The sequence below is a fragment of the Bombus fervidus genome, chromosome 5, assembly GCF_041682495.2.
Source record: "Bombus fervidus isolate BK054 chromosome 5, iyBomFerv1, whole genome shotgun sequence".
Taxonomy (NCBI): domain Eukaryota; kingdom Metazoa; phylum Arthropoda; class Insecta; order Hymenoptera; family Apidae; genus Bombus; species Bombus fervidus.
In genome coordinates this window covers 14,213,442-14,790,157 of record NC_091521.1, presented here as the reverse complement: position 1 = coordinate 14,790,157, position 576,716 = coordinate 14,213,442, and the positions used below count along the sequence as shown (strand labels likewise).

At 40.2% G+C, this 576,716-nt stretch overlaps 26 protein-coding genes, 1 long non-coding RNA gene and 5 other non-coding genes across 56 annotated transcripts; 8 read left to right on the top strand and 24 right to left on the bottom strand.

Moving 5' to 3' along the window:
• Positions 1-79,481: 79,481 nt before the first annotated feature.
• LOC139987221 (cell adhesion molecule 3) lies at positions 79,482-121,825 on the top strand. 5 transcript variants are annotated; one of them, XM_072003226.1, is made up of 7 exons: positions 103,831-105,222; positions 105,576-106,557; positions 106,735-106,842; positions 110,461-110,633; positions 118,834-118,989; positions 119,605-119,938; positions 120,526-121,825. In XM_072003226.1, the coding sequence occupies exons 3-7, from the start codon at positions 106,785-106,787 to the stop codon at positions 120,663-120,665; spliced, it is 861 nt and encodes a 286-aa protein (XP_071859327.1). In that variant the 5' UTR covers positions 103,831-105,222; positions 105,576-106,557; positions 106,735-106,784; the 3' UTR covers positions 120,666-121,825. The 5 variants fall into 5 exon arrangements, with proteins under 5 accessions (XP_071859325.1, XP_071859329.1, XP_071859328.1 ...); XM_072003224.1 differs by lacking the exons at positions 103,831-105,222; positions 105,576-106,557 and adding an exon at positions 79,482-80,320; XM_072003228.1 differs by lacking the exons at positions 103,831-105,222; positions 105,576-106,557 and adding an exon at positions 103,650-103,749.
• On the bottom strand, positions 91,690-91,844 carry LOC139987846 (5.8S ribosomal RNA). Its single transcript, XR_011799950.1, has one exon. It is a non-coding gene; the product is annotated as a 5.8S ribosomal RNA (ribosomal RNA).
• Positions 121,826-138,649: 16,824 nt separating the features above from the next.
• Positions 138,650-235,370, top strand: Dop2r (dopamine D2-like receptor). 3 transcript variants are annotated; one of them, XM_072002970.1, is made up of 8 exons: positions 138,650-140,046; positions 144,348-145,355; positions 223,549-223,658; positions 225,043-225,295; positions 226,352-226,452; positions 229,259-229,435; positions 230,966-231,438; positions 231,505-235,370. In XM_072002970.1, exons 2-8 carry the CDS (start codon positions 144,636-144,638, stop codon positions 231,711-231,713), a joined length of 2,043 nt encoding a protein of 680 aa, XP_071859071.1. In that variant the 5' UTR covers positions 138,650-140,046; positions 144,348-144,635; the 3' UTR covers positions 231,714-235,370. The 3 variants fall into 3 exon arrangements, with proteins under 3 accessions (XP_071859071.1, XP_071859070.1, XP_071859069.1); XM_072002969.1 differs by having other exon boundaries at positions 229,241-229,435; positions 230,978-231,438; XM_072002968.1 differs by having other exon boundaries at positions 229,241-229,435.
• LOC139987582 (uncharacterized) lies at positions 203,028-206,060 on the bottom strand. Its single transcript, XR_011799880.1, has 3 exons — positions 205,932-206,060; positions 205,140-205,327; positions 203,028-205,041 (listed from the first exon to the last, which is right to left on the bottom strand). It is a non-coding gene; the product is annotated as an uncharacterized lncRNA (long non-coding RNA).
• A 546-nt stretch (positions 235,371-235,916) lies between the features above and the next one.
• Positions 235,917-254,999, bottom strand: LOC139987333 (uncharacterized). Of its 7 annotated transcripts, none has more exons than XM_072003462.1 (10): positions 254,838-254,999; positions 252,997-254,676; positions 252,706-252,893; positions 239,445-240,009; positions 239,056-239,306; positions 238,584-238,747; positions 237,838-238,376; positions 237,086-237,313; positions 236,813-236,961; positions 235,917-236,138 (listed from the first exon to the last, which is right to left on the bottom strand). In XM_072003462.1, the coding sequence occupies exons 3-10, from the start codon at positions 252,736-252,738 to the stop codon at positions 236,112-236,114; spliced, it is 1,956 nt and encodes a 651-aa protein (XP_071859563.1). In that variant the 5' UTR covers positions 252,739-252,893; positions 252,997-254,676; positions 254,838-254,999; the 3' UTR covers positions 235,917-236,111. The 7 variants fall into 7 exon arrangements, 6 of the variants coding, with proteins under 6 accessions (XP_071859563.1, XP_071859564.1, XP_071859565.1 ...); XM_072003463.1 differs by having other exon boundaries at positions 253,134-254,676; XM_072003464.1 differs by having other exon boundaries at positions 253,950-254,676.
• On the top strand, positions 251,850-263,917 carry LOC139987328 (1-phosphatidylinositol 4,5-bisphosphate phosphodiesterase). Of its 6 annotated transcripts, XM_072003457.1 has the most exons (20): positions 251,854-252,133; positions 256,346-256,400; positions 257,842-258,070; positions 258,218-258,277; positions 258,644-258,781; positions 259,028-259,107; positions 259,431-259,566; positions 259,649-259,749; positions 259,854-260,020; positions 260,166-260,376; positions 260,445-260,703; positions 261,007-261,207; positions 261,317-261,521; positions 261,594-261,751; positions 261,830-262,036; positions 262,104-262,476; positions 262,535-262,687; positions 262,754-262,931; positions 263,015-263,465; positions 263,561-263,917. In XM_072003457.1, exons 3-20 carry the CDS (start codon positions 257,900-257,902, stop codon positions 263,627-263,629), a joined length of 3,318 nt encoding a protein of 1,105 aa, XP_071859558.1. In that variant the 5' UTR covers positions 251,854-252,133; positions 256,346-256,400; positions 257,842-257,899; the 3' UTR covers positions 263,630-263,917. The 6 variants fall into 6 exon arrangements, with proteins under 6 accessions (XP_071859557.1, XP_071859553.1, XP_071859556.1 ...); XM_072003456.1 differs by having other exon boundaries at positions 251,850-252,133; positions 262,535-262,931; XM_072003452.1 differs by having other exon boundaries at positions 251,851-252,133; positions 261,317-261,751.
• A 697-nt stretch (positions 263,918-264,614) lies between these two features.
• Positions 264,615-265,367, bottom strand: LOC141445765 (uncharacterized). The gene is made up of 3 exons (XM_074111723.1): positions 265,154-265,367; positions 264,824-265,076; positions 264,615-264,764 (listed from the first exon to the last, which is right to left on the bottom strand). Exons 1-3 carry the CDS (start codon positions 265,175-265,177, stop codon positions 264,676-264,678), a joined length of 366 nt encoding a protein of 121 aa, XP_073967824.1. The 5' UTR covers positions 265,178-265,367; the 3' UTR covers positions 264,615-264,675.
• A 1,016-nt stretch (positions 265,368-266,383) lies between these two features.
• LOC139987337 (uncharacterized) lies at positions 266,384-267,366 on the bottom strand. The gene is made up of 2 exons (XM_072003486.1): positions 267,295-267,366; positions 266,384-267,097 (listed from the first exon to the last, which is right to left on the bottom strand). Exons 1-2 carry the CDS (start codon positions 267,307-267,309, stop codon positions 266,489-266,491), a joined length of 624 nt encoding a protein of 207 aa, XP_071859587.1. The 5' UTR covers positions 267,310-267,366; the 3' UTR covers positions 266,384-266,488.
• Positions 267,367-268,370: 1,004 nt separating this feature from the next.
• On the bottom strand, positions 268,371-269,485 carry LOC139987339 (uncharacterized). The gene is made up of 3 exons (XM_072003488.1): positions 269,364-269,485; positions 268,939-269,220; positions 268,371-268,621 (listed from the first exon to the last, which is right to left on the bottom strand). The coding sequence occupies exons 1-3, from the start codon at positions 269,373-269,375 to the stop codon at positions 268,478-268,480; spliced, it is 438 nt and encodes a 145-aa protein (XP_071859589.1). The 5' UTR covers positions 269,376-269,485; the 3' UTR covers positions 268,371-268,477.
• A 1,726-nt stretch (positions 269,486-271,211) lies between these two features.
• LOC139987338 (uncharacterized) lies at positions 271,212-272,216 on the bottom strand. Its single transcript, XM_072003487.1, has 4 exons — positions 272,135-272,216; positions 271,781-271,907; positions 271,536-271,705; positions 271,212-271,424 (listed from the first exon to the last, which is right to left on the bottom strand). The coding sequence occupies exons 1-4, from the start codon at positions 272,144-272,146 to the stop codon at positions 271,284-271,286; spliced, it is 450 nt and encodes a 149-aa protein (XP_071859588.1). The 5' UTR covers positions 272,147-272,216; the 3' UTR covers positions 271,212-271,283.
• Positions 272,217-275,765: 3,549 nt separating this feature from the next.
• On the bottom strand, positions 275,766-277,128 carry LOC139987282 (uncharacterized). Of its 2 annotated transcripts, none has more exons than XM_072003361.1 (5): positions 276,816-277,128; positions 276,549-276,678; positions 276,363-276,437; positions 276,191-276,300; positions 275,766-276,105 (listed from the first exon to the last, which is right to left on the bottom strand). In XM_072003361.1, exons 1-5 carry the CDS (start codon positions 276,825-276,827, stop codon positions 275,917-275,919), a joined length of 516 nt encoding a protein of 171 aa, XP_071859462.1. In that variant the 5' UTR covers positions 276,828-277,128; the 3' UTR covers positions 275,766-275,916. The 2 variants fall into 2 exon arrangements, with proteins under 2 accessions (XP_071859462.1, XP_071859463.1); XM_072003362.1 differs by having other exon boundaries at positions 276,558-276,678.
• Positions 277,129-278,727: 1,599 nt separating this feature from the next.
• LOC139987233 (uncharacterized) lies at positions 278,728-280,442 on the bottom strand. Its single transcript, XM_072003245.1, has 3 exons — positions 280,331-280,442; positions 279,379-279,874; positions 278,728-279,293 (listed from the first exon to the last, which is right to left on the bottom strand). Exons 1-3 carry the CDS (start codon positions 280,415-280,417, stop codon positions 278,995-278,997), a joined length of 882 nt encoding a protein of 293 aa, XP_071859346.1. The 5' UTR covers positions 280,418-280,442; the 3' UTR covers positions 278,728-278,994.
• A 1,480-nt stretch (positions 280,443-281,922) lies between these two features.
• Positions 281,923-283,838, bottom strand: LOC139987093 (uncharacterized). The gene is made up of 4 exons (XM_072002973.1): positions 283,683-283,838; positions 283,084-283,154; positions 282,809-283,002; positions 281,923-282,537 (listed from the first exon to the last, which is right to left on the bottom strand). Exons 1-4 carry the CDS (start codon positions 283,698-283,700, stop codon positions 282,221-282,223), a joined length of 600 nt encoding a protein of 199 aa, XP_071859074.1. The 5' UTR covers positions 283,701-283,838; the 3' UTR covers positions 281,923-282,220.
• A 2,138-nt stretch (positions 283,839-285,976) lies between these two features.
• LOC139987818 (uncharacterized) lies at positions 285,977-287,196 on the bottom strand. The gene is made up of 5 exons (XM_072004532.1): positions 287,113-287,196; positions 286,796-287,035; positions 286,519-286,715; positions 286,198-286,435; positions 285,977-286,123 (listed from the first exon to the last, which is right to left on the bottom strand). The coding sequence occupies exons 1-5, from the start codon at positions 287,128-287,130 to the stop codon at positions 286,028-286,030; spliced, it is 789 nt and encodes a 262-aa protein (XP_071860633.1). The 5' UTR covers positions 287,131-287,196; the 3' UTR covers positions 285,977-286,027.
• A 430-nt stretch (positions 287,197-287,626) lies between these two features.
• On the bottom strand, positions 287,627-290,661 carry LOC139987238 (uncharacterized). Its single transcript, XM_072003251.1, has 5 exons — positions 289,815-290,661; positions 289,214-289,694; positions 288,581-289,153; positions 288,079-288,516; positions 287,627-288,008 (listed from the first exon to the last, which is right to left on the bottom strand). Exons 1-5 carry the CDS (start codon positions 289,818-289,820, stop codon positions 287,758-287,760), a joined length of 1,749 nt encoding a protein of 582 aa, XP_071859352.1. The 5' UTR covers positions 289,821-290,661; the 3' UTR covers positions 287,627-287,757.
• Positions 290,662-291,163: 502 nt separating this feature from the next.
• Positions 291,164-298,014, bottom strand: LOC139987345 (uncharacterized). 2 transcript variants are annotated; one of them, XM_072003494.1, is made up of 3 exons: positions 297,479-298,014; positions 292,889-296,063; positions 291,164-292,822 (listed from the first exon to the last, which is right to left on the bottom strand). In XM_072003494.1, exons 1-3 carry the CDS (start codon positions 297,491-297,493, stop codon positions 291,768-291,770), a joined length of 4,245 nt encoding a protein of 1,414 aa, XP_071859595.1. In that variant the 5' UTR covers positions 297,494-298,014; the 3' UTR covers positions 291,164-291,767. The 2 variants fall into 2 exon arrangements, with proteins under 2 accessions (XP_071859595.1, XP_071859594.1); XM_072003493.1 differs by having other exon boundaries at positions 291,164-296,063.
• A 1,064-nt stretch (positions 298,015-299,078) lies between these two features.
• On the bottom strand, positions 299,079-303,487 carry LOC139987232 (uncharacterized). The gene is made up of 2 exons (XM_072003244.1): positions 303,330-303,487; positions 299,079-301,704 (listed from the first exon to the last, which is right to left on the bottom strand). Exons 1-2 carry the CDS (start codon positions 303,348-303,350, stop codon positions 299,506-299,508), a joined length of 2,220 nt encoding a protein of 739 aa, XP_071859345.1. The 5' UTR covers positions 303,351-303,487; the 3' UTR covers positions 299,079-299,505.
• A 930-nt stretch (positions 303,488-304,417) lies between these two features.
• Positions 304,418-307,241, bottom strand: LOC139987310 (uncharacterized). The gene is made up of 7 exons (XM_072003412.1): positions 307,104-307,241; positions 306,284-306,532; positions 305,938-306,208; positions 305,621-305,859; positions 305,124-305,519; positions 304,819-305,021; positions 304,418-304,719 (listed from the first exon to the last, which is right to left on the bottom strand). Exons 1-7 carry the CDS (start codon positions 307,104-307,106, stop codon positions 304,635-304,637), a joined length of 1,446 nt encoding a protein of 481 aa, XP_071859513.1. The 5' UTR covers positions 307,107-307,241; the 3' UTR covers positions 304,418-304,634.
• Positions 307,242-309,788: 2,547 nt separating this feature from the next.
• On the bottom strand, positions 309,789-314,293 carry LOC139987262 (uncharacterized). The gene is made up of 2 exons (XM_072003290.1): positions 311,809-314,293; positions 309,789-311,718 (listed from the first exon to the last, which is right to left on the bottom strand). The coding sequence occupies exons 1-2, from the start codon at positions 311,818-311,820 to the stop codon at positions 310,249-310,251; spliced, it is 1,482 nt and encodes a 493-aa protein (XP_071859391.1). The 5' UTR covers positions 311,821-314,293; the 3' UTR covers positions 309,789-310,248.
• Positions 314,294-314,366: 73 nt separating this feature from the next.
• LOC139987263 (uncharacterized) lies at positions 314,367-316,299 on the bottom strand. The gene is made up of 2 exons (XM_072003291.1): positions 316,143-316,299; positions 314,367-316,008 (listed from the first exon to the last, which is right to left on the bottom strand). The coding sequence occupies exons 1-2, from the start codon at positions 316,152-316,154 to the stop codon at positions 314,665-314,667; spliced, it is 1,356 nt and encodes a 451-aa protein (XP_071859392.1). The 5' UTR covers positions 316,155-316,299; the 3' UTR covers positions 314,367-314,664.
• A 2,859-nt stretch (positions 316,300-319,158) lies between these two features.
• On the bottom strand, positions 319,159-322,062 carry LOC139987280 (uncharacterized). The gene is made up of 2 exons (XM_072003360.1): positions 321,895-322,062; positions 319,159-321,771 (listed from the first exon to the last, which is right to left on the bottom strand). Exons 1-2 carry the CDS (start codon positions 321,907-321,909, stop codon positions 319,834-319,836), a joined length of 1,953 nt encoding a protein of 650 aa, XP_071859461.1. The 5' UTR covers positions 321,910-322,062; the 3' UTR covers positions 319,159-319,833.
• A 1,462-nt stretch (positions 322,063-323,524) lies between these two features.
• On the bottom strand, positions 323,525-324,695 carry LOC139987302 (uncharacterized). Its single transcript, XM_072003407.1, has 2 exons — positions 324,539-324,695; positions 323,525-324,081 (listed from the first exon to the last, which is right to left on the bottom strand). The coding sequence occupies exons 1-2, from the start codon at positions 324,551-324,553 to the stop codon at positions 323,809-323,811; spliced, it is 288 nt and encodes a 95-aa protein (XP_071859508.1). The 5' UTR covers positions 324,554-324,695; the 3' UTR covers positions 323,525-323,808.
• Positions 324,696-326,479: 1,784 nt separating this feature from the next.
• Positions 326,480-439,704, bottom strand: LOC139987833 (tRNA N(3)-cytidine methyltransferase METTL6). Of its 3 annotated transcripts, XM_072004557.1 has the most exons (10): positions 439,692-439,704; positions 329,272-329,796; positions 329,056-329,201; positions 328,837-328,980; positions 328,574-328,738; positions 328,343-328,387; positions 327,471-327,515; positions 327,012-327,104; positions 326,767-326,825; positions 326,480-326,589 (listed from the first exon to the last, which is right to left on the bottom strand). In XM_072004557.1, the coding sequence occupies exons 2-5, from the start codon at positions 329,644-329,646 to the stop codon at positions 328,582-328,584; spliced, it is 822 nt and encodes a 273-aa protein (XP_071860658.1). In that variant the 5' UTR covers positions 329,647-329,796; positions 439,692-439,704; the 3' UTR covers positions 326,480-326,589; positions 326,767-326,825; positions 327,012-327,104; positions 327,471-327,515; positions 328,343-328,387; positions 328,574-328,581. The 3 variants fall into 3 exon arrangements, with proteins under 3 accessions (XP_071860658.1, XP_071860661.1, XP_071860659.1); XM_072004560.1 differs by lacking the exon at positions 439,692-439,704 and having other exon boundaries at positions 328,837-328,926; positions 329,272-329,851; XM_072004558.1 differs by lacking the exons at positions 326,480-326,589; positions 326,767-326,825; positions 327,012-327,104; positions 327,471-327,515; positions 439,692-439,704 and adding an exon at positions 327,855-327,947 and having other exon boundaries at positions 329,272-329,850.
• Positions 327,174-327,256, bottom strand: LOC139987848 (small nucleolar RNA snR60/Z15/Z230/Z193/J17). The gene has a single exon (XR_011799952.1). It is a non-coding gene; the product is annotated as a small nucleolar RNA snR60/Z15/Z230/Z193/J17 (small nucleolar RNA).
• LOC139987847 (small nucleolar RNA snR60/Z15/Z230/Z193/J17) lies at positions 327,582-327,666 on the bottom strand. The gene has a single exon (XR_011799951.1). It is a non-coding gene; the product is annotated as a small nucleolar RNA snR60/Z15/Z230/Z193/J17 (small nucleolar RNA).
• On the bottom strand, positions 328,014-328,098 carry LOC139987854 (small nucleolar RNA snR60/Z15/Z230/Z193/J17). The gene has a single exon (XR_011799958.1). It is a non-coding gene; the product is annotated as a small nucleolar RNA snR60/Z15/Z230/Z193/J17 (small nucleolar RNA).
• Positions 328,455-328,537, bottom strand: LOC139987849 (small nucleolar RNA snR60/Z15/Z230/Z193/J17). Its single transcript, XR_011799953.1, has one exon. It is a non-coding gene; the product is annotated as a small nucleolar RNA snR60/Z15/Z230/Z193/J17 (small nucleolar RNA).
• On the top strand, positions 331,729-340,305 carry LOC139987831 (uncharacterized). The gene is made up of 6 exons (XM_072004553.1): positions 331,729-332,005; positions 337,714-337,940; positions 338,053-338,290; positions 339,313-339,465; positions 339,551-339,758; positions 339,895-340,305. The coding sequence occupies exons 2-6, from the start codon at positions 337,734-337,736 to the stop codon at positions 340,049-340,051; spliced, it is 963 nt and encodes a 320-aa protein (XP_071860654.1). The 5' UTR covers positions 331,729-332,005; positions 337,714-337,733; the 3' UTR covers positions 340,052-340,305.
• On the top strand, positions 340,453-343,948 carry Cpr11 (cuticular protein 11). The gene is made up of 4 exons (XM_072004561.1): positions 340,453-342,119; positions 342,734-342,800; positions 342,869-343,108; positions 343,417-343,948. The coding sequence occupies exons 1-4, from the start codon at positions 342,105-342,107 to the stop codon at positions 343,575-343,577; spliced, it is 483 nt and encodes a 160-aa protein (XP_071860662.1). The 5' UTR covers positions 340,453-342,104; the 3' UTR covers positions 343,578-343,948.
• On the top strand, positions 345,724-490,053 carry LOC139987832 (zwei Ig domain protein zig-8). 4 transcript variants are annotated; one of them, XM_072004556.1, is made up of 6 exons: positions 345,724-345,794; positions 347,237-347,344; positions 477,898-478,106; positions 481,602-481,830; positions 482,414-482,713; positions 484,984-490,053. In XM_072004556.1, exons 3-6 carry the CDS (start codon positions 477,924-477,926, stop codon positions 485,082-485,084), a joined length of 813 nt encoding a protein of 270 aa, XP_071860657.1. In that variant the 5' UTR covers positions 345,724-345,794; positions 347,237-347,344; positions 477,898-477,923; the 3' UTR covers positions 485,085-490,053. The 4 variants fall into 4 exon arrangements, 3 of the variants coding, with proteins under 3 accessions (XP_071860657.1, XP_071860656.1, XP_071860655.1); XM_072004555.1 differs by lacking the exon at positions 345,724-345,794 and adding an exon at positions 346,629-346,725; XR_011799948.1 differs by lacking the exons at positions 345,724-345,794; positions 347,237-347,344 and adding an exon at positions 466,143-467,543 and having other exon boundaries at positions 484,984-485,301; positions 485,372-490,053.
• Positions 408,716-411,345, top strand: LOC139987343 (uncharacterized). Its single transcript, XM_072003490.1, has 3 exons — positions 408,716-408,809; positions 410,148-410,490; positions 410,897-411,345. The coding sequence occupies exons 1-3, from the start codon at positions 408,780-408,782 to the stop codon at positions 411,136-411,138; spliced, it is 615 nt and encodes a 204-aa protein (XP_071859591.1). The 5' UTR covers positions 408,716-408,779; the 3' UTR covers positions 411,139-411,345.
• Positions 490,054-559,208: 69,155 nt separating the features above from the next.
• Positions 559,209-562,466, top strand: LOC139987308 (cuticle protein 19). Its single transcript, XM_072003410.1, has 3 exons — positions 559,209-559,932; positions 560,319-560,562; positions 562,200-562,466. The coding sequence occupies exons 1-3, from the start codon at positions 559,921-559,923 to the stop codon at positions 562,340-562,342; spliced, it is 399 nt and encodes a 132-aa protein (XP_071859511.1). The 5' UTR covers positions 559,209-559,920; the 3' UTR covers positions 562,343-562,466.
• Positions 562,467-576,716: the final 14,250 nt, after the last annotated feature.

Sequence of the window (576,716 nt, the reverse complement as noted above, 5' to 3'; positions counted from 1 at the left end):
ATCGCGATCATCTCCAGGCAATTTCGATAAGTGCGGGTTTTTTATTTCACGACTTGCCGCTACGGAAAATCTTGACTCGCTGTTAGAGCCGTTCCTAAGATTTATGCGACCAACGGTCGACGGCGTGGAAGGATAAATTTGAATTCACAGCCTTTCTTTCTAAGAAATATCGCGGCCGAATTTACGCTACGCCCGGATAGAAAAAGATTGTTATCATTCGGAGGAACGAAACACGATTTTGGATATAAGTGGAAGGATGAGAAGGGAGAGACGCGTCATTTGCCAAGGACACAAGAGGTACGCTCGCGCTATATTTCACCGATCTTTTACGCGAGGAAGAAGCGCGTATCGTTTGTCGAAAATAGGATTCTCGTTACTTTTTCGTATCAACGATAGTCCTTCGAGACACAGCACGATCATCAAATCATTGTGTCGTCGTAGATTGCGAATCTGAAACGAATTAGAAATCTGAAAAGATAAATACTCGCATTTAATAGCTTAAGCCGATTCAGTTTCTATCGAAGAAGTGTATAGGTAAAATGCTACGCGCCCTACTGGATTTCCATAGATGAGTCGATGTCGTTCCCCGGTATTGTAATTTACAATCGCCATTTTAACGTAGGGTACTATACTATCCATCTCTGTGTCGTGATTTTATTTCGAATTTGTATCGATTCGTTGTGCAAAGCAGAGAAGAATGTAAAAAACGAAGGGATGTCGGTGTAAATGATTGAAAATGAACCGGATCGATCAAAGTGAGCGTAACGCAGCAGGAGTGGGCTAATGTTACAAAAGGTTGAATCTGAATATAAACGCAGTTTTGATCGCAGAGAGTAAGGCTGGGATATAGCCGGAGCGCGGATATTCGCAGGGACAGCACGCGTGAAAAATCACTATACGCGAGCTGCAAGTCTATCAACGAAATTATTTCCCGTATGAAACGTGTATTATCATACAGAGGCGCAAGGAGATGGCTTTGATTTGCGTAGCTTCGCGAACATTTTGATTTTCATCGTATCGTTTGTTCGAATAAATCGTTGGATTTTTATGTTTGTCACTGGCATCGAAACCTTCCACGAAAATACAGCGTTAAACAAACGAGACAAAAGTTTTGCCTGGCTCGGACATAGAATTTTTTGTCAGCTTTTCGATCGAGTTCATCGACGCGACAATTGGAACGGAATTGTCATAAATGTTGCGATGGCAAGATTTGACGAGACAATCGTTCGTTCGATGACGAAGCAAGATAAGCGGAAATTGATGCAACAATTGTAACAAGCGGAAAGTAAAATCGGAGTGAGTTGCTTTTCAGAGGTCTCGCTTGTGTTACGTTATTAACGAGAAATCAGCTTGATAACGTTACGAAGATCGGTCAAACGATAGGATCGAGTCGATTCAGCCTGGAAAAAATTAAGTCCGTTACCATGCCGCCTTTTCGCAAACAAACGCAGAATGTTGGAATATTCGTAGCGAAAACGTGGAATTTAATCGAGTAAACGATAATGTTGATTCGGCGTTCGCAGCCACTCTGAATATTCGCCATTATTCGTACAATGCTAATATCGACGTGATAAACACGACAGCCTGTCCACGAAATGAAGGCAATTTAACGAAGCGGTCCGACCGAATATTGTAAATTACGTCCGTTAGGCCATTGCGATCCATCGTCATTGCAACGCGAAACGTCATACACAACGTTTTACGCGTGTTTGTCGTAAACATGGAATCGTTATTGGCCGGCATTCTTTATTACAATTTTCGTCCCGATCCGAACAATAATGAGTCGCTTTGAAGATCGTCGATCATGGACACACTTTACGCCGTCGCTTTTTCGATAACAATACACTAAATCGTGCAACTAAAGTGCTTAACACGCGATCCACGCGGGATCTAAAGTTTTTCGATTCGCCGATAACGACACTTTCTCGCGACGATTTAAATCTTCTCAAATAAATAAATTCGTATCACGAACGACGCGTTTTCGATAAAAACGAAATGCACGGTGTCAAAAAATTCTCGTGGCTTGCACATCGCATCTGCATATACGCGTATACATAGGGAATCGCGTACTGTTGACGCTTTCGACTCGTAGAGTTTTCAATGCACGTACGCGCGTGGCAACGATTGAAAACGCGTTTCGAAACTGAAATCGAAATCGAAATCGAGGTCAGAGCCTTATCTTTCGATTGTTCGCTGTTTTATCCAGATCCTTGCAATCGTGTTCTCTTACGCGGACAATTAGAATGTACTTTGCTTAACGTTTATCTTGAATTTAGCTGAATCGAGTTGAACTTTCAGAGTTTGCTAAGAAGTTGCGAGATTAGCGCGAATAAACGAAAGAGGAAAGAAAAGGCTGGTTTCGCAAGAAGCGAAACCGGAGACAACGGGCGGTGCGCGGCTGTCGGAAAAGAAGCAAACGGTGCGAAAGAAGGAAAAGTCTCTGCATAAATGTCCCTCGCGGCGTTAGGGAGCCAAGTTATACATATAGAACGTGGGGCGACGGAAGGAAGGTCTGAGCAGTTGCCGAGAGAACGCAATTTGTATTAATTTCAACGGAATTAGGAGTTACGCCTTGGGTCGCAATTAAAATTTGCATAAACAAATTTTAGTCGTCGGTTTAAACCGGAGAGAGATGGTAAACGAGTTTCGTCTTGCTTTGCCTCGGTTCTTTTTTGTTACTTGATAGATTTTTTTTTCTTATCGCAACATATTGCGCGACAGCAATCGATTTTTACGATAAGAGAACTCTCGAGTCTCATTTTCCTTACCCCCAGGCCATGATTCGCTGGGGATTTTTCAAGCGAGACCCTAAAATTTATGAATTCAGCGATTGCGAAGTCTGTTGTACCACGCGACTCAATCGTAATCGTTACGGATTCGATTTGGTCGATGATCATTGAAACAAAAAGCAGGTTCGAAGCAAAAGAGAACGACGTCGACGTGAATTTTGCGAAGGTGTTGCTACGAAGATCAAGGGTTCTTGGTGTTGTACGTACTTTAGAAGAGTGCTCGCGACCTCACCGTGTAACCTTTTCCTCTACAGTTTTCTCTTGCGCGAAGAGTAACATCATTCAGCGCATCTACGATGAAAAGTTAACAAACTCTTGCAATAATTAACAAACTCTTAGCAACTTATAAAGCTAAAACAGAGAAAAAGAACGGGTCTGTTTTCTACGCTCCTAGCGTACTTAATAGCGTGTCGGCCGGACCATGGAAGCTAAAAAATATTACGATACGCGATTATTTCAGCTTTGAAAATTATGTAGTGGATGAGCTTCGTGTTTGTGGTATATCTTTACGGCAATTCTGAAGAAAATTACATGTTTGCATTAATATTCATTACGTAGTTAAATCGATCGAACGGAGGAGAGTAGAAAATTAAACGTAGAAACGTTGCCCTATAAAATTAAGAAGCGAGATTTAGGACCGAGTGTTTCGATCTAAAATATTTCGACAGTTTTGATATAATATCCGAGAGATTTGCTGCAATCAATAATCTTCCCGATCGGATCACATCCCATCTGTCCTCAATTGAGAAGTTTTATGGATGACGACAAAGTTGCCGAGTGTTTATTTCCGTGGTTGATGAAATATCGATGGTTCATGCCAGGAAGATGTGCCGACTGATAAAGGCAACTAACTCGAAGGAGCACTTACTACTAGTAGGAAATAACTATTGGATCGACTGTGTAGTCGTAGTAGCAATCTTTAATGAACCGTGAGCTCAGTGCTACTTATTTTGAGATCAAATGTACGAGTTTGAGAGACGGCTGCGAAGAACTATGATTACTAGACTTCGAGAACTGATCTCTACGAGAGACAAACTATTCCTAGAATTGATCGCTGCGAGAGCCCAAGTATTTCTGCAATTGATCGCTGCGAGAGACGAGGTATTTCTGGCGATGTAACAAGAAACTACCAAGTGTTTCGATGTCTCGCGCTTCTGCCATTTCTCAGAATTTTGATTAATATGAAAAGCGAGGCCCGAGAGTAGCACGTTCATCGATAAACTAATTCCTAAAGTGTGAGTCGTTCTCTTCAAGCGAGTCCATAGACGCTTGGAAAGCGGAGGTGACGAAGTCCATCACCAGATCAAGTCCCGGCACTACGAACTGCGGAAAATCGTTTGCCTCGATACCACAGAGCATTTGGATTCCAAGAAACCTTTGGAATATGAATTTGCGATACTTGGAAATATGGAAGTGAACAAAACGATCGGTTTAACTTTCGTTAAACCCGACTGCAAGCCGATTTACTAACGAAATTTACGAAATAACAAACTAAAAATTGACGAAGGTTCGCTGTATCATAAAGTCGTCCCATTGCCTTTTCTAACAGCGAGTTTCAACTCGATTTCAATTCGGAAACGAACTGCTATCGCGTGGTGAATGAAGAATAATTACGTACGAGAATGAGATTTTTCAACTTTTCTTTCGTTAATGGAATAAACTTTACGATTTGGAAGAACGTCGCGGGAAGAGTAGAACGGAACACGATATGCATTTTCTGTAGCGTTTTTCCTTCGACGCGAGCGCGCTTTTTCTAGAAACGCGTAGTCTGCGAACTTCTGCTAACTAGCGAGAACGGGAGTTGGCGCGTGAATTTATACGGTTGCTGCTGTTCGGTCGATGGCGATTATTAAAGTCTTAACTCGGGAAAATTTATCGATTTCCCGATGACGCGCTGACGAGGTTAGCCTAGTTTTCGAATCATCGAGCATCCGATAACAAATTTAGTTCCGATCTGAAAGAAACGATGACAGATTTCGACGACTAGCCTGCAATCGCGGAAAATTTATTCCATCTTTATACGTACGCGTGAACGTAGCCAATCAAAGTGGAATGAATGAAAAGTTAACAATCTACTTCGAGTATATATAATAATACATTCTTACATATGCGTATAAAGTATATAACGCGAAGAAAGATAACGTTTCAACCGATTTAAAAGTCATAGAGCCGCGATGTAAGATCGAAAGATTGGAACCTTACGTGAAAACGAGCCCCGTGAAACAAGTTACAAAAGAAAAGCAAGTACCTGAGTACTTATAATTTATGTACATACATTAGAATTATTAAATCGAACGATATTCACGAAATAAAAAAAAAAAAAAAAAACAATCGGATTCGCGTGTTACGCGTTTCGGGAGGAGGAGAGGGGTTAGACAATGGGTTAATCTTACCCCAGGCTTCATTATTCCCGCGTTATCTAGCTCGAAGCAGTCGCCGATAATCGACGTTTAACGATGCTGTTTACAGCCTAATGGCCTGCTTAATTTAAATGAAACTCTAGCAATCGAGGCTCGGTACGTGCCGCGCTACGATGCCTCTTTCACTGTACGATGCGAGCCTTTCGCAAACATAGTATCAGTATCCTTTTTGCCCAATCTATCGATAATCGATAGTAATCGTAACGATACCGTTCTTCGAATCTACGAAATTTGCGTGTCTCGTGAAAAGAATCGACCATTCGAGCAGTCGTCTACGTATACATTTTTGGCTTGCGAGAACCGAAGCACTTGTTATAATTACAAATGTTCGATTGCAAAACATTCTGTGAAATTTTGTCTGTACGGATACAACTCGGCGATTTATAACGAGCTACTAGGTAACGAGGAACGTGTTAGTCGATAAACAATTAAATATCGCGCTCCTGTAACTCTGCAATTGCCTGTATATTCGATGTTTGTTCATTTGCAACCATGATAATCGAAATGTTTGCTTTCATCGAATTTAAGTTACAGCGTCGCGTTCGAGCATCCCTTGTCGGACTCGTTTAACAATTTTAATCATCGCACTCGAATTTTGAGTCGTGTTATTAGACTCTGGAAGTGATTATCTGCAGTTCGGATAATTCCCAATCTACACGAATTCCACTGTACTAGATATTCTCTATATCCTCTCTGTACTGGAAACGAAATCACCTTTTAATAATGAAATTCATGAAAGAAATTCAACTTAACAGTCGAGTCTCGTCTTACTCGTAGATGTCTGGTTGGTAAAGTTCGCAGCTTTTAGCGGTTAGTTTAATTTACGTCCATCGCTATGAACCAGAAACATATAACGCGGTAATAAATTTAAGTATCAATCATGGGAAAGTAGCGTATAGTGAGAGGTACGTAGATCGGAGCGAATGATCAGAAAACTTTGATACGAGTTTCCGTCAGGATTAAAGTTTGACATAACGATGTGGTAATTTAAATCTATCTCTACCAAAGTACGCTACATGTATCGACGATATACTCTGCGATACTCTATCTTTAATCTGTTCGTTTGCCAAGCAACGTGTTCAGTTATCGTAATAAATTCTTTCTTGCTATGTATCAATTTAACCTCGATAAACTGTTTCCAATTACCATCTATTTATCCACGCGTTGATTAACCTTTATTACATTTAATCAACCTTTGTTTTCATTCTGTTACCGAATCCTTCGTTTCAACAAGAAACGATGAGAATTACAAACTCCATGTAAAAACGATCAATCCGAAAACGATATTAATGATTCGGCATTTTACGAGCATTTTACTACCATTACGTGATATTTTTCTTCAACACACACCGCGACTGGTTGGGGCGGGATGCAAGCGTAAATTTCAACTCGATTTGTTTTATTCTCGCGGTTTCCAATTCGTCCGGTTATTGCTTTAAAAAATTTCAACGAAACGTATTTCCCGAAATTTGTCCACTCAAAGCGAAACGAAATACGCGCGATACGTTTTCAAAGTTGAATCGGTTTCTTATTCGTCGGTGATTTTTTTAAAACCGCGTGTTCGTACGCTTGAGAGAATTGCGCTCGAGATAAAATTTTAAACGACATTCGTCTCTCGCCTTTTCGTTTTCCTTCCCGCTTTGGCGGCAAAGATTACAAACGTTTCTTACGAAACGGTTCTATCGTGTAAACAATTCTCGTCTTGAAAAACACGCTCGAGACTGGATAGAAGAGAAATCTTGCGAACTAGGTTCAGCGCTCCTAGTGGAAGGATTAAAAAATGTCGGTGTTATTGCTGGTAGGAAGCGGTAGGTAGAGCGAAGCGGAGTACGGTGGAGGTTGGGTTGAATGGGAGTGAGAGTTGAAAAGGGCGAGGAACGAGTCGAGGTTGGTTACCGTAAGCAAGTTTTCCAGTAAATTCAGGGAGTTGAGCCGCGCGATTTTGCCGCGGTGCGGTATGGCATTAGTCCGTAGGTGGGCGCGAGTTAACGCGTAGCTAGCGGCTATTGGGGGGAAAAAAAAAAAAATGCCGAGAAACTTGAATAGCGTCCGCAATTGCAAAAGTTCCGTCACGGCCGGAAGGAGAAACTTTCGACATCGGCAATGAGCTGCGAGCGTAAATCTTCTCCGGTGAAGAACCGGCTCGCGTTAAGATTGCGTTTTTCGACCGAGAGGAAACACCGCTCGCTTCGCCGCGCTGGTTCCTATTCAACTAACCGGAATCCTCGCGAAACGTTCCGCGGGCCAACTTCCCTTCGAAATACCAGCGAAAAGCGCCGATAGAATCGTAAATTTCCACGATTTATTTTGGACGTGTCTGGTGGATCCGTGGCATACCAGGGTGACAAATTTTTGTTTTATGCCACCGTGCGATAGATTTATCGTGGCGTGTGCGCGATCTTATGCCTCGGGCATCGTATACCATCGATAGAGGAATTTTTATTTTTCCGCTATGTTCGCGTTTATTCAAGATTGTCGTTGCGGCTGTTCCATGAAATACAATCTTTCGCGATCGAGATTCACCCCATTTATCAGTCAGGACGTTAACTATAGCTTTTGAGAAGTCGATCGCGTATTAGCGGGAACGGTATCATGGTGGAGTTGGTTACTAGGATTGCGAATACAAATTTAGGAAGCCCCGAGAATGAGAATCAAATAACTTTGGTAAATACTGGCGGGAAAATCATTTGCTTGCGCTTCGTATCCCATTTCATTCCTCTTCATCCCCTTTCATCCTACATTATCCCCCAAATATCCGGTACTTTGGCGTGCTCGTCCATTTACAAATACATTCAGCACTTTGGGCTTGAACGTTATAGTCTTTTACACGATAATTGCCTCACGGATACGAAATGCTCGGAAAATTTCCGGACAAAAATTCAATTGGACTTTCCTGTCGTGCCGTCGAGAGAGGCTCGTTTGCCCTGCGAACGAAAACGACGGACAGGGCGAATAACCATGTTGGCGTTAATTTTCTTGTTCGTCCGTTAACCGATGGAACTTAATGTAGCTGCTGCCTGAATTTGTACCCATCGTGTTCTCTAGAACAGAGGCATTTGCTCGATCATTGCCACGTTACCTCGACCAAGACCTTCCAAGCTGAAATCAATTTTCTATAAAGCAATTATCTCCTTCCTTTGACCGTAACAAATCGCCGTGAAAGAAATTGAACGGCACTGGACGAACCCGACTGCATTGAAATTCGGTCGAACGGTTTTGGACGCGTTTCGGTTAAGTTGGAACGAGACAGGACAGTATGTATCGCGTATCTGACTGCGACGATCTCAATTGCGACCTTCGTCGGTGAATCTCGAAGCGGAATCCGTCGGCACGAACAATTTAATCAACGAGACCGAGTTTATTGGCCGGGACGTCGAACTTAACCTCGTGTTGACCAATTTCAATGGTTTACCCTCCCTGACTCGTTACCGAGTACCTCGAGCAAGGTGGATCAGCTTACGGAGAGAAGCGAAAAGGGAGCAGGGGTTGCATTTAACCTTAACTGCGCCACGAGGAGTTTGCCGTGCCGTACTTATAGTTAGCATCGGCTTCGGTACTAGATCTGGCAAGAGGAAAGGAAATGTTCTATGGCGATGGTAGGTCAGAATAGTTCAAAGAGAAGTTGCGATGGCCGATATTATCTCTTCTACCGATGGCTTAATCCTATGCCCTATCTCTGTCTCCGTGCAGAGTAAGCCAACCTGGTGTCGTCGTCTTTTCCCGGTTCGTCCTCCGCCCGTTTACACCCGTTGGTCGTGGTCGTCGCGGCGCCGATCGCCGGGCGCCGGTCACCAGCCGCAGATAACCAGCTTGGCCAACGTCCAAAATTCACAGACAACCCGCATTCCAGTGAGGTTTCTCCTTTGTACTTTGCTGTAGACATCGCGCTACCTTTTATTCGAGCGTAGGTGTCGCGCACATACATAGGGAGATCTTTCTTTCGAGCGACGCGTCGATTCTGGACGAAGCGTTAGTGGCGGTAAATGGTAGCGACTGAATGGAACTCGACGCGGTTCCGAGGTCGAGCTGGGAATGTCGAGCACAAAGAGAACCGTCGCTGGAAATTTGCGCCAAGTTCCGAGCACGGACAACTTCGGGAGGTCAATAATTAAATCCAGTCCGTAGTAGTACGCGGCTGAACTTTGATCCTCATGAATTTTCAACGAACATAGATGCTCGTGAATTATGTTCGCTAGAGAGAAAAACAAGATGTCTAGTACGAGAGACGTAAGGCTTTTCCACAAGCTGGACAAAATATTACCTTTTTTCGATGGCAACCGTTTTCACCGATAATTAGTTGAAAGAAGTTTGCTCGACGGAGGTCTCGCATCGTCCAGCTAACATCGATTCGTTTCGAGGCGTACGAATCGAATAGTCTTTTTTTTATTACTCTACGTTTTCGCTCGTTGTATCGGAAACCCAACGAATGCAAGACCCGTGTTTGGAAATTTGCCGCGAGATCGACGTAGAATCGCTCTGTCATCGTGAAAAGTCAGATTTAATTTTAGGAGAATTAACGAGCATCGATCATACGCTGTTCGACGATTTGGTCGTCGTAAATATCGCAGTTTCATCAACACGGCGTGTTTCGTTTCGCCATTCTATTCAGGTCTAGTGTTTGCCGTTTCGATGTAGGGTGTGCCGCGTGGCGGTCTCGTTTCGAAAATAGGGAGAAAGGCGGTAAAAAGCAGAAAAGCGTGGACATGTAAGAAAGGTATGGTCAGGTTCTCGAGCGTAGAAAAGAACGGCACACCGCGGAGAACGGCAGAGGATGCGGAAATGGCGCAGTGTCCTACGGGATACGTCGGACGATTGTTTTGGCCGCGCTCCCATTTCTCCGGCTTTATGGGCAACGGACAGAATTTGTGGCATCCCGTGCAGCAGCAACGAGCGGCACTTTTGCCTCGCAGGCCCCGGCTATTCCGCCATTAGTTACAGAACCACTGGCTTTTCCACGATTGTTCTTATTTTTCGAACTTCTCTTGGCCGTTCGCCCTCTCGCCGCTCCCTGTCAGCTTTTTCCATCTCGTATCTCGTGCAATGGTAATACCAACTGCTGTATCGGGACTCGGGAGACTCGCTTGACTCGTTTGACTCGCTTGAAATACAGAAACTTGTCGAACGCTCTCTCTCTCTCTCTCTCTCTCGAATTTGTAGCTTTTTTTCACGCGGAAAGTTTCGCTCGCCATCGCGACTCGAGAAAGCATCGATCACCATTCGCACTTTTGACGGGATTAACATGGAACTTTCGTAATTTCATTGTACCGAGAGACCTTAGTAAAATATTTGACCAAATACCTGCTTGAGCCGCGTGAGACTAGAGATTTTCAATTATGATCCATCGTAACGAGAAGATACACCATGATGGTAATATCAATTCAAAGGAAGACTCTGGTATTTGTTTGATCGGCGATATACTCGTCGGCGCATTGTATCACATAATAACGTCGATCCTGTACCTGCATACAGACGAGATTCCACGGATTCTTGATGTAGCCGTTCAACGGGGAAAGATAACGAGGAAGAAAAGGAGAGAGAGAGAGAGAGAGAAAGAGAGAGAGGGAGAGAGGGAGAGAAAGAGAGGGAGAGAAAGAGAGAGAGAAAAAGCTGGAATATTGCGTTCCGGATATATCGAGACTCTTAATATTTTTGGACTCTGCAAGATCCGATAAGATAGATAGTTCGAAAGATTTTCATATTCTACCATCGGTAAATTAATTCTCCGCGGATTTGCGGCGATGATAAACGATCCGATGCAGCCAAGGAGATTCAATGAAAGGCGGCTAACTACCAACGAGTCTTCTAATACGAAATTAAAATTCAATCGAATTAAAAACGATCAGGTGATATTAATTTTGTTAGATCGATTGCGGTGAATTCTCGAGGGTTTCCGCTTTACGAGAAATAGAGACAGATATGTTCGTGTTGCATTCCCTGCAATTTCTCGAGATAGCCGACAAACGTACCGTTGATTCTACTTACCCCTGTCAAAGTTGCTCTCGTTTATATTCAACCGCTTGGCGAATTGACTCGACTTTACACGCCGTCGATTTCACTCGTACTCGCTGCTTTTCGCGCCGAGAGACCAAACAGAGGCAATCATGATTTGCATAATCGATACCGTTGAGATCGCCTACGCACCTACGCCGAGACTCTTGTTTCCTAGCGGGACCACGGCTTGTTTCTCTTTTCCTGTCACGTTGTTTTCTTCCAGCAATCTGGTGTCACTATCTTTCCTGGTTATTTCCCGAGAGAAGAGTCATCACCCTCGAAAGAAATTTCAGTGTTAAACCTCTGAACGAAATGCCTTTTTCGATTATTCGGAGAGTCAGATCGGATTGCGATCTGTTACGTTCTACGTCTAGGATGATAAATGCCCGTTAAAGCGAGCAGATTGTTTTTTCCCGAAACACGAAAAAGGAGAAAAGAAAAAGGAAAATATATCGAGAGAGATTGAATTACGGTTTCGCGAATAGAAAAATAGTTTCGTACATTCAAAATCCGTTCGCGCGATATTCCATTTAGCTCCATTTGCCATTAGAGAACGTTAAACTAGCTGTGAAACGCCATTCGGTACGTAGATGCTTACCTCAGGGAATACGTTCGCACCGTATATGAACGGTACATACAGCGGATGAAAACAACAAGAGGAGAGAGTTTCGATGCGCCGCGCCGCGCCGTGTCGTGTCAGCTCACCGATCGATGTCCCGGAGCTCGCTCCTTTTATTACGAGGGTCTTCCACTGGGACGACAAAACTATCGAAACACGTCGTCGAAGTACACGAAAAGTACAAAACTGTACCTTGATAATAAATATGCTATCGAACAATAGAGATACATAAACGAGCTGCTGTTAAATAGCTGCGGCAAAATATTGCCAACCGATGGCAAGCGGAACTAATTTCTTCTCCACTATCAATCCTTCCTTCTCATTTCAAAATATCAACCATTCGATTTTACGTGGTAAAATCGAAGATGAGAAGCTGAAATTGAAAATTAAAACCGAATTCGAAATGCTAATTGGATGGATGCGCGCAAGGGATGAATGCAATTGCTGCAAATGAATTACTGAAATGCACGTGCCCTGAAACGGAACGCCCGATAATATCAATAACCTCGAGCGTTTTTCGAAATTTAATTGGCAACGTATTCATCGCGAAGCAAGAACCGGCAGAGCAGTTTCTATTGATAAAATTCTTTGATTGTTACGTTGGAAACGAGATTTGAGAAGACAATGTTTCCGTTGCCCGATCGCTGGAAACAGATCGGTATATCGTTGAACATGGAATCGCGTGTTCCCCCCGAATTTCCGTGAACTTTTAGCCGACACTTTTACAGAGAGATTTCTGTCGCACTTGTTCCCCGTTGTAAACCGCGTACCGTTTCGTTGTGCGAATTTATCGAAAAAGATTTCGGCCATTTTTCTAAACGTACCATTCAACGTTTAATCGATAACCTAGTTCTTTTAACATTTCGTTTGAGGCATTATATCGTTCTGTCATATATTTTGAATGCTTCCAACCAGCAATTAGGCGTGGGTGTTTTTTCTGTTACTGGCCTCCGGTAGAAATCGGAGACAATGAAAATGAGGTAGAGCACCGTCGAAAACTGGAACTTTTTATCGACCATTTCAAGCGGAAATGTTCCTTCCCTTTTTCCATCGTCAGTTGGCTCTTTTTACGAAATACACCGATTCGAATCGTCCATCTGTCCCACGAATTTCACAAACATCGTTTCAACAGGAGAACTGATCTTCGACTTGGACCAGTTAGCTTTTCTGTCAGCTTGAAAGATACAGAATGATATCCTGCTACGAAACGAGGCCGGTTTGGTATATACTCGCGTGAAACGGGTAAACTCTTGAGCAACAAGTAGCGTACTCGAAGCATCCATAGAGTCGATCCTTGTTCTAAATGCGACTCGTTGACGGATATTGAACCTATTAGTAACAATCGATCGCTTTCTATGCGACATGATACTCGCGTTATATCGTCAACAGAAAATCCCGCACTTTATCAGCAGGAGTACAAATTCGTAAAAAATGTTTCAACGCTATACTTGTGTACGCAATACGTAAACATACGCTATACAGAATACGTATATCGAAACGATATCACGACAAATGCAAAGTCAATTACATACGCATCATATTATAGACGCAATCGCGTTACTGATAGAGATAGTAAAATATGTATTTTCAAAACAACGAACGAATCTCTGCGTATCGAGGAGCGCGGTATTTCTCCTTCCGATAGGCGACTAATCGATCACTGACAAGAGATTTTTAGTAATTGACGCGAATTTGGTGAGGTAGATAACGCGGTGTATAGCGTACGGCGTGATTATCGAATAGCGAGTGACAATGAATTTAAATGTATGTACATAGAACGTTCATGAGGTAGTTTTCAGATAAATCAATCTCTGTTCGGTGTAAATCGCGTTCCGCCACCGCAAGTGTTTGTTTGCAATAACGAATAACGCGGAAACATCGGTGAACGCGTATTTGTAGATGTAGGTACGCGTATATGTAGATATAGTGGTTATTTTCCGCGTTTAAATATTTATCCGTACATAAAATTTATTAGAAACCTCGCACGTATGATACGACGTGTTAATAATAATCGGAGCGCTTTGATTTCGCATTGCGATTTCGTCGACCATCGATGGTAAATAATTCTGCGTGTTTAATTTCGTTCGTCCATGGTGCGCGAGAGTTTGGTAAACAACACAGGAATATAGTGTTCTCGGAGTTTCACCCAATCGATCGAGCAGGTGACGCGATACGCGGCAAGATCGTATCGAAGTCCCAGTTGTACCGGTGTTGTTGTATTATATACGAGACGTATGAGGATTAACCGGGACATCGATAAGGGAACGTATGCGTAGAAGTGTAGGCGTACGCGACTCGCATCCCCCTAGACTTCATCCTGTTAGGGACTTTATATAGAACTCTATTCCAGGTACGATAACAGTTTGCGATAGGCGCCCGGTTGCTCGTTGCTCGTTGCAAGGCGACGCGCATTTCCGTCTACGTCTACGGTCCGTGTTTTCATTCGGTAAATGGACGGGCGCGCATTGTTTCACGGCGCAACGGAGTGCAACGCGGAGCATCGCGGATGAATGGAGCCGCGAATCGTCTGAAAGCCCTTTTTTGTTTCGTGGCCCGCATACATGCATCTCGTGAACGCATCCTCCGTTTCAGATACAGGAGAACACAAACTCTTGGCCACTGTTGATTTTTCTCCGCTTTCTCTTTTATCCGTACTCGCCTGTTTCCATGAATTCCGGTTTAATTTTATACTGACTCTCTGCACTACGTTATCTCACAGTCGCAACCAAACTTGAAACCCTTCATCCTCCTTCTTTACATACTCCTTTGCGAGTAATTTTCCTGAAAAGGAGAGCCAGCGTCTCGACTCTACGAACTAACAGGATGATTACGTGCGTGAGTAAGTGCCGTATATTAAATAAGAAGATACAGCTTCTAGTCAATGTTTATTTTCTGCTTGTTTTATTCGCGTTTCTCCTCTCTTTTCTCTTTAACGAAGTATATTCTTACGTATCCTATAGAGAAATCAACATCTTAGCAAATCTCCCTTTCGTTGTTACCGTTATTTCATTGTTACGCTATCGCACTCTTTTCTCATCGTTCTATCATCGTTCTATCATCGTTCTACCATCGTTCTCCTTCGACGTTACTCCGCTTTCCTTCTCAGACTGCTTTTGCAGCTGCATCTCGAATCTCGACGTCTTAATAGAACGAGAAAGGAAAGCAGTAGATGGATCTTCGAAGTTGATCGAAACGTTGACGACGAAAAGGAGTAACGTAGTGCCGTAAGCGATCGTAAGCGAAATTTATTTCAATGGTAGACGATATCAACTATTTTTACACTGATATCGCGTTGATTTTTCGCCAACTAGAGAGTCTGAGAAAAATGCACCGTCAGGTTATATTAATCTATGTTCGTGTTTCGCTTTTTGTTTCCTCGTTGCTTCGTCATCGTGCTTCTCCGCCATCTCACCATTTCCTTCCTCCGACGCGGTCTAATTGCGCTTCCGTGCTACATGGTGCGAACGGGCTAAATGGGTCGAAAGAGAAGAATAGAATAGAAAAGAGCAGCTCGAACGGATTCGTCTAACTGGGAGAAATAAGCTAAATGTTAAACGAAGATACGAGAATGATAGTTTGGCCATCAACTGCCGCGTTTAAATAATTGATTACATTTCCCAGGTTGCGAAGTGCAAATGCGTTGATCGGCTGAATAAAAATCGCCTAGGAGGGGGGGGAGGGGCGATCGATTCCACTCGTTGCTTTCAAAGCTTCCGCCACGGCTTCTGTATTATCGTTGGTCGTTGCTATCGTCGACATCAATCTTTTTGTTGGTTTCCTTTCGAATGTGAAATTCTCATTGGCGCGAGTAATTCGACGAAAACAGGCCGAAAGGACCGGGAAGGAAAATTCCGATAAAGATGAAATATATATCGCGGTTCGTCGTAAAATACACGGCGGCCAATGAGAAGAATCTTTCTCTTTTCGTGGCCGGCGGAATGAATAAACGTTACGAAAAAGAAAGCGGTTTTATCGTGCGCTATGATACGTTTCGTTCACAGGCGCGGCTAAGAGACGAGAGAGAATATTCGTCGTTCTGACCAGCAGAGAGAAGAACCGCCAAAGGCGAACGTACGTAGCGGTCTCGTACAAAACAATCGCACGAGAACGTATGTCAAGCCACTCTCTGGCATTCAACCGCTCTTTCTTTACCTCGATTATGGCGAGTAGACGAACTACCTCCCTCAAGCATTCTTTATCTTTCAGCTTCTTTCCTCTTTTCTTCGTGGTGCAAGGCTCGATTGCGGGGAACAGTACGCGGTTCTCTATATCTAAAGAAGGGGTCGAACGAGAGAAAGAGCACAGCTGTTTTTAGCGGCGAGTCCTCTTTACCGCTTCCACTAATGCGTTTCTATATTGTACGAATAATAAAGCTGTATTACCACGGTAACCCTTAGCGTAACGATACTGCTGGCTAAAACGTGCCCAAGAAAGTAGATCTCTGATAAACGCGAAGTACAGTAGATTCAGAGTCTTTTCTATTTACGTTTCATCGAGCGTAGACGTAATCGAGCTTTGAAAACGAACATAAACGTTCGTTATACGGCTTTTAGCCACCTACAAATCGTTCCATTCTGCTGCTGTGAAATTTATTTTAATTTACCTCTTATCCAAGTTTGGAATAGGCGAATAGAAAAAGGAAAAAGAAATATGGTAGAAAAAGATCGTTCGAGCGGTCTTTTCTCGAACGATAACGATAGACAAACGGATAAGCAGAGATTATCTTTTTACCTTTCGTTCCGTTCAACCGAGAATCGTCTTTTTCCCTTACAATTAGTCCTAACCTCAGCGTTATCCAAATCCCAGAATCTGAGATCAAGGTTTTGTAGGAGAAGCGAGCCTCCATATATTCACTGGGATTGGCAATTATTGGCTCATTTAGGCAAATCGTTGGATCGTAGTCAAGTTTTTATCTGCCATAGTTCAGCCTCGTCTTTTCGGATCTATACCGTTTTTCAGTCGTTCAGATTATAAAGAACTAACAATCAACTTTAATTTATTCGTTTCATGCATTTACGGTTGCTGACCGTTTCCTGAAACTTGGATAAAGCTAGTTAGAATCAAGCTGATTTTCTTTGCTAATGCCAGACTCGTCCGGGGCGTGGACCACTTAGCTTTACGATACCTTCGCCTAACGAAATTTCGCTATTAAGTTTTTCTGTTTCTCTGTTTCTCATCGGTAAACAATCGATGCGAACTCGTGCTTGGAATATCGATACAGATAACGAATGCAAGAGTAGAACGGGAATAAATATCACAAGAAAAGTAAATAAGGACAATTATCGGAGATCGTGGGGACGAGTGTATAATACCGACGTGGCAAGTTCGGTTCTCGCTGGTACGATAATCAGCTTATTGTTAGTATCGCATTTACGAAACCCCAGTAGATTTACGGTAAATTTATAAAACGAAATTCAATCGTTGGAATGAGAATTTAATTATGCAGGTATTTGAAACGTAAAACCTTCTATGATCAATGAGCTTTTATATACGGTAGGTACGCGAAACGGCATTCGCAACAAAGAACGATGCTGAAATGTTGCTAATATCGTTTCTCTTGTAATTCGATACTTTCCCGCTAAAGTATTCTACGCATCGAGTCACGAATCAAAGGGAAACTCGACTCGTCGACTCGTGCGCGGATGAAGTTGTGCGAGGTTTGTATAAATCCCAAGAGTAGTTTGGTCTGTATGAAAGATATGTAGCTTGTCTGTTCGTTTACCATTCCATGGAGAATTTCGAGGTAACGACGATTTCCTGTCGATATCGTACGGTTACGGGCCGGGCATCGCAAACGAGCAAACAACTATCGAAGCACTGCTATCGATATTCTGTCGGCGAGAGAAAGGCACGCCAATATCCGGAGGTTATTCCTCTAGTCAAATCGCGCTCTTGGTGACGACGAAGCTTGATCTTCGTTTTGCGTCTTCGCATCGCGCTTTCACTCACGATACGAGGATACGTGCGAATTTCGACGAGAGACGCGCGACGTTGTCACGATACTGTAGCACTGTACGATGTTGTAACGAACGCCGCAGTCGATAAAGCTCCGTTACTGGCAAGCTTGCCGTGAATATCTCCTTACTTTACTCAGACGACCTTGTTCAAGTTGGAAACTTTGACGGCTACGAGCAAAAACCGAACATCGTTAAAAAAGTCAAAGAGGAAACTCGAAAGTACAATCAATAGCTTTAGATATCATAGTGTTGGGTTTGTCCTTATTTCGAACCTCGGTGCTTTTGTCCAGTCATATTAATTGTGATATACGATACGAGGCCTATGAAGTAGCAGGATAGATCGTATCGAGTTTCTAGTAAAAGCGATATCTTTCACCATCGAGCTTTCTCGTGTATCCCAGCAACGAAAAATGTTCGCCTCCTCGGTCTTTTAATAATCGACGACAGAACTACATCGTGGCCCATTTATTCTTACTTCGCGCGTCCGTTTTCATTTGGTTTTTGGTCGGCTAAAAATATACACAATCCAATGCGATAACCGTGTGCTTCTAAATTATATCGAAGGTATTTAAATCGCGCAGAAAGGTGAGAATGGATAACTTCAGTAGATCGATCGGCATACGTCGGTGGTGTAACGGTGCAGCAACCGCAGTGGCAATACCGACGATAATAGCAAATCCACGAATGCTCTGTATAGAGTGACCAGCAATGGCCGGTAGTAGCAGCTACCCTGGCACCAGCTTTATTGTTAGCAGGTCTATGTATGCGGCCAGGTTCCAGCCCCTCGGCTCTTGTCGCGTTTGCGGCAAAATGTACCTCCGTTGCTGTATTCGAGTCGACACGCTGGTTGTAAGCAGGCTGGCTACGCGCGGACGCGTGCATGTGACGTTATGTACACGACTGGATGCTAGTTTTTCTTCCTCCCTTGGTTTCGAAAAATATCTCGTACATGCTTGTAAACAATTTAAGAGGCAGGGGCTGCTGAAAGCGATGTTGCGTATCGGCGAAAGGAAAAATTATTCCATACGCGCTTATATCGCGAAAAGTTGGGGAAGAGCGAAAAACACGAGGAGTACGGGACTTTGGTTGTCTAGCTACTTTTGCCAAGGGAGTCGGTCCAACTCGTGAAATTTTATATTCGACTTCCTCGAAGAATCGGAACATCCAATCTCAGAATTGCACATGTTGATAAGCATCGAATCTTCATGGCGACGCTTACGTTCTACGCGTAATGGTTTCTCGTTGCAGCGTGAGAATATGTACATAGAATTACTACAAATATTCTAAATGGAAAGTTTCATCCAGCGATGATATATCCTTTTTGGTGCACATCAGATTTTGAATGCAAATGTCATAGGATCGCGAACGCGTTAACATACGCGGCAACCAATTGAACGATGCGTGTCTTTCATTGGTATGGCAGAGTGAAGAATGGGCATACGAAGAATTAAGAAAAACAAGGTAGTTGGGCCAGCGAACGAGTACGCGATTTCGTCCATTTGTCAATTTGAAACGGTTTTTTGTCGACAGCGCGGAATAATTTACCGTTGGCTGGTCTCGTGACATTGCCCTTTGCTCGTCGTTCTTTCCTTTCCTTCGGCGCGCGTGTAAAAGCGAACGGATCGTCGTGCGACTTTTCGACATCGGTAATGATACGGATGTACCGGGTTGACACAAATTCCATTGCTTAAGTTCCGTTTCGATATCGAATGAAATCGATTGCGCGTATCGTTGGTGCACACGAGCGTACCTTGGAATGAGAGCTGGCTTTATCGACGTAAAAGGTTCGGTATTAAATTTCACAAGACTCTGTCTAGAATTTAACGAGGTGTTTCTGCGCGATGCTCGAAGGCAGAAATTCGATGTAACGTGTATAATAGCGTATATACAGAGACGGACAAGAGAGTAGCGAGAAGAGGCAACCGTGTAAATACATAGTCGGACGAGATGGTTCTAGCATGGAAGATCGAGAGGGGCTATCTTTTTGTTAAAGGACCGACCACTTTATCGATCTTCTGTCGAACCACACACAAGATCCCTCATTCTCGGCGAATCGAACGACTGCCGAGGGATTAGGAGGAGAAAGATGGAACAGGGTTGTGTTACGTGTCACGTGACCGTACGCGGAGAAGGCGGAGAGTCCAAGGTCTGCAAGAATGTTCGGAGGAAATAAGAAGGGACGAAGTAAAGGCACGAAACGAGAGTACCAAGAGAAGATTCATCGTTGGCAGGCTGCCGTAGTTTTTCTTTGCGGTGAGACTTCCTTGCTATCGGATATCCTTTCTGGCCTCCGTTTTGAAGCTCTTCCAATATCGGTCATGCCGCGTGAATCGAACTTTTTCACCGTCCGCACGATGGTCTCTCGTTCGCGATTTAATTGGTTTTCTTTCAATGGGCGTTCATCGATCGTTCCATCGATTTAACGACGGTAATTAGTTGATTCGATTACTCGTGTTTCGCTGTTACACTTAAGAAGCAGTTGGCGCGTTTCCGTACGACACACGAATTTCCCCGGATCACGAAAGAGGGTCGAAAATTCGAGCAGGTATTCGACAGATCGGTAGGACGCAAGTGTTTTCTGGAAGCGATGAGGATCGGTAGATGGGAACGCGGAGTAGCGCGTCGTCGCGTCGCGTCGTCTCAAAACTACTTAGCAACTTCCGAAGGCTCTCTCGGTATCGACGTTGAAGAGTTAATTTTAACTTTATCTCGGTCGAGTTTGAGGCCTTCCCTCTTCGGAACCGCCACGGAATACGCCGTTATATATGTGCTGGCAGAAGTGGTGAATAGGAGAGCCAAGACAGTGTTCATAAGTTTCATATAATATCAGCTAGACCGTCCAAAAGAGATAAGTCATCGCAACGAAGCGTGCCAGACGAAATTGTAGTCGAAAGGGTGGCCAGGTTTTTTTTTAAATTATTCAGGACATCGTTGAACATTTCGATATTCGATATTTTGATACGAGAAAGGACATTCGCACGTCATTCGAAGAGTCGTTGCGTGAATCTTTGAAGTTAGACTAGCGCCGTTAGTGCGAACATGCCAGTCGAATGAAGTCGACGTCCCGAGTTTCTGCGTTTCGCTTCTGAACGAAAGCGGATTTCAGCTTTTGACGCAACATGTAATACGACACAGAGGAGTGTGCCTTATGGAACGCAAACATTGGATTTACGCGTTTAGAAAATTTCGATTCAAATTTGTCATCGGATACAGTTTAGAAAAAGTACAGCGCGAGAGGTTCGCGCAGATTTAACCAGCGTAGTTATAAAATATAGTTTAGTTATAGAGTATTATAGAGTTTCTATACAGTACATATACAGTCTCACTGCGGAGTACATCTACTCATACGCTTCGAAATAGAGAAATTGTCGATAGTGGTGTTACAGCTATAAAAAGAAAAATTCCTTAGAAGGAGTGGGAGCGGAGTTTATCGAAGGGAATGTGCATTTTTTATATGTGTGGAAAGGAAGGGGAATTGGAGTATAGATGTAGAGAGAGGTCGCTAGCTGAGAATTCCGAATCTGTTGGCGGGAAGAGTGATTGATTGACGAAAATTACTGACAGATTGATGGAAATTAATGGAAACCGCCTGTGAAAATTAATGGCTCGACTCTCGTGGATCACGGGAAAGTTAAAATGCCACTCGATCCGCGTACACGTATAAATTCACCACTCGGTTCGTATGACGCAGATATCAGTACGCGCGTGTAAGTATGATTAAATTTATGTGCGGCTGCGAAGTATCGGAGTTAACGATCCGCTGGTCAAAACGAAAATCTGCCAGAATTTGCTCCCGATTAAAGTGCGTTTCCTCTGATATACCATGTCGTTATCGCTGGCATTATCGTTACGAATTAGTTCGTAATTCCTTTGAAACATCCAAATGTTGTCGTAATGACTCGTGCATCACGAGTTTTCAACCCGGCGTACATATACCCGCATATCGTGTTGTGATCAAGGGCAAGCGCTGATTTAGAAATTCATAACAGTTCGCGTAATTACGAAACGCGTAGCCACGCGTTTCAAAATGAGAGAACACGGCATACTGCGAAATTAAATACGGTACGATGTATACCGATTCCCCGGCGTGTCGTCGTTTATACTTGTAAATTTATCGATGGTGTACACCGGTGAAAACGGTCAGCAAATCTTTTTGGCAAATAACATTGCATACACGAGATTTTTCTAACTATGGCAACGATCTATTTCCCTGAGATTGTACGATTCTCTTTATTTTATTCACCAATTTAATATTTCGTATCAAACGATCGCGCAAAGTTCCAACTTTGACAGCTATAAAGTACGTCGCAAGCATGTTTCGCATGTGCCCTAATTTTACGATTAATTCTTTATCTTAAAATCGTGCGGAAGCGTTTCACGGGTGTCGCCTGGTTCGTTTTCATATTCTTCTGTTGTGAATAAGAAGGACAATAATATTGAAATAACAATGTTTAATCACGAAGGATTTACGTCGTAAAGCATCTCGAAGTTATACTTTAGAGTTATTGATCTTTCAATGATAGTCGAAAGTATCGGGAAATTAAAATGTTCCTAGGACACTTGTTCGTTTTCCATCTTCTCAATAAAGATCACGGAGGACAAAGCGCACCGACTTTTCGCCTTGTTGTCTGACTCGACCTTCGCGGATCAAGGTAAAAGGATGGCGCGGCCAAAGTCTGAAAAGCTCGCTAGTACCAACTAACGAAACGACTCGTTAACCGCTTGACTAAAAAAGAGGGTTAAATGGCCATCCTATCTGGAAACGAGTAGAAGTAAGGGTCGAATTTCCCGATACGAGTGGGTGGAATTCCGATCATTCCGTCTCTTTTAATATCGCAATGGTCAGAATGATCTAACAGAATACGCGCAAAATATTTTTCCAAATATTTTTATACGTGCACGTTGTAAAATTTGTTACCATTATATATGCTTCCATATAAAAATTGGTACTGCGATACACGTGTATATAGGTGGAAATCAAGCTATTCCTCGGTTGCGCGTGCGTATCAATTCAGCGAGTTAAGTCAATTTGACGATTTGTTCGCAAACAAGCAACCTTTTTAAATCGGATAAAGCGAGAACTTTCTGGTACAGAAATCCTCGATGGCTATAAATTTTCGAAACTATCGAATTTGAAATTGAACTGGCACGCCTCGGCACAGTATGGCGTAGGATGAATTAATTTTCACCGTGAGTTGGAAGACCAGGCTGGTTATACATATGTATAGTCGAGGGGACAGGCTGGTAGAGGCACTGGAGAAGTAGTAAGGGAGCATAACTTGAAAGGACTGGAACTACAACGGGAACGTCGAATGTCGCTCGGAATGAAAATTGGTATAGACGTCGTTCGCTTGCACTAGTCCATATTGTATGACACCGCGAAATTCAGATGATTTATTACGTAATATCACAGCTACGCTCGGAGATCCCGATTTCCTCCTCCGCAATTTCACCGCCACAGCTTCGCTACGCTATATCCCTCTTCCGTGATCTCGCAGATTCCTCTTCTCCCCTGGTCGTTCTACCTTTCTATCGGTATGGCGCTACACTTGGAGATCGTCCAATTGAAAATTTGACTTTAAAAAGGATTTATCGACTAGAACGAGATGCTTGTGCTTCTATTCGTATACGATCAACTTATCGCGATAGCTTCGAAAATAATTTGCAAACTGACGTCTATCGCGCGCCAGTCTCGTTTCTGATCGATTTAATTTCCTTGCGATATTATTGGGGAACTTGGAAAGTGCGAGGAAGATGGCTGGAGGCGTGGCGCGCAGAGTTGCGCGAAACGTTAACGAGGATCGAGCGAGATCAAAGATTAGCAGAGTCGGTAGATTCGACTTGGAAACATTTCGTCAGGGTTGCAGCTGAAGCGAGATGTTCACCCGTTCGCACCAACGAAACTGAAGAACATCTTCCAATTTTCGTCTGGATGTGATGTAGGTCTTAGCCCTTGGAAGCTGGGATGCTCGATACGTGACGGCATTATAGATTTTGTGCGCGAAAAAGGTCGAGTACAGTTACGGAATGATAACATTTTCAACGACGGCCGATCTCACGATTCTCTCTATCCTTTTTTTGTTTTGGATATAGCGAGCCAGCAGTAGCAATGTGCTTGCAGCTGTTCGTTCACGCTATAGCCGTTTACTTTTTCGTCTTCCGATGAGTAGAGATGGACACAATGGTGGGAGGATTCGCCTTCTAATTTATAGATATATACGTACGTATCAATCGTCTTCAGCGTCTTGTTAGACAAAGGGTAATAAGACTTCCGAATTAATTTGAGTAATAATAAACATGCCATTTGCCAAAGGAATATTTCATATTACGTTCGACTTGGAGAATATTAGAATATTGCGGTAGAATATTATTCCGAAGCAAACGGTTACGCAAATAGAAAGGAAAACGCATAGATTTCTTGTGTAAAGATGCGAAATTCTGTGCCAACGGTTTTCACAGGCCAGGTCGGCACGATCCTTGCGAAACATTTAAACTGCGACCTTCTGTTCCCTCTGTTGCGAGATCAAAGATTTCTTCAATTTCGCTGAGTGAAATCGGTAATTTTCATTTTTCTATAAACTAAATTATAGAAAATTTATCGACGTCGCAAGTTATACCAAATACACGTGTACTTTGCTCGAGGGATAACGATAAATTTACGATGCATCCACTTTGTCGAGATTTTTTTAATTCTTGCTCGTATCGTGATCGTTTCAAAGTTAACGCATAACGATCCGTCGAGTTTACTACCAAACCAAAATTGAAACCCTGTCGTATCGATTAAATGCGAACTTCCCTTCTGTTTGTTTCAAACCTACGAATCCTGTCCGACAAACCTTCGCTTATTCTTCTGAAAATATTCATCGAGCTTAAACTTCAAATTCATTTAAGCATCGATTAAAAATATTCAACGGACGTTTTTCTGGAAAATATTACGTCGCCAGCTTTCCACAAATTAGATCTCGTGTTACGGTCTCGCACATTTCATTCTAGCTAAAACTAGGAAGATAATATGTATATGTACGTGTAAGTACAGGCACAGCTGTTTCTTATTATCTGTAAGTTAAGTCTCACCATAGCGGTACATTTGCAGAGTATCGTTAGTTACATATCAGCGGTTTAGGATTGCGGCCTTACATACCCTGCCGCATAGATTGCTTCGTGAAGTAATTTTACAGTTGTAACTATACGATGCAACGGCGGAACAGACGTAGGTACTTGTCAGATGCAACGAAGATATGCAAACACAATATGGAATTGGAGTTACGGACGAAAAACAATAAAATTAGATAGAAGGTAGTCGTATTTGCTACCCTTTTACATTACCGGTAGAACATACTCTTCGTTGTATTATCTCTGCTGGATAATTTGAAAAAGAACGATTTGTTATTTATAAACCGAAGAAAGAAAAAATAACAGATTTAAGTAATTGCCGCTATAGAACGGCATTGCTGAAACTCAAAACTGTTAAATCGTTTCCCACGTACCTGAAGCACAATATGCTTTTGTGTAAACTATTCACGCGCAAATATATTGCACCGCAGCGTGACTTATACTTCATTTGCTAGGCTAAAGATTAACGGCCATTAGTCAATATTAGCTTTTAATTAGCATACGCTCCTGCTTCTTTAATTACGTTGCATTTTGATAGCAATTTCTTCGCTATCTCGAACGCAAGCGTTTGCCTTGAAAATACGCTTTTTCAATTTTTATTCTATTACAGAATAGTAGCGACTGTAATTAAGCGGCAATGTTGAAATAACTTTAATTTATGTTCTTTTTTTTACACGAGGGAAAGTTTTGAAGGAAACTTTTTGAATTTCGCATCGCGATCTATCCGGTCGAAACGAGTTCGTGCTTTTAAATAGTAGAGTTAACGTATGGAGATTTAAAAAAATTCCTGCTAATTTGATTAAATTTCACGTTTTTTAAATTTCAAGTATCTCGCTCAAAAGTGAAAGCTAACAAGTTGGGATTAGCTTCGTTGAACGTCCCCTTCGTTGCCGCTAACATCTTCGATGAAACTCGAAAAGTTTCTCAACGTCATTTACTTCGCTTCTATTCACGCTCTTAAAGTAATCAGTTAGATTACCGGCGCATCGTTCAATCCTCTGTCGAATTCCACGTCTTCTTTCTCCGACGACGTTTCATGGATTCCTGGTAACCGTAATTGACAGCATTAACGATCAACGTCATAGCGCATAAAATTTATCAATAGCGCGTCTCTGTTCTTAACTCGATCATCAAAACCGCTATTGTTAAGGGTGCCAGTATCGAGATCGTGAGCAATAGCGCGATATGTATAGAATCACATCTACGAAAGATCCGTAAATCGTATCGCAGTGGCAGGTGATCTCGCGTTTGCTGGAATTCGTCGTGGCGCAACGACGTGACGGTATGCTCGGCGAGAAGAATGTCGGCTCGTAGACAATGAGTCGGATCGAAAACAGAGCATCGTGTATTCTCAACGGTAAACTCGCGAAAAGGTTACACGTACGTGTTTTACCACGGGAGAAGCAACCGAACGTTGTCACAGAGAGATTTACTCGCGTGCCGTATGCCGCACAAGTTTTCTAATTAAGTATACCTAATGAGGAAACGCGCTGCTTCGCAGCTCGTGTAAATGGCAAAGACTGCATCCTCGACTCAGCTCGGCTGCGCGTTACACCACTGCATACAAACCGCCACCATTTGTGGCAATACTGGTGGAAACTGACGAACTTGTGTTTGCTTATGGCGCGAGCGACACGGCGTGGCGCACCATCGAGATGAATGAGACAACGAAAGGGTAAGAAAGTGCTACAATGTCAGAGGAATGTAGGCTGTGTGCGTAAAACTAAAAATATGTCAGATATTGGTATACATGTATTATTACGGAGCGTATACAGATGAGTAACACACACACGCACATACGGTTAAAATAAATTGTCAATGGCTCAAAGAAAAATACATACATCGTTTAAAGTCTGAGTCAACAACGTTACATTGACGTTATGGACAATCTTTTGGAAACTGTAGTTTTACGAACGCAGGATTGCTCGCGATAAATTGAATTTCACAAGCTGCCAGAAAAGAAGTTCAGCGGAAAGGGAACTTCCTAAGATGATAGTATGCACAGCGTTCTCCGCTGTTCTTTAGCTGTAAACGTTGCCAACGAAAACTTTATCTTTATTAACTCTCGCTCCAATCCACTCGCACTCTATTTTCGTTTAGTTGGATTTTCGGTTGTCCCGACATGTTTCTTAAACTAAGGGAATAACGTCGGGGATTAAACTTGATTATAACTTTGGGAAAAGGAACGAGACCGAAAGCTTTTGATTGGTTCGAAGTTTCGCTAAAGGAAAGTCAATTTTGTCAAAACGTATATATTGTATTATGCTCGACAACACAAATTTGAGGCCCATCTCTTCACGATGATAGTACACGCGTTCAAAGCCTGCACGACACCCTTTTTTTCTTCTAATTTTCAGGGTATAGTTTTGCTTTCTTTAGATGGACGAGAATCGTAGTAATTTGTGCGGCTTATCGTTCGGTCTCGGTCGTTACGTAGAAAATCTCGCAAGTTCGCTTGACGTTTCGTAGTTGCCAAGCACGCGAGGACCGGTTATCGTTCGACGTGTTCCAACAATTGCGACTACAATTAAAGGCTGAGTTTCACTGGTTTTCTGATCGTTAATCCAATACCCGGAACGCTACTGGGAAGCGGCCGATGAACATGTCCCGCTATATCGACGCATTTCGGGGTTTTATCGACGATTAAGATAAGGATCATTGAGATGCGCTATGTGTGTACACTTAACGATGTTCTATCATTTCATTCTGAACGCTCTCCGGTCCAATTAAAATGGTAATTCACCGAGCTACCCATTGCCTACAATGCCCATTGAATCATTGTTTACCGATGGCTATGCTTCTATTGCTTTCCTTTCTTATTATTCCTTTTTTTTTTTTTTTTTTTTTTTTGAACATATTCTTAAAGCGTTTAATGGGAGAAGAGATTAGCCGGCGCGTGAAAGCAAGAAATCGATGTTTAACTCGGCTGGAAATTAATTACGCGTTTCGCCAATAACATTAGCGGTTTCCGTCAGGTACACGAACCACGTAAATAATGAAATTACGGCTGCTGCAAGCGTGAGTTGGAGATTTATAACGCGTCAGAGGTCGTAAATTTTCACGCAGGCAGAAGAAAGACACGATTTTGGCAAAGATTTCTCGGGATGAGGTCAAAGGTCAGAAAATTCTATCGATCCAAGACACTTCTGGTTTAAAAGTATTCGATGACGCGCGTTTTCAACTGCAATTGGAATCCGTCTGAAGGAACGCGAAGAGACGAGGGCTTTGAGCGAAATGAAAAAAGTTTGTAACTAGATTACGTGCTTAACGAGAAGATTGACGCGTATTGTTCGCTCCATTAAGTTCATTCGGAGCGGTTTGTCGGATTTGTTAATTCTGTCGTCGCGATGACAACCACTTCTTTGACTCGTCTTTCGCCTTCTACCTTACTATCTTACGCCATTTCCACTGCCATTGTTACCGATTGCGTTTATCGAAGGAAACTAGATCGTCAGGAATTCTACGAGTTTACTCGTATTTGACATTTAACCCGCGTAATTTGTGCAAGACTCATTTACAAGTTTAACGAGAGGAGGCTGCCTGGTGCGCGTGCAAAGACCGTCGAACTTCTCTTTGCCGTATTCTGTTGATTAGGAAAATTTGGCGTCCAAATTTCCTGGTCGTAGACCACATTCCTTTGATCTCCCTTTCAACTGTCACGCGTGTTCTTTTTCGCTTTTTTCGCGAGTCGCAACTCGAAGTATGAGAAGCGAAGCTTCCGTCGAGTTGGAGGACGAGTTTATCGATCAAGAATAGTACTAAATAAATGATCAAAATTCTCTTCTTTATCTCGACGTCGACACAGCGTTGGACCGTAGATTTTTCGATTCAACGAAGCGCGTCGAAGTTTCTGAAAATCTCATTCGACGGACGGACGGAGTTACGCGACATCTACGACGGATACTAGACTTCGACGTCTTATAATAAAAGTTACGTGTGTTCGTTTTGTACAGCGGCCACGTACGTGGGATCAGGTCGACGAGGTTTCGTTGGTCGTAAGACGAGAAATTCTTTCGCCGTTAAAAACGTCGAAGTTTCCACTTCTCTTCATGGAAATCAACTTTACGCCTTTCCACGTCCGCGTGTCTTGCCCAAATCATATTTCTATCTGCGTGGATAGCGATCCGCTCTTCTTTTCATTATCTGGCACAAAAAACTTGCTTCACACTGAATTTAATTTCACTATGAGTCTCGCTATCGAGAAAGATGTGTCCATCTGTCGAGAAAAGGTACATATTTGACGTTTTACAGAAAGAACAGTCTTCTGTGATAGGAGAGGAGATCGAAAAAAGATCTTTTCTCGATAGAAATTCTCGCGAACGTATTGTTCCACTTTCACTTTCGTTGATTCGTCTCGGTTTTCGTGGCTGCTTCTAATGCCAATTCCATCGAGGGTTGAGGTACGCCCCGACGATTCGAATAACGCCAAGTCTAGCGCGCATGGTTAGATTCGTGCCGATGGTGCTGACACTCGGCTGCACCATCGTGTCGGCACTTCTCTATCCGGTTTAATTTCACCTTCGAACGAACAGATGAAAAAGAAGTCGATGAGAGGTGAGAAAAAAAGGAAGAGGAAGAGCCGAGAAAAGATAGGACCGCGTATCCGAACTTACATGGTATGGCAGCCAGACAATGCACGCACAGAGAACCTGTTTCACCCAGTTATATCCCCGTAATTCTACTATTTATTGTGATAATGAGATGTCATCGAATGAACAATCACGACCGACTTTGGGTTTCCCTTTTTCTTTTATAGGTGTTGAAAATCGTTGCTGTTACTTGACAGAATCGCTGCACGGTGTCGCAAGCGGGCGAGGAAAATATATCTCCGTTGTATTCTCGGATCTCGTGAAATATAAATCCCTTTTATCCGCGGGCACATAAAGAAGTGTGTGTTTTTCACGAGTAAACGAAAGTTTGCCGTGGTACTCGGCTGCCGACAAGCGAAACCTTAATATTCGCCGAGACCGAAATTATATTCGCGATTGCAGCACATTCTCGGTCTTCTTCTAGTAAATTGCACAAGCTGCGCCGCGTGTCTCTCAATGGATAAAAACTAATTGGCTACGATCCTCGTGCTGTGCACGAGAGAACATTATTTTGGAAATTCAGCTTTCTGTCATGATTAAATGCGAAGTTAGACGTTTGTTTAACGAGATGGCCGGTGTTTCGATAAGTTGCTACGAAATTACGATCTCTCGGCGGAACCGTAAACACTCTGAGCTAAAAATTCCCACGAAACGGAATAACATGGAATGGTATAAAATGGAAAACAGGCAAGCTATCAAACTTTCGTTTGAGTTTCGGTTTAGTGGTCTTACTACGACGCCTGGACTAATGAGAATGCCAGAGCATTCGGAATGCAAGTACACATCGGCAAGATGGTCCATGTCCGCGTCCATTCGAAGCTTGTTTAGGTTCGGTAAACAAACGCGCAGTTACACCACGATTAAATCATCGCGCCAGATGCTTAAGCGATGTCCACGCTACGTCTCTACGTTGCGCTGGGTCGCGCTGCACGAGCCCAGCAGCACATCGATTTATCGATTTCCTCTCTTTCGAATCGTTTATGACGCGCTGCAACGAAAGGACAGCGAAAGAAATGTCGCATTTCGCTGTACTTTACTTTGATTATGGACGATCCTTTGTTTCTCATGAATGGCCGTTGCATTGGAAAGGAAAGCTGTCCGAACCCGAACGACCATTCAAATTATCCGCCGACAGTTTTACGGTCGTGTAATCGCATTAAACCGTTTATTCGTAAAACGAACGCTTCTCGCTCGATGATTGTCGTCCGCGATACGAACAAGAGGACAAACACAACGCGATGTACAATTTCGAGAGAATGCGTTAAACGTGCCAAGAAAAATATTTTCAACGATACGAAACGTATGAAATGATACGAAGAATACAAGGGGGCGGATATACAAGATTTATCAGGGAACTGCAACAAGTTGTTCATTGTGCTATTTGAACGAGGAAATTATATCTTCATCGTTGTTGTATTAATTTTTACAGCGTCAATTTAAAAAGCTTTGATTATTCTTATCAAGCCTTTGATCATCTTAGCTCACTTTATAACTTCTATTTCCGCTTTCGCGTATCGTTGTAAATTCTAGTATTATACTGCCAGGTATTTGCGTTACGTTCTAAGAGCGTAATTTGAAAGTAAAATCACAGAGTTTTGAAAGAAAACGTTTGTTTAAAAGATAAGTAGTTAAGGGAAACATTTTGATACATTGAATTTGATTTTACGAACGTTAAATTTAAACGTTAAATTCCGTCATATCGGGCCTCGGGCCTTTCTCGCATTATGCCGATGCGTGGAACCTTCTTTTCCTCGTTTCTTCACTATCGCGCGAGGGAAAAGGGACGTAGCGTCCGAAGTAGTAAAAATCTTTTATACGACGGATATTTCGTTTCTTCTTCCAAAGAAGCAAGGAAGTGCATTAGTCAAAGGTTGCGAGACGGTTCGAGAGCTCGTTTCCTTTAAGCAAGCGCATTAATAACAACTAATAAGTTTTACATATTATGTCTTTTTTAGTTAATTGTGATCGATAATTATCACCGTGCTAGCTTCTGCCTTATTCCCAAGAAGAAATACGTATCATAGACACGTTCAAATAACAAACAACGATAATAAAGTGTAAATTGTCAGATTTCAATGTATTATTACGAATGTATACGCGCATTTGCGATGCAAACAACGATACGAACTAATTCCCAGGCTTGGTTGTCGTTAAAAAAAAAAAAAACAACGAATGAAACGAGAAAAATTTTATAGAGCGAATGTTATAAATAATACGAATTTCAGCCCTTTATATGTCCCTTTGCGATGCAAAAGGATGCAATATACATAATTCGACACGGAATAAAATACTACAGAGTTATAAGAGTAAAAAATTCGTGTAAGAGGCCGCGTGTTGTAAAAAAAGAAAAAAAAAGAAAAAAAGAAAAGAGAGAAAGGAAACGGAGGGTCGCTATTTCTTTGACTCGCGTTATAATTATTTCGCTTCATATTCGCCGTAGGCTACTCTCACGTTCTATCAGCACTTTTAAATGCGAACTTGGGCCTTGAAGAAGATAATTTAGCAATGACACGGTGCGTCGACACGCAAAGAAACGGATAAAGGGACATCACGCGAGGAGGTAAAGGTAGATGCAAAGAGAGAGGAATTGATAAAATAGAGAAAAGGGAGTAAGTGCGAGGAAAAAGAAGATGGAAAAGGGAGAAAATAGAGAACGAACTGCGATCCCTGAAAAGCGAAGTAATTAGCAAGAATGCCCTCGTAAATGTTACAGCCTCTTCGAAACAGAAATTCTCGCTGCGAGCCAGAGCTTGTCCTTTTATCTTGTCTGTGAATATTCTAATGAATGGTCGGGGAATTTCTCCGATGCATTGCCAATCGATATTAACAGAGGTACTGGAAGATGGAACGCGAGAAATCCCGAGTATGATGGGTCGTGTTCGCTCGATCGAAATACTTCCGCCTTCGTATTTTCGATACCTCCGTAATATTTAATGCGCTTGTTCGAATAAATGGTAGTAGCTTTCGTTGTCTCGCGAGAGTACGCTTCAACTTCACCGCGCAAGACAAATTCAAATAATCATTCGGGCATGAAATGTTTCGTATTCCCTAGAAAAAAGATCGGAAGCCTGATGAGGAGGGGTTTATATTTGACATGGTATTCGTATTCGCGAGATTGTTCTCCTAAAAGATTCAACGTTTCAAGCTGCGCACCAAAATCACGTGCACAGACGTTCGTCGGGTTAACTCGGTTTGTTGAATGTAGCCGAATGTATGAAATTTCAGAGACGCCCTCCAGTTCAAGAGATTGAATTGATTCTTGAAATTCGTAGAATTCTCAATAGAGATAGCATTGGAATGTCGATCAAATACTATTTTCAGCGAAGTAAATTGAATTTGTCAATGATCGAATTAGTAAGCTCGAAGTTAATCGAATCCAAAATCTATTGTCATCGATAATTTCTCATCGAATACGAATCAATCTCGTTCGGTCAAAGTCAGAAGAAGTAAGAAACGTTCCTTGTCGTGTATCATCGTTAAAAAGGGCCTAGGAGGTAAATCTTTTAAACAATCGTGGCAAACAACGAACTACAATTTCGTCTTCTACTTTGTGGTTTCGCTGGAACATCAAGACTACGAATAATTACGAAACTGGCGTTCTTTTCGATTTCTTTCAAACACTTGCTTTAGGGTCCTGCTTGTATGAGTTACTTCGTGTGCCTACAAAGTTTCTTAAATGATGTTTCTTTTACATTCGAGATTCCTGAATTCCTGATTCGATCGAAATACTTACTAAACGAAAAATCAAATATATTTACGAATATTGATATGAATTGAAATCCGAGATTCTCATACTGCTGTTACATAGCGCGGTAGAAAATTTATACGGAATAAACAGCTTAGATTGTAAAAGACGTTAACGAATTCGCATTAATGAATTTATACGTGGTTTTGCGTTTAGTATGATTGTAATATGTAACGTGTCTTTCGCAGTGACGCATGCGCTTATTATTACGTTGCCATCTGCAAACAATTATTTGCCACCAAATATTTGGCAGACCAACTTCACCTCGTTTCTTCCACAAGTGTACTTAAGCAAACACGTATTTGCTAAAACACATATTGTACGCAAACGCGTCATAATCATTCTGTGATATTACGTCGTTTAATTTTTGTCACATCTTTTAAAGGAAAAAGTTTCGAAGCTGTATCGCTCCTTCTTTTCGTCGACGTATGCTGAAACGGCGGACCGAGGTAGAAATTACGTTTAAATCAATCTTTCTAAAATTGAACGGCAAATCGATTCGTATCTATATCGAATCAGCCAACACGCTTGGAAAATTTGATAACAAGGAAAATTCGCAGATCAGAATGGTACACATAGTCATGACATAGTTGAACAGTGATGCGAAGATAGATACAGCCCATTTAATTAAACGCCACGGTGATTGCCGGTTAATCGCAACGTCAATTTGAAGAGCGCATTGTTAAGATTATAATGACGAGGAAGCTGTGTGGTAGATGGAGTATGATTTCTATTCATCGCAGATTTCACACGTAATATCGAACAATACCATTATTCGTTAGGGGTTTCATGTATATCGCTATCATAAATCGTAACAGATAGTACATACTTGTAAAGAGGTCGGTGGTTTTTAGATGTATCGCTGAAATGTTTTCTGCGGTGAATAGCGGTTAACCGATTTTCGCAAACAGAATAGAAGAAGCAACGGTATGTTGCGAGGAAGAATAAAAATGACATCGAAAATAAAGACGTTGCTCGTGCAACCTCGTACTCCCATTTCTCTGATCTCTTAACTGTCCGAACTTTCACCTAAATTTCTGCATTTTAGTATTTGCATTGGAAGCAACGCCTAATATATGTTAATATATGTTTCATGAAAACATACAAAATCAGACGATTTTTACATAATGCTCAGCTGAAAAGAGAATGCGATGTGAATAAAACGCGGAGAATACGTCGGAGAATAAAAGCAGTTGCACAGGCTCGCTCTTTCTGGTTAAACGCGGTAGCAGCGACTGCGTAGATACTAGTCGCAATGACAATGCGGATTATGGTCGTGTATGTTGATTCGAATCCTTCGAATCGTATGGAAAGAGCAGTAATAATGCCGATTGGTTTCCTATCGTTGTCTCTCCTCACTGTACGCCTATGCTTGTACTTTTCTATGCAGTTAAAATGTCATATTGCGTGCGCTTCCGTATGCGTTTCTCCATTGGCTGAAAAAATTCGAAAGAAAGAAATCGTATTGTGGTAGCGACCTTATCAATTTGAATAAAAAATCATTAGATTTCTGTGATTCATCGACGTCCTTCGTCGCGTTTCTAAAGAAGCACGTAATACAATCCATATGACAATTTGGAATAATTAAAAACGCGAAAGATCAAAGTAACGCACGACGTAGGAAGCGTATGAAGGCGGATAGCCCTAGAATATTCCTGCAAGGATACGCGATAAGAATATAGAAGGATAAAGATCCGTAATTTGTTTTCAGTACCGTAATGTTGGAATTTTTATTCGACATAGCGATGAAAGTCGATAAAAATACTGTTGCAACGAAAAAACGATGCTGGAAATTTGCATACTGTTGTTTAGAGGACGAAAAGGGAGAAAGTCGTTTAAAATATTCGGGCATCCGCGTTCTAATAAAATATTGCAATGCCTGTACGGACAGAAATGAAAAATAATAGATCGTAAGTCAGATCATCGATAATCGTTCGAAAATTAATACGTTTATCAGATAATGAGAATCAGACAGCGAGGAACGGAACGGAACGTAACTTAAGATTTATTTATGCTCTCGCTGGAACGTGCAAGATTTACGAATTGGATCTTGCATGTTGTTGCTTAGAGATAGGATGGAGGAAAGTGCCGATTCCCTGAAATTAACGTATACTCGAGAGGCAACGATAAATCACGTTGTTGCATGGAACCTCTGTATCCTGAATCTCGGCGAGAATTATCTAGGGTATTTTAGCGTATTACTTAATACACTAACGAATTACAAAGCGTTAGGTTTATTTGTAGTCGGGCCACGCGATAGAAAGGTTCGAACTGTGTCGATAAGAGAATTGATAGAAATCCGAGAAGATAAGGATCCGAAAGATTAATCGCGGCTCTTCTGATGGACGTTAAAAAGCAAATGTATCGTCGTTTATCGCGCGATTAATAGGACGAGAGAATTGGAAACCAGGACGCAGAGGTGAATGATCATTGAACTGGCGCAAAAGCGGCCCAATCGACATATAGCGCGTCGCCGTAGCGAGATCGATGTATCTTCTTGCTCGCGCAATCCATCAATCGGCCGCTGAAGACAATGGACAGATACCCTTCGTATTAGCTTCCTATCTTCAATACGGCCCTTTCTCCGGTATTATAACGTCACTCAGGATTTCCGGGTCGTTTCATCGCTATCCGGTCGATGATAATCCTTACCCATTACGCATGCAGAGGTTCCTTTCAATTCTATACTGTGCTATCTCTCTCTCTCTCTCTCTCTCTCTCTCTTCGTGTTTCAAACACCTGCTCGACTCTCAACGTCGGCAAGTTTCTGTGTCTTCTATCTGTCCAGTATCCTCTTTGTTGTTTTCTCAAAGATTGCCGACGAGTTCCTGTGGATGCGCACGTGTCTCTAAACCGATCCACTTTTACAGCCAGCCTGTACAATTATATTACGTATGCAACATTGCCATTTGCATCTGCTCTGCGCGTACAGTTTCCCCAGTAGAAATAGTCGGTACATGCTGAAGCAAGGAGAATACTTATCGGCACATGACCAACGACCGACCAGTTACGTTACTACAGACATTACGTTTCTTGTTAGCATTTGCACGCTTAACCTGCTAATCTCTTAGTCTATTACTTTATTCTCCACCTCTCCTAGACTTCTATTTTTTGCTTCTCTAATTTTATGACTTGCCCAAATTTTTTCTTCGTCATTCTTTACGCTTTAGATTATTCGAGTGGTCTTTTGCTCTTTTAGCCAGCGCTCGCCATTACCGTCGGGTTTTTCTCGCCTTACAATGACTATTTAACAAGACATTTTCTCGAGTGTCGTTTGCCAGAGTATTTACCATCCCGAAGCTACCAGTTAAAACTTCCACTTAGAGAATATTCTTTTGCATGGCAGAGAGTTTGCAGGGTAGAGATCTTCGAAACCAAACTCCGCCGTTGTAATCGCTTACACGAACACCACTTACAAACTCCAAACCATGGAGTCCTATGATGTACTTGTACGCGGTTAATCGTTGTGTGGTTAACAATACGTTTACCCGAAATGCCCTGGAGTCTATTTACTGGAAATGGGCTCGTATCATGAAATATTCCAAGAATGCTTTCGCTCTTATGGTTTAAGGAGGGGAGAGAGAATAGACGCAATCTAAGTTTGTACCAGCACGAGCTCAGAAAAAGTTCCCCGTTAACTGTTTGGCTTTACGAGAACGATGTTGGCTCTTATCCGGAATTTCCGAGCGTTCATTCGATTTTTGGAAAACGCTCGTTTCAAGCGTGTTAACGGCAAGTGTCGTGTTATAGTTAATTTAAATTGTTTCGACGGCAGTGAATCGCGAAACATCGCTAGCAGAAGATCATCGATTCTTCGAGCCTGAATGTACAGGAATTTTGACTTGGTAATTCGATCTTAATTAGAAGCATAGTAGGGTGAGCATTTCCAATGCGATCATTCCGATGTCAGTCCTTTAAGCAATTTCTGTAATTAAGTAACTCCAAGCGAGCTGTAAGTCGAAGAGTAGCTAACCGGATTTCAAACGCTACTAATTATTAATCGGGCCACTGACAGCTAATTAACAACGTGCCGAATGATTAAACGATGCCAGTCTTAAATTCGACGATTAACTGCTCGATTTCCAAGAAAACACGCAAAGTCCGGGTGACGTCCTTGCGTAACTATCTGAGACAATCGGTGTAGCCGTAAAGCGAAAGAGCCGCTTGAAAACAGGCAAGAGGCGAAAGAGATGAAAAAGTAGTAGAATTCGTCACGGTAGACGCGCGTATACACGCGGCATGAATTCAGACGAATGAAATAGTGGACTCGTAATGCTGGCCACAGAACGAGGGAGCCTGAAATTACAACGTAGATTCGTTGTCGTTGCCTCGAAACGACTGGGGAGGCGGAAAAAGCGCTAAAGAATAAAGAGGAAAGGGAAGAAGGAGACACGACACCAGTTAGCTACTACGCGTACGTAAATGGTGTAGGAACAAGAAGCCGGTGTGACTGCAGCTAACCAGACGAAGAAAAAAAAAAAAAAAAAAAAGAAAGGAGAAGTGCAGAAGAGCTAAGCACTCCATTTAATCTACCGTGTTGCATAAATGCATAATCTCCGCAACCTCAAACCGGCAGGTAACAGATGCTTCTTCCCGCTTTGGTGTCTCGTTTCTGAACTTAGTCGTGTCTGCGGTTTACGTTGTTCAAAAGAAGATTTGTTAAAAGGAGAAGAGACCGTCAAAGAAATCCGCTTCATACGGCCCATCACCTTTGTACGAAACATCTATTCCTCCTCCGTTTTTATATTGCACGGTGTAGTAACAGCTTAAAATATCTTTAATTTAAACGGTTTTAGAAATACTCTTATCTTTATTTCAATAAAATTCATAAAACGATAAAGAACGTTATATCGCCATCTCCCGTTATTTCGTCGACGAATTTCTGATTCACCCTTCGAGCTACGATTTCTCGCATGATATCTCGATAAGGTAATTCGCGTGAAACGTTATTATACCGAACTCCCAGCAGTCCATCGTACACCAGCAATGCTCGATGTCGATGCTGTTCACGTTGGACCGATTTCGAGTAATGACGCATTAAGTTCTCCCATTGTCAATAATTAGGACAATGCGCTCTGTGATAATCCAATAACGTTCACTCAATTACGCGCAAGATCCCTTAATCTACTATTTGCGGTTATCATGCGATCGCGACGAACACGAGAAACCGTCGATCTTCGACGGCTGCAAAATCTACTGCTCTTTGTGTTTATCTTCTGCATACAGAACATCTTCTTAGTATAATACCCAAATAAATTGTAATTCGTATTAGGTTTGGACGTGTAACGACTATACCTATTCTGCAACGAACATTATTGCGTTTGTGGATCTCCATCATTATCCTGAATCGTAACTAACTAAAGCACGGTGTTTCGTAGAATCGACGAGAGAGAGAGAGAGAGAGAGAGAGAGAGAGAGAGAGAGAGAAAGCGAGCGTACGCGAGATTGCGAGAAACCCGTACTGGGCTAGTTGCAGGTCAATTTAATCCTGGACGGTAGTTCGAGTCCACTTAAGCACCTGGTAAATAGATTCCGATCGAGTAGTACCTATCCTGGATCCCTGCAGACATTCGATTCTCTCCGCTCTACTCTCGATCACTCGCTCTTATACTCCCGCTATCCTTCTCTCTTCTCAAACTATCTATTTGGAATTGTCCGCCATCGGCCCTACCTCGCCGTCTCCTTTCTTTCGCGTTTATCCTGTATTCGTTAAAGACAAAACGAAGAGTATTTCGAGTACAGTCGAGTTAGCATTCAAATCAATATCCATTCATCCTCGTCGTCTCGATAATTCTGCTCGGTTATCTGAAATAAAGTCGATATAATCATAAAAAGAAAAAGGGCTGATAGTTCAACGGTGTGATCCAGACGCGATTCGAAATGAAAGGAAATCGAGAAAACAGAGTGGTGGGAACGTTGTACGGGGCAAGCACTAATGTTCGTCCTTCGTGATTTAACTTGAGAGTATTTTTTCAATTTCAACAGCGCCCGCTCGTAAAAGATATTTCCATTTTGAAATAAATGTAACGATTAACCGGCTATTCGGTGTAAACGCTAAGATGGATAAAGGATAACTAAGAAGTTGGTCGATGCTTTGATCTTTATTTCTATAGGAATAAAGCGAGAGGGAGAAACGAAACATTGACCTATTCTCGTTGATTGAGAAAACCTTCATGGTAATTGCCATACGTGCAAGCGTGCAACTATTCCGGACCAAGTTGAGTAATCTCTATAGGAATTTGCGACTTTCATTAACATTTTAATTACTAATGAAAAGCTTTTAATTAATAGAGCTATTTGTACGGAACGTTATTATTAATGTTATTAGTCGAGCTTTTGTGAAAATTTGTGTAATCCGAATTACTTTTGCAGCTATTAATGCTTGCTTTGCGATGTTGGGAATTTTAACGAATACTTTCCTCGATGACGAGTCGATGCGGATCAGTTCTAGTGAAAACTTAATCGATATTTTACAACCGAGGAAACGTAGAACGACGTAGAACGACGTAGAATTTACGAATGAGCGTTCATAAAAGAAATTGAGCGTAAGATAGAAAGAGTTCCGTGCTTTGGTGAAACGTCCGTCACCAGGACGGATAAAAATCTTGCGAACGAAAAGCGATGGCATGATTCGATTGGACGACAGCTGCCAGCCGACGCGACTTCTCTCTAAAGATAATTACGTTTGCGTCAACGTGCGATTCTTTTTCGCGACGCGGTTCCCTCGAGGGTACGTCGATCGGGTGCGGTCGTGCCGTTGTCGTCATCGTCTTCGTTCTCGAAGTCGTCGCGTCGTCGTCGTCAAAAATAGCCACGTAATTGACCGATTTCTCGTAAACTACTGACATGTCAAGCTTGAAGCATATTTTGCTATTTTCTGGTTCGTTACGTCGACCTTTCGATACATTTTCGTGCAACACACGAGACATTCATGGCTGTTCGTTTTTCGGTTCAATTCATTACTTCGACGAATAACGATGACGTTAGACAGATCAGTCCTTTGTTCTTTTTACAACACGTGTACAAAGTATATCGACGTATTTCAACTCTGGAAAAGATTTCCCTGTAAACAGGTGTATTTGAAAGAGTTCATTTCTTTGACATCGTTCCGAAGATGATCAGACATACACATATCGATTAGTGCACAGTGGCTGAACATTCATTCACTGCCACGTAGGTGGCAGCCGCGCGATAATACAAAGGCGACATCTCCTTGATGACACGCCCATGTTGCGGCGACGACCACCGAAACTATCCAGAGGAATCGAAGGATTCGCAGAGTATCGGCAGTGAAAAGTTTACTTACGGAGGGGCAACGCAAAGCTGCGGATAATCTCAACTTTCCTCGACGGGAAAAATTCTGAGATTAAAATTTAATTAACATCGTAACGCCTCGTCGGATCGTAGATGAAGCGTAATTAAAGAGCAACGATGGGACTAAGCAGTCTACTGGCAAGTATTGCGAAATGGCAGTTTTTAGAATGTCAAACGCATAATGAAAAGTATCTATTCTGCAACGAATTGAGCAAAACATTTGGAAGAACGTGACAAATACGAAAGCAATAGGGTCCTTTAAAAAAAGAAAGAACGTGACCGTATCTTGATACGGATTCCAGAAAGGAAAGACAGGGGCGTTTAAACTCCACTTTGGGTTCTTTCGGTGACCCTTGGTGTGCTGCATCGAGTTAAAGCAAGGAAATCGTGAGAGTTACGATTGCCACGGATAAATAAATGCAACGGAGTGTCTGTGCACACGATGGACCTCGAAACGGAACTACTTCCACCGATCCTACCGGTTTCTCCATTCCTTTGTTTCTCAGGCTTGTTTATCGAGACATTGGATGGGAGAGGGCCGACTCTCTAACTTTGCTTCTTTTCTATCCGTTTTTCTCTGACGCGGCCCAGCGCGCGGCAGGAATGTTTCTTCAGATCGTCGCATTTTTCTTCCGTCTCGGTTGCATCGGTCGTGCTCTTCTCTCTCCTATCCTCCTCATTCCCCGTCTTTTTCCTTTTACGTTCCTTTCTCCGATTTCTATACACTCTTTGTTGTTTTCGTTGCACCGGATGTACCACAGTTCACAATCACTCTCCGACTTCCTTCGTTCGTTCTCTGATTATTGATCTTACTCTTTCCACTTTCTTTCGTTCTGTTCACGAGACTCTGAGCCGAAGGTGTTCGCAACGAATCGCTATTTTTCTCTTCTCGAGTCCTCTTTCCTCTGCTTTTGCTTTTCATATAATCAAATTAGATTCCAAAATAATGCAGGAATATTTCGGTTGCACGTTCGAAGCTTTTTCACAGGTAAAATACAGCGCCAGCCAATCTCTTTCAACCGTGTTTCCGTATCTTATGAATTTCCGAACAATTCTTGAACGAGTTCGCTATATTTTAAGCTTACGAACTTCTAAAGGCAATACGACTTCGGTTAATTGCGAATTTCGTCGTTTTATTTCATTGTTCGCGTTTGGGACAATTCAAGCATTCCAAATTTCTAAAGGCAATAGCTGTCAATCGCAGCCGCGTGTCTCTCGATCTATGAATACGGACGTAGCGAGGTAACTCAATATTTGCGAAAATGTTCGTTCGGTATATTTTAGTTCGGCCGTGCGGTTTTCCACGGAAAGCTCGTAATCCCGTACACACACATGCCTTACTGTCTTCGGCGTGGATACTCGCAAGTTCAATCGATATCAATGGAATCTTCACGGCCATCGAATATTCCGAATAATTGGATTAGGCGAGCCGAGAATCCTTGCGAAAAGATTCTTCCGTTTTGTCTCAAACGATTATATGATGCACAGCGCTGTTCGTGCTAGCCGATTTCCATTGTAAATTGTCAGAGTGCTGAAAAGTTTTGCATACTTGACGAGCGATTCCTGCTTCCGCACCTGACACAATTTCTCTTATGGATATGTGTTCGATATGTGTGAATATTGAAAAAAAAAAAAAAAAGAAAACAGTAGCAGTATACGCTTCCGCGATAGAACTTAGTCTTACGACAGGTGTTTTTATCGTAATTAGTGCCTTGGAGTACTGATACGTACAATCATTTTGATCCGTTTAATTATTAATTAGAGAGCTAGGATCATCTTTCATCTGGCCAAGCGTAGATACATTATGTCTGTCCTACTAATACTTGGCGCAATTTGATAAACGATCTCGATAAAGTTACTCGATCACTTCGAGATATCGTAGTTAGATAGACGGCTGGTTGAATTTATTCTACAGGTGGAAATAGATATATCACAAAAATATTCTTCCAGTTTCTTTCCGTGTTTCCAACACCCTCGTCCATCTTTCGTGTCCGTGCTTCATTTCATTCCCGCCTCAGATAGAAACGATAACGTGAATCACGACGATTGATGTTTCCTTTTGATGTTCCTTATAGTTTATTCCAGTTGATCCCTATGCCGATTTTCGATGTCAACCTATTTATTTTTCGACGTTAATGTAAAATACTTATATGCCTACAAGCACGCGATCTTTCCAATTCTTCTGCATATTCAAAAGTTTCATCAACGAAACTCGATAGCCGTGCTGGATTTACCGCACGAAAATCATCAAACTTTGCGTGTAGAAATTTATCTTCACCAAACGACGTAAATCCTATCCATCTGCTTTCGAGCTGAATAATTCTCGCTGACGCGTTTATAATTAGAAATCCTCACGAGAGAAACTAATCGGTCCTTTGATGTAAAGAATCCTTTTAAAACTTTAACGAACGCTAGCTGCGCTCCTTCAAATACGGCTACGAGTTAACGATTTATACTTCGATACTATGGGACTCGATATTCTTCGTTGACAAATCACCGGATCGGCCGAACTTTCCCAAACTCAGTTCAACGCAAACGAACGAGGACACTACTGGCACTGGTCAATTGGAAACTGATCTCGTACGTTGCTTCTTGTAGCTGGAAAGTAGGATCACGATTGATATAGGTACCTGTTTTAGAAAAAGTGGCTCCCTCGTTTTCTACCGACAGTGTAAAAAAGTCTGAAACGGCAGTAGAAAGACAATTCTTTTTGTTCGATTTAATCAAATCCATGGAATAGTTTTTTTTTTTTTTTTTACATCGGAGAATCGATAGCTTTATCAGGAAAGAGCCTTAACAATTGAACGGAGAGTAATGTAAAGACGTTGCGTTTAATAAGGTATCAGAAATTGAGAGAAGATTAAACGAAAGTAGTAGAAAGCACGGTAATAATTTTTTAAATAACACGTGCTTTTTCTTAGTCGAATGACAATTCGACAAGCTGTCTCACGGTTTCGGTGTACTTATTCTCCGATTCCGTGGCTCTGGAACATGAGAATTTACGATTTTACGAATTTACGACCGTTCAATTTCCAACGTTTTACGTTTCTTATTCTAAATTCACGTTGTCCTGCACGCTCGTTCGTCTCGTTCGTTATCTTTATTAATTAAAAGCCAGAAGAATGATGTAATCGAAGAAAAGTCGAAAAGAAAAAGAACCATTAAGGATCTAATATATAACAATAATAACGATATAATCGAAACATCGGAAAAAGCAACCAGAGCTTCGCTCGAAATTCCAATCCGATTTGATTTATTTGCGACGCTGTTAGCAGGGATACTAATATTGTACAATGTACATATATGTTTTAAGTCTATCGACGAATTCTAGATAGTTATGCACGTTCGTTATTGATATTTTTTAGCGAAAACGCGGTGCTCGATGCTCCGATGATTCGTTTACGCAACAGGAAACAGAAAGCGTCGGAGATGGGTCGTTAGAGAAAGTTAACGAAAAAGGAAGATCAATTTTTCATGCAGCACCGATTGTGCGTTGGAAATCCAGAACACGGTTTCACTGGACGCGATTTTCCTAATATCGTTGACGACAAACAACTTTCCATCGTTTCGATCTTTCGTCTTGAGACATATTTACCTCGATATCTTTTTATAAATGTCGAAAATTGTTGGCTTTAATTGTTTGTATGAATCGTTGATTACGACATTAGCGAGATTTGCAAGGTACGAAAGCGTCTTTTGTCTATGAGAAGAAACGGGCAACGGACGAGAAGCAAATGGTTAGACTGTCGTCGCAGCGAGTGAATCTGGCCGACAATGAATCGGTCTGCCTGAAAAACGGAATTACTTATTCACAAGACCGAGAAGCCCTTCCTTGAGACAAGAAATCGGTAGCAACGTTGGTGGCAACGGTCCTGCGATAAAAGTCTCTCGGACCAAAGAGCAGCCAGCAGGAGAGCACTTGGCTCTCGTCCAATGTTTGTTGACTGGAAATTTAGCAGCCGGCGATTGTTTTGGCTAGGTGCCATTATATCGTACGTGGAACGCGAATCGCGCGACAAGGAGTCGCGTAATGTGGCCACACCGCCGTCGCGTCGTGCAACTGATGCGACGGAAAACCGGTTATTTACCATCTTCTCCCTCCTTTAATAACGATTCAAGCGTTATCCTCGCAAGGGCTTGGAACGTCTTGACGTTGGTCAAACGCATTTTACGAAGCATAGATTTCAATAAGATTGAGATCATGCGTTGGGAAAGAACGGAAAAGAAAATAGAAGAAACGTCTTCGTTGTTAGCTTCATTTCTCTCTGATTCGATTGGAACTCGTTTGATCTCGTGCATCGTTTTCGATCGCTTTGTATTTGAACGATTATCATCGTTGGAACGGACATTGCGTCACGTTGAAGCGAAGCACGTTCTTTCAGATCATTGTCTCTTTTTCCTCGTAGCTCGATGAATACTATGGGAGCGAGCTCGTACCGATGAATTTCACCATAAATAATAAGAACACTGGGGGAAGACGGCGTCTGTCGGTATTAGAGATCGTACGAGGCGAAGAATAATGGCGGGAAAGAATGGAGGAGAGTAGAAAATGAACGAGCGAGCTTATAGAAGTAGATGTTGGTACGAAGAGCGGCAAGAGGAGGGTTCGCCCGTACTGATTTCTATTTGACTTGCCGCTTCGGTCCTTTTTACCGGCCAGCCCTCCGTACACGTTGTGTGCCTTGCCTTTTGAACAAGAAACAGGGGAAAATAATTCGTTGGATGGATCTCTGCAAGTGCTCCCTTTGCGCTTCTTGCGTGAACTCGCGATATCGTCACTTTTAATTACTTTCGTCTGCATTTGTTATCCTTTGCGCGAACTCGTACCAACTCTAACGTCCTTTGTAACGTCAGATAGAAATCACACCTTCTTCGCCTTTCATAAGACAATATCTTTCAGTTCCTTGTTCAAAGCGCCCTTTGCGCTCGCTATCGAGTTACCGAATGGTCCTTTTGGTAAATTGAAATCCATTAGTAATTTACCGACGTTGTATGTGCTTCGCGTCACAAGCTTCGATGTAGCAAATCTTCATGAACCGGAGCTCTCTCGGATGTTGCTGGATGATTATACAAATAGTTGGGATAATGCAAGAGTAACAGTGGCAGAAGTAACACACGCAAGCGAACTGGAACAAAATCTCTCGTCGGCGCGGTATAGCGCGGTACGAGGGTGCGATTAAGCTTCGTCCTCGTTGGCGTGTAGCTACACATCTCGTCGATTCGCTTTACTGCAAGTTAACGTGTGCGAGCGGTACGTTCCAGGCAAATATTTACTTTTCGCGAGCGAGACGGAGAAAGAAGGGCTTGCTCGTTAAACAAACCAGTCGGTCGGTAATGAGTAGGTACGTTCCGTTTAAATTTTCGTGTAACATTTTTAACGAACGTTCAGTAAACGCGTCGTCTCTGGCGAAACATCGCGTCGTTCAGCTATTCCAGACGATCGATAGAAGATACGCGAACGATTCCGCTAGCTTGGCATCCTTTGTCAAAATTAGGGCATAGACAACGCACGAATGCAATAAGACGACAATTATATCGAGCGAATATTCCGCAACATATTGGGGATTCCTGCTAATCCAATGCGCATGTTGCGACATACGTCAGCATCGGTTGATGTACCGTGACTGTTACTCCACGCGTATCCTCGCGTTTAGTCGTGTACATTTGTACACGCGTGTACGGCGCGCGTGCCTACGTGGAACGCATCTGTGGCATTTCCGTTGTTCTCGTTACGCTGCTAGCAGTTGCTTGTAAATGTGCGCAACTACCGTTTGTACGGACCTGGTGTAAACTGCCTTTCCATTAAGACGCGTTTTATCGAGTATTTCCATGTGCACTTATTTTCAACAATTTTATTTCTGGAATCTTCGGTTGCGCTGTAAATCGAACGTATTCTTATTACGATTATTATAATTCGTTGCGTGGAGAACAGCAGAGTCCTTATTGCTTCCCTAACAATGAACTGTTAAGAATTGTAAAAATACAGTAGCAAAATACTTAAAAGTTTTCAAAAGTTTTACATAAAAGAAGAATAACATTTACATAAGCGTGCGAGAAGTGGTCTACCTGAACAGGTCTGAATTATAATATCAGACGTAGTAACGTTTATTAGTTAAACAAACAGATTCGTTTCGTTGGGGATAATGTTTGATCGTATAGTGGCCGTTGCTAAACCTTACACGTTGAACGTGGAATTCGAAATTTCGCGAGCCGTCGTGCTTTGTGCTGTTCCATAACGATCAATGGCACAGCATATCAATACGTAAATGGCGTAGCACTTGCTACGCAGCGTACCACTTTTGAGACTCGGAATATATGCTTTTCTAATAATGAAGTCCCGTCGATGTTTCCAGAAAATTCAGGTCAATTGATAGCGTCCCTAGGATCGACTGAAATTTCCACTCCACTCCATTTTACGATTATTCCATTTCGTTCTGCCAAATGTACCAAGTTTACAAGAGATCTTGGGATCTTTACGTTGCTTCGACTTTACGACGAAGTTTGAGAATTTACGGGACCTCGATATCGCGCGTTTTCATTTTGTAAATTGTATTCATTATTAATTATCAAATAATCAAATTAGTCCTTAATCGTTACGAAAGAATATCGATTCGGCTGTAATTTTTACTCTTCGAATAGTAATTGCTTCGATTTATCGTCGTACGTTAGCAAATTAAGTGTGAAAGCACGCGATGCGACCTATAGAAACCATTTTTCCAAGTTACATGAAAATCTTCGTTAAGCTCGATATCGCGTGATGCAAGTTATCGAGCAGGTCTTTGTCTTGCTACGTAAGAAACTTCAATGGTAAAAGTAACGAAAGATTTTAGAAAAATTGTTGAAAAATAGGATGTAAACGGAAGTTCATAATGCGTTTCATATCGATCGTGTCGTATTTTTATACGACCTGAAACTGCGGTAAGAAACAATACTTTAAATAACTTGCCTCTTAACATAGAATTTCTTTTGTACGAAGCTAACCTCGCGGGACGTGTCTCTACCTTCCACCAATATGATGGAAATTGCCAGAAAAGTTTTTCCCTCCGGACGGACCTAAAACAGTCACGTTTTGACTACGCTATAAAATTATCAAATCGAAACAGATATCCACGTATATACATATATTTTAAAAACTCGCTCGTTTTAACGGATGGCGTTATTTGAAAAGTCAGCATATCCATTCAAATTTGTAATAAATTGTAAACTGCGTCAATTTACCAAATGTGATACCGAAGCGAGCAGTGCTATATCAATTCGAAAAAGTTATTTTCGAGTGACGTTATATCACGCGTCAATATGAAGTCAAATCGAATTAAAGCGATCGAATAGAGATATTTTTCGTTTCTCCTGAAATGATGCAGTGAAATGCACATACATAAATATTAATGGACGAGAGTAAACGAATCTTATGGAAACTAAATATCTATGCGCTTTATATCCAGAAAGCACGAAAAACATCCATGAAAGCTATGCCGAGAAAAACTACCGGTTTATTGATAGAAGATAACGAGGGCAAACGAGGGAGAGAGGGATAAAGTAAAAAGATTGCCGGAATACACGAAAAGACAAAATGCTACACGAGAAACAAAAGGAACAAAAACAGAGAATTCAGAGAAATAATATTCGCAATATGTAAAGGATATTAGTTCTATCTGGTCAGACATTAGGAGCGTAGCGTTGAACAAACACGAAACTTCAACTGGATTAACATATCGATGATGTAACGGAGAATATTTGTATTGGAAAGTGACGAATGACAACGAATGATTTTGGTTGAACTGAATTAAACTGTTTATCGAAGGCTTTATGCGTATTATGATTTGCAGAATGACGGGGCAATGGAATGCGCATGGTGTGTGATTGTTACAGAATTGACAGAGTCGAAGATTTTATATCTGTTATTGATTTACAAAACAGTGGGAATGGAATGTGTGTTATGCGCGGCGTGTGGTTACGATATTACAATGTTTAGTCAATTTAATTATGAAATTTGCGCGAAATTCGCTATAAAATAGAAATTTCGTCAAATTAATTTCACACTTCCTATAGGTTCGTTAGTGCTGTCATCTCAAGATAAATTTACCACTTTTGACATACTGTCCGACTGCTCGAAAAAGTTCCTTTAATTTCTGTACTTCTTCTATCCACTTTGAGAATTACGGTATCGTTTCGCTCATGTTGCACCAAACTGATCGAGATTGACGTCGCGTTCGACGCGAGTTTCCGAGCACAGCTGTTACTGTAATAATTTTAGAGTTCAATGTTCGAACGCAGCGCGTCGGTGTTACGTTTTATCTTTTTTATCATAGGACGTGATACGACGTATCACTGACATTAAATTCGCTTCTAGTTTCTACATTCGTTTCTGATCAACGTTTCCTGGTGTTGTTATGATTTTCTTAGCGAAAACCTTTCGATGTTTTCATTTAATTAAATTAACTGCGATGAGAGTTAAGGAACGTTGATATCACAGTTAACCGAACACTGTGGTTACGCCTCCACCAACTTGTTAAGGTTTCCTTAACTACACGAAGGGGTTTAACAATTTATTAATATATAGAAAGAAAAGGAGGTTAAAATAATATTGGAAATTTATCGTTGGTTAAGGGCGGTCCGGATTCGCCTTTATGCATACTCCTGATCCTAGGCTACACAGTGTTGGTATAAATCTTGAAAAAATTGCTAGTCGTAATGAAGCCACGGCGAAATCCCCTTTATAAAGATGATATTACAGAAGGACGATCTATGCAACTTTTCTAATCGAGTCTTTTCATACGTTCTCTTTCTTCGTGCGTGGGATAAGCGTATTTAATTCGGGCTAACCCTGGCCCCACCTCGGTCCGTATTGTATTTCAGAGAACACGAGGCTGGCTTGTGATAATATAAAGCTTGACGTCTCTGCCGTCGTGGTGCTTTCGCACACAAAGAGCTCTGGATTTACGTGGCAGCCTTGATTTACCTGATGGTCAGGAATAGAGGTACCGAGCCAATCACGTCGCGCTCTTATCGAGAAAAGCAAATTGCTACTGGTCGGTCCTACTCGCTATAGCGTACCTAATTATGGAACGTAATTACCTCCGGGTAAATCAATTAGCATCCAGATCGGCAGATACCGCACCTATTCTTGACATATTTACGCAGTGAAGGCCCCGCTTTTTTTTCCTTCTCAATTTGTTAATGAATCACACCGATAAAACAAGAGGATCGTGCCTCCTTAAGCGGCCAATTATTTCTAACCTACATTTACTCGATAATTGTAGATATGTACTGGCCTAAACTGGTTCATGCGTTTCACATATGCATTTCGTATCGAAGATACTATCGTCTTTTCTTTGGTCGTTTTTCTTTTCGTTCGAATCACCGTGTAATTAATTTAATCACTGCTCTGTCACTGCTGCGATTCTAACATTTTGATTGTAAACGGAGGACATCGGAGAAATACTCTCATGGTGCGTAAACCGACGGACTGTCAGCTGTCAGTTGTTGCTAACCAACGTTTGTCAACCGATGTCAACGGAATATCAGAGAAGAGCACCGACGAAATACACATGGTTTCCGGAACCTTGACAAACACAACTGAATCGTACGCATCGTACGCATCGTATTCTTAGACTTGTTAACCGCGATTTATGGTTTTCAATATCACAATGAAATGTATGTATATATATATATATTCTTCGAGATATATATATAATAGCATGGAATCTCGAAGAACAATTATAGCGATGGTAAGGAAACTAGGTCTTGAAGAAAATCTGTTTCCGACGTCTCCTTAATTAATGACTCGATGAATACAGATAAAGTAATGAACTTTCCACGACCGAGTTATTCTTTGGTACATCGTAGAAACGAGATTATTACCGTTTGACGTGGACAACGGTGTAACGTTTAATTGGAAAAATATTACGTAATACCAAGGACTCGGCGTAAGTTTCAAACGTTATCGTAATGGATGCGGGTAGCACGAATTGGCTCGACGAATTTCCCAGCAAATTAAGTTACACAGTTTTGCTACAAACCGGTAGTTGCGCATTCCGTATGGAAATATCCTTTATCCATGGCACAATGGTGTTTTTACTATTCGCAGCTGCACTGGACACGGAAAGAATGGTGTACCACAACGAGACGCCGCTTCATACGACGATGCAGGACGAAAATCGTCGAGTGGCGCAGTCACCAATACATCCTTTCGGTCGGAAATGTCATTTCCCGCGGAAAAACATCTTTTCCGTAGCTAATGGGAGCTGCGACCGTGGCGACGGCATGATCTTGATGGCCGTCCGTGAAATGAGAAAAACGGTCGCCGGAGAAAAGCAAGCTAAAACTACTGACCACGTAAAAAGCGTTCCTCTGAAAAATCAGTTTGCCAGTGCATGGAAAGTTAGGTTTCTAAGAGTAAGCTTGGATTTAATCGGCTAAATTTTTCATCGATTGACTCAACTTTTGAGTAGATAGGACAACAGGCTTGAAAAGGAACGGGAGGATCTGTCGAACAAATAGCAAGGGAAGTGAGTGTAGCGTCCTTGTCAATTAATTTCGTAGGAAAAGTGTAGCGTAATGGCTACACGACTCGAGCTGTTGCGCTGTAAACGATCGTGTTAGAGAAATTCTTTTTATCTATATAAACGAATAAATTTACATAATCCTGTCTGTTGCACTTTCCTATCTAGATGATACGTACCGGTAGAATAACACAAATATTTTATTCGATTTGTTATTGCAGCTACGTGCGTGAACATTATTTTCAATATAACAGCGTTGTATGTGGCGCTAGTAACGGTAGATGGACGCAAGTGGATGAAAGAGATTAAAATTGACGTTTTCCTAATAAATTTTTTGATCGAATTTATCGATGCTCTTGCGAGAAACGCGGTTCATCGAAACAGTATGGTACCTACGTGTAACGTAGATTGACTTTCTTGCAATTTCTTTGAAATTTTCTCGATACGTTGATTTCTGTCCATACGCGATTAAATGTTTAAAGCGTCTAGCCTTACCGAAATGGAGATATTCATCTTCAAAGTTGAAAGTTTTAACACGTTCACTGCGGTACGGGACATATAGACCCCGTAATGAACCTTCCTTCTAGGTGGCCTGCTTTTCACCGAACTTGTTCTATTTACGAATCTGATATTTCCGTCATTTTTTCACATTTCTCAACGAAATAAACGCTAATTGAGTCTTTGTAGGCTAAAGTAACGCAACACGGTGAAAAATTCTACGGAACTTATTTGTCCCGTAGTGTTACGAGAATGTAACTGTTGGAATACAACGATATTGCACGCATAGGCACAAGTATTCTTACACAGGCACCCACACAGGCATTTTGAACAGAACACTTACACAGGTCATACTCATTACTGTATAGAGAGAGGGTTCAAAATATTTAAGGGTCCACGTAAAAAGCGTTCCTCTGAAAAATCAGTTTGCCAGTGCATGGAAAGTTAGGTTACTAAGAGTAAGCTAACATAAATTAAAATATTTATCATGGGTCACTACCTACGTCTAGTCTGAGAGTAGCTGGCCAACAATCTCCATACGTTGTTAATTATATCACTCGCTTATATACATTTGGTTCTGTAGTTCTGTTTAATCAATATCACTGAATATTATTTTAACATAAACATTGTATCTTCCACAGATTATCAATATTAACTTTAAGATTAAATTCTACGGACCTTATTTGTTCCTTTCCGCTAAGAATGAAACAGTGCTACTCGTTATAAATTCATTATTCCGACTGCAGAAAAAGACTACTGTGTACCTATTACATTTATTAATTGGTTTGAAATAAGCATCGCAAATCTTTCAAGTACGAAAGTGCAATATGAAATGAATGAGACGAATACGGGGTTCCGTTAGTCCCGTACTGCCAAGTAGGAAAGTACAATACGGTCGTTCAACCAAAATTGCTACGGGACACTGTCGCCCCAAGTAGGAAACTTCATCACGGAATTTATTCGTCCCAAATAGAAAGACGCTGATCAAATGACTTCTTGATTAATTAGAGGAGAATCGTTCCTACAAAGTTGTTTCAAAGCTAGTACGTTGTGTAAAGTGGCTAAAATAGTCCTTTCTTTATACAGAATTTAACTCTGACCTTATTGCTCCTGAATGAAAGTAACGTGAAACGTGTAATATCGGTGTCCAAAAAAATGTACGGCAGTACGTTCTAATGTAAAGTTGCCGGTCTGTCCACTTCTGAATTTGTTAATGTTACTTTTTTCGTTAATGCGCGCGCGTAGGAAGTACAATCAAGTTTATTCCTAGAGAGAGAGAGAGAGAGAGGGAGAGTCTCAAACATACGCGAAGAATATAGTTTTCGAGTCTCAGCACGGTTTTCTTTTGAAAGACATCGTCGCGCTATGAATGCGTCGATGGTACCATGGGACAGTACCGGGGTGAAAATAAATTAAGTGAAAATTCGTCGCGAGAACTATTAACTCTTGTTAATCCTTGGTAGAATTACTCCGGTTTGGAATTCGAAAGTTGCGCGTGTTAGGTGTAGAGAGCGTCGAAGCTGCTCGATATTTCCAAGTATAATTTATTGCCTTCCGGCAAAACTACCGGTGGCCTCGTTTCCTGCCGCGCTCACGATAAGGGACAAAAATTATTCAAATCCCAAACGGATTTTGTTCCAACCCCGTGGCCGCCAAGAGACTGCTTCACCCCGAGTGTAACTTGATACGCGTCGCTGTGATGCTCGTTTGTTCCCTTATAATATTTATCAATCGCAAAACCGTCAAAACTCGAACGAATCACCCTACGGTCATTTTCTCATGGATTTATCTTTTCTAGGCGTTACCCACCGAAGTAACGTCGCGTATCCCGCGATTTATTTAATGTCCATTAAACACGGATTAATAATTGTGCTGGCTGGGAATCATTTTGTAAACGAGGCTGCGTGTCGTGTCCATTGTGAGATCCTGCGACAGAGGATCTCGTTGAAATAACTATACGACAAAAAAGGATGATCCTTGTCTAAACTTTTTGATCGATGAAATGTAATCGTTGACCATGAACCTCGTCTCGTTTATCTCAATTTCGTAGCCACTTCCTTTTAATTACCGCTTCATTTTCGTCGCGTTTTTAATTATAACTTCGTCTAAACCGGGAACTCGAGTTATAGCGAGTTAAAAGTTTTCGTACCGCTTTTTTCATAATTTCGTTTGTTCGTTATTTCCTGTTTAATGAGTTCGCTTATTGTTGAAACACGTTAATGACTTTAAGGTTGTATTTGGCGGGAATAATTCGTCTGTGAGTATTAACGTGCTTTGCGATGCGTCGTATTTTTGGGTAAAAATTTTTTCGCGAGTTTCCGCAAGTGACGTTGAAAACTATAATGTTTTTCACATTTATTCATGGTTGTTCCGAAAACAATGAAAATTGGATTATGATGGACGCTGATCCTGTACGATACACAACCTGCTGTACTGATATAGCTATCGTATACGAACGGTCAATCGAAAATCAAACGGCTTTGAGTCTGCCACTGAAATATCGATGCGTGTGTTTCGAGCACAGTCTTTTTTTTTACTATTGATTACGTTCGAACTTTGATTTTTTCGAAGCTGTTGCATAAATTTGATCGCTAAAGTCCTGCTTTCAACGTTTTACATTTCGAAATGTTTTAAAACAATTAGATTAAAACAATTGCTTCGTTTTTATAAAACGATTAAGTCACCATGAATAAAGATAAAAATAACCAGCTTGTACTGTAGTAGAAATTTAGTAAAATATGTACACTGCAAAGAAGTAAAGAGAAGGATCGTACATTTGGATAGAATCGAAGGAGATAAAGAGCGTGAAAGAAGAAAGAAAATCCAGCAATTCACTCTTTTAATTAATGCATTTTAAAGATAAAACTTTGGACGAACAAAGATATTCTCAGTTTCGCGTCGCGTGGCAACACTCAACTGGAAGATTTTCCGCTTAAGGCAAAGGGTTTTGCGCTTACATAAGGTGACACGGTTGCTCGTCCGTCTGATCTTCTCTCCCGCTTTTCTCAGGGTTATATAGCCCCAAGAAGTTTGCCGGCAATTAACAAACGATCATTGCGTTGTTAACGTGAACGCGTGACAACCAAGTCCCCTCTTACGCCTGACTGGTATTTATCATTATCATCGATAACATCGAGTTGGTCAAACAAAACGCTAATTATATGTAAGAGGTATTTACTGTCAAAATTTACACAGAGAAATTCTATGAATGGGACAACATTACACTCGTACATGTAACGTAAATTTGGTACGGTTTATATTAAATAAAGGACAAGGATAACAGGGGGAGGAATGTGTAAAAAATGAATAAATAAATTAACATCGCATGATTTTAGATGTAAAATTTAAATATATTACACTAATATATACCAATGAATATTACTATGATTGTAGCAGTATTATTTTAAAAAAAAAGTATGACTTACTCGAGTTAAAGTTAGGTTTGTTCGAGCCACCAGTACCTGTCCGTTTCGTTTTTATGGAGATCTAAATAATCTGTCGATGATCGAGGTTGCCCAATAATGAAAATCAATCTAGTAGTTGTTATAATTGCATATTAATCTATTGTAATTAAAAGCCCTATAAGCGTGGTAGATATATCGGAATCAGGGAATCTAGTTATATGGACGATTCAGGGGGGTTGGAGATTTGGGCAAATTTTATTTGAAATATAAATGAGAAACAACTATTTGAGAGAATTTATTTCGAACATTTATTTTCAATACTGTTATTTGAAAATAAAAGTACTATCGATTCGTTTGAAATAGTAGCAATTTCAAATAATGAATTATTTCGTTGTTTTAAATTTCATAAGAGAAATAATCCTCAGAATATGTGACACAAATATTTTATTTTGAGAAATCTTTGCAGTAATTTGCTTTAAGCAAAACTCTCTCTTCAAAAAAAGCTCGCACGTGAGAGGTTCTTGCCTGAGTCCGTCTAATATTGTCGCGAAAGAAAATAATATCGTCCCACTGGTGCGGAAGATGGAAGAGAGGAGTTATTTTTCAGAAAAATGTCTCCTATTATCGGATAATCATTTAACGTGGACAAAACGGTCCTTTTATCTTGCAAAAATGTTAATGCATTTATTTCCTCTTGTCTTTGAATAATAAACGTGGAATTGATTGCTGTTTTATCTTCGACAAATTCGAAATCGTCATGTACCTGCGATGACTCAGTAAAATTAGTAATTTCTTCGTGCCAATGCATTGCTGCCATGATCTTATTAATGAAAACTATGTATGCGTAGTAAAGCTCTGTTTTTCATTTGCCACTTCTGATAGCCAACGCCCTTTAAGCTTAGAACTGGTTTCGAAAGACAGGAACTTTCTGAATCTTTCATTCTTGTGCTAGTTGCGTCTAAAATTGGATAAGTTTGCCGAATTGGATAATTGTTTTGAAGTTTTAATTCGTTAATTTGTTGTTGAAAATATAGAAGACATGGGATTAAACATTTGTAATACATGCCTAGTATTTTCGGTCTGAACTTTATCTGGAGCAGTCGCAAGAGGATACACAAACGTATTGATAATTCATGCAAGTGAAAGAATCTTTCTTTGTGAATTTATATCAGGTATTTAATGTTTTATATAACAAAGGAATGTTCTCCTTATTAGCTACTATTTGAGATAATCAATCAATTCCATCTTGTCGCTCTTGGTCGGCTAAATATTATTCCAGCTTTTCTTTAATAATTTCACAAGTTTTAGAACGAGATAACAAATTCCAAAGTTGAACACATTTTTGTAGTACATCACACAGTACATGTAAATTCTTGAAATTGGAATAATTTCTTGTTTGAAAAAATTCGTACCGTCGTCAGTCGCTACTGCAACAGTTTTAGAAAAAATCTTAAGTTATATAAAACGCGAATTTCTTGCAATTTCTGAGCGATCCGATCGAACAAACGCGTGCTTTTGAAGCGACGGCATGACAAAGCCAATGATCTTCTTTCATATGTATCCTCGTCGACCCAATGAGCTGTGATTCCGAAAAATCGCCGATGTTTCGAAGATCAAATATCAATGATAGTACAAACGTATCCTACGTTGTGCAATGCTTTTGTAACATTAGTGATTAGTACTTTACGTGCATCTATTGTCTTCCAGAACAATGTTTTACGACTGAAGATCGAACTGAGATTCATATTTTTAAATATGGTTCAGGAATTTTTCACTTTCTATAATACCCAAAGACAGGAAAGAGTCAATAACAGAATCTACGATGTCTTGTTCAAACTCTTGTCGACAATATGATAGTTTACAAAAAGACGTAGAAACAATATTTTTAGACGTAGAAGAGGATGTGCAGTTTACTCCGTCAACTGTTTCCTTTGAGGATTTTAGTTCTTGATATTCGATAAATTTATCGAGTTCCTCTCCTCCATGTACCCTTTCTGAATGGGACCAAAAAGATCTCTTAACTTTCAGCCCTTTTCTTGTACACTTTTTACAAATAGCAGTTACAGTTCCATTTATGTTTGTTTCTTCGGCTATTACTTGAAAAGATGCTCCGTCTAGAAGAGGCTGCCGTTCTGCCACGCGTGTTATTTCATACAGATGAGAATCTGATTCATCCTCTAGAAGATGAGTGTTTTCCACTAAAAGAAAAGAAGTTTCCTTCTTCTTGAATTTTAGTTGATACAACACGTATTACATACATACCGTCTTAAATTAGTGTACAAATTATTACAATCGATTGTTCCATAGTTGTGAGACAACTGACTCAACAATATCAGACATTACCAATAATAATGTTGTAAGTAAGTAAGCAAAAGTAACTGAAACTGCAAAACCGGGGTTTGCAGCATTGTATGGAACGAACAGATGTTCGGCTATAGGTGTCAGGGAATTTAAGGGGTGATTCTTAAAACCGAAATAAGGCGAAAATCAAAATTATTATCGTCGATTAAAAATCGGTCAAAATACTCTTGCACACTAGCGAACCTCCGTACATAAACGAAAGGAGGTCAGCCTAAGTAGCGGGACGCATTGTGATCGTCAATTCGAACGACACATGGTCGGCAGCTTACCTCGTACAAGTCGTAGAGAATAAGACCATGGTATTCATAGACGTAAACGACCCCGCGCGACGTTTTGCAAAAGAAATGGTAGAATGAATATTAAACCTGCTTACTCATGGAAATCCATAAAAGGTTTGGATGGAGTTATTTAATTCTGGAATATTTCGTTCTTATTTACACTTTACTAAGTGCCAAAAGTACTCGTTAATTGGTTACACTTCTAAATTAATATTCGAATTATATTTCACTAATGTAATATATTATAAATACATTGATATTAACACCTAGTGAGGATCGCAGCCAATTAGCTCATATTACTTGCCATATAATTAATAATTATATCAGTTACACAGTTAATTGCTTCACTGCATAGTGATACAATTAGTAATTATATTTCAAATAATACCGATTGCCCAGGTCTCACCACGAGGAGGTGCTGCGAATGGAGACCCACCCTATCCGCGACCCATCCACCCTCCTTTTACGCAAAAAAAATTTTAAATTCATTTATCATCAAATAAATACTCTTTTTGGTGTTTGTTTGCACAATGTTAAAAAAAAAAAAAGCAAAAGGAGCTTTAAGAAGAAAAACCGACGCGAAAACTAGAAACCTGATTAGGATTCATGAAAATTTGAAATTTAAAAATTAAACTAAATCTTAATCCAATTGTAATTCTATATGCGGCACTGTTTTATATATTGATTAAAATTTTTGACTTTTACTATCGTGTAAGAGAAAACTAATCGATTATGATTTACAATTGTATGGAGTACGAGTTCTCTTGCCTTGATACCATAAAAGACCGCGAAACAAATGTAATTTGTGAATGCCGAGTAAAATTCTATAAAATATGTACAATTACTCCGATTGGTATAAGGCTCAAACATTATTTCGTAATATTAGCTTCTTTCTTTTGTTCACTTGCATTATTTCTCTCATTATTTTGAACCTTAAGCATACATATTTAAGATGCTCAAATATGAAACTGAAATGTATTTTCTGTAAATTGATAAATCTGAAACAAACTCATTTACTGGATTTGGTATATAAAAGAAACAGGCATCTCTAAAGCGAGAACATTTTATACGTGAAAAATAAACTACTAATAACAGTCGATCATATATAAAATTACTATCGATATTATATTATTATCGATTAAATTTTAGCAAAAGTAAAGAATCATTTGTTTTTAATCGAAACTAGGGTCACGTTGAAAATAAGAATTTTAAGTAATTGAATTTAAAGTGAATTAAAACTTGAAAATTTCATTTGAAATAACTGAGATGAGAGAAAACCCGATTATTATAAAATCACTTGCTTTGTCTTTTAACTTTTAACAGTATTTGTTATTTCCTACAACGACATAATGACTTGCAACATAGTGAACCGAAAGATATGCGCATAAATCATTTTTTGCAGAATTTTCGCTACAAACGTGACGATGATCGCGAATGAATTTTTGTTTCATGCAAATGAAATTCGAATATTTATAAAATTCTACGTTACTGTTAAAAGATTGAAAATAACGAGAAGATTCTAAAAATTATGGTTCTAAGAACGAACAATCACCAGCATTAATTCTAATAGCAATGAGTTAAATTTTAAAAGATATTTCAAGCCTTTATAGCAACATTAATATATTTCATTATAATACTTTGTTACGCATGAAATCGCTCACAATTTCATACATGTATATATATATATTACATTCGTAACAAAGTTCTGTATTTTAGCAGTCATGGTAACGTTAACGTTGGCAAAGGAATATGTTTTATAGCAGTATTTTCAATAATAAACGTAGTAAAAAGGGGCGCATTAATAAGGGGCGTATTAATAAGGGGCGCTGAAAAAGAAACAAAGCAGTAGCCAGAAGGGCTACTAAAATTCGATCGTCTTCCACTCTACATAAACCCGATCAACAAACCGTGAGTGGAACGGAATATTCTTGTTTCGCAACGCTAATTTATTACTAATATTTATGAAGCAAAAAATTCTCAAAATAAAACGCGACGAGTGCTTCGTTATATTTGCAATATCAATTAATCTACTATTAAAAAAAAAGTCTTGAAAATTCCCGAAATTTAATACGCAACGCTAATAAATATAAATCTACGCACTCGTATTTAAGCAATACGCAACACTAATAGCGAGAGATCAAAGTGCAAACATTTAAGAGGTTGCTGATGAACGATCGCACTTGTACAGCTCTTGCAGCTGTATTGTGTGATTCAGGAACAGTATCCGACAAATACAGTCGGAGGGTTTGGGCATTTTATAAACGCAACTCTACTTAAGAAAACGCGATCATTCGTTATCGCAACGCTAACAGGAAAAATTAGTAGAACTCGCGATGGAACAATATCGCAACGCTAACTCTTAAAGTGAATTTAATGAAAATTATTATTCACTATATGAAAAAGCAACTTTAAATATTCTGGTATTGCTACTTGCAATACTATAAAATTAATTCAACACTTTTATAATCTAATTTTAAACAATGCAAAACAGGAAAAATTCTAAAAATTGCAAAAGGCAATCGCGATATCGTAATTCGCAACTCTAAAGCAAATGCGATTATCATTTTATCGCAACTCTAATACAACCCGTAATTAATTTATCGCAACACTAATAAGAAAAATCACGAGTGGAGGGCTGACATATCGCAGTGCAACCATTTAGGAGGTTGCCGATGAACGATCACACTTGTACAGCTCTTGCAGCTGTATCGTGTGATTCAGGAACAGTGTCCGACAAATGCAGTCGGAGGGTTTGGGCATTTTATAAACGCAACTCTACTTAAGAAAACGCGATCATTCGTTGTCGCAACGCTAACAGGAAAAATTAGTAGAACTCGCGATGGAACAACATCGCAACGCTAACTCTTAAAGTGAATTTAATGAAAATTATTATTTACTATATGAAAAAGCTACTTTAAATATTCTGATACTGAAACTTGCAATACTGTAAAATTAATTGAAAACTAACATTTTTATAATCTAATTTTAAACAACAGAAAAAGGATAAATTCTGATACGTATAGTTCTATAAGAAATTCTAAAAATTCATAATAAAATTTGCAAAAGACAATTCGCAACTCTAAAGCAAACGCGATTATCATTTTATCGCAACTCTAATTCAAACCGTAATCATTTTCTCGCCACACTAATGCAAAGCCGCGATGTTATTTCGCAACTCTAATACAATCCGTAATTAATTTGTCGCAACACTAATACGAAAAATCGCGATTGGCCCAATGGGACGATGGACCGATGTATACATCGGTGAAAAAAGCAAAGACTACTACTACTACTACTACTACTACTACTATTAAAAATACTAAAAGCGAGCATAGTGACAAAGTAGTAACAATAATGGCTTCCCATGCTCTGGATGACCCAGAGGATGGGGAGCCATTAGTAGTTGCCCTCTTGAGTGGCAGTTTGCCGGGCCTCTTCGGCTTATAGCCTCTTCTTTCTTCGGGCGCAATGCCCGCTGAAACTTAAATCTAAGCTCGAGACTTCTAAATCGCAAACAAAAAAGAAAACTTATAAAATAAAAATATAAACCGCGGAAGCTGATTGAAGTGCACATGGACTGACCAACGATCAGAGCGGTGATCGTTGCCCACTCGCACGCGCGTGCTCGAGCGATAAACGTTCGTTTCGAGCCCACTCGCGATCGCGACCGCGAAATTCGAAAAATCGATAGGCAAAACCAGAGACGAGAGCATGCTCTACTCGTGCCAGTTTCGCCGTCGATTTTTCAAATCAATTTCCAGAAACAGGTTGGTCACACGAAAACGTGCCTACCCGACCAGAGACTGTGCCAACCTGCCCGGCCCTACCTACTTATAATTAACAGACACACCAGAAAGTATACTACCTATCCTACCTAGCGCTATATTTAAAAAATGGCAAAACAGGCACACCAACACACTCGCTCCACGGTTCTCACACAAACGCCCGGGCGCAAAGAACCTATACTAGAGAGGACGTCCCGGGACGCCTCCGACACCCGAGCTTAGCAAACATGCACACTCTAAGGGTACGTACCTTTTTCCTGAAATCGACCGACGAAAGCTAGTGATCATTGCGTACAACGTGATAAAACACGTCTACAGAAATTATATTTTTTAAATGAATATAAGTAAACTTGGAATTATAATTGCAATTGATAGCGATATTATGAGTGCATATACACTTAATCGCGTGGATGATATTATCACAAATTGTGATTGTATCGAGACGTAAATTGAATCGATATATGTCTCGATATTTTTAACATTTGAAGTTTTAACGAATGAGAAAAAGCGACGCAATTCCACGGCCTAATAACACACATACACAATGTGGAAATTACGTCGTGCACGATACACTAACGCATCGTCAGTCGCTGAGAAATTATTACATTACTTAATTCTAGATCATCGTGCCCAATGTCTTTCTCCCATTCAAGTAGCACCTGGGCACGTGAATGAGGTCCTGACAATGGGCACGGAAAGGGTTAAACCTGAAAATCCTGATCTAAAAAGATGATTAGTTTGTGTAATTTTTATTTAACGGACTAACGTTCTGTGATTTTTAATTTAATACTTCGTTTCTGATTGACTCTACTTTATTAATTTAATAGTAACTAAGTAACTCTACTATATTAATTTAATAAATCAGAACAAAATTTTAATATTGCAAAAAAGGTAGCGTTAATTGAAAAAGACTGAGACTCGATCAAATGGAATAATTGCCTCTAAATATATTACTAAGAAAGAAATAATCTCAGGCGATCTGTTTATCAAAGCACATACTCGAAAATGCAGAAGCAGCGTTCAAAATTATCGCTTTGATTAAAAAATCTGCCTGTCGCGAAGTGTCTTCTTGCACGTAAAATTTCACACATTCTTGTACGGAAAAAAATGAATTTTAATTCATATTTTAAATTCTAGCTGAAGCGAAATAAACGAACGTGACTTAATATTGTCACGGCCAATTCATTGCTTAAGACGAAGTATATCTATGTCATACAGGTATATTCGTGTAGATATTTGCCATTTGCAAATATTCATACGGAATATTAACATGCATATTTATAAATAACACGAATATATTCTCAAGTGTATATGTTTAACTTAATTATTAAAAAACTAATTATTATAATCGCGCTGTGCAAGAAGACCTATCCTAAATTAATAAATTTGAAAGAAGAATGTTACTACTCACGGGTATAAAAAATACCCGCGGTCACTATGCTCGCAAGAAATTCTACGTAATACAACCAGTCACCCGTGACGATTCGGACCTTTCATCCTACGACATGATTGAGTGACCGGAGGAACAGAAATGCATGCGACTCACCGTTCGAAGCGGAGAAACAGAGGACGTTACGGTGGATGCTGCGCCACCTCAGCGAATATCATCAGGAACCGTGTAAGGTCCAGTGGTGGAAACGGAGGTTGCGAAAAATCTGTTACAGAACAAAACACGATGAGCGATTGCCGACTATTTGAAAAGTTGGAGATAATGAGAACTGGAGATTTATTAACTTTAGTAATTTTAGTAATAATAAAGATTGAAATTCTAATAAACTTTGATAAGTATAAAAACTGAAACTTTAATATGAAAGTTTAAAATCTAAAAATTAAGAATCTAATGATTTCTGAAGTATGATAGTCATTTGTTTCGTAATTCGGTATTAGAACTTTAACACTTATATTATTTTAATGAAAGAATAACCTCGGAAAATGCCAACCTCCTAAATTTTCAATCAAGTTGTATTTCTTAATTCATAGTGATCGAAGAAAAATATACAGAATAGACACAATTGAAGTACGATATGTAAAAATACTTACATTCTTGGCTTTTGAGCCACTGTTAGGACATTCCTAAAGAAGATGAAGCAGTTGAAACGGTGATATGTCTGTAACAAAGCATAAGATATCATTAATATCGTTAATACATAATAACAAACTTGAAAATTTAACAGACTAAACTCTAATAAATTTGTAAACTGGAATTCTAATATAAAAGTTTGAGAACAAAACAATCAGTGATTTTTGATGAGTATCAGTTTTATTGTACTTCAATGTTAAGACTTTAAGACTTTATTTCAATTAAGAAGGTAATTTACAGCTTTCTAAGTTATGAATCATTTTTAATTTATAATTAACAATATTTCAAACAAAATATAACAAATAGAACAAATTGAAATACAATATATAAAACTACTTACATTCTTGAGCTCCTGGAGAGGCTTTATCCTCTTGAGGGAGGCACTGACTCTAATACCGAAAACGAATATTCCAAAAAATAAATATAAAAAAAAAAAAAATAAAAGACTACGTTACCGCGACCGATTAAATTATGATCGGCGAACAAGAACTCTAATATCGCGTACAAATTTGATTGATAAAATTTTATTACTTTCGCGTGTGATTATTCGATCGAATTTAATTAAAACTAACGTGATTGTAAAATAATGAAAAGAAACTATTGCGTAGCAAACACTGACTCTACAACCGCATTGCGCGCGGTCACAAATATTCCCTGAAAATAAAGCTGTTTAAGGGCGGGGGTGGGGGAGGTGAAAAAGAAGCGAAACGTCGTTTCGACAATTTTCTTCTTTTTCCTATCGGACGTTTATTTAGAAAATACTGCTATTTTTGTACACTTAAAAATTATTATCAAGAAATTGGAATAAGTTTGAAAAATATTATTTAGTTGAAAATTGTGAGATATTTCTCGATAGCGAACAAATGTTTACGAATACCGTGAATATAATGCAATCGTTTACAAGAATTATACTCTTCGCAATTAGAATATATACTGTGAATTTTCGTTACTAGAATACGAAATATACATTCCACTAATAACACTATAGTCGCGTGTTATAAATATTGGAAAATATTTGTAAGAATTCAAAAGTTCGCCACTATATATACTTAAAGAATATTGCACAAACGCGCACGGAACCTTGTTTCGAGGTATTTGAATCTAACTGTTACTAAGTTGCAAGTTTATGACGTTAACTGTAGCAAATTCACATAATATAGCAAAAGAAATTGAATCCGATAAGTGAATTGTTGTGACATAACTCAATTTGAGACGATAAGATATTCGTTAAAAGTTCCTTTGAAATAAGAGAATGACCATACATCGGAAATAGAACAATAATTTATTTAATCGTCTTTACTTTCATCTTAGTATTTCAAATAACTAAGAAATGATCTATTATGAAATATGTATCAAATATATTTGAAAATAAATATAAATTGTATATCAAACGTTACCCACGCTCGAATAAAGAGACAACAGAATTGTTCATACAAAGCTGTCATAATTAAAATAAATTCATTGGATTGATCATTAAATTGACCATAAATATTCATCGGATTGATCATTAATCGTCTTTACGTACATATATTAATATTCCTGTTACTTTTATATTATCCCTGCTATCGATAAATAACTTGCAGAAAAAATAACTAGAAATTAAAACAAATGTATAAAATAATTAAATGAAATCAGTCAAACTCAAATTTTATTACAGAAGCTTACGAAAGAAGCTAATATTAGGAGCTAATATAGTAAAAGTATCATTTCGTAAATAGACGACTGAAGAAAAATTAAAACAAAAGATTTCAGAAAACCACTTAATTTCATTATCTTAATGTTCAATGAATCGTTAAATAAATATGTATTAATTAAAGGATATTAATAACGAGATATAAACGATAGTAAAAAATATAGCAATGGGTATTACGAAAAATATAGTAATGATAGTAATGAAGAACCGACGCCACTAATAGGTTAGAATACGTTGCAAACCTGACGCAACACGATATTGGTACGACATGAAACGACTGAATGACTCCTTGCACCTTAGTTTCTGTTTACAACTTCCAAAGTGTATGCGGAAGGGCGGGGGGACGAACGAGCCGGCGGTACAAACAGATACACAGTTAACGATTACATGCAGTTACAAAATTAACAATCTACACACAAAAAACGTATACAACTACAGAAACATTCATCTTCTACGCAACGCTTTCCAAATTTCAAACAAAACATGTACACACGTAATATTTACAACCCACACAATGATTACATCGATCTTTATAAACATCGTAAAATAATTCGTAGCCCTATTGGCAGCATTCGGTATCAAATAAACATTTGTCCAACTTGGAACGAAAGAAAGAAAATGGAGCTACTGTATATAGAGTTTCGTATCTTGCAGAAGGAACATACGAGTCGCTGTACTAAACTGTTTAACATTCTACTCTTGCGACATTAAACTTTTGTTTTGTTGTTGAGTTATCTAGTGCACGCTGACCCCCACGCACTCGGAATACGCGCAGGCGAGTACTTCACGCGACAGTTTGAAACAACTGAGCGAACGCGAACTGGTAAATCGCGGATACAATTTTTCAAGTGTGGTAAGCGAGGAAATCAAGGGAAACGAGATTTTTATTTTTCGTTCCAAGCTAGATAATTATCGTTGTACAGAATGAGCTCACAATGCACTTAACATAGGTATCTATCTTACGATTAATTAAGGCTAAAATGCACAGATCCCACGGTGTCCCACGGTGTCCAACGGTGTCCCACGTTGTCCAACGTTGTCCAACATTGTCCCAGGTTGTCCCACGTTGTCCAACGGTGTCCCACGTTGTCCAACATTGTCCCACGTTGTCCAACATTGTCCCACGTTGTCCAACGTTGTCCAACATTATCCCACGTTGTCCAACATTGTCCCAGGTTGTCCCACGTTGTCCAACGTTGTCCAACATTATCCCACGTTGTCCAACATTGTCCCAGGTTGTCCCACGTTGTCCAACGTTGTCCAACGTTGTCCAACGTTGTCCCACGTTGTCCAACGGTGTCAAACGATGTCCAAAGGCGTCAAACGGCGTCAAACGATGTCAAACGGCGTCAAACGGTGTCAAACGGCGTCAAACGGCGTCAAACGGTGTCCAACGGCGTCAAACGATGTCCAACGGCGTCAAACGATGTCCAACGGCGTCAAACGATGTCCCACGGTGTCCAATGGTGTCCAACGGTGTCCAACGGTGTCAAACGGTGTCCAACGGTGTCAAACGATGTCCAACGGCGTCAAACGGTGTCCAACGGCGTCAAACGGTGTCCAACGGCGTCAAACGATGTCCCACGGTGTCCAACGGTGTCCAACGGTGCCCAACGGTGTCCAACGGTGTCAAACGATGTCCAACGGCGTCAAACGGTGTCCAACGGCGTCAAACGATGTCCAACGGCGTCAAACGATGTCCAACGGCGTCAAACGTTGTCCAACGGCGTCAAACGTTGTCCCACGGTGTCCAACGGTGTCCAACGGTGTCCAACGGCGTCCCACGTTGTCCAACGGTGTCCAACGGTGTCAAACGATGTCCAACGGCGTCAAACGGTGTCCAACGGCGTCAAACGATGTCCAACGGCGTCAAACGATGTCCAACGGCGTCAAACGTTGTCCCACGGTGTCCAACGGTGTCCAACGGTGTCCAACGGTGTCCAACGGCGTCCCACGTTGCAGTCCAGTCTAGATCATCCAAAATTCTTTTCGCGGCTTTTGCTGACCCAAACTGGACTGGTGCGTAGTTCTTAGCTTGGTATCGTTTTCCAGAGATTAATCAATTGACTAATTTTTGGAAAACGATGCCAATTACCAGGTCTCACCACGAGGAGGTGACTACGCACGAGACCCGCCCATGAGTTATTTTACATTATGCATCGGTCTCGACATTCAACCTATTGGCAAGAATGTCGAGTTCTCACTCTACTCGATCATGGGCCTGCGTAAAGAGATAGTTGCTTCGTAGCCTAACTGCGAAACATATATCTCCAACGCAGCGGTTACATGAATCTTTACAAACGTAAAACAAAGCTTACACGACGCAATATCTATCTCCCACACAACGCAACATATATCTCACACACAACGATTACATCGATCGGTACAAACATCGTACAATAATTCGCAACCCTATCGGCAACATTCCGTATCAAAGATACATTTGTCTAACTTGGAACGAAAGAAAAGAAATGAGGCTACTATGGAAAAGGAACCTCAACAATCAAGCGATGAAAAAAAAACCGCGGTTCGCCCGGAACGAACGTAATCACGATCTCTCGAAAGAACTAACAAACCTACGTGACGTACCGCCGTGCACCAGATAACCCTAAGATTCAGTGGAAGCGCAAGCATTGACCTTCGCTCGATTCCTGTCACGTCGTTTGGATCTTATCACGGTCGATGGCACTTACCGATGATACCAGTGTCCAGCAAATGGGCCTGCAATTTAACACACTCCAACTGAGCAGTTGAACCCGGGGAGGGACCGCTGAACAGGATTACAAAGGCAAGGCCCCAACTGAACAGTGGGGTCCACCCCCGCGAGTTCGAACAGAATTACGGAGGACATTAAACGCAGGTCCCCTGTCCAAGTACCGAAGTACCAACCGCACAGGATTGCGGACCTGCGACTCAATCGTCAACAGATTCACAGGTATCACCAGCGTGATGACAACGCCCGCGATTCGAGGCAAACAACGAGCAGTCGTCGAGTAGTCACCAAGACAAGAGGTGTCCTTGGGCGACCTGTGAATCCAAAGAGTTGTCCAGTGCACGTTGACCCGCGCGTACCCGGAATACGCGCGAGCGAGTACGCCACGCGGCAGTTTGAAAGAACTGAGCGACCGTGAACCGATAAATCGCGGGAACAATTTCTCCAATGTGATAAGCGAGGGGATCGAGAGAGACGAGATTTATATTTTTCGTTCCAAGATGGATAAGTATCTTTGTACGGAATGAGCTTACAATGCACATAACATATGTATCTATCTTATGATTAATTAAAGCTAAAACGCACGCATCCCACGGTGTCCCACGGTGTCCCACGATGTCCCACGGTGTCCAACGGTGCCCCCGCGGGGGGTTATTAGTCCAGTCTAGATCACCAAAACTATTTTGGATGATCAAGACCGGACTATATTCAAGTAGTTTTTAGCTTGATATCGTTTTTCAAATAATAATACTAATATTCAAAATAGTACTTGGTGTATTATTATTTGGGAAACGATACCAATTACCGGGACCCACCACGAGGAGGTAACTACGCTCGGGCCCCATTTACATAAAGAGTTTTTAAACATCGGGAGCGGAAAACGTAAAATTATTTTATAGCAAAGAAGTAGCGCAATTGAAATTTATTAATTACAATAGGTATAGTATATGAATCTATATAATCATACTTGAGCATTAAACTTATCATCGAAAAGACCAAATCACGCTATTTAGCAATTGTAGCACGCATGCATGAATGCATGACGAGATCTCGTTACCTTCGATCAAATTGCAATTACTTCCTTAATTCCATGAATACGGTGATGATTCGGCTTTGAGCGGATAGGAAGAATTATATTGCATCCATAGACGCTCGATCAGATACTTTGCGTTGCCACTGATTTTATCTGAAATTGTTAAATGGAGAATTAAATATTGTATTTAAAATTAAAAAATAAAATTGAATAGAATTAAAATACCATCTCAAAGACTGCAAGGATTTCGTTAATATGAAATAAAACAAAACAAATCATTAATTCAATCGTTACGAATTGATGGCATTGATTTAAATGTATAGTAGAGTTCCTTCCGATTAATGGTATAATTGTTTAAAATTAATGGAGTTATTTTTTTAGAATGACAATAGATTATTATAAATGAATAGCGTAACTATTATTAATTATCAGTTTATTTGTTACAAATTAGTGGTTTAAATGTTATAATGTAATCGCTTAAATGTTATAGATTAATGGCTTAAATGTTATAAATTAATAGTTGAAATGTTGTCAATTAAGAGTTTAAATATTGCTGATTAATAGTTTAAACGTTGTTGATTAAGAGTTTATATATTGTTGATTAAGAGCTTAAATGTTGTTGACTAATAGCTTAAATATTGTTAATTATTAGTTTAATTGTTGTTAATTAATAATTTAAAAATTATAAATTAACAGCTTAAATGTTATAAAGTAATAGTTTAAATGTTGTGGGTCAATGGTCTAAATGTTATAAATTAATAGTTCAAATGTTGTCAATTAATAGTTTAAATATTGCTAATTAATAGTTTGAACGTTGATGATTAAGAGTTTAAATATTGTTTACTAATAGTATAAATGTTGTTAAATAGTAATTTAAATGTTGTTGATTAATAGTTTAAATATTGTTAAATAATTGTTTAAATGTTGTTAATTAATAATATAAATGTTATAAATTATTGGCTTATTTGTTTTAAAGTAATAGTTTAAATGTTGTAGGTTAATGGTTTAAATGTTATAAATTAGTAGTTTAAATATAATAAATTAATGGTTTAAACGTAATGATTTAATTTGCAAAAGTTCTTCCTCGATGTTTACGGTATGAAGGTCCCCGGACAAAAGAGCTCGCGCGTGAGTTGTGTGTTCCTTATATACCTGACGGTATACAGTTGACAAGGTGACGGAAGGTGAATCGAACGGTAACGGTTTGCTGGTGTTGTTATATTTTCCATTATAACGCTACCGAATTTATTAATTTTTTTAATTTTTATTATAAATTGACGCCTTCAACAATTTATTACAATAACCATTTTTATAATTGTAATAGTTTTTACAAGCTAAATCTAAATTCACACTTCTATGATACTAGTTTCTCATTTAGAACTATGTTAATTAATTAATATTTATAATAATTCAAGTAATTAAAGTCAGAATAGTCTACTTAAGTTTTTCGGTAAATGTCCACTTTTCAACAGTTTCCTACAACGAATCGAACATCTATTGTAATTTGTTGTATCTTTTGTGGACATTTCGGAGTGGACAATCACAGTTCTCTTCGTTCTTGTAAAGAGGTTTGCTCGACAGATTTTTAATTGTCAATAACCAAAAACCAAAGCCGAAAACGCCATTCTTTTATTCTTGATTTTCGTCTTATTTCGGTGTCAAGAGTCACCTCATAAATTACGTTAAAACAGTAGCTAAACACTCTGTATAATCCAAACTCAGACTTGGTTTTTCGATATAATTTCGAAGAACAATTTCACAATTATTTCAAATAATTCTGAAATAAAATGACGTGTTATTTGAAATAATATTGCAGGTTTAGGGATGAACTTACAGAATGTGTTATGTGTAGAGAACTTCCCAGATCATGCTCCAATAATTTCGAGTCAACTTCGGCATGAATAAGTCAATGCATATCAATTCTGCCATATTGTATAAGGTTTGATTGCTTATATACTTTTTTATAGGAGAAGAGATGATCCTATATCTGTTTAGGTATGCTCTCGAAAATTTCCTCTCGAATACTCTTATACGTTCCATGAAGCCAGATGGGACATTATAGCAAGCAAGGAAAGCGTAAGATATGATAGATCTTATAAGCATCTTATAACGAAATAGTATAACCTTTTTGTTTGGGTTTCTGACGTGAAATTATCTTTTACTTGCAGAGAATCCTTTTTCGGCTTTATCTAGCTGCGTTTTAATATCGTTAGAAAAATTTAATTTGAAATTCGCATAAAATCCGAAATAAACAAACGCAAATTACATTCTTTCTACCGTCAGTAAAAACTATTATTTCGCGTTACCAGATGAAATTGGAGACAGTGTTTGCGTCTGTTTGAATTTCAAGCCTTCCCATGTGATATCGTACTCGTACTTTGCGAAACCGTGCGTTTCTACGACGTACAAATACGGCAGCGTGACGGTTTATTCGAGCGGCTTTGCGAGGTACGCGTGGATACGCTACGATTTACGTAAGCATACATTTTCCAGAATTCATTCGAATAGCAATACCATTTTATCTTCATTTACTTCCCTGTAAATTAGTTGCAACTTGAGAAGCCGAAGATCCTTCTCAAAGATTTTCATGGACCCGAAGCTTGAACGAGCAGAGTACACAATGGAACGAGAAACACGAGTAAATATACTTCTACTTCGTTTCGCGAGTATATATCGTGTTTTCGAAAACTCGAGCGGCACAAATTTCTAGACGTTTATTTAAGATCTCTTAAAATATTCTTCTTCTTCGCTTAATCGAATTCTAATACGTGACAGTCGTTCCGCGAGAACCCTTACACGAATGAAGTTATTAGAGGGAAGGTACGGGTTACCCGAATAGAAGAATTTGCTCGATTTAACGATTGTAATGTTCCCTTTACAACGGCAAAGAGACTTGTTTCCTATCCGAATTAATATTGAATAAAGCTATGCCTTCTAATGGCGATGATGGAGGTAGGAGGTTTAGGTTGATCGTATCTATACTTGTGTGATTCGCAGCGTAGAAAATAAATATCGAAGAAGAAATCGTTCGATATGCAATTTGGTTGCAGGAGGAAAAAGTGCAATGGTGTTGGGAAATAAAATAACAACTACATTCTGGACGACTGAACTAAAGAGAGAAGTAGCAAAACTTTAAAGCAACAAATTTCAACATTTTTTCGGCAAACATGTTTTTAATAAATCCTCCATTCTAAATCACGTTCACGCTGTTTTCAGATCGGTAATTTTACAGACTTTCTTTATGAAAATGCATCACGCGTGTAACCACGATGAGAGAAAGTTTATCATTGAGTCGTACGTGATAAATGAGAAACTTATACGTGTCCCTAACTCGCCTAGAGAAGGCTAATGATAGGTAGCGGATTCTACGATTACAAGGCAAGAACTGGCTTATACTCGACCGCAATTGTCTTTTATAGAAACAAGGTCGATGAAACTTGGGTCTTTGAAGCTTTTTTTCGATCAAGCTTTTCCTCGTTGGAAGGAATTATTTATTTCTTTGATAATGAACTAAATACGGATGATGTAGATCTTATAAACAATTTTTGCAGGGGAACTTTGACTTCGGGGAAATTAAGATTGCAACTGATATCGATTTATTTAAACGAATACTCGAACGCTTCGTTCGAAAGAGCGACGATTTCGTCTCTAGAGCTCTGTATACGGTTCGGTAACGTCTGCTTTATGTAACGATTTCATCGACATGGAGAATCCGTGGCGTCGTGGAAGTCGCCGTATTTCAAAGAGCCAGCCAAACGGTGTTACGATTTGTAACTTCGTCGTCCCTTACCAGAACGAAATATATATGTTCTAAGTCTCATTATCCTCGTATTACTTTCCGATATGTACCAGCGACACAACGAACTCGTGTCAAAACGATCACAGGCACGAACATCTTCAATATCGTATAGCTCAGTTAGCTTTTTGCTGCAGCTAATTTGCATCGACGTTAATGCACAGAGTGTTGCAGTATTGGTAGGGTAACTGCATTAGCTTGCATTTTGGAAACACGATACAATTCCATGGAAATGCAACGGAAATACGATACGATACTCGAGTGACTTGTAACGATTTTTGAATTATTCGCGGTCCCTTCGCAGGGACAGTCCTATAAAAGTTATCGAAATCGAGCGCAGAGATTTTCGAATATAGAATGACCGTAATAATGACCATTGTTCCGCGATGTATTAATATGGAAAATCAATTCGTTGGACAATGTCGATGACGAGCATTGATGAACGAACGAAAGAAAGATCCGTGACACGAATGGATTTATGATTCGATACTTTATCTAACTTAATCGTGACATTTATGAAGCGAATGACGTTTCTCTTTAAATGAATCGCATGCTCGACACCTCTAACACCAGTTGCCATCAGGTGGTACTGGTGACACTCTTTATTTTTGCTAATTTTCCGCGAAATGTTACGACCGAGTCATTCCTTAATCCTGATAAATGGAAAAATGACCTCGCTGTGTCTCGAGCGGGCTCGTTTTTCCGACTGTTGCAGACCCGTTAATAAATTTGTGTTTACGATGTCTGACCAGTCGCGGGCTCGGGTATTTTTGTCTCTGGCTATCTCACAGTTACCCCTTGGTTACCTCTCTGAAACACATAAATATTCCGCTGCCGGGGTTACGGTCTCGGTATTAACCAATCTCTGCGTTCCACGCAATCTCGAGCCACGTGTTCCACGGATTAGGACAGCCTAATCGCATTTCCGAATAATATATTACGTACCTTTAAACAAACAGCGTCTGTACGCGAAACGAATATTCTCCTTCATTCTTGCCCTAGTACATCATCCCCTATCGCGAAAAAAAAAAGAATTCTTCTTCTCTAATTTTTTATCCGCCGGAAATACGGGAAATCAAACTATTTTCTACGGAGCGGATACAGAAGTAAAGATTTGTCCAGGTGACACTTCTGTTCTGTTTCGTAGACGAATCATCGAAATGAGGATGACGCAGGGATATTCGCGCGGGTTCGATCAGGAAACGATCACCTTCGTTCCGCTTTGATACAAAGACACGGGTATGATAAAGAATGGCTTCCATCCGACGACGTGCCGTGGAAGATCGATCAAAGCTAAGCAGATGAAATTTTTCATCGATGTCTTCTGAATACGAAAACGAGGTCGAAATCATGGGTCCACCGAAGAAGCTTTGTTACGTTTATTTTATCGTTTGCCCTCCCAATCATTCTTTTTTAACGATCCTTTTTCCTTATTCTCTCTATTTTAAATTTCATCCTCTGGTGTAACACGAGCAACACCATTCACCGATCCGGTATCCGCGCTTGTTACCAACAGAAGCAACCTTATTCTTTATATTTTGTATACGAATTTATACATTATATACATTAATTCGTAACATTTTCCTCAGCCAGAAGTCCCACTACATATTTCAAACACGCTACATCCTCTTCGATGAAATACAATCACACGATGAATCGGTTTTGCAAAGTTCCTTTAAAGAGAAGGATAAATACGTACAAATACGATTAAGAGAGTGTGGTATGGCAATGCGAATGTTATGGTATATGCGTATGTACGAAAGCCTGGTAGAAACGCTTCTCAACGTAATGTAGGGACAAATCGCGCAGCTGTACGTCTACCACGAGGTTGCCGCGCTACCATTGTAATCTGAAGTTGTGCACGAGGGTGGAGACGACGATGGGGACTAGACGTCTCGTATTAACCCACCAACAATGCAAGGGATACGAATGGTTAGCGTAATTTGCTAGTGTCGAAATTCGCGACTGTACAGTCTCTAGGCGTTTCACCCTTCCTTTCTGTCCCGCCGAGAACCGCTACCACTACAGACTCAACGATACGGTTTCCCTTTCGATTTTCGCATGCTAGTGTCTCGTTTCGTAAAACGCGTTCCAACCCTACCGTGCTAACATACGATCTTCTATCGGTGCATATAGAAGGCAAGACACTGATACGGTGAATTAAATTTCGCACGTGAGTTGGAATGTTCGCGGTTCTGTAAAATATCCATCGCACGGAAAAGAAGCAGGAGGCTAATTTAAAATGCGGTTGTAATATTTAATCATGCGACGCGCTCGGTGGTCTCTGACGATACTCGCAACCATTGTAATTCGAAATCCTTCAAGCTAAACTCTGCGCTTCGCATTAACTGTCAAGCCTTAGGGCTGAGTAGTTGCAGCAATTTCGTACTGGAGGAATTTGTAGCAGCTTCTACCGCGAGATACTCGCGTAGAATATCCGTTAAGTTTTCGAGGAATTTGAATTATCCACAGGATATCCTGGCTGCGGATACTAACTTTTCGATTCCTGTAATTATATGGCATCGAAGCTTCCCCTTTGTACAGCCACTCCGCCAGCTTTCCGACCACAACTGTTTTGTTATCCCCGGTTCTATCATTCGAACACTTTTCAACTTTTCTCGATATACAGGAATATGTGGAAATTCATCAGGTATTACGTACTTTTGTTAAACGTTACACGAGCAGGTTTAAGCGAAAGCGGCGCGACTTTGACGACGTTCGCGAACTCGTTAATTTTAATCCACAATGTCTCATTTAGAGGTTCGCGTGTATAAACGCTGTCATATGATTTAAATACGTACGGAAATACTTCAACGGCACCAAAGAAACATTGCTATACATATATCGTTTAAATGTCCACGTTTATATACCGATAGTCGAGGATTATAACATTTCTCACATATTTCTCAACTCGTATCATCCGTTTCTTCTTGATCCTCATGCATTTACTACCTATTTTCTCTTTTCTGGACCGTGTGCTACCTAATTTATCGAACTATAACTCTTTTTCTACTTCTTTTTTATTATTAATTCATTTTTTACTTTTCTGTTTTACTTTTTCATTTGCCGCATTACTCTGTGACCTTGTACGATTGCTTTTATCTATTTTTATATTATTTTATTATGTTATTTGTACGTTAAACTGAATTAAATTAGCTGGACAAAGTTGCGGTAAACGCTAATTACACTGAAATCAAAAAGTAAGTGGACTGTAATGTCGTCTACGTAATTTTACTTAGTCGCAGCTCTGAAAACTTTCGTTGAAACGATCACGCCTGCTGGAGAGTCAATTAAAAGTCAACAAGATAGTGGGGAAAAGTTTCTTTAGGTATTTCTCAAACACGAACCGATAAGCGTCGCACGACGAGCAGACACGGATCGTAATTTTGTCATGGATTTAACACGTTGCTTCACGTAGAAGATGTCGAAAGGAAAACAGATCGTCCGGTTTATTAAAATTAAAAATTATACTCATCGTCGAAATACGTTGTTAGTGTAATTGCATGAACGACCGACGATGGATTAGAAAAGGAAACATCGAAAACCAAACCTTGTTGCCATTTCCATTCAAACACGTGGGAATTGTCTCGAGTGACAAATAAAGTTCCGGCGAACGCTTAAAGCTTTTAGGAAGAGAAAACAAAACGCCGGTATAACCGCGAAGTTGTTCGGTAGTACCGGAACTTATCAAGGCAATAACCCAAGCGAAAGGGGTACGTGTTTGGTTTACACTCGCACGAATGTAGTAAAAAGTGTTTCTCGCGATCCTCTTTGCTTTTACTCCTTCGACTCTCGAGAAGAAACAACACCGGATTGTGTGAACTATCGCTACGTCTTTCCTCGAGGTTGGCTGAACTTTGACGGGATGTGATATAACTCGAGCGACTATCATGAACGCGCACCAGGTCTTTTCTTCCTTTATTTAACCGAAAATAGTCGATAGCACCTGCTCCAAAAGCTTTTGGATTTGGCAAACGAGCGCGTTTACTATCGTTAAGGTGAATGCCATGGGGTGATTTATCCTCTTTACTTTGTCACGACACCGACCAAATCTCTCGTGGGTGGGAGACCAAGAACCGACAAGAAACGGAGTAAAACGAATCGTCCGCCTTACAGGATCCTCTTATCCTTAGCAGCAGTGCGAGGACAGATTGAAAAGTTCTCGTTGGCAGAGTTTATCCCTCTCTTGCTCTGTCGTTGGCACGAAAATTCGTCGAGCCGATCGAATTGATTACCGCGTATCTTCCCTTAATCGCATTAGACGTTATTCCTTCCTGGGTTAACGAGTTAGGTGGGAGTGATCAGAGGATCAGAAAAAAGTCTCGAGGAAACGCATCGAAATCTCTAAAAAGATTTATTTCAGTAACTCGGCACGCGATTTTCATTGTTGCGATAATAACGAGACAACCCCGGATCTTGGCGAGGACAAAGCTTCGGCGACAAGAACCATTAAATACACCGGCCACCAGGTAACCGACTAAAGAGTAAAAGTACAATAGATAGGCGACGATTTTATGTAAAGAGTGGTTTAACGAATGGCATTGTTATCATTTCGAGATGAAAAATTATGGAAGCTCTCAAAGCGAATAGTGGTTCGGGGGAGGGGAGCGGGGTGAGAAACCGTGGGACAGAAATGAAAAGCGTGAGAAGAAGCGGGCACCTGCTGTGTGGGTAAATCAATAGCTTCTTCGTAAAGAATGAAGAAAAAGATGTCTGAATAAGTACTCGTGGTTTCTTTGTCCGCTCGATTATTCGTCCAGCGTCGATTCAATGGAACGCGACTTTAATAAACCGATCTTGAAGATTCTTGAATTAATACTTCTCGCCTCGTTTTAATCTTTAGATCGAGCCTTTCCCTGTCGAGTTTGTTCTCTCGTTTTACATACTTAGTAAAATCAAACCTCGTGAAAACGTCCAATACGAGTGAAATGTAAAAACGTTTGCTCGTTCGTTCGATTCATTGTTTTATTTCTGGTATTTTTCTCGTGTCAGATAAGCCGAATATTAATGAATTTATATTTTTCCTATTTCAAAGGAGGAAATGTTTCAAGTTAAACACGCGTATTTTAAACACTTTAGTAAATTGCTGATGCGTAACCATGGAATATTTTTCTACGGTGCAGTAACTTTTACGAAATTATTATTATGCGTACTGCTTTTAGTTTCGAATAAAATCGAGTACGATATTTAGAACGTACAAGTTTATTCATTTCTGTTTTTAGCAACGGTTAAAGCTTACCCTAAATAACGAATAAGGTTAACAAAAATATTCTAACGAACAACGTTTCGCAAACGCATAAACCATTAAAAAATTGTTATCTGGTATGCACACTACCATTGCTACACGATGAAAAAGATCGTCGTATCAAATCTCGATCGTATATTATAAATATCGGTGTTTTTCCACCAAAATCTGACGCGCGACCGATACTGTTTTTTTTATAATTTATAGCGTGTTCCGTTCGTTTTATTCGCTTTGCTTCTTTCCTTTGAAGACTACGAATCGAAAAAGAAGAAAAAAAAAAAAAGAAAAAAGATGGGATTGGTGCGTGGATATTCAAATTCGATTTGTTTGTATTATATCATATTTCCCTCCGATGAATTCCTCATTTGAGTCGTTTAATTATAATATAGGTTTCTTGATTATTATTATCGTTGATATTCTTGTAACTTAATCCAAACCAAAGGAAACGTTGTCTTTACTGATTTGTTATAATTCTTGAATTTTATCATCGTGAAAAGATAACAGAAGACTCGGCCAGAGTATATAAAAATTCTTCAGAAACATTTTCTTCGATTTATTTGTTGATGTTGTTATTAAACCCTTTTCACGAAGCCCTTTTTTGCGTTTATGCTAGTACGGTGTAACTTACCATGCGATCTACTCTCTGTTATTTATCGCGGGAAGAAACAAGAAACGTAAATTGGAAGGATTCACTCGATTCGAGGAAAAACTCCATGTGCCTTTTCCAAGGAAATGTTTATGCGTGTTTTTTTTTTTTTGTTTTTTTAATGAGCGAGCAACGTTCACGTAGAATATTCCAAAATGTGGTTTGAGAAAGAAGCAAAGAATAATTTGTGTAACGTTGGTTATGCCACGCGATATGGAGGTATATAGGTACATATTTCGAATGAAAAAGTGCAATATTTTGCTGGATAACGTCGCCATCATTTGTACCTGTTGAAGCAATTTCGTGTACACCGAACGTTACCAGGACAGCGCTTACGATTGCTAGCCATTTCTATTGTCTTAAACTTCGACTTTTACTGCGACTTTATGTCTCTCACTGGAAGACTTTCCGTTGTCGGGAGAATTTTTAACGATGTCACTTATATCCTAAAATAACAGAAAGGTAGGACAAGAGTTTGATAGCGACATCCGTCACTTTGTTTTTTAATGGTCCCTTTTTCATAGGGCGAGTAACGATCAAGCACGAAATAAGCAATAACGCCGATATCAACATCGAGAATTCTAGTCGAAGAGAAATAGCGGCACCTCGTTGAAACGGGGCAAAAAAGAGGATGCAGAAAAAGGACGGAGAACAGAAAGAAGAGAAAGGTCCACGCGAGGGGGTAAAAGGAGAAAAAGGTAAAAAAAAAAAAAAGTATAAAAGGAAGTCGAAGGCAGAGGAAAGAAGAGAGAAGAAGGGCGGATAAAGAGAGCATAGAGAAGAGGGGTTTCACAGGCATCTCGTCAAAAAAGATGAAGTCACCGTGGTTTTGGGGCGGCACTGAGAAGAGGGGTGGGTGAGTTCTTTAAGGTAGGAGGCATGCGCGGCGTCCGGGGGTGCAGGACGCCGTCAGGGGGTTAGTCGCTTGCCAACAACACGACGCGCCGCTCGTGTATCGCGATCGTTCGACTCCATTTGCCGCGCACTGTCCTTTCGGCTTCTCCTTTGCTCGCGTCTCCTCGCTTTCGCGCATTCATCGACGCGTCGAGCGTTGTACGTGATCGCGGTACACTCGAACGCGGGATCTCCAGTTCCGCGCTCGTCCTTTTCCATCATCCTACGCGAAACAGCCAGTCGAAAGTTTGCTTCGAGTGCACAGACATTAAGGAAAAGTTTCGATTCGATAGTGCTAGGTGTTCTCTGTCGTCCGCTGTATTCTCACACGTAGCGAGATACTCTTTATAGTTTCTTCGAAAGTGTTCCTGTAACAGTTACGAGTTTCTTAGGAGGTATTATGTGAAGATGAGAATCCAGGTGGAATGGTCGAGGACTTTGGGAACAGATATCCGTTACGAAGTACGGGAGCTTGCTTTTCCTTGAACTCATGCTGCTGAAAAGCGTAGCTACCGTCAGCGAACGTTGGCAATTGTTTGACACGATGCGCGGATCGAGGTGAACTTTCGCGGGAAGAAAGTGCGAGTGGACTAAGGTGGTTGCGGAATTTTGTCGAAATCTTTCTTGTCGAGGATCAGGTTTTATGGTTTTACACCGCACAGATGCGCTTTTCTGTCCAACGAAACAGTGCTGTGATACAAGTGGCCTAAACCTTGCCACAAGAGTACTGCAACGTGTTACCGCCACTGCAGTGAATGACGCGAAAAAGTGTACGTAACTTCGATCGGCCTCGTGTAAGACTGCATCTCGTTGCTTTTTGGATCTTACACGTTACCAACGAGCAAGATAATCCAGGTATCTCTTTTTCTATTTCTAATTCAACCCAATACTATTATACTTATACTTGTAATTTCATGTTTCTCGTTATATTCGTACTAAGAGAATCGGCGATGAAACCGTCGCAACACGTTGGTAATTTGTTAAGTATATTCGACGGTTTGATAGATCGTTGAAATTGAAACCCTTTAATACAATTCAAATGACAGCTATTTACTCGAAAGGACAGGAATTGATTTAAGAGATTTTATCAAAAAGAGATTGAAGTCGTATCGCGATACGAACAACTTAGCCGAGTAGTTATATACAAGGGTATACGCACGTAATAGGTTCGTAATACGTTCGTTATAAAGCGAATATACCATGGATACTTATACGCGCGGCTAACTCGTGCAAATGCATTATGTAATACAGGCATACATTGAAACTAATTAGATAACTTTGTTTTCCGTTTAACAATGAAATTGCTATATTACCTAGTAGAACGTGTGCTGCACACGGAGCATCGATGCATGGGTTAAGCTCGTTGGTTTTGTAATTTAATTTCGAAATCCCGCTTCAGGCTAGGATACTAAAGCACTATAGCTAGAGAAACGGATATAGCGTTTCTACATAGAAAACATAAGGCAAGTTATCAGAGATTCTACACGAATTTTCACGCTGAATAAGCAATTCGTCCTATTCGCTGAATAAGCAGAAGTTTCGGAAATTTACGCATATAAATATCCGAGGGAATTTCTTTAACGGCGAAATTGACGAAAATTCGAAAAACGAAAAATGTCGAAAAACGACTTGCTGCGAGCTCTTGCAATTTTCCAGCGATGGACAATATTTGCGTTACGTCAAAAATATAAAATCGAGGCTTCAACGATTTCGTTAAAAATGCAGAAAAATTGATAACGTGTCGAGAGATAATTGTTTTTATTTTTTCGTATCGTGCGACAGTGTCCATCAACGTTGATATCGATATCAGCAGGCATCGTGCGTCTTTCTCGCTGGGATTAAATGAGTGACATTCCGTGCATTTAGTGCCCGATTTAATTGAAATTGAAACGGTATTTCGTACATCGTATTGTGCTTACATGGCGATGTGCTTTCCGTAATGGTCGATTTTATTTCGCCATGGCCGATAAATACTATAATTTCGGGCCTTGCCGCCGCAATTACCGTGAAACGTTAGGAGGAACACTCACGATACAATTTCGTACGAAATGTTGTCGTAATTCTTCGTTGAAGTAATTGGAGAGGAGAGTTGGTAGTTTCTAAGCGAAAGATTCATTTGATACCGGCATTCCGCAGCATCACCGGTATTATAATTTCGGAAGAAAAACGACAACTATGTAGAGAAGATTTTGAATAACAACGATTCATCTTCATTCCTGAAGTATAATTTTGGCAATTGCTTTTTATCGATCGGCCAGGTCAGATTACTTCGAAATACATGCTATGTCCACGTTGGCGAACATCGGAGATTCTGTTTCGTGCTATGTACTGGTTCGTGCAATAGCTAAAGAACGGATTAGGCCGATCGGTGTACGGTGTACTTCAGAATCGATCAATCATGGAGGTTTTTTATCGTTTGCCTATCTGAACTATTGTCGTTCGAATAATTATGCAAATACGATTTTCTTCGCGCGTGCATTGCAGTGGAATTTAATTAATAAACACAAAACTATTTCATATTGGGCGGATGAGCTCGTTCGTTTTATTGGATCATCGCTTCTGCGAGAATATTAATACCTTATCTATGACTACTTTCATGGCGTAAAAATTTTTTTACCTTGAGAGAGATTTTTTAACATCGATCCTATCGTTTGGCTTATGTTACGGAACGTAAAATATTTCCCTTTCTGATACTTGATTTTTACAGCGTTGAATAATCAACGTATCGACGATCGATCGTATTAATGAATGTACATACATCGCTCTGAATAATTGTTCGTTAATTACTGCATTCCTGTGCCATGCAATATTAATGTAGCTATTACGGTAGAAACGTTTTGGTAAAGGTTTGTTCGTTGCTCTTTCATTCGGAAAAATTCATCGAACAATTTAAATGAAGTTGTCAACGAAATGACAATAACTGCTATCGCGTGGCTAGCATGCAATTAACGTATTAATTAAATGTAGAAATTGCTGGGACGTTTAATAATTGCCACTTCTGTATTATTATCGTTCGGATAATAATCGTACGAAATTTTGCAACGTAACTACCAAATGTCCAGATGAAATTAATATAATAGATGATACGTAAAACTTTGCGAAAGCAATGTGAAAAGCGGCATGACGGAATAAAAGGAAGGAAAACGGATACTTAGTCATCTCCGATGATGTCGATGTCGGAACTCGTGTCGACGTGATTGAGTGAGAGAGCGATGGACGTTGGATAATTAATTACTTTGATTGCTATTAGAGAAGAGAATCACGTAGGCTGCTGCTTCATTCAGCAAGCCGATCGTCCTATGCATTTGGTCACGTTGTTAATTGTCATTTCATTTATCTGTGGTTTCATCGGGATTTCCGCAAAAAGAAGGAAGAAGAAACCTTGTGGATAAATGTCGTCCGAAAGACTTCGTTGATAAGAAGGTTAAAGTTTCCATTAGAAAAATGTTTTCATCGTGAATGACTGGACCGGCAGGGCCATTTGTTAAAGAGGCGTAATAAAAAGACGATGTTTTTCATTTTCTTTTTGGTTCTGATCGCGAGTGCTGTTTTGTCACGAGAACGCGATCCGGAGGTGTCGATCGTAACAAAAAATTCGATTTCATCCGACGTTGACACCTGAGAGCCGATAATGATAGATGATTCCCTTCCGTCGGCTCTTCTTTCATCTATGAAAATACTAGCAGACGTTCAGCCAGCGCAGCCATCTAATGGAGATCGGCTGACAGGAATTTTTCTAATGGCTTTTCCTCTTTTATACATACCTTACGAAAATTACGGTTGAACACTGATATCATCGTGTTTCCCTCTTTTTTTGCCAGCAAACTTGTCGGACGTATGGAATTACGTTATTTCTAATAGGTCACCGAGTTTTATCCGGTTTTGTGGATATTCGGCTGGTCGTGTAATTGGACACAGATGCCGTGGTGGCTTTCTGAAAACGTAGATACGCGCAATATGTACATACGTATAGATAGGAATGTACACATGAGCCGGAATAATCAAGCGAGCTTTGCGTTTTATTTTGCCCGCTGTAACATGCGCGAGGCGTATCGAGGCGCCGCGCCGGATAAAAATTATTCTCTATTAATAGTAATAGTGTTCGGATATACAGCCGCCGGAGAAATCCCTGATAATGGAAAAATACAGAGACGCGACGGTTAAACCCTTTGGTAATGTCACGCCATGCCACGCCACACCGACATCAGGTCAACTTTCGAATTAGGTCATAGATAGAAGAGGATGCTCGGTATCACTTTCGAGAGTGCATTTGAATATGTATGTAAATTTAAATCAATTAACCTACAATAATATATCGAAACTGCGAGCAATATCGTAAGAATATGTTTGCCATCGTACACGGCAAGTGGTGACGTGCGTACACAGTTTAATAAAATCTGACATTGTTAATGTACGTTAAATGATCTGTGTGCGCGTAAAAATAAAGATATAAAAATTATTGGCCCATTGTCAGAAAGATTGATAAAAAGTGGCGCTATCGAGGGATTCGGTAAAACGTTCGGTGCTTAAATTTAAATCGCAAGTGGCTCGTCGACGTTAATTTATTAAACCGTTACTCTGCGCACATTGATTTCGCGTGAACTATTACGTTGTGCGCTACTTTCGCATTAACTCATTTATTATAAACGCATCGTTAACCGTGTCACGATATAACTATGTTGAAAGGTAATTAGTGCATCGTACAGCAATATGTTGCATTTAGCGATATAATACGTCGCTCCATTCGCCGAATAAATTACTTCCTGTCGGTTTAGATAAGCTTCTGACTACTGGACGCATCATAAATTTTATAGGAAAAAATTCTTTGTTCTACACCGCGGTTAATCTAGGAAGTGGTCGAGTAATTATTCTACATCCGCTTTATCCCTAGCAACTTTCTTTAATTCGGCTCACCCCGTTTCATGGAACAAATCAACCATAGATTTGACAAGCATACCTAAATTACATTACAAAGTCTCGATGACGAAGTACAAGCAGCTGCAGTAGATTAGTTCCCGTAACTAACTATAATTGCATCTGTCGCGGTACCGACTCCTCCGCTCGGTGTTTCTTCTCGAGTGCTCTTTGATAATTAGGAGAAAGTTCGAGTCCAGCTAACGAACTACGGATCGTTGTTACCTACGGTCTTGGACAGAACAAAAGGTGTAACGGTAATAAAGGTCGTACGACGATTGTAATAGATGAAAGTGACTCAGAAAACCACGATACAAGTAAGATATAGATACGTGACGAAACAAAGATGTAAATGACAACGGGGAAACAATTCGAAATGAAGCGACGAAAAATGGTAAAAAATAGAGGTGGTAGATGATATTATGTAAAGAGAAATTTCAACATTGACAAAAGATAAAAAGCGATAGCGGTAGAACGAGAGACATTTAAACGTTCTACGTTCAGAGCGTTTGATCCAATGAGTTGGCTATAAATAATGTATTTTTGATGCTTATCGCTCGCGATATACTTACTTAGGCTCGACTGGTGCAATTGGGCTGCGTGTTTTTGGCCCGCGAGCCAAAGACGCTTAATTATTCAAAGACAAGAGCAGTGTCGTTAGGTGACACGACCGCTGCTATTACCTCTATTTCCGTCATTCTCTTCACGTGGTTTATTAACTTATTGTATGGGCGAATTTACTCGTTCATAAACGTCACCTTTATCCTTTGTATTAGCAGTAATCTTACTTGTTAAGTAGCTCTTTGCGCACGAGTTTCTGCATGTAGTATACCGGGCACTCGAAATCTCTTCTATTCGACTTTCTACGTCGACAAACTTGTGCCTTTGTTGTGTGCATCTATAGCGTTGAAAAACAATCGTAATCTAAATTTAACAGTGCATAAATGTATATAATAAATATTTACAGAAGCAGATATACAAAGGAAAAAGAAAATGGTAATTCCGTCTGGAGTAGAAAGCATCTCGCGGCTTTAAAAAACGTTGCGCATATTGGTCTCGCACGACTTGCTATGCTTCGATAAAGCTGGGTGATTTAAAAAAAAAAAAAAAAAAGAATAAAATGCTTAAACGAATAGGAATATGCAGAGATCGTAACATTTCGTAGTTCATTCGTTGCTATTTTAATGGGATTACAAGGACGATAAAAGCTGTAAAAATTACCTCAAGAATTTCGTTATTATCGCAACCAAATTGCACGTTGGAAAACAAAGATCGACATGTAAGCGAGAATTTGCACGCGAATCAAGTATAAGCGAAGATTAAATGGCCCAGAATTTATTGTGTCCAGACAGCTGGAATTGACAGCAAGGTTAATAACGACTAACGAAATCACAGTGACAAGTCCTAGAACGTGACCACCTTTTAATTACGATAGATTATCTTTGCTCGCAATGTCCGACGTTGATAATAATTTTATGACACGACGCGGAAACGAAACTGCTCGTTAAAACGACTGTAAACTAGCGGTAACTCTCCTCTGTGACGTTGGTTTGAAATTGAATCCTTTATGGCTTGATTGTTCAACCTTTCTGTGAATAAAAAAATTGTTACTCTTAACGAGCACCTTTGTTCTCAGCTTTATTTTCATCAATGGAATACAAAAGATTTTCTGGCATTGACGTCACGGGAAAATTTATTTCCAACTTCGATCCAGGTATAATTACGTCAGAGGGAGAACCAAATTTCCCCACTTTCCTCCAATTCATTCTGCCAGACTTACCCAAGAAGGGACGAATATAGAACACACGGAAGAAAGAATTTCGAAACAAAAAAGTCACTACAATACGTCGCTATGAAGTCAAGTTCGACGCGATGAATATCGAGGGAACGATACTCACGCCGACGGCTACCACTTTTCTCGATGCATCGATGCGATTTTCCTTTTAAACAAAGCGGCGATCTTAACCCACATTGCAGAACCTCTTTTATTTCCTTGTTTTCAAGCCGATATCTGAACGAATCTCGAAGTTCCTTGCCAACTTATTCATCCCTTCGCAATTCAATGTCAAAGAAACTTCAAATCTCCCCCGAACTTGTACTTTGCTACCGATAATTCATTTTCTAAATTTAACTTTCTATAGGCGAACGATTTTTTATTTTTTTCCCTATCGAGATACGACGGTCTTTATAATTCGATATCGTTGTATCAGGTGTCGTCGTGATTCCACGTTGGCTCGTTTTTTAACGAAACCGTACGAAGAAAATGCGAAGGGTTGTTTCTCACTCGAGATAGAACCTACTCACCAGGTGATATCACGAATAGGTGAACGTAAACGAAAGTGAAAGGATAAAAGGAAAGAGATAGGGGATAGAGTAGGATCCGTAAGGTTGACCTCATGATATACGATGACCATTACGAGGTTCCCGAGGAATGAGAGAAGCAAGAAGAGACCAGCTTTTGTACACGTATGTCAACTTTCTGGCCTACTGGGAAAACGTATTACTGTAATTTTACATGTAAAAGTTATTATCTAAATTTGTCGGAAAATTGTCTGTCAAACTTCCAGCCCCGTATACTCCGTATACTAGTTGGATTTTCATTCCGATACATCGAATTCTGTACGATCTATGCCAACTAAATTAGCATCTGCCGCGACTCGTTGCACGATTCGTACTATTTACGAAAAATAGATAGGTACATCTTTTCAGCCACCGGATAATGCGAATAACTCGATTTTACCTTGGAAAGTATTTAGGTATGTACATGCGTACATCAGGATGAATTCGCAGGCGGATTTTTTTTTCATCGATGCAGCGGCAATGCAATGCGATGCTCGAGCCATTCGAACATTTGCTCGCAAGAGGTTGTTCGTGAATGTGTTCCATTCACTTTTCGTTGATTCATGAAAAATTATTAGTCGGATGAAACGGTTATCGGGTCGAAAAAACGGGCCGAATTGCAATTTTTCTCGAGCACGAAGTGACCTCCTGAGAGAAAGCAGATGGCGTGACGAATATCGCGTTCGACTGGTAATTACCAGCTGGAGGGTATACCATGGGTAATCAAACGATCAGACGTTGCCGTTCCCAGCGGAAAACCAACCCTTCGTGCCACCTTGCGTCTACATATACATCCTGTCTTGAAACCAGCGAGAAGACTTATCGGATCTCGCTAAATATGTCAGACCTACGTCTTCCGGTATCCGGGAAACCTCATCGAAAGTGACTTTATTCGATATCGATTTGCTGTTCGTTCCCCTTTCATCGATCGAACAAATTGTTTTCATACTGTTTGCGGAAAGGGGCCGAACTTCCGAAAGGCCTCGTTATTAATAAGATTCATAGGTCGTTGTAACTCGTCTATATTACGTCTAGATTACCAATCCAAATCATAAAGAATGCAATCTGGTTATTTTTGAAGCAAATCACCGATGTACTATTTGCTCTGTCATCGAGACATATATGTCTGGTTTCTGGGTTTAGATCATTCATGACAGGTAACCATGTTGGAAGATCGATACGAAAGTTGGACTCGTAAGAATATCTCCTTTTTTGAAACGCGAATAACGTGACAGGATCGATAGGTAAAAGCAAACGTCGAACCAAACCGAATAAACTTTCAAAAGTGTACAATAACTGCGCCCATGGTGAAACTCTGAACGAATCTTTTTCCAACTTCGTGGAATGTTGACAGACAGAATCGTTGATCGAATGAGTTGTCGCAGTGTTATGAATTAAATCGAAAAGTCGATGAAATGCAGGTTTCTAGGTAATTTATTTATATTATGTACATTATAGCGTTTCGCTTTCTTAAATATTCCAAACCTCTGAGCTCGTCTGCATTACATTAACGACCGCGGAAATTGCACTTGACGCACGAAAGAAATCCAGATTCTCGCTCTTGCAACGAATAATCTAAAGCAGTCGCGCACACCTTTCACACCTTTCATCTTGCAATTTCTTCTGGAAACAAACAACGGCGCGAGTGAAAAAACTGGTGAAGTACTTACTCTATGTCGCAGGTATTTTATGGATTTGGTTGGTCTCGTTTTTAATTAATGACGAAGATAATTCGCGAAGATAAACGATTTTTTTTTTCTTGAATCGTTAAAAGTAATTTCTGTTGGCGTTCGCCTTTCGTTGGTCGAAGCACGAGGTTAATTGGCAACGGGAATGGTGATCAACGTGCCACGATTAGTGAAACGCGCATGATGATGAAATTAATGAAAATTTGTGGGCTGAACCGGTTAAACGCGAACACAGGCTGGTAAACCGATAGGCTTTGGCCGACTTACGCTTGGTCGGAACAAATAAAAGAATAAAAATTACCGTGTTTCACGAAGGTTCGGCAGAAACGAGTCGTTATATCGCAGGGGTTTGAAATATTCGATGAGTCAGCGCGCTTCTATGGGTTCCCTTTAAAACGCCATAGCCTTTCGCGGTTAAATATAAATATAACCGGCTAAATCCGGGTGAATAGCCCCTGCTCCAGTTTGAGGTTAACGTAAGTCGTTAATCCACGGTCGTAATCCAACGCGCGATATGTAATATTCTTTTGCACGGATTTGCGACGTAATTTGACGAACGATGTAATCTATGGAATTAATCCAAGACGGTCTGGAGCAACGTGTATAGGATCAGATTATGCGGAATTACGACCTCGAGGAGGGAGGAATCGTTTGCGAACAGCCCGGTCGAATAAAACATGTAAGATGAGATCGGATATACGTAGGGGATGATCCGTTGACGCATCTGTCGTGCTTATAAGGGATGTTCCCTGTTGTAGGCCCCATGAGACAGTGAAACACGACCCACGTCGAACCGCGGTTAGTCACGCGTGTCAAATGAGCAAACTTAAACAGATTATATGCCGATTGCTGGATATTTTGGCTGAACCATGTGGTCGTGAAGGGAGCCTGACTTTTGCGATTTCGTTGACAGATGTGCCGGCTAATTTCGTGTCCCTTTTCCCTTTTTATCGTCCCCGTTTTACGATGCCGAGCACGGTGTGCGTTTAATAGCATATTACAGGAAGAGAATTCCACTCTCATTTTCACTTCACGACTGTCTGCGTTAGTATCGGGAATTGGTTTTATCGGACTTTTAAGAACGTCGTAGGAATTTGTCGTTGCAGCAAACGAAACAAATACGTTACAAGAGAAGTTTCGTAAAAGAAAAGCTTTTATAGAAACAACGAAACGATACGTAATGTTGGTTTACTTGTTTTAAAGTTTAGTCACGAAATAAACACGGTATATATGTTATCAGAAATGGTGCAGGTTTAATAGAATGTGTAGAATATTTAGCGAACTTCTGTCTGACAAACCGGGCCGGATGCGAATAATGAAGTTTGTTCAATATGATAGAAGAGCAGGTTGCATTGTCTTCGCCGAATATTTGCGAGAACACCGCGTTATTTGCTCGTTTCGTGATGGATGAAACTGATGTATAAGTGGTGAAAGTACGAACTCCTTTCATTAAATAATTACTTTCAACCGCCACACGTGTATACATCTGCGATGGGATAAAACGAGAAAACCGACATCTAAATGTATAGAAGCAACTATTTTGCCGAATTTTCCTCGATTCACAAACGGAATACATAAGACTGAGAGAAAAATGTACGGTTCGAAGTACGCTTCATATTCTATTCCCTTTTCCTTTCGTCTGATCCTTTAAAGCTGGTAACTCGATAGTTTGAGCGATAGTTATATGCCCAAGGAAAATGACTCGTTGCCTAAGGTCAAACGAGCATCGTGAGAACTAACGAACTGGATGGGTAGTAACATCACGACGGCACAGAAGCGTCTTCCTCGAATTTAAGAGACTTGGATTTTCCGTTTAATTAGCCTTACGTCAAAATCAACGTAACTTATTATCCGAAGAACAGTGTCAGAAAGTTGGATCGATAATGGCAACTAATTTCAATTTATCCGTTCAATTTATCGTTACTTTTTCCAGTGACCTGTAAAGCAATCCTCGCGATAGACGAATACATCAGCGGTTGAAGTCCGCATGAGCGTGTCGATTCTTTTGATTTACCGAGTACGCCGAGATTGCCTGGCAAAAGTTTGAGTTCAATCCAGACTTCGTTGGCGCACGTTGCGCTTTGATTAATAGAGAAACGCAAGCCTACGCTTGGAAAATGTATGGTAAAAACGTTGATGAAGTTGCAGCGCGGTCAACGATCGTTCCACTGAACGTATCGACCGATATAAATTATTCGATGGTTATAACAAAGTAACGCAAGGGTAACCTTTGACATAGGATGGTTTGGAATCGAAACCGAAGTGCCGGAACGGCTGCAATTAAAACTGAATGGAACCGGCGCGATCCCACAGCCGATGCTATCAAACAAACAGCCATTAAATGAGAATTCGGATTCGATGTACCCAGACGTGTCACGAGAAGTTGGAGAGAGCGCAGCACAGAATTCACAGGCTGCACTCCTTTCACGGTACTTGGAACGTAGTCTGAACGTGATTCGATTCGGTACACTTCGCCGGATGACGTTCAAGAGCCAGCAAGGGCTTGAAAGATCGCGATAAAATCCAATGATTAAATTTTAGTCGGCTGTGAAGAGAAATGCTACGTTTCGATTTTGGATTGCGCGTAACGGAGATGAATGATCGTTCGTTAAAGTAATTCAGTACAGAGAATAACGGGTTTAACGGTAGAATGAAAGTTCTGAAAGAATGCGTCGTTTTAATTCCCGGCGAAGCGATTCAGCGAATGCACGCGCGTTCACGGAAGAAATGCCTGAACCTTCTATTATTGCCGTTTCTTTCATTTCGCATAGCTTAGCCAGCCGTGAACAGAACGATATTAACTTTCACCGGGTCGGTACTTTGATTATTATATACGATTTCCAGCGTTTAACATAGTATAACACTATACCAAAAGAAGAAAAAAAGAGAAAAGAAAATAAATGTTTGATACGGATTTACTGGAAGATATTCACAAACCTCAGAAGCTTAAAAGATAGTCCACGAGTTTACCGAGCGAACCTTCCAATCTCGATTTTTAAATTCCCTTTAAAGTTCCCTTCTATCGCGAGCTAGAATAAACCAAACAACGAAAAAGACAATACATACTGCAAAAATAAATCGAACAAGATGAGGAATTTTTCCGAAGATTTCTTTCGAACTTGAGATCACTGAAGGGATTTTCCGCACATGTGAGGTGAATAGATCGTGGTAATAGTGCTGCTGCTGTTGTATAGGTGTCGCTGTGAGGTACCGCTATTTTCTTCTCATTTAGGTGTCGTGGAAGAAAAATCGGACTACGGGTGCCGGAATTTGAACCTTGAGCAACCCTCAGCTAGGCGTGGTCCAGGAATTGTATCCGTGGACCGCAATGTGCGTTCGAAATGTCGATGTTCATGTGTCCTGCAGTTCACACATGGACGCGCAATTAGCTGCGTTCTTCATCGACCCACGAGCCAAGGGATCCACCGTTCAGGGTAATAATCGTCTACACCGTGTGTATGGGGCACACGGGCCACCGCGCCTCTAACTCAACCAAAGCCAAGTTAAAAAAAAGCATACCAAGTACAAAATATCCCCCCCTGATCTTTGAAAGCGGCAGGAAGATACGAATAGACCCCTCCAAAGAAAAATCGGATACGGGTGCGATTCGGGGGTGCCAAAATCGGTATTTTCGCCATAATCGGGGGGATTTGAATCGGGGTCTTGAACGTTTGTAACCAACGGCGCTAAACACTGCTTTTTTTAAATAACATTTATTGTCCGAGAAGATGAGTATTACACGTGTATGTTATTCACAATAAACAATGAATTTCGGTTGTGGAGTGGTTTAGGCAAAAGTACCGATACGTGATGGTACGACATAGCCGTGCAATATTTTGTGTGTCGGAATTACATTTTTTTAGCATTACAATTTATAATTGAATTTAAGTCGTTGTAGAGCGGTGCTTATATACGATATTGTTTTCTTCTTCCTATCTCTGTCCTGAAAACCTGGTCGCAAAAACAGGGCAGTTCGTGCGCTAACCACTGCCGTCGCCCGGTGGTAGTTTTGTTGTCGAGTGCCGCTATAGTAGTTCTACATTAAAGGAGCAACAATTGCGTAAAAAATTCATGTAAACAATGACCGTGAATCTATTTGTACGCGTTTGTGAGCTAAGACGAATGATTCGAACGATATGTAATCGTAGACTGAGCGAATGTTGATGTTAAAGTATCGGTTATCGAGTAAAGAACGATCCTCGAAATGCACGTAGAGATTTGAGAATGCATAATGTCACTGTGACATGTCAATGTGAAAACTTGATCACACGTTGCAAGACTGCGTATTATATGTGTAAAGCCCTTAAGAATGGGATGTAATCGGCAAAGTGTTGGAGTTATAGCGTTGTTAAGAATAGTGCAAATCATTTGCTGCCTGAATCTATCGATCTTACGAATGAAATTTAGATCAAAAGCTTTTTTTAGTTAAAAGAATTTGCTTTAGTTAATTGATAATTAAAATACGGTAGTATGTATCGTCGAATAACTAATCGCCTTTATGATCCATTAATCTTCTCTATTTAAAGTTCTATTGTTCGTAATATAACAAATACGATGGAATAATTTGCGTTCGTGTGAAGAGCAAGAAGCGTCGTTATCGGTTTGTACAATTTAATACAGTGGTTAGGAAGCAAGTGGTGTGACCAATTATCTAATCATCGAGAGACCAATCCTGATTTATACAAGTGCTATTAATCTGTAGCCAGAGTCGAGTTTCCAAATTGTTGCGAATTTCGAATTAATCGGGAAATACCGAATTTTATTATGCAACGCAATCGATTTGTTAATCACGTTTCTCTTCGCATTTTTACGAACTGGTAGTAATTTTTTCGTTTTTCATAACCGACAGAAAATTCTGATACGCAGTCTCGTTAAAAAATGAAACTGTTTATGAAGGCTGTTAATGAACGATACGCGCTAAGAGTATACTGCATACCAATTATAATGGTTTGATGAATTATGGTGACGAGATTTAATTGAAGAGCGTTTGAGAACTCTGTCATAATGGCATAGCTATTAGTCCAATTCGGTGAATCAGCGAAGGATTAACGCGAAAGGACCCTGAGCGCCGTCCCGAGTAATCTCGTTCGGTTTGATTTCACCTGCACACCGAGATCTTACGAGACATGGTATGTAGTTCCGAATCCTGCTTCCATCCCATGGCTTATACCGTGACAAATGGCTAGGTTTCCAGATAACGGCTAGAAGATCCAGGATTCGTATCTCTGCCAATCGATCGGTTTCAATTCGAGTTCTTGATACGTGACATTCTTTGTTTCTTGTTCTGGCAAATGCAATTCGAATTTCTGTGTATTCATGCACGACACATGCGTCATGTACGTGTATATTGAAAAATTCGATGTATCGAAGAAGATCAACCTAAACGTTTGTTTGCCGACTGCGCAGCAGATAGAAAACAATCGAATCGCTAAATATCTATTTCCGTTGTTTTTTTCTTTATTCTAACGATTTAAGAGTATCACTAGTGGCATACTTGCCAAAATTATTTTCGTTCGCGCGTTCCTACTCGGTCGCATTTGCATGTTAGAATATTAGATGTTTGCCCTGCTCTAAGAACGATCCTTGCGTTGTCTCGTACGATTAATTTGGCACAATTTTTCTTCAAATTAACGTGGTCTGGTCAATGTAAGTGTACAAGACCAGTTATTAGACTTCCAGTAAATTACCTGTCTTGCACAGTGTAATTCAAAAGACCTTCTCGATCCTTAGCGGTGAAGAATCTATGCTTCTTTGCAGTCTCGATAACATCAGAACACCTTAAAGGAATTCCGCTGATAATACGTATTGTTTCGACGCTATTCCTCCGTAGCTATCATATGCCAAAGTACCGCCGTACTATCGTGATGTAATTTTCCATGCAGACTAGAAATTTCTCTGCCCTTCTCGTTTATTCCTCGCTTATTCTCGATGTTTCTCTGCCAACCACATTTTCTGTCGGGAATTTCTTTGATATCTGCCTGGTTTCGAATACACTGGAGAAAGCATGTTAACAGAAAAACGAAAGATTTCCGCGAAGCAATTATAATTTTTCCATAAAAGATCGTATACGTTTACTTTACCGTTGAGCGGTATTTGTGCGGAAAAGGTAATTTCCAGTGAATATTTATTCCTCTTACTTTCTAGCAACGCGCGCCACTGATTTTCATATTCTTTCAACTGATTTCACACTGGTGGAAAGGAGTATTGACCTGGAATGAAGCTTGGGACAGGTATCATTAATTATGTATCCACGTAGCATGTATTATATCGGAATATTGGAAAATACACGAACGAATTTCGTAATTAATGTTACTTCATGTACACTTAGCGAACGATAATTTATTAGTCCTCGTTGAAAATCTCGACGGTATTTTCCTTCAATTATAACAATTCGACGTGAAGTTACGTTGTTTCTTTGTGATTGTATAAAATTTTACTGAAACTCCATACATATTTATATTTGCTTTGTTGGAGGCAATAGTATGTTGTTGGAATATTCGATTTACCGACTGTTTGGTTGTTTACGATTATTTGACGCTTAATTGATTAAAATGCCAACAAGTTCAATCGGCCGGGGAACGTTCTCTCGATCGACCGTATTCAAATTTATAACCGTCGGGTAACACCACCAAATTCGACAGGATTCTTTATCGTATTTGAGCGAAAGAGATAGAACCGAAGAGAAACGAATGATAATAAGAATTCCGATTTCCACTCGTTTCATTTCGGGTTCAGCGAGATGATCCGTCTTGAAATTGTGAATGCTGGCAGACCGTTTTTCGATAGTTCGATGAAATGGCTTGGCTAGAGAGAAAAAAAAAAAAAAAAAAAAAAAGGAAGAAAAAAAAAGAAAGGAATGGATAAATTTCGAAGATTCGGATAGAATACAAAGCGACTGTCAGGATTGATAATAGACAAGAGATAAATGTAATTTGTCCGAGGCGTTTGGATCTTATGAGACGATGGTGTCGCAAGTATCACGACATTTTTAAAAAAAAAAGAGCTGCTTTTCTATCGGTGCTTTTTATCGAATACGTCGATACAGGTACAAAGTAATTTCATAGCTCGATTAATCGAAGACCAATTTTCGACGGGACACGTACGATCCATTAATCACGTTGGCATTATATTTAACTTGGACTCTCGAAACGTTTTGATTCGAGGGTAAAGGGGATCAATCCGCTGCAATTGAAATCTTCTCTCCTGTATAGCTGGAATTCTCCGCGTCGTTCTCGCTAATTGAAAATAAAGAACACGATCGAAGCTTTCGGGAAAAGTGGAATCGCCGCATATCGATTCGGAAAGCGATCATTGACGTTTAATTGCGATAAGAATTTTTTCTACGCTCCTATTACCTACACTGTAATTGGCAGGCATATTTACGATAAAACAGATTTTTAACGGAACTCGACAAGTTCTAAAAGAAATATAAAACTAAACTAAAAAAGTAAAAGATATATAAACAATTTCATAGTTGGCCGTTCCTTAACTAGTTGTTTGTTCGTCTATAAATATTCAACGGATTAGGTTATTTAAAGGTAACAAAGTTGATAAAGCTAGTAAGAAACATCAGATTTAAGTTACACAGTTCCCGTGGGATAGTGTGTCCGCGCGGCAACTACCACGTTAAGCAGGTGCACTGTACATAGATCGCGCGGCATCGACCTTCCAGATGTACATACATATATACCTATATACATATTTCGTGTCTATAATGGATGATGCTTCGTCGAAATCGATGCAAGATTGTTTTCAAAGTTCGAACTTATCTTTTGAACCATTTTTCTTCTCGCTCCTATTTAGATTCGAAGAATCTTCTTTGTTATCCGAAAAACGTTCTAAAAGGAGACGAGTACTATGAAATTCATTACTAACCTACGATACGCACGACTGCCTCACAGGCCGAATCGGTACGTAGTATTGCCGAGGAAACGGTGATTAATAACCACATAGGAGTGGCCTATTGTGCGGGTTTGCAATCACCGATAGTTCGGTTCCCCATTTTCGCGTATCAGCCGAGCAATAAAACACGTTAGCCCTTTCATCGGTGGTTGTACATTCATGGTGTCCTCCTATCCAGACGTCAGGACGCGTTCTGTCGCAGCATCTCCATTCTAGTTCCGTGTTGACCGGTCGATTAACTAGGCGGCCAGCCTTTGCCAAGGCGATAAAGTCAGTCGGGAACATGATTTATTCCTGATAGAGAACAGAACCGTGAGGTATTGAACTCCGGCGAATCATTGAATTATCGAGAATTTCGAAGAGTAGAATGCTCATGGTTGGTTAAGTTGGACGGAAAGGCAATCGAACTTCGTTAGATCGCAACGTTTATAGTCGGAAAATGACGGGGTGGAGGGGAGAGGGCGAATGTTCGTCGGAACGACGAGAAGAGATGTAATAAATTACAGGTTAAACGAGCCCGCCGTTGATAAAAATAAGTCGGTAGTCGTGGTCGGTAATAATTTCCGCTTTCACACGGAGAGGGAGAGAGGGCGAATTGAACGAGAAATAGAGAGAAAGAGACAGAGAGGAGTTCAATCGACGGCCGGTGCAACGTCAATTTCGACGTACATTTACTCGGCTCTCGAGCCGCCGGTTTTGAAATGTAAATTTGCCGTGGGTAACAAGTGCGCGCGGCTCTGCGGCTCATAACGAGCCGACGAGAAATTAGGCCGGCGCAATGGAACCGCATAGCCACGCGGTCGGAAAAACGGCCAGGGTTCGTTACGTTCTTTCTCCTTCACCTGACTTCGCTTAGCTACTTTCTTCTGAAAAAGAAATTAGCGACGTGGACCAATTTCCCAGCAACCTATTCTTTCGCAGACATAAAAATGGAGCGAGCTATTCGATTAGTTGCCGCGAATCGTATGATCTTAAGTGCGTTCAGTGGTATTTGGATGATGGGCATCGCGGAACTCACGCGATCGAGCACGTGATCGAGCACGCGATCGGACACGCGATCTAGCACGCGATCGGACACGCGATCTAGCACGCGATCGAGCACGCGATCGAGCTCATGATCTCTTCTTCGACTTGCGGATAGTTATCGGATTACGAGAGCGAGTATGTCACTGACTACTCTAACGGACAAGTCGGTCGAGTGTGGACCATGTACGAGACTCAACTTTCATGCAGCTGAAATTTAAATCGGTGATCTTGCACGGAAATGATATTCGATCCGCGTGTAAGATAGCCGGTCGACAGCGTTTGCGATGCATAAACTTTCATTAAATCTTCTCACTGCAATCATTTCGCAGCTATCATAGGACGGAGTTGTTTATTGTTATCAACAGCAGCTAATTTTCTCTCTTTAATTAGGAGAAAGAAAATCGTCGTCGTGTTTATCGTCATAATTAATAAGAGCAAAGATATTTCCATATTGCATAACTGTACAAAGCATAATTCTAATGAAGGTCCTAACATTTCTGCAGAGTGTGACACAGTCGCCTGGTAATAGACAAGGCGAGAGGTAATCTGTAATGTTATTCAAAGTCAACTCCCAGTGTAAGTAGCTTCAGGTGTCACCGTCATGTGTAAAGTTGTACATATCTGATACTAACAATTTTACGATCTCATAAAGCGGAATTCTCGCTGTACGATGAATTTCATTAGTAAGGCGTGCGTAGCAGTGCTCGCGTGTAAACTCATCACCGGTAGAATTTATCCCGCGTGTACCTTATTAAAACGCAACCCCCTTTTAATATTTGGCACGACTTGGTTGCTAGTTAATTTGCCCCTCTGAGACGGACTGCGAGATAACGGTTAACGTTATTCGAGAAATTTACTTATTTTGCGATTCAACGCCGTTCTCAAAGCGAATACGGGGCAGGATTTAACTTGACGAAACTGTTTGGAACCTGGTTCCTCTCGCAACGTTTGGATTTCGGCCTTTCCATACAGTTCACTTTAGATACGATGAAAATTAAATTACTTTCCTTAAAAGGATCTCTTCCTCGAAGCTTTATAGAACGCTTTCTGCTGCTTTACGAATTTATAATCAAATTCATTAACCGATAAATTCAAAATCAGGAAAAGAAAATTGTTTAAACAAACCGTTCATACACTCTAATATCTTAGTACGCAGCTCGATAATGAAAAGATGCAATCGTTAAGATATATTACGATGTAATTGGCCGTATTTCTAAAAGTTCTTCTTTACCGCAAGTACCAATACGATAATCCCGAAAGAGCAACAAATTACGGACGCAATACCACCAACGGTCGGATTTTTTGCTTCAATGGATAGGTGGAACCATAAAGGAAAGTTGCGACATTCGGTGGAGGAAGATAAACAATTTACTATATTTCGTTCGGCACGCTTAAACTCATCGATTTTACAGACTTAGTGGCCCGTTTCATTTGTCGATGTTGTACGATGTAGTAACGTAGATTAGTTTTCTCTTTTCTGTCTCTTTTTTTTTTGTATGTCAAATACCAGGTCAGTTCTAGTGGATTAACGCTGTTGCAATTAACAATCCACAAGAAAAATGTAGCGCCCAACGTAAATTAAACGAGGTGATTGGATATTTAATTTGGTTTGATCGTTTGTAAAATTTGTGTCTCGTTTCAAAGAATCGCGTAACGAATGTAAAGATTCGCTATTGATACAGCGCCTGGTGCAAAAGAGTTTCTATCGTAATTCGAAGTTTCACCTTCAGTTTGTTCGCACGAACTTTTTTCTTCCTCGATGCTGTCCTGGCCGATATTTGCACGAAAAATGTGACGAAAGATTTTCACCAGTGAGCGGAAGTTATTTGGGTGTTCTCATTTCCTGTGTGCATCCGCGTACGCGAGTACGTCGTTCTTCGAGTACTAGCAAGATGTTCCGCAGGTATTCCGGATATAATAAGAATATTCTGGAATTTTAGCGGTAGATTATCTCTCGACCGAATTTCATTCGGATTTCACCGCGGAATACATCTCTTGAAATTTGTTGAACAATCTCGGAAGGGAATAAACTTGCCTTTCTAGTATATTTTCTATTGATTTTAACTTCAGTTGTTTACTCATCTCTTCCTGTTGCCCGATCTCGAGACGAGCTGCTTCGCTTTTATTAAATAATCTTTTAAGACGATTAATGAGGTTTTTCATTAGCTTGTTTAAATAAATTTGTTGTATTTATGGGCAGATTCCGAACGTAGTCTAATTTCATCTGAAAACATTTGCATACGAAACAATTTCTGTTCTTGACTCGATCTTGAGTTCTGACGTTAAATTTTACTTAAACTTCGAAAGTAGGGTAATGCGTTTGCAGAGCAGTAGTTCAATAAGAAAATAAAAATAGGGGAAAGCAATTTCGTTTCTAACAAATTTTCAGGAGAATCTTACGAAGTCTGTATCGCAAACTTTTCTTAGAAAATTCATCGAGCCTAGAAGTTTTTGAAGCAAGTGGCTGGCAGACACGGCCCTTCGTGCTGTTTATGTATTTTACTATCTACGGATACTAATCAACTAGTTGACTTGACGTGTCCAAATTCTTTCTTCCTATCTCTCCACTTTTCTTCCCTTCCTTTTTGTAAGTTGTTTTTGTTTTATTAATTTCAACGTAACACGAAAAATATATCAGTGGAACGAATTTAACTCGTTCTTCTCACGCAAAATGTTATTCACCCGATGAAAAAAGATTTTGCAAATTCTCGTTCGTCTTTCGATCTTTATTTTCTCAATTCTGGCAACAAAGTCTATTTCGAAAGTGTACACTCGTGGAAACAAATTCTTTGATACGCGAATCCCCCAGAGTAAAGAGAATTTTAGAGAAACGATTGATCGTTTTCGTATACGCAGAGAGTAAGGAGTTCTCTTTTCCTTCGATGGTCGATCTGAGGTAAAGAAAGCCAATGTAGCGCGGCATTCGTAACACCACGCGCTATCTAAGAACGAAATGGTCGATTGCGGAGAAATTGCTTCTCTTGCCTGTGAACTTACGATCATCTCAATTTTGTCCGTGGTCTGTTGGCTGACTTTCTGGGTTAATTCGTTGATTCCATCTACCCTAATACTGCTATTATTTATTTCGTAATCTTATCCCTTGATTTGATATAATTAAGATGTGAATAAATAACGTTAAGTGCTTCTCTAATAGCAAACGAAAGAATAAAACAAGTACAACACTAATCACGATTTAATACGAGTTAAAATCACGAGTTAAAAATAACGTCTGACATTCATATAATGAAATAACCGAATTTTTAAATAGGACAACATTTTTTTCCTAGCTTTCTTTTCTCAACTTGTAATATATTTAAGAAAACAGTAATATTTCACATTTGATTTGCAATTCCTGTTAAATTTGTATTACGTTCAAGGTATCTTTTAACGTTGAACGTACGTCGAACTGTTTAAAAGGGGGAGAGATAAAAAGCAGAAAGATAAAAATAGAGAAAAAGTGAAACGATACGTAACAGAAAGAAGTGACTTGAAATCGAAAAGTTTCTGCCTTCGATTCGGTGCATTTCGTTTTCGGAGAATTCCGGAGAACTCGTCCCTTTAATTACAGGGATATCGACGAAAGACGAATCGGACGAGAAGTTGTCCAATTCTAAAATCGTGAAAATCAACCCTGGCTTCATCAACTAGAGATTAATAGTCCTCTCTGCTTGTTTTACTTCTCCGTTTCCTTACAAGCGATAAACTTTTTCCATGATTAATCGTGGCAGCACGAGGCGACGCGGTGACCTATGTACTTATTTTAAGCCCAGGGTTGATCTCCGGATCTATACATTCTTCTTCTATCTCGATTAAGAGACACGATAGCTGCTTCGCGAAAATTGTGTGCAAAAGAGATAACGAATCGTCAAGTCGTACAATCTGTTAGTAAAGTCTAATTGGGCAGCTTTTACTCGTGTTTCGGATTTCAAATTTTCATACGAGAAATTTTTACTCTATTTAACATTGATACTGAAAATATCAAATTATCTGGCAAGTGTTTCGCTTTAACGATTAAACGGACATTCTTTCTTTATGAACTTTGAACCTGCTTTGCGATTTTAAACACTTTTGTATTACCTAGTCACGGCTTATGAGATAAATAATCGATCGATTAACTTTTCTTCTTAGCTAACGATACTATTCTTTCATGCCAAAACACGTTGAAATATGCACGAGCAACGCGATTTTCTCATTTTCTACATAATTTTCGTTCGTTCAATTACTTCACGATGCCATTGAACGATCTTGTTTGCCTTTTGAATTCTTGTTTGAATATTTAGAAAAATGAGGACAAGAAATAAGAGAATGGAAGATGTCTTTTACCGTAGCCAGCGAATAAGAATGGTAATTTTCCCAGAAAATTAACATTTTTGTGTAGTTGGTATTTGGTGTACGTTTACTTGCAATGATGATACGTATGTTAAAGAACAAGACTTGCTAACCGAGAGACGCTCAGCCAGACAAAGTAATATAGCCTAATGGAAATTTCGAGTTTAGAAAAGGTTTCATTAAAAATTTGTAACTTCCTGTGAGGTAAAAGAGAATTCGTGTTGTATACCGTTGAAACCATTTTAACGTTTTTAACAAATAGAAAAAGCTTGTACAAATTTAATTAGCTGGAAAGAAGTAGCTGGGCTCATCTTTGTTACATAGAATACTCGCTTTAAGCGAATGTTACTTCAAATTATAGTCTTTTCCATACAAATCGTTCGAAAATGGGAACGTTACTATTAACGAAGAGGAAACTTGGTAACTATGACGCGAACATATTGTCAATGCGTGGAAACCGCACAAAAACTGTACTGATCTCCGTTCGGGAGGTGGACAAGAGATTAAGGTAATCCCACCTAACCGATGACGTTCGTTGCAAAGGTTTCAACAGATTAATCGGTAGATCGATCGTCACTTGCAACCAGCGCCATGAAAAAAGTCACGATTTTGCGATACAATATAGAATACAAGAGATGAAAATCATTCTACGAAATAATAAATGCTAACGTTTAATATAAACGTGTTACGACTGTCGAGAGACATTAATAGGTAAAATAAATAATTACTAGAGACATTGCAATTTTGATGTTAATTTAAAATAACACCTAAATATAAAATAAATAGAGTACCTAAATATAAAATAAATATCGGCACGATACATCCTTCGAATATGCTTTAATTATAGATTAAGTTGTATCGTAGAATTTTAATTGACTTTAACGGGAGCAACGCAGTCGATCAAATCTTAATGCGCTTGTTTCAAACTCATGTTAAATTAAACATGACTGATGTAAGTTACGTGAAGTATACCTCTGAGATACTGATTAAAATTGGCATAAATTTATACAGTTATTATTATATTACCGAGACTTTATTTAGAGAATTTATTTTGTTGAAGACGTCAAAGTTTTAAAAAACAAATTAAAAAGTCGTTTTTATTCAACATCGGTAGGAATCTTCATTTCGCTTGTATACTCGGACCTCTAATAAAACTTTCTGGTCGTGTTATTTTAAATTAATCCTACTATACTGGATATTGAAACCAGTTTCACCAACGATTAAATCCAATAATTAATACGCGCAAATCCAATGATACCGAATAACGCAGAGCGTTGCTAATCTAGATCAGTGACAGATTTTGGCAAAAGAAAACGTTTGCTCGTACGTCCTATAATTAACAATACAATACTCAAAAAATATCCTACGCACATTTATCATTTATTGAGCATAGAAGCGAACATTACGAAATCTATTATAGCGATAGAGGATTCGAGATTGATCGTACAATAAAGCCTTATATAAATCCTGGTGCACACATTGTGTTTGTAATCGTCTTTTTTTATGAACGTTATGTATTTCCGGTATATTTTTCAGTTGGATGAATCGCACGGATATTAAATTTGTTAATACTTTAAAACATTTACATGCAAGCTTTGGAAAAATCTGGCAATTTATATAATCCTTGCACGATTAAACAATGCACATTTTTTGGGATGTTACTCTTATATCTTCGTTATCGCTCTGTGATATAGCCAAAGGGAGGTGCACGTGATTCTGCAACTAGCTCGCGTATGAAGTATACCGTTTCAGACATTAAAAGAGATAAGGGTGCAGCGTATTGGTAATGAACTGTGAACGTAACATTGAAAGTCGAACGCTTTGCATACCTTGTTAAAGAGAAAAGAATCGCGGTTAGATACGAGTTTACGCCAAAGTCATTCAAATAAGCATCGACATGCAAGTTTTGACGTTTCCTGCGTGTTTGTGGCGCTGTATTTGCGGTTTCTAGGAAGTCTTCAACGCCCGAGGTTGTCTGCCTCCGAGTGAGAACTTGTTTCATTTGAGCGCGATAAGTTGTATGGCAAGCTTGAATGCAGTGTACGAACGAACCATTTCAATTTACTAAGGGACACGGGCTATTCGGTAAACAGAAGTTCTTTCGATTACACTGCCAGTTGTTTCCACATACAACGCGTTCAGTTACAAATCCTCCTCAAAATACTTTCACCCGGAACCCGTTTTTATTATGGATAAGGTTCATCGTTTTGTTGAAACACGAGTAAACGCATTGTCCATTTAAATTATTCAACGATATTATTTAACAATAAAAGGAGCATTAATCCGCGGTGAGAGAAACACGAAACGTGCGCTCATTTAAGACGAGTGAAACCGGTATACTTGTTAACCTGAAATCGGCTTAATGTCTTTGCATTGCATCGCTGCCCTTTTACGCTCCTTCCGTTCGTTATCGTTTCAACTTCCTTCTTCTCGTTTCGCATATTTTACACGCGTACAATTTCAACTCTCGGCGACGAACCTGCCGCGATTCCCCCTATATCTGCACGACGAGCTGATTACACAAACTTTTGCACCGATGTTCATATCAGTATGTAAATAAGTGTACTGGCTATCATCATGAAACCGTATGACCGAGATCATTACCATGGATCCCGTTCCTTCCTTTCAGTTCCTCCATATCCCTTTGCATTTTACAGTATATATATTTACCTACACGTTCGCTTATCAATGTATGCGTGTATTACGTACTCTATACACCTAACTTCACACGAAGCTAAATTAGTAGCGTGGTTGCTCATGCGCTGGATTCTGCTTTGCCAGAAACATTCATTGTTTCGCAGCAAGGCAAAACGACGCCTGCTTTCGTGTGTTATACCAGTGCGATTATCTATCATTTAAATCAGTTTGAAGTTAGTGAATAATAGCCTGTAAGCTGCAAGCTGCGTCGTATACCAGAACGAACAAGAGAAGAAAAATTTGTATAATTAACGCGCCGTTTGTCTGTGGCAAGTCGAAATTGTCGTACATCGGTCGATTTCGAATATAGGCGCGAACAAGGTGAATCGGCAACGAAACACGCGAAAGCCAGCCAACCGAGGATCAATTGATTCCGTGAATCTCGTTAAAGCGAGTAATAGCAAGGCGAGTTTAAGTCACACGCTTTTGCAATGGAAAAAACGACAGGGCGTCGTCGCCAATTAAATAACTTTCGTTTCATTGAATCGATGGAATTTCTAATGAAATGTTTCAACTGGTTTTACGAGCTATGAATATCGAGCTGGAAGAAAAAAGATTGGAGATGCGAGACGAGTGGCGAGAAACGAGAAACAAGAGGCACGAGAAACGAAAAGCACGAGGAGAGTGAACAGAAATTGCGACCTGCTTAAAAAGCAGGAAACGAGAATGAAAATGTTCCATGAATTGTCGCAGCTCCGTTGAAGGGACGTCAGTTTCATTGTTAAAGTTATTACGCGATAGTGACGATAATAATCGGACATGGGCAGGAGCCAACATGTGCGAGCTACAGAACGTAGCCAACCAGAAATAATGATGGGCTATGTTCAAAAGTTCGTCGAGTTGGCGAATGAACAGCTTGCGGTACGTTTGAACTGTTAAGAGTGGGTAAACATGGGAATAAATTGAAACGAGAATATACGCCGTTTCGCGAGAACTATCGCGATGATGTAAATGCTGATAAACGGCTGATATTCGGTCGTTCTCTCTTTTTATTCCGACGATATTTTTTCGCTCGTTGAGTTATTAAATATTGCCGCACTATTGTTCCGTGTATATAAAAATCCTGGTACCAATTCAGCAGAAGAGATCGTTTGTTAGAAATAGAGAGCGTGCAAAATCTGATTGGATGTTACGAAAGATGGAAAAATTCATATTGGTGTTTCTGTTTTAATTTTCCATTTATCATCGCCTGTAACGTTGTATTTATATTCCAGAAGAGGAAATGGTTGTCGATGTATGGCTGGTGTCGCGCGTTTAGCAACCGATGAAATGAAAGATATTTGGGAGCAAAGGAGTTTGTAAGGAAATAAAAAACTGGAGAATACAATGAAAGTGGATATAAACCAAAGGTCAAACGTGTCTGATATTCTGTGCGATAAACGTACGATAAATGCAGTGAAAGACTGTACGTGATAAATCGATGCTAAATTTCGGTAGACGTTTCTATTTGTGTACATCATGCGCGATAGAGTTTCCTCCGAATGAAAACTTATCGAATTTTTCTGGATCTCTCTTAACTGTATTGGCGGCGTAACTAAACAAATGTCAAAATAAAGGAAACCATCTGTACAAATTCTAGAGCGACAGTATTTACGACCATTTTACGTTTATAAATTCCGTAAACGAGAATGGAGTTGAGAGATAAATAATATTGTTCGGTAACTTACTCGAGCGAACAATATTTCGTAAGATGGATCATTTCGCTCGTTCGTTTTCTCCGAAAAGAACTCGCGAATAATAAAAATATTTACGATTTCCTATATCGTATAGGATCATAAAGTATCGAAAATCTTTTGTCCAACAAAAACTTTTGTGATCCATTTTTACGTCCTCTTTTCTTTTGTCGAATATACTTGACAAAGGTGAGCCACTTACAGCGAAAGATTGAAGCTGAACGAGAAAAGACTAAGGGTCACAGCCCTCTACTTGAATCCATATCGATTACAGGAGACGTGAATATTGTCGTGCTTGCGTATAACATGGACAAAATGACGAAGACAGTGTATCGCTGACAACAGTCGCGCTGTGCATTATATTTCGTGTAATGATACTCACAAGAGAAATTTGGTGACTAATACACGGCGATTTTGTTGAAACTTCGCACAAGGGATCTATCTAAGAATTTAGCCGTAACCCGTGGCCATTTTTTACTTCTAAGAAAGAAGGCAACCCTTTTATCAGAGCCGGCCCTTGTATGTAAGTGGCTATAAATCGTAACCGACACAAGGTATCAAAAAATGATTGAAATAAAAGCTATAACGCGTCTTGAGACTTATAAATCTGTGCGAGAAATTTTTTGGAGAAATGATTTCTTTACGAAAATGACGTAAAAGGAAAACGTCGTCTCACTTTATCTTCTTTTTCTTGTTACAGACAAGTATGATGAATGTCTAAAGTAAGGACGTTGTAAATTAGTTGTCACCATGAGAACGCTTCTGATCATACTGAGCACTTTCTTGGAAATACAACTTTATTTCACTGGTAAGTGTCAAAATACATCAAACGATTTTTGTTAAAGAAACGAGATAGTCAAAAGTGTCTAAATCATCGGGAAATGCATTGCGAAAATCTCTTCTATTTTCTCAAAGATATTAATTTGCACCATCGATTATGACATTGTAAGTTACGGACTTAGTTCTAACATGCACTGTATCGTATTAATTTAAGTTTAACTTAATCGCGCTGTATTCTACTGTAATTGTACTGTATACGGTGTATCTTCAAAATGTATAGGAATTATTATTTAACTTTTCTGTAACTTACTTTATTATATTTTACACTTCGTTTTCCGTATATTATTGTTACGTATTTTGTTAATCGCGCTTGCGAATGATCATAAAATACGGTTGAAGCGACTTTAAGTAAAATAAATAATAATAATAAGATCGGAAATAAATAATTATAATAAGATAGCCAAAATTATGTTAGTTTATTAGCAGTTATTTATATTATATGATATGTAAGAAATTAAAACTATATTTCAAAAATCGTTGTCGTTCGAATCGGAGGAATTTTGGATGTGTGCTTATATAGCAGAAGCTCTTCCGCATTTGCATTTCACCGAGTCATTTCCATGCTGACACAGAAAACACTTAATTCACCATGCTAGTTGATGGCTGACAAGTAATATCCGGTTATCGTGCTCTTGATGACCACGCAAAGTTTTGGCTCGTTAGCGCTGGTAGAAACTTTCCTCCAACCATAAACTATTCGTTCCTCGATCGAAGAAATTATTACCTTGCTAAGAATTTATTCGTATCTGTTTTGTCGATGAAATTTTTAATTACGGTTCGGTTTTGTCTGTCGACCGGCTCTGACAAATAGATTCGAAATATTGTTGTAAAAACAGCCCGTAACGATTGTCTAGAATTGCACGAGGCACCTACGTTGTAGATAAGGAATTTAATCGGAGGTTTAATTAAACGAACAGTAATGCTTATTGTGCCTGTGTTTTACGATTCCTAATTGGCCGATCTTTGTAAAGTTGCTCGAAATTAATCGTGAACCGTTTTACCTTTTCGTTATCTGCGTAAAGTTTTTATGTCGACGGACTTTCATGAAATCGGTGAATCGTATTCGCTGGCGTTTTAACGCGAAGTTGTGCACAATTTTTTTTATAGTGCTTCTTGAAAAAAAGGCAAATAGTTTTTTATCTTATTCTAAAAATCAATACAGACTATCTCTTTTAGGATGATAGATGGGTTTCTTAGTGGCCAACAGAACGTAGCTAGGACGTGTATCAAACATCGCGTATTGTCCTTTCACACGTACAGCTACAAAATAGGTTGCACCTCCCACGCGGCAATACTTCGTCCTTATCGCTGTGTATTTTATAAAAGACCGGTAAAGCCAAAGGAGAAAGCTTCTCTAGTAATAACAAAACTCGCAACGCGGCAAGACAAGTTGACGATAAACATTGTTTGGAAAATGCTTTTATCTGTAAAAATATTATACCGATTATTGTTGCTGTATAGTGTCGATTATTCTATCGCGCCGATATAAATTGAATGAAAATTCTGGATGGCTATATACCTCGTCGTTGACGTAATTTAATAGAAATCCCTTTAAAGGTATTTCTCCGAGTAAAATCGCTAGCAAAAGAATAGAACGCGCGAGAGCGTAGCACGCGCCGAAAAGAAAGAAACTTTTCGGGAAAACTGAACGCGATATTTCAGCAGGTAGACATTTCGTCGAATCGCATACGTTGTACTTCTTTACTTGGAAAACGATACCGCTAGGCATCTCCATGCTTTAATATGAGATTTCTTACACGGTTTAACATCATGTATTAGTCCTTTTGTAAGTTTCTAAGAAGATTTTCGTTGTAATAGATGAAAATGTCATCCTGGCGATGGCTTGATACAGGGATTACGTATTAAATATGAAAACTTTGAGGATCAATATCTTGACTTCGGTACCGTTAGGTTTCCTTAAATTTTAACTACATGTACATTATGTCTCTTAACACGTAACTAAAATTCGATGAAATCCTTAAGAAATTCATTTTTTCGCAGGAATATCTTTCAACGGTGAAGAATATGAAAGAATGTTAGACAAATGAGAGGAGAAACGCGTAGAGTGAAGCGACGTTAAGCGTCAGCGTTCGTTTTAACTTTGGACGCGCGTTTCTGATAGAATCACAGAAAATTACAGGATAGAACGAAGAAAATGGTGGAAATAAAAAGGCAATAAATCGTAGCGACTTCCGGGTAAATCGGAAATCTAGGCCGTACTGTCGGGAGAAAGAACGAAGCCGTCTGGTAACGAAGCTGGTAAGAAAATCGACGAGTCGGGAAGTCGGGTCGATCTATGATCGCGTGCACGCGTGCCATTTCCTTGGCCACATGCGATTTCATGCCTGTCACATGACGAGATCTCCTTTCGAGTCTTTGGTGTTCAGGAGCAGGACGATTCGTGGACTCAGGAAAACGGGTCAGGTTTAACGAACCGTCGAACGAGTCTCGAGCAAGGTAACGAGAGCTAATTGCCGACGTTTTCATCGTGTACACGAGTCAAGTACGCGAACTAAATAGAGGCTCGTTATACTTTGGGGCTAAACGGTCGCGTATGCGTTTAGGGAATTCTTATCGTATGTCGCGTGAATTTCGTATGTGTACGAACGTTATACGGCGTTATAACGCGCACGGTAAATGTAGATTCCGATGTTCAAAAACCTTATGGACGTGGAAGATCGGTGCGACGAATATAGAAAGTGTTGGAATTAGATTCGTTTCGGCATAGAAGCCGAACTGTGTGCCAGTTATGTGAATGAAAACGCAATTAAAGAGTACGAAGAAACCGCGTGGGACAGTTAAGTGTTTTCGAAGTGAATTTCAAGGAAAACCCGGTAGATTTGTAATAGCTCTGCTGCTGCAAACGCGAAGCAATGCTTCGTAATTGTCGTGACTAAGTTATTCACTTAAGCCACTTACGCTGCGCCGGGGTTATGCGTTATCGTAGCAACGGTGGCTGCATTAATCTCGAAGCGAGAGAGAATTTCGTCTCGTTTTCCTCTCTAGCTCGGTACCACGCTCGCTGACGCTATTGTACCCCTTGCCAACGAAGTAGCGTGAAAATCGTCCTTAATCTCCGATGGTATCTTCCCTTAGGCCTTTGAGCTTTTAAGCTTTTGCAACTTCGATGTTCGCATTATAGTTTTATACCGCTCGAGCTTTCCCCGAAAATGAATCTAGGTTAATAGAAATTTTTTCCCATTTCAATTATCTTGCCGGAATTTTCTCACATAAACTACACTCGAGAATGAATTCTATTGTTTCATTACCTATGCACGATACCGGAGATAGGATTGCAGGAGAAGAATAAATTCATGACGCGAAGTTTTCGATTAAATATCTCTAATAACGATTCGACTTGTCTCGCTCTCTACTTTAGTTTTCTGCCTTTTTCCCGAAGGTAAAGAATTACGGTCCATAAAACTCGGAGCAATTTCCTAAGAAACGGGCTATAAGAATCGCATATAGTAACATCCACGACGATACAGCGATAATTGCGAATTAAATCGTACAACTATTTCTCGATTATTTACGATGCAACGTGTGTCAGAGATTTTGATCCGTAACGTTGTTGTAATTTTTCCAGGGAGCCGGGCGGAGCAGCAACAATCGTTAAGGGTCAGCAACGAATTGGTGTCATTAAACAGCTCGGAGGATAAAAGCGAAGATGTCGTTGAAGGTCCCATCAGGGAAGTTCTTGCACAAAGCGGAAGCACCGCGAATTTGCCCTGCAAAATTACCGAACCTGGCGCTGGAACCGTAAATGTCGTTACGTAATACAAGTTAGCTTGTAGACGATTGACCCAGAAAAGTATTTCCAAGATACGCGGCCCTCCTGGCGTGATGTAATTCATGCAGGGTCGAAATTAGTTTCATGCCGATACACGACACCACCAGAGGCGAGGACGCGAGTGCTCTACATCCGCGAAATATTTTCCTCGCAACAACGCGCTCGCGACTCGCTTTGCTTTCCACTCGTTGCTATTTTCGCGGCAGTATCGGTTTTTATACATTTGCTTAGAATTTTCGATGCTCGAGAATAGCAGATCGAGACTAGTAGCGTTCCTTTTCACATTTATTAATAATTTTAACCTGAAAAATTTACCTACAGTTTCCAGCTTCCTATCAGCTATTTTACGATTCGATACTTCCTTTTCTTCGTTCCCATTTTTATGCTGCCTTTTATTCTATATCGGCACTTCGTTAGATACTTTCTTTCTCGCCATATTTGCCACCGTTCAATTTTCATTTGCCACCAGAGCTGCGAGTTGAGTGATATTCATTTAATCTCCGTTTGCCAGGTGGCATACACGAAGCAATCGAGGGAAAGAGAATTCATGACTGAATAATACAACGATTCATTGAATTTTAAAAACTGGAGGAATCGTTTTATACATATATAAAGATTCTTTGAATGTTTGTAACCCTAGAAGAGGGAGGACCGAAGGGAATGTAATTCTTTTGAGACGTACGACCCACGTAAAGTCTCAAAAGCGTTGCTAGGATCAGGAAGATGAACGCATACAAGTGCTTGTCTTCTAAAATAAACTGTTAGGTTAGATAAAGCGAAGGGGAATAAATATCAAACATCAAGAACAAAGCAAACTTCCATGTAATGTTGTTCAATGGACTACAGAGAAAAACAGACCAGAGCCTTCTAAACTGATCTTGTTAGAACTTCCCAATCTATTTTCAAAGTTACTCTCCTTTTGTACTGTGAATTCAATTTCTGTGCAAGCTTTGCACTGTAATTGAATCACGGTTAAACGAGCGAAGAATCTTCAGTTGCATTGCTAATTGACTCGAAGAAATGTTCGCAAGTTGTTTAATCGATTTCTGTCAAACCATATTTGATTAAAAACGATATTTTCGGTATACCGATATAAAATAAAATATCAAATTTGACACGATTACACTTTTTACACGTTGAAATATCGGAATATTTTTTGAAACAATAGTTAGCAACCGTGATAGACGCGGAGTTACTCTTTTTATAAAAAGTGGAAATTAAATAATCGCATCTTTGCGCGTATTGTATCGCGGGCCTGTGACCTAATTAATTCTATAAAGTTTGACGTGTTTTTGCATCACCCATATACGTATAATGCAAAAAAATTCTACCTGTTTGGAGGCGTATTTTGCTTCAAACTAGTTCAATTGATACATTTGTTCAAATATACAAATATCGCTGCTAGTAGAACATAATATGCGTTCCCGTTATTCGGAGTATTATACAGAAAATTTCCCCAATTTATATATAATGTTTAAAGTTCAAATTTTCAAATTCAATAAATCCTTCTGAATATGCGGATTACATTTTTAATACTCTCGCTTATCGTACAAACTGATTTTTTTAAAACGGCGAATTTCTATTTAATCCGTGATGCTACTAAATCCAACTATCAGCAAGACTGTTTGTAGAAGTGGCGCGCGTCGGTTTGGGCTGGGAAACATTATTGCCACCTTGATAACAAATAGCTTGGCCACAGCTCTCTCTAATTTTCTTTCTTCCTTCTTGAACTTTTAGACAAATTACCCGTTTCTCCTTCTCTGCCGATCTTCTCGCCCCCGTTTTTTCTCTCGGCTTTAAATTTCTTCCCCTTGTGGGTTACTCGTGAAATTCTTTAAATCGACGGATCCCGTTAAGTATACAGAAATCCTGAAAAGGCATTCGTTGCTTTTTATTCGGTATTTTTGTAAATAGCTTTTCGTAATTTTCGGCCGAAGCGCAGCCTCTTCCAACAATAATTTGCCTCTCGCGTATCGATTCGCTGTAAATTCGCCTTCCTTCGGTTTAGTTCACGATCATGACGAAAGTACGCCTTGAATTCTGTGCGTCGAACGTGATAACGCGGTCCTTCCAATTGATTCTCACATTTTAAATCTCATATTTTCTCCCAGCAGCTCGAGTCGACCTTTTCTCCTTATTTCCTTGTTCGTTTCTTTTTCGCGTATCTCGTGCTTCCTTCTTTTTCCGATCGCATTTCTCTTGCCTCCTCTCGAACATCGGTAGCCACGGTGCAGGAATATTTCAGAATATTTTACGAGATTCCACCGTTAAACCGATACCGTAGCAGGTGCTCCGTTCAAGTTCTCAGAGGAAAAAAAGCGAAGGAGGAAAGGAATGACAGAAAATCTAGGTTGTGTACACGAAGCATTGAGAAGCGGGAAAGTCTCCCTCGATACTCGTGGCGACGAAAGCCAGATGTCGAAATCGAATTCTATTCGACGTCGTGGCAACGAACGATTTTCTCATAGAACAGATCAGGTGGAGCGGATTTTCGAGGAATTTTTATACGCAAGATACATACACGTACATGCATATTCAAGGAAACACTTGGTAAACTTTCGTAGAGAGAAAGAGAGAGAGAGAGAGAGAGAGAGAGATACATTCTTATCAAATGAATAGCTAATCCTTTGGTTACGTATTTTACAAGTTTTAAGTACTTACTCACTAAGAAAAATTCCACGACGTATATCTTCGCCTAAATTTCCACGCATAAGTTTTATTTTGTTTGTGACACGTTTCAGAATAATAACTGTCCATTAGGATACAAAACCATTCAATGGTTTCTCCTTCGTTTCATTGCTGGAATTTATCCTTGCATTTCTGCTATCCCACGAGCAAGATTTATTTTATTTGTAGCAACTTTAAGAATGATAATTATCCGTTGGAATGCTTTACGCTACTTCAAACCTAACGTTTCGCTATATACCGACACGTTCTACTGTGCGAGCAGCATTTACGCTTGTATGTATGTTTCCTCGCGTGGCCTACTCGACCAGCTCAGACGTATCCTTTTAATCCGTCGATTTTGCGATCGGATAAATAAATTAGGATGTATCGAAAAAGTTGCAAGCGTGTTTCGGAGAACGTGTTATTCACGCGAACTTTAAAAATTGGAAGAGTACTAATCTACTTACAAGAAAAATGTTGTGTATCGTTAGTTTCTTTATTGGTAACAGTCTTGCATGACTCGGTGCTTGACAAATTGAGGTAGAACGTTAGGAAGACGATAGTACTTCTAACTGTGTGACTAACTTAAACTTAACTTCTCCGTATCTCCGGATTCATTTGCAAAAGTTTATTTATGAAATTTCATCTTAGTTCGGCACGCGACATGTTTACTGGACCATCTAAACATTATAGGAGTATATCAAAGCGCTACTTTACTTTCTATAATGTCATATTCTCTCGATGATGGTGTCGTATTTTTGGCTTGCCTATGCATTACGAATGCGAGGTACTCTTATCATGAAAAATAAGAAGACAGCTGGTAAACCTACGGGCACTTATGTAAAGTACTCTGTCCACGGACAGAAAGCAAATAACACTGTTGGTAGGATCTTATATCGACGAAAAACATGAATAAAAGATAATTCATCTATGTGCTGTGTACGAGAGGGAGAAACAAGGCTTGTTGCTTTAAAAGCCTAGTCGTTCGATCGAGGGTACGAGGAAGACTGAAAGAAGCGAGGAGCGGCAGTGGCAAGAAAGAGTGCTTCCGTTAAGGGATATCAATTTTGGAAATATCTTTCAACCAATTTTTCCTCTTTCGAGTGTGTGCCTCTACAACAATAACGAAAACACCACTCGTGGAAATTGAAAGCAACTTGTCACGATAGGTGGGCAACGCGAAGCAGGTATATTCAAGGAAAGGAAGGAAAGAGTTGGATTGTCTGTGAAATATAATTTCCAAAGTCTATTTGCGTCGTCGGTGAGCGGCGGACCACGAACTGGGTCCTGGTACGTGTTGTTTCAGGGATGAACTTTGCGTGATCGAAAAATAGAAAGAACGACACAACCGACGATCTTGCTCGAAGGTATCGAAAGTATCACTCCGTTTGAGGATGCGTACTTCTCTCAAATATTGTTCTATTCGAATCTTTGTAGTCTAATTGCTGAACAAGTTATTTAATCGCCGTTGATATCGAACTGCTTTATTGGGTAATTTTATTAACTAGACAAATGGGTGTTCCATTCATATAGTTGACGAACACAACATCTCGAGGCCACGGGTAGGAATTAATTTGCTTGATCGCGGGAAATCCATGGGCGGATTTCCGAAGGGAATTTCCAGGAACAGGCACCTTAAGTGGGTTCCGGTCAAAGTAACGTTGATTAATGTTGTTCCAGCGAACTACTATTCGCGTTTGAGAGAACGCTGAAACTCTATGCTCCGTGCTTATCCAATTCGTTATCCAGTAAACTTTGAGGAAGTCTTTTTCCGAATTAGTTTGGAACTGCTTTGCTTTCATAACAACGGTTTAAAGTACATCAAATTATTGTACCATGAATCCCGTTTATTAAATCGGCCAAACTTTTCGTTTCCCTTCAAACGTTACGGCAGATGGAAATTTCCTTCCTTTCTCAAAGAAAATTATAATTATGTTCAACATACGCACATCCCAGATCCCAGATACAGTATTTATGTCTATTACTTTCGACAGCGTGGAGGGACTATCGGATCTGTTTGATCAAGGTATTGTTATCGGTCCACGTGAGAATAAAAATTGATTCATCCAGGCAGTATTCAATAACACCCACGCTATTCATGTTTGCTTTACGGTATCCACGGCAAAATCAACGGGTACCGAGAAATATGCGTGTTCCAATAAATTTCTAGGAACTAACAGGATGAACAGCAAAATGAATAATATCGAAAATGGATGCATCAGAGACGATTCAATCGACCGGCGCGTAAAAAATGCCAGTTTTTACGTGTTTTATGCAAAAACAACTTTTACTGTCCCATAAATCTGTCGTTACTTATTCAGTGTACAGTTAAAGTCGTCGATTTACGGTAAAACCGCGAAACGAGGGGTCGACACGATGTCAATGGAGGTAAATCACGCGTTAAGTGCTGAACCATGTGCAGTAAAGATCATAACTGTCACCTGTCGTTACAACACCTTCGCATTTTACGTTGTCAGCGTATTCCAGACTCTGCCATCGTTATATAGAAGGAGGAACACAATGCAACGAGTACCATAGAATACCGGTATTATCTCGCACACCGCTTCCCACCTCCTTCCTCTCGAATTAAACTATTAAACGCGGGAAACGATTATACCGAGGATATTAAGAAGTACGAACAAAGATGCAAACTAGCGAACCTTTCAAAAGCAGAAAACGCAAAGGAACAAGGTAATCGAGCGCGGAGCTTTGGGAGATGCGTAAACGTTTTATTCTCGACAAATATTTCCTTCCCGATTACCGTCCCACAAAGACTGTTTTATGCAATCACTCTTAGTCAAGTACTTATTAGGCCAATTGTACCAAACTTTAAGAAGAAAGCGCTTTGGAAACTGAAACTTTCGGTATTCAAGACAATTACGATTGTCTCTTTTTTCGGCGTAGCTTGCTTGCTCTTTGTGATTTCTATGAAAACGTTTCCCTTTTATCGAAGAATGTTTAGGCTCATTACTGAAACTATGGTAATAGTGCGATTAGTCTACGCCTTCGTTCCCCATCGCTGGAACACGTAGTTGACATCGAGCTGATATTTGATTTCTCAATAGCAGGCAAGGAAAGTTAGGTAGTCGAGGGAATACTTTTGAAATCGTTTCTCTGATAACCAGAACGAGTTTTTAACGTTGATCTCGGAGAATCACGTACCATACGCAGGGTTGCGATAGTAATTATGCCAGTGTAATTGGAACGGTTTTATTTTACGCCTGGTTCGTAAATCACATTAAAGCATTAGAGGCTTTATCCATCGCGAATCTATTGAATTTAAAATTGAAAATATAATCAGCGACGCGCGTAATTCTACGAAAAGATATTAATGGATTTGTCATGCGTATAATATTTTGTCATATCCACTCTAGGTTGATATAAAAATAAATGATTTATGCTTTAAGATCATGGATAATAAGCAAGACTATATAATTCAGATGGGACGTAATTTCGTCAAGTGTAATGGTTCCCCGAACGAGCTTTTGCCTCAGAGAACTGGTTTCTTAAGATTTTGTCAGGATACGAAACGAGACCACAACGTTATCCACTGATCGTAGAAAGGACATCCTTCAAGGTTCACGGCAATTCCCATTTGGGAGATTAAGAATAGGGTATAAGGCTGCTGCTGTGGATAGTCGTTTTCAATTAAGCTTTTGCCAGTATTGGTGGGACTCTACTTGAAAAGCTCCATGGGTTCGTGGATCTATATCTGAGCACGTACCCTTCTTTCTTGCCTACGCCCGCTTTAATAGCTTCCCTCGGGAATTCTCGAAACATCCGTTATCCAATTCGCATCTGGGAAGAGCGATGGTTGAAACAATGTCAAAGGAAATTAAGAGTCGTGTAATGAAGTCGTCGTTCGAACGTAATGTACAATTTGCATTTTGTCGAGGAGAATAATCGATTCTAATGGTACGGTCGATCTCGTCGAGCGTTATATTACGTTCACTGAATTAGACCAGTTAACCGGAATAATCGTGATTAATTCGGTACAAAAGGGTGTGTGCGGTTAATTATGGTTAAACAAAATTACGAATTCATATCACGTTAGGTGCAGATGTGGCGGACAGAAGCAAGTCCTCTTTCAGTGAAATCCAGGATTATGGGGAACATCCTGGATTAGGGGCAGTCGATGGTTTCAGTAATGTCATATCCCCGAGAATTGGTTTCCTACGGATGTATTTGATGGAGTCGTGGTGGTAATCACCTACGCGTCGACTAAGCATTAGAACGGGTTATTGGAAGGTCCATTCAAACCAAGATTGAATCGATCGATAGCGATTGTCTTTCGATCGAATCGTTAATTATATAATTTCTACGAATATTCTCAAAAGACGAACTCCCTTGTTCTTTCATCGTTACTTTTACAATGTATTTATTTATCATTTTGCAATAGTTAATTATTTTCTTGGACGATGTGTTCCAACGAGTGATGCGGAAATGATGCGCATCGGTAGATTTACAATGCGACCGGTTGAAACACTTACAACACGAGCAGAAATGAAAATTATGCGTCGTATCTTTAACGAGATTAACGAATGCGGCTGACGCGTGTACGCGTGTTACGAAAGTGCGACTCGTTTAGAAATGCATCGCGAGTTTGCAAACGTTTGTACGATATTTTTTCATATTTACGGTTGAGCTACATTCGTTTCAGAGGAAGCTCGTTACTACCTACCACATTATGACGAGTAGTATACATTTCTACATGTAGACGAGCTTTTTGGAGATTAGTACAAACCATTTCCAACTCTCAGGTTTGTCCAATCTGTTTGAAAGTCAATTTCCTCGTTTCTCATTTTTCCACTCACCTTGTGCCCACGTAACAAGTAATTTGAAAGCCGGCAATCTGTTTTCCCCGAAGCAATTTTCAAGTTCTTGTTCAGTCGTACAAAGCACGGGACAGGCGGGAATAATGGGAATTGATACGCGAGCGATCGCAATGATAAATTTTGACAAATTATCATGAACGAAAAGGGAGAATTTTTGGAAGCAGGGAGAACAGAGAGGCAGCGAAGCGACGTGGCGCGGCGTGACAGTTATCGAACAAATTGAGTAAGTTTCGTGGTCAACACGGTCAAGAATGAAAATTACCCTGAAATTAGGGTACACTAATGGCCATCGTAATTGATATTGGACGCAAGCGTGGCTTACTCTCCCTCTCTCATTGCCTGATATGATACACGCTGTTTCCTATACATTGTTACCGTAAATGACCTAAATGCTTTTAACGCCTATCCTACTACCACCACTTGTTTCCATCCCTGAATTATTTTGAGCCTTCTCCATGATGGAAATCATTCGTACGTATTACTCGATTAACATACACGTATTGATATATTTATTAATACAAACGACGTTCTTTCTTTATTTTATATTTATTTAAATCAACCTGCAAAATGGGTCAGTCGCCTGTAATAAACACGGGCAAAACTTGCGATAAATAAAATTAAATAAATATCGAACGCGCATATACTTCATGACAATTTTTCATTGCAGATTACATGGATGAAGCGTAAAAACAGACGATTGTTAACTGTTGGCACAAGTACCCACTCAGTCGACAAGCGATTTGTCGTGATGCATTCGAGTACTGATTGGTTACTTCAAATACGAGCAGTTACTCTTCAGGACGAGGGTATATACGAATGTCAGGTATACTTGGCGATGTATCTATGTGTAATAAAAGGCACGTTTCTTCTTCAGTACGATAGTGCTTCACTCTGTTGCGACGTTGCAACATGCATATCATCTATTTCAACATAAAACGGCCATCATATTTTAAATTTATGGCAACGCATTACAGTAACTCTCCTGGAACGTCTCTTTCCGTGTACGTAACAGGACAAAACAAAACGAAAGGATATTTCAATGATAAAAGACACGTAACAATTTTAGTTCGTCCGCGTTATGGTCGTTCAGTTGACGAAATTGGAGCTTTTAATAGACGTCATACGTTAAATACCATCGGAAAAGTCAATGTAAGGTCAGTTAAGGTTATCGTAGCCTTTAATCCGAAGCTCGGTTTACAGCGTTAAATGTTAGCCGCAAATTGTCGCGAGAGTGAAACACACCTTGATATTTTATTTACGAAGAATCCATGAAATATTCGAAAGATTCTTTCGCAAAGTTTCCTAGGAATAGTACATTTTGCCAGAACGTTTATCGAAGATCGTTGCTAAAACGATGTAGAAATTTCCACTTGACAGATAAGAGGCGATAATCGAACTCGATTTATCCACGAAGCAACTATTGGCGTTGAAATTTCAGGTTACGTCGCATCCAGTGCAACGGAATTTCGTGCTCTTGAAGATCACAGAAGCGTACTCGATCATACCAGGGGCGCCTGATTTACACGTGAAGCAAGGTTCCAGTCTTCGGCTGGAGTGTCAACTGAAGGCAGCTGCGGAATCGCCCCTCTACGTCTTCTGGTATCGTCAGGGACACATGATCAACTACGACGAGGAGCCAGGCGTGAAAGTTGAACTGACCAAGAACGGATCGATTCTAATGGTCAACAAAACGAAACCGTCGCACGGCGGTAATTATACGTGCTCACCGAGCAATGCTAAATCGGCTTACGTGATGGTTCACGTGATCGAAGGTGAGCAAATTAAATTTACCAAACGTAAGGCCGATCCGTATTTAGTTTATCTCGAAAAATCATTTAGCTAGAAATAATCAGTATCGAGATTTCGTTCGTGGCAAAGGTAGAAGTTTAATTAACGTCGGACCAGATTCGTGGCATACAGGATAAAGCGAAACGTTTCGTCTTACGGTCGAGCATCGATATTTCAAAAGTTCTATAGAAATCCAGGTGGGAGAAAAATTTGACAAAGCCTTAAGCATCTCCTAGACGCGCGCCAGTGTTCCGGAGATCGTTGCGCGCGTGATCAGACTACGAAGGCGAACTTTGCACAAGGGACTAAGAAGTCAGAAAAAGAGACGAGGTTCGTCTCGTCTGGGGCTTTAGCTTTCAGTGTCCGACCGGTCGAGCTCGTTTAAAACGTCGTAGTCACCCTCAGGGGTATTTTACCGCTCCTCCACGAAAGTGTCCTTTCTCCTTCTCCCTCTATGAGATTGGGGTGGTCTTGTCTGGCGACGCGCTTTCTCTCATTCTAGCTCGGCCATTTTCGCGAGGAAAGGTTTCTTTTTGCAGCTATCGAGTCAGAGTTTCTAATCTCGTTTCAGAGGAAGAGAAACCGGCGGCAATGCACGGAGGAGACAGAAGGAACCTTAGTCCAGCAATTTTAGCGAGTAACTTTCTGGTGTCCCTCTTGGCGGCCGTCAGCTGGAGGATACCGAGTTTCACCAGCCTTTACCCGACATGAATCACCGTTGAACTTATGGGAACGACTGGTGTTAGTCGTGGCCGCGCTACCGCAACTCGGTTCATCTCTCCTATCGCAAAGACGACTCTGACCATCGGTCGACCATTCGGGATTCGTCTTTTCAACTGTAACTCCAATCAGCCCCGCAAGAACGATATCCTTGCATTGGTGTTAAAACTGGAATGTCATCGAGTGTATCGATTCACGTATGAACACACGTAACCGCCGCCACTTTCGGACCGATCCTTTTACCTGTAGCGCGATTCTTTTCAGAGATTCGTGCTCCCTCGTCGAGGGGAACCGCGTCCGATCGTGAGAGCAGCAGAACTGTAGCCACCGACAAATCCTTTTGTTTTATTCCCTTCTGTCTTTTAACCCTCTTGTCCCTTGTCCCCTGTGCTCCGTCTCTTTCCACCCCGTTCCTTTATTATGTACCAAGCAATTTCTTTGTCTGGAAAAGCGTGTGCGTGGTCGGGATAACGATTATTCTGCTGGTTTTGGAATCGATATGGAAAGTATGTGGTGCAAGATGTGTCTCACTTTTAACATTGGGAAATAGAACGGCACGCGACGAAAGGTTCCTCTTTTATTCTCTTTTCTGTTGCGAGACGGTAGGAACCTGTCGATTCGAGCATGATCTTTTACTTGCTAGTATCTGTCATTGTGCGCGATGAGTGAACCGTTTTCTTCGTACGTGCATTATATATACATATGTAAATGTACACATACATAAAAAGACGCGCATACATACACATCCCTTATACACGCGGGGTACATATACATACATACGTATACCTATACGTATACACATACGTAGCATGTAAGCGACACCGTGGACTCGAGATGAACAAGCGCCTTTACGTTTCGTGACGTGGAAACCGTTCTTCTTCCACTCCTTCTTCGAATCTTGGATAGCATGTGTGTGTGTTAGAGATTTATTGAGACGGAATGCGAGGAAAGTGAAAGCCTCCGTTGCCGTCTGAATCCGTGGAGAATCAGGAGTACAGTGGATCGATCAGGCTACGGATAAACTCGTTATCGGAAATTCGTGACAGACATTCACGCGATTGCGCGCGTTGCCGCGTGTTCATGTCGGGATAAACGGAATCAATGTAAATATAACGCTCTAATCATACATTCAATAAAACATTAATCGTAAAGCTGCGATCGATAATTTACTCACGAGTCCTTTGTGTTTCGTTGGATCGAGGCACGATGCGATGCGACGCCGTAAGAAACTTTGTCGAGGCAACTTTGCCATTTGTTTTCGTTGTTCGATGGGTAAACGATGAGGCAGGAAATTGAAGGTAAAGTAGCACGATCACCGTGAAATAAACGACGCGAAGGAAAAGTTATTTCACGAAACTCCGAAGGAAAGTTGTGGAATAGCTCCGGCCGATAAATGTGCACGTTCGCCTCGCGTTATCTATCTCTCGAAGTCTTCGAACTTTACGCGAGCTTTAACACGCCAGTGGCAAACGTTATTACGAGAGCCTTCGTTATCTTAGCTTGGAATCCTGTTAAAACGGATTAATTCAACCGCAAATTCGGTTGGAGAAATATCGAAATCCGCTAGGGGCTGGATAACGACGACCACTAACATTACTGTAGCCGCGAAACGAGCTTCTAAGAGCGCGGTTCTAGACACGATTAATCGATAAGACTATCGAACGTGTGAAACCTTTCGCGTTTACTCACAGGGACGCCGATTCCTCTTGTTATCGACGCCCACGAACTTTTCCACCATTCGATATCGCGACAATTTTTCAAAGATCGTCCGATGCCGATCGAGACGACCATGATTCGCGTCATGGTGGAAGATATCGCGGGCAATTAACACGATAGCAAGTTGATTTAGGTTGTAAGCGTTAACCCATATAACACAGCCTGATACCTAGTCTGTGCCACGTCACGGGAGGGTACCGCGTATCGTTTTTTCCCCCCCGTTCGACTTCGATCCCGCCACCCCCGTCCTTTAACCTCGTTTTGTTTGACCCGGTGCGGCGCGGCTCTGCTTTCTTCTCTTATTTTCTATCTGGCCGCACAGAACTTTCGCGATAAAAGCACCGAAACTCTTTTAACGGGTGCTAAATTGAAACACTACTGCAATAAAGGGATACGGCGCAGTGACTTCTACAAAGAGCATTCTTCCTTCGCTTGTCCAGTTCGAACCTTCATACGTCTTTACTTCCGAACCGAAGATCGAGAAGAAAACCCTTCTTTCAAACCAGCAGGAACAAAAATCACGAGAGAACAAACGACGGGTTGCTGTATCGATGAAATCGTTTTCAACCGTGTCGGTGCGAATGAACATATCGATCCTTGTAATAAACATACGCTACAGCCGATAAATAACAAGAGAATGTGTCGATACAGTGACACCGCTGCGGTCTGGCAATTTGGTATGTAATTCGTTTCAGCGTAATAAATGGATGGCGTTAATTATGCTTGTATAATATTCAAACGTTTAGCTTGTCCTTTTTAATAGTTTCTATTTAGCGTATTTTTCTAGTTTTCTATCCTTCTGTCTATCTGGATGGATTTTTTCTCTTTCTTTCTTTTTTTTTTTTTTTACTGAGAAACTGAATTTCAATTTTCACCTTCCTTATTCGTTATTTTTACCACAATTCGGTTACGAGAATTTTAGTAAAAATTGTAGCGCGATATCGTTGTTTCGCGCAATGCAATTTTGCAGAATTTTCAACGTAATAAGGATGGCAACGAGAACAGCGAATGTAGTACGGTGATTCGTTGCTTTGAATATCTCGAATACGAATGAAATTCGGAGACCCTGATCCACGATAAGACTCGTTGCATCGAATCGGCGGTAAGCTGTTTCTAGATATGCTATGCATAGCACAAGCACAAGCGCAAGCGCAACGAGGACGAGAAGAAATAAAAGAGACGATGGAATGTCCCGGCTGTGGAGCCTCGGCTTTACCCAACTTTCTTTGGAGATAACACGAAAGAAACTGGGAGAGAGGCGTACTGAGACAGAAAATGAGAGAATGCTCGAAGAGTAGCAGAGAACAGAGTTAGAGGTGTTTGAGAAAGTTTGCAATTCCTTCAAACAAGAAGCGCAAGAGTGCTCCCATCTCAGCAAGCATGCACAGGTAATAGGGTAATTCCAAGAATACAGTGCTCTTCTATTCTTCGAGTGTTCGTTGTGGACTAAAAATGACACATCATAATGTAATCCGTTTGTCTCCATTCTGACTATTGCGTCGCGTTAAAGCAACAATAACCCTAAATAATCCCGCCTAATTAAAACGTTTATCCTTTGTCTAATTACTCTCGAGCGTGGTATATCGAACATCTGCGATTAATCGTAGATGTTAGTTTCATTTAATGGAAAATGTTCATCGACGAAGTGTCGATAGATTTTACTGTAAACCCGAGAAATAGAACGGTCTTGTGCATATACTTAGGCACACGTTTTTGCAAGTATAAACATCGCTATGCACGTAACTGGTGAACGGAACAAAGTCGATCTTGGCAAAGCAGTTTCGTGTTGCCGACGATCTAACCCTGCCGCCTCTACCAACACGGATGCTAACTTGAAAAAGCGATAAAATCACTAGGCAAGTTGCGTGACAAAATGCAAGAGTTTGAAAAAAATGTAGTTCATTTGCGTTCAAATGTGTGCGTCGATGTTAAAAAGTGACCAAGATCGAGATTAAAATTACGTTCGAGGTACTTCATCGCGCGGAAAAGAGAGAAAGTGTTCGTGATATTTTTCTCTTTTCATAATTATGATTCTGCTACATAGCTTCGTTCCACGTTTTATTTGTTATTTTGTACTTCTTACAATTTATTCTCTTCGCTGTATCGTTAAACTTCGCACGCTGCACCATGCAAAAAGCGTTTCCGGAGAGAAACGTGCAAATAATAAATTACGCGCGTGTTCGCGTTTCTCGGTATAATTACATTATTTACAAAGTTACATGTCAAGTAACAACGGCAAAAGTTCATGTCGATAGTTTATGTTGAATACACTGGCGTCGCAGAAATTAAGCAATTTGTATAATCGTTTTGAAACAAAGTAATTTCTATTAGAATTTATTTCACTGGGTGAGAAGAAACGACAAGATAAGAAGTTAGTAGCATAGAACACGATTTTAACAATGGGAACGGTCCAATGTACGTATTCCGTAATTGTATTTGACTGGCATAATAATCGAATGTGTTCCAATATACGATAATACCTTCGGAAATAATATTTCGCGTTCTAAACCCGTGCACAGTCGAAGAACATTTCAGTCAATAAAATAAGGGAATTCACAAACGATTTCATTTTCGGACCAGATAGATAAGGGTATTGGAATTTTGAAAATTTTGCTTGCATTCAACGAGATTGGAAAGCAGCGAAAATTATCAGGAAGTAATACACGCGCTATACGGAGTATCTCGCGACCATTCCATTTTCATTTCTCAAAGCGATAGCAGGTTTTAAAGTAAAAACCTTAGGTAGTAAAAATATATAATAAATATCGCAATAATGAAACGAACATCGCGATTTGTACATTCTACAACTATTAGTTCTAAAATCTCTTTTTTTTAATTATACGAATTTATATTACGTTATATATACGAATATTTTTGAAATTATACGAATACTCGTACAACGACGCTTTAAAATGACGAATCCATTAACAGCTGTTGTTCTTTTATGCAGCGTACTTGATCCGACCAGTAACATTCCGGTACCAGTATGAGTAGATTCGGTGTGTAAGTATGAAAGCCTCGTGGGAAAGTTCATGAAAGTGTTTGGAATGGATGTTGTACGGTGTTTTACATGACTGTAGCATGGAACTGATGGTGCTTTCGCAGATTGGTTTGTAAATAGAACAGAATTCGTCGCTTCTGTCGCGATGTTCGTACTTTATTACGGTCGCAGCTTCAGTTCTATTCGAACGAAACATATTTTCACCGTCCGCACGTACACATTTCCGCACGTAAACGTCGCGTTAATGCACGTACTTTGCTCTTTCTTCGTCGCCGTTTCCATTACTCGTAAATATTATAGAAGATGATTGTTAGAAGATATTAAAGAGAAGAGCGTTCTTTGGTACGTTACAATGCGCAAAGCGTTTGCAAAACCAATCAAGTTTATTATATACAAGATGAAAGGCTGCGTAAATGGAAGTAAAACGTCTCTGATCAGATCTGTTCTCCTCCAAAAGGAGGACTTAAATGCGCGATGCTTTACGTGCAAAAAGTTGAAGCAGAACGCATCGTAGAAAACTAAAGAAGGCGGTAAAACGAACGATAAATCCTGCTGATCCAAAACAGTAGCTTCACAATTGAGAAGCGTCGAGTTGACGAGAAAAGAAGAGGAAGAATAGAGCGGTAAATTGCGCCAATTTTTGAGTTATCGTAGACAGGATCGTGCACAGGCCAATTAAATTTTCAACGCACGCTATTCGTCATCGTTCTGGTTGTGTCGTTTTTGTTCAATCTGGCTGTATTCGGTATTTCGAACGTCAATGTTATTGGCGTATCTCGAACAGACTTGGATGCAACGCAATATTCCAGACAGAACATCCGCTGGTGCCTGTGCGATAGTTTCTCGACTGCCAGCTTTTGCCGAGCTTTCACTTTTCGCCTACAGCCAGCCATCCAGTTAGTTTTACGAGTTCCCGTGCCATCCACTGTAATGCAGTTCATCGTTCTCATGGGAATTCTCGTTTTTAAATGTTTCATTGATCGATTAGTTTGCCATTTTTCCTCGTTGTTTCAAAATTCGCCACGATGCTCGCGGCGAACGAAACGAACAAACAATTTATCGACCGCCTTGGGTCTACTATAAATCGCCGTTCGTAAATCTTTTACTTTTCGAATTTTGTAAGTGGAATTTTCCTTCGTGTCGTTTCGCGCCGGATCGAGATTGAAACCCGTCGTATCTCTAAACGTTACGCTTTATACAGGTAAACGTAAATGCCAAGTGCTCGTGGAATAACTGATCACTTTGTTATTATTGTTACACAAGCAGCATGCATAGTTATCGATCGTCAGACTGCAGTTGTATAATATATGGAACTGCCGGAGATTCATAAGTACAGCCTGTAACGTCACAAAGAGAATAGTTTAACTTTGTTGAAACGCAGATGTACACAACAGGAAATTATTAGGCTGCTATTAGTCGAACGTTCTTGCAATTTTCATGGCGTACTCGTCGCACAATTTCGATAATCGAGTTCTCGTTCCATTTAACGTATCGTTGTTCAAAGTTTACCGATACTATCCATCTCAGAATTCAGCTGAAATTTCCAGATGCTTTTGTCGTTCCATACCGAAATAGAGCCGCTTGAAATTTCTATTTTCAGTTATACCGGTATTGTTTTATCAAAGACAAAATAGAAGACGATTGTACTCTGTTTAACGCGCGGACGACTTTGTCGTTGATTTCTCGGCATTGATATAGGCACTGTAGAAGAGAGAAAGAAACAAAGCGGACAAAAGTAGAAGATACTCGTTGTTACAAACGAACAAATCAATTGCGAACAAGGTAACATAAATAGCGACGCTCGACGGTGTTCTGTAGACATATTTGTCCTGAATGAGCAGCATGCAACGCGGCCCCGTTTTATACTGAAAGATGTTCCCCATTACCGGACTGCCAAGTCGACTCACAGTTGGAAATACGGTAAATGGAGAGAAATACACTAGGGTTTTGTCAGTAGGACGCCTTAAGACCATCGTTAAGACTACACGCGGTACGTGTATTCCGACAACGTGTTTTTCTCTTCTTGCGATTTTTACTGAAATTTATGAACATGTTACACAGAAAACGCGTATATACACCAACCACGATACTTTCAACGATCCTTGCGACAGATTTCATTTACCTGCAAATCGGAAGTGAATTATTTCGTCGAACGGTTGAATTACGTAATTACACGTTCCTCTATCTCTTCGGATATCGGCCGTGGAAGACTACGATTGCTCGTTTATCGAGGAAATTAAGAACAAAGGTGACACGTGTGCGAACGAAGCTGAAAGGCGAGGAAAAAAGTAGGTTAACGCGCGCCACATTCCATCGTAATTATGACGACGATGATGTTGTCAGCGTCGTTAAAAAATGAACGACACCCACATACAGATGGTTCCAGCGGATAACGCGCGCATTCGATATCAACTTCTGTCAACCGTGACTGGCGTTTGGCAAGTAACAAGAGATTTACTAAACCATTGCTTGGTAACTGGAGTGCGTAAGCAAAAACGATGGAAGTTGTAAAGGTGGAAATCGTTAGCGTCTGCGAGATCGAATGGGTAGACGAAGTGCGCGTTGAAAAAAGAAAAGAAAGTGGTGGAAGTTGATCGAAGGGAAAGAGAAATCCAAGCGGAAAGAAAGCTGTAACAACTTGGTTTCGAACACTTTTCCTCGGCGAAACTTCGTCTTTGTGCGAATTTCCGGGAAGTAACGAAGAGTAGCTTTTTCGCGACGACCTTCTTATTTAATTAGCAAGCAACGAAGACAATGGGAAAGAAAGTCATTTTCGCACTTGGCTTAATATCAACCGGGAGTAAAGTATTTCATGTGACGAGGTCAAAAAGTTGTCAGAGTGTAAGTTTCTTCCTTTCTTCGTTTCGAGTTTGGAAAGTACATCTCCTGTGCTCGTAACCGCAGCTAAGAAATCGGTAACACGATGTGACCCGACGGTACGTTTAATATTCATGGTATTTCCGAATAAAATGGGCTTTCTCAGTAGTAATATAAATGATAATTACTCGCCATTGTTCTCAGCGGTAGGTTGGTCGCATTAACAATCGTCAACTACCGACGAGAACTTACTGGCGAACTTCGATTTCCAGCAACCGCTACCTGTCAGCCTCAGGGCTGCATAATTTCTCGGTGAAAATTTAGAACGATGTTCACAGTGTGAAAAACTGCAGCGAACGGACACGTAACCTTAAAGTTTCAGTCGCAAGTTTTCGTGTCTCGCGAGCAACTTATCAAATCGTAATTGGAACGTCGTAACACAGTAAGCCGAAACACGGTAAGTTTGTTGAATTCTTCGAACGTTTATGCGCATCGTGAACTCGAATAAACATCAACGAATCAAAGTATCTACTTTTATCACCATATCTTCGTCTCTTCTTTTTCTTTTTTTACCGGACAAACTTTAATCCTGGGTGATAGAAAATACAACGTACTGTGGCGACTAGTTAAAATTGCTCCAACATCTGCGCAATCCTGAGAAGAATCGATAAAAATTCGTTCACCTCGGTGCAACGGTGTAAGTAGAGAAGCAAGCTCTCGACGTTGAAAACAATTTGTTCCAATTCTAGGGAAGTTAATCCTTTTGGATTAGGGCGCATTATATCGAAAGCTTAAGGAAATAGTTCTGTCGGTCTGCAATGGTGTTTAGGTTGCAAAGACATGGAGCGTACGACCGTCGGACGGAGGATTCCGGAAGATCCTTGCGGATTACCTACGTGATTGTACGATGGCGACGTCACATGGCCATTGTTTCAGTGATAATATACGAGCAAGCGTAATCCTCAAATTACGTTCTCGTGACGCTTTCATCTATCCGTTTGCATCAGTTGGTTACACGTGCACACGCGATAATAATTTCATACGTAATAGCTTACTAATGACGCTTCCGCTGTCGTACGTCTTAAAATTTAAAGTATAGTTCTTCGTACCAACGACCGAAATCTTTTATTATATCTAACCACCGTCTTTATGATCGAACAATTTAAATTGAATATTCGATGCTGTGCTTTCTCAGAGGAATGACGTAAACGTCAAGATGATCGGACAGCTGTTTCGTTCGAAAACGCATAAAAGAATACGCGACATTTTCGTTGACGAGGTTTACAGAACAACCACGACGGAAGGCTACTTTCTAATAAGAATTTTCATGTATCGTTGGATATAACAAGTCCGGAATGTAATAAGTCGAGCGTTTAGGTATCTGCCACATATCTTCATGAGGGAGAGACGCACCAAGGGAACATGGTTTTCGGTACTTAGGATTCAGTTGATTGAAACGTACATTCCCTACGAACCAAGGAAAGGATTAGACATCGTGAGCTCGGTCGACTGAAATTCACGCCAATATTTCAGCAGATCAGAATTATTTCTATTGTCAATAGAGACAGTCAAAGATACGCACGAAGTACAGCTCAACGTTTATTTAATAGACATTGAACTTAAAGAAATTGAAGTTCGAATTGATTGTATTTAATCAGGTCGATCGTATAAGATTAAAAGATAAGATTGAATAACATTTGGAAAATAGCGTGTCCTTGATTCGCATGGACAAAGGCGTATCGGAAATGTGCGCATCTAACTTGTCTGATATTTCGTCCCTGGAAACTCGTGGCAACTGATGGTCGAAGGCAAGCCTTGTAATTAAAAGGCAATTGCAAGCAACAAAATGAAGATGTAGCGTGTTCTCGGTAGGATTTGCCGACAAAGGGAACGAGAGAAGCAACGTAATGCGATTCAATTTGGTTCCGAAGCACTCGATGCGTTTGTTCGTTATATGTAGGTATTCGCGTTCTCATTTTCCAAAGGAGTAACCACTACGGGTCTCATGTTTCACGGAGACAGCTATTCTGGTCCACTTGGCAGTAGTAACCTGTGAAATGTTTCGTCATTGGTACGTAATGGGACGTCTATGTCTTAGGTTGGCTCAGGACATCGAGCAAAAGTAATTTGGATAGACGAGAAGCTTGAACGCGATGGATTCTGTTCTACCTTGGATTTTTCAATTACAGGATTCCATAGAAAAATGGAACTCGGTCGCGAGAGATTTACGCGAAGAAATTGCATTACAGCGAGGTTCATGCTTAAAACACGAAGAAACCGCAATCTGTAATTAAACTTTCAAAACGTTTTCTTCTTCAATATCGGTCAAACGTACTAGCAATATTAATCGTTGGACAAAAACTTCCTTTCATCGTCGGTATTTCAGATCACGGGATTTGCGGTAACACGGTTCAGATAGGTAAAAATCATTTTTATGGAAATGGAATATAAATAATTTCGACGATATCGAAGCTACATTTACAAAAAGCTTTGACCCTTTTTACGACCGCGTGTGGGAACGACTCGGAAGTTTTAGACTTTGCGTCAAAACATATGTAGTTTTCTTTTATCGTATCTTCCGCGTAAACGACTAAAATTAACTCTATGCACGCCACTTTTCGTCAGATCGATGACTATTGTTTGTTATCTTTGAATTATAGTTTCTATGAGCAAATATATTGTGGATATTTCAACCGTTAGCTTCTTCGTTTATGTTCTGCGCATAATCTACGTACAGATGAAACCTTTTCAGGATCGGCGGGATCCTGTAACTACGTTATTTCGATATGTGCATTTACTTTTGCGGTACTTCGATATTACATATTACCTACGTTATTCGTTTAAAATACATGATACTAGATATTGCAGTATTCTGTGATACCTTCGGCTGGGAAAGCGCTACCGTTTATCGATTTCACAGCGTGTTATCAATCGTAGGAATCTCGATACCTCGTAGTAGGTAAGCTCGCGATTGTCTTCAACAAATCATTATCAACCGAGTTTCAAACGTATTTATAAAAATGCTATTCGTAAAACAGCAGTCGAGAACGTGTCTTATACGTACAATATGAACGTTATAATGCTAATATTTGTATCGCCACTTTAATATTACACTTATTATAAAACAAACAAATAAAATTGATCGGTGCTCGATAGTTATTCAATATCCGATGTATTAAAATTTATACGAATATTATGATAATTTGGTTAAACAGGTGAGAAATAGTCAGGGAAGTTATAATGCCCTTAAGGTAAGCGTATAATGCATGGGATAGCTTTTGTTATGCGAGCAAACAGTACGCGGAGTAAGTCGGAAGTACTTGGTAAGTCGTAACACGTTATCGGCAGATCTTATAATACCCTGGTGAAGGAAGATGCGCTTTCCTTCCATTAGCGTCTCAGAAAAGCGCGATAATCAGCATATTCATGAATAACAGGCTAGCCAGGCTTAGTCGGTTGGACAGGAAATATTTCAAAGTAAAATGAGTAGACGCGCGATTCTCGTGGAAGCCCTCCATAAATATCGGATCCGTAAATTTCATTAAAGTTCGACTGGTAACACGTCAAGGCGCGTGTTGGCGGTTTTCAGCTGATTCTACTTTTATACTCGGATCCATGGGCAAAAAGAGGGCTCTCCCTTTAATCCCGGAATCTTCCGCACGGTTAAAGAGGAAATTGAAAGGACGTTTCACGCTTCTCGCAACGCGACTGGATCAAGCGCAAGCGACGTTTCGCGCCCTCGCGTATTCAATCTCAGATTAAAGAAGCCCTATTGCGTATCTAAGCGTATTCATCGCTGCTTCGAAGTCACAGTGATTACATTTAAACGCGTATCCTGGCCACGTTATAGCGTCATCGTCGACCGGCCGATATACCCGTAACATGGAAGATCGCTCGAGATTTATCGCGTTTGAATTAATTTGATTTATTACGTTTTTTCTTTTTTTTTTTTTTTTTTTCGTTATATTTTACATGCAAGTGTTCCATCTCGCAAAATATTCAGTTCAGTTGTTTTCGTAAACCTTCTTTCGAATACGTTTCTTTCACGCATCGTTTTCGATTGAAACCATTTCGTTCGGATGCGAATCATTGGATATAATCCGCAACGTTCCGTGACGGCAAAGCGACGTGTTTCAGATAGAAATATTCCGACCTGGAAAATCGCATTGACCATAACGTGGATTATTTATTTTCTGCTATGTCTGTCGTACGGTTTGTTACGTACCGTTCGAGATCAATGTATCGATAACTAGTAATATTCGAACGAAACGCGATCCGACTGGAATAACGTCGACTCGATGCACGAAATCATCGGAATGTTGGGATTATTTACGTATATATCACGCGTTTCATTACTTTACGTGTCGTCATTGTTAGCGTTGACGGATAATCGTATTTTCATTGGTAAAGGTTTGGTTGTTTCGTTTGTGTTGCATTATTTCGTCCATCAATATTATTCGTGCTTGTTCTACGTCGAACGGTAATTTTCTCGTCAAGATACGGCCTTTGTTGGGATTTATTGGGTCAAATTAAAACCGCGGAGACGTTGCATCTGATTACGCGAATCTCTACACTAACTTGTCATGAAACGACTATTTATATCAAGGTTCAAATAAATTTTCATTACGCTTTGCTCGTCAATCGTCGTTATTCTCGATTATAAAGCGTTTTATAGGATCAATTGATACGTCGATCACTGTTATCATCACGGAAATCGTATCTCGTATTGTACGTTATCCTTTCGCGACTGATTCAACCAGAAGAGGGTATAAAGCGTTAAATGAAAGGTTTTTTTCTCAAGGTTTTGTCTATATTCTCTCGTAGCTACGTATTTCGTAGGAGTTTGCTAAAGTTCAAACGTTAATTTAATTCCACTTAACATTTTCTACAAAATTATCATCGACTTTCATGTTATAGGAGTTATTAGTCGTTCGAGATGGGATTAAATGAAACTAGTAATCACGCGACACGATCACGCGACTATGAAGACAACGAGTAAGAATGTCGTAAAGATGCGCACCTTATATTTTCAATAAATGTCGTAATTCTTTCGTTTCGTTCGTGGCAAGTATCATGAAACCAGATTACGAGGAACTCTGAACTTTCTTATAGCAAGAATTCGCTGCCAAGAACTTGCTGTCAAGTATTTGCAGAGGAATTTTCGTGGTCTCAGCGGTTACGAACCCTTTAAAACTTTTGGATTTTGATGAATGGATTTCCAAGGTGATATGAAAATTTTTTATAGATGGAAATCTCACCCCTCTGACAGCTGAAAATCTCTGAAACTTCGATCAATTTCACGGTCATAAAGAACGCCGTGCACTATTATCGGTTTTACGCGATCCCTCGTATCCTCGCGTTTCCCGGACTTGAGAAGCGTTGAGGAGCATTATCGGAAATCGGTTGATTTCCAAACTGAAAATCAAGGAAATGCAATTAATATTCGAAAGCTTTTTAGGTTCTAATTTATCCCAGCTTTTCGTGGTAAAGGAAATTAAAAAAATAAAAAGGAAAAGCAAGAAAAAGAGAAAGAAGAAAAGGGCGAGTTCGCTTCGAAGAGTAATCGATAATAAGTAGTACGAGTCGGTGCATGGTCAAACGTAGGTATCCGCTAATCAACGAGAAACTGTTCGAGAATATTTTTCCGGATTAATTGCAAGTTCGAGGGAATAAATTCCGGATTAATTGCAAGTTCGAGGGAATAAATTCCGGATTATTCGATAGTAGAAGAGATTAACGCTTACCATTGTACGGTTTAAAGGGTTTCATTCATTTTATTTGCTCATTTGTTTAATGTATCCAAATACCCGAGATATGCTGATTTCTTTAGAGAAGCGTCATCGACTTCGAAGAAGCATAAAATTATCGAAGACAATTCTTACTATTTTAGCACGAACAAAGAAACGAAAAGAATATTTGTTAATTCGCGTTATTTTTAGATTAAAAATAATAATTCGCTTTTGCACGTAGCTACATCGTATAAAGCCACTCGTAAATTTCCGTATTGCAATAAGGACCATTTCGAAATAGCGAGAATACCGATGCTATTCGTGTCTCCTTATATGGAGAAATTCGAGAGGAATGTGGAGCAATCGCGTGCCAAGCGACTCGTAAGTAGGCATTCACCACCTCGTACAAGTCAAAGAATGAAGTAAAAAAAAAAAAAAAATAGTTACAAAGAAACGATAGCAATCGCGTTTTTCCTTTTCCAGTAAAGTTTAGACAAATAGAAAGCGCGATGTAGATGCATACAACGAAAATACATTTTTCTATTGTACGATTTACGTTCGAATACGACTAACGTGTTTTCTGAATGAGTGGATATTAAAACTAAACATTTATTTATCCAAGACTCAGTCCACGTACTATAACTATGACTATGTACCTGCTTGTTACTATGTTTGCACGTGACTATATAACTTGTTCGCGCGTTGCAAATAGCAGACCGGAATATCGAAATTGTCGATCGTACAATTGTCTTGATGTTTGACTCTGTCTTTGCCCTGATTCGGGCTATGTATTTATAGTGTTGGTATTGTTGGTATAGTTGGTATAATACGTGGTTCTGTCTCTGAATGCCGTGACATTATTCTTTGTCTTGAATCAGTGCGCGTGTAGAAACCGCGCATGTAAACCTCCATGTGCAATCTGCACGTAGAGTCCGCGCGTGCAGGAAAATCCTCTTCGGTGGAAGATGTTCCTGGAAGCTACGGCATCTCTGTCTGCCAGGCAATGTTCCAGATAATGTAAGACATACGTAGCGGAGAACAAACTGGAAGATGCGACTCGCTTGTAATTGAGCAGCCCAGTGAAGAACGGGTACATGCCACCGTCTTATAATTGTAGGGAAAAGCAAGTTAAAAGAAAAGTTATTTTCATAGGAAATTTTCATGCGAAATTGTAACTATTTTAAACGATGCTTGGATGATAAATAAAGACTACTAATAAGATATGCAACGTGTCCTTAAAGGATCGGGTACTATGGACGCATTTGTTCATTACGCGGTTGCGTTTTCTCTGCGTGAAGAATATGATACGATAAAACGTGTCATTGTACAATATTAGTAGATTGTAGAATATATTAGGTTGTCCGAAAAGTTTCTTTCGTTTTATAAGGAACTAATAGACGCACAATGGTTTTTGTTTTATATCAGTTTATTGAATTATGCACGAACGTAATAACAGAAATACAACGAAATGGATCACACAAATAATATAAAACAGAAATTATTGTTCGTCTATTATCATCTTATAAAACGAAAGAAACTTTTCGAACAACCTAATACACTACACTGCGGAAAAAATTAATGGTATAAAAAAGAAAAGAAAAAAACCAAAGTTTATACATACGAGAGATGCGCTGTTTCCCATTGAGCCTCTCAATTTTCGATCTCGATTTATTTATTTATATATATCGTTCATTTATATTACACAGATCGGGCGAATGTTAGCTATAAATTGAAATTTAATAGAGTAAATTGAATGACGACATAAGTGAAATTTTTATCAGAGTCGAATATTCACCAAACCAATATTTAAACGATTGCGCCGTTGTCTGGTGCTTCGTGGTAGAAATGAATAGTTCGAAATAACAGTAGTTAACGATGCAGTCGTTTGGCCCGCGAGCGATTCTCTCGTATCTACGGACATCGACCAACTACCGAGGCAGTTCGTTTGCGTTTCTCTACGCCGAATTGTTATCGAGCAAATGTTTCTCGAAGTTAAAATCCATGGATATATTATACAACTATCTGCCAGTGAAGTTGCCTATTCTTGAATTTCAGACGAGTTTGCATCCATGAACGTACCGGTTATAGGTGTCGGAAGGTATCAACATTATTCGGTACGGTGTTTTCTTACGGTTCGTATGGACCACCGGTCGTCAGAAATGCGTTGATCGTTGCCACTGAAACTGGATAGTCGACATGTATGATACGGAAGCAAAAGTTCATTTAAAACGGAGAGATAGGTATCCGAGTAATTCAGGTGTTTCAGACACGTTATTTCGATAAGAGCATAAATGGAACGATATTACGAAAAGAATTTCAAAGTAACGTAGGCATTTCTAGCAGAAAATTCAACGATAGGAAAAATATCGCCGTACCGGATCTTATCGAAAGGAGTGATGGTTCGCAGTCGAATGGCTGTGTCGTTCAAAAGTTCGATGTCTTGGTCGCATCAAAATGTGCGGTTCACTGGCGATCTTTCGTCTTCATCGTAACATAAAAGAAAAGAGCAGGCGCAAGCACCGACAAGGATACGTTGTAAAACTGTTTTATGAGGCACGGCTGAAAGGATACCACGAAGCTGTAATCATAGCTCCTAATTTGCCGTGGAAGAACGCGTTGACTCGTGACTTTGCCAGTGGATTTACTGTACGGTCCGCCGGATTCAGGGACGGATCTAAAACGGTGGCCCTTATTTAATTAGAAAAAGATCGACGGATACGTTTTATTAGTTTTTGAAAAAAAAATTGCACGTTTCGCTGGCTAAGTGTAGTACGAGTTTTGCCGGCAGCGCCTTCAATGATAAACCGTACACGTTCTTAATTATTTTTCCGATACTTATGGAGAACGAACGACGACAGTTTTTGTAATTAACGTTGAGAAATGAACGCTAACGCGTACGATGCTATTTCGCATTTCGTTTAAGGGGAAACTGTGTTGTGAAATAATAAACGTCGATCTATCCCGTAGTTAGGATACTGACCATTTTCGCGATGAAAATATGACCGTGGTTGATGTTTATTAACGAAGAGGTACATCTATCTTAGAACGAGACTGACGTGTTTGTGCCACCGCATAATAAACTATCCTTTGAAAATTTAAAACACTTCGCAGAGGATACGTTGTATGCTGGCTTGCAACTTTGTTACGTAGGTGTTCATCTACGTAAATCAGTCGATGTAAATGTTAATGATGTTCCGTCATCGCGTTACACTTCGTAAGTGAACCTCGTAATTGCAAAACCGCTAGTCTTTCCGTTTAACTTGTAATTCGAATTTCTTCGAACGTGCAACTAACGCGAACTAATCGAGGTAATGTTTATGGATACGCTGCCGAGTATTTCTTCCGCATGGTGTAATCGACAAATCGCTAAATAATAATTACTAGCGATGATAATAATACATAACGTGTTTCCATTACTGCGGAACAAATAAAATTTTAATATCGTTCAATCGATCCAAATGCTCATATCGGATTAAATAGTGAATTCCCAGTAGATTCCCAATGTTTGCTTGTATCTTGCCGTGGGAGTGGCCACTCGTGCAACCTGTAAGATTCACTAACGCGATCGAATTCAATCATAGATTTAAAGTACAACGATGGTCGCGCAGATTTCTCGAATAATTTTTACCTGGGATAGTTCTCAATTGATGGAACAACGTATTTTTCGTATTAAATTTTCCAATTGTGCGCGAACGTTTAGCGCGGGGCAGAATTTTTACAAACTCGCCGCTGGATGTGTCTTTAGACTTTTTCTACTGACAACCAGCCTGAATAAAATAAATCGACTTCGCCCGTGAAATAAAACTCTACCTCGGCGAAGCCTGTTTCTCAAGATGCTCGTTTCATCGCTTTACCTCGTTATTTCGTATCTTCGTAGCCGCAACATTTGCTGAGCTCTCTTAGCTAACAGACGAATAGTTCTTTCCTCGCAGAGATCAAACTCCGACCGCGCAACGTATCGATGTCGATGGGGATAATAAATCACGAAGTTGGTAATTGGCGTAAGAAGCGGCACTTTTTGTCTCAACAGAGGGTTGGAAGAGCGTATTGTGTATCTTTCTAGAGCACGTCACATCGGAACAATCGCAACGGTTAGAGATTGTCCCAACTTTAAGGATCATTCTTACTTTTCGGTGGTTGCGACGGATGGAAAATTAGAAACTATAAATTTCCCTGCTTTCATAGGTTTTGGCATCCCACGGAGATACATCTTAATCTGCTTTATCAATGAATGACAAGGGAAACGGGAGGTGTGTAGAAAATATTGCTTATATCGTTACCGATAGATAATCATCGTCAGATCGTCGTCAATAGCATGACGGTTTTAATTAAAAGCGGTGACAAAGTTTTGATAATATAGAAGCTATGTCGGAAGGAAACTTAATAATAGTATGGAACTTGCCGATCCAGCAAATTTTACACTTCTTTGCGATGAAGGGAAAAAGCGTGAGGAAAACAGAGGAAAAGGAAGAGATGATGAAGGAAAATCAGAAAGGGGAAAGAAGCGGTGGAAGAAGGAAAAGGAAGAGGAAAAGGAAAAAGCGGGTAGTGGGGTAGGGTTGCGAATTAAGGGTTGGTGACGAGAGCAGCGTGTGCGCGTAGGGTTGAAGAGAGAGGAATAGGCTGCCGGGCAGCCCCCTCCAACGTTGCTCCCTCCCCGACCTAACACGAACGTGCGAGCTTCGGGATTCGAGGCGATGTGGAAACTCGGACGGACAGGCAGTCGCTCGCCGTTCGTTCAACAACGTGGCTCGAAAGTGCTGCCTCGGCGATTCAGATAAGCGACCAAGACCAAGAGGAAGACGACGAGGACGATCACGGCGACAGCGATGCCACCCCTCGTCGTTCGATCTTGGCCAACGTGGTCCGCCTTGGTTTCTCAGGGCCAACGATAAAAGATGACACTTCGATTGCGATCGTTGATCCCAGGCACGAAGGAATCCACAGGTATCTCAGCGGTATCCTGCTTCGTCGTGATCTATTACGACCAACAACTACGCCCGTCGATATTTCAATTGTTCTCGTCGTGAACCTTTCAGTTTCCCCAGTGAACCTGATAATCGAATCGATCGTTCTTTGACGCGTGTGAATACCAAGAGTGCGTTTGTGAGAGAATCTACTCGATTTGTTTAGTTTGATGTTTCGCGATTGACTAGTTCGAGCGGATATAGAGCGCGAGGGAAAAAGAATCGCAATGATAGTAAAAAGTGCGAAGTGTGTCGAGATGTCGATACGATCGAACGACGCGGCCGATGGCAAAGAAGAGTATCTGGTAATTGCCGTCGATTGTGCGTGGTCAAATGGAAATCACGCCGAGTGTTCATGGATCCCGTTTGACCAAAGGATTCTCTGCAATCAGCATTAGAATTTCCTGCTGGGAAATTTAACGATCGGTTGGTCGAGGGTCGACTGGTCTAGTACCAGCAGATCGTTGCCGATTAGAGCAATGTCTTGTATCGTCGTTTAAACCAATAGAGATCGCTTAATCGGCAGATCGACGCCGAGAAGGACCAACGTAAGAAGACCGACGGGAAGTTCGATGAAAAGGATTTTTCTGCCGTACACGAATTCGCATTGCGGGAAACGTAATAAACCAAGGCAGTACAATGCCGCCGCTTTAGATCGAATATAAAGCCGTGCGACGTTTTTGATCTCGTTGCAAAATATTGAATCGATCTACTAGCGGTAGGTGAATGGCGGAGCTTAGTACGACTATCGTGTATTCTATGGTGCCGAGGATCATCCCCCTGATATATACACACAGAAAGAGAGGCACACTCGATACATGGATCTTGCGCAGAATATGGGGAAGACACGAGGCGAACTTGGCGATGAACGCGTGACAGCACGAGGAAATTCTCCAACGAATCGACGTCGCATCCAGATCAAGCTTTGAACCACTGGATTTTTGCCTGTTGAACAACACCGCGTGTTTATTTGACACGGCCACGCAGTATATCGCTGTGATCGGCAAGGACGTTTACCACTCCTGACCATGACGATACTATGTTTACGTTAGTCGATCGACTCGTTAGAAATTCAAAGAGAACGGACTGGCATGGATGAACGTTGCTAAGACGACGCAAAAGTGACACAGGTGTGATCAATGGTAAGTAACGGTTTAATCGTCGCTAAATTTTCTCCAGTTTCCTACTTAAGATTCTCTTGACCGAGAAATGCCTGAACGTGTAGGTCAAGGGTGTAAGTACGAGCAATTTGAATTGCTAAGTGGATCTTAGTCGTTATTAATTAAAACGCGATTTGACGGCGAGCGAAGAAAGGAAACTTGTTTCGGGGGTGAAAGATGGTCGAATTAAAGGAATTATAAATAAGAGATGACAGCGAAGAGCAAAGTAAGTACATACGGCGATATGCGCGCGGAATATGAAACGGAAATATGTGTCTCATTTTATTCGGTGCATTAAGAGCACACGCGAAATTTTGTGTAGGAGGTATTCGTTATATTTCAGTCCTTATAAAGCGTAAGTATTCGCGATAAACGAACCAGCGAAATTAATGTTCGCGTAATATTAATCCGATTAAACTAATTTCATGCAGACACAATTTCAACGGGCGACCGGATGCACTTTCAGATTATCACGCGTTCTATTTCTTTCATACAGTTTTGAAAATTACGGAACAGCGAAGACGTTATTAAACTTGCTTAAAGTCGAACTCGAACGTGATAGTAGTTTCTACTATAATTGCCCCGGCGTCAACGCTATTCTTATACTCAGATGGAGAGGTAAAGTTAGATAATACGCGTAAAGTAAGAGACATTTGTAATCTCGCGGATTAAAAACGTTTTAAATTAGCGCTTATTTTGGAATATTTCGAGGAATAGGATTAACCGCAAGAATAATGGCTATCGAATTTTGTGCTGCTCTTTATTACGATCCATTCTACTGCCAGCCTTAATGCGTGCTTTTACTACTTAACACGATAAGGATATCATTATATCCTAATAATCTTTCCAAGTATTTCAAGAATCTACTGCTTCGGCTATGGACATATCAATTAGATTAACATCCTTGAACTATATGAGGAGCTACAAGCTGTAAATATACCACGGCAGGCAAAGACACGATTAGTTTATTTTTGCTATCAAATTGAATAAAATAACACATACATTACCTGTTGCAGTCTACATTTCACGTAATCACGCGTTTTTAATATCTCAGGAAATTATCGCCTCATTAAACGCATCGCACTTCTTTTATTTCTCGAATATTTAATACGAATACGAACACTCTTGATATTTCTTACGTTTCTTACGTTTAAGTAATTGCGAATCTCGAATTGGGACAGGAAAGGAACATCCTGGTGTCAATGGAATTTCTTGTCAATCGTATATAATTAATTATACTATCATTTCGCTAATTAATCTAAGTCAAGATTACCACGACGTAGGCATCATTTTTTCCTTATGCATCGCATAGTTGTGCCTTTCTCTCGCAGTTGTATGTAAGCTGCAAGAACAATCAATCTTAAACGTCACGATTTCATTTCTTGCAAGACAGAAACCTTCGCTATCCGGAATGAATTGCGTATTATATTTTCGTTGGAAACGGTTCCTTCCCCTCGCTAGTGGATTACCTTTGCGCAATTGTCTGTGCATCTGCAATTTTATAAAATTCGTGGAAATAGCGTCGAGATTAATGTCCGAAATATTTCTCCTAAATAAAACGAAACGTAATATACCCGCGGAACGTATTTGAGAATAGCGTTTTGGTAAATTATCCAAAATTGTAGAATTGCCCTTCTTGCTTTCTTGAACGATATATAACGATGTAAACGATTCTTCGTACGAATTTGTTCACTTGAATAACACGACTTTTCCATATAGCTTTTGTTCGAACGAGGGGGCGAAGCATAAAATTCTGTTTTATGTCGTGAGTATTCGTCATATCATTGTTTGTGGCGTGACCTCATAATTTTGGCTTGTCTCTCGAATTTTACACTTGTTTGCTTTCATTGATTTTCTAATTTGTACAATACACGTGACGTTCTACCAATCATATAAAAAAAAAGAAAAAAAAAAAAGAAAAATTGTCTCATTTGACGTAAATGGAAACGATGAAGCGTGAACGCTCGAATATTTAGCCGAAGCTGAAGTTCTACGCGCCCGCAAATATTTTTGAAGACGCGAGTTTCTCTAATACTGCAATTGTGGCAAAGACTTAATACTGTACAGACTTAAAGAAAGTTTAGAAATACAATTTTTGTAGTCCAAGATAAATGTAAATTACATGTACGCGCGCGGCTACATCGATGAATGTCCCTTCTTAAAACTTTTTATTTGCGACCGTGTTATGTCGTTTCCATCTAGTATACATCTTCGTAAACAGGTTGTTTTCCTTTCTATTCTTACCATCTTTGTCATGCCATTTTATACATTTACTTTTGATATAATTTCCACGCGAACTGGGTTGCTTCGATCGCAATATTTTCAAAAGCCTTGGATATAATCAGGCTTTATATGCGTACGAATATTTTCATTTTAATCGGACAGGATTGTGATGCATGGTGTAGTTCTTCGCATCATACGATACAAATTAATGCCTTCAAACGTGTTAACGTTTTATGGATGTGTTAAATAATCTTTTCGTTGGTGAATTTTTGAATATCGTTGTACCATATAGTCGGCCGACCGACCATATCGCAATATTATATTTAACCATTGTCTGTGCAAGTTTATTTCGTTATATAGAATAAATTGGAAGTAAATTGGAGTGCTTCTAATTTCTGTACAATTAAAGAGTAATGTATATAATTGCATAGAGAATTCAAAGAAAAACAGTGAAAGACAATGGAAAAAGGAGGAGGCAAGAGGGAAATGACACAGTTACCATTGAGAACAAAATTCAAGTCAGTACGTATATTTCACTCAGAATTATAACGTTGCTTTGCATATTTACATATTCAAATATCACCGTGTCGTTAGCGACCCGATGAAAGAGCAGCATCTGAAGAAATTGCATATTATTTTACCGCAATTAATTATAAGGATTATAACAGCCTCCTATGACGATCTCAATGAAGCCAATTTTTTGTGAGGCACTGTTCTTGGCAATTTGTGACGATATACTGTGTACTTACTTCTATCTCTGTTGATTAAAAACACGGAATACGTTATACGGAAGTGACATCTCCTATAAAATTTCGCATAAAGTTTTGCATAAACGTGGTACTCGTTTTAATCGACATCATTATTTTCCTAACATTTAGCACCAACGTCTGGAATAGCAACATTCTCCGTGGTACATTTTTCTTTCAGAATGGAGAGACACACGAGTAAGCATCCGACACGTAAGTTTAAGGGACGCGTGTCCAGAATAGAAAGCGTGCTTAAGTAGAAAAGGAAGAAGATACATGCAGGCGTACTCTTTTTGAGCGATTTACAGTTCCAAGTATAACGACTACCGATACACTTGACTCGGCTTGCTTAGTGTATGTAGAACAGGGAAATGGTAGGCCCTAAGAGATAAGGAGATGATTTTTGCCTTTAAGAGGGTTCTTGGAAGTTCCCTTGGCTGCCGAGTTCGAGCGGCTCGAGAGGATCTCTCCTCTTTTCCTCTTTCACGCCGTTCACGTCGAAAGGCAAGAGAAACACTATAATGTCTGTCCATCTGTCAATCCACCCCTCCTACGTGCGTGCTTTCGATTCCTTCTACCCCGTAAGAGACGATCGCTCCTCTGCAAAAACTAAGCCAGGCCAACCGCTTGAGAGAAATCCTGAGTTTTCTTTTAATTTTGAGATTGCGTCGCGACATTCGTTTCGAACGGACAAGCTCTATCTGAGTTATAGATCTTTCGTCCTCGTTTTAAGAGAACAGAAAAAGATAGACAGACTTTCTCAAACATAGTTCGCGTAATTCGGTGCTAACAATAAAAGAATAAAAATACATTTCCTTGGTCGCGTTGCAGATTTAGACGTTCAAAGCGTCACGGGCACAAATATGTTTACATTTGTGAGGCTACGTGAAGCCACGTTCGATCGAACGGAACGAAAAATCTAAAACACAAATTGCTCGTTTCTAACTGTTTCGTTAAGCAGATGAAAATCTCTCGTTACTTTCGCAACCATCTGACCTGTATTAATATTTAATCTGTTATTCAGTTCCAAGGTAGTCCTTCGAAATTCATTATATCGCGGTAGTTACCGTCTACGGTCTTAATTTAATTAAATTTTCTTAATCCTTCTTCCGCCTTTATTTCCGTGGCGTTCGTGTAACGCGTTTTACCGCGGAAATAAAACTAAGGTACAAACTCGAGCGAAAATAGATTGAATTATCTAACACGCAACTACGACGCCGAGCATTACGCTTTTATTTTACAATGTAAGGATAGGTGTAAAACGTAAGACAAGGAAAGAAGTCGTACTGACCGTGGCTCTTCTTTCTATTACAGAGATTCTCGACGAGGGATTTCAATGATACGCCGCTAAGGTTGGGGCGATTGTGGTGATTGGTGAGAGGATAGTCCAGACGCAGCACCTCGTTTCTTGCGTGCACGGACGATCGAGAATGTTATCGCACGAGGAACGCCGCACATCACCAACGTAAGGGAAACGAAACGCTTAGCCGTGAACACTTAGATAACGGTCACGAGGATGCCAGACAAAATTAAAGAATCGACGCGTTTCAAAATCTCGTGATCAACATCGGCGTGCAGTATTCACGAGTAGAGAAATTTGAAATGGGGACGAACACGAACGACCAGCCTCTGGTTAAGTCCGTCGTGAGCAATCTGTCGTTAGACCATACGCAACGACTAACCGATCTGTTTTCCGATAACGCAACCAAGGACACCGTCACCATACACGACGAAACCGTCTTAAACGACGTTTTCTCAAGAAGCGAAAATGATGCGTCAACCAGTGACATCGAGTTAAGTTGGTTCAATGATTCGACAACGATAAATACGACGCCTTCCGGTTCCTTGTTCAGTGTGTCATCGTCGTTCTTTTCCTCGGTATCACCGTCGTCGCCTAGCTCCGACAATTACACCGGCATATCGGACCTGTTCGTCTTCGAAGACTTAAACGATTACATCAATCGATTGAATTACAGCGCTTTCGTTAATTTGACGGCCTATTACGATGGGGGGGCTAACCTGAATCTGAATGGAAGCGTGAACTGCACGTCGTCGATAGTCGCGGGCACCGCAGCTGGTGTCGTTAGAGCCAGTGAGTGCGGGCCGACAGCAGACGTCGATGAAAAGACGGATGCCAACAGCTGGTGGGCTCTGATCCTGGTGATCGTGCCTTGTTTAACGCTATTCGGCAACGTATTGGTTATCCTCGCCGTAGTTCGAGAAAGAGCTTTACAGACGGTCACGAATTATTTCATCGTGAGCCTGGCCGTCGCTGATCTGCTCGTTGCTGTGCTCGTCATGCCCTTTGCTGTCTACGTTTTGGTGAGTCTGCTTTCTCTTCCACGTACTACAATGGCTTTTAAAACGGATGGCGACGGATTAAAAGAATTCATTAAATTACGCTTCGCACCTTACCCTTTATCTCGATAAAAATAATTATCGTGTCGGCTATTATTCCGATGTGCTTTAAGTGGATGTTAATTCGAAATATAAACTTTTTGAAATTCGCTCAGATTTTAGTTCCGGCGTGTAAAAGACAACGATGTCTTTTTCACTGACTCGTTTGCAAGTGCATCGTGACATTTATGACTGCCAAATCGCAATATTCCTCGTATCGTCGGTCCGCTTGTTTTGCCATCGCATTTGCGCGATGTTTATAACCTGATTTAATTAAAGCAATTCATTGAAAATCAGTTAGCATTCCTATTATTGTATCGGAAAACTGAATTTTCATAGATCTATATTTATCGAACAAACGATGATTTTGTTCGAATCTCGATGGTTCCGCAGTTCGGATACGTATACCAATCAAATGAAATAGGATTAGTTAATTAAAGCAATTTGAGTAATTCTTCAAGTGACAGCTCCTGAATTCCGTGATAGCGATGACCTACTTCCGTTCGAAATGCTCCTACCGTGTCATAGTGCGGATGTCAAACGAGCGCTGCCAGCGAAAGCATTCTTTTATGCGTGCAGTATTTATTTAACTGCCGTTTTATTTACGTTCTGGAATAAATTTCAATCTTACGCGAAATAAATTTCTGACGGATTTATCTTGTTTCATTACATTTTAGGACGATTTAGGACCTATGTACATTTTACGATCCCATTTGTTCTTATTAATTTAAAGGATAAAACTGGCTGGCGTCAAGGTATTATAATTTCATTTTGCACCATTAAATGCGCAAAATTTATGTTGCCCTGAATAATTACCGTAACGAATATGTTTTTATCTTAACATGCAAAGCTAATTGCAGAAAATTTATGTTCCTTCGATGAGAGATTTTTCTATATTTCTGCAACTCGATAAGCAATATTCCACGATATCTGTAGAAGATGATAATTTTGCGAGAATCGAGGTGAAGGTAGGTTCTGAACCTTTCTTCAGAACGAATATTAATTATGAATAGCACAGGGCTTGTAAAAATGCTATTAATTTATTAGAGTTGGATTTTCGATCGAAAATCATCAATATTCCATTAGCCTCGCTTTAACAGAACGTTCATCGTGTCGAATCGTTCGGAATAGTTCCTGGGAAAATTTAAATATATTTTTGTCCAAAGTTACGTGTAATTATTATAATATCTTCGTCAACAAGACATGTATTTGCGATCGGTAATTTAATTAATTGTACAACATTGTACGTATAATCAAGGATTGTTCTATAATTGCAACGCGGCGTTTACGTATTTACGTGTTATTACGTGATTCGCTGTTTCATATTCGCTTCTCTAATCAGCACGCTACGCAATAGCAATTATTCAGAATGATTTTGCGTCTGATATGTGAGTCCTTACTAATCTGACAAATTTTTCTGTGTTCTGTAAAGTGCGTGATAACCACGCGACCTGACACAGCGCGATACGATAGCTTGAATTATTTTGGCACGAGATTATGTCGCGTAAACACGATAGGACCCATCTTTTTTACGCACAAAGTATACGTGGATCAAAGTGGCACTCGTACACGCGACATTTACGTCCGTTTATACTAATGAACATTTCGCTAAAGCAACAGTGTTTAAGTTTAATTTATAGAGGACCGTGAGTGATTTATTCCACGCGGTCGACATGAAACCTGATGACCAGTAAAGATGTACCTTTTGGAATATGCATGAGGGTGCCTGAATTCGATGGCACGTCAAAGAAATAACGAAATTAAATGTCGCGTTTGCAGGAAATGAAAGTATCACAAGCTAATTACGGATAAAATGATTCCCGCAAGATTCTAAGGCATGCAAATTGAACGAGTTGGAGAATGGAAAACGTAAGATTTTATCACCGAATTAACTTCTAGGAAATTTCCAATAATCTGATAAAGTTCAGTCGGTATTAAGCAATTACGTTGGTCATCCGAACAGATTTTGATATCCTACAAAAAATCTATAATCGTTTATCGTCGCACGAACGAAGAATTTAAGATTCGTTCTCGTAGTCTTCGTCGTTCTATCTTTATCGTTTCTTCCATAATTTTTTTCACGTCGAACTGACCAATACAGTGAGCGGCATGTTCCAACCTCTATCGGGTTGACCGAGACGTCCCGGGCTAGATATTAACACGGTGCAGCGTACTAAAATCCCTCGTCGACCGCTTAAATGATCGTTCGCGAGTTTCACATTAAACAGTTTAGCGACGCGTGTGTGCGCACCTATAATGCGTCGCAACGATAATGTCGCGACTCGAGTGTCGTGCTACGATCGAAGCACTTTAATCGGTTGCCAGCGCGAATTCGCGTTCTACGATTCGCAGTTTCGCGAAACGTCGTGAAACTGTGCTGTTTGTCAGCCTGCGTTCGTGATGTGCAATCGTATCGAATACTGGCCTTCAATTTGAAGAAAAGAAAATAATAAAGCAGGCTAATTAACGAAAAACTACATGTCTAATCATATCGTGGAGATCTTTCTGGCGACGGAGAGATTAATAATATCCACTTAATTCCGTTTCGGTTTTAAGAGGAGCTTTGAAGTAGGTATTCTCGAAGGAATACCTGGTCAGAATGATTCTTCTTCGTAACTTAACGCTGATTGGTAATTCGCTTTTATCGGCTCTCTGGTAGTTCCAAGCTTTTATGGTTACTTGGATTATGAGCTTCAAACATTTTTGAAGTCTTTGCTGTGACGTTATACGGGCTATCGCTTGCTTCTTTAGCGGAGAAATTTTAATTCCCTTTTCAATTTTCTCGACACAATTCGCTTCCGACAACAAGAAGATCAAGAATAAAGTGTAAATAAAGAGAAATGCACGTTATTTCGTGTAATTTTCCTTATTTCCTTTTTCTATGTTATCGTACGTATAATCGTTCGCATCGGTGTACTTTCTCATCTAAATTGCTCGTTTATTAGAATTTCAATTTCTATTCCTCGTTATGCCATACAATCTTTGTTATCATCGTCGTAGTTCGTCGAGCGTTTCGTTGTAACGAAATGATTACTAGAAGAATAGGCCAACTACGAGGAAAGCTTGATACATTTACCACGCTGGCTTTGATAGATCTGTTTTTTATTTCTGGAAATGTAGCTTGATCGTTACTTTTTAGTGCATTCTATGTGCTGAACGCACATATTACCTTGTAACGACAAGCCAAGCCGCGGTTTGCAGTCACGTCGGTATGCCACGCGAGATTTCCGGTTCACGCAAAAGTTATTCTGTTATTATTGCACTTTTCTGGACACGGCAGAAACAGCTGTGTAGTTTGCTCCAGTATCTCCGCTACTACTTTCTACAGCTGCTGTCACCGTAAATCTTTTCGCGAATTTATGTAGGTCAACAATCGTTTACTCTCACCAATATATTTATAGTCACGTTTCGTTTCCGCGAATCGCAGGAGGGACGCAGCCGTTCGAAACGACATCGGTTATAATTGAAGTCTAAATTAATCAATTCATTTTACGACGTTCTTGTACATTCGCTTCTCCTAATTGATGCATCAATACTTGCACGATAGTATCGATATTCTAATAATTTATAAGGTGGAGGGTATCCTTGTGATCCTTCTGTGTATGTGTATGACACTTCTCGAATCTCTTCGTAGTACTTCCGTAATTTCTTCTCTTCAATGATCTCTCTATTGTTCTTTCTCCGTTAATGTCTGACGTCTCAACGTAATGTGAAAACCGCGTGCCCTATCGCGTGCACAGACGAAATTGAGCATCCTTGACCAATTATTGGAATTATGGTAAAATATCCGCGTACAAAGAACAACCGGATTCGGTGGAACGAAAAATTGTGAAAGATGGTCGGAAAATTGGAAAGGATAAGGGCATATGAAAGGCGTAAAAGAGAAGGACAGAGCTAAAAAGGTGGAACAGTCGGTATTAGGTTCTGTCGAGTGGGTGCTGGCGTGACCACGAGCAATTTTGATCCGTTTTCCTTCGCCTGCCTCCATAATCCCTCGATTCGTAGGTAGCCTCACCACTCAACCGGTTTACGAAGTGGAATAACACGGTGGATCGCCAGCTGGGACAAGGTCTATGTTAATAACACAGATCGCTTCATCGCATGCATGCTTATTACTTGGTCGATTCAACCCAGTTTTGATTCGAGCTGTGTACACAGAGGTTAAACCATTCGTTGTCCCGCTAATATGAATATTAATGTTCATGCCGAAGGAACCGACCACTTTTCTTCTGGGAATAGAACACGGAATCGTTTGGCCTTGCCGGCTCGTCTAAACACGAGTTATCTCTTCCGAACGATCCCTCTATATAAGCAACATATCTCTACAATGTTTCTTTCCTTCCCCTTGCGTCAACATGGCGCCTGAATTTCAAACTGATTCATTTTGATTGTTTTCGGCGCCAATATTATTCGCGTCTCCACATATGATCGCAAACGTTCGAAAGGGAAACCTAACAGAAGTATAATAAAAGCAACCGTTTCAATGGTTTTATAAACAAGATGAAAAAGATAAATGGTCCGGTAGATGTACGTTCGCCTAGTCAGTTTCATTTGTACGGTTGATCGCCCTTCACGAAGTTAACAGCTAAACGATGAAAAAAGGCTCAATTCGAATGCTATTGTCCTAGATATCGTCTTTCTCGTCATTTCGAGATTGATCGTGGCGAAACACGTGCAACACAAGCACGTCAACCGATACAAAATTTCACAGGGTGAATAGAGATGTTCGGTGGAACGTCAACGCGCGTCATGCGTCAAGGTCGAGTAGCTACGTAAAATGGAAAAAAAGCTGTTGGAGTACCGGGGATTTCGTTAGAGTTTGGCATGTAAAAATTTGAGGTAACGAAATTCATGGCACGAATGTACTACTGCAGTTATTGTTATTTTTCGGCGAATGTTCAAGCATGAAACTAGTCACGGTAGAAAATTGCTTCACACAGATCAAATGTATCGAGTATCCGAGATTTTATAAAAATACTCTCTGATTTTCATTCACGTGCACAGAGAATCAACGAATTAAACACAAGCCGTGAACGATCGTAATAAATTACGGGGCACGTTTATAAACGTATAGTACGATAAATTCTTGATAGAGCGCAATTTATATTTGTCGAAAGTTTTACGAAATACGTCGACATTTAACGCATCTTTGCGAGACAGATTCGTGATATTTCATGTAACCGCTTTAATTTCAAAACACACGCGGCCCGTTCATAATTTTCAACTACCTTTATTCTATTCCTTCGTTCCGGTATAATGGCTTCCGCTGAAAGCAGATCTCGTACAAGAATGAGACAAATGTGACGCGAGCGCGCACCAGAACGTATAACGGTTGATCATATTGTGTTGTTGAGCGTAATGTAACGTATTTCGTCTTTTTTAAGTTTGTTTAAGCGCTAAGCACTCGATCTCTTGGGCTAAATATAGCTGTGAAGCGAAAGGTAAGCGATGCGAACTTCAAAGCCGTTTTCACTCGAAGCTCGTCTTGATTATCTCCTAAATCAAACACAAATACTATAATTAGCGAAGAATAAAATCTTCCTTTTTGTTTCCATTCTTCCAAGCTAATCACTCTTAGCTTTTAATGCAAAACGTCTACTAGAAATTATTGATTGTGAAGCGCGCACAATTTAGCGGGGCGCATGATAAGAACGCACGGGTAAGAAACGGAACTACGTGTTTTAGAGCGATCGTAAGGTATTACTTACGAACTTAATAGTTCGCTATCCTCGAGCAAACATTTTGCAGATGAATATTCCAGTAGCTCTCTCGCATTTACAATCTTATGAATTTCTTCAAACTCAAATAAGTTTATCGTCCGCGTGGCACTGTATTATTTTCACGATTTTCCTTGAACGCGTATTTTTATACTTGTTGTAAATCGATTAGATCATAACGGAAAAATTTGCCACCGAAGAAACCATAAAATCCAGCGTATCGAAAATCACTTTTCACCCACTGCTGGAAAGCTAGATGCAATATACATATAAAGTTAACAGATCGACCTTAGGTAGTTGGAGTATCCATTTTTCATATGCGTTTAGATGTCAGCCGATAAAATCTCGATCGTTCTTCTGAACATCGTCGGAAGGAAAAAATGATATGACGTGAAAGAAACCGTTACTCTTGTATAAGCAAACGCCAGATTGCTGCATCGTCATCGGATTCAGAAAGAGATTGGAAAACATATAACTGAAAAGGACAGAGGTGATCGTTCTACTTGTGTTAAACCAGACGTGACGTCCTGTTTTATGTAACTCTCAGTTACATTTTCTTGTAAACTTTTATCGGATCCTGTTAATAATTAATATTTTTCTTGAAACGTTTAAATTAAAGTGCGAGATGTACCGCAAGAGAGAAAGAAAGGGAAAGTTATTCAAAGGTTCGCAACATAATTGAATGCTTCGCTACGATAGCGACTGCGATAAAGTCCTTCTTCGACAATCAGAATTCCACGAATCATTCGTCAAAGAATCTATTTCTTCCATTTACCATGTTTCCAGAGTCGTGAGCAATGGAGGGTTCTTTCGTAGATGTTAAATAGACGACATCCTATTTTTCTCGAAGGACAGCAGAGAGCGTAGATTCACCATCCCTCTATGTCACCGTAATTCGACTTGATCGTGGCACGACAATCGTATTCGTTATAACGTGACCTAAAAAGTTCTGATTGAGCAGAAAGTTTCATAAATTATTGATGCATTAGGTTCGCGATTTTTCAGTCGATAGCTTCGGTTTCGATAAGTCATCGATCAACGCGATAAAAACGTATCACCACAAACTGGCAAGAATTATAATAAACGAAAATGATGCGATTGATGTTTGATAATGCGAATTGATACTACTTCTACGCAGTCGACTCGATCTCAGTAGACTAAGTCCGTCTAAGGTCGGACGTGACGTTAGGAAATCACGCGAATACGGTCGCGTTTTACGATGCGGAAACGTACAACTTGTGATTTAAATAATTTGATCCGACGATTCTTTTAACCAAATAAACCGAAACTTCGCCCTTAAGATTTTATACGACTTTTTTTAAGAACCTCCGTAAGTATTAATAATTTAACTGATAAAGCATGTTTAGGAAAGCAAGGCATATCGATTAAAAAGTTGTTTGTTCTCGACGGTTATACACTTAGTCTCTAATCAACTGTGAGATAGTTATTTTATGGTAGTTGCACGCGCGTCTATCGATTGGTGTATTACGTACGAATAAGCGCAATCTCTGGAAACGTTAGCTTGTTTCAAAAGCGTCGAGGCAGGAACGATATTGAGCGTACAGTGTATATGAACTGCATATTTTTCAAAAGATCACAGACTAATTAACGCTACAGGGAACGGATGTAGGCAAAGAGCAGGTGTAAAACCAGGAAATGGGAATCGCGCATGTAGTTACGTGTTGCAACGAAACATTAACATTCATTATAGAGGCACCAATGGAAAAATGTTTTCATAGAACCGAACTGTTTCACACAAAAACGAAATATTACCTTGGCTACATAACATCGATGTTTCCTCTGATTTTGCGGTATCAATTTGTCGTAAAATTTATACATAATTATTAAATTAAACGTGATCATCGTTGTTGCGACACGATTCCTTACGGAAGAAATTAGATCGACGTACAATGGTAGAGAGTACATGTCAGTGACGATCTTGCGATTCTAATTGGTCTTAATTAAGGTTTGATGTAGCAAAGTTCTATAGAAAGGAAATAGAAGGTACAGATGGTGGGATGGATACGAACGTTTTTCCTATCTTAAGTATTTCTGCAAGTATTCCTGCACAATTACAGTACGTCTATTCGTCAATCTCCCCATGAACGATCTCGCTCTCAATCGACAAGGCGCCTGCGGAGCGAGTAATTTCCCAGAAAATTTCCTCGTCGCATTTAGAATCGCATTTACCTCCCTCATTGAAGGGAAAAGGTGTGTCTTATGCAGAACGAAGATCTGTTAACGGTACGGTCTTATTTCTACGACTAGATCGATCAGAGGCATTGTAAGCACGTTTCGAATTGTTACGTTTCTTCGACGGATTAATTTTTATTCGTATATTCATTGTCGTATTTCAATGAAACTTATCGATCATACGACCAATAGGTTTCGATTTTGACCCATGTTACGTAATACCAGCTCTTTTTTCCCCGATGATTTTTTGTTTAGTTTTGAAGTGGAAAATACTGAAATTGAACCGAACCATACCGTAAAGCCTCGTTCAAGAAGCGAACAAGTATAATGTTTATCGACATCGTTAGCAGCAATTTAAAACACGACCGTTTCAGCTTCGAAATACGTTTAGAGTAAAAGACGCTTACGGCCTGGTTCAAACTTAATCCATTTCAGTCAGCGTCTCAATTTCTGGGATGTTATCGAGCCGAGTCGTCGAACGCCGAGGAAATCGTTGTGTCGTAATGTTTGGCCAACTAAATGTTCCGGCATAAAATCGATCGGGGGAACGGACTTTTCTCGTGGAGTTCGCTACGAATCTGGTTTCTTGATTGATCGTAAATTATTTGAATCGATGTTGGAACGAAGGGCCACCAGGCTCAGAGATACGTTTCCCCGAAATCGATTACTATTGTCCGTTCCTCGACATCAAGTACAATTCGGTAGTTGCTTCTTGGGTGATAACAGCAAATTGTGCCCATATAGAGTATAGATTGGAATTCATTTAAACAGAAATATTACATGTTTGAACGTTGTACCAGAAACATCGAATTCGAATTACAAATGAATAATAATTTGTGTAAACATTTCTCATATGTAAAAAATTTCTATGCACACGGACAAACTGATAAATGCTGAAAATTGTGAACTACTTAAGATAAATTTACAAACGTGTTAAGGATAAAAATTCTAGTAGAAGAGTAGGAAAGAAGGAAAATGTAAGGAGAATAAAATATATCGTACATGTCATACGTGTATGTAGGTATTTTACGTATCTTTCACAACAGAGAGAATATTAATATCTTAAATATTCGAGATCCTATTCTTTGCAGGGTTGATGTATGGCTTCTCATTTGCGCGGCACCAGCGTGGCTATTACTTCGTTGCAAAAATGTTCGTAACGTATGCAAGAGAAATTAATCGATTTTCTGAAATGTCTATAATTAATTGCTATAAAATAGCGTAGATCAGCATATCGATAAAAGTTGCTGACATAATTCTTTTTACGTAATGGAAACACTGTGAAAGTGAAGATTTGTATGTTGACTGACTATACAGGAAGAGAGGTTTAGCGTGCAACGACCGAGAACGTAATAGGGTGGCACCAGTAATCAAAGCTGCTAGCAGGAATCTATTACCGACGTTATAGGTCTCTCGGCAAATGCGAGATTGTTTGGTCATGATTACGAGCACACCTGCGAGCTGTTGTAATTTCAGTATTGTAACTGTGAATCGTTTATGATCAAATAGTTTAAACGGCATGGCAATTCAGTCTTCGTACTTACGTGTAGTAAGGCCGACAAATTTATTGCGATCAAATGAAGTTACCGTTATACAACTACGTTGCATCTAGAATCGAGCAAAGTTTGCTCAACCGTAATATCATAAACGTATATAACAGTTTTACTTGGCTTCTACTCGATCTGGCAATACTTTTTCCAAATTCCTTGCAGTTTTTTACGTTTGAAACTCGTAGATGATTGTACATAGTCAGAATGCAGCTTGTTAATGAGAGATATTCAACTTGAGCGAAAGAAATGTTTTATGATCGTCTTAGTTCCCTTCGAGAAAGTTTCTTCTGTTCCATCAGTTAGAAACTTTGCACGACGGATCACGCTTTTTCTTTATCGATGACTGCTATGAAAATAAACAGTTTGCCCAAACTTTTCTAACACGAGTAATTCTAAGATTTATATTCGTTTTAGAGACATTCATCTGTTATAGTAAATTGTTATAATTAAAACGAATAGTATTAGCAGACTGTGTTCCACTTAACCAAATCAACAAGAAAGCTACAACGTGGTTTGTCCTTTAAATATTTTTCTTCCTATCCACAATTAATGACATCGATTTATTTAATACCATGCAGAATGAATTCCGTTTGTTCCTTTTGTATGAGAAGAATAGCGTTGTAGCGTGGATGCAGAAAATTAGTTCTCGTTGGTTGTGTAAGTCCTCTTTCTCTTTTTCATTTTTATTTATTCTTGCGTAGAAAAATATATACGTTATGAGCTAAAAAAAAGTCACGCAAAATTTCTATAGAATGATGAACAAAAGATCGAAAATATCGCTCTTCTTTCCAGCTCTTTCTCCGATCGAAAGGCCATGTCACACGTGTTAATCGTCTCACGAACTTCTCTATTTCGCTCTGAGCGGTCGTGTCGTTCTCGTTCCCTTTGATTCAACTTGGACCAGACGTGGCTTTTCAGTTCTCTCAACTTGTACTTTTCTTTCCTTTTCAGTTCTCTCCAATCTTATATCGCATTCTGTTGACACGTCATTTTTAAGTATTTTGCTTCTGTTTCGGTTCTTTCGCAGTCTGTTTCCACTTTGATGTTTACTCGATAGTTCGCCACACGCTTGTTCGCACGAAGAATTTGTAGGTATAGTAGCCTCTCATAGCGAGTATTTTAGAGTTCAATTTATATCGCGCGACAATTCCCACTTCTTCCAAAACTTGTCTTTTATCACTGAATGACAAGCCCGATTTCTTTTCGTAGCAACTTTCTTAAAACAACTTGGTGAGCGCGTATCTTTGAAACCTGTGTCAGCGACAAACGTATCTCAGATATTTATTTCCGAAATTGTGATTCCGTAGTTGCTTACCAGGAAACGGAATTTCGGATCGTTTCTGGATCGTAGATGAGAATCGGAAAAATCTTTTCATTCGAATATTGCAAATCGGAGCCGACTTCGCTAAGTAGAGATAAAATATCCAATAGAATGTTTTGCGCTACATTTTGGCCGCTGTCCAAGTCAAAGACAACGATAACGATGTACTCAGGCCATTGGATCGCGTAGCATTGGAAAACTGGGTCAGAGTGGACTCCGAAATATTATTGTTAAAACTCTGTTCGTTCGTTCATTGTTACTAAGATAACTTTTAATTACGACTGTCATTTGTGTATAGTGAATTTCAAGGTTAATCGATAGAAACGCACATATAGAATCGATCGGCTTCAACGATACGATGCTGTCGCATTGCCATGGTTTTTGGCGCATAACTTTTCCGATTAGAAATCGTAATTCCAAGAGGCTGTTTCATGAACAAACTCATAAGTCAGAGTCGTGTAATTAACATTTATAGTTTGCGCGAAAACTATCGTTAAAATGCGATTTCTATTTTCCTTCGTATCGTGTGTGGCGAAATATATTTTCATCCAGCGGTATTCAACGAAGGACTTGACCGAAACAGACAATGGTGTTCCCGTAAAAACGAGCGCCCTACTTCCAGACTGCTGTTATTCGTTATTCCATCGCAGTGTCCGTTGTTTTTCTGTGCTGCTCGCCAGTTTGATCTCTCAACCACGTTCATTCGAAACGATCTTTCAGAAAACTTGTCGACTATGCCGCGCTTGGAATTCGCGCGATCCACAGCGATTTAATCACCCACCTCCTCGAAGCGGCGAGGGAGCTAAATTTCATCTGATAGCTCGAGCTTGTGGTAACTAATACTTCTCTGTTCCTGCCCGATAAACCGCTATGCTGGAAAATAGAAAATGAACGACCGAAACTCGATATCGGTGTAGGCACGCCGCGCAACCATTGCTTCGTATTTGCTCTTCGCTTATGTGTGTAAGCGTTGGCAGATTTATGCAGAATTCTGTTCGCTTCCAAGCCAATGATGATATTGCATTTTTTATTGGCTTTTTGGAAAATTTGGTATTTTATACGACGAATAATCTAGTAGGATATGGAATATAGAATATCTATTTAATATATGTATGGAATATAGAATATCTCTGTAGGAATTTCGAACGGTAAGGATTTTTTATTCATTTATTCCGAGTCTCGACGAAAATGTGGCGGTCTGTTCGATACGTTTGATAGCATTTTATAACGTTTACGTTTAATGATTAATAATGGTCATTACGATAACTGCGATGTAATGCGAATTCCTGACTTTCAGGATAATAACTACCGTGGCTACCTAAATGTTCATTAATCCTCTTGGCCACAAGCTAGTACGGCGTTAGCTAAAATCATGAATATCCGCGTACTAAATAGGACTCGGTGATGAGGTCGGAACAAACTTCGAAATGTGACAGACGGAAAACCACGGGACACGAACGCTCGTTTACTTGAAAGTACGCCAGACAAATACAGTCGATTAAATGGTAACCGCGATTCGCGACAGTTTATCCTCTACCAGATTTCGTTATCGTTAATTTAGTAGGTAAAAGATAACGAAGAGAATTTTGTTCGAAGGAAATACGAAAAAAGAAAAAAAAAAAAAAAAAAAAAGGGAGGAAAGAACAAACTTTAATCCCATATCGAGTATCTATGCGTCGATGCACTTTATCGAAAATTTGATAGGACCCAGCTGCGAGATGGAAGCATATTTCAGAGAATGACTGGAGGAATCAATATTGAATGTTTGTAATCTTAGTGAGAATAATCTAGGAGGAGGGGCGAAAGAATGAGATATGAAAGATAGCTTTACGTATCACGGACGACGTGATACCCTTCGGGTTGTGGTACCTCGCATAAATCAACCAAATTCATGACTATCCTATACCTGCTTGCTGCGATATTCGCGATCGAGTTTCTCGACCATATCTGAGCAAACATTTTTGACAAAACAAGGTAAATTATGTTAAAAAGTCACTCGGTATTTATTCGATCAGAGATGTTGCCGAATTTTCTGCTTTAAAATGGATTGCTTCTGTAGTGCAGAAAAAACATATTCACCGTAAAAGTACTGTACGCAGTCTCTTACGGTTCGTCGAGCAACCGGACGAAATTTGAATTTATTTCGTTCCACTCTACTTTTTATTATGTTTCATTCGTACAGCGGAAAGATTGTATCTTGAATGGAACGTGTGAAAATATGCAACTTAATTACATTTGAAATTTCCATTCTCTCTAGTTTTACGCGAAATGTTCGTTTACATTTTGCGATCTTGTGAAACATTTACCCTCTTCGGAGGGTAATGTCTACGGACATCGAAGAACAAACAGTCTTTAAACTGGAACTTTTATCTCCAGATTTTCGGATCGCGTGATCAAGGGGAGGATGATTTGGCTCGTCGTTTACGCGTGAAATCTAGCGATCATTCGAAAGACGTTAGCGTGATTAAGGATAGAAACATCTGCAACAAAGTGGCTAGTAGTAAGTGTTAGGTGCATGCGAAGAAATTGGAGATACGTCGGGAAGGTATGTGAAGGTGTAGCGAAATTGCGAGGTTGTTCCAATAGTACGTATGCCACTCACGTTTCAAAACGTTTTAGAGAAAATCGCTTGTATTTCATAAATCTCCGGTTGGTAGGTGGTGCTTGGATCGTAGTCTTAGCCGCATGAGGGTTTTAGCAGAAAAGTTGAAGATCCCAGGGGATCGCGAAATTCGAGTGACTTTCATCCTGCGGTTCGTTACGCGTTATGAAAGGCCAACTTCACACTGTTTTGCTATGAGAAAATTTTTGCCAGCATCGGATCGAGAATAGTCGAGAGGAAATATTATGCGACAAAGAAGTAATTACATTGTGATACATAAATTACTTACTCGTAATTATTTGTACGTAAACCGTTAACAGTCGGAAAAGTATCTAACTTAAACCAAACAATACTTCGATGAGTACACGGTGTAAAATAAATTACACGCTTCATAGTTCGTAAAGTTTGTTCGCTGCTTTATCTTGCCTTCTCGCATAATAAATTCATAGAATATCTTATCCTGGATGAAATGTCTCGTTCAAGAGTTTATTGTACAATTAGAAAGAGAAACTAGAGAGTAATTTGCAGAACCTATAATTAATGTACATTCATCTAGCTTCTTAACGGTGCCTGGAGGGAATCGATAAGCGCTCGAGAACGGTACGAGTTGTAGTGAAAAACGTCACGCGATTAACAGACAGATGGGTAACCAGAAGTACTAGTACTACGGTTGAAAAGTACACAAGCTATAAATGTTAATCATGTCCGTTGTATTTTTGCGACAACGTCAAAAGTAATACCTAATGACCATCGCGTGTTCATCTTTCTGTCTGGTTTTACCGTTTCCCACTACGCTATCTCTTTCCATCAATTTACTTATACAACGGAGCGAATATGTATATGTATAGTATATTTGTTCGTCGACCGACTCGTTCACCTGTTGATGGATGTTCCGCCTACGGGATCAAAAGGATTTTGCGAGGTTGCCAGAAGGGATGTTCGCAGCTTTCATAAGGTATCTGCCGAAAGCGAGTAGCCAGCCTTCCCAAAGGGTGTCTTTCTTATACAAGAATTTCAGAAGCTCGAGGAATTTCGTTAGCCCTCAAGAATGCAGCTGCTTTGCGCGAACGAGTCAGAGGAAACGAGAAAGGGACAAGGGAACTTCCGCTTCAGGAAATACGATACATTAGCCAGAAAATCCTTTAGAGTTTGGAAGTCGCTAGTTCGAAGCGTATTTTCTTTCGAGTCGAACGTTCGTTACTGTCTTCCACCCTCGCTGAATTAATTTCGGTTCTACGAACCCTAGTACCTTGAAACAATAATCTTCTATGTTACTTAGTGACGTTACTTCTAAAGCTTTTTCACGGTTGACTAGTAATTGGATGCATCGACTATTTCAATGCGAAAATAATAGAAGCCAGAAGGACGACGATCAAAATCGAATCACCGATGATCCGTTGTTTCTATTTCCCGTGCATGATAATTACGTACACATGTATACATACAAGAAAGATATTAATTCGTAAAAGTTTGATCCGTTCGCTTGGTAGTTCGAAAGAACAATAGCTAGTTAATCAACAGCGAATTAGTACAAGGCTCGGCTAATGTCGAAGGTCGACGTCGCGACGTTTTCACTTTAAAACGACAGTACTAGTCTCGCGAACTTTTCGATAAAACGAGCAGTTTGCCGAGTTGACGCCAGGAGGTTAGCGATCACGCGATCCCGTTTCTCCTCTTGATCTGCTTCTGTTAGAAGTTTTCTTCGCGTAACTTGCCGTTCTATTTTTTCTTTTTTTTTTTCCTTTTTTAAGAAAAACTTGACTGGTATGGACGTTTAGGTTAGCGTGAGCAACGTTAATTAATAGTCGGGCGAAATCTGTTTCCTTGAGCTGGCACGTATCGATTGCATCTCGTGCATCGAGTGTCATGCACAACGTGAACGTGTTTCGTATCGGAAATGAGATTCGTACAAGCGATAGATGCAATCTAACGAAACTTGATGTTCGACGTCAGACCTAACATACCAATTGACAACATTCTCGCGTGAATTCCACGCGTTTTCCCATATCCTCGGTTAATTTCGACGCAATTATCTTGCTGCGAATCGAATTTCATTCAAATTACGTTTGCGAGCGTTCCACAGTTTAGCTTTAAAGTGTATTGTATTTTGCTTCCATCGTATATTACATTGAAATTCTAGACCGCGAATAAACTCCTCGATATTTGCAAGCTCGTAAACCCAAGAATATCTCGTTATCGATATAACGTTCACTCAGCCTCATTATATACATTATTCATTATACATTTCGTGATGTTTTCGCCTAGCCTTAAAATTCTTAAAGCATATCGAAAGACCCTGACCCATTGATCTTTGATCAGACCATGTTGATCATTAATGTCACCTACTGTAGTGCTATTTAAGTATTCTTTAAGGCATAGAATTTTCTGTCGGTCACGCCCAACAATTTTCACTGTATTTTCCTCTAGAGGAGGAGAAGCGAAAGCACTAGTTCGTGAAAATCGAGTCAATAGTTCATACGTTCAAAATCACATTCCTTTAAAGTTATACGCGCTTGTTCGCCAACTATTTTGCGCCCGATGGAATTGTATGCTTCGAATGCTATCAACAAGAATATCGAATCTCGTGGATTTCTCTGATAAATAACTGGTTTAATAAAATCAACGAGGATATCGTTAGAGCGCGATAGAACGTTGGTACGAGACAGAGGCAACATCGAAAGGGCTGAAGCTCGCTACGGTCACGGAAGAAAGTTCAGAAATTTTCGCCGAAATTGAATTGGCGCGTGCAGAGTGAAATTTAACGTTACCTTCCAATGCTCGTATTCGACCGGCTGCTTTTGACGACCGTTTCAAAAGTTTTAGTCTGCGATGCGCCAAAGAAATTTCCTTTTTTATCGCTTTGAATTCACATTCGTCGTTGTCCCCCAATGGAGAGACATTGGCGAACAGTATAGCCGATTTTAAGATAAAAGTTGCCAGGCAATAATTTTAACGCTTTGAAGTAGATGCCCGGGCGAATCCTCACCGGTGACTACTGCTTTTTTCGCGATAGCATAAGCGAGTTGCAAGCCCTTGAAGAAGTCCCAATTGCTCCGCCCTCGTTTCCTCGCCCTTCGATAAGAGCCACTTTTATCAGGTGACTTCTTATAAAAAGGTTTCGCAGTAAAAAGACGAGCCAAGTCGATCGAGATACGATAGAAAAAGAAATGGAACGTATTGTTCCAGCACTGTCGCTTCTTCTTCGTGGGTATCTCGATTTCTAGTTGGTCGAAGGATAGCTCGAATTTATTTGCATCAAAGGACTGTCTTTTCAGCGAGGGGCAGATACAGGAAGGATACACGGTCCGTAAAGCTTGCATAGGTAGTTTACAAAGTATACACATTTGTATGCGCATAAACGGCCGGGTGTCATTCGGGAAAGTTGTCGGATCTTCTTTGATTCTTTGCCCAATATATCCCAGGTGAATATCGTTAAACTTGAATCTCTAAAATTCTTCGAATTATTACGAATCCACTCGCCATAAAATTTGCAGCGTAGATCGAAAGAGTGATGGATACATATTCTTCTGAGAATAAAGCGTTGTTTCTTATCACGCGTAAACTCGCGGAAAACGAAATTCAGGAACGCTTGTCAGAAGTATCTTTAAAGAGTATCTACCGAGAGAGCAATGCGTCAGTCGCGTATAACGTATTGGAATTTCACGTCTTAAATACTACACGAAATAACGGAGCAATAAAACTGTCTAGAAAATTGGAGCGAAAGATTTTTAACGTTGGCTGTATGTTCGTTATACAACAAGGAGGGTACATTTAGAGAAGAAATTTCTAGAATTTGCTTAAAGAATTTCTATCTCACCGTAAAATTAATTACTTTCGGAATGAAACTGTAACAGCAGGTAATTATCGAATATTGGACGTATTATTCAAACGGATGACATTTAACGGGAATTTCAATGTTATCGAGAGAATTGTGACGGACAACGGTTCGACGTCGGTGGAAATGTAAAAACGGAATATATGTAAAATATTGGAGAAACGAAAGAAATTGTACGACCAGAAATGGTGCGATGATCATCGGCAAGCGTCGAAGCGGAATTTTCTAACTTAGTTTTGACCGGCGTTCGCCGCTCGTTTTTATTACGAGGATCGATAACGAAATTGGACTTGAACATTTCAATCATGAACGCGCATATGTAGTAGGTGAAGTATGAAGAAGGAAAGAAGTCACATATAGTGTTGCGCATTTTTTAAATCGAAGTAAAACCACTTTTCGTGCGGTTTCTGCTAAGTTCACTCGTTCTCTCAACTCTGTCGGTAATTCAATCATATTAATTACTCGTAATGGTATGCCTTCTGGTGTCTCTTGAGGCGTGACTCCAGGAAGACACCTTGATGAGCTTATTTAATGTCCCTGCAGGGTTTCCAGTGAATTTTCCAGCAGCGTGTAAAAATGAAAGTACAGCTATAAGATTTAAATAGACCCCCGTACCACGACGTATTATTAGTACGCTGGACGTGCGCGATAAAAGCCGCGTGTATAACAATTTTGTAGCGTAAAAATTTCTCTTTGAACGATCTATGCCCGACTATGTTTCTCGTTCTTACGATACGATAATTATTTATTTGTGTATAATTTACCATATTCGCTGACAGTTATTATCGCGATGGTTTCGAAGGCAGTCCCGAAATAATTACGAGAAATGCAGTATTTGCTCATTATTTTTCAGCGCAAATGCGTCGATTTGTTTCCACGTCAAGGAGTAAAATCCAAAATGTCGTCCTAATTAATTCCTTTCTCATTCGAAGCATTATACATTGCTTAAAGACTTTAGCAAGTTTTGAGATTAGCCTCGAAGCCTTGGAAGTAGTATTTCTAACAATGGTATTTCGATTGCTTAAAGAACAATGTTATTATTTCTATATTATCTCCGTGTGATTACGAAATTTCGTTTTTGAGATACGTAGAATTCGTAGGCTGGCTTTATTTAAGTCCCATGAAGGCGATATGCCGCTTCGTCAAGTAGAATAAGTCGTTATACAATCAGACGCTATTAAGAAGCAGTCTCATGTTGATTTTAGCTGTTATCAGCCATGAAAAGCATAAAAGTCTGCCACTTTCGCTCTATATTTAAGAGATAACGTATTCCATCTTCCTTTCAAAATATCTAAATTTCATTGTACATATTCCCAGACCATCGCTGCGTTAAAATTGCCATTAGTAGAATCCTTCAACGGATAGTTTACTGCTGTAGATTTGGTCCTATTTTTAATCCTTTCCTTCTTGTTTTATTTCGTCGAACTGAATATAATTTTTCCCTAAATTTAGGTTCGCTAATTTTCCTTTACTAAAATTCTTTGCTAAAATCCTCTGAATTTTAGTGTCGAGAACATTATTTTTGACACCTTGTTTTATTTATTTAATTTTGTTTATTTAACACAAACGGTATTATTATATTATACATTTGGTTATATGGTAGATTGGGTATTTCAGTTGACAGCCTGCTGAATTTCATAATTCTCGCAAAAATTGGATGGTAGACTTTCTATGTCGCGATTTCTATATCACACGAGTCGTCGTGGATATCGTTGTTATATTACTTGCAAGACCTTGGAGATTAAAACGAGAAATTTTGCAGCTAGTAATATTAGCCGTTTGAAAAAATTTGTTCACGAATAGTTAGATACTACCGTACGCGGTCAGTGAATTCTACTATTATTAATTATTCTAGTATTATTTGTTATTTTAATATTATTTATTGTTTATTACGAACTTGTTCGTTTCCATATTGTTGCTTGCAGTCTGCGAGAGATTTATGTTAGCGCAGGTTAAACGATTGGTTCGAGAAGAATGAATATCGCAGGATCAGGAACAGGATTTACGGTGCTATTTTCAAGAGTCCGGATTCTCCAGCCACGGAACAAAGGGTTCAGTAATTACGGTCATGTTTTCGAGCTTGTTCCCTCCTTCTCGGACGTTGAATCTCTTGACCATCTTTTCTCTTTAGCCAGTCCACACTTTCTACCTTCCAACCCCCTTTACGATTTCCCTATTTTTCTATTTTCAATGTAATGTCACTCGGTATGTCGTGGCTCGTGCAATCCGCAATCCATTGTCCATGCGCCCTCACTCTATGAAACAAGTTTTCGTGTTCTTAACTTGTTTGTTGGAAACAGAGGAAATCTGTAGCGTGCATGAAACAAATTCCAGAATAAGAAAGATAAAGTATCTAAAGTACCGAGGTATCGTTAAAGGCATAGAACGGATACATTAGTTGAAGATAACTACAGGAGAAGGGAGATACGTAATAGGTGCCTGAGCGATAACGTTCGCTATCTCATAATTATCTATGTGAAATCTTGCGTGGCATTACGCGATCGGCTATTACACTGCTATGATTGTAACAAGAGATTGTTTAACCGAGAAATGTGTATAGCACCTGACTATAATTCGACGCCATGTTACGCTATCGGGTACCGTTTATCGATCACCTGTGCAGACGATTGAACGTAGCCTTTCTAAACAGGCCGATCGAAAGGCAGAGTCGTCTGCGGTCCCTTGTTTCATCGTCTGTGAACGTACTCGCGAAAGCTCGAAAGGTCTTTTATGCGCAGCAATGCCTCGAAAAATAACGCTCTCGAGGGCTGAAAGAGATTGGAAAACGGAGAAAAATGTTATGGAAGGAAATTCGAAGCTGTTCGATCCTCGGAAATAGGAAAGGGAGCAGGAACTGCGCGTTCCGCGAACACGGTGTCGAATAAACTGTGGCAACGTAAAAGTTTCGATTGCATTTGAAAATGGAAAAACCACGTGTGTAATGTATCGCAAAGTTCTTGTAAGCTATTCCTGTATGCATGGTAACCAAACGTGTTCGTTTGTACTAGCGGCCATTAAAAATAATGGGTTTAAGTTATCATGGAATGAAAACTGACGCAACAACGCGATTCAGAGATATTTCAGTCGAGTTTTTTAACCTCTCCAACCAAAACGAACAAATTTACGATCCTTTGGTACAAACGGTGCGTACGGAAAAAGATTGAAACGAGAAACCTTTTTACACGGCGAAAGATGTCATATAACGAAGATGCAAAGCAGATTTTGCTTTACGATCTAAGCGTGAACGTGCAATACGCGCACCATTGCACACAGTGTGAATAATAACTACTTTCCCCGGTTAATCGAGTACAACAGCGACGCGGATTTTTACAGTTTCACATAAGCGAGCAGAGGATTGGACGACGTCGCATTTCAAGTTGCATTCATTTCTTTTATCACCGTCGTAATGTTTGCCAGGCATCTGCGTTCACAAAAGCCTGATTTACAGAGCTGAGTTATCGGAGTTAGTTTAGTTCGATCTTCGATTCATCCTTTACGGTGATGCGTGCGAAATATCTCATTAATATCTCATTAATATCGTCACTAGTATCTCAAATGACTACGGTTGATCACACCGTGTCGCAAATTACGAACTAATAATAATCACGCCGATATGGACAAAACGATAGTCAAATAGTTTCAGAACTATAATTAGAAACCGAATGCTGCAAACTTACGACTTATCCAAACGGTTAATGGCAACGACAAGCTAATTACCGAGCGTTAACGACGAGGCTAATGCTGTTGTAAAAATTATTCGCGAACTCAACATCGATGTAATATTTCAGAAGCTATGACTTTATAAGAGCACAAACCGTATCAGTCATCATCACAGCTTATTACCGGAAAGTTTCAAAACTTTTACTGATACAAGAGAACGTTTACTTAGGAAGTTTTGTAATTGCGCTATGAAACTGTTATCGAGATATACCACATAAACATTTACATACTCTACGAATTCAAGTAAAAACATTCAAATTTTATAATTCTAATTTTATAATTCTAATTTAAAAAGAAATGGACGATTCTTCCAAATTCTGGAAATTGTTTTAAGCTTTAAAATATGTAGGAATATCATACATTTTCTAGCAGCATAATATCTAGCCTTCCTTTTTCATTTTTCTTTGTCGTTGGACCGGAATACGAATTGGAATCGCTAGAAACTGGAATAATATCCGACCTGGCCTGCACCTTCGTTATCTTTGCTACGAGACTGTTTGCCGCACATCCCTCTCGAATGAAAGAATTTTATATATAAAGTATAGGTACCATCGCTCGAACTTTGTTACTTCGATTTTCGATTTTCCTCGTGTATTTGCCGTGTAGTTTTGAAAATTGGACTATCTACGGATAAATTCGATGAGCGTAATACCCTGCATAAATTTCGACGGAATTTCGTCGATGTTAAATTTTCAACGACCGTGTATAAAAACTATCCAGTTAAGCTAGCAATTGACCATTAAAGCGAAACGCAGGTCGTTTCGCTATATAGTCTGATGGCCGCAGGATATACAGCCAGATATTTAAAGGTCGTTCCTAAAAATATCATTGAAAATGCTCTGTAACTTTTATGCGACTGACGTAAACCTCGATATTCCATTGTATCTTTTCGAAATTAGATATTAATTTACTACTCGATCGTAAATAATAAAAAGACGGATATGTATTTTAGTCGATTGTTTTATGGTGTAGCATTCACTATGCCAAGTGTCTACATTATACTTTTTCGAGTATCGAAGAAAGACGCATTAGGAAAAAGCACTTTCGTCCCAATTTGTTACGAAAGAAGACGAAAGCCTACTTCAGGTTGAGCCTGAACAGCCACTCGTAAATGTTTTGCCTAGAAAAACGTTGCACTTGTTGCGCTTACATTCAATCTCGGTAGCATATTTTTTGCATCGTTAATTATTCCTTATTTCTATGGCAATTATTAAACATTATACAGTTACTAGATAAGACTTGCAACGCTATGAAAAGTTTCATCATTCGCAATTACTTGCGCCCCATATTTCACTTTACAGACGAGGAGCTTAAATTCTCGCCAAATATTGCATCTTGAGAAGTTAAAAAAACGGGTTTCGATGGTCAAAGGTACACGGAGTATGTAATTTGTTAAACTACGTGGATTATTACGTATAACACGTTCATAGCAACATGACGGCAAGATGTAGCGTTTGCAATAAAAGGATCGTACTTTTGTGAAATATTTTGTCTGTGTGAAAACAAAGAAGAAAGTAAAATATCGACAAACATTTAAAGATTGCCAACGTGGTTCTTAAAACGCATGAAAGATTTACATTTCGCATTTGGTTAATTTCAATCTCTTCGCAAGGAGAAAGGCTTTTCCAGTTGTCGGCGCGTTTGAATGTTTTTATTGCGGGTCAGTAGATTTTTCGGTTCGAATAACTCGGAGAAAAAAATGTGAGAAATTAATGTTTGTCATTTTGTAGTTGGTAAACTTTCCTCGTACGTTTATGACCACGAGGATACCCGACTGTTTTCCGATTCCGAGCTTTCGCAACGCTAACGTAGATGTAATCGATCCCGAATATATATGGCGCGTGCTTGCGATCGTGGCGAGTTTCGTAAACGGAACGAGAGGAAATAATTTACGAAAGGGGCTAAAATACGGTGACCGTAACGCGATTGGCATGAACAATGCAAGACGCAATTATGGTTATTGCTGGCAATCGTGACTCGTTACAGAGTTTGCGGAGTCCACAGATCGAACTTGATTTACATGACGTTCGGTTACATTACTTAGCTCTGTGTTTGACTTAATTCAGATTTTAATGTTGTACGCATCGAATTTCTCGGTTCTTTTTGCATAGATACGCGATGCAGATCCTGCTTCCTTCGTAAATCCTTAAAAATTTAAATATTTGGAAGATTGCATGTTCTTCAGTCCATTTTCTACGTAGTTGAATTCGCATGGTGAAATTGACAGAGAATCCAATATCTTGGGCTGCTTTCCGCATTCGTCTTGCTGGTAACTCGCCCTTAACCAACGGAGTTTCAGTCTTCGATCGGCCCGTGTACTCGCATTTTTTCATTTTCTTCTTTTTTCTTCTCTGGTTCCTCGAAAAGTATTTCGAAGTATTTTACCTTGAAGCGAGTGGCTTGTGCCACTAAGGTGGCAGACAGTTTATGGGCGACCGCTTTAGTTTCCGATCAACTTTGCAATAGCGTTTTTAAGGATTACCTGTTTCTTCGAAAACGCTTTATCCAGCTAAAAATTTACCCAGAAAAATTCTGCTCGTTATTTATGCATTTTGGAACATTTAAGCTAATTGCTTTCTTGCGAATTGCTGAACATAAAGAAACGTGGTGTTTTTGCAGGAACAAACATTTATTCCTACATTTCCTATTTTGTACATTTATTCGCCATTGCTTTGTTATTTCTTTCTGGCACATATGTTATACTTTCTCTCTGATACCATTGAGATATACCTTTCTACATTATCATGTATTTGACTTTTTTGTCACTCCTAGCACCATTTACGTGCTATTCGTAACGCTGCCTCGTATGTACACGTTACTAAAAGTTTCTTTAAAATTCTCTTTGCAGATCGTTGAAATTACTAAAATTTTCCATGCCCGTCGGCGCGAGTCATTTTCAAGATTTGCTTTAAATAAAAAGCGAGGTACACTAAACGTTTTGACGTGTATGGAAAATGTTTTACCGCCGTGGATATTCTAGCAATGCGGAAGATCGTCTCAGCTTTTCAATTTTACAGATTGAAGCGAGATCATGAAAATTGCCATCGAGTTCGTGTCGTTTTGTAGCAAAAGGTCGACCATGAAGAGGCGAATAAACCTGACAAGATACAAATCCTTCTTCGGTAACTGAAATATACTGGTGTGGAGGGATGGTGAATGTCGTTCGGTCTGCAGCAACACGATGAAATATGAAGCATCGGGGAAAATGGGACGAATGGAAGCGTGTTGCTTCGTGATTTGTAATGTTGCGAGCGTGACGAACGATGTTGCGGTCTTAATAAATCGACGGGCTTTCATCGAAAACATTTAAAACGAGACAAACTGTTGACTTTGCATTGAGAAACGAAATCTATGAGTTCTATGAGAATCAAATCGTTAACAGGCTTACATTCGCTGAAAACAAAAAAAAAAAGTCAATAGGTAAGTCTGAACGATTTGTCGCTCGAAATAGACTTTATATAAAAAACGTTCTACGATCATTTAAATCTCGTTGAACGTTACGAGAAACTAGCTGTAATGTGACGTACTCTTAGTCGATAATAAATCTTGCAAAGCTAGCGATACCAGAATATGAAAATACCTGTACGATTTTACGAGTAAACTGAACTCACGCAGAGTTTCCTCCGTATACATCAGGAATTTTTGGAACGGTAAGTGCATCAAACGTGGCCCGAATTTGGCTATGGCGATGGCAGTAGAAAGAAAATACGAGGATACGAGGGAATGGAAAAACCAGTGAGCGTAACACAAGACTCGAAATGGAGCGAATAGTTTGATTTTGCACGTACGACCATTCGGCATCGTAGCTGGTACCATTCGTTTATTCTTACACAAGAATCATGTTGCTGTATATTGGACGAGCGAGTGAAAATAAAAGACGGCGAAGAACAAACGTTTCGAGCCGCATAATTCTCCATATCGAATTTATCTTTCTTTACAACGATTTTGCTATTCTCCATTAAAATTTATTGAATTGGATCGATCACACCGTTGAACGAATTTTCCAAATTTCGGTATTTTATATCATCAAACAACATACACTTTTTTCGTAAACACAATAAGCTAACTTGTTTGTTAGTATCAATTGCTGTATACATACAGAGACTTTCAAAACTACTGCAACACGTTTTGAAACCGAATAACTTTTTTAAAATTGGTTCAAACAATTGCGTTTTTTTTTTTTTTTTTTTTTTAGGGATTAAGAAGAGAATAGTTAGTTCACTGGGTGACGTATAAAAAAAGTTTTAACGAAAGTTGCAATTGGTCGGAATCGCGAAGCAAAAAGTAAATTTCACATTTTTCAACTTTTTCATCTTAGTTTGCAGTGAAAATTTAAACAACACATTTTGAACATTTATATCGGTTATATGTACATGCTGAAAGTTTTATTGAAATGGGTTGATGCGAAAACAAGCGACAGACATCGAAAGATCGCAGATTTCAGACCGAAAATCCTGAAAACCTAGATTTTCGCCATATTTAAACGTCTGTAGCTCATAGCAACGTTAACCGATTTCGATGAAATTTTCAGCACGTACATAATTGATATATATATTCAAAATATATTGTTTAAAGTTTCATTGGAAGTCCAGATAAAAAAAGTTGAAAAATGCGATCTTTACTTCTTTCTCCGCGTATCCGACCAATTTGCAAATTTTGTTAAAAATTTTTTTTTATGTCACCCAGCGAACTAATCCTCCTAACTTCTAAAAGGAACCGCAGTCGTTTGAACCAATTTTAAAAAAGTTATTCAGTTTCAAAGCGTGTTGCAATGGCTTTGAAAATCACTGTATAAGTATATGTATATTCGAACGTAAATTATTACAGTGTAATAGAATAGAAGGCTTTCATTTTTTCCAATTTCCTTTGACTTTCGTTCAGGAAAGAGAAACCGCGATAAGCTCAATCTCTTTGTGGCTGTAAGTTAAGGTCTTTTTTATCTTCCGTTACTGTAGGAGCAATCCTTTCGAAATCGATCTCATTTCGGTGGATAGCTATTTTCCAGTAACCTGATTGATGTCCGAACAAGCGATAATAGCAATTTGTTGAAGCAGCAGCTATACAAACAAAGCTGATAGTAACGTGACAATGTAAGTATTATCGCGAATCAATTTATTTGATACTTCACAATATGATCCCATCTTCGTCGATATTCCAATTGAGGTAATGAGTCGGAAACGAAAGCTTTGATACTAGCGAAGTGTATTTGTTGACGAGATCGGTTGGAAGTGAGAAAATGAAATTGATCGTTTACGGTTCGAATAATACGATGTTGAAACGGTGAATAATTTTCACAATTAGAATACTGCGAATCAATCCATTATCAACGAAGCGTTACTCATATGGATAATGTGTAATCTCGTTTTACGAGTTTGAAACACGTACTGGCGTTTAATTAACGATGTTTCGATATCTAGCATGTTTCCCAGAAGAAAATGGCGGTTTGATATAAAAATATGAAAATTTATAGTCATCGTGAATTTTTCTTCGATGTTATCGAATAATAGATATCTGTTAAATATAATGTTATGTTAATAACATTAATGTTAATGTTATATAATGTTAAATATAATGTTATATATATATATATATATAGAGAGAGAGAGAGAGAAAAAGTAATAATGGATATTGATTAACGCGTCTGAAACAATGCTCGCGACGACGTAGGAGAACGAAAAATTCGAGTCGTGACGGAAGGGGGGGATTCTTTTTAATAGTTTGAAACCTCTCAATTTTCAACTCGCAAATAACGTCGAAGCAGACGCCGTCGTGCAATTTCTTTTATTCGTGGGGTGCAACTTTTCAACATATACCAGCAACGAGGCGACGAAGTGATGGAAACTTTGCCTGGAACGACAAGTTTCAAGCGATATCCAAACAAGAAGAGAGGAATCGGTCGCTCTTGGCATTTAAACAGGCAAAAGCCACGGTTTCGCGCGCTCCTCTTATTTGCTTTGCCATCAAGAAAACTTAGAGAGCATATCTACCAACGTTTCACGCGCTACCTGTGCTTCGATCGATCTTCTCTGATTTCGTAGTCGAGACGTTGTCTTAACTCTGACTGATGTTAACCTGGCACGAGACGATATGCGCGTTGACCTCAAGATTAATGTTCCCATAGATTAGCGGCAGCGATACTCTTGATACGCGACGAATAGAAAAACTCACTCGCGATTGGATTTTTATCATGCGTACTATTCTTATATAGCTACCGCTTAACCCTTTCAGATATCGCGTTGTAAAATACCATTTAAAGGGAAAATCAGACGGCGAACGCCTCGAGATTGATTTCTGATTTCAAGCCTTGATTCCGGCCGTAACTTTGGTAGACCGGTTTGCTTCTACGTTTCTCGCTCTCGGGAGGAATAGGATTGGAATATCTTAAAGAAAAAGGTTTGCCTTCGGTCTACCAAGCGATCCTTTGTAATTCCAATTAGGGTTACGATCGAGAATGAGAATAGGGATGATAAGAATCGAGCCTAAGTCGAGCACGAGGGTGTTACCACGCGTAAAATTTTAACGCATTCATAGGTGAAAGGTTTATGCTGGGACGGTTGAAAAATAAATTACGGGGTGTGCGATAAACGGAATTACTCGTGCAATTTTCTGCGGTCGCGTGGGCAAGAGTAAGTGTAGTAGCAGTAAATCCAACGGCGGCACTTAAACGCACTAGCAGCTTCTAAATAGAAAATTACAGTCCTATTCGAGCAATTCGAGTAAATTAACGTCAACGATGCTTCCTTTCGATCTAAGCTTTGAGCCTGCACTTGGAATTTATTCATTCGCGTCCATGCTCAGAAGAATCGTTCGAATTGTTTTTACTTCTATAAATTCCCAACCGTTTCGTTCCATTTGCCAGGCATACCATTGTAACTCGATGATTAGGCTCCACTTCAATTTTACTAAGGGACTCGATCGATACTTTATCTCCCAGCAAACCTTCCTAATGCAGGGGGAAAGCCGGATGGAACGACGCGTCGTTGGTCCGTACATGTGGGACTTTATATTCCAATTTATCACATACTGCATACCGAAATTCACGCACGTTTACTTATTTATCTAAGATAGGAACTGTGCTAATATTAAAAATTCATCAGCTATATTCGCTTGAAAAAATAATACGCTGGATTTATATCGTTGGCCTCCTAAGTAACGGCACTCGTCTTTCATTTTTAATACTCTCTGGGTTATGTGTGCATATAGTTACTACGATTAAGCATTAAATATTTGCATCCTCTGTAATATTTAGGTGGCAGAAGTTACGGGAGTACTAATGTCTTGAATTTAATTAAACGTTTCTAATGAAACGTTCTGTAAACGGCAACGCAAAGTTCTATTAAAAGTGATAGAGAAGGAAGACGTTGTGCGAAGTATCATATGGACGAAATAAACGTATTTCGTTAAGACGAAAATGATTTTAAGAAAGCTCGGTGCTTTTCTCACTTTACCTTGTAATAAATATCCAGAGATCCACGTGGTGACGATGATAGCATACTTGAACTTCGTGCAAATTCGCTAAGTCGTTTACATCGACGTCTCTCATTGCTTCAGTAATACACGATCGTTAAAAATTCACTCAGTATTTGAACAATAGCTATAAGTCCCGCATTTCAATCTCTTATTTTCTCGAAGGGTGAAATTGCGAACTCGTTCGCGTATTGAAATTGAGAAATTGTTTCATCTTGAATAAAACGCGTGTTTTCACCGTGACTCCAGCTATCCTTAATCCTTTCTAGGAAGAAGTCAGAAGTTTGAAATGTTCTCTTGTTCATGTTCTTAAACAAAGAGTTATCTGTGCGGATAATTAATTACGAATAACAATACCCGCGCTTCATAATCGGGAAATGTACACGTTAATCTCGTGGTTTCATGGGCGTAATCGTCGCAGCAAATTTATCGCCGATTAAAGTTCTAACCCGCGAAACACGATTCTTTGGCTCGCTCCTTTGACTTGGCCGCTTTTTTTAATTAACGATATTTCATCATAAAACTCTACTATAAATGCTTTTACACTCCGCAAGCGTGTAATTTGATTTTCATGAAGCTCGTGCATTTAGTTTAAAATTAAAGCAGACTACTGACCGAGCTTGTGATATAACGAAATTGCAGAAACAACGTGCGAAAAATTCCACCGGCCAAGAATTACACTGTCGAATGCACTAGCAAGTATGTAATTAGTTTTGCGTCAATTTTTCATTTTCCGCAACAAGCTTTAATAACACTGACAGGACACGTTTTCCGCACCAATGCGAATTACGGTAAAATCATATTCGTTATACGCGAACGAAATTGCCATAGCGTAAACAATATTATCGAGCCAAGCGAAATTTCTACGGTACCAGGTTTTGAGATTATCCTATCGCGGCTCGGTGTCCACGTTTAAACGATTCGAAATTAAATCACCTTCTCCTTGGGAATATCGTTAATGTTATCGCGAGTCATATACAAAACGAGAAGCGTAATTTAAGGAGTTCGTTTAACGGTATGCTACGCCATCGGATATTTTCCGTAGAATAGACTTTGGCTGGGTAAGGAGCGTCGAAGCGAGGCGGGATAAAGGCTCTTAATTGGCTTCTAATCACTGCCTCTGGGTAACAGGCATAGCCATTAATCTTACTGGGTTGCTAGTTCCGTTCCGTGGCTCCGCTTCTCTTCCTCTTTTCGCGTCGATTTTGACAAGATGGACTATGTTACCCAGGCTCTAGAAATCGGAAAGTTAATCTTATCACGGAAATAGACAAGCAGAGAGTAGGAATTGCATAGAAGAACATTCAATTTTCCTATGATAATTACTGGGACGGTGATCACGACGTCACGAGTGTACACGTGCTTCAACGCTGCCGTTATGCCGCCACTTTTCACAAATTTAAATCATGGGAATTGGGGACGAGCGAAAAGCAGCGATCTAGGAAGTTCGTTGGTAGATTTGCTGGAAAACAGGTTAGCCGCTAGTCGATCTGAAACTGAAAATTAATGACTACTTTCCTGTTTTCATGCTCTCTCCTTCAGAGAATCCAGGATGGATAGTCTAGTCAGAGTCAATTCATTTATCTTATTTCCGCGTATTTAAGAAATTCGACGTACTGGAAACAGCGAGGCAATGGTGTAGCCTCTGAAAGTCATTGGAAATTCGAGAACGATGAGCGATAAGGGTATCACTTGTGAAATAGGAAAATTTGGTAGCGTTTACTTCCGTTGGCAATTACATTTCGAATTACCTTCCAAATTGAACAGCGTAATTGCTCCCTCGAGATGCAATTAAACCGATAGCCGTTTTCGTGGGTTACCAGAAGAGCCATGTTACTTCCGCCTCAACATTCTACCGATCTTTGAACCGACCTTCATCGCATCGATGTTTAAAATCTACACGCGATTATTAATGGCATTGAAGCAAAGAAATCTGGTGCTTTTTGAACGAAAGGCGGATCAAAATAATTGGCGTTGCTAAATTACATATCTTACATTTATTTGGACACTTTTAAAACGATAAAAAGCTAAATATGTTCCCGCAACGTGGAAAGTGATAGACGTTCTACGGGCAGAGAGAACAATAACTAGAAGAAATAGGAGAAATTTATTTCCGGGGATAAAGGGAGGAGATGGGCAAGACAATAGGGACTTTTGTAACTACGCACTCGAGAATTTCTTCTTTCGTCCGCCTCTGCTTGCATGTTTTATTCTTATCGTCGGACGTGGTTAATATTTTGCTTCTCAACGAGGCGCCGTGCCAGCGCTTTTTTCGTAGACGGAAAAACGGGTGCAATGCAAATAGAACAGAAACTGAATATTTCGCGTGAAAATTGTGCAAACGACGAGCGTGCTAAGTGGCAGAAGTATCGTGTTCTTTTCGACGTTGATTCACCGAAATGCTGGTAGTTGTATCACGATGTCGAGCTCGTAGCTTTTTCCCCATGCAGCTTTTAGACGATCCGGTTGAAACGGGTAAAATGTACACTTCGCTCTCCGATACTGTGAGAAACGTGAAAAATGTTACGGTTGATGTCTATGACAAGAGTGATGGTATGAAAAGTCTAAAAGGCTTCATGCCATTCCCAGTGTCCTTCCAATGACCGCGCGCAACGCGAAAGAGCGTGAAACAAAAATGTCATGAGACAGAATCGATAGTACATGCGAGCACGAGGATAAAGATTTCTAACAAGTAGGCTTAAGATGACGAATCAAGTTGAAAAACTAAAGTGAGCTATAGGAACGTGACGAGAAGACCGAAAAGGGAAGAACGGTAACGAAGACTTTTACGTTGAGAGAGAAAAGGTAAAGGCATTTTTTGTTCTCAGTCGGTAGAAGCAACTAAATTGTAAGATACTGTCTACAAGAATATGGTACTCGAAGCATCATGACATAAAAGCATTAAGACGAGAATGAGATCGATTTTCTTTCGTTCGGTATTTTCCTGCTCGACTTTCTAATTAATCTCGAATATTTATTTAAAAAATTGCAAAGATTATCACATTTTAGTGAAAGATACGTCGTATTATTTTATAATTTTGAACTTGTACAGTTGAACGCAACTAAAATCTTACCTCGGAGGAACGGAGGATGAAACAGGGAAACACAGAAACCTACTCTCTGGGATAACAGGCAGAAATTGGCTGATATTATGCAAGTTATGTTTCTCTGCGCATTGTTCAGCATCCAGTTCGACCCTTACGCTGTGCTTAGGATCAGTTTATAGTACCAGTGGTGCTTGTCTTCGATATACCGTTACTGATTGCGCATATCCTTCATCGCTTATCTTAGACATCAACGTGAAGTGTGTGTATGTCCTTGCGAAGTATTTTATCGAGTAGACGTATTCTTAGAATATAAAGTTTTTAACGGATAAGCGCAAGAATAAGAAAGATAAAGATTATAAGTGATAATGGACCATTTACGGTCAGGTGGTCTTTCACGAACACTGTAACATGTCTCTTTTTTCACGACATAACTTACTTAACAACTTGACAACTTAACTCGACTTGTTGCAGCGGTGGTAGTGAAACACTCTCTGTATGCGTCAATCGAATATCTATACATAGACGACCTCTTCGTTCCATAGTGATTACATTTGTGGGCAGCCAATCGAACTATTGACAATACGGTTAATTAGAGTAGCTTGATCATCGTGCTACTATGCACACGAGTCATTAAGTAACTTCTAGTCAAAGCGACGTTATAAAAAAAAAAAAAAAGAAAAAAAGATAGATGCGATAACGCAACACTGTATAATGAAAATTGTGTAACTTCGGTGAACAATGCAATCTTTCAAGGTGAACTTACGACTTACAATTAAGACGGGAAAAGGAAAAGATATCTACGCGGCTGAGTGGATAAGAGGATGATGGATCTCTTCTGGTAGCAAGTAACGCTTCTTTCTCGAGTAGAGTAGATCGAAAAGAGAGTCTATCCCTGCAAGCTATCGAACGATGAACAGTAAAAGCTGCTGGAAGCTGGTAGATCGTTCTGTAAAAACGGTACCGTTCAAAATATAAAAGAGATGAAAAGTAGCTGAAAAACCATGAACTACGCGTAAACAGTAAACAATTTTCTAGCGAATGCCGTAGTTCCAAATAAATGTTAAAGAGGCTTTTAGAAGATGAAAGTATATTGCTTTATGAAATCAATTTTCATTGTTTCCTGGAAAGTCACAAGTTGGACGTGACAACCAAATAGAAGAACGTAATAACTCTTATGTGTCTCGAGCATTTGTGAAAAATATTAGCGAGGAAGGAAAATATTGAGAAATGAGAGAGATAACAAAATAAGAATATTGTTTTTACGATCGACATTTGTATTGTTACGAAGAAATAAAGAAAGAAAGAAGGCGAAGGCAGGAGATGGGAAAACTTTTCCCCGCTGTCACCACCGTACGTTAGAAGTCATAAATTATGCGACCTTAGGAGTTTTTCGGATACGTGTCTCTCCTTTACTTTGGCTTCCTTATCGAATTTTTCTGGTTTTCTATCCAGTATGTATACAACGTGTCGCGATCATCTTATATGTTAATTCGAGAAAATGTCGCGCTTAAAAGTATGAATTTATTCCAATAAAGTTCCTTCGGTCTCTTCGTTTTATATATCCTCGAAAAATATAAATGTAGTGATCCTGTATCTCTATAAACAAACAAAATATCTTCATATCCTTGGAAGAAGCTGTACTATCTAGAAAAAAAAAGTAATCATTCGTGTTTGGATATCGGAATGTCAAAACTATGCTAAAACATGTTACTTGGTAGTCGATCGTACCTGTCTATCCGTTCGAAACTCTGTAAAATGTTTCGAAGCAATCCATTCGTAAAATCTTTTTCCAACTACGTTTAACGTGCTAGTGCAACTATAAATTGTTTCGTATCGGTTTTCGCTACCTGCGAAGGAGAATTGCAGTTCGCTTTGGAGCGAAGATAAGGCGATACAACCGATGAAACTTATATCGGCAAAAGAATGATGCAAAGTTATTAGACAGCGAGATATGGTTCATTTAAAACGTTAATTGGCAAACGTTAATTAAAAAATCAAAACGCAGGGGAATTGACCGACGGATCGATAACGCGCTTGGATTACATTTTCCTTCGCGTTATCGTGCTCTTGCATAAAGCAAATATTAGTTCGATAATGGAGGGCATTTTAAGTTCACGACCTTGCTCTCCGTTAAAATTGCAAATAACATGTAATTATGCTTAATTACTAAATTGGCTCGTTTAGCTAACTACTGGGCTACTGTGGTAATTGCGAAAGTTTACACGTCTGACCTTTAACCAGTTTAATTTTTATGATAATACGAACACAGCAAATTTCGATATTAAATGGTATGTTTACGAGATTGAGGTAACGTGTTGATATAACCTTCGAGCAACACTTCTTTAGGGATAAAGAACCACCTAAGAACACAGATCGTAAGAACTCGTTGCATATTTGACTACGAAATTTTATATGGTCGAATTTTCTGCCATAAACTTTTACCACTACGTTTACATTCCGCAACACGATACGTATTTGTCTGATTATTCTTCCGATCCGGATTTATTCAACGTGCTTTCGCGTCAATCATTGTCAATTAAATAACCGATGATAATTATAATTTATATGGACGCACGAAACGCGCGAAGAACGAAAGGTGTAAGTTATCGACACGTTTATCAGATTTACTTTCCACCGAATGTTTGTTCCGCAAAACAGCCTGCATATGAAATCTAAAAGCAAACAAATGTAATGGTCCATTTTCATTTATTGCACCGTAATGGAAAAGAGAAAAACTCCAGCAACGAGAATCACTTGAAAGATTACAACGATCCATCAAGTTGATACATCATCTTCTGATTAGAGGATCAAAGTCGTCCAACACGATTTTGCCATATTATTTCTACGCTCAGAACATTTCTATCGAACCATAAAAACGGGCGAAAAATGGTTCTTCGGATTTCGTGTTCACGCATTAAGTCACTGCTGCGGATGGTTGAGTGACGCATGTGACCAAACGATATGGACTTCGATTCTATTAGAATCAATGGGAACTATAAATCGTCGCGGGTCGTTCCGAATTGGGTTAAGTAGATTTCGTCACTGAATATGGACAGGCGCGGTAAATTTTAGAGATAATTCGAGTTCCGTTCCTAGACGTTTGGGAAAAATAATGGATTACGTGCCCCGTCCGTTGCAACATTTTCACCTACTCCATTTCCGTACCTACGAAGAAATTTGACTTTCCAGTTCTTGATATCGATTAAAAATTCCTTGAACGAAAATGCTATAAAATTGTTCCGTAATCCCTACGATGTTATCATAAATCGTTAGATTCTATCCAGAAAAATGTATTTTATGAAATTCGGTGCTCGTTCTACACGGTTGCCCTTCTGGTGTATTTTCGCGGCTCTTTATTCTGGCACCAAATAACCCTCTAATTTCATACACGTCCCCCATAAACGTTTCTCATTGCACCAGTTACCGAGTCAATAACATTAAGTCGCAGGTCAAGGAAAATGCTTTTGGCAACGCCGTGAGTTAATAAAAGTAGGAGAAAAGTAAATTCATTAACTTCACCTACGACGATAAAGGGATCACGGCATTTTACGCGTTTCTGCGTCGAATAGAATTTGATCTTTGGAAAGAGGAAACGAGACGATTTTAATATGTATATAGCAATTAATGTAATAATAGGGTGTTAGCAGACAGGAAATGGGAAAAGTCGGAATTGAATTCGGTTGGCTACCTGTAGAATGAAAAACTAAGGTGAGTTCAGGTATCGTATTCTGGCAGACAGAAAAAGTCGATTTAAACACGGACAATTCTCGAATTCGGAGGAAGAAGAAGAAGAAAAGGAATCCTATTAAGGAAAAAACGAGATCAAGGCAGGAAGGGAGAAGGATAAAATGCAGGAAAATTGTAACAGAGAATCTGAGGGTTTGAACGGACAGCGAAAAACGATTTGGCCGGAATCCAAATGCCGTATAAAGAGAAATTACGATAGAACTGAATATGCTAGAGCTTGTTGCGTATATTTGCTAATTCTCACATGATACGCTACCAAAACGCAGTTAAATAGTTGAGGTAACTGTACGGCCATGGTTTCGTAAATTAATAACGTCTGCAACTGCGAAAAATAAAACGAGGTACAGCAATATGGATAAAAGGAACGAGAGAGAGTGGTTGGGTATGAATGGAACGTTAAAATGCAACGAAAGAGAAAAGAGCTTCTTTGGTGACTGAGTTATATCCCTTGAGAATCGATGAAGAAGATAGCGTAGATCAGCATTAAATTCAATTTGCAATGGGATGCAAAGTCAGCAGAATAGCAGAATATAGAGAAGAACAAGTTCATTTAACGATTCAATTGCTTATTCATGTGAAACTAGAAAAATGACTAATACGAGTTTAATGCAACTAAGAGAATAGCTGAGCCGATCGATTTTTAAAAACGAATTTGTGATTTTTAGTTCTAAATCAGGGATCTAGAGGCGCATAGATGTTAATACGACCCAACGAAACATCGAAGCTATAATCGCGACAATATTAATACCGAATCGTAGATTGCAGGCAAAATCGAGAAGAAATAACCATGGTTGTTTCATATGGCAAGGACTTTGGGTAAAAAAAAAAAAAGAAAAGAAAAAGCCAGAGTAAGAGGTACAATAAAAGATTTCTATATAATATATTCCCGAAAATCAATTTTTTTTTTGCCACAGCTTCAACCCTTTCTTCTTCTTCTTCCTTTTTATCGCTTCGTTCACGCACTTATCTGAAGGTGGTCGTTTCATGAAATACCTGTTCGAGCAAGCTGAACGAGCTGCGAAATACCGCATAAGTCTAATATCTACACACTTTGCGGTCTATTTCTCAGTTAACATGTAAGCCGCATTAAACTGATTACGATTTACGACTGAGCGTCGACGACCCTATCGCGCCGCATTAAACCGCGTTGCAGAGAAATTTATCGTTCTAAGAAAACCAACCTCCGAGCTTTCAGTGACGCGTCGTTCTATGCCATCGCGTGAATCAGCTTGACAACGAAATGATCTTCGGTACGAGATTGTTCCATAACGAACAAGAGCTTAGTATAACGCAAGTAAAGTGCAAACTATCTTACGTTGGAAAGGTTTCCTATCCAAACTGAAAGTTTATTTAAAATTTGTCGCAAAAGAATTCCTTGTTGTCGTTTTGCTGTCGCGTTTGACGGGATCCTAAAGGAAAATAAGATTTAATTCAGAGCCCCAGCCAAAACGTTTGCGCTAGTTAGTTACGCCAAAAGACGTCCACGCTTTACTTGGCAACAATTGAAATTTATACCGGTTCGTTCGTGATTATGATTTACGGTTGTACCAATGGAGAGCCTGTTGCGCCACGCTAAAGCACTTTGGGGAGAACCCCGTTTGCTTGGTTGGTAGTGGTTAAGTGCAAGAAATCCTAAATTAGACCATCGGCCAAGATGTGCATTTCATGTTTCCGAGAGATAGGACGACGCATTTCGACGATCTAATTTCCACGAAAACTTGATTTTCGAAGAATGTACGTCATCCGAGGAAGGTTTGTATTATCGGATAGTTAACGCTGCGTGAAATGTAACAATGTCGCGTGAAATGAGAAAGGTAATGGTGCTGAAACACGTCGTGATTCTCCACGTTCGACGAACAGTACCGTAATTATTTATGGGAAATAAAACGATGAAACGAAACGTCTCGTATCTTGACGGTATAATTGGGCTGTTTGACGATTTTCCTTTAACGTTTAGACGTAAGTTCTTGAGTAGGATTATTGATTAACGTGGCGAGACTACGACGTTGTAACAGCTCTTGCAAATCGTTAGTGAACGCGGCCCGTAATGTTTACTTCGTCTTAGTGGTGCCGATGCTACGACTAGTCCAAAAGTTTTCGGTCACGCTGCATCTCTAGGGAAATTAACAATATGCTGCGCAACTTTCCCAGGGTGCAACCGAAATTCTGTGGTATCTCGAGTACACTACTGGCTCTCAACTTCTCGCTTCTTTAATTTTTAATCGATGGCGCGAGAAAGAGTCTGATGTAATTAAGCTATAAACAGTAAGTGTCGATCAAGTTATCAGATGACATACGATTTGATGACCCTTAAATATTACATGTTGATTACACCCAGATTGCGAACAAAACGGTTATGAATGCGTGACAACATCTGCCGCGTTGTTGACGCGATTCTTTCTGCGATAAACTGCCTACACCGTCTCTCGATTGATCTATTGTAACGTGAGGTTCACGTTAACATCTACGTGCAATAACCTGTATCGAATTATTATAGGCTTTACGCCCGTGGCAAACAATAAATATATCAGAGAGGACACTTCATGTACGTCAAATTTCAAGCACGCGAATCTAATCGAAAAACAACAGGCGATACGAAATAAAGGATAGTTTATGCATGGCCTGTAGAAAGTGTAAGCACTCGACTGAATGGAAGTCCGAGTTATAGTCGTAAAGCAACTCGTTATTAATTAACGGCGCAAACAATGGCAAGTAACTGCACAAGAGGTTGGTAATGGGAAAATATAAGGCAGGATGTGAAGAGAGGAAAATATTTCCTCGTTGCACGCTGAGCGAGAAGTAACTAGCTTACCTAGGGACGAACTAGCTGCCTCGCGATAACGAGGCTTCCGCTAAACGTGAAACAGGATGATCGGCTTTTCTCCCTATGAAATTTAAATGTTGCTAATTGAACGTCGTTCCTTAAAACAGCGCGCGTATACATCTGCTAATCTTTAGAAAAAAATGTAGAATGCCGCGTAATGGCTTATAAAAATGTAACAAGGAAAGGTGTTACGATGGCATGTTCGTTTAAAAATACGTTAATTTTATTAATGAGCCGCGTGTACGAGTCACCAAGTACCGCGAATTATATCGTTGTAGCGATGGCGAGCCACGTTTACCCAGATCCAGTTACAATTGCGGTAAATTTAACTGAGCGAAACGGAACGTCCAGGTAACAACGCATCCAGGTGTGACCGCAGCCCAAACTCGCTACAATTTACGCGAACCACCGGTCACCTCTATATCCATGTGGACCGTGTGATAAATGGTAATCAAATCTTGAATATACCTCATAGACGTATCACGACCAGTTGCTCTCGCGTAAATCCCATTATCGAAGAAGCGAATTGATCTTTCTGATAAAGTCCTAACGATGGTTGCCGTTTCATTGACTGTGGACATTCGGCGATCGACTGGAAACATAGTTGCGAATCATCGAAAAGGGACAAGACTACGGGAATAGACAGCACGCTAATGGGCCAATACACTCGCGATTAATTAATAGCGCGGCTAGAATGTATATACACGAGAGGGAATCGATAAGCGATGTGAGTTTAATGGATCTTATTAACTTTCCAATGGAGGCAATCAATCTGCCAAGTGCAAAGGGTAGGTAAAATTTTTAAACTGCAGATGTTGAACTATTTACGATTTTTGGAACAACTAGGTGATGAACGTGAATGAAATTGAACTTTCGCCTGGCAGCGAGAATACTAGTTCATTTAAAGTAGTGGTAACTGGAATGCGTGCACGTTTTTTCTCGATATATATAATGGAAGCACGTTTCGAACGATTTTCAAAAGGTTTCGATTTCTTCGAAAAGTTTCTTGGTACTCGATCGACGCAGTCACTCTTCTGGATTTCGACTATAATTCTATTATGTCGAATTCATGTAGGGCTGAGGCATTGATGCGTCGTACTGTAACGTGAAGTTGACACATTCTCGATCAATCAACCGTCACACGCAGCTGCTTTTAGGTCCCCGTGTGTATGCTGTTAATTCTGCGCCGCCACCGAGCCACCCCCTCCTACCTTCATCCCCCAACGTAGGTGTTAAGTGGCGACCGATCAAAAATAGCCTCGGTACATTGGCACGATGTTCGTCGTGACTCGACTTTCGATGAGCCTTGTAATTGAAAAAAGGATAGGGAAAAAAAGTACTTTTTTTCATACTGGCCATGTCGCTAATAAAAAATTTATACAGAGGTCGATCTTGTGAAAAGTTTCGTCGGTAGAAGAAAGATGCTCTCTAAAAGTTCAGTAACGCGTCAAAGTTACGCGAAACGATAGATTGACTGGAATGTTTGAGACCTTTTAATGTAAGTTTCAATAACGAGATGCGTCGATCCCTGTATTTCTGCGCGTAGTTCTCTTCTTCCGACGCATGCAGAACTTTTAACATTATTTCGTCCAGATATAGGGATTATAATTTCATTATGATTTTAATTTCTCTTTCTCCGCGAATGTACTTCTTTCGCCCTCTAAGTACCTCTTTGCACTCGTTTAATGGAAAGAAAGAACGTGAAAAACAAAGGCGAGGGTACCCGGCTTACTGGCGTGGGGATTTCTTTTATGACATAAGTTTGCCTATGAATAAAATATCAAGCGACTTTTCTATGGACTATCTTTTCGACCGACTTACCTTGAAAAGAACATAGACTACCATGGCCAATGCGATAGCTGCCGCATCAGCTTCCGAAAGATTTTCCTGTGCAATCAATATCACTCTGGTCGGTATTCGACTCAGTTCTAAAGAAAATTCACTTATTTACATAACTCAACGTCACTCCCTTTGAAACCGAGAACGACTCGTTGCCGATACGACCGAATAAATATGACAGGATCGAAGTACGTGTTTGAAAAGTAAAAAATATTCTCCTTTTGAAATTTACACTGTCAATATCAGGCAAAGCTCGATTCTCATCAAACTGTATAACCTACGATTCAAAGCTCCCCTGTCTAAATACTAAGCATTCACAAAAAATTGATTAAGCTAGCTATATATATATGTATCAAGATATCACTTGATAAAAATAGGCTGAATATAACTTAAATCTTTTCCTTTAATCCGTCTTATGCTAAAGGCCTTTGTTTTCAACATTCACACGTTTACCACGTTTACACTTTAAAGGTAGGTTCACGCTCTATACGTTTTACACTTGAGAAGTTTCAAGAATGTTATGAAAGTTCCTCCTGTCTCTTCAAAAGAAAAAGGAGGAAATTTCTCACGTGGGCAGCTGTTCGCTAGATTGCTGTACAGACTTGTTTCTGTCAAAAGATTTAACGTCGTTCAGACGATTACTTGTAAGTCTGCTACTTTCAAATACCTTTCTCTTTCGGTAGCCCTATCGAGTTAATTAAAACAACCGATCATCTTACAAACCTGATTTTCTTTGCACGATGACGTAGCACAAAAAGTAAAAATTCGCACGTCAAATGGTAAATATTTGATCATTAAAACGTAATTGAGAGTTAACAACGAGAAAAATCCATTAATGTTTTGTAAATAGTAGCAGATATTATTAACAGTAAATGATAAGCAACAGATTGATATATTTAGTAAAAAATTGATTAAGTGATATTACAAACTATATTTCGTTATTAATATTTCACGATATGTAGGACTTTTTAAATTCTGTATTTCGAATTTTTAATTTTTATCCGTTGAGCGAAACACTGTGCGACCAGTCAACAACAGTCGAGGGAATTGAAAATATGCTCTAAAAATTTAACGCGATATCATCGTATATGGTAGTGAAGCATAAAGCAATATAAATGCATCGAAATTACGAATAGCCTCCTACTGCACTGCGTATGAAGCAATAAACTGCGTCTTTGCACATTTTCATTAAGAGAATAATAATAACCGATTCTATGTTGTCAAATTCTAGAATCCACAAATTTTATCGCAATACTCGTGAAACTTGTATCATTAAAAGAGTTTATATCTTTAACGAAATGCGATTTTATTGGATAAAAAAAAGAAATCCAAGGGATCTTAAACGGTTTGCTAATATTGAGATAAAACTTACATTCAGGAAGACATCGAAATGTTACTTGGAATTATTTCATTCGAACCTTGTAACTACGATCAGAAGATTTTCAGCTAAACTAGTGAGGGTATTACGTTCGCGAAGCTTTAAGCCGTTCAAAGGCAAAAGTGTAGACCGGATTTAAATATCAACACAGAAACAAAGCTACTGCACTTACGAGAAACTAGATGGCATGCTTTGCACGAACGTATATCGATCCTCTGATTGTATCCATCTGTTTTTAATCTTGTATCAACATTGTATTATTTTCGCAAAAAGATTAAAACTTCGCTTAAAATGTACTATACAGAGTAATTATCAACGATGAATCTTCCATCGGATACATATCCATCGAAACACCGATGAATAATTTAAGATCTTACTAACGGTAGACATTGCAGAGTTTCTGCAAAGTTTTCTCAAACCCTTGCGAGTGCTATGGAGTTCTGTAACGAAGAACACGATGTTCCAGCTTCTCGAATTATTCATATGTTCATCATTACGTAGACGACATTTCGTATGACGTTTCAGCGATATTAAATATTCACGAAACATGCGACAGCTGTGCGAAAAATACGAGGAGTTTAATTACATTTGTAATTAATAGAATGACTGCAATGTGTGCAGCAACATATCGAAACAATGCTTTAATTAAATGGAAAACAACAGTCGTAAGGGTACCAGGAATCATTGAAAAATGTTTAATTCATGCTATGAATTTTGTTGGCAGAAGGCAATGGGCACCGGCTTAAGTCAGTTAAACATCTTGGAAATTGATTCGAGTCTGTGAGATGAAATAAAAATGAAATCTGGTTTACAATTTAATTAACATTTCATCTGTTGACGCAAGAAGAAAATATAGGTAATTCGTAGCAAGTTCCTCGAACTTCACAAGATAGAGTTGCAATTCCCTCTCCTTTCAATTGGATTTGCGCAAACGAAGTATTACCACTCGGTGAATATTTTTAACTGACGCAACTCGCTTCGAGACTCGTAACATTCAGACACTGCTGCGAAACTTTCCTCGCGACAACTGTTATGAAAGATTCGTAATTACGCAACTTTTTACCATTTTCGAGTCAAAATTTAATCTGTCGCTAGGATATTATCGCTATTGACGAGGAAACGAACGTACTGTTTATTACTTGTTGTTTCAGTCATTATCTACTGTTGCAGCAAAAGGGGTTAAAAGTACCTTTATAAGCGTGATCATAGAGAGATCGTGATTGGAACGCAACGATCAATTTATTGCGTATAATCAGCAATATCTAAATTCAAAGGCTGATCTACGATAGGTTATACTACTGAAAGTGGCAATGCCAGGCTGGTTGTCGATGAACGACGAGTAATACAGTCCCTTTCTAGTTTATTGGTTCGAGGTAACTGTGAATCGGCGATATCGATTGGTTCTGGAGTGAATAGAACTACAACAAAATAATCTTACGTTGTTAAAAAAGATCTCCATTATTGTGCAAGACCATTAACGCTGCTATCATCAATAAAAATCAATTTTACTCAACGTTCATATTCAGATGGTTTAACTGTAAAATTTCAAGCGCAACTATCAGTTACCTATGGGTAAACGCAATAAGTAATCCAGTGTAATTCGAGACTAATGTCACTCAGTCTGCTGCTCCTTCACTATTACCAAAACGCTGACCTAGAAACAGCGAGCGTCGACAGACGGCAGTCAACAAGGGGTGATACGATCCCTCTACCATTTGCTGTCTGAAACTGATTGTACCGTTAGTCTAGGCAATAATTTCTGAGCTAGGACAAATGGATCGTAAGGACGTATCCGAAGTCGGATTATGGAAACGGTATCTTTAAAGAATCAATTCGATACCATTAGATTAGAAGGATTTCTTTCTACCGAAATTCGTAACGAAGATATCGCATTACGATTTCACAGTAGTTTCTTAATTAATTTTGTATTAAGTAAGTTAGACACTAGCGCATCATTCGTCACAACTGTCACAAGTCTGAAGTTGAAATTGGATTTGCATACAAAATATCGAGAAATCTTGAGACGAAAGCGAATTTTACAAGATATTCAAAACGATTTCGGACGAGCTGTTGGCCAAAATAATAGTTCCAGCATTTAATTCGAAACTTCGAATTTATACCGTTGATGTCCTATCGAAAATACACGATAGCGCATCGCGATTTGTATTCCGAACGAGTCACATTTCTATCACATTGCTGGAACAGTTGAACACGCGTAGAGCATGATCAAAATGTTGGCAGGTAGCCAGGACACTCGAAAACTCGCACAATTTCCGAGATACAACGTGGAATTCTTTCCACCGTTGAATTTCACTTGCGTGAACGAGTGTCGGAGAGGCTGCAGTTCTTAATTTCTCCGAGTCGGTGAAACGGTGGTAAAGTAAGGAATGAAAATTTTCCAGAAAATATCGTATCTTGTTCGCGACGAGGAAAAGATTTCTCTGGAGTTGCACTGTCTCGGCTGCTTGCTGCGTACATTCGATATTCGTCCCGGTGCCCACGGGACACGATTTTCGTCGCGAAGCTGGTGGACCGGAAATTTGCGTGCACACGTCGAAAGTACAGAATCACGATTTCATGTTGGAAGAAAGAGACGGAGAGCTTGGCTCGATAAAAAGACAAAGCGAGCAACGATGTTCCTTTCTCTGCGTCGACGTGTCACTCCTGTATTCTTCATTCGATCTGCGTTTCTAAATCGTGGAAACCAGAAAGGAAATCCAATTTTGCGATAGATTCGCGTGTGCGCTGGGATCCAAAGAGGACGACAGCACGGAAAGAGTCATAGTCAGGAGAAGCGCCCTTTAGAAAATACAGATTCGCTGCAGAACGCGTCGGAACTGATTGAGATCCAAATCGGTTGCCTCTCAGATTTCTATTCAGGCCAGTGTATGCATAATCGAACGTAGTTCCTTGTAAGGTGGATTTTTCTTGATCCTTCTTTTATCTTCCAAAGCTACAGTATTTTTCTAATATCTTTGATCCTTTTTGATAAAATACACTCGAATCATCGATATGATTGCTCGTTTGATATTTCGAATAACGTTTCCGTCGGTTTATCTACCAAATGGATACCACTAGGAAAGTCGATTCGTTACAAGGATTAATTTCAATAAACATGGATTAAGAGCCTCCTAAATCAGAGAGGAAAAATAAGCAAGTGGGACATAAAACGATATCGTACTAATTAGTTGTTCTTCTTACAGTTAAGCTTAAAAACGATTCGTTTCGTTAATCATGTCGCTTAATCTCAACCCTTCGACCCGGGTAATTCTCCTAATACGTCAATAAGTTACAAAGGGGAACTCCCCGCCGAAAGAATCAACGTTAATTACTAAAATAAATAAAATCTTGAAGATCATTCTTAAAATGAAACTTAAGATTGTTTCCTTATTATCAGAAATCTGTGATTTGATTTTCAAGCGAATATCCGAGGCATGGGCGTTCGTTAGCGAGTAACTTGAGTTGAATAATACTTTCGTTCGCGATACGTGAATTATTGCTTTCAATCTTGGAGATAAAATAATTACGGGAATATCGAGGAAATGTTGTTTGCATCATAAACTTCCTGCGAAACGATGAAGCTTCGATAGCCAAAAGACATGGCGTTAAGTCGATTTTATCGACTAGAGTAAGCGATTGATTTTCACGCAATCAAGTTACTGAAATAAAACTTCGCAACAAAAAGGCCATTTACTTTTAGAAAGTGGTCACTTCATTTGAAGAGACACTTCCCCTTTTCTCCGTGAGTAGTCTCAAGGATTAACGTCGATAATGCTCTCAATCCTTACGTTAGTTTCCAATACTGAGAATAAAAATGGTTCTTGATAAAACTACTCGAAAACTCTGACCATTAAGGAGAACGACTGCAACTCTTTTAAAATGTTCTGAAAGAAGCTGGTAACATACCATTGACCCAGCATTTAAAAACAGTACGTTGAAACAGTGCACATCTCTTATACTTTAAAAAAGCGAATATTGTAGAACTTGTATCGCATTATCTTGGTTACGCGACGTGTAAGGTTCGTTGCGTTCAACTTGCTGGAAATGGTAAAAAGTTTCTTATATACCAAGCCCCTTTCTGTCTTCTCTTGTCGCTACCCAAGCATTTCGTCGTTCGTCTTGGCCGAGTGCCGACAGTCGAGAAAGGAACCTTAGCAACAGCTGCTACGTGAAAAGGGTCCGGTAGTAGAACTAAAGGACACCGGAAACTACAGTCTGGTCACGTAGTATTTCGTTTCTCGGTTCGAGTACGATCGAAAGTTTCGAGATCTTGAATGTGATAGGAGGTTGCTATGACTGTACTTTCGAAAAATCAATACAATCAACAGGAAAATCAAATGTTTGTCATCCAATCAGTGTTCTATCGTTCGGATTACAAATTGCAGCAGAGGCCTGCCATTGAACAATCAAAAGACGAGGTAAAAAGAGAAGAAATATAGAATGGAAAATAAAATTATTCCAAAACCACCAAATAGTGGCTTTCAACGAAAAAAAAAAAAAAAAAAAGAAAAAACAGAAAAAAAGAAAGAAGAAACAGTAATTCCTTTGGATATTGAAAACTAGGAAAAGTCTTTTAGTTCTCACTTTCCTGTGCAATACCGTATTAATCATGAAGTTTTTATTGGCGAGGATTTAACACAGCCAGCCATAACGCGGGTCATTGAGAATTTTATCGCGTTCCTTTCCTTGCTTTCGCAAGTATTTTCCACTGCGAATGAACACGGAAATCGAATTAAAGCTATAGCATAGTGACCTTTTCTCAAATACATTGTTATAATCGTGGACCCGAATTCGCAGAATAAAGCTCGTTTCTTGATGAATAAATTTCTCTCTGTTCACGCTGAAGCATGACGCGAACATTGCTTTTATCTTTGTCGTTGTCATCTTTTCAAGAATCTTCGTGTTTAACAACGTTTATGTCGCATGTCTTTAAGTTAAGATCGGGGTGTTGAAAATTCGATTAAAATTGTTTTGAAACATTAAAGCAAAGTCGCCTGTAACATTCTGACTCGATGCTTTTGTTTTACAGCTTCGAAAATGTTCAAAATTCAAAATGTTTTGAACTTTGTGGATTCACTTTAAGTTTCGTGAGAAATTTGCAAAAATTTCAATGAGCTACGAACAAGCATTGCGCGTTGATGAAAATGGTGCATAAAAGATTACAAACAAGTAGTACGGTAGAAAATACGAAAATAAACAATGTTGTATAAGCTTTTAAGAGGCTGTCCATCTAGTCAGCTATCTACCGAAGTACAGTTTTCACAAACTAAGTTAATTTAAGAAACAACCCACTGTATTTAACGATCGTACTGCTGGAATAGTAGTAGCGTTGCTTCAAAATTCTCGAAGTTTGTAATCCAGAGATATTTCTCAGTGGTAAACAGTATCTCCATAAAACGATATTGATAAATTAGAAACAGTGATTAAGTTAACGGTTATGCTTTGATATATGGTTTTGCTTTTTTTCTTTGCTTCTTTCTTAATTGCCTGGTCTATCTATTGACGTATATTATGTCATTTATTTCGACAAAATATACTCGTACATCGTAAAATTTTCTACGACCAAAATCCAAAAAGATTAAGCTTCGTTTCATTAATTTCCTTTTCTTTCCTTTCTTTTTTGTTCAAGCTTCACTTAACCAGCATATCTACGCGCGCTTCTTCTGGCTGCGAAGCTTTTTTATGAACACGTAACCTTACGACACATAGAGGAAATTGCCCGCTAAGATAACCGCAATATCGTAACTGAATTAGGGGCCAGCCAATAATTCACCGTAGATGCTCATTTATTGCGTATGTGCTACCGTAAATCTGGATGATATGGATTTTAAAAGAATTACGCACAGCTTTAACAGCATCCTATAATGTTTCTTAGAAAACTGAAAGCGTTTCGCCAAACTTTATCGCAAATTGATTTCCAAAGGATTTATACACCTGCGCAGTTTACGATAGACAACGTGGTAAAAGTTTTTAGTACACGCCTATAATAAAATACATCGATTTCGCTAAGCTTTCAATATCTTTTTCGATACTAATGTGACATCCTTAATCGGTATCGATTGAAAGGGTGGGTGTTAAAAAAAAAAAAAAACAAATAATCGCGCGATTTAAGAGGAATTACGGAGCTTTACTTACTAAAGAAGATATCGTACGACTAATTGCGGAACTCTAAAGCTGCAAGAACATTTAGAATTAGTTCGTACCGGCTGTGAGAACGAGGTTAACGCCGAGCACCACGTGTAAAATTGGATACGAGTAGTTAGTTGATATTTATCGCGTGTCTAGCAAAGCGGCTCACGACAACGTCTAATCTCTTAAAAGTATTCTCGACTCATCTTATTCGGGGCAACGCTGTTTTCCCTTACGTTGAGGGCGGAAGTTGTGCTAATTTCACGCGTCGTTTCCGCATTCCGTCGTTAAATTCACTGTTACGCGAACCGTGTAAAAAGTATAGTGTAACTAACTTAATTAGTGCAAAATCAGATAATAATCCGCAATTGTTGCAGAAAGGATTTAAAGATAACGGCTAGGAGAGTCCGATGCGATGGCACAAATCCCTTCGATTTAAGTGAAACGGCAGTGACGGTGGAAAGATGAAATTGAAAATAATACTACTTTATCGGATAGAATACGAAGTCTTAACCTTAATCCTTTCTATTCGCTCGCACCGACTAAATTTCGCATTCTATGATTGCGCTTTGATTCGATCTTTCTGCGAAAGTTATTTCGAACTGGTCTCTTGAAGCTGAAGAAGCAGGTTCGCGTGCATCGATGATTCCCATCATGACTTTTACTAACTCGTATTTCTTCGCAAAGAGAAAAAGCACAGTATGGTTGTTTAATCGAGACGGATAGCACTATAAAGAGATGAGATATAAAACATTTTAAAGCTTTCAAACAATGATTTGTTTATCGTTTATCTCTTCAAAAGAAGCAATTTTCTAGCTAAATTGATCTGTGAATAATTATTAAAGAATGACTTTTTCTCTTCGTTACTCGCTATCACGCCAAAGATAGTCGTAATATCGTCGTATTACTCCGCTTCAATTTAATTATTTATCCCGAAATGATTATATTTCATATATTTTACATTGTACGGGGAAACGAAAGATTGCGTATTTCTTTCGAATTATTTAAAAATTAAATTAGAAGAGTTTGTTGAAAACGATGAATCTGATTTCTGTCGAAGGGACCTTCTTCCATCAGCAATGATAAAAGGGGGAGAAATATCTCATTTCGTTCAGCTATTCGCAATTGTTGCTCGCAGCGATAAAGTATTGCTTTAAATCATAGTGTTACCATATATGTTGCATTGTCGACGATCGTTTTTTGTGTCGCTGTGAATAAGCAATTCTCTGCTGCGGCATTCTGCGCTTTCCATCGTTCCTCTGCTTTGTCATTCCACCGTTTCCCCTCTTTTCTATTTTTTCGCTTGGTATCGGTATTCTGAATAATGGTGTACCTAAAGCACCAATATTTTTGTCGTTTCCCACGTCGGATGTAATTGCTGTTATTTCTAAAAAAAAAAAAAAAAAAAATACAAAAAAAACAAAAAAAAAAAAAACGGGAAAAGATCTGAACACCGTCATGGATTTATAATTCGATCCGAAGATTAGCAAGTTGTTCACACGGATATTAAACTCTGTAATCGAAAATTCCAATTAATTTTAAACGTGGGAATTGTTGCCCGTGCCATTAGTAGAGAAATGCGTATCATGACGAACCAGCGAAACCAATTAAAATAATGTAATTCATTCAGTTTACTCGCCCTCGAAATTTGTTTGGTGTTGTTGCGGATTCCATTGCTGTGGAACAATAACGTGTTCGTGCCTCCCAGCCTTTGTGATAGCCTTCTGTAATTCTTTTTGTGTTAATTCTCTTTCATTGCGCTGTCCAATTCTGGTACAGGAAAATTAACGAATTTTAGAGACGGCTCATCCAACTGATTATCAACGAAATGAATTCTTCTACTCTTCCATTGACTTTTCTTGCTTCGGGATCTGGATATAACTGGGTCCTGGAAATTCTGCATATAACGTTTCGTTGTCTCAAAGTGCTCGTTACCATATGCTACTTTCTATGCGTTCAGGTTGTTCAAGAAGTTCTTTAATATATCATTAATGGAAGTAGGTGTCGTTCTAGTTTTCAAAGATTTTGCATTTGACGATGCAGTAGAAATATTCTCATAGCCATAGCACACGTTCTATATTGTTTTTAGCATTAACGATTCACTTCGTTAAATAAACATACTGTATCTCGTTTGTTCTTCCGTTTGCGGCGTTTTCTTTTGCGAAAATTCCCTAACGAATCTTTATGAATAGTAATAACGAAAACAGCTATCTGTGGATTTATCTAATTATCTTGATTTCAAGACTATCGATCAAACATAATTTCGTTCAAGCACGTTACACCGATGGAGTTAATGTTATGGTGTAATACATTAACATTTACATTAATAACGATGTGACGATATCGAAGTATTGTTTCCCAAATTCGAGATGGAATTACGGGGAAGTCAAATGTACGCATCCTCTTCCATTCCATTCTACGAGTCTCAAATTTCTCTCGTGCTTGTCACCCAACGACGGCGTTCTTCCGCGTTTCAACACCGATCATTGATTATCTACGAAAGCATAAATTCCTCGCGTGAATTCAGGCCAAGACAATCTACCGACGCATAAATCCACAAACCTGAGTGGAATTGGCTGACACAGAGAAAATATTGCACCGAAATATTCGCCCAATGTCGGCAAAATGTTTGTTCGTGACTTTTTCTTTTCATATTAGCAAAAATTACAAAAAACTCAATGAGCTTCCAGCTGAAACCGAAACGTCTTATATGTACTCTAAATTACACGAAATTACACGAAATAAAGTCGAATAAAGGACAGTGCATGTTCCCCTGAGCGGCGAATGATAAAAAGAAAAATGAATCGCTAAACGGGACATACCTTAAATCGAGAATGCAAAAAGGTTTTGTTTCGAACGGTATTTCCATGGATAAATGAAACCAACATTAAAGTGAAGAAGAAAAAACGAAAAAAGGGGGAAGCATTTTATCAGACAGCGTAGCTTTTATTTTCGGTCGTAGAGGTTTTTACGAGCAAGGAAAAACGCTGAAGGATTCGGTGGAAAAGGTCCACGGTGATCGATGGTAATCTGGCAACACATAAATTTCCACGTGCTTCATGGTGTTTTAAATGGCAACGAGGAACCCGAAAACGTTCGAAGCAGCTCGAAGACTTTTACCCACCCCCTTTTACATTTCTTTGATTACTCGAACGCCTATACCATAGCTGCAACGACTTTCTGAATGCGCGTGAGCGCGGAAGCCACCGTAGGAGAAATTCGAGAAAAGGAAATAGAAGCATAAAATTGGCAGCACTGATGGATCGTCGCTTATCGTCTTCAATAGCGATCGAACCAAAGCTAACCGAGCTTTCAGGTTCTTAGACTTTCATATACGTACATACCTAAAATATATACATATATTTCGATATTTAATTTTCATTCGTTCTCGCGAAACCAAGTGTTTCGAAAAAGAAATAAAAAAGAAAAAACAGAATTTAGAACAAAATTAGAAAAAGAAATGTAACGTATTTAACGCAATGCGCAACTTCGAAGTGAAACACGAAGTCTTCGCCAACGTTTACTTTAATTAAAAACTTGTTCGACAGATTAATCGTAGTTCGAAGTATCCGATTTCGTAGATCGTCTCGAAAGTGACAACTTTTTTGCAGTAACGAGATCGCACTAGATAAATTCGTTAAAACCCGTTCGTCTAAGTGGAACAGGATAAACCGTTGCAGTATTTTACCAACGTTCAACAGCGTTAAAATAATCTGACGATCATGATTAAACGTAGCTTAAAGGAGTTACGTTGGTTCCTTATTCAACAGTCTAGTAAATTAAACTTTTGTAATTTAATTTCTATTTTACAAGATATTCTTTAAAATAAATTTTGTTACAATTATTTATAGCAACATGTTAATTACGTTTCCAGTCATACTGGAATTGCCAAATATTGGCGCTCTAGGTAATGCCATTGTACCTAGTTAGTTGCAATTAGATACAATCTGCATTACAGCCTGTGTTTGTGACTCGACATGATATTAGGAATGGTCTTACGTACGTCAATGTTCGCTGGACCATCAGTATTTCCCGAAATTCCGAGAACGTTAGCGAATCCTGGTAATCCGTCACAGCGTTTGCTCAAAGTTACGTTATATTAATGTATATTAATACATGGTTCATGTCGATAGTCCATCGAGTTCAACTAAATTTGCCTGAATTCAATATTAACTCGTTCTGTGTCTCTATAGTATCAAAAGTACATGTTTCGATATATCTATACCCTTATTGGGATGAAAGATGTCAATCGTTGTCTATTTAAATTATCCCTTTATTTTCTAACTATGTCAACGCAATGATCTATGACACGGCAAAGATGTATAATACGAAGACGTAGCGAAAGAGTTAAAATTGCAGCTAAATATCGTGTCATTTATGAAACATGTAGCGAACAATTATGTTACAGATATTATAAAGAGTGGTTAATTATATAGTATCTATATATCTGAAAACCTTTTGCGGTCTTCTATTGTTATGTCTAACCTCGCGTAACGGTACGTTGAGCGCTACATGAAACGCAGCAAGGGTAACCTGCTTGGTGTGACGTTCGTGCGGTTTATCGCAACCACAAGTCGCGATGCATCGCAAATAGACACGTGACCCCTATTCGAACTGATTGACACAATATAGATCCTTTTGACTGCGGAAATTTTGCATGCAGCGTTAAAAGTCGAAAGGATAATAAAAATCCTGGTACGGTGGAGTAGTTGTAACGATGGAGAGAATTCGAGACTTTTCGTAATAGTCATCGTTCTGTTTCATTCAGCCGCATCGTCTAGAATGTAGACTTTAAACGGTGAATGTCACGTTCGACTGTCTCGAATAGTTTCGCTTCCTCCTTGCTCCCTATATACTCTATGCTGCGTGCCTTCCATATGGGTACGTATTAGTACGGACGGAACTGCTGTTAGACGGTTATCAGGATTTCACTGTGTCACATATACATATACGCACGTGCGCTTCAATCTGCACCGTCACCCAGAGATCTGGTAATACGCTTTTGGAATGGTTTCTCAGTAAGAGCTTGATATTCCATGTTTTACGACTCGGCATATATGAGATATCTATTTGTAGTCGATTCTTATCAGAATTAATCTCATAATGTTACTAATACTCTTCAATTTTTCACCGAATTGTGGCGCAGACGGATCTCTTTTACTAAAACTCTTTGCTTTTTTTTTCAATTCTGAAGCCGAATAAATTAATCACTGTCGATATAAATTATTGGAGTAATCAAATCGATCATGCTGGTATCTTTCAACTCTTGTCATTATTTCGACATGTAACACGCTCCAGGATCTCTGCGAATTAGATTGCTAAAAGTTATCCAGTATAGAGCGTAACTGTTTCGGAAACGATTTAATTTTACTATTCTATTTGCACTTTACGACAAACACGGTATTTCAATGGACAATTCCGTGTCCAAGCACCTGTGTCTATTATCTGATATACGTATACAGAGCGACACACGATTCACGATCGCAAAGATACTTTCGGTTGATGCGTAAAACCTAATCTAAACCTGATCGCATGAGATTGTGAGAAGATACAGGAAAATTTTCTATTACTAGGAGAATGATGAAACTTGCTCGATACTCGTTTACTACCTACAAGCTTATGGAGATAGTTTATAGCTATTAAACAGTGAGAAATTAATGTTTACGATGTGTATGTTCTTTTTTTAGCGTACTACACATTTAACATGAACTAACTGTATTATTTTTGCATAAAATAAATTTATGCGATGTAACTCCATTGATCAATTTATTATTAACTTAATCAATACACGCGCATTCCATTATTTATACAATATAAATTTATTAACAATATTATCAACCACCTATATTAAGCTCTCATGGGAATGGCTATCAGAGTATAAAATAAATGTAATTAAACGATTTTCCAGATTTCGAACTCGATAATTATTTTGATAATGAAGTATCTACTATTCATCTATTCTCTCTGTTACATGACGTTCGCACGCTGTCATGATGCATTATGCTATGAGGAAATATGAACTTATTTACATTTAAATTAATTTTGTTCTAGCATTATAATATTATATTATTTTGGTTTCTTATTATACCGATATATATATATTGTTTGCACGTGCGTTGATAATAGCCGTGGCCTTGTTCTTCGCTCTGTTTAGCGAAAAAGATGCGTCGCTATATTATCGCGATCAATACCTATTCTTTCTGATTTATTCTATTCGACGTATTTTAAATATCAACTGCCACACGTAACGAACATTAATTTCATGATGTCCAGAAGCAAGCTATTCTTTCCGCTGCCTAAATTGTCATAGACGTAAGAAAAATGGTTTGCACAGATTGTACGATATTTTTCATAAATTCATCCATAGGATGAAACAGGATATAGGAAGAAACAGAACATCGACACAATGTGTATTATTTTCTTTGGTATCTTACTTAGTGTACAATCTTCTTTCGCTTTTCTCTTTTAAACTAATCGCCGAGTTAACACCACTATTCTCTGGTTTGTGAAACATCCTGTACGTATACGTTGCTCGGGACACGAAATCGAATTTTTCCTTACTGTCTTCGACAAGCTGCCTTTAATTTCCTGCGATTCTCGGCTTTTCCAATCGAACGAGCTTCGATGGAACAATACCACCGTTCACCCTTCCTTTCTCTTCGAAATAATTCGAGTAAAGGGAATCGGCAAGAACGAAGGTTCTTGAACGAAGGCTCAAAGTTCCCAGAATCGTGTATTTGTAAGTAATAGGTGTTGGCGTTTGCCGTTTAACTTTGTGTGCTCTGAACGAAGGATAAGATGAAACGTCTCAAAAGTCGTCAAACAATCGAAAACAGGAAAGACAGTTTCGCATCACTGGCAATATGTACGTTGTACATTACCGACTCGGGGTAGTACACGTTTCCATGGAACCTTCACGTTGAACGTTCACTTTATTAATATCGACATATATCATGGAAATCTGACATCTATAAACTAACTTGTAGCTAATAATATTTCTGGACTCCTTACTTTAAAACTTCGTGCTATTACGTTCAACTGTTCGGACAAACCGAAAGATTTTTCGACCTACACGTAGATGTCGAGTTATTTCCAGGATGATATTCAGAAATCGAACATAGTGATAAAATTAACAGAATTTTCCATCGAAGGCTAACGGATTAACGGGTATTTAGCAATTAAAGGACGTTCTGACGACCGTATTCACAACGATGAGTTGATTATAGCCTTTGGAATGAAGTAAAAAAAAAAAAAAAGACAGCAAAATTAAATCCATATTTGGAACGAAATATTCCATATCGAAGGATCTAGTCGAATCCAGGAATTTCAACCTCGCCGTAATGTAATCGCTGAATGATAATTGCCGCTTAAGCTGAATGCACACTTGCCTGAAGCTTCTATCGAGCCACATCTACATAGATAAAAGCTACATAGATAATTAATTAATTGCGGGCGAATTTTTAGAAAAACTAATTTATCAGTTCCGCGGAAGCTCCGAGATATCTCAAATCATGCGGCTGGACGAAGAGGGACTGAAAATGAACGATGAGACGAGAGCAGAGCAATTTCCATGCATTTTTAAGGAAAATAAAGGACTAAGAATAAAAAAAAGAAAAAGAGGAAAAAGGAATGGAGAAGCAGGGATTTGTTCCAGCAGCGAAATTTCAACTGACGGACGCAACGTTCAACCTTAATTAACTTTTGCTAATGAGCCAGTTAGAAGATCGTGCGTATCGATAAGAAAACGTGATACCGAAGATAAAAACGCCGATGCCATTAATTAAGATATACGAAAGCTCGTTTCATTCATACACGGTGGTATACTGAAATCGATGCAACCCAATTTTCTACTCGGGTGTAAAATCAGAGATCGGAATGTTCACCTAGGATCCATTAATTAACAGCTCGTCGTCTTAGCGAAGTAACGTAGAGAAGTAACGAAATGAAATTAGTTATGGTCGTTCGAGCGTCGCGTAATCGCGTCGTGTTTGAAAATAGTACGAAATTCCTTGCGATTATTCGGACTGGACCCACGTCGAATTATTCGCGGTGATAGAGTCCCATTTAGCCGGACAAAATAAGCAAACTGGGCCGATATGTTGAGCACGAACGACTAGGAAAGTAAGCCTCGCGTTGATGCTACTGGCTTCAACGTACGTTAATTAAACGCGGAGATAGCTCTCGTCGTTGCACCTACTTTCCCGTCCGTGGCTTTCACAATAATGGTACAGACGCTTCTGCAGAGAACTTCCACCTACTAATCGAGTTTTGTGTAAAATACTCTGCGGCAATTTCGCGTTCCTCCCTATAGCTCTTCGAGAACACCCGTTAATATTAAATTGAACCGGACTGCGTCGGTTTTTATTAACATTTGATTCAGTCGAGAGCTTCGTCTCTTAATCTTCTATAACTTCCTCTACTGTAAAATTTTCAATTCGGTTTGCATTGCCTCGTTTGTGTATAACATTTACTGGAGAGTAGAGGATACTCCGTGTTACGGCGCATTTCGTGTAAACAATTAAGGCTGAGGAACGTTAGTCGTAAAATAAAGAGAAAATTGTATATGTCCATGGTCGCATACGCAATTTTGTTGGAAGAGGAAATCGAGGTATAATATTAGTAGCAATTAATAACAGGGAAAGTTTTCGAATTTAACCAGTTCTGTGTACGGGGAAACTCAAGCTTCACGATATTATTAAATTCCGTGGCATGTCTGGTGTCGAAACTTGCACTTGTTTCATGTATGTTATTTGTCCAACTCGTTATATCGTATTACTGTTTTATTTCGATAAACTATTCATTGAGAATATAGATATACGATTACTCTGTAGGTTTCAGTCGGCACCTTCCTCTCTTAATTTTCTACACCTTCTTAAAGTATAGAAAATTAGACTTGAACTTAGGTTTTTCAAACTCGATGTATCGTGCACTTCTTTGACCAACGTGTTTTCTCTTTAAATAATTAAATCGATAATATGATAAATTTGTTTGATATCACGCATAGTTATAAATCATGTGCACAATATGCAAATGTTGCAAATATACCAGTTAATAGTCAGGTAAAATCAACAAGTATTTTAATCGACTGCGATTTTTAATATTCACAGTTTTCATCGATTGATAACCTTAGTTAATATACGATATCTGTGCAACCCTCTCTTCGAATATCAATACGTTCAAGAAGATACATCTTGAAAGAGAGCTGTTAGAATTCTTCGGTATCTTGAGACGGCAAAAATAGAAATAATTGCTTTCTCAGATTCAGTTTGTTATACAAAGAAATGCTTTTCATTATTCTGCAAAGCGAGAAGTTGTTACGAAAGAATACAGCTGTGTGTATAGAGAATTTTTAATTAAAGACTTATGTGTCCTGGATTCACGGTAATTTCTTTGTTCACATGCGGCGTTCATTCGCTTCACAAAAACACTACGTTCACATCCAAATTACAAGTTACTATATAATAAAAGTGCAATTGTCCGTAACAATCCGCACTTTTAATAATTTGAAAATCGCGTAGAAAAAGAAACCCGTAAAATGATATTATCGTTTTCATACATGTAAGTATATATTCAACTCTGGATATACTTACTTGTATGAAGATGGTAATATCATTTTCTGCGTGCCATATCATTTTCATAGGATTTTCAACGCGTTGAATTCGTACGTGGTACGCGCATGTTCAATAGTAAAATATACTTGGTGGACTTCAGGTAATATTTCACCATTTAAATATAAAATACTGCTCGAAGAAAAATGACTTTCGTCCCATCAATTCGATCGAATATTTTAACGATAATAGCGCGAGTCCTCGGGCGTAACTATATAAAAGGTTACATTTTCGAGGAAGGTACTAGGATAAGTAGTCACATCCCAAAAGATACGGTATAATGTATTCTATCGGTAATGTTGCACATATCAAATTTGGTAATTGAGTCTTCTTTTGTCAAGCGACATAACTTTCGGAAGCTGCAGAAAATTGCATCAAATTCTTGGCTCAACGGATAAATAAGTAGATAACGAAAAAGGTAGAGAGAGAAAATAGTTCAGGCTCAAGTATCACAAAGTATCGCAAGTGAACTTATGCCGCAGTGCCTTGCCTCTTTTCCTATTACCTGCTATTTCGACATATTCGTTTGGGAATTCCTTTTCTCTCATATTCCTCTCTTCTATTAGGAATTGATTATTGAACTTCAATTTCTCGAAATTTTCGTCTTTATTATAGCGTACATCTTACAATGACCGTTTAGTCTTTGCATCGATAATAATTGTATTTCTGAAATTACACTTCGGCCGATACTATCGATTCCGCAACATCGCATTACTGATACGTCGGTACAACGTCTACATTTATTTTGAGGTTGCTATTGCAACGTTATACGCTTATGCTTCACCGGATATAAGAAAAGTTTTGTATGTTGTTACTTTTATGGATTCCCTTGGAATCGTATATACGTATCTTTTCTGCTTTGTACATATATACCGACTTACTCTTATCGCTATAAAACGAATAAGTAATCTCAGCCGGAACGGAAATGTAATCTCCTAACGGGATAAGTAAAGTACTTAGACATAACAGTATGTATTTCGAGCCAGTATGTATCTCGATAATACAACTGAATTGTTCCCATCTTTATATACCATCTTGTTGAAAATAACTTTTTAAATATATCAAGCCATTCCATGCTAGATAAAACTAAACGATTGCTTCTTTGCAATCAATCAGCGATAAATTTTTTCGTATTTTTTAATAATCCACTATCTGTTTCTATTAAGTTTCCTATTTCAATTTTTTTTAACTCCGATGGCAACAACTCTCATTTCTTTAAGCTTAACTCTCAGAAAAGCAGCTTTACTTACGGAATCGGTGGTGTAATTAAATTATAAATTATAATTCTTTAATTAAATTAAAGCTTACGGAGACAATCTGCTACCAAGCTAATCACATTTTATGAAATTTCATAGTATGTATACTAAGAATAGAATAACGTATGTCCGACAAACGCGATCTCGTTGTCTTATATCTCGGCGCATCGTGACACGAGCTTCCTATTGACGCTTCCGTTTAACGGGAAGCATCGTACGTTGGTTCACGTGTCGCTGTTGTCTTCGGTGAAAAAGGTGATTGAAAAATTGGGGGGCTCACGCGTTGATTGACGAGGCATCCTGTAAACCAGCATAATCGATTCCGGCATTTCGGGTTAGTCGATCGTGGCTAGCTGCGATCGGATCGAATTCACGCGCGGGCGCGTGTAGGTGGAAAAGCCGCGTTAGATGCGACAGCCTGGTTGCCACGTAAATGGCACGTAATTGCCAGCACGGTGAACGGCCTGAATAAAGGAAAAAATATTCGAGCTCTGTGAAAGGTCTACTAGCCTTCCCATTTGTGCCCCTGTCTCACTTCCGTTCGCTACTTTGCTCCGAAAATATATGTAGATGCGTCTGCGTACCAGGCTAGATTAGATTTAAATTGAAAAAATTACGTAGCCCGATTGGAGATCCCATCTCTATTTTTCTTCGCTTCCCGCGCTGCCGTGCATTTGCGTTTTCATCGCAAATAGACATATACCGACGCGACGGTAATTCAATCGACAGGAAGGAAGAAAAATTTGTTTGGAAAATGGATACGTTTGGTCCAGCTCGTTTTACAACTCGTTTGATAAAGAGAATAAAGAAGAACTTTTGTGGAATATACCCAGCCATCGTCGTTACTTTATTTTAATTATGAAGATGCTGAAAAAGATCTTTGAAGGAGATGCGCATCACGATCTGAAAGTTGTGCAACAAATTAAAATCTCCTTAAAAAACGCGTGAGCGTGAAAACGTTGCCGCTCTGAAAAACGACCGCGACCTTTAATTAAAACTTAGTCCTTCCGCCTGTGTAAAGCTAGTCTGTTTTCAAAGTAAAGAACGCGGTCTTTACGCTTCAACTTTGAAGCCATGCTGTGACGTACGAAGAAAGGAAATAGCCTCTAAGTCAGAAGCTTCTGGACGAACTCGACTTAATCGACAAATATTACAATTCTTTCTTGAACAAATTTTCTCTATCGCACCGTCAGCTACTCCTAGATTGCTTCCGATCTTTCAAGAATCCGGGAAATTATTCTTTCTAGACGAAAAGTTTGTATACCAAGTTCTTTCTTCTCGGGTCGATTGCAGTTGAAACGACCAACCGTTTGCTATATTAATTCGCCTGCAATTCACAGTTGCAACATGCCAAGTTCTACGGTAGTTGGAAAGTTTGCTGCAAACATTCCTTATACGATGTTGTTTCGCGATTTCTCTTTTCTTCGGTATACGTATAACACCCTATTATATAGATAGATATATGTATATACTTACATAGAACTTATTTCAGCAGGTTTGATGTTTCGAGTTCTTATCGCTTCAAACTTCTGTTAATTCGCTGGTAAATGAACGTTTCCAAAGTAACTTGTTTGAAGCGTTCGTTTATCGGCAAGTTGAACGAGTTACATCAACGGAATGGGAATAAAATTTCACTCGAGTGTGTTATTACTTCCGTGAAATATCTGAAAATGAACGGGAGGTGAGACGAACGCTGAGATTGCTGATGATACGATAACGAAATAGTGTTGGTTTACAAGCGTTACGCCAACCACATTATCCTATCTACGATATAATGTAATACATATTAACATGACTTCCGTCGTCCCGTCTTTCCGTGATATCACACCAACGAAGAAAAGGAAGGGCTAGACACGAAAATGTAATTTTCTACGTATATAAAGGAAATCTGATTTATCGTCTTCAGGTAATTATCTTTGGCCACTGTGTCAAATATAAAACAAAGTATGTAGAGTATCAATAAGATATTGCGGGCGTACATGTAGTAGCGTATACTGTATTGGCATTACACAACATTACGCGTATATGTACTAAAAGAAAGGTTAATTGTTGACTGATATCCATATTGGTACGATTATTAATATTAATAGCATCGGTTTAGAGCATTTGAAATTCAAATGACAAAGTACCATTGTAATATCGTATAGAATAATTTTATAATATTCTCAAATCATTTGTTTAACAAAATGTTAAACTCTATTTTCTTTCTAGAATATTTCGAGAAGGGGCGAAATGCACACTAGAATTGTGGGTACTTCCGTTTCTTACTTTTCGTTATAAGATCGGTCGGTGCCTGGGGATCCGTGAATTTCTCTCTGTTTGGGAGACATCCAGGCCAGAGAAATATATACCTTGATCCGATGCTAGAGCTTCAAAGGAAACGCATGGAGCTCACAGCCCAAGACTACGGAGAATAATTAACTTGAATTATCGCTGAAAGCAGATTAGACTCCAGATACGTCCTACTCACAACGGTCGTTATCGCTTCGATTCTACGTAGAGATAATTTCCAGTTCTGTTAATCTCGGCTAAATTACGTCTCATCATTACGAGAAATAGCTCAAAAGCAACTGGATAGGTCTGTTGAAAGAAAAAAAGGATTATCGGACAATAGAAAAGATGGAGGAAACATGTGGTTATGATAGTCGTAAACGAAATCTATTCGTCCAGTAGCAACCCACTTCGATCATCGATTTCAGCCGTTAGGCTTAGGAAAGCTCACGAAATTATTAGACCTTGGATACATTTTTCATCCAGGGAACACCCTATAGGGTTGCCGTTCCATTTATTATATTATAGGTCTACTAGTTCACGGGATAACAATGTGGCTTCAATATGATGTTCTATACACGCATTTAAGATCCAGATATTAGAATCCCGTCAGCATTGTCCCATTCATAAGAGATTTAACATAATATTTGCCATTGAAGACCTACTTGGACTATTCAGCAGCCCGTTATAATCCGTTCGGAAAAATTGAAACTTTTCCTCCGTCGATCTTCCTTTCTTCGCTTCATGCTCTCGTAACTTTCTGCTCCTTACCTTCACGATTTCCCATATAAAACTAGCGCTACATGAGAATTTCTCAGACATTCTGTGCACCCAAAGACTTTTTAATTTTACAGTTGCGTTCGAGATAGATTTTAATGCACAAACACATCGAACAAAGTGTTTGGATGCTGCATTCCCAATTCTTCGACTACACGCAACACAGTTTCAAATAAAATGAACTGCTTTAAGGATAGCTTAAAAAATGTATTCGGAGATTAGTATTAGGGGAATGCGATGTGTAAGGAAGTGGCACGCGAATTCCCCCTCCAAACGGTCCTTATGATACGACACTTTTTCGAAAAAATGTCGAGATTGAACTTGTCGTGAACCAGTGAGAATCTTTGGCCCATAATTGGGGATTTGTATTACGAGAAAGGTGGACGAGAAAATGGAAAAATGGAAGGTAAAGGACGATAACTATCCAAACCAATATATGTAATCTTTCAAGTTTATCTGTTTTACAATTAGATTCACACCTACCGGGAAATGTCGAAATAACACGAACAAGTGAAAATCGAAGAAACTTAACTCATAAAGGTACTTAAACAAATGTGCTCCTGGTCTATCCTGTAGTTTCATTTTTGTTATATCATGACGTAAGCTGTTAGGCTTAGCTCGGAGAAGAAAGATGCCAGTTTCGGCCCCATCTTTCTGTGATTCCCTTTCTTTCATATCCAAGATATTGGATAACTTTGGAACAGTTTCCCTCCTTTCCATGATCTTTTCTTGCAACTGCTGTTGCTGGTACTTTCTGTGCCTTTTCTTGCGGTTTCCATTTCAGAATATAGGAGGATAGTAGAATAGGATATAGGAGAAATTTAATAAATTTCTTCAATTCGCTTTTGAATTGTAATTTTTATAATAAGTTTCTTTCATTGTTCGCCTCGTTTTTCTACTAAATTCTCTATCGCTTGTTATCATTGAATGATTAACCTAACCGATCATTTCGGTCTATCACTTAGTCATCTGATACGTTTTAATGTGTTCAATGATATGTAATTACTCGTGATGGATGATGATATTAAGTTATGATGGAAGATTATGCCGTTTGCGATGACATTAATAGCAACCATGACTCTTAATTTCAGAGTAACGGATGGTTTCTCTATACAGAATGGAAAGTACATAACCGAAATGTATCGGCACATCAAACATTGCCCATTGCCTCACAGATTCCAGTAGATACTCTGTTTATGTTGTTCCAGGCAAGTTCCATACAGGCAGCCGTTTAACAAATCGCTTCACTTTCGTTCGAGTAATTAGTGTCACACGTTGAATTGCTTGTTTCACTGATTTCAACGTGGGAACAAACGCGGGGAAATTGTCCCGCTGCACTTCCATCGAAGCTAGCCACGCGTACGTTTCAACACAATTTTGCGATATAGTCTTGCAAAAAGGAAAAACTAATGCACAATTTTTTATGAACTATTTTTTCGTTTCATTTTTTCAAGCAGTATTGGCTAACGCCGTTGCAGTGAATTTGAACTAGTCGATCTTTTCATAGCACTTTATCAATATCGATCGACTTGGACACAATTAAATCTATTCGTTCGGTTTTTTGTATTCGCGTGGAGAATTATTACATGACCTTTCATACGTAGAAATCCTGTGTCGAACGATTGACTAGAATCGCTCGAACACCTACACTTTTTACGATCCTTCGTTCAGCTCCTACAGAGCACGCGATTATGGCCAATTCCTCGGATTATCGTATAAAGGACAATTAACCTCGCGGCTTCGAAAAAGTGACCCGTGATATTTCATAATGATCACGATGCTACAAAAAGTTGGTGTATATACCTACTATATGGTATATGTAGATAGAGCCACGCGACACTAGCGGTTGATCGTAATAGAGATTTTGCCGCATGCAATGTTCTAAGAGATTTATAGAGGAAAATTTTATAAAATTACGTTGTAATTTATGAAATCGTTTCTCGTTCAGTTGTTACTGTACTCGCAAATATCAATTACCTTCAACTCTCGCAGAGTCGTCGATTCACTTCATTGTACTAGGAGCTATTTTCTCGCGCCCTTATTTAACTTCGACGTTGTAGTTGCGCCATAGAGTTTTTCATTTGTTCGATCAGAATGATCGATCACGAACAAAATTTCGTTTAACACTCTGAAACGCAATATCAGCGAAGAGGCGCGATGTTATGTACTTCAGTATCCATTCTTCGAGTTTGAACGAACGAGTTTGCAAAAGTCACGAACCAAAGTAAATCGAACTCCCGTTTCTCGTTCGAATATAATCCTCGCGAGATTGTATGAAAATTTTAACGAATTCAAAAATAAATGTGAACGAACGACGGAATATCGGGATAACAGCGCGTAAATCTTGTTGATTTACGATGCACGGTAGTTGGTTGTATTATTGCAAGTTGCTACTTATTTTGAAAAGTATCGGCAAATTGTTATGCGATATTTTATAACAATATTTTAGAGCCACCGTTGGAACTCGAATTTTCAGTTTCGATCATCGTAACCATTTATTATTCAATTTCCAACGACGTTTTTGCGATCCAATGGACCGGGCAATATAACTCGGAATTTAGCAAAACAAATTGACCAAAACACAGCCAACGATATTATCATTGGTAACAATGTTAATTGATCGTTCAAGTGACTTTATGCCGGGTAATTACTCGCACTCGTGCATGTACGTCGTCGTCATTATTCTCTCATTTTGTCTTCTATAGGCGTCGTAAATTTATGCAGAAATATTTCAAGCTCGGCTGTCATATTGCACAATAGCGGCGCGGAGGACGATGTCAAATGAACCGTAATCAGCGTTAATTCGATTGGCAACGGTGACGCCAGCAAAGCACATTTTCAGTGTACCAGCCAATCAACTATACACACATGCGCCCGAACATACGCATCTCTAACTTCGTGAACCGTGTGGATTACAACTTGAAGCGGTGCAATTTAATGATACCAGGTTAGTTCGCTACTCATTCTTTGGGGATATTAACGAACTAAATCACGGCCGCGTATATATATATCTCGCTATCTGTGTACGTACTTCCATCGTATAAACCAACTGTCGTTTGATTTCCGCTTTAACTGAGAGATTGATTTTGATTCGTTCTCATCAAGTTCTGTGGTAATAGTTAGTGTTTATCGGTAATCCACATCTGTACGACGAACTTGTTCTCGAGAAGCAGTAAAATCAATCAATTCGGTGCACGTATATCCCACGGGGGAGGGAAACCGATGTCTGAGAGACATAGATTGGGACTTTTCAGCGAATTGACCACTCGAGTTGTTTTGGGACTACATCGACTACGTGAGAAAAGATCGAAGCAACTTCCTGCTGCGCTGCGTTGCAACTTTTCGATGGAGTTATCTTATCAGCTGTTGCAATACCCAGGACGATCTCATTATATTGTGTTACACCATCGACTGCGTTCCTTTCTTTCTTTTTTTTTTTTTTTTTTTTTTCTCCGAGCGAAGACGAAATATTTTTTCAAATATTCCATTTTTTCTCACTATTTTACTTTGCCAGGCAGATTATCATATCAAAAACTGATCCACTTTGTGACGAGAAATGTTAAACGAAGGATTATTCCGAAGTGGATCACGTTCGTAATTTCTCAGCGAGTTGGAATAATCTTAACGGATCTTGTCCAAGAGTAACGCGAAATTCTTACTTCCCCGCGTTCAAATATACTGCATACATACATATGTATGTTTCTCTTCGTTAGATCATACATATCTTCATGAGCTGAACTGGGAAAAAGTCCGATCTTCCTCTCTTTATGCGAGAATCATGAGGAAACTTGAAATCGATAGGAAACAAGACAAATGTATAAAGTTTGTCTCAAGTATCGTGTAAAATAAAGTGAAATCCAAACGATTCGTGGAACGTAATCGTAAAGTATCGGTGATTTATTTTATTCGTTATAAATGACAGACGCAAACCGACATTGTATCGATGATTATACAGTTGCATTTATTAGATTGTAAAACTACACCAACGGAACGCAGGTGTGATGTGTAACATATTTTGCGTGTCATGTTTCATGTTTCATGTTTTATTTATGTACTCATCAGTTATTTTTTGAATACCCGATCGGTCATATTTCAATTTTTCAAAGTTGTGTTTCACATGCTCTAACTCCATGGCTACAAACAATTTATAACGCGTATAAGTTTTAAAGACGGTTTATTTTTATACAGAAATGGGCGAAAGTGATAACAATCTAGCGTATTTCTACAAAAAGATTGTGAATAATCATCAATTGATCAAATACATGTACACGTAGCGACTGATCTTTGTCAAACATCGGAGTACCCATGTCAACGTTCATCGCTAGATTATATTCTCGTTCCATCGCTTATTCTCCATTTCCGATAAGAGGAAACGAGATCACATTTCTTACTCGAGTAAAATTCCGTGCGAATGAATTATCTAGAACAATCGAGCCGCGAGCCCAAGGAAACAATGGTTTTTGTTATACTCGGTTTATAATCTGTTGAAAAGACAGGAATAATTTCCAATTGCTCCGTTTCCTATTACTCATCGTTGTTTACAAAGAGTAGCTGCTAACGAAATAAAATTTCCAAATAAATTTCGTACATTCCGATAATGTGCATCGCATCGCTCTGCTTGTCTCATTCGCTGATAAAATTGCGTTTTAAAACGACCGTCTGACATAAAATAGTACGTATCATGTTTTATACTGACGTCAAAGCGACTCGATCTCATATCCCTGCATTTCGTTTCTTCCAATTTGAGTAGATATTACTCACAGACCGAGTAATTCGTAATTCCAGGAAATGATAACCCAACTGAAAATGTGAATAAAAGATAAATAAGAAATATATTGAGGAGAATGAATGCCATTTTGATGAAAATGTCGTGTTGGTAGCAAACAATCGTATCGTGCCGTATCACAACGAAACCAACTTAATGAAATGACTATAGTGTTATAGAAAGTAAACACTCGAGGAAAGTTTCATTATTAAACTGCTTTAAGAAAGTTGTAACCCCGCTGTGGACGTTGCAGTGTCTCGAGAATGCGATTGGTAAAGTTGGAATCTCCATGATTGTGGATCATTTGTCCTTCTCAGGGCAAAAGGTCGTTCCAAAGTTTTCTGATTTACCGCATTGTTTTCCTTCTTCTTGGATACGTTGTCGACGTGTTTTGAATAAAAGTGGTTACATATCTGAATAAACGCTATCCCTGCACGGGTTTCTATTGTTTGCCCTTTACACTGTAACTGGGATGAATTGCATAGGAGTAAACGGAAATATCTATTTAATTTATGGATATGAAGCCTCCTTTGCGAGAGATGATGCGTAATTCGCAGAATACCCGTTGCTACAATCGGAGATTACGGGATCTGGAATCGTGTTCATTGCAGCATGTCTCACATGATAAACGCTTCTGCACGATGCGCTGTATTGTCTTGTTAATACTCTGTTACCACACTACGTTTGATAAAATTAAAACCTCGGGCCATGCAAATTATAACAATGGCGAACAATAATTTTACACGCGTGTACATTTTCCCGTGAATTGTACTTGTTTCGTATTTTTAGACCATCCTTCCTGGAAATTAAAAGAAGAGTAATTAGGAAGAAGGAGATTAGACTGCTATTGAATCGCGATTAATGGATAGACCTCGAACCCAGCACAGAAATAGAAGAAACAAAGCACAGCGTTAAATACGATTTAAAAACAGAACCAATTAAAATTCTCGTAAAGTTCAACGAAGCGCAAAGAAACAACTTATGGTCGTGAATTAAACTTGATAAAGGGAATTCGACATTAGACGACAGGGGTTACGGATCTCGCTAGCTGGATCCGATATCTCGGCTGAACTTTTACAACGATCTTCCGTTCTTTCATTCGTCTTGACCCCTTTTGCCGAACTTTCTCTCCGCGAGTCACTCTTAATGACTCGATTCCATAGGGGCGCGCAAGATTCGTTTCCCTCGTTCTTTCGGAACTTTTCAACAAAGGGGTCATTAGGATCTCATTTCCAAGATCATTAAGAGCTTGTAGTACGAGAAACGGTGCTTTCTACAACCTCGTCGCGTAATTTCCTATCTGCGAAATTATACGGCATATTCATGAGCATGCAAAATTTTAAACGAAATTCGAATTGAACTAATCCGCGTAACGTTCATTTTGCTACTCCATGAATATGATAAGGCACATAACATTGCAGTTTTCGCGATAACGAACGAAATACTACGATTACTAGCATCGATTAATTAAAATTGATCTCTGCCTATTCGAACTCGAAGCTTTTCATCCATCTCGCCTTATACGCAATACTCAGGTTCGTTAATTTGCTGAAAGTTCTTCGATTCTATCAATAGAGATAAAATATAATCGACGCTTTAACACTGTAGATTTTCACGGAATAGAAGTTACGTTTCCTATCAGACGACGACCGAACAGTGAAGTTTAAGCGCGATGAAGGTGTCTAGTTTCACGAAGAATAGAAGTGCTACGAAACAACTATAATAGCATCCAGATTCGAATGCATAGAAGTTCGGTAATTCCTACTCGTCATGCTGGTAGCTAACTTTACTGGTTTCTATCAACGTGCTTAATAAATACCGCTTGCTAACGTGCGTATTTGTTAATTCGCACAACGTCTTCCATTCGAAATCAGAAAAAATATACTTCTAAGTATAATTAGTATGATAATCGTCGACGATGAAGCGTTAATTGGCAGAAATGGGAACAACGCTAGCGTACATACAGCTACGTCGCATGCGTTTCAGATTTCGACACGGTGCGAGGTGGAACGGGTATTATCACCAAAGACCTTCGCTAACGACTCTCAGGAGTTGGTAACAGAGTAACAGGATCTATAGACAATGTTCGAGAATTTGATGTTCACATTCTCCTTCTGTATCCTCCTTCTCTGCTGTTATCGATGCTTAATCGTTAAAAAGAACAGAGAAAAAAATATTGTATAAAATATATGAGTGATTCATATTGTTTCTAGCTAATCGTAGCAAGCACAACTTTAAAATCGTAGAAAGTGCCGCTTTATTTCAATTGACGTTGTCTGTTTCAAAGGCTCGAATGATTTAAGCGATTTCGTTTGAATAATTAGCGTGGTAAGTATCAAAGTTTATGGGCTAGAAAGTTGTGGCTCCCTAATTAAACTCCCGAAGCGTTTAATTTTTGGCTCCCTTCATCCGAACAGCTTTCGATTTTCAATTTTCGTAAGGTGAAATGCTTCCAAATTGATTGATGATTCTTCTTCGAGTAAAACGTAACAAACTTCGTTTCTCCTCCCGGTGTTTTTACGCAACTTACGCGTTATTAAAAAGTTGAAATTCGAAAGGTTTTCTACGAAATAAAACTCGTGCTGGCAAACTATTTTGCGATGTTCGAGGGGGGTAACACGCATTCAAAGAAGAGGGGCTATTATGGAACGCAATATCCGTCAACCTGTCGGCCAAATTGACAAAGGTTTTTGTTTCTGAACGGAACAGACGCTTAACATAGTATGTTACTCGCATTAAAATATATTCGCCGTTTCGCTGCTATATCATTATACATACTTATTTTGCTTCAACATGTTTTAATTATTTTCAGAGGAAATAATTTGATTCGAAATGCTTAAATTAATATGTTAATCCATTTAAATGGACTCGAATACCGTTTATGGAAACGGAAAACGAATTCAGTGAAAATCAGTGAAAATGATCGATTCAGTCAGTATCGATAGCAAGTAACATGACATGCTCCAAAGTTAAAACACGATTCTGATATTACGCCAGAAGCTGTATCAACTATTTGTATTGTATTACATCAACTAATTGTATTGTATTGTATTACAATATTACATGTATTGTATCGAGAGTCGGAGTTGAAATTTATAGTCATTGTTGTTACTTTTGATTTTGTTATTAAATACATTAATTATACATTAATCATTTTCTTTCTTACGGTACTTTGAATCATGTACGTTATACAGCTCTGTCGTACATTATATAATTAATTAATTGCGTTTCAACTTGGAATTTATTTTAATTGAAATTTCTTGTGTTCAGCTTATTTTGTATGTTTATTTTCTTGTTTTTTAAATAACTTGCGATTCCTTATATAATGTATGAACTAAGAACAGAAAATGATTCGATTCTCTAATTAGTTTGACACGAAAGGTGAAAATTTTAATAATATCGAAATATACGGGAAATAAGGAAGAAACCATCGGTTATTCAACTTATAATGCCAAACTGTGACCAAATAACAGTTGGTATATTCCTGTTATCGATACAAATTTTCGTCAGACTCGGTGATATAGCCAGTTTCAAGGCAGCCGTTAGAATGGACTTCGTGACCATCTGAATTAATACAAGTTAACTCGGATGTTTCCAGCAAGTTCCTTTATGTTGTCCTCCGGTTCTCTTCTCGCAGACACCGTGCTGCCACGTTAGAAGGCTAGGTAAATTCAATCTGATCCCCGACTAAGTCGTAACTACGTGTCCGAAACCTGGAACAGTCCCGCGCCAACGCTGGACCACCTTGCCGCCTCGCCGCCTCGACATCCATGGAAGCGTCTGCCTAGTGAATTACCTCAACTACTCTGCCTTCCCTTACACGCGACAACGAGGATTACCAAGTGATTTCTTGTTTACTCGTCTCGTCGACAAGTAAATATTAGAATACAGGCAATGATTATTCTCTGCTGATTCTCCACCGTAAAAGCACAATTTACGTAAACTCTCCAAGGAAAAGTTAGATGAACGTAGAAAGTTGTGTTATTACATTCGTGTCGCGATCCATCTGGTAAAAGTAAAGAAAGAGCGGGTCTAAAAGCGAGAAGAGAAAAGTCCGGAGGAGAGGGTCTTGGACAAATGGATAAGTTTCAAGGTGAGAGTGTCAGAAGGAAGAGAATCGTTTGGACACTTTTTCCGCAAGAAAAGCCGTGGAAACTTTTGACCTGAATTATAATCCAGCGTATCCACGGAGATATAGGTGAATGCGTGTCTCTTATTTATAGCACGATTTCGCTCACGAGTCCCATCTGTCTAAGCGATCTTGCACAGCTTTCACGATTTATTCATTTTTCTCTGCACAGATAAACACGGATAGATAGGTTCGACCAGTGATACGAAACACGCGAAAAATAAGAGAGTTAAGGAAACAGGTTCAACGCCTAGAAGAAACGTATGAAAAACGAGTGATAATACTCCGTATCTGGTCAGTCGTAACGTCGCGTCGGAAGCAATATCGCTCTTGATTCTATCTGCAATAAAATCTCGGGAACAGATATTGCGACCGAGTGTGTCATATCCATTTTCAAAATACGACTTTTTCTCCAGTGGATGCAAGAAACGTTATTACTTCGGGGCAACCGTTTATTTCGTTGTTGAGAAACTATTTCAAAATTGATTACCGGATAACTTCTGGTCGACTGAATCTGTTTTGTTATTGAATTCTTTGAGTACAACTTGAGTACGTACGATGCGCTTTTCTCGTGAGAAAAATAGTTGAAACGGGACGTTACATGAAATATTATTGTCAACTACCAAATTATTCCTTGTTCGATATTCGACGATGATCGTGACAATTTTGCGCATACGTCCGCGTAAGAGCTTCGAAATAGAATCGATATTTTCATCGCGCACGGGACGTCGTACGACGCTCTTTCTTCGCATCGCTGTCGAAAATTTTTACAGCGACGAGACATACTGTTTGCAGATCGCAAACCGGAATCCATAGTGTGCCCGGAGAGCGTCGACTTTGGAGTATTTGACTTTTACAAATTTATACGGTTTTTCCTATTTCCAGAAACGAATGCCCTTACTTGCGAACGAACGTCGCCGGATGTTAGAGCCTCGAGCACTCGGTGTTTCTTGCAATCGTTGGCACGAGCGCATTTCTCAAGTTCGATACATTAAGTCGACGACACGAACATGCTTCGTATATTTTGGATGTCGTATGCGGTACCAGCCTGAAGAGGAACACGTAGAAAGCTTGTATCGAAAGTCGAAAGATTGATGCATTTCATAAACAAATGATATTCCTTTTGAGAACTTTGAAGATTCAATCTCAACCGAGCTCGATACGAGAAAACATCGAATATTGGTCTGCTTTACTTGCAGCCGGTGAAATACAAAATGCGAAAGGACGGATGAAACACGATAACGAAATCGTTCTGTCTCTGAAAAACGAAAGCCATTAGGAGAATTGACCTTAACCTCGAAAAATCATCCGACGTTGTAAGAAACTAACTTGATCCAACAAGTCGTCGGTTAAAAAATCGCTAGCCACAGAATCCTACATTAGCTGTCTTAATGGCTTTTTAATGTCGCTTTGGAATTTCTAAAGATAGGCGATTATCCGACGGTCGATTTACAGAACGTCACTAGGAATTTTTATAGTCCCAGCAGGAGCCATCAGATTGTTCCAAGTTTGAGGCGAGACCATGCCAAGTAATCGCCTAGATAAAATATTTCCATCGTACATCCAACGGTTTTTTTCGAAAGCACGACGCGCTGAAATCTCTCGAGATGTACACATGTATATTATAGCGTTCGTTTAAATTCGTAACAGTATTCTTACTGTTCTTACAAGTTACGTATTTTTCCGCGAATGGGCAGCAGAATTTCTTTAAGAATATCTCTGTAATCGGTACTGATCGAAAATTCGACGAGGGAAAGCTTTAAAAAGCAATTATCCACCGAGCATGACGATTGAAAAGCCAAGACTTAGCGCTTGACTGGCTTTGATCGATTACGTCCTGCAGCACAAACGTCTGGGTCTAGAGATTGTGTAGCAAAATTCTTCTTGTTGTATACGTAAAACATCGAGCTGTCACTACTAGCTTTTGAAATTACACTGAAACAGAAAACTCCTGGATTTGCTCCTATGTAGGTAGGTAGATACGGTTAACGCTCGAGAAATACCAGTTTCGTTTTTCGTTGTACGGGATCCCATGAATCGAATAGCGCCGAATTGATTACGCTTTGCAAATAATTCTCGATTCAGTCCCGTCTCTGCCCGTAATGCTCGGATTTCTAGTTTCTCTTACTATCCCCTATCAGCCCGTTCAACCCGTTTCCACAATCTCTGCCCACGATTGAGTCCTAGAGTGCTTTCTCCGACTCTCTTGTAAGAGCGTCTCGCGTTTAACTTCACGGACGAAATCCATCTCCTTCTCTTTTCCCCAATTCGCTCTCCTCTATCCATCCATCTCTTTCGTTTGCCATTCTGTTCCTTGCAATCTGCTTTCGCACGATTCGTCTAGCGATATATTCATCTAGCTATCTCGTTCTCTCTGTCGGCTTACCTTTAGTGATTATATCAATTCTAAATCAATTTTAGCAACGGCCTTCGTATCGGTCGCGCACCCTCGTCTCCGCAACCCTCTGCCGCGTGTCATTGAATTACGATGGGTGAATCGCTTGGAGTACTGCAGCCGCTCGATACGAGAATTAATAGGGACGCCGTTACCCATTTAAGCGGCCGACATGATACCCAACGTAGCCGACACGTCGATGGAAAATACAGTCACCATGCCGCTTCTGCTTTCTCTCGCGCTCACTCGCGTGTCTACAAATTTATGGTGAATTTATATATCTATGGTAGTATAAAAATGAAAACAGACATTCGATTCGCTTTGTCCACCAGATACATGAATTACGATCCGTGTCGAGTATAAAACACGGCGTCACTAGAAAAATTGAAATATTAAATACCGCGAGAGTAATTCGAGTTTATATAGTCGTGGGATCACGTCGATGGACAGCTACCATCAGTACGCGTGCAGCTTCAATGCGGAAAATATTTTCCATCAAATGTAGCGAGTAGAAAAGCGATCGCTCGGTTTAAATATCGCTGCCCTGAAAGAAAGGAAGTGAATATTCGGGTAAATAAAAACTAGGGTCGCTACTACAAACGAACCTGGCAACGAGTTAATATTCGCTAGTTTAATACGAATGTGCCAAACGAACCGTTTGCATGCGTAATCCACAAATACATTTATTGAGCTCCACGATCAAAACGTGCCACAATAATATCAATTTACCCATAGCAAAATTAAGTTTTTTCTTGGCGAAAGGGATTTTGTAAGTTGAAACCTATACGCATTATTGCTACTTGTGTATGATTCAAAAGTGACTATGATAGTCATTTGTTTTAATGAGAACGAGGAAAAGCTTTATCATCAAATATTTCATTTCGTAATCGATCTAGTTTAAACAGACGATGTGTGAGAATGATGTATGAGAAACGAAACGAAGTAATACAGGTTAAGTAAATTTTTCTAAATTTCAATTGAAAGTATATGATTTACGCAGTCTGTGGTCTGCGACATCGTACTTGTCGTCCGATTGATACGTAAGTACTCATTGTTTTTCCCTGGAAGTTCTACGGCTTCATTTTCCAAACACCCATCACACGACGAGGTTCGCAGCTGTTCTCAGCACGATGAATTTACAGCAGCCATAGGTGGACGTGTGAAATAGAATGGTCAGTTAAAGCTGGGGAATTCTGGTTAACTCTTGCAAATAATGTACAAAAGGACAACGTTTTCTATTGTTCCGTACGTTCCGTACTATTCTGTCACGGGGCTTCAACGAAGGAAATTCTGCTTTTTGTCGAACATTCGTATGGGAATAATTTCTTTGACACTGCACGGTGTCGAAGGTTTCGCTAGATTGATTATGTTTGTGCAATCAGACGATGCGAATGCATTTTACAGAAAATTAACAACACCATTGTCTCTTGAACTCTCGATATCGATGCTCGACAATGTGGAGTGTTACCGTGTCCTTGATGTCCTCTGCAACCAGTCAAGCGCAGTGCATATATGATCGGTAGATTTGCATTATACGCGACAATTCAGTACATTATATAGAGTATGCCGAAGTAAGCGTACTATGAAACGCAACTTTTGGCGACAATTTACTTTTACTCAGCTTAAAATTTTTTAACCAGAGACCTTGGGATTTCCAGTTGGACTGGACTGCATTACTAAAACGATCGAAATATCGGAAGGAATAATCAATTAATATCTTTATATCGCGATACACGACTGAAATAAAATCGCATACGCGATTACGATCCCCTAATTAGTTGACACAATCCGTAATTTAATAACAAAGCCAGTGAAAAGATTGAGAACGTCGTCGACGTAAGACGTAGCAAACGATTGCTCGTTTATTAGTTTCCCCCTGTATGCCTCTCGTTAAGGTCGCTGGAATAAAGCAAGGTTGACTGGCTTGCCTTCCCTTGGTTTCTAATTATAACTCTCTATACATTAGCTATAAATGCCGCGATTATATACGTATTGCGAAGAGACTTACATCGACCGGAAGTGTCGCTTTACCTTGGCCTTCCCTAGATTCGCTCAGAATATCGTCAGCAGTTCCGTACAATTCCAACAAAAAGAGAAACTTTCGATATCGAAAATCAAAAGGCAATACTGTTCGTTATAACGCTTTTACAAAGTGTACTATCTACCAACGTCGCGTGTTCCACGTTCTTGTACCTATACGTCCAGATGCAGCTAGTAACGTTGCAATTAACCAGTGAGCTGGAACGTGACAAATTTCGGGAGTCGTTGTTTTACCATTCGGCCGATATCGCGTCAATGCTGGTCTTTTTAGGAATAGTTGTTCGGTAGTTTTCGTACGGAATTTACGCGAGTTAAGTAGCTGGTTACGCGCCGGTTATTTATTCGATGTATTCACGATTAATTATCTGGTGTAGTTGGCGCAACGGAAAGTGGCTTCTCCAGTAAGTTGGCTCGCGTCTATTTAGAAAGCGCGTCGACGTGAATCCCCTCTTGACAGGGGAGACGCGTTACCGAGCAACACGCAACAGAGTTATGGCTCATTTAACCTGCTACTGGGGAGCTGGATGAAGGGCTTCGAATGCAAAGGTACGGTTAGAATAAAGTACCGGCTGAAAGATGTAAAATACACTTCTTTTGCATTTAGAAACGGGGTATGACAGAATCTTTTATTCCGCAATTATTAGCATCGGTTAAAGGCGTAACGTGTATCCTACGAAGCAAATCTAAAAAGAATAGAACAATCGTCTTACTTAACACTTTTTCTCATTTCTTACATTTCTTCAAAGTTCTTCCCTGTCATATTTCTATTCTAATTTATCTTATCCTACTTTTACATTCGGCTATCGTTTACAAGTAATTTCGATATCGCGTAATTTATCACGCAATCTAAGACATATAATTATTTATCAAGGAAAATTAGGAACCGCGATAATAATCTACGTTTAGTAGGTTGAAAGGGGTAAATCGTGTTTGAGACGAATTTTGCATATTTTGCGTTAGAAGTAATAGGAGTAACGGAGATAGAACAGCGCGGCGCGTTGCGGATAACAAGTCTGGTTCAAGCAGGGAGAGGACTATAACTAATGCTGGATGCGCGCACGTCGCTCTTAAATTACTTCGTCCTAAATACTTCATTGGCATTTTGGCCAAGACTCAGCATCAGATAAAGACACATTACAACGATGCTTACCCGTATTCAGACCATGCTGGGATTTAAACTGTACCAGTTTTGTAATTAACGATACGTCGTCGCAAATCTACGTGATCAACTCGTTCTGCTTGAAATCCGGCAATGTTCGACAAAACTAACAACAAAGAGCAGATCTATATTTTAAGCCATCGACATAGCGAACGTTTTCAATTTTTGGAAAATATGATTGCTATTGGTGAATTTTAAAAATTCGGATGCTGTTACGTCGGAAACGATAAGGGAGGAGAAAAAAAAAAAAAAAGAAAAAAAAGGAAAAATTCACAGTTTTGTGAAAAGCGAATATTTGCAAATTTGTTTTATCAAGTTGCGAGACAAGTGCCGTGCCGCGCGTGATTTGTGTAAATTTACTCCACATCCGAATTTAGAGGTGAAATTCATTCTTTCCAATTCCTTTTTAAACGAAGTGTTCATTTACAAAAATACTTAAAAGCATAACAAAAGCATGAAAACTAGTTTTATTCCAGACGTTCGTTACTTCTATGTATCGCTGCTTTGATAGTATTCCTGCGTTCTTTTGTTCGTGCGATGCTACTTTTAATGCTCGAGTTTTCTTTGAGATACCAAAGCATCTCATTTAATAGCATCTCAGTGGAAACGGATAGATACATGTATATGAACCAGTCTTTGAAATAAGAGTAAAGGGAGCTGTCGGTCGAGTATAAATAAATAAAATGTCTTGGGAAAAAGAAGATACTTTTGAGTATGAAATTGTGAAAAAGGTATACCGGAAAAATCGTGACGGTACAGCTGGCAAAGTATCAAGGTGAGTTAAAAGTGAGCTGCAAAATTGCCGATGTGAAAATGTGATATTACGTAATAATTATACAAATATAACCGGTAATGACTTTTCGATGTCGTTGACGAAACATCGCCGTTTCTATTAGAATTTAATTAAAAAATATATTTTCTAAACGTGAATGATATCGAAAGGATCATAAATAAAAGAAAATAGTAATAAAACAAAATTTTATTTAGAGGCTATTTCGGTTATTTGCATGTACATGCATTTCCAGGCACAAATTTTCGTTGCTTTACCGTTTTTGCTAATTTACGGCTTTTTGTTGTTCATCTCGCGGCTAAAACAGTGAGCTTTGATCGTATTAAACCTCTACGCTTTATGTTATTTGTTACGTTTTCATAATTTTTTTGACGTTTTCTGATATTCGAAAAATATCATAAAAATTTGTACGAAGATATGATAGTTTCGAATTATAAATTAAAAGATTTAAAAAGCAAACATTGTGTCATACATGCACCGTATATTTCCATGATGTAACAGTGTTATAAAGTATCGGCAAGTTGTTACACTCTGGTTGTATACACATGCAAAATATAGTAGTTCGATCAATATGATACTGAACTACGAGCTACGCATCTTAATGCTATCTTCTAAAGCCTTTACAAGTAATCATAGTTCGTGCTGCAGAATGTGACGAATATCGAGAAAACTGAGCGGCTTACGATTTATTCCGAGATTTCTCTACGTACGATGGCGCAAATGAAATTGGAATGAAAAGCGAAAAGGGATGTAATCTTGTAATCGTTAACGTCATATAAAAATCAAATAACAAAAAGAAATATTGAGCGATTAGAGGTCGCAAGTATCGAACAATTAAATGAGAATATCTTCCTTTGCTTACGGCGAATAACATGGAGAGGCGAAATTCGCCGGTTTAACAGGAAATGGAGACAAGCGTGTACGCATAGCCGGCGGTGATAGACGCATTTCGACGGTGCAACGCCCGATTTTGTACTTACTGGAGGCAGGGTTGTTTCAAATAAATCGCACAACAGGCTTCGCTCGGTATAGGTGCGTTCGATTCAACCGTGTCAGTGTTTTCGAAAATAAAAAGATGAATCAGACGATTGCACCAAAACGGAAAAATGGTATACTGTGGGTGAAATGGGAAAAAGGAAAAATAAAATTCGTCTCTTGATTTGGTCAAAATAATCTTTCATTTCTACAGAAAGATTTTTCCGAATAAATATATCTGACCCGTTTTCAGAGTCGTAACAATTCCGAAGAATTAAACAATCGGGGAGATTCGTTGAAAGAAACGAAGAATCGAAACTTGCATGAACTATGATGCATTTTATACGAGTCTGTATCTTTATCTTTCCATTTGCCAGAAATTTGAGAAATTCGGTCAGCATCTTTTATATATGTATCTATTGCTTTCTCTCGCGTGTCTTCTCGGGTAAATGAAATGCTCCATGAGCCGGTAAATCGGTAATTTACATTGAAACAATAGCCGACCATAGAGCAATGAAAGCTAATTCAACTGGCACGGTTCGTGGTGAGCTTTGATCTTCACAGTTTGTTCGTTCATTTTCCAGGTAAACGGATCGTGGAGCCTGCCTGGCTTTGTCTGTGACTTTTACATCGCAATGGACGTCACGTGCAGTACCAGTTCCATCTTCAATCTCGTAGCAATCTCGATAGACAGGTGAGCGTTCTTTTTCGCAGAAGAGCAAGAAATAGTTCGACCCTAATTCTTTTACCTCAGCGAATTCCACGATCGATCTTCGATGTTTTGCTAGCTAAACGCTACAACGTTAGAAAGTCTTATTTTATCGTGCTCAAACAATGGAACGAAAGTCAAATCGCAACTCGTATGCATAAATCGAATTAATTTACGAAACGTTACGAATTGCTCGTCCTTTAACGCCAAGAAAAAAGGAGGGAAGAAAAGAAAAAGTAAACGCAAGAATAAACAGAGATATTAATCGTAATTTGTAACGCTCTTTCAATGTAAAATACGATTTGCTTGCATTGCATTTGTTTCACACCATTGCAGGAAAATTGCGCAACCGCGATTGCTGAAAAAGCACCGAAACTCGTGAAAAAGGAAGTTGCTGATTTAACCAGTTTACGTGACACGAATAACAGACCAAAGACGGAAGAGAAGGAACTGAGATTTGTTCCGTGATGCTCGAAATGAGCTGGAGTTGGGAGGGTCGCAGTTAATTTCTATTAATCAAATTTCGACAAGACATCGAAATAACTGTCGTCGACGAGGTCGAAATGATCGATAGAGTGGTTTTCGCTGTTCTAAGAAATTTACGATTTAATATATAGTAACGCGACAGCGTTTACGTTTCATGTATTATGATCGAAAATGTATGTATAAACCCGATCAGTTTTGTAAAGTTACGGAAAGCTTATATTTATTAAAGAACTTATCAAAGTTTGTAGATATCAAAGTCACGAAACGATATTAATTACATTTTCCTTGTTTCTTTCCTCTTTGACGCCTCTTGGTCTGAAACAATATTAAAAGCTAAATCATAAATTCCGATCGTTCAGACCGAAAAGAATTTCGTGGGACCGCGTCGTAAAGAATCTAAATGGAAGCGCATTCGTCTAGAAATAGTACAGCCAAATGATTAATACGGGGATTTTTCGCATTTACATGTTAAAATATACGTGTCGTGATGCAGAAAAATGGCTGCACTTTATTAAAAACCTTTCGACGATTTCCATAAAATCGCAAAGTCTGAATCTATCTATAGCTTGTCGTCCTCTTCCGGATGAATTCCCCAAAACAAGCGACAATTTAGCGATTTAATTAATCGTTTTCTACCGACATTTTCATGCGATAGCATTTGATGTTTCCTCGTTGCAAAAGAACCATAAGCGTTTAAAAAGTATAGTTTTTTTCCGAGATAAAATTATTCTGATACAAATACACCAATCGGAATAGAAATAATAAATTGGACAATGCTGTCGGACGGATACACAATGTTGGTGGATCCACGTTGATTTGCGGCAACGTAATGCCCATCAAGCAGGGGACACTGTACGATACACGAAATGAATTTGAATTGCAGATACATAGCAGTGACCCAGCCGATAAAGTACGCCAAGCACAAGAACAATAGAAGAGTGTGGTTGACGATACTGTTGGTCTGGGCGATATCTGCCGCGATCGGCAGCCCGATTGTTCTCGGCTTGAATAACACCCCCGACCGAATACCGGACCAATGCCTCTTCTACAATGCAGACTTTATCATCTACTCGAGCCTATCCAGCTTCTACATACCTTGCATCATCATGGTGTTTCTCTACTACAACATATTCAAGGTAAATATTATTGACAGCAGTAGGCTTAAAAACAATCGATAGCAGAAATTGATAAGGCACGATCGGTGTTGCTCGAAAATTGAATAAGCATCAAGAACTGTCAGGATGAATGCAAAACTGTTTATTTGATCAATTAACCATAACATATAATATTGTCGGCCGTAACAAGTAAAACTCACCAAATTACGTAGATATTAATTTTAACACCATATGGAGCAAAGTGTTCCGCAGATACGCTGGCTTTTGCGATTACGTTGCGGTTAATCATAAATACGGCTGCTTCGCTATTCTACGCAAACCGGAATACATAAACAATTTTGTTTGCATGATTGCTTCCATTCGTTACGATATTAATTTCCGATGACGTGAAATATCGCGGTAATAATTGCGTAAAACAGATTTCAAATTCAACACTTTATAATTTTACATTCTGAGAGCCCCGGCTGACCGGGGGCTTTGTACGACCGAGATTTATTATTTCTCAGTGGAGCCGATAAACAATGGTATTTCAACGAACGATGTATTGATTTCATAACAAAGAATAGTAAAAAGAAAAGCGAAGAAAAGAAAGGAAGAATAGAAGGAAGAGAGATATTTTCATTGCAATTCGAAGAACAACGTATGGTTTGTTCTTTTCTTATGGGTTGCAAGACATTCGACATGAATATATGTATGCGTGTATAATCATAATGCAACGATTTAACATCGGAGCAGAAAACGATACGCTTCGAAACTCCGATATAAAATATGTACCTCTTACATTCAGCTATAACGCATTCATAAAAACTTCTGTTTCAAAACTTGCATCAACCAACAGCGAGTAAAATTGTCTAATATGCGTACATTATGATACTGTGTATCCATGTGAGAAATATTTCTTATATTTCCTGTATCTTTGATATAAGCGTCGCGATAAATCTCGCTGCTTTGATATGTATAGGTGATAACAGGTGTCATGTGTTACCTGTCTTGTACGCCATAGGAAGATTTATTTCACTCGTTTATATCGGTTACCAAATTTATGTTGAAACAGTGATTTTACTTTACCGTTTCCAGGCACTGAGAAACAGGGCGAGAAAGGCAAGGGCCAATAGAAAGCCTAACTTGGGCGACATAAAACCGGGCAGCATAATCGAGAACATCGCGCACACGCGCAGGTAAGCCGACACATTCGCTTCGACCGTTAACGTTGGCATTCTTCACGAATATACCAAGAATTTTCTAGGAATTCCACTCGAACCGCCGCTGGTTAAGGGAGAAAATGGATGTAAATTCTTTTGTTAAATTTCTGAAATTAGCAAGAACTTACGACCGTCTTATACACTTGAAAGCTTAAAGAATTTTTATTATTTCTCATGTTAATTGCTGCAAAAACAGAAGAGATTTTAATAAACGATCAATTACGTTTTAAAATAGTGTTTAAATTCGTCGAAAAGATCGAGGGAGAATCGAAGCCGATACTTCGTTGATAATTTCTTGATCATTGCATAGCATGTATTTCATTTGCATGTATCACTCTGTTGCACGTCCTATCGTAGAGAGACAAATGGTGAAGTTGCGGTTTCATAAGTCATACTTGCATTTGCAACCACGTCCTTACCAATTTGTAGAACGTCCCCTGTGCGCGTTTCACGAACGTGCAATTTCGAACAAAGGAGTGGCGAACGTAAATAAGAATTCCCTTTAGAAAAGGGGAACGATTATTTGACAAAGGGACGATAGCATCGAACCAGTGCTGCCTTTTAATAGTTTTCAACGATGTTCACGGTAAACAAAACGTCTGTTGGTAGGCTGCTAACATCTCAATGGGTAGTTGAATGTGTGTAATTTCTCGGCGAGGCACGGATGTAACGAATCGATATTCAATTTCTACGATTTCGCGCGTCAGAAGATCAAAGAAGGTTGTTTAAATAGAACGAATGGCTACATATATTCGCGAAGGTGTCGCAGAACGATAGCCGGTCGTCGCGTCGCGAACAGACAAACTGGCTTCATTTCGAATGTGTCGCGTGTTCCTCGCGCGAGTCATTTTTTTCAATTTCCCGCGTATAACTCCTGCATTCCAACGAGAGACGATTTCTCGCGAAGATTGGCGCGCTGGCGAGAATATGTCACTAAAGGAGAAAAGATGGCGGTGAAAAGAAAGGCGTGTAGAAAGGGGAAGAGCTAAGGCGTAGTTGAGCCTGGAGCATCTCCGTATAATACGCTTTTCCCGCGCGCAGGCTTCATTTCCGTTGTCCCGGGGACGGCGTACTTGCCTTGAATAGCCAACAAGTTCGCCTCGATTTAATTGCCGACTTTTGTACTCACCTCTTCCTAAGTGTCGTACATTTGTTCATCGATGAGAACCGTACAGAAGAAACCGTTGTCTTCCTTTGCCAGCGGACTGAAAGGCACGTAGTCTTGTTTTCCGGTGAAGATGATTTAATACCTACTTCGCCGTTTTTCCTTTCCTCGAAAGGAAAATACTGGAGTGGAATCTATCTTCCGAACGAGTGGCGAAAGATCGCGACTTAACTTCTGCCGCCGCGCTTCGACTTATACTTTCGACTATACTTCAAAGTTATATGTCGCTCACCAATGGAGCAACAAAAGCAAGAAGGATTTTCGAGTTAAACATTTCGAATTAATCGGATTAAAAAGTTTGAATCCACATAAAGGATATATACATGTATAGATATATATGTATACCTATATTCAAACGCAACTAGGTAGGTAATTTGCAATGGTATTAAAGATGTGACGCATCGGTTGCCTAATTATTATTTATAGGCTCCTTCTAGGTTCCTACGGTTTCATAGTACCCTGTACAAACACCATCGATAAGTTAGACTTACAATTAGATGTTTATAACGACAGTCACACAGTTTGGCTATACGACCGTATCTTTTCCCCTGAGTCCCATGCATTCAGCGTAATCTCAGGCCTGTATTCAAAATTCGCCCGATACTCCACCCTTCCCATACGCTCTCCTACTCCTGTAGATTTTACCCCTGTATCGTTAACATTAGCCTCGACATATCTTTGTACTCATCCTGATTACAAGATACAAGTAGTTCCCTTTCTTATTATCCTACGTATCAACGTAGATTACTACAGTCAATGACTATATTAAAACGAGCAGTCGAGGATTCGATCGTTTATAAATTTAGCTTAATTCGGAATATATCAAACCGTGAAAACTTTCCAATTCGTCTGTTTGTTGTTCAGAGGGATTTCGGAGAATAAAATTAATTATCTCTTCTTCTCGCTAAATTTTTTTAAAACGTCATATCGAACGTATCGATAAGGATAAGGGCGAAAGTTTCGAGCAAACAAACGCGACAAAGTTGGTGAAACTATCGTTTAGATCGAACTGTGAATCGCCAATCCAAGTTCTAACGATATCGAATCCCCATAATCCGATTATTCGGAGTACGCGGCCGGTTGCGAATGTTCATATTAATTCACGGCATGAAATTACTTAATAAGTTTAACTTGCAACCACGCAGTGTGCTCGCGATAATGGATTAGAAGTTACTCGTAATTCGTTTCGAACAGTACCGCAAGATCGAACAGGTAAACGTCTGCCGCAAAAGTAATTCTAAATTGCTCTCTTTCGATAATTGTATTATCGGTCGGATCGATCGAAAGCGAGCCAGTTGAAATATCAAAGGTTCGAGCTTTTCCCTCGTCAGAAAAGAATTACTTTCCGACTTTCATTTTAGCTGAAACGCAGCCGAGGATCCCTGTGAATCGCGAAGGGCACATTCAACGAAGTAAAAGCTAGGTTCTTTGTTCGTGGCAAAGTTCCGAACGAAGTCGCGAGCGCAAGCGTAGTCGCTTTGTGCATGATAGATTAACTTTTCCCCTTTGCCGGATTAACGCCGCGCGTCGCCGAGGAATACTAAAAGCATGCTAAGTGTAGAAGCTTTTTTTTAGAGGCTTTTGACTAAGATCACGTAGTGGGTATTCTGTGGCAAGGTTTGCGGAGACGGCGTTGGGGGCGGCGGCTTTCGTGGCTCCTGGCATGGAAGAGCCGACGAACACCGCGTCCGGGAGCAACGAAGACGAGGACGAGACACCCCTTGATCCTGTTGTGGTCATCTCGAACGATAAGAGCACCGAGTTCTTTTTGGCCACTGTCGTCGAGGAAGCAGCGTAAGAATCAAATAAAATTTTTCGATCGTTCGCAGTGCAGACGAACGTTCGCGCTGAACAACAACGCGCTGTTTCGTAAGCTTCTCTTCCCTTTTCCCAACAACTCGTAATTAATAAGTTTCACTGTACGGCAAGCAATAAAAAAGATATGCATAACAAGTAGTAGTATAGAAGGGAGCATAAATATTTTTAGGAGATGGTAGAAAAAACACAACGACGAACAGTCGAGGTTCCGCCTCCCTTACCTAACGAAGAGCGGGGGCGTTAAAAGTTACTCGAGCAAATTAACGAGACTAAAAACAATGGTGCGAGAACAAAGCATGAACCGACTAAAATCAATTAGCATTCAAAACCAACGACGTAGAACGAACAAAGGAAAAATACTATTTTACTGTTCATTGGAGGGAATGAATTTTCTTTTGCTTCGAGAGACGACAGTCGATCTAAAGTTACATCTTAATTGATTAGTTAATTTGCGAATTAAGATAGTATCGCACCTTATATGGCATTGTTTTCCGCCCAAGCATCGCCGTTTTCTTTTATAATTCTTCCGGCTGGCTACTTTATCTTCGGTCAAACGGGATGAGCGATCTTGTCTGAGAAGAACGAGCGGTAAAAGATAGGAACTGAATTGTATTTTCCGCGTAAGAGTCGGATGAAAGGATGCTTGAATTTTTTATATTGCCTACGAGTCGATAATTCATTGGCGTAAAGAATTACTCACCGACACATTCGATAAAAATAGGAACAAAACACCGATAAACTCGGTCCACTGTGAAATCGATTCGTTTGTTTGTGGAGTGTCCACTGGTCCAGCAAGTTGCAGTAGTAACTGTATTGATTGAACGCGGAAGACGCGGTTTCGATCGATACATTCGTTTGCCGTAACAAAACGTAAGTAAAAAAGAAAAAAGGCGGGCAATCGCGATCGGCACAATGGTATAGGTAACGAGTAGATAGGAAGAACGATAGATGATTCGATTTCTTCGTTTGGTCGTGCCGAATGCGGCACATTGAAAGCATATGTATCGCGTTGGTATATCTATGAAGGATTTTCGACTCTCGTACAAGGATCTGGTTACGATATACGTCCGATGGAAATTCGTTGTGCGGTAATAATTCTGTGATACATCGACTAATGGTAAGATCGATATGTACCTATCGATCAATATGCACGGGAATCATGCTCTACGCACCAATGTCTTTCGAAACTAATCGCCGAGAGCGACTGCATCCATTGGTGCAGCAAGTTTAATTACATAGACAGATTCGTTGTCAGCCGTACATGTAGCCGCGTGGATAGCGCGTTAATACACGGGCGTGTATTGTTCGAGCGATCGAACATTTCGAACGAGATGCCATTACAAGAAGTAATTTCTCGTTCGTGTTTCGTTTTCGGCAATAAAAGCGAACGTTCGTCCCTATAATCATGATACACGAAATGCTTTCACTCGTAGGTTCAGAGTTGCAAGCTGTGACGGGATATGCTAAACCTGTATCGTTGGAATGCTACTGATACTCGAATTGCAGTTGTCGTTTCAGCGCAGTGGCTCAAGCTCAACTGGGTGGAACGCAGAACGTCAGAAAGGATTCTGGATATGACGGTGCAGCGAGCAGCACGGTGATTCACGAACCGTTAGAAACGAATTCCAGTCCCAGCCCGAATCCACGAATCACCTCAGCTCCGTCGTCCTCCACTTCTTCGTCGCCGCCTCCGAAGAGTGCGGCGACGAGCCAAGCTTCGCAACCCAAGAAGAACGGCGCTGAAACGAACAAGCAGGAATTAAAGAGGCTCAAGAGCGCCGGTTCTCTTCTTCCTCTTCAACTTGGACGAACGCCAAGCGTCTTGTCTGGCTCGTCTACCTGTAAGAAGGACAAGAAAAATGCCGTTGCTGGCTCCCGGTTTACAATATACAAAGCCAACAAGGCGAGCAAGAAGAAAAGAGAGAAAAGCTCCGCGAAAAAGGAGCGTAAAGCTACGAAAACGTTGGCTATTGTGTTGGGTACGTCCGGTCGATTATTTTTCCTTCCTATCGCCCGACAAAAAGGAAATCTATTCTCTTTTACAGGTGTCTTTTTAATTTGTTGGCTGCCGTTCTTTACCTGCAACATCATGGACGCGATTTGCACGAAGCTGACAGCGGACTGTCAACCGGGTGTCACTGCTTTCATCGTGACCTCTTGGTTAGGCTACATGAACAGCTTCGTAAATCCCGTGATTTATACTGTGTTCAATCCCGAATTTCGCAAAGCCTTCCATAAATTGGTCAGCTTCTAGACAAATTACAGCATTTAAAGTCGCGTTTATCTTGAGAGCAGGAACAGCGAGACATCGGACAATCGAACAGCTCAACATTTGTTCCAGCTAAAGGTATTTATCGTATTCGCAGACCTCTTTCGTAGTCGCGCCGTTTTTCGTAGGTAGACGTTTAAAAACCAATAACTTCCTCTGGCTCGTTCTACTGAATCGTGTTTAAATTTTGCGACGGACTTGAGAAACATTAGCAGCGCCGTCACAAATTGCAACGTATCGAAACTAAATCGAAGCTTTTTACGAGTGAGAACGGAATTACATCGCGCACTTTTTACTCGTTGTTTATCGGAAGTGCAGATCATCGTTAGTATTCTCAGCACCCACACACCCAACTATCGCGCGATTTCATTGGTCGATATCCCGGCGATATCAAACCTGAGGCAACGTGCATCGATGTTAGGGCTGAATTACCAAATAAATATTTAAGCTAACGATAAGTAGTCGAATAAATGATACACGAAGTAATCGGGAAACGAGCGTCAAGGTGTTAGAAACACAACGACGTGGTTTATGCGTTGAACGCGTTCAAATTCGCGTTATCCTACCGTTTCAAGTAATCTAGTTGAATAAATAACAGAAGCACGAAAAGGAAAGAAGGAAATTCCAATAGCTATATTAAAACGATAAACATCAGGTCAAAACGTGAAATCAATGGAATGCGAGTTTGAGCGAAAACACATTATACGTATATGTACTTTGTCGGATATTAAATATACCGTGGCAGTATTATCGTAGCTCCTAAGGTGTAGCAATATTTTTTGGCTCAAAGCAAAGGAACCGAATTGTCAGTTCCACGAAAAACTGTTACGCGTTCTGTACACCTGCGCATCTAATCGAACGTCTTTGTACTGTGTACGATTATTCGAACGAAGCACCGTTTCCTTCGTATCGTTTCGAGATTCTTCCGTCGCGCCGTTTCGTTTGTCCTTTCTAGCATGCGAGAAAATCGAAGAACAAGCTTCCGAAATTCTTGCATCGCGAGTCATGAATTATACGCGAATTTTATAAATCGACGAAGAGGGCGATGGTTGTGCAAGCTTTGGGATCGTGTTTTTCGATTCTCCAAAATTCATTCGTGCAGAAAGGGAAAAGAATTCGAGTAAGTCTGTCGAACGTGTTCGATGCATATCGTACCATCTCTACTTTCGGATCTATTTTATCATTTAACATCTCGACGAGAGAATTATCATATTTTTGAACTATGTACATATCCAACTATATACTCAGTTACAGGATTTAAAGTTTATACGATATTCCGCTCACGAGAAGTTCTCGAAGATCCGTTTCTCGTAGCAGTCGTTTTCCTTCGATTCCCTCTAGCGTTTCTTCAAAGTGAATTGTTTGAAACACGTTGAAATTATTTGCACATGTTCTTTTTTTTTTCTGTCGAACATTTTCACGTTACGACGTCATTTGTTCCAAATCTAATAAAAAGTTTATGTATTATCTTCGGTGTGTTAACCGCGCGGAACGTTCGCGTTCAACTCTACGGAAACGAAAATCGATAGCGGAAGGCGTCCGCTTGTTTTTGTCTCTCCCCTGGCTTGGAGAGCCCAAAGGAATTCCTCGTAAAGATGGCCATTGTATGCTCATGACGCGTTCGATAGAATCGAAGAAATAACGAAACACAGTCGATGCATGCAGAAACGCCTGCATCGGCTTCGCTTCGTGTTCCATTCCCGCAAACGTTTTTAAAGTTCCCGGCGTCCGAATTTTCAAACATATCAATACAAGTACGAAGCATGATATCTAAACGTATACTGGCAACCGAGACACGCTTATCGAGCATGTGTATGTGTGTTAAATGGGCTACGCGAAACGGAAGATACCAAATACTAGCGAACGTAAAACGTTATCGTAAAAAACACTTGTTTCGCGGGACCCGCGATCCTGCAATAACGTCTACAATCAGAGCTTTTTACTCTATGAGTTCTACGAATACGTCGTATCACGTAACTTTAAACTTCCAATGTATATTTGTACATAATTAGTAGAAATTAGTAACGAATTACTCGAACTGTGCAATCGGTTGTAAGGCGATACGCGTCCCTACGTACTCGATCGCCTGCTAAAACCTAGAAACACTGCAATTACTAAACACTAAGAGTAACGATAGTGTGTATCGCTAATTGCTAGGCAAACATTTAGGGAAACTCTTGTCGATGAATTGTGATAAAGCTAGGTTTTGTTACGTACATTTTACCTGGTAACCTGTTTCGAGATATTATACAATTCTTCGATAATAATTTATCGTACCGAACGAATCGTTCGCAAATCAAGTGTTTTATCTTCCAACGTTTTCGTTATTCGTCGAACTGATCGTAATCGACCGAGAGAAACGAAGTTTGCATCGGATTAGTGAGTGAAATACAGGGTTAAAATACTATACCGCTTCATTTTCGCGCGAACCTCTTAATTCACGTACCTCAAACTTAAATCTCTTAAACCGGTAGCTACGTACGTCCGTTTCGTTATAGAGAATTCTCGCCAACAGACTGAGAACTTTATGCCCTTTCATAATGGCGTAACGAACTTTTCACCTAGTTATTGGGGCCGGTGAAATTTAAACGAGTGCCGATTCGCGACAGATCGTGCCACGTGCCATTTTACGCCACCGCAAGATAAAAGGTGCTTCCGCACACAACGGTAGATTATTAATTGGCAAAGTTCCCGTCCTTCGCTCTCGGTCGTTAACGACAGTATAACAGCGAAACTTTGGATCAGCGATCTCCGAATACCTGGAAACCAGTCGCAGATTTTTTTTTTTTCATTCGCGAGAGAATTATCTTCGAGAAGGAGCACCGACCAAAGCTTTTTCCTTAATCACTTTGCGATTAACCGCGACAACAGGCAGAAACTCGAACTGTATTTCCACGCTGAACGAAAATCAACAAGCCTAGCATTTTCTTTTAACGCAACGCACTTGGAAATGCATTATAAAGTTTCTTACAATTCTGCTAAGATCGCTGTATTTTTCTAACCCGATACATTCCCTTCTCTGTATATAAATGTGTATGTATTATACATGATATACGTACGCGATATAATGTATCTGTATTGTACCAAGAGAACATGAGGATAGCGCTGTGCATCTATGTAAATATATATCTAATAGACAAAGAACGCGAGCGTATACGAACTGACTGCGAAAGGATCGATAATAACGTTTCCAGGGATTCTAATTGAACTTGAATCACGGAAATTCTCGAGAACTCGTAGCAGGCCAGTTTCTACTTCCTCGAGGTGCGAGACACTAAGAATAAACGCAAAACGAATATAAGTGAAGTGGAATGTCTTCTAAATGTCCATCGAAAAACGTGTCGCTTTGATGAGAGAGAACTACATTTTTCCTATGACTTTCTTAATAATTATTACGAATGGTCTATACAGGGCATAGATGTAAGAGATAAATCTTTAATTTGCCGAGGCTAACTATAAGCATAACGAATCAAATGGAAAAGAAATGAATATTCAGAACGCTGTATGTACCGATGGCAATACCTATACATATTCACACGCGAATGGAACACATGGGACACATACATACACGATTAATCAGAGATAAGACAAATCGAATACACGAACACTTGTCGAAATTAATAAAATATAGTATAAATTGAAGATGAGTTTTCATTTTACAAGTTCTAGCTTTACGATGGAAGAATATAGCGGAAGGTAAGTGGCAAGATATTAAATTCATTTTCGTATCTTTCCAGTATAGAAAACACTTGCCTCTGCAGATTTTTAGAGATCGATAGAAGACGAAAAGTCGGCTGTCCTCGTGGTATTTGTTCGAGTCGGTGCAATTCACGGTGAGAATGGTCCATGGGCCAGTGAGTACGAACGTTGGCCAAATTGAATCTACAACGAAATCGGTTCGGGCTGATTTTTACGAATATCCCTCAAACAGTGAATGCTTCCTATAGCGGTAAGAAGAAAGATATGGGCCGGTGATCTCTGAAATAGCCTGCCTGAAAAAGTACGATGGATCGAATAATGTCAATAACCCAGATAACGCACGATGTGTTAATAGTATTATGTCAGAGTCAATATTGAATGATGATAAAAAGGATTATACGTATAGGCAATGGATTAAACAGGATTAATCAAGTTGGACGGATGAAGTTGACGGAAATTGATTCAGAAGAAACGTTGATAATCTTACTATTTCTATTAACAAATATTTATTTCTATTATAATAGTAAATTAAATTATATAGAGATAATATTTACGGTATAACACTATGAAATATTTCTCGACGTAACCTAGAGTTTCTTAAACTTTGGCAACTTGCTAGAATATTTTGTAACGCTATAAATAAACACGTGGTTTTGTACCGATTGGTCCAGTTAGCTTCTACGTTCACCACAAGCGTTGACCCAATTTTACCTACAATAAAAACGTTGCATACACGATATAGTAAAATCATTTCGCTACATTCGTAAATAACCGCATAATTTTCATGCCGAGGCTCGCAATTAAACCACATTATGGACGCTGTATTTACGATAGCGCTGTAACGGCATCGAATGACTTTATATCGCGTTCCTGTTCGTGTGCATGTGTATTTGCCGATGGAAAAAATTCCAGCAGGTCGATAAGTTTTCGCGACTATCAGTTAAGTTTGGAAACATTTAAAAAGTCACTCTATTAAAATGCAACAATCGATGCACGGTTTAAAATTTCTACGTGGTACAGTCAGCTATTACCAGCGAACTTCCATCGTGAATACGTAACTCGTGTTACAAGTATTTGAAACAAAATACGTTCTCGCATGCTGATGGGAAAATTTTCTTGTAAAACGAGCCACCGAACTCGAATGCACCAACTTCCCCCATACGCGTATCATGCAAGTTAGAACGTATCCGCTGCACTAGAATAGGTTTACCAATTTCTCGAGCTTCATATTGTATAAAGTAACAGACGCAAGAAATTCCATGTTGGAAAAAATCTAACACCGCAAACAAGAAAATTCATTCGAAATTTCATTCGAGTAAGGACTTTCAACATTCTTCGGGCCAACTCCTCTCTTAAATTCACGCAGCTATTTGTCGAAACTTTACCTTAGAGAAAGCAGGAAGTTGATATCGCGGCAATTCTGGCAGACTTAATCCCAATTTTCCAATGTCGAGGTTCGTGGAACGTAAAGTAGGACTAGTTGAACGCAAGGTGTAATCTATGCCTCCGAAGCCGCCTAATTGCAACTGCAACCCTGTACAAACCATACGCGTTCTACGAATTAGACTTTGAGCGTTTGGAAAAATAAAGCGGAAATGTCGTGTTCACGAATCCGTGACGGGACTACCGCCGTACGTAATTACGTACAATCGATATACCTGTGGAATACGAGTGAGTCCTTGCCGGTTCAAACGGTCGCAATTGCCCTCCATATTGGAAATTTTCGCCAAAGTTCAAAGTTGATACACCAGTGGGAACGTTCGATGAGAGGCTGCTGGGTATTCCTGCCGATATGTCGGTGTTTATTCCATCAGGTAGACTGTTGAATGTGCTGCCGATATGATTACTCAATATGTTCGAGGACAAGCCAGAAGACAGAGGTGTACCTGGAGTGAAAACACGTGAATCATTGAGGAAGAATTACATAATTTCGATTGACAAGAGTCTTCCATGAAATTGCGTACGTTCGCCGTATATTACGTTGCTTGTTACGCTCGTACAGAGAATCGCTACGAATTTAGTAACTTGGAAAATACGATTAACTAATTTTAAACTTCCATAACCGAAAGCGATGTAATAGCAAAGAAGTGAAAAGATGGACGTTTATGTCGTATGCGGATTATTTTCCCGGTGATAAAAAGAAATCCATCGAAGTTGAAGACCCACGAGAGAGAACGAGTGGATGGAATTTTGAGAATTATAACTGAACTCGAGGCGAAAGCATTGAGCAGAAAGTGGGCTTCCCAATAAAGTTGACCACGATTCGCGGCTCTTTCGCACTGAGATCTGGCAATAAAAGAGTCGAAAGATTAAATTTCTCTTAACGACGGAATCCCTGGGGGCGAGTCCCTCTCGGTCATCGAAGAACGATTTGGTCTGAACCTTATCGATTCGTATGAAGTGGCTATACCTAACGAGAGGCCAGGAGATGTGGACGAATCTTGAGGCACGAAAGCAGACACTCTTGGCGGCGTTATTGGAATGTAGTTTATCGTCTGCATTGGCCGAGAAACCGCTGACAAAGTTGCAATCGGTATACTTGGGAGTGTCATCGTTGGCCTCTTGACTATCGTGGTTAATGGAACATGGTTCGCAGTTTCCGATATAGATGATTGTTGGAAAGGTAGACCATGGTTCGATTCCTGCTGCAGCAGATAGCTCAACAGAGAACTCTGCAAATTGTTCTTCGGAACGCCCTTTGATTCTTCTGGAAGTATGTAATTCAATACCATGCTAGGGATCTTGTTGTTTAGGCTGTTGTTCGACGTATCTGAAAGCGCTTGGTTCAGCGGCAGAATTTGCACGTTGCTTTTGATACCATCTTTCGCCTGTTGGGATAGCAGATAATCCAGCATAGACTGCTGGAACTTGTCCTTTAACTCATTGGAGAGATAATAGGGCGTCGATGAAGTGAACGTAGTCGGTTGAAATATAATTGGAGGTACGGTTCTGCAAGAAAAAGAGAAACAGAATGCATACAATTCGGAAAAATGAATGCTAATTCAATCGTACAGAATGTCAGCTCGAATTTCCTTGGGACGTAATGTTCTAATAACGTTAGTTTCAGAAATACACCTTGAACATGGTACGATAGTGGCGGAGGAAAAATCACGATCGATCATACAAGTAACGAATCTTGACAGTGCTATTACGTACTGTCGTCCGAAAGATATGATTGGAGATTCCGTGTCCATGACAGGTAAGCTAGCTTCGGTGGTCGGTAAACGAGCCAAGTTCGAAGACTGTTTCGTGGTAACCATAGAGGCTGGTATCGTAGAAATCGTTGAAGCGGATACGTTCGTGGTAGCAGCGTCAGCCAGCTGAAAGCAATTACTAACTTGCATTGGACCTTTTAAGATTCGCGGTCGTTACTTTGCTCGTACGGATTCAGTTGGGAAATTGTAAAGAGGTTACGGTAAATGTTGATTAAAAGTTCTTCGAGCGTCGGATTAAACTTCATTTATTACTGTTGCAAAGAAATAACGAACGAGCCAGCAAAGTGATCGGTAAATTGTATAAGCAGAAACGAAAGACTCGGCGGAAATGTTACTAAAATGGCCACTGCGTCATGCTGTACCGCTAAAATTGAATACGATGTCACGATGTACGAAAAGTATATTTCGCTCACCGTATCGGATTTCACGGTTGGCATTGTCGCCGTATTCGAGTGCGAATCCATTTTCAACTCGGAAGTTGTAGATGTATGAACTTGGGTGGTAGCTGAAGTTGCGGAGGAGACAGTAGACAGTTGCCATGGTTTGTGGGTGGTTGTCGGAGCCATTGAGGGTGTCATCGTCGTGGATGCTTCCTCGCTCAATGGCAGAGCGTTTCCATACGACGAAATTGGTGGCACAGACACATATCCAAGACCATGGTTACCTATATCAAACAAATTCTTTCTTATAACGCGAACTTTCCAAACATCTCTGTTCTGAAGTATCTTTGATTCAAAGGATACGATAAAAACTCTTAATAAATGACATCGATTACAGCCTTTCTTTTGATTAAAGTACTTACCATGCTTCAAATACTCCGAATCTCTGCCAACTGAATCGACCTGTTGCTGTTCTGATTGTCCTTTGTAAAAGTCAATTGGTTTATCGTACAGGTCTGCGAATCGAAAATCATCGCGGAAAGATTGCCGGTAAGAGGAATATCGATCGTCTTGATATTCAGGTCGCTGTTCATTTCCAGAAACCGTCTGATCTCTGTTTCGTTGATTCCTAAACAGTGTTCCATTCGTAAAGACCGAAGATTGTCTATGAAAGTCCGGAGCATTTTTAAAAGATGAACTGTTGTCGTAAAATAGTCGATTTCTCAGTAATTCGTAATCTCGCAACAACAATCGGTTCTTGAGAGACAGTTGCTCGGGAAAAGAATCCAAATCCTGTCTATAGGGTCGATGTCGATAAGATTGGTAGTATTGCGTTCTAAACGATGGCTCTCGAAATGAATGATGTTGCCCGTGAGAAGAAGATGAATGCCAAGCAGTCTCTTGATAAGGCGGAAACTCTTCCAAGGCACTGTATCTTCTTCCTTTCTTATACGCAGCAACAACCACAACCATCAACACGAATACGATCTGAGGGAATAAATTTACAGGTAATTTTGATTATTTATATCGTTATCACTGATTAAAATTTGTTATTAAGCGTCGACTGGTCGGTATAAAAAACAAACGACTCACCAGTTTCTTCATTTGATCTTTTTGCACGTTCCGGAGTGCGAGAAAGAAATTGTAAGTATAACCACGCGCAAAGATAGTCTGCGGTCGATCACTGCCATCAACTTTCTTATATAGTTAGGAAGCGGGAGAAAAGCTGTAACTCGCATCTTTTCCACTGCTCCTGGTTTTGTACGTCTTCCAGATCAGGTACGAAACTGGATCTGGTAAATCATGTAGATGGACGCCTTTCTCTTTCTATGACAGGTTCATTGCCAGATATACAATGAATCTGATATATTTTCACACGTGTAACGACAAACCTGGAAGTTTGAGTGAAACTTTGTATTATACCTTGGAACAAAATTAAAGATCTGAACGAGCTGCTTGTTTCACCCAAGAAGCAAGAAATTTATCATCTTTACGACATGTTCAACGAATAACGCGTCCTTTAGGCTCTCAATAATTTACACTCGTTGTAAAATTTCCTCTTTCTGCTTTATGTTTTATAACTTTTCTTAGTAATTGTCGACATCCATTCATTTTATCTGCAACCATTCGACCTTCGATGAACGCTTTGAAACGGAGGAGTTCGCAATCGTAGGATATAAGGGTATTATAAGGTTTGTAGGAAAACCATAAAAGGTGTACGAGTGTACGTTCGTTGACTTTTAAAGAGACAATAGAGATGGTAATAAAAATTATATGTCGACCACACTCATATATGTTCGACCTTCAATTCCGTATAAAAGTGTCGATAACTTGAAGTATAAATCCTGTTCGTTCATCTAGCCGACTAGATTAATAATTTTATCAGTTTCTATTCAGGCACTGATCAATTGATTATGAGTTAGCTTTGAATGTATCGTAGTTGTAGTTACCCGATTCAATTAATTCGGTGTATTCGAATATTAGCTATTAAATATTTATTATTACGTAATGGCAGTGGATTTTCAGCGCAAACGTGCGGCACTGTGTGTGTAAACGTGTCAGTGAAAATTAAATGTAAATTGCAAGTAATTTACGGAAATTCATTTTGCAAGATCCAAGAGTGTACTTATTCATCAAGACATTGTTTTCATTCCAAATATTTGTCACAGGAATCTCAGTTAGTTTTCAGAGAGAATCCATTAATGAATTATTATAAATGGTAACGTTGAACGAGCAAATGATCTCGGTGCAATTAAGGAATATCATTTATAGAAATGTACAGTAAGTAACGTGCCTTATAATTTATGGAAGATGAACGGCGTACGTACTTAGTAAAACCTCTTACATCTTCTTCGATCTTTGCAGTTCGTTAATGCTAAGGTTGCGAAGCATTAAGTCGGGATTTTATTCGACGAGAAACTATTTCTCTTATCTTCGACGTTCAAGCGCCGACCAAAATTAGCAAATATTACCTTCGAATATGCAATTAATCTCATTCCTTTAAAACTTTAAATCACTTTCTGTCTGAGCAGTGAAAGCTATTTATTTGAAATCTAAATGGAAGTCTTTAAATCCCTTCAATGGATTAAACAAATATTTGTCATCGTATTATAAATCGATTTTGGAAAAGGTTATCTTCTAGAAGGATAATAAAATTAGATAACGTTAGATAAAACCAATCATAAAAATGGTAATTGGGATTATCTGTCGTACGCGAACGTGAGTATTTGATAGATAACGATAGATTACAATAATTAATAGTAAATTATCGTGGATGATAGAAGGTCATTCAAAGATAATCAGATGTCCATTGTTTAAACGTCGTTGATATTTATGTTAAAAGCAAGTAAAAAAAGGTAATGGAAGAGTTATGTTCATTTAAAGCAACGGATATTAAAACCACAACGATGTTTGAAATGATTCAATATACATATTAAACTTGCGCGATTGTTTTTTATTTACGAACTTCATCATGTGAAAGCGAGATAATTAAATACGCTCAGAATGCTACCATATGAACATTTCATTGCAATACGGCCAAGTTTGTTTGATTAATTTTTCTCATTTTCTCACTCTATAATCATGCTATATCATAAAAAGTCTTTTATTATTACATATCCAAAATTACGATACAAATAGGTACAATTAAATTCGTGGAAAAGTAAAATGGAATTCAATAGGTTTGATTAATAGATAGCAATTTTTAATAATAACCATCAACCGATTATAGAAAGATCATAAAATATACACGTCTTTGCAGATAGAAATTTTCATGCTACGGATAGATACTACTTAACTGATTTATAAATTTCTGATAAAATTTCTAACAAAATCGTTCGATTGATGTTACGATGAAAAGTCCAACGAATGATATTTAACTAATCTACGACAAAAAAGCAAGAAGTTAATCTAGTTCCTTGAAACTTCCAGGTCAAATAAATATTAGGACGCCAAACATTACCGAGTACAAAGAATTATAAGTATTATTAGCATTAGTTAACGTGATCGTCCAATATAAATTGCGAATTTCACTTTGATCACGAGCAAAGTTGATCAGAGTGACCATTGTCATCGACGAGAAAAACCTTTTATTGTTACAAACCTATTGTCCCTGCTAATTAACAGTCGGTACTGTTGCAGCATACAATTAAACCTAACTAACCGTGGCTATCTTTGAGAAACCAATATTCAGTTAAATTGTAATAGCAGCTTCTAAAAGTCTATTATATTGTTTCTCTCGAATTTCCTCGGTTTTCCTCCGTTTCCTTTTTATTGGCAGATAGAAAACTTCAACGTTACTTTCCGACTGGATGTGTATTCTACAATAATCATACACATGAAAACTTGGACACACCGGAAGAAGCATATATTTTTTTGTTGACATTTTTCCCAAATCGTTTTTCTATTCTCATGGATAGATATTAAGTGTATGAGTAGAACGACATTTTCCCTGGAAAGGATGCAGCTTAGTAGCGTTAATTAATCAGTGGCTGGATTACAACTCGTAATCGTTATCGGTGCTGTTATTAATCCAATGTCGAGTAGTCGATATTGAAAATATCAACGCCTACATTACATCGTTTCATTCATCTGCCGTACTTGTACATCGATGGTTATCTCGTTTTTATTACTTTCATATAAAACTGCATTCTCCAACTTTTCGTCATCTTTATATAGTTCTCATGTTCCATTTTAAAATGTCAACGTTCGAACTCGGCACCCTGACTCTATTAATTTTATCGCGTTCACATTATGTTTACTGCCCTTTTTATAGTTTTATTTCATCTGTATTTGTCGGTTACATAGGATGGCTAATTCTAATCGATCTATACAAATATCTCGTAAAATATAGGCTATTCGGAAGTATGAGTCAAATGAAACTTACTTTGTTTCGATGAGGGCATCTTGCGATGGTAACAAATCTCATCCAACTGGATGTGCGTTTCTCCTTTTTTCTTTTCCTTTTTTTTTTTTTTTTTTTTTTAGTGGAACTATTCTTCTTTTTTAATGTATCATTCGATGTATTTTTTAATCTTGTACAAAAAGGTATTAAGGTACTTGGGTCAAAGAATGATTAATTGAAAAGAAAACTTAGCTTGAATCTTGTAAAATTTATCGTATGAAAGACAAGGAAAGATAACGTAGATAGCTTTCATATTTATGTTTCCATTGTCTTTCATGCACACAGTTGGACGACATTAACATTGGAATATTTTTAACTGGGCATTTTCAGATACAAATGTCTTAATACCTTTTTGTAGGAAATTTAAAGCTACATCGAATGATGTATAGAAAAAAATGTGTACTTCCATTTAAGAAAACAGAGATCACCTTGAAATATGCAGAAATTTACAGACATCTCGAAAAACGCCACCACCTAGACGAGTCTGATAATCGCCAGAAGACGTTCCCCTTGAAACAACAAGTTTTGTTTGAAATATTCGGTATATAGGAAATAAATATATAAGAAATATTTGCTTGGATCCATTAAAATAATACAACCTGTATAATTCTTCGTCCTTTAAAACGTATCTTCTTGCGCAAAAGTCATATAAATTACACAACCAAGAATATTTAATTAATATTCTTCCTCACTTCAGATTGTATTATACAAAGGGATAATAAAATTCAAATTCTTTTTCCAACTTCTCAACACTGGTGCAATAAAAATATAGATCGCTTGTAATTTTTATTTATAGTACCTCGTAGAATTACCACGTGTCTGTCCTATATCCGATATCAAAATCTTGGCGGTTTTTTATGTAACATTTATGATATTTTTTTCAAATCACGGTTATGTTTCATACTCGATGGGAAACAACAGTGTGTCACAGCTGTCCAAATATTTCCAGAGTTTACGCGTAAATACGGTATTTTATTTCTAGAGTATTTTTTTATTTTTTATTTCTCGATATAATTCTGGCGCGCTCATCTGAGCCAGATATGGGCTGTACTGTTCTTGCTATTTTTTTTTTCTCTCTCTTTGAGACGCCAAAGAGACATTCATCTCACACCCCATTAAGAGCTAAAAAGGCTCTCAGATCAAGTACATTCTTCAACTAGATTTTCTCCTCTTTCAAGATGCATGGACTTAGAACTCCGTACGCGTCAGACAGGAAGAAAGGTAGGAGGAAAGGAATTAATTTGTTGCCAAGGAGGTATTTGTAGCATATTTTTTATCGCTTACTCTACTAGATTTTCATGAAACAAGTTCGAGATCGTTCAAGTTTGGTCGCCTCGCCAAACTAGGAACAGCCGGTTTTGCGGTCGTCACATTCGTTTCAACCGGTGGCCTTCAGGAATCGATGTTCCGTCGATTATTGAAAAAAGCAATAATGGCTATTGTCGTTCAGCGAAAACGCTTTTTTCGCTATACCGGTCGCGGTTGATTAGTTAATTACTCAATAAAGGAACATTACATATAGCGTGCAGATCACGTTCTTCGCGAAATTGTTAGAGTAACTTTTACTTGTTATAGCAACTCGCGTGAGAAGATCACATTGGTCAATTTTGCGGACCGAACCAATTTTATCGCGGTTACGTATCACCAAAAATGTCAGGTGCTCGTTAAAATGCCTGCACCTCGACATAAGGTCATGTAACCGTGAAATTCGTTTGCTCGTGAATGACATTTTTTTTACATTTTCTCACAATTTCGGAGAGGCGTCACCGTTCCATCCGGGAACAGAGAAAATTTGCGGCTAAAATTTTCGCACGGGCGAATAAATCGAATTTACAGTAACTGGATGAGACTAATTACACTCGATGCAAAGATTCGCGCAGTGTTATCCATATTGATCATCGATCCTTCCTTTTAAAAATTTTTATCGACGTCTTTCGCGACATATTCGACAGGGCGATTCATCTTCGTTCACGATATTGACAAGCTTACTTGAAAGCATATTCCTTACAAAACAAGAAAGAAGCGTTGGAAATTTAAACGGCGAGCAATTTGCTTAATCTAAAACCGACTGGAATTCGAACGGGCGAAGATCGAACCTGGAATGTCAAGAAACTCGAGGATGTGATAATGCGAATGTTAAAATGAAAGGCGCGGGCAGGTTAAAATTTAAATGAAATAGAGGAGGATGCATTCATAAAAGTAATAGAACGAGGATGTCGAGTAGAAGACGCGACAGACTTGAGGATAAAATTGCACGGTGTCTCCGCCATTATATAGCAGCATCGTAGTACGAAAGTTAAAACGATGAAAATAAAGAAAACGGGGAGAGAAGTTTGTGTAGCAAAAAGTTTTTCCATTTATATATTTTCTTAATCCGTTGCGGTCACGCAAACTGGTTTCCGATATTCCTAAAAACTTGCAATCACGCTACGCATATCGAATTAAATGGAAGTTTAACCTGCATGTGATTTCAATTCGTATCAATCGTATTCGTATAGGCGAAAAGTTATTACGTGGAACGTATTTCTCGTCCAACTTAGTTGATCACGAGCGATCCGATATTAGCCTTTTAGATGTATGCATAACGATGGTTTGTCACATTTAAATTGATCGCATCGAACCAAGCGTTATTTTCAGCCCTACGACATTTCGATCATCCATTTACTCAATAGGTGGCTCGGGATATTTGTTGGAATGCAAATTGCACAGGGACGTTTCTAGTAAAGTAAATAGCAAACGATGAAATTGTAAACGGGCCAGCTGCAGGACAAATTCCATCAAGGCCACGGACCGTATCGCAAAATGATGGAAAAACGATAGATATCCGAAGAATCATCCGACAATATTTAGACAACGTTAGGGAAAATTTTCACGGTGTTTATCAGAGGTTCGTTCGTGGTAGATGCATCTCATGATCCATTCTGTAAGAGAATTTCCTGTGAGGCCGTGTTGCTCCGCCGCTGTTAACTTCGCCTCTAGGGAACGAATTTCTGTATGATGTGCCATGTATGCGTCCAATTTAAACAGCTACCGGTTACACATCTGTACGACGCGCGTCGTTGCCTTTCTTACACTTCAGCCAACGAGGGTGCTTGCGCAATGTCTAACGTTTAATAACGAATTAAATTCCGCAAACGAACGCTGTCGTCCTACCCTTGGGGCCATTTTAGAAAAACATCGAATATCGATGAAAGCAACGAGTGAAGACGCATTCGATCCGATCTTCCATTATCATCCGCAATGGCGTGAAACGACAGAAAAAATAGTGGGAGCTGAATAAAATCACCATGGTAATATATTCGCCAGAAATTTGTTCTGAAACGTGGCTGCATGTAATATAATATTCGATACAATAGAGTTAAACTGCTGTGAGTTCGATTCGTTCGTTCGTATTCGAGTCGAACAATACGTCTTCATCGAAGATTAAATTTGCTACTGACGGGTATGCATGTAACGTTATGAAAATAGTAGGACGGCGAGCAGAACAGCCATCGTAATTTGCCGATTTAACTTTGAAATTGATTGACAAAAGTTACAAGTAATCGCGAATACCGTGCAGTTGCGTCGATTTTTTAAAAAATTGTACGATTACTCGAACCCCGTGTGAAATTTTACCCGGTTCTCGGATGAAATAGCAAATTAAAAGAAAGAAATGCTTTTACTTTGTCACGGTTGCACAAGTGTTTCCATTTTCCTTTACACCGACCCATTGCAAGATGCTAGTAATTACAAACGAAGGTATTGTGCCGTAGAATGAAGGAAGAAAGCAATTAAGTTAATACAGTAAATCCGATGATTAAACGAATGCGCCATCACTTACATGGTAGTAGTTAGTAGCTGGTCTAAATGACTCATTACACGTAGTAATAATTTTCTAAGGCTCATTTCGCGTGTCGTAGAAAGCCTGGGAGGTGTAGAACTTAATACGTTCAATCTTCTGTACTTAATGTCAAGCTCAAGACAAGCGGAGCACGGACAATCCGATTTCGTCGTACTTTACTTTTTATTCTTCTCGGCTCCATTAAAAGGTAATTTTGAACCAAATGGTATAGTTGGCCATTGGCGGTGTGGATCGATCGAAACGTGAAACGTTTCTAATAAAGTATTCAGAGAAATAATCGAATCGAAAGTCCTAAGGTTGCCAGAAGTCTTGTAACTGACATAAGTCACTGGCTCATATCATGAATGAGCAGGTCACTTGGTTTTACTCTCGGATAGAGTCATCAAGGAAGCAAAGCAATTACGAAATAGCTTCGTCTCTTTCCGAAACACGTTCCTCGAGGAAATGTACATGCGGATGCCAATGCAATGCATGTAACACGTGCACGTTACACGACGACACATGTCACAGCAATGCGTCTCTACAAATTACGATTCTGAAACAAACAGGTTAAACAAACAATATTGTTTGTTGAATTGAAAGTCAAGCCAAATTGATAACCTTTCAAAAAGTAAAATATATATGCATATCGAGAATAAACTTATCGTCGAATGTGAGCTTGGCGAATTCTCGATCTCTTAAATAACCGTTTCTACTCGTTTTTGTGCGTGAAGCATCACGCGCGCGCGCGCGGATGTATGAATCCTCCGAAATTCTACATGCATATTTTGTAGTCGTATAATTCGCGTCACTCGGGCGTACTCTACACCAGCGGTTGTTAACGTTCTTTTGTCTACCACGGACCTCCTTTGAATAACCTTTTTTTGTCACGAACCCTCAGGACTTGACACGAAATTAAAATCCGTAATGTGCCAAATATGTATGTTTAAAACTGCTCAACGATATCTTCTCACAGAGGTTGAAACTGCATTAATAAATGAGGAAAATGCTCGTCGACGATCTTTAAATTTTGAGAGAAGAGATTTACCAAAAATAAATAAATAAATAAATACACGTACTAAATATTTTTTATTCAAATAATATAGTAATAACTTGCGTGCATGAGGACTTTGCGACTTCCCGGAAGTCCGTCAACCAGCAAGAACCGCTGCTCCGTATCATTCGAAAATAACGCTTAAGGCTGAGAAGATTCGTCCACAGGTGTAAACAAATCGTGTAAGAACGGATAAAGGAATGTATCGTTAATCCGGTAAGCGAATACAAGTGTACCGAATTTAATACATATACATGCATGCGCACAGTTGCACCGCAAACATAGACGATGGTCAGTGACACTTTGTGTAACATCAAAGGGAGCTCGGAATGCGAGTTAATTTTGTAGCAGGGGAGGCCGGAATGAGGGTTAAGAGAAATAGACGAGAAGGAAGAGAGGACGAGTGGAGTAGAATGAGCGAGCGAGTGAGAGAAACGAGAGACGGCACCGAAAAAGGGAACTGCCATCCATATTCAAAACGAGGGCTTACACCCTGCGGTCTGCCGAGTTAGCCGGTTTGTCTAAAAAAAGAAGCATGCTTATTTCTCAACGGTAGCGATGGTATGTATGCTCACTCCTGCGATTTGCTTTCCATGTTACTCTCTCTTTCAAAACCGGTTTCACCTCTATTTATTTCCAAACTTGGAAAATGTATTTCTAGACGATACGTTCTTCTTCACCTAAGATGGTTAATTTGTCGGACACGCAGTAAAAAAAGTTTCTTTTTAATAAATAAATATTTTCAAACATATACATCACAAGCTATATCGAAGAAGAGTAGTCGTTATGCGATACACTACATGTCTGTATGCCGCTGGAAACTCGGCATAAGTAAGGAAGGAAAGAAAGAGAAGCAGGAGAAGATGGGTGAAAAATGAGAAAAAGGTAGAACACTTTTTGCATCTGCCTTTGGTCCTGTGCCTGACAGAGTTCATGCAGGAATGATCTAACACCTGCGTTAAATAGCAACATTTTTCATGCATCTCTGAGATACGTCGTGACCTACGACTGAATTTTTATGGCAACGACTTTCGCGGGATTAAACGCGTTTCCACGTCAGCCGGAATAAAATTTGTCAGCGCGCAAAGTTAACGAAGCACGTAGGAAGATCTTATTAGGATACTAATCGGACCGCGCACGTCACACGGAACAGGAGTTTCTTGAGCGTATGGATCTTGATCGCATATTCGGTCGCGCGTACGTGAGATTCCTATTGTTCGAGAGAGAAATTTCCTGCGGTTGAAAAGCGGATTCAGATTTATGCGAAAACGTTTCTGAGTTACCGCGAATTCCTAGAGTACTTAAAGTAGTTTGCTTCGAGATTAACCGAGTAACATCGATACACGATGTCTTTATGGAAAAATGAATTACGAGAGAATTGTCTTACAAACTGTAGTAAGTTATTTAGACGCCGTATAAAAACATCATTGAGTCGTTCTGTCGTTTAATTCTCTCTGGGACACTGCACTTGAGCGTACTTCCTCCGCAGGAAAAGGTACATCCTCCACAGGAAAAAGCTGCTACCTAACATTGGTTTATCTCTCAAGACTGCGACCGTTTCTCGTATTTAGCTTCGTTGCATGAGGTTTCTGTGTGATTAGAAAACTCATTACTAGCCAGTCGTACTGCAAACGAACGCATCGATACGAGACATATTGATCAAAACGTGCAAAGAAGGTGTTTTGTCATTCTATTCGACGTATGGACTCTTCCCGGACAAATAGGAATGGTCCATCGAAAGAAATTGTCCGAACCTGTATCGACCTCTAAAGTGGGAACGGCCAAGTAGAAGATTCCTCGACGTCATCGTCCAAAGCGATCAAAGGGATTTTCGGTCTACTAAACCAATAGGAATCGTAAAGCCAAGTCCATTCATCTTCGTATACGGAGCGATCGATGTTACTTGGACATTTCTCGTCGTTACCACGCTGATACGATATCTCGTTTCATAATTCACGTGAATTCGTTCTTATCGACGCCTGATTTCTGATACCGAATACCGACGTTTACTCGAGCCAAGCTTCACAGAGAGCGCGCCGATGTTATCCAGCAGCAATTGCGGGTTTTCGCCGTTTTCCAGTGTACACTCGCCCGATAACCGTTGTAATTGCTTTTCACCTTTCGTCGGTTTATCCATCGCGTCTCGTCGTCTTAACTCGATGCGATTCGATACAACTTTGACTCGCTACTAGGTAACGAGGATTAAGGATAGTTTCGTATATAGGGCTAAAAGGTTTTAGTAACAAAGTTTCCCGTTCTATTAAGGTACACGACGAAGCACGTCGAAGCATTCTGTTGTACGTCAAAAAATTAGGAAACGCGAAGTTAGTTTCTCCGGTAAACAGATTTTCGTTTGAACGAACAAAGTTGCGTCGTTCCGGCACAAGTGGCAAGTTTTAGCTTTGTTAACGAACGAAATTGGTATTCCAGATGTCAACTTTATCGTTAATTGTATACGTAATCTACAATGAAAGAAGAAGAAACGCTGGATCGAGATACGACGACTGATCGTTATAATTGATTGGAAAAACGAGACACGCGTATAATCGGTTAACTAATTGTTTCGCAACAATTACGCATATTTTTTGATGCTACTACTTGAAGAATATGTTTCTAAACGCGTAATTGAGAAAGCAACATTTCGCTTTTTATCAACGACGATTATCAGTGACAAAAGAGAAGGTGAAAAGTAAGCATTTGATCTTTCGCTCCAGATACTTGGTTAATACAACGCGTTCCTATTTTATTTCTGTTACAGTGGCTGTAGATCAGAGTGGCAAGTATATTTACATATGATCTGTCTCCAGGTATAGATAGCTGTCTTCGTTTTATTCACCAGGAAGATATTTATATCCTCTGATTCACACTCCCATTATTTGCTGGAATATATTTGAGAGTATTATAGAAACGTAGAATATATAATGCGAAGATTTTGCGCGCCCGAATCAATGTTTCATCGTAGCCTTACAAATTTATATAACGCTACTCAATTTTGATAATAAGAAAAAATACTTGACCCGTAAAACCGCAAGATCTTTATACACGGAGATCCTAATTCTGATTAAATCGTGGCCCGAATCCGAACGCAGAAATCCATGAAATTAAATAAGAAGCTTATTCGATTTCAAATAATTTCGAATATTAATTTTCGAAAAAACCAACTTGTATGCTTTCTCGCTTTCCAATTAGAATTATACAAATATTTAGACTAACCAATCGTTATTCACACGCAGATTCTATACACATTTCGAAAAGTGTTTCCATTCAAACGTATTTCACGATTTCAGTTTCCTTGTCTCGAAGTAGAATCGTACCGTTCCTACTCGGACACAAATACATTTACGTATTCACCGATGTGATAACAGTAGCAACGAAATCGAACATTTCTTGGGCGTAATGCGATACCAGCGGAATCGCTCCTTTCGTTTCATTTCGTGACAATTTATTGCACGAAATAGTTGCCGTGCAATTCGAAAGGCAGGTACCGTTTTTACTAACCGAGTAAAAGCGAAGACAGAGCGGCAAGCTGTGTCACGGCGGCACATGCGCGCAGGAGAAAAGGACGGTATCGAGCCAGGCTAGTGGCTTGCCCGTCAACAGACGGTGTCGCACCGTCAGTTTCTTCCGCCGCGCCTGAAAGGCGTTCAGTGTCGAGTCGAAGAAACGCGCGCTTCTTCTGTAAAGTTCGTTCGTTTTTTTTTTTATTTTTTCGTGAGTAGAGAAGTCGAGTGCGTGGGCACTCGAGTGTGCAGACCGGCGCAAGAGGAATCGTGATAGAATGTAATCGAATCGCCATGGGACTGTTGCCATCAGTCAGCCGGTAATTTCGCACACGGTAAGGCAAGACACCTTACAGAAATTTCGTTCACGGCATAGTACGCCCATGTGTGATTGTGAACACGCGCGCGCGCGCGCGTCTCTGTATATGTGTGTGCGCGCGCTCGACATCGTACACGACCGTTCATGGTTACTGCACGTCACAGGCACATTGCGTTTCATCCGGAACCTTGGACGCTTGCTAACCGTATAAACTATCGGTCGACGTTTTATAAATTTATGTAGAATCAAATGTTGGAGAATCGTCGAGCGTGGCATAGACGTAATTGACGATTCACAGACCTAGATGTATAGTCGATTTCGGAGCGAACGAACGTGTCGAATTTGTATGGAAGCTGTATACAATTCGATCAACTCGTTTCGTTCATTTCGCTCGAGACGTAATTGAAACGTTGTCGCAATAAACGGGATTTTGTCAACTGGATAACCGCTAGCACAGAGCGTCATTTACGAGATACACGCGCGTTCGTCAACCGCCAGTTATCTCAAACTATATACTTTCTTCTCTTTCTTCTTTTCCTTTTTTTCTTTTTTTTTTTTTTTTTTTTTTTTGTTGTTGTTTCTAATCACCTCATCTCTCTCGTTTCCTATTGCTCTCTTCATCTGAACGCTCCTCTGCCTCCCTCCCTCCTTCTCTTCGCCATCGGTCCTGCTTCTGTTTGTCTTCCCCGTGCGTTTACGTACCGCTCATGCGTGCTGACCCACGAGCATTACATTCCGTGCGTTTCGCTTGTGACTTGTTTCGTGAGCGCACATTCCTAGAAAGTAAAACACATAGCCAGATAAACGTATCGTAGCAAGTGGCAAGCGTGACGAGTGCACGATTTGCTAATTGATAGCTGCGTCGTGCGACCAACGTACGATAAGACGTTAGGTAAGAATGTAAAAGAGGAAAAACGGCGAGGACTCGCACGGCGCTGATTGTAGATCTCCGGAGGGATTTTCGAGGTCAAGGGAATCAGAAGCGTGGTAGATAAATGGTTAGGCAAATGCACAACCTTCCATGGTATGAGTTTGCCGAGGAACATCACATCCATTACAAGATATTGCCTCCTAGTCGGTCCCTTCGGCCACCTTACCATCCTCGATATTAGCTTGTCACCCACCATCAAGCACTTTATCTGCTTCTCTCCCCCTTCCTGCTCCTTTTTTCCTGACTTCTGACCTTCTCGCTGGAGGGGATTGGGCTTTACACGAGCATAGAAAATAGCCGCTTCGGATATTACGCTTGTTAGGCGCGAGGAAATGTAATTGCCGTCCTTCGCGGATATCTTCGTCGTGACCGATACCTCAGCTTCGCGTTCTTTTCGCAGATAATCGCGTCATGGTTTATCGAGGTCTTTTATTCTATTGTTTGGAAGTGTTTGGTTTATAAATATCCACGTGATATCGACTATACTTGTTAACGAAACACAAACGCGTAGCATCGTAGTTGACATAGACTATAGACGATTGAATAATTATACAACTTGTAAATAATTATATAATAACTTTTCGAGAAAAAATTCAAAACTTCACTTAAACTTCGAATTAACTTGCTAACGAATCATACACTTTCTACGCCGAAATAATCAAATTAGAACTGTGTGTTGATGAGTTTACGAGGTACCAACGTCTACAACGGATAAACTGCGAAATAGTTGGAATTGAAGGCTGAAAGAATCGCGAGATCTCTTCCATTACTCTCGCTCAATACGGGTCATGACCCTCATTTATTTCCACTCTTCTTGAGGAGACCGGCCAGCGTATTAAGCGATTGAGCGGTCAATGTCGCGCCTGCTCAACTCATCCTTCACCGGAAGTTATGTAATTACAGATCCACAAGCGGTAATTGAACCACGGTCACTTGTCGATTAATCTGGGGCGTGAAGAAATTCTCGCTGGCCATTCTCTGTGTAATCGCCTATGCTCCAAATTCAAGTAACACCGGTATTCATCGTCTGTGCAAATATTTTTTCACCGTGTTCCACTTATCAATGTGCAAATGTTTACTTTGTATTTACGAACGTGTGTACGTAACATGTAATGGCTAGTTCAGAGATAATGCTGTATTTTAAAAGCCTGCCGTGAGAAGTCGAGGGATGAAGCCGAGGAAACATCAAACTGATAGAACACACGCGTCTAGTCTGTTGCTTCCGATTTCTATTCATTCGCAGGAAGCTTTTATCGTGCAATAATTTCATTCAGCGTGCGCGAGTTCAGGGTGAAGGCGTTACGTGATATTGCATAAGCGTGTAACGCACATAACTTGGATCTTTCATGATTCAACGAGATTGCTCGCACGATACATAACTCGTTTAATGGCTTTAGTTCGTGCGCCACTTAAAATTAACACTCGCAGATTGTAATAAAACAACGTTATTTATATCAGCAATACCACTTCACTCCATAGAAGGTCGAAGTTTCCTTCGTCTTGAATATCTTTAATCGTGTTTGCTCATTATCTTTTAAATACACTTAAAACTGAACGATGGACTTGGTATTATCGGAAGAATGGGATTATTAGAGTTAACAGGCTTGCACGTAGTTGAACGTTTAAACCTGTAAATGATATGTTAATCAAATACAATGAAAAAGTTACTATGGAGAAGATTTACGATCGACCGTTTCAGCAATGCCGTAGACTATCAACAAAGACACAAGATATTACGGCATTCTACGTTCTTCCGCTTCCACGACCAAAATACTCGATCACCACTTACCATTAAGTAAACTGAAGAGAATCGCGCGCTTATGATACTACGTTACATCTGCCCCTTCCTTGGAATTCGTTTACTGTCAGGCGCCAGAAACGTTTTCATCGTGCCAAGGAAAAGAAGCCCGGCACGAGCCGCACTCCTACATTATTTTCGTAACGCTCGTCTGTTTACGCATCGTCTCCGTATATATGTACTACAACCGGTTTATACAAAGGTATACGGTGTAGTGGTGAGTGGAGCGTGGGGAAAATAAAATAAAACAACTACGACTATAACTATACGAACGAATTCGCTGTATCGACTCGCGTAATTTCTTTATGTTTCATCGATTAAACCTTCGATGAATTACTAGTTCTTGGAAATTACATTGCAATTACGAAACGTTCAACGTTTCTTTTTTTAAAGTATAATTAATGACTAGCGATGTGACGATGAATATATGAGTAAGTGTTATTCCTCTAACGATATTGACAGAAACCAGCATCAGCTTTGGCCTTTCTTTGAATATTTATAGCCAAGCATATCGTTTTTATTCCAAGTAGGATCAGACTAGAGAACGTTCTGAAAATTCTAACACTCGGATATTTAGTTACGTTTCCTTACAGTCTTCTTCGCTTTTATTTTCTTTTGTGTTTCGCCGGTCTTTGTCGTACTCACGTTTGGTTTCACTGTACACAGTCATTGTTCCTTCTTCTTAGAGGTATGTAAAGAATGTCTAGAGATTTAGGGTCCAGCTTTATTTTTAAACGAATACAGAGCTACGAAGGAATAATATACAAACGAATCGCGAAGGCATTCTTCTACGCATAGTACTCAATATAAATGCCAGACGTCATTAGCTGACTTTTACAAAACTTCCTTTTGCGTCAATTAAGATAATGTTCGATAAAACGGGGCGGGATATCCGTAGACGATAGAGACATTGATAGGTGCTCGACCTTTCTCGTTCGCGAATGATAAATCCAGTTACCGAATGATAGTCAGTCTTGCACGAACGATAAACGTTTTATTAATTGCACTTCGTTAGCACTGCGTTTCTGTAACATTCAACGTCAACATTGGAGTTTTATGCGACAATAGCAATAATAAATCTCGATATATCGTTAAGCATTGCATCGCGTTATGGATAGTAAGTACCGAACAAACTATCTGCGATTTTTCTCCTCCCAGGCAAAACTAAAATTCAGATGGGATATCGTATATTGCATCCAATTTAGTATCGAGCGATGTTAGTTCAACTTTCGTCCATAAATACTTCACACGATTCCAAGAATCTGATGTATCAAAGATCGAATGGAACATGCAGAGCTTTGTATTGACCGGAAACAGGGTAACAGTTAAAGAAAAACGATGTTTGACAGCGGCGTGAAATATTCACCAAAGTTTGATTATAAAGTTCCGTGAAATCAATTTGTATACCGATTGCTATGTATAGAATCTTAGACTTTGACTCTTTCCTTGAGACGTGCGAAACTGCATTTACCAAATTTATTCGATTTTTCTTGTCGTAGGTGTAGCAGAAAACTAAGATGTGCAAGCCAGCCAGGAAGAAACGTTCTTAACGTCGTAAGTGATCTATATCGTCTTATTGCGTTGTTTGTTCCGTGCTTCGAAGTCGTCCACAAAAGATAAAACTTTAGTAACCATTTACAGCGGGTTCTTTTGTATCGCCCGGGTGCTAGCAAACACGAATTTTAATCACCTAGAAGATAATAAGAGCCATCTCTGAACTCGTGAAACATAGCCAATCGTTCAGGATACATTTCCTGATACAGAGGCCGTGGTGTATTCTAGTATCGTTCTATTTTCACCTAGCCGTTTCTGTCTATGGTTCGTCCTACTTTGTAGCCAGGGAATAAAGGTCAATCAGTGCAACGATGCCAGTAAATCCTTTGCGCTTCGATACAATATCGACCGTTCGAAAAAACAGAAAACCTCACGGTTATGTAGCGTAACCTGTGCCGTGATTTCAAAAGCGGTCCATTTCGAATGGCCTTTGCTAGACGATCTAACATCCTCTATCCGAGCTATCGGTTCGACCGATCCGATCGTATTTCATTCCATCGTGAGAAGAACAAAGAAGACGTTTCCCAACAGATGCTGGTAATATAAATGCATAAGATGCAAGTTTTCCAATGTATATACGAGAAAAATGGGTTGAGAAATTCGGTTAACTCTGTCCCTGGAGAGAGCAGCCAGCGTTCGAAGCTGAGAAAATGCCGTTAAAGTTGCCATGAATCGTGTTTCCGAAGCCGATAGTAACAAAACCGATGTTCTCGTAGATTTTGCGGTGTCGCGATGCTCGATTTGTCCGCAAAGATGATTCCCTATGAAACGAGATTTCGCCATTAGAAAGCCAACTAACGTTGGATGTTTCACGTTGAACGGAGCTTCCCGTAACCAGATCAACGTTTAATTGGATTTTGATGCAGGTAAAAGGGGCCAAAGCACGTATTGCGTTCATTCTCTCGGAGGTTAACACTCAATTGAGGTTGGGAGAATACTATTAAGGCAAGGGGCACACTACGTATACGCGAGTTAATCGAACCAACGTATCGATTGGCGCTCCATGTGTAATGCCACGCGTTTTAAATAAATGAACAGCATCAAAGAGTAACCGCACAGATCGTTTCGTATTCCACGGCGCGCGGCCGACTTTCGTAATCTTTGGAAGCTTTCGTAACCTTTCGGAATCGGCAATGAGCTAGTGCGATGGAAACGACACGGCGGACCTTGTAGTTTGTTAAAATTACCGCGATTAGTAATTGCAGAAAATTTCATACCGAAGTCCATGTGGTTAGACGAACTTAATAGTAATTTAATAATTACGTTGGATGAATAAAATCTGTAGATCTGTTACACTCGAAAAGTGTTTTATCTCTTGCGAGGAGTAGATACGATCGGGAGATCTTTCTTTCGAGGCTTGCAAACGAATGATACGTAGGATGGTGATAAACCGTGTCACAATTTCAGAATTGTTTAATAAAATTGTTTAAACCGTTAATAGGAATTGGACGAAACCTGACGTGTGTGCGACTTGACACGGTCAAATTGGTGCAAAAAAGATGACGAAGAGATTCGAGTTCAATTGGCAGATCGAGGTACCGCTAGCGCTTCGTCAGGGATGCGTGTTCGATCGGTGGTCAGAGGAAAAGGACAACACGGAGCTCGAATTAAACTGCATGTTTAAGGTCGATGAATATGGGTTTTTTATCTATTGGCAAAGCGAAGGAAAGGTGAGTGCACTTTTCTCTTATATCCGATTCTCAGCGTCCGCCTGAAAAGAAACTGCATCTCTTTCGTTACAACGCGTCGTATAGAAAATTGAAACGCGAGTATATTATCTAATTATTCCAGTGAGTCATATTTTATTTCATATATAGGACGGAGATGTGATAGAGTTGTGCCAAGTGAGCGATATACGCGCCGGTGGATTACCAAAGGTAAGAATGTCTTTCCCTTTGAGCATCGCGAATATTATGAGACAAAAAGAAAAAAAAAAGAAACTGTAGCATAACTGAATTTTTAAAAATTTATTTGACGAGTGCAACTGCATGTAACAGTCGATGCACAAGTGGTGCGAACGTTTGCGTTTCATTTCGAGGGTTTACAAGTGTTTTGATATTTCGATATTTGGGGTGTTCCGCGTGAAAACACGTTTGATACGATGTCCTCTTAAGAAAAAGCAACAATGGGATACTCCATCGACGATATATACGTTTTTCTTTTTTTTTTTTTTTTTTTTTGATATTTTATTTAAACTCCAGACCGAGTAAACTATTTGAATACCATTTTCTAATTTTATTCAGGATCCAAAATTGTACGACAAGCTTCTCACGAAACACGGAGAGCAGTTAGAGGAGAAATGTTTAACCATCTGTTCAGGCGTAGATTATACCAATATTAATTACCAACACGTCGTCTGTCCAGATCCAGCGACGGCTAAGGTAAATTTACTCGATATATAATCTCGTCTGTTTGATCATTCTTCTGAAAAATTAGTAAACGAAGTAAATTGACCTGTAAATTATCGAATACTTGGTAGTGATAAGATTACTCCACGCGACATTCGTCGAATTAGAAAAAAAAAGGGCGTATTTAAATCGATCGCGAAAAAAAAACTTTCCAATCCATTGGTTAAGCAATTATTATCATAATCAATAAGCCCACGTGTTTGCTGTGTCCTATGACAGATATGGCTGGATGGCGTACGATCGATTACGCACAACGTGAAAGCCAACAACGTTTGCCCGCTTACGTGCTTGAAGAAACAGTGAGTTTACTAATGCAATTACACCTACACAATTGATCGTAAATATGATCGCTATGAAATAATTAGCCAGGAACAATTTCCGGTGGCAGACTATTTATTCGCGATATTGATTTTAGGGATTTCCCATTCCAAGTTCCACCGTGAAAACTTTTGTTATATCCGACTTTGCATGTTGATACTTGCATTGCGTAAGAGAGTGTAAACGCGAGATATTCTTACTTCGACGAAAGGAAACGTTTCGTGATTTCGTGCTTTTTCGAATATAAACGAGAAAGTTAGGCGGAACATTGTTGAAAAGTAAAGCCTTGCTTGCCATGTTCCAGCTGGATGCGGCTTAGAATGTTGATCGATCCAAATGGAAAAGTTCCGGTGAAAGTGGTCGCAAGAACTTTCGCATCTGGAAAAACGGAAAAGCTTGTTTATCAGTGCCTCGCCGATTTAGGCCTATCTAGCGGCAAGGTATTTACAAATAAATTACTTGCACACAGCGTGCAGAAAATCCCGTGGTACGTTTATTAAAACTCTGATTACGACTTCGTAGAACGATGTCATCGAGCCAGAGGATTTCACGTTCGACGCATTCTACGCGCTCTACCACAAAATTTGCCCGAGGAATGACATAGAGGAATTGTTTCAATCCATGTAAGTGCAGGAAGTATAATTTTCGTACGTCATATTTCCGCTATTCGAGATTGATTCGTTAATATACGCAGAAACGATGGTTTATTTGCATTGAATATTCTCAGCACCCAGGGCAAAGCGGACACAATCAATTTGGAACAACTGGTCATGTTTCTAAACGAGAAGCAACGGGATCCAACTTTGAACGAGATCTTATATCCGCTGTACGACGAGAAGAGGGCGTCAGAGATTATAAACGATTACGAACAAAACGAAATAGCGCGAAATCAAAGTAAGATTTTTACTCAATGCGTAATATCTTGCTTTCCAAATTTCGTGGCCTTCTACGCTAAATTTTAATCGTCGATCGGCTACGTGTTCGAGTTAGTTTGTACCTGCGAAATGGCATCCTTTCAGAAGCAATCACGTCCTTTCAGAAACGATGACGAAAGATGGTTTTATAAGGTATCTGATGTCCGACGAGAACGCGCCTGTTTTCTTGGACAGGCTGGACGTCTACATGGATATGGACCAACCATTGGCTCATTATTACATTAACTCGAGTCACAATACGTATCTGAGTGGTCGACAATTTGGTGGCAAAAGCAGCGTTGAGATGTACAGACAAGTGTTGTTAGCTGGTTGTAGGTAAGGTTAACGAGAGTAAAAGTTGCTCTACCCAGATATATTAGAACGTAGCGTTGTTCCTCTCGAAGGTGCGTCGAATTGGATTGTTGGGATGGCAAAGGAGAGGACGAGGAACCGATAATTACACACGGCAAAGCTATGTGCACGGACATTCTCTTCAGAGATGTTATTTACGCAGTTCGAGACACTGCGTTCGTCACGTCGGAATATCCGGTCATTCTTAGCTTCGAGAACCACTGCAGCAAGAAACAACAATACAAACTGGCGAAGTACTGTGACGAAATTCTAGGAGACCTGCTTCTCAAGGAGCCTCTCAAAGAATTTCCCGTGAGTTTTTTCTCGTCGGTCTCCAATGTCTTACGATAGTTCCTTCGACGGAAAAATGTTTCATCGAATCTCGTGATAGAAAATTAAATACGTCAATCGAAATCGTGAATCGTATCGATGGACAAGAATAACGCGTTCTCACTCATTGTTATCGGAGGTTATCTCTGCTGTTCGATACAATATGTTCGAGTACTCGTGATTAAATTACATAGGCATGTTTTAAGAGATAGAAACTATACGCGCAAGATCAGATATGGAACCAGAAAGAGATATTATATATTGATATATGGTTTGATAAAACAGCTAGAACCAGGGATGCCCCTACCACCGCCCAGCATGCTCAAACGTAAAATTCTCATAAAGAATAAACGTTTGAAACCCGAGGTGGAGAAGCACGAGTTGGAATTATTTCGACAAGGTCAATTTGTCATCGAGGACGAGGTCAAAGAAGATGCGAGCGCACCACCGTCTGTCGCAGCGGTCGTCGAGCAACAATCGGTAAAGGTAATTTTAACAACCTTGGCAAACTTATCAGCGTGTAACTCGTAACATTCTTCTCCTATGTCGAGTCGAACGAAATGGTTTGCCGAAAGAAAAATGGCTTTTTTTTCAGGAAGAGGTCTCGACAGCTGAATCCGTGGCATCGTCGACGACTGGTAATCAACAACAATCTAGTTCTAGCACAGGTTTGGGCGACACGTTGGAATTAGCGGTGGTTCAGCCGTATACCGGAAGTACAACAAATGTTCACCCATGGTTATCCTCTATGGTCAACTATGCTCAACCTATAAAATTCCCGGGCTTCGATATTGCCGAACGTAAGGCAAAGCTTTCCCTCAGTAACGCGCTTAAAAGAGAGAAAAGATTGATGTACGTGCCCTCTTGTACAGAAAAGAATATTCATCACAATATGTCTTCCTTCGCGGAAACCGCTGGCCTGAATTACTTGAAGACGCAAGCCATCGAGTTCGTCAATTATAACAAGCGTCAAATGAGCCGCATTTATCCGAAAGGCACTCGAGCGGATTCATCGAATTATATGCCACAGGTAATTTTTGCAACAAATAGATCGCGAACACAGATGGCCTTTTCACGTATCGTCCCAACGATCGATCATTGAAAATAGGTCTTCTGGAACGCTGGCTGTCAAATGGTGTCGTTAAATTTCCAAACCGCGGACTTGCCGATGCAGCTGAATCAGGGAAAATTCGAGTATAACGGTTCCTCTGGTTACCTATTGAAACCGGATTTCATGAGACGAGCCGATCGAAGTTTCGATCCTTTCGCGGAGAGCCCCGTGGATGGTGTAATAGCTACACAATGCAGCGTCCAGGTATTTCGCAATTCCATTGGTGTTGTAATTCAAAAACATTCGTGGTAATTTCCGTTCGTGTTCGCAGGTAATCGCGGGTCAATTTTTATCCGATAAGAAAGTCGGAACGTACGTGGAAGTAGAGATGTACGGTCTACCGACAGATACGATTCGTAAAGAATTTCGGACAAGAGTAGTTCCAGCGAATGGCCTGAATCCCGTGTACAATGAAGAACCTTTTCTCTTTCGAAAAGTCGTCCTTCCCGATTTAGCAGCCTTGCGATTCGCCGTTTACGACGAATCCAACGGCAAGCTGCTAGGTCAAAGAATCGTCCCATTAGACGGTCTACAATCAGGATATCGACATATATCTCTGCGAACCGAGGCAAACTTTCCCATGTCCTTGCCAATGCTGTTCTGTAATATCGAGATCAAGATTTACGTACCGGATGGCTACGAAGGTGAGCTTCGATGACGCTCTCGATGGGCAGGTGATTTCATTCGAGTTTAATTTCACAGGTTTTATGGACGCGCTGACGGCACCACGGGCCTACAAGAAACCTGAAAATGCGTCGCAAAATAAAATGCGTGGCCTTGGAATAGAAGAGAGCGACAGTAGAGGACATTCTGATTCCATGCCTGCTCATCACCGCGAAGTACCTAAACCACGAGGTAAACGATTCAGACGATTCACCTTGAAAATACGTATTTACAGGCTCGTTTTATTTTTTTTCTCAGAGGAAATGAAATTCAACCCCATAACGGTGGAATTGTTGCGACAAGAAAAGGGATACCAAAAAGTACTGAGGAAACAGCAAAAGGAACTGGAATCCCTGAAGAAGAGGCACCAGAAAGAGAAACTCGCCGTCCAGAAACAACATTGTGCTGCGATAGAGAAGATCATCAAAGGAAAAAAGTATGAGCAATTCTTAGCGCTACCGGGAACGTTCGGACGAGAGATTCAGCTGTCTTCGTTTTCTTTGTTTCTTGTTTCAATAGCAAAGCGGAACTTTCGAGAGACCCGACCGTACGCCGCGAGGTTTCCGAACAAACAGTTCAATGGTCTCGATTGGCGGATAGGCAACGACGCGAGGAACGTGACCTGGTACGTTCTCATCTGGAGGAACGACGGAATAGCTTGCGAAAATTGTGCGTGGCTGCTCAACTGGCCCAGCAAAAGCAACTCACGGCGCGACACGAGCGCGAGATCAAAGAGATGAACGCGAGACAAGCGAGACTCTCGGTAGAAAGTATGAGGGAAGTGATGAACGATAAAACGTTGAAGACTCGGGGAATCAAGGAGGGTCGGCTTAGAGAAAAACAGCAGAACAACACGAAAAAATTTATGGAAGAGAGAAGAATCGCGCAACTGATTCAAAATAGGGAAAAAGAGAAGTTGAAACTCATTCATGAAAAACAACTAGAGGAATTGCAGAAAGACATGAATGCGGTAAATGAAATATCCTTTGCGTTATACCAGTCTAGAAAATGCCGTGACATAAATTGACATAAATATTAAGTATGTATTTGAATAACGTATTTTAGGTTATGGATATGTACAACAACGAGGAAATGGAATACGAGTTGGGTCCTAAAACCGAATGCTACGTGTGATGGCCGATAGATTGACTAGGAAAGTTGGGAAAAAGCTGAGGTGCTGCTGTATTCGGAGAATCCGCTCTTAACGTTAATTACAACTGGAATTGGGATCAAGCCTCGTTAGCTATCGTTCTCGGTATCCTGAGAACCGGAAGCAACAGACAAACCGCGTTATTCGTACTCTAGTTCATTCTCCTGGATATTTTTTTATAAGAGAAACATCTTGTAACTTCATGCTCTCCGTCGTCGCACGAGCAAGTACCTAGACTAAATAAGGGAGTCAATAAAAACTAAAATGATCTAGTCAAGTTCTTATATTAATAAGTATATATATTATATATATATTATATATTTATTATACATATTATAAGATATAAATGAGAAACGGATCACACAGGTCGAGCGTGTCGTGTGATTCGTCGATTTCAATATTTTTCGATTGTTAACGCTATTATTGAATTCTATCGTACCGGGTGCGTGAGGAAAGTGAGCGACTGTACGAGCGCGTGTATTTCATGCCTAATGCCAAAAGGAATTTGCCACCACCGTGACGATTCTTTCGCTATATTTTACTCCAAACAATGCTTTTACGGTCGGATATAGTCAATAGATTATACGCCAGTGGTGGTGTCACTGGTGTCATCCGCCGCGATTAGAGTATTAGCGTCCCAACTGTCGAATGATCTTGATTCATGATCGAGCAGGTACTCGTTTTTGGAGGATACGTTCATTTTCTCCTATCTCGAAGGAGTATCCTCGTATGTATGGTCCAAAGTCGTAACGTCATGAGCCAAAATAGTATTGTACATAAAAAAAAAAAAAGAAAATCGAACAAAAGAAGAGCCTAGCATAATAATTACCCCGTCGTTGTTTTCTTTCTAATAATGTTATTTACACAAATTATTATATTAACATATATTATCCTATATATCGTTCAATATATATTATATATATATTGAATATAAAGGAACAAGGAGAAATAAAGAGATTGCTAGCTCGATCCGTTTGCAGCATTAATTATATTCGATATACATCAGATCAACGTAAACTCGATAAAATTTTTATAACTGGTAATCGTAATTAATCGCATGATTAAATCGGTCATAATGCCGGGGAACAGCATCTCGTCCTCTAAATTCTTCGAATGGAACTGAAATACGAAAGATTTACTAATAACTTTGGAAATGATTAACAATACTCTCTCGTTACCTCTTGCAAGATGATGAACAAAATTTTCTCGGCCACCGATGGGAGTTCGATGATCGTAAAACTCGTTTCCTATACCTGCGTTCCCTTCATGCGCTCTATAGTTTCCAAAAAATGGCCCACCATCGTGGTTATTCGCTGACTCAATTTGATAATTACGATTCGGATAAATATCTTGAAAATTCGGAAAATGTGATTGCTCGGTTACTCTGGGTATTCTTGCCGATTCGCAAACGACAACGATCGCGAGACACAACTGCAACAGAGAAGACACGCTTCTAACGAATCAAATTTTATCCAAGTCACGAAACTAATATCACTCGTCTTACTTACGTAGTATCTCATACTGTATGTCATAGCGACGTCTTGGAACTATCCTACGATCTTCGACAGTTTTACTAAAGAATCTGCTTGTAAACATTCGTTTTATATGCGACATTGGCGAAGAATTTCGACAAACCGTGTAAATAAGAAAGTTGGAAAATTACACCCCCGTACGTTGTCGGTTACAAAAACCGCGCTGTGACTTGCGTAATAGGATTGCCCGTTGTGGCGAACGGGTGTGGAAATAGCAATTCTTCGAAATAATCGGGGATCGATTGGAAAGCTCGCCGCAACTGGCTCGTAATTAATTCCTTACTTAGACCAAGGCGAACATCGATCTGGCGCAATCGAACGGTCTAACAGAAGGCGCAGATATGACGGAACATGTCGTTTGCGTTGAATCGCGCAGCTTCTCCGTTTTCCGATGTAATTTATAATAATTAAAGAGGAACTCTGAATACATAGATGCAGTATATAATAGGAATACAGTAAACTACCATAAAGGGAGATAACAACTTTGACGGTATACTGCGCCTAATTTGTAATATCGCCGACGAAATTAGTAGAAAACGAGTTTCATTGCGTGTAACGAATTCCAAAGTTTGTTTGTCGAAACCCGGTGTCTACCGATCGATGAAGGAGCAAAAGCAGATAATACGCGATCTTAAGAGCAATGATAATGCTATTCGGTTTGCCGGAATAATCGAGGAAACTTTCATGAGAAAATGAGTTTCCACGGGTCGACGGATTAAGATCTCGAGAAAGGTAATCTCAGTACGGGAGATATCTGCAGACTCCCGTAATCCCGTGTTGCAGAAAGGACGTTGGTCTGTTATGAAATTCTAGGTCAGCATCGTACCGGCGAATGAAAAGGTTGGCAAAGTTTTGCGAAAATTAGCCGGCTATCGAAACTTTACGTTTGAAACAGGTCTACATGGTGTAGGGCGAGGGTTTAAGCTTTTAACGAGTTTCAATCGGGTCGTAGTCGAGTTAAGAGCTCTTATTTCGCGATATTGAAGAAGAGTTGCCGCTGGGATTACGAAATGGCTGGAAAGGGGAAAGTTGGAGGACGAACGGATAGGGTGAGCACATTCAACAGCAAGATTGATAGTTCCTTCGTTTTTATTGTACAATTTGCGAAACGGATATTTCGCTAAATTACGCTTCACTACGCTGATATTTATGGCAGGTTAAGGCTATCGCGACATGATCGTTTCAATGGGCGAAGAGTTTCTCGGAAACGCCGAATTATCTTCCGATTTTCCGGAACGTTCTCAAAAGACCTAAGCGATCGATCGACTCGATCGTTGCAATCGCACCGTGACATTTGTCCATGAATTTTTCTTAAGGGCAGTACGGTTTTATGGGCGACTGGTAAATAGGCTGGGTATGAACGATGGGTTGTTCGAGCTTCACCAAATTGATCTGTGGCGCCGGGATCTGTACCACTTTCGGCTGATGGTACTGAATGGGATATGAAATCTGAGGCTTCTGAATCACTTGAGTAATCGGTAGTTCGTATTTCTTCAAGTACACCTTAGGTGCCTGATACATCAATTTCTGATACATAGGCGCGTAATAGATGGGTTTTTGATAGATTGGCGCATACGAGATCATTGGTTTCTGATAGATCGGGTAAATCACTTTTTGTTGAACGATCGGCTTTACGATTACCGGGGCTGGTTTCACAACGACCGGTGGTGGAGATGGTTTCACGTAGGTGATCATCGGTTTCGGAATGTACTGTATCGGCGCTGGTTGCACGTACGGTTTCACGTAAATTTGCGGTGGCGGCGAGTACGAGATAGGATGCGAGTAAGTCGGAGGGCACGGGTTATAATACGACTCCCTTTTCATAGCCGCTTTGTCTTCCATCATGCCATCCGGCATGTGCATGTGCATGTCCACTGCGGTTTCCGAGCGGACGCTTGACAGCCATATCAGGCACGGTATCTGGAGATCACATAAATATTTTAGAATGTACAAGTACCTCGAAACGTTAGAAACTCGTTTATCATTTCTTTATCCCGTACATGAAAGAACAACTATATACGTGCTATTCTGTTCCTAAATTGAGATGTAACGATCAGTGACTATCACGAAATTGAAAAAGTGGAAAGTGTCGTGGTTTCTTCTGTCTGTTTGCTTACCAGCAATCTGAACATGATTTCAGTGTCGGTTGAACGATCTTCTCGATAAACGTCGGTACTAAAGTCCCGGGCAAAACTAAAAGCGCGCTGTGCGTGGCCCCTGGTTTTATAAACTTTTGCTACACTTAAGCAGGGCAAGTTTCTTGCGGACCCAAGACGAATGTGATTCCCTTAAGCGGCGTAAAAAGCGGTCGACAGCCAAGCCTATGACGCAAGTGGTCGCGCCCCGGTATTTCCTGAATAAATTCTGCACCTCGGGCGAACAGCCCTGTTATGTCGCTGTCGTTAGGTTGGCGTTCGTCATTTACCACACCGTCGCCAGTCATTGGCTGGTTTGTGATTCGAGAAAACCGGAGGGCAAGCCTCGTAACACATTGCATCGCTCCGGGTATTGCCTACAGAAATTCGCAAAAAGGTAAAACAGTTTGTTCGGCTGAAATATATCCTACGGTTTTATCCACAGAGTGTATATATATATGTGTGTCTCCGTTTTCATCATAGTGACAGTAAATTACGTTCGTGATTGATTTGTGATTTCGAACTATGTATCGTTCAAGACGCATAATGCCTCGTGAATAGATTCATGGTAGCTAATTACTATTGATTCGAACGCGGAAAGTACTCGCCAGGTTCGTATCGTTAAGACCGATAAAATTACAACGGGGTAGAGATCATCGTAAAATGGTCGATCGTTACTTACTTTTTCTTACTTACTTCGGGCCAGAGAGTAATTATTTTGTTAGAATCTCAGCAGCAATTAAGTTAAAAGAACTCTCTCGACTAGGAGGTAGTCTCCGCATTGATAAAATCATTGTCATACCTTTACCGACCTGGTTGAGAAATACTGTGAAACAAGAAAAAGCTAACGTATAGAGTTATTTATTTAGGTGGTTAGTGTTACTTCGACCGTACGTTACTTACTAAACTACACGCTTTCGAAACTTTCCAATTGCACCGATGAATCGATGTTCTATCGAAGGGAGAGGAACGATTTTAACGATATTATGAAAACAAAAACAATTTATTTAAACAGTACAAAAATAGTTTAATTACAACAACAGTGAGCTATGTACAAGTGTCATAATGTCAAGAAACTAAAATTTTCGATTTGGTGTGCATACATAAATACGTATATATATATTTTTTCCTAATCGTTTGAACTTTGAAAAGACGACTCTCAAGATCAGTGCTTCCAACCGTGTCCCTTGCTTTGATGATGGAATACGTGTTTGTAGACAGGTACGTGGACCGGGTATGGTTTCGGAACAGGCACCGGGAAGTGCTTTTCAACTGTCACTGGATATGGCCTCTCAACAACGTACGGTACCTGCGCGATATTAACATTCTAGTAATTCCTATACGTTCGAATTGCAATAGCTATGTACGTGCAACGAGGTCAGAGCGTAAGTAATATCACGTTAAATTTCATGAGAATGAAATTATATTTACATTTCATAACAATAATATATTGGAATAATTAAACAGCGCGGTCGTATCTCTAACGATAATTATTGTAACTGTTTTGCGAGGAATAATATTGATATTTGTTTTTGCTCTTCATATTCGTACAATGCTCGAGCATTTCTACCAACCATTAAACAATTAAATGTAATATAAAACAAAAAATTTTGCGTTCCATCGTACCTTTTTTTCCACTACATAGGGCTCAGGTTTTTCTACTGGAATTTCAACGTGCTTGACTACTTCTACTGGCACTGGATGCGGCACTGGAACTTCGACTTGATACGGTTGCGGAATAGGGACTTTAATTTGTTGCGGAATTGGAACTGGAACTGGATGTGGAATTGGTATAGCGTATTTTTTGTAAATGGGGATTTCCACGGGTTTCGATGTCTCATGATAGGTGGAACTGCCATGATCCTCTTCGTAGGAGGCACATACTAAGGTAATTAAAGCGGCGAATACCTATAATCAATAATCGTGCTTGTTAATTAAGATACAGATACAGATTAAGAAAATAGTAGTTTGACGCTTGACATCTTGACAGTGCAACGAAAATAATTCAACGATGAGATGGTTAGCAGAAAAGTCGATGGTAAGAAACTTACTAGAGTTCTCATGATTTCCACACCAGAGCGAATCCTCAGCAACCTGTCGTGTTAACTCGCCACGATCACTTTGATGCTTTCAAAGTCATGGCCAAGTGCTTATATACCAACGTCACTTTCTCCCTTCTCTTTATTACGTTTACTCTTTCTGCTCGTCGCAGAGTACTATCTCTATGATTGTCTGCACAGATATATCACATTTGTATATGGCTGAATTAAGTTCTTCCTGTTATTTGCATACCATACAATTTTTTCTATTCCAGCTATGGAAGTTTTGGGGGAGAAAAATCGAACTCGTCATATTGAAGATCTAAATTAATCGAGATTGTTGCCTCGTGCGTTTTTATCCGGTCAATTATTAAACGAGCAAGCGGAAGATATTTAAAGAATTTTCAGATACCGATTCCAAGGATAGCAAACGCAGTCGCACTTTCGATTTTCATCATTTATGGAAATAACGATACATTGTTCGCGGACAAATAGTTACAGTGAAAGGAAACTCCTTGTCTCGATTAGATTCCGCGATATCGAGTACAGTTGAATATTTATCTGTTCCAATCTGTTTCTCTTATCGATAAAGACAGTAAACGATAAATTTTTGGCGATCGCGTTACGTTTAAATATAGCAGTCTTTGTAGTAAACAACCGAGAATGAGGTTAGTCAACCAAGACAAATACAACTCGGTCATGGTCTAGTTCGCACGCTTAATAATTTGTAAATTACTGTCAGACGATCGAGTAGCATAGATCGAGATGGTGCACCATGTAATTTACAAAGAACTTTTTTCGTTATAATTTTTACGGAGAGAGTGCGCTTGAGAGGGGAATACGCTTCGTTCCTCCAGGGATTAATCAGAGTACAATTATGTGAATCTTAACGGAGCGGGATTTCTCTAATCCTAGGGCATTAAGATCAGTGTCAGACAACACCTGTAACCTATCATTTATGTCTATATATATATATATATATATATCGTACCTAGGGTAATTGTGTAATGTATCGAATCTCCATCGATCATTCCGGTGCATGTAAATCAAATAAATCAAACTTTCGAATAGAGCGTCACGTTCTCATCTCTCTACAGCTGCACACGTCTAACTAGCGAGTGAAAACGAGAGTCTAGCAAATTTCATGCATTGCCCATGGCGTAAATTGTAAAAGGGTGTAAAATAGAATAGAGATATTTATTAGTAATACAAATCGCTGTGAGAAGGAGGTAGCTAACCTGGGGTGTGGTCATGGGAGAGAAGCTGTCTGGAAGAATCGAATTGTACACGATACTCTCTGTATCAGCGAGCGGAATAGTGAAAGTGTATCCCAAGTAAAAGTGGTTTTGCACCACGATGTAGGAACGCGTCTGTTGTCGGGCTCATTATGGCGAATCAAGATCGCACAGGATTCCTATCGGTGACTGGTTGGTTTCTAGTAGATTCGTAACACCGGATGACGAAGAAACGAAACTTATGGTTACGTGTTTCCTTTTTATTCTTTGTGTAGCCGCGAACAGGAAGAGACGAACGAACTATCGCTTTACCGAGATCGCTACCTGCGAGATCATTGCTGCAGTTCAACTTCATTGCTGTACATTTAACAGGCCGATTCGATCGACAGGAATTAAACAAAAAAGAAATGGTATTTTTCAAATAGGCTTTATTAACAAGCACGCATTAATCGATAGAAAAGGAAAACTTAACAAGTGTATAAAATTCGTAACAAAAATATTGGCAACATTAACATCAGTGTTGAGATCCGAATATCGTGTCTCTTTTTCTTGACATTTGTTTCACAGTAATCCAAACGATGAACAGTATGTTCGTTGAATTAAATAAGTTTAGATATCAGGTGACAAGAAGCTCTCCCGTAAAACGATCAGTCGCAGGAAGAACAATTCCCAAGTGTTCAGTAGCGAGCGAATCAGTCTAGTGCCATCCTTTGCCCTTTGAAGTGTAATGGAATACGTGCTTGTAAACTGGCACATGAACTGGATACGGCTTTGCGACTGGAATGGGAAATTTCTTTTCGACGTACACTGGATACGGCTTCTCCACCACAAAAGGTATCTAGATGGACACGATTACATATGATATAGTGACACGTGATACAGTTATTGCGATACGAAGTTTTACAACGGTGACTTCACCATTGTTCGATAATTAGATACATTTACTTACGTGTTTTTCTACGATAACAGGCTCTGGCTTTTCGATAGGGATTTCGACGTGTTTCACGACTTCCACTGGATAGGGGTGTGGAATTTCAACGGGAACTTGTTGAGGTTGAGGAATCGGTATTTCTATCTTTTGAGGAATTTCGACTGGTACAGGATGAGGGATTGGAATTGCTGTAATTACACAACGAGCAAATATTATTGTACCTTGAAAGATCCTTAGGTTTTTACATGTGTATAGATATTTACCATATTTTTTGTAAATTGGGATTTCTACTGGCTTCGTCTTTTCCTCGTAGGTGGAGCTTCCATGGTCTTCTTCGATGTGGCCCGCAGAAACGATCCCGGCGATCACCGCCAGACCAAATAGAGCAATCTACAAACATTCGATTGATAATCATCGATTCTGCGTATCGATACGTTACGGTCTTATAATCTCCGTTCTCATTTAGCCGTTAATCGAATCAAAGAACATATCAGGTAATTAGGCTTAATTTTTCTGTCGGTGATACATTTACGTTTTCGATCAATTTGAGGAAATTACTATTACATAATTCATCTATCATCTTTCAAGTTTTTATGCAGTTGCTGTATAAATCTTACAATTTGGTTCATAGTTGTAGGTTTCCCGAAAAGGTGTTTATCGTTAAAGCACAAAACGTTGAGTGTCTACGGCAATGGAATACCGAGCTTATATACTAACATCGATTCCACCACCTTTCACTGATTTCATGCACTACAGTTCCGACCCTTTCCAGGATATATCAAACTACATCTTACCATCGACCAACCTTCGCAACTCTATACACCGCCAATGAGTATGAAAGGTTCTTGTTTTATTTTTCACGCGGCTCATTGACCGTTCTCCGTCTATGACTGGCCGGAAGTTAAGATTACGTGTATTTACGGACGCGGGAAGTGCACAGCGTAAAAGTATCCCATCGTTGGTATTACGCTTTCTTTTTAATGGATAATATTGCGCTTGAATGAAAAAAGCGTGTCGGTAGTTTTCTTACAAGCAAATATTTATACGTTATAACTGTCAACGATGAGACAAAGTATCATAATCCCGACTCGATGATTTACGAACTGGACAAGTAATATTTATTAGCAGTTACAATTTCGAATAGAATCAGCATTAGAAACACGAAAATTAAGCACCTGCATGTAGAAAAATCGTATCTGATGACTTGCGGCGCAACGATCGGTGAAGCGGAAAATCAAACCCGACTCCCGATGCAACCGCAAGACGGTCGCTACGCTTACCGGAAGCGAATGCCTGGTGCGATCAAGAAAATTTCCAGAGATGATTCGAATGGGCTCGATGAGCAACGTGGAGAGAACGCTTCATTATGTATTTAAGATGAAATATTTGAAACGGTTGTCGCGATGAAGCTCGTTAAATATTTATAGGCATAAATTATACTCGTTTCCTTGGAACGATCTAGCCTGTGCCATGTTGTTCAAAATTCGATTTCTTTTTTTATGTCAATCGACAAATCTGAAATATACCGGAAGTGAAGGTGAGGAACGATCTCTTGTGCAAAGGTACTCGAAGCGGATCAAAGTTTTCGGACCGACAAAATGAAAGTCCAAACGCGTTCGCTATGTGAAAGGAATCTTAGTGAAAAAACCGATCGGACACGCCGATCTTTGTTCCTGTAAAAGTAAATTTCTGTTTTATCATAGAGTTGAGATAGGCAGATCAGAAAGAGGCGGGAGCAGAAAGTGTGTCTGTTGCTCTCTTCGTTTTATACTTTTCGCTACGCCCAAGAGAAATGCCAAAACATTTTTAATTCGCTTTTCGTTGCAATCGTTAATGTCTCATCGTTCGACGTGCATATTAAACACGTATATTAATCCCAGATTCATAGGGATAAGAGAGATTAAGATATAATTGCAATCACGATATGAATTTAATACGAATGCGTGTCATATATAGTAATAATCTCTATATGAGAGATAGTGTACCAATGTGCTGTCATTTCACGGTGGAAAGTTTGTCTCGGATTTCGGTTGGATTTACGAGTGTATACTGCTTCCTCTGTGCAAATTTCCGTCGTCCCAAATATAGAGACAGCGTTCGCATTAAACTCGGAAGTTACAATTTGCTTCTCGTCTTATTAAATTTGTTCGACGAAATTAATTACGTCGGGGTAAAATCTTCTCGAAAGCGAAAGCGATACGACCAGCCTTTTAACGGTTTGATTTATTTGTTTATTTATCACGAACGCGGATGCTGTTTTAAGCGGAGCGCAATCTCATTAATGAGCGTGGCACGCGATGCATGTCACATCAAATGTCGAACCTACGCTGTCGATTGCTTGAACAGATCCCATGTACGCAGGAACGAGGTTCGCCATAGAAATCTAACGGCGTTCAAAGTTCAAACACGATTCAAGAACATTCAACCTCTCCGAAGAAGCGAAAGTAGCATTTCTACCCGTTTTTGTTCCAATTTATCTATTAAAAGTCGAAGAGTCGTTTAGTCTGCTCAGCAGGTGTACTTGAGGAGGAAAGCTTGTGCGTTCAACCCTTTCTCATATTTTTCTGTTTCTCTTACATGGAAAGTACGCTGGAGTACGTACTGACGACTATATAGCTCAAGGTAAACGTTCGATCATTTCCCAGATCGCAAGCAAGTAACATTGTCAATGTTTTCCCTTTGGATTTAAGACGTTGTTCCAACCAAAAAGCGATCGTTTAACAGACATGATCGACCGTTCGTTACATAAGACAAGACAGCGATTTCTCTTTGATTAGAAATTTGAAGGACAGTAGAATGTTTGATATACAATAGAAGCGTGTCTATGCTTCTTAAAAACCGTTACGCATAGATAATATTTTACTTTTACCGAGGAACCTTTTCCTGTAGCAACTATTTCTTTCACTGTTTCTTTTGATCTTGTTTCTAACGTCAAATAGCTACAATGAATTATGCTCGTTATTGACTACCGGAAGAGATGGTTGAGAGAGGTGTACGCGAAAGGAATCGTGAGAGGAAGTCCTGCACTTTTTTCTATACTTCTATGCAGCTAATTAAGTCTACCGTTTCGGAATATTTTTTCAAGGTAATTTAATCGATTGTTACAAGCGAGTAATGAGAATCATAATAAAGCAGCATCGTGCTTAGATGTATAAAGAACGGCAAAGTATAAGTATTTATATATATATAAATATAAAATTTAAATCTTCAAATTGTCTCGACATCGAGGAATTATTAACGAATTCTTTTTGCTTTCCCGGATATTAAACTTTCTTCCGAATAATCTTTTTATGTCATTCCTCCGCCTCTTCTGTTGCATCGTACAAATAAAATCCAACTTGATTATTCGTAAAAATGGAAATGTCAGCCAGGGTATATTAACGAGTTTCTACAGAGGAGGTCAATAATCTCCTACAGTACAGTTTCTCATACCTACACGATGTATTTTAGCAGCTGTACTCCCTTCTTTTACAATCTCCTGATTGCCAAGATCAACAGAACGGTAGATCATTTTATGCTTTACTTTCGCCTTAGTTTTCTTCCGCATCGCGGTTTTTCTTCCAACATTCTTTTTCAGCTCTTTTTATCGTGACCACGTTACTATGCTAATGCACCTTTGTCAGATAGAGGGACGATGCGCTCGTTCGTTACAAATACTCCGTCGGTTAGATCATTACGAGTTACGATCTTCCTCTTAATGTCGACTTTGCGTTATTCCGCGTTCAAGGGACTGTAAGAAAAAAAGAAAAGGAGAGTGAAAGTGTTCTTTGAATTTACTTTCTCATTTTTCGGTAAAACTTTATCATCTGACATCTAAGAATTTCGTACATTTTCTTTTTGCCAATTCTTTCTGTGCCGCCGCAGTCGAATTTACGAAGGTCAATGACAGAGGAAGACGATTATTATGATGGCTTTCGCTACAAATGCCTCGGACGTACCACATTCTCCTTTCTCCTCCGTACCTTCCATCTCCATTTTGAAACGCAGACCAATAATTGTAACATTCCGTTAACGTAATATCACGTAAATCTTTCTGTATCTGTTCTTATAGACGAAAAGAACAGCCTAGACGATTCGATATGGTTCTTATACAATTTAATTGACAACATTGAAGAGTAAAATAAAATAGCTTAGTTAATAAATAAGTTGAACAATGGAATAAATAATTTAAAATACGAGAACTAGCTTTACCGTTTAACAGGTGTAAATAAGTGTGAACGATGCATTTGTAATTAATATAATTACATTTATTAATAAATAATTTTAACGCACGAAACTATTAAATACGATGTATAACAAAACAATATAAATATAAAACACATAGAAACTGTAATTTCAACGACGCACTCCTGCCGCAACGATTAAAACAAGAACAATCAACAACGCCAATTTCACAGGCTTAATGGCTCTTGGAGCTGTGCACTACTGTTTTGTAAATTGGAATCTTAATTGGAATAGGCTTCGCCACTGGAACAGGAATATGCTTCACTATAGTGAATGGAACAGGCTTCTCAATTTTCACTGGAATGATTTTTTCGACGGGCGTGGGTACTTTCTTCTCCACCTTAGAAAATACTTGCTTTTCCACCTAAAATAAACGAATAATATTTTAACGAGTTAAATATTTAAAAGACATTTCAAGGAATGATGAAATTTTAATCGAGAGTATTTACCGGATACGGAACAGGTTTCTGTACGAACACTGGAACTGGATAACTCTGTGGAATTTGTTGAACCTGCAGATGAGGTATCAGCAAAGGAACCTTCTTAGGGACTGGTATTCCTATTGCAATTAAACCAAATGTGATGCAAATTTCTATGTTTAATTGATACTAATTCACATACCAATTGTTTTCACAGAGGGTATGAAGTGTCCACCTTCTCCGTGACCTCCTAGACTGATCTCGTGCTCTGATCCACCTGACATAAAATAAAACACGATCTCGTCGTTTATACGGTGTTAAAGTGTAGCCCTTTTACTAATAATAATATTTATAACGTTTACGAATAATACTGATACGTTGACCGAACCTAATTCACCTAAACCTAGACCAATTTCTTCTTCGCCGTGACCCACGGCAATTTCCCCCAAACTTAATCCATGATCGCCGAATCCTAGTTCTCCAGCGCAACAGGAGGAAACGATCGTTAAAATTACGATCTGCAAAAGATAAATCTTGTACGTGTCTACTAGCGCGGAAGAACATTGTCGATTCAATTACGTATGAACCACGTGACACTTTCGTTATTGATTACTAGCATAAGTATCTATATAGATGTCACATTAAATTGACGTACGATTTTTTCCATGTCCCCTTGTTCAGTGTATACGAGTACGTGTTGAATAAAAGACCAACTCAAGAGAAATTCTTAGCGTAGACACTTTATATACTGTTCTACAAGGGACAAGTAACCCCACTATCACGCGAAATTCTATTCGACACCTTCACTATCGGGTTACATTTCTCTATCCCTGCAAACACCGTATATTCTTGATGAAACGGTTACGTAATACAGGATTTCCATCCTATGCTAACCCGGACAACGCGCTGCTTTATTTCGATGCAATTCCTTAGTCTCATTAACTGACTTAATTGCGTATCTTTTTACCATTCATTTGAATGCGCTTGAAATCAAAACACCACGGTCAAACATATATGCAATCACGGAATACTTCCTGCTTCCTACTTCCTGATAGCGATTAGTCGCCTGATACATTAATTATACTTGAAATATACCGAAGGATGCTAAAATATTTCAGATAACAATCATAAAAGTAAAATGTAAAGCCAGGATGAGAGAAATGAACATTGAATGGCACGAAGATGCGTGAATGATAAAAGATCGATAAGGATACGTATACTTCTATCTTATATTTCGATATTGTACGTACATTGTACAGTGTATCCCACGAACATTTTTCGACAGGTGGATGCGTAGTGGGGATATACAGGTAATCTCTTCTTTTTTCAATGGGATGTCTAACTTTCTATGCTTGTTTTCGAAAGAATCGCGAATTTCGAGTGTAAAAGTATTCGGATACATTTTTTCCAAAATTTACCGTTTCTGAGATATTCGACCTTGCTCGTTCTATTATTTTCGTTATGTAAATTGTTCCAAGTGTCAACCATGTGCATCGATACAACGTTGTAATCTTTGAACCGTTGCACTCCTTACTTCTTTTATCGTTCCAGTCTATCGTAACACATACAGCAATAATGCGCTACACATGGTCGACACTTTGAACGACGAAAGTAATAGCATGAACAAAATCAAATATCTCAGAAATGATAGGTTTCAGGATAAACGTACCGCAGCACTTTTATCTCGAGGATTCGCTATTCTATCAAAATCAAGCATAAAAAATTAAACATCTATTTTGAATAAACAAAATTCATCCCCATATCTTCGCTACCCCACTATTCGTTAAGTAGCCATTATTGCCATATTATGTATTTTTTTGAATCCAACGACAGTTTGCAAAATCACGTAATTATTCATAGATTTACGACTGGAAAGATTAATCACAATCGCGTAATTTATTTAGGAATATCTTTTTCACTATGCTAGCTATTGATACACAGACGTGATATCGCTTGTTTAACTTTATGATTACCTATCGATTATCATAAGTACAGAGGAAAGCCATGACCATGCTACTTCCTCTAAATTTCGTTTAACCAGATATAAGGTAATAACCAGGTAAAGACCACTCATTTGTAACCTTGCTGGACTTCCTCTATCTTCGTAGTTCATTTACTGATCAAGTGCTCTTTTCCATCCTGAACTAGTGGATATATATGTACATTCACTTTCCATAGAATCTGTAGCTGATGCATCGAAAATACTAGTGAAAGTTTTGATTATGATCTTGAGTGCGTTAAAGTACAATGACCGCATCTATCTTCCACGTAAAAATTCATTCCGTCTAATCCTACGTGGAAAGTTGCCTCGATTTGACTTGTTCGATTTCTCTCGAAAAGTATGTGTTCATATCTTTTTGAAACAGAAAAGCTCGTTCGCGATGTAAAGCTACAGCTAACCGTAAGTAGCACTCGCTCGATATATCAATCTCATCTTTGCAATTAAACATCGATCCGATGAAACATTAATCACGTTTGACGTAGGACAGTACAGACGATGAGGAAATTGCTTCAAAGTTGTTGGAGATTAAATTTCTCGCTCGAAAAACAGAAGCTGTGCATATTATTTTCAACGTTTTTATTGAAAAACAAAAACAGTAACATTTATAAAATTAAAAAAAAATAAACAGCGATAACATTGTTTCGTGTATATACAGGATAAAAACAATTAAAATTTAGTCGGCCATAAATCTAGCCAGCCTCAACAATCAAATTCACCGCGATTCCATCATGGTTGTTCAATCTGGAACCGAACCGTGAGCAAAAGCGATGAACGTGTGTGCAGTCGTTTTAGTATCAGTCGGATGGATCGTTCCGTAACGAGTCGCTAAAGTTTAGTGCTTCTTCGCGTGATGGTAGATCGTTTTGTACACGGGTATTTTTATGGGATACGGTTTGATGACTGGCACTGGCACGTGCTTTTCGATCGTAATAGGGATGGGCTTTTCTACTGGTACTGGAATATGCTTCTCAACCGGGAATGGAACCTTCTTCTCCACTGGCACAGCGACGGTCTTTATCACTTGTACAGGAACCAATTTTGGAACTGGATGAGCTACCGGGTACTGTTGAGGAACACCGACTGGCACTGGGTGGGGTACGCCTATCTTCAAGATCTGAGGAACCGGTACCCCTGAAAGCAAAGTATTTGTAAAATATATTACAGGTAGAGACGTTGGTAGGAAAAGTTTTTACGAAGAATCGTAATTATAACTTACCGATGTGTTTAACCACCTTGACCGGTACGGGTTTCGTTACCTCAACATGCTCGGACACGGGAACACTTTGCACTACACTGTGACCTCCGTCAAGGGAAACTCCACTTTCGTCTCCACCTTCGTATCCACCTCCTAGGGAGGAGTAGTCGGAGCCCAAGTGGTCACCGCCAGACTCCAAGTGTCCGCCGGAAGATCCCTCGAGGCCTCCACCGTGACCGCCGCCAAAGTCACCGCCGCCAAAGCCACCGCCGTAACTACCACCATATTCTCCGCCACTATAGCTACCACCACTATAGTCACCGCCACCGTAGCTACCGCCACCGTAGCTACCGCCATAATCACTGCCGTAACTTCCACTTGAGGAAGTGCCGAGACCTTCCTGATCAGACCTTTCTAACGGCTGAAAACCTCCGTGTAATTGAGGCTGAAATTCATTTTGATTCTGTTGCACGATCACCGGCACGCTCGCGGCCAAGGACACCAGGGAAAGTAGCACCTACGTTGAAGGTAAAGTTCACGTTAGTGAATGTGCGTTTGAATGTCGGCTGACTGAAATAGAATGTGCTTAGAAAGAAAATGTACTGTTTCTTCGCGAGTAAATATAGTGGCAATACTGAACGCGATGATCTTTCCGTAAATAATAGAATTGTGATTACTGGTTGCCAAATGAAATGTCTTTATATGGCGTAGAAAATTATTGATAAACGATGTTTGAATTGCTCGCCCTTTTATTATTAATTAATGTCACCGTGACAAGGAGTCGGAAGAAATATGGAAAGTGAGAAAAGAAAAGGCGAACGCTTTTTCAGATTATTAGCAAGTAACAGTGAAAAAATACATTGGAAAAGTACGAGAAATTTCTTTAATCGATTAATTGTTAAGAAGCCTTGTTGTTCGATTCGTAAATGTACGAGTCGCGTGAATACAGGAATTTTCCGAATTCTTTACTCACGATTCTGTTCATGTTTAGGCGCATGCAAGTATACACCTGACTGCTAGTTGTAGAAGTCTCTTCGGCGACTGATACATCTTTGCTCATTGCTCGTCTTAATATACCACTGGGCCTTTCACTGTCGACGATGTAGTTTAGTCCTGCTCGCTATAATAAATCGCTATTTCTCAGGTATCAGTGCGGCGAACGCGTCGTAAGTATTGGCCATTTTTGTGATTCCGCCAGCACCGTGTGAATTAGACATTTTCTGCTCTATTCATAGGCGAGTGCGCGCGTACATTCACAATTTTCATCGACTGTCACTGACCGGTGCTCCCACCGTTAAGTCGATACATATTCAAAAGTAACGGAACTATTTAGACTCGTGAATGCACATTGCCGATATGGCTTGAATACTTTGAACACAATGTTTCTTTTCTTTATCGTTCTTTCAATTTTTTCTGAATTCAACGTAATTAACGAGATCGAACGATTTTCTTATTAAGTAATTACGACTCTTTTCCTTTGATGTTTCGTAGAAAATACGGTTTAGCGACTTCATAGCGTATCGTGATTCCCACGCGCGCGCAAGGATTTCTAATACTTAACACGTCCTATGTGTATCGCACGATATTCCTCGCGACGTAGGAAATTGTTCACTTTATTATACGCAAATACATAGAATCCGAAGAGAAAAGGCTGTAAACGAACAAGTAAAACGTAAGCAAACAATCTGGAAAATGTAAATTAAAGATCTAAAATGTGGAAATAGGTGGTTTTATAATATATGCGCAAAAAAGCATTAAGAGCCTCTAATGTATAGATCGATTACCGATTACCATGTTATTTGCTTCGCATTAATTCGACAAGCTAAAACTATTTCGTTAATAAAGCCAGAACATCGTTGTTAGAAACTTTCGCGTCAGTTATGTGTCTGCAATGATATAGAAAATGCTCACGGTATGTGACAAATTGACGATGATCGTGTACAACGATATCTGATACACGTGTCCAGCTCACGTAGCTTTGAATTTATCCGAGCTTGTGGAGAGAGCATAACGAACCGTCTTGAGATCATCTAGACACGAACTGTGCTATCTGACCGTTGGTATTCAGAAAATTATAATAATAATTAGAGGGCGGGTGAGATATAACGAAATTCGTGACTTCAGTCCTTATCGTGTTTCTCTTGTATATCAACGTGATTCAACGAAGCGACCATGCGTCGTATAAAAAGTGCCGAAATTTCGCGATCTATCCAAATTAATGGGAAAGGTATAATTTGCCCAGCCTGTTGATAACATCTGATTACTTGTCAGATTACGAGTAATTATTCCGACGGATCAGGGAATACGTGCGCTCATATTAAAATAGCTCTTTGCGACTACACTGTAACTATCCTGCAACGATTGCGACCTATCGTTAGCTAAGCTCGTTAATAATAGAATTAGTCGAGAGAAGGTAATAAATGGAGTTTTCCACGTGTTGGAAATAACGGCTAACTATCTATTATTTTTAATTCTGATGGATGGCGAAAGAGATCTGCCAACGTACGCACGTAATCGATCAAATAACGTTAATTTACAGCGAATAGAGGACAAAGAGAGGCTGGGTTCAATTAAAAATTAATTTTTTATTTGATAACACAGTAACAAAACAAACAACCATAAATACAAACAGCATTGGAGACGTTTTACGACTCCTGGATAGATGGCTCGTTGATATCTTCGATCTATACAACAATGTGTGCCCGATCGAAGACGAAGAGCCTTCTTTGTGATCATTCGAGGAAGAGAATCGCAATCTTCTGCCGTATAGACTAGCTGATACACACGCAGAAGTTACGCTCGCTTGCTGTTACGGCCATATGTGTAAATCTGCATATATCTTCAAAGTGTCATGTTGTAACGTCTAATGACTCCATCCGTGACCATGAGACTTCACCCTGTGGAATACGTGTTTGTAAACCGGCACGTGAATGGGGTACGGTTTTTCCACCGGCACTGGTATGTGTTTCTCCACCGGTACAGGCACGTGTTTCTCCACTGGGACCGGTATCACCTTTTCCACGGGAAATGGAACCTTCTTCTCGACTGGAACGGCCACGGTCTTTACCACGGGAATTGCAACTGGCTTTGCAACCGGTACGTGAACTGGATAGGGCTGTGGTACTCCTACCGCGACTGGATGTGGAACTCCTATGGCCACTGGTTGAGCAACCGGTACTCCTGTAGTAGTGTAAAAAGTTTTTTAATTAAGCGATTATTCCAAGAAATTTTACGACGATGAATTAGACTTCACGATGTTCATTTGGTTTGCGTGAACTATCCTATATTATATACACGTATAATCGAAGATGAGAGTTTGATCAAAGTGTGAATTTTAGTCGAGAGTATGAGACTGATCGAACACTTTGTAAATTTAAGATTATGGTTTAACGCTTATCTAGTTTCACGATGGCAATTAACGTCAGCATTTTAATCGATGAGGCAAACTTACCAACGTTTTTGACGACAGGTACTGGCACGGGCCTGGTAATTTCCACGTGCTCGCTTACCGGTACAGCTTCAGCGTAATGAACTTGTCCTCCGTGCAATCCATGTTCCAGTCCACCACCGCCATAGGAGCCATAATTGGACAGGCCGCCTAATTCTAAGCCGTGTCCTGATCCATAATCGCTGCCTGCTGATATTCTATTAATTACAAACGATCCGATTTAGGCGAATGCTTCGGTTTACGAGATATATGGAAAACAGACCTAAATAATCTCTTACCCCTGCCAACCTCCGGGACTACCTTCGATGCTAGCTATTACGTATTTCGCGAATATAATTGCCACCCATACCTGAAACAATCGATAGTTAGATTCAAGGTGCACGAGAACGATATCGGACTTTTAATCATTTTGTCGATCAAGTATAAGCACGGACAAGTAGGGTAGAGACGAGAGAAATCAGTCGCGTCGTGTTCGAAGTTCTGTTGTTCGCAGCTGGCACTTTCTAAACTCGGTCAACTGGTGCTAGTAAATCACATATTCGCAATGATATATCCACAGAGTGCGATCGTAACTTCGTTTCGAAGTATGAATATAAAGCGCGGGATGAATAGGGGCCACGATGTTGCCGGTTTTACGAGCCATCGCCATCGCAAATACGTAAGTGCGTATAGAAGAAAGTATGCAAATACCAATATTCACTTTTCACCGGCATTGTTTGCGCTATGAGCGGAACTTGCAAAGGATGTGTAACATTCGGTCACGATTCACTGTTTCCCCCGAGACTCGAGATCCTCTCGTTCGCGTGCCTACGTGTATGTCCATCGGATCGATCGTATCCATCCTCTTTTTTTTCTCTTTTTTTTTTCGGATACTTACAAAAGACCAAGAAAGCATTTTTCGATTACTAATGGGACAGTAGATGAAGAAACGAATACGTATACTGCGAGTGCTTGACGATGGACCAATCCTTTTTATACGCTTTCTCCCTCTCCCTTTCCCAGACGCGTGGATAATCTTTCTCTCTTGAAAACCGGACTTGCATGCTCGCATTTATGTCCCAGACTACACTAAACTGTAGGAAATACTTACATCCATATCAATTTGCGTTGGAACTCGACGCCGTTGCATCCAAGCGAGAATTAATTTTTTACGTCACCATGGCGGAATCAAAGATTCCAAAAGGTAAGCGATCACGATCCGAAGAAATTAGAAGTTTAGACTGTAATCTTTGTAATAGATCTTTGATTCATTCAAGCGAGCTTTCACCGCTACGTGCGTAATTTAATTTCATTCTTAATTACGGAAACATCGATTCGCGTATGCCATACCTATATACATAGTACGTGTATAGTTAGTGGACGCGGTCCATCGAGACCAAGATTTCTCAGCTCGTATAGCTTTTGGACAAGCTTTCTCTCGACAAAACACCGTTGTATCTACTTCGTTCAGAGTACTTCGACGAAATGCATCGTCAGATTTTCCAAGTAACGTAGAACGCGGTGAGCGTGGTGAACGCCTATGCGGACCGTCCGTGATCCTCTCTACCGATCCAGCGTTGAAATCGATTTCTTTTCCTACTCTCTTTCTTCCGTTTTGCCTTATTTTGCGATGTCACCAGCGTGAAATTCTCGCATGAAAGTCAACTAAGAAATTAAATCGAGCGCTACGGAAATTGCGCTGTATCTCGCATCAATGTTATTATTGCAATATCGCAACGTGTGTAAAATAGGACAACCGCGAGTCGCTAGACAAGTTAATAATTCGTAGCTATTTGTTGTCAATTAACGACTTTAACTTTTTCAAACGAATATAGAATGGAACGCTTTCGTGACACCGATTGTTACAAAAATCGAGTTACGGCTAGTTTCACTGGCAGTAACGCGATCTTTCACGCAATAAGAAAGCAAAGCAAATAAAACTGGGTGAGGTAAAAGGCAAAAAGCGAGTAAATCCGAAAAAGCGGTATAGATGAAAGTGTTGGACAGTTCGACGTGAAAGGAGACGTGCTTGTTCGTTAAAATAGTTGTATCTACCCCCGAGGTTATACAAGGTGACTATCGCGATTCTTTAGACGTGGCAGGGTAAGTCTTGGATAACGATAGAACCGTTGATAAGCGCTAATACCTTTTATCGCTTGCGCGACACATCTAGAAACTTATGTCTCGAGAACGAAAGGGTATATACTTTTAAGATCCTTTTCTATGAAAACGTCTAAACGAATCCAAATTCCCATTAGATTCGCCAAACTAAATGCTCGATGATTACAAGGATACATCGGTGGATTCCTTTCGTTTCCTTTCTATGGCGCTGACAGAAAGGGCCGTTATCGAGGTGAATGGTCACAGAACGAGTATAGAAGACATCGAGCAAAGAAAGAGTGACTTTGATCGAACGACTTTCTTCCCACGTAATTACTCCTGATTCGTAGAAGCAGAGCAGCTCGACAGGATCGCGGAGACCGTAACGGGGAGAAAGGGAGTATTACGGATGGTCAAGAAAGAGAGGTGAGTGAAAGGATTCCGGTAGGGATACGCTGGTAGATTCGACGCAAAGAGTTTATCTAACTCGGTCGTTCTCCTGCTGTGGCTGCTGGGCGTTGTGTTGCACGTAACTGGATATTGCATTCTTTGACTATCGATACCGTCTTCCTGCGGAACGAATCACCCTGCCCACCGTCACTTTCACTGCCACTTCCCACGAATATGCGGTAAACTGCTACGCTATTGTCTTACGCCGGATCAGGAAATGGCAATTTTCAAAGGATCCTGACCACCTTGTTTAACGCTAGAGTTTCTCGTGAAAGGAAGCAACATTGTTCCAGCATGATTATTTTTAACGATCCAGTTACCACGATGATCGACCGATGAGTGCGTCACGATCACGCGTTCTTAGATAATCTTTTACCGATGTGACGCCAAAACGTTCGTTCGATGGCATAAGAAGACATAGCTTCTTTCCGCTCAGAGAGATTAAACGTAATGCGCAATAATAATGATAATACATACAGCCGCATATATTCTCGGAATCTTATGGTACAATATATTTGTTGGTGAAAGCACACGTTGCACTTTCTATTCACAATGTGCCGGTTGAAGTAATCGATAAGTTTTGCAGAAAACAAACTTTATTTGTAACGAGAATAAGAAATGAGACAAACCACCACCGTAACTATAACAGAGAATAGAAAAAAAACATTCGTGATTATTTTAAGTGGAAAGCGTTTAACGACCCCAAGGATGATGCGTCGATTTTCCTAATGAAGCGAGTCGTACAGCATTTGCAACAGCTTCCTCCTTGGCAGCGATTATATCTTTCTCCTGTAAATTAACAACAGTACGGTGCACCAACTGCCTCCGTTCAAACTCGTGTAAACTAATTGACGATTTGTCACCTTTGCTTCCTGCTCGCTTTGACTGATCTGTTTGTCAACGTCCTGTTTCTGTAACTCAGCAGCCGTCGCAGCAGCGTTTCTCTGAATGGCAGCAGCCGCAGCTGCTTCCCTTGCTGCGGCAACCCGCTGTGCAGCTGCAACCGCATCCTTCAATGACGCCAATCTTTGTTGCAGAGCTACTAAGTGTTTTGCGCTCGATTTAGCTTCAGCTTCGGCAGCAGACGAAATTTCTTGCGATCTGTACATGTAAATAGTCGACGAACGTATTAAATTAATTAATTTCACTCTTTGGAAAGCATCTTGTGAAATGCATGTATTTACCTCGCCACAGCTTCCCTTGCCGCAGCTTCCTTAGCCAGAGCAACCTTCTGCTGAACAATGGCAGCTTGTTTAGCTTCTGCTACCTTATGCTGCGCCCGATTTACATTTTGATTTGCTTCCTTCGCCTGTTGAATAGCTTTCAGCACATCCGGAGGATATGCAACGCTGGGTGTGCCACTAGGCGGTTCCCGTAACGTCTGAGATTAACGAGAAACCACGGTGTGAAGCAAAGTGCGGACTTTCTTAATTAAAAGGGATGCAAATTAGTCTGCCATACCTGAAGAGCGACGTCATGCGTTGCTTGGACCTGAACTTGCGATAAGGGAATATCTGGCACTTTTGCAGCATTCCAGGGAGTTGGTCCAAAACTGTTCGTAGACCATGAATCGGTAGAAAAGATTGGCTCGATTCCAAGAAAGTCATAACCAGATGGTCCTAATATAGTTACGCTTCTTTCCTTTCTTTTTGGTGACGATTTTGGCTCCGCGATACTGACCAATGCGAATGCAACAACGATCTGAAAAATTTTCTTCGTTTTCTTAATATCACTGCCTCGATAACAGCGATTAAGAAAAAGATTTCAAGGCTTATTACCGTGTAGGTGATCTTCATGCTGGAAGAGTTGTAGACGATGTTATCGATGATACTGAGTTCTCCAACTCGTGGAACGAGTATATATACAGATTGCAATTCGTAAGTGAACGCTCCATCGACATCGATGTAATGACAAAATTAATTGATGCTATTAAGAGAAAATGTAAAAATAGGAATACCGCGGGAAAATTATAAGCCTTTGTTGCTTAATGACGATCGGCCGTGGTGTCGTTGCTGTACAATTAGTCGCCGGAAGACTGGTTATTCGTTCGGAAATTGATGAATCGAAGTGGCTATGTTATATTTATATCAAGAAACATATCAAGAAATAACTACGTCTCGCACATTTCCGGTAGGCCATATCCTTCGCGCGAGAAGGTCAACTTACTTGATCGATATCGCAATATCCTGCTGATATGTTTTTACGAAGAGGTATTTTTTCCCATGGAAATGAAATAATCCAATATCTAACGTTGTTTTAGTTACGATAAAAATTTATGTTCAATATATTATATACAAACAAACATAACAATATAAATAACATATAAAAATTTTAGATAAATTATATGCACTGAGCTCGGTATAGAGCATAATTAGATTCTAAATACCAACACATTTTGGTAAATCATGAGGTCATTCGCATATTTAAGATGCCGCGTTTCTTTTAGGTATTTTGTAACCAAAAGATCCTCCGTGCGTCGTTTCGGGCAGCAAGCTGAAGCTTTTTACAATATCAGAATTAAATCCTTCAGAATCTTTGAAATCGTGGAAATTTTTGAAATACCTAAAATTCCTAAAACTTCCTTCGCCCGAAGGATCCTCGTAATCATTTCCGTTTCCTCTCGATGAGCTCGATCCATATTCCACTTCTGGAACTTCTTTCAGATGGATGTACTCTACGATTATGCGCTGGTTCATTGCTTGTTCTTTCCTTCGAAGAGCAATATTTAATTAAAGAACACTTACCTTGTCTTGGTAATTTCTTTCTGTACAATGTTTCAAACTCTTCGTCGGTGTTCTTGTCAAGGTATTTAGATGCGTTCGCATTATCGGACGTTTCTTCGGTCTTTTGTCTATCATCGTTTTCTTCATCCTCTTGCCTACTGTAAAAACTTTTTGATGGCGCGCGATCCGAGTTATATTTAGCTGATGGCGCTTGCTCGTCGTCATCCTCGTCGTTCGACGAAGAATAATCTTGATATTTGGGCTTCTTATCACCTTCTGCGTTACGATTCTGACTCGAATATTTGCCAAATTTTTCGTCGTATTGCTTGAAGGGAAACGAGGTCGATGGCTTAAAGTTACCTTCCGTTGCTGGCGCCTTAAAGTATTTTTCAGATCTAGATTCGTAGTCGTCGTCTTCCTCTGAATTTGTTCCGTATTGTTTCTCACGAGGTACATAATCTGCACAATAAACTCGCTCGTTAAATTAGAATTGTACTCTGGTAAAAATTATGTTGCTGTATACCTTCGTCGTTATCCTCGTCGTCGTCGGTTTTAGGCGGAGGCGCAGGTTTCTTTTTGTCAATGATCTCCACGTCAGATCGAATTTCTTGCGCTGGCGTAGCATGGCGTACATTGTCGACAGATTGCACACGTTGAACGTTATCGTGTGCAAAATGCAATCGCGACTGAGGTTGGATAGGCTGATAAGCCATCGGTGAGAAGCTACTGACAGTTGGGTATACGTCTACCGCAGCGCCTTTGTATTGCGGAAATTGCGCGTTGTTATCTACGGTGGAAATTGGCACCACTTGACCCTGAAAACTGGAAAGCGGCGGCAGGAAAGGTGTACTCAGTTGCACGCTGTTTAGCTTCGGCGTTCTGACTGCGAAATTGAACTGTTGATCCACAGGGTTCAACACGAGTGGTTGGCTTTGCGTATTGGACAAGTACCGAGGTAACTCTCCACTCTTTTGTACTTGAAGCATCGGCAACGAAGCTTTCTCCATGTTTTGGAACATAGGCGCGTAACTCTGCGATTCTGAGATTTTTGGCAACAGATAATCAGTCTTATACACGGGAACTTGGAGATTTGTATCTGCAAAGAGAGAAATCGATCGGAAGGATTAACGTTAGTTGAAATAATTGATCGTTATACCTGTTGCTGCATTTTGGTTAAACTTTGGTTGGCGGTGCGTACCGGTTTGTTTCAGCGGTTTAGAAAAATTGTCACCCGTAGTTTTATAGCCAGTTGACATGGTAAATAAATTATCAGAATATGGCAATAATCGTTCGTTGTTTCGAGATTCGAAGGAATAAACGGACAACGGCGACGTAACATACGGCGATGATTGTTTAAAGGTATCGCTGTACGCCAATGGAATGCTACCTCCGACTAACGGAGATTCTTTCACAATTTGAACGTTTTTATAATGCGATGGAGATTTTGCATTACTCGGTCCAATGCTTCGCATATTTGACCCGATCGATTGAATTTGATGAGATTTATAATCTTGAAGAACATTCTGACCAGTTTCGACGACCCCTCTTTTTGATCTCGCGTAGCTTGAAGACAAAAATTGATGTTCTACTCCTGTAGCCGAATTCAGCGTCGATACGATCAAAGCGGTAAAAATTACCTGCAATATATTCAACCATTCAGACACATGTTACGTTAACGATCAATTTTCTAAGATTTATTTCCTCACAAAATTCACTAACATAACTATCGTAAATAAAACAGATCACAGAAAACGTACCAACATGGCACCAGCTTAATCGACAACGACTTAATAGATACCGACGTTTCTTCTTAACTGGCTGCAACGCAGGCTTCGAGATCTTTTATATTCAGGGATTAGCGATGCGATACAGTCGAATGGATTTGACTTTTCTATAATTGACAAAAAGCGCGTCGAGAAAAACTGAATTATATCTCCGTGACTCTCTCTGATTGTCGATGCTTAGCAAGCGTGTCAACGACCTAACTCTTTACTAATTGATATTTCCTCGATTGCGTGCCTGCGATGCAGTGAATAATTATTGCCTTCGCCGCGACTGCTGTCTCCCTAATAATAACGTTTCGAGAAAAAAGTAAATTAAACCTTTCGTTTAATAAAATTAATTTGATACTCCGATACTTGTAGTCTACTAATTGCAGATCTGCTAAGGCAATACGTACCGCAGTATTCTTGAATAATGCACGCAATGCATTAAGTATCTTACACATAATTAAAGGAATGTTAAAATGACTTTAGAAAAACAACTTTGTTAATAAATTTAATACGAACGTGTTCCAACGTACAATACAGCTATGGAATTCACCGGAAGTACAATTAGCTGACCAATATTCGTTGTTCATAGTTCCCATGAAACTACTCGAGCATATCATTCTTAGGTTGTAGACTGAAAGAACCGTAAAAAATTTCTTTCTAATTGCTTTCCAGCTATCTTTTCTAGTGAAAGTTACAGCCTATCGCGGTAAATATACATTCTAGAATTGATGCATGAACTCTGTCGCAAATTGAATCTGTCACAGCTGGTGCAACGTGTGCAGGAAACCGAAAGAGGAATCAGTATGTCGATAATTGTAAAAAAAAAAAAGAAAAAAAACACTAAACCATGTAAGGATAAGGTCGATTACGCTATATACAAGTTTTTCTTCGGCTAATCGATAATTGTGTTGCTATCGGACAATCACGGTGCAATTACCGTCCTTTTACGGACCAAGTTGTAACTCCTCGATGTAATGAAGTAAAGTTAGAAATCCGGATACTTTTCAAATATCATGGCAATTAAGGGAAACACTCTTCACACTTTCCTGCCCGCCTCGTACGGCAAGTGAAAATAATTCAAGATTCATGTAAAATTCTCTTCCAACAAAGTAGTTTCACGTCGGTGACGTTTAATGCAAAACGTTTGCTATATTCTCTTCGTCGCTTATAACAAATTAATGATGCTTTCAACTACGACTAATTAACGACACCGAAAAATCAGAAAAATTGGAGTTTTGAATTGTAATTTAAGCTGGCCTCGTGCGCTTTTATGATTAGCACTATGCTATAAAATTTATTTATTTCAATAAGTATTCGATGTGAGTGTCATCGACGATAATCAAGTAAATGCATAGAGTAGAAGGCTAAAAACAAAGACAACTATTACTTATTATAATTCAATTGTGCAACTTTACATAACATTATCGAGGGATTTTTACAAGAATTATACAGTAGTGATGGTACAAGGAAGTTGCGTTGAATAAAAGAAAATTAAGTGAATCGATATTTTTCATTTGTAATTAATATATATATATACACAACAATCTCTAGTACCTTGAAAACAAACAAAAATTGAAACTTTCTCTTCAGTCTCCATTCGTTTAAACTGTTGTAACTCTTTCAATATTATGTAAGATAATGTTTAAGCGAATTGTCGATAAATGTCATTCGTAATCACGCGACAGTTTCTATCCGACGACGAAAAGAAATAAAAGAAAATGGATAATCGTTTTACAAAACATAACACTCATTCGTCTACTTCTTATTTCTGTTCATTTATCTATGCTATTTTTAAATTTCGTATTGCTATTAAAAATATTTAATAATACGAATCTTCATATACCTTGATTTTATAGAACCTTTTGTTAATGTTTTAATCGGCTTGCTTTATAAGATTAACGAAAAGAATCGGTACACATTGTTAATTGAAATTCAGACTTAAACGGTTCTCTTTTCCGACAAAGATCTTCGAGCGCTTGGATCGGTCTGCCCCAAATTGGAATACAACATACCATCGGTCACTTTTTGATAATAATCCCTCAAAGTATCATCGTAAAATTGCTGCTGCGTTCGCATTTTTTCATTTTCGAAAAATTTATTCAACTGATTTTTATCGCGAAAGTAGTTTGCCGTGGCTCCGTTGGGTAACTGTTTGTTTTTCATCAATAAACCAAGGAAATTATGCACCTTAGGATGATTATAAGCGTTCTCTTTACCATCTTTGTGCTGTTTGGACGCTTTAGGGAAATTTATTGTATCACGAGACAACGTGGAGGGCGAGGCGTGTGAATCAAAAGGGGAGCCTTTTCTGAATTGCTTCGAATCTTGCGTGTTGTCGTGTTTCGGCGAGCCATCGGTGTGAACCGAATCGATATTTGATCCGGAAGAGTCAATATTTGCCGATTTATGGGACAAATTACTTCTAGAATGTGACCTTGGCCCATGATGATGATTATGTTTATGATTATGATTATGGTTATTGAATCTGTTTGGTCCCGGTCTCTTTTTCCCTGGCTTTCCACGTAAATGACTTTTTGTACGATGCGAATTTAACTGCGGTGGTGTCAGGAAATCTCTGACATGTTTCGTATCTTTAAAGTCATTGTTCGATCCAAAATTATATTTGTCTTGATCTTGAGGTCTGCGTTGTCGATACGGTTTGTTATTTCCATAGGAGGAACGCAAAGAATTCTTTGGATTTTTCTTCAGCATTTGTTCCAACGCGGCTATCATCTCGTCCGGCTTCTTACCAGATAATTCGGTTGTTCGTACCTTTGTTTCGCTATGATGCGCTTCCAGTTGATCTTTGTTTTGCCTAGAATCGAACAGCGAAGCTTTCAATCGTTGCAGCTCGTTCTTCAGTTTCGCGATGTCTGACAAGTCAGTAGCGTTATTACGATTGTTCCCAGGCTTTCGATCGTTGTTCCACTTCTGAGAATTATAAATAGTCTTCAGAGATTCCTTGAACATTTGCTCCGCGTAGGTCTTCAGATCTAAAGTTAATTTCGGTTTTACCAAGAGTTCGCTTTGCGCAGAAAAAGAAGGTTTAAAGAAATTACCTCCAGGCAGCAATGGGACTAGGTTCAGATTTTGTTGAAGTGGTTCATTGGCGTGCAGTTTGTTGTTCAACGCATTTTGATTTTTTACGACATCCATGTTTGGAACGAAATTGATCGGATTAAACATAGGTTTGTCCTGTGACTGGTACGCCTTCAGATCGTTGCCGATGCCTTGATTATTGTTCGAGCCTACATCCGTAAATGCATTCATCACATTCTGCACGTTCGTGGATTCGGTAGTCGACAATATGGCTGGTTTAGCCGTAACGAAGCTGGTTGTGGAGAACATAGGAATTGAGGTGGTTAAAACAGCAGTCGGATAATTCATCGACTCGTAGGAATTTATGATCGTGGTATCTATCGGATTCGGTTTGATATTCGGATTGACAATTTCGACGTTTCTCGCGCCAACGTGCGGTAAATGGGCATTCCCGATGATTCCTGAAACACTTGGTGATGCATTTAACGTATTAATATTATCGGTACTATGACTAGCCGTGTTATCGATCATTTGATACGCGAGGGACGGAAGCTTGATGTTTTTCAACGTTGACGCGCTGTTATCGAAACCGGTATTTTGTCTCAAGTATTGCTGGCCCTGATCTCGAGATTGTTGCAACAGGAAATTCGTTCCTTGAATGTTCTGCTGTTCCGAAAATATTTGCGGAGTACTCGCCGATAACGTAGTGAACGTTGGCATAGGATTGAAGACCGCTGGTAGCAAATGCGTCGTTTGGAGATAGGTTTTCGTTTTCGGCGCTACGTTAATGTTTTTCAACGACTGTTGATATAGACTGTCCTGTACCTGAGGCTTCACTCCTTGAGAATTGGAATTCTCCAAATAATAAGGATTACCATTGAATGTTTGCCCTTGATCGTCATGGCCGACAGCAAAGCTCGCCGAGGCCAAGAAATTCGTGCTTGTACCGGGAAGCATGGTCTTCTTGTTCTGCGATTCAGAAGTTATTAAGTTGATCTTCGTGACTGGTATAGTCTGTGGCGTCGGTGTAATCGTGGGCATCGTTGGAAGCGGCTGCGCCTGCAAATTACCGTGACTAATAGGATTTTGGCCGTGTATCCCGTGAGGATTCACCTGAATATAATCCGAGCCGATGACCGGCGTCTGCATCAACGTTGAGATAGTCTGAAAAGTTGGCTGCGGGAGTATTAGCTGCGGCATGTGGTTCGCCGACATTTGATTCGAAGTAGTGACGACTGCTGGCCGAGATGTAGCCGTGCCTTGAGCATCTTGAGCCGAGATGCTCTGCAAGTTATGGTTTAAGCTCGGAGTAACCGCAAAAACTGGAGCGACTGTATTCGATACGTATTGGGGTTTAAGGTTCGCGTGCATCGAATTGTGGAAGTTATTCTGGCCAACGATAATATCTGGCAGGGGCGTGGATACTCTTATCTTTACATCGTTACCGATCACATTCTCGCCGGTGCTTATCTCAGGAGCGGACGTGCTTACCGCGTTAAGTGGCGTGGCTGAAACGATATTGTGCAAGATTGCATTAGAGACGTCGAAGCCTTGACTGTTACCGATCGCTGTTGCGTGATCAAAGTTTGCCACCGGTACCAAGTTCACTTTGACCGGTACGATGAGTTTCGGTTTCTCAAGTTGGCCGATTTCAATACCACTCGAGTGAGAAATCTCAAGGTTCGGAGAGATCTGGTTCCAGCTACTGCTCGGCTTGAAATTAGACTTTTGCGATTTTACGTGCCTCATTTCCGAGGCCGAAAATCTACCATCGTACCTCGCGTCTTCGTAGCTATCGTCTTGATCTTGATGCCGATCGTCGTCTGTCCATGAATTACCCCTTACTTTCTGACGATGCGACTTCGATCTCGACGAGTGATGCCTCTTACCCTGGCTTTCCTGCTCCGCGCTATCGAGATTCCCTCGATGTTCTTTCGGGAGCCGCTTCGAGCTGTTGCTAGGTCGTCTTCTGCTCTTCTGAACTCTTCTAGGCCTCTCCGTGTACTCCGCGTAATCACCTTCGTCCGACGCGTCTCTCGAGTCCTCGTCGCTTCGAAATCTTCCATCTCTGTTGTTCATCGTGTAACGATGCGACACTTCGGAGCTCACCGAATCGATTATCCTCGAAGTTTGGTGATTATCGGTATCGAAAGCGGATATACTGGACGGCTGATGAAATTTGTAATTAGATTCAGCAACCACGACAGGGTGGGAAAATTTGTGATTCTTCGGAACTTGAGGGGACGAAGGCGCGAAGTTGTAAGAACCACCGTCGTTCTTTGCGTTGGTCTTCAAAAAGACACTAACCTCGTCGTTCAGCCTTGGCAAGGACGACGCAGCTGGCTCGTTTTGTCTAGCTGCGCTTTGTCCGTGACCGTCATAACTGAGAACATTCTGCTGTTGATAATTGTTGTCGACTTTCTCTTGATCGCGACTCTTCTTCCCTAGATCCTTCGCTAAATTATGAGAATAGTAATAACTACGCGAATCATCTTCGCTGTTATTTTCGGACACGATTGTTCCATAATTTGCCATATAATCTTCCACTTTCTGCCTTGGGTTCCCTTGAGTTTTATGTTTCAACGTAGATGACGTTTTTTCTTCTCCGTTTTCGTTGATACCCAACGCTTCGTCGTATAAATCTGTATAAGTGGCAACCACCGGTGTGTCGTTCCTAACTTTAAGCAGCTCGAAATTGTTTCGATCGCCTTGATACTCGAACGATCTACGATTTGCGCTCAAGTTAGGAAAGTTTAAAAATATCCTCGCTTCCGTGGAATAAACAGGATCGTCCTCGAGGTTATCGTCCTCCGTTTCATGTGGAGCCGTCTGTTCGTCGGTGCTATCGGTATTGGCCGGATTTACTCGCTCGTTTAGGAAGTTATTCCAAGTAACGTTAATCGATTCTTTCTCTTTTCTCAACGACGTGGCATCTGGTTGCTCGAATGGATCAGACGGTGATGGCGATGAAGATACTAATATAGGTACAAACCCATTTGAATTTTCATAGTGCACGGTGGTATCTATCATGGATGTTATCAGCTGGTTTCGAAACTCCGGTTTCTGTTCTGGCTTCTCCGCATTTTGCGCCACGTTCTCCGACGCAGTTGCAATCTGATCAAACGCCGCTTCATCCCGTGGGTGCGTGTTTCCTGTTCCTATTACGTGCGGCCAGCTCAAAGACAAGAGTACAACCTGCACCGAATACAAAGTTATTAACAGTAAGTTAAGAAAACGACTATTTCCATTTAATTCGCGTACTTTATAATCGAATTTTCTCCTATCAGCCGCAATTTGTTCGTACCATGTACAAGTGATGGAATAAAAAGTCAATCGTGATCGAAGTACGTTAAGTAAAACTACGTTTCACTGGCCGATAAAGTTCGCAGTTCTGTATATCGTGTAACGTCAATCAAATTGAAACGCACGAGAAGCAGGAGACGCGTTTTAAACGGATTTATCGAATGCTTTTAACTAAAACGCTAACTGGTTTGAAGAAAGTCGACGCACCGGTGGTCGAAAGAAGAAAGCGCACCGATTATCACGAATTTAAGATAATACCAAAATTAAACGGAATGACCGGTGAAAATAAATGGCAGTCATTGGGCTGACCTAGAAAAAAAAACATACTAGAAAAGTAAAATGCGAGAGGCATGCGTGTGTACTGTGACAGTGAAGGACTGAATGTGCACGGAAGCAAATCCTCAAGAACTTTCTCACCGATTCGCAAAAGCTAGATGTTAATCGAATCTCTTGGAATTTGGACGATTTTCAATTTAAGAATAAAATATAGCACGAAGAAGGAATATTTCAGTCGAAAAGGTTATTAATGGAAATCGCCAGTAGAGGGTAGCAATTCAAATTAAAGTGGAACGTTCCTGTTTGACATTCGACGGAGATAATTGGGATATAAAGTGAAATAATCATAGCTAATAATGAATTGCTTCGGACAGAATAAAATTGCATTTAATTGCCAGAGAATAATACCATTCCCGTCTAATAAGTGGACGTTAACCACGTAGCAATAAATTTCGTTCTACTTTCGGGCAGACCAAAATAATCCGGCACACGAGGTTTCAGTCGCCCAAGTGTTCAAAGAAAGTAAGATCTTTCCTTTGACGTTTAATTGGCTAACACGTACACGAGACAAATTAGGGAAAACACCAACGTCGAAATACGAAGAAAGAAAGTGCTCCAATTACGCGGGTCTGTGTGCGTGTTTAGATACACTCTATAAACCTTTATCGGCATTTTATGTTTAATTTTTCGGATATATACGAAACAGCGTTAGATTCTTCTTTTATATCGTGATTTAATTTATCCGGTAGCTTATCGAGATTTTCATCTTCTTACGGCATTAAAAAACGGCGGAAAAGATATTACGATCTCTGATTTAACGTAGCATAAAAGTACCAATCTCTTTCCATTGCGATTCGAACAGGCTGATCTATTACGAGAAAATATATCGTCGTCGACACAAGAATTAGCGTATCGACGTTTAAGAGAACTACACTCGTTCACGAAATTCTGACCGTTCGTGATCCGATCGTCACAATTCACACAGAATCGAATCGGCACTTTTTGTCGAAAGTTTGGTATCACGTACTTACGAGACAAAAGAACATTTTCTTAGCCGGAGCAGAAGCACCGTTTACCCTCTAAAACAGAAACCACGATTAAGATGGACCGAGTATCACCGAGCTTCGCGTTGAACACATTGATCGCAACACGGGTTTTTCTCAGAATTTCTATTGTATAATCCAAAAGATCTTGCGAGCTGGACCTCCACGCGAGAACTGAGCCACATAGTAGACACGCGATTTTCTTTATACACTCTGGTAGCCAAGTGAAAAATATCGTTCTAAATATTATCCTATAGTCCACCAGTCGGAGGATACTTTCATTCGCGACACGCGACCATCGCTGAGAAATTATTGTCCGTAATAACTGCAGGATGCGACCACGCATCATTATCGTGCATACCACGCCAAGTTGCTGAAAGAAGAAAAGTAACTTAGTCTGACTGATCGCACTAAGCATCGAGATTCACAAATATTTCGTATCGTAATTAACGATAGTCTATCGATTAATGATATATAACGCGTTAATCTTTCGTATCCCTCTTATTATATCTCTACGTTCTGCTTATAAGCTTCGTTGTTCGAGGTAATAATTAGAAGATTCAGAATTAATATATTTCGAAGATTATTTTTCGGTGGAGTCGATACAGCAGGATACGAAGAAATTCCAATTAGATATAAAATTATCGCAAAGTATAAAAGAATCGCGTTAGATGGTCAGTAGTTTTGCGACTGGATTTTATGCGCTCTAAAACACACGCATTATGCGCAGCGCGCTTACTCCTCCCGATGCAACCAGTCTCACACGATAGAAACGTCGGCTGATGTCGGTGTACCATGATAGTACCACGCTCGACCATTCTTTGCTGTGTAAGACCGCACTCGCAATCGCTACAGTTTAATGCCTTGTGTCTAATTGCCGTGCTCTGTAGATAGGCGGAGATATTATCGTTGCCTTTCGTTGTGAAAACGTGGCATTAACTGCGCCCTACGACCATCGCAGCTTCAGTTTGTTCATCTGCACTTAACAAATAATTAATGCTAATTACCTTCCTCTCCCAACCGTTTCACGTGCATTTGTCCTTTCTTCTTTGGCTATTTTTTTTTTTTTTCTTTTTCTTTTGGATGGGAGAAGGGGCAGCTGAGGAAAATTCTGCTGATGCTGCGCACAATTTAGATTTGATCTATACTTCGAAGCAACTTTGATGTTGATGTCGGCGTCAACGTTGCGAAGAATGCGTTCTAAGCTTCTCGGGTATCGGCGATGTTTTGCATATATGTACAAATGTATGCTAAATTCGCATCTTTCACTAGGTGAATCGTAAAACGAAGAAAAAACATTAGAAATTTCCCGCGGGTTTTTACTTTTCTTGAATTTTCTACGTTAATTAGTTCTAGAGTTTATGTTAAGTAGATAATAATGCTAAATGTCATTAATCAGATCGATCAGATTGATAAGGGGAATTATCGAAAACATTTCGTGTGGAGACTGGGGATGGTAGAAGGGGAATCGAAAGTAACGAAAATTAAAAAGATTGTGTTTAAGCAGCGCGTGGAAATAACATCGTACTATGCGATAAATATCGCTAATGATCTCATTAAACTAAATTTAGAGGAAATGAAAGACTCGTTTGCTTAAGTACAAATTTTATTTAATTAGATAGATATGTATACAGAAGCGTAAATGTACGCTTTATACCAGATCCTTAAGAACTAAGTTTATAAGGTACCTTCTTGAAGTAAAAAATTTGGTTAATCATAGGTTAAATTTCAAAGCGTTGATCCACTTTGAGCACGACTAATTCTTCGAAAATTTAAAACGTTCAGAAATTACTTCGCAACTCTCGAAGAAGCAGCAACCGCAGTAGGTACAGTAGGTTGCCAAACTTTATTGCACAATCCCGTATTAAATACTACCGAATCACTGTCTTTAATAAATCGTATTCCCTTCAAGTTCAATGGCACAAAGCGTCTTACAAAATAATAGTAGATGTGCCAGACACGTCGCTTTCGCTTGCCCTCTTTCCTTTCTCTATGGGTCGTTAATTGTCGACCTTCTAATTGGTATATCTTGGATCCTCTAAAATTTGAACGCTTTTAGTTTTCTGCCGACCGCTTGACCCTTGGACGTAACGATTGTTCGAACCATCTAAATTGCTAGTTTCGTAACTCGATTTCCCAACGTACGAACTTGAACTGTAAGTCGGTGATCGTGCATCGTCTTGCGTCAACCGAATCAGATCTAGAACGGGGCTCTTATTAGTCCCAATCGTCGAATGTTTGGGAAAGGATTCCGAACCGAGATTGTACGTTGACGGCTGTGCCAATTGTTGAATGCTCTTAGCATACTGAAGCAAGTATTGTTGAAGCAGAGCCTTCAGATTGATGTTCTGCGTGTCTTTAGTCTGAATAGGAGAGGCACCATCGACTCTGAGTATAATGACCGGTATCAAAGAGTTTCCAGCTTGCACGAAAGTCGGTCGAACGTTCAAAATAGACGAAGGATTTCTAATATATTCAGAAATGGACGGATTATAGTTCAGTAAGTCCGAGTACTGTAGGTTAGAATAATCGTTTAAATCGTTGTTACTGAAACTTTGCTTCTGCGATTCCCTATTTTCTGCGAGTATCGTATCCAGATAGTTTTGTATTTTCGGATTGTACTTGGGTGTAGTTTGAGAAAAATGTACGGTAGACGAACTGAAGAAAGAGTTGACAGGTGTGGTGCCGTTAGTAGTCGGTTCCGTCGAATATTCCGGATTCGGGCTATTCACCATGTATCTTGACAAAGGTTGCTGATTACGCGAACTATGATTGAAATTGGGTTTGGTCAAGCTAGGCTTCGTCTTTTCCAGTGAAGTTGACGAAACAGGGGGAAAAGAATAGGAGGCTGCTAGGTTGCCGTTGGGTTGACGCTGTTGCGCCAGGTTTACATTTTGCCTCTGGCTCACTAAATTCTGATAGCCGAGTCGATACACTTGTTGCAGTGGCAAACTCGCCGACAAGGATTCCGCAGAAACGAATGGATTTGGCTCTCGTCCGGTTTGCTCGGATATCGTAGGAAATTGCACCGGCCCCTGTGATAAAATATTATTTTCCGTAGAGCTATTTTCATAAATCGAATAAGGCTCCTGGGTTTTTGTGGATTGCTGCGCCAACGGATGCGAATATTCAACGTAAGTAGAAGGCGGAACGTCGGAGACCCTACCGTCCGGATATTTCCAAAAGACTTTGTTCTCATAGCGGATTCCATTTTCCACGGTGTACTTGGGACTGTTTGAGTGTGGCGAACCATCTCTTGGAAAATGAGGATCGTAGTTCATTGGAGCGATCGTAGAGGAGTCGATATTTTGAGAAACGGAACCGAAGCTATGGGAATTGATATTGGATCGAATATTCTGTTTCTGGCTTGTGTAAGTTTGCGCGTTCCCGTTATGAGAGAAAGGACCTGCGGTAACATAGTTGAACGAATCGCTCTGTGAACTCGCAAAGTTCGCAACACTAGGAGTTACATGTTTGAGTGTCTCCGTGACGCTAACAGGCAAAGGTGATTGTGTCGTAGTTGGCAAATTATTATTCCTGTATCCCGGATTTTGAATTGCGAATGAGCTGACTGGAGGTTTCGATGTTGTAAAGAAGTTTCTATACGATTCGGAACTAGAACTTGTTGCGGCTTTTTGCGGCTTCGTTCGTAATCCGAACACGGACTCGGGTTTCGTGGGCCGATGAAAATTCAAATATCGGATATTCGCTTGACCCTGGCCATTAATCTCGGAGAATGATGTGGCGAAAGAGTTCTGTTGCGTGCCAAAATGTCCTTTTTGATTGCTTGGCTGTACCCTTTCGATTATCGTCTTTGGTAGAAAAGGGCTAATCGATTCCTCGATGCTCACCGTGGTCCCTGATTTTCCGGCTGGAAAGTAGTAGTTGTATCTTCTCATTTGAATGGTGTTCGTGTTGAGACCGTAACCGAGACCGCTGTTCACCGTACGCTTCGATTTCTCCTCGGAAGTGATATTTTCATCCTCTGTATCGTTGCCGAAATCTAGTAGTATTATTGGTGGTAAAATCGGTAGATCATCCGACCGATCCTCTTCATCCTTTGAATCAGATTTCTTCGGAATGGCATCGTCGATATCGTCTAAAGGGGAGCTAATGGTAGACCCGTATTCTGGATCATCATCCGCTTTGGAAGCTAGAGACATCCCAGCGACGTTCGACGAGCAGAAACCAATTATGAGAAGAACCATAGGAATCTGAAAGCGACGAAAAGCGTATGAAGTATGAACGGACGTGTACAATAACGAGAAGGTAGTTATCGATCTTACAGCTCGATACTCCAGTAATGATAATTTTACTTTCACTTCCCTTCCTTCAGCTTCATCGTAGAATGTCATACGTTTTTATTCTTAACATGGACGAACGTTTATCAAACAAACTTATAATTAACAAAGGGAAATCGATGCATTTTTTGCTCGATAAGTATTACGAGGTCAATTTTAACAGGAAGAAGTGTGAATTTTTACAAGGTCACAGTTAAGGCCAAGTATCCGGTTGGCAAGTAAAGAGAACGAGTTTCGTACGGCGCGCACTTCTGATTTTCACCGCTTTCTTCGGTAACTGTATATCTCCGCTGATATTCCTGTATCTCGAATTAAAGTTTTACTCTGTATTTCAAAATAAAAATATCGCAAACTTGAAAGATCGTTTTAAAACAGTCGTAAACAAGCTGGATCTGTATCTAAGCGTGCTGTTGTGAATGTTAATTTTCTCTAAGAGACGTCATTAATAATCTCCAAGTGACAGGTAAGAAAGTTACTCGAAAGGCATAGACATTATCGCGTTATACTCTTTTGCACTCGGACCGATTACCATAGAAATTATTTAATTTTGAAATCGCTCAACCTAGTGGCTGAACGCTACTGCCTTTCGTAACAGAGAATGATTATTCGGTAAATGGAGCGTCGCGCCATTTTTACCAAGGTTTATCTTTCGACCAGGTAGAAAATCAACCGTTACCTAATAACGAATAACCCGAATAGATTTTATGACAGCCGAGAGCCTCCGTTCCTGGGGTACCTTCAAGGACTTTCACTGACTTGCTCAAGAGCATCTGCCACGGTTACTTTACCGGACCTGCGCGACCGTAGATGGAAGAAAATAAGAAACACTTTCTCCATAATGACCGATTCAGAAGAATCTCGTCGACAGAAAGAATTTAATTCTATGAACGAAACGATGAATTATCTTGAGTCGATATCGTCGACAAAGATGATATTAAATAGATCGGTGTAGCTAGCAGTCAGTTATATCGATGTGTTCTATAAGTTAGTAGATTCTTGTACGAAATAAGACGAGATAAGCGAAGAAACGTACGTTGGAACGCATACGAATAACGTCATTCGTATTATCATTCTGAGCGTTCCGAAAAACTAATAAGGGTGATCCTTCATAAACGAGATAAGGTAAAAGTCATATTCCGTGCACGTAAAACTATTATTCGTTTGTCCTGCCTCTTCGCTCCACAATTTGTATATTTTAAGCATGAAACGAACATTATGTGCATAATATAAATCATTTTGAAATTTCGTTGTCGTTATAATGAAACACTATAATCTCGATTATATCGATAAAAGTTGAAACTTTAAAGAATCCTGTATAACATACACGTAATATATCTAAGAGAATTTTCTACGATAAATGTTCACATATTTGCATCAGTCACTTAATTTAGCCACTTTGCCGTTTTATAATAACTGCGTATAGAGATGTTAAACGTCGAATCGATCAGCTGGCAGGTAGGACGCGTTAAATTTCCGAAATATAAAAATGTAACGTTTAAGAAAATGTCAAAGCTAAAGCGAGAAATCGGTGTACTTACGTGTATCACGAGAATCTTCATGATGACGGTCGACCTTAAACCTGTACGCTTGACTCTTGGTCTTCTCGCGTGTATTTGGAACTGATGAAGCAGTGGCGGCTACATCCCACCTTATATGCCTTCGCTTGAACCGCGAGAGGGACACCACGATTATAGTTTCACCGCTGTAACACACTGACATTCTTTATTCGATACGTATGGAAAGACATCTGCCAGTAGCGTAGCGACACCGCTATGGCAGTGTGCTCATCCTTGGTTAATATTTCGACACGAAGAAAGCTAATGTCACGATATACGTATTCGTAGTTATGATCGCGACAACGAGATTAAAGCGACAATTAATTATCGTCCAAGGCGACACGTACTTTTTCATCGCTAATTAAGACGTGCAAAAGATTAGCCGAAACTCGATAAATTATTACAATTACGCAAATTCTTAATGCTGCGTCATTTGCTAACCGTTGATTAAAAATAAAATAATTGCAAAGCAAATTTTTATTGCTACGTAACATTTATACCGTTGTGATATTTTTCTTAATTAGTATACAGCGTGTTAATAAAAAAAAAAGAAAAAAAAAATTAAAAGTTTGCCGAGCTGAAATTTCTGGCAAATAATATCAAAAGCCTGCACCATTGGTTCTTTCCCCAGGATCCGCTTTCTCATTTTGGCACACGGCGCCGGCATCCGCGTAAATAGCTAAGTGGCTGTGCCTCTGCCTTGTGTCAACAGCTCTCTATTCGAATACGTAATGTGATGGCGATGCTTTTATCATAGTTACACTAACGTCATAATCGGAGAAATGGGCCAATAAATTATTCAACTTCAAAGAAGATGGAATATTAAAGGTTTCAGATATTTTCTATCTTTTACAATTTACAAAATGCTCAATTTACAATAGGTAGCCAAAAGATATACTAATTCCATTAAAACTTTCAATTACTGAACTGTTTCGTCGGATGTAAAAATTTCACCTAATACAGAACAAAGATGGTAAAATGTAGGACAACGTTCCTTTTAATAGGAGTTTATTAAAAAATTGCGTAAAACGTACATCTACAGGTATATAGAAAAAAAAAAAAAGAAAAAGAAAAACGAAAGACCAACAAAATTAAACATAAGTACGACGTTTACGCTTGTGATTGAAGAATCTTCGATAAAAGACTAGATGCGACGCCTTTTATTGTCGGCGGTATATCTTCACTCGCTTCTCAACTGCAATGAACGTCGAAGCTTCTATTAACAGTATCTACTGACCATCATACTCGACGATCGCCAATTATCAGATAAAGAAAACGCTCAATGGATTAATCGATCTTGCGTTTCTTGTATAAGAAATTTTCTTTCGATGGAAGAAAACCCCTTTCCAGCTTTATCGGCCTCTCTTGATATCTGTAACGAATATTTATCTTAGCAAACGTATCTAAGGAATTGACAGACTAGGCAAGTTTTATGCACACATATAGCTCGTTGCAAATAATAATTTCGTACTTGGAAGTATCTTGGGCTGCGATCACGTTGCTTGGAACGTACGAGTCTAACAATGATCTAGGCTCGGACGAACCCACGTAATTTTGTTCTGGAACAAGTTCTTCGTCGTGCGACGAGACGGGCGTCAAAGACGTGGCACTGGATTTGAAATCCTGCGGTGGTATTTGAGGTGGTACTAGATCGGTATTTGGTTCTTCCGGATCCTGTTACGAAAAGTATATTTATACAGCAAAATGTTTTAATCAAAAGGAATTTCGTTGCCTTCCTATCACAAATTCCATTTACTTGCTCGCATCGCTACGAACCTTGACGTAATTCTGAGTCACGCTCTGACTGTTTTGCTGCCCCAGACCTTGATTCGGCAGCTCATCAGCAATTGATGCCGCGGAATGCAACTCTTCAAGCGGCGCGGTGTATTTCACGCTGCCTTGCAAAGAGTTATCTTGATCGTAGTTAGGTGGACGAGCGTAAACGTCACTGTAAACTGGCGTGGCATGCATATAAACCGTTGCTGGTTGAGTGTACACTAGCTGGGAAACGTACTGTGGCTGGGACGGAGCAATGTACGCTTGTGTATATAAAAGTTGTCTTCCTTGGGCATACGTTTGATCCGATGGTGCGTAAGTTGGCACGCTGAATAACGCAGAGTTGGAGAATTTCTTTGAGTTAACGGGAGTTGTATAAACCGCACCCTTCGTAACCTGAAACGATGAAAGTTTCTATTTAGTTCTAGTATCGTTTCCAAAATTCCACAAACACTACGAAGCTCTACTTTCTAATAATTATTTCTCCGGATATTAACCTTGGTCGAAGAAGCAGCAGGTGCGCTATTGTATTTTGGTGCGTACTGTATTTGGTAAGTTTGCTTCGCCGCTACTATTGGCTTTTGATTTAGCGTTGACGTATAGACAGGGATAGATATATGATTGGTCGCTGCTGTGGTTAATCGCGGTACCAATAATCCGCTTTTACCGGAACTTACGTCTAAATTCGGGTAATAAGTCAGAAGATGCATCGTGGGGATGTCGATGTATACCGGTTCTGTAAAAATTTAATTAGAGATTAAATTAAGGTCGGGCCGTCCTTAAATGTTGCGTTCGTGTTTCGCATCGTCGAGACCTTTATTCACGTTTCTCGCGAAGTTCGCCGAAACTGTTTTTTGTTGTGCAGCCTGCAACTGATTGCCAATATTCACTTCCGGTTGGTAAGTCAATTCTTCCGACTCGTAGGCATTTGACGTGATTCCTTTCGGGGGCAATGACGGCTGCTGTTGGTATTCGTTGTAATATCGCTGTGGTAATATTTGTTGCGGCGAGATGTTGTTTTGCCGCTGGTAAACTTGTTCTTTCGCCGCGTACTTGTTAGGGTGAACGTACGTTTCTGGCTGGAACTAAATAAACATGAATTGAGTTAATCAACGATTGTATAATTTGACATGATTCGTGACATTTATAACTTGTTTTACATTTTGCGCTGGAAGTGGGGTTACGTACGTAACCGATGAACTAGTCGGTGGTCCATGATACTGATTCGGTACTTGGTAGTGTTGTTGGCTAAATTCTGGCTTTGTAAGAAATTTTGATTGCTCCGTCCGTGTAATACCGGATTTCGATATACCTTCCACTCTTAAATTATCCCTTTCTATGTCCTCCAAGTTGATCTTCTTTTCTCCATTCGCACCGATGCACAGCAAGCCCAGCATCAAATAAAATTTCTGCGAAATAAATAGCAAAGTATCGTGTAACTAAGAAACTGGAGATCGTTTCTATTCAAATATAATATTACTAAAATAAAGTAAATCAAATTTAAAATGCGATACAACTATACGCGATAACGTAGACTGCAACAAACGATAGCCATTATTTATGTTTGGTCATATATTTGCTTCTTAACCATTGCAATTGCTGGTAAGAAATGAACTTCCATCGGGATATACTTTCACTGATCACGAAGTTCTGGGTCAAATATCCGGTATGGAGCACTCTTTTATACACTGCACCTGGATGCAATCTCTCCGGAGGAGGGCTTCTCCCGTAAGCGAGTGCATCGCATCGTCGATACAAAAGTAAAAGTTTATGGTTCTCGTACTAATTGCGATGCAGGTACTATCAAAGTGGCGCAGCCGACATTTTCTCTTTTCATAATTTATCGATATATTAAGGAATTTTATTTCCGCATACGAAGATAAGACGTTGTACAGATTTCCAACGTAAAGCGTACTAATAGTCCAAAACAAGAGGCCACTGATAATTAAGATATTACGAGACGACTAGAAGAGCACTTACCATGTTGCTTTAATTTCAGAAAGTATGACCGCGACCCGAAGATTCTAGCTGAACTACAAAACCAATGTAGATTCACCTTCTCTTATATAGCCTTTACCCCTACCAGCAGTATGTATGTATATCTTGACGGGGCACATTTCACTCGTGTATCATAGCGTCTTTAGTGGCCCTCCTGGACCACGTGATAGGAATACCTGCTTCACTCAGATACAAGTGAAGGGACGGAACATCCCTTTCGTTATTAAAAGTCACAGAACGTGCGATGTTACGTGCACGAGGAAAAAGGAGCATCCCAAAACTTGATCATATATAATACGATCGCTAATAGCAGACTGTACGATAATATGCTAATACAACTTGGTAATACACTTCGCACGATTAAAAAACCAGTACACATCAAATATCTATCCTGAGAGATATTAGTTTTCTAATTTCTAGCTTCTCGTCGGACGCTATGTATTTCCCACGATATACCAACCACGATAATTAGCCATGTTTAATTCAAGAAAAACAAGCAGTTTAGTAGACGTTTACCTGTGAGAACGTATCGTGAAAAGTGAATAGAAACAAGGATATACTCCGTGGGGATCGGAAGCCGATCATTAAATAGATCTTTCTAATTTCCATCCGGACCAATTCGTGCCAAATGCATTGTCAATGTAAGATGTGCGCCAAACGTGGTACAATAGGAAGTAATCTGCTTGTAAATCGTTTCGTGTTTCCCAATACAAAGATTTAGCAATTAATTTATCGGTTAATCGACATATCGGTCTGTGCACTTAGCTTGCATTCGACAGCTTCTGTAATATGACACTGGAAATATAATGCGATCAATTTGAATCTGTTTTACAAATACGTATATTTCGTATGTACATAAATAAGTAGTCTATGGGAGGAAGTAGATACAATGCTGGAGAATTTACGAATAAAATTATCTAAGTATAGTCTCCTACAATTTTCGCGATGATTAAAAATACAAGAAATAAAGTCGCTATGAATACTTGACTCGAACAATCGAAGGGTGTGCTCAATATATTCAGAGAGAGACTTAATGATCGTCAAATTTAATGGTGACCGAGCCTGAAACCATTGTCTCGTGCGTTATTTCAAGAAGAGAATTTCAATGGGACATTCGCCATGCTTAAAGCATAAAATTGACGCGATTTATTAACACAGAATAAAATGAAAATGACAAGTATGCCTCGACGCTTTTAACGTCCGGGAAAATCTTTCTCGCGTATGAGTGAAATTTACAAGAAGACGAGGCGAAATATATCTACGCGCGAAAGGAACTTGGAAGAAAAAGAGGCAGATTACTTTTCACTCTCGACGGCCTTCGAAAAATTTGTTTGAAATTAACGGAAGGAAAGGAGATCTTGTAGAGTCCATCATTTTCTTCGGCGCTCCTTGTCCGCGTGTAACGCGTTTCGCCAGCGATGTTCGCATTTCCGCGAACCCTTTCCTCGGGCTATGAGTACAAGTACGAATACACACGCTCGTCAAACCAGGAAAAAAAAAACACTTTCTATCCGCATTCTGGGTGTGGAAGCAGGGAGAATGATCTAATAAACGATGACCGGCTCGCTTGTACCTTCGGTCGAATTATCTTCAATTAAGACGAGGAACTTTCTCGACCATACTGCGGTAACGATTGCAGCTTGACGGTTTCAGGATCAAGATCTTGTCACGAGACAACGGATACTATGAAAGGGAGAGAGGACACTCGTTCTTTCGGGCGGGTCACTTTCTCGACTACAACTCCATAGACGATTGTAAAATTAATAGAAATTTTATACCTGACCTCCTACACAAAACATAACATGAAACTCTTTTGATCACTGTGATTTACATTATGTCAAAGTTATCGCATTTATTGCATTAAGGAAGGAAATTTATTACACGCACCAGCGAGAGAGAAATTTAATTTTATGCGGACTTAGAATTGAAGATGTTTAGATTCGAGCCAGCAATTGTGGTATCAAAGAGCTGTAGGATTTTTCAAACAGAATCCGAAATGATTGCCTTCAAAGGGAACGTAATTGAAAGACCGCGTATGATCAAAGTTTCGCAAACTAAGATAAACTAAAATAAACTGAAGTATTGTAAACACGAACCAATGGAAATGCTGTCAAATAAGTGATGCCATCGAGCTTTCAGGTCACCGTGTATATAAGGGATCGAGATCAAACCCAGCCACGAGAAAGTAAGAGGCTCGGCTCGTTCGATTTTATTTTCGACCACCGACATACTCGCTGGGAATGTGAGAAATAAAACAAAACACTGGAACTCGCCACTCTCTCTCACCTGCCACGATGTACGGTTCGGGTAATTCCGCTGAATCGCAATCTCACTTCCCCTTTCCATTACCGCGCCCAAACGATCGACCGGATGCTGCCGAGATCCGCATCGTTTCCTTTCATTTGCCTTCCCGCGTACATCCCCAAAAGGTCGAAAATTCCCGATCGGATTAAAATACGTTCACCTATCGTACATTGACCCGCGTTTACGATACGTCACTCGACACGAGCGCAGGATTTTCATCCAGAATATCATCTAGTTGATATTTAAATAGAAAGGACTCTCGAACAAGTTGGTATTTCGTGAAATGATCGTATCGCTTACGAGATTTGGCAAATGAGACGCGCACGATGTGAATATAAAGAAGGAAGAACGAAAGTAACGCGTGGAACAACAACAATATTTTATTGCTAACAATGACAAAATGGGTACAGAATTTGCATAAGCGTAGGACGTAAAAGTCTAATAAATATCATTGAGATATGTCATAGGTGAGAAAGATCGTGACATCGGAATTCCTTCGAAGTAAAAAACGAATAAAAGTGGTAAAGTTGTAACGCGAAGATAGTATATTGCGTTATAGAATATGCTATGAGGTACGGCACCTTGTGCGATCTGTCAGAAAAGCGCATAAATTCTTTTTTTAAATGAACCCTTATATCGAAAACATTCTGATGGCAATCGTTGTAAAAGTGAGAGAAGAACGCTTATTTAAATTATAAACATCGTATCGACGCTAATCTTATTCGACTACTGATATAAAAATAAAACTCTGAAACAACAAATTATAACACCATACTAACGGAACTTCTTCCATTTCCCTTTCACCTTCTTAATCTCCGGAAATTTACGCCTTTTTCGTTTTAACGCCGAAATTTGCATTGTCCAAATTATTCTGGTACTGCTGCGATTGCCGCTGAGAGGTCGTTTGCGATGGGTTATAGCTGGTATACCGGTAATTGTACCCACGAGGCGTTTGCCTCGTGACATAATTTTGATTCTGATAAGACTGGACCGGATTTATATCGTAATTCTGCTGCTGTTTATCAGACGCGTAATCGTCTTGGATATCTTGAGAGGACGAGTTCTCGTAATTTTCGTACTTCTTGTACTCGTTCGACTCGGTTTGATCTTCTTCGGGCTTCTCGATCCCTGTATACACGTCTGGGGCTAAGGACGAATACTTCATGTTTTTCAATTGAGATTTCCCTGCCTGTACGATTTGAGCATTTGTTCCTCCAACGTTCAATTTCCTAAGAACCGTAGGATTTACGACGTAAGTTAAACCAGTCTTGGCGATTATATTCGAAGCAGGAACGTAACGCGTATTTTTGCTTCGTTCGTTTTGGTTCACGTCTTGATCGTCGTACGCGATGATCACGCTGTTTTTGGTCGATTCGCGTGCAGGATATTCGGGAACGTGTTGCAAATTTTGAGCCAATAGCTTGACCAAATCGTGATGATTCATAAGCTCTTCCATTTGCTGAGCATTCACGTAAGATGCTGGCAAAGGATAATCAGGACCTACCGGTTGTCCCGCAACGCTGATTACTCTGTAGGTCGTTTTCGGTAATGGAATTGGAATATTTTTAATCAGGATGCTGTTCGTTTGTTCCAACTGATTCTGGAAACTGCTCGTTTTCTGCGTGCTTGATTGACTATCGAGATCCTTCGAATTTGCAGAAATGTAGTTGGCTCCATCGACGAATTGAGCGTCGTTACTCCTGTAGTTGTTATCACCGCCGAGTTTCTTGTCTTTATTTCTGCCGTTAGATTCCATGTCGGAATACTTCTCACCAGAGTAATCGATAGCAGGTGGTGGTAATGGTGGCGGCGGAAATAATGGCCGGTTATAGTAATCGGCATAATAATAGGGAGATTGGTAATAATAATTAGGATAGGCGGTCGAGTAAGGCATTGTTGAATAAGAGGACGCAGGTATCGTGTACGGGGACGAGTAGGAATTGTATGTGTTGTAAGGACTTGTCGGGTATGTATATGGAACGGAACCGTAGTATGCGTAAGTAGATGACGAAGGAATCTTGGTATATGGGTTGTAATTAGAATTGTAAGGATCTCGAGGGTGATTAGCGCTGAAGCTGACGCTATAGGAGTCCTTGGCATCGACTTTGGGCGCGTACAATTCCGGAGATGGCTGCGTAACGGTGGTGTCTTTCTCGATTCCTCTTTTAATTAATTTAGGACTGTAGGGATAAACCGGATATATCGGTAGAAAGGGCTCATCATTTGGATCGTTGTTCTTCTCGTATCCTTGAACGTAAGTCGACGTAATCGTCGACGACAGTAGAAACAATAGCTAAAATTCGAAGTATAAATCAAGTTATCGGTTCGATACACGTTCGTTCGCACGCTTATCAATTAAAAATAAAGGAAAATTTATACTGACCAACAAGTCCATATCGATCAACCGTCGCTATCGTCTGTCGATGATTAACAGGATTCGATCGATGTGTTAGTTTCTCCGCGTTATCTCATTCGCTTGTCACGTTCACCGTTCACTGCCGTCCGACCGGGATACTTGGGATCGAACAGATGGAATCGGCACGGCGGCGCGATGTCTAATGACGTATCGGTCGACATTGAATTTCTCCTTTATACTCGGCCGGTTGAAAAATCGTGAAAACTAGTTTAACGTTTCTCCGTTCTTATATGTAGATCCGAGCGTAGCCGGTGCACGCCCGGTTCAACGAGACCGGCTAGTAAAACACCTCCCGGTCTCGTTACCGGTGTAAGGTATGCTACGGTAAACTGGTCTAAGGTGAAGCGGGTGGGATAAATCCATCTTGTCACGAAGGAAATAAAGACAACGACCGACCGAGGCGAAGCGTGAAAGCTCTCGTTCACGGCGGACAAGATAAGCCCGTTCAGAGTTTAAACGGACGGTAAATAATTATCGCTACGATGTTCTCGTGGTGGCAGCAAATAGCGAGTAGCAGAGAAACGGAGAGTGTCTTGCTTAGCACGCGATCCTCTAAACGCGATCGAATCGATCTCTTTCGTTCGAGAAGTTGAAAAATGTAGGAGAGTAATTTGTTCGGAAGATCGTGGTGTGATCGCGGAAGTAAAACGTTTCACGATGCTCTCGGAAGAATCTTTTCAGTTCCGGTCGTGCAAACGCTTCTTAAGGCGGATGTTTTTTTCGAATCAATTCGCGGGCGGTCCACTCGTGTCCATCTGTTCGATTAACTTTACTTTCACCGGCACCATGTACGTTCCTTGCATCGATCTCGTACGAATCTTCGCTACGAGTACCACGCCTTCGATAACCACGCGATTGGTGTAACTCGCGGTGATAAATAGAGAGAGACGATCTTTCGAGTAGATCTATTCGCTGGTGAAATGATAGCCAATTGCGTCGAATACGTATCGCTTGAGAAAGTATCCCTTTCCAATGCGAGGGGAATCGAATGAAAGGAATCGTATATCGTATATCTAAAGTATATTTTAATATTCTATTATTAACTGATGAATATAATCTTCGCGCGAGATTCATCGAACAAATTGCACGAATCACGATAGCGATTCTAATCATTAAGAAGAAGAGTAAGAGCTGAGTTTTCCCTGTTTTCGCTCCAGGCACGTCATTGGCACCGATCTAAGAGTGAAGTGCAAGTATGTCGCTCGCAAAACCAGTTGGGAAATAGTGAAATGTGACTTTCCTATCGTCTAGCCGATGCACCGATTCTACGTTTGTCTCGGCCGGGCCAAGGATTCTACGAGCATCTTCATCGATGTCATTTTCGAGGAGAATGCGTGTTTATTCGTCCGTGCGCACGTGCGATCGTAGAAAAGTGGGTCACGCTTGTACGAGATTGGTACCGAGAGAATACTTCACCGTCGCATTTCTGCACTTTCTTCTATGTGGGTGTTGCTTTACACTGCAAATTCAACAAAGGATAGTAGGCGAAGAGAAAAGGGTACGGGAAGGAACGTTACGCGAAAAGAACGCGTTAAAGTGGATAGTAAATAAGTATAAAAATTTGACAGAAGTTAGGTAGATAACAAGTATTTTCAAAGAATTTTTCCTCCGATATTTCGTATAGAAATATAAAACTGTACTTCTCTTGGAAAGCTTAACGAGTAAACGAAGTTTTCAAGCTTCGCCGCGTTTCCAGTTGCTTCGATACAGCTCTTGGGTTACTTTAATCCTTCGATGCACGTTCTCGTTCGAAAAGTACCGGATTAACTTAGACTTTAAACAAAATTACAAGACTCTCCGGCTAATTTAAACTGAAACTCTCAAATTATTTCGCTACGAAGCTTTTAATCAAGCCGAATGGAAGATATGCAATTGGTTCTTTGCTTAAGTATTTTTGTAAGCTTAGCTTTCTTCGGACAAAATATCGTTATATTATACCGGTAATCTAAGAAGTCCCGTTACTGTCATAGAAATAAGGGCAGTGGCAAAAGAACAGTTTCCTTATACATCGTATTAAACCGGTCTGCAGACGAGTAGTGACCGGCTTGCAGTGTATACACCTCGTCGGATACTTTCCCAAAAAGAACAAAAGTTTAGAAAGGAATTTGCTCATTTCGCCAGAGCTGGCCTTGGAGTAAAAGTGATCTTCTTTTTACGCTTTGACACTGTTTCTTGTCCTCATCTTTATAGTATATAACGACCCTTCTCTTCTACCTTTCTTGCTGCCAATACTTTCACCGTGAAAGATGAAGAAACAAAAAATCTTTCCATCGTGAGTTTTAAGTATAGGCAATCGATAAGAAAAATAGCGTTAACGAAGACGACCGCCAAAAGGACTAATTAAGATTTAGAAAATCATTTTGTACTTAAACATCTTTCGTCCGTAAAATAAAAAAAGGAACGTTCGAGTATTTTAGTAAAACAGAGCTAAATATCTAACAAATGTTTGTCTCTTAATCGAAAACGTTTCAGACAAGTATTAAATTAGCGCGCCGCTTAGAGGAGTGTGAAATAATCACAACTGGTTATAAAAAGAATCGTTTTATTATAAACAGTAGGTATAAAACTATGAAACAAACATCACAATATCGATGTTACGCAACATATACAACGGTACTCGAAGCAAACAACAGAAATATAAATACGCAGCGGCGTTTTAAATAAAACAATTATGCTAAAAGCGTAAGTATAAATTAGTAAAATATCCTACGACCCTTGGACGTTTCGCTCGTACATTCACGATCGATTTATCTAAGAATGGTCCGCGATTGGTCATCTATTAAAGAGTACGTTTCTCGTGGGATCGTCTGACAATTCTATAATTTAATACTTTCCACTTGGACTGGAGTACGAAATCGTATCGTATTTGTTACTGCCGGAATTCAAAGCATCGTAGCCTTTTGAACTGGTGTATGCAACGTACCTAGGACTGAGATTCGAATAGGAACCATGGGACTCTACAGGGGTGCCGTACGAGGTGGAAGGAGACGAATAACTGGAGCTAGGACTGGAATAGCTGACGCTAGGGCTGGAGTAGCTGGCACTAGGGCTGGAGTAGCTAGAAACTGACCCGGAATAGCTGGAACCGGAACCGGAATAACTGGACGAGGGACTCGAGTAACTGGAACTTCCACCCGATGAATATGACACGTCGGAGGAAGATGGTATGTAATTAGAATGCGATGATCCAGATGCATAGGACCCAGAAGAGACAGGCAAAGAATAACTGGAACTGTCGGAAGATCCACTGGAAAGGCTTATGTGACCGCTGGATGATCCAGAAGAAATTGGTAAGGAGTAACTGGCAGATCCACCAGAACTGGAAGAGAGGCTAGATATTCCGTGAGATCCCGAGGACGTTGGGAGAGAGTAGCTACTGGAACTTCCGTGAGAGGAAGACACAGGGAGGCTGTAACCGGAGGATCCTTTTCCAAGCGAACTCGAATCAATTACTAAACCTCCGCTCACCGAATGGTAGGACGAACTCGGGGCGATAGATTGGATTGACAGACCATGGCCCGAAGAACTGCCCAGCGAACTCAGCGACGCTGCCGGCAAACTGTACGAGGAGGCATGCCCGGATCCGAACATCGCTGGAAGGCTAATACCGCTCGAAGCACCACTGCCGTACGACGACAGCCCATGAATTCCCGTTGCGTAGGCTGGCGCCGAGTAACTGCCAGAACTGGAACTGCCTGAAGAGATACCGCCTCCGTGGATGCCAAAAGTAACTGGTCCATTCTTCGAGGATGAACTGAGTAAACTGATACTTCCTCCTCCTCCTCCACCAATGGAATTTAGGCTCGGCCCCGCGTACGAGGATTGTCCAAAGTGTCCTCCTAGACTGATTCCTTGAAGACCCGCGCCATGACTCAGTCCAGAACCTAGGCTGAGTCCTCCAGATCCCAAAGAATATCCCAAAGAACCATGTCCCAAAGAACCACCTCCTAAACTTTGGATACCTGCCGAATGTCCTAAATAGGATCCGCCGCTATATCCGGAACTTATAAGAGGAGAATTATAGGATGATCCGCCGGACGAATAGCCTCCGGAATACTCAGCGATACCACGCTTGCCCTTCGGTGGTGGTCTCAATGGTCGATTATCTCCCTTCGTTTCTCGACAGGAAACGCTTATAATAGCTGTGGCTACGAGGACCAAAAGCACCTGTAAAATGTTCGATCAAATAATCTTTCATACATTTTATGTGGCAGTAATAAAATAGAAACGTAATTACCACCGAATGTTAATTTGAAATATATAGAAAATAATTGAGCTCAATTTTACCGTGATACACTTACTAATGATCTCATGTTGATCCTAAGCGAGATTATTCTGTATGTTACTTCTCGTGGTCAAGTGACAACCGAGTATGTGAGCGAAATTGTGGTTTCTGATGCCATTGCTACCCAGAAGAGAGCTTTTATATACAAATCCCCTCTTGCATGGTGAAAGAAAGGTCTAGGTGAAGGTGAGTCTCTCCGTGCTGGTACTAGTACACCTCCACCTCCACAGAAACGTGTTTCAGAAGATTGTAGTCTAATCTATCATGAAATGGTAAAATTTGCAAATGAGAATGTCGTGGATGGTAAAAGTTCTCAAATTGATATTTATCGGTCATTGTTTCTAACGATCTTAACCAGACATTTCCTTTCGGTGAAGTCGATGTACTCCTATAAATAAAGAGAAAGAAAATGATTTCCTTCCTGAGATTACATTCATAGCTACAGACACGAAAGCAATTAGAACGTAAGCGTAAAATTTTCCTTCGGATTTTCCAGTTAAAAGTGAAACAGAAGCTTTATCGGAACGCAATACAAATGCATCCTGTTACACCGGCGAATCTACGTTTTCCTGCATTCATAAAACTTCGGTATGAATTAATTCTTGTTGGCTGGTTTGAAATATCAGGTTTCCTATTAATTAATTTTTACGTAACTTAGGAATTCTTCTTGATAGATAATTCACGTCGAGAAGATATAACTATTACAAAGTTCTGTCAAATTTACCACGTTGTATGGTAAATGTTAATCGTATCCTTTTTCTTCCATACAATACTCTCGATTTGTCGTATAATTCTGCGAAAAAAATACATATAATTCTGAAAAAATAAAAGCATGACATACTCGATTTGCTACTACGGCGCATATTATAAAATACAACATGCCAAGATCTTTTATAATATCTTGTTTCACTGGAGAAGCTTCGCGAAGAAAACATTAATTTTCCGCCTTTTGTGGGCGCAATTGCGATGTGTCACAATATGAAAGGAGCAGCGAAGGTGTGGTTCATGTAGCAAACACGCTCCGCCTTCGGAAGCTACTGAAAGTAATTTCGATGTTGGAAAGTGAAATGCGCGGATAGTCGGCAAAAAAATGACGTACGTTTAGGTGTTCTTTTGCTCTTATTTTCGCGCAGGATAATCATATCGTTGACAGAGAAGCTGATAGTGGCGTTGAAAAAAGGCAGCTGCAAAAAGACGGTAGCGACGAATAAAATACGAAGTAGCGGCCAATGTCTTCCATCCGCTGTGTCCACAAACTATAACAGTTGAAAACGCCGATTGATTTCGTTTTACTTTCACTCGTGGGATGAAGGAAGCTGACCGTCTTTATTCGCTGCAGGCTTCTCCAATGAAACTCAATAACAATCAGAACTACGAATTCTTTGCCAATGGAATCGTTCGTCGAGTCAATTTATGCTGCTTCGGCGTAAATTACGATCAAAAAATTGAAAACACCTTTAGCTTTTTATAGCGAAGGAACAGAGTATCGTAAGACGTATATTAAGGCACAAAATTAAATATAATTAATTAAATGAGCTATGAATAATCAGTAATTGTAAGATATAATAAATATTGTTCGCATACCAAGTTAGTAACCCAATTAAATATATGTAAATACAAACACTTTTGAGATGTCGATATTCTTCTAAATGGCCGTATTAAAACACAATATGTTTCGGTCTCGATGAAAATCGTGAAACATTTTCTTGACGTTTATATAGTCACATATATATACATCATTTGCATGGGAAATAAATTATAATTAACAATCTCACGGTTACGTTTTCTGCCAACACGTTGTACCGTGTATGTGGCCGTTTTAAATAACTCAAACATTCAGAAATTGTTAATGTTCACAAAAACTGACGAGGTTCGATACGCTTTCTTACATTATAACCAATTCATTATCCCCTGACAATATATAGCGAATAAAGTGAATAAAAAGCGAATACCGATCCTTCCTATATTTCCTGTATATGCATAGACACATATAAAAATGTGAATGTCTTTAGGTAATGGAAAAAATGTGAAGTTTTTTGGATCTGTTAACGTTGGTAAATAATAACCGCGTCGCTAACCGTCCGTGTAAGAGATTAAGTCTGTTTATTTTCTGCTCATCCAATTTCTAGATTTCTCAAGATATAAACAGTTTTTTTGGAAAAGAAATCCCGACTGGACAAGTTCGAAGTAAAACGGTAAAAGTGCACGAGGTGCACTAAAACAAGAAATAGAATGGGATTCAGGTCAGTCGCGGAAAGTGAGTTGACAACAAGTTCCCTGTGTGAATTGTGAAGTAGTAAGCGTCTATCTAAGTCGTTCCTTTGTAACTGTTGCCCTTTTCTTTGTGTAAGACCGCGGCTTGCGGAAAATGAAATGACCATCTACTTCGAAAGCAATTGCACCTGTTCTGTATTTGTAGAAATCTAGTACGTTTAGCGGTATAATCATGTAAGTAACTCGGCCACACGATTCTTTGATAGACTTTGCGCCTGCATTGCGCCATAACATAACGTCACTCCCTTTCCGAAGTACGACTCGCTTATCACGCACCGTCCAGTTAAGAAACCAGTCTAACTCTAAACTATAAAACAATCTGTGCGTAACTACTGAAACTATAAAGTATAAATAAACAAAGAAGACATGCAAATATACGCGTTGAAAGCGTATAAAAGCGGCGGAAAAATATGAATGTTGGCGAAGAGTCTGTTATACGTATAAGCTTAGGATTATCCGAATAATCTGTTCGACGATAAACCGATCGTGATTAGAATTATCGAACCACTTTTGAGGTCACGATGAGCCATGACAGATCAGTCGGGCGGCCATTAAGCCTTCGGTGAGAGTTCCTTGGTGTAGGTTTACGGGCCGGAAATGGAGACAGTTGGTTTTCTAGGGTGTACTTACTTTCTTTAGCAGTGAAACGAGTACACCGCCTGTGAATTGAATTTTTTTTGAGCAGAGACGTTCGATTTAGAGCCGATCTTATAAAGTTTCTGCTCTCTTTGTTTTATATACAGTCAATAAAAATAGAATTTCTTCGAAGGTAGAAAAATATTTATTTCAGGTAATAAATAAAACTGGTATATACATCATTCGATCGAAAAATCGTACGCAATTAACAAAAAAAAAAAAAAAGGCAAACATATCGAAAATGTTAATTCGATGTGGCATGTTAATGGCATGTCGATGCTGCGAATAAAAATGTATGAAATCGCATTAACCTATATAAATATAAAGTAGTATAAAAGCACGAATAGTTGCCCGTTTATCCCACCTCGTGTGAAAAGTGAAACCCCGACTATCTTTATACGTATAACATTGGAAATACCTTTTACCAATAATACCAAAGATTTATAAGTTGAAAAGAAAAAAAGCAAAAAATTAGTAATATTTAGAATACTTCTGACAACCGAAGAAAGTCCAACTTGCCAACTCTACATTCATACAACTAATTATTGTAAAGATAGAAAGATCGATGTCGTACAACATAGAACTAAAATTTGCGGATACACGAAGCGCAGCTGCGTCCACCGCATGTACGAAAACATCGTATTTCGTTATTCTTGAAGCATGTTAGTGCGATCTCGATACGATGTCATGGCCCCTTACTTCTCCAACTTCTCGGGTTCTCTTTTCCGCGTGGGTAAACAGTCAGTCTCGATACGAAAAAGCAAGCTACGATTAACCCGCGAAGAACAAGATCAACGTCATTTCCATATTTGGGTCGGTTTCGTTTGAGCATAGGTCGGCGCGTAGCTCCACGGATAAGTTGGTAACGTCGGCTTAGGTACCTGATACGCGACGTTCGGGTAATAGTAGAACGGATAGACCGGTTTGATGGGCTTGTATAGAAGTGAATTGATTACCGCCGTTTGCAATCCGTAAGACGGATGTGTCGTTGACGGAGTTTGTACTGGATGCACGTGCGTCGACGTCGGAGGAAGCACCGGTTGCAAAGGACTTACTGGATGAAGAGGCGTTACCACTGGATGAAGCGGAGTTGCAACAGGATGTATAGGAAGTGGCGCGGTACTAACTGGCGGAGACGAAGGAGCATTAGGTTGATTCGTCGAAGAAGGTGACGGAGTTGTAGAAACCGTGGATGGTTTGGTTCCAGGTTTCAGACTAGGATCTGTAGGAATGGGTAATCCAAAGTGTGTAGGAAAAGATCCTGATGGTTGAACGGATGCGATGGCACCGGGTGCAAAGAAAGTAGGACCGTAAGTTGGTACGTTCGATGCGAAAGCTGCACCGGCGATTAAAGTAGGAACAAATCCACCGTAAACGGGAACTCCTGGACTGGATGGCGATAGGGGTGGCGCAGGTACGGAAGAACCGACTTGCGAGGTTCCATCGCCTTTAGCAGCCTGAGGAGGCTGCACGGTCGTGGTCGTTGTCGTTGTAGTGGTAGTTGGAGGCTGAATAGTTGTCGACAGTCCGTAGCTAAGCGGAAACCCCGGACTGATTGCTGTCCCTGGCAAAAAAGGTGATTGATTGAAAGCTGTATTTCCAGAGCCCAAGTTTACGGTATTCTGTTGTGTATTTAAACCGTGAATCTTCATTCGCTGTCCAAGGGAAGCCAGAAGATCTTGATTCTGAACGAAGCTCGGCTGATTTTGAGCGTACCTTCCTGCTGCATCTGCATTTTGGGCCTGAGTCTGAGTTACGAGCGCTCGCTGTAATTGAGCAATCAATCTGTCCTTTTCGAGAGATTGTATTTGCTCTAGAGTTTCTTGGGCGCTAAGAGTTCCAGACGCGTATGACGGCAGAGGTCCTGGGAAACTCTGCGGACTTTGCGAATTGCTCTCGAAATTTTGAAACTGACCATTCGGATTCTGAACTTGATTGTTGTGACCTAAGAATTGATCGGTGTGCGGTGCAAAGTCTTGTTCGTTCGGGGGCGCGCCATAAAGTTGTTGTATCGCTTGAGCATTTTGCGTTAAGAACAGCGTCGCATCCGAGATCTGTCCTTGCGGTTGTACGATGCTCTGACTTTGGACGTTTAATGACTGACCTTGACCACCACCTTTAGAATTCTGTGCTGCTTGGAACGGGGAAAAAGCTTGCGGTGCGGAATAACCAGGTAACCTTTGATTCTGCGGCGGTAAGTAATTGGCCGAGTGAGTCGCGAAAGGTTCATCGTTTTGAGTGGATATTGGATTCGGTTCGACGAAATCGACCTGTCTAATTGGACTCGGTACTTCTTGTTCCAGCAAACCGCTAGGACGACCATCAAAGTTGTTCGAATGTTGTTGACTGAAATGACCCTGGAATTGCAATTTATCTCGGTGCTGTTGACTGTGTGATGCAGGTCTTATTGGAGATGAATTCTGATAACCCGGTGGTCCGTATTTGGTAATAGGTCTATTTATTTGTGCAGGATGTCTATTAACGATACGTCCTCTGTGGCCGGATTGCCCGACTTGGAAACGTGCTCTCGAAGCTAATGCAAAACTGTCCGGTCTCCTATAGGAATATCCCGAATCTCTCTTTTTTTGAACTTCCGACTCTTTGGTTTCGGAATCGCTATCCCCCTCGCCAAGATCTACTAACTCCAATTTCGTAATTTCTGTTTTTTCTTCGGTATCTTCGGTTTCAGTTTTCGCTGTGACACATAATAAGCTCGTAACCAGTAGACACGTTATCTAAAATAATATAACAATTAGCGCATTAACTATATAAATCACGAAACTGTGTCACATCACTTACGCACATAGGAACGTAATTGCTGAAAATTTGCTTTGTGTTTACAAATGCAGTATACTTACTAAAAGGAACTTCATGTTTGTAATTCAATTGCACTTATCACTACACTAATCGGATGTTCCTACGCTAGAATTGTAATTGCCGCAGGTATCTTCGACATGTAATCAGAGTACTTTAAGTAAAACTAATTTCTTCAAGGATGGACAGGCTCGCACCGACTAAGACCACGGCCATACCTGCACATGTATAAATACAGTCGGGTCGCGACCATCCACGAATTACAATAGACTTTCTTGCTGGCTTTCATCGATCGCACTTAGGCAATGCTGTTACGGATTGGTGATGTTACACATATCGATGTAGAATATTGTCTTCTCCTGACTATTCAAATATTTCATCGGCTTAACATACTTTTTTCCAAAGAAACGCGTCAAGTTAAACAACGAATGCAAACTAAGACTCGTAAAAGCAAAATTGAACAATTTTAATGCTTAAGAACAATTTTATGCGACTAACGACAAAATCAGTTTCGTGAAATCTATATTCGAGGTCGTTAGCGAGAACTATACGAGTGAGAAAGACGCACGAGCTTCCGTCGTGTCTTAAGGGTTCTGATACACGATTCTGATACTATTTAGTACGAACAATTCAACCTTAGCCGTATCTTCGTTTCAGACTTTCTTGCATAAATCTTACGCTGTCTTTGCTATGCTGTCTCTAAATCTAAATGCTGTTTTTGCAGAAAGGAAACGCAACGTCGCATCAACTTCCATTCGCTCCCTCAAAAATATACTTATGGAGAATAATTCTTGTATGTATCATTCCCATCACGTCCTTATTCTCTGAAGCGTTCGAAGCCTTCATAGCTTCAGTGAAAGTACTTAAAACCGTCAAGTCCCAAAGAATACGGAATAAGTATTCGTTTATCGTGATATATTCGTATTGTGTAATTCCTGATTATGCGTAAGTCACGCGTGCTCGAATTCTTTGAAATGTTTCAAACGTCGCTTGCAGTTACCCATTTTGATTTATCAAAAGTATCTCGATTAGATAACACGATCTGTGTACTATAGAGTATCATAGATTCACGAACTTTCGATTTCCAAGATTCACCCTTAAAATTCATCGCGTCCCACCTTTATCAATTTGCATAGCATTTATCGACCGCCGAAGGAATCGCGATATGGCGCATTCTTTATACATGCACGCGTTTATTAGTAATAGACGGAAACAATGTGCCGACGCCAACATCGGGCATAGCTTCGTTTCGCTATTCTAATGACTTCATAACTATCCCTGCATAACTATGACTGCATAACTATAACTGCATAACTATCCCAAACGACGCTCAAATTGCAACGTCAAACTGCATCCGATGATGTCATTTGTTGCTACTTGCTGTACCCTGTGACAGGAAGTCTACTGTGTGACAATGCACCAACGTAACGACAATGTAACATGCATTTTTATATTAGAGATGAAGCCTTAGGTGCATATTTAATAAGATCGTATTATAAATCATATACTGCCATAGGATACATTGTGTCTATATTAAAAGCAGAATTTAAATCTTCGATTCCTTGTAGATTGGATCGACTATTATTTTTCACGTACATTTGTTAATACAGTTCCAGTAACTGTAATTAGAGGATTCGTCATTATACTAAATATATGGGGAAAATAATGCTGAACTTGTATAAATTGAATTGTATTCTGTATTTAACATTGTAACATACAACAAAGTATCGTATTTAACATGAGTTTGCCGAAACATGTATACATCGGAAATTACATCCAAAACTAGTGGTGAGCTCACTGAATGTTAACATCGGAACAAATTTTGTTTAGCTTTTATTCTGGGCTTACTTAAACTAATGTAGCGTAAACGATTCAGTTAAAAATCCTTGCAATTGCCATTATCGTTTCCTTAGTCTTAATTACGAACATCCCATAGCGTTAGCTTTAAGGCATGTGATTTAACCCAGATAGTAAGAGTTGTAGTAGTAAGGGTACGAGCGGTAGGCATAGGGCAAGCTGTAACTAGCACTGTAGGTAATTGGTGCTGCAGCGTAAGAAGTGTATGCAACTGGTGCAACTGGTGCAACCGGTGCAGTGTAGCTCAGCAATAGGCCTCTCTTGTCTCTTGGTGCCTCCGCAGCTTCTGCGTTTGACAGCTGTTCAATCTTTTCAGGTTCTGCTGGTTTCTCTGCAGCGAAGGCTACAGCGAACAGAGCCAAGAGAACGATAGCCTGAAAATAAATAGTAATAATTTAGTATTTATATCGATAGTTTTCCTTTGCAAATGTGCAATCTCGGTTTGCCGATTCGATTGCAATTGATAAGTGAATGAAAATTGGAAGAGAATCTCATGTACGACTCTATGATATTTTATTTAATTATATCTTATTTTTTGTTTTAGTAATCAAAAGTTTTAGTAAATCGGCATTGTCCTTATGCTTATAGGAGCAATTGAATTATATGCGTTATCGAATGACTGCAAACTATACATTTTCCATAGAATATATTTAATCTTCCAGTTACTAGGATACTTATATTTTGCCAAACCACTGTGCGGTCATAATTTCAATTCTCGACACACGTCTTTTGCTGTCTTCGCAAAACAGCAAACGTTGAATAAAGAGAAATTAAATTATACAATGCTTTTACTAAACGTTTGTTATGTAGAAGCGTAATTATTTTACTTACAACGAAGCACTTCATTGTTGATAGGTTTGGTAGATCTTTGGAGATCAGCTCGTGTGTTGAACTGGGAGTGAATGATGCTCTTGCTTTTTGGTGGATACCTTTATATACCTGACGAGCGGATTGTCCTATGCGCGTCACTCACCGATTGATCAATGTACGAGGACACGCGTATCGTACGTGTATCAAGCGTGTGTGCGTGAGCTGGTGGATGTTGCACGGGGTTGTTACACGTCCTATTGTTTACGGAGTCACATACGTAACCTGTGTAAGTACGTGTGCTGTCAACGTTGTCGGAGACGACGAGGTCTGCTAAGGAATCTCGTTCACGTATTCCCGAAGCAATCCCGTGTAAGTACAACCTCTGATGCACGGCACGCGGGTGAAGCAAGGAACCTTGGCAATCGTCCAAATACGAACGAAAGTGTTTTACGTTTACCTCATACGACGTAATAACTCTTCTTTACGTCGTGATATAATTGTAACAAGTTCTCTGAACTTTAACGATTATAATACGTGACTTTGAATAAAACTAGAAAAAGAATGAGAAAGTTTCTTTTCGACATCGAGAGTACCGGTCAACTATACCGTAATAAGAAAGATGTCAATACATTTTATTTGTCAACGATTATAGGAAAAATATTTTTAAACAAGTTCTTTCTGTAACATACGAAAGAAAAACTACATTATCTGATACATGGAATATTTATGGTGCACAACCATCGTCTTCGTGAGTGGTAAAGAACATTTTGCTTACGATTTTGCACGATATTGAGATTATGGATATGTTTAATTGAAACGCCTAATTTTTGTATGCTATTCCTGCAAAAAATGAAGATTGTAAATGTTTTGTTAAAAGGTAGAATTTAGACTGGATTCTATAGTCTGACATTAGATCCAGGAATGAAGAAAGAAATGAAATACATAAATAATTAAAATAATATGTTTTGCAACAATACAATACGATAGATTGATTATAACAGATATCGTAAAGATCGAATTGAAAATCAAACGCACCTCACGATCGAAGGGCATGCCCTTGACGATTTGAATTTAAATTTCGGGGGAAATCCCGGTCATTGCCTAACATCCTCTACGACGCATATGTATTGTCAGGCTTTGCTAAATCGGTGGGTGACCGTTTGCATACCGATTCCACCGGTATTTTGAATTCATCTGCATTTTCTGCGAATAGTGATTCCTTCGACCATTTTTTTTATCTGTTTCCACTCAAATCTGGTAGAAACAAAAAATCTCATTTCGGGAACCTAAATTGATAAAAAATTTCGTGTTCTCATAATATTGGATCCGGTTCTCTGGTCGACCTGATTGCATATGCACAAACATAATTATAAGAAATGTAAAATTATACGTGTTTACGTATAGAATAACACTTTTTTCAAATAAACTACTATAATTTAATGATGTGATAGTTGACTGTGAATTGAAATTTCAAGGTCAAAAAAGTGAAAATAGTCCTCATCAATCTCTTATCAGATTTCTTTTAGAAAGGCAGATATTTGTGTTCCTTTTATTTTAAATATTACATTTAGAAAGATTATCTTTGTCTGCGTATGTATGTATAAAAATAATTCATTCGATAAATTTACTAATAATTATTTGTACATATCATACGTATTTGCAATATTTGACGGGGATGCTTCGTATTGTACTAAAAAATTTTGTAATTTATATTCATCGTTTTAAACGCTTACACGAATGAAGGAAATGGGAACGCGGCACGTTTTTGCTTAATTAATAATCTCGATGCAATTTATTCGTCTTTGCGGCTTCGCTTTCAAATCCTTCTTGGGAACACGATATCGATACCTTGCTAATATTTTCTCATGAATTTTAATGTAACGAATTTAATTACAGCTAAGAACCAATTATAGGTATTTCGTAGAAGAATAGATGCATGAAAAAGGGTGCAAATAAAAATAATTCAATTACATAGCTTTATTTATTACGTATTACACACATAAGTGTACATATATTAATAACATATGTATAGTTTATATTACATTTTCCATAGTAATATCCCTCTTGATAATCTGTAACATAAGAATGTATTGTTTTAATATCCTCTTTTTATTTTGGAGATTAACAGATACATATTTGATACTTTCAGATAGAGCTAATGGGATTTCAATCATTAAAGTCATTATATGTACTTTATTCATCATTAAAATGACATAGTTAAAAAGTTATTTTTTAAATTAAATATTTACCTATATCTCAAGATCTGTAGATTCATCCAAATTTTCTTGTTTAAAGTACAAAGCGCTTTCTGTAAAAAGGAAACTTTCTTATTTTTTTCAGGAGACAAATATTATATTTAAAAATATCTTTTGTTCTCAGAGGTAGTGACGAAATATGTGTATACATATCATAAAAAATCAAATACATCTATGTAAATACATCATTGAAATGGAAAATTATTATTTATATTAAAATCTACATAACAAAAACTCACTGGTTTAAGAAACGCATATATCCCGATACTTCAAAGACATTTATAAGTAATTACATTCAACTCCTATCAATTGCAGATCCAGCAATTAACATTCTGTAACAAAAAGAAAAAGAACGTTACAATAAAATTGGTATTTATTACACTGCACATTTAATATCATCAAAAAGTTATCAGATAGGGGCGAAAAACATTTAAATAACTCTTCATTATAAATCGGTTGAACTATAAGCTCATCATAAATTTTTATTCCGAATCAAAATATTTTTAATATTTCACATTCTATAGAAAAAAATATGATGTGGTCTGATGTATAACACATTTTACGTGAAATTTCTATATCTCTTTTCCTCGACTTCTAATTTTTTATTTAATTCATTAATATGTATTTACTTTATCACACAATTAATTTTACGATCATATTACATTTCATCCAGGTAAAAGAAAAATGCTACTACTTACAGGTGCCATATTGCGTAATCACTTTCATAGAGTCATACAACCACTCTGAAACAAAACAAATATACACTGATTTAAAAACTTTCAAGCAATAAGATATTTTACATATTTAGTCTGAAATTATCAGATAGGGGCGAAAAACATTTAAATAACTCTTCATTATAAATCGGTTGAACTATAAGCTCATCATAAATCTTTATTCCGAATCAAAATATTTTTAATATTCCACATTCTATAGAAAAAAATATGATGTGGTTGTAATTTTAAAGGTGATATGGTCTGATGTATAACACATTTTACGTGAAATTTCTATATCTCTTTTCCTCGACTTCTAATTTTTTATTTAATTCATTAATATGTATTTACTTTATCACACAATTAATTTTACGATCATATTACACTTCATCCAGGTAAAAGAAAAATGCTACTACTTACAAGTGCCATATTGCGTAATCACTTTCATAGAGTCATACAACCACTCTGAAACAAAACAAATATACGCTAATTTAAAAACTTTCAAGCAATAAGATATTTTATATATTTAGTCTGAAATTATCAGATAGGGGCGAAAAACATTTAAATAATTCTTCATTATAAATCGGTTGAACTATAAGCTCATCATAAATTTTTATTCCGAATCAAAATATTCTTAACATTTTATATTCTATAGAAAAGACATAATATTGTTGTAATTTTAGAAGGGATAGATTAATGTATAACAAATTCAATGAAATTCTATATCTTCCAAATGTCTATATCTTTTTTCTTGAACTTACGATCTTTTACTTAATTTACTTACAATATATTTACATCACCGCGTGATTAATTTTACAACCATATGACATTTCGCGCAGATAAAAGAAACTACTACTTACATATACAATATTGTGTAGTTACATCCATTCAGCCATATAACTGCTCTGAAACACAAAGGAAACATATATTGATATGAAAATTCTTAAGCAAGTAAATATTTTATTTATTTCCCAAGTTATCAGATAGGAGCGAAAGAAATTTAAGTAACCCTTCATTCTAAATCAGTTGAACTATGAACTCATCATTTGTACATTAAAGATAATCCTTTTTAATAACCAATGAAAACATACCATTATTATTAAAACTTCCCAAATTTTCCTTGAACAAAAATTCTTGGTACATCTATTTTTTCTTTCAAATTTATAGTACGTCTTTGTACGTAACTGCATGATAAAACTTTAAAGCCAATTGATTCAAATAAGTTTAATACTTCTTCCTCCGAAAAATAATACGTCCTGAAATGCGATATTGGCATTAACCTTGTTATCGATCATGATATATTTTGAATGTAACAATAATTTGTGATGTGTCGAAAAATGTAAATAAATTTTACCTAGTTCCATCTTGTCGCATATATAGATTTTCACTGATTTTGTGACCAGGTTTAAATCTTAATTGAGCCATATCATACAGACCATAGTCTCTAAAAAGCACAATCCCTCCAATATCAAGAACGTTATACAAGTTCTTCACGACTCTAAAATATTATAATTTTTAATAAATCGGCAACGATTGCAGTAGAGTAAAAAATTACGCATAGAGTATAACTCACGTTCTAAAATTTGTTGGATTAATAGCCGATAATACAAATATTAATGTTACTATATTCACCGAGTAATCCACCTCGCAAAAACAATTTTCTGTCGTAATATCAGTTTGAAAAATCTTTATATTTTTTGGATTATATAATTTATGTTTCTGCAAAGAATAAGAGTGTAAGGCACTTAACCGTACAGACACATTAATTAAAGAATTAATAAATATATACCTTTGTTAATTCCACGGCTCTAGGAGAAAGATCACAGGCAAATATCATTTTAAACTTCAATCCATCTTCGATCAATGGATATATGAAATTTCCAACACCGCATCCGACTTCTAGAAGGATCTTTTGATCGTCTTTCGTACCAAAGCCTAGCAATTCATGGAACTCTCTGGTAGTCCAGTGTCTATCTTTAAAGAATCTAGTATCGTTTCGTTTATAAAACAAGTCCCAATACTTTTTAGCGTCTTTTTCCAGTTGATTAGCCCGAAATTCAGAAACTAATCGCGAATTTTGCGCCTGCATTTTTTCAATTTCATCTTGAGTGAGTTTCTTCGCCACGTGGCCTACATATTCACTATTCTCTACCGACTCAGCCATTTTCCCAAACTTTGCCGTAATAAAAATTTTGTGAATTGGAAAGCAGTGTAAATTTCTTAAAAACCTTCTTGAATTTACAAGTGTACCTTGTCGTAATTAGATGAAACATCTACGCGGGTATAAACAAATAGTTACAAAACCAAAGAACCACTCGATGAAACAACCTCCCACCTTCGAGTCCCAAAAGGAAATGAACGAAGAACGTGCCGGTACTGAACATGCGTAACATGGATATCTCCCCACCACGTCGTGCGCTGTAGTAATCTGCTTAGACTAGTGACATCAGGGTGGCCATCTTATATACTAGGGAAGTTTATACTCTAAAATCTCTAAGCACTGTCATTCTTTTGCACGAAATGGGATATTAGTACAATACGATTATAATGCATACGATAATTACAAAATTAGGAAAAACGTCTCATTATTGTGCTAGACAGTTCTTGTACCATTTCCTAAATATATTATTATATTACCCTATTATTAATATTTTTCTGATATTACGTATTTATCAAAATTTTAATATCCCGCAATGTTTTATTCGAATAATATCTCCTAATTAATGTAACATTGATCTCGTTGTTTTAGTTTCTTGAGTTTAATTTAACTTTATAAGACAATGAACATCATTAGTATGAATTCCACGCATGGACTTATTCGATAAATTAATATTCGGTCGCCGTACGAAACGAATATTTTCTGACTGCGTACAGCATTGTCACACGATGACACAGTGCTGAAAGGGGTTAATCGTGACTGAAATTTATACGATGCTTGTACTATTTCGTTTAAGATTTATAATTACTCTATAAAATTCATTGTAGATAAGGAATATCAAATGTTTATGTACGACAAAGATAATCATCATCAGATACGTATTTGTACAAATTTCATTGCTGTGGATAGCATCGAAAGTGCATGCGATAAAATAAGATATTTTATTAACAATAATATCATTTACTGCACCAACACTTCGAATAGTAATTGTTATCTTCGTGAAATTAATAATAAACTCTCTAATACTCTGTTAATTCCATAATTTAGATCTTCCATTATTATATTTCTGTCGTTGCTTCATCATTTATCGTATTACGATTTGCAAATACCTCATAATTTGCAAAAAGAACGAGGTCAAAGGAAAATTAATCGATCAAGTAGTATGTAGGTCATTGCGGACCAGAATTTTGTAGAGGGCTTGACGGAAGATATGACGATAGATTAACTGAATGAAATGAAAAACACGTTCCGCAACTCGTAGTCGTTAGTGCTTCTTCGAATAATGCATTTGGTGGCTTCTATAAATTTAGAAATAATTGATATCTTTTTTTAAGATGACGTCTCAGAGATGTTTAAAGCTGTTAACACGTCGAGGAATGTTGCAAGAAATGTACAAGTTAAGAATGATTAAAGAAAAATGTATTATTTCGTTATAAAAGAGATCAAGATATTAAGCGAATCTTTTTTGTCGATGCTGCATATTACGCCTACCTAGTGAGCTTCTCTGATCCACGTAATTTCAAATCCTACCGACGCGACATTCTGATTAAGCCACCAGTAAGCCATTATTTTTTCCCAACAAAATTGATTACGTGACCATGTCTTCAGAAATCCTGTCGCCACATTCCATTTTATTTTGTGCGGGGAAAACGAGTAAAAGACGATCCACTATATCTGCGTAGCAATAAAAAAGAAAAGTCGTAAACCTGCTTTACTTTAAGCAAATTAAAATTAATTTTTTCCTAAACCACTAAAATCCCTTGCCGTAAATTTATTCCGTAAAGGTATTCCGTATTTCAGCATAACCGGAACAAGTGTTTCTACGTAATATAAAGAAATTTCTCCGAGTTCGTCACTTTCCTTCACAGTGAAATACGAAGGTGACATGAAATAAGTAATAATTCAGTCATTTTCAAACTAATTTGTAAAACTCGTGATTTATTTGAAGAAAATTCGAGGCACGTTAAACAGCCCGGTTCTTTAGAAATTAACATTGACGGAGGTGTAGGCAATTGAAAGTCGAAGAGCATCGAGGAGCGATAGACACGGACACATAATTGTAGGCGCGGCGAAGATGCTTCGACCGTGCCTTTTCCATTTGTCGAGACAGCCAACGTCGAAGCATCTTATACCGTTCGTCCTCGTGGGCATTCCAAGCGGGAATTCTCGAAAGCCAGTTGTGCCGTAGAAACACGCGTCGGGGCCTGCCGCTCGCCGGTACTTTCGAGTGCTCGTAAATCCGCTGTTTTCTCGCTTTGTGTTGTTTTCGAGTGTGCCGAATTTTCTTGACAAGAGGCCATCGAATACCAAAGTGACGTGACTAAGTACTTGACCTCGACGTCCACAACTCTTCTGTCAAATTCAAGTAAGTGTTGCTTTTGACTCAATATATTTTACTATTTTTTTATTGAGAATATTGCCATTTAATAAGAAGAAATATTCGTGCCAAACCACAATAATCAACTGCATTCATCTTTTCGTTTACTTATTTATGGTACCTGTCCAGTGACATATTCAGATTTCAAGGAAATATATCCATGTATATGATCGTATTTGTTTCGCATATTTAAGAGCTTTAACGAGCAAACCTATCGTCGAACACAGTTATTAAAATTAGTCTTAAATGTATTAAACGTGGTGAGAACGGCGCGTCAATAAAGATTTTACGATTAATATTATGCTCATCGCATCTACAATTGCAATGAAGCGATAAATTGATTAAGGATGAAGCAGAGCGTGAATCGAGAAACCGAGTGGCGCGTAACATGTAAAAAATTATATAGTAAAACATGGACATTAAACGATCATTGTAAGCCGTTCTTTGTGCGTTCGGGCAAAAATATTGTAAACGATATATGTACATATTATTAACTTATCTTGTTTTTCGATAGTCGAGCGAGACCATCTGTTGGGTGTCACTCTTTCGAAATCTTTTATTTTTACTTATTTTTTGGTAACATAGATTCTTTTTTTTTAAATAAAAAATTATAAAAACTTCCGAGCTCCTGCAAATGTTGCAACTATTTACATTGTTGATCGACCAAACATCTTAGCAACCGTCTCGTTCCGTTGACATGGTTCGCCAGCAACGATAATCGGAGGTTTCGAAGCGGAAGCAACGATCTTCGCTTAACAGCTAATCGAAACAAAGAGTTGTTCGTGCAACGCTGCAACGATACTTTCGTTCGTATAAGCTTACAGAATTCTCATTGAGTTCGCATGAAGGTGTAGAATCCGATAAATGTTCGCGCAGAAATATGCAAGCTTGAACAGATTCGTGTTTGTTTTAACGATTACGATAAGAAAATTTCAGTCGTTGGAAATTTATGCATACAAAAAGAGGAACTACAGTGTCATGCAATTTTTCTCGTTCCTCGATGGCCAAATCGTATTCAGCTTTCCAATTAACTGCAGGAAAAGTGCTTGGCCTAAACTTTCTAAGCGGGTATCGTGGCATGTGGTCGCTAATATATGAATGAGATGTCTGTATGTACATGTCGGCGAGGTGCGAGCTCGTAAAATCAAGTTCCAAGGATTCGCGATATCGTTATATAATTGCCACGACCGACGTCACGTATCGGTTTAGTTAGACTACTTGCGTAACCAATAACCTAATCTATTTAGGCTTTTTCACTACTTTTGCATGGACAATTTAACGTCGGGAAACTTTTTCTTCAATTGATCTTCAGCTATAAGCATTCCATAGTTACGTAACATATACGGAAAAGCAAAGTGCCACGTAAACATTGCGATGATTATCATGCAAATAGCAACCGAATGATATTTGCGGACCGCAAGCATTTAACTTTTCCACGCGGTCACTCGCGGTCAACATGGAGTACCGTTGCACGTTTATCTGTACTGTTGGATGTATCTACGCAACTGTTAGTTGCCGCTGCTTACACGGCGATATACGGTCTCAGCGCTGCGAATGCCAGTCCTTCGCTAATATTTCTTACGATCATAAAGAAAAGAGCCGCCTGGTTGCCCAGGAAACTCCGTTAAATCGCGCGCTAAGCTTCGTGCTTTCCTCGAACCATTTGAACACAGACTAGGTTAATTCTCTAGCGGGATTCAACCGCCTACATAAAAATAGCGGGAACCACGATGCATATGTATATATTAATTTGAATATTTCATGCTTGGAGGACGGGAGAATATTCCGATTCCGCAATCGCCAAGTTTTAATAACCGCGTATAACTTTCGACATATTCCAGTGTTTTCGTTGGAATTATTTTAGTAAGATTTCTATCGGTCAGGTAATGGAACGTTGCAATGTTCCATCGCGCGGGCGCAGAGAGCCCGGGATTGTTGGGCAAGATTCTAGATCAGAAGGAGCACACGGAGGAGAGGCCAAGCCTCTAATCGATATTTCTACATTCCCATCGAAATTAGTACGAGCGAATAAACTCCTGCAATTCGATAATGCGACCACGAAATGTGATTCGTCCGTACATACCGTAGATACGAATGTCCAGGCCCATTCTGACCGTCTCGATACTTGTGTATTGCCGCTTCTAAACGCGTGTCTAGAACATCCATATACGTGTAATAATTCGTGTAACTCCCAACATTCCAGCTGGTGCATACCTCACGCAGCATTAGCGATTAATAGACATGACATAGCAGCTTATTGGCATGACATCATGATCGTAGTTGTTGTTTGATAAAGAAGGTAGCAAGGTAGGTGTCGTTTTTTAAGCTTCAGCTCACAACTGACGTTATCTTTTTTATATCGATCTCGATTTCGATGCAGAACGAAAGATATAAATAATTTCGTTTCGGTGTAACAGCGATAAAGCAATGAAACAGTTTTTCTCGATAACGAAAGTATTTTATGGATCTACCGAACGAGATAATTTGCAAATAAATGTCAACTCGACTTGCCTTTTACTTCGTTTCGCTCGAATGAAATTGTGGGAGCGTATAATTATTAATGACACTGTTAATTTATAATATTAAGTCAAAAGAAGAAGAATAATTTATTTTACGAACCTTGAATTCTATCTACCTTTCTAGATAAAATGTATACGATGCCTGTGCATCCCTGCAAATTCCTATCATTTATGCAGCACGTGAGTTTAAATATTGACACTTGCTTTCTCTCTTAAATCGAAAATATCTTCCATACTATTTTCACGCGTATAATGTTTTCTTTTAGTTACAAATTTCGAATGCTACGCATACTCTCCTGCTTATCTCCTACTATTTATAAAATGATGAATAAAATAACGCGAACAATTATTTTACCGACTTAATAAGGTTTGAACTCTGTGCTAACTGATTGATAACTAATTAAGAAAAAATAGAAAGGAAATAAAAACTGAACGTTTCACCGAGAGTTAGGTTGTAAAAAAAAAAAAAAAAAAAAACAGATGCGGTATTTGAGAGATCTTGGATAAGCTTCCATAATTTCGTAGCACCTGTCTTTCAGGCAGGTTTCTTTCTGTACCTGCATTCCAGAGAAAGTTAACCGCCATGATTTGGCACGCAATCGAGGCGCACAAACAAACTTGTTCGTGCGTATATGTATCTCCATTGACTTCTCATCTGGAGCTCTGTATACACGAAGATTCTTTAAAAAATTGCAGGTGTTTATAAACTAAAGACAGTTTCTCTTTTCAATTTCAGATTAAGATATTTCATGCATTCATAGGTTATTCGTAAAAGCGGAATACGCGCAATTTTGTAGCAAATGTATCAATTTTAAATATATTCGGACTTTTCATTACTACCACAGCGACGCGCGATCACATGTAACAAAAATAATGCATCAGTTGCAATCAATGGTACCAATGGAAGCGTTCGAAAGTATTAATTCTGGTCACATGGTATTTACGTTAGCTTTTAGATGACAAAAATATAATTTATCATGTGTAATCGCCACGCACTTTCCTCAAATAATTTGCATCAGCCAGTGAACTCTCATATTCCGTTTGAAATCGAAGCTTATCATTGAAAACCGAATCTCTCTGAATACTCCGGGCATCAGCTGAGTGTAATTTTCAACGATACGCTTTCTAGGTATGTTGTTCGATACAAGAGGTGAGCATTTGCGGCTACTCGCGCGCGGAAACTCGAGATTTTTACGAGCTCTGCAGGAGAGACGATCCCGATACGTGACGATTTTCTTGAATGGATAACTGACACGAAAGTCGACCGACAGTTCAAATCGCTTTTATTTCCGCAAATAAAATTATGATCGCAAATTTCTTCAAGAAATTACTTGTGATTTTCAGTTGAAAATCGCAATTATCATACGTTCGTACTTGCAATCGTACTTTATAGCGTTTAGTTTTTCGAATGGCCATTGATCGTTGCTCAAACTGTCACGATTCTTAAAATTAATATCTTGAAATGTCTTTTGCAAAAATCGATGAATATTTGATCAGTGATTTTCATGATTGTGAAATTTGAAAGTGACTTATGTTCAACTATACGAATCAAAACAAAGTTTGTTGCAACGATGACGATCGATGGTCAGCTGTGAAGAAAAATAGAAGCGGCTTTAAACCACGCCTCGCTGAACTCAGATACACTTTAGAAAGGCGAGTCATTGCGTTGAGCAAAAACCTTTCCATCGCCCTTCACTTTTCGCGGGAAAAACAGATTTTGCGATGTGTTTCGCTGTGATACCCTCGCGTAGACACGTTCCCGACGTTATTGAATCATTACAATTTATTGCATTATATATCAAATACGAGTTCTTCCTTTCTACGATTTCGTTCGCGAAAACTTCCTTGATTTTACAGTTAGAAATTTCTCCAACTAACAGGTACCTTTTCATGAGTAATTTGAGAAAAAATTATTTATAAACGAATTACTGAAATTATTTCGTCGCAAATAAGTGAAATCTCCGTTTTCTATTTTCTGTATTATTAACCGTATAATGGAAACAAAAGGTATCTTTAATTGAATTCCATCCAACGTGTATATACCTGTTAGTTAAAAAGGCTTTTAGTATTGGGAAACTTTACAACATTTTGCACCGTATTGCAAAAATGTTGCCGTGAAATCTTTTTGATAATATTTTTTAAAATATCGTTATATCGTCAAATTGTTATCAAAGAATTTAATTACAGAGTGAAACATGAAAATAGACTTTCTAAAAGAAAAAGAAATTCAAGAAAATATGGAAGTTAACGAGAAAAATTATATTCTTTGCATAGCAATGCATCGGAGAATTGATTTCTAATTTATTTACTTTCACATTGTTATTATAAAATGACATTACTCTCCACTGCATTAAGATGCAGTCGAGAAATATATTTTATCTGAGGAGATAGTTAGACTACATAATGTCTCACCGGTATGAAATACTACTGCGAGATGTCAGTAATCGATGAACACACCGAGGCCATCAGCAATTCTTTATGGAATGAAATAACACGATCGGTTGACAATACGCGTGAAAATCCTTGATTTGTTGTATCGTCGCTGTCCGACCATTTCGCAGCAATTTCGTTGTCGCGGGTCTAGGTTAAATATACTATGCCTTATGGCATCATTATTGATTGATCGGCTGTCAACGGCATTCGTGCACAGAATTACGCTTCGCGGTGGATTTATACGAATTGCGTGCCGCTATCGAAAACGTTGATACAAATAATATCGATGTGTACGGAGTAAATTCATCGTAGAAGGATATTGTGCAATGGGATTGAAATTTTAGCATCATGAAATCGAAGGGAGAAAATTTATAAAATTCTCTAAACATTATGGAACGTAAGAGGCGCGAATGTCATCCACGTTCTCGTTAAGTTCGATGACTCGAAGTCCACAGGTTTGCTAATTAATGTTGCAGATGTGAGAAAAAACTGATGTGATTTTCCCTAGCATATTTATCCTTGAACTACGTATTCAGACGTAGTTAATACATAGTATATTTCGAATGATGCGAAATGGTGAAATCGAGGTTGTAAATATATTATGTGAAACTGCAATATGACATTTAGCGCTAAGTTGTACCATAACAGCGATGAGAAACTATTTCGACGCATTGCGGAAGTGGAATGATCCGTATGATCTGGCTTGAATTGTACCGTAATAGAGATGTAACTTCTGCTTTGCAGATTGAATATTACCTGGCAGGATGGATGCTGAGACTGGGGCCATTTTGGCCCTACAAATATTAGCTCTCTGTTCGATAGCCGCTGCCCTGTTGGCCTACCTAATGCGGCAATCGAGGAACGCCACCGACGAGTACGAGACTCGTAACAAACTCCATGTACTCGTGACCAGCTGCGATACATCGGTAGGCTTGCAGATCGCCCTTGCACTTTACGAAGCTGGTTACAAGGTAATACCCGTTGTGTTTCCATACTTTGCGCGATCATTTTTCTTTCTAAAGAAATGAACGACGATATTACATAGAAATATCCTTTTTGTAAGATCGATCAATTGTCGCATAGGTATTTGCTGGTCTATTGGATCCTTCTGGAAATTCACCATCAATGAAAATCGTAAGGGCGATAGAACAACAGAAAGAAAGGGAGGAGGATCCGACGAACACAGTTCAAGGGAACACGCAAGATCCGGAAATACGTGCTCGCGGTCGAATCGTACCATTGGAGTTGGACTCAACGAGAGAGGACAGTTTACGCGCTTGTTTGGATGCAGTTAGGGCGAAACTTCCGGCTGGCGAAGATGGCAAGCGATTGTTGATTTAATGCGAAGATCGAGCACGCTCCGTGCTTTATTGAATCCCGATCATTTTTTCATAATTCTATTCGTTACGATCTCAATTACAAAGTACCGAACTTATACTCGTCCATAGTTTTGAATCATATTTCGAAAGAAAAGTTGAAGACCCTTTAACGAATATCTCTAGCCGATGTCGAATGGACAGATGGGATACTTAATTAACCAAAAATCGTGTTATCTTGAAGGAAAGTTAATGAAGTTTCGCACGGCGTTCGAGTTTTGTTTCAGAAACTTCTCGCACTACCGTTCATCAATGGCCAGCTGTGTGCTCCAGGCTATTCATTTCGACTTTAAGTTGCTACCGTGTTATTTAATTACACGAATCTAGAGGCGCGTACGAAATTTTATAAAGAATATTCAAGTTATGCTAAAATTTCAAATTGAAATTGTAGCCTGAGATGTAAATGATAACATCGACGTAAGATCGAAAATTGCTTTCGCAATGATTTCGGTCAGTTATCTATCTCGATATTACACTCACCAAGTTCCATCGTATAGCTAGGACACGAAGAAAACGGATCACATATAGCAGGGATGCATGGAGTAAAGCTTTCAAATTTACTAACCGCAAAGATTTGATAGCTATCAAATTTTTCGATTTCCTAGAAAGTGTTTGGTTAAAAAGAACAAATCCAAGCTACTGTTGCTGGCAACCGCTCGTCGAAGGAAATGAATCTATTTCAATTCATATTTCTTGCTTTCCATATCTTCGCAAACATCGGTTTATAACGCAATTATATTAGACTTGATACTTCGATATGTATCGTTCCTCCTGCTTTTTCAGTATCTTTTCTCTAGCAAATTTTTGAAGCAAATCGTAGTTCTCATTGCTAAGGTCCCATTTGCGTTCAACATCTGTATTAGACCTGGTAAAAATTTCGCAAGGACGCACTTGCATCTTCGCTGTGTCTGTCGCGTTGTCCAAACTCTCTACTTTACACCGATGTTCCAACTTTGTTCGACTACAGGTCTCTGGGCAATCGTGTACACTGGCGGTTTGGCTCTATCAGGTGCCATAGAGAGACAACCGAGTTCCGCGTGGGAATCGATGTTACGACATAACTTAGTGGCGCCACTTAGGACCGCGAGAATGTTCATTCCTCTTTTGCGCGTAAAAAGAGGTCTGTTTCAATTTTAAAGTTGAAAACATACACGTAAGATCTTTTATCCCATGGTAAGCTATAAAAAAACGTTTTTCTTTCGAAGGACGCATCATTCTCTTGGGCGATTCCACGACAAGCTACGGTACCAAAATTGGAACAGGACTGGTAGCGTACAGTGCGTCCAGAAAAGCCGTAGAAGGAGCTGCAGAAGCATTAAAAAGCGAACTACAATCCTCCGGCGTTGACGTCGTTCTCCTTAGACCGCCACCCGTGAATCCTCTTATTCTTTACAATTCACCTGTTCTCAAAACGTAAGATTCCAAATGTTATGTCATAGTAACTTGTAACACTCCAATACAACGGTACAACGTGCGCTTTGACATCGAAATTTTCGATTTCGACAATCGATATCTTTAAAGTTAAAATGAGAAATGCTTTTATTTTCAGCTCCGACGTAGAGTCTGGAATAATATCTTCCGAGGGAACATGGACGGCGCCTGTATCTACACATGCCATTCAAAACTCATTAATCCCTGCACTAACGTCACCTTGCCCACGTATTTCTTACGACATGGTTGTCAAGACGAGGCTCTTCTGTAGATAAACCAAATTTCAATTAGTGGATGTTAACGTATACGCAAACTTTAATTAGTATTACGTCAAATTAAGTATCAGTCACTAATACCTTGTAAGACTAATGTTTGTTATCTTAACATCGGTAAATTTTACACTAGATTCATTTTAACCTTTTAATGTTAAATCATCTTGTTAGATGTATCGATGCGCGAGAGGCTTACGTTTTCAAGAATATGTACAGTTTTGTAATTAATACAATGTTAACAAAAACCTGTAATTAATTTCAAAGTCTCCTTTGTTGTCTCCTTCCGATTATAATTTCAAACATTGACATTACAGATGCAGAAAGTTTTCACAGTCAATAAACTGAAATCAAATAACTTCTGTTCAAATATATGTACATGGCACGTCGGTATTGTAAATTATTTAGTTCCTATTACATAGTTGGTAATCACCAGAAACTATGTATGTATATTAGTTTCGGTAACGATAGTACCCATCGCGAGTTTCACGGGTAATTCGCAAGCGTCTGAATTAATAACGAATTTGCTTGTAACTGATGTGCAACTTTGAATTCGTGTAAGCGATAAATATCATATCCGCAACACGGAAATTTAAATGAACAATTTGCATTGTCAAGCCACAGATTAATACTGTTGAATTTCTAAAGCTCATTGAGTAAAGGCGTACGCGCAGTTCCTTTGAATTGCGCAATTTTGACGACTAAAAGAAACATTACTCAATTTCTTCGTCGCTAGTTCCGAAAACCTGTTTCGTAAATCATCGAGTTATTGCCGAACCGTGTGAGAATTAGCTAAAACACGAGCAAAATTATATTTGAAAAATTTGTCCCACGGAGATATGCACTCTGCAGAAAATATTATAAAGTTGAGTAGTATTGTCGCACGAAACCCTATCCTAATTAATCATCAGACTGTGCATAATCTTTTTCCGATACCGAAAACAAAAAGGGTACATGAAAGGTTGACGAATTAGAAAACTGTAGCTTCATCTGCGTTCCTAAAATACATTTACATAATGGCATGGGATTTTCAATAAACGTAACGTTAATGCAACTTCGATGATAAATTCGTTAATAATTCATAAGGCAATTCGTCAAAAATATTTCATTGGCCAACATACATTAGCAACATACAACGGTGATAATCATTAAATCAAAGAGATATATTCCTAGAGAGAGGGGAGAAAGGAGGAGAGGGTATTTGACTTTACATCGAATCGATAGATTACAATTCAGTCAGGAATGAATGTATCATGCGAGCGAATACTGCGCGGAAATGCAATAAATTCAACAATAAACTGTATTGCCATGCTGGGATGCGGCTATTCAGGCGACATATTGACACTCGTTCGCTCTATCGTCGAAAACACGCAATTTATTACTCATTAATCTTGACAGTCTAATTTACGTTATTGATCGAATATATGATAGGACGATTTCTTCAATGAAATTGAGCAGAGTCAACGTGAGAATAATTGTAGCTCTATAATTCTAGAATTATCGCAGATTTTCGTGTTGATTAAATCTACTAAAGTATCGGTATATGCATTTGTATATACTTGAATTTAGATAATGACGAGCACAACTTCAAATTAAAGTTCAACTTTATGAACGGCATGCGTAAATATCATCGGTTGAATCGCGTGATTCAAGTTTCAAGTGAAAAATTTGCGTTTCGTTAGCAGATCGTTTCAATCGATTTTTTGTATATCCGCACCATGAAATCGCCTCTGCAAAGGTATTTTGAAACAGGAAACCTGAATTTCTTGGTTCGCCAAGTATTTCGAAATGCATTTTTGTCAACCTTTTACATCACAATATAATTTCGATGTCAATCCGTGGCTGGCTATGACGAAAACTAGAACTGTAACTTTTAAAAAATATTCGGTCCAGCGAGCACTACTATCTTTGCCTCTCACTCTATTGAAATCGCTGACAAGCTACGACAAATAAATTAATGCTTTAATGAGTTCTTTCTTTCGTGAGCTGAACGCTCTTATAAAATAGGATTTTTGCGATCCAATAATCAGTCTATTCGTGATCCTCCAAAGGAGCAAATATGGCGTTGATACAGGTGAATATAGAAGATACAAGTGTTGGAAAGTAGCGGTGAACGCATTACGTCTCATTTGAGATTATTGGTGAAAGTTAACGTTGCGATTATTGACACGTTTACTTGATACAAATTCGTTGAGACACAATTAAGCAAGGATTACAATGCAGGCAACTTGAACAGTTCGTCGAACGAAGGAATGTTGGCAGACGGGTCTAATGCGATCGATCGTTCCAATTTCAAGTTTCACCGATGTTATTGATTAAAGAGTGGGGCGACGTTCCGTAAAACGGATCACGGGATCCGTGACAAAGTATTACAAAGTCGTAATCGTAAAGTAAAAACGCAGCATGTTCTAGAAGTCTTTATGCGATCGGGAAAATCGCCTCTGCGAGTCTGTTCCGCTTATCATCCATATTTCTGAGAAAGAATAACGGGTTCTCCTTTTGCAATTTTCTACCCAGAATGTGCGACCTTCTATGATTAAAATGAATTTCTGTCGTGTTCTTCCAGCGTTCGATTTTCATGATTAATTTTCGAGATATTTTTGCCACGACTTTCCATCCAACCGCATGCTCTACGTCAGAAGGCAGATTAAAAATTGACAATTCTTTTCTTGTCTTATTCGCTTTCAGAACTTAGTTGTTTTTGCTCTGATCTCGATCACCTTTGCTAGTGCTCAACTAAAAATGTTTCACGAAGGTATGATATCGGTCAAATATTGTACTAATGTTGAAGTTTAAAAATAAGATTACTACATTTAATTTTAGACGACGAAGACACTGGTAGCGTAGATAGAGCCGGACACAGTGGGGGTGGAGGTCATGGTCATGCGTATTCCTTTCATCACTTTTCTGGACCCGTGGTGGGCCATCACGAAGAGATCAGTTGGAAAGACAAACACGGCCATCATCATCACGATTACAAGGCCCATCCTAAGTATAAGTTCGCCTATGGTGTGGATGATAAACACACTAAGGACTACCATGGACAGAAGGAGCATCGCGACGGTACGTATACTGCCAAGCTCAAAACATTGATCGAGCGCCGACATGAAAGTGTACCGAGACTTGATTTCGTGCTCTTAATTAGAACCTTGAATTAATTGGACAGTGGAACTTCCTCTTAATTAGAACTAGTTGCGAGTTTGTTTGTCGACCATTCCCAAGTTCTAGGACTTTTTTCCCAATTTACAACGGAAAGAATAATAATATGACACTGGCGTAAGGATATTTTGTGTCTTTTAATCGTTAATACGAACATTCGAGAGAACGCGTGCCTCTCAGAGAATGATTGATAAAAATATTTTAAATCGCAGGGAAAGAGGTCGAAGGAGAGTACCATATTCACGAACCTGGTGGCAACATGAGGAGCGTAAAATACCATTCTCATCCCCATGGAGGTTTCTTCGCGGAAGTTCATAATTATGGAGGAAATGATCATTCTGGTGGTACTTATGGTGGACATAAGCATAGATAAATTACACGATATCTTTTATTTATCTCAATATCGTTGTTATTGAATTCACATTGTTACTGTTATTGTTACACGCACAATGTATTTATTATTATTATACAGACTACAATTTTGTTTTTATTGTTGTCACGTTAAAGAATATTAAGCAGAAAATACATTAAAAAGCAAATCAAATGTTGTTGACTTAACTAAATATCCGAGAACTCATAAAAAATTAATATTTAATACGGCTGTAATCATGTTACGAAAATTTATATAGGAATATGTATATACGATTCATATGTTTCAATAATTTTTATCAACGTTGCGTAGAAACTACAATTTCTTGTCAGTTCGAAGTTTCACGAATGCAAATCATAACACTGTACCTAATTCTTCCTTTTTTCATAGATAGAGCAATTAAAATAAAATATGCATTGCTTTTAAATATTTCTTCTTTAAATTAAAGCTCTGAGTAAATTTTTCATAAGGCAAACAGAGGAAGTAACTTCTGTAATTAAATTAACCAAATTTACCCAAGTTATCTCAAACTTTCTTTCATCCAGACGTTGTTCAAAAAGGAAGATTCAAATTCTAGCAACGATAAAATTTCATGAAACTTATTCAGGAATACAAACGCATTATTCCGCTTCCAAAAATACGAGGACGTACAATCCTCTTGCTTCTACAGCGATGTGTAGGATGTGTAACACCTTCCAGTTCTGGTCCTCTATATCGCATCGCCGACTATATTTTCGCGTCGCCGACCCTTGCGATGATCAAATGCCACTTGAAGCTCGTTAAAGTAATTAGCTGACGGAGTTTGCTACCGTTTTCATCCTTTACGTATCGCTTGGAAAATTATTTTGTCTATTGAAAAGAACAACATATTTTTCATTTAATATTTATAGTAAAACTGGCGAGTAAATCTTTCTTTTTAATATAGTTTTCAGTGTACTGATAGAGATTGAATCGTTTTATGAAGATTATGTATATCTACTCCATATCGTAGGAGGTTTCGCATTTTGCATTGCAGCTGATAATACAATATAAATATTTTATTAAACGACTGGCCCATGAAAACGATCTGAATCAGAAATTCATTGCAACCAAGCTACTCCCTATGTACTCACGCACAAATGACGCATATTCATTCCGTATACGAATGCGCGCTGCAACGCGCAGCGCAGATCGATACAGTCCTTACTAAAGTAAACGGATGGATTACGAGTAGACTACGTGAAATAAGCTTTCCTCGCAAAAGAAATATGTCGACAAAGTGGACGAAGTTAGCTTGTTCCACTTATATAATCTCACGCCTCTTGCTATCCTCTTACGCTTCCATCTTCTTCAGAATGGATACATTTATTTATCTAATCCTGCGAAAATCGCGAATCCAACAATTCTGTTACAAAAATGCATTTGAATGATTTTAATATCGTATAAAAATTTTATTAAAATATACAAAATCTACGTTATGCAGCAAAGCACACGTATTTCCCTGCGAGACCGTGAGAGATGTACATTCATTGAAATATTGAAACATCTTTCTATGCATATGATCTCCCCGGTGAAAAGATGTGTTTCTTGTTTAATATATCTTTTCTCGAGTCACTTCGTTTCAATTCTTTAATTCCGAGTCGTTAAATTAATTATTAAATATGTGAGTTTGATATATTTTCACACACGCAACTCTATTTTATCTTCTAATGTAAGATTACGTTAAAGTATTTTGTTAGTTCAATTATTAATTTAATTACTTACGTTATTTTATTCACTAATGTCTATGATTTGTATTCAATATACGGTAGAATTTCCTTTCTTTAAACCTATCGTGAGACAAATAGTTTATATAAAAAGATCATACTGATTCTTCTTATTACCTAAGATTTCTCAAATCAAACTTCAAAAAATAAAATTACAGATATTTTTCTAAATCAATTGTATTATTTAATAGGCGAGAAGGATAAAAGAATGGAGATTTTTATTTTTTGTTTCAAATTGGACAATGCATCTTTGCTCGAAATGCGTGCGTAATGTTTTTATATTTGGTAGAGATAACAGCGCCAATAAAACGGCGAAATACTCAATTATATATCGCAATGTTCAATCGCAATCGATACAAATTTCTCGCGATCGATATATCATATTGGTGGACAACAGAACTGTAGAAGTGTTACTTACTCTTGGACGAGAAGCACAGCAAGAAGATTCGAGAACGGTTCATTTAGAAGTTGTCAGGTAAATATATAGTTTTTAGATTTATTTTTGTATTGTCGAATTCATCTGCGATTTAGAATAATGAGTATTATTTAGAAGAGTTATTACACACATATATCCACCCAATCCGATTACTGAAGGAGGTTAAGACTGAACATATACATATATGTGTATTTATTGTATTTCTACATACAATAATTCACAAGAGTATTTCAATATTTACTATAGGAAACTTTTATATATGTTATATGTATAATGTAAAACATTTTGTATTAGCATTGTAATGAGACATGATTACGTGTATGATATAAAATATTTTGCATTAGCATTGTAACGAGAAATGATCGTTTGTATCGTATGAAACATATTGCATTAACATTCTAATAAGACATGACTATTGTGATTATGTTGTCAAATTTGAGACCAATCTGAAAATAAACACGTATAGAAACTACGAGAAATTCACTGTAAACATCAATGTATCTAGCAGCTACGTATCTAGTAGAAAAAAATTTGTTTATATAGGATATCAACCGAATTCTATTCGTGTGTGTTCGTAGCCCCACTCTACCGAATTACGTAGTTTGCGACGCGAACCTGTTGCGCGGGGGGTTATTCTATTGTCGAAAATCGAGGCGTTAAGATGTATCACCCGAACATGGCGTTTGTTAACTGCGTAATACCTTCGTCGTCATCCTTTTACCGTCTATATCCAGGCTACGATTAACTTTGTTTAATTAACGTACGTTTTACTCAGTAATTTATAAAATATCTTCATTATTTATTCGTTTTTATATAATCTGTTCCCTTCATACATTTATTTCATAGTTTTGATTCTCTTTCGTACAGGTTCGTTGATTGCAAGAGAAACATCGAAGCATTAGGAGGACGCCATGATTAACGATGTTCGTTCTATTCGATATTCGATCCGCTAACTTCTCACAGAAATATGGTAACTTTTGATTTATTCTCATTAAGGCAAACTTATTTTTACGTTGTTTCATTTTTTTATAAGATAGTTGTCATGTTTATTTAGTATTCAATTGATGCAATTACATTTCTCACAAATAATTCACGATACTAATATAATTAATATGTACGTAATATGATATTTTTTATAACTTCATGGTTTATTACGAAGACTAAGGTGAATATATGTGAGATTAAACAAGTGACTATTTTTAATTCAAATATGTTAAATTACTTTTTAAACGAACTTTTTAACATTAATTCGACCTAAATTCTCTAGACTTTGTTGAAAAATTGAAATAACTTTTACATTTTGTTTCGTTATCGTCCATTGTCTGTGATAATATTGTCATTTCACATTTTTCTTTCTTTCATTCGTATTAATTAAAAAATAAAATCTGTTGAAAATTTTAACACTTCAAATTGTTTAAAAATTTTCAAATAATCAATATTATTTTTAAGAACAAATTACATTATTCCACGTTTTGTTACAGATTTCTTCGAGTTTTCGCTTCAGGGGAATTTTGTGGATCTTATTTGATGGGCTTCCCAATAACTACTCTTGGGTCATCGACATCGAGCAGCGTTCTTCGTATCTAATGGTGAGTCACAGGCATTTTTGTTCCTCTGGTCACTCAATCATGTCGTAGGATGAAAGGTCCGAATCGGCACGGCTGACTGGTTGTATTACGTAGAATTTTTGACGAGCATAGTGACCGCGGATATTTAATATATTCGTGAGTAGTAACGTTTCTTGTCCGAGTTTTATTTATTAGTTCAGGATAGGTGTTCTTGCACATCGTGTTTTTGTATTTCGATATAAAGGATTGACATGAATAATGTATTGTTGATAATTAATATATGTATCTATGGCCCAAAATCGTAAAATATAGAATTATTTATAAAATCAAAGTTTATATGATTATGTAAAAGGATTAAATGCTCGGGCATTACATATTTATTAATAAATAAAACATGAATATTGTAATAAATAACGAAATAACTTCATTTAGTTATATCGTAGTGGAAAAGTCTGATACCCTCAGGCTTCGTTATTATGAGAGATTTCAATTATATATGACTAAAATTATTATAGTGTTAATGAGTTTCCATGAATAATATTTAATTTTATCTTCTGATTCATTATAATATGGAACAATTTTATTACTCGAGTTCCATATTTAGTAAAATTTGACATGTGAAACATATTAAAGACAAAAGATACCAAATTGTAATCTTATCCGTCCAAGAATGTATCAAATTTCCACGTGCAAGAAGACACTTCGCGACAGGCAGATTTCAGAATCAAAACAAGTTTCAAACACTTGTTTATGTTTATGTTTCCTAAGATGTGTTTTGATAAAGGAATCTCCTGAGGATATTTCATTGTTATTTATTGATATAGAAACTATTTGTATCGAATCTTAATCTGTTCTTTGAGAAATATATTTTTTATTAACTTTTTTTCATTTTTATGTAGTAGTTCAGTAATTCATTAAAGTAATGAAATAAAGTAAAGTATAAAGTTGTTAAAATTGGAAATAAAATTGAACTACAAAATCGAGGAATATTAGACCGTTAGATACAAAATATACGAAATATTGCAACTGATCATATTTTAGCCTAGGATTTTCAGGTTTAATCTCTTCCATATTTATTGCTAGAACCTCACTCACATGTCCAGGTGCTACTTAGGTAGGAGACAGGTAGTAGACAAGGTGATTACAAACTTAATACCTAATTTCTCAGCGACTGACGTTGCGTTAGTATATCATGCACGACGTATTTTCCACATTGTATGTGTGTGTGTGTGTGCGCGCGCGCGTGGCTAGGCTGTGGAATTGCGTCGTTTTTGCTATTTATTATAATTTTTAAACACATAGAAATTTCAAAAGTATGATTGCAATTTATAATAACAGTGTTATTAGATATGTACAGTAGATTATTCTTAATCTTGCCTTTTCATTACAATGATATCAGACTGTGTATCATCTATTTAATAATATTATTTCTTTAGATAATATACGTATAATCATGCACAATTATGTATATTTAATTAAGATTGGAATTCAAATATGCTTAAAATTAATTCTAATTAAAATCAAAATATGCAAAAAATTTGTATGCAACGGTCGGTAGCCAACGTCAGTCGATTTCAGGAAAATGGTATGTAAATTAGAGCGTGAAAGTTGTGTGCCAAACTCGGGTGTCGGAGGCGTCCCGGGACGTTTCTCTAGTGTAGGCTCTTGCGCCCGGGTTATGTGTGAGAACCGTGGAGCGAGTGTGTTGGTGTGCCTGTTTTGCCATTTTTTAAATATAGGGCTAGGTAGGATAGGTAGCATACTTTCTGGTGTGAATGTTAATTATAAGTAGGTAGGGCCGGGCAGGTTGGCACAGTCTCTGGTCGGGTAGGCGCGTTTTCGCGTGTCCAACCTGTTTCAGGAAAATTGATTTGAAAAATCGACGGCGAGGCTGCTACCACGAATGAAGCATACCATTCGTCTCTGGCCTTGTCCATCGATTTTTCGAATTTCGTGGTCGTGGTCGCGAGTAAGTTTCGAAACGGACAGCGATCACTATGGTCGTTGGTTTCAGCGGGTATTGCGCCCGAAGAAAGAAGAGGCTACAAGCCGAAGAGGCCCGGCAAATTGCCATAGAAGAGGGCAACTACTAATGGTTTTCCATCCTCTGGATCACCCAGAGCATGGAAAATCATTCTCGTTACTACTTTGTCACTATGCTCGATTTTAGTATCTGTAGTTATCTTTTTTTTTTTCTTCTTTTGTCGATGTATATGTGGGCTGACCAACAGATTAATTACGTTAAATTAGAGTTACGAAAAAGTTTTGTATTTTTAAGCTTTTTAGTATCGCGAAAGACTGATTACGGTTTCAATTAGAGTTGCGAAGAAATGATAATCGTGTTTGCTTTAGCGTTGCTAGTAAAGCTTCCGGCTGGTGCTTCTTTTTAACGACTTTCAATGAATCTCAAGTTAAACTCATTCTCATTGTAACGAGAAATTCGTTGCATGTAATTGGTATCGTTACCACATAATCTCCGAAACTGTTCATCATTATCATTAATTTGACTTTGTTTGAATACTCAAATGACACAATTACTTACAAAGATACAAGCGGAGCTCACACGGGATATATAAATGGATGGATTTCGTGCATATAGGGTTAACTTAATAAAGGAGAGGGTTGTTCTAAGCCCTGCTCGACATATTGGGTCACGTATTCCAGCTAGAGGATGCTGTGACGATTTCTGTCTACAGCGAAAGCCGATAGAAATTAATTTTCATTCGTGACGACAGGACATAGTCCCGTATCACCTTTTGTTTGTTGAGTGTACATAAAAAAAAATTAAAATGTTCTGTTATATCTTATGAGAGTATCTTCAGATTAGACTAAACGTACTTGTATGTATGGGTATGGGTCTGCCCGAGGAATTCAATTGCGTAACTATTAGATGCCTAGATATTAAAGGATTAAATCGTAATAAGTATGTAATCGTTTATCGAGTTGGATAGGGTGGTACCAAGAAGCAAGGTAAAATATTTATTTCTGGAGCAAGATTTAAATTGGAATGACGAGAAGGATGCTGTAATATCTGCTAATCTCTTGCTAAATTACGTAATAAATTTTCAAATTATTACATTCTATCAGGGTTTGCGAAGTTTCCAGTTAGAGATATTAGATCCGTAATTGCTTTCTGAGCGAAACGTTTACAGATACTGAACAGTATTAGCGCAAACTGCTGACAATTTATACAAACATTCTCATTGTATAATTACATTCAACAATTTACGATAATAATTTGCCACCATTTAACTCCGAATAATATTCGAACCTCAATTTAATCGTTCGTTGTCTTCCTCGATGAATGTTCTGTAAAGAAAAGATCGAATCCTTAAAACACGTTACGCAGTAGATGTTCGATACATATTACATACTACTTAAAAGAGCTATAAAAATGGTACCATGCAAGCTTTTATCCACTTTTTCACATAATGAAGCCGATTTGTCAGTTTGCCGTCAAATTACAAAATTGTTGCCAACTTACGGGAAAAGTTTCTAACTCGGCTCTTTGTTCGGTCAAGTTAAGAAATGAAATTGTTCAAACCTTTTCGCTAAAAGAAACAGACAGTCGAGTAGACAAGGTAATTTTATCGAGGGAGTGCGTTATTCCTGCGGGCGTGTGGTCTGTTTCTTTTGCCGGATTGGGGCTGGGAAAGTTGAGGAGTAACCGGAAGATACGTACACCATCGCGAACAGTAGTACCAAAGGCAACACCTACCGGGATGGATCTGTCAAGCGTGGCCACAATCAGGCGTAGACCAACGGCGGGGACGAGTTGTCGGAAACAGGCGGCGGCAATAATGCGCGATGGACGTGATAGGGTGCGATCGATTTTCTCGATCTCGAGAGAATGGAGTCCTTATTATTCCGGCGAGAAGGCAGCAGACCGAGGGTAGCTCCGTTATTCGATTCGAAGCAGCGGTCGTCTCGAATCTACCGCTATCCCTTCAACTCACGCTCCGACTCTTTTATACTCGCTTTTCTCTTCTCTTTTCTTCTCTTTCTCAGCCTACTTCCTTGTTGGTAAAAATCCAATTCGTGCCGGCGCATTGCATGGAAAATAAGAGGACGGGACATTGAATTGCTGCTATGTAATGGTGCTACGTAACGAAGCTACTTGTGCCGCGGGCTATCGGACTTTAGCGAAACGCGATAATCGAAAGACGCGAACGCGTGCTGCTGTTGTCTTCGATTCATCGAACAAAATATACTGAAAATAAACGGTATATTTTTAAAACGTTCTCGCAAATTCGAGGTACTAATAATATTCTACTAATTACAATGTACCATAATTGGAAGCAGTATCTTTCGTTATAGACTGTAACAGCTCGAGTGCCATATCGTGGTCGTAGAAATGATTCGTTTCGAACGATCGATTCGCGGCCAATTGAAAATTAGTTCAGCGCCAGCGATCGGCTACCGTACGAATTGTAGTCCGTTAATTCTCAATGGCCGCTTCGTCGTATTTTACTTAATTCAACGTTCCATTTTGCTTTATCTATCGTTAGAGATGAAGATGAGTTGACCTTCCCAAAGATAACTAAAGTTGAGAGTATTTCGAACGGTTAATGAATATTAATAGAATTAATAATAGCCCTTTTGCTTGATTACATTGGATCTATAGAATTTCTACTTTTTCAGTCGTCAAAGTCGTCGGTCAGTGATTCGGAGATTTTTTTCTTTTTAAATTGCGAATCGTAGCTAAGATCGATTCGCGTAAACAATTTATCTGATCGCTTGAAAAAAGAAAATCCTACTGCGATAGAAGCTCAAAATCTCGTTAACCGATCGTTATCCTCTACAGTCGAACAAAGTGTATTCGTGACGCAGAGGTAGTCGCTTATACGCTCGAAAAGCTTTTCTCTGGTAAACATATTTGCATGAAAGCAGAATGAAAGCTTCGACAATGTTTTTCGTGTCTGTGACACGCCAGATTTACAAGTAGTAAACTCACAGGTTCTAAAACACTTTCGGCACAGGATGGTTTAAGTTAGCTGTTCGTGTTCCACTTTAATTGACGTCAAAATAATTCGATAAACGTTCAAGAAACCACCGCGTTAGTTCCGTATTTCACGTAACGTCTATTATTTCAGGGAAGTTAGGTTACACGCAGCCGACTTCTCGTCAATTTACTCGTAATTTTATTTGCCGGAAAACATGTAAACTGTATGGAACGACAACGTTCTGTACTTGCTCTTTCAATGTTCTAATCGGGCCACGTTACGTCGCGTCGTCTTTTAGTCAGCAGTTTTTTTACTGGCTTTTATAAGATTTTCCCATCAGGAGATTCACACACAATGGTACGTCATTATCGACATGATTCAGGAAGCAGCCGAGACTCAGAGCTTATCGTCTGTTGCCAGCCTAACTCGTTCTCATTTAACTTTTGCAATACTCATCGTCTCGCTGCGCTGGTGGAAGTGTTCCAATCGTCTGCCAACTTTTCCTGAACCGTAACTGACTTGGACTGTAATTCCTCTTAATATTACCACTTGCTCGCTCGAATCTGAATATTCTCGAAGAATCGACCCGCAGTTCTATTACCTATCTAGTATTATTCGCTGATGATTTTCAAAACTTCTTCCGTTCGTGCTAACCTTTTGCGTACATCGTTTTGAATCGATCGTTTGTTGCTTTTAATAGAGGTAAAAGAAATCTCCACGGATTCGAGTACCAATGAAAATCGAATATAAATATATTTCTCTTTTTTGTTTTTTCGTGAACATCGATTCGCGTCGAGTATTTTTCTCTGGTGGATTCCACGGCTATTAAACGTCAAGAACGTCTAAAGCGATCGATCATAGGAAAACAAAGTGGTTGGCAGGCAACATTGAGACGTGTTAACGAAAAATTGGAATGGAAAAGTTTTAAGAAAGAAATCGAAGAAGCGGTATACACAGATTGCTGAATTCTATATTGACGAATGAGTTTCCCGTTCGCGATAGAAGATCGTTTCCTACTTCTTTGAGATCACAACCCGTTTATTCACCTCCGAAAGATCGCCAGTAACAGTTTCTTTTATCTTCGGTTGCTCCTTCAGGAGAGAAAAATAGTTGAATCTCGTGAGACGATTAAGACTCTGACATGGTAAAACTTTCGAAACGGTTCTGGTAAGGAGACAACGGGAAGGACAATAACATAATGAAAGCAAGCGCAAGGTAGAAGAAAGAAGTAGGACAGAGGGCCAAAACGTGGGAAACAGTCTAAACTGGAACTTCTTGAAAATTGTATATCGTAAACGAGTATACTCACGGTGAAACTTAAACAGTAAGAAACTCGTTTATGGTAGTCGCTTCATTTATTTAATTACAACATCCATGTCCATTCTTTCGAACATTTCACAGTTAGAAGTAACGATATCGACGAAATACGACCGCAAATAAAATTCTAATAAACTGGAAAATTATCGACGTTCCCCAAAACGAAGCTGCTCTACCAACGAGTATAGCTCTTTGCGCATTATACGAGGGAAGGCAGATTACCGCGAGAGAGGTGACGGAAGAAACAAAATAGGAAGTTAGTCGGTTTTCTCTGTCGACACCAGCTTAGGCGCTTGGCAAGCTGCTGTTAAGCACTAAATTCTTGAGTAACGATAATTTCGCGATACCTTACTTGCCGTTCGTCTACGACCGGTTCTCTTCGTTGCCGGATAACATTAGAGCTTTGGTATCGTGCCAAGATACATCTGCCAGCACTCACCGAACCTAGGTACACGTTCGTGGTATACGCTTATATATCTGGAAGCACGCTACTCTCGGCTGGAACTTCGTGTTTCAGTCCGAAAACGAAAACCAGCCTGGTCGTAGGTTTGATGTTCCTCTTCTTTTCCAGCCTGGCCATTCTACTTCACCGATCTGCTTGTCGTCCGCACGACGTCATACGCGTAGTACAATCGACTGTCCATCCATTTCAGCTCGATTTCCGCCTTAGGTGTACAGCCTTTCACAACGACGCGAAAGAACGCCGCGTTATTTATGAGTGACACTCGCCGAAATTAAATTCTCCCGTTTTTCACGATGGATATTCTTCAAAGGGACACTTTACCGATCTACTTTTTCTCAGAATCCTGCAATCCTACGGTGCTCCGTGGTTTTTCACGGTTGAAACTGTGAAACGTGCCGGAAAGCTGAGCACGATTCCTTACTTTGTTATGCCGAGATAGGTGGTTTATTTTGTCGAAGTTCATGCGTCCAGAAAAACGTGGTTAGAGGAGAATATTCGACAACGTGATAAATTTTCTATAAAGTGGACCTTTTAAATATACTGCCAAAATGAATTTGGTATTACATGGTTTTGGATTTGTTCAGTTGTGACATGAGAGTTATTAAAAACGGTATATTCGATGGAAGGTGCAGTGAACCTGTGTTTTGAATATAATCAATACGTTTTATATGAAAGCGGAGATAGGAATGCAGATAATATTCGATGCATTTTTTCAGTGCGTCTATTGTCAGTTGATTTTGTTATTAAGTAGCGACATTACTCGACACGTATTCACGGGGTCGCAATCTTAAACGAGTTCAGTCTCAGGTAATAACAATGATATTCCATTTCATGCTTTATATTTCAAAGCTTTAAGTGCAGCGTATGCAATATACACTTTTTTCGACGTTGCATTCAATCTGGAATGGAAATTCCATTGGAGCATGGAATTCTAGAGTTAATTCATTGATAGAAATATAAGGGGTATGAATTAGTAAAATACTCGATTTATTTTTATTCTCTGCAACGCTTTACTGGGATTAAAAATATTTCTCGCGCTTAACCTCGGCTTAGCGACACATTAATATTCATAAACGGAAGCCGTACCCATTTTGCTTTTTCTTGTTGTCGTTTTGTAACGTAGTAATCTTTAACTTTATTATATTCGATCTTTTTCGTTCCAGCAAATTTCTTTTATCTTACGAGTTAAACTCTGATGCTCGACAAAATAAAAAATAAGACATACTATATACGATATTAGGTATAAACGATCTATTCTCCGTATTTGATAATATTAGTCGTATGTTGGAAGTCGTATGTAAAAGCGTACGTACATGGCCGAAGTTGCACGCGTGGTAGGATAATTATCCAGAAACATTGGAGCGATTAAAACGAGAAACGCAAAGTAGCGCGTTCGATCACGCCAAACCGCCGAATCGATCACGCTAATGTGCTTGCAGGTTCGGTGTATTCGGCTGTGATACGGAACTTCAGCAGACGTGACGTTCCACGGTATGATTAACCTGATGAAAACGCTGCTTTTTACCACGCTACCGACCGAATGAACCAAGTTCCTGAATGTGTTCGTGCTTTTTTATCCTCCTCGGCTCGCCAGTCTCTTTTTACCTTTGTCCCTCTTCATTCTCATTCTTTCTCCCTCTTTCGCTCCAGATGTCAGGCCAGAAGGAAAAGGGGCGAGCGGGAAAGCGAAAAGTGAATACTGGGAAATGTGATTCGTGAACTACGGCCGTAGCAGTGTGGAGCTTTGCATTACCATTTTGGCCGTTGGCCAACCCCTGGCCTCTGAACCTGAGGAATCTCCGATAGAAGATAAGGCCTCGCCTCTTGCTCGCCCGCGGTTGGATTCAGCAGGCACACCCGCTAGATAAACACACCCGTGGGAGGGAAACTGACTCCTGTCGACTAGTCGAGATCGTCGGGACTGTTCCGGAATTTCCACAGATTTACAGGCTGGAATTCCTTATCGTAATCAACTGACTATACGTTTCTTTGAGTTGAATCTAAGAAATCGACGGAAGGGCAATGTTAATCTCTTCAGATTTCCACGTCAGACTTCTTCATAAATTGTTATTGCAACGGAAGAACCAAGTATTTGGTTTACTCGGATCCGGTAATGGATTTGTAGAAAATGATTTAAGTTTGATCTTAAAGCTGGATTTCAGCGGTTCGGTTTAAGTCGGTGGATGCGGAATGTAAAATAATTTGTGATCGAGAGTCCTGTTCTCGCGGTTCAATTTCGAAGAAATTCTCTGTAAACAGCTTTAATGTATTATAATTTGAATACGCTTATGTCGGAAACATTGATCAGAGGATTTACCAAAGTATTTTCAGAATTTTTATTCATTCGCTTGGATATCGTCGACACGAAAATCTACGTTTCCCTTATTCTTCTTCGATCGCGTCTCAAACAATCGGGTATTCTTATGATTTACATACACCGCGGTACCAATCTCTCTCTTTCAATGACTCGAACGGTACTTGTGTGAGAGGAAACGACGAAAATATCTGTTCGGCTTCAATTTTTCGCAATAGACGGATCTTTATACTCCGACCACGATCGCAGCGGCCTTTGCGTACGTGTCTATCAATTTCTCTCGTCTAGAAAACTTTGTATATGGCACGACTTTCTCATCTATGGAATGAGTTTACATTGAGTTTACTCGAAAAGAGATAGTTTACATATCGGTACCGTTTCTTCCCTCGCTCGTTCCTCTTTTCCTCGAAAACTTTTCGCAGCACCGAGACGCATCCGACTAGATGCGCGACTACATCCACCTTTTCGAATTCCCGAAATCCGGTATTTATCTTTTCCTCCGTCGAATCACACCCACACCGCGAGTAAGAAATGTTTTTTAATTAGATCGCGGTCATTCGTAACTATTCGTAAGTTGCCAGTCGCACAAATATTTGCCGAGACTCGTCTGTTTTTTCAATGCTCCAGAAACGGTTACGTCAACATGGATAGAGTTCTCAGGGAAGAGAACCAAGTAAATAAGGAGGAGAGACTCTCTGCCTCTGGAAAGAAGACGGTTGATTTTTAATTTATAAATTTTATAAATTCCAGCTTTAAAAGCCACATTTTTCGCGTAACGTCAGGATGGATAAAAACCATCGCAACGACGATAATTTCTATTGAGCAAGGTGAAAGTACCACGGGAAAGCAAGGAGAACCTAGAGAAAATAAATGCAAACACCTTCTTCCTCTTATTTTCCTATTTTGAAAGATAGCTCGAAAGACTTTCGTGGTTTCACGAGGACGTGATTTCTTCCTTTCCCCCTATTTATTGGTCTCGTTCCTTTCCGAAATATGCGTCACCGACTAACGAAAGCGATGTACGATATCAACGAGCTACAGAGCGTTACTCATCGTCCTTACTTTCATCTTTATTCGTTATACAATTTCGAGCGTCGATCTGCAAAAGCCTGGAGAAAGATGATTTCCGTGGTTACCTGTTAGACGATCGAATAAAGTCTCTTTTCATACTTTTTACTGAAATCTAGCACCAGCTCGGCTTCGTGCCAACCTTAGTACTCGAGTTATCAATGTTATAATGGAAATGTAGATTCGTAAGTGGGAAACAGCTTCTCATCATAGAATCCATACTATATAGAGAGAATGCTCTGCCACCGATTTCTATGGATTCTCAATATCCTCTTGTGTTTATTTTTTATCCGGCTGCAGAGTAGTTCAAACGAATAAAGTCAACCTGGAAGCTGATATTTCTCCTATTTTTTAATAAAACTTAGTTTGCTAAGATTAAATACTATCGCAGTTGCTGTCGTGAAATAACAAAGCGTTGGAATAATGTAACGATTATTGATTCTAAAACTCGAAGCCACGTTCTTGTTGCTGATCGATGCTCGATTTTATCTCGAGCGAGTATCATCGTCGTTCCGAGAACGTTCGGAGCTCGTGTGAAATTTAAATACGATTTGAACCCGAGTCAAATTATTCCCCTCCTAGTAGACTGGATCCTTCGCAAACACTGTTACCACAAACTACCATGAATCTTCGATTCATAGGAAACGGGACGTTTCTCGTTCCAGTGAAAGTGGCGATGCGTGAAACATCGGTAACGTGATAAAATCATCGGTAAAACATTTCTCGAATCTTATCGACTATGCTTTAAAATTACGTCTTGATTATCGTTCGAACGTTTTTGCTTCCTCAGAAGACAAAAGCAATTCTTATTGTTAGTCTGCGACCCCAGTTCTTTTACGGTGTTGTACGAAAAACAATATTGTTTTGTGAACATAATGAAAACGTATTTGTTTGCCAGTTCGCCTAAATTACATTTTAAAATAAATATCAAGGAGACGTAGCGACTGGCGCGTTTATTTTCGCGCGTTGTAACGATTCCGCGCGATAGCAGAAATACAGACAGCGGTGGTGCTTCGGTATTTTTTTCTCGGTCGGTCTTACGAAGAGTGAAAGGAGCGCTGAGGTTCTCCTGCGCCTATTTATTTTATTACGCCTCGACGCGGTCTCTTCGCGCGAAACGATCTTTGTGTTTCGTTCTACGCTACCCTTGCTCGACCTTAATATATAGGGATGGCTTCCGTTCCTTCTCGACATCAGGATGCTTGTACGGCTTTGTTACCGTAAGATTAACGAGGTCTCTTGCGAAGCGTTTGTTTGTTCGTCGTACACGAATTTAATGGTAGCATAACGAGATGTGTTCGGTGCTCCGTACGTAAGACCCAGCTTTCTCGTAGAGCGCGTAGGAAAAGCGCGAGCAAACTATTATAAAGACTCATGAAGCGTACGTCAATCCGTCTAAACTGCCAGAGTACGTACATCGTGAGTATTCTTTGCGCAGCTCGCGAATAAATATTTCATTTTTCTGCGCGGAAACACTTCGACCGTGAGTTGTTTGCACGTGCGTAAAGTTAATTCGTTCCACTCACTGAAACTGCCGGAAACATGTAAATTTATTATACAGCTGTTCGGAGCATGTAACTAGACACGTCGAATCTCTTTCCCAGAACGAACTGCAAGCATCTAGGCGTACAATTGTCTGAAGAAAAGTGTGATATCACGCTGGAAAAGATTGAAATACCGTTGCAACGAAAAGGAATGGTGCAAAGGTGTCGTCAGATTAGCGCACCGTTTACGATGCTTCAAATTGTATCACGAGCGCGATATCTTGTAAAACGAGCCATGCCACGTGATATACCTAACTACATGTCATACTTTAATATCGGTCCGCTAACATAGGTGTTGGCCGTGTATGTACGCGTCACACGGTCGTATGCACAGCAATACACGAGCGTGTACAGATTCAGGATGACTGGCGTGGCGACGGACCGTGCTGTTCTCTCGTATATCGAGAAAAATTATCATATCATGCAAATCTGTGCACGGTCGGTAACACTTCCGGCCAAAGGTTCCCGTATAACGATATTCGTTCGCTGTCTGGAAAAAGGGAGCGGAAAAGCTGTGGACTTTCGGACGAGAGCCGTTCGATCGTAACGCATCTGCGTGCCCAACACGTAATTCGATGAAACGACAATACCATGCATTCGTTGGCCCTCGATACCCGCAAACGAGAAGCGGAAAACGATATGCGTACGAACTATTTCTAGTGGGAATCGTTCGAACGATTTATCGTACGTTCGATACTTTACTTCGAAAGAAGTTTGCAAATTGTTCCTCTGAAAAATTGATAAAAACCTACGATGTTTTTGGTGGGAAATGTTTTAATAAGAGTAAGAAGAGGAACGGTACATAGCAAAACTGACTTTACAAAACATTTTTGACGTGTTCGCGTCTATCGTATCTTACGACGACGATGCTTTCGAATTACGTGAAAAAGTTTCATCAAAGTTCCATTATTCTAGAATCTTCTATTCCTCTTGAGCAGGCTCTAGAGGAAAGATTACAAGGTGGTTCGATCGAAAGCACGGTAAAAAGGAAGGTAACCATATACCGCGGACAGAAGGGAAACGTTGCTCCGCAAATTTGAAGCATCTTCGTGAATCACGGTCTTCTGAACCATCATCCACATTCCCGACGTTCTTATACGGGATGCCGTTCGTTCTACGCGAATGTCTGCTGTATTTTGGAGATCTGCCAGAGACGTACGAGTTACGGAAGAAATTTAATTGTTCGGGACTTGGGATTACTGCTCTCTCCAGCTGTAATCCGATTACGGGTTTTCCCTGCTTCAATTCTCTGCTCTTAGTAAGATGTAATTGTATCAAAGTCTGCGCTCCATTATAATTGTCGTCAATGAAATGAAACATATCATGTCGGTTACATAATTGCAGAGACAAGCCTTTAGCTTGACGCGACCAATTAATTCTCTACTGTTTGTAATTCGATCGTTTTCAATTATATTTGTAAAATGAAGGAAAGAAATTTTTAGATAATTCGGCAGGTCGGAGCAATTAGGATGATTTACAGGATGCAAACCATGACATTAACGCTTTCGATCGACACCAACGGTTCGTAGACATTTCGGGCACTAGATGCATGCAGATTAGCTGTATTGAATATCGGGATTAAATCTGACTACGACTTCCCCAATAACAGGAGTTCCCAGTAGGAATTTCAGTGAGAAATCTCAGTGGTTCGGAGTAGCGTAATAAATTTACGTTATATCGTCTAACAGCGTCTACACACGACTCCTGTATGTTTCGGTAACTCTTTGATTATACGTTAGCGCAGCTTTAACTACTAATTTGGATGAAACTGCAATCAGCGATGCAAATTGTGAGGATACACCAAATAAGATAACGTTAATTAGGAATTTCTGCTAATTCCTCTCGTTAAACGAAACGTGAAAAATCAGTTCGCACTTGGAACGTGAATTCCGTTGCTATACGAATTCGATAAATTTTTTTGGGAAATAATTAACCTCTTCTTTGTCCAAGATATTATTTGTTTCGATGTGAAAATTCCGATTGCTGTAAGAGAGACGTCGTACGTCACGTTGCTAAAAGTACAACGAACGCAAACGGAAATTTAACTGGATGGCGAAAGAGATGGAGGGAAGAGCAGATTTTAGCAGAGTATAAAGTCGAACTGCTGCATTTTTCTAATAGCGTGCCGACTTTTCTTGTGTTTGTCGAGGTGTGCAACCGCGAGTAAGATGATGAAGAAGGAGCGACTGTGCCGCCTGTGCCGCCTGTGCACACGGCTTGCTGCCTATACGCGCCGTCTTGTAAAAGTTTCAAGTTTGGAAACTTACTAAAGAGTAAATGGTGACGCTGGTTGCGGTGGCATTCGCGAAACACCGCAACGTCTCGTGACCGCGTTATACATTAAAACTTGAAAACTATAGCTTTTAAGGATTTTCGGTAGTGTCGGTGTTTCTTTTCGATATGCCAAGAATTCAGATTTGCTGTTAAAATACACGAAAGAGAGGCTGCGATAGCCATCGGGTTTCAAATTATGATCGAAAAGTTTTTTAATCAGTATCGTTTCCGATAGGAAATCGAACGTTCCTTGACACAAAGCGGGACGAATCGTTTATAGCCGGAAAACTAGAGAAGAACTGTTACAAGTTGGACGGAGAAATTGGCGAGAATCTATCGGCGACGGAATGAGATACATAAATCGAGTCGCGAAGTAAAACGCAGTAAAAGCCAGGGGAACGATTTTCTCGAGAATATGATCTAGTGAAATTCATCTAGTTCGAAGTTGATGCATAAGAGAAGGAGAGGGGAATCGGTAGCACTTGAACGAGGAAATCGCAGTTAGTTCCAACAGGTATCCACAAAGTACGATTACGATTTAAAAGCAATTCTATCGTCACGGGTTATCACGTTTTTCGCGGTTGATTTAAGTTCGTATGGTCGAATTAAAGTTCTGGATAATAAAATCTGAAATATTGATTTCATTGTGATCTCCGAGTCGTATTTCTGGCAATAAAAATCCGTAAGATTCGAGTTGTTATCGTAATACACAGCTTAATACCATTTCAATCGTTTCGAATAAATCTAGTGACAGAAAGAACGGACGTGCATGTTTCTTACATCTGCGATGTTTCAACATTCGGAAGTATGACGAATGATATCCAGCTACGTCGTTGGCACATTCGATATCAAATTCCGGAGATAACGCAGAAGGGAAGCGGGCATAGGTTGAAATATGTATGTTCATGTTAGCCATTCGATCGAAGCGAACATCCATCTTCTCGTTGATAGTCCATAGAAGCTGCTTTGTTCACCGACATCAGTTTCTCACATGGGTTATTCTTCCGGTGAGGAACATCATCTCGCCTCGTCTTCTGATTTTCCATTCAATTTGAAGACGACCAATATCCCGATACGTTACGAAAATCGACAGATCGATCAAAACTGATACAGAGAATTTTAAAATCATTTATGCGTCACACAAAGCCAATTGTTAAGAAAATATGAGAATGTAACGCAAACGAGAGGGAGAGAGAGAGAGAGAGAGAGAGAGAAAGAGAGAGAGGGCAGATAGGCAGGAAGAAGTTAAAAAGATGCAGGAAGTTGCGAATTCAACGAGACACGCCCTCGCTTCGTTTCTCCGTGAAGAGCTGCAAGGCGCGACTCCGTTAAGAACCTCGAACCTCGTACTTTTCAGTTGGTGCTTCGAGAGTTTTCGAGGCTTTTCCAGGGCCAGTGGACATTTCGACTTCCACGTGAACGCGTTAAGAGCTTCGACTTCTAGCTGTGTCGTCAGCATGAAAAATCGACGCAGAGTTTATCGCCGAAGCCATATCCACAGTATCCTTCATTGTCGCCGTTCGTATCTTCGGTTGACACACTGCTACCATGTATATCGTTGAGAAATATTACCATCGATCCTGTCCAATACTCGTTCAGAATAACGATTATCGATCGAAAAGATGTAACGTTCTCCTGTCGATTAATATTTGTTCAATTGCAATAAATATTAGTAGACGTAAGAGGATGCTCAGGAAGTTGTATATCAAAAAAAAAAAAAAAACAAAAAGAAAGAGAGACGTGCGGAAATTGCCTTCACACTTGCAAACGTTACTTAATGCTATTAGCAGATGAGACGCGGGACCAAAATGCATTCGATACATATGTACAACGAGTCGCGGGAAAACAACATCCACAAAATGGAACTATTTTTCACGGAACAGCAAACCTATGTAACCGGAAGAACTTCCAGTGAAAAATTTAACGTGCTCGGCCTGAAACTGCAGTTTCACAGTTTTGATCGAAACGCGGCGATAACTCACGCCGGATTTACAATCCGTACTTGTTTCACGGTGGCGAGTCGAACGGCGACAGGGTCACGGAAAAAACTTCGGTCATCCTGAATGCATCCGGGGTCCATTCGAAACGAAACTAATCGAACAACGTTTCATCATGCGAAACCGTTTTTCTCCCGAAAGCGTTTGAAGAAGATGGAACGATCTCGTATCTATCACAAAGCACGATAAACACTCGTCCCTTGACGAAATCGAGGATACCTTTCCCTTTCTCACCCTTTTCCTTTTCCTTTCTTCACCATTTTTTGTCCGGGCGACAGATCTTGTACAGTATATTAGGCAAATGTAGCCTTCGATCAAACAACGAAATCTGCTAGTTCGTGTAAGAGAATCCAATAGAGTCGTAAAGAAATCAGGCAGGTTTACATCGACTGAGAAACGAAAGACCATTTGGTTGCGATAAATCATGCACTCGATTACCCACGACAAATCCACTTTGATAAAGATTTCTCTCTGTTCGAGATCCTCGATTCCTTAACGTTGTATGGTTGGGAAACTAGGGTTGAACGAAAGCATAACATTTGAGATATATACCGTCATTGGATGAATAGAATTTAATAACTTTGCAGACTTGTGTTAGAGGGTATCGAATAGATGATTCCTTTGTCCGTTTCAGAATAGCAAGTAATTATGCTGAATTTAGGAACGAAATACGTGCGCCTGTACGGTACGAGGATTTCTGCGGATTCTCTCGTCTCGTAAAGGCAAAGCAAGTAAAACTCATTCTGGTAAAATTAATCAATGGTACGTACGAGGATACCCCGTTTTTTCATCTTGTAGGTAGCTGTAGACATAGATATAATACAAATTAGTAGAAATTCGAATAGAATTTTCTACCGGTTCTCTTTGACTAGTGGCAACGATACGTTCGTTATACGAAGCGGTCAGTTAAAAGGACACTCGAAACTGCTGGGTTGGGTGCAAATTTTTTGGTATAATTAGTGTTGGCTTAAAAACCAGGGGAACATGCGGCTCACGTCGTCGAGACGAACCTGACGTTGAAGGAAAGAAAACGCGATTTTCATTTCGGGCTGACTCGTTTAGATCGCTATCAGTCGGAAGCTAGCTTTGAACAAAGTAAGTGAAATTTATAACCCACTACTTCTCGGTACTGTTCAAAATTTAATCGCTTCAAACATACCTTCCAACACATATTTTCGAAGATGAAACGAAACTCCACATCTTCCTCGCTCTCAGCCTCTCCCATTCTCTCTCTCTCTCTCTCTCTTTTGGGGACGAAGAGTTTTCTCGCTTGGGTACGTCGTTGGGAGATCTCTTTTCACGAAGGAGGGAATCTCTGCTGGACTAAGGATGTTTGTTCGTTTGAATCTACACTTTTGCAAATTACATCTATCGCGGTATGAAGATAAATTGTTTTCAAAGGAAACCGCTTGTCACTTGGTAGATAACCGAAAGAAAATGTAACGCAGATTGTTGCAGTTCCTTTTTTTTTCTTTCTTTCTCGATGTCAAAGAATGGATCAACTCCACTCTGTTTGTCTTTGAACACGATGGGAATTTATAGTGGTAGCGAGTACGCTCGAATCGATCTCGGTCTCCTCGTAGCAGATAGTTGCAGCACGACGTTAAGATAAGACAGAAACAAATTCTCAAAGCGAAGAGGATTGTGCATGGCGGTGAAGATGGAACCGAGGACACGAACTACAGGGACGTGAAAATTCGTCGAGACAAAGAGTGATGTGGCGTAAAGGTTGTCTTGCAACGACGACCTCGTTCAGCCACCTTTTTAACGCTCCTTAACCGGCCGAACAGGATTCTCCCTCTTACACTATTCAGGAACTATTTAACAAGATTTATCATCTCGAAAAAGGTTTCGAAGAATTAAACTCGCTACACCTACGACCACGTGCTAGGTAAGATTAATATAAATTAGGAATAATCAAAAGAGACTGGTTGATCGAAACACTTGACGAAAGAATATTAATCGCGTCTACCTCGGTCATCAATTTCGGAGCTCGCTCCGTTGATTCTCTCTCATCCTTCAAAATTGCGCGCTACTCATAACGAGATAGGCTTGCGAGATAATTTTTCGCAACGATCCCGTGCCGAAGGTTCACAGCCAGAGAAGTAACCCGGTGGCGCGTTTCCATTAGCATCGGTTAAAAGTGCTTTCCATTAGCGTCGACAGCCCACGGGAACAAAGGGGTTTGAGTACGAAAGGCGAGTGAGCGCAGCGTGGAACGAGGATGATGCCGGCCGAGAAAGACGGGGCGGGACCAAAGCAGAGGACAGGAACGTGAAGGGAGAGAGGTCGGAGGGCAAAAGGACCGATAGATAATGGGGCTTGCTCAGGGCTGCTGCCTAGGTGTGCGCCAACTCAAAATAATATCACAGTGCGATAGGCCCTCATCAATCACGCGCTCTAATGAAAAGCCTAGCGTTGAAACTGCGCTGTGAATAAGCCAGCGAGGCTAACCGAACTCTCCGCTAACGATACGCAATACCACTAACCCCTTCGACGATTCTCCGCCTAAATACAATTACTTTCCAACCGTTTATTCAACGGGAAAGAAAGATCTAGAAATAAGAATTCTCTCTATCGGTCATTGGTCGTTAGTCGATATAATCGATTAATCTAATTTCTCGCATTAATACTTTTCCCTTTTCTACAATGATTTTCGTGGTTATTAACGAATATCAAGTATAACCGAAATAATGGTTTCTCGTCGACGCGTCTTTCGCGTCTCGACGACTTTGCCACGGCTCAAGGTTTCCCTTTTGTGCTCTTCCGCTTTAGTTCCTCGTCGACAACGCTCTTTCCCTGCCCTGGCCTTTTTTCTCGCTCGACACACCTGTCAACACTCTGTTAATATACGGGCCACTTGGCTGTCGCTGAATGGCCCTCGAAATCTTTATTTTGCGGAGGTTACGCGAGACTTGTAAACGACCTTCCGACACGGTGAAATCATCTTCCCGTAGTTTTCCACTCACCCTTTATAGTCGCCGCTTGTTTCTCGCCTTCTTTGCTGCTACTTTTTGTCGCTAAATGCCGCGCCCTCCGCGTCGCTGATGACGTACCACCTTCGAGATAAGCGATTCTGGAAATTTTTCTTCTCGATGCTATTGATAGAACGTTGATCGTGAAAATGTAAAAATTTTTGCGAAAACTATACGTTCGAAGGATAATCGATTCTTTTAAACAATTCTAAGCGACACAATTCGCTCCTATTGCTTCGCCGTGTTTCTTCCTTTTGCACCGTTTAAGTTCCTACCCTTCTTTCTTTATTGCATGCCACTTTCCCAACCTCTAACAGACATCTCGTCGTGACGATATTGGGTTAACGGTGCACCGAACTTAGTTTACAGATAGCAAATAGAAATCCTTCGCACGAGCTCGGAACGCGATGTCTCGTTCCTTGTTCTCTTCCCTTTTACTTGTTTCTTATCTGTGTACAAGATACCTGTCGACTTTATGTTAATGCATACCATTGCTTCTAAGTAACTTTACAAGTGTATATCTTCCGTTTCTAGGTTTGTAGCTAAAATCGAAGCGACGATCAAGAGACAGGGACGAGACGAATAACGCAAAGGTATTCACTCGTATAATTAAACGATGCATCAAGTATAGTGGGTTTTGTCAATACCGAAGGCAAATACGTTGTTATGTTCTTTCTTTTTCTACTCGTTTGATTCGGACTCGTTCTCTTCTTCTTCTCTTTTACTCGAAAGCTTTGCACACGTGGAACCTTGCGAATCGATTGAATCGCAAATAGCTCAAATATAACGCACCTTTCAATTCCATTATTGATACTTGATTTCAACAAAAGTGGTGTATATATATATGTGCTTGTATTTTACGCTACTATAAGAACTTGGTAAAGATTGATAAAATATTAAACGAGCCGCGGTTATTCGCGGTATTTTCCTTCGTATAAGAATTTTTCCTTCGCCGTTCTATTGGTATAGTTTCCACTTGTACAGAAACCTTTCCTATCGATCTAAAAGATTACTTGGAACTACCAAAATGTAACAACGTGTGCTGATTCACGCGAAATTCGAGTTCGCTTTTAAAAATTGTGCAGCGACTAATTAGCTCGATACAATAATGTCAGTGTATTATAGAAAAATTCACCTTCGCCTAATTATTTCTCGCTTGAGCCACCTTTCTGGCAAGTAAAATGAATGGACATGTTAATAAAGGCCGGTATAGCTTAGTAACGTTAATTCTACAAACTTTTGCAGCTAGTCAAACGAGGCACAAAATCTCTGTACAGTTCATGTCGGTAGTTGCACGGTCCAGACACGTTAGACTGGCAGGCTATAAAAATTGTACAAAAACATGTCTCTCGTATGCGCACATTTATTGCAAGCTTTTTGTTTTTTCCCAGCGCACACATGCGCATCGGTACAACTCGAATTATTTCAGAGAATTTCAGAGAATTTTTAAGAGGATTTTCAGCGCACCGCGTTTGCAAGTGTACGCATACATGGTTATAAACTCGAGGTACCTTTGACAGAAATACAACACGAGAATTATTTCACGCACATTCACGGTTCTTTATATCAAATATCTGGTTACTATAAGAATATACTTCCTGGTAATTTCACGGTTTTAAATCGTCCCGTGAACATGTTTTATCAATATCTTTAGAGATTAGAATTCATTTGGTTTTCGTTGTTGAGATTTTTACTATGCGTTTGGGGTATTGTTCCTATTCCTAAAATTTGTATCCTTTGTCGTGTTTTCATTAAAATTGTTACCTTTTGCTGCCATTCCTGTTAAAGAAAAACGTATGTTATAATTTACTTTTATCCTTTGACAGATTTTTCGTGAATATTATGTATACAATATACATGTACACCAAACACAAACTGATTGTTCGAAAATAGGTAAAACAAGATTCGACAAGCCGGCTTGACCTTTATATGAAAACGGGCTTTCTGCGTACATCTCGTTGTACAACACCCACGCCGAATTACCTGCTGAACAGCATTGTTTTCGCGGACAATGCAAACAACCCTTGGAGGTTCGCGCGACAAGCACCCGCCAACAGCGGTGCTCAAATTCCTATTGTTAAGGTTGACTCGTGTATCATTAGGTTTAGCAAATTGTTTTATAAAACAATGTTTCTCCGATATTTATTGGAGAAAGAGAAACGATTAACGACCTTTCAAATTCTCGCTTAACTCTTAGCTTTCGATTTTAATACAAACATCACAGGAGAAAATAACATAGGACATGAATTGACAGCATACAAAATTTTAAAAATTGCCTCTGTAGAGACTAGAACACGTGACTTTGTCTCCTGTGACTCCCTGTACCCTTCGTCTACAATTAAGAGAAGAAATTGATAAATGTTAGAAAAAACTATAATGAAATTAAGATAGCATATATTTTTACGTTATAGTCGACACGTCAAGCATATATCTTTTACAAAGAAAAAAGATCGTGAAAATTAGAAAGATGTGGATCGATCGATATCGAAGGTCCGTCGAAAGTAAAACGAAATCAAACGGTCGCTCAACAGAAAGCTCTAGGTCGTCATCTCACGTTCGATTAAACATTTTTAATTGCTTTCGACCGATTAGCGATTCGAGCGAACACCAGACGTAGCTTCTGTGCCAAATTTCGCCTCGCCCTGCTAACCGCTTCAAAATCATTCGCCTATCTATCGCGCTTTTGCCTATCCGATGCGGTGCCCCTTTTTCTTTCCAATCGACGGATTATTGGAGTTAATCCAGCATCGCCGACAACCCCCGTCGCCAACCGATTTCTGATTGACTTTTCGCCCTATCGACTATCCTGCACATTTTTCCGACCCCATTCTCCATACGGCTTACGATCGACACCGTAAAACTCGACGACTATTGCCTATAATGAAATAGGGAACTACCGTGTCCACTTCGGCGGTAATTAACGGCAATTAGCACGTTCATTCGACTGACGTTACCGGCTAATATCGCGAGGAATCAGGTTCGTTAGAATTTCAACGAGATGCATGGAGAATCGAGTTATCTTTTACTACAAGCATGTACGTTGTAAACCAATTTGATTAAAATTTTCCTCGCCCCTTAGTTTTTAACTCATTTTATAACAAGCGTTGTACGTTTCATCGTTCAAGTCTAAAAGTAACTTTAGTTTAAATAAAGGTAACGAGAAGATTAGATCCATGATATTATATCTAATAACCTCGAGATAAATTCATTTGGTTCGACGGGAATCGAAATACCGAGATAGCAATTCGTACGATACAGTCAATAAAGAACGTATTGCAGTTCGTCGTGTATTTTATTAAACTCTACTTGCTCACAATGCAATGACGTCACGAATCGGTTGCCGGCAACCGGGTGCTACTTGAGGTAAAACCCCGATCGTCGAGTTTCATGAAAAGAGATGGCTTATTGATTGTGCATTTTTCGCTAGAGTTCTAATTAGTTCCCGTGCCTTCGATTCTCATATGTCCTCAGATATACGAAACTATTTTACATTACGAACTACCTCTTGGCCAACCATTTCTGTAACATGCATCGGCCAAGTATAAAATAGACCTGACATTCGGTGCTTTTGCGCGTCTCACGTTTTAGGGGTCATCCCATCTCTTTACCATTGTCACGTCTTCGACCATTTGGCTAACTCGCCCGCTTAATTCAAGCTATACAGTAATTTCACACCACATGACGCCAGATGTAGTTGTTCGAGGAACGTGATGGGAAGAGAATTGAATGTCGAAGTCGTAGGAAGCCGCGTGATGCATAATTATCAACTATGTTTGAAATTGTCTTTGTTCCGTACGCCGACTGAGTGCACATATTGTACGTTATACTCATTATCGACATAGTCGATTCTGATGTCGTCGAATTTTCTAAACCCTTGGAGAGCGAATCCTTCGAGCGTGGAAATATCGTGGGGACGAACGAACAAACCTGAAGCAAAACAAAAGAAAAGTTTCTCGAGGGAGTGTACGTCGGTCGATGCGTTACGAGTATCTTAAACAAACTCGGGAAAGAAGAGAAAGGAAGTTCATTTCACGAGAGCACGACTGACACTGTCATCCTAACCGAACGGTCGAGAAAATAGCGGAGCATCGTAGAAGGTAGAGGTTGAAAAAACATATACAAGAATGAAAACAGCAAAAGAAGCGAAGAAGGAGGGAACGGTGATGGATGAAAAAGCATGATTCAGTTTAAATCGATCGGTAAGATCAGAAATTATAGGAAAATAAAAGGTTTAATGTAAACGCGAGAAGAGAAAACCAATTTCGAATTAAATTAGCCTCGATGGATTTTCTTCTCATTCGCTTTCCTCTGCTTTACTCCTTGTTTGCTCACTACCTTTATTATTGCTTCGCGCTATAAGCTTTTCTCTTTGTACAATCATATCCTAGCGGATTTAACGCGTGGCAAGACAAACAATAACAAAGTAATTGAAGATGTTAGGAAGATGGAGACCGCTGATCGATTTCGCGTGAGGAAAATCGTGAACTTGATCGCGAGCGAATAAGTCGATACGATTTCGCGTAATAATCAATATTTTCAACATTATAGACAAAGTTCGTGGCATGAATAGGAATACGGAGGGCAAAAGTATCGAGAAAAGTGGAGAAAGGAATTGAGAAAAAGGCAAACGCTGGGGGTGGAAAATAAAGGAATGCGTGCATAATTTTTCAATATACCTTGCAGCCTTTTAGCGGCACAAAGTTTCGATAGATATCAGGGCTCTAAGTAAAATTTGTTCAGTGTTGGTAACGGTTGTCGTCGTTACCGAAGAGCAGTGTGTAACCACCAATTATCCCCGAGGATGGTCGTAAAATACTCGATCCTCGTGAACGATATAGAAGGGATGGGTTCGTGAAATAATAGCTCGTAAATCCACGAACTGTCGGTACACAGAAGTTCCAACTAGTCACTCAATATAACGTGCAGAAATCAATTTCATCTACGCATGTTGTATTCCTATAATACTTATAAAACTATATGCTGCAAGGATAAAGGGATTCGAGAAAAATAATATGTTAAACGTATGAAACGCATCGGGAGCGTCACAGCTTTCTTAAAGGGATTTTCAGCGAATTTTTAAAGCTATTGATAAGAGAATCTATTGATTTTGATATTTAAAGGCCCTGCCTTTATACAGATTTTACCGTACCCTTTTCATTTATCCTGGAAATTTATACAGGAATTGTGGATGAAGCGAAAGATAGGAGGAATCGTAACACCTTCCTTACGATACATATCTTATCTTGTCAAGTTTTACGAGCAGCTTCGAGTTTTAAGAGTTCGCTCATATGCATAGAGAACGATTCTTTTTTTAATATCGCGTAGCTTTAAATAGCTGATAAACCTCAAACACGTCGCCAATGCAATGCAGCTCCATGGTGTGTGCTTTGTTTAAAATCTTTTCTCCACGCAGTACATATTTAACGGAATTTTAAGGAATTAAGTTGTGAAACTGTTTCAACTCAGAAATTAATAATTAGTGCACATTCTGGTACGTAGTATCGGTGTGCCAGTATATCGAGCATATAAAGTAGGAATAATTCAATTAACATTGGAAATTTAATTCTGCGAAAGAAACTGTTTCGTTCTACCTATAAACGAGTGCGTCACACAGTAGCTGTTACATTATACCTTTTTCAATTGTTTCGCGTTCTCCGAGTAATTTTATGAACGTTAAATATTTCTGAGTTTAGCAACGAATCTCATACTTAGCACCTAATATCGTATGCCACATCAGTTTCGCAATTAACTCAGGTCAACTGTTGTCGGAATGTTCAATCGAAAGGCGGAGTGCGGACTAAATGACGCGATTACGAGGAAGTCGAAGCTTGGGATTAGCGAGAACTGTTACTCACCCTTAGACGGGTTCGCAGGAAGCATTTGTGTCCCCAAGAGCGGACACCTGCGACCCAACCTGAGTCCTCTCACTATGCACGAGCTGCTAACACACTTAAGATTCATCTCGTTGCGTACGAAATTTAATCACGCGGAAGTCCGTGTTTGCGGCGAGTACTTTATGAACAATTTCGTTCGCAATCTATCGCCAATTCTTACATAGGATAGAAATGAATTGAATCGAGATTGAAACTAAAACTCGCTTTCTTGTCGAAATACTCTACCGTTTGCAAGCTGACAATTTTCGGAGGAACGATTAGTTGCCTTTTTGCTAGAAAAAATGTTGAGATTATTTCAGATAATGAGGATAACTGTTAGAAAATGATAACGATCTTCCCGCGGTAATTTGGAAACATAAAGAGAGGATCTACAATTAATATGCGCTCGAAATAGATAGACAGAAGAATAAAAGATGTGACAAGTGCAAGAATAATCAAAACGACGGCGTCTCTTCGTTGCATACTAATTGTAAGTGAAAAATAGCGTACTATCTCAACCTACCGCATAAACAATGCGAACCTTTCCCATCGTATCGACCGCTGAGAGGACGTTGCTGAATTTTACATCGCTACTTAGAAGCATATATTGGGCTCATTTGTCTCTTTGAATCGTTTTCTATGTACATATTTAAACCTTTGTTTCTACCCTCTCCAAGATAATGTCGTTTCTCTTTTCAGAAAATGTTAATCTGCCTCCACAAAGAACTATTTCATAGAGAACTTTACGCTACGTTATAGTCCATGCGTTCGCGTACTATGTAAATAGAAAATCTGATTTCGTTCAAACAGAAGTGAAATCAAATTTTATCAAAGTCGTTCCTTTATTTCGGTATACTTTCTTATTTATTTGAAAAATATTAGGCACGAACGAGATTATCGTTTTACATTGCAGAGTTCGTGTAATTGGAAATTCACTGATTCATAGTCTGCATGACATTAGAACTTTAATACATACTCTACGTACGTATTAAAGTTGGTTGAATTCGTTTCGTAAATCGCGTGCGCATCGAATAAGAAATATCGGTCGAACATGTAATTTAATTAGCGAACTAAACGGGTAATTTTGCGGTATCACGTTAAAGAAGTCGACAGACCGTCATTTATATCGTATTAATATGTTCGATGCCAAGGGAATTAAATAAACTTCAAAAACGATTTTGTATCCTTCCAGAGACTTTTGTAATTACTAGCAAACTCGTTTGCTCAAAGCGCGTGGTACCAATGCTTGGTGTAAATGTTTCTTGCCACAGCTGATGCAGCAGTTTCTTAATTATCTTGTAAATTAGGAGAAAATGTTGGCAGGCGTTTGTTTGCAAGTGTTCGTTCGCAAGCTACGACACCAGCGGTTCTACAAAGGTTCTATAAAAGGGTAGGAAGTCCTCATCCGAATTTCACCAACCTTCAAACTTTTGAATAGAAATTGCCTTGGGAACAATAAGCATCGTTCACAGCGTTGAACGGAAACCGCGCTGTTTCCGCAGCATTATTTCGATGCATTTTGCACAATGTGTACAGAAGGGAATTACTTCTTCAGGCGTTAATTGCGCAATTATCGAGTTAACAATCGCGGCTTTGAGTCATCCTAATATTACATTGGAAATTAATCGTAGCTTGTTATTCCTCGATTCTCGTTCAAGGAATAGATGTAATCAACGACGTCGGTTAAGTACATATAACAGTGGAAACGAGAAAATTCCTTCTACGCTGGTAACCTAGGTGACTCGAAACGTTTGTCAAATGTTTCCTTTCCCGGGTTTATTCGAGGAAATGGAAGGGTCTAACAAAGAAACGCGAACATCCTATGAAGTAGTTGACTCAGTTGTTTGCCATTGTGGCATTTCCTTCGGTGCGTACAAGGTTGGTTGACGATAGCGATTGAGCGATCGAACTCGAGCGTACAGCAAGGTAGAGTCTCCGAGTGGTCGCAGTATCGACCTTCTTCGTCCAGATTGGATAATGTCCATGCCACTGGTTTTCCCATGGCGGAGGTAAGATTATAACGCAATAAAAGGGCAAAGACTCTTCTTCCTCTTCCTGACCAAGTACCTAGCCGCAGTCTTCCAGCAATTTTCCACGATGTTCTGGGTCATCCTCCTCTTCGAGATTTCGCCTTTCAATTTCCTTCGACCGAAATTCGATTTAAGGTTAGGTATCGTGGCTCGGGACTCCGGACACAACGAGGCCGTCGGATAGTTGGTCGTTACAGCTCGAGTATATGAACGTTCGCACACTTCAGAGATTGAGGAGAAGTATCGCTGAAGTGACCTGCGAATCTTCGAAATTATAACGTAGTGCCTCAACGTTACATTTTTCTACCTCTATCGAGCTATTTTTTCATTTACTCTTGGAAATAGCACGATGGAATAATCGTGGCAAAAGTTACGAGATACCTAACATATCGATAATCGTATAATAAATTTCTAAAAATCGAAATTTATCCTATAACTTTAAAACAGTTCTTTGTCCTATGTTCTCTACAGAGAGGATTTTCGTAAGTCAAATAAGATGATTCTTTTCTGTATTTGTTTTGTATCTTTCGCGATATAAACATAATTACTTGCTTCATGAAAAACGACGACAGTTAAGCGCTTAAATGTTTTTTTGGATGAAAAGTCAGATGTTCACAATGTACAGTTGCGATCCATTTTCTGCTGGCATCTTTTATCTTGATGTTCGTGATCCGATTGAGATTTACGAGAATTCTTAGCTGATCTCTGAAAGACCGATCCTCTATGGGGAAAAAGCGTAGATCTTGAACGAATGATACGTTGAGGAAACCAAAGTAACTGAACTTTAAGAACGCGGCTAGCTATAAGCACTTTTTGTTTTTATTACGAGAGACAGATAGTAATCCAACGAAAGAAATTTCCTCTTGTTCGATAGCTTGGATATCTTTAATACTTATAAATCGACTCTTTTCTTACAGGTAAGATACAAGAATTTCTACGGGTATGTCTTTCAAGGGTAATTGCATTATTAACTATAATGTTATTTCCCTCTAGATTGGAGAACCTTTATCCTATATATTGACTGTGATATAAATGAAAGTCTTTCATTCGAGTATCGTATAGTCTATATAAGTACGAAAAAGGAAAAATCAAACGACGTCGAAAGAAAATTATAAGCTTTTCGCGTTTAATTACTCGGATGAAGTCAGATTCACACACGAGGCGGTAGACGAGTGTAGATGTTTGTTACTTTAATTAACTTTCACATTAATGTACGACGTTGCGTTGCTTACGTTAATCTGCTAATTTTCCGCCCACTTGACGAACAATGATATGTAATCGAGTTAGCCGCAGTAAATAATTAGCAAGCATAAAAAGCCGTATGTTCGCGTGGTCACGTCGTAATATTTCTGAGTGTTGAAGTAATTACTTCAAGAAAAACTCTACACATTTTTCTTTTGTATATCCGTGACTCGAAGACCGCTTTTACGAAGAGAATAGAATTTAGTGAAAAAAATTCAAAATAAACAGAGGTCCATATTATTGTGCCCTTGAATATAAATGTTCTTTTGGGTTACAAGATCTAGAAACAAAAAAGCTATAAGTAGATTTCTATTGCTGTTTCTTGTAGTCTTCAGCTAGAGCTACACACCAATGTTAACTTTTTGGTAATGTCCTTTGTTGTAAATATATGAACGTGCTCGTTATCATACCTTCTTCTTTTGTATTGTAACACTGAAAGAGTGAGGATCTGAATCAGCGTACACTATACCTAATATATTTTTCTATTACAAATTCATCCACTCGTTTCTCTATCCATCAACCTCAACACCGAGCTACATCTATATTAAAAAATTGACACTACTTGATAACTATAGGAACGTACTATCTCAATTCGTGACGGATACTTAATAATTTATTCTCGATTTGTGACTCTCCGATACGACGCTGTATAATCGAATACAATTTACGCAGTAAGTAGATTGTACATTAGGATGTTCGGCAAATAAGTCGCATCATCAATGCTGCATCGACCTTGAGAGGCTGGATTTCAGCGTCGGCCTACTTTGCTTCGGGAAATTAGCAGCTAAAACGGGTTGCTGTCGTGAAAGTGCTCGATGATATCGGGTCATCCCTTAGAATGCACAGTGAAGTAGGGGCGGCTTTAATAATAATTTCATCCCCTTTGTACGTGAGACGCGACTGAGTATGGCGCGCATACCAAGGTAATGTATGGTAATTGGACATTAAAGAGCGGATTATACCGTTTAACACGCTCGAAGCGGTTTATAGTTTCGCAAACAATGTATTTTTGCTTCATCGCGTTCTATACGCAGACAACTAGGAACAGGCGCGATTAAGGAGAACGATGACGGTACGGGGTCGCAAATGTAAAGCATTTTCGGATGAAATTTGCGTAATACGAACGGCAATGCCTGGAGATTTCTTGGTTTAACACGCATCTGGTACGTAACGATGTTTTCCTCAACGATGTCGTAACAAACTATAATGCTTTTGTTTAGCCGCATTTCTTTTACGAAACCAATGGAAAGATACGCAATACCTTTGGTTAAGAGCTGAAGAAATTGAAATGGCACCGAAAAAATCTCATCTACTATTCGATTAGATTGAATTGCAAGTCTGTCGCAAAAAGCGAGTATCGTTAATTTATAAATATACTGGAACAGAAACGATTTAAACCAGCATCGACGATTTTTTTTTAGATGTCTTTTCTAAAAATTGAATGGGTACGTTTAAATCGTGGTACGAACAAATATCGTTTCTATCGACATTCTCCGAAACAATTGCCTTGAATCCTTTCGATTTAAAAGCGATCGCTAGAGTACAGATAAATCACGATGCATATGGTTGGTATAGCGATAAAATCTGACTTAAAAACGGCAACGTCTGTATAGATTGACACGTACAGCAGTATTCGAAAATGTAAGAGGTTGCCTCTCAGTTGCTAATTCTGTACGATCGAATCGGTCGAAATTTGACGGTGGATAAAACACGTTTAAGCTCCGTGAAATACGAGGATCCTGAGTAAATGCAGAAATAGTGGAAAAATATTCGTACGTTGCAGAAGAAGCAAGGAAGTTTAATACTGTAGATATAAAACTTGTGGAACAAGCGCACGGTAATTATTATTGCCTCGCTATCAATTTCATTAAAATTCAAGACCTATATTGTGGCCGAAATTTCCATAAAACCACTATGTTTTTTGATAGAATCTTATAATTATTCCATTCTAACGACAAGTTTGTGTATGATACCACTTTGGTGAAATTAGGATAGCGACATACATCTAGAATGGAATATTTATAAGACTTTACTAAAAAATGTAGTGGTTTTATGGAAATTTCGTGCACTGTACGTTTTCTTTTATATCTTGTATGTATAAAGAAACTTTGCTTCCCAAAGTATTCATATTATATAAAGTATTCATATTATATATCTATCGAATAGATTCGTTTGCTTCTAATCCTCGTTAGGCAGTTGATAACGTTTTACGAAGATTCACGAAGATCGATTCGCCATACCATAATCGATATCGATCAATTATAAATGGCTCCTCCTTTCGAGAACTTTCTTCAGAGATCGACATCTGCCTTTCAGAAATAGTTTAAATAATGAAATAATAAATTAATGAGTCGTGATTAAAGCGTCATTGATGTCTTACTTTTGTCTCAAGCGTGTAAAATTCCGAATAATTCTTGTAAGTTTGCAAGGGGAGTTTTGTAAGAGGAAATACATCTATATATAGCTAAATTAATGGTAAATTAGAATGCATTATCAGAGTCGATAGGAAAGTTAAGAAGCGAGGTATCACTGCCTGCTATGGACAGGCATTTCCTTTCTCCCGGGGGTGCTACAGTTTAAGCGCACGCTTCTATCTCCTGAGAACTATCTCGCTGCAGACGTGATAAGACACGATCGGGTGTTTCGAATTTGTTTGAAATTTTCCTACTTAGAGGAAGAAAGTTCTAACAGGAAATTCGCAACAGATGCCATTGGTATTCTTGTCGCTACGAAATCGACATAGTATCATTTCCTTCTCGATACAACGAAATTTCCGTATTTATTTTTCTATAGAATCGTAATTCAAGTAAGACCCGTTCGTCGATCCACGAAAACGACGAATTTTTCTTGTTAATCCAAATTATCGATATATCGCGTGTTACCGTGAAATCGTTGGCGAACGAGTTGCTGTACAGTGAGGCGGGTAGCAAGGATAAAGCGCGATAAAAGGGGTCAAGCAATTTGAACTGGGCTTTATAAAAGTAGTTAACGCGGTTTTTATAAGTGGCCAGCTACACAGAAAAAGTATAGTGGAATAGTGGCGCGCATGGAAAAATCGCTCACGCGTTCCGTTTGACGACAGTTCCCAGCCGAGAGACCGGTTATCGACAAGCTCAAAAAACATACGGAAACGCGACCGGATTTTCCGGAGAGACCGTAGAGAGTCGTTCAGTGAAATTCAACCAGCTAGGGCGGACTCGAGCGCGTGGCTGAAGGCAACGCTAAAGCGAATTCGGGCGCGGACCACGCCGAGAACTTTTATGACACAAGACTATAAGCCAGGTTACCTCCAACTTTCGAATTCGCTCCGCGAATTATCTCTGCCAAAGGGAGGATGATATGTATGCGATTTTAATACAGCTTCTACCTTGTCGCCTGCTGCTGTTCCAAATTTCTCTGTGTTTCATTGGCCTCGCGTCTCCGATGAGACAGAAAAAGAAATTGTAGCGCATCTGCGAACCTTCTCTCCGTTAGTATTGCGGCGCGATTGTCGAGATTCTAAAGATACAATTGTGTTTCGTCTTGGAAGATTTATTGGGGGATTTGCGAAATGCTGGAACGATAAAATCGCGTACGCGTTCTTTCGACTAAGTATATTACCGACTAATTTGACTATCGTAAACTAAAATTTCAAGCTGTATTTCGAACGAAGAGTTTTCCTTTTTGAACGAATTTACAAATTTGACAGCCTTTTTGAAATTGTAATTAAATTTTGCTTCATGCGTTATTTTTCATCAATAATTTCTCTGGAAAAACGAAGCGTAGAAAACGCGAGCATCATGTTTGGAATATACAAAACGGTAAACGAATGGCATTAAACGTCAAATAAACGAATTTCTCTATTGGCCGTATGTGTTTTTCCAGCGGTTGTAGCGTAGTATCGCAAACGCCACGTCGGTGGAAAATATTAAGCATCATTAGAGCGAACGTATAATTTGTTCCGTATATCGTATTTTCATTCTGTTTCTCAATTCGCACCGGATTTTCTACAAAAGGACCCCACGATATTGTGCATTCGTGACTCGTTAAATTCGATCGCTCATTAATTTCAGACATTCGATCGGTCAGCTGTGAATCTATCTGACGACGCGGATACGCGTTAAATGTGAAAGGAAAGACGTTGTGATACGTACGTCTGTATGAAATGGGAATGACGAGGATATATGAAATTTAATATTTCGTCGAACGAATTGAAACAAAGTAGTTTCAGCTCGTGCGTATCTGCCAGAAATCCGTGCACGAGTAGACGAGCGTACGTACCTGCCGCGATAGTACCGTCGAAATGAAAGTCAAGCTGCCTTATTCTATAGCAGATATGATATCAGTAGAAAAGACTGTCTGACGCTTAAGTGACGCAATAAGTGACTCTACTAGCACAATAATGGAAGCTTCTCGGGAAAAGCGTAGAGATTGATAAAGGCAGGCTTCTTCTCTCTTTTTGTCGACGCTCGAATCTTGGCGCAAATGCCTTTATTTAAAAGGAAATAAAGAGAGTATGTTACGAGAAACGGCAGTCTTCCGAGTAAAAGCTAAGCAGCTTAACCGCTTTTGCCTGCTTAATCATATTACAACGGTGCAGCTTCCTTCGTAAAAATAATTGCGAAGACTGCGACGTGTAAATGTGCTTCTCTCGTTACTCACAACAGGCTATTTCATATACGGGAATGATGTAATACGTATAACGTATATATAGGGCGAAACAATTGCTTTAATTTGCCGAGAACAATACACCGCGTTATTTGACAAATGATATTTAGTCGAACATATGATATTCGGTTCCTCATCGTGCCAATTACAAACGTATCTGATTAATTTTAGATGGATGATTCGATGATACAGATGGAGGCTTTGAAAAATGTTCTCGTGATGTTCTCACGAAATGTTTTCTGAACGTGTAACTGATAGGTCTAGCCTTTGAAACACCATTCGATGTTTTTCTTCGATGTGTATCTTCACGAGAAGATGACTTCTTCCTCGTTCTGAAATTTTGCGGAAGGGTCGTTTATACGTTTGGAGAACGCATCACGTGATAGTTTGTCCTTTTGAGAAAGAGCTTGATACATGTTCTGGAAGCGGATTGTTTGTTTTTGAGCTACATCTGTTTGTTATCAAGACTTCATAGTTATGAATGAAAACGTCATTCGTATCTGCCATCTCGGTTACGTATACGAAATTCGTCCCACTTCGGTCTGTTGGCGGTCTGTGAAGAAAATTGCTCCAGAAAAAAGATAGAATAAAGTGCTTTCGAAGAATGTACGTACGAACAAATGGAGAGGTTATGTGTCACTGTCAAAATGCATTCAACAAAGGATTCACTCGTACGTTTGAAATATCTCTATGTTTGTATCGATAAATGTTGGAACAGTTAGATATGTGGAAATATTTGAGATAAATATTATTTACACGAGTATCCGTAAATGCATTGACTCGATTATACATTGTGTATGCACCGAAAAAATTAAATTTTCAAACAATATTTATGTGTTTACCACATGTGGAAACGTGTCGTTTTATCACGTGCCAACAATAGTCACACTACGTACGCAATACAACAATAACAATAATAGCAACGCAATGCGTTTCAAGGTACCTGTGATACATTGCTAAAAATGGGATAGTTTAATTGTAAGAACTGTGACAAAAAATTACGTGCGTTCTGTGAAATTTTGCGAAAAGATCTTCACTTTTATCGATCGATTTCTTTTTTTGAAAAGAAAGAACCGCAAACGCTCGATAGGCGAACATCGATGACAGTAAAAAAGCAAAAATTTCCATGACAGTGTAAAAGATAAAAGCGTAGAGTGGATGTAAGTTACTGGCGTGTTTTGGTTTAGGAATGGCGCATCTTGTCATCCCTCGACGAAAGAGAGAAAACGAGGCGCGATGCCGTATGCTTCCGAATGATACTCATTTGCGGTTGTTAGAAACGAGTGACGAATTTACAGTGACCGCAGAACGCACGCCGATGGTCGACTCGTGTGGTCAACCCGAAACTACAGAGCTTGGGACGTCACGTCGAGGACTCGCCTCGTGTGCGGCTTTTCATTGAAATTCATTGAGGAGAAAAAACAGCGTAACCGCGAACACTGTTCGCGCTTTTGCCACGCCGCCAGCTATGCGCTATGAATTCGTTGAATACACACGAAGCATCAAGATATTTAGTCGAACAAATGATATTCGGTTCCTCATCGTGCCAATTGCAAACGTATCTGATTAATTTTAGATGGATGATTCGAAGATACAGATGGAGGCTTTGAAAAATGTTCGAAATAATCGATTTGGTTACGCTGTTTACATCTATCTGGATTTATTGCATGGACGGATCCGACGTTTCGAAAGAAGCGTTCTTGCTTAGAAAAAAATCGATACACCCATTGAAGAGAGACCGACGAAAATTCCAGGAAGAAAGTTTTAAAGACTGGCGTACGTGATGGTGCAATGCGACAAAACGATGATTCCCACTCTTTGGAACAGGGTAATCTGTCCCTCTCAAATATTTACGGAGAGAATTCGTGCGACCGTGATTTCCCGGAAGAAAGTGGTCTGCGGAACGAGATATAGGGCTTTGACGAATTGCTCGCGATCCGCGTGACAAAGCTCGTTAACGTAACGTGGTTCGGCAGTTTTTATTGTATCAGTCGACGATATCGTCGATTCGTTCGTAAATCGTTTACGCGGTACTCGCATTTCTTTGCCCACTTGTCGTCGCTTTTGTCCGTCGTTTAAACGGTATTGGAAGAACGGGGATCGATAGAATCGATATTTAGAGGACGAATGTCGAAGATATACATTGGAAATTCTTTCCCGACTTTCCCTATCCGCGGTAACCGGCATCCCAACCGTCGTTATCCGACGCGGCGTAATCCGAAACCGGGCTGGCGATAGAGTCAGCCATTTTCCTATCAGACATTGGAAAAACGTGTCTATCGAATTGGAATATATAACACGACCGGTGTTGGAAGAGATCCGGGGGAAGGATACGATCGTACACGTATCATCTTCCTCATCCACTGCTTCTGCCGCCCGATTCAACGGGCTTGCGAGCCTCCATTTTTCTCACTCGTTTCTGCACACATTGTCAGAGAATATTTCTTCTTATCGACAAGTTGCAATAGCAACCTGGGTCTCAGCAGTAGTCGCCCGTTTAAAATGAAATCTTTAGCGAAGAGGTAGATTGAATGGCAGCTGGTCACGCACGCTTCTTTCGTCGTTTCTCTCCTGACTAATTAGTTTATCACTGTTAGCGGGGATCCGTCCCTTTAAATCATCCTTGTCGTGGTTTCAAAAAAGCGATTCTTCTTGGGCAGGAAAAAGACGCCGGAATACGCGCTCAAGTTTCTTCCACCATTGCTTTTTTTCCTTTTTTCTCGGAGCTAACTTTGATGAGACGACTGAAATTTGCGAAAAACTTTTATTAATCGGAATACTTATCATCCAACTTTACGGTCGCTTTTTATCTCGTTACAAGTTTTTAAGCGCCGTCCGCAAGACGATACTTCTCCGTTATCTGTACAAACAGGGGCTCCTTATTGTTAAGACGTCTACGATCGTCACGTAATCATTATTTCCTCACCTTTCACCAAATAAATTTCCTTGAATAGATTTTTCATTGTTTATTTTGTTAATAAAATATTCGATCGCAGGTCGCATTCTCTGTAAAATACATGTACTTTGGAGTCGAATAAACGAATACAAGCTGTCTACACGATGATAAGCATCAAAGGCTGTTTGGATAACCGAAGCAACTGATTCATAGTAAACGTTTGCTGCTACGACGTTGAAAGCAGTCGGATGCCAGCAAGTTACACAAATTTACTTGAAAAAATTAAACTTTCGATGTTGAACGCAGCCGGGGAAAAAGTATGACAAAATGAAACATCTAAAAAGACTAAGTGAATTTAAAGGTGGAGGGAAAATACTTTATCAGGAGAGAGATTACTTCCTTTTTGGATGAATTTGTTCAACGTACGTCTCATGCGATGAATATAGGTACGTACACGCGAAACAAATTTTTGCGCAGTGTAAAATTGAGAAAAATTATCTGGGATATAAAAATACTCGGTGATCTAATCTAGATAAATTCTGCAAGTACTTAAAGCCTAAGACTAATCCAGCTTTGCATTCTCCTCTTTTTGTCGTAGCCTATTAAGAAAGACCAAATATACGAGCAGGTATTTACGTTAACCAAAAAGCATAGTCGGCTACGAAATAAATTCTCCCGCTAGTAAATCGCCAATGCCGTCGTTCTATTCACCGTCGCTCGCGACAGGAAAGAAACGATTTCTGAGTCGTGACTGTCGCGTCGCTCAATTTCATGTTCCGTTTGCAAGCGATACACTAGTTTCCTCGTCGATAAAATATTTCTCTTCATCGAGGAATCGCAATAACGTCACGGAAGAAAAGATACTTATAGTTGAGACGGAGGATTGGAGACAGTAATCCCTTTGACAAAGGAGAATTTATGGAGGTGGATACGAATCACGGCATCGTGCGACGTAATCCTGATTTTTCCTGTTTCCTCGATCGGGCACAAACAATCGGCCAAGATGCAACACGACGTGCATTGATTGTCCTGCGGACCGGCAGATTATGCGATCGATCTTTGTTGTCCAACGGGTCACTAGCTGGAATAATTCCCCGCGTGTCGACCCGTATCTGATCCTGGAACGTTGACCAGAGTCTCAACCATGCCGACGTTTGCTCCACGAGTTCTCTGTCACCGCGATTAGTCAGAGGGAATAGTTGCTTAGGCAGGAATGTTTAGACGGCAACGTGTACGCGAACTATCGTGGCTCGACAAACGGTTCGCTTGAAATTAATCGGTTTGTCTGTCGTCCAGCGAGACGTGTGTGTAATGACTTCGAACTCTTAGTTTGTTACTTGGTGAGTTCTGCCCCAACACGCCAATGATTAATAGCCTTTAATAAATGCTGCGTTATGCAACGGAATTTTATTAACGGTAGCGAGAACTCGTCGATCACAAAAAGAAAGCCGCTAGCCACGAGAAACGAGAAATTCAACGTGTTACGATTAATTAAAAAAAAAAAAAAAAAAAAAAAATTAGTGGAAGCGAAAGAAAATATTTTGTATTCCTTTCTGATAATGCGTTGGCTGATTACATTTATTGGAACGTTTTCACAGTAACGCCAACCGCGTTGAAAATTTAATCAATTAGAAATATCCTTCGATTGCGTTCTTTATTCTTCGGCAGACCGCAGGGCTTTTTCCAGGGGATGCCATTTTTCACGCAAAGGGAATGCTACATATCGCGGTTAACCGTGGAAAATATGGCGCTATTTAAACGAGAAATATATGCTCTGACGGTAATGATTCGCTTTTTCAATTCTTTTCACGAAGCGCCAGTAAAAACAAGATTTTCGAATCTACGCGATAAAACGACCAACTGAAAGTGTTCGTCACCGAAACTCGATTTCGAAGTATCAAGCGATCACCTTAATTGCATCGCATGGATCGTGATAAGGATCTTTCACTCGAGTAAAAAACGGCAACGCAATTTGCTCTTTCCCGACGAATGGTGAAACTCTGCGACACGATGACGTTGCTTTCAGCGAAATCGAGCCTCCTACGGTACAAGCAAGAGAAGCCGGCGAACGGAAGTAAATAGATTGCCTACGATCAAAAAGTAGTTGAAAACGCGTCAACGTCGCGTCGTCTTGAACCTTGTCACGGGTAAATGGAAACTAAAGCAAACTTTTCATTTGACGGACAATTACGAACTTCTTATCCATATTCGAGCGACTAAACTATCCGGCGCATATACAAACTTTCCATTAAGCAAACGACGTCTTGCGAATAACGATTCTCGTCATTTTTGTTTGTAAACAGGGGAAAAAGCAACGCACAAGAGAAAAATAAAGTGAAAATAATCCAGGGCGCGCTTCGTTTAAACTCGCCAGTTCATCGAGTTTGCCAGGTAACGATGGGTGAAAATGGCCAGGAACCGTTCGTGTCCTCTTTTCGAGGCGATTCAGGAGCGTGTAACAGGATTAGCCGTGCAACGCTCTCCATGCATCGCACGAAGCTGTGAATGTTAATTTATGGATAAGATTTTAATGCTCGACCAAGGAAGAAAATAACCGTTATTTAAATCGTATCTTGCAGCGAGCAATGATGTTTCTGCTATAATTAAAACAAGCAACTTCGAATCTGAACTTTATTCAAGCATAAACTCTATTGTTATGCATCGGTGTGATTCGACTAAATAGTTATATCGTAAATCGTGCAACTACTTCGTGGTAGAAGCTTCGTTAAAGCGGAATATGAAACAGCTTGTTCATTCGGAAGCATACTCGTTAATAAATATTAGACGTATCGCAAGTATGAATCAGCCAGTGCACATAGAAACGGACGTGGAATGCGTTCGCACGTAGACGTGCATATGTAAAACGATAACGACGAGGCCAAGGGGGTTGTCGAGGATAGTTAGAAACGTTGGCGTCAGTGGTGGTATCGGTGGTGGTGTCGGTGGTGGTGTCGGTGGTGGTGTCGGTGGCGGTGTCGGTGGTAGTATCGGTGCTATTGTCGGTGACGGTGTTTGTAAAATACACAAGTATTATATGGCAAGACGGTAGCTCGACCCCCACTTTTGTTTGCGTTTCTGCATTATTCATGAGCATACTTATAAGGTAGTATTGCGTCGCGTTGCATCTCCTCCGTTTTCGAGAGGATACGAAGCCAGCCAACAAGGAAGAGACCGAGAAAAAGCGAGTGGAGACCACGTAGTCGAAAACGCGAACGAAAAATCGACTTCTAGCATGAACTCACGAACCGTAACGAAAACTTTATCTGAGCGGAGCCACGCGGTTAAGCTCGAATCCGGCTTTAGTCGGTATCGGCTTTACTATGGCTAGGCTACTTTTAGAACCGCTGAAACCGCTGTTCGACAAAGATTACGCGCTTACTAAGACTCGCGTAACGGGACTATCCCTCATTTCTTCTCTGTAAGAAATTCATTTGAATTACAATCGCAGCTTTAGAATCCTCGAGTGTGTTCTACTCGACGGAGAAACGACCAATTTGATTAATCGGATTGATAAGGTGCATAGACGGATCGTTCGAGTGGACGTTATTCACACGCAAAAATTCGCGCAATGAAAGTAGCTGAAACGGAGTATTAATTAACGAATCAATGGTTTCTCCGCGAAAGCAACATAACGAGAAGTTGAATAACTCTTCCGACTCTCCGAGAATCCGGATTAACCCCGCGGCGGGGGAAGTTGCACGACTTGCAAGAATCGAAAGTCGATGCGATGCTCGAATGATTCATGCGGAATATTCTCTCCATTTGCCGAGAAAGTATGGATTTCACCTGACGTAACAACCAAGTCGTATTCGTGTATCCCGGCTTCAATTTTTGATCGACAATGAAACAACATTCTTTGTTCGAGTATTTGCTCGTTTAGTATAAATTATTAATCAAAATGACATTTGCAAACAGACTATCACAGAATACTATAAAGCTTATGAAAAATAAATTCTGCAAAGTGTTTTTATTAAATATACACAATGTCTGAATACTGTGTTGATAATCCGGATTTCCACTCTATATCTTACTGTTGGAATACAACGATATTACACGCATAGGCACAAATACTCTTAAACAGACACCCACACAGGCATTTGAACAGGTCACTTAAACAGGTCATACTCATTACAGTATAGAGAGTGGAGTTCGAAATATTTAAGGGATCATGGGTCACTATATACGTCTAGTTTGAGAGTAACTGGCCGACAATCAACAATTCTTGCATACTTTGTTAATTATATCACTCGCTTATATATATATTTGGTTCTGTAGTTCTGTTTAATAAATATCGCTGAATATTATTTTAACACAAACATCGTGTCTTCCACGGATTATTAATCTTAACTTTAAGATTAAATTCTAACACTTACCTTTACGAGCTATAGGAGACAGGTAATGCAAAACCAATGTAAGCAAATCTTCTGGTAGCATACCAGCGGAGTGACTACATCGACGAAAAATAAGAAGACTCGTTCGACTTTCCAGCATCGATTCCACGATGCGGTTCGAATATTAGATATTCCATATCGTTGTGGCGAGAATAATTCTCTGTTCTCGTTTAGTCGCTTTGAGACGAGCTATTTTACCGATAATTAGAACACCCGATTACGTTACGTTTTAGAAGATGCTGAAAATAAGGCTCCTTTCGTATTTAAAAAAAAAAGACATTAGACGATTCTTAGATTCGGTAACGGTATCGTTTGCCGGTCGTCTCCACGAAGCGAATAATTAGAATAGACTACAAAAAAAAAAAACAAATTTTAAAGTATAGGGTATATTGCTGTAGTGATTTCTCAAAATATACGCGAAACAATTGCAAACATTTACCTTGTTTATAAACGTAACAATGGCATTTCCCTCGAATGCTGTACAAACAACGAAGGACTAGCTTTCTTTGAGCAAACGGTGACACAGAAAAGAAAGAGACAGAATGAAACGCTTTCGTCCAAAGACAATCAACTGTTATGCGTCCGCTGCTTCCAGATTCCAAGTTATAGAAATACAGTATTATTTCTATACTCAATTCTATTCAGCGCAGAACTTTTTAAAAAGTTATTTACTTATATTACTTCGCCTCTGAAGGGGACTTATTCGTTCCACTTTACTATGGATTCATACGTAGTTAGAAACTCAGTGTTAATTTATGACAAATATACCCTTCGATACGATTTTACTACGAGATTCTGCTATCACGACGTTGGAAGGTAATCGGAAAAGCTTGAACGAGAGGATACGTAGCATTCCCTTAATCAATTGACTCAACCACTGCTAAATAAAAAATATAAAAGCAACAGTTGCAAACGTTAATCAGATGCACAGGACTCGTTTCTTTCACTTGTTTCCGTTTTGCATCGCTAAGCTCCTACGCGTCGTTTCACTTGCTTTAATATTCATACTATTTAAATATGTAAATTCTACATACACGCGCAGCCGCGTATCACCTTCATTGCAGGAGAAACTCATCTCTGAAAAAATCGATTCAAGCGTATGTACCCTAAAGAAGAAGCTTCGCGAGCATATATTCTTCGAGCCTTATTCGGCTTCGATTAAATTTCGGTTGGGTTTCAGATTTAAGTTCCATCGTGTTCGGTTAGTTCACACATTGTTCAAGTTTTTATCGATCATCGTTTCAGTTTCATTCGGATAGATTGAAACATTACACTTTTCGAAGGTCTTGCAGAAGAAAATCCTGTAGTCATTTTATGAGTTGAAAAGTCTGGAACCGTCAGAAACGCGATGCGAACGTCGCACTGCGGGAGAAGGATGGTTCGTTTCTCTCGTTTCCTTCGATTTCAATCGCGAAATAGCTGTGGTGCGGTTACATGGACGAGGGAAAGTATCTTCGATCCACGAAAGCAAACCGCGCTAGGCGAACCTTGTTTTATTTGCACATCAATATCGCCGTGAATGTCGTTCGATAATTTATTTGCCGTTTCGGCATTTGAAAATGCACGCTTTGCTACGGAAGCATTTAAATTCGATTAATTTCGACATATTTGTATTCCCGTTTGATCGAATCGCTTCATGAAAGGAAGGGAAATGGCTGCAACTAGTCTAAACGCGGGTTACGAATAATTCACAACCGACAGATACGTATAAGACAGCGATGTCTTTCTGCACGCTAAATACGACAGGTTTTCGTGACATTAAATCGTGTTGCGGGTATACGATAATGTACGAAATAACAAGATGTAAAAGAAGCGAAACGTTTTATTAGTTAGTAGCAAGATAGGAACGCTGATATTCGTTACGTGTACTAACGTAGCCTGCGTTTCTATTTGACCATAGTCATATAACGTTACGAGAACGTGTGCTTTCCAGCGAGATATGAAAACACGGACGATTCAAAGAATTTCGAGTTGGCATATTTCACGAACGGACGATGAATATTACCTGGGAAAAATACAAAAAACGACAAACAGAAATCGTCGGCCTTTTGACTGAATAGAAGAGAAGATACGAGTCGACGCAGAGACACTTGTCCCGATATGCCAGTTTCATTATGGCTTTCTGCGAGACAACAAATATCCCTTTAGAGACAGGGTTCTACAAATTAACCGTTTTCACCACGAACAGCCGCTAATCCTCGGTCCAGCAGCATCGTGATAAAAACTGTGGAAACTTACGTGATGTGTGTCACAGCCATAACTCGCGACAAACTTGTCGGCAAAGTTGTTACCCGTGCGATTAGCCAACGAAAAACGTCCACAAATCGTCTGGTTTCTATGCAAACGCATCATGGATGTTGTGGCTGCGACTGACAAGCGTTTCAAGCTGGTTAAAAGGATCGACTATGTATTCATGAATTTATCTCGAGGAATATTCACTAGTTCACGTAACAGATTTAAACAATGTGCATAGATTTTTCGTCGGCAGGATAAATTCAATTGAAATCATGGTACCTGCGAGGAAAGATCGAGAGAAGGGTGGAAGATTTTGGGCAAAAATTGAGGGAACAGGATCATGCTAATATTCGCACATTAAAACCTTGTAATTACACAATTTGACGTACGATGCTTGTGGGAAGAAGAGAAAGCGCGCGCATACTACGCGCAGATTTGCCAGTGTGAGGTCGGGGCGGAAAAACGTACAACTCTGACTATATCGTGGATACGCGGTAAATTAACAGCTTGTCCAAGGGGACAACGAATAAAAACGACTTCTGCGAAAGCTAGTTGTACGAGGGTTCTAGGATAAACCGAGGGATTGCGTGCTCGCGTAGGGAGAGAGAGGAAGGACCGATAAAAAGCCGACTAAAAGTTGAACTCACGATGCATCCTCGTCGTTATCACGAGCTCACGCTGAAACTGGATAACGAAAAGTTTCCTTAAAAGGCTTCGAGTCCAACGCTCTCGTCGCGTTCTCGTGGATATCGTTCTGCGCGATGTTTTTGTCAGCCGTTCTTAATGACAGCCATTCACGATGCCAGTCTATTAGTTCTCGACTAGTCTTTTTCTTTTCTTTATAGTACGATAATATGAATTTCGTGTAACAGATCCAGTTGAAAAATACTGTAAAAGCTTTTCAACGAGCGTCTGCTATCGAGGACTGTGTCCCTGGTAAATGTTAAGTTGCCATGGCTGAACCACTTGGTGTATTTGCGTTGATGTTCCATCAGAATTTGATTTGAAAATGTGTGATTGGTTTTTGTTGCGTTTCTTCTATATCAAAAAAAAAAAAACGAAATTTTCACGTTGACGTAACACAGGTGGACATATTGGTATCGATAGCAAGGGAATGCATTGTTCTGAATATTGAGATGAAAGGACTCCGGAATGCATCGAAACTCGAGGTCCATTGAATGTGCATCCTGCTGACCGTGTGTCCTATTTTACAGAGAAATCCGAGCTTAGAGAGGAGTTTCTTGAAAGTGGACGTCGTCAACTGTAAAATAATTAGGTGAGTTTTAGATTGATCAATATACGATAGAGATCGTTCCATCCAAATTGAATTTCGATGGAAGAGCCATTTTCCGTTCATGCAGATCGTGATATTTACGTTGGTCCAGGCATCACGAGTGGATTAATATGCAAGTGGCTGCGCAGGTGTGTCATAGGAGAGTAAATTCGTATTAGAATTTTGCCGTAAATCGATCGATCGATAAATCAGCTAAATTAATTGGGAATAGAGTAGTTTGACGCGTGCATATACCTACAACAAACGCGGTTCTCATTATCGAGGTAAGCTCGACGAGAGTCAATTATGATACAGTCTTTTCAGTTAAACGATTTCTATATCGAGAGAACTATCGATTTAATTACAATTTAACGAGCCCGTGGTTCAAGTTCGAACTATAAACCTTTGAAATCGAATAGAATGGGATATCTCTTGTCGCGAGAACCAATATATTACCCGATGAAAGCCTGTTAGCCTCGAACTTCGTTGAAGTATATTTCTTGGTGCAAACTTGTTGACAAAGTGTGTGCGAACAGGCTGGTGCATTTATCTCGCGTACCTTTGTGCTTCCATCTTTTTTACTGTCAGGAAAAAACTATCGGGTCAAGAAACTGTTTGCCCTAAAAAATGAAGCCGCGACGCGAAAGAACGAATTCGGTATTCTCACGAATAAAATCGAAACGATACTAGGTCGTCACAAAATTTCTGAAACGCTCGTTTCATAGAAATAAGAAACGCAGTTTTCTTTACAACATCCCTTTTCCAGTGAGCAAACAAGAAGCAAACTGGTAGGAATTTCGCTGTCGACGGAATCGAGCGATCTTTTCGCGAGTGTCGAATAAGCAAAACAGACCCGCGATGAAATCGTATTAAGCGGAGGTAATCGTGTAGTTAAGCTACGAATCAGAGTGGGAATGACAAACACAGTTGTACAAATACAACGATGGAACAAATGGATACAAGCGTATCTTCGACGCGTATGTTCGCTTCGCGAGCATTCACACGCGCTGTACATGGTCGGTTTGCCAAGTGTAGAGAGCTTTAGAGCTCCTGTCCTGTGTTCCAGGAACACGGTCAGAACGAGAGACAAGGCTTTTGGTCTGTATCGTACGTTCATAGAAGTACTTGGAAGGTAGCTACGCCCTGGCAGACCACTGTGTTTCCGGAGTTGCAGCTACAACGCGCCGTTCGACCATCCATGCTCGTTGCAAACATCATCCGTGTCCATTGGGAAGAGCTTTACTGTAAAATACTGGTCCAGCAGAATCCTTCTGTTTTTTACTTTACGTGATCAGACTGCGCCGTATCCTAGAGCTTTCTGTTCTTCCGAGCACCTCTAGATATTGGACAACGAAAAATATATCGAATAGGCCTATACACCCTGAGTCAACTGAAAATACATAGCGAATGCACAGCATCTCGAAGAAACAAGGAAATTCGATAGCATTCGTCGTGATCAAGAATAAATATGAATGCAGGGAAGATAATGGAGTTCTTGGTTCCGGGGTTAAACCTTCTTAGATTCGGCACGTAAAAGGTCACGGTACTCGAATCAGTGCGCGAATCTAGCAAGCCGAGCTTTTTAAGAATTCCGTCAAGGTACGAATCAAAGGAACGGGAAAAGAGGATCAAGGAAAGAGGGAGAAAAGATTCCACGAAATTGCGTGGGTCATCCTTTTCCCTTCCTATTCGACGCCGCCAAGAATCGTAACGAGAAGACACGTACCCACTCGGATCTCGTCGTTCTCGCCTACACGCGGAAGGTTAAAACAAACCGTACAACATCCGGAGTTAATATTCACCGAGTTGCACCGACGTTGAAAACCGGTTCCGTCGATTCTCATTTTCCGCCGTGTTATGCAATTTTCAGGCCACCTTTTTACTCAGCCTTAAATTTCTGCTACGTTAAATGAGAGAAACGTGCGAAGAAATCTTGCAAAGGTTTCTTTGTTTTGTCGGAAAGATGGTAAAAACTCGGAGCTAGTTTAAAACTCGGTGTCTTATAGAAAGCCAAGCTGAAAGCTGACGCGGAAAATTGTAAAGGATAAAAAGATCGTTCGAGCTTGAGGGAACTAAATCCAACATATCCCGTGTAGGAAAGAAGCATGCGTGTTTGCAAAGTAGAAAATGTTCGAGATAAACTAGTCTCACATTTTATTGCATGGGATAAGACATAATAAATAATGAGACATAAATAATTGTTAAGAATTCGCGGTGATGTTGGAGAATAACGCGCAATTAGCCGGCAAAAGATGCTCGCGAAACGAGACTAGAGCGGTATGAAAGCGAGTACGATCGCTAGGAAATTTCTTCGGTCAGTCGTTTCGCGTCGGAGAAAGGAATTTCCCCGCAACAAAGACAACGCGAGAAGAATCGATTCGCGTCGATAGGACTCTCATACGATAAGCCGGTTCGTTTTGATCGCATACTAGTGTATCGGTTGGCGCGCTTTGAATCCAATCTTCCGTAGTTGTTCTTCTTTTGCACTTTAATCCGGTAAACTCAGATAAACGAAGGAAAGGAACACCGACGCTCGCGTATCCTAATCGATTCGACGTCGTATAGATGCGAATTACGGAGGAGCCAATCGAGAAAATTTCCGTTCGATGAACACCAGTTGGATATTACTGAGGAAATGAACGTAAAAAAGAATAAGCTTCTTCTGTGAAAGCAAAACCGTGCTTATTAGGATGTATCAACTCTAAAAGGAGGAGGACTGTTATTAAAATTAATCGCAATATTCAGGCGAACGCTTTCGTGGATGTTCGAAGGAGAAGCAAGCGTAAGAGAAAAATCCTTGCACCATTTTTCCAAGCAAGCTTCATTTCCCATGATTAACGAAGAGCAACGGGCTCGTGTAACGTAATCAAAGCTATTCGCCCATTGTCTCTGCAATACCGCCGAAACATTTTGGCACTGTTTCTGAATCAGCGCGATTACAAACAGAATCACAACCGCGGAACACGATTGTTTAGCAAGCGCGTTTCTGATGCGGTGCATCATTAGCACGACTATACCTACCTACTACGCGATGGTTATTTCGCGGCCCGTTTCCACTAAATCATCCACTTCTCACGTGGAAATAAAGTTCATCTAGCGATATTCTTTCGTGCCTGCTCTCTCCGTGTCGTCGTGACAGAGATTAAGAGACGCTTTATTTCCAAGCAACATGGAATCTCTGTTTATTCGCGATTTTACTTATCGCACTTTTATTTTTCCTTCTGTTCTCGCGTCTGACAAATGCAATGGCGACGATAGAACTCGATTTGCTTGGAATCCGTGTAAGTCGACGATTTGCAACGCGACAGTTGAAGCTACGTGTCCTAGCGATCTAACGACGGAACGAGTAACGAAGGTAGGAATCCTTAATATCCCGTCGTATTTTGTCGGGACGTCGCACAACGTTGGCGTGACGATGCCTTTTACCCCGCACGTAATCGATTGGCCGTGCATTCGGCGAGACTACCTGCTGGGACGCATCGCGCGAGTTTATTGTTGGAAGCAGCCTCGATTCACATGAATATTTCAATAGGGTCGCTCTGACCAGATAAATGGACAGTTAGCGAGCTTTATTTTCGTTGCTCGTGCTTGGACAAGGTACGCGATAATTTAACTGGGTAGAATAAAGGATCGCGTAGAAAAATTAGCATTCCGACCTAAAATTTCCACATGCGATTCATTTTATACAATTCATATATCACAGCTATCCTTTTCTCTGTTTTCTGCATTTTCTCTCTCTTTCTCTCTCTCTCTCTCTCTTGCCTACTTACGTTTGATTCTAGTCCAGAAATAAGTCGCGGAGAAGTCGGTGTGCCGGCGATCGATATCGAATATAGCTTGTAATAGCCAATCGCGATAAAAACGGCATCGCGGCGGCAGAATGAATAATGAATCAGAAGGAGTCCGCGCATATTTAAGAGTGGACGTAACGATACGCTCGTGACACATACACGACCGAGAGTAAAATGACAATGTAGCTTGTTTATGCACGCAAACGTTGATGTCGCAACCCTAGAAACTCATTGCATAGATAGGTCCGTGAACAGAGTGGCCATGGCTGTACAAGAATAGTTTATAAATAGAGAAAAATTTATTGTAATTTAAGCTTCATACTGACGAACGAGTTTTGTCGCGCCAACGTCTTAAGGACTTTGTCACGCTATGTTAAGAACTTTGACTTTAACTTTATCTGTCATCGCTTCAATACCGACACACAGGTCTCTGTGCAACTTTTATACTTATAGCAGAATGTCTCTATTATCCTTCCAGACATACGTATAGTTTCTTAAAGTTTGTAATAACAGAGTTGTTTCCCCTCTATTGGATGACGTTGCGTATCGTCGCGGAAACGCTATAAAGAATCGTACGTCTGTACAGAACTTTGATATATAATAACCGAGCAATAGTACGTAACACATAATATTACGCTGGTCGTAACATGAAAATAATAAGAAAAAGAGAAACGTATGAATTTCCCTTGTTATATATTTGTGGAACAATCCGACGGTAGTTCTGGTTTTATTAGCTAGGGATATTGGCCCTACGTTGGTACGAAACCGAAGCAATTTCTCGACCTTCCCTATGAATTTCCCACAATACGGAAGACACTTGACCCAACACCTTCGTAAAACGAGCCGTAAAGAAGATTTACAACGCTGTTATTTTGCGAACGTTGGTACGCTGCTGTATGACAACAATTAGATCAACCCCAGCTGTGGCCTTTATTAGAACATCAAGCGATAACACGACCAACAACAGTGACAATGGTGTCGTCACTGAGAAACTTTCATCCTACCAGATTTCATCTTGGAGGAAATTAATCTGAAAAGAGCCCTGATCATCAATTTGTTGGCGTTATAAATGAACTGGTTCTATCGCCTTAGTCTAACCTCGCGATTAAAACGCGATCAGACATCGGTGATCGAAAGTCGATTTTTTGCGCGAATCGATGCTGCTCGCTCGATCGACGTCCGGATGAAACAAGATTAGAGAAGAGTTTAAAGCGCGCGACGACCGTTTCTTCCAGACGTGCCGATTCAATTTTCACCGATCTAATTTCGTTGCAGATACTGGCCAGGCTGGCATTGCTAACCTGGTAGCTAGAAACAATTAAAGGGTCGTTAAAACTAAACGATTCGTTAACGATTGCTCCCATTAATGACTAGAAGAATCGATAAGATTTTAAAGGTCGATAATCGTTTCTTGCCTGGAACCTGTTCGCTCCTATTGTTCAAAGAAACTATCAACTCGTTATCTCTTTTTTACATTCGTCATTTTATAGTCTATGGAGCGAAGGTAATCCTTCAATAATTCGCGCGGTGCAGGAAACGTCGACTTATCCGAAACTTACGAATTTCCAGACGTGCATTAACCACGTAAATCGCATAGACGATAATTAGATTCGATCTTAATGAGTTTCGAGTCTTACGACTGATCGATGAAAACTCCGGAACCGTACGCGGATTAGCACGACCAACTTGAACTTACGGGAATCGTAAACTCGAGCTCGTAAATAATACAGGAAAACGACTGTTCCTCAAGAATATAATTAAATATTCCTCGCCGTTGACACTTAACTTCGCGTCTTTAATTTTGTTCAACTTCCTGTCGTACTAGTGATTTATAGATCGCAAAGGTCTGAGATTATAGTTGGCCTGTCATCGGTGAAGCCTTTCGAGGGGAAGGTAACTCAGTTTTTCCTTGGAAAAATATCTACGTACATTAGCATCGATCGTAAAAATGAGTCTTCTCTTGTCATACGTGTTCGAGTACAGACACGATAAACGAATCATCGAATAATCGAATATAAAATAAAAAATATAATTTTATTTATTTTGTTATTACGCGATAGAGGACAAATATCGAAATATATGGCGGAGAAAACCATCCAAGGTTAAGCGAATTACGTTCGTAAAATCGTTTAATAATACAGTAGCTGATCTCTGGGTGCACAGGTAGATCCTGTAGGGTTGCGTTTCACAGTAATGACAATGCAGTAACATCAGGGGACACTATTGTTTCCAACTGTGAAAACGTAACACGAAATTAAGCTGAATACAATTACGTTATAATGAATGGTCGTAATAGCCCAATTGTGTCACATTCTCAGGAATGTACAAGAGTGTGCGGATTGCGCGGTAAGCCAAGAATTGCTCGTACGCTGTTGTAATTCATGAGGCGACAACTTCTAATTACGCCATCACAATACATCATCGTGACAAATTAGTAATCCTGTGAGATCCACTTGACGATCTGGCTGGTTCTAGAATTCTGTTTCGTTAGACGGCTAATTACAGCAAGTTGCTGTCCAGCGGAATTACTAAACACGCGCGAGTCAATCGAGCCAGCAACGTGGAGCGTCGAGCTTTTTGCTCGATTTTATTAGCGTCACGGGACACGTCGATCTTGTCGAAAGTAAATTTCCCCGAATGCTTTTACCCCAGGAAACATTCGTGCTGCTCTGCTCTTTGAAAATACTAGAATTTCAGAGCGCTCATTGTGTCCAGCGATATAACGCGTCCCCTTTCGGTCATCCGAAAGTTTCCTAGATCTCCCTATTCAGACGAAGAAACAAGGACAAGGGGAAAACGAATGCCGCTATAATTTCACGAAATCTTGAAAGGTTATCCGGAAGTTTCACCCAACGAGATAACTTCGTTTCCTCGGTAAAAATTCCATGGCTGACTCGCACGACCGTTTTCTACTTTTCTTCGCGTCGCGTTCTCGGAGAGTAACCGAGAGACGTTTACCATCGGCAAGATTAAGAAAGTTCGGTGCGTTTCCTTTGGCCAAGCCCAAGCTTCATGGAAACTTGCCTGTTGCCTTTGGCAAGGTATCACAAGCCATGCATCTTTGACGAAAGTTTCACGCAGAAATGACAGAATAATTAAGGAAAGAAAAAGATCGGTATAACGGAATAGAAGAAGTTTTTTATACTATACGAGCGAAGTTGGACCAAGTCACGTGTTCGAAACCTAGCCAACAAGAAAATGTAACGAACTCGTAAATTTTTCCTTCCGATAGACCGAATAAGAAAGTAATAAACGTTGTAGTCCTAGTATGCGCTCAATTTATGATAATGTTTCACGGCCGCGTGTGCAGTGCAAAGGATATAACTTGAAAAATGGCGGAAAAAAACAACGTAAAAATGTTATGCTATATTCGTTTAGAGTCCAGAGTAATTATCTTTTAAATGTGTTGCCAATACCGATTCGATTGCAAAAGTATAGATTGTAACCCAAAAAAAACCGAATAATTTTAAGCATAAACGATTCTTTCAATTATTTCATTTACGCGCAACTGTGTCCTGATAATGTATTATGCCGAATTATACTCTACATAATCAAATATATAATCTTTTGTCCGTTGATGAAATTACGAATAGAATGTTGAAATGGTTTTCAACCTTAATTTCCTTCGTATAATTATCTCGGCGAATATTTCTTCTATAAAGGATCATTCGAATGAAATCTATCGAACGAATCATATTACGAGAAGAATGTAATAACGTACGTACGATTTTCCAAAATATCGATGGATATATTTAATTATACAAAGTTTCGAATTGATTATTACTGACCGTAACCGTATTATATCGAACAGCGAATTTACGTTTGATCCAACTGAGAACTCTAGGAGAGATAAAATAATGGGAACAGTTTGAAGAGATAAGGCTAACGACGATAGCGAATGTTACAAACTTAATAAGGGATATTCATCTAGATACGAAATTAAAGACGATCTTATCAAGGATTTTGTATACAGAGACTATAAGTATAATAGAGTAATATATGCATGAACATTAATAATTAAGTAGAGGCAACAAAAATGTCGTAAGTTTCGAAAAATTTTTAATTTACTTGATACATGGAAAGCTGTTGAGGGAAATTTCATTAGTATAATATGTAGCCACTTCTAGAGTGGTTCCGTCCGGTTATCAGGTTTTTATACTATTATTTTACGTAAGCGACTTTTAATACAATTATCAATTTATGTCGCCAACACAGTTTTAAAATCTCTTTACTTTATAAAACGGTACTCGAAAGGTTTCTCTAACACCGAAACTATTAAAACAATCTACTCATTAGTTAGATCACACTTAGAGTATGCTTCGGTACTGTGATCTCCTATGTTTAACAAGAATAAATGATTACTAGAAAGTGGATAACGTAAATTTCTAAGACTCACAGCTAATAAATTGGGTATGAGTATGTTACATTACGATCATAACTATAATTCGATTAGAACAACTTGGAACGAAAACACTGGAAAGTCGTAGGAAGATATTCGATCTATCCTACTTCTATGGGATTATTAAGCGATCAAGCGAATTGTTCCGATCTGCTTAGTGTAATTGGAGTTTATGTACCTTCAAGATATATCAGGGAAAGATTTCTGTTTGATACGTTACTTTTTAAAACTAGCCATAAATATCCCATGGATAGAATTATGAACTAGCGATATTTTGTCCTACTTCTGTTTTGATTCTCCAAATTCTTTTAAGCATAAACCTTCAAGTTACGTAAATGTGAAAGTATTTTTAATTCCCCTTCTCTCTGCATTCTTTTTGCGTCAGACACATTTAATGCCTAACAATGAATGTAACAATAATAATTGCATTATAGAACTATAACCGCGAATAATAATAATAATAAATTGAACAGGAATCAAGATATGGATAGGAAGGAAGATATTCGGATCATAGACAGTGAAAAAAGAAAAAAATTATAAATGTTATCAATATCATTATGGTTATAGTAAATATAGTACACAGCGGTATAAGAAACAATGGAAGAAAACTATGACGAGCGTAACCATAGCGTTTGTAGCAGTTGGTGCAAAGACAACGAGTATATGCAATAACGTAACACAGTCTTGACCATGACCATAACGAAGGAGTTGGTGACAACGGACCGTATTATCACTATGGCTATAGTCAAAGCGATAGTAATTACGGTAAAGGTTATCCTGGTTTCGCAAGTGGCCACCATTATCATCACCATGAGCTAAATCATGATTACGCTGACCATCATCATGGGTTGGTTGGTGGCAATTAATGAAGCAACTACAATACACGTTACAACTTGTTTCACAATACGTTACATAATCTTCATATTTACGGCTAATCAGCGATCATAACGGACCCCGCGGGGAATAGCGAGTTATTAATTAAAGGAAGTAACTTCCTGTAAATATAAAATTTGCAAAGTACACTTTTAAAATCCACGTGTACATGCTGTTTACGAGTATGTCGCACAGCATTAACGTAATAGTCTACGAATGATTTCTGTGACAATTTTACGGAAACTTTCATTAAAGAGAGAGCCGTATGTTACGCAAAATAAAGAAACAAGACTAGTTTACTCGGTGTGGATATGAATTTTGTCATATTTTACTTCTTGCTTACGAATTGCGATTGGACAAAAAGCATTCGTTTTGGTATAGAGGTATGCAGTGTGGACTTAATAACCTCTATAAATTCAGCGTCAAGATATTTTACTTCGTATCATATTGTAGATACGTATACGAACAGAAATAACGTATGGTCAAAGTCGAAAAACATTCGTTATAATTATTTTCTCTGGAATTATCAAAAAACCTAACGTCTAATATTATATTATTATTACGGAAATAGTCGAGAAACAAGACTACAGAAGCATCGAAGGGTGGATAATCAAAGATTGATGCCAACGTCTGCCGTGCTTAGTGCAATATCAGTCAGACTTGGGTGATCGATCGGAACATCCGTACCATAGACAGATCGTCTAAAAATCTCCAAGGTTATGACGTTACGCGAAGAAAAAGCGAAATGAAGAGAAGGCGTGTTTTCTGTGTTCGTCCTGACAACCCTTATTTTGTCCTGTATAGTGGAACAAAATTTGTAGTTGTTCGAAGCAAATCGATAAATCCGCTTATTACTTTCTCATTTTTGCGATAAGAACAGTCAACGAATAACGAAGCCGAAATGCAGCTGCATCGATGCATTAGCCAACGCGTTGATTAATTAAAACGTCGGCTTCGAATAATCGATTTCTCGGAGAAGAGTAGCAAACATATTCCGCGATAATTAAAATCCAACCGATATCGTTGTTAATGCTCTTCTTTTTTGTTACGGTCCAGAGCAGAGACCGTTTCGCATTATTCCATGCTATATTTATTCAACGATAAACTGAGTACAATATTTGAGCGGATTTCACACGAAATTGCGATAAGTTTAATTATATGCAAAATTCTTTCTCTCAGGATGAGTTTTGACTATCCCAGTACCATAATAGATTAATGATCTTCTGCCGATATTCCAGCATCTCTTGATCTCTATTATATCGTATCGAGTTGGCTGAACCTATCTGAAGTTTAATTAGACTTTGAATCTCTGCTCATATCGGCTCATGACCGGGTTCCTACGCGATCCAGCTTGCGATGTGATCGCAAATTGATTACTTTTTGCCCACCTGATTGTCGTTACCGGTCAACGATAATCGCTAATTAAAGGTTTAACGCAATGATATATGAATCGAAAACCCCTTTGTACTCGCGTTCAAATATTCTCGATTACGATGTTTACGAAGGCAGATAGATATACTTTGCATATAGAGACACAAATTAGCGGAAAATACGTTAGAGGGGCTAAACATTTGTGGGAAAAGTCACTTTATTAAAAGGAGATTGTTAAGAGAAAAAATAATTTTAGTGGTAGATGTAATTGAATGGTGGAAAAGCAAACAGGAAAGCTCTTAAGATTTAATCAGGATCGCTCGATCTCTACGAGGACTGACCTTCCGCTTAGCTTTCCGTCTGCTTGGGCTTTCGAAAAGTGCGCAGCCCCTTCAGGCAGCAGCTGATTGCTTCTGGTCATTACGTTGCGTTCGCTGGATCGTCACCAATCAGAAGTTTAATTAAACGGGAAACTCTGCAGGAACCCTTTGGGCGATACATCACGCGGTTTCGGCGCATAAGAGAGCTGATAACACGAGGAACTAATATTACTACTTGCCTATAATTCGTGCTTCTATATATTAGCTTGGTCATAATTTTCACGGTTTGCGTGTAGGTACGTCATGATTCATTTATAACCAGTGCTTTACCGTTTAATCCACACTGCCAGACATATATGCACGACGGAGATGAAAATAGTCGCTCGAAGGTACCCCTTGATCGATATTTCCCCGCAATATTAATCTGTGAATATACAAAGAGCGTTGTTATTTGGAAGATCCTTAAGAGAATTGCTTTGGGGTTACACCCTCAAACTGTTGTCGATATCGTGCTCGGATTTGAACGAGATCGTCGACGCTAATAACACCGTGAAAATTAATCCTAGTTATAGTCTTCGGCATCGTAATCGTGGCAACGATTTATGAAATACTTGGTAAACGTTACACCTCGACAGACGATGCGGTTAAATACTCCACTTAATTATTATGTGTGTAGATAGATACGCGTTTAAGAGGGAAAACTATTCGTAAGATAGAACGTTTACGTTTCACAAACACGTTGTTCGTTTGAAAGAAAACCGGTCGAGTGAATTTCTCACTTTTAATTTTCTGTATTGTTAGAAAATTCAATGGAGGATTAGTTAGAGTATGCAATTAAATCAAACATTTATTGATACTGTTTTGGTAACCCTAGAGGGATTTCGATAGAAACTCACTGTGTACACGAAATACACATTCACGGGTGACACGTTCGAAGTGCTTTCACCTTGCGTCCTATAGAATTACAAAGGCTTTGATCCCTGACTTCAACATAGTGCTTACTGCTGCTAGTAGGATTACCGCAACCGCTGTGGACGAGCCACTAATAACGCGAGTCGCTCGAATGCATTAAAACTCTGAGATATCGCGCAGTTTGGTCGCACTTTGTCGATATATCTCACTATCCGAGATTGACAAAACCATGACAGTTTAAACGAGTGTTACTCGCCAAATTAATACGACGTAGACGCTAAACGAAAGAAACCGTCGCGTTTCACGTTTAATCAACGCCCAAGGACCGACTCTGGCAAGAAAATCTATCGATATCTCGAGAATAGAAGCAGGATTGCAATCTACTATCGACAAAGCATCCTTCTAATTGCAAATCAGCGATACCTAACGACTTCCTCGCGGGCGTTTCCACTTAATTAAACGTGAAGTCGAGAATCTTTCGCTCACCATTGATAGACATTGGTTTTGCTATGGAATAAGCAAAAAATTATAATTTTCTGCTAGCGAAAACAAATCCAATTAAGACGGTAGTTTAATCGGACAAGAAAAAGACGGTTTATCGTGTTAGAAAAAAAATGCAATTTCATTGTTGTCGAAATCTGTACGGGATAAGAGATCGAAGAGCAAGCGCTATTCGCGTCGTTAACGACTCGTGCTGAAAACTTGTTACTCTCGATGAACGCATAATGGCCAATCCACGTCACATGTGTTGTCCAGCTGGTAGCATGGTTCGAGGATTAGTTAGGCGCCAGCAAATTGACATACGTGTGTTCGGTAATGTGTGCACCTCGCCACGAAACGTGCGAACGACATTGTCCGCTGACGAGGAACTCGATTGTGCTCGATCAACAGGTTTAAGATCGCAGCTAGGAGTGAGAGAAAGTGTCGCGCTTGGCTGCGCAACCGTGATAAGTGCAAGTAAATTGGTATCTTGAACTTTGATTTACGCGTCGACGCGACATCTACCTATACACGTTCTCCCTTGACAACTTGTTAACGCGTTAATCTCTGATCGTGACACGTCACATTTGCACCGAGTCGCCGTGCCTCCACCGATGCTTCTGAATCGCGTATTATCACTCGTGCTATCAGAAACCAACGGAAACCAACGGCGGACGTTCCACGGACTGTCATAGATTTCTCTTGCGCGAATATTAGCGGTTGTTTAAATAAAAGCGATTTCACTGTGTTTAAATAACGAAACGATACATCGCATAATCTTGTAATCCACTTGCATAAACTTCGATCTGTCAACGAAAGTGTTTGCAAATAATTTTTAGAACCATTGGGGATTTATTAACTGGATCGCGACTCTTTCATATAAATAAAATTTCTTTTACTCGTGTTATAGATAGGAACAGTGCCTAATTTATCTTTTTATACGACGTAGCGGTAATTAGGTAGCGGAGAATGAAGATTGATTAACTGTACGCTTAGTAACGTTGTTAGAATCTCGATGTTTTTATATCGTATACCCTCGCAAGCATCGGTTGTGTTTTTGTATCGAGTTTTTGGTTGTTTGTTGGCTGCGTTGGCTGCAAGTGATATATTTCGAAAGACAATCGTCGGAAATGCATCGAAAATGCATCGAAAATACGTCGGAAATGCATAGTACCAGTTCGGTATTCTCGACGCGTAATTGCCTTCGAACGTATCTACGGAAAAGGGAATAAGGAGGAATCGTTGGCAGACACCGACCACTTCCGTATTTTAATAATAGAAAGACGGTAGCGTGGATGCAAATGAAACGGTATCCTGGCACATTGGCCCTTAATAGCCCGCATTTTTAACGTTTCATTGCCTTGCTGTGCTTGGCGAGTCACGCTCTGGAAACGCCTGACACAACCGCAATAACGCGAAAAGAATGGTTGGAATTGCGTTTCCTTATCATTACCCGTTTTAACCTTCCTTGGCTAACTGTTTCCCAGAAAAAATGAGTCGGTAAAATTCCGTTTGTCGTACGACTTCGCGGATAGCCGGTCGCGAGAACCAAGCGCTCCGGTTAAATGAGAAATTTTACTAAGAATTTTAATTGAGTCAGCCGACAGCCTGGCCCTTTAACGTTGTTTCACCTCTGTTTCCTTTTACTTTTCTGACTTCTAACAACTATGAAATCTTATACAATCGTTGCTCCTAAATTGGATTTTATCAGTTATGTGTACGTAACGCTTCAACGGAATCGACCGAAGAATTAAAAAATATGCACCGTGCGCGTAGAAATAAATAATACAGCAAGTCCGATAAAGAATAAAATTGATAATAATAAAGTTGATGATATACGTCTTCTTGTTTCGGATTTCATATATCGTGAGAAAGAATTCAAGCATGGATGCGATATGAAGTCGGTGAAGAAGCTGGAGGCAATAGAACGGTACGCTGTCACCGGACCGCACCGCAACGAGGGAATCTGTTCCTCTCGAACTTGGTGCATTCATTTAATCGTGAAACAGCCGACGGTACCAGTTGTCTCGCGCATCGGCTTGACCTAGATCGGATGTCTACCGCAATTTGCACTCAATACGCTTTACCGAAGCTTTCCGGAGTATGAAAGCAGAAGAAGTGGCTTCGAAGGAATCCGCCTAGTCATCGTTTCTCTTTCACGTCCTAGGCGCCCTGTCAATTACGCTGTTCATTCGTCCACGAAGGGTTAGAGTCTTAGAATTCCTCTCGATTTCAGAACTCTATCCATTCATCGAACCATTCGAACGAAAATATTTTAGCCAATCCTTTCCCTTTGACATTTATTCCGACGTGTAATTTATATCAGACAGATAACCAAACTATTACAATTTTACTAGTCGAACTCGTATGTACATAGTCTCGCGAATTATTTAAATCGTAGCACCAACATTGTCGTTGTTCTAACTTGCTTTTAACCTCGTGGATTTTAACCCACCATATATATTCCGTAGGAACTTTTAATAAAGAAGGAACATATATTCGTACAAAATTTAAGGATCTGTTCTCGGAGCGATCCACCCAAGATGCTCCGTGCGTTACTAAAATTTTCACGAAATTTCGTGGAAAATCCTCGCGGGGAATGAAACTCGTTTCTTCTGATTAAAAGATTAATCTACAGTGTGCGACACGGTCGAAAGAATTTGAAATAAATAAATGGTGTATTTATTGCATCGGAAGAACGATTACAAGGCGCGATAAAATTTTCTCGTTTAGACAAAAGAACGAGGAAATATTGAAACACCGTTTTTCCATTTAACCACATTTATTTGATCATATTCTAAATTTTATCACGGTTATGATCCTTTTATCTTCATCCGCATACCATATTATCCTCTAGAATGGATCAAATAAAAAGACCCTGCTTTTAAGATATACGTATAGCGGCAACGTGGCTGATATACATTAGTCCGTTTTTCCGCGTTTCCGCAAGAAATAAAAGCATTTAATATCCTTCCACTCTGAAAACCATCGAAATGGTTGGATATAAACGTTTTCGTTTATCCGTATTCTTCGTTCGCCATACCTGTTCGTTTCGCTTGGCCAAACTTCATCCTATTTTGTTTTTTTTCTTTTTTTTTTTCGAGGAACAGGATAAGAAAAAAATATGCTTGAATGATACGAAGCTACCCATCTTTGCTGCAACGATGCATTGTTCATCGCCATCGTACGTTCATCTAGCAATTTCGCGTCAAAGATTTTGTTCGCGAGACGAAACGGCTCGAGCAAGAGAATCCGCGTATCTGTGTCAAAGAGAGATTTTTCTTTGAAGCAGGAAGTTCGGTCTTGTTTTCTTGTCTTTGTTTTTCGAATGAAGCACGTAGAAGCACTTCAATTAGCGTCGATAGTAGCACTTGTATCGGACTGCGAGAATATAATTGTTACGGACAAAGGATTAATTTGAAGTTAAGATACGTGTTGTAATTGGTCTTCGGCAGTTGAAACGATCCTATATCGAATCGCAAGGAATAACGATGCATAGAGCAAATACGAATAACGCACGGTGTTTGTGTAGACCAAATGATCGTTTGATGCAGAGACGCCGACTTATGTACGTCGCTATAATCGAATATATTTATATTTGCCATGGGGACATTATTGCGCTTGAACGTGTTGTATCCGATGCTTATAATGTTTTTAAATGCTGACCGAACTGCTTACAAAGCGAATTAATTAGCAGTCGACAATAACGAACAACAAGCACGTTATCGCTTTGTACATTGTTGTTATATCGTTGGTTCTTATTTGAAGCGTACTCGTTTGTAAAATATTACCATTTATGTTGCCGACGTTAGATGAGAAAAATACTTTTTGCTCGTAAAGCCGATGGTTTATGCGTAAAAGTATTCAGCAATTTTTACCGGCAACGAGAAAAGTGTGGAGAGAAAAGATTTCTTTGGAATGCTAGCCAACTTCCGGTTGGCTTCGTTTCGTGAAAGCAGAATCTTTTATGTACTTCACCTGAACGGTCATACGGTCTGTACGTCAACTATCTGGCATCGATCGGTATACTTTGTCGTGTGGAATAACTTAAAATCAACTTGGGTAGTTCTGATAAACGCAAACATTATCTTGCGACGTAACAAAGACGAAATTCTTACTCTGATCTTTCGTTCAGTGACTCGACCTTTGAAGAACGTCCATAAGAACCGAAATACGCTCGAACATAGCATGTTGCTTTCCTGATTTCCAACGAAATCGCAATTCCACTGACGGCTCTCTGTAGCTTGTCTCGTCGAGGCAACACACACGATTCGTCAAAGAGACGGCCAAACGTAAATCGTAATGAGACATCGACACACTGTGGTTACTAGCAAACGACAGTGGTACTTGACTCGTGTCCTGATATACTTCGAATAAAGCAGAATAAAGCGTCACGAACATTAATCGACGCGCATAAACATAATAGAGGATTTTCAATTTGTAAATTGAAAACGGCAAAACTAGGACGGAAAGGAAGAAATTCAATCGTTCAAGTGTAAAAGACCAAACGCTGACAGCGCGGAGCACAGAGGTCTTGCAGTAGAACTTGTTATTTTTCTGATCAACCGTTCCCTTTTCGATGACGTTGACATTTTCTTATTTTCTCATTGCATCAAAGTAGCTTCTGTAAACATCCACGGACGAATACGTGTATATCCTTTACACTCGCGTCTCGCTTCTTTTTCGTTTGTCCATGTTTTCCGGTCTACCTGTTAGATGCAGCGAATCTAGGAAATCAAGGCTTTTGATGTTTGACTTCAAACACGTCGCTCGAAGAAGCTCCGCCGAATTATACTTCTGTTTGATACGTTGCCACTCGTTGCGCTTGACTACGAATAATCGAAGTCGATAATCAAACTGACGCTGATTAGCACCGGTGATCTCGTTTCGAAGTACAGGTCGAGTAAATCGTCGAAGCGTTTGTTAAATAATTCGAGAGCAGCGGATTCGGAAGATTAGCGCAATGGCAGTTTGAGAGACGCGAGCTCGTTGTTCGAGCCCGCGAAGGTATTTGGAGCTGGAACAAACAGCCCAATAAAGGAATTAAACAGCGCTATTAAACGAACGAGACAACCAGCATCTCAAGTAGGGAGGAAAAACTGTCGGAGATCGAGGCATTTAAAGTAGATCCGATGGGATTCAATCCAAGCACCGAATCTCCCAGGGGGTTAAGAATCCAAATAAATCCTGGCTCGAACGGAATAAGCGGATTATTCGACCCTAGTGTCGTCCAGCGACGCGACGCCAGGCTTCGTGCTGACGAAAAGGAAGCCGTTCAGTGGCGTCTTCGAAAATGTAAGGAAGCCACCGTAACCAGGATTGATCGATAATATTAAACGCGAATCTATTAATAATTGGTTACGCGTTACTGAAGTCGAAGCGTTATTAGAACAAAATTGCTATTCACAGGAAGGTAAGATCGGTTGTGCCAATTAGAGCACGATTAGTCGGTTGTATGATCGGATGATCCTTACGATCATCTGATGAAGTTTCTAATAGCGATTAAATAGAAAAGAGAAACGTCGTTCCTGTCTTGGAGTATAGAAGCAGCAAAGTCGTCAGAAGCTGGTGACAAACAGTTCCGTTACAGCGGTTTCGTACGTGAAAGGTCGCGAAGCGGAGACGAAGAGAGGGCCAGGCTGACCATGTTCGAGCGAAATTCACCAACGTGTACGCACGTATCGCACACGCACGCGATGTCCAACGTAACTGGCAGATTCACATCTGTTTACGAGCGTCGTGTATAAACAGAATGTGCATTGCCATGGTATAAAAGGCTAGAAAATACGTTGGAAAGTTGCAGTTCTCACTTGACCGCTTTATATACCATGAGATACGAGGGAGACACGAGGATCAAGGTACGGTATCGACGAAGAAATCGAATCGTGAATCGGAGAAAAGCGGGACACGAGAAATCAAGCAGGAGCAAACGATCAGAGACAAGAAAAATACCGGAGCGAGAGAGAGAGAGAGGGAGAGAGAGGGTTCTAGTCGGAATTTATTTTCGAAAGTACGTGCAAAGGAAAATTTGAGAAAACCGAGCTCGAGAGAAGACGACCTTCCTAGAGATCGTTTCGATTCGTCTCATTACTTTATAAAAATATACTTAGTTCGTATATACATAAATGAGCATATTTCTCGATAAGAAAAAGCGTCGTGCGAGACAAGCGAAGATATTACAAAACACGGTATCATGATTTCGAGAGTCGTATAATCGTGTCGCATATGGAATACCGGACTGGACTGCTTATTATTCCGGGTTTGTGTCGAGTAATTAAAACCAACTGGCATTCTTTATACCGTGATTCTGCTCGTTCGTGTTTGACACGCTTCAACGCTTGTTACAACATTACGAATGAGATGTAATTGAAAGCTGCGAGTAACCGTGCTAAAAATTATATTAGATGGCGTTTTTTCTTTTTTTGCGTCTCATTTCATTTTTACCTCCGTTTGTTCGATAATCTTATCGATATTTTGCGGCGAAGGGTATTCGGTAATTTTATTTGTCATGATGAACAAACAAGCAAAGCGAAACGCGTACAAACGAAACGAAGAGAATCGAATTTCAATCCACGATGAAACGCGAAACTTTTATTGGCTTGTATAATCGACGAGTCGAGACTGTTTTCGACACGGTAGTCAACGTTTGTGCGTTGACAATCGACGTAGTAATTGAAAATGGGACGTCTCAGATCGACGTTTTCGTCTCTCCTCTCTTTTTCGCTCTCTTTGTGCATCTGTCTCTGAGATTCAATTGATCGTTATAAGTGCAGCATGTATTCGATTGCTTTCATCATGGTGCAACCCGCTTCGACACGATTTTATACACAGCTCACAATTAAGGATTCGAATCGTACCTCGTTCCTGGCAATATCGAATTCCTCGCAATCGTACGATTTAAATTCGTTTTCCGCGATTTACCATAGCGACTGGTTTTTCATTTGCAACGCGATCAATATCTTCAAATTAGTTGAATCTGCGACGCGTGAATAGTCATACGAAAATTGTAAAAAAATAAAAGAGATCGATGGCAGAATCGCGTACCAATCCCGTGGTCGTTGAAAAATCGACCCGTTAAACGTCACCTTTTCCCACGTCGATCACGCGTAAATCTTCCAACGACTGATGTACCAGATCCGATCGAAGAAAAACGTCAGGTTACAAGGTACTTTCGAAGGTGACTTTTTGTGCCACAGGTCAGTATCGCCTTGACCATCACGTTGGCGCTCGGCCATCGATCACGAGCCGGCGTGATATCCCTGGAAGCGGAGGCTTTACACGGACAACAGGATCCAGTGCAGCACAGTTCACTGGCCAACTCGTATCTGCAGTTTCACGGGCCCGTCGAGGGGCCAGTGTTTGAGGTGAAAGTACCGTACGCGGAGAATCACGAGGACAGCTCGAACAATTTGCACGGACACGAGCAACAGGAACACGGTTACGAGTTTGACTATGTCGCGCATCCGAAGTACGACTTCTCGTACGGCGTCGAGGATCATCAGACTGGCGATTTCCATGCTCAGAAAGAAACGCGAGATGGTGAGAGAGAGAGAGAGAGAGAGAGAGAGAGAAGCAACCGTTCGAGATTCGATATTCCTTTTTTCGTCTTCTTCGCGAGCGAGTTTGTTCATGCGAGTTATGACACGAGAACTCAAATACGATTAATAGAAGCGGAGGTAATTCGATCGCGAGAGTAATTTTCTCGTGTATGCGTCATGAATATGTGGGAAGGATACGAATACCGGATAAATAAGTAAGGAGGACAGGCTCCGCGCGGTTTGGCTCGCGATCTCTACTGTATCCGCGTGGTCGAGTTATTCCTCGGCGTTGTTATGCTAATAGAGTTATTTCAGGCGAAATTTCTCTGGCATTCAATTACGTTTCGTTACAAGTTCAACAATTGGTTTCGCGGTTTCCGTTCATCCGCGGCCGTTCCTTTCCGCAGGAAGCAGCGTGTCCGGCCAGTACAGCGTGAAGGAACCAGGTGGTAGCGTTCGAGTGGTCAGCTACCGCGCCGACAAGGATGGATTTCACGCCGTGGTGCACACTTCCGGCAAGAACGACCACTCGGCTGATATCTACGTAGGTCAAGGCCAACTTCGAGTTCACGATCACCAAACTGCGGCGCAACAGGAACAAGACGTCCAAGATTACGTCGCCTCGTACACCACCAACGAGGGATATTGATCCTTTCGTGATCGATCGATCGTTTATCGTTTTGTACCTGTTTGTTACGCTTCGTTGTTTCATATTTTCACTGTACCAAAGGCTTTCATCGTTGATTATCATCCTGAAGATTGCCGCGGAGAACGTTTATATTGTAAATATAGAACATTCCTTTTAATAAAACACCACCGTATCAGAGTGGAACTGTTTGAAACCAACTCTCTTCGCGTTTAATCCGCGCGTCACGGTATGCTCCATCAGGCATCACTTATCCTGACATAAAATACAAGATGTCAAATGGATAAAGCGTTACGTAATTATTTGCGATCGAAAGGAAGGATAGTCGTCACGAAAGGAGGTCGATCGCCGATGAAGCGCAACTCGGCTACACCCGAGCACAGTCATACGCGGCACGTCGTTAAGGCGCGTCTCGTCTGATCAATTTGATACCAACGGAACGTCGTTATCGCGAGTGGATAAAGACAAAAGGAGAAAAGGAGCGAAATGGGGCGAGGGTGGTAGGACGGCCTGAGCGAATAACAGCAGAGAAGATAAAAGGAAGGCTCGTCCGCGCGCTAACAATGCCTCGAATGCATGCCGACAGAGGCGGAGGAGAGTGGAAACAAAAAGAACAACGAACAGGCCGGCGAGTAGATAAGGGCTGGTAAGAGGCCGGTGCCGCGCTATGTCACCTTCTTTTGCGACCATGTTACATCGTTAAATCGCTAACGATCGAATTAACTCCGAACTTTTGCGATCACTGAAATATTTGGCACGGACGTCGAGTCAAGTCGAAGACGCGAAAGAATCAAATCTTTGCGCGTAATCGCCCGGATGACGTTAGAGTCGCGTTAACAACCGTACAGACAGTCATATGGATTACGAGGTAAATTGGATAATTCGATAACGTGGTTGTTTCTTGCGGAACTAGGCAGCTACTAATTACCCACAGTATCGTCGTAGCGCGATCATCCGATGAGCCGCTGCCGGTGATCGAACATCGTCACACGATTTCGCCACGATGGCGCGCCAAATACCAACTTCCTTTAACGTTGCATCGTGTTAACAAATTGCGAGAGTGGGAACGGAGAAGAGGAGACGCTCGCGTGTCGTTCCTTCGCAGCACCGATGCGGTTAATGAAGTGTCAATGTACTACGGAGCTCTCTCTTGCTCAACGGCAAACGTTATCTCCGGACCGAAAACTACGACGTCGTTCGCTCGCTTTGTTAGAGTCTGATTATTGCCTTAGATTTGAGCAAACTTTAGGACAATATATCGTAATTTTAACAAGACCCAGATCCCAATGATCAGTTGAAAATAGTGGTTCCTGATCGACGGCAATTTGGATCTGCTTTGATGAAATCGCTCGATCTAGGAGTTTGGACAAATTTTGATTCGTACCGCGTAGTCTACATCCGATTGGTAATGCTACATTGTAAATTACTATTTCTAGCCGACAAATCAATTTGACGCGATAAAGCAAGAAAGAAGAGGGTTCGAACTAGAGTAAATTTGCTAACTTTCCGCTATGAAGCTAGTGTAAATTTGCTAACTTTTCACCAAAATCAACGAAACGGATCCACGTAAATCTCTATAATTTTTGAAAAGTAAATATATGTACTTACATAGTATTCCCACACCGTGTATGTAAGTAGATAGTTCCGAATTTCCTCTCCGACGGTATCCGGTTATCGACGATAATCGTTATCCTGGAATACATCTGCCGACTAAGTTCTGGTAGATTCCAATTGAAACATCGGGTAACATTTGTACGATTCGACATATATATATATATATATATATATATATATATGTATCGAGAATTTTTCAAACCGACACACGTGGAGTCGTTTTGTTGCAGAGTTCATTATTCCGTGTCATTGTTCCGAATAAAATTCGTGGCCGGTCGAATCGATAATCGTGCACACCAGTCGCGTGAAGCGCTTTCATGTTTGCAGAACCTCGATTAACGTAAGGCTCGTTTTTTTTCACGTGGTTCGCTAGCAAACTAACGAAAACAATGTGCGATCTGTTGAGTATCTTGAATTTACATTCGCGAACGAGATTACGCAGGGCGACAATGGCAAATTCGCGGTGATTTTCGGCGATAACGGTGCCAATATTCCAACGTAAATATTCGCCATGGCAAAACATGGTCGCCTCATGTTTCCGTAATAAATTTGACGACGCGCCACGGTGTGTTTAATCGCAGAGGAGGAATATGGGTCAGCAGGAAGGCGATGCGACTGCCTGAAAAATCGTATAAATATATTATTCATAACCTTTCCATTGGCTCGGTTTATATGCTCACTGATCGAACCGTGAAGTTAATCGAGAAACATTGTGAGCCCTGTGCGACATACATTGCGTACGTTCTAGATTGTTCGCTACCAGAAAATAATTAATAAGAAAATCGAGTATTATTACGACTACTGACGACCGATAATTCTGGTATATTCATCGCGTAGAACCCAACGAATACACGACTCTGCAATTTATTATTACATTTGTATAAATCTAGTAAATATGTTAGCTTGCCAAATTTCCATTTGTTTAACGTTCGGGGATTGAAATAAATAATCTTTTACATTGTGAGGGTAGGTATACATTCGATTCTCTCTTTCAGACAATTTAACGCGTTTTAGAGAAAATTTACAATCCTATTTTTATATGATCTAGTTTAAATTAACACGACTCAAACGTCACTCTTAACAAAAATTCTATTTGAATTGAACTGCTTGTACTCGAAGCTTTCTTTTACATTTCAATTTTGAAGTATACTTTTCTGGAATCTAGTTATCGACTGTCTCTTTTTCCTTTTATTTTATTCTCTATTTTTGAATCAATTATATACAATCTGATCTACGTAATTTTGCAAGTGATAAATAAAAGATTAATTAAATACCAAACTAAGATCTTGATATAATACGTTTCGTAATTCGAAAATGGCTTGATAATTGTACCGGGTTTTCACCTTTAAATCCAATCTTCTGTTTCTTTCACGTGCAGTGTATTTTCCTTACACGGTTCTCTATGCACGATATTTTCAAGTATTTCGCGTGAAAACAGAACCAAGTGCACGAATAGTTTTTCCATTACGCGAACGAATATTCTCATTTTCGATTGATCGATGCTCTAGAATTACCAGCGAGAAAGAAAATTGAAATAAGGTGACACGCGAGTCGATGGCTCGTAACCGAAGCCGAGGTTAGAGGGCAAGCGGAACGCCGCGATGTGGACACCGGTCTCCCATTTCGACGCTGTAATTATAATGAATCAGTCAGCAAATGGACAGCGCGGTAGGAACGCGAGCGGATAATCAATAGGTTTGCCATTGGAAGCATAGAATGGCGGGACGGTCGTACGGCTGAGTGGTGTATTTCAATCGACCGGAAACGTTAGGAAGCCGTGGTCTGTGGCAATTTTGCGTTTCGTCCACCGTGCCCACCGGTGACACTGTTAATTTGTTAACTGTTAATTTGTTCGGGCCGTGGCCAATCACATTTCGTCGAAGTGGTTGCAAAAACTTTGGCTCGCTGTAACGGTCGGTCTTTGTCATTCCGTACGATAACGGCAATTATTTTTGGCCGGCTTGTTTCTGGTTCGTTTGCTTGACCAGTGACGAATGAATTTACTGTTGGCGATGCGATTGCCTTCTGCACTACTATGCCGCAGAAGTAACACGTTAATTCCACTGCTATCGCGTGCGACTAGTTACGTTTAGTTCCGGAGTTTGTTCGAAAGTAAGTACCGTTTGCATTGCTGATATTGCATCGGAATGCACGGAACTGGATTGTGTACCTACCACGAACCAGGGTTCGGTAACAACGAGCTTTGCAAAAACACGCTGTCGAAACGGAATAGGATGAATTTTACTCACAATTTCACGGTATTACTCGCTTTGAACCAGCATCTCCGTTTCCGGGTGCAAGTTGCATACATTTTTAAAGCGAAGTCTCAAAGGCAAGCAGCTTGTTGTTTTTTTGTTCACTAGAAAATATTGAAGCGTACGAAGTAGCTGCGGGTTGTAATTAAAGGAAAAGAACCGCAAAACAGCAAAAACAACGACGCGAATACGAGTAAGAAGACGACAGCGTGATGTCGCTTCTCTCTGTCAAAATGAGAATAATGATGAATGTAGCCCGCAGTCACATCGAAAAGAACATAGCTCTGGCGACTAATCGCAACTTTCTCTCACGACAGAAAAGACACCAAAGAGGATGGATTTCAAATGTCAGACGCTGAAAGCATCCCTCCTTCACTCGATCCAACCCAGAGGGCAACAACGTCGTCAATCTTTCGAGCTCTGCCTACTAAGCTCCTTATAATGGAAGACGAATGTTATTTTTGGACCTGACGATCAAATACGTTGATATGACTATGCTATTTGACAAATGTTGAGTGCAGGCACCGATCTTGATTGTAAGTTAAAAAGAATAGGTAAAAGGTAAGAAGTAAGTGTTGTACCTACGGTTCGTAGCATGTGCTATAATCTCCAGTCAAATACGTAATTCCTGAGGCACACGTAATCCAATAGTGTGCAGTAGGATCGACTTTGGAGCACCCATGGAATTTATTTATGAAAAATGCATATGCGTCGACAACGAGAGTACCGCGAACCGAGTGTCGATGCAATAATATATTGTATACCGTACACCTTCCACTGGGGAACGAACACTGTGGAAGGAAAACGATGAGAGAGCAACCAGAAAGAAGTGGCGAGCAAAAAAGATAGAGAAGGAAAAAGGGATCACGGTATGACCTATATTTGGCCTACGGGTCGCAGGGTAGAGCTATTGATTCAGTTCGCTCTTAAACACAGCCTCCGTTTCATTTCGTTCCAACTCTTCTGCTATTTCGCGATTACCGTTCTCTTTGCCACTCTTTCTCTCTCTCTCTCTCTCTCTCTCCCTCTCTCTCTCTCACTCTTTCTTCATTCTCCTCAAGTTTATTTATTAAACGGCTTGTTGCGGCAATGTTGTACGTCGTGTATTTTCTTCGACATCGACGATGTCAGAACGTATACAGTTGTTGGTTTGGGAAGTCTAGTAAAAAGTAAAGTTACACGGAAGACAAAACCAATGAAAAATCTCTCGGTTTTAAACGATGCGCCGTTTAAACACCTTGCGATCGTCATGTTCTTAACTGGCTGAAACTGTACGAATTTAGTCGGCAACTTGGCAAACAGCACAAGTGTACTGTTTATAGTCATTAAAAGGTAGCGGTGATAAAAAGGTTAAGGTCTTTAGAGTTGTATATTATTTCGTAAAATAACGGGCTTTCGCCTTTTACGTTTTTCTCGTTTTATGTGACTAACATACATAGGAATTGTAACGAATCAGTTAAGACTTTTATACCGAACGAATGTCAGAATGGTAAACACTTTGTCGGCACTTTTCGCATTTCAAATTATATCGTTGAAACGACTCTACTGCATTTCATTTAGTTAAACTTAGAAACTCCTCGGTGCGGCATTATTCTCGCTTCATGTTAACGTTAATGAATATTTTGAACGTAGCTTAAATTACTTGGAAACTTGAAAATCAAATTCGTGAATAATACAATATATAATTTTCCTCCTTTGTTTGTGACATAGAAAACGGTGTCCGGCCTCGAAGTTAAGGAGCAATTGCCAAATAAATCCAAGAAAATCACTTAACATCCCCTTGTATCCTTGGTGGATTATTGAAGGATTTGGCAGCGAGCATAGTTGAACGTGGCGCGTGACGACGCATATTCATCGACATTTCTATCGCTTTCTGTCCTTTACTTCTCACCGCTTTCTTTCATCTAATCTTCTTGCGTCGTCTTATGGCCAGTTTTTACGTTTCTCTATCGAGAACCGCCCCAGAGTTTGTTTTTGGACACGCGTCGAGTTGCGAACACTTGTTGTTGAGAGGGCACCCTTGCGAAACTTTTTCTTCGGATATTTTACGGTCGAACACTTTCTCTTCACGTAAAGGAAACTAAAAGTAAGGTTCAATGCCTGGAGGGCGGAACGACGACTGACTGGAAATTTGTTCATGCCTAGGAATAATTTTCCTCTTTAGAAACACCCCTAGACAGAAATTCTTAACTTCTTTTGGCAACTAACGCTACAAGGTATATGGTGATATATCAATTTCATAGAAATTTATATTTAGATATTAAATATTGTTATTTTTAATTCGATATAAATTTACAATCATAGATATCGAATTTCAGAGCCTGGTCCGTGTATATTCGAGCAAATTCGATTCGAGTCAAGTTTGTTTATCCAGCAATGCCGAAAACAAGCTAATATCTCATGTTCTCGACTAATGAAATAAAAAATAACAAGTGTGTTTGCGCTTCGTTATAACAATATAACGTGGAAAATGCTATAATGCTCGAGCGGGATCGCGCTAGTGTATCGTCGTTACAAAGGATAACCGGCGAAGAGGATACACGGTGCATATCAGTACGAGTATACAGTGCACAGAGCGACGAAGCAACGCACGAATGCGTCGAGAAAATTGGGAATCGTTATTGTTGCGAATAACGCAACATCTCACGTTCGCGGAATCGGACTGAAAATAATAGTCGTAGAAAGAAAAACCGAAATCGGCGACGCGGCGCGCAGTATTCGTCTTTTCGACTTGGAAATCGGCCAACTTCTGTCTGGTCTAGATAGGTGAGCTAGCGAAGTATTCTCCTTTTTTCAGGAGCAATTGAATTTTTATATCTGCCGAGTGAGAAGTCAGCCGGTAAAAAATGTCGAATGACTCAGAAAGCGGAGTAGGGATAGAAGGTATAAGACGGAACGGAGACGCGTCATGCGTCTTGCACGCTTGACGTTTACGACAAAGATTTCTCTTCTTTTCTCTGCTTTCCTCTCGCCTTACTCGTATTCGCTGGTAACTACCTCGGTCTGCGTAAAAGAAACAAAGATGGAAATGTATTATAATAAAATCGGGAAGCGTAAAGTAGAAAGAGTCATAACGGGTAAAGAGGTTGGTTTCTCTTGTTTGCGTTTGCTTAATTAATTCCGCCTGTCTCGAGTATTTTTCATCGTATAAACAATTCACCGACCAAAGACTATTTACCGAACAGAAAAATGCGTCTTCCGGTGAGAAACTGCGAGTATTCGATGATAAAACGTGGACGTACAATGGATTTTGAAAAGGAAACGGGCACAGAAGCGACAATGTTAAAAGGTTGGTACAATGAGACGTATTAGTGGAATGTAAAAGTAACACCTGTCTGATAAAGAAGTGATCATTTGAAAAAGAATCTCGTGTCCCCTTTTTTCTTCGCTCATTCAGTTTTCATTCGTTTTCGCTTTACATTTGCCTTGCTTACCTAGTCGTATATTTTCCTGGAACAAGCGAACAATTATTGCGCGAAAGTCCATTTATCAAAGCGTCTCCGCACTTGGAGATATTACGGGAAAAATTTCGCTGCCTTAACCACGTATTACAATGTTTTTCGACACCTTACTTTTTATACTTGTACGATCGGACGTATCTCAGCGTTTTCTCGTATTTGCACCGATTAACAATTCGATAACCCTTCAGAAGATGTAATTGAGTTTACGGTACGGTCGATCGATTTTATTCGCCACAAGATGCAAGGCATCCTGAGAAACGCGACACTCGAACAACAATTTAAAAAAGAAGCATTCAAGCTTGATAGCTCGCTACTAGATTCGAGGGTTCTTTTCTTGAAATAAATGTTGTTCGCATCGAAAATCTCGGCGAAGTGCTGGCGCAAAGGAATTAAATCTCTCGTTTTACTTTCTTCAAACACGAAATCAGGTTCGAATCTGATGGTACGAAAGATCGAAGCGGCTCTCCACGATCCGACCGTCGCGTTGGTTGCATGAATTATTAATAGAGAGCGGCGCGTTTATTGCGGCAACAAAACCGGCTTAATTCTCCTCCTAGAGATGCGTCAAGTGGCGCGAAAATCCATGCAGCCCAGTGTGTTTTATAGTCCCGTCCCAGCGTAACTTTATCTTCACACTTACGTGCCGTAAAGCGGCAAGTCTTTGAGTTTGCGGCTGTGGCCAAAGTTTCTCTCGGAGTAAATAAATTAGAAACTTGCTAACGCACGACCAACAGATGCTCCTGCAGTTAAGTACCTGATGGCTGGGCTGATAATAGCACGAATGCTCGATCGTATCTGTTCGCAAATGAACTGTGCCTGCTCCGCGGGTATTCGATTGATCGCCGCGGTTAATAGGCGATCGTCGAGTTACGGTCATCCTTTGTCGAGAGACACGACGATCAATCGACGGCAACAACCTCTACCAGATTTCTAGCCGCGATACTATTTATTGATCGGAATAGAAATATACGGGAGACAGTCGTATCGCGTATTGTAACGTTTCGCGATTGCGGCGTTACGAAGTCAACGCGCTTCCCAAGTTGGCCGTACTATTTCAGCGGTGAAACCGCGAATAAAGGCAGAAGACCGAAAGCGGTCCCATAGACGAGCTCCGATCCGATATCGCGAATCCCTCGGCGAATATAGACGAGACGATGGTGTACATAGATTCGCACAGGGAGAAATGTATGCTGGTACAAGGATAAGGATTCCTATACGTTACATCGTGCCGCTCGTGTACACACGAACGCGCCTCTCAAACATACGGCTTGGCATTGTATTCAGCCGCATGCGGTGGAAGATTTGCGGAATTTCTAATCCGACAAACTAGTTGCTGGTATGGTTGACAGTAGTTTGAGCGATCCGGCAGGTTCACTGTGTCTCATTAGGAGACGTACACAACATGGACCAAGTTGAAGTAGGGAGACGAAACCAGCGACAGACACAAATTGGACCGTTCTGTATTGGGAATTGAAACCTCGTGCCGCATAACAAAGCCAATTTTGTCGCCAGGAAAGGCGCGACTGCGAAGGAATGATAAAAAGGGCGAAAGGGCTTGCGCAATTCATTCCCGGAATAGGGGTCGAAGAGGGAAAGGAAGTCGAAAGGGGAAAACGAAACGAGTACGACGTTGTTTCGCTTAGAGTTATGGCTGTCTGTCGTCTTCGCAATATCGCGTGATAAGTTAGAATCAAAAATTAATTTTGCTCGTGATCCGATCAAAAGTTTTACCACGATCAGCAGTGGGGCGTCAACTTTATAAATTCGCCATCTTTAAGGGGAAAGTTTGTGCACACAGAGCGAAGTTAAACAACCCGAGAGCACCATATAGAATCGATCGTATTGCAATTAATGCAGGGAAGTTCCTGCGCAATACGAATAACAATAATGCGGACAACGACGAAATAAGCACGGTGTAGGTCGGCGATACAATCGTTGATTTTGTAAAGCAAGCATCCCCTTGAAAAGTTATTCGCGAGTATACGCCTTTCGCTGACTTCCGTTTACTTTATCTCGAAACGATTGCCGGTTGGTCGGCAATTAATCAACAATTGTACGAGTTCGTACAACGATACTCGATTCTGCATACTTAAAGTAAATTCGAAAAGTAAAAACAGCGGAACGCAAAGGAATGGGTCGAACGATAGAATTTACGAAACGGGACAGCTTCCCCCGAGCGCGGATCGAATCGCGAATAAGATCGACCGACACGCTTCCCATTTCGAAATCCGAAATTCCCGGAAATTCTTACGCGTTCGCGTTACATTACGGGATTGAATCGTTCTTTGACCGCCTTTTCAAATGCTGCGCGTAGTTCGTTCATAAATTGTCTGTTCGACTGGCAAAGTACTATTGCGTACCGACCATTATTTTACGACGTTCCTATCTGTAATTTGACCGACCACAATTAATTATTCGATTTAAAGTGGTATCTGTTTCGCGATCTAGCCGTACAAAATTACTACCTCGAGCGTTCGTTTCCCCTGTAGAATTCGTTTTCGAAACGAGCCGGACGCTTATGTAATTCCGTGTCGGCCATCACGGAAACGAAGTTAAATCTTTCTTTCCCGAGCGGTTTGCATCTCGGGCTATATTACGAGATAACGATCGCGCGCCGTTTATTACACGGCCAGTGGCATTGCAAAATATCAGACTACGTGAAATATGGCACGCAATTGTTGTTCGCCGATAAGCAGGAATTAATTTGCCATGAAACATACTCGACGAATGAAAGACCAGAAATTTATCGAATCAATAATCGCGTCCGCGACGAGCTGCTTGATTTATAGTCGATTAATACTATCGTTTGCTCGATACGTGCTATTATCTTGAGTAAATAATTAGAAACATACGGCCACGATGCACTTTGTAGAGGCTTGGCATGCTTCTGTAATTTTAACTGCGATAAAAATAGATTATACGACATATGCAGACGCGATTACGCGAACGCGTATTTCGTAGCTATCTCGGGGGACAACGCCTCGTCAAAGTCGATGCACACCGCTCGAAACTTTCTCAACACGTTTTTATTATCCTAACTAATTCTATTTCAGGCTATTTCAGATTGTAAGTAGTATTACCGTACGATGTACGACGCGATAGAGACGCGTCGGATCGAGCGATGTCGAAACGATGTGAAGAATTTTCAAGGTGTTGAGGAAATTCGAGCGATTCGAAAGTTTACATAATCCTTTGTCGGATGTTCGGTTTGCGGAGGAAAACCAGGTTATACGGCGACACCGACGGGGCGTCGAACCACCCGATCGGTCAGAATATAAAGCACACTGGACGATAATAATTTGGCGCGGTACCAAAGTTGGGGATTCTGTTAGCCGGCCCGTACTGTCATCGTGGAAAAAATACGGTCACCAAACATACGAGGAAATCCGAACGTCGCGCCAGCCGCTATTCACCGCAACTTCCAGCTCCGTGTTTTCGCACTGAAGGTTGGATTTTTGTTCCCTCGTCCCTCCTTTCTTGAACGTCCGTGAATCGGCTTGTCCTGTCGAATAAAGACCACGGTACTATCGTTGCAACAAAAAATGGGGCGCAAGTGCATCCTGTCCGACTATTAGCAAATTTTTCATTTTTCGAAGCTTTCGCGGCCAAAGGATCGGAGGTGTTAAGCTTCCGAATAATTAATAAATTTGTCAGAATAAATATTTAATATTTAATGAAACGGCTAAGTGTACGTATGATCGAAGTAGAGAAGGATGGGTGGATGGAGCGGAGAACGGAGGAAAATCCGCGTAATCCTCGTAAGGATTGAAATAGTATGTATAGCTGCTCCCCATAGGGATGGAGGAGGACATTGGTTTACGGAAACGGATTTTCGTTATCGGCATAACGGCCCGGAATTCGACCTGCAGGGTTATCTTATTCGAGGTTGCAGAAGCCTCCAACTCTTGCGTTTCCATATCGCATAAAATGCGAGAGCATTACTTGGTTGGAATCCCGGGTAATAGACAGTAACGAAGATCAGTGGAACATTAACGGTGACTGGCAAAATATTTGAGGGTTTTCGCGAGCGAAAACTGTACGCGGTAACTCGGTACTCGATATCTTCCAAATAAAATCTTTGCCGCGATATATTCGTTTCGAAGTATGACACACGCACTCTGTGTATATTTTTTTGTAGAAACGTTTAGTACACGATATATATTTAAAAGTGATCACTTTTCGTTTGTTAGGAGAAAAAAGAAATTATTAAAAATTCACGCAAATATGTCATTTTTATACGATAATATTGCTTCATAGGAAAATATGGGTATACGTATAACGATAATCGTACTGTAACGTAAACAAATCCTGGGAAACATTCGCGATCAATAAAGTATTAATCTGCACGATGTAAAATGACTTTTGCAATTTTTTCTTTTTTTTATTTCGCTCGCAGCACTCTGCAAATTTCATACGAGCTGCATCGTTCGATTTGTCGCGTTATTTTTCCCAGTGCCGGTCTTATTTTTTCGTTTCACGCAGGACCAGATGCACGGTTTTAAACTGTTATAAAAATCCGCGTATTTCGCTTGTCATGACGCACGCATGCATATCTCGTGGTTACGAATGGGAATGTGAACATGCAAATATGGATCACAAATATCGAAGCATACCAACGCCAGTATTTAAATTTGACCTGACAATATTCGACATACCGTTACTAACTTTTTATATGGCGAATACATTAGCTGACATTTAAAGGGAAATTACTGGGCTATTACAGAAAGAGCAGCTTTCGAGCTAACGTGGAGGCTCAGTACTCATAAAAGCTACTACGTTCGATACTATAAAATGCGAATATATACCTAACAAAAGAATATTGGAACGAAAATTATGATCGCCGCGCAAGCTTCGTAAAACGTGCGCAGCTTTACCACGGCGTGTGACACGCTTATTCATGGCATTGCATAAACTGTATACGTTCGTAGCCGTAAAGAATGCGTCTAGTTCTACCGTAATCTACGGCAACGTTTCTCGTCGTTGCGAACAACTTTTCTGCCGGGCGGAAATGAAATCATGGCCTATTATGCGCATGGTAAAATACTCTTTCGTATTCACAACTGTTTCCTCGCTTTCAATTACTCTGTCCCGTAGTATAAAACGTTTCGCGTTTCAAAGGGAAACAAATTGCACGACGATGATCGCAACATCCGTGGCCGGTAGCATCAGAGATTTATACAACGTGTAGCTTCCTTCCTCGCCTCGAAACCTGTCTCGATTTCAGCGAACAAACATCTTTAATTTTCTTTCGCTAATGACGAAAAAGCGGAGCAACAGATCAACACGGTCCGTGCGAAAAGTTTGACATTTTTGCTCGAGTTGTCGGGAGCTTGATCTAAAGTCTGAGATAATATCGGTCGAGCTTCAAGGTGAAATTGGACTCCTGGGGTATGCCGGAGTAGATTCCAACGAACCGTCGCGGCATGATGGCACGCCCGCAATGTCTAATCAGTGCCAACTCAATTTCCTGGCGCGTCTATTGTCACTTGATTCCAGGCGCGTCTCATTGCCCTTTGTATGCGTGCGTGTGGTGGCGCCCTTTGTTAACGATGCACTCGAAACGCCTCGAATCGTTGGGCGCATACGTTGAAAGTTTTAAAATTTTGTAATCGCTGGAAATTGAAGTTTTACAAGAACTTGCAGACGTTCCTTCGTCTCGAATGTATCTCGATAAATCTCGAGTTCCTCCGCATGATCGATTTCTCTGATCTCGAACGCTCGAATTTCTCGAGAGCTATTCGAACTATCGATTTCCAAGGAACCATGTGTTTGAGATCCTTAAAAAGTTTCGAGTTTTTGCACATAGTTTGACATTCGCTAAAAAGTCGATCGATCTTTCCCAAGACCCAATCTCTCTTTCACGAGTCTCTTGCTGAATTCGAAAAACGTCTTGGTAGACGTTCAAACTTCCACTGAAAAGGATCAAATGTTTATTAATATCTCTTTGCGCGCGCGGCCACCTATCCGCTTCTCCGAACTAAGTTTTCCTAGTCATCTTACGCCTAGCTCTTTGGGGTTTCAAGAATGCACGAAGTTCGTAGCGAATGCATGAACTTGCGTCAAGTACCGTATTCATTTAGACCGTTAAGCTGATGAATTCACGGATAGTCGAGATTCTTGGACACGTGCTTCCGATTTATTCATGTACATGTTACGTGACGAGTAAAAGTTTTTGATTATGTATTGGAACGTCGTTTGTTCGCTGAATCGACTAAATTAGCTGTTGATTTGTATTTCACTTCAATATGATGTATCTATAAATAGTAGATAATAATAGTAGTAATAATAGTAGATAAATAATAAATAAAAGTTTCTTTCGTTTTATGAGGAAATAATAAACGAACAACGGTTTTTGTTTTATATTATTTCGTCGAATTACGTACGACCCATTTTGTTCTGTTGATATAGACACCGCCACATTTCACAGACTTGGTTTCACGTTTGTACGAAGGTGTACTGTTGTAAAAAACATGTTTGCGAAAGAAATATACTTTTCGGACAACCTAATATTTGAATTTTTACAGAAATATTTGCCAATTCAGTCTTATTTTCCCGTGATACACGTATTTCCGAGATAACAATTAATGATAGCGTATCAGCGCTGTAACCGAACTCGTTAACTGGTTTTTCCTAGAAAATTATATTTGATGGAGACGAGAGGACTCGCGAGATGGTCGCGTACTTTCTACCGAAAAACTTATTCAGCAAGTCGTACCATGGCAATATTTCTTTTTAATGCAACGTTGATAGCGAATCATCCCGATTATCCCTTTTCTTCTCGGATCAATGCCACTGTTCTTTACTCCCTAACGTTTGATTACTCCAGATTCAATTTCATGGGAAGACTGTCATAATATTTAATCGGTTCCGACTCAATTTCCCGGCTATGTGTCTATTATCGGGCAATTTTAACACGGTCCGTGCGTCTTCCACGCGAGCGCTTCTAGCTATGAAGCGTTGCGTGAGTACAGACAGTCGAGGGTGAGTTTGCTCTGCTACCGCTGAAGGGACATCGACTATCCGGGATAACTTGGTCGTTTCTAGCCCCTGAGTGTCTTGAGCAAGCGTTACAATGCCACCCGATATCTTCGAAAAGCTGTCTGAAGGTCCCAGAAAAGGGTCGCTGGATTACGCGTGTCATCGGTTATTTATGATTTCCGGCAGGAATACTTCCTTCTGCCCTGTTCGAATGGATCTCGCAAGCCGCAGGTCCTTCTATTTTTATCAAATTTGAAATCTCTGTCGGGCTACCGTCGAATAACAATAAAAGTATCATTGGTTTTTTTATGTATGACGTAAGATTCGAAGAAGCTTCTCAATTTCGAAGGAGGAACACGGGAATTATAAGTAATGTAAAACTTCTCAATTTTCTCTGAAATTCTTTCTCGAAATAAAGTGGCATAGTTTGAGTTTCCAAACATATTTTTTCATCCGCAGCTTGTTGATATGGAGGACGTGTGGAAAACCATGTCACGATCAAACTCTATTTCAGACAGGAATAATACATTATTCAGAGACTTAACGCGAATCACCGTACTCCGCGCGAGAGCAACAACTAGATACGATGTGGCGACGTGTATCGTGTTCTATCTATCGCGTGCAAAAGAATTGATAAAACACGCAAACATCGTAATTTTAAATGAAGAAGCGAGATTAAGGTCAAGGGTGGAGGTTGGTGTCGTGCCGATAGAAAGCCGCTACGAGAGGAGAAACGAAATTGCGAAGATTACTTTTCCGCTTGCTTGACCCTCGTTGCTCTCGGACATTCTACCTAAGCTACGGCTCTGAATAATATAGTAATATCTTATCGATAAGCTCGATATCCACGAAGGATAAAGGCGGAAAGTTTGTACACCGAGAAATTGTACATTTCTACACGACGTACGAAACAATTTTTTATCGAGTTTGCGATCTGCAGTTAATTGGTTTAATCGATTTTGAGAAATTTCTGTTTAGGATGAGAAAAGGACAATTTATATGCGCAACAGCTTACGTCGTACCCTGAGTCTACCCGACAAACTTAATCGGCTGTGCGTCCTCCATACGGTCGACCATAAATTCCAATGGTTCTACGTACATCGTACTCGATCCACGTCGTTAAATCGATACGCAGCCTCCGTTTATAATGCACGACCAGCTCGTATCTTTGTCGACAACGTCGCGGCAGACTAGTAGTCACTGGCTTCGAAAGCCGTGTATAAAAGTTCGATGAGGCGCCTACAATTTTCGTTATCTTGCATCTACTCTCGATGGATTATTGATCGCTCGGTTGTTAGACGACGGCGTTACACTCAACTCTATGTAACGCTCTTGACAATGTCGAGTGAGACGTAACCGTCCTGCTGTCCTTAGAATAGAAACAAGTTTTCATATCGAAACGATTAATAATTTAATTTCCGTGGAAAGAACTTGGCGAGCGGCTCTAACTTCTCGTTACTCTTTTCCTATAACTCGTCGTACGAACAAATTCTGGTGTATTTTTATCGATCGAACGAAAGTAGGCAATTCTCACGAGAGAATCAAATCCATTTTTCGATAGATCAAGCAGTTAGTCCTTTTCGAAGGAAAATGTCGACTAACAAAATATTATTTACGAGAGGCCAGTCCGATAAGCATCCATAGGATTTACTCGATTTCCATAGAACGGTAGAAGTAACTTCTGAATCATACAGCGACTGTTATATTTGATAGCTTTAGCGTATTCTCGCAGGATTGCGAGTGAATCGAACGCGATTGAACGTCCCTCGAGCGAAAGCGAGACGCGTTCACAAAAATACGAAGACAACCGCTGACAGGCGGCGATCTGCTGAAAATAATGACGTAGAAACGATCGTTTATCAACGCGAAACGTCAGGCGAGACGTATGACAAACGTGGATCGCGAATGAAATACCGCGGCTCGATGGAGGAAGCACGAAATTACGCGAAATTACCCAATATTACCGAGGAACACGCTAAGCAGTGGCCGTCCCGACCGAGTCTACACCGTATACCGTACCACCTGCCAGGTGTGCCTAACATCCAAGTGTTTTCCTGCGTGGTCGGAAGCACGGGGCCTTAAATCAGCTCGATTATCGCGTATAGGATATTGTAGCTGGCGCTAGATCCTAGCCTCCCGGCTACGTCCAGCCATTAGAGAAGCAGGAAGTCGGCCATTACGTTATCGTGCAGTTCGTTCAAGGAGAACCAAAAAGAAAAGAGACTTGGCTACAATCTTTCTCCTAGATTGTTGTGCTACACCGACATCGTAATATTATCAATATTATATTTTAGAACTATTAATCATATACATTCTCTGCGTTCAGATACTTATTTATCTAAAGGAATTTACGAGGCAAATGTCTCGAAGCTAATATTATTCTATAGAATTTTCTGCGAAAAATGATAGCCTCTGACGTATAGTAAAGTTCTATATTAAAGTATCACGTAGCAGAACCGATGGACGAATTTTATGGTGTTTAAGTTTGATAAGTCGATTAACGACTTAAATAGTTCAAATTTTTACTCTCAGGGATAAAATTCAATCTCGGAAAAGTTTGAAAACATTCGACAAATTTAGGTACGTTCGCGTAGTTGAGAAGTCAATCGCGGAAAATGCATCGAAGGAACAGCTTCCATTTCAAAGGAGATCGACGCTCGCTGACAGTTTTGACTGGACTCGATAAACACGGCCCGGACGAGCGATCATTTTTCTCCTGATGAAAGAACGTGGATAATCTTAAGAGAGGATCATAATTACAGTCGCATGGAGAAATACTTTCCCGGAACAATTGTCCCGGCGTCAAGACTTAATCGACTTTGCCTTCTTCTGTTTGTCGAACGTCGATTGAGATTTCTGTAGGAAGTGGGACGATGAAATCCCCTTGGATAATGTCGTGGCCGATTAAAAAGAGTCGAGCGTAAAGTGTACCCTGCCGCAGGGATGGATTTTTTACTTGTTAACTAACTGACCTCGATTCCCGCGTATATCTCGTATCATTTCGCTCGCGTTGATAAACGATATCTTTCGCGAAACGAGAGAATGCTACGATCCTTCTGACAAGTCTCGCTTGTTTGGGCGAGACGCGTTTCGTTCGTTTTATACGAAAAACTTGTCAAGAGAGCGCGATCGGTTTTGTAAAACAACGCGGCACCAGTTACCCAGTTTATTTACAAAAATTGCGTTGCAATTGCCACGGGGGAATAAAGCAAAGAAACTGACACGTACGACGATTTGCGAATTCGCGCGTTATTTCGTATCCGTCGCATAATAGTTTTACTCGCCGTGTCAAACTCTGTGTTTCGTGTAACCGGTTGGAAACAAAAGTATGTATACCGGGTGATGTGAAATATCGGAAGTATATATTTGTAAAATTTCCAATTCTAGGAATAAGGCGAATTTTCGATATAGTAGAGTTTGAGTTCTAGAAGTACAACGTAAATTGACGGCAACGGTGAACAAGATTAATAAGAACGAACAAGAAACGTATCCTTGTGCGTGGAAATTTCTAATAGCGTCTTATTACCGCTATGTAATTCAAGTATTTGTCATTCATTATACATTTCCCTTGATAACAACTGTCTTTCCGTTCCGTCGTTTCAGAGTCGAAAACTCGCTGAACAATCTTAGAAATGCAACGTTATGTCAGAGTTTGTGTAATGAGTTAATAAGAAGTCTTAACAACTTGAAGGTACCAGCACGCGTAACACGTAGTAACGGTAATTAGATGCAACTCGAACTTGTGTATATCCTGTGGACTAGTCGTTTGTTTGAAGTTTAAACGAATGCGCCGCCTAATGTTTAATTTATTTCCATCCTTCTATCGGGTCTCTGAGAGACCGCTCGTCTTGCGATACTGTACGAGATGCGTGTAAAATGTATAATCAAGGAACGCTTTATAGATGTGTAACAGCAACGATTTTTTCCTGCACACGTTGGAAGACTTCCGAACGATATCCGAATTTAGTTCATTGACAACGATGCAATTCCTCGTAAAAGATAGCACGAGAATAAAATCCGAAATTGTACCATCATAAATTACGGTCCACCACGTCGAGCGAAAAATTTAAACACGGAGAACCGTTTCAATGTGGCTGGTTCTTTTCGCACCGAGTGTAGTTAAATCCTCGCGTCGAAACTCCCGAACACGTTACAGTCTCGGCAAAAATATTTAACAGCTTTCTTTTGTACCTCTATGGATCTTTTTTACAACCGGTCAGACATTCGCCAAGTTCCGGCGCACAGAGTAATCCGTACGTGTTGCGTTTAGATGTGCGCGGCTAATTGCAAGCTTCGCGTACATTTTTTTCAGCTAAGGAAACATCCTGCGGCGGTAGTTAGGTCAGAGCGTGAAGAGCGCAGTCCGCTCGGTCCTGGTGGTTGTATCGCGGAACAGTTTTTGTTCAACGTAGAACTCGAGTTCGAAAAACATGAAATTCCCCGTTCCCGTGAGAAAGCAGCTCGTTTCACGGAGAGCGCGTGTCCACTAGCGTATTAGCAGACAGAACGTACTAAAATTCTTTCGGTACCCTCGCTGCGATGGTGATTCTCAGGCGGCAGCTGCGAAAAGAGCGCATCCATGTTTCATTTCCATCTCCATCCGGGACGCTGGTGCGAACCACCAACATCTCGCGAAAGGTAACATTTTTCGAGCATAAGTTTTATCCTTTTTATTCGCAGTTACTGTGCAAAATCGTATTTATGATTTTACGAGTTAAAATCCATAGAGGCTCTCGCGACGAACCATGTTCTTATAAATATCTATAAAAATTAGCTCTCTAATTTCCTAAAACTTCCACCGAATTGTCAATCGGCGAACGAAGAATCGGTTAAAGTACTTTCCCATCTCGTGTTTCCTAGACCACAGGAAATTCGATAAACTCGATCGCTCGCGAAAAGATAGAACCATTCATCGAGTAGCCGGAAGCGTCTCGACGATCAGACATCCTGGCGACGGTACTTTCCTCCGTCGCGTATACTCCCCGATTATTTCCAGCCGCAGTGTTATCCTCGGTCCTGTAAAGCTACACTCGTGAACAACGGGTAGCGCTTTTGTTAATCGTAGTTCCGAACTGACGTCTAGTGGCGAGGCATACGGCAGATGTTGTGTTGCTACGTCGTTACGAAATGTCCACGCTGATTAATCGCGAACGACGAGGACCCTTTGCGTCCGTAACTGTCGGCTGCAATCGGTTCTACATGCTCGTTGGCGCAGACGCGATATTCCGGTCGTCGTGCTGGCGATAAATTAAGCGATTGTATTTTGCTGTCTCCCTCTTTCTAAAACTTGTCGAATCTGGTGCTGAATTCTTCCGAGAGAAAATGCTTTTGATGCATGTTGTTTACGAGCCTCTGCAATGCTCAAACACGACAATAAACGAAATATGAAACGAAACACACGCAAATAGGGGTCTCGTAATGGTAATTCCGATAATTTGTATGTTTCGAAAGCTAAACACATCGTGTAAACAGTCGGCATGTTGATGAATTTTAATTTGCAGTGAAAAATCTCGAGCAAACGGTTTCCATTTGATGTACGCCATTGATAAAGATACAAAAGAATTATTAACGGAGTAAACCCAATAGTTTATTAAGCTTGAACACAGAGGTGCAAACAAATACAAAGGGACAGAGCTCTGTGAGGTTCAGAGAATATCCTAGGCCCTATCCTTTCTATTTTCTACTTATTCGTTCATCGTTTGTTTGCGTTTCACGGTATCGTCGCTATATCGCCGTCGTAGAGAAACGCTGAAAGAACAAGGAACAAAATGAAAAAAGCGAGATATTTCTTCGCTATTGGGAAGCTTTGCGAAACGAAGAAAGTTGGTGAAACGCATCAACGGTTTTCAGAAGCTATGTGTTATAGTTTTATCGTTTTGCGAGCAACGAGTTGAACTCGATTCTCTTTCAACGGTGCTAACGAATAAACGAAGCGTATAAATCGTTGCCTTTAATCACTCCCCAGCGAAATACTTAAGAGAAAGAAGAGAGCTGCACCACATAACTGCGGCTCTTCCGGCAGAATAGATGGCAGCCATATTGCAAGACAGTAAAGTTGATATAGTGGTCGGGTCCAACTGAGGCTCGCGTTACAAAGGATAACACGAAAGCGAACAAAAGTTTGGAAAATGCTCGGAGAAAATTATGGCTCTGTTTCTCCCAACGCTAGCATCCTCGCGAAATGATAATTCAAGTCAAAGAAAAAATTCTGCTTCCGTTGTTTCTACACGAACTGAAAACTTTTTACGACACAAATGAGCGAAATGAAGTTGTTATTACTGGAAAGACAAGGGAAATTTCTTCGCTTTTTACGTCACCGTAAAAATTCAACTATGCAATACGCACGATCGTCGTCGTTTGGTTCCGCGCGTCTCGTTACAACGTGAAATTTTTACGTAGCGCAGCAAGACCTAGTCGCTCATCGGTTATGATTCATCGGCTACCTCGGGTTCGTTCTCTCAAGTTTGTCGACGTAACTCGTTAGCGGAGTAAAACGGCGGCAAATACAGAAGAGAGGACTGATCGTTTAAAACGGCAACGTAAACACGGTCCAATCAAAGGTTATGGGCCATTAGGCAAGAGAGAAAATTGCGCTGCGTATGCAGGCGCACGCGTCCGTTTGCTAATCGGTCGCGCGAGCCAGCTCACGTGCTCGCCCGACCGTGAAATCTTTTCGCGTCATTGGTCGCTAAACGCGTATAAATCACTGGCGTTGGTCGTCGACAGCGCTTTCCACTAAGTTACCTGGAAATTACACGGATCGTTTCCACGGTGTATCGCGCAACGTTGGCGCCGCTGGCTGTCAGAAAAAATGCCAACCATGCTGAAAAATATACCGTATCGGAGACGAGCGCTGTCAAGAGAAAGGGTTTCCGCTTGGCCTTTACCGAACCACTGCTCGGGTTCTGTGAGAACGAAGGATACGTCTTTAATAGCAAAGCGTACAAAATTAAGTACGATCGCACTTAAGTATCGTCTTCCATTTTCATAACCGAAGTTATTCAGGCGAGTCGATGAATTGCTGTTTTCTAAAGCTGTATGATTCGAATAACCAATTCACGTAATCGCGTATTCAGTTGCGTATTCAGTATTCAGTTCCATAACGATTTTGCAATAGCTTTCCTATTTATCACTATCGGATAAAGTTTCAAATCGTGCCGTGACATTTAGCGCCTCTCATTAGCTAGCATGGAAAAAGTTGCCTCTCTTTCTTTGTCACTGGGATCAGGCTACTCGCTGTTCATTTCTATCTATTCCTTCTACCCTTATAACGGTATCCTCGAGGCGAAGGAGATTGGTAGCTGGTAATAATGAAAAGTCATAAATAAAAATTACAAAGAGATCCTCTCGGCGAGCAAGCTCCGTAGTAAGCGTCATAGGAAAAAAGGCAGGTGAAAAAATAGACTCTGTATCAGACAAACTTTGTTACTTTGCCCGTTAGTTCGTCTTGCGACCCCTACTTCCTTTCTCTCTGTTTCCTCGCTTCTTCGGTTAAACAACGACTCGCCCATCTCCTCTGTTCGCGTTCCTCTGTCTCTTCTTCTACCAGCAACCGGTTCCACTGCTATCGTGGGAACTTGTTAGCCATGTATTCTACCTTAGAACTTTGCACTTCGTGGCAACGTGCACGACCTGTATGCATCCTCAAAACTTCTCGCGATGAATCGATGAACAACGGACAATGGAGAACTTCCAAAGCTGGAAATCAACTTTCAATTATCGTATACAACTATAAAAATGTGAAACTCGAGATCGTAGAAACTTGTATTAGACCTGAAAAGTTATACGATGAAACATTTTGTGTACGCCATTCGATCCCGATGTTTGTCATGGAATTTTCCTGTTATCGATTGTACATATTATGCTTTGTTAAGCTCTTTAAGTCAAAGTCTAACAAACGTAAATTCTTGTGCTAATTGTTTCTGCTTTGTGTTCCCTTAACAAACAACCTGGGATGGCGAAAAAATAAAAAAAGAACAGCTTTACGGGATTAGTTCGACTACGAGAAAAAGTTCATATAAGAAGCGCATAGACACGAATTTCTGTTCGGTCCGGTGGTTTTACCTCGACAGATGATTCAAAAGCGATACGTTTGATCAAACCGTGAGTTTCATGCACGTCCAATTAAGGTCGTGCGCAAACGTCGTGGACACAGGATAAATAAACGAGAATACAAGGCGAGCGACGAGTTGCGGACGTAGGGGTGGAGTAACGGTGAAGCAAGGGAACAGAGAAGTGGCGAGGACCGTGTATTTACAGGATTTCATACGGCCATTAAATTCCCATTTGCCCATCGATCGGTATTTTCTACCGTGGGACCATAATTCGCGCTCCAACGTATCCGTATATATCCGTGACGACAGCGGCGTCGACAATCCTTGGAATTACGTTAATTGAATTATTACCGGCAAGATTGTATTTCCAGGACTATCTGCAACTATTGCGCGCGTTACGGCAAGGGTTCTGGCACTTGTGATGTCTCTTGCGGCTCTATTATCCGATATAAACCATATACCGAGACGTCATCGAAAATTTATGGAATCAATGTCGGCTGGAAAAATTTCTTCCCTTGCGGAACCGCAAGAAAAAAAGACGGAAGGAAAAAGTCACTTTCTCGCGGAAAGATGTAATGACGTGCTGATATCTACCGGTAGTATATCATGCCTAGTCGCAAATTATAGTGGCCCGTGCTGCGTTTGATAGATGACCGCAATTCAGTTTAATAATGGCCCTAGTAACGCCTTCCAAGTAGCTGGATTACTGTAACTTCGAAAAATAAGTAGTGGGTCCCTATCGTCGCGATTCTTCCGACTAACATTACCACCTGCGTGTAATGCTAACCCCTTTTAAGCGGTTGGGTTAGAAAGTACGCGAGTTCGTAAAAGTATACCTTTTTTTTTTTTTCTCAAATTATGTAAATTAATATCGCGCGGCATGATACGCTCGTGTGCTCGTACAGTTGATTAGGTACACGAAGAAATTATACACGTCTGTTGACTCTGAGACTCAAATCGTTCGATAATTAAATCAGGAAATTCATTGCACGACTGAAATGTAGCAAAATTCAGTTTATGTCAACTCATCGAACACAGGAAATCACGACGTACAATCACTTATGTTTTAATAATAATGCCAATCATCGGTACGTATAATTATTATAACGTCATGATCGACAAATGTGACGCGTTATTTTTGTGATCGACGAGCCTTCGCGATAATAACGAGAAATAATCAAATTTCATTTATAGCCGATCGCGCGAGATCGTCCATCATACAGTACCGGTTACACACGCGACTATTAAACCGAAATTCGCTCTCCAGGTTATAATCGTAAACAGTCCGTTTGACTGTGGATGTGAAACTACCTCACGGTTCACTGAATTTCCTTCAACCGGTATTATTTGAAGAGTACGTGTATGTATAGGTCGAGAATTTCTCTGTTTGTTATCAGCGTGCACCTGAATTTCTGCATGCATTTGTTGCACCGAATAATCATAATGGTTCACTTGATAACGATAAAGTAGGACCGTCTATTGTTCGCACGCGTTATTATACGATTTCGAACGTACCGCTGTATTTGTCGAAATTCTATCAATTACGAATTGTACGAATCATATATAACAATATAGAAGAACAACCAAATAGAAGCGTCGAATAATCGGAGACAGAGTTGAAATTATAAAATAGTGCCAACACTCGCATAGCCTGACTCCGTGTTAATCTGATGAATCTTTCATAGTAATTTAATAGCGAAGAACGTACATTACATTACATATAAACAATTCAAAAGAAACGTAATTGAAATAAAATGCGAGTAACGATATAAAAAGAACAAATTATTTTGCACGTATATTTCGTGCATGTATAAAGAGAGATTCGCACCAATTCGAATTGTTCAATCAATCTCTATATAATACCACACAACAAATATATACACACCGTGTGAATGATAAGTCATGTGCAATGCTGCGTTGCGAATCGCATTCGTGTACGATTAAATGCAAATGTGTGTATACTCGAAAGGTTGGAAACGGTTGGGAACGGTTGGAAAATGCGAACGATGGTGGATACGGTGTGGCGGGTACCATGTAACATATATGGTCGGGGATGCATGGAGAGAGTCGGATAGGGGAAGGTGGTTACGTTCGCAGAGTACGCCGTTTTGACAGCTGCCACTCTGCAGTTAATCGAGTTTTCATGTTAATGGGCTGGTCAACGGTAACGAATTGAGGCCGATTTTCAACGGTGAACGTAGATACAATGCGAAGCAAAAGACAATGTAAGCAGAGATATGCATCGTAACCGTATGCCGCAAAAACGGTAATGCGAATAGAATATTAAATACAACGCGGTCTGTGAATGAATAATGGCGAGCTTGCAAATGCGGTCTTCATTCACGTTTGTAATACGTACTTTTAGTACTCTTGAAACCACTGATTTATTTAAGTAGGCAAATTCAAATCTTTGCAGGATATTAAGAGCCTCCTAAGCTCGTAGGAGGATCGTGCGCGAGACCGAAGACTTATTGATATCACAATGCAGAGATATATCGCGTAATCGCTTTGTACGGTCAAGAGTTCCAGTGACGTGTTTTGATTCTGAGAATCGATCGTGAATGCCAATATCTTGGTGCAACGATTCGATAACACGACAACATACAATGGATATTACGCGCGACGACGTAATCAGCGTCTATCGCTAATGAATTAATCGGGTTATCGGTGAAGGAGAGATGCCTGCAGGGAGACAACTGCCGCTGAGATGTCGCATGGACACAGCCTCTCACTCATCTCTGATTACGAATTCGACGTAGGATCGACTCTGGGATACCGATTGCTCGATGACCAAATGGCCGATGTTCGCGCGATAATTTCTGTCGCTATCTGCGTACTAGACATTTGTAACGTCGCATTGTCGTGAATCGATATTTTCTCATTGCATTGCATAGCTGCTGCTAGACTACGTCTAGCAAGCTTTAAAAATATTAAGATAATTATCGCGTTAACGCAGACGATTAGCCGCCTTTTAACACGCTTGATTTCATGCGACGACAAAATCATTTGATGAACTTATCGAGCAGTTTCTGAACCTCTCGGCAATGATCCGTAAATAAAAATTGTAAAGTCTCGTGTGTCACGAAGTATTTCGTGCGGAGAAAGAGGTATTCTTGGCCTCGTCGTTGAACCGCGAAACATCGGTCCCGTTTAATACATGCAGCACACGACCTTTACCACGGTTTCTATTCATCTTGATTATTAGTAGGGTAGAAGGAAATTATGTCTATAATTACGGCTTGAGTAAAAATATTCCTAGCGCGATATCGTATATAAGAGCAAGCACGGACATACATACTTCTTGTGTTCTATCGATTCGCGCCTCGGCCAGCACAATTTATAAATACCTTGTAAAGCCCGTGTACACGTGCTGCGCGTTAACATGCGACCGACCCGCGTAACCCCTTGTTTCTACGCTGCGTGGGAATCTGCAATGTAAAAATATCCTCTACAGCCCAGGAATTTCCCGCTGTTCTTTACTTCCCGCCTTTTCTATTTTAACAACCACGTTGTAGAATATGCAAATGTAAATTTAGAATAGATGTTGCGTGTCGCAGTCGGACTTTGTCGTATAATTTTCGCGCGCTTTCATCGCCATTCGAAGTAAGGAAGAAGACAACGAAAGACTGAAACGTTCGTTGCCAAGGCACAATCGGAGCTTAACGATGGTGTGCACTCAAGAAAAAAACGACCGTATAGGGGAAGCTTAATGGCTTTCGTACTGTTTTTGTTTCATTCGTTCGCCACTCGTCGCATGTAATTCTGTTACTATTGAAGAAGAGAATTCGCGTGTCCGTACGTGACCGATCGACGTTGCCTCGCAAAGTCGCACACGTCAGGCCGTTTCCGAACAGAAGTGTATCAATTCGACGCACTGAGCAGATGCCACTTAGCATTACACGGTATGTCGCCTATATGCCATACGAAGTTACGGCTTTCTACGTTCGATGCACTCTGGTGCGACGCCAGCCGAAAATTAGTTGGCTAAACGCGATAATTGCGAGCGTCTATTAATTATGTCGTGGTCTTTAAACGACCAGCTATAATCGTGGTCGAAACTTATCTCGACGTGGTCTCTCCCATAACGTAGTGTGCGCTCGGCATGCTATAGCATCGTTGCTCCATAGGAAATTGGTCAACGGCCTCGTTTATCGCAGCTCGTGCAACTTTTATCGTTTCGCCGTCAAACTTTATACCCGTGGAATCCGTTACAAGAGAACGTGGACATGTTGGATTCGTACGGTGTGCATTGGACGCGACACAATCTTCGCGACTACATTGCATACAAAATTATTCGCTAGCGCGTGTGTTCGTTCGCTTGTCCGAATAGTTCTAGCACGTCTGACATCTCCTTGATTTCTCTACTGGCTGTTCGCCTCGAATTCGTCCTCGCGTTTCTGTGTAGCTTTGTTCTTAACGTCGCTCGAACGTCTAATATACGTCGTCGTTATCGCGACCGATTCACAGACAGAGCGATGGGAAATCCGCGGATATATTTTTTTGTGTGGCCGTGAGAGCAGCAGCCTGCAGGGCTGCGATTAAGGTTTTTAATTTACACGCTTTGTTCTTGTTGACAAATGGCGAGTAAACAAAGTACGTTGCTCGGACCGCGTATTGATAAAAGTTTAGAGGAACGCGTTGCGCGGCAGTTGTGTAACTTCGTTCCTCGTGGTTCGCGCATTTAATCTCCAGCGTGTTTTTACCTGCTGGAAAATCACATTGTAAACTATATTTCATAGAACTGGACGCGCTCATAGTTATAATACGAAATGAGCCATGAATAAGAAGATTCCTTATCGTAATTGCAATTCAGTACTGCGAACGAAACAAACGAAGACCTGCGGCTCGACGAAAATAATTTCGGCGATGTATTACCGTTTCCCAGGCTTCAATAACGCTCGGCTGTCGCGCGTCTGGCTGATCCGAACCGCTCACCGAAGCGAATTCGTCTCAAAGCGTGATCCCGGCCGATTCGTCTCGCTGATCGTGACTATTATCTATTCCACCGCGCTGTTCCATGCAAACGACGGAATCGGTCGAATTCAGCCATGCACGAACAGACGACCGAGCATGCTACGCGAAAGGCAGCTATTACTTTTCAGGCAAACCACATAAATAGACGACAGCCCAACGCATAAATAGTTTCCCTCGGTCTGGCTTTCGCGAGATGGGACGCAATTGCGCGGATCATGATTGGCATCGATAATTTCAATTTCGTTCTCCTGTTCTCTGCTTCCTTCTCCACATCTCTCCTATACGCTCAACGCTCAAACGTCCGACCTTTATCCGAATCTAGGCAACGCGTCGCAGCGTTGTATCGATGATTCGCGCGATCACATAATTTATCATTGGAGAACAATAATCTATACCGAGGGAAATGGAACGTTTGACCCCCGTAATGCTGGATGGGAAATGGGAATCGGAAATACATATCCCTAAAATAATCTACCAAATCTGTACATGTGTTCTCGTTGAGAACGATGATCGTCGACGACGATGACGATGCTTCGAAAACGATCGAACAGTTGCTCGTTGAAACTTTCTTCTCTTCGCGGAAAATGTTACGTAAATCGTTTCGTATTTGTTTTCGTATCAACGTCGTATTAACGACGTCAAGCTGATAATTGCCGTTGATAATCGTTACGGTTTCCAGATCGTATCGAGAGTTATCGCGAACACTGGCGAAATCGATCGTAAACGCGCGTGAACCCACGCTGTCCTATTTTCGAAAATACTACAACTTACGTTTTTTTGTAATAGTTTTGTTTCTATCGTTCAGAAAGCGATGTTATGGATATGCGATCGAATGACGGAAGCAATAATCGTCGGCGTGTTAAAATGGCTGAAAATTGTCAAAGCGATCAGCTATTCACCTCTGATAGAACAGAAATTTCAACAAATGTGATACGATACCGTAATATAATAACGATGAATAGCGATAAATCACTATACAATTTATGAATATTTCGCTAGAAACTTGATAGTGGATAAAAAAAAAAAATTTTACGATCACTCTTTTTTAATATTCATATTCGATCACAGAGCCATACATTATAAATGAATTCATTCGATGAACGTCCTCTTTATTCAAGTGTCCCGGCCGATATAGTATCTTATTTTATTTCTCTTTCTATTGGCTCGTTTTATTTTCTCTTTCACGGCTCTCTGCTGGCGTATAATTTACCAACACGAACCGTCAATAAAACATAGACGGTCGAAAATGATGGTTGAAATGATTTTGTACGAAAATGAACGAATGTCGTGCATTCAATGGAAGCGATTAATTTGTGAGTAACTCGATTCGCAGAAATATTATGAATGATTTGCGCAAAGTGCGTAGCTAAAATTCAATGTTAATGCCGTGCGTGACGAAAAGTGTTAGGAAATCGACACGCTTGTGTAATTTGGTTTTTATGCAGATTCAACCAACGTACACAATGCATCGTCGAACATCATTTGCTTGACCGTATAGTAGAAATACACGACAAGCATAGAATCTGCGATAATTCAAGGAGCCATTTTTACGGTCCTGTACGAGAAGTGTATATTAACGCAACGATTTTACTCTAGAACTAAACGGGAATAATATCAGCAGCGTATTGTATATTTCGTGGGAAGCGATTGAAAAGATTATTTTTTAACAACGCGCGAAGAAATTTGTATTATTGACGATAAAATCGATTATTACTTTCGAATTCGTAATCCCGTAGATACCTATTTTCATTTAATCTCGGCGGAAAAATTTTTAATTTTAAAAGTCGTCGTTAACGTCTTTCTTTTACTTGTGTACGCTATAGTCTCTTCTTTACGGCCTTTCCCTTTGCTATTTTTTATCTTTCGATTAGCAGACTTTAGTATATTTCGCAAAGCTTCGCAGCCTTTGATCAAAGCGTTTAAGACGGAGCTTATTTTACAACGGAGATTGCGAGCTTAACTCGAAAGTTACGAGTATAATCAATGATAATAACTGAGGTTCCTTTTAAAGCCGTCGGTATTAATGTATTCAAAGTGTTCTTAGGAATTCAGTAACGGAAGGTTCTCTTTCCTTATGGAAGCTAAGTAGCCCGAATTCTCCTTTTTCGCTGCCCCGTAAGATTTATAACGACTAACAAACGAAAGATATCCCGTCTTAATTTAACTGCGAATCTAATTGGCATGTGGATAGGAATGTTTAATCAGCCAACTTCAAACTTTGAATATTGAAAACCAATATTATTTTTAATAACGTGTCGAAGAATGTTTTAATTCAACTTGTTCGTTCAACGAACGGAATGTAATTAGCGAAAGAACCGATCGACTCGATTGTATATTTCTCTGCGGTTCGATAGAACGGTTCGCGCCTAGTCGTAAGAATCAAGCAGCCTCTTTTAAAAAAATACCTCCGGCGAATCGAATTTTATTTTCATTGACAGTACAACGAACGATTCTAAACAAGTAAAACCGGGCTTGTTTCTGAAGCAGGTCGAAAGCTTCGCGGTCGAAGCTGAAACCGTGGAAATTCGAACAAAGAACGAAGCACGAATTGAAGGAAATTTGCCTAATACGCAGAAAGAAGGAAAAGTGGTTGTAGGTGAAGCGGTGGCTCGGGCAGATAGACGTGGAGGCAGCGAGGCAGACAGACAAGCAGACAGTGCGAAAGACGAAGGAAAATGAGAGACCCTGAGGGAAAAGCGGGAAAAGCCGCGGGTGCTCTGGCCCGGCAGAGATTTGCAATGCTAACCAGGGACTGCATTAAACGGGAATTAATTTCTTGCTAACCGTCTGGAGTAGCTGTGCCCCCGGAGTGTTCTCTTTCTCTTTCTTCGATCCTCGTTCGAGCTCGTTGCAACCACCGGGCTACTGCCGCTACGGATAATCCTGCCGCGTTTACTGAACTCCCTCGGGTGACCATGCTGGAAAACGAAGAACGTATTCGTGTACTCTCCGCGAATCCTCCTGGTCTCCTTGCAGAGCTACTTCCCCAGGGATACTAAGACGGGACACGTTCGCACGCGACCAACCACCGTTCACCGTAGCTTCTTTTCGAAGAAACGTCCTCGTAAATTTACTTCCGGTCGGCTATTACTATTGTACATCTCGAGATCTCTCTCGTCGGTGGAAAAAATAAAAAAAAAAAAATACAGCCGACAAAAGGAAAGGTCCATGGGATTTTCTCAGTAAATCTTAATTTAGAGGTTAATCGAGAACGTATCTTCTCGAGAACTTGGCCGTGTTTCACGCTTTGTACCGTAGGGAGGCGGACGATCGCTGTTTAACCGAGGATTTTAAAGATACAACTGGAACGTACCTTTCGCTAATCTCCCGACACGTTACTTAAAAGTGGAACATAGCGTTTAAAGCTTTTTCTCTTTTCGCTCGTGTTCAGAATATCCGTGTAAATTCAACGTTATACACGTATGGTGCAACTATATCCATATGTTTAAACTGTAATTGGTTGATCGATATTAATAACGGAGATTGTTCGTAACGATAGTAGGATTTACGCGCTGTAGAAACAGGTTTACGGGTTTCACGAGATCGCATCATGAGAATTCTACAACACGATCGCCTGTGGATGTTCACGAACACGTAGCGTAATTACGGTGGCGACAAATTGAAGACTGATTAACGCTCGACTGCCGCTGACAATCGTTTCACGTGCGAGACAAGAGGGTGCTCGCAGCGACAACGGAGCTGCAATTCATCCACGTATCGAACTTCGATACTTCCGCCAGTCGCGACAGCTCTCGAGTGCTCGCGTGTCAAGGAGTTGCATCACGAAGAAAGAGAGTTTCATTACACACGTTGTTCAATAATTCTCGCGTAGTAGTCGTTTATCTCTACGTATCACTGTCTATCTGTGAATATCGTGGTTTCACGTGCACCACGATAAAACTAACGATTTGATCCTTTAATGGAGTTTCTCTCGAGATTCTTGAAAGAATCTAAAACGAATATATCATATATATATATATAAATGTGTATTATTTCGTCGTGATTTATCTCGTAAACAGGAACCGGATAAACTGTCATAAACAAATTTTTAATCATCGAAGATTATCTCTGAAATTTAACGATAACGTTTACGTTTGCTTCGGTTGAATTCCAAAACGCTTTCAAAGCGATGGATTTTAATGCCAAAAATATTTTAATCGGTCTCATTAGCATCGTCGATTAAAAGCGTCTATTAATTCCAGAGAATTTATTTAATTAGCAAAAATTACACGTACCGAGCGACGCCATGATCCAAAGCCAGTCGATGAAACGATCGATCGAATCGATCAATTTGCCAATTAATCAGTCGTTTGCTACGAATTACCAGAAAGATATCGGCTGCGAAATTAACAACAATGCACGTGCTAACGCCAGTGCTGATCGCTTTATAATCGTCGTATAAATAACAATTCTATGGAAAAGAGAAATTGCGATAGTTCGCAAATTTGATTTTTTCCCCTTTATTCTATTTTGCTTCCTAAGAAAATTTACTTGTCGGAAATATTTTATTTCGAAATCTCCTACTAGGAGCGCATTTCGGGATTTATGATACACTGCGTACGCGAGAGGGAAGAGCTGACAGTAACGGATCTGCGAAAATCGCAGCGTATAAAACTTCACCGCGGCGAGACAGTGTTGCTGCAAAATTTGTTCAAATCAGACTACTCGTGTTCTTGTTACACGCATCATGGAGAATGACGTTTATACGGGCAGAATAAAAGCAAACGTTTTAAATTCTCTGCTTTACATATCGGTGAGAAAAACTCTCGTGTTTTTAATTATCTTCGGGAAAATTTAAAAAACGGCTGAAGAAAAATATCGCGTTATTTTCAAAAGCAACGAAGGAATAGAAACGCAAGGGGAACGAGGCTATGGGTCGGTGGTTTACGTCCGCGCAAACAGATACGTGGTACTGGTGTCGAGAGAAGAACGATGTAAACAGGCGGTGGACGAGCGAGGACGAAGGAATATTGGTGTCGAGAATCGAGCGGGGTGGAGCGTGTGCAGAGAAGCGTGTCTTGTGCAGAAATCTACCCCGTTCGTAGCGGCCGAAGCGGCGGGGATTGGGGAAGCCCCTGGTGGTCGATACGTGGGTCAGCAACATGCTTCACTGGCACTGCCAATGGGGCGGTTTGCGAAATCCTCGAGCGGTACAATCCGTCTACGAAATATCGCAGGTGTTTGGCAAACGAGCTATAGAATCCACCGAATGCCGCGATAAAGACCTCCACGATGACTATAATTAATAACGGTTATCTATCTTTGGAGCGAAGATAATCAAATCTAATCCTTGCCGTAAGATTCTCCGAATTACATTCCCACGAATTAGAAATTTCGAGAGACCGTTGGAATTTCGAGCGGAAACCTCGCTATCATCTTATCATTTGATAGACGTCTTGCACCGTTTCTAACACGTACGAACATTGCGATCAAATGGTCTGTAAATTATTGAAATTAATGGATCTTTTTCAAACAACGATAGATATTAATACCTATGCGTCAAACTTTTGACCAAGACGGTACAATTCTATGGTACTTGTCTCCGTAATCCGCAATCCGATCTTAGATTTATCCGACTTTACTGTTCGACAACATCGATCCATCGAAGCCATCGCGAGATGAAGCTTGATGTAGCCTGTCATTATTAATAACCACTTCGTTCGCATTATTATTGGTGTCATAGTCGTAATTCACGCAACTGTCGCCTGTCTGTTTTAATATTCGCGCGTAATTTCCACGTTGTAAGATTTCTGTTTGCGATGATAACGGTTAATCTTAAAGTAGAATTTCTATTTTGCATATGAAAGATGGCAAAAGAAGGATTAGGACAGAGTATTGGAAGATCGACACCTAATTATCACGTAGTTTTTAAATTCCACGCCAAATCGATATTCGTCTTCGCTCGTTAGTTTGATTCACAGTTTTCTTAAATTGCCATTTCGCTCAATTTCTTTTGCTTTGAAATTCAGTCTCGACAATAGCCGTTCGCGTTTGTCATTTACTCAATTAGCCAAGGATTCGATCTATTCACTGGGTGACGTATTATATCAACTTTGAGATTAATGAGAGCTTACTTTGGAAACAAATATTTTTCATACGATCTCAATTACTCGACCAAGTACGATCAAGCTACCGAATCCATTAAACAGATTGCAGCGGTGCATTTTTTAAAAGTCCCATGCTGCTTGTTTCGATTAGATCCTCGCGCCACGCTCTCTTGTTTCACTTCGCGTAACTGTTTTCAAATTGTACGCGAATCGTTTATTTCTCTTTCGTTTTATTTTTCGCCAATTTTTGTACCTATTTTTTTTTATTTTTCAATTTTTATATACACACACAATAAATAATTGCGTATACATAATTTTTGTATAATTTAACAGTGTACGTAACTGATTCGTTAGATGAAGCGGCACGCGTTTAATCTCGAGTACCTTTGCTTAGGAATTCTACTTGATCGTTGGTTTTTATTAATTCACTTCCTCCTAAACGCAAGGAAAACACTGATTCAAGTTTGATGGCGTCGAGAGATGGGGGCCCTGTTTTTTAATTAAGACATCCAATGGTCGACAATTTTAACATTCGTTTCATTTTATTTTTTATAGCTTTACTTTTTCATCTGTAGCACACTCGACGCGTTTCATCTTTGTTAAAGCTTACTTTGTTTGTAGTTTACTCCAATCGATTTAAAGGGTATTCGTGTCGATCGATACGAATCGATGGAATAAATTCGCTTTAAAAAAAATATTTTTAGGCAGATTTTTGTTTGTGACTTTGAAGCGGCTCGAGATTGCAGTGACATTGTCGTTAGTGACATCGAGTTTCCTCGTCGCTATAATTGTTAAGGAGGTTAGCTGTTGGTCCATTAGGAAAATTGAAACTCATGTTACCACGAAAGTTGTCCGAAGATCCACTTTTGTTGGATTCTTTTAAATGCGAAGTCACTTTGTCCATTTTTCACTTTGCGAGTCGTCAGAGCTTCTTATCTCTTTCTCTCCCTGTATTTCCTTTTCTCCGCCGTTACCCATCTTTATCTCTTTCGTCTCGAATCTACAGCCTTGCCTCCTTGAAATCGAAGCACAATTCGAAGTAGATGAAAGGTATGTTAGCCATCGAATCGGTTCTTTCGATACATAAAATTGCAATGGACAATCATCGCTCCATGTTATCTATCGATGCCTTTGGCAAATGTACAATCCTGTCTTTGACATTCTAACGCTATGCGAGAACAAGAGAATTAATCTAAACTAATTTTAAAATGCTTGCTTTATCCTGACATTGTTAAAATTTCCGTCTTTTGGTGTTCTTCAATTCGGAAGCTAGCGATTTTCCGCTCCGAGAGCCACGAAACTTTTCCATCCTTTATTTTCCACGTCTCCTTTTATCCATGTTCCTATTCGAAAGCTCGATGAATTTACATTTCGGTCGTGCACCATTTCAAAACTTTTATCCTGACAATTTGAGTGGAGCGGATTAAGAACAATAGCGAAGTATCGCGTCTCGCGTTACCAGGGCAGCGTGTGTACGAGTCCTCAATTTTCCTCGAGAAAACAGCGGCTCGAAGCCAGATCTTGGAATATTTACCACCGTGGGCTCGAGAGAGCCCGAGGCCGGGCAGTCCATTTTCCACTTTTCGACTCGGCAAATCCTCCTATCTTCTTCCTTGTACTCTTTCTTTCTCGCGAGTGTCCCATCTTATCTGGTTCGTGCCGAGTCAACAGCGGAGATCCTGGCCGCGGGCGATTGGAAATCGATTCCCGACGCGAAAGTAATTCGTAAGGAGACACCGAGTTCCGGTAGCGGCGAATAAACGTCCCTTTGTCTCGTTACAAACGGCCTCGTTGAAAGGCGACTTTCCTCTGACTTATTCTGAAATGGAAACTGTTGGCACACTCCTGGGGCCGGATATGTGTTCCAATGCGCCGAATAAAAATCGGTTTCCCGCTGAAAGCTGACTTATTTCTAGTTTCGCATTTGCTTCTCGAGAGGAGAGTAAAACAGCGTTTAGAAAACGTTTCGAGTTACTCTCTAGACGTTTCCAAGGATTACGGACCAAGTAAAATGAAAGAACGCCTCTCAGGCTATTTTTACGTTTAAATTTACCATTCGTCGAATGTATTTTACAAGAAGATAGACATTGCGCGTTAGAAGTCAATGGAAAAGGAGAAACTGTTATCGAGTCGGATAAGGAATTTCGCGGCTGCACAGCTTTACCTTCTTGCAATCGACTCTGCTTCCATTCTCCTGGAAGAAGAATCTTCATTCACCCTCGTGTAATTTTATAAAGACAGCTGTATAATTTTACTGCAAAGCCGATGCTAGATAGCAAAGAAAACTGTTTAGACCGTAAATTGCACTTTACGTTTTCACATGCTCCGCTTGCAAATTATTTTCATTGATTCAGTCGTCGAGGTAAACGAGCTTCGTTACGAAACGAATCTCTTTATTCACTGCCTCTCGATTCTCAACACATCTTATCTCTCTAGAATAACTGTCTTGTCAATCAGTCACACGATTGCTTCCGAATTGCTGGTTCAATAGAGTTAATCAGCAGTTAGCATTAATGCTTTGGCATTTGGTCGATCAACGATCGAATCTTTTCTCTGTGTCGCTTTCTCTCATGCACAATATGGCTCACTGTAGATGTAAGCTGGGGTCTCCCGTTGAAACTGCGGTAGTTTCAACATCGCTTGCAACCTAACCCACTCAGCTTGCAGTAGATACCACTGCCTAGAAACCATTGTATGTGTTTCTGGTGCAGCTGCAAATACAATGGAGTTTCACGGCGAATGAGCGTTGCTGCCCTTCACGGAAGATGTACAGAAAATAAAGATAGATCTACGTGGTGTTGCTTTTACTCTGGCAACCTGCAGCGACAATGTTTTACTTTCTCTCTGCATTTTCAAAACCAACGACAAGTGCATTCAATCACGAGCGGTTATAGCATTGTAATAAATCACGAGAGAGGATATTTCATGAAATTTTAAATTTATTATATTAATTCGAAAGCACGTAGAATGACATTAATCCATCTATATATTTCGCTTCCCCTTTGACACAGATACCTGGCTACGTACGCTTTTATTATACTTGACCAGGCGTATAGATATTTTAGCGTTCGCCGGTCTGACTACGTACGTGCTTGATTCTACTTTGTCGAGCACGCTATTATTAGGATACGTTAAATGTTACGACTCTCTATGTTTTGCTACTACTCGAATTCAACGATGTTTTTTTTTTAAACTGATCGACCCTCTAATTAAGTAGAAACGGTTCACAGCCGCGCAACTGACCTCAGGTTATTTTTAATGACGTTACTATGATCGGAGGAGGATAACGGCTATCGATTACTTGCTTACTTAAACGGGGTACAAATAGAATCAGTGTACGCTGAGACGTAGCACGCGCGAAATTTTATAGCGTGCAATCTGTTCCTAATTCGTCGTTGGTTGAAAAACGGTTGAAAAACAAAGTATAATTAAAAATAATTTCTTACTGTAAACGGAGCCATCTATTCCGGTCACATACTCGTTGTTGTATACAATGACGTTCGCAGGTATCGTTAAAATTCGTTTATTCCGTTTGTGACGAACGAACACTTTGAAAGAGAAGTGAACTGGAGTTGAAATGGACGCAAAGACGTTCACTAAATTACCGTTCGCTTCCGTAATTTTGGATACGTCTTTCAATTTAATTACATTCGCTTCTTTTCAGCGTACTTTTCTCAAACCTGTTAATCTCTGTTTGCAAAGTCGCTTTACTTTCGGAAACAACTCGAGAGCAACGCTCACCTTCTTCGACGTTGCACGCATGTATATATATTCTACATTCCTCCATTTGTCAATTTTTCCCTTTACGTTATACCCGCTACAGTTATAATCCTCAAGCTGAACAAGCTTTTTCGTTGCGACGCTCGCGACGTCTCCATTGTTTATGACTAATTCGGCATCGACGAAATTAGAACATTTTTTGCAAATTAGTAGCGTTGGTAAATTGTGTCAAGACGCAGTTTCAAAGAACGATACGACATTATGTTGGAAACGTACGTAAACGCGTTATGAACGCGAATAATGCCATTGTAAAATATGAATTCGTCAACCTAAATATGAAAATGTACCTTTTCAACCATGCTCGAAGCAACTTGTTAACATCGCAACGGAATAATGTTATCGAATGAAAAGCCGGCGCGTAACTAACGGATATTCATAGAATGGGTAAGTTGGTTGTTCCTTTTTGCGGATCGCGAGGCTCGACGAATGACCCCAGCGTATTCCGCTTGATACGCGTCTAAAGAACATGCAAAACTTTATGCCGCCGTTATAAATTTCATTACTTTCAATTAGCCACGGTAAACAGGCCACTGAGCAGATTGCAGCGTATGCGTCCGCATTAACTACATGGCTTATCGATAATTACTGATAAATTTATCTTGTGTTAGAGCAATATCTGTTACGTCGGCCGACTCTCTGCCCAGACCGGGCCACACGTCACGGGCAGGATGGCAACCAGATGTCTTCACATCCTTAACGCGTACCCTCGATAGTCTCAAGTACTCTCCATAAATCCCAGGCATTTTCTATTTAAGGTCCTTCAGACCGACCAAATATTCTTTCACCGAATAGTTTATTATCTACTATGGGAAGATATGGGAAAGTTGGTTTCTCTCACGTTCAGTATCTTCCGTTCGCGATTTTCTCTCGAGGGCGGCTAAGGCCCTTCCTAGTCTACCAGCCGTCTATTATCCAATCAGAAGCAATTTCTATTGCCCTCACTTTCCTAGCCAAAATTGTCATGAACAAATCCGATGGTTCCGTGCGCGAGACACACCCATCCTTAGCTTTCCTCCGCCGCAGCATCGTCACCCAACGGCACTGATTCTCCATCTTTCGAACGGTCAACACCTTTGACCGGGCTTCCACCTTTGCATCAGTCACTTACTTTACTTATACATACGCACCAGTCTAACTATATTCATCACAAAGTTGTTGGAATAAACTGTAACTTATAATTTGTTATATCAGTGTCATATTCGATTTAACTACCTCTATTATCCTAACCGAAATAGGGGATCGATCATTTCACGGTGTCGATTGTCTAATCGTAACGGGAATTTACAACTCCCGTTGACGTGCTTACTCCGCGAGTGAACGAAACAATATCCAATCGCAATACCTGTTATTAGATGTTGCTGCTATTTTACCATTCGTTTGTAATAGCTGATTCGACTAGTCGAATACAGCCCTGCACAAATTATCCGTGAAATTGCCAGAATAGCGTAGTATCGTGGATAGATTGTCTAAGAAATATCGGGTGAACTATAAATAATGTTGCGAGAAAGCCTAAGTGCCTACAGGCCAAAAGGGTCTGGAAACTTCAATGGACCGAGCGGCCCATCAATATGTCGTCGATTCTTCAGTCGAATAGTTAGGCGGAAAAAGGGCTTACGTGACCATGGCCGCGGACGGTTGCGAAACACGTACGTGGTGGGGCTATGAGAAAAGACAAAGGAATGCTTAAGGGAAAAAGACGAATTAACAGGCAGTCGTGAGTTGAGAGGTCAAAGTGTTGTCGAGGAGGATGTCCCGCGTGAAAGAGAGCGTTGGAACCGTGGTGACGAGAGTTGTGAATTAATTATTTAGATGTATTAGTTATAGCACATTACTGTATTTAGTTTACGTTAAATAACGTTTCCTATTTAATCCATTGTGAATAGATCTATCGATCAATAAAATTAACATATAGGATAGAAATTATTGGAAACTCTAATTTCTAATATTTCTAAATAAATAAAAGAATCCTACAATAGGCCTGCCTTTCAGCAAAAAATTATTTCCTTCGATGTTACGTTTACTGACGAGTCTGATGAAAATTTCATCGCGTCTACCCTGAAATGTACCCCAGAGTTCCCTGAATATAGGGTAAACATCGAAACGCGATCAAAGACTAATGTCTCGTTTCAACCGACATCCTTTGGACTGAATTTTTATTCCACGTCTCGAAACGACGCGGAACATTCCGTGAGATCGTATATCAGTAGGTACTATTGCGAGGCCTAGAAACTCCCTAAAAGGATTAAACTGTGATAAAGATTTTACGACTGTCCATCTACAGGAAATAAGGCGTTGGTTCGTGAAATTTTTCGTAGAAGATTGTAAAGTATCACTAGAGTGAACTTTGACTCGTGTAGTCACAAAGAAAGTCGTCTGTAATTCGTAAATAAATAAATAAATTCGTGATTCGTTGGCTCAAACATAGATGGATCAGAATCGATCTGCTATAGCTGTCTACTTAAGGAGCCATATACGTTTCCATACGTTTTATAAATTTATAGAGAGAATCGTATCGTGGAGTATCCGATGTGTAGTGAGACGATGTTCGTTCTTCCAAGCTTTTTACATTCTTGTTTTTGTTTGTCGACCTGGCTAAATTCCTAGGAAGCGTAGACGAACTTCTCGAAGTACAACTTGTAAGTGAGAATTACATAGTGACAATTAAATTAAGCAAGTTCAAGTTACGAGGAACGAAGGATTAGTCAATTATAGGTTCCGGTAAATTGCAATTCGAGGCAACGAGCTATGTCCGACTAACTACGAGAATTAATCTACTTTCTCGACAATCTCACAATCAGCATCCGTGTGTTTCGCGTTTCCCCATGGGTATCATTGGTCCAGATTCTCGAATTTACGACGGAGTATACGTCGATGACAAATTAGGTTCGCGTATCACGTCTTGTCGTAAATAAAATTGCACGATCGATGAAAACGGTAATCTTGTGGGTCGGAAAAGTTGGAGATCGATGGAGACGTCGCGTTGCCTCGGAACAAAAATTCCTCGACCAGAGTCGCAATCGCACAGACAAGAACAACAAGTTTTGAAATTCCGCCCGCGGTCACGAGGATGAGTTGGCGGCGTTTTACAAGCACGACGTTATGCTCGCTTGTAGTAAGAGCATACCTTCAACTTTGGGTTATAAAACCGTTTACGGGATATACAGAGTTTCGTGTATCGCGTGACGGTCCCGGTTCCCATAGGAAGAAATACGAATACGTGTTTTATATAGGAGGTTTAAACGGTCCGTGTAGATAATACCTGCCTATAGAGATGGCGAGCCAGCAGGCGGCGTATTTACGTCGGTTGGTCGTTATCCGTCTTCGCCTTTTACAGCCGCGATACCACGCACCGCAATGGCATCTCTATATTACGCTTCGGTTTTATTTCACCAGCAGCGCTTCTCGATCGAAAATCAACCGATAATCGACGGATGACGCTTGAGGAATTCCCTATCCCGAAAGAGATCCCAGCCACGGATCGAATAGCGATGCAGAGAAAATATCTTGCCGCCGCGCTTCGCCATCGTTACAGCCTTTCGCTCTTTTCTCGAATTATTTAGCGATGCGTTTAATACTTTGCCGATGCATCGCGACCAGATTATCGTTCCACGCTAACCATTAGCCTGATATTGAATTAGCAACCTTACGCTCCTCCGTTCCAGGCATTAAACGTCATCCTTAAGCACTGCACGGGCTTCCTCTATGATAATTTTTATAATCAAGGTAACGTTTTATACGTACTTATAACACGATACACTCGTTGCAAATTATTATCGCGACTACTCGTTTGGAAAGCGTTAATCTCTTATAGAAAACGATTATTTCGCCGATGTAATTGAAATGTTTTTAAATTTATTCGCTCTTTCACGGGACGTTCTTAAAACACAACGAAAGGTGCGTCGGTGTTAGCTGGTTGCCGCTAGAAAGTCTCAATTTAGGTCAGCGTTCTTTCGCTGTAACAAACAACGTTGTCGATTAAATCAACACCGGAACAAGTCTACTCTTAATCGCATCCTACTTCTTTGACGTACTCGGCTCTGTACCTTCGTACCGCGTATCTCCTGTACTTTGTATCGTCGTGTTGACTGTTCCTTCAGACTTTGACAGGAAATATCTGCATAGACGAAATAAAAGGAAACCAATGAACGAGCCAAAACGACGTCGGTTCGGTCGCGGACACGTTAAAGAGCATAACTCGAACGATTCCTATCCGTTTCATCTTCTCCGAATCGAAGGTTCCGAGCGTTCTCCACAAATAGTCGTTGCAAAGCGAATAGAAGAGAAAGAATGGGGATAAAACGCGGTTAAGGAACCGGGAAGGAAGAGTAAAGGGAAACGGAACGAGCGTTAACTTCCAACTGCAGCTAACCTAGTAGTCTCGGTCTCTCGGCCAACGAGATTTATATGTTTACGCGCTTTCTATTTTCTGGGAGTCGCGACTATCCTCGTTTTATTTTATCCCGTCGACCCCTATCCCGTGTCCTGTTTCCATCCGCGCGCGTCTTGCGCGATTCAGGCTCGCTCGGCGTTTTCCACCGGTAGCGTGCACACGGTAGCCGCGAGAGGTTCGTTTGGCAAATGGCCAACGCCAGTCACCGGCCGAAAACTGTTTTCGACAGAACCACCTAAGCGATATCTTTCCGTTTCTAACGTTGTCGAACTATGGCGCGTTCCCATACCGTTTCTCGTTCATTTCGAGTGCGTGTCTCCATTCTCATATTTCTTGTCGACCTTTTCCATCCTTTTGCCGCATCCATCGTCCGTTCCCGAGAAGCGTCGATTCAAATTTCCCAGCTTCGTGTTTGCGACTTCCGACTAAGTTCTCGCTTATTTCCGTTCTTCTATTTCATTTTTGTTTCCAAATGTACGAGAAAACGAGGAAAAACATCAAAGTGCAAACTAAACCGCGCTGACTGCACAACTCGTTCAGGCTGGCCTGGCCCTCTTTTCTAGCTGGTGAAGCACCCACTGAGACTCATCGTTTCTCTTATGCGAGCCCTCCGAGCTAACCTTTCCGTTGCAGAGTACTCGAGGTGCCTTAAGCGTCTTCAATAGACCGAACCTGCCGTTATTCGGTCTCTAATCGAAACGCAATAAATTCCAGGTCGGTCGACTTGCATCCTATAATCTACGAGAGCCCCGTTCTCTGTTGTTCGCACTGTGCTTCGACCGATTTAGACGATTCCGTACGATGAACAGGCATTGCATCCTCGAGTGGTATTTAGCACGACCTACGATCTGGTTGCATTTTCTACTCGTGGTACGGGCTCGTGTTTCCGTGGCAGTTTAATACTATCCTTGATTCGGTTGACACCGATTACGCTTCTCGATGGAAGACGAATCACGATTTAATCCAACTTCGATGCGACAGAGCGTGCACAGCACTCGACCCAAGTTTACGTTATAGGTTTCGGTATCGAGTTTCGCTGGTCGAGCATTAATTCACGCATTGGCGAGGTTCGAATCAAAGCTCGTGAAGGTCTAATGAAATTGCCGTGAGTATCCACCATCGGTGACTTAACCGTCGATGCTGCCCTGTTACAGACAGTTTCTCTATTTACCAACACATGCTTGTCTCTTTCTCTTTTCTCACGCACGCTCCCACGCACACACACACACACATTCTCTCTCTCTTCGTTTTGGAATTCTGGATATGGGGCATTCTCTCGAGGTGATACCATTATTGAATTTCTCGCAAGGATTTCATGGCCGAGAACGCCGACAGTTTACTCGGTTACCGCAACCATTTTCGGTTATAACGTGCAGACTCTGATTTTTCAAGAGAAAGATTTTTTTCGAAAATGTGTGGAAATGCGACGTCGTGAGCCGAAGAGAAGACGAGCGACGACAAAATCGCGTAGTAACAAAAGAAGAAGCATCTTTCGAAGATTTGACAATTTTTCGTTGTATATGTACTTTTAAGAATTCACGCTGGAGAACCCTGAAATATGTTTGCACCCCTCTCTCTCCGTCTATCAATCCCTTGCTGCTATTTATAAATCGTATTACAATAATAAAATCTATCGATCGAAGGGAAACTCGTCGGTTTGCCTTGTGAAAGTTTGATCAAAAGCCGACCGATGAATGTTGGAAGCGCGTTTCATTATTTTTCCAAAGGATGCAAAGAGCGAGGCGAATCAACTGCGTAACTACGTTCGTCAAACAAACGATTTTATCTTTTCCGTATTACGACCATTTTTCCGACAACGCACCGCACCGCAATGAACGCATGAACCGGTAAACTAGGAATATCGAATAATCCTCTTTGAGAGGAGAGGATGTGGGAGCGGAAGCGATAGGGATACAAGGGCCGCGCATCACGGGACTTGCATTATCAACACGAGAACACATAAGCTGCGGTTTTCTTGTAACCATCGTGCAATTACCGGTAGCTGGAACGCGGACGCCGCGCGTGGGATGAACGCATACATCGGTACACGCGTGTGCGTGGCGCGTGTTCATTGAAATTTTGGCCGCACAATTCTCCTTTAAAAAGCACAAAGCTAACGGCGAGAATTCGTTGCATTTCAAAGGTACTATGCGCACGCAAATTTCGAGGCTGTTTTGTGTGAGACTGCAGCGAGGCAACGTCGAGGGCGACAGCGAAAAAAGAAAAAAAAAGGAGTAGTTAGAAGAGTGGGAGGAAAGACGCGGGCTGCTGTTTTGTTCCGTGTAATTGCGACACGTACGGAAGCGTCAAAGGGTTTTGTATTCGTCTCACAGTTGGGTAGCGTTAGGTGGATTACTCTTCACTGTTCTTTTATGCACGCGTTTTTCCTTAATTGGTGGTCAGGCGAATCGACGTTCACGAAACGAGAACGTCTTTGTCTGGAACGCGTGTCGTACCACTTTCGTTCTTACGTTTCTGGCTGTCGCTCCCTATAGGGTAGACGTAGGTAATTTGGTGAATTAACGGAGGCGTCGACGAAAAGGATCGCTTGCCTGTTTTTTTTTCCTTCGTTTTTATACTCCCTCTGCGCCTGCGAATGGATCCCTCCGTTCGCTAACTGTACGGAAACATTCTCATTGGTAAAACTGTATACCATGTAGCATGCTTTTTGTCGAGTTTATGTTAAACATCGTGGCAACTATTTCCCAAAATTTCCCGTGGTATTTCCCGTTGCTTGCTCGAACCGTTACGACGTCTATTTTTTAATATCCAGCTTTATGTATTTTCAATATGTCTCGATGGTTCGAAATGTTCAGGCTATTAATGCATTCTAAATTAGATCAATTACCGCGTTGCTTGAATCCGCTAGTATTATTAACTCTTCTCGTAAATGTACCGATCGAACGATTCTTAATTCTCTCTACAATCCTTGTTTTCGATTCAGCGCATAGTGGTCGCTTGATTTATTGTTATGTTGCGTATAATGTTAATGCTACGTTAATTCGATCAGAGTTTGCTTATGTAAAATTGTATACTTCTTTCGATGAGCAGCAATTAACGAAACATTTACACTATATACTGTTTGCAATGCAAACTAGGTTTTTCATTGTGGGACAAATTTAACGACCACCTAGTTGGTAATTAAAAGAGAAAACGATTGAAGAACTGCATTCAAAAGTATGGTCGCATACGCACAAGGAAAAGAAGCGAGAGAAAAGAAATAAAGTGGCCTATATAACGGTACAGAATTGCAATATTCCATGATAGCGTGGAAGAAAGACCGAAGGAAAGTTGCTTGAAATAGAGAAAAGAAAGAGGAAAACTGCCAGCACATAGAAAGGGAGTGTAAATGCACATATCATAGAAACTGGAAGAGAAAACTCCTTCGAACACGTTGCACGGATTCTTTTATGTCTCTGCATTTCGTGTTCGTGTCTCTTGCCAAATAATAAGGGAATTACACTGTAAAAATCTTACTCTAATTCCAGAAAGCTGTAGCCCGGAAATACGATCCTCTGGGAAACGAGAATTTACGAAAATGGGCCGTGAAATGATCGTAACGCTGGAACGAAGTTGTCTTTCAGGTCGAAGATTTATAAAATGTAGTCGCTGAATTGGGAGCAAAGTCTTTTCTCGGAGACTGGCAATTGTCACGTTCACTAACAACACTATTATTGCTTGGTAAAGTGAACGTATAACGCAATGGTATCGGTAATCCGTACTTACTTTGGAGTATCACGTACTAATTGCCTGCTGGACTCTAATTGCATTTCCAACATTTTGAGGGCTAAGCGAATACAATACTGGCTTATTACGTTTCCTGCATAGAGAGAACAATTAGCGATTAGGCTTGCTTCGAGCGAGCTTCGCCAAATATACTTCTACTACAAACACTCTGTATAATAGCATCATTTTCGCTAGCCAAACGCTGGTCTCGAACCAAAATCTTCGTCACTTGCGATACATAGCGTTGCGGATTAATCGCCACGCGTCTATTTGAAAAACGATCGCTTCGTTTGTCATAAGTCGTCAATTCCGATGTGATTAAGCAACATAGAATTGAAACGCGAAAGAGCAGACGAATAAGAGGCGTACACTGGAACCATATCAGATTATAATTCCTTAGAGCGACATAAAGCTTGGGATTAAAGCTCGAGAGAGAAGGGTGAGAAGAAGCAGCCGTGCTAGATTCAAGTCTATTCTTCGTTATGCAATCCGTATTCGTCGGCAATCAGTAGTACACTCGCCGCTACTATTCTTCCTCCATCGTCTGTACTTTCTTTCCACGATTTCAGCAACAAACTTGAGCGTTGGTTAGATCGACGGACCAACGGTAACCACCACACGCCGTGGTGGTTTTAACCACGCGATGAAAAATCGCATTATTCACGAGTGTCGGAGTTGCACGATTCTTCGAGACGAGAACAGCTTCTGGATTCGTTTTGCTTTTTTGCTTGCAAAGCGAAATCGCTTTTCCCCTTTTGTTTTCTACTGTCACTCGCCCCTTGTTTCCGGTATCGCGCGTAATTCTAGCATTAAGCAAAACCGTTGAGTGCCGTCGCTTGGACCAGACTGCATATTAATTTAATTTTACTTACGTAAGGTAGGCCCCGAGGCTTCTGGTTAAGACACTAATTGCGATTTTTAATTAAGGCACTGATTCAATTACGTCCTTTTATCCACTCTAATTATTAATACCTGGCATACAGACGACCGGCTTACCTTCTCCTGCGATGGAAACTGATGAATGGACTATAATTTCCAAAAAGGACACGTTCGTTTCACGAATAACGTTGCAATTCCGTTTACATGGATTTAATTGATTGCGTCTCGTTGCAAACCCGGTTTTAATCACTCCCTCAATCGAATTACGTTCACTATCGTTTTAATGAAATTACCAGATTTCGTCTTGAGGCAGCGATTAATTTGTCAACATTATAGACGTTATATATTCTTTATTTTTTGAAGAAATGGGACAAGTACTCTAGAGACGTGTATTGTTAACGCATATCGATCGAAGTCTTCGTATTTTGTTGCTCTTCTTCCGAAGGTTGTATATTCGTTTAAGCGTTTGTATAAAGGCGCACAAGCAGCATAATAAATCTCCTTATTGCTTTTAAAGCTACTACTCTGTGCACGTGAGCTTAATCGCTGTATCTTTTGTGTATCTTCTAGTATTACGAATGTTCGAGTCAGTTTCTTCCAATTTAAGTTCAGTTAAATCAAGTTTGCCAATTTTTGACGAAATAAATAATTCGATTTAAAACTTTGCTCCGTCGTAAAAACCTTCATCGTTCTCCATATAAATAACATATATCGAACATAAAAGAAGATGAATTCGTACGATTACAGTCGGACGACTGTATGTTTGACGATTATCGAATTGGAAAACAATTTGAACGCAAGCGTATCTTCTTTGTCAGGTATCTAAGTGCTTAGACCAGCGAGGAGAAGGTAGTAAGATGAGTGGGTATCGAGGGAAAAAAATCCAAGAAACGTCGAGGCGAAATGGAGCTAGTCGACGAATACGAGGGACTATCGCGGTATAGGATCGCAATAAATATAGGCCCTCGTCGAAACACAGTCGGACAAGTGGTCGAGAGATCAACCGAAAGAATAAAACAGGGGAAGGCGCAGGACAAATCGATAAATAAATTTGTCTTTCGTGGGAATTCTGTTGTCTAATATCGGTTGAAAGCTTTAAGGTATTCAGCGATCAGTCGCCCGAAAGACTTGGGACAAAAAACACGACTTCCGTGATACATGGTAGAGAATACAGGGGAATGTTATTCGTCGCTGTAAAAAGCATTGTTGAAATGTATATAAATCATTCGAGGCAATTATACGACGATAATTGTATTTTATCATAAAGTTTAAGAGTAGCGATGAAAAAATATCGATCGCGCGATTTTTCCGCGTTTCGGGGTTGTTTCCTTTGTAACGGACAACGTAACACGACAAGGGAAGAAAGACGAAAAGTTTAAAAAAAGAGCGAGTCGGCAGCAAATTCGTAAAATGATAAATTCAAGAGAAGGTTGAGTAGCTGAAAGAGCAGTCGGGAAATGGGCAGAGGACCGGAAGAAAAATGCGGCCGCGGACGAGGGGTGGGTGACGGCTGGGCGGATATATTTGTCGTGTTCCAGCGGATCCAGATGCCTGTAGAAAATTAATCAAAGGATGCGACTTTAGGCAAAGGAAGAAAGGAATGTTGTGCATCTCTGACTGGAGATTTTTTAGCGAGGTCGCGAGCGGATAAGGAAACGTTTCCATTCGCAAGAAATATTGCACAAACGTTCCTTAGAGAAACGAATCCTGAATTCAACGCTCCGTCACCGCTGATTATTGTACCGTCTAAAAAGATTCTTTAGTTTTGTCGATGATGCTTTTTAAAGCGTATTGTTTTGGACGGAACGTTCCCTGGAGCAGAACAAAATTCGCAGCGTGCCCGGATCTGCCGATTCCGCCGCGTTGATTTTGTTTCGTTTATTAGAACATCCTTGCCAATTCGAGACAAAGCGTGCTCGAGAAATTGCTGAAACGATAAAAATTTCGACCAAAAGGATAACATTGGGAATAAAGGTGAACGCATGGCCAAGCCGCTTGACCCGCAATGAACATTGTCGCAATTGCTTCAAACAAGAGACGAATGCTGAAGGGAAGAGAAAGAGGGAAGGAAGGAGATCCACGAACTCGTTTCTCGAACATTTGCGACTCGTTAATGTTCGGAATTTCCATCTATTCGAATATCATCGGCAGAAAGCAACGTTTTTTTCCAGCGATATCTATATTGGCGTGCTTTCGTGTGCCGGAAGGCCGACGAATTAATATACACGCGAGTTCATTAGCACCGCGGATTATATTGACATTCGGAACAGTGTGCACTGTCGTAGTGTGACAACTTGATGATTAATGGTTTACGCGAACACGGTGTTTCGTGACGAATGCCGATATACTGCATTGTACAAGTATATAGAATACTTTGCACTGCCATCCAGTGAGAATCGATCAGCTATTCCATAGTACGTTTGTGAAGCCACGTAAATTTGTTCGACGTAAATTCGCGTTACGTCGCGAACATCGAATTACGGCCTAGTTCCTCGGCGAACGATTTCGAAGGACCTTCGAGGTAATTAGCCGCGTTCGTTCGGGTGAAACTAGACGTACGTTTACATATGCGGTTGAAAAGCTCGAAATTGTCCCATATTCGACGCTAATACCGCACGAGACATCTGTGACGCGGCTCGATAACATCGCGTGCGTCGTTCTCAAAATCTTAACGCGACGGATCAGTCTCTTTCCATTTCGCCGTTTATCTGGACGGGCGAGAAATATCGGCAACGATGCGTCCAAGTTCGGAAGCTCGTTACGTTTCTAACGAAATGATAAGCTCTCGCACGCGGGATGAGCTATTCGCCGTGAGCTTCGAGCAAACTTTATCTTCGCGAGCGCTTATCACCAATCCACTGAAAATTGTTCGAGAACTTGAAACCTGAAACAATTTCCCCGCGTTTAAACCCTGTTCAACTTTGCGCTGCCGAGCCAACAGGTGCGATGATAATTCGTTAATTCTCGAAAACTACCATTCAACCGGCGCGGCGAGGAAATTATTTCGCGTTTATCCCTCCCTCTTTGTCGCGTCAAACTTTAACTAACGCCACGCTCTCACCCGCTTCAATTATTCTCGCGAGAGTTCTTGTAAAAGCGGACCTAGAGATATCGGCCGTTCGTGCTTCTGATCCAAGAAACTCCGACGAGAAGTTGAACGTCGGCAAGAATGGCCGGTGGAATTTCATGAAAGAAATATCGCGCGACTGAATTGCAGGCTCGCCCGAGAGATCGGAATAGACGTTCGTTTTGGAATGTTATCTGGCAACTGGGCCGTGGAATGGGCGACGGAACAGGCCGACGACCGTCCGAAATCTATGCGTAACGACCTCTGACTACGTAAATTCTCGTCGGCTTTAAAGGTTTCGCTGGCACGTTAATTTTCAGTTAGCTTACAGTTCGCGGCCTCCAGGTACTCAACGAGCACGAGCCTCTCCTAGGGCCAAGTACCATCGTGTCGGAATAACAGCAAAGGTTGTTAAGTCGGGGCTTACGGCAAGCCGGAAGCTAAGTGCATTATCTTTTAGGGGAACATGAATATAAAAAATGATAACTCTCCGAGTCACGGCGTTGCAGAGAAAAGTTGCTGGAATTTTCATTACCCTTACCTTGAAACTTCGATATAATCTGTGTTACAGATAATTTAGCCTTCCTATTCACCTCTTTTTTATTGTAAGTTGGACGTAGTTTTTCTTTTTAAATTACGACGAAAGTATAGTTTGCCCGACACTATCCGAACTCCAGTGTATTATTAACTTCGTAGAAACTAGACTACATTTTGATCGCGTTCTCCTCCGGTAAGAGAGCCGTCTCGAGTTTCCCGACGTCGAGAAGTTTCGTATTGAAACGTTTTCCGTTTCCAGTTCCTGTCAGCATACCGACGAAAATCTTGCCGGAAAAGCCGCGCTTTTCAAAAGCCATCGAACTTCGGATACTTAAAAGTTGGCCGACTCGGTTAATACAATTCCCGTGTTTAACGCAAACGACGAATTGATTATACGAAGTAACGTGCAGATAAACTTTTTGGTTTAGAGAAAACCGGAGGCTGGATTAATTCAATATGACGGGGATAATTCTTGGATAATATCCAGATCGTGCTACGAACCAAACCTTCCAGTATACGTATACGTATACTTCGAAATTCCATTTACGTTTTGTAATGTAAAATACATGGTGGATAAGATGCTTGTATCGCGCAGAGATCCATAAAAATACGAGTAATCCAAGGTGAAGTACAGAGAAGGGAGAGGTAACGGCGGATTAGGACAGTGACGTTATAAAGGAGATCGATAATCTAAAGAAGCGAATCTACACGGAATTCTAGGTAAACTGCTGGTAAAGTTTGCTGATTGGGTAACGAGCTGTATAATACCCGTGTAACCCTTCTCGATTGTCATCCAGTCAAGAAAGGAAACGAGAGACGGACTGTGAGAATTCGAACGGCGAAACTCACCGGATTCGACTTCTCCGATATTGGCCGTCCTTTGACCGTGCAACATTCGGCAAGTTACGTCCTCCGTCATACTAATAGATACACGTGCATGGAACAAATCTATCGAAATGTAACTTTGCTATTAACCGAGACGCGCTTGCTATGGTCTATTTGATTTGAACTTGTTTGATTGATTAACAAGAACTCTGTCGCGCCATTCGATGGGAACGACTCTGCACGAGATACCGTGTTTAGCATTACGCTTATGGCTCGTTGAAAGATGAAGATAAACCGAATGCATGTTGGCAGACGGCACGAAAGAGAAAAGTTATAATTGTTTTTGCGACTGTGTTACAAACTATTACAAAGTTCCTACGCTAGCCGTGAACAATAAGACTGTTATTTTACTAACGCGGCACGTTGCACAAAAGTTAATAAGTATCGATGAAGATCGTAAACTAAATACGCTTCCCTCTGAAACAAACGTTCAAGACATTTGTAATTTTCCGTGGAAAAATGCGTTTGGATCTCGGCCAGGATACAAAATTTCCTATACACACTCGCTGCCTGGTTACAGCGGTACGTAACTATAATGTACAAATATCGGTGTCCACGATGATAACTGGTACAATGCTTCATAGAAATTTCCTCGAGGAATGTTTATCACCGCATAAACTGTATTTTGCGTGCTCGCTACAAATGCTGGGGCAACGATGTAATGTTTTCATCGTGCGCGGCATTTACCAACTCTATGGATTTTATTTAAAGATATAGGTCTGCTTATAGAGCCGTGCAATTAACGAGTCCGCTTGTAGATAGAATTTACGCTTTTCCGGCACACTTGTGCAACGTTTCGCCACGATTTCCTTCGAGAACCAATTCCATTATTAGCAAACCAATTTCACATCTTATCGGGATAACGCTCGGAACAGAAACACGTTTGCCTTTGTTCCGGACTGGCCGCGTTCGGTGTAGCTTTTCCATTCGTTACGAACTCCCTATGGATTCGCCAAGTCTTGCGAGTAGCTCAAGGCGCCTTCGTTTCGGTCATAAACGCGACTTGACCAGACGGCGGCTCCGTTTGGAACTCACATTCATCGAGCGAGTTATGAAATCGTTTAGCACACCACAGGCCGGAGATACTCTCGAGCGGATTTCAATTTGGAATTCGCCCCGGAGAAATGTGCAAACGCGGAAAGAAACTCGTAAGCTATCGGGTAGCAAGAATTCGTGGCTGACGTATTCTCTCAGTGGAACGCGGTGTTTTTCAATTTCGTGCGGAAATGTTCGTGCGTGGCACCGATAAAATAACAGGGAAACAAGAACGCCCGGTAGACGTCGAGGACTAGCGAGAGCTTGTTATCGGCATCAATTTCGAAATATCGGAAATCTTAGCGTGTTGCAGTCGTGTTCGAGGGATCGAGCGTCAGGGAAAAAGGAGGTCGACGCCTTCTACGTGGAGACAAACGTTTACTTGGCTGCCATGCAGCTCGACACCCCCAATCTGCCTCTTGCTTGCTTCCTTCGAATTTCGTGTGCACACATGCCGACATCGTTATCGGCGGATTTATCGTGCCGTGCTAGAAACTTATGCAGCTCGAGTCACAGCCGCCAGTTTTACTGCCTCTAATCGTCGGTTGCCCGATACGGTCGCACGTCTCGAAATTAGCGGCTGCTGTCTTCTTACGAACGATTACAGGCGTTCGGAAAGTAACCGTTTCGCTGTGAAACGATCTTTCCGCGAGATCGTCGCCCATATTTCTATCAAGTAACCGCTTTTATGCGCCGTTTTATCGTCGCGTTAATTTGCGATGCGTGGCGTGCCGATCAATGTTACGAAATACTGACGAAATGGAGTGCGGCGGAAATAGGAAACAGGTCAGGCAAAATGTAGCTGGTATCGCTCGTTTCGTCTTTACGCACGCGCAGAATCTTTCGACGCGTCGAACAAATTGTAAAAAAATTCTACGGCAGGGGGGGGGGCGGACGAGTTGGAGTTTTTATGCGACAATTTTGAATTTAAGTAAGAACGAAAGGTAGCTCCGATAATTGTTTATCTTCAATTTATTTCCCGTGTCTGACAACAGAGCGAGGCTGTTAAACGAGCCGATAGAACCACGAGATCGAGACGAGGCGACTGATTCGCGGTACATTCGACAGCCGCCCCTTTCATCGACCGATCGAATCTGCCGGTAGGGCGTCGTTATCGGTGGGTTCACGTGCTAGGCGTTGCTGATGAATGGTCCCGCGTGTGCAAAGGCACGATCGTCACGCAAAACGTTATTTATAACTTTGGCTTGGAATCTTGTACGGTTAGTCTGTGCAATTTTTTTTTCTTTTTTTTTTCTGAATGGACGTCTTGCAGTTCGCACCGTGGAACGAGATTTCAAACATGAAACCACAGCTTTCGTTAATTTGCAAGCTCTCGCGTCACTTAGAAGAATTTTTAAACGGTTAAATAGAAATTGGATCAAACTGAAATTGGATCGATGGAACGCAATGAGCAACTACTCTTCGTTATGCACAAACGCTGGCGAAAGTTCAGTCAACGTTTTTCTTTGAGAAATGATTTAGGAATTTGCTATCCATCCAAATGAATTACACCGACATTGGCTCATAATTCTCTTCCTTAACTCGTGCAAGCTTGCACGAACGGAGAACGTGTATTCATTGCGTGAAAGCAGAAGTTATTATATCAGTGTCCCATATGCGCAAAATTTCACTGCAAATATTTCAGAAACCGAGGATTATGAAGTAGATTTCATCAAACTTTACTAGATAGTTGTTAAGCTTGAGGTATATGTAATACGAGTTCCACTAACGTCATTTGTTTCACGATGTCGTCGAAATATTACGACCGTGAGATGTAAGCGCCAATGTTCGACGATGTCGTAAACGCGAATACTAATGATATCTGATTGCACGTGACACGCGGAAAATTAGGATTACGAGCAGATTTTTCAACTTGTCGCTCGTCATAGCCCTTCGTATTCTTTTCATCGTGTTACGCGATAGCCATTTTCGTTACAAACGTGCAACTCGTTTCGATTTTAATCTTGCGATATGCTTTCGAAATAATATTGAAACTCCTTTACCGCGCGTTTACGTTTACCATAATTCCCAGCCCTCTCTACCGACAGACAAGGTTCTGTGCGTGACGTTTTCCCGACATATTATAATATTCATCGATCTTACGTTGATATCGTGCGACAAACACTCGACAATCGAATCGACAAACGAAACGAACATATACGGGATACTTGCGTATCCATCGTGTAACACCGTGAAATTATTCTTATAGCCGATAGACAGTGGAGTACAGCTAATCGCTAACGGTTTCCGGTGGTTGGTGCGGGTTATCGCGTGTACCCCCTGTCATTATACACTCGCGTGATCACGCACATGCGGTTCGTCTAATAACATGCATTGATAGCGTGCTCGATAATCATGGAAACAGATTTATACGATGGAAAACAAAAACAGCCTGTTATAAGCGCCACGTTAAGAAACGCTGCTCTTCAAGTTTCTTAAGCATACGTCGAATACGCAAGCGTCTGCCGAAAGAAGCACGATGTTTCACGTTTTTGCTACTCGAAGTAATCAATCTCGACGACGAGAGCGGAAAACTTGGAGCGAGTTCGTTAAAAATGCTTTAACTAGAAGTCTTTCGAGCGAAGCAACGTTTACCTCGATCGAGACTTTTCGTTGCGCCTAACCATCAACCTCCGTCTCGCCTCGCCGCTCAAACTCACAGCCTGGCAAAGAGGAAAAGAACACGAGGCGAGTCCGAAGTAGCACACGTCGACGCGGTATCCCGATAACCGGCAACCACGCAATTACGTCGCTTTCCTTATTATTGCGGTATTATCGTATACAAAGCGCATTAGCATATCGTTGCAACGGCGATGACGGCGATGGTAGCGGTACCGATGGCGATGACGACGGTGCTCGTTATATCCGCGTGCAACGTATTCTCGTTGGAATCAACCGAAGGAAAGTACGTAGCAAGCAACGAGGTTACGTGCGATCTCTCGCAGTGGGTAGCCGGTAAGATTGGCGGTCAGGCTGACAGGCGAAATGGACACGCAGCTGAATCTCAAAGCCTATCTCGCGCCTCTAAAGAGTATCGTAGATTTCGTACCTCGATTCTGTACTCCTTGCACGCCCTGCCACACTTTCTGTCCGTGACACACAGTGCCGTACGTCGTGACCGACGCGAGCTACCCTTAACACTACACCTACGCTGACCCAGCATCGTGTCGGTGAGGTTCGCTCGCATCCGTGGCATCATACGTGTGTTTCGAACCTCGGTGTGTCGAGAGAAGTTTACGTGTGCGCGGACCTTGTTCGTGGACCCTCTGCGCGTTTCCACCATCACAGGAGGTGGATCAGAAGCGCGCATGCTCCTACGGCCAAGAATCACCCCAGTCAGGGTAAATCTGCCACCGAATCAAGACGTGGTGCGTGTCGCGTCGTCCTATATACCATGTCGCGCATATAGACGCGAAATTTTTCTCGAGAAAATTGATATTTCGTTTGGCGAATCGAACCTCTCGTGAAAATGAAGAGCAATCGCGTGGCAATTGCCATCGGAACGTATCCTCGCGTTTACTCGTCGTGTGAACAATGTGAATCGTGTGTAGTAAAGTTTTGATCGGACTAAAAACGAAATATTACTGCGAAACGATTGTAAACAGGCACGTGCGACGATGTTAAGATCATTCTTTAAAAAACGTTACATTATACTGCGATTATTTTAGGCCCTAAACGGGGCCAGTTCGCGAGAAGAATCTTTCCGCCGTTTTCATGACGCTTTTGACCGAGATACACGGCGATATCAAGTGCATCGAACTTTCGGTCGGTTAACACCGAAAACGACGAGATAAAGCCGCAAAATCGAGGAGATACGTTGTGAAGCATGGTTAACGACATTCTTCTTTCCCGTGGATAGAGTGATAAATGGCGTTCTCGTTTAATAGGAACGCGAGAACTCTTCAAAGGAATTACGTCCGCGAACACGTCACGGCCTAGCTTCCTCATCATGGAATAAACATCGAATTTTCCACTTTTACCGTAACTCACGGCAATCGCCGGAATCTTCCATCCTTGACTCGTTTTCGGGGCAAAGAACTATCTCAAGAATCGATAACCCCGATTGGAAGTTGCCTGGTGTCCAGTTGCCAGGTGTAGATCGAAGCAGAAACAGATCGAAGCGTGCAACGTATATTCGAGAATCGTTGAAATAATTGGACCGCCGTGTGCCAACAAGAATCGGCTGGAAAGTTTTCCGCGATACGATCACGGGAAAAGTTTCCACGAAACGTTTCCGACGCGCGTTTTCTTTTTTTCGATCGTTACGAGTGAAAGGTGGTAGTGTTGAAACTTTGGCGTCGACCGCCGGCCAGGCGAGTGTGTGTGTATTTATTTTCGGCTTATTTCCGCGCAATCATCGAAAACGTCCTATGGGAAACGTGAACGAAAACACTGGGCGTCAGGAGAATTGGTCGAGCAAACGAGCCGTGGTGTCGGAACGAATGAAATTGAACTAATCTCGCGTGACCCTCGGGTCACCGAATCTCGTGGCGTTTATTGGACGTCAAGAGTGTACACCGTTTTCGTGGAATGTCGATACGACCGCGATAGGAATTTGTCGCGTGGTGCTAGCATGACAGTGGATGGACAATGTGCTGTCATCCAATGAAGAGGATGTGAATCGCTCTAATATCAAAGTGAACGCGCCATCAAATAGTCGCGGACATGGCTTTGAGGTGGCAGGCGAGGCTGTCCATTGCTGCCATACTCTTTATGTGTACAGAAGGTAATTATTAATTAATCTAAACGGTATTCCGAATACTAGAACCGATTACGTTGCTCCGTTTAGATCGAAGTCGGGCAGCGTGGGTTGCGGTATACCTTGGACTGATTCGCGTCGAGATTTGACCACCTGATCTAACGGACGAGTAGAAGTTATTCGATTGAAAACGTAACAGCTATAGAGCGGCAAAATGGTACAGCTAATGGAATTACCGGCGTGCATGCGTGCGTGCGACGCGAATTTATCGTATGCATTATTCATAAGTCTGTGGCCCTGCCTTGGGAATGATACGCTCCGAGAGAGATAGCCTTTTCTTTCCGGTGTGAAACGCAACACGGTCGTCGTCAACTACACGAGTCCTGTTAATATCGATCACGTAAACTAATTACGCAAAGTGGCGCGACGCGGCGCGCTTCAGGAACGTATTATGCACATAGAACACGCGCGCGATCCTTTTCAAAATCGAACCTGACTATTTTTCTCAACCGTGAATTCGCGCGATGATTTCTATTCCGCGTTTCATACCCCGTTTACAATATCGCTTGGAGGTTCTTACGTTCTAGACGAATGACTTCGGTAATTTGGCTCGATACTGTACCCGGCCACGGCCAGACTTTGTTCACAGTATAATCCGCGCAAAGTTTAATCCAGTAAATTAAATGTTTGCCTGGTACTGTGCAAAGTTGAACCGCGAAAGTTTCGGGTAAGCTGCTAAAGATCACGGGAAATGTTTCCCTGTGTTGAGAGAAGTGGCAAGTACAGGCGGTGCTCTAACAATTTTTTCATTTAGAACGCTCTCTAAGGATAGTTACCTCGTTATTATTTATGGCTATTTCCCCGATCTTCCGATTGGGATTTGTTCGGAGATGTTTCGCTTTAATTGCGAGAATGCAACGATCAGTAAGTGTAGAGATACGCAACTTTCCGCTAATGCTAATGCGTTGGGTAGCAACGTATTAATTCGTTGAAAATAACTGAAATTAAACCGCGCACATCCTTGGCTATAAAGTGACTCCGCCGAGAGTAGCGAGTTTTCTCGTGGAGTTTGTCTTTTCCTGTTTTTACCACCAATTATCATTTCTCAAAAGTATTTCCTCGTGAAATAAATTGCGTCCTATATATTGTTTCAAGCCTGCGAACATATTTTTCCTCCATTCTTGACTTCTTGGATGTGAACGATATTTTTATGATAAATCCGGAAAAATGATTATCTCTAGAGTCAATAAATCGACGACCTAGTAACACTTTTTGCATGGCTCTCGTTTTTATTATAAAATCTCACTTAACCGATTTCGTCGATCATTCCGTTCCGTTAATTCGATCGCTTTGTGGGTTCATTGACACATTCGTGATCAAGATTTGATTAAATTCACAGTCGAATTCGTTTTACGCGACTGGCTTTAATTACAATTAAAGCGAAATATTATATCGACAACCCTGCTTGTTAATTACGGCCGGTTATCTCATTTACGCGTTTCAACGATTGATACAAACGAGCCCGGAAAGTTATCAGCGACATTTCGCTGTCCAAATTCACTAGTAAGAATGTACGATTTTACAACAACGACGTTGCAATATAATTTATGCTAATAGCTGTTGTAAAATCCGATGCATTTTATGTATGTCGTTATTTTTACGTACACCGAGCTAACTGGCTCTAAACAATGCAAGTAAAATTCATCCGACGGATAATAGAATAGCTCTTCCTAAAAAACCTTCGCCCCTTTTCATTAGCATGATAAAACGAGAGAAACCAAAAAAAAAAAAAAAAAAAGAGAGAAGAAGAAAAATATGCACTTGGAAAATTTCGCTAAAATACGGGATCGTGGAGTGCATAACATAGGTAATCGCAAAGCTACTACGATGTTAAAAAATCGGTACGGTTGATAAGATTTGTAAGGGGAAAATCGATTTGATTTCATTTTTTATTTCAATGAAAACTACGCGTTGCGAGAAGCTTGGATTTCCCGATACTCAGAACCATCACAAATGGGAATTGAAAACTGAGCTTTGATCAGCAAGTTTCCTCGTAGTTCTGTATTAATGAAATCATTCGTCTGTATTCGCTAAAGTTCAACTATTGGTTGGTTCGTTATAAAAATTTCAATTATCGTTAACCTCGATTTTCAACGTTAAAAAAATTGGAATTTATTTTCTCGTGCGAACAAAATTAAGGACGGTTGGATTGGAAGAAGAAAAAAAAAAGGGGGAAGGAAGAAGAGAAGAGAGAAGCGCGAAAATGTGACTTTCGACAAGAAATTGTAGCTTATTTTAGACAGAAGAAATGTTACTTCTTCTAATCGCAGCCTTTGTATTTATTGGTCGCGTGCGTCGTCGTGTCTCCGTACAAGTCCGTTGGTGGCTATTTCTTTTCACACGGGCATCCCCGGCAAACGTAAAACTTTTGGAAATCTTATCTTATTGTCTCGCTTCGTCGCCACCGAGTTTTGTAGGTTTCGGTGGATGCTATCGAACTCGGTCGACGGAGGAACCATTGTGATTCCTTTATCTGGATGATAAATTGGACTATCCTTCTTTCTCTGCGAGTTTAAGGAAACCGATCGTGACTGCCGTTTTGTGGCAGAACGATTTGTTATAATTTTTGAGCGTTCAAATGATCGTAAAGAAAATTCATTTACAAAACAGGGGATGATTCGTTTCGTCTTGGGTTTCCTTGCTCGATTGCTCACGGAAAGAGTAAATCTACGGTGAAGAATGATTTTCATTTGCGCGTAGTTGAGAGGGAAAAAGATCGTTTACGGGGATTAGCGAAATTGAAACTGCAAGGAGTTCGTCTCATTTTCTCGGCATCCGTTATAAAAACGGTAGAATCTTCCTTCTTAATTCCTCCGAGATACACTGTTTTCCTTTTTATAATTCTCGCCGGTGGAAAGTTTTCAGTGTTGCCAAAGCGAACGACAAAGTCGAAAGCACGAAGTCAAATGGTAGCAAATTGACATTTACGTAATTCGATCTCCGAGCAAGCTAATTGTAAATCCGTTTATGGGGAAGTTGCGGATGTCGAACATCGCGGTTTGTAGTAAAAAGCAGTTCCGTCGCTAACTTTTTCTAGAAAAACCATTTCGCGTGCGCCAGCGATTTCTCATTATCGCGCTAATTTTATATTCGACGATCCGATTCGATGAAACTTTCAATGGTCTGGCCGATCGGGAAGTATAGTATTACTTTGAAATAACGTTTCTTGGTAGTTGGCAGGTGCTCTGTCAATTCGTGAAGTTGCTTCGGTCGCAGAAGCCTCCTTGGAGGGAGCAAGAAACTTCGTTTCCTCGAAATCGCTTTATCTCGCTACTACGAAACCCGGAAAGAATGACGAACCTTGAAATAACTTTTCGCAATAATAAAACGCCGCTTCCAGAGTAAGAGTTTGTCTCGAGTCGATCTCGTAGCCTGGGGCGCTGCTCGTTACTCGACCGGATTTTCTTCCGGTCTTTCCTGCGCTTCGAAGGAGACGCGACCGACCAATGGGAAAATAAAGTAGCTGGTAATTATTTTCGCACCTTGCGAGATTCAGCAGTTTTCGCTTTGTTCGTCCTAATCACGAAGAAAGAACGAACCTCCAAACTTTCAGTTCATCGCTCCAGCGCTCCTCGTGTAATTTACACTGAATATTTCTTCGCTGATGAAACTCGTGTTTATTCTGGATATAATACGATATCGCTTCCGTAGAAAATTGTGAAAATTTCGGACATCTTGGAAAGATTTGGCGATACGTAGGTAGACGCGCGGCACACTGCGTGCATGGTGTCGCGGCCTTGTTAATTCAAAGCCCTTGTAAAGTAGGAAACATTAAGTTCCGGCGTGTTTTAATTACGAGCCTAAGCGCGAGCACCCTCGACCCGTTTAAGCGTGGGAATCTGCACTAGTCTCCTGCTGCATTTCCGCGTCACGTGACGGCTGACGATAAACTCACAAAATCATGGCCGTTCCATTATTTCGCGACGTGGCCCACTTGTCCTATAATGGATACGTCGTGTCGTCGGCTCGTGTTCATGGTAGATGGGCAAAATCGACCTTTGCACACTGCATTTACACGAGAAAAGAGAGAATAGACAGATAGTAGCTCCAGACGAAGCTGTGTGGAGCGTGGGGTGGATGAGAGACAAAAAAAAGTTGGAGGGACGCTTCGAGCCTTTATTAATCGCTTTTATCTTCTGCTACTCTCTTGAAACGTTCTCCTTTTTCCTTGTTCTCCTCTCTTCCTTCATCCTTCTTGTATTATTTTCTTCTCTTCTCTTTTCTCCGTTTCGGTGACGCGGCACGAGAGCGAGGCGATGCAGCTCGTCGCAGCGGAATGAAGTAATGAAATCTGATCTCAGATCGTTAACGGCTCTAATAGGTCTGATACGGCGATAGATTGCAAGGATGTGCATTGAAACGCTCCTTAACCTTCCGTGGCGACACGGCAATTTATTATCCTTTCGGAAGAAAATTTTTTTCGCACGCTGCATATTACACCCCGTACTACCTATAGTTTTAATTTTGCGACGATTACCGATTTTTCTTTTTCGCGATCATTTTCTCGTTAAAATTCTTCGAGGTTTTTCCAAGAACAAATTGTACTCCTTTCTTTCTGCGAACAATAATTCTCTGAAAAATAACTTGTCATTTAATTTGGAAGTACAACTCACGATCAATATATCGTTGTTTTACAAGGCAGGGCTTTTTATCATTGAATTCTTTTTTTTTTTTTTTTAAATTAGCCATCTACCATCGTTGCGACGGTGAATGTTTATTTGTTGTAGCTATAATTGCCCGACCAGCGGAAGTTTAAAACGTCAACGAAACAAATAACGCGGCTAAAAATTGCGTAGTGATGGTTCAACCATATAAATTACAAAAGCGCAGCGTCATTGTTATTTAAATTTTTCAGTTGATTTTTCCTTCCCAATGCTGGAACGGATGGATTTAGTTGGAATTTTCTACGAATGTATTTACAATTGTATTATTGTGTAAATATAATTCGCGGTTTTATCCTTTTGTGAAATTTATTTCCATTCTGTGAATTCGATATCATTTCTGTTAATCTCCGTTAATAAATAAATCATATTCTTAAACTCATTAAAAAATACATTCAATCTTTATCAATAATTTTCCTATAATTCTTACGTTGCGATCGTAGCAGCTGCAATCGTATCTAGAATATTTCAGTGACACGTTGATTCTTCGTTGATCCAAGACAACCGTATAACATACGCGTATGTCGTTAACCTCCTTCGTACGTATAATGATATTAATGTAAACGACACAGTTGTGATAATTTGAACTAATGTTATCTTGGCTATAATCTCTGTTTGCGAGAAAGTTCAAATTCTCTCTCTCTCTCTCTCGAATTTTCCTCCTTATATCCACATGCTGTTTGTCTCGAACGGCACACAAACGCAAATATCGATTTTTATCTAATAAATATCCATGGTAATGAGAAAGGCAACATAAATGGGACGAGAGTGGTTGGAAACTGTGCGAATCTTGTTCGAGCGCTCGAACTAGCGACTGGAACTTATCGCGGCGCATATATCAATATTCCCGTCGTTTTACTCGCGTCTTGCTTCCACCTACAAATCATCTCTGCAGCGGCATGCGAAAGTTATGTCGACAAACCACGTACGCGTATACCGCGCTATTTATTTCTCGCAATCTGTGACGACGGAGGAAAAAAATAAATAAAGCAGCCTGACCGCATAGCATCGCGCAACGCGCGCCGAGAGACAAATCTGTGACGTGTCACGCGACCAGCTCCGCGTGATTAAATTACATTGCCTATTTAAAAGATAAGGAGAACTCTGTTATCGAACTTATTTATCGGACCCTGCGGGCTTAACGGGCTGGCCATTCGAGGGAGACCGATGTGCCACCTTATGGTTTCACCCAACCCCATTTAATTCCCTGAGTTACACTAAATACGCACGTGACTTGGCGGAATAATTTACCGCGTCCTGAAAAGAACAGCTTGTACTCATTTTTCTTGAGCGCGCGTCCCAGTGGTTGATTAACCTCACGAATTCCTCTATTGCATAAATTAATTCAATTCGCGTGGGGCAATTGTATTTTTACCGGCACGCAGGCCGATGAAGTTTGAGGTGAAATTGCGCCGGATAATTCTTTCACGGGGGTTTTCATGCAACACGGAGAATTGGAATCTCGCGATGATCCACCGTGAAATAACTCGATGAAGACCCGTTCGTTCAGAGCCCTCGTGGAATAGATGCGTTTTTCTCGCCTCCCTTTTCTATCGTATTTTCCGACAATAATGTATTTTTCGGTCGATCGTCAGCCACGGTATTTTTGTTGGATTTCAATCGTTGTGCCGTGATTGTTCCGAGTTTCTTCTCGCGTACGTAAGTACCGTACGAGTGTACATAAATATACGTAAATCTGGAACAGCGTATTTTATTCGATTCGAAGTTAATCGGTAACATAACCGGAAAGTACAAGTTGCGGGAGTCGAAATAAGACGATAACTTCGAGGAAAACGATCTTTCTCCCGGGTGGGACAGACCGATCTAAATATTCAGATTGCCGTCGACGAAACCTGGGAATTCCCTCTCGGTATTTTCCTGCTTGAAAATTGTGGCGAAATGCGGATAGAATCAGACTGGCATCGTACTAGAAGTCTCTTAAACATCTTAATCTCCCCAACGTGATTCACGTGCGAATCGTCTGCACCGAAATATAGCAAATACCTTGTTGAATCGGGAATTTCGGTTGAAAGCGATGCAGATCTTAAGTATACGCCGCTCTATCTTTAATTACGATTTTTCTATATATATATATATCTCATTATAAACGATACATAGTACTTCATTAGAGAACGGATTTACATTCCGAAATGTCGGCTTACGTTTAGAGAACTAGCCTAGAAGTTCTGTCATCGTTTAGAGCATACACAGTGGTGTTAACGTTTAACTTGCAAACAAGGCACATTTGAAGCTCGTACCAAACTATAATAGATCTTACGGAGTTAATCCACGGACGCAGTATCTATTATTCCTATTATTACGACACAGCGTAGTCGTTACTCGGTATTCTTTAAACGGCTCTGCATTAAGTTATAACCATTGGACACACGGAGAAGGACACACGGAGCGATAAAGCCTACCGCCATTCGATCCATGAAGTTTCAATATTCGTGAAATATCGTTATGCGTCCTCTCTATTGCAGTACATTTTATGGCAGCGCAATAATCGCGACATGCAATATCCACCCGCACTTTCGTGTCAACCGTTTCGCCGCTATCCGGCCGTTTCTTTTCCCTTGTGAAACGGTTGGGTCATTTCTCTTCGAGACGAATAGTAGATACTTTTCTTCCTTGATGTCTGCCTCGCTAGCTCCAGGCTTGATCCTACGGCTTACTCGACTAATTAAAACGCTCGAATTCCTATGTAGCTCGACGTCGACCGTGATAATAGTCGCTTTTTGCGCACAAGCGCTTAATGCGCTGAAACAACGGCAGTAATATTCGTTTTTAGTCGACGATGAGGATAACCGCGTCGCGTAACACGAGTCACCGTTCATATCAAACGGCAACGAATGACGACGGTTCCAGTTACCAGAAGTCAGCGTAAGAGAAAAAAGGTACTCGGTAGTACAGGGATGAGTGCAACCGGCGGATCCGGTTTTTTCTCACCTGGCTGAAAATGAATGGGCCGCAATTTGTCGCACTAGCGCTCGTCCATAAGTCATTGAAAATTGTCATTGCAATTTATCACGGACCCCACGAGTGTAATTTTATTTTCACCGGATGGAACTTTCAACGAGATCCATCGTTATTTTCCATTAAGCGCGATTTGCCGGCGATAAGGAATGCTAACCGCGTTCAATCATTCTGGCAATTACGGTCATCTCGCGGCTGAGTTTCTTTGTAAACTCGAGGGAATACCAGGAACTTTGCTACCTGAATGAAATATCTTTGTAGAGTGTACATTCGCATGACCAACCGCATAGCGAAGCATTCATTCGTCCGGCTATTTGAAATAGCGCGAATTACAGATATATCCCAGCCACTTGAATGAAAGAATATATGTATTCGTATCGCGGCAGCTTTAGCGAAGCGATTTTCGGTATCTCGCAGTGCGGCTGCAGTTGCTTAAAAATATTCGTGACAATTTCTCGGGATCAGGTTACCAATTGTAATTCAAACGAGAACCCCAATCTCATATTTATGATCGCGGTGCACAAGAAAATTTCTATCGTCATGAAATACGTGCATCGATTACCGTATCAACCGCTACTCGATGCAATCGATATACGATCCTTCCTATAAAGTCAGAGTACATTTATTTATTTTACAGTGTGAATTTTATTAACTGTCATATATCATCTACGTACCCATATACGAACTTGAATAGATCATGATATTATATAGCTGTCATATGTCTATAAATATTCATAAACTGCTAAAATAAAGTCCATTAACACGTGTACATCAAGATAAATGGAAGTATAGCGAGTAAATTGTACATGCCGGAAAGAAAAACTGCGCCCTTTGCCGTGTCCTGAAAGCTTTCGAACGAAATTCAACGTTTCATGTTATTCTATGAATACTGATCGTTCTATCTCACGAAACGTGAACGTGTCGACAAATTTTCATCGCCCTTTCTTCATTTTGTTTATGTGGTAGGTCTGACAACGACCAAGGTACGCGTAATAATGTGTTAGTAACACATTGCTAGAAAGTCGGTGTGGGAAGCAGGCTCGCATACAGGAGAGAGACAAAGAGAGAGAAACTGGGAAAGTCGGGGAGGTGACCTCCGGAGTGCACGGAAAAGCTCGTTATAAGCTCTTGGAGCTTAGTTGTTGCTACAGAATTAATTAAAACCGGCACGTGGTAAATCACATAAAATATCTACGAGTAGGAACGTGCCCCCGACTATGTACACGACGGATTTAATATATCGCTGTTCTACTGATCACTCGATACGGATAATTGTACAGACAAAGAATAACTAATATCGTTAAACGTTCCTCGTTGATAATTTGCACTTCTTTCGATGTAGTAATCGAAGATTGTAATTAAACTTCGAATTAATAACCGATAGTAAGTTTATATGTAGAAGTAAGTTATATCGATATAACGTTACGCAAGAGAATAAAGGAAAATTCGTTTTCTTCACGCTAGGCAATTGAAAAAGTAAGTTACGCAGGAATGCACGTCGATAAATTAACATAGTTGGAGGGGCGAATCGGCGGTCGGCTGCTGTTCATGTATATTAATAAACCACGTTATCGCAAACGCATTTCAAGCGGTTGGACGACTGTATCGGACTTTTCTTCCCCATGATGGATTACGAGAAAAACAACGTTGAACGATACAACCCCTGCGAGCTAGAGGAGGCCTTTCCCTTCGCGCCGTTCTCAGCCAACTCATTCTCCATCTAATTCACTCTAAAGCCGAAGTGTAATGAGCTCTGATCTAATCTAATTCCGTCTAATCTCCCTCCGGGTATAGATATAACCAACGGCTATTATGTTTCTCCAAGCAGTGAACCATGGAGTGTTATATGCGTTTTCCTATTAAAAGTACCCACCCCTGTTCTTGTATTCGCGCGGAACAGCTTATTTAAGTACAGGCTCGCGTAATAGTTTTCCGTTATCTTCCGTTTAAAATGTTCCTACTCCTTCTTCCGCGTTAATTCGACTAAAGAACAACGGCGAATGAAAGCGTCGCTTCCGCATACACCCCGTTTCGCAAAATTAGGTATTCAACAGATGCGATAAATTCATTCGTCTTTTAATGAACAACTTTGGCTGGCTTTCTTTATCTGGTGAAACGATTAACGATAGCTCGCGGTGTCATTTATTGCTTGTAAATTTTTAGTCGATCTTTATTAGCCAATCTCGTAGAAACGTGCGCGCCAATTTAATGCAGAGAACGACCGCAGTAACGATTACCATGGAAATACAGAATTAAAGGAACATTAATATTCGCTAATTTTAATAATAGATAATTCAATAATCAAGATTTACGATTTACCAATGTTCGGACTTTCGGAGAAATTTTGGAGTCGGTATTTACGTTTTCATAAACATTTTAACCACGGTATCGAAAGACGAAACAAATTTAATACACGACTCGAATGCGAAATCTGATTTTCGACAACCGCGCAATAACGGAGCAATTTGACCTGTTACTCTTCATCACCGTGAAATAACAGAAACATGGGTATGTATGTCGGTTTAAAGTCAATTATTCGATACGCTCGTGGACAATGTTATTGGGCGTTAAGACCAAAAATGATTGCATTTTTCCCCACGGTGTCCGTTAAAACGTCCAGCGCCGTCAGAAATGTTACCAAAACAAAGGACGATTGATCGAGCAATTTTTCTTTATTGTTACAGATACACTCAGTTTAGGAGATCGTACGATGGACAACATGGATCGACACGCGGGTCAAAATAGACCGCGAAACCAGTTGCTGGCAGATCCTTCCGGGCTGAAACCAAAGGTGGAACCTACGTTCGACTACTCGCAAAACACCAACGTGACAGCACTAATAGGAAAGACCGCTTATCTCACGTGTAGAGTTCGCAACCTGGGCGACAAAACCGTAAGACCTTTTGCTACATTGATCATCTTTGATTCCGATCTCTATTGTCCGTTGACGTTACGAAAGAATTCGTGCTCTTCCACCGGGGTAATTTCCAATCGTTCCCGAACATTTATTTCCATTCGAGAGTTGTTTCTAACTTGCAATGCTGGCATAACGCGGAAAATTGCTAGAGACAGCTTAATGTCCCAGAAAAATGCTTGCTCGTACACTCTGCACGTTATTCCGCGGAATTTCGACAAATTTGTGGCAGAAAGGTAATCACGACAAAGGCCGGTGCACCGTTCGCTGAACAAGGGAGGAAACCTGATCTTCGTAAGGACCTTAGGAAAGCGATTTGCAGGAAATAATCGAGTTGCTCGGGCTCGATTGGACGCTAATCGACCTTTAAGGCAACTGGAAACTCAATTTTATCGCAGCTCGCGGTTCCGACGTTGCAGGTATTGGTCGATCGAAAGTAATGCGCAGGTATTCGCGATATTCGAGTTATAACGCAGCGATCACGGTCTCGAATTATTATATGGCGCGTGTACCACGATGCGAGGTTTCACCTTTGGAACTCTGTTACCAAGTAAGTATCTCGTTTGTACTAGCTAGCAGATGTTACGTCACGATAAAGCTAAGAGGATTCTGGACAAGGAGTTTCTTAGCGTCAGCTTCTAACATTGAAACAACATTTTACGTATTCGGTGTTCACGCTATCGCGTATAAACATACTTGCATGGATAAGTTTTTAGGAAGGTAACGAGTATCGTTTCCGTGATAGTTTATCGTTCGTAATTTTATAAGATAGCAGCTAAAATCTCGGAAAATAGTCGTTTCGTCGGATGAAGTTGTCTGCTTCTTTCGAAAGAGAAATCGCGCGCTATCTTCTAGTTATTAAATCTCCTATTTTCGTTTCTCCAGCAAGTTTCATAGCTGCGAATACATTGCAGCTCGTAGACACAAGCCCGAGTTTGATTAGTAGCAAATATACGAATAAAATTACGCCGAAAGAACGAGTGCAACGAAGATCGGGGTAAAAGAGACGAGATCGTAGCTGCAAATACGGGTGCAGCGCGGAAACAAGGCCGTTCAATTTCGGTATTTCGAGGTGTGTAAACCGTATTAAGTAAATTCATTATACAGTCGAGGGCCGACGTACCTTAATTTCATTCGTTGTTCCGCGTCAGCCGTGAAATTCCATTTGCCCCACGTCCGAATTGCTAGGTCATACGGATTTCCTCGATACGTGATTCTCATCACTTCGCTCGCTACCCAGACGCTTTGACTCTTTCGTATTATTCATCAATGAACGCAACGCTATCCTTTTTATCGTCTTCGTAGCATTTTTAAATATCCGAATGGAAGAGGATGTGCGAGAGTCAATTTTCAATCACGTACGTGACAATTTTATTTTACATCCTTCCATATCCATAATTTCGAACGTACTATCGTAATTTTGGTTACCTCGGTGTCACGCTGTGTATCGTCGTTTCGATGGCTAAGTTCGAAAGCGTTAAACTGTTTCTGTTCCCTTATACGAGATACAAGGGAGAAATAGCAGCTCCTTAGACGCTGTCAAACCTAAACTTCTTCGACTAGATACGCTAAGTAGTGCTAACACGGACTTGTCCTCGTAGAGTTCGTATGCGAATTCAGAGTCGCCGGAGGCAGCTGCCTTTCCCGGTTTACATTGAGGGATAAATTACGGAAGATGTATCGGTGAACGTGCGAGACCGAAGATTCATAAGCTTTCTCACGCAAATGACCTACGCTTTGTGCACCAACTTTCAGTGCCGATTATTAATGTTCTCGCCGTTGTTGCGACGGCTATTGTACAGGCGTTTTGTTAGGAACCGAGTACACGGTAGGTCGACGAACTAATAAAATTCATTGTTCATATCTGCGCGTGATACTCTTGATTTTACGGTTCAAATTTTCTGACAGGCATCGATCGTTTAACGAGCGTCGAGCACGTAATAAAAATAACAATTACCTTCGGTAGGATTGAAAGTATTCAAAATTAATAATACGAAACTTTCACATTTGCCAGGATATTTATCAACTTGAACGAACGAGTTAACGGGTGAACAAATTTTCGTCGCGTCTTTTAAATCGCGATCAGTCTCCATTTGGAGCATAATCGAAAGAGTTTTAATCCACGAGGCCACGGTATTGGAGGTCGTAGACAAAAAAATCGTCGAGACTTTTATTAATGTCGAATTAAACGCGAACATCGAAGTCGTGCTTCGGTCTGGCGCGTTTCAAGCGATTCAGATTGCCCAGCTGGATGAATCGGTTATCCGATTACCTTTTCCCTTTTGCGCTGCTAATAGTTCTTCGGCGGAAAAGTCAATTTCTCGCGCCAATAGGCTACAAAATAATTTCTACCACACGATATCCGTCTCTGACTTTTATCGCGATTCGTCAAAGTGAGGTATCTTGACTGACCACCGACGATAACCTACAACCATGCTGCGAAGTAAACAATTCTAATTGAAAGACGCGAGGCGAGGGGAAACTCGGAAATTTTTCTGAATCGTTCTCTTAACGTCGTTACCTCCGAGGAAGAGCCTGACTCGAATGCCAGTTGTAAAGTATGGTAGACCGAATTGTAGCGTTTCAAAGTTAGTTGCTACTCAGTGTGCGTTTCTGAAAATTGCAATTCTACTTACCAGACATGCTTCTTGTGAAAGCTTTCTTTTACGTGACTTACATCTATGTAGTCTCCGAGAGATTCGAATGAAATTCTACGTATTCGTTCGCCTAAGTCTCGCTAAAGTGTACGCAGATGACTTTTGGTTTACCGTGAAAGTAGAAGCGGATGAATACCGGTCGATTCGATTCGTCCGTTTTCGGATTTTGGTACATTCGCGTCTGCACGACGAAAGTTACTTTACGGAGGCAGACTTCTCCGAAGTTTACTGGATTACTTTCTCGGTAGAGGTGAGCACATATATGGCTGATGAAATTATCGTCGTCCCCGAAGACGTGAAAGTTCAACAGGAGCCGAAGTTTAAATGTCCCTATCGTCGGAACAAATTATGTATTATACGCCAGCCGCAAAATATTTGCAGATAACGGAAGCACAGCCATATTGAAGTTTCTGACCTCTCACCCCGGATTCTTGAAATATTTAGTGGCGCGACATGACGAAACGAATGTGAAATATTGATCAGGCGACAACGTTCATCGTCCCTCTGCGCGATTTACAAGAATTTTTAAAAAGATTTTCCAAAGTTGTTCCGCTAGTTACGATATTCGCTAGCTTAATTCTGTCTCGACTTAATGCGTGTGTCATGCATAGACAATTTATGCGACGTAAGTTTTATCACGATTTCCGCGTCTTTCGTCCAGCGAATAGTATCGAAGTCAAATCGTTTGAACTTTGATAGAAATTGTATATTGTTATCAGCGAATTCGCTTAACGATCGGTCGCGTCTATTCAAAGCAGTCTGCTCGATCTTGCTCGATTACCATCATTGAACCCACTTTGAAATTCCGTTTGCAAAGGTATCCTGGGTGAGGCACAGAGATATTCACATTTTAACGGCAGGGGCGTATACCTACACGAGCGATCAGCGATTCCAAGCGCTTCACAGACAAAATACAGGCCAAAATAGCGAATGGTCTGAATGGACTCTTTGCATAAAGTGGGCGCAAGAGAGAGACCAAGGGCTCTACGAATGTCAGATCTCCACTATTCCCGTCAAGTCGCACCAATTTCGCTTAAACGTTGTCGGTAAGTTTATCTCATCCGTTATATTATGCGCTACTTATACCGTTGCGGAGTTCGTAAAATAATTTTCAAACTCTGTCACGTTCTCGAATTAGAATCTCTATAAGTAATCTATATGTATGGCGACTGTAACGAAGCTATCGGTTTTTATTACGTTTCGCATCGGTTTCTCGGGATTTCCAACGAGGGTATGTAATACGCTCGTTACCTTGAAATCGCGCTCTTCTCGCAGAGACGTTTCATAAATTAATGATGCAGATGTATTAACGTCGCCAGGGGAGAAACTTTTGAACCTAATTTTGGAGAGTGCGATACGACCGAAGCGGGTCTCGTTATTTCAATTACAATGACCTTGGCTTTCGATGAAAAGCTTTGGCTCGTTAGTTCTCGCGAATCAGTGAAGTACTCTCGTTCTCTTGGCTCCGTGAATATCGTCTCCGAGAGGTCACTCTCGCGAGAATAGTGTTCCCTCTGCTCGTGAATTTTCGTATCGCGTACGCATAGAGCAGTAAGGATAGTATGAGTGATCGAAACGATCGAGGAAAATACCGTGAGTGAAAAAAAAGGAAGTCGTTCTTTATCACAGTACCGACAGCGACGATACTCGGAGGTCCAGATCTGTACGTTGGCGCGGGCAGCACGATAAACTTGACGTGTGCCATACACTTCAGCTCGGAGCCACCAGCCTTCATCTTTTGGTACTACAATGAGAACGTTTTGAGCTATGACAGTCCCAGGGGCGGCGTCTCGGTGATAACCGAAAAGGGTAGCGACGTCACCACCTCTTGGCTCCTTATCCAGACGGCGCAACCCTCGGACTCTGGGGAATACAGCTGCAAACCCAGCAACGCCAATACGGCGTCCATCAAAGTTCATGTCCTAAATGGTGAGTGTTTACACGCACGATTACGTAATCTTACGATCCGTAACGATCGTCGAGCATAGTGTTAACTCGGATATCCATTTACTTTTCTCGAATCTCCCGTTACAAAGTAAATATCGGCGGATTTATGTAAATATTTATACAGATCCGAATGTAAAAGCGAATTATTGAATTTTTATATCTTCGTTAGTATATCTTGGAATAAAAAGAAAAAAGTAAATATTTTCTATCGATCCGATTTTATACAGCTCTTCGTAACAGGACAATGTTTCTCAGACAAACGGCTCCGGCTTTCATAACGTACAGATTTATTTATGGTCGGAAAGTTCGCTCCGCTGGTCTGAGCTCCGCGAAATGGTATATATTCGCAACGATTTGCCAACGAGTCGTAAAAACGGGAGGAAATTATTTTAGTACTGTCCAGTGAAACCGTCGTTGACGGTAGTAGTAAGTAAAACTCTGTCCGTTGTCCGAAACGAGTTTCACAGCTGATTCGAGCATTTGAAACGACCATGTCTGCGTACTCTGGATGGTGTAACGCGAGCCGTTGCATCGACCAACCGAACAGAAATTTCGCGAGGGACGTTCGCTTTTGCATAAACCATCCCGTTAAAGTGTTCGCTTAACCCGTTAATATTCTCGCGAACCTGGCTCGTGGGTGTGTTAATTCGCACGTTTATTTCCGTTCGTCGGCAGCTGGAAAATTTCGGCGAGTATCGCTTGCACCTGTCCTCTCCCAGATTTCCTCGGCATCTGGGTCCTCGCAATCAGCCTATCAGAACTTGGCAATTACGCAATCGCCAAGTTTTGCATGTTTATTCAGTGACGCTCTCACGGAGCAAAACGAGTTTCAGCGTAGCGAGAATGTTTGCCATGGTGTTCGCCGTTTCTCGATGAAACACGTCTCCAGAGATAGTTGCGTTAATGCAAGTTTAAACAAAATTTTCGGTATTTCCGTTGGTTTTGTACTGCCATCCGTGCCATTTGGTATTTTTAATAAACACTGTTATTTCCAATATGCTATTTCCTGCTATTTTCATTCTCTCAATGATCGCGATCTATCGTATTTCCATTATACATTTCCACGCAATTACGAACACGTAATTACATCGATCTTGAAGCAAGTTATCGATATAGAAAATTTTTCGCCAGAGATAAATCGTTGTCGTACAATTCTTGCGAAGGTAAGTCGTTCTCCATGGCGAACAATAAGAGGCGTGTCGATCGCAGCCGACAAATTTCAGTCCGTGTAAATTACGCGGATTCCAACGTCCGCAGGTCAAGGAATTCTTAGGAAGTGGCACGAATCGGACCAAAATCGAGCGGAAATTGCATTTCAATCCGTCGCATAAAATACTCTGGTTGCTGTGGGCGTCGTTTAACGAAGAAAGGAGCAACGAACGGAACTTCGACACGGTTTCCAGTCTTTCAAAACTGTGCTGCCAGTCAAAGTACCATTGAGAAATATCACGGAAAAAAAATTCACGGAAACGTTGAAAAGATATTTTTACGAAACCACCCGTCCTAATTCTCGAAACCTGTTCTCTCTCTGTCTCTCTGTCTCTCTCTCTCTCTCTCTCTTTCTTCCTTTCCCTCTCTCTTTACGCATTCATTTCGACGAATCTTTTCTCCGAAGATGCCTTGAGCTTTGATTAAAACGTCTCGATACCATTCCACTGACTAGGATGAATGATTTAGGTTACTCTTTGCTACGTTTGCTTATATTTTTTCACGAGCAACGCAAATAATCTCGCTCGTTTATCGTGAAAAACTTATTTTCCCTTCTTAGAATTTGTTGGCTTCTTTAAAGTCGAGAAACCGAGATGTACCGTTGTACATTAATGCGACACTCACGAATAGAAATTATGAATAATATAATTGGGGAAAGGAGAAACATCTCGCTGTTGATACAATTTAACGCTCAGTTCTCTTAACTATTCCAATGAAATTTTCTCGTGGAACAGATACGTGTAATTTGTTTCTAATAAGATGTATTAAAGCGTTTGTAACCGAGCTGTCCGTCATGTTTAGGCGTAATCAAAGCCGTTTGATCTTTGAACCTCATTCGCCACAAGCTGACTTGCAGGAATCCCACAACTTCCAATATTAATTTAATAGAAGACCGATGAAGGACCGGTCACGCGAGAAAGTCGAACAAAGCGTTCTACGTGCGATTATGCGCATTAACGATAATAAGAAAATTGTTTAATTCTGACGAAAGAGAATGGAAGCGTGTTAGGCGAAGATGAGAACGAGTGAATTGTTTGTTGCAGGCGAGCGACCAGAAGCGATGCAGACCGGAACGGCGGGACCTATTTTATCCTCCAGCTGTCTTTTGGTGTCTCTGATCATTTTGTACATATCGTCGATGTAAATGAACGTCGAATGAAACTAATCACCGTCACTGCTACGCCTCGTACGATTAAGCGGGCAAGACACTGTAACGACCTACAAAAGTACATATTGGGGGGGAAATTTGAGAATTTTTACGAAGCAAATGACGGGAGTAAATCAATTTATAGTTTATCGCGGTTACTATGTATACGTTTAAACAAATTTCTCCATCCATTTTTTGCGTATTCAATTTCAAGGTGTTCGCTGCGACATCGATGCATCCACCTTGGAGACGATTACACGTCATGCGGTTGATAAGATGCGGAGAAAACAAAAATATTTAGAAAGTATAAGCCTTCGTTTATAGCTCCATGTAGGCGAAAAATAATAAAATGGCAGGATGGTGAAAAAAATGTTGAACTTCTGCGAAAAAAATTGAACGACTTCGCTGATGAGAAACAGGAAAGGAACTATAATCAAAAGAAGCCGTACGTGGGGCCATAGACAATAGGTTTTTCCTACGATAATTTTCGTACGTATAGTTTTTCTTATAGTCGAAACATAGAAAATCGATATTTTTACAGTGCCCCTTACAGTGTCTTCTGCCCCTTAAACGGAGCTCGAGTTTGTCAGGCCACAGTCACGTTGAGATCGCGCTACTGTTTGCAAAAATCAATGGGACTGGGAACGAATCGATCTACGAATTTCGCGCGTCTATCTAATAGCATCGTGCTCGAGATATAGAATATCACGAACGCAATGTAAGTATTCGCACTGGCGATTCGTTACTCCGACATAGTTTACAACTTTCACGTTCGATCGTATGTTTGTACCTGTCAGTGAGTCGCATTCACGCTAATTTTGGTCATCCAGTTCTGGTCAACCACAGCTACAAAGGTTTCCCGTCGTCTCGTTGTAAATGCAAGAATAAATTTCGCGGAACGAGCACAGATCTTCCCGAACGGCGTCGCGGTCGTCACAATCGTTCGTATTTCATCTCGTTGGTTACCACTGATAGCGTGCGATCCTTATACGATCGCAACGAGGGAACGACGAAACAAGAAACGCGAAGAAAACGCCGCGTTACACGGTCCCCGATAATCGGCGTATCGAGATTTAATGTGTATGTATGTCCCAAGAATGCTGGAATATATTGTATGTTGGTCGAAAAGCGTATAGTTAGAAGAACGTCGACGCTAATACCGAAGGTAAAGATGGTATACCAAGGAAAAGTTGGTTCCGTTGGAAAGGAAACAAAGGGGATTCGATAAGCCACAGTGAGAGAAATCGATTTACGAGAGGTGTAAAACCGAGAAACAACCATCTCGCTGCACGCTCCACGACTGGTCGAATCTACGAAATGCAGGATGCGCGAGACAGCATTCACGAGGAAATAAAACGTGACTCGATTGCAAGATCTCGTGCTTCCCCTTTTCGAGGATCGAGGACGCACGGCTATCCAGTTGACGAAAGTAATATAGGAGAAATGGAGCAGCGGTCTCGAAAACCGTTGATTAATCGACGAGACGAATTCGCCTTTTCGTCGCGTCACATAGAACCACAAGCGAGACAGGTAACACGCGTTATACGTCGAATCGTCTGGTGATTTTTAACGAGCTGCCGCGTAGCGGGCAAGTATAAACGTTAAAATTCGAGGAGAAAATATCGTCGTTCCGCGTGACAGCTACACGCGTGATACGAATGTTAATATATCTCGGGGCGAGCGCATTACGGCTACCGCGGCTGAACGTGAATCATTGTGGCGTGTCGGACGAAAAACGCTCGCAAATCCCTTCCAGCCGATTAACAGTCAGAAACGCAAACATTTCTCGATTGAAAACAATTACGGGGAATTATTGTTATCGATCCAGTCGGAATAATCGTTGCGCTTTGAGCTAGCGGAATTCACGACGATCAGTCGCGTTCTAATTTCCAAACGTTTACGATGTTCGTTTATAAAGCTTATCGATTCGTGTCAACCGGGGAATATTCGATGAATTAACCGGATGATTTTTAGCTCGCCCTGTACAAACGGATTCCAGCTTTTAAACGATTTTGTTCGTGCCTCGGTGATTATCCGTTGACCAATTTTACTTCGAACGCAAACTTGTTTAAAATTATACGAAACATTTTACTCCGACGATAGACTCGTAAACGAAGGAACCAGAAAGCGTGCAAATTTTGTAAGCAAAAGTCAAGTAAACAAGATGCGTTTCGTTCCGAGGAATTATTCGTGTTATTCGTATCGAAGGCGATCGACGACGATAGTTTCAGAAAGCGATCGTGGCGAAACCAGGAGTCGGACGCAAGAAATTCTGCGACGTTTGATCGATCTGTCTTTACGGTCGTTACACGTCGTAACGACGTCGTCTGGACAAACGCGAGCGGAAAGCGAAAGACAGTGGCACTCCGGGTGCGACTACACGGAACATAGCTGGACGTTCGAATTGAAAGCTAACACAGCTGGCAAACTACGACGCGACGGACGATGTCGCTCGCTAGATCTGTCTGTTTGCCGTTGGTTGAACGGGTATTAGCGTCGACGACCAAACACGAGAACCTGTACATAGCGTCTGTATTATAAATTGTGGCCGGGTGATGATAGTTACACGCCAACGACGCGAGCGTAAATGCGTGCACACGCGTTGCGTGCCACGCGGTATTCTGCCTCGTCACGGCGCTCCGACTCTCTCTCTCGTCTGAACACCGGTGTGCTGGATCTAGTAATCGCGTTTACCGCGTGAAAATCGAGTTTCGCGGCCGAAGTGGTTCCGTGTGAACGACCCACAAACTGTACGTGCGAACCTGCGTCAGGTTTCGTCGGTGTGGCTTAATTATCGGACGCCAGATCATCGCTAATATTCGGATTTTACTCGCGAACGGTCGAAAATGGCGCACGAAAAAGCGAACTATCGAAAGCAATAAGTCGAATTTTTGAAAGTAAGCGGTGATCTAGCTTCGTTTTCCACGCAATCGAAGAGTTTCGTCAGACTATTCCGTCGTTCATCCTGATCGATGATCTGCAAACTCTGTATGTATGTATCTCGAACTTTTAGACGACTTTCCCCCCTAACCCCTATGAATCTTTTTACTACTGTGTACATTTTTCCTTCCTTTCAAAGGCTTCCCGTCGACTCTGCGTACGTGACACCGTAAAATGGCTCTGTCGTCTACACACGTAATTATAAGCAGCCGCGTTGGGATTGACGGATCATCGTTCTGGATCTACTTCGTTCGCGACATAAAACGACGACAATTTTCACTTTCTATTTGTGTGTGTTTCCATGTGATATCCTCGCAGATACCCGATGAAAGTATCGCGCGGATCGTTCCTCGCGTCCAACACAAATCGAATCTCCCTCACATTTTTCTGTTCCTACCACGGTGGCGATTCTTTCCTCCAACTTGGATTAGATGCGCGCGAATGGTCGAAAAAGCTGAAAGGGGTCGAAGCGAAGAGAGGGAACGAGGGAGGGCTAGAGCTGAAACTCTAGCGGAGCCAGTCAACGATCCGGAAGTTTTTCGAGGGTGAAATGGGAGTTCCAGTCGATACACGTGCGGCCGACGAAACGGAATGTGGCCTCGTTCGCGTACACTCGAGAGAATAATTGCGTGGACCTTAGGGGAAGCAAAAGTTTCGGGATTTTTCTTCGCTTCCAACGGAAACTACGTGAAACGGATAGGTCGCGGTCCATTAAGCAAAATCGTAGACTCGATCTCACCTCGCGAATTGCGTTTACCTCTAGCGCGTCGCGAGCAACCCAACGATACGTTATTTTATTTTCGTTCTCTTCTTTTCTTTATTTGTTCTATTGTTAATAGCGTTTCGAAGTTAACTTGCGAAATTCTATTACGCGCTGGCCGATGTACTCGACCGACTGTTTTTTAAAACGAGAAACACGTTGAGACGTTTCGGATAATCTCGTCCGGTAATTTCTTTCGCCTATATCGCGTCGTCATTGATACGATAAATCGTTTTAGAGTTTTGGGAAGGAAAGAATCTTATTTCATTCCGAATCGTTGCAGGCTGTAGTAATTGATAGTCGTATAAAAAGATAAAAATTCTCGGGGGACGACTTAGAGTCAGCGTTTTAAAGGAAATCGATGAACGGTGAAAGAAGGTACTTCGAGGTCAGTCCGCGCATCGATGTTCCACGAGTTTCTCCAAGTCGAAATGTCGCGCTTTGCTTAGCATATGAAACGTGAAACGAGGTAAACGCTGCATTCCGCCGGGACAAAAGAGAAACAAAAAGAAAGAGAAACGCGTCGAAACAAACTCCGGATTCTGTTCGTTCCGACTGGACAGGCTCGTCGTGAATTGAATTGCGCCTGCGAATAGAATTCGATTTGGGGGGTTGTCACACTCCGCTGGTCGGCTTCGATCTTGCTCCCCTGACTGTGTACAAATTGCTTTACCCTCGTGCCGGCCACTTTGTTCCGGTATTCGCGGTCTTCTCATCGCTCCTCAGAGAAAAAAATGATATCGCGATGCTGACATAAACTGTGGAAAAAGGGAAAAAATACGAAGGGACGGTAGCAGCGACCGCGGCTCTGCGAAAACGCCGCACTCAATTCTTCCCCGATTCTCTTTCGACGCGATTCGACTCGTTTTGCGATACACGCGTTACCGCGACGAACGACGCTATGTTCTTTTCGTGTCTTCGACACAACAGACTAGCCGATTAAACGAAAAATTCACAAGCGGAAAGTTCGCTATATACAGCGAAACGGCCATTCGGCGGTGCAAGCGATTACGAAAAATAAAGAAGAAAAAATGAAGAAACGAAAACGGCGCGTCGTAGACACACTTGGCAGCCTGTAGCTTTTAATCGACGATACTAAACGAGTGCGTATGACGCAAATGCGAACGAATTAAACAGAGGGAGAAGATAAACCCTGGAAGAATCTGTAATCGCAGTGATATCGTTAGATTAGATAGGTATATTATTGTACATACTATAATATTACGATGTTTAATAAATAAAAACGTTGAAAGGAAGGGGACAAGAGATGTTTCGTGGCTTTTCTCCGGAGCCATGCTGCCAGTTGCCTGTGTTTCCTTGCTTTCATAGATTCGAGAACCGGTTTCTTCGAGCCGCGGCACTTTTCCTTTGTCGCAATTTCTATCTTTCAGGTCGTTCCGTGAAAACGAACGGATCCCGGAAGACAGACGGTAGCTTTTTCAGCGCACGCCCTTCTTCAGGAGTCTTTATTCGGACTTATTCCGAGCCGTCTATGATCCTTTATCGCCGACACGCTCCCTTTGCCGGTGATAAGTAACTAAGGAGTATCAAAGGACCTCGTTGGCACCGGTGACACCCTTTCACACTGCATTAATGTCACGTCGATGCATTCTTCGAGTTTTTGTTAACGGCACCGTAATCAGAACGAACCAGTAAACATCGAAACGAGCTGATGCACAAACTATCGTAATTATCTAATTTCTCGCGTTCGTTTTTCATGAAAAATGAAAAAAGAAACACTTCCACGTTGCGATCCATTTCGGTCTCGTTAATGGAAACTTTTACAACGGGGCGGCATAACAACTAGAAAAACTCGGGACTTTCATTAGCTCGTAGAGCACTAGTTACGTGACTGACTTGTAGTTCGCCAATTAAAGATTCAAGCAGTTCAACGAAGAAAGGCGCGCAACGTTTATAGTTATCCTGATTAAACGGCCAGCACGTCATGCCACTTTTTTAATGCGATTTCTCATCTTAACGACCCATCAATGGAGGCATATTTTGCATGTGCTTCGATAATATATTGTCTTGAAGCGAACCTATTTTAATCGAATCACGATGAAATGCAACAAGTACAGAACGCGTCCGTGAACGTAAAGTATGGTACATATTTCAATTTCATATATTGTACGAGTATACATAGCGAGGAAGAATAACGATTGTAACGAAAATAAGAATATGGAAGATCGTTTTTGATAGAAAAGGAAGCGTAGAAAACACGAACAATGTTCTTCAAATTGTTCTCTGAAATTTTAACGACGTGCGAATGTTTCTTGTACCCATTAAATAATGATATTGGAGAAGAAGCACACGTAGAGAAATATCCGTGAAACAGAGTTGCGAAGGCGTGACTTGACAAGACTATGAAAATTGAAACTTTAAACGTCGCGGATACGGTCCGTCGGTTCCTAATAACCGCGAACTGGCCGTGCTCCAAATTAAGGCTAACTGGCCGGGAACGAGACATCTTTTTCCAAGTTTTACCGAGGCTGAAATTCGCTGCTCGCGACGTGCTGTTTTCATCGGAACAGGCGGGAAGATCGTGAGAAAGCAGAGAGAACCGTGTTTTCGGGCCAGTCGAAAGGAAGGAGAATTGGTCGACGAACAAAAGAATGGTAAGTACTAACGAGCCAGCGGAGTTAACGCGCATCGAACCAGGTGGAAAAAAATTTCATGACGCGTTCAATTCGGGTCGCGTTTCAAACTTTTGCTCAATTTCCCCTAGCGATTTTTCCCGGACACGTGCAAAAACGTGCCTGTATATACGTTACACACTTTGCATCTCAAATTATACGCACTTTCAACTTTGCATCTCTATTAAAAATAATTGCGAACTTCGATCCAACGCGAAGAAAAAGAAGTAAAACCATCCACTACCGAAACTCGATGCATTTTTCTTGTCGGTGGAATTTCTAATTATCCGTGAAATTAATTGCCGGCCGTTGTGCAAGCCACCCTATCATCGCGTTCCCCTTGAGTTCTATATTTGTAATGCGCATCTTTTTTCTCTCAAGAGAAGGTGAACAAAACGAAATGGCAGCCGAGAGGGAAGCGAATTCCGCGTACAGACTCGTGTTTGCGTCGACCGGCTTACGAGGAGTCAACGTTACGAACGAACTGCGCCTAGCGAACTCCCAAGGTAGGTTTAACACGAGTCATCGTCACCAACGGGGTTACGCGACTGTCACGGGTGATTCATTCTGCGTGCAGCAGTTACTGCGAGAACACAACCGAGGTAAGTTTTGTACGACAAAACATCTCGAGTCATATGCATATTTTTACAAAATAATATTTCCTTAGGTTTCCATTGACGCTATATCTGACATATGCAAAAGAAACAAAATGTTTTTACGATCATTCTGTATAGTCATCCCATTTTAAAATTACGTTTCCCTATCGTCGTTCGGTACGAAGTAATAGCAGTATATTCGAACTAAAACGAAAAGATTCACAGAAACCTGATGTACGTTCCAGAAGTTATCGAAATGCGGAAAACGTTACGTTCTGGTAAAAAAAAAACATTTCTTCGTTCTTCTCTCTTTTTTTCATTGTTAAAATAATTGGGAACCATTCCTATTTTTTCTAGAAAAAGCAAATGAGTTTTCTTCGAACTTCATTTCGAAAATAGAACTCTATATGAAACCTCAATGATCGCCAACAACAACGTTCGCCATGGAAAACCGGTCGTTGAAAAAAATATTTAATTTTGAAAAAACGAACGAACGTTACGTTCAACTTCTATCGCGATTCTTCTCGTCGTACCATAGAAACTTTTTTTGTTCGTATTACTTGATCATTTTCATCGACCGACGCGAGCAACGACGGTGAAGCGACATGGTTGGCTCTTCGGCCCAAATAAAATTTTCAACCTGACGAAAGTATCGCGACCGTAAACGTTTTCTGAATATATCTTCTACTTGCGCGTCCAGCTTTACGGTACACGTGTGAGGCGATGAAGGGTGAAGGATACAACCAAAGAGTCGTGGGTAGAGAGGGATCAGGAGAGAGTAGAAGGGGTGAAACATGGTAGAAAAAGCATCGGACGAGCTAACGTTGCTGTGAAACGACACGTTCGAACTGGATGCTGGTTAAAGCAAAAAGATAAAGAGACTGAAGATCGAGAGAAGCGAAAAGACGAAGACGACAGATAAAGAAGGGGCAAAGCGGACAGCGTTTTATAGTCTCGGCTAGATGATCTGGAACGTGGCGTGGTAGGGAAATAAAAAGACCTCTGGTAGAACAGTGTAGAGGGAGACGGGGTATTGGACACGTTACAGATACGCTTTTTCCATTAACCCTTTCTTGACACCGACGAATTTACTGTTCTCGAAGAGTAATGTGTTAACGAACAGCCGAGAATTCCTTTTTTTTTTTTTTTTTTTTTTTTTTTGTTTTGCTCGAACGTGTCTTTCAAACACTGAGAAATTGTATTATTTAAAGAGAATCGCGTTTTCGAAAGAGTTTCCTGTCCTTTCGTTGAAACTGCACTTAAGTAGAAAGTTCCGTGCGGATCGTTAACGCTACAGAGCAGCTCGTTACGACGCTTGGTGTAGACATGTCCCTGTAAATTACCCAATTTATACAGACAGAGGCAAGGTAATAGAGGAATCCGGATAACATACGTACCAATAAATAACACGTGGGTGGGCTTAACGCGCGAGTTCAGGTCTTAATCGATGATAAAGCACGTTTGAGAAGATCCCACTAATGACGAACCGGTTATTGCTGAACCACCACTGTCTCGGCTTGCTTTGCAGGCACGATAAATTATCCTTTCGAAACCGATCGGCCTGTTTCGAAACTCCAATTATGTCGCGAGCTTTGAGAGTTTCCGGTGACGTATGGTAGACGCAACGATATACCTGCTTCTGCGTCTTTCCAATACCATGCCGGAAACGGTTCTTTCGAGGCCTTGACCGAACTGCTTTTAGCTTTCTCGGTAACGAATCGGAGAAGTGAGAGATCGTTAGAATTTAATACCCTCCTGACTGAATCCTATAAGTTGGCGTCCTAACGAGCTGTGCAGATATGTTACCATGTAAATAGATACCTATTTCCTTCGTGCTAACGTCAACGGTTTAGCTGCCAGAGAGAGAAGGCGAGATTTCAGTGTATCGACCCAATTTATTCGTATTTTTGAAATTTCAGCAAGTCTCGTCGTCTGCGATTAATTCGATTAAAATCTTTACGGCATTGCATTACGATTACGACAGAGATTGTATGCTCGCGATGCAATTTTTCCTTCTTTTAATCATAACGGTAGAGTTCGAAAAGTCGGCTAAAGTACGGATTACAGAGTGGTAGCGCGTCCAGCGGATTAGAAATGTAAACAGTTATCATTCTTCGACGAAAATTCAATTTCCAGCATGCTCGTGGGTATGACGTAACTCGCGTCGAGAGCACAGGCTATTCGTTTTATCGGTGCACTTACAAAATTTACATATTACCGCGGTAGCCTTTAAAAGTAACGCTCATGATATTATGTGCCAGCGCGGCGTGCTGCGCACCGTTCACTCAAGGAAATTGGTTATTTCTCTGGAAGGGAAAAAAGTTCTGAAGAAAAAGCAAAAAGGAAGAGAAAGGAGGATATCTATCCAGTTAGCTAATAATAATTTCACTTCCATTTAGCTCGCGTGATAGGACGTGGTAGAAGATGGGGCGTTGGACGACACCGAGAGTTATAACTTGACGCGATCTCAGTGGGTTTCGCGTGGTAGAATTTCGGACTAAATGGCAAAGTCATTTCCCGGAGAAGGTGACAATTATGCGGACAGTAATTAACTGTGGATAATAGCGGGAGGAAAGGTAGCCGCGATAGGAGAACACGGAGATGGTTTTGCGATTAAGTTGTACATGTACAGGCCGTTTGCACAGACACAGAGAACTCTGCTAGGCGACGCGTTGCAACGAAGATAAGCGCTTCCAATTAACGATTCAAATCAACCGTGAGAAATTGGCTCGAAGCTGAAATTTCCACAGGCAACGGGCTACGATCTTGAATCGATCGAGAATGGTTCAGTAGAAAAGAAAGAGAAGTCGTCGGAGCAGTGATTGTTTGCGAAATTTGTCTCAGGTTTATGTCGTAACGTTACCACCACCAACGAATGGAATCGATACATTCGCGATCGAGGAACTTAAATTACGGATTAAGATGGAACGCAGGCTTAACGTGGTACGCAGAGCTTGAAAATTTATTCGTTTGGAAGTTCGCCATTGGCGACGCAGCTTTCCACGATCTTGCAAGATTATTCGCCTCCAGTGGAGAATCACTTCGTCGCCTATCTCCGACCTCTTTGTTTGCCAATATTTGCATTTTAAACAATCGATCCAACACCAGGGCTATGCCCGAATCTTACGAACGCTAGGTTAGCGACGCTACGTTGTTAAGGTAATGAAAGTACCGCTTTTAATGCACTGTTACGCGGGTAGTCTGTGAATTCATTTCGCTGTCTATTATCAGATTACACGGAAATATAATTCGAGATGTATCTCGAACTTTTCCAACATCGATTATAACGTTTGTATTACGTTCGACTAAATTCCCGTTACCTAGACCAGCACTGGAAAATTGATATTGAAATGAGAATGAAATTGAAATCCTTAGCCACGGTTGTCGCAAGTAATCCGATCAAGTTGTTTCTTTCCGATATAATTCGTTTACGTTTCGATGATAATGATATTATATAGCTTGCGATACAATGAGAAAAATCAATTCGTTACCGAGCTAAGCTCGATTGTTAAATATAAAATAAAACAAATTTATTTTCGCGACAACCGTATTTCTTTGTGTTAGAACCTTATTATTTTATAATATCGATACAGTGGTATTAGTATACAAACGCGATTAACCAAAAAAGCGAATATCAATCGCAAATATGGATATATAGTTGAAAAACTACATATCAGATTTGACGCCTTCAGTGTTTTTAATTGAAATCCATTTTAATTGAAATAGCAAACCAATTACAGGGTCGGTGTTAAAATCCATACCGAAACTCTAAGAGGAAAACGTGCGGAATATTTTAACACAGGCCGACAGTTTGTTAGCTTTGCTACTCGCTTCAAACAACCACTCTTTCCCGGGTCGGGAAAAATCCTTCGATTTTGACAATTTATCGAACAAATTAATGCTATATCGCGTATGTGCTTGTCAGCACACGTATGGTACGCAACAATTTTTAAAATATCAATGCATTTTACAACTAGAAATGAAGAAACATCTTTTTGAACAAATGGATTCAGGAGTATTCAGTAATAAAATTTCATCAGAAATTTTAGAAATACAGTTCATATATTAGTGTACTTACGTCTATCACAATTACGAGATACATTCGTTTCATACATAGTAGATAAATAATATTTGATTTACATATATCAGTTGTTTCTGTGATATGGAAATAAAATATTTATATAGCACGTAATACAGAAATAACATAAGGAATAAAATGACGTAGAAAGTACAATCCACAAAACGAATGGCTCGCTATCGCATTAGATTGGCTGCGAGTAGTACATCCATACGTTGTACGCGACGTCATTTTCCGAGTTTATATTTGCTTCTATAGGAGATATTTTATTCGAAGGTACACAAATACTACATTGTGCGATTCCGTAACTTTTTCGGCTATCGTAGTTTGCGCGTATATCTGTCTGCGATTTAGCAACCAAACCAACGCGTAACACTGGAATAAGAGGTACAACAAGGAAGAAACTAGGATCGCTGACACGGCACGAAACTATATAATAATTCGATAACAGAAAGTTCGGTAATGCGAAGAAGGCGAACGAGCGTGAATTATTTGATGGAATCGCGAGGCAGTTCGCGGCTTCGCGAAGTAAAGGCTTCATCGAAGATGAAATGAAGCGAGGCGTGGAAAAGCAAAGTGGAGCGGCGAGCACACCATTGTCGTAGTCTCTTAAATGGGCCGTGCATAACCGCGTGAGAAATGGCATTGTTTTGATAGTCGACTGAGCGACCGACCGCGATTCGAACCTCGCCGACTACCATTGCCTACGCTCGCACCTAAATCCACGACCTAACGTGCAAATAGCTTCGTACACACGCGCATCGTCTGCAGACGACTGCGCGACAACTCGACAACGCGTAATTGTTTCGTCGTATCAGCGACTGCGAAGCTGAACGCCTCCTGAACACCGCAGCACGTTGAAGGATTGCACCAGTACGAAATCGCAGCCAGAGCGGGTAACTCGTGTGCGTTTCCGAGACAGCAAGTACTGTACATAATTCTAAGGTGAAAAGCAATTGGCGAACAACGTCCTCTAATATTAGATCTCAAAGGAGAGAATGCGCGAAAACATCGGTCGAACAGCAACGTACGAGCACGAGCAGACGCTTGTAAGCGTGTAAACAGAATGTCAATGTATGGGAAAAGGTGTAGATATTGGCATCGCAACGAACTTCGGAGGCAAATGGGACAGAGGTTTGCGCGTGTGTGGATGCTGCACCCAACGACTTTAACAGAAAAGTTTGTTCACCAAGTGGAACATCAAGCGGCATTCTATCGCGTATGTTGTTTACAGGGTGTGTACGCGTCCCATGTAAATGCACAGTTCACGGAGCACTCGGTGCAATTACAATCGCTGCCGTGTCAGCGCGTTTTATCGTACAGATTTCAGATTTATGGGGCTGTAGCTTACTCGCTGTCGAGGTATTTCTGGATCTATCGGCGAAACGAGGGAATCAACATCCATTCCACCACCTTTCTGAATTCTTCCTCTTCTCCCCGTCATTCACGGGATACAAAACGAAAAAGTCGTTCACAGTTTCGAGACGGCAGAGGATCGGACGACGATCGCACGCATTCTTCGTTTGTAATTCAGCGAGAATGCCACGACTTATAGAGATATTTCTTTTAATCTTTTTCTTCCCCTCTTTTTTTTGTTCCTTTTTATTCTACCTTACCTTGCTACCTAATTTTATACTCGCTTTTATACTATACTATTATCATTATTTTTATTATTACCATTATTCTGTACAGTATCGTTATTCTCATTATAACGGTCAATGGAACAGCATTCTTAGTACGTTTAATTGATCTTAGAGTTTTATTAGTCTAAATAGCTTCAATAATTTATTTCTCTGCTTTTCTCTCCGTTATATTTTAATTTTTATGTGCGACTGCTGTTTCGTATTTTTCGTAACAAGGGTTCTACCCCGTTTTCATATACGTTAATTATTAAATATAGATGTCTGCGATTTCTAGAGGGGACGCTTTTCATCGAACGAGAAAATTATATCAGTTTTGTTATTCCCTCTTCTCTCTCCCTCTCTGTGATTTGCGACCGTCATTATAAACAGATATCCGGCTGGTGCAATTTAAATCGAGATTGAAATTTAAGTAAACATCGATAAATCGACCATTCAGATTTATCGTGCACACAAAAGGCTGTAATCAGAGCATGTTGGCATAGCACAGGGGACGCAGTCACGGTGCATATTTTCCACTTTACTGCGATCGGTTCCATGCAACGTCCGGAATATACATGACTTTTTTTTAACCTAGCTTATCGATAGCCATAACCGAACGAAATAGGATATGGAATGCGAGGTGTGAGGTGTAAGGTGCAAGGTATGTGGCGTGTGTCGCGCAGCGTGTGACGAATTTTCGACACACGCGATTCCGTGCATCGAATTCTGTTGCCGATGTTCGACCTCGCGAGAGTAATTTCGTTTTCAGCCTGTTAATCGCGTAATTGGACGCGCATGACTTTCGGTCGATGATCGAATTGGTTTCGGAGCATAATTTATGAGGGCAATTCTGCTATGCGCGCGTCTTCCATGAACGTTGCGCGGTTTAGCCTCGATAAACGGAATCATGATCGGGTCATTCGAGCTAACAAATCGCAATTACTGGTTAATTTTCTTTCCAATTAGTATTATTCTACTAATATCTTTCGGTTTGGGTATGCGACGAGTTCACGTATTAAACTATCGGTGTTAGACATAATAGTTGGAATAATCACGTCATCTTCCTCATCGTTAGATATTTTCTCTTCATTTATTTGCGTACTTTTCGTTCGTACAACAGAAGCTCATTTATCTGAACGATATTTTAATTAATGCTCGATTAACTCAACATTTACTGGTTAAATTCATTTATGTAAAATTGCGCCCCTATTATACCAACGAAAAATAATAGGTAGTAGGGGATAATTGGTGAGCTCCTGTTATACGTACGATCTCCAATTATATAAACTGTTTGGCCCCGACAAGTTCAGATAAATGGAGCTGTACTACGCTCGCGTGATTCCGCAATTGTTTTATTAATTCCTCGTTTATTTGTTCATTGACGAATTCATGGTACCGTCTTTGTTAACATATGCCGTGCTACAGACAAAACATAACTATAAATAAACCACATCGGGAAATATACATAAATAAACTATTTAAATGCGAATAAACTTAAATAGCGACGTAAATGTTTTTCCATTTTTCATTTACTCGTTACATAAACGTTTAACGAGATATCTCGTAGTTTACTGACTCAGGACACAGAAATTTTATTCAGTGACGTCAGCAACGAGTTTTAGTACATTTTAGTATTACATCTGCGATTTAATAGAATTTGCCTGGCAATAAATGGGTTAATAGCATTAAGTCAGAATTCTCTTTCTTTTTCTCTGCAATCTGTAATCACAGTTAATACACAATCCAGTCGCGACAATTCTGCGTGTTTCGCTTCACAGATATCTTAGCAGGAACAACGAACATCGTCTACAACGTTGATACACATATTTATTCGTTGCACGAGCCGTTCTTTTGCCAGAAGTTCATACATTACGGATGCTATTGCTGCATCGAACGGATAGGTGAGCACAGAGTGTATTTCTTTCGGTCACAAAATTTTTCTTCCTTCTTTTTCTCTTTTCTCTCGTCTCTTTTCTCTAGAACTCCAACCATCGTCTATAAACTTTTGACCAGCGGCTACATCTTTTAAGTTGTAACAGCAACTTCACGGAATTTTGAAAAACCTTGCTCGAGGTTAAAAGTTTATCACGAACAACGAAAACGACCAGACGGAGAATGCTAATTCCGCTGTACCTTTTAGGTGGTATACGCTGTTCTTCAACAGTAACATGTAGAGTCTGAAAAGGCTCTTTGTTCTCCCGAAGGAAATATTTAAGTTTTATTTTCTTTAAAGATAAAACGCAAAATCGAGGCAAAATTATTCACAAGCTTAGCACAATTCCATTCGTAAATCAAACGAATTTTTCAGTGGATCGAATATATCACGATCGCTAAATCGATACGATATTTGCATATTAACGAAACGTTCGATGCTTTATAAATAAAATCGGAGTGGAATAAACGAATGACACGCTTTCTCGTATCAGACGATGTTTTTGCTGCTGACGTAGCGCTTCCATGTGCTTTTAAAGCTCCAATATCTTTCATTATACTCAACTATTGATACTAATGGAATGATATTAATTTTAATTAAACCACAAGTTGTATTCTATGCATCGTTTTGCCAGAATCTTGATTAAGTAGTCGGTTTAGCGTTTAGTCAGGCAGTAGAATAGGTACGCGTGTCGTGATTACGATTCGTGTTGCGAATTTTGAGTGGCCGTCCGTTTATGGAACGGACAGGCCCATTCCCTTCTTTAGGAAATTCCGAATTACATGTCCTCCCTGGGCTGTAAACCTAATGACTCCGAGGTCAGGTAAAATACCCCGGGAAAAGCCCAGCCGGAAAGGCACGATGGACAGACGAAATCCAACGATTGGTAGGGAGAATCAGCAACATAAGAGGGCAGTTCGTCATGAGACATTGTACCGTGCGGGGAAATACTTCACTCCCAACAAGATTTTACCACCGCCGTGTTCATAGCATCACACTTTACTTTTATACGACAAGTGCAAATACAGTGTTAGATTACTCCAACACTCGATCTATTGAACCTCCTCCGCCTTGAGCGTTAAGTCATTCGAAGTACGCGATATCGACCGATCGGTTTGACCTGACCGGTTGCTCTTTAGCCGAGAATTCGCAACAATTCGGTTACACCGAAAACAAACGTAACGGGTAACAAAACAATACGCGATATTGATACGGTGCAAGCGAATTCTTTTCGAAGTATCGAATGATCGGAACATAATAACTAGTATAATCATTATCCTACCAATGGTAGTTTCGATTGAAATACGACTCGTTGTTACGACTTCGGTCTGAATGGAAATCGAGATTAGCGCGATACAGATCGATTTAATCGATAACGGATTTTATTTCGTTCTTGTCAGTACCTGTATTCCGCAACTCTATTGCTGCTCGCGACTCGATATTCCATCACGTTTTTATTCCATTTTGTGACGTTGCCGATACTTGGCCACTGTGTATCGTTACCAGCGGTGAAATCATGAAGATACACATTCGTTTGAACGCGCACCACCCGTGACCCCGACATTATTGGCCTGCTCTGCCATTGGGTCTTCGATGCTTCGTGCGAAATTCAATTTCTTCGAGCGCAATCAGCCAACTCTATCCGACACTTCGTATTATTCCATTGCAAAACTGTGACTATCACGGTGCGCCGCTGTTCTGTCTGCTCTCGCCAGTTCCTCTGCGACCGTTGTCAAACCGATGAACGATATATACTGTTCTGATTGTTGCGAGCGAGGTCTATGTACGGGAAGAAACTACGGGAGTTCCGCTTTTACCCGACCTTTCACTCCGAAAATTCAATCGTATCTTTAAGCTGGTTTCGTTCGATCGGCCCAGACGATACGATACGACACGAACTTCGAGATTGATAGAACCATAGATTTTTCACTGGACGATTTTTTACCGGATTATCAAGTCCGAATTATTATTTATTCGTAAATTAATATATATTATTGACGTTTTTGTTTTGTTTTTTTTTATTTTTTTAGAATAAGGATGAGAATGTATCGGGTGTTCCAATTATAAGGGGAAATTCTTGAAAGGCAAGAACAAGTTTCACTGCTGATAAAGTCGCAATATTCACGAAAGCTTTCCTACCCCGGTAATATATCACCGTTGTGTATCGAGCTAATCGGCCGTGCCCTAACATCATCACGCATTCTCCGAGCAAGATTTAACGAACGTAGATTAAACGATCTATTGAACCCTGCGAGGATATGGGTACGAGCCACTCGGGCTATGTATATCACATAGGATGGCACGTTATTGTTCCGAATCCATAAATTACTTTTTGGGGAACCGGTAGATATATATCGTACAGAAGAGAGAAAGAGAGAACCGCCAACGAGCCAGTAATAATTCCTCCTGAAATCACGAGAAGAAAAATATCCTCCGCTCGGAGAAGCTTGTCGCGGCACGATGCCCCTAAACGGCCGCACGAAACTTTCGGCCAGGAAAGTGGGTCGTGAGAGAAGAAACTTTCGAAAATTCTATTCTATTCTATATCACAGCCAAGTATTCGCCCTTCTCTCCTTTTCTTTTCTTTTTCTTTTTTTTTTTTTTTTTTTTTGGCATGCTCCTTCTTAAACTGTCTCGGCAAAAATGCGTTTACGTAACGAATCTCCGATTTCATGGAATTTAAGTCTGATTTATGTAATTGTCAAGCAAGAGGAATTCATAAAAGAAGCCTAGTCACTGCGATTGCATATTCGATCTCGTAATTATCATCCTCATGGTCGGACGTTCGTACAGCGAATTGCTTTTCGGCGATTCGGTGAATTCTGGTTGTGTAATTTCGCCGCTTTCGATCGAACAATTGACCGCGAAAATAACCTTCTAATTACGCGCGTCGCGGCTTTATTCACGAGCGATTAATCGCCGCGGAACGTTATCCACGAACGAGGCTCGTTGCTCCGCTTTGGAAACGTTTCAAAGTCTGATATAATTTGACCCGACGCGACGTTTGCGATGTGAATGATAAGGCTTTCGTACGGATTTCAAACGACCTAAACTCACGGCGAGATAACAGATCTGTCGTATATTATCGCGTGATCTTCGTGTGCGACAAGCTCGTTAAAATGTTCATTGCCTAGCTCGGAATCGAATTCTTTGTACAAAGCGCCGCTAACATCGAGACCGACTTTCGTCCTTTTGGTTAGAAACGCAGAACGTTTGTGTAGGAGTTTGCTTCTTGAACAGCAGAAAGATCGAAACATTTTTATAGTCGTCTGTTTATGAAAAGCAGTTCGCAACGAAGTATTTCTCTTGGTATTTGAAAGAATAATAACGTTCGTAGTATAAAGCGCAGAAATACGCAAAATTTCACCGAGACGTTTGTTATTACCTAAAGTTGGTAGCTTTATCGAATAGATATACCAACCGGGAACGTTGGGTCAGATCGTTACGATAAAAAGAAGCTCGCATACAAAGTGGAAACGTTGATATGCGCTTTTTGGAGTTCTGGTAACGCGCAGAGCAACGAGTGTACTGTAAAACTTCACTATGGCCGTTCTTAAAAGCGGACAAGTTATCGTTTGAAAGAAAGTTGGTTTCACATAACTTAGACGCTAAGACAATCGAACGGCGCAAACGGTACAACATACGAGCTCGAGAACTATGGCATATTACTTTCTTATTTACTTTCCATTGATCTTTGCTTCTTGAATTTCTGCTTTTGATCTCTCTTCTCGCTTTCCTTGTTCAATTTGCAGTACCAATTTTTATAATTTTTACTTCTTCTAAATAAAAACAGATGTTTCAGAAATCAATAGGTCGTGGCGATGGTGGTTCGATAGAAGCTAGGACTTCAGTTCTGTTCAAATCTCGAGATATTCAATCCTTGAGATCTGAATTATCTCCGTGTTTTTTTGAGATACGAAAACATCGAACTTGTATGCACACGTACGCGTACGCGTGCAAAATCATTCTTTCGACTGATATTGAACCTAGCCACGATCCCCAATAACACGCAAACGTTTGAAAAGGACACTTCAGAACGTTATTGCGAGCTTTTGCTCGTTTGATTTTTCGGTTACTTTTTCCCACGTGCCACGATTCTCGTTTAGTTCGACACTTCGCTTGAACACATACAAAGAGAAGCGGACAATCAGAAACGAAGAAAGACGCGTATACGGGTTCCTGTATTGGCTTATATCAATTTATTGCCTTCAGTGAATGTGTTTATCCTGTAAATATAACCTATCGCAGAACCCTTTCAGATATAGTCGTAAGTAACGACCGCTCTATGGTTCTCCTACGGTCCACTTTAGTCTCTCGGACCGGAACTAACCCCGTTCGAACGCTTAAGTTTCAATTCGGACCACTAATATCCGTAGGTCAAACGAACGATCTCCAACAGTCGGATACTTAGCGCATTCCGGAGAAAAGTTCTACGTCGTTGAAATTCGACTGGATAGTTTATAGATCCGAAAGGTGTTTCAAACAATAGCACCCTGGAGAATGGTTTAGCTGGAGTGTGTTCCACTTGTTACAGGCGCGCTAGCTAACCCGGAAAGCGAAAGATGCGAGCGCACCCCCGAGATTCGGCCAAAGTTCCTAGCGTCCAAGTCAGCACGTCACGGAAGATTAAGCTTCTTAAAGCTTGCAGTGTCTACAAACTGAAAAACAGGATGAAAGTTTCGCTACTTCTGCTCAAATGTTTCCACGAATGCGACAAAGTGCAGGTTAATTCGTCTTGTTTAATTTATCGCTAATATCGTCGAACAGTGGTAGGAAAAGCGTTATATATAAGGTTTGTACGCCAACGAGTTTCTAACTTTACGACAGCGAACACAGGATTCTTCGTGTTTCGACGAAAGAGTCGAGTCCTGTCAACGGTCGCAGGTATCGGAAGAGTAGAGCGTTTCGTCTAGCAGAGATTGCTCTAAGGAAGGGAGAAAAAGTTTAAAAGGAAAATTCGTGAGATAAAAGGCTCGGGAGCACGACAAGGGCGACCACAATCGTCGACCAGGGACAGGAAATCCAATTTCATCCTTAACTCCGGTCGAAGGCAGCGTTTGCATCGACCTTAATAGAACCAAGTCGAAGACAGAAAAATCGCGTTGCACCTTTTGTTCGGACCTTCCTCGAGGATCGTTTGAAGTTGAATGCAAACTGAAGATCCGTTTGAAGTGCTATTCGTGCACGGGGGCAATTCGCGATTCCGTTTAACTGCGATAAATTAACATTAACGATCGATCAGAAGCGTTGGCGTCTCGTCGACCACAGCGTGCAGTTCAACCAACATGTTTAGTGGACAATGTCGTTTAAGCGATACAATTTTCTGCGATTTTCATTTGCGATATTTATCGATTTAATAAGCTACGTTTCAATTGCCAGTTTGGAGGACGTTCGTCAGGCTGAAGAAGCGCAATTTACGTCCAATCTTTCGCCGTAAAACGTTCCACGGCAATATTCCGTCGAATACAATGACAGTACTTGACGAATATCTCGAGGGAGCGTTAATACGACTCAAAGTAAGCGTAATTATTCATTCTTAATGTCTCCCGCGAGCAGTTAGAACGCGAACACAAAGTAACCCGTCTATAGTGCACTTATCGAAAATTACAGAAACGCCGTAAGTCTCGTCTAACAGCCAACAATCCCATTTATATGCCGCCCTTACCACTTTGCCGAAATTGGTTTCAATTAAATTCGAAACTTACTTATCGGAATAACGCCACCGCCTAAAGACGCTGCATCGTAACGAGAAATAGCAGAGGTGTGCACAAAACGTAGTCTCTTGCAAGCAGTTAAAAGTCTTAGATTAATCCTGAAGATTATTTGGTTGGATTGCTTAAGCGAATTAACCGGGCATGAAGCAAATTTAACGAAGAAAGGGTTTAAACCTACGAAAGGACACGACCGGATATACGTTCATCGGTTAAATTCGTCTTCGGTGACTGCGGAAGCGGTATAGAATTCTGGCTTAGCTTAATAGATCTGGGAAGACCGCAAAGCACAGTTCACCGTTTACACGGATGCTCGAGACCATTGACATAAACCGACACTTTCCGAAACTTTTGAATTGATCGGCAGAGTTTGAACGCTACACAGGAGAGGTATTAGTAGAGAAGAGGCGCCGGTTACAACGTAACTATGTGTAATCGTTTACACGTATACGTACGTACGTATCTTCTACAAATGCCAAGCAAATGGAGGATTTCTTTAATCCTGTTTACGACTGTTCTTTATTCGATATTTGCGTATGTCGTACCGTGTTTCTTCTTGTTTTTGCTTCGTAATTTCATATATTAGGGACATTCTGGAACAATAGTTGCCCGAATAACACTCGCTCGAGTATGGCATCGAGTTTATAAACTCGTACGCGACCTGATGAGCGTTTGCAAAGTTCTACTCCGGCGCATGGTGGTAAATGCCATCTCTTAGGTATTCCCTTGTCAAACAGTCTCCGACGCACAGAACGTTTTCGTAGAATTTAATGGAATTAAACCTGTCGCAACGGTGAATTGCATCGCATCGCGTCGAGAGGGTAGCGAGATTGGCATAAACTTAAATTCGTACGCGGTCGCCATAAGCGTTCCAGCTTCATATCGAAGTATGTATACCTTCGAGGCATCGAATTTTCCGCTGGCCACCGAAAAAGCGAATCCCATTTTTGGGACGAGCAATCGCCTTTCGTTCTCTCGTCCAAGAACTTTGCCCCGGTTTTCGACCATCGTCGTAGTATATATCCGATAGCCAAAGTGAAAAAAACTGCAGCGATACCTTCCAGTTTATGGAAATAATATTTTTCCCGATTGCCGTCAGTCGACCCAGAAGCTTTTCACAGAAAATATTTGGAAGTTCCTTGAATATTTTCCTTGCTACTTGCATTTCTGTTGAAAAAATACGATTGAATAAATAAATGTGAACGGTTCTTTAACCGTTCGTCTGACCAACGAATTCGGAGAAAGTTTTTCGGAGGAGGACGAACGTCAAAGTGTAGAGTAAAGAATTTTTATGTTTAATTTCAACTATAAATAAATAATTTCGAAAATTCGTTGTTCACCGGGTTTGTTCGTCTTGTCTCGAAGCGATAGTTAAATATCTCATTAACAAGAATCAGTTAGTAACGCGATTCATTTCCTAACTATCCTACGAACGCACTGACTCGCGAATAATTAATCAAAAAATGCTTCGGTTGGAAACTCGCATGCAAGCGCGGATAGTGGATTGAACGAGGACCAATAAGGACAGGTACGAACGTGATTTAATTTAATTCAAGCTGTTGGTCTGTCTCGTCGCGATCTGATTAACCTGGATATTTTAATTTCGTTCGCGATGTAATTTTTCTAGTTAAGTGCATTCAGAAGGTAATTTCCTTCGAAACGATGGAAGATTACGTCTAAGCTTGTAATTCACAACGCGTTAGAAACAAGTAAAATCCGTCGATAGTTACTGTGAAAGAGTAGTCGATATCCATCCGTATACTGCCGTGAAATTGAGGACAAGAGTAGAACGAGACGCGAATCGAACATGAACGCTAAATCGACGATGGCCTTAAAAGCAACCAAAAGTCTCTTAGTTTCTTCCATATCGTCTTTTTTCGCAAACTTTCCACGATACGCATTTAGGTCGATGAAAACCAAAGAAGAGTGCCATCGTTCGACCTTCCAAGCTGCTGGAAGAACTTCGTTAGTCTCGGTTGGAAAGACGCGATAGAGAATAGTTACCTTATCGTGATATAGGAAACGTTTCTACACAGAAGTTTGACGCGCCCTTCAACGAGTTCCATTTTCCGCTCTTTTATGTTTATGCCAGGAATGGGTCATCGAATTAGAAGTACATATACTTTGTCCAATCTATTTCGTCGGTACTTTTCCTGATAACTTTTGGTACATCGGATCTTTCATTTAACGTAATAATAGAAATGCGACAAAAGATCAGTTTACGATCTTTCTTCTCTATTACGATTATACAAAATTCTAGTATTCTGTGCGTCTAACACTTTACAATTTTTCTTTTCTCCTCGTTCTTTCAAATTGTAATAACAGTTCGCGCAACCACGCTGTTCGTTCCGATCAGCATTTTTTTACATCTCGATCCAATTCGATCTGTAATATCTTTAGTGGATTCAGGTCGTGCGAGCGAGATCAGCAATCCATGTACCGTGCGACTCCCACCTCCTTCGTTTTTAAATAATTCCACCGCATAACTGTGACACGTTGCACGGTTCAGTGGTTTATGTAGTTTCAATACGCGAGGCGTTAGCTGGAAGAGGTAAATTTCCATATCCGTGCGCACACCTTTTTCTCCTAGAGCTAGCAGCTTGTGTACCATCGACATGTGTCGACGAACAAAAAACATTATACAGCTTGAATAGAGGGCAAACATCGCATTTCAATTGCGACGTATCGATTGTTCTGCAAAACGAGCGTGTTGCACCGAGCGTAACGCGATACATCCGCGGGCTCGCGAAGATCGAAACAAACAAGTGTCGTATCCCGTGCCGGACGCGCTACGTTGCTGAATTTATGTTTCATCTGACCACGTCTGTCCGCTCCTTTTTAACGCTGTTTTTCTTTCACTCCGTCAGCGATGTAAACACGCTTTTTTTCCAACTAACTACGTCGTCCTCCAGGAATAAATCGGTCTCAGCCATTTTCCACTCCTTCGCTGCTTGCGATTCGGGGTTTCATTAAGAACAGAACGAAAATTGCTTTCTCTTACTTTCTTCCAACTAATTTCTCATCTCTAAGTGGAGAAGTTTTCTGGATATTTGCTGGTCCATGAGAAACGCCAATTTTTCACTAGCTGTGTGTAACATTCTGTGTCACGGAAAGTTAAGCACGTGTGTCTAATTGTACCGCTTTGTAGAGTTTATTTGACCGATCAATCTATCGCTTGCAATGATCTACCAATATTTATTACACGATCAAAAGAGCAGCCGTACTTTTATCGATAAGAAATGTCAGGATTAACGTGGAATGCCATTACGTTACGCGGTTCGAGAGATGTTCGCAGTGCTAATTTCATCTCTTTTGAAAGCAATTTCACGTTCAAACAACTTGTTGGTAGATTACCTGCTGAAATAACATGGATGGATAATTATACTTTTGTATTAGCGAAAATCTCTGTAATTGCATTATTGTCGGATAACGTATTGTCATATTTGGTAGTCGAATCGTTGAAGCAATAAAGATGGAAGTGAGTTTGTAAGTTTTTAATAAAAACTGTAATACGGTTCATGGATTCACGGATATTTAATGACATCGCCGGTCTGATATTTTTTACGCGGATGCAAGAACAAGATAGAACGGAATAGAAAGTAGACGAACATTTTTTTGTTGCTTCGGCATAGAGTTGCATCGAATCGCCATTTTCCTCGTTTGGACGATCGCAAAATCAAAAGTGTAACCGAAGAGACCCTTTTGTCTCGCCAAACCCTTTGTTCTCGATCGCTTCCTTTGCGGCCCTTCGTTCGTACCACAATTCGTTCTTCAGCAACCCTTTTCTCATTCTATGATCTCACCTCTTCATCACCGGTCGACTCGACTCGACTCGACTTTACTCGCTCCATGCCCACCCTTGCCCCTCTCGCCCTTCTCCAGAGTGAATACACTTTGGCCAACAAAAAAACTCTTAATTGCTGTGCAGCGTATTACGAGAAGTCGTTAAGACCGAATAGCAGAATCCGTGAGAAGCTGCTACGGGATTCTTCGCATCATAATAGACGGGCCCCCAGGCTCTTTGTTGTTTCGTATAATTTCGCTAGAATATTATGATGTTTTTAGGGGGCGAATTATTTTCGAGAGAATGATTTCTAGTCAGCGAGACTAAGCCACTTTGAACTAACTGCAAAAAAAAAAAAAGGTACAGAATCGAAGGGAAATTAAATTTCATCGAAATGCTAGTATTTTTATGCTGTTTATGTTGGAAGAGAAAAGAAGAAATATTCGATTTGATGAAATAGACATCGTTTGTTTGAGGGGATTGGCTGGAAAGTCCGATCGACTACAGAGATATTTTTAGAGGCAGATGATCAACGAGAGTGAAATTGATCGCACGGTACAACGAAATAAATTGGCAAGTTTCCTTGCCTTGACACTCCCCGCTTTGTGCTTTGCCCTGTAATCGCAGTAGATAGGAGATGGAAAGAACAATTGATAAACGTTTATTGATATAAACGATGCAACTGATATTGTTTCGCGATTATTAGTAATGACTCTATATTTACGAATACCCATAATCGAGTGGTATCATCCAACCTGATCGAGTTTAATCGGATTTTAATTCATGTATATTACCAGCTAATAACCATAACAATTTTCACAGGAAATTCTGTTAATTCGAGTATTCATCCGATTCGAGGATTGAGTCTGAATAAAAAAGTATGCATAAATCTTCAGCCCTCGTTAAAGCTATTCGACAGCCAATTACGTTACCGCTGTCGAGGGTTTTTGTGGATGTACTTTACTCATGGAAGCGTTCCAAAACCAATTCTCGAAGGAAATTTACGGGTCACATGGTATAACGTATTCAAAGGAAGATCGTTCATCGTCGATGACGCCACTTTGCAACCGTCCATACACGCCGATACTCGATAAATTATTGCCGCGTTATTGCCAGTCTTCTGCTCGACTTCGATCTACCAGAGGTTGTGTATAGTCTCCTTCGTCAAACTTATGTACATCGTGTGCGAAAAGAATGATTACGTATCGATAGTGACAGCCAATGTTTGATGTGCGACACGTTGGTAAACTGTTTCAAAGATTGACCTCGGTTTTTCACGAGTTATTAAATCAATTGTGGTATGCATTTGACGATTCGCGAGAGTTTGCGTTTTTTAGATACGAAAAGATTAATTTCGTAAGCAACCAATATTCTCGCGATAGCCGCAGCAACCCTTCGACGAAAGCTTTCCATGTAAAAGCAACAAGTCTACTTAAAAGTTGGTTTCGTGGCAGCTCCTTAACAAACCAATTCTTCAAAAGTAACGTCACAATTAGTTTGGCATCTGGCGTTTATTCGTTCGCTCGTTCTATTCACGTATATCGACCAGGATAAGTACATCATAAATCGCTGAACGCATCCGAGGTAGACGAGTCACCGCTGAAAAGACGAAAGGTCGCGAGAAGCTCGGGCACGCGGACGTATCGCGGTGAATGAACCCTCTCTCGCTAACGACTTTTGCTCTCGTCCCTTCAATTTATTCATTTTCTTTGCCGGTGAAACAATACTGGCCGCTCTAAAGGCGAGAAAACAGAGAACGGGCTACAAGTTGGCTACTCGTAAATTTCGCCCTGCTACTTAAATCGTTCGCTAGGTTAATTAATTAAATTCACTACCTTTGCGCCAACTTGCTAAATGCGCTGGCAGGCAAGTTTGCCTTTACTCCCTGTCCCTAAACATCGAATCTGTTTCATTAAAATGTTCAAGTAGATCGTTTTTCAAGGCAATTTATAACAGCAGCTGCAATTAATCGATCGATTTCTGAAAATACTGTTACGCGCTTCAGGCTACAAATTGCAAAAACTCCAGCCCGACGCCGAAATCTGACGATAACTTTTCGTTTAACGACACGAAGTTTAAAAGGGAACGAAACTGAAGAGAGAATAGAAAAGTTCGATGCGACGATGCGTAATCGAAATATTTGTTTAAGGGAGAGACGAAGAAACTGTGATAGAAGAGTAGCAACGAGAACTGCGTAAGGACGCGGTGAAAGGAAAAGGAAGATGCGAAAACGAATAAAATTATATCCAGAAAAGAACACTCTTTAAGTCATTATACCGGCAACCATAACAGGGTCCGTTTTACAGCTTAATATTTCTTAATGTTTCCTCAGCCGATATAATTAATTTATGCCTCGAGTCTCGGAACTTTCTAATTAAACTTCACTCACATTGCGCTTCAGCAAATGAAACATGGAATTTCCAGCGATCGCTATTGCCTCTATTCAATTAATAGTATCTTAAATTAATCTGCTGTTACGTTCATTCCAAACTCCGAGGCTACCTTTGTTTTAATTCCATTCTTTGCCTTCAGTCGTATAGTCGCGTGATATTTCATCGACATGTAATTAAAAACAACAAACAAAATCGCTTCAGGAGTTGTTCAGAGGGTCGTCAAACTTGTAAATTCTACGCTGTCGCTAGAATGTCGTAGTTACCTCGTTATATGACACGACATCTACAAGAACGATGAAATTGTGCAAACTATTTAGCTAATTAGAACTAAATTTATTCCTACGGAAAATATATTAACTTTCCGATCGACAATTAATCTTAATTAATCTAATCGACTTATTACGTGAAATATTGCGAGATACCGCGATTCATACGGGACTTCTATCTGCAAGGAAAATATCGTTTTCATAATTTTCCATTGAAATTCAAATAATCGAAACATCGTTGTTGTATTGAAAATAGAGATTGCGGTCGAGAATTCTTTCAAATGTTTCTAGCTTGTTCGTAACGAGCTTAATTATAGGGCAGCAGCATGGATGCGCGTTAAACGCGATGTGGCATCGCTAATAGACTTATTAATACATTAACTAGACTGCAAGCGGTAATTCATTTTCGGGGATCCGGCTTCGTATTTTCACACTGGCCATTTATTATAATACTTTTGCGTGAAACTCGCTGAGACACAATTAACTTGTGCGAATGTTAGCCCGATACCGTAGATAATTAAATCATCAAAATGAAGGGAGCGCGGTCACGATGCATTTAAACCTTATTATTAAATTTCCAAGGTTGTCGATTACATTAGAGTCTGATGCGATAAAGTACGAAATTAACACGATGAATATTGTATTAAAACGTTTTCAAACAAATATGCATTTTCTGCGTTGGCAGGTTAACCGACGGATTCTCTCGACTGTAGATAATTAAATAATCAGTTGATTAAAAAATACTACCAATACAGAGGCTGCGTTGAAAGAAATTAAATTAATACGCAGGCTAATTAAACAGATAGAGATCCCTAATCTACGATATTGACATTTGCTCAAAAAATATTTCCACCCGCGATATATCTTTCGCTAATTTTCTCACTAATTCAGTCTTCGCTAAGTTAGCATTTTTTCAACGATTCGCGTTGATGCGAGAGAAGCATCGTTTACGACGAAATTTCGATCGATAATCGCCTATAAGAGAGGATACGTATCCCGATCGATAGTAAAGCTATGGATACGATATAGTTTTAAACGCTGTATGTTTATGAGAGGTGCGCGATAACGGGTTGCTATCGAACCCCAGTTGATCGCAGCACCGTAAAAAGTGTAATTCGAACAGGGGTAATTAAAACGAAGATCGATAAAAATACAAGGACGAATTTTATCGAATGCCGAATAATAAATAGCATTATGTTCGAGTGAGACTTCTAGGACGTGGGATTTACGATTTAATCGGATAAAAGATAGTTGGAAAAATCATTTATCCGTCTATTCCAAATAGACCTTCGACGTCGGTGTTTTATCGCGTTATCCAAATAAATCGATAAATAACATTAATTCTCGAGAGAAAAACACAGGCTAAGTGCCAACTGGGGCGTCACAATATGTATACAAGGATTTCTCGAAAAATATCGCGTAACTGACTGATACGAGAACTCGCAGGAACGCCGATCATTATCTAGGTACAATGACTAATTATACGAGCAACGCTGGCAAAGCAAATGATCTACTGAAAACAGAGATACTGAAACGTGTCACTATCAGCAGCGAAAGTATCCTTCGATGATTGATTGACAGACAATGGCCGGCGCTTATTCCCATGGCAGAATATGACCATTCGCAGCGTCGATAATCGTCATCAGGCTTTTTTTTTCTCATCGATAATCGATGCCGATTGGTTCGCAGCAACCGAGCAATGCCGAGGAAACGCGAGCGGCAGGTTGTGCAGAGAGGTCGGCAAGGGTGGAGGAGGCGGTACAGGTGTCGATCCGGCATCGTATATTTGCGAAAGGCAACCAGAAAACTGGAGCACGGTTTAAATTACGAAGCGGTAAGCGATTAGCGATCCACGGATTCGAAATCGAGGCTCGCCGTCTCGATTGGTAAGTGCGACGTAGTAAATGGCGCGATGGCCTGCCGGCAGATTGGCTTTGCACGGAGAAAAGTTTTGTTTGATGTTTCGATAGCCGCGCATCCAATTGGCCCTCTCGTGCCAGGAACCCGCACACGTACATCGGCCTTCGTTGCATCGGGTAATTTCGTTTCGAGTGGACTCGTGTGACGAGCTCGAGCCTGGAGGTCGAGAGAAACGACCAGAGAGGAAAAGGGAGAATGCAGAAGGAAAAGAGAGAATACCGGTACACGGTGGAAAAGAGGGCAGAGGGAGGATTCTCTCTCGAGTAGTAAAACTCCATCCAACGCGACTAAACAGAGAAACAGAGAAAGAGAGTCCATATCGATCCTATTGCTTCGTGGAGTGGAAACGGAGGAATATATAAAATTTTCTCGGCCCAAGAGGGTGACAAGGCAAGAAAGAGAATATCGTCGACATGGACGATATCGTTGATATACGTAAAAGGAAGCGCGAAAGCATTGATATCCATCGCGGAGAGATTCATATCCGAAATAGGGCGTAGACGTCAATAGCCGTGAGGGGACTAGCGATGTAAGCTCGAAGCACTCGTTACGCTCCCTATCTATATCTGTCGCTATAAATATGTTTCAAATGATTTGTCCGCTAACCACGTACATATATAACGCCAATTTTCGACAAATGATCGCGCGTCCTCCTTAATCTCACTTTGCACGTTCGTTACCGCAGCACGAATTTTGCTCATTGATCATCGATCGCGGCAAAACAAAACAATAGAAACGCGTGAAATTCGACCACACGGCTTTGCATCATGCAATGGTCGTATTTTACAGCTTAACTGATATTTATTTAATATCTTTCTAGTTGATTGGTCGTATTAAATGTTAGAGAACCTAGCGTTGGTCTTATTTGTGTCCGATCGAAGGAACTGAACGGAGTTATCGCAATACCTCGCGTATAAATTAGAGTTAACTCTATCGGTAGCTCTGTGAAAAGGCTATTGTCTCGTAACATCGGTTGTAAAAATAAACAATCTCATGCATGCATTTGCACAATGCCATAAATACGATACAATACGAAAATTTCAAAAATATCAGCGACTGAAATGGCAGACATAAAGCATACATCGGCAGCGTAACGAGAAAGTCATGGAAACAAACGCCGTGCGCGTTAAATCGCGAAAAATAGCGATACAGCGATAGATATCGACATTTTGTTTCGTCGAAATTATTGGATTAATAAATTGATACCCAAAATGTGATACGAGGGTGAACACAGAACAAGATAAACGCACCTGAATGAACATATTCTGACATCGTGGGTTTGCAAATTGCTATGGTATGTGTCGTCGCGTCGGATTCATTTAATATCGTCTCCTCGGCGTCTATAGCGAAACGTATGACATCACACATTCCCGTATTTAAAGAATGGCGTTCTGAAAAATGATATCAAATTCTTGGGATGGAATAGCGTACATTGTAAACGAGCGACCGACGTTGGAACTAACAAATCGCGTTCACAATTTTCGCTCCTGATGAGCAATGGCTCGCAAAAGGCGTCGTGTCAGGGAGCAGAATAAGAAAAAGCAAATCGAAAACGAAGAGACGTACCGCTAGTTGGCAGACGCTGTGTTTAATAGCGATCGTAAAAGCCTTTAATCGCCTTCTTCTATCGGAATCTATTTCGCTGCGAAGTGATCGCGTAATTCGAGTGCAAAACGATTTAATTAAGGAAATCGATCGCGGTCGAGTCGACTGCTGGTTAGGTGCGAGTATATAACGCTTTCTCCCTTAAACTGCTAGAATCGGACACAGCAAAACGACGAAGAAATCGTTTCGTTAGCGTCGATTGGAACTCTTAAAAACTGTACGTTTTGCAATAGCTTGTCCCTCGTTCATCTACCTATTACCAATTTCCCATTCCCATTCCTGTGAATCAAATCATTGTTGGCTTAGACTTCGTGAATTGTAGCATCTCTCGATATCGCGTTAAGTCGATTCATTTTTGTTCGGCTTTTATAACGGCTCGACCATACATTCAGAAAGGAATCGAAATTCTGCGAGAATGGAGAAAATTTCGTAGAAAGTTAACATTAAAATATATCAGGGATAGCTTCTAACGATTTTGTATTTTATCGTATCGCGGTATACACGCGTGTCTTTTCACACATAATAATTCTTAATTATTCCACCAATATTCGGCTAAGTTGAATGTTCGTCGTGCACTTGGAGTACCCATACTTGAAGCGCAACAAAATGCTGCGACAAGCGAAACATCGAGCCCGCGCAGACACAAGCGGTAGAAAGTGTATGCAAAATCGATGCTGTCATTCCCGAAATGGATTTCAAAGACGTTTTAAAGTCGCATAAGGATCCTTCATTCTAGTTACCTCTTCCTCTTTCAATCCGGCGAAGGTATAAGAGAAGAAGTTACAGAAGTAAAATATTGTAATGCACGGTGGGCCTTTCAAAGTGAAAAGAAAATGAAAAGGTAGGGTAGTTAAATGTGAGTACATTTCAAGTGGCAGAAGAGAAACGGGAAAGAGAATAAAAAGAGCTCGTCTCGTGTCACTGTCGATTCTGGGATTACAGTCTCTCGCTTGACGACCCTTTTCACCTTTTCAAAGTTCAAAAGAAGGGTCAACCCCTGAAGCTTACTAGGGGTCATCGAATTCGTCTCCACGGTCATGAGTTAAAGCTGCGGTTTCAGAACTTAAGCTTCCATCGTGCTCAATGGAATCTCGAGGGTTTTCACGAGACGAACGGAATACTCATTTGTTGATACATTGAAACTGTATCTTTTGATTCAGTTACGATAACGTTTAACGCTACTTGAACGTATGAACAGACGAATATCAATCGACGAGTAGCATCACGATCCGCGAGACATCGAACTTGAAATTGAAAAGAAAAAGTACGTCTTCCTTCGTCTCTCTTCGTTGCTTTCTTCGTTTCCGAAAAAATGAATTACGAGTATTTCTGCAAAAGAGTCTAGCAATATCAGGGAGCAACGAATATACAGTGTAGCATATACGCATATAGCACATGTTTAATGTATAGCATATAGATTAATAGGGTTACTATATATCTTGTTTCAACTGTCGTCCATGTACAGTAAGATCTACATCCTCCTTCCTTTACATGATTTAAATTTCATCCAAAATCGCGTGGTAGATATTGTTCTATCGTAACATTGTATCTGTTAGATTGATATATGTCTCATATTGTACCTTGGTGATGTTGGGATGGCAATAATTTTGACAACAATTTACAACGATTGAAAATTGATGGTAAATTTTCGCGAAACATGGGTCAGCGTTGCTCGCGCAAATAGTTTCTACGCGTTGTCTCGCGAGATTGTCCTTGGAAAATTAATTTCGTGTCAGCAAGAACGAAGAGCGCGTCACAACTCACGACCAGGATAACGGGGACAGCAGCAGGAAGCGGCACGTAACGCTCGGGCTCGCCTTCCACCCAGAGGAATTCGTATTCGTGAGATATTTCAATTTACACTAAAGCCATATTAAGACTCGGCACTTTCTTCTTGATTTCCAGCCTGTCATACAGTCCATTTGCAATTTTTTTACATCACCTTTCGTATTACTTGAATCGTTTAAAATATTTAAGAAATGTGAGTTGGAAGACTCAGAAGTGACCGAGTTACTTGGAAAACGAAGGAGTGCTTGAAATTGCTTTGGAGCCAAGAGGAGAACGCGTGCTGTGAACAACGTGTCAAGATCGATAGAAAGTTCCGACAACAGCCGTTCGAATTAGCGAAGGAGCAACAGGAAACGATCTCACGGTAACCCGCTAAACCGACCAAGAGCTAGCAAATGCGCAACGCTGAAACTTTGTTGACACCTAGGTGGCGGTTTAGCCGGAGCTCACGTAACCCTAGCCAATTCCCGAGATTCTCGGAGTGCTTGGATACCAAAAGTCCATGACTAAAGACCACTCGGCTAGCAGGAACGTCGTTTCTCTGCCGGTCGAAAGAGCCAGAGTGGCAACCGTTTCGAACGCTCTTTCACCAACCTTCGTCATCGCGTCACATTCACGTGAACGTTACCGAAGTAGTTAATTCGAGTCCTTGTGATTTGTGTGGAGGGATAAAACAAGAGCGTCGCGACGAGAGGCTAGAGTAAAGCAGTTTCGGCGACAGAAAGCGAGAAAGAGGAAGATTGAGAGAGAAAAGGATAGAAGGTGAAGGGTAGGTGGAGAGGAGACGTAACGGGGCGTGTGCTGGCGTAGAACTGGGCGCGAAATCACAAGTTGCCAAGAGGCATGTAATGTCGTTGGATTTGCAATTCCATTACCGGCTGCCAGCGTATAGGTAAAGGGCGAAAACGGTGACGACGCCGAGATTCTCGTTCCGATTCACGCGCTCTCTCGCTTCGGATCGTTTCTCTTCCCCTTTTCAGTGGCGTTCACCTCTCTTCCTCTCGTTTCCTCTTGTATCTCATTCTCCTGTACTTCTTCTCTCATTTACTTCACGCTCTGCGAGCTTGGGTTCGTTCCCCAGTACCGATCTTGATTCGCTCTTCAACCTCTTCACCCACTTCGCCGTACATTTCGGTTTTCACTGGACGATGCTATACATTAATCATTATATCGATTATGCTGCCGACTATGAAACCACTGTTTCTTTCAACGGTGATTACAATGTCCAGAGTATCGGTTATCCGATGTCCGGAGTATCGGTTATCCGATGTCCAGAGTATCTCTGGACAAGGTGGGCGGAGATGAACGCTGGGCGATTTCATTGCATTACTTTGACCATGATATCTATCCCCCGGTGTAAAGAAATACGTGATCCAGTTTTTTATGGTGGTCAACATACTTGTCACTTCGCGTTACCTTTTTACGAATTAGATCACGAACTATCGCTTCCTACCAATTAATAATGTACGAAAGACGGACGTCGAACACGTCAAATAACGCGCCGTAATTCAATGGGTTGAAGTTAACTCGACGTTTCGCGAGCGGACAGCCCATTTAAGCAAATCTATTATCCAGGCTATCAATCGTTATATGCTGGACGCGAGAATAATTTACTTTGTGTTCCTAACAGTTTTGAAACGTTTTGAACCTTTCGATATAACGTTACGTGAATGTGGCCGATGATAGCGGGTCGGTTTAGCATCTTTTTTGATATAAAAATGAATATCAAAATATCATATAAATAAGATATCTGCCTTAATCATAGGAAGCACAATGCTTAAACGATCTCCTGAAATTTAACGTGGGAAAATTTGGGTTTCCGATTTCCATTTAATTATAATTGGCACGTTAAGCAAGTAGATCGATTACGTCTAAATATTTCATGGTATCCCTCGCAGCACGGTTAACCTTAGTGGAATTGAGAATCAAGTTTCTACACAGTGTACGAATGTACAACAACACCGTAGTCTATACATCAAACCCACGGATCAGTTTTCAGTCATTTTGAATCGGTTTGACAGGGTTGATTTGTAGTTGCGTGATCGTGACGAACCAGGATTTCCAAAGCAAGTAGCTACGGCGTGCAGTCTCAGTTGAACAAGGACAAGCGTAACTCCGCTAGACGCTAGTTGAGAGAGGGTTAATTTAACCCCCTCAGGGTCGTAGGGAGGTGTGGGAAGTCAGGGGTGAGCACCGGTGTCACGGATGTATGCTAATGGAGACCTCGGGAGATGTCTAACATCCACCATCCTGAATTGCTTATATGCAACTAACTGCGTTTCCATGTGTGTAACCACACCAACGCGATCCTCGATCCGTAATGGAATTTGGTCGCGTTTCAAATCGCCAGTTCCAAATTTATTGAGTCCATTAGAAGTTCGAACGTTTCGTCCAATCATTGAACGAACGAAGTTGATTAAATTTTATAATTCTCCGATTCAACAATAGTTCGATAAAGTTAAGAATAGAAACGCGAATATATACTGGATGACTTCGCTTTCTATCGTACAGATTTGTTATCATTGCGTTTATTACGTGATATAGTAATTATTCGGTGAATTTTGGAGGGCGTAGATATATCATAGTATTTTCGCCTTCTTCATCCTTCAGTAACAAATACACTGTCTTAAACGTCATAGTTTCTAGAAGTCATGCGACGATGACCGATCGCCTAACCGTTCCTGAAACTTTTCACAGGGTTCACCGAACTGTCGTCCACTCTTGTAACAGAGTACCTCTGTCTCCGTTCCAGAGTCACCGAGAATGGAATTAGAAACGGGCCCCAGAGGCAGGAAGTCGTAAAAATCCTCAGCATAGAATTTTCGAATAGAGTCTGAAACCGATATTCAAAATCGTATTGACAAGTTCTTAATAGAATAGGATTTAGCAGAATTTCAATATAATCACAGAGATTAACATGAGAGAGTTTTTAAATGACATAACAAAATATCTGAATAGCAATAGAAGAATTTCAAACCAGTAACAGAGAATATAGAAGAGTCATCGGACAGAATTTAATAAAATAGCGATGAACAAATATTTGTCACCAGCGCTCGCCATTTATTCACAGTCCCAGGTTCATCGTTTTAGGTAGTCTTTTAAGTTAGTAGGAGACAACGATAGTATATTGAATATTCAAGAACGATATGTAATACTAACAGTTTTTGCTGTAATTAATTTCAAAAAGACGGAGAAAAGCACATCTAAGAAATTCATTCGGTGTACTCGCCCAGAAAAAATGGCACTGGTGACGTGAAATTCAGAAGAACTGGTAGCTTGGTACAGCATAATGGAGAAGAAGCCTTTGAAAGGAGGATCTAAAAGGGCCGCCGTTAATAATGAAATTACGTCTCTCGTAAAAGGAATATATACCGTGAAGGGACATAGTAGGAACTACGGACTGGCGCGAATACCACAAAATAAAACTGCATCTTAAGAAATAATAAAATGCGAATAAACTGTTGCGGTAAAATTAAGTTATATCTCAAAGAATGACTGCTCTTACGAGTCTTGACCAACCACTGTGTATATAATGGCTATTAAAGCGTACCGTGAAGCCTATGAATTTTTCTATTCAACGTCCCGAATATCCTGCTCGTTGTTAGGTTCTTTTAGCGCGTAAAGACATTTATCCTATGAACATTTATTATAGTTCGTTGATGACCGCCAGATTCGTTGGCCGCGAAATTAAGCAAGTTATTTTCTTGAATTTGCTTCAGAAGAAGATAAAGAGAAGATAAGGAGAAACAAGATATTAGACAAAATGGAAGTAAATCGCAGTATTTTAGAATTGCGTCTATGAACTATTTACGATAATATTTAGCAAACATTAACGAGCAGAGAAGATTATATGTACTACGCTACTTTCAACTTTCAACGCATTGGGTCTAGTTTCCAGCAAACGTAGTCACGACATGACGTTCCATTTTGTAAATGAAAGATAATATGATACACCGATGCTTATCTAGAACCTACAGTAATTTGCATGTTAACTGTTTGCAATAACGTGATGTAGTTTTAAATGAGTGTATTTTATTGTCGAGTCAAGCTCTACTTCGAAGTCGTGAATCATCTTGAATGAATGCACGATGAATTGACAACCAGGGATAATGCGATTTTGCAAAAATCGCTGATCCACGTAACTAGCCTCAGTGTTGGCTACGTGCTCAAAATATCAGCGAACCCGAAAAAGATGGTAGAGAAAACCTACGAAATTTTGCTTTCGGTCGTTCGACGTCCCCTGAAACCCACTCAATGCGAAGGAAATTCAATTGTTAGCTATCTCTCGGCTACTCTCGTCGGAAAGGAGAAAATCTGGAAAGTAGTCGTTAGCGTGATTGTTAAATATTTTATCGGAATTTAATATACACTCCGAAGTTTGAATATCATCTCATCGATTTTTCATCACTGCTTGAAAGGTTGAAAGCAAAACTGTAGTTTAAGTTTGATATTTCGATGTTTTTACTGCCTCGTCTGTTCTATTACTTTCATAAACGCAGAATGCGCTGAAATGGATTGTGTTATATTGAAAATGAGCATAAAACGTTTGCCTTTTATATCTTTCTACAATCCGCGCCATCAAAACTTTGTCAAATGACCTGAAAATTCTTCGAAAATTTCACAAATTCGCTCGCTTGCTCGATTTTACCATACAGCTATGAAGATTTATTGATATTATTTCGCCAATATTTTTGTTCATTGTCGCAATACCTTTGTTTCGTTTCAAATGAATTTTCATATTTGTTCTAACGATTTACGTCGACGAGTAATTTGCGAAAAATGATGAAAAATCATATTCAGTCTCTGAGTCTCAGACTCTCTAAAGGAAGAAAAACGAACGTACCGACTGAAAAAGAATCGAGTTTATAATAAGTATTCCCGCTATTTTTAAATGTTTCCCGAATTACCATATCGCACGGGATTTGCATCGCATTTACATTTTACGACCCGCGCGACCAGGTATCGCAATTACATAGTACCTTACAAAGTTATTACTGAATTTTCAAAACGCGAACGCAAGGAAACCTCTCGGAACCGGCTCGGTACATTGCGGCGTCCCGTTCGATTCTCTACATTCGCGATTCGAAAGTCTGCATCAATAATCAAGAATATCGGAAACATTCTATTTTAAATTACCTTCGCTTCCAGATAGAATATTCTCAACGCTTTGTTGACAGTATTCTAAAGAAACAAAGAAGACAGGAAGTGAGATAGAAATAAATCAGATTTTGCATCGTTTGTTAGCCGATATTAACCTCGCTTGTCAAGTTCAATTTGTTTACTTACTCGGAATATTACGTATACGTTTTTCAGGCAAAATAAATTATTTCTTTAAACTTGTGAATTTTTAACTCGGCACTTTGCATACAAAGTGTTACTATTACACGATGTTTTCTTTTAACAGGAGAACATTTTTTTATCTGACGCGAAAGGATGTTAGCCGAAACTGAAAAGTCAACACCAAACACAATAACACCTGTCTGTCATTAATAACTTGATACATGAGCCAAAATGGAAAAACGGAAACAGGTCACAAGGTGCCAATGTCCCGCGATCAGTGAATTTAATGGAATCGAGGTCACTCTATTGAATTTGAAATTCGTGCATGTTCTCGCCGTGATCCGCGTGCTTTTGAATGGCGCGGAGATATGGGCATCAAAGGACGATGATTGGAGTTATATGAAAGCCAGAAAGGGGTTGCGTTCTACGCAAAGAGTCGTAGCATTGCTGAATACGTGGACAACCACATTATATGCATGCATTTTTTAAAGAATAGAATGTAATATCAAAGTGTTGTCTCTAATTGAAAAAAAAAAAAAAAAAAAGAAAGGATGGGATAAGCTTAAGTGGAATTTCGACGTTGACCATTCCGAAAGATAAATCCCTTTGGGTATCATAAATATGTATTATTTTATTAATTAAATTAAATTGGAAATATTGTTGGTTAGTGGATGAATATTGAAAAATTCTGACTAAGTTGCAATTCGTATGAGGAAGAGCTTTCGTTTCGTGGTGTAATTCGTTGACTTGGTTAAGTAGAGGTATGCTGCAAAATTGAATTCAAATTCTGTGTATCGCATCGCGGTCGTAGCTCGTATCCTCTGAAAGTACGTGCATACATACGTTCGCCTCGGGAGGTTTCAAATAAGTTTAATGAAAGGGAAGCTCGGCCTCTGCCGAAGAGAGTCGAAATATCCCCAACAACCATTCAACGAGAACAGCGGCCATGGAATTTCACGAAAATTCCACGAACCATATCGTATTCCACGAATGGTGACGTCATTCGAAAAGTAACGCTAAAAGAAGCGAACATACGGGACGCCTGAATTAACTGTCACGCGACAGAAGGATATTTTTTGCAGTAGAGCTTTCGGTATAATAAAATATTCGATACAATACGAAAGAGAAGGTCGAATGGAATCTTGTTTCACTGCTTCGATAAAAATGTAAAACTTTCCGAATAATTGGCGTGTAAAATTAAAGGACATATACCGACGGTCGTATTGCAAGCTAGTCTCTAGCTTGCAAGCAACCTCTGCCATCTCATCAACAGCTGTTTAGGCATACACGTTAAAACATTGCGGTTGCAGTTATAGAGTAGGTAAAGAGATAGAAACGAAGGTTTACCGAAAGAGATGGTAACGAGGGTAGCCGGTGGTGTTAGAAAGGTCGACTTGGAGTCGATGGAGGGGTTTTCCAGCTGAAACGGGTATACCAACTTTATGATGTTTTTTGATGCGACAGTACGAGGCCAAGAGTGGAACGGAAATGAACTCGAGAGTGCAGCTTCCTATCTGCTTTTCAGCCTTGCAATGAAATGGACACAGAAGCACTTTCGTACTCTGTAAAACTAGGAAATACGCGCATACTATTTTCATAGGAACCGACCGCATTATGAATCGACCGCCTTCATCTCGTTTTGCTGATCACTCAGTGGTTGCACAGCGTTGTACGCTTCTGCACCTCACGGATTGAAATACCACGAATAAACGGACTGCCGTCGTATTTCCATGCCTCGCATACGACCGCCTTTGCTTCTTAACGAATTATTTCCTACAAACGTGTCTCTCTTCTACTTCCTCTGACTACCGTTTCATAAATAATCCTAACAAGGTAATTGCTTCAAGCCTTATGGGACGTTCTCGTTACTTTGAACACATAATTTTAACGTAGCTCTAAAATTTCGAATGAACTTCTCTTCTTGAAGATAGTTTGTGACGCAATTTTACGTGTTTTGGTAACTCGCTGTAAAAGGTGTCTTCTCGAGAGAACAAAGCAGTCGTTATTGTATAACACACAAAAGTACGAATCATTCGCGAATATTATAATATGTACAACGTTCATCGAAATAAACGTCTCTGAATATGAGTTTATTTTAATAAAACGAAAGAAAAATTCCAATGATATCTGCAGTACTAAGTTACAAAAATTTTGTTTATAATTGTGCTTTTGTGTTTTATTGCGAAGTAAAATAAGAGAAAAAGAAAGAAGGAAATATCGAATTATTTAAAGGTCAAGTCAACACGAAACTTGTGTCTATATTCTAGATTTTGTCAATAAAACGATATTATACATCATTTTTTTACTGGAACTAGCTCGTATCTCGTGACGTTCGATCTAAAATATTCCAGTCGAATTTATATTCCGCGGAAAAAATTTAAATTTGAACCTAGCAGAATGTCAACAATCGTGACGAGTGGTTACGCAGGAAAGTAAAAAGTCAATGAGAAAATGCCAGTTCCTTTCAACGTAAGGAATTATCCGTGGCAGATCGCAAATTATGCAATCGCAAAATATTAATAGGAAATACCAGCGGCGTAGAAGATATAAAAATTTTATACGTCGGTGAAAAAGTTTCCGGAATTTCTGACGATGAAAGATTTCGCTTTACGAGATTGCTGCGTATTTTTCCGGAACTGGTTAAATTATTTTATACAGCGAAATTTTTACTTTTGACGAAACGATAAAAAGAGATAACTTTATAACATGAAACGTTCTGAAAGAAACCTTATGAATTCATTAAATTACATTTATGTATTCATGCCGAAAACAAGCAGGAGAATCGCGCAACGTTTTAAGAAACAGAGGATTTTTCAAGTTGAATACGAACCCATGATTTGTTAAAATTTGAAATTAATTCTACATGTATTTTATCGCTGAAATAAACGCGGTAATTTTTTGTCTCTTTGGTCTTTAATGTCGATAGAATTGCTAAAAAAAAATTTGTTACATTGTAAGTCGTACTGTAAATTTATTAATTATGCACTATTTATACATACAAACTTGCGAAAAAATTTGCATTGAAAATTCAGTAACTGGCATAGCCAGCTTTTTCCAGTCTGAGTATGATTTGACTGAACCCTTTGAGTGCTTGTATCTAGCAAATCCGAAAATCCGATTTACTGTGGCAGGTAGCCCAGAACAAGGGCGACCGAAAATGCAATTTTGCCAGCTTTTATCTAATATTACGACCACGTACTCGTGCCTAGCGTATTTCCAGAAAATATGGAAAGACGAGTTTCCATATCCTCTCTGTATAACTTCACGCTGCGAGATATAACTACAGATCTAGCGGACACTCTGAAATATGCTTATCGTAAGAAACGTTGAACAGCATAGATTATAATCGTGGACGATAGAACTGATTCGTTACGTTTTTTCACGGCGAAGGAGAAAGGTGGGAAAATGTTAAACCTGTAGCTGGTCTCGAGTCACTTGGGATACGCGTTCGTATGAGATCTGGAAGGGCAGAGAAAAGATGGAGATACGTCGAAAGAGGGGTGGAACTAGATTTCACGAGGCAGAGAATTTCTCGATTCATTTTTTACAACGTCCTGACGTTACGATGCGTTCTTGATAAAGCTAAAGCGTGTCAATCGCAGAAATAATATCCGAAAGTGGGGTTAGACACAGATGGGTGAAAAAGGTGAGAACAGGATAGTGTCCGGGTAATCTAAATGAAAAATTTTCCATTTCGTCGCTACAGCTATTGAAGACGGGTCAGTAAAACGCATCGATATATGGAAATGAAGAATTCGTTTTCGAGAAAGCATTACGCTTACTTCCTGCTGAATTATAATATATTCGTATGCACGAAAGCGGAGAATTTTGTAAAACAGGCCGAAAGTATCAACGTACTGAGACGATTAAATTTTTCTCTTCTTTTTAAATATCTTTGGACGTGATGGAAATTTTCTAACTAATTTTACGTTCTCGTACGAGCTTCTATTTGTAGATTAGCTCGGAGAATTGGAAATTCCAACGCGTTGCTTGGTTATAAATTTTCAGTACGTAGATTAACTGTCGTTATGTTTTATAGGTTTTCTATGAAATAACATTTTGATGGAAGTAATGCATGAAATTCACGGTTGCTTGGCTATCGTGATATCGATACAGGCAAAAAGTGGAGCGTCGTTTATTAAATTGCTGCGAGGTCGCTCGACTATATTTGTTCGACAGTAAAACCAAGGTTTCGGACTTGCCACTAAGCAGATGGGGTGGCCTGGATAGAAGAAATGAAGTGGAATTTAACGCTTCGGGGAACGAAGAACAAGGAATGCGAATCAATTTCATGGAAAGTTCTAACAAACCATCAAACATTGAGCTAAGTGGAATTGATATAAAACTTCCACCACCAACCTAATATAAATATATCAAACTTACCGCCATAAAAAGATTGGTAAGTTATGTTAAGAAGCTGAGATCAGAAAAGATCGAAAGCAGTTGGAGACCCTCGTGGACTTTCGATACTATAGAAGGTAACAAAACGAAAATCTAAACATAAATTTTGTCGAGACAGCCAAATGATCTAGTCCCGTAGCAACGAACATTTTGTTTATTTATCACGTCTTTTTCTTCTCGACAGGATGATTTTGATTGATGCTAGCTGAGTGGTAAACGTACCGTGTCGCAGGATACGTCTACGGTATTATATACCGTATATACCAACGTGTAAAGCTTTCTGAATGGAAAAATAAGAGAGATACTTGCCCACCTATCGTCCCTAGTTTCGCATTCAAGACGGGCGCCACGAAATTAAATTGAAGCTGTTTACGAATGAAGTTTATCTCTCGCTCCTCTCGCTCCTCTCGCTCCTCTCCCTCTTGCTTCTTTGTACCACTTATTTGTTCGCCTGCTTTTGAAGGATAATCTTTTGATCTCTGGCTGACGTTTTCTTCCCGACTCTCTTTCATTGTCCATGCAAACGTTATCAAGCGTCTTTGGATCGCAAAGTCCCGCTTTCGCGACCAGACACCGCGCGATCGTTCCAACTTCGACCAACTGTCATTGAAAGTTAGCGCTCTGCAATAGGGAGGAAACAAGCAGCGGAGAACGATAACGATCCCGTTGGTAGAAAATGAGCCCATCCCAACTCGATATGTCTCGCGAGTAACTTGGAATGTTCTTTAACCGTGATACATACTACATACCGATCGTGTATAATTTACGTATATCGCGTCACATCTGTCTCTGGCATATTTTCTTATGGAAACGTTACACTTTCTTGCGTTCTGATGTTACTTCTGCTACTTTTTGTAACGTTGTATTTTATTTAGAACAATGACATACTGCGGAATACCTGCGTCGCTTTCCTTATCGCTAGGATTCTGCCTTTTGGCGACTTTATTCTAACTCCTTATTTTAATTTCTTTGACGCGTATTTCTATTTTTTGAATTTCTTATTAAAATCATTGCGCTGCCTTTCACCGCGAGATAATTTATACCTTTATGTATAATATCTTTATAATACCCTTTTGGTATTCTTTCGTTGCTTGGATTTCTTCAGAAATCCAGATCTCAATTCAGATTTCCTATTCTTCGTAGTAGAATTATCTTTGCAAATGTGAATATCTTTCGATCCTTTTGTACTCGATATTTTTATAAAATTCATAGAAACCAAGCGTACGAAATGTTATTAAAAATTCGTCGCACTTTGCTTTGCTACGTTTAGCGACCGTAAAACGATATTTAAATAACGAGTTTAATATGTGAATCCGTGTTATTTAATACGTTTATCACGCTAGACTAAAATATTCATCAGAATTCTATTTTTTATTTATATGGCTTATAGTCGGAGTAATTTTTGTTATAAATTTCTCGTGACAATGTTTATCAAACAAAATACGTAACGTTTTATAGATGTTAAATATAATGCAACCAGCAGAGAGGATTATTATTCATTCGTGGAATTGGCAGAAAAATGTTGATCGAGAGATTAGAATTTTTTTGTATAACCGGTTTTTGCGTTCGATCATCATTGACCGAATCGTTGATTTTCGTTGGTTTCTCTGTACGATTATTAGAGCGTAAATACCGTTCAAATATTATTCATCATTGCGAAAAACCAATGTTAACAAGAACGATATTATTGGAAAATCCTATACACTTTTACGAATAATACGAGTAGAAAATTCGAGTGTAAAATACTCCTCTTTTTTCCCCATTGTTCTTTCGCTGCTTTTTGTAACTTGCAATGATTATGAATGGAGGAAACTCGTCAGAGTTCCAAACCGATGAAACGGGACAACAAGTAACACGAGCCAATACGAAGTGATTGCGCAAAAGCATTAATCAATAAAACGTCTATCGAGGACAATTGTGACTACTTTCGTTCGTGTGTTTCTCACAGTTTCGTAATCGAATCGCCCTCGGCGGATCCGCAACGATACGGCTCGTAAAAAAAAATTGGCACCACCAGTGTAGAATTGCCAGAATCGTGGTCCCGATGCGACCAAAACGATGCAATATTTGCTCGGGCAAACCATATCTTGTTTAATAAATATGGTATATTCGCGATGGCCTAACCTACTCTTCACTCGGTCGCAGGATATAAAGCCAGGCGATAACTTCGCCAAACCTGACTATTAATTACCTTAACGGCCATGCTTATATGCTTATCCAGTTCTCCTTCCTCTTGGCTTTCCCTCGAGACCGTGTGTACCAACCGATACGCGCCGTATTTGGTACGATTTCTCCGTATCGACCCTCCTTAGACATATGATTATACGGTATCCCTCGAAACGACCGACTCCATTCTCTTGTAATTCCTTGCGTCTTACGCGATACAATGACAATGTTGATTTCACCAACAAACATCACAAGGCTTTTAACGAACATTGCTTAACGGGTCGCGATAAATAACGCGAGTGTGAAGAAGATTTATGCTCTACCTTGTAGTAGCATTGTTGCACGATGTGGAATCTTTGTTAGCCAGTGGTTCTTTACGTAACGGAGAAACGATTTGCGTCACTTGAATGTGGTATTACAACGCAATATGTTACATCGCGTCTTTTGTCTTAGCCGTGTAGCAACGAATGGCTTGGTTTATATCAGGTGAAATAGGAAACCGACCTCGACAAACCAATATTACCAGACAGAAAAGAAATAGCAAATCCCTTTCCTTCTTGTATCGCCATTAATTTCAATTTAAATCGAAATACTCTTTCCCATCTTTTCTCAGAAAAAGCAAGCAAAGACGAAACCTCCATCGTTGACGATACGTTATAGTGATGATGCAGTTGCAGCGATAAACACAAAGAGAAATACATATATATATATATAGATATATACGTATATATACTGTATAGTATGGCGATATTCTTGCGCGTTTACATGCGAAATCGGAGGAAAAGTCAGCGAGATACAACGTGATCGGTAGATGAGCCTTCGGCTACGTAGAACAAGTACCAAATGCCATGATAGAAGATATTTGAATACCAGGGCACAAACCAACCGCTTTTATCAATAGCCTCCGGCTTGCAGATCGTACCTGCGCCCTACAGCTAAACCTTTTCAACGATTTATGCACGGCCTAAAAGAAGCACTTTATGTACTTTCGCTGGCACGTTCGAAACCAAAATACCTTGCCTGCTCGAAGGATTTTTGCACGAACCGCGTTAATCGTGTTGCTCTTCCAGATATACAAATTGAAATTCCATTTGATTGTACGTACAAGTTGAATGAACTAATTTGATAATAGATTCTGTTCATCCCCGAGGCTGTGTTGGCTCCGACAATAAACCAGGCTAGAAATGAATCAAATTGTGGAAGCGATGGCGTCGAGCGCTCTCGTTACAAGCTACGTCAAAACTTGAGTTTGCCCACGCGCTTTGTTTAACGAGAAACAGAGGACCGTTTCCGAAGTTGTCAAGGCTTTCAAGGTTACTGTGAGTAGGATGCTCTAAGGTTTACTTTAATCCTAATTGCGGGACTTCAGTCCCATCCGCGTTCATCTTGCACTTCTGTAGAACCGTATTGTTCGCCAAGTTCTCGATAGATTACCTGCCACGAATGTGCATGGTTTAAAAGCATATGAAATTTACACGTGAACTTTACTCCATGCTCTGGTGGAGCTTAATCCATTTGAATCGGTGCATGAAAGTTCTTGCTGCTGCAAAGACGTTTCGGCTGCGGATAACGCTAGCCGATCTGTCGTATGCCCGAGATAATCTATGCAGCGTGGCAACTCGTTTATCTATGACTAACAAAGACTGGAAACATTTTACGCACAGCATCGAGGAACCGAGGATGAACGAGCTCATGCTGATACTACTTTCCATTATGCAATGCAAACGAGTCGTTGTTGTCAAATTCTCTCGGGGGATTCCTGTGACCTCGTTCGTCAACGTGAAAGAGAATTTTTTTAGAAAGGAAGAAACAATTGTCCGACAACGCGGCCGCACTTTTATTATATGCCCGATTGTCTCGTGGAGAAGTTTTTAGACATAGTCAACCAGTGTCATCCGATTTAGAACAAAAACAACGTTTTGTTGAAAGATATTTTCCTTTCTCCGTCATCTAGACAGTCATTCTTGCAATCATCCTTAAGAACGACAGCCGTGTACGATCTTCGTTAACGAACGGTTGCATTAATCGAGACTCACGGTAGAATTCCCAGCTAACTGGAAACAAACGAGAGAAGCGAATAGATTGCAATAGCCAGGCACAAACCTACCAATAGCAGCCGTCGAGTGCTATGTCAGCAAAGCGTGAGGGTGAGGACGGTGAACAGCCACAGTGCAAGAACGATTCGTAGGTGACCTTATCGACGTGATTTAAGCGTGGAGCGGCTGGGATGATATCGATTGACACTTGGTTCTTTTTTTCTCCGTTCCTCCCTTCTTTCTTTCCTTGTCACCCCGTCTCGCCGTCACTTTCGTCGCAGCGGCAGCTGCCAACTCTTCGAATATCGATGCCAGGACACATTTCGATATTCGGTAAACCCGGGGATGCACGTCAGCAAGCCGACTTCCACGCATTGTCTCCTCATTGTTCCACTTTGATACGACAGTTACGACAGGCCAGGCAAAACGTCTGAAAAGTGAAAAGAGCAAGGCGAGTGGTTCGTTTCTTGGACGATAGAGAATAACGTGAGAGCTGGAGATAGCCGAAATGAAAGACCCGCTTTTCTCTACGTATGAGACCGCGCCGCGAATTCTGTGCAAGAAGTTCTACAGATGGACATTTATTTCATCCAGCAGAAGATAAACAACATTGTTACAGTACCAACGAAGGAGATTCCTTGGTTGCAATCTCGTTAAGTGGCGACGATGCTGGCGTGCAGCTATTAAGACGTAATGATCTCTAAATGGATTTCTTGAAAAGTGGAACAACTTGGAATATTGGCGTCCAGTGATTGATGCGCGAGAAATGGAGCACAATGTGCGTTTTCCTTTTCTATTTTATCGCTACGCCTGTAAAACCGACTTATTTCTCCTTTGAATAATCGATAAAACTACCAGAGAGGTCACCGGCTTTTTAACGCATGAAAGTATACGACAACGAAATTACGAAAACAGTTACACGAACGTTGTCTTTGTAGAATAATTTTAAACGGTGGTAGTGGTTTCTCTTTTTAATTATTCAAGGGACGGTGTGCGTTCGTGAATTTGCCGGCAACCACGGTTCATGCGAAGCTTGACGCTAATTGTATTAATGCTCTCATGGAGCAGACGCAGTAAATGAATAAGCGTAAATCGTAAGAAAGAGGATCAACATCGGCTTAGAAAAGTTTAAAAACGTGGCGAGTTGTCCCTTTTCGTTTCTGTTTCTACTCGTACGACCAACCAGTCCCGAATAATGTTATTCGATCAGGATACATATCCTCATCGATCTTTCCTTATCCATCTATGTACTTGTTGGTTTACCGGTTGTTTCCTCGCGTGCCTACGTTCTAGTGATTTTACTCGCTTGGGAAGCGACCATCGCTCTGCGAGAGTGAGATCTACGGGATTACACGTTATCGTTGCTTTTCTACAAGCATTTCGGCAACTTTTTCGTGTTTATGACGTCGCGTTAAAAAACCTAGCAGATCTAGATAACGATACAGAGTGCGAGTCGTGTGTTCGGTTCACAGGTCTTGACGTATGAATCGTTTCTTGCCCGTTCCTATTTCAAAATGTCGGCAAGTCGAGTCGCGCGTTATCTCCGCTGAATTTCTGTTGTGTAAATTTAAATAAAGAAGAAACGACGGTCTGTTATCAGAAGGCGGATAACGTGATCTTCTACAAACACACATAGACAGTTAGCAGTGGCGAGCTCGAACATAACAACAACGCACGATGTTTCCCATTTGTCTGCATCATACGTCAACGCGTATCACAATCGTACACGTTATGTGTGAAAGCGTCTCACTGAAGACATAAGTACATGTGTATACAGGTTATTTCGTAATATGTATGTGGGACACCTTTTACGAGCAATAAAAGTAGCGGGAATAAATTCATACGTTGTCGAGGAAACGTGATAGCAGTCGATGGGAGAGATACCGAGAATATCGAGTGCAATGAATTTCCTGTCGTGGAAAAGAAATCGCATTGGACGTACATGTGTACGGAATCTAGTTTAACAAGAAGAAAAATTTCTACGGGAGGAAGCAATTCCTTGTGACGACAACAAGGCAACGAGGATTCTCGATTCGGCGACAAAATACGTATTTGAAGTGTAAAGTTTACTTAAGCAATGGAAATAATGTGTCGGTGTGTTCACTGTGTTCGGAATTTACGCAAGACAACGTGGATCGAGAGGAATTGGATTGCAACATATTGATAGAAATTGTGTCGGATGAAATGACGCTGAAAAGAAATAACGCTGAATACTTGGAATATCGCTCCACGAATGTTTCTTAATTCGAGCCACCCTTTCTTTCCTACGTACACGTTTCACGTGCAAGTTGCTTTTGTTTTAAGCTTAACAATGAACCTTCAGTCAATGAGATGCAAATCGAAATGAAGCAAGAGAAAATCTGCCGATGTAATTGGAAATGCGATATACCTATAGCGGTGTTATGAATACATGAATGCTCAATACGGTTGACGGAATATTAATCAGAACAGTATTTGATGCGCCATATTTATCGAATGATTACTGATTTGAACGAAAGTGTGCGCGTGTGTGAACCTGATGTTTAAAATACTTTCGTTGACAATGAATCAACAACGTCCTAAAAAATTGTAAATGCTGATTTTAAAGCGTAACTAATTTACTTTTTAACAATGGGAATTTTTCGTTCGATAAATTTTTCTTGATTAATCCAGAGACGGGTAGCTTAAACGATGGTTCTTGATCCTAGAAGATATTATCATTAACGTTAAAATGTTTGAGAAACTTACCGCGAGAGAATAATCACGTTATACGTAAATTCGCATGCTTGCTGTACCTTTCATCGATCTTTTTCTTCGTACCGCTACCTTCCAACGTGAAATAACATTTTACAGGATCCTCTATAATCTATATTGCAGCGGTTTTATCTCTTACCAAACGGGATTCTTGAAGTTGGTTTCATCATGGAAAATTTAATTAACTTTTGTATCATCAAGATTCACTCGTGGATGATTGCTTTGAATATCCATAGAAGCATAGTTGTTACGTCAAAAAAGTCAGAAGAAAGAGAGAGGGAAATATTTTCTGTATGATATCTAAACATTGTAATTTACCGTCTTTGCCGCATTGTTATCTCCGTTAGATTATTCCCGAAGAGAATACTTTACTTTTAGGTTAGACCTGACATTGCGCTTAGAGCACTATGTTGCTCGTTTGTTTACTTTTATACGTATGCATACTTCGAAGAATATAAGATAAGACCGTGTACAATACCGTCTGTTTTCTCGGTCACCTAGTTTACTTTGAAACGAATTAAATTCCGTGAAAGACGAAAGAATATCTTAACATTGTCAGCCAATAAATCACGACATAACTGTTCGCTTTCACTTAGCGCTTTCAGGAGCAATCAAAACCATTATGCCCAGCGAGAAAATCCAATAATGGTACTTGGTTTCTGGGCAACGCGCGAAATCTATACGCCGATTCTCCAAAAAAATATTCAATTCTTCCATCGTGGTACATTTATCGAGGACGAGCGATCGATTCTTAAAAAGCAACAGAAATCCATTAAACGATAAAACAGTTTCTTGGATTGTGAGATATTGACGCCAGCAACGATGTATCCGGCATTAAGTGGAAGCCGAGTTAAATGGCCTGTAAGGGAAGGCGAATTGAAAAGAAAGCGGGCAAGTGGACGCAATTGTTGTGTCGACTGTGCAGATTTCAAGCAAGCACTGTAACTCGAGGAGAGATGCGTTAAGTAATTTAGATGAATCAGAGACATTGCATGGAAATTGTTTCTCGTTTGTTCGATATTTTTCACGGTAGATTTTGCCCGTTAAGAGCGAACGATAATGACCTAGGAACGTCGAGAAACAATGCTACGAGCGGTATTTCATTGTTCTGGTTTTCGCGACGTCGGCTTTTACCCCGAGAACAATTTACTGCTTTGTACGTTGAAAGACGTTCGTCTGTCTCCTTTAGCGAGTACCGTTGTTTCTTCCATTTGATGGACGTCGTTAGTTGCTATGACACTAATAACGTTGCGTCGAGGGAACGATATTACGCGAAGTGTCACATTGTGAGTTATCGTTGACTGAATGCTGGTTCATTCTGCTTTAATCATCCTGGATTATAATACCCGAAAACAATGTACAATTTATCGTAGTCGCGTTCGTATTAATCTGCTCGCGTGCTAATAAACGCAACGAAAGAATCTTTGCTCTAGAGGAATATCAAGTGGTAGTATCTTCGTAAAAATATACGAGTAGAACACTCGTGACAGGCGAGTCAACGGCCCGTTAGGAATCGTCGGCGTCGGCGTCGCCTCAGCGTCGAGCTCGGCTCGTCAGAATTTTTCCCGTTTCCCAGTGCCATCATACTCGACGAAACATCTGAAATAACGTCGACCTCATTATCCGCGCGTGCGGTTAATTAATTTTCCACTTTGGCCGTCCGCGAAGCTCAACACGTAAACCGAAATATATTCCAGCTGTTGCAATAATAATTATTGTAACCGTATTTAGGACCGCGGCACGTGAAACGTCACATGGGAAATCTGAAACTGCCCGTTGAAACTGCCGTCCCCATTATAAATTTATTTATCAGTAGATACGAATTTTGCACAGTTCTGTTGGCAATTAAATCTAACTTCTGCCTGACGTACGCGTTTCGTTCTAAGTCTCGTAGAATAAATAACGCGTTGGCTAAGCAGAGAAACCGAAAGGATGGATCGAAAGGCCTGCTGCTTCTAACAGATAATAACTTTCGGTTTTCCTGCCCCTTTCTGTCTGGTAGCATTCGGCCATCTTCCATGAAACTTCCGCGAAACTTTGTCCTCGAATCCTTCCACGACTACGTAGGTCGTAGGTATACGCAGAAGTTGGCGAGGGCATGAATCCCAGTGAAAGAACGAATTGGGTATCTCCCTGGAGAGACCTACTTTAGCGTCCTTTGTTGCCGGCAGTCATCTAAGATTTTCTTACTTGTCCAGCTTTTCATTAGTGGTCTTACGCTTCGAAGGGACGACCGTGCAGAGAGCTTCGTATCGGAAAAACTAGCATTCCTGCCATTCTAATTTGTTCAACGTTTTCTTTATCTTTTCGGAAATCTTAGCACTTTCCTCGGAATTGATCGATAATTAAAATTACGAGGACTTTATTCCGCGCCGGAAATAAAACAAATCATCGTGTCTGCTCTTGTCGGCAAAATTTCCGTAGCACTAATTCCATTTTTAAAAACGAACAATTCTCTCGATACCGAATGTATCCCAAGTACATCAAATTAATTTATGTTTCCGTTACCTATCCAGGGACTTCGGACAGAACTGGAGCAAGCTCCGGTCGAGAAATTTAGGTTTACTACTCGCACGGCTATCAATTTTTATTTCCTTCCGAAAATCTTTTTACGAAAATCCAGAGGAGCTTTTTTTATAGTGGTCTCCGTGTAGTTAAAAGTTTGATGATTCACACGGAAACCGGGTTATCAGAAGCCAAATACGGCAGCTTCTTAAAACTCATCGAAGCGTTATAGCGCATTGTGGAGAATAGGTGTTCCGTTTTGTATCGTGTATTCCCTGTTCGTGGTTTTATTGAACGATGTAACAAGGACGTAAACCAACGCTGGGGAAAGATTTATCTTTCTACTCGAAGTTCAGCGATTAAAGTAAACTTGTTTTATCCGTCTCCAGCTGGCACATTTTTCTTTCACGAACCCAGCTTGTTCCTCCCTCTCCTCTTCAGTTTAGATCTGTCTTTCCGACGTTTACGCCAATCTTCCTTAGATCGTGAGCAATGATCAGTTATCTTGGAAAACACTGTTTCAAAGGACACTAACAGAATTACTACAAGGCGATACGGACATATCTTCCTGAAAATATATTCGATAAATTTAGGATAAATGGCGAAACAACATTGTCAAGATTGCAACATCAGACCTGCGCATCTTGTAGTTTGCCATAATGTATTATACTATGAATATCGATATCGAAATTATTCCAAAACTTGGATCATAAGAATAAATCTTGACTATGTATTGTCTTTCATAACGTGATTTCTTCATGATACAGAAAAAGTCCTCCTTCCTTCACATCTAGCCATTACATAACTGAAGGTAAATACAAATAGTTTTGTAGGATGTAACGTTCAAGCAATTTAACGAGCGTCCGACGGAATACGAGGACGAAAGGAATTCCGGTATTTGCCCTGGTAAAACTCCGTAATGATGTGCATTTTCAGGGCTAAAATGGACGAGAGAACGCGTGGAATGCGGGTCTTGTGCGCCGTGTATCGCGATCTCAGGATACCAGGTACGGATACTTCTTCGAAACGAGTTGAGATTCGCGAGGATGAGGAACGGTGTTATTCGCAAGAAAGAATCGCAAATCAAGAAACCGACGTGTCGCGGGTGGTTCTATCGCTCCCGTGTTTGACAGTCCCTCGCTGGGAAACGACTTTATTCCGAGAACGGCGGAACTTTTTGCAATCCTGGCGGCCGGCCAATTTTCACAGAGAAATTAACGCCAGATTTACGAGGTGTTACGCGAATAGGATTTACGTATTTGTTAGCTAACGTTTGGCGCAATGTTTCAATCCCCTATCGACAAGTTTGTCCTGACACTTCTTGTTCTAGAAATCTGGAACAGCGTCTGAACTTTAGAAAATAATTGCGAAAATACGAACCGCTTCGGCGAATCGTTTAATCGGTGGAACTAAAGATATTTTTGCAATCGAAAGCTGAAACATCCTTTACGAACTTACAGCCTTCGACGAAAATCACGAGCTACTGTAAATCACGTTAAAAATACCGTGCGTTGCTTTCAGAATCTAATGAGTCAGGCGAATCTTTCCTTTGCTTGCGGTAGGATATTTTAATATTTAAACGGCATAGCTCTTGCAAGCGGTCTCATTAGCAACGTTTTAAGAAATTAAGCTTGCGGTAAATCCTTGTTACGCTACGTCCTGGACGGGTCAGAACTTGGCGAATTTATCGTACTAGTTCGTATAGCATTGTATAGTTCGTTACCTTGCATTCACCTATGATATTGCAAGCCTTGAAGCGAGGTCGTGTAAATTTCTCCTACTTAATCGTAATACACGTTCGGACCGACGCGTTAAACAGAATCAAATATATTGCCGCTTGGAGCTATGTGTTAATATCGGAGATTACACCATTGCAAGCGAACTTAATATCCATACGATATTTATACGCGGAAATAATATTTCCTTATGATACGGGCAAACTCGGGAAATCCTTTTGATTCGTGCCGAAATATGACGGACTTTTAAATTGTGCGGTTAGCTTCGATTATAATAACTCTCACTTTCTCTCTCTCTCTCTCTCTCTCTCTTATATTTTGTGCATGTTACTTACATACTTTCAAACATGAAATTATCAGTATTTCTGATGTTCAGACAAAAGCTATGACGCATCTGTGTTTGCGAGGAGCAATCGATTTCATCGTGTGTGCCTGTGCTTCGCTCATGCATTATGAAGATTACGCAAATTACGAGGACGCGCCGCTTTGGTCTACGCTTTCGTCTCTTTCCTTCGATCCAATGCTGTCAGCATTTTTGCGCCATTATTCGTAGATTCCGTAATCTACTTACGGACATCGCGTCGTTTACCGAATCAGAGCGAATCCAATGATTTAACGTTCCCTCGTCGAACTGGAGACAGAGATACGAGAAACTTTGACCTTTCGTTTGCTTCAAGAGCCTCCTTGAGGAGAAATAGTGTCCATTTGTTTCCGGTAGTTTTTGCAGTTTAGGATTTCGTTCGTTTATTCGCGGATTCTGTTTTTCAAGAACAGATTGTTATTCGGTTATTCGCAAGCACAGTCGATGATTACGTTCCATTCGCAGCGTAAACCAGCTTTACGTTTAGAGCTGTGTCGTGAATGAAATTTCATCGCGTGTCGCGATCCTATTTCGCACGGCAGACGAGATGAAAATAAATAAGACCGAAAGGAGCCGTTACGGCAGAGAAATTCGCGCGTTGCGATTTTTCTAGCGTTGATCGAGGGCCGGGAACGATGAAAGGAAGCTTTATTTTGCTTCTCGTTATCCGAGAGGAGTCACAGCCAGTCCAGGCTGTGAGTCGAAGGCGAATTCAGGTCGTTCTCGACGAGCTGGAACCCGAATCGAAATGCCTGATATTCGCTCGCCCTCCGAGGCGGTTCCGTATCCGGTAAATCTCCGTGAGCGTAGAATCGACCGTAATGAATTCCTGAATAGGCGGAATATATACGCGGAAGTAAGCCGATTCACGTGCGCGTACGGCACACAGACTCTATGTCGGATATTAGACCAGTACCTACCTAGCCTGTTGACAGTCTGAATAAACAGCGTCTCGACGATCAACAACGTCGCACCGAACTGATTCATGGTCAACCCCAGCAAATAGAAGGACAATAAATATCGGGCTGGCTTTGAAATCCTAGTACATCCGTTCCATACCGATCGCAACTCCAGTCGATCACGTCCGAATATTCCAATGGTTTATGTCCTTGATAGACGACTAAAACCACTGTTACGAAAAACTGCTTTTACGAAAAACAATGTTTACTATCAATTGACACGTGTTGCATATAGAAGATATGTTTGTAGGATTTATCAACTGATTAATAGCGAGACTCTAAACTCAGGCATTGTGGATAACTATTATTTTAATAAATGGTTCACGTCAACATACGAGCGCACCGTGCGTGTTGTAATTGAATGTTAGTATAATTAAATTCCCAAAGGAGGTAGAAGCGTAACACGCATTTCGTTGGAACAATAGGTATTCGGAGAGTCGTTTGTGCGACGATCGAATTTATCTCGAAACGATATGGATTTGAAGGAAATGTTTAATATTTACTTGGTTTTAATGTTAATTACAAACTCTGATTAAATAGTTAACTTGGGACGTGCTTTTAAATTATTTCAGGAAAAACGCGTTAAGAGGTATTACTAGGTATGTGCTCGTTTGGAACGTAAGATAATTGAAATAACAATGCAGCGAGGAGACAATTCTCGAAACAGTTGTAACTCCTGTGTACCCTCAGCTGACGGTGTGCATGTTTCTGAACCCGGTAAATTACGGTGAAAATGTTGCAACGAGTATAATAGCATGTTGCATGTTACGGCATGACGTGGGTGTATCTGAACATATGCGGCTGAGTAGTGGTAATAATCGTTAAATGAAATTGTCGCTAAGCTTACCACGTTGAAAGCGTTTACGCCTGAATTAATACCATCGCCCTCGGTTTCTTACATTTCTTCCGGTGTTCTCCCATTTTATCCTGCGAAGAGTTCATTGTTTCCCATCCGCAATTGTTTTCTTCCCTTTATATCGAACAGAGTAAAACAAACGCGGTTCGTGTTGTAAAATTCAATCCATTCCCGGTGTAATTGGTGTCGTCCTTTTCATCTCGACCGCCTTCCATTTTGCCTCTTCCTGCATTCACCGTTCGCTTTTACCGTAGAAAATTCATCAAAGAGCGGAAGCGACGAGCGAGCGCGCGTGCTCTGTGGACGTAACATTGTTCATGGTCATGGAGCGCATTAAAGCTAGATGATCCCTTGTGGACGACTAATTAATAATTATTATTCTATAATTACTTCATGCCTTGCACGGTTTCGGGACCAATTGACATAATATGTTTCACGTGCGAACGTTGCCGCCCATTTATACTCATTAAACATTCTGGATAGCATTTACTAATGCTTCGTTTAGTCGCATAAACCGACTAATGCGCTGGTTGCTTGCTCGCTGGCAATTAAAGGATTGCAGGTGCGTTTTACCTTTGTTCCCAACACTATGGCTGTGTGAAACGATATTTTTGTAAGAGTAAGAAAATCAAAGTTAGCAATTAATTTCTTGATCGTAGATGTAACGAAAATTACGTCAAGGGCTTCGTGAAATGATTTGCCTGTGAGTAACGAGATGAACGAGAGTTTATTCGAGCAATTAAGTAATAACGAAATCAATTTTAACGTAAAAGCATCGTAAAGACGAAGCAAATTTCCATCCCCGCGCTTCCGAGAGCAAGCCGATTCACGATCAAGCTTACGATGAAACTTTAATTGCTACTTTGTGCATTCGCGGTTACTTGGACGTGAAAGACGCCTACATACGCAAAATTCTCGATGGTGTAATAAAGATTCGCTCGAGACAGTAAGCCCTTCGACCTTCGATAAAAAGTATCACGAAGGGGAGAATGATTCATTATGAATAGCCTTGAAGTTCGAGAGGTTAAAGAATCAAAGGATCATCCTTGCTTTAACAAAGATGTTTAAGGAAATTTCAAGCGACAAGGCAAGTACGTCATTTACATCTATTTTCACCGTAATGGCAAGTCTCTACGATGCTTGACGATTATAATATTCGAGTTGTTGTTAGCGCAGTGTTTGTCAATGGAGAATCTCGCGAACAAGGTATTCTCGACAATATTCGACGTAAAAGAATTCTAGCGAGAAACATGTTCGTCGTTGGAAGTATTTCAAAGCAATAGCGAAATAGGCTTGTGGGAAGAATGCAATAAAACGGACGCGTTCAAGGGAAATATTCCTTTCTAACAGCTGATAAATTTCAGCAGCGATAAATTTCGTCTCTACCCGGCGATACCCGACGAGCCGAGAACAAACATCGAATCCTTTTCGATATATGTGATAGTCCCAATAAGACCTGATCGTCAATAAAGGTGTCGTTACAAGAAAGAAGGATATTCCGGAAGAGTGGTCTCGCGACCTTTCCGAAACACGAAGATGTTGCTGGTCGTAACACGAGTAAATGAAGTTAACAACGAGAAAAACCAATAGTAGTCGAACAAAGACGTAGAACAAAGGCGAAGATCTTTGGTAAAAATGGCCCGTGGTTAAACTTTTTACTTTTGTTTACGAACCTAAATGGATGCGGTCCATTGAAGCTCCACCCGGTTCAAGAAGAGTTTCAATCTCAGCGTACTCGTTTTCTTCAAACCAGCGGTCGGTATTCACATATTTCGAGTATTCACGATATTCAGCGCGGGTTATATTGAAATTTATGTCATAAGGATTTTTCTTCTTTTAAGTCACTCGAGGGCCATATTTCTTATCGAAACCTTACGGTACCTCACCATCTAGGATCCAGCTATTTTTGGGAATGAGAAAACAAACGCCTACGAGCGTTCGATGGTTGGTGGAGAACGGAAAGGATCGGTCCTCTTGTCATTGATTCCATAAGGATTTCCCTTGGCCCAGGAGTCACCAGTGGCGTCGTTTTTAGTTTACGAAGCGATTCGAAGCGGGTTAGAGTGAGTTTCTCGTGGCAGTAAGTTCAATCGTCGTTACCGCGTCCGTTGCGAAAACGATTTACGTTCCGTATGTGCCACTTCTATGGAGTGTCGTCGAATCACCAGTAAAGGAAAGAGCATCGTGATTTTACGGTTAGGTTTTACTACACTTTTCCGGAAGAGCAATGCGACAAAAGTAGCTTTCTAACAGCTCTTCTGAAGGGATTTTTTTGCTTTTATAAACTACACGCTGCGCGCATCTAATGTTCCGTAGCTTTTTATTTACTCCGGCGCCTACTACGTCTGCTATTACGAACTTCCCCTTTCGTAACAGCACGAACTTCGTTGGCGAAAAAGGTCCGCGGATTTGCAGACAGTTGGATCGTCGAACGTGTATCAAAGTTGTATTCGCTTGATCGCTCTTAATAATATTGAGATCTTTAGATTTAAATAAAACATTCGTATTATTCGTTAATAATTAAAATAAATAATTGACCTTCATGATCTTACGCGTTGGCAAAGTCTATGGGGTAGATATGAGGATAAGGAAGGCGAAGAAGATGAAGAAAGATTAAAAAGACCCTCGGTAAACGACGCGACAACTGGAATCTTTTCCCCTCGCCACGGGCATCGTTAAGATCGATAAAAAACCCGTTTGATTGAAGATACGTCAAGCTGCCGTTTTTCTATTTTTCACACCTATTCCACGGTCTGTCAGTCGGTCGAGCGCCAGTGCCATTAAATTCTTCTCAATAGACACTCCTTCACAACCGTCCGGTGTACAAGCGGTGGCAGCTGCCAAAATGTTTAATCGTTTCGATCGAATTTAGGCCGCGTGAAATATCGGGGACGTTACAGTGACACGAAATCGATCGTTGTGCACATTAACCAGCCGAAATGAAATTCGTGTTTCTCGAGGTGTTAACAGAAATAGAACCGCGGTCACCAAACTTTCTCGCTTCACGTTAATCCAGTGACTTTTACACTGAATATCGCGTCATCGTTGACGTTGCATTAAATTTAATTAAATGCTTTCTGTGTACAGCCATTCCAAACGTTTCATCTAATTAGACAGGAGCAGCGAAGAAGTCGTAGAACGGCTTTGGCAACTTCAACTTCTGTGTAACTTCGCTGCTGACAAGTAAACTGACTCGATAACTCGTTTGTCGTCGCGCCACGCAGTTGAAATGAGGGAATATTATTCCGATGTGAGCTTCCGCCGAGTTAGAAGAAAAATATTTTTACCATGGCAACAGCTTCGTGACGAGGTGAACGAACGTATAGGCGAAGGAAGAAGAAGGAAGGAACACCGAATGTACTCGAATGTACAGCGTACAGACAGGCAAACCTACTCGACCAAGTTTACCAGGATCGACGTTTGACTTAAATACAGTTTGCGAATCAACCATGTAACTTTTCTACCCATTGCCTTACGTTCGCCTAACGCATCGCTTAGCCATTCTAACAAACTTTGCGAAACCGCTTGCGTAATTCGGAAAAACTTCTTTCTCCCACGCAACTTTCGTTTATTCCCCCATCTACGTATTTACCAAAATAACAACTGATACAATTCGTGTTTCACTTGATCAGCTCGTGAAATCGAAATGAGAATTCTTATCGTATATTCGAAATAGGATATACCGAATACGGGGAAATAATTACCGATTATTTACGTCACAAGTTATTAATAAAATGACACGAAAGCAAACGAGTTTCAACAGCGGTAGATGATCGAAAATTATTCTTAGTTCCGGATTGGTCCGATGATATTAGTAGGAGTTCGAGGAAAGGGCTGGCCGCATCCGATAGTCGAATGTTTCCGTTCTCGGATGGAAATCATAACGATCGGACCATTTCGGGTGCCCCTGTTGGTCGGTGTGGTCGACGGCAACATGGTCGTTCCATTTCATTAGTAGTTCGTTAATTGTTAATGAATTATAATGCGGCGTTTCGTGCCTGGCGCGTTACGTACGCAGAGAACGAGCGTCATCTCCGACGCGGCCGCGTATATTAATTGTTTCACATTGCGGTGCGCGAAAGTGGCTGCTAGCCCGTTTCATTCAATTTCCCCGTGAAACTTTATTGTCTGCTCGGAAACTGCGACGAACAATTTGACTTCTCGTTAATCTTCCTACGATCCTCTGCAGTTTTCGATTGCGGTGCCAATCGATCACAATCTGAAAGAAAATGATGTTTCTATTTTCTCGAAATACGTTTTCATCAGCAATTATCGAGAAACGATAACTCGCTTTGTACGCGCGCTCTATGCAATTTAATTGCCTGTATAGAGCAATAAAGTTAACAGATCATCCTACGAATGGACTAATTTCGATTTACTAGGACGTAATCTACGGCCAGGCAACCGATCAGAAAGAAGTTTATTTCTCGCATTTGACTTCCTGTCGAGTGGGAAAAACGGGAAATGAAATAAAGCGGCAGGACTTACCGCAAGCTGCCAGGTGAGGTAGGCATATTGGATTTCAATTACCCGATGCGACGAGAGGTAGGTGGCTCCGATCATACATGAGGAACGTTCCGAATAATGTAATGCTTAGACTAGAGAAAACCCGGAGAAATGGGAGAAAATGACAAAGAGACCGGAGGCAGAGTGGAATACCCGCTTTATTACCACCATTTTTTCCATCCCCGCTCGATATCAATATTACCATAACTTTACATTCATAATTGGTTGGCGTCTTGCCAACGTGACTTAACCGACCGTCTCCCTTCATCCTTTCTTTTTCCTTTTCTCTATCTTTTCTTACGATAGACGTTGAATTTTTTCTTTATGTCCTCCATTTCCCTTTATTCTATGTGCTTTTTATATCTCTAATCAACAGAATCATAAATTTCATTACGATTAGAGTGGTATTTTACAAAAATTCACATACACTGACCGTCGCGTAAATTTACCAATAACTATTATGCGAGGATTTCTAATCTGTGATCTGTATAATTTCTCCAGTCACAGTTGCAGAAAGAGGGATTCGCAAGTTTGGGAATTCGCGTGCCTGTCGAGAGAAAATCAAATCCTCTTGATCCTCATCCCCATCCCCCGACACTTGTTCGTTTTTTCTCGATCTTGCAACTTCGCTCTTCAACCGAGTCGTTTCCCCTAACCCCATGCGAGTCAACCCGCTCATTTTTCGTCTTTGTTCGCGAATAAAGGTATTGTTCGGTGAACAATCGTCGCGTCCGGCTTCCGTGTCCAATGACTATCAGCGACTGGCAAGATACGTGAGACAAATGCTTAAGTACGGCCACTTGGATTGCATGGAACGCGTACGAGAACGTTTCGAGGGCGCTAAAAAGAACAGCATCCCTCGTTCGAGAATCATCCTTCGAGGGCTCTCACGTATCTGCCAAGAATAACGATCTTTTTCTTTGCGGGGCAGAAAGCGCTTCGTGACGAGCACCTACTCCAACTTAAATGGTAGGCAGCCAATAAATGCCTGTACGCCGACTATGATACGCGATAGCGACGAGAAATTTATTTCTCTTGCGTCGAATAGATGAATCGTATGCCTGTGCGAAATTAACAGAAACAAGGGAAAGAGGCGGTAGTGCGAAATGGGAAATAACAGGGAGCAATTATCGTGAATAATAATTAGGCTTCGTGTCTACGGCCCGATTTCAGCTACTAATGGCAAACAAGAGTTAATTTGAACGGCACGGTGCAGCGTTGGAATGAAGGTAAACACGAAAGTTAAATATAGATACTGTAAACGTTAACTTTTGCGTATGCATTGACGTCAATTTAATGATTTCTAGCTATTTGATCTCCTTTAGTCTCGCTATTTGTTAAAGAATTGTCAAGGTGTCGAATAAAACGTTGAAAAATCTCATTAATCTTGTTTGTTGAAGGAGAGCTTTCACGTTTTTAATTCGATAAGAACCTTCTATCGAGGAAACTTTATTTTGTTGAATCTCGGACAGCTGGATGCTTTTACTCTTTAGAATAGAAACAGAAATCAAACGTCACTGTGTAATTAAGCTTCTCCTCGTTAAATAACCGATTGCGAGACTAGTTCGATGGAGTCGAAAATTGATGGTGATCGATCGAATTTACAGAGAAAAAAGTGAACCGAAGTAAGGATTGGATTCAATTCCCTGCAATACTGAATCTTTCAGTAGGTCTTTCACAGTTTCAAGGGGAACCGCGCTTTAATGGAAAGAATTGCAACCGATTGGAATTGGAAAGTTTACGAAACACTGCCACGTATTTCGTAAATTCAGGTTACTCACAGTTCGTTGCTGTAGGGTGTGAAAATCACAGAGGTATATTCTCTTTTAATCAAATACTTACAAATATTTATCATGCATTTATACCAATCTCTTTGACGAGGCTGCTTGTACGACATTAATTGATCGCGTATCGTCACTGGAATATTTGTACTTCGCTCAGTGACAAATTGCCAGTTAAATTTCTACTGGTCAGCGATATTTATTCGCAAAAATTTTGTAGAAATAACGTGACAAGTTTTGCGATTTGCATCATATATCAATGAAAGTTTCATCGAGCGAACTGTGTAAATAAAATAAACAAAATTTATTTACGGCTACGTTAACAAAAACAAACTCGTTTGACGGAATAATTTAATCTAGTGACATACACAAGTCTACTTTAACCGTATATACGCGAGATACGTTCAAGTAACAAAGGAGAAACGCATTAAATAACGTTGAAATATGTATGACGATACGATACGTCTTTGTGTTTCTTTTTCGTTGTATGCAAAAGAGGATTGATATGGGAGAGAATCAGTCGGTATGACTATCAGTGTTGGAAATAGAAACCAATCTATAACCGCATAAACCGATATGATGTTTTGATGCGGCCGTTCAGCTAGGATCAACCAAAAGTTGATCCGTCGTGGTTCCCAGCAAGAGTGAAATTCGAGGGCGCATCTCTTTGATTAGAAATCGGATTGCACTTTAATATATCGGGTAGTTGTGAATATTTATGCGATTCGAAGAATATTTTTGCAGGTAAATATGTTTCCGATTCTAGAACATTTATCTAAATATACGAACGTTGAGGAATTGAATTCTATCGTTTGCAAACCTTATATTGGCAACTGTATACTTGTTGATAAATTTCACAAACGTGTCATGAAATCCCATAAATAATTAATTACGGATGTTGGAAAAATAATCCTATATTGGACGTTGAAGTGTAGAATAATGTAAATCGAAGTAATTCAAATACACGTTTTGCATTTCATTTAAAGCGTCCGAGGTTTCATTATATTTAACATATTTTTGATGAGATTAAGCGAGCTAGTGAGCTCCCCACCCACTTTCCATTCGCTAATAAATTTAAAATCCTTTCGATGTATTCCGCGTTAACCACGCGCGATTCCATTCCGTTGTCATGTATTTTTCAGACGAGATTTAACGCGCGAACTGTCTGCTCGTTTCCCATTTAACAACAAATTTTTAATCCTTCAAACATATTTCCCTGCATCTATTTCACTTTTTTTTCGTTAATACGATTAAGGTTGTTAGTTCTCAAAGCGTACTTCGCGCCTCTTAATATCCTTTGCAGCTGCTTGATGAAAATTGAAATATCTTTCCGAACTAAGGAACAACGAAATCTCTGTCTCTTCCTTTTCCATATTTACAGAAGTGGAATTAGGAAAGTAGTCTTAGACGGGAAAGTTGTATCGCTGTTGTAGCTATTTCGTCGATCGTCAACAGATTTCCTCTCAACTTGATACAACCTGATAGGAATATCCGCTCTATCGCTGCATCCTTTCGTGAAAAGGATGAGTTTCCTCCCACGGATAAAGACTGGAGTAGCAGTTTCCTACGATGGACGCAAATTCGGCAAACGGCGGAAGGTATTTTGCCGGCGCAAGCTCAAATCCCGGACGAGTAGATATCTTGACCTCGGTGTTTGCCAGTGCCGGTAGCGGAAACTCAATTTCGAGTGGCCCTCCCGCCAGAGCCTTCGGCGTTTCAGTTCCACTTCCACCCACTTTCCTTGCCTATGCTTCTGAGCATTGTCGAGATGATATCCAAAGGAAACGGTCGGCATCGACGGTGTCTCGTTTCGAAAGGATCAGCTAAATCTTTCCTCTGCACTATCTGTTAGGCGGTAGCTTACTGAAATCATCGCGAAGACACTGAGCCGATTGGAGGCAAAAGCTCAAAAACAGATTTGTATCGTGCATCGTAGAAACTTCTTTTCTTTCTCAAGGATTCCCATGAAAACGCATGTATACGTATATCCATAACGAAGATAGAGTCGTTGAACGATAAGCGTCGAGATGAAGCGTCGCTTTAATCTAACATTTACGCACTCAGATGCGAATTGCAACAACGAGAACAAACCCGAGCCTAAGTTACAGTAGTTGTCGCATTGTTGGCTCTAGTGCTGGTCGAAGATATAACGATGAATCTTGCTGGATAGGTTATAAGTGCATTTGATTGAATAACGTGACCGAGTAACACAGTTTGCTCCATAAACAACGTGTGAGAAGATAAAGTCATATGGTAAATTTACCGACTACAGGCGATAATTAACTGTTGTTTAGCGACATCTCACGACAACTTTGCATTCGCTGCTAACATCCATTCTACTACATACAAAATATGTATAAATCACGGGCAACTGGTGCAGCATAACGTTCCTGCGCACTTGCTCGTATCAACAGTACGTCCGATTGGAGCGGAAATCGCCGTTCATTCCCGTTACAATCTCGAATACACTTGGGTGCCTCGGGACTGATTTTTAATGCATTTGAATCGTGTAACGGGAATCGAAGCAATTTGAATAGGTTGTCGTAGAGATCTAGTGGTAATCTCTATTACCGATATTTCTCCGAAGAATTGTGCAATATTATATGGTAAAGCGAGATGAGAAGTCTTAGGGATCAGATTTAAATGCAGGTAGAATACATCCAAGCGAAACACCGCCTTGGCTCTTGAATCAGTAAACGACTCGACCGTAGATAAGACCTCTCGAGAATGAAACGAAAAGAGCCTCGACAATCGAGCTCGGGACACTGATCGTTTTGAAGTCATTCAAAAATCAGGAAACGAAAAAGCGAAGGTTTTCAAGCTACACCGATCTCTACCTGACCATAGTATGGGTGGATGGTTTCAAAACTCGAAACAAATATGTTTATGATTGTAAGAGATGTCTGCTTACACACATCGAGTGCTCGATAATGTTCATTTTTCACGCGAAGAAACGACAAAAATGTTACACAATTGTTTTGCATACACTGAATATTCTGAATTTCCTGTGTTTCTTTTTTATTATTCAAATGTTACCTTGACTGTGCGTTTATTTTTTCAGAATACTATTCAAGAAGAAAGTCTAGGTTAGCTATATGTAGATAAATTATGTACGGTCGAGGTGAAACTAGCATTTTCCTAATGAATATTTAAAGTTCTATTCACCGTATCCTTTTGTTCTTTCTATATTTAAATAAACTAGGGTAAACTAAAAATAACAGGCAGCCGTGAATTCCTCTTTATTTGCTCCAGGCTTATCCTACTGCGAAACGGAATTTAAAGGATTATCGAACGAAACAATTTGTAAATACGATACAGAGCTACCGACGATACTTTGATTTTATTCTTAACAGCAGCTAATTTGTGCTCGTAAAAAATAAAACTAAATTTTATTTGTAGTCTAGCAAACGAGATCCATAATTTCTTACGTATTTTATGAAACTCGAATATTTCTAATAGTCTTCGTTATTTCAGATTCCTTAAATCTGTTCCAAGCATCAAATATACTATATACAAATACTCGACAGAGGCGAGAAATAAGACAGATACAGTTTGTTCATTGATCGGAAAGAATTAGGACAAGAACGGTGGTGAAGATCCAGAATTAGAACATCATGAAATAAATGCATCTTCTGCAACATTGGTATACGTAGTTCGTTGTCTCGATGATAAACGAAGACGATTTTTCTATGAAAGAGACAATTAATTATATTATATAAAGACTGTTGTCTTGCCTCGGAAGACCAATGTTCAGATCCATTACGGCACGCTCCTCGAGCCAACGATTAAACAGAGTGTACGTATCGAGAAAGTTTCTAGTTCTTGAAAAGTTTGTTTCTCCCAGTTTGTTACGCAGTCGAATCAAGGGGGTCAGGGAAACGCCAATCGACAGGTTAACTGGCCTCAAACAAGATAGCCGATTCGAAGGAAGCAAAGTTAACGCTAGCCGAAGGCGTTCTTTAAAAGTTGTCGGTACAATTATATCTGGTAGATCGTGCGGTACATGAATTATGTGTCGGTGTGAAAAATGCCGGAAGAACTAGCTGCTCCTAATTGTAATACATAGTAACGGCAGAGAGTGTGGCGGTAACATGTACTACAGTACTGACAAATAATTCAACCGGGCAGCGGCGTGTTATAAAAGCAATATCGATCGACCGGCGAACGAATATTGCAAAGGGGGCGTAGAAAAACTGGGTGAAAGAAAAAATGAATCGGACAGGGAAATGCGAGCAGCGAAGTGACAATAAAGCACAAATCATTGTTTTATGAATATTCAGGACCGACCGCGAAAATAACGTCGTTGGAAGAGATCGATCGGCATTTCCTTCCTTCCTTCATCCTTATGCCGACGTTTCAAGCTCGCCTTATGCAAATGCACCTGCTATGTCACACCCCTTCGCATCTCCTCCGTTTACGTCTCTCTTAACCGCACCTTTCAGCTCCTTCCACTTTCTCGAGAAAATCCTGTCCGACGTTGGAACACGCATGCACGCTCGCGATACTTCGCAATCTTCTTACTAAATGAATCCAGACAGGTTGTCGACTAAAGCTTCGCTGACACAATGCCGACTGAAGTTTATCTCTCTCGGATAACTTAACGTCGATGAACGTCATGATAAGATTGCGTTGTAGGGAATCGCGTTTACATTAAACGAAACATCGCGAGTTAAATTCGAAGGACATTGAAGGAAGATTGATATGGATAGCTTCGGTTCCTTGTAACAAATAGGCGGGCGAATAGATGTATACTGGTAATGCGCACCCGTAACAATTTATTTCAGAGCAACGTGAGTCGATATTCGATGTGTAATATCGATTCTTGATGAAAAAGAAAATCGAACAAAGAAAAGTGGCAAGTAACGATCTCTTTGTGGCCAGCCGAATCAGACGAAGACCATGCTACGTACATACCTAGTAGCAGTAGGAGGAAAAGGAGGAGAGATGATTGTTGGCTTTTCCTCGATTTATCCGCCGGCTATAGGAAATGAAATTACGAGACTTCGTTGGAAACTTTATAAGAGAGAAAATAGATTTCTAGACCCACGCTCCAAGTGTCATCACATAGTTTTTTTCAATTCTCTTCACCCGCAGAAATACGACGTATATATTACACCATCCATCGACTGATTGTTCCCGTTTATAAATTATTTCCAGTAATCATGAAACTTTTAATAGGAAATGAGGTGGTTTTGTACAGGTACGATACTGGGTAAAGATTAATCTTTTATTCCTAAAAAAAAAAAAAAAAAAAGAAGAAGAAAAATTGCAGCAAACTTATTCGCACGTTGTAAATAGCGGGTACTGACGATCAACACTCGTGACGAATGACGACTTTATTCGACTCTCCGTTCCACGCACTTTTGCCCTGATTTGGGAGTATATTTATGGTTTGGCGAATTTACACGTTGCGATTTGTTACTGGGTGCGATGACATAATTCTTTGTTCCGAAAGAGCGCGCATGTAGATAGTGAACGCAGAAACATCCACCTCCGCACGCCACAAAAACATCGAAAAATTATATTAAATTAATTCGCAACAAATGTTCGGTCAAATTTAATAGGAGAAATATTAGGGGCAAATGACTCTTAAAATTTCCTGTTCGATACTTAATCGTTCGCCGGAGGCAGGAATTAAATGTTCGGTCACATAGAAGTATCGCAGAAAAGACTTTTAGCAGTTTCAAGCCCTCGAAGAGTTTTAAGGTGTTCGGTAGTTGCGAAACCTACGGGACTCCTAACACTTGCGAAAGTTTCCGGATTTTTCAATCTCGACAAAATTTAAACTGTTCTCCAAGCACCGGCAGTGTAAACGAATCGTTCATTAGGATTGATTTTAGAAAACTTTCAATCGGATTACGCAAAGCAACGATAAAGAGAGGACGAAGCAAAATTCGATGAAGTTAAAAACCTATAATCTTCGAATAATTTATGGGCGACAATGTAGGTCGTTTTTACGTGGTCGTTTGATTAATGATTCTTCAACGATATCGCTCTATCAACAGTAAATTCTTAGGCATGACTTAAAACTACCGCTTTCACGGGGTTATTAATCGACAACAGGTGCAGAATAGAAAGCCTGTTAATATGCTGCGCAATTCTCGTACGAATCCAAGGATCGGCGCTTAATTTTTTGGTGAAAGCTCGGGGGATGTTCGAAGGGATAGATATTTGCTACAAATTTATAGTCTCTTTGATCGGGGAAGAATCTTGATATCGGAACAGATAAGATCGAAGAATCGATCCCCTTCAGTATCCCTGGAAGCTTCGAACAAACTTACGATATTCCTCGCATCCGCAGAGGTCACAGGTTAGGTAAATAATGCTCCTTATTTTGGACGGTAGCGGATAACCTCAGAAGCTACGAGACTCCATTCCTGTGTCAGCAGATTTTCGACCTGGAAGCTAAAACTGTCTGAGTTTCGGATATGAAATATCGGTGACGGAGCTTAACATAGAACTCTCACAGCAACCAGGATATCGGATATCGTGCCACAAATGTCAGCCCCTCATTTTCCAAGCGAAATCCTTCAAAACTACTTTTCTCGTGAACCGAAACAAACTCGGACAAATTGCTCTATATGTACGATTCAACTATTTTACCACGAACAAAGAAATTGTTAAATAACCAATGGAACTAATGGTTATAAATCAAGAATTTAAAATACCTGGTCGAAAGCAGAAAACGTATGAAACAAACAACGATACAAGAACGGAATGACGAGAACGTTCCGAATACGAAAGTCAAATGTTTATTTAGCATTCACGGGAACTGGTTTGACCTTGAGATTTCAATATCAAATATTTATTTAACAAACTTTAAGCTTTCGACATGACGTTGAGATTTCAAGGCTGAACGCTTAGTTATTTGTGCTTTCTACGAAAACGAAGTATTTCCTTTTTTTCCGCGAAAACTGTAATTATGCTATCGTGGTTTGTATTTTGTACCTTATGTTATACAATTTGTGGCTGCTGTATTCTTTGTTTCCTTTCGCGGATATTTCTTTTCGTCGGTTCATAAAAAGGTAGCAAAAACTTTTTCGATCAAAGTTACATTATACATGACAGGGTATGTTGCGAGGCCGACAGCGACAACTTAGTAACTGTACGTTTTATCATGAAATAGTGTCCAGGAACTTTCTGCTTTTCGCCTTCCTGTTTGTAACGCAGGTAGTTTGTTCGGTTTCATTGGTCTGACGAGTACAGAATTTCTCACGGATCTGGTTACGTATTGTTAGAAACATTTCTGTATATTTATTACTTCCCTAAGCCTAGTTTAAACATCAGTTATATTACAGTGGATATATCGCAATTAATCAGACATTCTGATGACGTAGATAATAAGAAAAGAGAAGATATTTTGTTATATTCTGTATTAGATGTTCCTGCATAATAAACGAATAGTTCTCTGCTTCGCAATATTCAGTAATATGGTCGGGAATATTGTTGGAAATATTCTGCAATATTGCCTGTACTCGGTACAACTTTTTGTGATACTTGACAGAATATAAAAACATGAGATATTAAAATTTATACCTACGAACGGCGTTTGGATATGGTGATGAAGTACGGGCATGTTAGTTGCAAAGGATAAATACATGTTTCATTATTTGCAATGAGAGAGTTGAACTTGTGAGCGATTTTAATGTTCTTAGTTTTGAAGCAACGCGTATTACGTGAATTACAACTCTTTTTAATTCTAACAGTATTCCATTTGCTTTACTTTTATCTCTTTCAAAGAGGAAGAAAGATTTGCATTTTTTAAATGAATAAAAATCTCTTTCTGCTTATATCGGGTACATATTATGCACATAAATTAATTATAAGGAAGTCAGGAGGTAGAGTCAAATTAAATTATGTATACTTTCTCCTCGTATTCGCATAAGCTTGATCCTTTGCCGTCCAGCCTACGCATAGAAATAAACGAGTCGGACACCTGCGAAGGCAAAGTGAACGTGTAAGAAGTTCACGCGTGGAAATTAGATTGCGTAGAATTAAACTCGATATGAAGGAAGTTGTAACACGAAACTTACGGGATGACTACCAAACGTCAATTTCGACGGCGATCGATCGACGAAGCATCGAGCTTCGAAGCGACTTCTAGCGTTTATACCCTGCAGACCTGCTGGAAACTTGTTCAAAGAGAAGCTGCAACATCATTAAATGGTGCAAGAGAGCGACAATGGCCGTAGCGAGACGATAAAGGTGATCGTACATGGTGCTCTTTCAGTCTTCGCCTCCCTTTCTTTCTTTTTGCGGTCGTCGTCAAGAGAAAAGGATGGCGGAGGAGAAGAGGCAAAATCGTTGGATGAAGCGCGTTCACGGCGAGGGTGAGTATCAATTATACGGGTGCCTCCCGTTAAAGTTTTCCGGAAATTCGCGTAGTAAGTTAAGCCCAGGGACAGTGGAACTCCCTGGAGGGCGAACAATGCCCGGAGGTCGGTCGCTTTTACATTTGCATATGAATTGGGGGAGCGCCCGACAGCCGTAGGTCGCCACCTCGACTACCACTCGCAGCAGCCGCAGAGCACAACCAGTCAACCTCTCTGCTCGCCTTCTCGTGCAAGCCATCGTGGCCTGGAGCTACGAAAATGAGCGTGTGCTGCCATTAGGAAGTGAACAATTGCCCACTGGATAGTTCGAATTATCCCAATGTTGTCAAATGGATACTTTGTTTGGCGGGTTGTTTCCTTTCCTGTTTGTATGTTGTTCTCGTTCGTTTTTGCAACATTGTTGAGTCTATGGTCTATGGTTTTACACCTGGTTCACGCAGCTAGAATCAAGTTCATCGTTTCTCTTGTCACCTGAAATTGTCTTTGGAGAGAAAAAAAGAAAATCGCTCGTTCAATATGATTCAGAACTACCAAGAAATTCAATTAGGGGTAATGTAAAGAGTAACGAGTCAGAGAAGATGGAAGAGCGGGTAGATTTATTACTTAGACGCGCGCGTACGTGTGTTTAAACGGAGAAATGTCAACGTCCTCGCCCATTGAAATCTGTATAAAATACTATTGTGGAAAGCGTAGAGTAAGAGTTAACGATTCTATGTAGCCTTCAACGTTTATCGGAATGTGTGATAAAGTTTATTGCTTGGCGACGGCTGTATTCATCGTTTTGGAACGCCTACTAAAATAGGCGAGTAATATTCCGTTATAGTAAATACGCAATTTCGAGTGTTAGCTTGTTAGTAGCAAAACATAATATAGCTTTTCGATACATTCTCGCGCCGTGCTATCGGAAAACGCAAATCCCGATAAAAAGGAAACGCGAAAAGTCAGTACAGTTTTCTAAAAGTTTAATAGGCTACCACGGTTACAAACTTATACCACATGGCAGACTCATCGATTATCGTACTGTGTAATTTTATTCCAACGGCAGGACTGCACGGATAACGTAGCCAGCAGAAGGTACGGCTAAGCGCCTTCATGCATATGTACCTTTCGTCAGCTCTCCGAATTGCACCAGCCACGGCGATGCACTTTAAAGACGATACACGCGCGCCTCGAGAGACGAACATCCGCAGAATATGCAGAGAAGAGTTTACCATTCATTATTCGAGCATGGTTCCGTAATATCCGTGGAATCCTGACAGTGATTACGCTAGCGTGCAACTTCCTGTTGTACCGTGTACCGGATACGCCAGTTTATCGTGTTTTCTGATCGGCCAAGAGAAACGTATTCCAGAGATTGCTTTTTACATGATACGATGTTGCAAAATCCATACGATATCTTGCCTCGAGATTGTTCTATTAAGTATTTCGGCAAATTACAATGCGTTCCCTTCTAGTTTTCTTCGAGGAAAACGCTTCGCCTTACGAAGGATAAATTCGAAGCAATTAAGTACTAACCGCGCAAACAGGGTAACGATGAAAGTAAGTACAAGCGCGGGCATTTCTTCCGAAAGGAAAACCAAACTCCTGGTCTCTTCTGCGGCGTATCGTGGCGAGACCACTGTTTACAACCCGCGATAATCCGAGCCGGGCATTCGTAACTTCAGCGTTGCCATGAAAACCAATTAACCCGGCGACACCAGCGTAACCCAAGCGCCGGCTATCAGCCTGTAATCGGAACGCTTGGAAAATTAGCAAGGAGCCGGAAAATGCTTCGGCTCGTTAGCGAAACCGACGCCATGAGAGGTGTAAACCGAAATGTCCGAACCATATCCACCGGCAAAGATTCGCGTGAGAACGAAACGCTGGAACGCATCCAATTTGTTCCATTACATCTAAAATACTAGTGGAAATCTTTCACGATTCTTTTTACTCTCTCGTATCAGCCAGTTTCTCTTCGTTCAATTCCCTAATCGTTTATTCGACAGAAAGAGGTTTGTTCTCCGATTTTCCAGAAGAATAATTAATAGCGTTGATAAAAGAAAAATGTATTGCTATCATTTTCTGAAACTATGAATATTACATTGAGAAACAACTTCCTTCGGATTTCCCTAAAGTCATCCGAAATCAGATGCATTCGTGCAAACGCGGTGTATCAAGGTATTCTATGATCGTTGCATCAGAAGTCAGGACGGGTTTATCGAACGTCGTAGAAGCGGTAACAGGCAGAGGGAGGATGGGATGCACGGTATCTTCGTTGTTTTGGAATTTCAAAGCGCAGATGGAGGTCAAGGAGGAATTCTGGATACCGCGTCCGTCTCAAAGGTACGGAATAGATCGTGACCTATAAACGAATAGAGGTTGTCGACGCCTTGGCAAGCGAGATGGCGGTGAGTGTGCCGCGTTCCTGATTTCCCGTGAAACCAAAAGAAACAGAGACAAGAACGTCGACGGAACGAAGAACGAAAAGGAACGACGAGGAGGTTAGTGCACCTTGAAATTCGCGGGCAAACAAAACTATTCGTCTTTCTCTACCTAGAACTATCTGCTTGGAATTTGTTCCGAGGATACTCGAAACGTAGTCATCATCTCATGGAGGGTTCGTTACGATCAACTCTTGTGTGTGCGACTGGGGATGAAAGAGCGTACCCACCGCGTTATGTAGACAACAGCCACGACGTTAATCTCGGGATTTACCCCTCGGCTTTCAGTCTCCTTTGCTATTATCTGTTCTCGTATCGCGATATTACCTGGTAATAATCATTGGTCTTGTACATGGAAGAGAACATCCGCTCGCACACAACATGGCTAGGCTTCTACTTTCGATTCTCCTTCGTTTCGTTTCCGTCTCTTTCTTCACGATGTGCATATTTTACCGTGCAACTGCATGCCATGGTGCGCTCACAAGACAAAGGGTTCGTACATCTGGAAGATGGTTAGGTACTTGCGCTTTCCAGCGCAATACTGATCGCGTGACTTCACGTTGAGGTAGAGAATCACAGACTGCTCTACGACAGGAGCTTTTTAAATTGTTTGGCGATCGATCGATTTCGAATATTAATTAATATTGACTTTCCCCTGGAAGATAGGGATCGAGAACCATCGATGAGTACACGCTTGAAGAAAATTGAGCCTTTAGATAGACCTCGTTTAATTAAAATAGATCGGTTATATATGAAAAGTTTTAAGTGGAGGGTCGGGAAAGTCATCGAGCCTTCTGATCTCGATAAATTCTTTAATAGAATTCTCCCCTGATAAATAAGTAAAGAAAACCTGCGCGCAATACGCATGAACATCGTTGAAACTGGAAATAAATAAGGTAGAAGTAAGGAGTATCTGGAAATATACCTATCGCTCATAGAACGCTGTGATTTATTGTGTTAGCTGTGCCAATTTCTCGTTTGAGAACATAGGCAGGGAGCTGTATTCCAAGAGCTCGTCTCGTGGGATTGAAATATGAATACGACTCTGGCATCACGTGTTTGCGCGTATAGTAGGAATTCAGAGGCACGTATGCGTCATATGTAGCATAAGACATGTACCAATGAAATTGACAGCTACGCATCGTGTTTCACCAATAACAAAAATTCTACGAGTTGCGACACATCGGCGAACTAAACGAAAGTAGGTAATTAACCATCTTATGCAGCGCAGTTCGGGTCGAAACTTGCCATCAAAATTACCTCAAAATTTAATGTTTACTCAATTATCGAAAGTAGTCGAACATGGTCAAAGGGTATGATACCTTGTTAAACGCGATAGTTCCGTTAAGTTGCAAACTGAAAATTAATAATCAAGGGAAAGAAAATTATCGTGTCGGCGAAGCGATATCGAAGCAAAGTAAACCGTTGCTGCCTCTTGAGTCGGTTCGTTCGTTTTATTTCGCTAGAGTGTCGTCGGCAAATCTTATTTAAGGCAGATTTATCGCTGGCCCAACCCTGAGATCGAGCTATGATATTACGCTGGACTCGGATGCGCTATTCACATCGCGACTCTTCGGCTCAAAAAGTGTCATAACTCAAAAGCCGAGCGCCTCTTCGAGCACTTCCGCCACTCCAGCACATCGTGTGCCAAAATCCATCCTCTTCTCATCTCTCTGTCCCGTTTCTCCATTGGCGAGAATCATCTCACTCCACGACAGACCAGATAGAATTCTGTAGTTTTTGTTAATAACGTAAGGATCGCTTACGGAAATAAAAAAATTCCCCTGCTTCCCGTGAACGTTATTTCTTCGAACGCTAATGCATTGACCGCGAGTTTTTTTTAGATAACGATATAACCCCTCGAACGTGAGAACGGTAACTTTTTTGTTCGCAAATTTTGACGTTAGCCTTCGAGAGTCGTAGAAGCTGTATCTTGAAACTTACGCCGCAGATAGTTCGCCATACGAAGAATCTTGGTTAACTCGCAGCTTCTTTATCCTGGTATACATTAAAAATAAAGATTTACCTGTATCTTTGCTGTAGTAAACCGAATTTAATTTGTGGTTCTATGTTGACGATTACGTTGGAACGTGTCTCGAACAAAGCCATGCTAGTCCGCGTATTTAAGAGGATGCATAATACGAAAGTACACGGAACCGATGGAGAAGCAGCTTCCGGAGCGCGACGTTGAGTTACGATATAATCGCATTTCTATACAATTTCGATGTAAGATGGAGTTTCAGCCGAAATGGAGCATGCGATCGCGGCAGAGAGCCGTTTCCACGAAGAAAGTCGTAAGGCAAACTCGTAACGCAATCTGTAGGATCTATCGTGCATGACGAGAAGGCGATGCCATGATCGATACGCGTGTGTCGCCTGGTTAGAGAAACAAATGCCTTTTGCCGGAGTTCCATTTTTTCGTACTCTTTCCCAACGAATTCCATTAGTCCGACCGGATTGGCTAATGTGCGCTCGAGCGAGCATCGAGCGACGCTTTTTGCGGCAACAGCCCGCTTGAATAATTGTGTTTTGCAACGTCTGCAGCGACAAAGTTCCGGGCATGGATCCAAAGAAGAATTAAGCTGAGGGAAACTTTTAAAGTGGACCTATAAAAGGAACAATATCATCGGACCGACCTGTTCAGTTTTCGAACGATCGCGGAGGAATCGCATCGATCGTTCGATCTATTCTATCTGTTTACCGGAGTATAGCACGACCATTCGACAGTGATATGGCTTTTAAAGTGAGTGTGCATCGCGTGATTGACCATTCTTCATTTTTGTCTAATCGTGATAGGCAAACCCGGAATTGTGAAGTGGCGCGACCGATCAATCGTTTCGTACCATTTAATTATAGGTCGGGACGCTGGTACGCTAACAGAATTGTCCAGTCCTAGCCTACCGAAACTTCTATCGATTCCTCGTGACATTGGTTAATCACTTTGTAAATTGGAAATTCTTTCCAATATGGAAACGTTTCGTTCTTTCCGAGCATTTTCAAAATAATTCCTTTTCCAGGCTTTGTTGAAATAGAACACGAACTGTATAGTACCCTCGCTCGATTTTCAATAAGAGAAAAAACAAATATTTTTTGCATATAACTGATGCAAAATTAATTGTTTTCCAACAGATTTCTTTAACGGCAATTCTAGTGCTGTTGGTTTTATTTCACGAGAAAGCCGACGCTGGCGGTCACGCGCACTCTTTTCAACATTTCCACGGACCCGTGATAGGCGATGCTCGAGAGGTGACTTGGAAAGACAAGCACGGTCACCACGATCATGATTACGTGGCACATCCGCACTACGAGTTCTCGTACGGCGTCGAGGACCATCATACCGGCGATTATCATGGCCAAAAGGAGCATAGAGACGGTACGTCAAGCATAATCTGGAAGAAAATTAATCTCTTTCGATGTTGGAAGAACACTTGCGACTTGTACTCACAGTGAACGCAAAAAATAATAATATAATCAAGTTAGACCTGTTACGCAGCGATAAATTGCGATGCAACGGCGAGAGGCAAGTCGACGAACGTATAACAAACGGTAGAAAACGAATAGAAAAGCAAAAATAAAAGTGGTAACGCGATCTTTGACCGCGCGAAGGAAATATCGAAAGAGACGTTTCGAAGCATCGCATTTTGTTTCCAAGCTGAAGTTTTCCCTCCGGTGTTCGTCCATGGAAAATTCTAGAATCCTTAGGTCGCGTATTTTAATTAGTTTACTGCGATTCGAAAAGCGTCCCGAGCTCATAGAACGCTTTGGAAAGTCGCCTTCGTTTGCACACTCTTTTGAACTCGAGAGTTTGTCAAGTTTTCTAACATCCACGACTTCTTCCACTTTCGTTTCTACGTAATCGGCCTAATTAATGCCAGACGGTGGCCTACATTAATGACCCTCGAATGTCGAAAAGTCGAGGAGCTTGTTTCCAGCAGATAGTTTAATAGGTACCGAGCAGAGACACTGTCGAGTGACTTCGAGTGATTTTTAAATTCGGTGCGACGAGAAATTGATGAGAATATTTCCAACGTACATATATTTTGATACGTAGAAAATCGAAATATTTGTTTAACGATACACACGCGATACTCGGAAGAAAGCGACGAGTTTGCTCTTCCAGCGTATCTTCCTGACACGACATGTCTTTAAAGTTTCTATGGTTTACGAATCTGTCATTAAGTAAACGCGGCCCTCTAATAGAGTTAACAAGATGGTAATATTATACGGGAGAAGTAATTACTTATCACGGATCTTGATTCTCAAGGCAACGTCTCTTAGTTTAATCATACTTGATTGCAGTACCACGTAAGGATTCATTCAGAGAGCTTTCAGGATCACTCGGCTGGAATGCTCAAAGAAGAATATCAATATCGCGAGTTTGACGCTCCCAACCCCATCGCGACGGGAAGCACACGTGGTTTCATTAATTATTTGCGGAGAAGGGAATTTACGTTGAAAATAATCCGCGATACGATGTTACTGCTAACGAACCTATTCCGTTTTCACTTTGCTATATTAATTCGCTAACTAGCTATACCTCAACTACGAATGATATCTCTGCGTGATGTCTTTGACATCTTTGTACTCTAGATATGCGCCTTAATGTTTCACAGGAAAATTTAAAGACAATACAACGAATGCGTCGAAGCGAAGTAATTCCAGCAACCAAAGATATTCGATAACTGTGATAACTGTTAAGCAGCTCGATAATTCTCTCGTATTCAGCGTGTTACTTCTTGCCATGGTTCTCGAGGAGCATTAAAATATTCTCTTTATTTCTTCTCGCTGGTGTCTTGTGTTTACATAAATTGTAATTAACCTTCTTGGAAGAATTAATTCTTCAGCTACTTTTACTCGAGAATAAACGAAAAGTAATTTTCCATTTACTCGCTTTGGCAGTAGAGAGAACAGGCCGCGGGCGGTTGAGCGTAAAATTATTTATCGACTCTCACTATATGATATCTACTCGTTTGCATCCGATAATCATATTTTTTTGCTGGTGCTTTACAGGAAAAGAAGTAGTCGGTGAATACACAATAAAAGAGCCCGGCGGAAATATTAGAACGGTGAAATATCGCGCTGGAAAGGATGGATTTTTCGCTCACGTTCTTAACAGCAACGGTAACAACCACGACGAAGGACACCACCATTAAACGAAACGTTGTTTCATTCATTACCAAAGATTTCTTGTTACGTTGCGATTGTTGTTGTTATGCAACGTTGATTGTTTCGTTTTTTTTTTTTTTTTGTTGCACTGATTAAAAAAAGATAGAGAGAGAAAAAAAAGGTAAATCGAAACAGTTGCTAGTTTAATTTGTTCCAAATCACTTCCCCAATTAGCACCGGGAGGGTCCGATCGCAGAAATTCGGAGGCCGAATCGAAAACCGATGTGCGCGGAAACCAGTGAACGGTACTGTGATTCCACGGCGACCGATGTTTTTAACGGAAGTGACGTTTACTGATTGACAATCCGATCGTCACGGACATATGGATCTCCCCTGTGATTACGTATCTAGGCTTACCAGAAACAACGATCTGCTGCGATGGTTTCGGGTGCAAATCGATCGAACGCTTTTGGAAATTAATGAGTCTCTTGACTTCAGACACCATTACACCGTTACGATATACGATCGTTTAACCAAACTAAAATTGGAAGAAAACGTTATTTTTTTTTTTTTTTTTTTTTTCATATAAGCTTCGTTTTGTAGAAATCTGTATGGTGTTTCTAAAAGGACAAAGTAGCGAAAATAACATCTAATTGCGGTTAAAGTCGTAGAACGGATTGACTTAGTTTGAAATACCACACATTAGCGACACGCGAAGTTAAATGTAGCAAATCGATTCGTAAGCAGCTGAATGAAACGCACTTAATTGCGTTTAAACACAATGCCTTTCGGCGACAATGTGTTTCGACTACATACATATGTTTGCGTACACGTTGTCACTGGCGGCGCACTAATTTCGTTCGTGAAAAACGATTGTGCCGTCCATCACGTTAGGATGAAATACGCGGCAAAAGAATTGCCGGAAGCTCTTACTATCGAACGAGTTCTCTCAATTTTTGTATTCAATGTTTTCCGACACAGAGGACGGCTATATATCCTCGTAAAAGAACCGGTTATGATGACTGCAACATGCGTTTTTCACAGTTTTCGCGGCTGCTGCGTGTCGCGTGCGTCCTCGTACTTAACATTTCTCGTGCAACGTTAACTAGATTACGTTTTGTGTAAGTAAATCCATCAGGCGGAACAACAATAATCTAGAGCAGAACAATAAAAATGTTTCTGCATAAATTGGCAATGGTCGATCGACGAAGGAACAATCTACGACGTAACTACACTGTGATACTCGTTCCTGATGCATGAAAGGTATCGCTAAAAGGTGTAAAATTGTAAGAATATTATCAACATATTATTTTCTTGTTTTCTTCCAATGGTGGAAGACGATGATAAAAATGTAATGAACATTTCCGAAATAGTTAAACATTTTCTTGTAATTATACAGAGGAGAAGAAATCATGCAAATTCAATGTCGTTCGCTCTTTGAAGAGACAAAGTTACGAATAACTACGACGCTCATCGTGCTTCTGACTTTAGTTGCCGACTCTTGTTCTTCGTTCCAAAGTAACGAACAACTTTGTTATAATCTTTAAGATACCAATTGCAATTGCAGTGTACGTTGGCTTCCGGAATCCTTAAATTATATCTTCGTTAATGAAAGGGATGATGGTAGAAATTGATATATATCTTCAAAACTGCTGCGCCATTGAGCAATTTCTTTGGTGCAATTAACAGAAAGCTTACCATTGCAATTAGTAGGGGATTGGCGAAACGTTTGAGGAATACTCTGTATTGCTCGCAAACATACGCGTTTCGTTGAAGCAACTCCCATCCTCTTTCGGTAGACAATGATATTATATCCCGCGAACGTGGTTATACCATGGAATACTAAAGGGGACGGATAATCTTACACCGGCATGGAGAAAGTCGGGAATTAACGTAAACTAAAAAATGTACAGTCCGCGCTATTCAGCAAATTAAGAAACATGGATATAATAATCGTGGATGAAACCACTCGAGCTAATGAACGAATAATATTAATTTAATGATAAATCGCGTCGACAAAGTAACAATGAGACGATAGCGTTGCGACGATATTGTGGTGGAACAGTGATTCGTCGAATTAATTATTCATGCTGACTTAAACGTTATCCGATGTTATATTGTAATTACGTCAAATATCTCGTTTTCTCGTCACAAAGAATCCACGTTATGAAAGCAAAGAATATAAATTATGATTAAAAGGACAGGAATATTTTTGTCGTAATTTTTAATTGAAATTTCTCTATTTGTTCGCTGAAATCGCGTCGCAATATTCCTATGATTTCAATAAACGCCCGACAAGATTAATGGACAATTGTTATCGGTAATTAATAGTGTTCATCCGTATTTGACGGTCTATTGAAATTAGTTATCATTGTTCCCCTGTTCTTTGTTTTATCGCTCCTTCGTGCACGGAATTTTCTTTGTTAAGGTATTCCGGAAAGCAAAGTTACCGAACAATTTTCAGAATAACTTTCTCGGACGAAGTAGAAAACCAATGAGATGGAAAACAGAAGAGAATGAATAGAATAAATATTCCTTGCATGTTGCGCTCTTACGAATCGTTGTAATTGGTTATCAGGGAAATCAATTTCTTCTGCCTCGTCAGAAACATAGCTGATACGAGCGTCAGTGCTTGTTCGAATTTTATTTAATTGTACATTTTAGCAGCTTTCCTTGTACAATTCAAATATCGTAGTCTAAAAACAGTTTTTTCAATTTAATTTTATTTTAAAACTTAGTTACACTAGTTTGTCGAAGCAAACTCAACATGTCTTCGGGAAAAAGGAGAAAAAGAACGCTTGTTCCTTCGTCAAGATATCAGCCGCCTCGAGCTTCCCAAGAGGCAGTGAAACATTCGATATCAGAAAATGATGCAACCGATCAAGAATCTTTCACGACATGCCCTCGTATACTTCGCGTAACCTGTAAATCTTGCTTTTTACATACGAATGAGCATTCACTTGAGAAGCGGAATACAAATTACCATGGAAACGGATGTTAGGAATTCATTGCACACATTCGTAATTTATATTATGCACCGGCTGATTCGAATCTTCGTTGAAAACTGGCTGATGACGGTAACACTTTACCCGTTGTTTCGTCTAACAAAAGGAAAAATTAAAATCAAAATATTCAGCTAGGCAAATTTATTCAGAAATACACCGTTCTCTTATTTAAATTACGAGATAATTCGTAGGGCAAGGTATTGTGCTCTTCTCTTTCATACGCGTTGCCGTAAAATTCGAACTTCATTCCAAGTTATTGTGTCGTGGTTTCTTCCAAGTTTAAAGCCCTCTTGATTTAGCGATTCTTTAGTTTTTCGAGCACGGCCGAGGAACAGCGGAATGAAGATTTGTTTGTAAAGGAATGAAACGCTTTGCTGTTCTCGCTTCACGCGGTATGTTCGTATCTTACACAAGTAAACTGCCTCTTCGTTGTCCATAATTCCCCTTCATCTCACCCTAACATCTTTACTAATTCCGTTTCTTCCATCTTACTTTTTCGACGTACGTCGTGTTTTTATAAAATGCAACGAAAGGAAATAAGGAAGAAAAAGATATAAGAACGTCATACAACAGTGCGAAACAGCGCGCCGTAAAGTTTAGACGCGCGTTTCGCTCGTCAAATACCAGCATAGCTTTGAATGATCCAAGGAAGCACGACTTCCTCTTCAGCTTCCGCTTTGCGAAGTTTTTTAAATTGTACCTTCTTCACTTTTCACCACCAACAACCCACATACGAAAGTTTGATCTGAAGAAACTTCTAAACGTCTTATTGTGAACGGTATCCTACACAAATGGCAAGAGTATACACTTCTTGAAATAAAAATAATAATGGAACAGCAGAGATAATGTACAGAAAGAGAAATAAAAGGGAGGAGGATTTGCACAACAGCGACTAGAACATAGTGGAAGAGTTAACAACTCGAAGAAAAAACGTCCGGTCTATTTCATTTTTTAGATGGAAACAAAGTAGAATTTTACCGAGCTAATTAACCGACAATCACGGGCTGAAGTCGCGCATCGCAAACGGAGCAGGCCCTTAAATCCGTGCTTAGCTACGTGAAACTGATTAATTTTACCATTTCATTAAAAACTTCTATTCGACCGTCGCGTCGTGCGAAATTGAAGAGACGAAACAAAAGCTTCGTTGCGAACATAAATATCGTCCTTCTAAACCTACGTAGCACCGTGCGAGCAGAACAAATTTTCATATTTCAAAAATGGCTTGAAACATCATCTGCGTGAAACAGACGGCATAGTTGCATATTCATTACTGTTTCGTCTACGTTTTTTACACGTTTTACACGTTTTATGGATGTTCTTTCATTCGACGTTTCAACAGCACTGGTAGTTAAAATTCAAACACAAAGACCTGAAGCTTTTATGATTTAACAATGTTGACCAATGTTGGCTAAGGTATTACATTACACGACATAAAAGTACGGATAACGTAGGAAAATATTCCCTACCATTCGGCAACTCCATTATTCCTGTATCGTATCCATCTCCTTTTACATGATTTCTCTTACTTCTACATCGTAAAAATAAAAACGATAGAGCCACTATAATTGCCAAAATTCCATTATCTCCGATGAAATTATGATAACGAATTTATGGTTAATCGACGTACTGTAATTACGATACAGCTAATGTGTAAGGTCTAATTAAACGTTTCGATGTATGCAATGTGTGTACGTCGATACTTGCGAATCGTTCGTATTTCATTCTCATACGTCAGGCATAATTATAGAAATAATAAAAGAAGAAGTCATTAAGGTAAGTGGCGAGCTTAATGAGCGCCAACGAAAGTTGAATTGATGGAATTGCTCGTGACAGGACGGGGCCCGTGATAACGAGCGCCACTAGAGATATCGCGTGGGATCGAATTTCCTAGGAATTCGATTATATAGTATATCAAGATCCAGCGCGCGAAGCTCGAAATATCGTTCTCGCTAATTGTCGGTTACTCTTTGGTACACGAACGGGTCAGTTCTAAATAAATTATGGCGGAACAGACGGAAAATCGATTCGGCTGGAGCAAAAGCTCATCGTCCGATTCCGTGCGTCGGCTTCGACCCTGTAACTTGCCGTTTGCCGATTGATGGCTGCCTCTTCTGTAGCGTTTCGTCAGCCACGAGAAACGAAAGCGTCGCGAATAGACGGAATTGGATTCCGGTGTAGTGATTGCGAATGCGACTACACCCGCATCCTTGTGATTCTGTCGTGCATCCCTGTATTCACAGGGCACCTCGATTTTCAACTTATCGATCCGATTCGCTGGCGGGTTTAATTTTCTTCCAGCGTCATGCTTCTTCCGTCGCCTTGGCGTGCACTGCTGTCCAAGTACCCCATAAATATGTTACAGCTACACGGTCAAACACGTTTTTGCCCTGCTGACAGCCGTCCGTTGATATTTCGGCGAGAAAGTCTAGCCTCGACGAGTACATTTACAGCTCACGATAATCTTCGTGCAACTGTGTTTCTACAAATAGAAGAATTTCGCAGCATGCGTTTCACTCTGTTAGGATTGCTTAATTATTATCGTTTTTTCTTTTTTCTTTTTTTATACGTGGGGAAATTATCATGGACACCCTGCCGCTCTTCTGGGAAGCAACTTCACCGACCAAAACCCCACGGTGGTCCGCCTAATGCTCAACAGGGGTGCTCCGGGACCAAGAAAAGGCAAGAAAAATAAACCAAAAAAGACGGAGTTGATTAATTACGCTTGACGATTATCTAGTCACAGTTTGTTTCGGCGATAGCGCGCCAAGAATAACCGAGGAACACACTTACCGAAAGAATAACTCGATGCTCTTGGTTAAATCGGAAAACCGGGTCGACAGAAATACATGTGTTACTTTCGAAATTACGCTTTCACATAATTTTAAACCGGGTCAAGTTGGAATGGGTATACGGTTCACATGCAGAGGTTCGTGCGTGGCTGTTTACTCAAGATTTTCGGCCCGGTCGGTTCGCCAGAAAGTTTGCTCGCGTTGCAATATTTCTGGTAACGTTTGCACGAGCCGACCGCCAAGGAACCAAGAACGGAGTCCACTTTGGGAAATTACTCGTAGATCATAAGAATTGTTCGACCATAAACCACCTATACGGTCAAGTCATAGGGCCGAATGAAATAAGAAACGTTCCATCTGTTTGTATAGTTTTTACCCGAAATTGGCATTGCAGCATAAATCGAAGTCACTGCATCTTTCAGATACATCGAAAGCTGTGACAGAACTTTTGGCATCTCTTTATGATTAAAGAATGGATCCGATATTCTATATTTTCTCGCCTTTAAGAGCCAGACATTCTTCCGATAATTGAAAATAACGCGTAATATCTACACGAAAAGTAAGCTTCAGAATTTTTGAAACGTTATTTCGGCTCCGTAGTCGGAAATAGAGTTGATCTCTGCTCTTGATGGTACTGAGAAAGAAGCTCGATGTAAGAAATTTCATCGCCTTCCGACGGATAACCGACAAAGTTGGACCTAAAGTCTGCAGCGATATAAAAGAAACGCAAAACGAAGGAATGGGTCTATGAAGGGACTACGCGGAACGAATGATAGGATCGAAGTTCGATCGCGAAGATTAAACGAGAATCGAAAGGAAGCCGGAAGCAAGACGAGGGTGCAAGTCTGCTCGCAAAGTGAAACAAATCGCCGCGAACGAGCCCCGATTCGTCGACACAGTCGTTGATCCTTCCTCTAATTCCGTCATAGAAAATCCGGCAAGATTTTAAAGTCGATCTTCAATTCTCCTTCAACTTCCGGATAATCTTCTTGCGTTCTTTCGAGCACCGGTGAATTGTCGAATTTCGTCTTTGAGAACTGCAATTTTCTACTCGATATGCTTTGCCGTAGAAATGGTCGAAGGGTATGATTTAAACGCTAAACGCTAAAACGGTCACGTCCCGCAATAACGGCCAGTATCAAAAATCTTGATCGCGAGAACAGCTTAATTCTCACTTTTTCGCTGCGTTTCCAGCAAAAACCTCTGGAAAGGCAATTAAAAGTTCCAAGCTGTTTACCGGCGGGCGAGCAAAAGCCGTGAACAGGTAAACAGAGAATTAAAGTTTCCGAAACGAAACGGGTTCGCCGGCTAGTGCTTAACGAGGACTCACGAAATGCGTCTTTTTAAAAATCCCGTAATTATGAAAACCTTCGTTATAAACTCCACCGACCAATCGTAAAATTTTAATGGTGCCACTTGGATCTTTACTCTTATTAATTTGATTTCACGCGTATAATTATCACGGGAATAACGGAGCTGGCGGCGGTGCGTCGCTGTATATAAATGAGAAGCTTTATGCACGACATCGATCGGGTTCCAAAAACAGAGAGATATAGTTCAACACAGTGAACAGATTCCGCGTTATAACGCTTTAAAAGTATTTCCCTAGTTCTCTCTTATCGCCGGATGCCAGACCGTCATTTACGTTCACGGACATCGAATTTTAAACATCGTTATCAAGTCTCTTCCTTTAGTTACTTCGTTTTATTATAGAGTCACAACGTTTAATTGCTTCTTCGCGTGTTCGTTTCTATTCGATGAAACGATGAAACCATCGACGAGTTCGTTCCTACAATATTGATAGGTCGTTTGGCAATCGTGCCGAACTTATTTGCAGCAAGACTTTTTGCACGGTGTCCAACCCCGATAACGATCGGATAATGCACCATCCGTGGCAGAGAATCGAATCTAGAATCGGAAGTTTGAGATCTTAATCTACTTTTAATATCCTGCGTCTGAGAGGTCTCCCGTAGCTCAATGATCGCGGATCAACGCCAAGGAATGGAAAAGTTTGCTCGTTCGACTGGTGAACCGAGAGATACCGGTCGTTCATTTTCTCACGGAGATTGCAATGGAAAAGAAAAGAATACCCATCGATGGAAACCGAAGCTAACTACCCCGAGATCCTGGCCATCCATAGGGTCAAAGAGAAATGTCACGGAGGTGAATCTTATCGAAACTCCAGACATCGTATACCATCTTTCGTTTTCGTCTCTGTCAAGATCAGGGAAATTCATCAATCTTTGTACGGACAATCCTTGTCGCGGCTTAATCTGCAAACGTATGTATCTCTCGTCACGTCTGACACGTTCTACTTTCTAACGAATAAAGTTCTATTCAATTGCGTTCCGATCGATTTTCCATGAATCTTATTAAACGATTATTTGTCTTCGAACTTGATCGGTCTCGCGATATCGGCCGGATCATTTCTCCATCGTTAATAAAATATCGAGCGTAACTAATACGCAATTAATACCGGGCACAGACCGAGCTATCGATGATTCAATGATTAGAAGTAGCTTCAACTAATTACACGCGTATCGCTCCGACCCTACGATTAATCATTAATTATCCTGGCTAATGAATTTCACGCAAATAAATACGATAATGTAGCGAAAAGTTTGATCTATGGCCACAATATACGGAAATAGTTGTACCGATGCTTCCAGTCGAATGATAAATTCAGAACTCCGAGATTAAATATATATATCTTCTTCAACCAAGAAGCAAACATCTGTTTCAGAATAAACATTTATTACTTTCATTAACTCTGTCGTCGTTTCGCTCGCGTTTACGATACATTTTTGTTACTTGGTCCGTCATTCGTGCGTGTATGTGGGTCGAATGAACGCGATTTCTCTTTCGCCGGGCTAAAAAAGCTTGGTGCATATTAAAGTACATCGTGGCCAACTGCAAATCATAAATCAAAGATTATGTCTAAACCGCGTGCATTTTAAATAGCAATTAAATGTTTTTCCGCCACGTAGAAAATTTAATACATCTTCGTTCTAATTACTTTCCCTTCAGAGTGCTACTTACGCGCTCTTGCGCGTGGTTGCAACAACGCTTCAACATTTCCCCAGCATTTTCTCTCTACATTTTCAGTCTTTCCTTCTGCATAGATTTTTTTTGTTCGTTTGAAATTTGGTTGACCGCTGTAATAATTTTCGTTAAGTCAGATCCCGTGCTGGTAAGAGATATAGAGTAGGATAGTGTAGAAAAGTTTTGATATACTTGATACAGCGTGTCATCCGCATGCACTCGTTAATTTATAAAACTGTGAACCACCGTTTCTCGAACGAAACCGACCTTCATCTACTTCTAAGATATTTCACTCTCGTCAGACGTGTATGGCAAAAATTGTGAAATGGCAAGTTCGATTCTAGTTGGATTCAATTTACAGTCATACAGCCGATATGAAATCTGAAAAAAATATTATCGAAACGATAATATTAATTTTCAGACGGCGTATAATATGTGCGAGACTACGAGATCAATTACTCTTGGAATCGTGTTACAAATTGTTTAACAGCACACACAATATTGAATTTCGACAGACTACTCTGTGTTTCGATTACATTCGAGGGTAACGGAATACATACCTTGTCTGCTTACTACCTAATGTATATCTGCTTACCAGAGATCCTTCATCAGTTGAATTCTAGGGGCGTTTGACTCGCAATATGCACAACGATCTCTAGTTGCAAGTTTACTTGGGCTCCGTTCATAACGGGATTGCAAGCGAAAACAGACTTTCGTCGATTCAAACGATCTTCTTTCTTTAATGCACGCTTTCTTGCTCTCTTTACGCATCGTCTGGTATGAAGCCGAATCGTCTGGTAAAAGTCAAAATTTAACGTGGGAAGGTAAAAGCTGAAAGCGAGGTTTGCAATCCGTCATGAAACACCGACTATGTGATAGGTAAACACGTACTTTGTTAAACTTTCAAACACAACACAGTGAATATAATCGCTGTAACGCATCGATTAAATTAACGAGACAAACGAGTGGAACTCGTCGCGTGACTATGGCTTTCAGAGGCTGTTTCTTGGTTGTCTAGCGGGTATATCATCGATATGATCGAGTATGCTATCGACTAACTTGTATCACCTTCGATTCACGGTAACGGCGAATTCCCTCGAGTCTCGGTACCGACGTCTTACTTTATCAAATTTTATGGAATGGAAAAGCCGAGTATTTTCTCTGTTCGGTGGACAAGCGGCTTCTCGTGGGGATCAGTGAAACAATTTGTAATATATCGAAAGCAACAAACGGCAAGGAAACGTTGGATTAAATGAAATTGATAAGCGAAACGATCGCTGTCTGTCTCTCTCTCTCTCTCTCTCTCTCTCTCTCTCTCCCCTTTTTCTTCGTAGCTGATATTTCTTTTTTCTCTCTTGTCAGAGCAACAACGTATTTGCTTGTGATCGTAGAATCCTGAAGGAAACCACTGCATCTCCAGAGACATCGCAGGAAATCTTCATTACCGGTATAGATAGGAAGAGGAGAAAATCCGATGAAATAGTCGGACGACGAGGCAGATCGGGGCAGGTGTGGAAGTTTCGAATCCAACGGGAGAGAGACTGCGTACACGGGTCTTGCATCAGAGCGTAATAAAGGCGATGAGCGTTCTTTCATCAGGGAAAAAAGTTTTGTCCCGTTTTGCCGCGGGAACTTCCGCGGCGCCAAGAAAATCTAGTTTGTCCCTGAGTGAATATGCATGGAATAGGAAAGGCAGAAAATATAGATATCGTTCTTAATGCGATGCGCGAAGATACGTTTACCAAGGTAAGAAGCAGAGGAGAAAAAGGAAAGAAACGAAAGGAAGAACCGCGCTATCCTCTATCTTTTGAAATGGGAAACGCTATTTTTATTCGGCTAAATACAACGGAAACATCCCCCGGCAAAGGAAGGTAATTTACAGTATGGTAAGGGGAAGGTTTTAACGTTATATATCAGCGAACCAAATGAAACGAACAGTCGATTGTATATTATCGGCGTGCGAAACCCTGAATGATCATTGAACGAGCAGTTATATTTCGAAGAGAAGATGGGGCTGGTTTCGATCGAAGGTGCGATAATATTTTTCTGAACGACCAAGTTAGAAAAAAGAGAAAAGCGAGGATGACGGAGGAGGATGAAGAGGTTAACGCGTTTTACGCATGACCCACCATTGTTTTAATTTAATTTTTACTTGCGCGTCTGTATAATCCGCAAGGGAATACTAGCAAACGTTTTCCTTATCCTGTTCGTTTTACCCTGTGTATGGCGCGTTCGTTTTATCGGTATTCTTCTAGTTTCATTACACGTATATACAAGCAGGCACGTACCAGCGTAAGTACAATCAGAGTTTTTAAAGCCAGAAGTGTGGAAATATTGTGTTCCTAGCGTCTGTATTAGAACGCACAAGCTTTTTCAGTCTGTCCCACCTTTTGTCTTCAAATTGGCACGCTCGCGCCGCTCCGGTCGGAATATTAGCACTAGACGCGTACATTTTGCTTAACACATGTTGTTCTCCTCCTGTACCCTTTCGCTAGGAAGCTTTGTAACTTTGTCACGCTAAACGAAAGAGTTCAACGTTTTCTCTTATCCAATTTCTTAATTTTTTTTTTTTTTTTTTCTTTTCCAAATTCTCCCACCTAATTTATACTTAGAGCTTTAACTTTATTTATAATTTGAGCGTATAACGTGGCGAGGTCTGATCAAATTTCTTGTATCAAATGTAAAGTTATCGCATACCGCGTTCAACCGAAACCGTGCACACGGTTATGCACGCTTGAACGAGGATAGGTAAGAAAAAAAAAAATCGAGTTGACCGATTCGTCGGTTATTCCATTAACTTTGGTCAGTGAGCAGTAACGAAGCAGGGCTGGGCAGGGAGTGCAATGTAAATTGGCGGTAAAATAAAAAGAGAGAAAATTGACCAGGGGGTGGTGGCGATAGGAAGCGCGCGTATGGAATTTCCGGTGGTGTCCTTTGAGCCTTCAGTGGCGGAATGAGAAGCAAAAAGTGCCGGAAACAGATGTATCCGTGCAGTTTTTGCTTTTTCCTCGCCTCCCTCTCTCTCTCTCTCTCTCTCTCTCTCTCTCTCTTTCTCTCTCTCTCTCTCTTTCTCTCTCTTCCTCTCGATCGATTCACCATTTTTTTATTTTTTTCTTTTCCTTTTTTCGTTTCGAAACACGGTGGCTTCCTATGGTGATATCGAGGGGATGCACTTGATCGCTAAAACGCGTAACATTCTTTGCATATAGATGCGATATCTCGCTTTTTCTTTTATGATGCATTCATCCTCATACTATAGATATACATACAGAGTGATAAAAGTCAAATTCGAAAAATTTATCTTAAAGTAATGCGGTATATCTTATTTCTATTTTTTTTTTTCCATAGAAAAATTATTGACTATTCGTGAATTATCTTCACCGTGTTTCTGATAAATATCTCTTCAAAAAATATTCACGATCTATAACAACGAAATTGTTTCGTAGAGTCGTAAAGCTTCGGTGAAATCCCAGGCCACGAAAAACGATTGCCTTTCCAATTATACAACATAATCAACGATGATGTATTAGGCGATCCATCGTTCCCAGTAGGAACCAGTTGTGAACGAACTCTCTGTTTGATTTCAATCTCTGAAGAAGTAGAACTGAGAAGATATTTGTACGGTAATCCACAGGGTAAGCGTATCCACAAATCTAATAACGTAATTGCATGATACGAAGAACGAGCTACTGATACTCGTTCTTCAAGGCGAACAAAATAAAGGAAATAAATATCACGTCCACGCGAAACTAGTTTTCGCTATATAAAACAAAAGGGGAATAACAACGTTCGTTCCTACTCATGACCACAAATATATTGGAATATTCGCCATTGATTCGTACAAGACTACACCTGCGTGCTACATACATCTGTCTATATATATGCGTGTTCAGCATTCACATAAAATATGTTATCTGCGCCAGATAAGATACTCTTTCCACGTCGGCGAGTGTAGCAATAAAGTCAAACGTAGTAAGCGTCGATCCGTCAATCGGTCGTTTTATCGCCATCGTGAACTTTTCCACGTAGATAATACCGTAGAACAGGTAGAAACTTTCCGCATTTGGTCGTCGGTTATCGAGCGAAATGTTTTCACCAGTTACGCTCTTGTTTTTCCTCTCATCTGTTGTTCTTTGTTTAACAGCAGAATCCACGGTACGTATTTACACGTTTTTAACACGTTAAATTGTGCGAACATTAATTACGCACTTTCAGAACGCTTGTACTCTATTTTCTGTTCCATCCACCATAGCATGGTTCTAGGAATTTATTAATAGTCATGCAAACTCTGTCGCCCAATTTCAAACAAATTTTCGTTAGATTTCCAGAGTGTATAGTGAATACTCACAACGCACGAGGTAATTCATGACAGCGAGTGTTGCGAAATATTCGTCGGCACGTAAATACAGGCGAGTTAGCGAGGAAAGCAGAGACGTTCCGAGAGTTAAACGTCGTCGGCAGCCGTCTTCTTGCAATCGGTGTAAAATTGGAAAGGAAGGAAACCGTAGGTTCCAGTAGGCGTTGAACGCTCTCCTCGGGGAGCTTTAAAGCCGAAACTTCTCTGGTTTTCGTCGTCTGCATAACTATTGGTTGGCGCGCGCACACGACCTCGTAAAGTTCTGCGCGTCGAAAGTCCGCTCCCGGTTATCGCGTGATTAAGCTGTTTATGCGACCGATATTGCGCTTCCGGGTCGCATGATCTTAACAAGGCAAGTTAAATAATAAACAAAAGAACCGTCCTATCTGACAAACTTTTAACGAGAACAAGACAAGTGGCTGGCCAACAAATATTTTAACTTAATTTCGTGAGAGAGCTCGAGATCGTGCCTTATTTTCTCGCGATAGCAACGGAATCCTTGCAGTTTTCCCTTTGTAGGGATCGTAAAATCGAAAAACATTCGCTCGATTGGATTTTCGAATCGGGACAGAGTTTCGTTCTCAGACCCTCGATTTTAGTAATATCGTCGCGTTGGAAATGAACTGCCGAACAAGTCGGTAAAATTATTATTGGGCCCCTTGCGAGCGTGTCACAGAAAACATGTCGATCGGTGTCTATATAGACGTTTACTTTATGGAAATGTGGCGTCATGGACTACGCTAGGAGATTCCAATTTCGATATTCGTACATTTAGCTTTTCTTGCTATTGACAAGAGAGCAAATATTTCGTTGGAGAAAGTTATTTCGGTTGCTTGCCTTTAAGAAAAATTCATACGAATACCGGACTTTTATGATTCTTATAGAACATCCTTTTTTCCTAACAACCACAATCTCTGCAATCCTTTCCATTTCCTTGAGCGTTGTCTCTCTGTCGCGCTGTCAAGCTTCGTGTTTATATTCTAACGAATCGATGTCCAACTTTGATACGACATACGTATTACAATATAACTCGAAGAAGTCGTGACTTGCCACGGGATCAATACGATTTACAGAACGAATCTTTCTTTGGTGTTTCAGCGAACGTAGCGAATAAGAAAGAGAATGGTCAAAGTTTTATTGGTTTAGTTAATTATCGACCGATTGGCCGGCAAGAATGGAAAAACATTGAAATTTTGTTTGTTTCGGTTGCCCCCGCGTTCGGTTCAAC

Coding starts and splice junctions, on each gene's coding strand:
- LOC139987233 (XM_072003245.1), bottom strand. CDS start 280,417: ATGAGCAAAGATGTATCAGTCGCCGAAGAGACTTCTACAACTAGCAGT. Junction 279,875..280,330: donor GCCTAAACATGAACAGAATC/GTGAGTAAAGAA, acceptor CCTTCAACGTAG/GTGCTACTTTCCCTGGTGTC. Junction 279,294..279,378: donor CAAGGTGGTTAAACACATCG/GTAAGTTATAAT, acceptor CTTTGCTTTCAG/GGGTACCGGTTCCTCAGATC.
- Dop2r (XM_072002968.1), top strand. CDS start 144,636: ATGGGGACGAACACGAACGACCAGCCTCTGGTTAAGTCCGTCGTGAGC. Junction 223,659..225,042: donor GTAGCAATCTCGATAGACAG/GTGAGCGTTCTT, acceptor TTTGAATTGCAG/ATACATAGCAGTGACCCAGC. Junction 229,436..230,965: donor ACTGTCGTCGAGGAAGCAGC/GTAAGAATCAAA, acceptor CTCGAATTGCAG/TTGTCGTTTCAGCGCAGTGG.
- LOC139987818 (XM_072004532.1), bottom strand. Junction 286,716..286,795: donor CGCATGACGTCGCTCTTCAG/GTATGGCAGACT, acceptor CGTTAATCTCAG/ACGTTACGGGAACCGCCTAG. Junction 286,124..286,197: donor AAAGCGAGCAGGAAGCAAAG/GTGACAAATCGT, acceptor GTTAATTTACAG/GAGAAAGATATAATCGCTGC.
- LOC139987282 (XM_072003361.1), bottom strand. Junction 276,301..276,362: donor ACCCTCTGTGAAAACAATTG/GTATGTGAATTA, acceptor TAATTGCAATAG/GAATACCAGTCCCTAAGAAG. Junction 276,106..276,190: donor AGAAACCTGTTCCGTATCCG/GTAAATACTCTC, acceptor CGTTTATTTTAG/GTGGAAAAGCAAGTATTTTC.
- Cpr11 (XM_072004561.1), top strand. Junction 342,801..342,868: donor ACTAAAAATGTTTCACGAAG/GTATGATATCGG, acceptor ATTTAATTTTAG/ACGACGAAGACACTGGTAGC. Junction 343,109..343,416: donor ACAGAAGGAGCATCGCGACG/GTACGTATACTG, acceptor TTTAAATCGCAG/GGAAAGAGGTCGAAGGAGAG.
- LOC141445765 (XM_074111723.1), bottom strand. CDS start 265,177: ATGACATACAGTATGAGATACTAC. Junction 265,077..265,153: donor CATACAGTATGAGATACTAC/GTAAGTAAGACG, acceptor TCTCTGTTGCAG/TTGTGTCTCGCGATCGTTGT. Junction 264,765..264,823: donor TGTTCATCATCTTGCAAGAG/GTAACGAGAGAG, acceptor TTCGTATTTCAG/TTCCATTCGAAGAATTTAGA.
- LOC139987833 (XM_072004557.1), bottom strand. CDS start 329,646: ATGGCTGAGTCGGTAGAGAATAGTGAATATGTAGGCCACGTGGCGAAG. Junction 329,202..329,271: donor GAGCCGTGGAATTAACAAAG/GTATATATTTAT, acceptor TATTCTTTGCAG/AAACATAAATTATATAATCC. Junction 328,981..329,055: donor AATCCAACAAATTTTAGAAC/GTGAGTTATACT, acceptor ATAATATTTTAG/AGTCGTGAAGAACTTGTATA.
- LOC139987310 (XM_072003412.1), bottom strand. Junction 305,860..305,937: donor CGCGAGAAACGTGAATAAAG/GTCTCGACGATG, acceptor AAATTTTTACAG/AACCGGTATACATCGACATC. Junction 305,022..305,123: donor TGACTCAGAATTACGTCAAG/GTTCGTAGCGAT, acceptor TTTTCGTAACAG/GATCCGGAAGAACCAAATAC.
- LOC139987333 (XM_072003462.1), bottom strand. CDS start 252,738: ATGAAGAGAGCAATAGGAAACGAGAGAGATGAG. Junction 238,748..239,055: donor CAACCGTGAAATCCGATACG/GTGAGCGAAATA, acceptor AATTGCTTTCAG/CTGGCTGACGCTGCTACCAC. Junction 238,377..238,583: donor ATCATATCTTTCGGACGACA/GTACGTAATAGC, acceptor TTTTTCTTGCAG/AACCGTACCTCCAATTATAT.
- LOC139987093 (XM_072002973.1), bottom strand. Junction 283,003..283,083: donor AGTCCCGGAGGTTGGCAGGG/GTAAGAGATTAT, acceptor TGTAATTAATAG/AATATCAGCAGGCAGCGATT. Junction 282,538..282,808: donor ACCTGTCGTCAAAAACGTTG/GTAAGTTTGCCT, acceptor ACACTACTACAG/GAGTACCGGTTGCTCAACCA.
- LOC139987232 (XM_072003244.1), bottom strand. CDS start 303,350: ATGAAGATTCTCGTGATACAC. Junction 301,705..303,329: donor TGAAGATTCTCGTGATACAC/GTAAGTACACCG, acceptor CGTCGCTTTCAG/ATTCCTATGGTTCTTCTCAT.
- LOC139987328 (XM_072003455.1), top strand. CDS start 257,900: ATGACGAAGAGATTCGAGTTCAATTGGCAGATCGAGGTACCGCTAGCG. Junction 258,071..258,217: donor ATTGGCAAAGCGAAGGAAAG/GTGAGTGCACTT, acceptor TTTCATATATAG/GACGGAGATGTGATAGAGTT. Junction 260,377..260,444: donor GTGTTGTTAGCTGGTTGTAG/GTAAGGTTAACG, acceptor TTCCTCTCGAAG/GTGCGTCGAATTGGATTGTT.
- LOC139987343 (XM_072003490.1), top strand. CDS start 408,780: ATGAGATACGAGGGAGACACGAGGATCAAG. Junction 408,810..410,147: donor AGGGAGACACGAGGATCAAG/GTACGGTATCGA, acceptor TTTGTGCCACAG/GTCAGTATCGCCTTGACCAT. Junction 410,491..410,896: donor TCAGAAAGAAACGCGAGATG/GTGAGAGAGAGA, acceptor TCCTTTCCGCAG/GAAGCAGCGTGTCCGGCCAG.
- LOC139987338 (XM_072003487.1), bottom strand. Junction 271,706..271,780: donor CCCAATTTACAAAAAATATG/GTAAATATCTAT, acceptor GTGTAATTACAG/CAATTCCAATCCCTCATCCT. Junction 271,425..271,535: donor CTGTTATCGTAGAAAAACAC/GTAAGTAAATGT, acceptor GTGTCCATCTAG/ATACCTTTTGTGGTGGAGAA.
- LOC139987308 (XM_072003410.1), top strand. Junction 560,563..562,199: donor CCAAAAGGAGCATAGAGACG/GTACGTCAAGCA, acceptor GGTGCTTTACAG/GAAAAGAAGTAGTCGGTGAA.
- LOC139987221 (XM_072003224.1), top strand. CDS start 106,785: ATGAGAACGCTTCTGATCATACTGAGCACTTTCTTGGAAATACAACTT. Junction 106,843..110,460: donor AATACAACTTTATTTCACTG/GTAAGTGTCAAA, acceptor TAATTTTTCCAG/GGAGCCGGGCGGAGCAGCAA. Junction 118,990..119,604: donor AGGGTATATACGAATGTCAG/GTATACTTGGCG, acceptor TTGAAATTTCAG/GTTACGTCGCATCCAGTGCA.
- LOC139987339 (XM_072003488.1), bottom strand. Junction 268,622..268,938: donor CCTATGTAGTGGAAAAAAAG/GTACGATGGAAC, acceptor AATATCGCGCAG/GTACCGTACGTTGTTGAGAG.
- LOC139987832 (XM_072004554.1), top strand. CDS start 467,483: ATGGCTTTGAGGTGGCAGGCGAGGCTGTCCATTGCTGCCATACTCTTT. Junction 478,107..481,601: donor GCAACCTGGGCGACAAAACC/GTAAGACCTTTT, acceptor CCGTTTGCAAAG/GTATCCTGGGTGAGGCACAG. Junction 482,714..484,983: donor CAAAGTTCATGTCCTAAATG/GTGAGTGTTTAC, acceptor TGTTTGTTGCAG/GCGAGCGACCAGAAGCGATG.
- LOC139987238 (XM_072003251.1), bottom strand. Junction 289,154..289,213: donor TAACCAAAATGCAGCAACAG/GTATAACGATCA, acceptor CTCTCTTTGCAG/ATACAAATCTCCAAGTTCCC. Junction 288,517..288,580: donor CGACGAGGATAACGACGAAG/GTATACAGCAAC, acceptor TTTATTGTGCAG/ATTATGTACCTCGTGAGAAA.
- LOC139987831 (XM_072004553.1), top strand. CDS start 337,734: ATGGATGCTGAGACTGGGGCCATTTTGGCCCTACAAATATTAGCTCTC. Junction 338,291..339,312: donor ACTTCCGGCTGGCGAAGATG/GCAAGCGATTGT, acceptor GTTCGACTACAG/GTCTCTGGGCAATCGTGTAC. Junction 339,466..339,550: donor TCTTTTGCGCGTAAAAAGAG/GTCTGTTTCAAT, acceptor TTTCTTTCGAAG/GACGCATCATTCTCTTGGGC.